At 51.4% G+C, this 475,912-nt stretch overlaps 168 protein-coding genes and 1 non-coding gene across 169 annotated transcripts; 90 read left to right on the top strand and 79 right to left on the bottom strand.

The window, feature by feature from the left end:
* Positions 1–2,391: 2,391 nt before the first annotated feature.
* Positions 2,392–3,309, top strand: J4E79_002775 (uncharacterized protein; the record flags this gene model as incomplete). The annotated part of the gene is made up of 2 exons (XM_049351672.1): positions 2,392–2,434; positions 2,609–3,309. The coding sequence occupies 2 exons, from the start codon at positions 2,392–2,394 to the stop codon at positions 3,307–3,309; spliced, it is 744 nt and encodes a 247-aa protein (XP_049214310.1).
* A 5,276-nt stretch (positions 3,310–8,585) lies between these two features.
* J4E79_002774 (uncharacterized protein) lies at positions 8,586–9,479 on the top strand (the record flags this gene model as incomplete). The annotated part of the gene is made up of 3 exons (XM_049351671.1): positions 8,586–8,744; positions 8,794–8,898; positions 9,099–9,479. The coding sequence occupies 3 exons, from the start codon at positions 8,586–8,588 to the stop codon at positions 9,477–9,479; spliced, it is 645 nt and encodes a 214-aa protein (XP_049214309.1).
* Positions 9,480–11,344: 1,865 nt separating this feature from the next.
* Positions 11,345–12,245, bottom strand: J4E79_002773 (uncharacterized protein; the record flags this gene model as incomplete). Its single annotated transcript, XM_049351670.1, has 3 exons — positions 11,345–11,432; positions 11,544–11,956; positions 12,066–12,245. The coding sequence occupies 3 exons, from the start codon at positions 12,243–12,245 to the stop codon at positions 11,345–11,347; spliced, it is 681 nt and encodes a 226-aa protein (XP_049214308.1).
* Positions 12,246–13,059: 814 nt separating this feature from the next.
* Positions 13,060–14,708, top strand: J4E79_002772 (uncharacterized protein; the record flags this gene model as incomplete). Its single annotated transcript, XM_049351669.1, has 2 exons — positions 13,060–14,073; positions 14,124–14,708. The coding sequence occupies 2 exons, from the start codon at positions 13,060–13,062 to the stop codon at positions 14,706–14,708; spliced, it is 1,599 nt and encodes a 532-aa protein (XP_049214307.1).
* A 100-nt stretch (positions 14,709–14,808) lies between these two features.
* J4E79_002771 (uncharacterized protein) lies at positions 14,809–15,408 on the bottom strand (the record flags this gene model as incomplete). The annotated part of the gene is made up of 1 exon (XM_049351668.1): positions 14,809–15,408. One exon carries the CDS (start codon positions 15,406–15,408, stop codon positions 14,809–14,811), a length of 600 nt encoding a protein of 199 aa, XP_049214306.1.
* A 2,108-nt stretch (positions 15,409–17,516) lies between these two features.
* On the top strand, positions 17,517–18,723 carry J4E79_002770 (uncharacterized protein; the record flags this gene model as incomplete). Its single annotated transcript, XM_049351667.1, has 4 exons — positions 17,517–17,861; positions 17,916–18,157; positions 18,207–18,255; positions 18,304–18,723. The coding sequence occupies 4 exons, from the start codon at positions 17,517–17,519 to the stop codon at positions 18,721–18,723; spliced, it is 1,056 nt and encodes a 351-aa protein (XP_049214305.1).
* A 1,243-nt stretch (positions 18,724–19,966) lies between these two features.
* On the bottom strand, positions 19,967–20,761 carry J4E79_002769 (uncharacterized protein; the record flags this gene model as incomplete). Its single annotated transcript, XM_049351666.1, has 1 exon — positions 19,967–20,761. The coding sequence occupies one exon, from the start codon at positions 20,759–20,761 to the stop codon at positions 19,967–19,969; it is 795 nt and encodes a 264-aa protein (XP_049214304.1).
* Positions 20,762–24,345: 3,584 nt separating this feature from the next.
* J4E79_002768 (uncharacterized protein) lies at positions 24,346–25,814 on the top strand (the record flags this gene model as incomplete). The annotated part of the gene is made up of 3 exons (XM_049351665.1): positions 24,346–24,531; positions 24,590–25,016; positions 25,081–25,814. The coding sequence occupies 3 exons, from the start codon at positions 24,346–24,348 to the stop codon at positions 25,812–25,814; spliced, it is 1,347 nt and encodes a 448-aa protein (XP_049214303.1).
* A 345-nt stretch (positions 25,815–26,159) lies between these two features.
* J4E79_002767 (uncharacterized protein) lies at positions 26,160–26,651 on the bottom strand (the record flags this gene model as incomplete). The annotated part of the gene is made up of 1 exon (XM_049351664.1): positions 26,160–26,651. One exon carries the CDS (start codon positions 26,649–26,651, stop codon positions 26,160–26,162), a length of 492 nt encoding a protein of 163 aa, XP_049214302.1.
* A 1,536-nt stretch (positions 26,652–28,187) lies between these two features.
* Positions 28,188–31,766, top strand: J4E79_002766 (uncharacterized protein; the record flags this gene model as incomplete). Its single annotated transcript, XM_049351663.1, has 4 exons — positions 28,188–29,237; positions 29,294–29,460; positions 29,597–30,960; positions 31,381–31,766. 4 exons carry the CDS (start codon positions 28,188–28,190, stop codon positions 31,764–31,766), a joined length of 2,967 nt encoding a protein of 988 aa, XP_049214301.1.
* An 827-nt stretch (positions 31,767–32,593) lies between these two features.
* On the top strand, positions 32,594–34,063 carry J4E79_002765 (uncharacterized protein; the record flags this gene model as incomplete). Its single annotated transcript, XM_049351662.1, has 2 exons — positions 32,594–33,199; positions 33,329–34,063. The coding sequence occupies 2 exons, from the start codon at positions 32,594–32,596 to the stop codon at positions 34,061–34,063; spliced, it is 1,341 nt and encodes a 446-aa protein (XP_049214300.1).
* A 138-nt stretch (positions 34,064–34,201) lies between these two features.
* J4E79_002764 (uncharacterized protein) lies at positions 34,202–35,112 on the bottom strand (the record flags this gene model as incomplete). The annotated part of the gene is made up of 3 exons (XM_049351661.1): positions 34,202–34,725; positions 34,796–35,030; positions 35,083–35,112. 3 exons carry the CDS (start codon positions 35,110–35,112, stop codon positions 34,202–34,204), a joined length of 789 nt encoding a protein of 262 aa, XP_049214299.1.
* A 2,210-nt stretch (positions 35,113–37,322) lies between these two features.
* J4E79_002763 (uncharacterized protein) lies at positions 37,323–39,467 on the bottom strand (the record flags this gene model as incomplete). Its single annotated transcript, XM_049351660.1, has 2 exons — positions 37,323–38,883; positions 38,932–39,467. 2 exons carry the CDS (start codon positions 39,465–39,467, stop codon positions 37,323–37,325), a joined length of 2,097 nt encoding a protein of 698 aa, XP_049214298.1.
* A 2,134-nt stretch (positions 39,468–41,601) lies between these two features.
* J4E79_002762 (uncharacterized protein) lies at positions 41,602–43,411 on the bottom strand (the record flags this gene model as incomplete). Its single annotated transcript, XM_049351659.1, has 2 exons — positions 41,602–41,871; positions 41,921–43,411. The coding sequence occupies 2 exons, from the start codon at positions 43,409–43,411 to the stop codon at positions 41,602–41,604; spliced, it is 1,761 nt and encodes a 586-aa protein (XP_049214297.1).
* Positions 43,412–44,109: 698 nt separating this feature from the next.
* J4E79_002761 (uncharacterized protein) lies at positions 44,110–46,201 on the top strand (the record flags this gene model as incomplete). Its single annotated transcript, XM_049351658.1, has 2 exons — positions 44,110–44,774; positions 44,824–46,201. The coding sequence occupies 2 exons, from the start codon at positions 44,110–44,112 to the stop codon at positions 46,199–46,201; spliced, it is 2,043 nt and encodes a 680-aa protein (XP_049214296.1).
* Positions 46,202–46,729: 528 nt separating this feature from the next.
* Positions 46,730–47,318, bottom strand: J4E79_002760 (uncharacterized protein; the record flags this gene model as incomplete). Its single annotated transcript, XM_049351657.1, has 2 exons — positions 46,730–47,160; positions 47,264–47,318. The coding sequence occupies 2 exons, from the start codon at positions 47,316–47,318 to the stop codon at positions 46,730–46,732; spliced, it is 486 nt and encodes a 161-aa protein (XP_049214295.1).
* A 1,196-nt stretch (positions 47,319–48,514) lies between these two features.
* On the top strand, positions 48,515–50,430 carry J4E79_002759 (uncharacterized protein; the record flags this gene model as incomplete). Its single annotated transcript, XM_049351656.1, has 6 exons — positions 48,515–48,538; positions 49,003–49,028; positions 49,117–49,179; positions 49,229–49,351; positions 49,398–50,253; positions 50,308–50,430. The coding sequence occupies 6 exons, from the start codon at positions 48,515–48,517 to the stop codon at positions 50,428–50,430; spliced, it is 1,215 nt and encodes a 404-aa protein (XP_049214294.1).
* Positions 50,431–50,699: 269 nt separating this feature from the next.
* On the top strand, positions 50,700–51,745 carry J4E79_002758 (uncharacterized protein; the record flags this gene model as incomplete). The annotated part of the gene is made up of 3 exons (XM_049351655.1): positions 50,700–50,739; positions 50,818–51,033; positions 51,084–51,745. 3 exons carry the CDS (start codon positions 50,700–50,702, stop codon positions 51,743–51,745), a joined length of 918 nt encoding a protein of 305 aa, XP_049214293.1.
* A 1,624-nt stretch (positions 51,746–53,369) lies between these two features.
* Positions 53,370–56,806, top strand: J4E79_002757 (uncharacterized protein; the record flags this gene model as incomplete). The annotated part of the gene is made up of 2 exons (XM_049351654.1): positions 53,370–56,712; positions 56,781–56,806. The coding sequence occupies 2 exons, from the start codon at positions 53,370–53,372 to the stop codon at positions 56,804–56,806; spliced, it is 3,369 nt and encodes a 1,122-aa protein (XP_049214292.1).
* A 345-nt stretch (positions 56,807–57,151) lies between these two features.
* SDH1_1 (succinate dehydrogenase flavoprotein subunit) lies at positions 57,152–58,919 on the bottom strand (the record flags this gene model as incomplete). The annotated part of the gene is made up of 4 exons (XM_049351653.1): positions 57,152–57,709; positions 57,763–58,245; positions 58,300–58,838; positions 58,886–58,919. The coding sequence occupies 4 exons, from the start codon at positions 58,917–58,919 to the stop codon at positions 57,152–57,154; spliced, it is 1,614 nt and encodes a 537-aa protein (XP_049214291.1).
* Positions 58,920–60,045: 1,126 nt separating this feature from the next.
* J4E79_002755 (uncharacterized protein) lies at positions 60,046–60,964 on the top strand (the record flags this gene model as incomplete). Its single annotated transcript, XM_049351652.1, has 3 exons — positions 60,046–60,475; positions 60,546–60,734; positions 60,960–60,964. 3 exons carry the CDS (start codon positions 60,046–60,048, stop codon positions 60,962–60,964), a joined length of 624 nt encoding a protein of 207 aa, XP_049214290.1.
* Positions 60,965–63,967: 3,003 nt separating this feature from the next.
* J4E79_002754 (uncharacterized protein) lies at positions 63,968–65,030 on the top strand (the record flags this gene model as incomplete). The annotated part of the gene is made up of 4 exons (XM_049351651.1): positions 63,968–64,012; positions 64,065–64,093; positions 64,144–64,672; positions 64,728–65,030. The coding sequence occupies 4 exons, from the start codon at positions 63,968–63,970 to the stop codon at positions 65,028–65,030; spliced, it is 906 nt and encodes a 301-aa protein (XP_049214289.1).
* Positions 65,031–65,373: 343 nt separating this feature from the next.
* J4E79_002753 (uncharacterized protein) lies at positions 65,374–65,843 on the top strand (the record flags this gene model as incomplete). The annotated part of the gene is made up of 2 exons (XM_049351650.1): positions 65,374–65,392; positions 65,539–65,843. The coding sequence occupies 2 exons, from the start codon at positions 65,374–65,376 to the stop codon at positions 65,841–65,843; spliced, it is 324 nt and encodes a 107-aa protein (XP_049214288.1).
* A 232-nt stretch (positions 65,844–66,075) lies between these two features.
* On the bottom strand, positions 66,076–67,844 carry J4E79_002752 (uncharacterized protein; the record flags this gene model as incomplete). The annotated part of the gene is made up of 2 exons (XM_049351649.1): positions 66,076–67,295; positions 67,361–67,844. 2 exons carry the CDS (start codon positions 67,842–67,844, stop codon positions 66,076–66,078), a joined length of 1,704 nt encoding a protein of 567 aa, XP_049214287.1.
* Positions 67,845–68,678: 834 nt separating this feature from the next.
* On the bottom strand, positions 68,679–70,796 carry J4E79_002751 (uncharacterized protein; the record flags this gene model as incomplete). Its single annotated transcript, XM_049351648.1, has 1 exon — positions 68,679–70,796. The coding sequence occupies one exon, from the start codon at positions 70,794–70,796 to the stop codon at positions 68,679–68,681; it is 2,118 nt and encodes a 705-aa protein (XP_049214286.1).
* A 3,595-nt stretch (positions 70,797–74,391) lies between these two features.
* On the top strand, positions 74,392–77,451 carry J4E79_002750 (uncharacterized protein; the record flags this gene model as incomplete). The annotated part of the gene is made up of 2 exons (XM_049351647.1): positions 74,392–75,310; positions 75,524–77,451. 2 exons carry the CDS (start codon positions 74,392–74,394, stop codon positions 77,449–77,451), a joined length of 2,847 nt encoding a protein of 948 aa, XP_049214285.1.
* Positions 77,452–80,784: 3,333 nt separating this feature from the next.
* On the top strand, positions 80,785–81,415 carry J4E79_002749 (uncharacterized protein; the record flags this gene model as incomplete). Its single annotated transcript, XM_049351646.1, has 2 exons — positions 80,785–81,042; positions 81,098–81,415. The coding sequence occupies 2 exons, from the start codon at positions 80,785–80,787 to the stop codon at positions 81,413–81,415; spliced, it is 576 nt and encodes a 191-aa protein (XP_049214284.1).
* Positions 81,416–82,516: 1,101 nt separating this feature from the next.
* J4E79_002748 (uncharacterized protein) lies at positions 82,517–84,305 on the top strand (the record flags this gene model as incomplete). The annotated part of the gene is made up of 4 exons (XM_049351645.1): positions 82,517–82,880; positions 82,934–83,358; positions 83,410–84,194; positions 84,248–84,305. 4 exons carry the CDS (start codon positions 82,517–82,519, stop codon positions 84,303–84,305), a joined length of 1,632 nt encoding a protein of 543 aa, XP_049214283.1.
* Positions 84,306–85,033: 728 nt separating this feature from the next.
* On the bottom strand, positions 85,034–85,742 carry RPS8A (ribosomal protein S8A; the record flags this gene model as incomplete). The annotated part of the gene is made up of 3 exons (XM_049351644.1): positions 85,034–85,568; positions 85,617–85,685; positions 85,738–85,742. 3 exons carry the CDS (start codon positions 85,740–85,742, stop codon positions 85,034–85,036), a joined length of 609 nt encoding a protein of 202 aa, XP_049214282.1.
* A 5,041-nt stretch (positions 85,743–90,783) lies between these two features.
* J4E79_002746 (uncharacterized protein) lies at positions 90,784–91,254 on the top strand (the record flags this gene model as incomplete). The annotated part of the gene is made up of 1 exon (XM_049351643.1): positions 90,784–91,254. One exon carries the CDS (start codon positions 90,784–90,786, stop codon positions 91,252–91,254), a length of 471 nt encoding a protein of 156 aa, XP_049214281.1.
* Positions 91,255–91,967: 713 nt separating this feature from the next.
* On the bottom strand, positions 91,968–92,862 carry J4E79_002745 (uncharacterized protein; the record flags this gene model as incomplete). Its single annotated transcript, XM_049351642.1, has 4 exons — positions 91,968–91,993; positions 92,044–92,436; positions 92,492–92,682; positions 92,858–92,862. The coding sequence occupies 4 exons, from the start codon at positions 92,860–92,862 to the stop codon at positions 91,968–91,970; spliced, it is 615 nt and encodes a 204-aa protein (XP_049214280.1).
* Positions 92,863–99,239: 6,377 nt separating this feature from the next.
* On the top strand, positions 99,240–100,025 carry J4E79_002744 (uncharacterized protein; the record flags this gene model as incomplete). Its single annotated transcript, XM_049351641.1, has 1 exon — positions 99,240–100,025. The coding sequence occupies one exon, from the start codon at positions 99,240–99,242 to the stop codon at positions 100,023–100,025; it is 786 nt and encodes a 261-aa protein (XP_049214279.1).
* A 137-nt stretch (positions 100,026–100,162) lies between these two features.
* Positions 100,163–101,174, bottom strand: J4E79_002743 (uncharacterized protein; the record flags this gene model as incomplete). The annotated part of the gene is made up of 3 exons (XM_049351640.1): positions 100,163–100,339; positions 100,394–100,669; positions 100,719–101,174. 3 exons carry the CDS (start codon positions 101,172–101,174, stop codon positions 100,163–100,165), a joined length of 909 nt encoding a protein of 302 aa, XP_049214278.1.
* A 746-nt stretch (positions 101,175–101,920) lies between these two features.
* Positions 101,921–102,618, bottom strand: J4E79_002742 (uncharacterized protein; the record flags this gene model as incomplete). The annotated part of the gene is made up of 3 exons (XM_049351639.1): positions 101,921–102,359; positions 102,409–102,491; positions 102,550–102,618. 3 exons carry the CDS (start codon positions 102,616–102,618, stop codon positions 101,921–101,923), a joined length of 591 nt encoding a protein of 196 aa, XP_049214277.1.
* Positions 102,619–102,810: 192 nt separating this feature from the next.
* J4E79_002741 (uncharacterized protein) lies at positions 102,811–103,463 on the top strand (the record flags this gene model as incomplete). The annotated part of the gene is made up of 2 exons (XM_049351638.1): positions 102,811–103,155; positions 103,206–103,463. The coding sequence occupies 2 exons, from the start codon at positions 102,811–102,813 to the stop codon at positions 103,461–103,463; spliced, it is 603 nt and encodes a 200-aa protein (XP_049214276.1).
* A 324-nt stretch (positions 103,464–103,787) lies between these two features.
* Positions 103,788–104,090, bottom strand: DPH3 (Diphthamide biosynthesis protein 3; the record flags this gene model as incomplete). Its single annotated transcript, XM_049351637.1, has 2 exons — positions 103,788–103,844; positions 103,896–104,090. The coding sequence occupies 2 exons, from the start codon at positions 104,088–104,090 to the stop codon at positions 103,788–103,790; spliced, it is 252 nt and encodes an 83-aa protein (XP_049214275.1).
* Positions 104,091–104,408: 318 nt separating this feature from the next.
* J4E79_002739 (uncharacterized protein) lies at positions 104,409–104,633 on the top strand (the record flags this gene model as incomplete). The annotated part of the gene is made up of 1 exon (XM_049351636.1): positions 104,409–104,633. The coding sequence occupies one exon, from the start codon at positions 104,409–104,411 to the stop codon at positions 104,631–104,633; it is 225 nt and encodes a 74-aa protein (XP_049214274.1).
* Positions 104,634–104,730: 97 nt separating this feature from the next.
* On the top strand, positions 104,731–106,800 carry J4E79_002738 (uncharacterized protein; the record flags this gene model as incomplete). The annotated part of the gene is made up of 1 exon (XM_049351635.1): positions 104,731–106,800. The coding sequence occupies one exon, from the start codon at positions 104,731–104,733 to the stop codon at positions 106,798–106,800; it is 2,070 nt and encodes a 689-aa protein (XP_049214273.1).
* A 1,284-nt stretch (positions 106,801–108,084) lies between these two features.
* J4E79_002737 (uncharacterized protein) lies at positions 108,085–108,533 on the top strand (the record flags this gene model as incomplete). The annotated part of the gene is made up of 2 exons (XM_049351634.1): positions 108,085–108,194; positions 108,251–108,533. 2 exons carry the CDS (start codon positions 108,085–108,087, stop codon positions 108,531–108,533), a joined length of 393 nt encoding a protein of 130 aa, XP_049214272.1.
* Positions 108,534–112,015: 3,482 nt separating this feature from the next.
* J4E79_002736 (uncharacterized protein) lies at positions 112,016–112,284 on the bottom strand (the record flags this gene model as incomplete). The annotated part of the gene is made up of 2 exons (XM_049351633.1): positions 112,016–112,237; positions 112,258–112,284. 2 exons carry the CDS (start codon positions 112,282–112,284, stop codon positions 112,016–112,018), a joined length of 249 nt encoding a protein of 82 aa, XP_049214271.1.
* Positions 112,285–113,198: 914 nt separating this feature from the next.
* On the bottom strand, positions 113,199–114,514 carry J4E79_002735 (uncharacterized protein; the record flags this gene model as incomplete). Its single annotated transcript, XM_049351632.1, has 2 exons — positions 113,199–113,735; positions 113,789–114,514. 2 exons carry the CDS (start codon positions 114,512–114,514, stop codon positions 113,199–113,201), a joined length of 1,263 nt encoding a protein of 420 aa, XP_049214270.1.
* A 1,246-nt stretch (positions 114,515–115,760) lies between these two features.
* Positions 115,761–118,484, top strand: J4E79_002734 (uncharacterized protein; the record flags this gene model as incomplete). Its single annotated transcript, XM_049351631.1, has 3 exons — positions 115,761–115,864; positions 115,937–118,380; positions 118,429–118,484. The coding sequence occupies 3 exons, from the start codon at positions 115,761–115,763 to the stop codon at positions 118,482–118,484; spliced, it is 2,604 nt and encodes an 867-aa protein (XP_049214269.1).
* A 1,247-nt stretch (positions 118,485–119,731) lies between these two features.
* Positions 119,732–121,266, top strand: RVB1 (RuvB ATP-dependent DNA helicase pontin; the record flags this gene model as incomplete). Its single annotated transcript, XM_049351630.1, has 4 exons — positions 119,732–119,884; positions 119,935–120,154; positions 120,206–120,753; positions 120,799–121,266. The coding sequence occupies 4 exons, from the start codon at positions 119,732–119,734 to the stop codon at positions 121,264–121,266; spliced, it is 1,389 nt and encodes a 462-aa protein (XP_049214268.1).
* Positions 121,267–121,639: 373 nt separating this feature from the next.
* Positions 121,640–122,176, top strand: J4E79_002732 (uncharacterized protein; the record flags this gene model as incomplete). Its single annotated transcript, XM_049351629.1, has 1 exon — positions 121,640–122,176. One exon carries the CDS (start codon positions 121,640–121,642, stop codon positions 122,174–122,176), a length of 537 nt encoding a protein of 178 aa, XP_049214267.1.
* A 2,938-nt stretch (positions 122,177–125,114) lies between these two features.
* On the top strand, positions 125,115–126,729 carry J4E79_002731 (uncharacterized protein; the record flags this gene model as incomplete). Its single annotated transcript, XM_049351628.1, has 2 exons — positions 125,115–125,339; positions 125,389–126,729. The coding sequence occupies 2 exons, from the start codon at positions 125,115–125,117 to the stop codon at positions 126,727–126,729; spliced, it is 1,566 nt and encodes a 521-aa protein (XP_049214266.1).
* An 832-nt stretch (positions 126,730–127,561) lies between these two features.
* On the top strand, positions 127,562–128,800 carry J4E79_002730 (uncharacterized protein; the record flags this gene model as incomplete). Its single annotated transcript, XM_049351627.1, has 1 exon — positions 127,562–128,800. The coding sequence occupies one exon, from the start codon at positions 127,562–127,564 to the stop codon at positions 128,798–128,800; it is 1,239 nt and encodes a 412-aa protein (XP_049214265.1).
* A 356-nt stretch (positions 128,801–129,156) lies between these two features.
* On the bottom strand, positions 129,157–129,672 carry J4E79_002729 (uncharacterized protein; the record flags this gene model as incomplete). Its single annotated transcript, XM_049351626.1, has 1 exon — positions 129,157–129,672. The coding sequence occupies one exon, from the start codon at positions 129,670–129,672 to the stop codon at positions 129,157–129,159; it is 516 nt and encodes a 171-aa protein (XP_049214264.1).
* A 341-nt stretch (positions 129,673–130,013) lies between these two features.
* On the bottom strand, positions 130,014–130,841 carry J4E79_002728 (uncharacterized protein; the record flags this gene model as incomplete). The annotated part of the gene is made up of 2 exons (XM_049351625.1): positions 130,014–130,627; positions 130,679–130,841. 2 exons carry the CDS (start codon positions 130,839–130,841, stop codon positions 130,014–130,016), a joined length of 777 nt encoding a protein of 258 aa, XP_049214263.1.
* Positions 130,842–134,705: 3,864 nt separating this feature from the next.
* On the top strand, positions 134,706–135,125 carry J4E79_002727 (uncharacterized protein; the record flags this gene model as incomplete). Its single annotated transcript, XM_049351624.1, has 2 exons — positions 134,706–134,829; positions 134,863–135,125. The coding sequence occupies 2 exons, from the start codon at positions 134,706–134,708 to the stop codon at positions 135,123–135,125; spliced, it is 387 nt and encodes a 128-aa protein (XP_049214262.1).
* Positions 135,126–136,414: 1,289 nt separating this feature from the next.
* On the top strand, positions 136,415–139,708 carry J4E79_002726 (uncharacterized protein; the record flags this gene model as incomplete). Its single annotated transcript, XM_049351623.1, has 2 exons — positions 136,415–139,196; positions 139,287–139,708. 2 exons carry the CDS (start codon positions 136,415–136,417, stop codon positions 139,706–139,708), a joined length of 3,204 nt encoding a protein of 1,067 aa, XP_049214261.1.
* Positions 139,709–141,927: 2,219 nt separating this feature from the next.
* J4E79_002725 (uncharacterized protein) lies at positions 141,928–143,859 on the bottom strand (the record flags this gene model as incomplete). Its single annotated transcript, XM_049351622.1, has 1 exon — positions 141,928–143,859. The coding sequence occupies one exon, from the start codon at positions 143,857–143,859 to the stop codon at positions 141,928–141,930; it is 1,932 nt and encodes a 643-aa protein (XP_049214260.1).
* A 635-nt stretch (positions 143,860–144,494) lies between these two features.
* LYS2 (putative NRPS-like protein biosynthetic cluster) lies at positions 144,495–148,126 on the top strand (the record flags this gene model as incomplete). Its single annotated transcript, XM_049351621.1, has 3 exons — positions 144,495–144,829; positions 144,876–146,146; positions 146,193–148,126. The coding sequence occupies 3 exons, from the start codon at positions 144,495–144,497 to the stop codon at positions 148,124–148,126; spliced, it is 3,540 nt and encodes a 1,179-aa protein (XP_049214259.1).
* Positions 148,127–149,730: 1,604 nt separating this feature from the next.
* J4E79_002723 (uncharacterized protein) lies at positions 149,731–150,709 on the top strand (the record flags this gene model as incomplete). The annotated part of the gene is made up of 2 exons (XM_049351620.1): positions 149,731–150,234; positions 150,287–150,709. The coding sequence occupies 2 exons, from the start codon at positions 149,731–149,733 to the stop codon at positions 150,707–150,709; spliced, it is 927 nt and encodes a 308-aa protein (XP_049214258.1).
* Positions 150,710–152,915: 2,206 nt separating this feature from the next.
* Positions 152,916–153,953, bottom strand: J4E79_002722 (uncharacterized protein; the record flags this gene model as incomplete). The annotated part of the gene is made up of 2 exons (XM_049351619.1): positions 152,916–153,652; positions 153,701–153,953. The coding sequence occupies 2 exons, from the start codon at positions 153,951–153,953 to the stop codon at positions 152,916–152,918; spliced, it is 990 nt and encodes a 329-aa protein (XP_049214257.1).
* An 898-nt stretch (positions 153,954–154,851) lies between these two features.
* On the top strand, positions 154,852–155,811 carry J4E79_002721 (uncharacterized protein; the record flags this gene model as incomplete). Its single annotated transcript, XM_049351618.1, has 3 exons — positions 154,852–155,024; positions 155,134–155,274; positions 155,328–155,811. 3 exons carry the CDS (start codon positions 154,852–154,854, stop codon positions 155,809–155,811), a joined length of 798 nt encoding a protein of 265 aa, XP_049214256.1.
* Positions 155,812–155,943: 132 nt separating this feature from the next.
* J4E79_002720 (putative NRPS-like protein biosynthetic cluster) lies at positions 155,944–158,137 on the bottom strand (the record flags this gene model as incomplete). Its single annotated transcript, XM_049351617.1, has 4 exons — positions 155,944–157,255; positions 157,306–157,825; positions 157,877–157,993; positions 158,122–158,137. The coding sequence occupies 4 exons, from the start codon at positions 158,135–158,137 to the stop codon at positions 155,944–155,946; spliced, it is 1,965 nt and encodes a 654-aa protein (XP_049214255.1).
* A 553-nt stretch (positions 158,138–158,690) lies between these two features.
* Positions 158,691–159,545, bottom strand: J4E79_002719 (uncharacterized protein; the record flags this gene model as incomplete). Its single annotated transcript, XM_049351616.1, has 3 exons — positions 158,691–158,999; positions 159,051–159,385; positions 159,437–159,545. 3 exons carry the CDS (start codon positions 159,543–159,545, stop codon positions 158,691–158,693), a joined length of 753 nt encoding a protein of 250 aa, XP_049214254.1.
* A 1,441-nt stretch (positions 159,546–160,986) lies between these two features.
* On the bottom strand, positions 160,987–163,011 carry J4E79_002718 (uncharacterized protein; the record flags this gene model as incomplete). The annotated part of the gene is made up of 2 exons (XM_049351615.1): positions 160,987–162,720; positions 162,787–163,011. The coding sequence occupies 2 exons, from the start codon at positions 163,009–163,011 to the stop codon at positions 160,987–160,989; spliced, it is 1,959 nt and encodes a 652-aa protein (XP_049214253.1).
* Positions 163,012–163,359: 348 nt separating this feature from the next.
* Positions 163,360–165,748, top strand: J4E79_002717 (uncharacterized protein; the record flags this gene model as incomplete). The annotated part of the gene is made up of 4 exons (XM_049351614.1): positions 163,360–163,399; positions 163,451–163,503; positions 163,555–163,960; positions 164,013–165,748. 4 exons carry the CDS (start codon positions 163,360–163,362, stop codon positions 165,746–165,748), a joined length of 2,235 nt encoding a protein of 744 aa, XP_049214252.1.
* A 468-nt stretch (positions 165,749–166,216) lies between these two features.
* J4E79_002716 (uncharacterized protein) lies at positions 166,217–168,328 on the bottom strand (the record flags this gene model as incomplete). Its single annotated transcript, XM_049351613.1, has 1 exon — positions 166,217–168,328. One exon carries the CDS (start codon positions 168,326–168,328, stop codon positions 166,217–166,219), a length of 2,112 nt encoding a protein of 703 aa, XP_049214251.1.
* A 1,008-nt stretch (positions 168,329–169,336) lies between these two features.
* Positions 169,337–169,970, top strand: J4E79_002715 (uncharacterized protein; the record flags this gene model as incomplete). The annotated part of the gene is made up of 2 exons (XM_049351612.1): positions 169,337–169,812; positions 169,862–169,970. 2 exons carry the CDS (start codon positions 169,337–169,339, stop codon positions 169,968–169,970), a joined length of 585 nt encoding a protein of 194 aa, XP_049214250.1.
* Positions 169,971–170,825: 855 nt separating this feature from the next.
* J4E79_002714 (uncharacterized protein) lies at positions 170,826–171,537 on the top strand (the record flags this gene model as incomplete). Its single annotated transcript, XM_049351611.1, has 2 exons — positions 170,826–171,230; positions 171,289–171,537. The coding sequence occupies 2 exons, from the start codon at positions 170,826–170,828 to the stop codon at positions 171,535–171,537; spliced, it is 654 nt and encodes a 217-aa protein (XP_049214249.1).
* Positions 171,538–172,072: 535 nt separating this feature from the next.
* Positions 172,073–172,930, top strand: EGD1 (Nascent polypeptide-associated complex subunit beta; the record flags this gene model as incomplete). Its single annotated transcript, XM_049351610.1, has 4 exons — positions 172,073–172,118; positions 172,165–172,195; positions 172,357–172,529; positions 172,665–172,930. 4 exons carry the CDS (start codon positions 172,073–172,075, stop codon positions 172,928–172,930), a joined length of 516 nt encoding a protein of 171 aa, XP_049214248.1.
* Positions 172,931–173,850: 920 nt separating this feature from the next.
* Positions 173,851–175,131, top strand: J4E79_002712 (uncharacterized protein; the record flags this gene model as incomplete). The annotated part of the gene is made up of 1 exon (XM_049351609.1): positions 173,851–175,131. The coding sequence occupies one exon, from the start codon at positions 173,851–173,853 to the stop codon at positions 175,129–175,131; it is 1,281 nt and encodes a 426-aa protein (XP_049214247.1).
* A 368-nt stretch (positions 175,132–175,499) lies between these two features.
* J4E79_002711 (uncharacterized protein) lies at positions 175,500–176,543 on the top strand (the record flags this gene model as incomplete). Its single annotated transcript, XM_049351608.1, has 1 exon — positions 175,500–176,543. One exon carries the CDS (start codon positions 175,500–175,502, stop codon positions 176,541–176,543), a length of 1,044 nt encoding a protein of 347 aa, XP_049214246.1.
* Positions 176,544–178,936: 2,393 nt separating this feature from the next.
* Positions 178,937–180,431, top strand: J4E79_002710 (uncharacterized protein; the record flags this gene model as incomplete). The annotated part of the gene is made up of 2 exons (XM_049351607.1): positions 178,937–179,734; positions 179,784–180,431. 2 exons carry the CDS (start codon positions 178,937–178,939, stop codon positions 180,429–180,431), a joined length of 1,446 nt encoding a protein of 481 aa, XP_049214245.1.
* Positions 180,432–181,214: 783 nt separating this feature from the next.
* Positions 181,215–182,870, top strand: J4E79_002709 (uncharacterized protein; the record flags this gene model as incomplete). The annotated part of the gene is made up of 2 exons (XM_049351606.1): positions 181,215–182,684; positions 182,862–182,870. The coding sequence occupies 2 exons, from the start codon at positions 181,215–181,217 to the stop codon at positions 182,868–182,870; spliced, it is 1,479 nt and encodes a 492-aa protein (XP_049214244.1).
* A 512-nt stretch (positions 182,871–183,382) lies between these two features.
* On the bottom strand, positions 183,383–183,480 carry J4E79_002708. Its single transcript has one exon. It is a non-coding gene; the product is annotated as a tRNA-Val (tRNA).
* Positions 183,481–185,428: 1,948 nt separating this feature from the next.
* Positions 185,429–185,938, bottom strand: J4E79_002707 (uncharacterized protein; the record flags this gene model as incomplete). Its single annotated transcript, XM_049351605.1, has 2 exons — positions 185,429–185,829; positions 185,920–185,938. The coding sequence occupies 2 exons, from the start codon at positions 185,936–185,938 to the stop codon at positions 185,429–185,431; spliced, it is 420 nt and encodes a 139-aa protein (XP_049214243.1).
* Positions 185,939–186,140: 202 nt separating this feature from the next.
* Positions 186,141–186,980, top strand: J4E79_002706 (uncharacterized protein; the record flags this gene model as incomplete). Its single annotated transcript, XM_049351604.1, has 1 exon — positions 186,141–186,980. The coding sequence occupies one exon, from the start codon at positions 186,141–186,143 to the stop codon at positions 186,978–186,980; it is 840 nt and encodes a 279-aa protein (XP_049214242.1).
* A 429-nt stretch (positions 186,981–187,409) lies between these two features.
* Positions 187,410–188,234, bottom strand: VMA4 (V-ATPase V1 sector subunit E; the record flags this gene model as incomplete). Its single annotated transcript, XM_049351603.1, has 3 exons — positions 187,410–187,560; positions 187,609–188,117; positions 188,202–188,234. The coding sequence occupies 3 exons, from the start codon at positions 188,232–188,234 to the stop codon at positions 187,410–187,412; spliced, it is 693 nt and encodes a 230-aa protein (XP_049214241.1).
* Positions 188,235–188,758: 524 nt separating this feature from the next.
* Positions 188,759–190,574, top strand: J4E79_002704 (uncharacterized protein; the record flags this gene model as incomplete). The annotated part of the gene is made up of 3 exons (XM_049351602.1): positions 188,759–188,791; positions 188,851–188,988; positions 189,039–190,574. 3 exons carry the CDS (start codon positions 188,759–188,761, stop codon positions 190,572–190,574), a joined length of 1,707 nt encoding a protein of 568 aa, XP_049214240.1.
* A 659-nt stretch (positions 190,575–191,233) lies between these two features.
* On the top strand, positions 191,234–191,658 carry J4E79_002703 (uncharacterized protein; the record flags this gene model as incomplete). Its single annotated transcript, XM_049351601.1, has 2 exons — positions 191,234–191,328; positions 191,397–191,658. The coding sequence occupies 2 exons, from the start codon at positions 191,234–191,236 to the stop codon at positions 191,656–191,658; spliced, it is 357 nt and encodes a 118-aa protein (XP_049214239.1).
* Positions 191,659–192,123: 465 nt separating this feature from the next.
* Positions 192,124–193,341, top strand: J4E79_002702 (uncharacterized protein; the record flags this gene model as incomplete). Its single annotated transcript, XM_049351600.1, has 2 exons — positions 192,124–192,738; positions 192,787–193,341. 2 exons carry the CDS (start codon positions 192,124–192,126, stop codon positions 193,339–193,341), a joined length of 1,170 nt encoding a protein of 389 aa, XP_049214238.1.
* A 307-nt stretch (positions 193,342–193,648) lies between these two features.
* J4E79_002701 (uncharacterized protein) lies at positions 193,649–195,029 on the top strand (the record flags this gene model as incomplete). Its single annotated transcript, XM_049351599.1, has 2 exons — positions 193,649–193,803; positions 193,868–195,029. The coding sequence occupies 2 exons, from the start codon at positions 193,649–193,651 to the stop codon at positions 195,027–195,029; spliced, it is 1,317 nt and encodes a 438-aa protein (XP_049214237.1).
* A 101-nt stretch (positions 195,030–195,130) lies between these two features.
* J4E79_002700 (uncharacterized protein) lies at positions 195,131–196,830 on the bottom strand (the record flags this gene model as incomplete). The annotated part of the gene is made up of 4 exons (XM_049351598.1): positions 195,131–195,656; positions 195,703–196,113; positions 196,170–196,542; positions 196,740–196,830. The coding sequence occupies 4 exons, from the start codon at positions 196,828–196,830 to the stop codon at positions 195,131–195,133; spliced, it is 1,401 nt and encodes a 466-aa protein (XP_049214236.1).
* A 1,176-nt stretch (positions 196,831–198,006) lies between these two features.
* On the top strand, positions 198,007–198,491 carry J4E79_002699 (uncharacterized protein; the record flags this gene model as incomplete). The annotated part of the gene is made up of 3 exons (XM_049351597.1): positions 198,007–198,202; positions 198,253–198,380; positions 198,486–198,491. The coding sequence occupies 3 exons, from the start codon at positions 198,007–198,009 to the stop codon at positions 198,489–198,491; spliced, it is 330 nt and encodes a 109-aa protein (XP_049214235.1).
* Positions 198,492–200,808: 2,317 nt separating this feature from the next.
* J4E79_002698 (uncharacterized protein) lies at positions 200,809–202,636 on the top strand (the record flags this gene model as incomplete). Its single annotated transcript, XM_049351596.1, has 4 exons — positions 200,809–201,203; positions 201,253–201,848; positions 201,958–202,152; positions 202,206–202,636. 4 exons carry the CDS (start codon positions 200,809–200,811, stop codon positions 202,634–202,636), a joined length of 1,617 nt encoding a protein of 538 aa, XP_049214234.1.
* A 2,354-nt stretch (positions 202,637–204,990) lies between these two features.
* Positions 204,991–206,283, bottom strand: J4E79_002697 (uncharacterized protein; the record flags this gene model as incomplete). The annotated part of the gene is made up of 1 exon (XM_049351595.1): positions 204,991–206,283. The coding sequence occupies one exon, from the start codon at positions 206,281–206,283 to the stop codon at positions 204,991–204,993; it is 1,293 nt and encodes a 430-aa protein (XP_049214233.1).
* A 700-nt stretch (positions 206,284–206,983) lies between these two features.
* On the bottom strand, positions 206,984–207,799 carry J4E79_002696 (uncharacterized protein; the record flags this gene model as incomplete). The annotated part of the gene is made up of 1 exon (XM_049351594.1): positions 206,984–207,799. The coding sequence occupies one exon, from the start codon at positions 207,797–207,799 to the stop codon at positions 206,984–206,986; it is 816 nt and encodes a 271-aa protein (XP_049214232.1).
* Positions 207,800–208,121: 322 nt separating this feature from the next.
* Positions 208,122–208,915, top strand: J4E79_002695 (uncharacterized protein; the record flags this gene model as incomplete). Its single annotated transcript, XM_049351593.1, has 4 exons — positions 208,122–208,159; positions 208,304–208,317; positions 208,416–208,499; positions 208,551–208,915. The coding sequence occupies 4 exons, from the start codon at positions 208,122–208,124 to the stop codon at positions 208,913–208,915; spliced, it is 501 nt and encodes a 166-aa protein (XP_049214231.1).
* Positions 208,916–209,246: 331 nt separating this feature from the next.
* J4E79_002694 (uncharacterized protein) lies at positions 209,247–211,100 on the bottom strand (the record flags this gene model as incomplete). The annotated part of the gene is made up of 1 exon (XM_049351592.1): positions 209,247–211,100. One exon carries the CDS (start codon positions 211,098–211,100, stop codon positions 209,247–209,249), a length of 1,854 nt encoding a protein of 617 aa, XP_049214230.1.
* A 569-nt stretch (positions 211,101–211,669) lies between these two features.
* On the bottom strand, positions 211,670–212,295 carry J4E79_002693 (uncharacterized protein; the record flags this gene model as incomplete). Its single annotated transcript, XM_049351591.1, has 2 exons — positions 211,670–212,014; positions 212,128–212,295. The coding sequence occupies 2 exons, from the start codon at positions 212,293–212,295 to the stop codon at positions 211,670–211,672; spliced, it is 513 nt and encodes a 170-aa protein (XP_049214229.1).
* Positions 212,296–212,818: 523 nt separating this feature from the next.
* On the bottom strand, positions 212,819–214,312 carry J4E79_002692 (uncharacterized protein; the record flags this gene model as incomplete). Its single annotated transcript, XM_049351590.1, has 1 exon — positions 212,819–214,312. One exon carries the CDS (start codon positions 214,310–214,312, stop codon positions 212,819–212,821), a length of 1,494 nt encoding a protein of 497 aa, XP_049214228.1.
* A 2,154-nt stretch (positions 214,313–216,466) lies between these two features.
* On the bottom strand, positions 216,467–222,566 carry J4E79_002691 (uncharacterized protein; the record flags this gene model as incomplete). The annotated part of the gene is made up of 3 exons (XM_049351589.1): positions 216,467–218,486; positions 218,537–222,400; positions 222,541–222,566. The coding sequence occupies 3 exons, from the start codon at positions 222,564–222,566 to the stop codon at positions 216,467–216,469; spliced, it is 5,910 nt and encodes a 1,969-aa protein (XP_049214227.1).
* Positions 222,567–226,284: 3,718 nt separating this feature from the next.
* J4E79_002690 (uncharacterized protein) lies at positions 226,285–227,097 on the bottom strand (the record flags this gene model as incomplete). Its single annotated transcript, XM_049351588.1, has 3 exons — positions 226,285–226,569; positions 226,623–226,757; positions 226,858–227,097. The coding sequence occupies 3 exons, from the start codon at positions 227,095–227,097 to the stop codon at positions 226,285–226,287; spliced, it is 660 nt and encodes a 219-aa protein (XP_049214226.1).
* Positions 227,098–229,004: 1,907 nt separating this feature from the next.
* J4E79_002689 (uncharacterized protein) lies at positions 229,005–229,899 on the top strand (the record flags this gene model as incomplete). Its single annotated transcript, XM_049351587.1, has 3 exons — positions 229,005–229,170; positions 229,306–229,541; positions 229,627–229,899. 3 exons carry the CDS (start codon positions 229,005–229,007, stop codon positions 229,897–229,899), a joined length of 675 nt encoding a protein of 224 aa, XP_049214225.1.
* Positions 229,900–231,772: 1,873 nt separating this feature from the next.
* On the bottom strand, positions 231,773–233,775 carry J4E79_002688 (uncharacterized protein; the record flags this gene model as incomplete). Its single annotated transcript, XM_049351586.1, has 3 exons — positions 231,773–232,347; positions 233,034–233,135; positions 233,187–233,775. The coding sequence occupies 3 exons, from the start codon at positions 233,773–233,775 to the stop codon at positions 231,773–231,775; spliced, it is 1,266 nt and encodes a 421-aa protein (XP_049214224.1).
* Positions 233,776–235,437: 1,662 nt separating this feature from the next.
* Positions 235,438–240,312, top strand: J4E79_002687 (uncharacterized protein; the record flags this gene model as incomplete). The annotated part of the gene is made up of 4 exons (XM_049351585.1): positions 235,438–235,504; positions 235,567–235,943; positions 236,001–239,167; positions 239,217–240,312. The coding sequence occupies 4 exons, from the start codon at positions 235,438–235,440 to the stop codon at positions 240,310–240,312; spliced, it is 4,707 nt and encodes a 1,568-aa protein (XP_049214223.1).
* A 1,088-nt stretch (positions 240,313–241,400) lies between these two features.
* On the top strand, positions 241,401–242,246 carry J4E79_002686 (uncharacterized protein; the record flags this gene model as incomplete). The annotated part of the gene is made up of 2 exons (XM_049351584.1): positions 241,401–241,591; positions 241,628–242,246. 2 exons carry the CDS (start codon positions 241,401–241,403, stop codon positions 242,244–242,246), a joined length of 810 nt encoding a protein of 269 aa, XP_049214222.1.
* Positions 242,247–242,800: 554 nt separating this feature from the next.
* Positions 242,801–243,454, top strand: J4E79_002685 (uncharacterized protein; the record flags this gene model as incomplete). The annotated part of the gene is made up of 1 exon (XM_049351583.1): positions 242,801–243,454. One exon carries the CDS (start codon positions 242,801–242,803, stop codon positions 243,452–243,454), a length of 654 nt encoding a protein of 217 aa, XP_049214221.1.
* Positions 243,455–243,912: 458 nt separating this feature from the next.
* J4E79_002684 (uncharacterized protein) lies at positions 243,913–244,837 on the top strand (the record flags this gene model as incomplete). Its single annotated transcript, XM_049351582.1, has 3 exons — positions 243,913–244,105; positions 244,169–244,319; positions 244,384–244,837. The coding sequence occupies 3 exons, from the start codon at positions 243,913–243,915 to the stop codon at positions 244,835–244,837; spliced, it is 798 nt and encodes a 265-aa protein (XP_049214220.1).
* Positions 244,838–249,419: 4,582 nt separating this feature from the next.
* Positions 249,420–250,691, top strand: J4E79_002683 (uncharacterized protein; the record flags this gene model as incomplete). Its single annotated transcript, XM_049351581.1, has 1 exon — positions 249,420–250,691. The coding sequence occupies one exon, from the start codon at positions 249,420–249,422 to the stop codon at positions 250,689–250,691; it is 1,272 nt and encodes a 423-aa protein (XP_049214219.1).
* Positions 250,692–255,046: 4,355 nt separating this feature from the next.
* J4E79_002682 (uncharacterized protein) lies at positions 255,047–256,405 on the bottom strand (the record flags this gene model as incomplete). Its single annotated transcript, XM_049351580.1, has 3 exons — positions 255,047–255,889; positions 255,942–256,196; positions 256,307–256,405. The coding sequence occupies 3 exons, from the start codon at positions 256,403–256,405 to the stop codon at positions 255,047–255,049; spliced, it is 1,197 nt and encodes a 398-aa protein (XP_049214218.1).
* Positions 256,406–261,195: 4,790 nt separating this feature from the next.
* On the bottom strand, positions 261,196–262,501 carry J4E79_002681 (uncharacterized protein; the record flags this gene model as incomplete). The annotated part of the gene is made up of 3 exons (XM_049351579.1): positions 261,196–261,315; positions 261,564–261,704; positions 262,244–262,501. The coding sequence occupies 3 exons, from the start codon at positions 262,499–262,501 to the stop codon at positions 261,196–261,198; spliced, it is 519 nt and encodes a 172-aa protein (XP_049214217.1).
* Positions 262,502–262,983: 482 nt separating this feature from the next.
* On the bottom strand, positions 262,984–264,271 carry J4E79_002680 (uncharacterized protein; the record flags this gene model as incomplete). The annotated part of the gene is made up of 5 exons (XM_049351578.1): positions 262,984–263,130; positions 263,193–263,222; positions 263,480–263,509; positions 263,560–263,642; positions 263,746–264,271. 5 exons carry the CDS (start codon positions 264,269–264,271, stop codon positions 262,984–262,986), a joined length of 816 nt encoding a protein of 271 aa, XP_049214216.1.
* A 176-nt stretch (positions 264,272–264,447) lies between these two features.
* On the top strand, positions 264,448–265,409 carry J4E79_002679 (uncharacterized protein; the record flags this gene model as incomplete). Its single annotated transcript, XM_049351577.1, has 2 exons — positions 264,448–264,873; positions 264,921–265,409. 2 exons carry the CDS (start codon positions 264,448–264,450, stop codon positions 265,407–265,409), a joined length of 915 nt encoding a protein of 304 aa, XP_049214215.1.
* Positions 265,410–265,994: 585 nt separating this feature from the next.
* J4E79_002678 (uncharacterized protein) lies at positions 265,995–266,976 on the top strand (the record flags this gene model as incomplete). Its single annotated transcript, XM_049351576.1, has 2 exons — positions 265,995–266,029; positions 266,085–266,976. The coding sequence occupies 2 exons, from the start codon at positions 265,995–265,997 to the stop codon at positions 266,974–266,976; spliced, it is 927 nt and encodes a 308-aa protein (XP_049214214.1).
* Positions 266,977–267,144: 168 nt separating this feature from the next.
* On the bottom strand, positions 267,145–270,114 carry J4E79_002677 (uncharacterized protein; the record flags this gene model as incomplete). The annotated part of the gene is made up of 2 exons (XM_049351575.1): positions 267,145–269,493; positions 269,539–270,114. The coding sequence occupies 2 exons, from the start codon at positions 270,112–270,114 to the stop codon at positions 267,145–267,147; spliced, it is 2,925 nt and encodes a 974-aa protein (XP_049214213.1).
* Positions 270,115–270,597: 483 nt separating this feature from the next.
* J4E79_002676 (uncharacterized protein) lies at positions 270,598–272,498 on the bottom strand (the record flags this gene model as incomplete). Its single annotated transcript, XM_049351574.1, has 5 exons — positions 270,598–270,810; positions 270,862–271,840; positions 271,887–272,043; positions 272,102–272,120; positions 272,472–272,498. 5 exons carry the CDS (start codon positions 272,496–272,498, stop codon positions 270,598–270,600), a joined length of 1,395 nt encoding a protein of 464 aa, XP_049214212.1.
* Positions 272,499–272,749: 251 nt separating this feature from the next.
* J4E79_002675 (uncharacterized protein) lies at positions 272,750–274,665 on the top strand (the record flags this gene model as incomplete). Its single annotated transcript, XM_049351573.1, has 3 exons — positions 272,750–273,164; positions 273,226–273,514; positions 273,567–274,665. 3 exons carry the CDS (start codon positions 272,750–272,752, stop codon positions 274,663–274,665), a joined length of 1,803 nt encoding a protein of 600 aa, XP_049214211.1.
* Positions 274,666–274,885: 220 nt separating this feature from the next.
* On the top strand, positions 274,886–278,651 carry J4E79_002674 (uncharacterized protein; the record flags this gene model as incomplete). Its single annotated transcript, XM_049351572.1, has 3 exons — positions 274,886–275,242; positions 275,326–276,139; positions 276,424–278,651. 3 exons carry the CDS (start codon positions 274,886–274,888, stop codon positions 278,649–278,651), a joined length of 3,399 nt encoding a protein of 1,132 aa, XP_049214210.1.
* A 522-nt stretch (positions 278,652–279,173) lies between these two features.
* J4E79_002673 (uncharacterized protein) lies at positions 279,174–281,542 on the top strand (the record flags this gene model as incomplete). Its single annotated transcript, XM_049351571.1, has 4 exons — positions 279,174–279,689; positions 279,780–280,416; positions 280,490–281,387; positions 281,461–281,542. The coding sequence occupies 4 exons, from the start codon at positions 279,174–279,176 to the stop codon at positions 281,540–281,542; spliced, it is 2,133 nt and encodes a 710-aa protein (XP_049214209.1).
* Positions 281,543–282,628: 1,086 nt separating this feature from the next.
* J4E79_002672 (uncharacterized protein) lies at positions 282,629–286,174 on the top strand (the record flags this gene model as incomplete). Its single annotated transcript, XM_049351570.1, has 1 exon — positions 282,629–286,174. The coding sequence occupies one exon, from the start codon at positions 282,629–282,631 to the stop codon at positions 286,172–286,174; it is 3,546 nt and encodes a 1,181-aa protein (XP_049214208.1).
* A 388-nt stretch (positions 286,175–286,562) lies between these two features.
* On the bottom strand, positions 286,563–287,236 carry J4E79_002671 (uncharacterized protein; the record flags this gene model as incomplete). The annotated part of the gene is made up of 2 exons (XM_049351569.1): positions 286,563–287,038; positions 287,101–287,236. The coding sequence occupies 2 exons, from the start codon at positions 287,234–287,236 to the stop codon at positions 286,563–286,565; spliced, it is 612 nt and encodes a 203-aa protein (XP_049214207.1).
* A 293-nt stretch (positions 287,237–287,529) lies between these two features.
* On the bottom strand, positions 287,530–288,055 carry J4E79_002670 (uncharacterized protein; the record flags this gene model as incomplete). The annotated part of the gene is made up of 2 exons (XM_049351568.1): positions 287,530–287,971; positions 288,012–288,055. The coding sequence occupies 2 exons, from the start codon at positions 288,053–288,055 to the stop codon at positions 287,530–287,532; spliced, it is 486 nt and encodes a 161-aa protein (XP_049214206.1).
* Positions 288,056–290,140: 2,085 nt separating this feature from the next.
* Positions 290,141–291,217, bottom strand: J4E79_002669 (uncharacterized protein; the record flags this gene model as incomplete). Its single annotated transcript, XM_049351567.1, has 2 exons — positions 290,141–290,444; positions 290,496–291,217. 2 exons carry the CDS (start codon positions 291,215–291,217, stop codon positions 290,141–290,143), a joined length of 1,026 nt encoding a protein of 341 aa, XP_049214205.1.
* Positions 291,218–292,843: 1,626 nt separating this feature from the next.
* Positions 292,844–294,593, top strand: J4E79_002668 (uncharacterized protein; the record flags this gene model as incomplete). Its single annotated transcript, XM_049351566.1, has 2 exons — positions 292,844–293,091; positions 293,147–294,593. The coding sequence occupies 2 exons, from the start codon at positions 292,844–292,846 to the stop codon at positions 294,591–294,593; spliced, it is 1,695 nt and encodes a 564-aa protein (XP_049214204.1).
* A 1,065-nt stretch (positions 294,594–295,658) lies between these two features.
* J4E79_002667 (uncharacterized protein) lies at positions 295,659–297,104 on the top strand (the record flags this gene model as incomplete). The annotated part of the gene is made up of 2 exons (XM_049351565.1): positions 295,659–295,915; positions 295,994–297,104. 2 exons carry the CDS (start codon positions 295,659–295,661, stop codon positions 297,102–297,104), a joined length of 1,368 nt encoding a protein of 455 aa, XP_049214203.1.
* Positions 297,105–297,492: 388 nt separating this feature from the next.
* Positions 297,493–298,683, bottom strand: J4E79_002666 (uncharacterized protein; the record flags this gene model as incomplete). Its single annotated transcript, XM_049351564.1, has 1 exon — positions 297,493–298,683. The coding sequence occupies one exon, from the start codon at positions 298,681–298,683 to the stop codon at positions 297,493–297,495; it is 1,191 nt and encodes a 396-aa protein (XP_049214202.1).
* A 710-nt stretch (positions 298,684–299,393) lies between these two features.
* Positions 299,394–302,412, bottom strand: J4E79_002665 (uncharacterized protein; the record flags this gene model as incomplete). Its single annotated transcript, XM_049351563.1, has 5 exons — positions 299,394–299,456; positions 299,506–300,447; positions 300,496–301,748; positions 301,916–302,279; positions 302,359–302,412. The coding sequence occupies 5 exons, from the start codon at positions 302,410–302,412 to the stop codon at positions 299,394–299,396; spliced, it is 2,676 nt and encodes an 891-aa protein (XP_049214201.1).
* Positions 302,413–303,389: 977 nt separating this feature from the next.
* J4E79_002664 (uncharacterized protein) lies at positions 303,390–304,466 on the bottom strand (the record flags this gene model as incomplete). Its single annotated transcript, XM_049351562.1, has 1 exon — positions 303,390–304,466. The coding sequence occupies one exon, from the start codon at positions 304,464–304,466 to the stop codon at positions 303,390–303,392; it is 1,077 nt and encodes a 358-aa protein (XP_049214200.1).
* A 2,207-nt stretch (positions 304,467–306,673) lies between these two features.
* J4E79_002663 (uncharacterized protein) lies at positions 306,674–307,202 on the bottom strand (the record flags this gene model as incomplete). Its single annotated transcript, XM_049351561.1, has 3 exons — positions 306,674–306,924; positions 306,986–307,109; positions 307,164–307,202. The coding sequence occupies 3 exons, from the start codon at positions 307,200–307,202 to the stop codon at positions 306,674–306,676; spliced, it is 414 nt and encodes a 137-aa protein (XP_049214199.1).
* Positions 307,203–307,555: 353 nt separating this feature from the next.
* On the top strand, positions 307,556–307,846 carry J4E79_002662 (uncharacterized protein; the record flags this gene model as incomplete). The annotated part of the gene is made up of 1 exon (XM_049351560.1): positions 307,556–307,846. One exon carries the CDS (start codon positions 307,556–307,558, stop codon positions 307,844–307,846), a length of 291 nt encoding a protein of 96 aa, XP_049214198.1.
* Positions 307,847–309,302: 1,456 nt separating this feature from the next.
* Positions 309,303–310,160, top strand: J4E79_002661 (uncharacterized protein; the record flags this gene model as incomplete). The annotated part of the gene is made up of 3 exons (XM_049351559.1): positions 309,303–309,415; positions 309,478–309,988; positions 310,038–310,160. The coding sequence occupies 3 exons, from the start codon at positions 309,303–309,305 to the stop codon at positions 310,158–310,160; spliced, it is 747 nt and encodes a 248-aa protein (XP_049214197.1).
* Positions 310,161–311,912: 1,752 nt separating this feature from the next.
* Positions 311,913–312,821, top strand: J4E79_002660 (uncharacterized protein; the record flags this gene model as incomplete). The annotated part of the gene is made up of 3 exons (XM_049351558.1): positions 311,913–312,257; positions 312,307–312,704; positions 312,755–312,821. The coding sequence occupies 3 exons, from the start codon at positions 311,913–311,915 to the stop codon at positions 312,819–312,821; spliced, it is 810 nt and encodes a 269-aa protein (XP_049214196.1).
* A 386-nt stretch (positions 312,822–313,207) lies between these two features.
* On the top strand, positions 313,208–314,130 carry J4E79_002659 (uncharacterized protein; the record flags this gene model as incomplete). The annotated part of the gene is made up of 2 exons (XM_049351557.1): positions 313,208–313,250; positions 313,556–314,130. 2 exons carry the CDS (start codon positions 313,208–313,210, stop codon positions 314,128–314,130), a joined length of 618 nt encoding a protein of 205 aa, XP_049214195.1.
* Positions 314,131–315,149: 1,019 nt separating this feature from the next.
* On the top strand, positions 315,150–317,189 carry J4E79_002658 (uncharacterized protein; the record flags this gene model as incomplete). The annotated part of the gene is made up of 1 exon (XM_049351556.1): positions 315,150–317,189. One exon carries the CDS (start codon positions 315,150–315,152, stop codon positions 317,187–317,189), a length of 2,040 nt encoding a protein of 679 aa, XP_049214194.1.
* Positions 317,190–317,721: 532 nt separating this feature from the next.
* On the top strand, positions 317,722–318,400 carry J4E79_002657 (uncharacterized protein; the record flags this gene model as incomplete). Its single annotated transcript, XM_049351555.1, has 2 exons — positions 317,722–317,861; positions 317,908–318,400. 2 exons carry the CDS (start codon positions 317,722–317,724, stop codon positions 318,398–318,400), a joined length of 633 nt encoding a protein of 210 aa, XP_049214193.1.
* A 3,187-nt stretch (positions 318,401–321,587) lies between these two features.
* Positions 321,588–322,230, bottom strand: J4E79_002656 (uncharacterized protein; the record flags this gene model as incomplete). Its single annotated transcript, XM_049351554.1, has 2 exons — positions 321,588–321,602; positions 321,727–322,230. 2 exons carry the CDS (start codon positions 322,228–322,230, stop codon positions 321,588–321,590), a joined length of 519 nt encoding a protein of 172 aa, XP_049214192.1.
* A 1,434-nt stretch (positions 322,231–323,664) lies between these two features.
* On the top strand, positions 323,665–325,512 carry J4E79_002655 (uncharacterized protein; the record flags this gene model as incomplete). Its single annotated transcript, XM_049351553.1, has 3 exons — positions 323,665–323,710; positions 323,771–325,137; positions 325,192–325,512. The coding sequence occupies 3 exons, from the start codon at positions 323,665–323,667 to the stop codon at positions 325,510–325,512; spliced, it is 1,734 nt and encodes a 577-aa protein (XP_049214191.1).
* Positions 325,513–326,841: 1,329 nt separating this feature from the next.
* J4E79_002654 (uncharacterized protein) lies at positions 326,842–328,993 on the top strand (the record flags this gene model as incomplete). The annotated part of the gene is made up of 3 exons (XM_049351552.1): positions 326,842–327,267; positions 327,315–327,781; positions 327,835–328,993. 3 exons carry the CDS (start codon positions 326,842–326,844, stop codon positions 328,991–328,993), a joined length of 2,052 nt encoding a protein of 683 aa, XP_049214190.1.
* Positions 328,994–330,113: 1,120 nt separating this feature from the next.
* Positions 330,114–331,583, top strand: J4E79_002653 (uncharacterized protein; the record flags this gene model as incomplete). The annotated part of the gene is made up of 3 exons (XM_049351551.1): positions 330,114–330,519; positions 330,724–331,298; positions 331,404–331,583. 3 exons carry the CDS (start codon positions 330,114–330,116, stop codon positions 331,581–331,583), a joined length of 1,161 nt encoding a protein of 386 aa, XP_049214189.1.
* Positions 331,584–331,939: 356 nt separating this feature from the next.
* Positions 331,940–332,653, top strand: J4E79_002652 (uncharacterized protein; the record flags this gene model as incomplete). The annotated part of the gene is made up of 1 exon (XM_049351550.1): positions 331,940–332,653. One exon carries the CDS (start codon positions 331,940–331,942, stop codon positions 332,651–332,653), a length of 714 nt encoding a protein of 237 aa, XP_049214188.1.
* A 158-nt stretch (positions 332,654–332,811) lies between these two features.
* On the bottom strand, positions 332,812–335,242 carry J4E79_002651 (uncharacterized protein; the record flags this gene model as incomplete). The annotated part of the gene is made up of 7 exons (XM_049351549.1): positions 332,812–333,395; positions 333,460–333,755; positions 333,805–334,390; positions 334,439–334,807; positions 334,855–334,914; positions 334,968–335,006; positions 335,053–335,242. 7 exons carry the CDS (start codon positions 335,240–335,242, stop codon positions 332,812–332,814), a joined length of 2,124 nt encoding a protein of 707 aa, XP_049214187.1.
* A 1,054-nt stretch (positions 335,243–336,296) lies between these two features.
* J4E79_002650 (uncharacterized protein) lies at positions 336,297–339,326 on the top strand (the record flags this gene model as incomplete). The annotated part of the gene is made up of 1 exon (XM_049351548.1): positions 336,297–339,326. The coding sequence occupies one exon, from the start codon at positions 336,297–336,299 to the stop codon at positions 339,324–339,326; it is 3,030 nt and encodes a 1,009-aa protein (XP_049214186.1).
* A 616-nt stretch (positions 339,327–339,942) lies between these two features.
* J4E79_002649 (uncharacterized protein) lies at positions 339,943–340,973 on the bottom strand (the record flags this gene model as incomplete). Its single annotated transcript, XM_049351547.1, has 4 exons — positions 339,943–340,044; positions 340,094–340,443; positions 340,493–340,519; positions 340,877–340,973. 4 exons carry the CDS (start codon positions 340,971–340,973, stop codon positions 339,943–339,945), a joined length of 576 nt encoding a protein of 191 aa, XP_049214185.1.
* A 466-nt stretch (positions 340,974–341,439) lies between these two features.
* PCA2 (putative proteasome subunit alpha type-2) lies at positions 341,440–342,448 on the top strand (the record flags this gene model as incomplete). Its single annotated transcript, XM_049351546.1, has 4 exons — positions 341,440–341,483; positions 341,536–341,555; positions 341,622–341,672; positions 341,724–342,448. 4 exons carry the CDS (start codon positions 341,440–341,442, stop codon positions 342,446–342,448), a joined length of 840 nt encoding a protein of 279 aa, XP_049214184.1.
* A 339-nt stretch (positions 342,449–342,787) lies between these two features.
* Positions 342,788–343,076, top strand: DCL2 (Dicer-like protein 2; the record flags this gene model as incomplete). The annotated part of the gene is made up of 2 exons (XM_049351545.1): positions 342,788–342,945; positions 342,995–343,076. 2 exons carry the CDS (start codon positions 342,788–342,790, stop codon positions 343,074–343,076), a joined length of 240 nt encoding a protein of 79 aa, XP_049214183.1.
* A 429-nt stretch (positions 343,077–343,505) lies between these two features.
* Positions 343,506–347,509, top strand: J4E79_002646 (uncharacterized protein; the record flags this gene model as incomplete). The annotated part of the gene is made up of 3 exons (XM_049351544.1): positions 343,506–343,618; positions 343,716–344,759; positions 344,836–347,509. The coding sequence occupies 3 exons, from the start codon at positions 343,506–343,508 to the stop codon at positions 347,507–347,509; spliced, it is 3,831 nt and encodes a 1,276-aa protein (XP_049214182.1).
* Positions 347,510–354,062: 6,553 nt separating this feature from the next.
* Positions 354,063–357,983, bottom strand: J4E79_002645 (uncharacterized protein; the record flags this gene model as incomplete). Its single annotated transcript, XM_049351543.1, has 5 exons — positions 354,063–354,073; positions 354,127–356,475; positions 356,525–357,185; positions 357,238–357,612; positions 357,660–357,983. The coding sequence occupies 5 exons, from the start codon at positions 357,981–357,983 to the stop codon at positions 354,063–354,065; spliced, it is 3,720 nt and encodes a 1,239-aa protein (XP_049214181.1).
* Positions 357,984–358,563: 580 nt separating this feature from the next.
* Positions 358,564–359,898, top strand: J4E79_002644 (uncharacterized protein; the record flags this gene model as incomplete). The annotated part of the gene is made up of 2 exons (XM_049351542.1): positions 358,564–358,896; positions 358,990–359,898. 2 exons carry the CDS (start codon positions 358,564–358,566, stop codon positions 359,896–359,898), a joined length of 1,242 nt encoding a protein of 413 aa, XP_049214180.1.
* Positions 359,899–360,150: 252 nt separating this feature from the next.
* On the top strand, positions 360,151–360,846 carry J4E79_002643 (uncharacterized protein; the record flags this gene model as incomplete). Its single annotated transcript, XM_049351541.1, has 2 exons — positions 360,151–360,458; positions 360,534–360,846. 2 exons carry the CDS (start codon positions 360,151–360,153, stop codon positions 360,844–360,846), a joined length of 621 nt encoding a protein of 206 aa, XP_049214179.1.
* Positions 360,847–361,255: 409 nt separating this feature from the next.
* Positions 361,256–363,099, top strand: J4E79_002642 (uncharacterized protein; the record flags this gene model as incomplete). The annotated part of the gene is made up of 4 exons (XM_049351540.1): positions 361,256–361,380; positions 361,439–361,557; positions 361,607–362,593; positions 362,771–363,099. The coding sequence occupies 4 exons, from the start codon at positions 361,256–361,258 to the stop codon at positions 363,097–363,099; spliced, it is 1,560 nt and encodes a 519-aa protein (XP_049214178.1).
* A 1,310-nt stretch (positions 363,100–364,409) lies between these two features.
* On the bottom strand, positions 364,410–365,744 carry J4E79_002641 (uncharacterized protein; the record flags this gene model as incomplete). The annotated part of the gene is made up of 2 exons (XM_049351539.1): positions 364,410–365,625; positions 365,671–365,744. 2 exons carry the CDS (start codon positions 365,742–365,744, stop codon positions 364,410–364,412), a joined length of 1,290 nt encoding a protein of 429 aa, XP_049214177.1.
* Positions 365,745–366,028: 284 nt separating this feature from the next.
* Positions 366,029–367,711, top strand: J4E79_002640 (uncharacterized protein; the record flags this gene model as incomplete). The annotated part of the gene is made up of 2 exons (XM_049351538.1): positions 366,029–366,542; positions 366,597–367,711. 2 exons carry the CDS (start codon positions 366,029–366,031, stop codon positions 367,709–367,711), a joined length of 1,629 nt encoding a protein of 542 aa, XP_049214176.1.
* A 726-nt stretch (positions 367,712–368,437) lies between these two features.
* J4E79_002639 (uncharacterized protein) lies at positions 368,438–369,871 on the bottom strand (the record flags this gene model as incomplete). The annotated part of the gene is made up of 1 exon (XM_049351537.1): positions 368,438–369,871. The coding sequence occupies one exon, from the start codon at positions 369,869–369,871 to the stop codon at positions 368,438–368,440; it is 1,434 nt and encodes a 477-aa protein (XP_049214175.1).
* A 572-nt stretch (positions 369,872–370,443) lies between these two features.
* On the bottom strand, positions 370,444–371,928 carry DPH1 (Diphthamide biosynthesis protein 1; the record flags this gene model as incomplete). Its single annotated transcript, XM_049351536.1, has 2 exons — positions 370,444–371,690; positions 371,748–371,928. The coding sequence occupies 2 exons, from the start codon at positions 371,926–371,928 to the stop codon at positions 370,444–370,446; spliced, it is 1,428 nt and encodes a 475-aa protein (XP_049214174.1).
* A 299-nt stretch (positions 371,929–372,227) lies between these two features.
* J4E79_002637 (uncharacterized protein) lies at positions 372,228–373,216 on the bottom strand (the record flags this gene model as incomplete). The annotated part of the gene is made up of 2 exons (XM_049351535.1): positions 372,228–372,463; positions 372,547–373,216. The coding sequence occupies 2 exons, from the start codon at positions 373,214–373,216 to the stop codon at positions 372,228–372,230; spliced, it is 906 nt and encodes a 301-aa protein (XP_049214173.1).
* Positions 373,217–374,175: 959 nt separating this feature from the next.
* Positions 374,176–377,448, bottom strand: J4E79_002636 (uncharacterized protein; the record flags this gene model as incomplete). The annotated part of the gene is made up of 4 exons (XM_049351534.1): positions 374,176–374,718; positions 374,958–375,299; positions 376,635–377,287; positions 377,337–377,448. 4 exons carry the CDS (start codon positions 377,446–377,448, stop codon positions 374,176–374,178), a joined length of 1,650 nt encoding a protein of 549 aa, XP_049214172.1.
* Positions 377,449–377,779: 331 nt separating this feature from the next.
* J4E79_002635 (uncharacterized protein) lies at positions 377,780–378,650 on the bottom strand (the record flags this gene model as incomplete). The annotated part of the gene is made up of 2 exons (XM_049351533.1): positions 377,780–378,474; positions 378,554–378,650. The coding sequence occupies 2 exons, from the start codon at positions 378,648–378,650 to the stop codon at positions 377,780–377,782; spliced, it is 792 nt and encodes a 263-aa protein (XP_049214171.1).
* Positions 378,651–381,347: 2,697 nt separating this feature from the next.
* J4E79_002634 (uncharacterized protein) lies at positions 381,348–381,971 on the top strand (the record flags this gene model as incomplete). Its single annotated transcript, XM_049351532.1, has 1 exon — positions 381,348–381,971. The coding sequence occupies one exon, from the start codon at positions 381,348–381,350 to the stop codon at positions 381,969–381,971; it is 624 nt and encodes a 207-aa protein (XP_049214170.1).
* Positions 381,972–383,585: 1,614 nt separating this feature from the next.
* On the top strand, positions 383,586–384,002 carry J4E79_002633 (uncharacterized protein; the record flags this gene model as incomplete). The annotated part of the gene is made up of 2 exons (XM_049351531.1): positions 383,586–383,620; positions 383,675–384,002. The coding sequence occupies 2 exons, from the start codon at positions 383,586–383,588 to the stop codon at positions 384,000–384,002; spliced, it is 363 nt and encodes a 120-aa protein (XP_049214169.1).
* Positions 384,003–385,541: 1,539 nt separating this feature from the next.
* On the bottom strand, positions 385,542–386,156 carry J4E79_002632 (uncharacterized protein; the record flags this gene model as incomplete). Its single annotated transcript, XM_049351530.1, has 1 exon — positions 385,542–386,156. The coding sequence occupies one exon, from the start codon at positions 386,154–386,156 to the stop codon at positions 385,542–385,544; it is 615 nt and encodes a 204-aa protein (XP_049214168.1).
* Positions 386,157–386,700: 544 nt separating this feature from the next.
* J4E79_002631 (uncharacterized protein) lies at positions 386,701–389,998 on the bottom strand (the record flags this gene model as incomplete). Its single annotated transcript, XM_049351529.1, has 4 exons — positions 386,701–388,173; positions 388,272–388,712; positions 388,775–389,768; positions 389,976–389,998. 4 exons carry the CDS (start codon positions 389,996–389,998, stop codon positions 386,701–386,703), a joined length of 2,931 nt encoding a protein of 976 aa, XP_049214167.1.
* Positions 389,999–404,553: 14,555 nt separating this feature from the next.
* J4E79_002630 (uncharacterized protein) lies at positions 404,554–405,278 on the bottom strand (the record flags this gene model as incomplete). Its single annotated transcript, XM_049351528.1, has 2 exons — positions 404,554–404,569; positions 404,617–405,278. The coding sequence occupies 2 exons, from the start codon at positions 405,276–405,278 to the stop codon at positions 404,554–404,556; spliced, it is 678 nt and encodes a 225-aa protein (XP_049214166.1).
* Positions 405,279–405,406: 128 nt separating this feature from the next.
* Positions 405,407–406,527, bottom strand: J4E79_002629 (uncharacterized protein; the record flags this gene model as incomplete). The annotated part of the gene is made up of 3 exons (XM_049351527.1): positions 405,407–405,472; positions 405,645–406,368; positions 406,415–406,527. The coding sequence occupies 3 exons, from the start codon at positions 406,525–406,527 to the stop codon at positions 405,407–405,409; spliced, it is 903 nt and encodes a 300-aa protein (XP_049214165.1).
* A 978-nt stretch (positions 406,528–407,505) lies between these two features.
* On the bottom strand, positions 407,506–408,323 carry J4E79_002628 (uncharacterized protein; the record flags this gene model as incomplete). Its single annotated transcript, XM_049351526.1, has 3 exons — positions 407,506–407,706; positions 407,764–407,997; positions 408,048–408,323. The coding sequence occupies 3 exons, from the start codon at positions 408,321–408,323 to the stop codon at positions 407,506–407,508; spliced, it is 711 nt and encodes a 236-aa protein (XP_049214164.1).
* A 5,757-nt stretch (positions 408,324–414,080) lies between these two features.
* On the bottom strand, positions 414,081–416,027 carry J4E79_002627 (uncharacterized protein; the record flags this gene model as incomplete). The annotated part of the gene is made up of 4 exons (XM_049351525.1): positions 414,081–414,468; positions 414,517–415,684; positions 415,780–415,818; positions 415,973–416,027. The coding sequence occupies 4 exons, from the start codon at positions 416,025–416,027 to the stop codon at positions 414,081–414,083; spliced, it is 1,650 nt and encodes a 549-aa protein (XP_049214163.1).
* A 2,845-nt stretch (positions 416,028–418,872) lies between these two features.
* J4E79_002626 (uncharacterized protein) lies at positions 418,873–419,283 on the top strand (the record flags this gene model as incomplete). The annotated part of the gene is made up of 1 exon (XM_049351524.1): positions 418,873–419,283. One exon carries the CDS (start codon positions 418,873–418,875, stop codon positions 419,281–419,283), a length of 411 nt encoding a protein of 136 aa, XP_049214162.1.
* Positions 419,284–420,150: 867 nt separating this feature from the next.
* J4E79_002625 (uncharacterized protein) lies at positions 420,151–421,678 on the bottom strand (the record flags this gene model as incomplete). The annotated part of the gene is made up of 2 exons (XM_049351523.1): positions 420,151–421,595; positions 421,657–421,678. The coding sequence occupies 2 exons, from the start codon at positions 421,676–421,678 to the stop codon at positions 420,151–420,153; spliced, it is 1,467 nt and encodes a 488-aa protein (XP_049214161.1).
* A 2,238-nt stretch (positions 421,679–423,916) lies between these two features.
* J4E79_002624 (uncharacterized protein) lies at positions 423,917–425,200 on the bottom strand (the record flags this gene model as incomplete). The annotated part of the gene is made up of 1 exon (XM_049351522.1): positions 423,917–425,200. One exon carries the CDS (start codon positions 425,198–425,200, stop codon positions 423,917–423,919), a length of 1,284 nt encoding a protein of 427 aa, XP_049214160.1.
* A 396-nt stretch (positions 425,201–425,596) lies between these two features.
* On the bottom strand, positions 425,597–427,351 carry J4E79_002623 (uncharacterized protein; the record flags this gene model as incomplete). Its single annotated transcript, XM_049351521.1, has 1 exon — positions 425,597–427,351. The coding sequence occupies one exon, from the start codon at positions 427,349–427,351 to the stop codon at positions 425,597–425,599; it is 1,755 nt and encodes a 584-aa protein (XP_049214159.1).
* A 328-nt stretch (positions 427,352–427,679) lies between these two features.
* J4E79_002622 (uncharacterized protein) lies at positions 427,680–428,694 on the top strand (the record flags this gene model as incomplete). The annotated part of the gene is made up of 4 exons (XM_049351520.1): positions 427,680–427,686; positions 427,897–427,991; positions 428,044–428,256; positions 428,308–428,694. The coding sequence occupies 4 exons, from the start codon at positions 427,680–427,682 to the stop codon at positions 428,692–428,694; spliced, it is 702 nt and encodes a 233-aa protein (XP_049214158.1).
* A 1,154-nt stretch (positions 428,695–429,848) lies between these two features.
* Positions 429,849–430,692, top strand: J4E79_002621 (uncharacterized protein; the record flags this gene model as incomplete). Its single annotated transcript, XM_049351519.1, has 4 exons — positions 429,849–429,861; positions 429,956–430,187; positions 430,267–430,432; positions 430,564–430,692. The coding sequence occupies 4 exons, from the start codon at positions 429,849–429,851 to the stop codon at positions 430,690–430,692; spliced, it is 540 nt and encodes a 179-aa protein (XP_049214157.1).
* Positions 430,693–432,858: 2,166 nt separating this feature from the next.
* On the top strand, positions 432,859–433,536 carry J4E79_002620 (uncharacterized protein; the record flags this gene model as incomplete). The annotated part of the gene is made up of 3 exons (XM_049351518.1): positions 432,859–432,903; positions 433,093–433,266; positions 433,318–433,536. The coding sequence occupies 3 exons, from the start codon at positions 432,859–432,861 to the stop codon at positions 433,534–433,536; spliced, it is 438 nt and encodes a 145-aa protein (XP_049214156.1).
* A 320-nt stretch (positions 433,537–433,856) lies between these two features.
* J4E79_002619 (uncharacterized protein) lies at positions 433,857–435,547 on the top strand (the record flags this gene model as incomplete). Its single annotated transcript, XM_049351517.1, has 2 exons — positions 433,857–434,108; positions 434,291–435,547. 2 exons carry the CDS (start codon positions 433,857–433,859, stop codon positions 435,545–435,547), a joined length of 1,509 nt encoding a protein of 502 aa, XP_049214155.1.
* Positions 435,548–435,611: 64 nt separating this feature from the next.
* Positions 435,612–436,911, bottom strand: J4E79_002618 (uncharacterized protein; the record flags this gene model as incomplete). The annotated part of the gene is made up of 2 exons (XM_049351516.1): positions 435,612–436,577; positions 436,630–436,911. The coding sequence occupies 2 exons, from the start codon at positions 436,909–436,911 to the stop codon at positions 435,612–435,614; spliced, it is 1,248 nt and encodes a 415-aa protein (XP_049214154.1).
* Positions 436,912–438,217: 1,306 nt separating this feature from the next.
* J4E79_002617 (uncharacterized protein) lies at positions 438,218–438,853 on the bottom strand (the record flags this gene model as incomplete). Its single annotated transcript, XM_049351515.1, has 1 exon — positions 438,218–438,853. One exon carries the CDS (start codon positions 438,851–438,853, stop codon positions 438,218–438,220), a length of 636 nt encoding a protein of 211 aa, XP_049214153.1.
* A 2,018-nt stretch (positions 438,854–440,871) lies between these two features.
* Positions 440,872–441,712, bottom strand: J4E79_002616 (uncharacterized protein; the record flags this gene model as incomplete). Its single annotated transcript, XM_049351514.1, has 2 exons — positions 440,872–441,581; positions 441,631–441,712. The coding sequence occupies 2 exons, from the start codon at positions 441,710–441,712 to the stop codon at positions 440,872–440,874; spliced, it is 792 nt and encodes a 263-aa protein (XP_049214152.1).
* A 2,533-nt stretch (positions 441,713–444,245) lies between these two features.
* J4E79_002615 (uncharacterized protein) lies at positions 444,246–445,814 on the bottom strand (the record flags this gene model as incomplete). Its single annotated transcript, XM_049351513.1, has 1 exon — positions 444,246–445,814. One exon carries the CDS (start codon positions 445,812–445,814, stop codon positions 444,246–444,248), a length of 1,569 nt encoding a protein of 522 aa, XP_049214151.1.
* Positions 445,815–446,929: 1,115 nt separating this feature from the next.
* On the top strand, positions 446,930–447,907 carry J4E79_002614 (uncharacterized protein; the record flags this gene model as incomplete). The annotated part of the gene is made up of 1 exon (XM_049351512.1): positions 446,930–447,907. The coding sequence occupies one exon, from the start codon at positions 446,930–446,932 to the stop codon at positions 447,905–447,907; it is 978 nt and encodes a 325-aa protein (XP_049214150.1).
* Positions 447,908–447,954: 47 nt separating this feature from the next.
* Positions 447,955–448,982, bottom strand: J4E79_002613 (uncharacterized protein; the record flags this gene model as incomplete). Its single annotated transcript, XM_049351511.1, has 2 exons — positions 447,955–448,353; positions 448,419–448,982. The coding sequence occupies 2 exons, from the start codon at positions 448,980–448,982 to the stop codon at positions 447,955–447,957; spliced, it is 963 nt and encodes a 320-aa protein (XP_049214149.1).
* Positions 448,983–449,764: 782 nt separating this feature from the next.
* On the top strand, positions 449,765–451,537 carry J4E79_002612 (uncharacterized protein; the record flags this gene model as incomplete). Its single annotated transcript, XM_049351510.1, has 1 exon — positions 449,765–451,537. The coding sequence occupies one exon, from the start codon at positions 449,765–449,767 to the stop codon at positions 451,535–451,537; it is 1,773 nt and encodes a 590-aa protein (XP_049214148.1).
* Positions 451,538–451,636: 99 nt separating this feature from the next.
* On the bottom strand, positions 451,637–452,450 carry J4E79_002611 (uncharacterized protein; the record flags this gene model as incomplete). The annotated part of the gene is made up of 3 exons (XM_049351509.1): positions 451,637–451,786; positions 451,825–452,002; positions 452,149–452,450. The coding sequence occupies 3 exons, from the start codon at positions 452,448–452,450 to the stop codon at positions 451,637–451,639; spliced, it is 630 nt and encodes a 209-aa protein (XP_049214147.1).
* Positions 452,451–453,871: 1,421 nt separating this feature from the next.
* J4E79_002610 (uncharacterized protein) lies at positions 453,872–454,694 on the bottom strand (the record flags this gene model as incomplete). Its single annotated transcript, XM_049351508.1, has 2 exons — positions 453,872–454,480; positions 454,530–454,694. 2 exons carry the CDS (start codon positions 454,692–454,694, stop codon positions 453,872–453,874), a joined length of 774 nt encoding a protein of 257 aa, XP_049214146.1.
* A 1,219-nt stretch (positions 454,695–455,913) lies between these two features.
* Positions 455,914–457,660, bottom strand: J4E79_002609 (uncharacterized protein; the record flags this gene model as incomplete). Its single annotated transcript, XM_049351507.1, has 3 exons — positions 455,914–456,540; positions 456,598–456,917; positions 456,970–457,660. The coding sequence occupies 3 exons, from the start codon at positions 457,658–457,660 to the stop codon at positions 455,914–455,916; spliced, it is 1,638 nt and encodes a 545-aa protein (XP_049214145.1).
* Positions 457,661–458,774: 1,114 nt separating this feature from the next.
* J4E79_002608 (uncharacterized protein) lies at positions 458,775–459,141 on the bottom strand (the record flags this gene model as incomplete). The annotated part of the gene is made up of 2 exons (XM_049351506.1): positions 458,775–458,948; positions 459,031–459,141. 2 exons carry the CDS (start codon positions 459,139–459,141, stop codon positions 458,775–458,777), a joined length of 285 nt encoding a protein of 94 aa, XP_049214144.1.
* Positions 459,142–459,525: 384 nt separating this feature from the next.
* Positions 459,526–461,159, bottom strand: J4E79_002607 (uncharacterized protein; the record flags this gene model as incomplete). The annotated part of the gene is made up of 2 exons (XM_049351505.1): positions 459,526–460,361; positions 460,412–461,159. 2 exons carry the CDS (start codon positions 461,157–461,159, stop codon positions 459,526–459,528), a joined length of 1,584 nt encoding a protein of 527 aa, XP_049214143.1.
* Between the last annotated feature and the right edge of the window lie 14,753 nt (positions 461,160–475,912).

The following is a 475,912-nucleotide window of genomic DNA, read 5'->3' as shown; positions in this document are numbered from 1 at the left end:
TACAAAGCCGGTTGCCGAAAGGCTAGCCACAACTGGACCGCAACATCAAGTTCTGCATCTCGGGATCTGATCGAGGTCGACTAGAGCGAGATCCTGAACAAGATCCTGTGATGCAGGATTGTGGTCTTATCGTACTTCTGTGGGACGGCGCGAATCTGCTAACTGAGTTAAACCGTATCTACCGTACAGAATTAAGCGATATGCACAAGTCGTAAGATTGGGCGTCTACTAATTGGGGGGCGTCTGTTTAGATCGGCGTGGAGTACTAAAAACTACGTGCCATGCCTGTCCGCGGAGCGTGAAACACATTGACATGTCGGAAATTTTTTGGCTGACGTAGCAACACAGCGTACGAGACTATCGCGTTGATGCGATCCTTTGACAAATTTTCCAGATCAAAGCATGAATTCTTTTTTACTCGTTGCGACGTGCCTGCAGCGGGCGCGTACGCACGTAGAGACGGACCCCACGTGCAGGGCTGATCGTGGCGAATTTACTATTGGTTGGCGGTTCTGCGGACGCCACCGAAATGTAGCCTGCCTAACGTCATGCATCAACTTGCCATTTCATAAGGTTTCATACTCAAGATGCAGGTCTTGAGTCAATTGAATAACGTTCTTGTTTCGCCGCGCAGGTGACACGACACCAATTCTGTACAAGATCCATGCTCGACAAGGCTCAGCGATCGAAAGCCCCACGTCGATAAATTCGTCCTAGTGTTAGCATGCGCGGGTGTTTCCTCGTTACGAGTTCCTCAGATATGACAACGGGGCAGAGGGTGTGCTTCTTTAGATTGACTCTCGTTGCGCTAGCTAGGGTAACTAGTCAATTCGAGTAAAGAGCGACATACCTGAACTTGACGATCAACGGTCGGCATATGTAAGTGACAAGTACATACTTTCTCGTTATCCGGTATTACTGTGCCGCAAAGCCGACTCGTCCTTCAACTTCAAGCTGGCGTACGTTCCAGGCTCAAAGTAAGAATAGTAGTGCCATTCGACTCTGTCGAACGAGTCAGCTGCCCCGCAACACCACTGACACGTCTGGTTGTGTTGCAGGGTTGGAGGCTGGCAGCTAGGACCCACGAGAGTATGATTTGCATGCTCCCACAATTGCTGAGCAAGCATTACGTGGTCCAGCTACTACTCTTATCCTATGAGGGATATCGGAATTGTATTTTCCGCCTGGATCGTATACGCAATGCCAAATAGTCCACATGTAAGATTTGGCATTAAGTTCTGCATGTCGATCGACTTTCCCGTAAACACATAGAATCCTAGTCTATGGCAAAAGCGGTACTGTAGAAGTTGGTGGCCGCATGCGAAGTGGTCCGACCACAACGCCCTGGGAAGCCAAAGTCCTGAATGGGTATCCTGGTTGACGCGCAGCCGCGCAGCTTGTCGCTGGGAAATCGGTTGGCGACTGGAATTTGTGGGTGGCAAAGCTTTCATGAAGTTGAAATAGAGGAAATCACCGTTGGATGATGTTCTATAGGACACCAATAACAGGGAAAGAGTGACATCAACCCACAATAATTCTGATGATTGGGATCGGAGGGCCAGGGCTGGGGAGAAGCCAGGCGCTTATTGGCCACGGTGAAGCATCCCGACGGGATTTCCGAGGGACTGAGAAGAACCGCAAACCTTAGCTCAACAGACATCCAGCTGTAAGCGTGTATGCGTACAATTCAGGGTACATGTGAGATCAAGTGGGTAAGGCTGCATGTCCATATCCGGATTGGCAGTAGACGCTCACCTGAAGCCTCAATGCGGTCGAAGGTGATCTCGGGTAGCCGCCGTAGTCTGGGGTTCTCACATTACTCGCTCCCTTGCCGCGTCGTCTTCTTCTGTTTTGGAATTACGTTCGGTCTTTCGAACAACATCCCACGTCGATCCATGGTAAACTGCCCTGGATCATGGCATCGAACATCCCGGAGCATCATTACCAAGGAAACTATGGCTCCCCTTTGTTCGGGCAACAGAAAGTTGCGATTCCACGGCTGCAGAGAGTCGAGCAAAGACAAAGTGGACTGAAGGACAGGCGTCGAGTCCCACGGGCCTGTACTGGTGTAAGTCTGAATCGCGTACGAGATTTTTGTGCCGATGACGGGTGCTCGATTTTACACAACTCCTGGTTTAACCAGGAGTCTCAGCCGATGGGCTTTCCGATAGGCCAGTGTTTTTTGAATTTGGTACGGCTTCTGACAGCGGCATTTTTAGTGTCGCTCCCACAAGATCAAATGCACGGGCGAGAAGCCAAGGTGCAAGCATTGTGCGACCACGAATCGCGAATGCGTCTACATTTTGCCCCGGAAAGATCGATTGAAAATGTCTGTCCAGTCTCCCCTGGAAATTATGTTTGCATTGCTGACATTCCCAGCGTCACTGAACAATGCCACCAATTAACCGACTTCCTAACGCAGTTAAGGGACCGGGTAAGCACCGAGGATGGGGAAAGGATTGCCGACATTCTGGAAGATGTGAGTTGGGTCCTGATAGATCTTATGCACAAGACGCGAAAGGGAAAGACTAGAAAGCTGACATGGGCTAGATGGATGAAGACCTGTCAGAACAGAGGCGTACTCCGACCCCAATCCCCTCGCAACCAGACGTCGACAGTCATGGTTCACAAGGCAGCGGAGAGGCGAGCGGTTTCGAGCACTTCGAGCATCTTGACACTGAGGCATTGGATCTGCTGGACGAAGACTTACACAGTAGCGACGGAGCCCGGTCAACAGGATTCGTTGGCAAGAGCTCAGAAGTACAGTGGCTGCGTACAGTAGCTCTTGCTCAACAAGAAAGACCAGACGGAGAATGGTCCGGATCCAGGTCCCAACGCCGTCCTTCGAACGTTCTCAGCAACGAGCAAGTAAGCTCATTCAGCTTCTGGGCCGACTGCGATGACGTGAGTGTCAACTTTTACGTGGATCCGTATGAGCTGCCGCGACCCGATTTCGCCGAGCATCTGGTGCAATGCTACATGCTCAGAGTGCACGACTCTTTCCCGATTCTACCACGCAACTTCGTCAAACAAACTCGCGTATACTTTGCGGCGCTACGTGAGGGAAAGGCACCGCGTCTAAATCCCAAGTGGCAGGCGATCCTGAATCTTGTTTTCGCTATCGGCGCCAACTATTCGTATCTTTACAACAAGGACTGGCCGGAGGGCGATGCGAACCTGTTCCACGCAAGAGCGAGGGCTTTTGGGTTGAATGAAGCCTCCCTGACCACACATTCCGATGTACCGCAAATCCAAGGCTTGGGGCTTCTTGCGTTTTATTGGCTAAGTGTTGGACAAGTCAGTCGGTAAGTCGCAATCCGGATGGAGAGTTAGTGCCGTCTTGCTAATCAGTCCAGGGCGTGGACGCTTGTCGGTGTGGCTTTGCGATCAGCCTACTCTCTCGGTCTCCATGTACGGAACGAGGACCCCTCTGCAAACGCATCAAAACGTGAGACGTTGGTGCAAACTTGGTGGAGTTTGTACTCACTTGAGAGAATTCTCAGTATCATTACTGGCCGGCCCAGCATCATTGTGGACTCGTGCTGTTCGGTGCCATTGCCTATGACGAATCCAGGAGAGGAACCCCTAGGAGAAGCGGAGACAACACATGGCATGCGTACGGTGATTGCATCACTATCAGACTCGCCCACATTTTCCGCCTCTTCAAATATCGCCGCGAACCCTCCTCACATGGCGATAGGGTCTCGGGCAACAGATGTCAACTCAGGCTCTTACTTCAGAGCTGTCGTTCAGCTGTCCATTATATCCCAAAACATTCTCACGTCTCTTTATTCCGCGGGTACGATGATCCGGTCGCCAAGTGAGATCCAACAGGATACCCATCTTCTGAGCCAGCGTCTCGATCAGTGGAGTTCCTCATTACCACCAGAGTTTAGATCGCATGAAGGATTGCGTGAACCGCATGACGTGTTCGCCCGGGAACGCGTGCTTCTCCGATTCCAGCTTTGCACCGCGCGGATCTTGCTCACACGGCCGTGCTTGACTGCACGGCGACAGCCATGGAAGGATGCGGGCGACGCAAATTTCTCGAGGCGCATGGCGGACAGCTGTATCGAAGCTGCCAGAACAATCGTCGCTTCTCTTCCAGAGGAATACAACCCTCAGATGTATGAGCAGTGTCCCTGGTGGTGTCTCGTGCATCACATGATGCAAGCCATCTCTGTCTGTCTTCTCGGTCTCTCATACCCAGCATCGACGTCTTGTGAGCCTAAAATGATGATCCATTGTACAAGAAAGGCGATCCGCTGGCTGCAGATGATGAAGGGACCCGTGGCAGAGCGCGCGCACCGTGTGGCTATCGGCTGCTTTGAGGATCTGGCGAGACGATACGACGTCGATATATCGGATTTATGGAAGCGGAAGGAGCCTTCGGTGGTGCGATCGTCGACCTCCAACAGTCGTGCAGGCCCGTCGCCGAATTCATCGGCGCAATCCGACACTATGGGTCAAGCATCAGGGTCGATACCTGGACCTTATGTTCAGGCTGGGTACGGTAGTTCAGGTGCTCAGGGTACCTCTTTCCATCCTGAGGCTTCCATGTTCGACGATAGTCACCTCATGATGAGGTGAGATGATGTCTCCTGCGGTCTAGCCATACCTTGAAGCAGCAAGGAGTGCTGGCGGATGCGGAGAAGATGAAGCCGTGTACAGACGAGGATTGATCATGAGATCCGTCGATGAGCTGGTGCATCGTTTGCAGCGATAGCGGATCCGGCGTGATGCGAAGTAAACATGGACGCAGGAGGCAGGCGCAGACAGGACGAGATAGATAATAAGTAAGCACATACAGGTATTGAATCCTACATTGAAATACTCATGTATCTCCCTAAGCGAAGCTTCGATTCGAACATGGGCGGCATTTGGCTCCGAAGCGAAGAGGGAGAAAGGGTCCGCCCTCACCCTGGCGTTGGCGAGTGTTGGTCACCGCGGAGGGTACAACAAAGCCTCGCAACGTACGAGCTTGTCCTACATTGGTTGATACTGCAGCCGGCAGTTACGCGGAGAGCATTTCCGATGCAATCACGAATCCTTTGGTGATACTCTGACTCGGACGCGCATGACCACACAAGGGCGGAACTCCTCTTGGAGCCTCATTCAGTCCTTAATTGCTTGCTAGTGACGTATTTGCTACCAGATACATAGTATCGCCATGGATGCGAGTAATTCGAAAGACAGCTAAAGACGCAGGGGCGGCGCATTCGCCCGTGGAAGCATAGTGGTGATAGGGAGGAAGCGCGTCGCACAAGTCCTGGACAGCTGTTCCAGCTCGAACTCCGTTCTTCGGAGTATCTTCAATTGCAATGCGAAAAGCCAGCATATGATGTGCGCGACGATTATTCTGGTAGAAGAATTAGACAGGTGAATGTTGGTGCCTCAGTCTCGCATTGCCGATCGCGGCACTGTCTTTGCACAGCGCCTCGTACGCACAGAAGCTGTTCCAATTGTGCCGACGCAGTGATTGCTGCCCAAAACAGAGCGCACGTATCGCCGTGTTCGTGACGCTACTCTTGCACTCCTAATGCCCAAGTTTGGCAGGACAAAAAGTCTTGCAAGCGTGGTGGGTATGGTGCGTCGGCCCACCCAGAGGATCGCACGGCATGCGGCATGCGGCAGCTACGGCAGTGAGTAATTGTGGACTTGCAAGCGGAGTGACGCAGATGCAGGTAGGGTCATCAGAGCTCGACCGTGAACCTGTTGCTGTTGGTCTCGTCCGCAAGAGACCATGAGGCAGACACAGCGCAGAGTGAAAATCGTGACCTGCTGCCTAGTCCCGCCTGCTCGTGCCATTGGGTGAGAGACCCTCTGCCGGAGTTCGCCCGCCATCCCACGGACGTGCGCGGTCACATGACCTTAGCGCGCCAAGGTGCTAGCGCACAGCTTGCCAGTATATAAACTCGCGGCCCCTCGTCCTCCTTTCTCTTCTGCATCCAAGTGCTCGGGCTTTACGCTTACCAGTGAGGATTCGTCCGAGGTAGCGTTTTTGCTAGTTGAAAACTACAACTATGACCGCTCCAGTTGGTCTTCGGATCGGCTGGGAATTTTTGACACCCATTGCTAGCTTTGCGCTGCTTTTCGTTGATCTTTGCGGCTTGCCGCTTAATCGAAGAAGAGTTTGTCAGCGCCTTAACTATGACTGTCGCGACTTCCTTTTCTACATGACCACCTGCCTGCTCTGCCACCGCATGTCGCCTTCATCTACCTGTTAGCACTACGACCGAGTCGTGCGCCTTCTCTGCAACCTCACCAGTAGCGCACTCTTACCCATCGCAAATGCAGCGCCATCTTCAACACCACAAGTCCTCGAGTCCAACGCTCTTTCCGCCCCGCCATAGTTCGCCGCTTTCCGCACGTCGCAAGCGCTCGCAGCTCGTCGCCTATGAAGAGGTTGGCCGCTTCCCATTCACGAGCGAGCTTCCTGCTGCCTACTATCACAATTGTGCGACACGCTTCACACCTCACGGAGTGTTTTCTCGTACCCAGACGGTCTATACGATGAAGGCGATGAAGAGCGTAGATCAGCGTTGTCTAGGACGATGCAGTCCACGGGTGCCTACTGTCGGTATGTGATCGGCTTTGCTTTCGCTTCGCGCTTGGTGCCGAAAAGTATAAATCACGCGTCGCGTCCACCGATGCTACCACATGACGATCTCCCAGACGGCTCTCCACCATGTCCCCTGGACCCCCGCGTAAAGCACCGAGCTCCCCTTGGATCTACTTGGTAGATCCATGCCGTGCGCGTTGGATCGCCGACAACATTGTCCCCATTCAAGTCACTATGCTTTCCACCAAGTCGCATGAGGCGCGTCAACGTTGCTTTCGTTCTCAGGCAAAAATTCTTCTTGGCTCCTGCGACAGCTCCCTTTCGGTCATGCATGAAATCTATGCAGACGATTTCGACATGGATGAATTTGTCGCTGATTCCAAAGACAGCGTTTGACAGGACTAAGGGAAAAGGCGACTCCGGCAGATCAAACCAATAACGGTCATCCTCGAAACAACAAGACCAGCGGCGCTTTTCAATGTGACAACTGTCGATAATTGCATGACTGGTCTAAACCCTTGGCAACGCTGTCCTAAGGAAACTTCATTGGCACCATTCCAGCCGTCCGACCGCCTGCAGAGAGATAGCGCACAAACTTTAAGGCCGACCGTGGCTATAGACGAGGCTGGAGCTTCGTAGGTTGCTTCATCACAAGGAGATCTGGCTCTGCATTCGCTTACAAGTCTGGTCACATCAATATTGGCATTCTTCTCGCTCAACGTATTCTGAGTCATAAGCGTCAGAACCGACACGCTATTGTCACAAGATGCAGAGAAGGTTGTAAACGAACAGAGTGCGCAATCCGACCCAACCTGCGTCTGAGGCCGGCATGTACCGAACCCTACACCACGTGTGACTCGGACGTGAAATCGAGCAACCGGGGATCAGCCGCGGTCGCTCCCTAGTCGAAGAGCAGGACGAGATCTCGACTTCGGCCGTTAGCGGCATGGTGCGGGCCTCATCGGTGTGCCAAAATAAGGTTAGCCTCCTATCGATCAACTCTGTTGTCATCAAATCTACCAAGATTGTGTGAGAAAGCCGCCAATTGCCTGGAGAAAACGTTATATGGTGGAGAGCACGCCGCTGGTCTTAGGTCCGTTTCAGACCCGTAAGATAGTCCCCAAGGTTTCGGTGCACGGTCTGCGTTCGGCTAGATCTGCAGCAGGGTCATTAGTCTTGCGCCATACCATCCGAGCTGCTACACTTCGAGCACACAACATGCAGGTACGCGGGCTTGGTGGGCCAACCACAGCCCCTCACGCAATGTTCGCGCGCGACAGACTCATCCACCACACGCCACATGACATTGTCACAGCGGTTCGACAGTGTACAGACAGCCTTTCCAAACAAAACAGAACTGTCAAAGCGGCATCTAGTTATTGACATGCGACATCAACAGTTCCGCTGCGCCATGGCCTCAGCCATGCAACCTTAAAGCTAACCTAACACGGCGACTTGTTAACCGTGGCTGCCACGAGTTGGCCCTAAGGGTATAGTTGCGACATTATACCCCCTTCCTCGACTATTGCTGCCTTTTTGCTACCAAACCTGGAGCCTCGCCAGTCGCCACAAGGCAGCATTAGGTCAGTGCACCAAGCGATCTGCGGACCGTGACTATCGTACGTATGAGACGGTCGTTTTTGCAGGAACGTGCCCATGGTGTGGAGAGTCTTGTCGATATTGGTCCCCTTCGCGCTTCCAAATGCAGCATGAACGTCGCGAACCTGCGTCTCACTCAAGTCCCGGGGGTCATTGTCGTCCGACTTTCCTTACCAATGAGCGCTTTTCCTTCTTGAAATACACCGAGCCATCTTTCTAGCATTGGCTGTTGTTCGACTTCGTGCTGCGGTACCGACCTCGCACCGCATCTCCTATCCCGATCCGCTTTTGAACATCCCAATCACCACCTTCTCCGGATCAGCCATTATGAGTGCTTGAACCATGCGCATTTTCGCAGGTCTACTACTCCGAGTCCCTCAGATTTCCTGTTCTACGTACTCGTCTTTCTAATAACACTGTCAATATGGATACGAGTAGCATCACGCCCGCTGGCACCCGGGTTAATATCATTGTACTTGCTTTCACACTTGTTTCTGGCTTGGTGGTGTTTCTACGACTTTTTACGCGACTGGTAATATCCAGGGGAGCTGGACCTGAAGATGCATGCATCGTTTTTGCTATGGTAAGTGAAGCTGGTTGCGCAGCGTGCATCTTTTGCTGACGACTCATAGGTTCTTTCCATCGCACTTGCTGTGCTGACGGCGGAGCAAGTGATGAATGGCCTTGGAGAGCACGGTGCGCGAATTGAAGACGACAAGCTAGATAGACTGGAAATTGTAAGTGCAGAAAAATCATCATTCTCCGACGGTATACTTGGATATCCCGGCTCATGTGTTATGAGGTGCCTGATGAGGTGCCTGACTGCAGCACGTCTTACGGTCGTCACGACATTGAGTGATGCAGATGCGTCACCTATATGCACCGAGGGGCTTCTACCTTTCATCGCTTATCTGTATTGCGACTAACAATCACACAGTCATTCTGGGCGAGCGTCTGGGTCTACAACCTCACACTCACTGTGACAAAGATATCCATTCTTGTACAGTATCTCCGTATCTTTCCTGTGCGAAACTTCCGCATAGCGTGCTTCGCTGTCTTGGGTGTTGTCGTAGCCTACGGCGGCTGGTCGACTTTCTCGAGCGTCTTTATCTGCAGCCCCGTCGCTTTTGCATGGGACAAATCCATCGGGAACGGACGCTGCATGAACCAACTTGTCATATGGGTTACGAATGCTGGTGTCAACATTGCGCAAGACGTAGTCATCTTCCTCATGCCATTGTCTATCGTCCGGGCCCTTCAAATACCCAAATCACAAAAGGAAGGCTTAGTGGGCATGTTCGTGCTGGGCGCAAGGTAGGGCAACTCAGGCAGTTTCGGGTATCACCAATGCTAACGGATCAACAGCGGTACCATGGTCTCTATCATCCGACTGTATACCTTGGACGACATCGCCAACTCGACCGACGTCTCGTTCGACAACAAAGATCACGCGACACTATCTGCGGTGGAGGTGAATGTTGGAATCATTTGTGCATGTCTACCAGCTATGCGACCGCTCTTCGCTCTGATAGCACCGCATTACTTCTCGACAGCGGCACAATACACGGACCAGCGAGCCTTCGATATCGAGCGCCAAAAGCCTGGAGCTGGCCCACGGGCGAGCGTCCGGCCTGGTACCGCAGCTACGAGGACCAGACCCAACACAGCACGAACGACCATGACTCGTCCGCCCACCGCCACTGCGAGAACGGCACCAGACACGTCTAGGAATACTATCATCCGGCCCAGTACTGCCACCACATTGACGAGACCCAGCACGCGGTCATCGTCGCGGCCAAACACCTCACAGGCCATGAAGCTTGAGACATACACTCCGCCGCGGGCAGATTCGGTCCAAAGCGACATGATGCCCCTTCAGCCACTCCCAGCAACGCTCTCTCGGACCGCAAGCGGCCGTTTCTCCATTACAAACAGCCGCCCGACCACAATCCGCATGCACAGCTACAACAACCATTCTCGCAACGCAAGCAGTAGTTCTGGACGAAGCACACAGAGCACACCACGAGGACGGTCTGCTACCCGTTTCCAAGGAAGCATTGATCCTCTCCGCATGTCGCCTGTCACACCTTTTAGCCCACCCTTCCCCGCCCCTCTACGAACCGTTTCACCGTTGGCACTGGGTCCTAGTGCCCGGCAATCAAGCAGTCAGCGGACGCCATCGCCACTATTACCACGGACGCCTGTGCCGGGACAAGATAAACAGTTACCTCTTACGCCTTTTCCCGTTGGATCCGCAGACTGAACGGGACTCTAGATGATCCTTCCGCCTGTCAGAACAACCTACGATTCATCACACCTAAACAACACGCTCGTTATCCAAACATGACGCCACAGAACATGTCCTTATATTATCTAATGCTACGATGAAGATACGACTCATGTCGCTCTTACGACCCGAAGCAGGCTTACTTCAGCCCCGCCAATGCAGCGGCTCCAACATCGGCAACATCAGAGTCGCTTTTGACTACGACATGTCATCGCCACACTCGTTACACCACCACATCACCGATGACAACCACGATGGCCGCACACGTGCTGAGGCCATGTCATTGGAGAGACACAACGTCCGCCTCGGGCGCGGGTAATAGCCCCGTCAACACCGCGCCGACAAAGGATCCGGGCCCCTTACTTAATGTACCCCTGCTACACACCACGCTGGACGACATCTTGAAACGACACTTTGTCCTGTTTCCACGCGTGCATCCTAAGCATCGCATCTTTTACTACAAGTTCGCTTTAGACTTGTTATCTTGCATTTTCACATCAGCCATTCCTTCTCTAGAGCATTTCTGTCATACATTCTCTCTTTTACGCCCAAAATATGTAATATCTAATCACTGGTGTCTGGATTTACCTACATTCTACTTTGCATACAACCACGATTAGGGTGAGGGAGCACGGAAGCGAAGAAGGTTAGATGATAATGTAATACCCAGGTAGTAGGAATAATATGGATTGTTAGATCCATTAATACATAAACACATCAATGCACAGGCTTCAATAATCAGAATATGCGGATTGTAGATGTAGCAGAACGCTGCTCCCTGAAACGACAGTTGTGGATGCCATTCGATATCTAAACCTCAAACCAACAATACCCATCTGTACAATATACTGTGCTCCAAAACGCCAAACAGAAACGCGTCGCGGACGTGGAAGCAATCATCTGAACTTGCTGTAAATGACCGCAATGATAAGCAGCACCAAGACGGTGATGATAGCAATCGTAATGATGCGGTTCGTAGCCATCCTGCACAAAACCTCGTTAGCACTCCCTCTCGCAAGAATCAAAAGGGCATCCATCTAGACTCCACATCAACCGGAGCTTGCATGGTGGACAGGAAGAAGCGGGAAAACATACCGTCTCGCCATACCCCTCAACGTCTTGATACTCCGATCAGTATAACTCTCACTCTCCAGCAGCCTCTCCCTCGTATTCGTAATCTGCTCCCTCTGCCTATGAAGATCGCTCAGTGTGCCGGCGCCAATCTGCTCCGTCTCGAGCGCGATGCGCTGGCTCTCCCTCAGCCGGCCACTCGACCTGTTGAGGCGATCGGTGCCGGAGAGGAGTTGCTGGCGCTGCTCGAGCTGCGCATCGCCGCCTTCGGGGTTGTCAGTGTAGCGGTCACCGAAAAGCTTGGCCTTGTCTGTCGTGTAGGTTTCTAGCTTGCGCTTGTGCGTGTCGAGGTCGTGTTCGAAGTTGCGGAAGCGCGCGTTGTATTTCGATTTGAGGTTGGCGGGGATGTTGGACTTTTCGAGGCGCATTTGGCCGATCTGGGAGGTGAGCGGGTTAGCAGCGCGGTCTTGTACATTGTGTTGGTGTTGTGGTGGTGGTGGTGGTGCCCGTCGCATGTGCAACAGGTGTGTTTAGGCGGCGACTCACCAGCTCTTCGGCTTCTTCCAGCGCGCGCTCTGCTCTGCTAATCGCGGCTTTCCGGGGCTCTCCACTGGTCTCTTTGATCTGCTCTATTTGCTGGCTCAGGTCGGCCTGCACCAGCTTCAACTCGGCTTCGTAGCCGCTGAAGCGCTCGGTGCCTGCATCGGCGTCGATCAGGTTGGACATGGCGGCGGTCAAGTCTGGATTGCGCAGTGTAGGCTTCGGTGTTTATGGGGGGCTATCGTCCTTGGAGTGTGAATGGCGGCCTGGGTTGGATGTGTTTGTGAATGCAGCGTCGAGCCTGGAGTCCGGAGCTCATGAGGCGCATTACGCACTTGCCAAGGTCATCCCTGCCGTGTCACGTGTGCCACTACGCTTCTGCATCTGGGGAACCTTTAAGCGGCAAGGCCACCTAACATCCTTTACTGCGTTCATATCATCACTCCTGCTTGATACGATGAAGGTACCTCCTGTCGCAGCTTGCTAGCAAAACGCATTACCCAACACGAGCGTCGTCGATGCCCAAGTTGTGATTACGTAGGTGTTGCTGTGGCCCCTTGAGAGCCACCTGCATATCAGCCGTGTCGTATAGTTCCTGACTGTCTCATGTATTCCACATGGTAGCAATGCGAAGATGCAAAGTCAGCTCCACAATAATGCTGATGATGCCATGGGCCCTAGTCTGCCGTGTCCACAAGAGAGCGGGTCTCGAACGCATGGCCAAGTGACTGTATAATGCCGCGGACCTCTTCCTGCGTTCAGAACACGCAGCTGTGAGTTCACGATATCTACAATGCCTACATTTCGAGCGTGCGTACTTTCCCTCGACACTAGTCATGCGCCGACTGAAACGGCATTCGCTTCAAATCGATGACATCATGACTCGCATCTTTGCAGCAGCAGCTTCCCTTTGCTCAATTTCTTTCGTCACCCTGGTGCGTCAACTCCAACCGTGTACCTGGCTGTTAGTATCCTCGCCATAATTACGCGCTAGTTGATCATGTCCGGGAAGATGGAGAAGAAGCGCATAGCCATCGTCGGCAGTGGCATATCTGGCCTGAGCGCCCTCTACGCGCTTCGCAATACCCAGCATGAAGTGCATCTTTTCGAGAAAGAGGAACGTCTTGGTGGTCATACCAACACAGTGCCGTGGACACACAATGGCAAGAGCACGCCTGTTGATACTGGCTTCATCGTCCTCAACACCGCTACATACCGTTCGTTCCCCGTCAAAACCAGATGTCTACGTAGTCCCAAGTCTAACGAACGTCTAGCAAACTTCATCAAATTTCTTTCAGCGTTGCGTGTTAAAACCGTCGCCTCAGAGATGACCTTTGGCATATCTCGCGATGCTGGCGCTTTTGAATGGTCTGGCACGTCAGGCAGCTCACTCTTCGCGCAACCTTCCAATGCTCTCAAGCTCTCCTTCTGGCGCATGATATTCGACATCATCCGCTTCAATCAATTTGCTCTGGATCTTCTAGCTATCCCACCAGGTTCGCCTGCAGCTGTCGCCGCTACAGAAATGAGCATCGGCGAGTATCTCGAGAGAGAAGGGTATTCAGATGCTTTCAGAGATGACTACCTCATCCCAATGACGGCGTGCGTATGGAGTACGGGCGCGGATAAGTGCGCTTTGGAGTTCCCGGCGTTGACTTTGGTACGGTTCATGTGGAACCACCACCTACTTAGTACCATAGCAGAGAGACCACCTTGGTTGACTGTTGAAGGAGGATCTAGCAAATACATAGATGCGGTCCTGGACCTGGCTGGCAATTGCGAAGGCCATCTTGGAACGCCGGTTCTGGCGGCAACAAGGAAAGGTGGTAAAGTCGAATTAAGGCTGGGTGGAAGGGGAGAAGGTCAGACAGAGGCTTTTGACGAGGTAGTACTTGCTTGTCATGGAGACCAGGCGAGGTGGATGTTAGGCGACGAGGCGACAGCGACAGAAAAGGACATCCTGGACGCATTCGAAACTACACCAAACACAGCATACCTGCATTCTGATCTTTCAGTGAGTCTTGAATGCTTTGGATATACTCAACTATTGCTAACAACACCCAGCTCATGCCTCAACGACGCACAGCATGGTCCGCCTGGAACTACCTCACCACCTCCAAGCAGAAAACACCATCATCCGCAAACCTGACTACTTCTTCTGGCGCCCTCCAGACCGTCTGCCTAACCTACGACATGAACACTTTGCAGCACATCCCGCGTGACATCTACAAAAACGTCCTCGTCACTCTCAACCCACCACATCCTCCCTCTCCTGCCCTCACCCAGGCAACATACCAATACCGACATCCGCTTTACAACTCGCGCATGGTATTTGCGCAAGACCGTCTCCACGAGATCCAAGGAAAGCAAGGCATTTGGTACGCAGGCGCATGGACAGGATATGGTTTCCATGAAGATGGATGCCGGAGTGGATTGCAGGTAGGAGAGGCTTTGGGTGGCGATGCCGGATGGGAAGTAATAGATGCCAAATTTATGAGGGGAAGGAAACCAGTTCTGGAGTGGAAGGATCAGGTTGTGAGGATCGTCATCATGTTGGTTCAGCTGTGGGTCAGCATTTTGGAAGGATTGATGGGTGTGAAGAGACAAAAGGGTATGGCATTGAAGGCAAATGGGAAGAAGCAGCTATAGCCCTGGTATCAACCAAAACCCGAATGTAATAATCTCTCCTCTTCTGGTCTACCACTCAACCTCGTCTACCAGTATCCGCCCAACTCCCTTCTCCCACCCACTAGCGACGGCGTGGTATGAACTCCCTCGGCTCAGGCGTCAGCAGACCATCAGGCGCATCTGATAGATCCTCCGATAGCGGGCTGGTGAAGCGAGCCTGGTATTCAGCGGTAGTATCTCGCTTGCACTTCTTCCGGGGACTGAGATCAAATGTGACAGTCTTCTTGCGCTTTTGGTTAGTACCCATGCTCCTCGCCGGCCGCAACGGAGTGGTGAAAGCGACATCCTGCTCGGGAGTGCCTTCGCGCAGCATCGGCTCGGGGGAACTCGGTGGGATCCAGACATAGCCGATTGGGAGGCCACCCCTGAGCTCCGCGTAGTGCACAAGCGGAGGGTTGAACTCGAGTTTGACCTCTTCAGGTGTGGATGTAGGCGCCTCGCTCAGGTCAAAGTAGGCGGGAACGTGGTAGGGATCGTCCTCCGTAGGCTCCAGGGGGGTGTCGTCCTGGGCCGAAGGACAGATCTCGAAGGTCTTGTAGTCGCCAACTGGTAGGTTGACGTAGCCGGCGTACGCCGTGAACTTGGTGACGACCTCCCCGGGGGTGGGATGGTAGTTGATCTTGTCGTTGTCTGGGCGCTTGTAGCTGCCCTGGTTGGTCATGTTGAAGGAATTCGCGAGAGATTCCTGGAAGTAGTTATTAGTATGCTGTACAATATCCGCAGAAATTGTGTGTGAGGATGAGGTCGAGCAAGAGAAACTTCCCACGCGAAAAGTTTTCTCATAGCTTCAGGTCTCATGATTGGTGATGGTGATAGTTGAAGCATGCTGCTTGTGTCTTCGAATTCGTGAAGTGAAGGTGAAAGACATACCTATCAACTCAGACCCATGCTTGCGGCCCTACATTGAACGCTCACTGCCCGCTGAGTTCCTCCTGACATGGCCTGGTCGCCACATAATCTGCTCTTGCCATTCTGTGGAGGCACTGTGACCACTTCGAGTGATGGAAGATGTTCGTGCGCGATTCTTCGCATCGATATGTCTCTTGATATCGTTATCCCATCTGAGATACTGCTGAAAAGCAGTGATGACGTGAGGCGACATGATAGGCATTGGTGCTGTGTTCAGTAGATAATTATACGTAATATGTACGACGAGGGAGAGGAATAGTATACGGCACTCTCAAAGAGGGAACTACAGACTATATGCTACGAAGACGCGGCTCCGGGTTCACGATCCACTCCAGACAGCACACCGCTATGGGGTAGGCAATACTAAGCGGTCTAGCAAAGGGAATTACATCCAAGTCTAGCCTTGTCAACAGCCTCAGCGATCGCGCACGCATGATAAGAGTCATTCCACGGAACCAGCTCTGCGCGTGGAGCTGATGCTGCAGACCCAATGTGAGACATAAGCGTTTGCATCCTACGTGCAGCATCTTGGACAATACAGAACAATGATTGGTGCGTTCCTGCACCTAGATCTCCATTACTGCGGGTTTGCACGTGAAGCGAACGATCGTGATGGGAAATGAGGCTCAAGCGGTGAGTTTGATGGTTGAGCTGACACGTGTCGGCGAAGTGACTATACCGCTTTGGGACGCGCGCGACAGGCATTGTGGCGCGAGGCTTGCTATCGCGCACCTGTCACCTCCATCGCGCAACAAACTTGGTTCAGGGGCGTCGTCCATTGTACATGTCACCCACGCTGTCTGTGGGGGTATCCGCGGCCGTATACCTTCCGCGTAATGCGCGACACGCCCTCTGCACTACGCCCACGGACGCCTCACGCGCCGATCGAGTACCAGCACCTCGCGCCAGGCCCCGATAGCCATTCTTTCAGCTGCCCAACGCGCATGCTTTGCGGGTTTCCAGCTCAAGAGCAGCCTCGATCAGAGCAAAGAATGGCTACACACTACACAGTCGTCATGGCTGATGCCCCGCATACCAATATACCTGATGGCACGCACGGCCTGTGGGGTCAATCCGGCTATGCGGACAACCATCGCGGAGCTTGCTTTCATCCCAAGTCACAGATGGCGTGCAACACCTTTGAATTCTTTCGAGGCATGATGTGAGAAAGGCTTCCGACTTAAGCATAACCCTTGCCGTGCCTTGTCTACTTCAATCTCCGGCGCAATATACTGCGACAAGGGTTGGTACCCTCAGAGCTTCCATCAAGCGACCGCTGGACGATGTGCAAGACAGTGAGGAGTCTTATTCTGCCACAAGGGATTGGTGCTTACCTCGGTGACACCGAAGTCGTTCTGCGCACATCGTCGCTCTGTATGTAGCTCTCTATGTCAGAGCGAGCGGACTTCATCACGTATGGATCAGCACCGAATGCATTTACACTATCAATTGTCGAATAGCAACAACCTGAGCAATCAGTGAACTTTGCGTCTCTTGATAGACATCCAGTTGAAGGGGTCTGGAGATTGACTGCAATGTGTCCGACAGAACCCATATGAACGATGACCCACCCAGCCCGGCACTTGCTCTTTCATCAGACGCGTTCAACAGTCACTGACATGGCTCAGGTGGGGTAATATACTTTCTGGACCAGACACTGACAGCTTCCATCCCTTATGGATCAGGCAGCTACTGCGATTGTAGCGATAAGTTGCGATGCAGGCTGTGAGGTGCGTCGTTCGGCACATGCACTCCTGCCTCGAAGAGGTTCTACCCGTTGATACATAAGTCGGAGCACTCTGATCCAGAACGCACCCATCGCTTCATCATTACGCTGTGTTCATACCAAGATAGCCCAAGATGCTCTGGAACTTCCTGGCCGGCCTGGTGCTCGTTGCCCCGACTCAGGCTCTTATTCGATTCGGATGCTCGCAGCTGGTCGTAGATCGCCTTGACCCTTTGGTTGAACCAGGCAACGCTCCATCATCGCATCTCCACCAGATCATCGGAGGAAACTCGTTTGTTCCTGATATGAGCCCGGATGTTCACGACCCACCTGCGATGTCCACATGCACGACTTGCCAGCCTGCAGATGACTTCTCCAACTACTGGACGGCTTCTCTTTACTTTCGCGCAAGGAATGGTACCTACAAGCGTGTTAGTCAAAAAGGCAATGCAGGATTTGAGGGTCAAAACGGCGGTATGGTGAGTAGATAGACAAGTTGCCTAGGGACATGCACTGACTGTCCACCTGTGAAGACTGTTTACTACATGCAGAATCAGCTTGCCGACTACCAACAGAAAGCGAAGGTCAAGGCGTTCCAACCGGGCTTTCGTATGCTCATCGGCTCACCAATCGCATCTACAAAGGCAGAAGCGGATAGGTATCCTCAACTTACATATACTTGTCTGCAAGACCCGAGCACACGCTTTCCAGAAACCAAAGCGTTCCCTACCAAACCTTGCCCAGCAGGCATCATGGTCAACTTGAGGTTCCCGACGTGAGTAGTGACGCAGATCTCGCAAAGGGAAGGATGCTGACTGAAGCAGGTGTTGGAATGGTGAAGACCTAGATTCGCCGGATCACATGGCTCATATGGTATGATCCCTGGGCCCTTTGGAGACTGTGTCTTCTAACGCATCACAGGCCTACCCCGTCTCGGGTACATTCGAGAGCCAAGGTCCCTGCCCAGCCTCTCATCCCGTTCGCATGCCGCAACTCATGTACGAAGTAATCTACGAAACCGCACCCTTCAATGACGCTTCTCTCTGGCCAACAGACGGTAGCCAGCCTTTCGTCTACTCATTCGACGACCACACCGGGTACGGCAACCACGGCGACTACATCTTCGGCTGGAAAGACGACTCGCTTCAAAAGATCATGGACGAGGAATGCTACGTCGGCTGTTCATCGATGAAAACACAAAGCATGGAGATGATGAACAGTTGCAGCGTGCCGCGAAAGGTCATCGAGGACATCGGTGATCAAAGCTGGATCCCCGCGCTTCCGGGGCATTCGAACGCTACGTGGACGGTTGCTTCCACGGGTAAAGCGTTCCGTGCGTAGATCGCATATTTCTCTTTACCCATGTTCTGCTTTTGGCAACAACGCAGAGATGGGTGGATGGCTGGGAGCTTTGACGCTTGTTCACATGATCACGCGTCAGTGGTGTTCTTTTTTGGGACCTTGTTGCTTCCGCCTCGTAGATCTTGTAGATCTGATGTACGGGGTAGCTTACCGCTATATGCATCTCCGGTGCTTTTCTTCGCGTGTTCGTGCCTGATGCGCCTCTCCCGCAGAGCCCCACTCACACCTGCTTCGATCGGTGAGACCCCACACACCCACTTTCTAACGTGCAGTAGTCACCGATGTTTACCGATTAATTTATCTGATCTAGTAGATCACGTCACGTTTTTGTGACTGCAATATAGACGGTTGCAAGATCTTCAGGAGTTGCAAGTATGGGAGGAAGCCATAGTGCAGTTCATTACCTCGACGTGCTACTCTACCCGCTAGATCGCCCATCCAATTCAAGTCCTTGATATCCATCAAAAGCAGCATAACGCAGTTCTTCCCTACTAGATGGAATTCTTGGAACTCGCTACTTCACATTCAGCCACCACACTACCACATCATGACTTGCAATACACATACACTGTCTTCTAGCAGTTGTGGGGGTAAGGTAAGTCAGTCATAATGTTCACAAAGCGTGTGCTCCCTTTCCAGCGTCAGGTGTCAAGGTCATTAGCCATGGCGGTGGCACTGAAGACGACGACAAGGATAAAGACTTGTATGAAAGGTCTTGTGAGCTGCGGTACGGCTAGAATGGTGAGTACAGAGGGTGAAGGTGGAGATGGTTACTGACTGGCTGTTTGTCGTATCTGCTAGTGCGTCTTAGCGCAAGAGGATGGAAGAAGGGAAGATTTGCAGGAAGATGGTCAGAAAAGGTAATGCATGCATCACGTTGTGATCACAGTATGATCCCCATCGCTTGGACAATCCAATGAAAGGTTTATCAAAGCATTTATTCGCAATGTAGAGGACTGAACAATGCCACCCTTCCATCGACTGTGATTTTAGAAGTCAGCTTCTTGACTGTACAGGTATGTAAACCGCTTGTACCAAGGTCGCGTACCGAATAATTCCAAGTCTAACCATAATAGCTCTTCTCAGTCAATGACCCCTCTGCTTCGAGCTTTCGGCACACACGTACTAACTCAGGAACGCCCTCTCTTGCTGCATTGCGGAGGATATCTGAATGAACTTGTGTTTCTCTGTGTCCCTAATCAACATTTGTTTCACTGTCTCCCTAGACAGCAGCTCTTGTTGCCTCCGACCAGATACCTCCGGAGTCTTGTGCGCCAAAAAGTCCGGGTAAAGTGGGTGGAGGCGGCGAGAAGACCATGGTTTGAGCGTATGGTCTGTGGCCGGGCCCGCGGAAGGGTGGGTCGGCTCGACGGTCGAACAACGGTGTACGAGTCCGCGTCCAGTCTGGCTGAGTTTCTTGATCGTACTGTGGACCTAGCGGAGGAAACTGCGAAGAGGGTTGTGCGAGCTCAGGCAGGGTAATATGCTCTTCTTGCATGGTATCGTGGCTCGGGGTTACTGGATTATCGCGCTGATCCGGCTTGCGGGGAAGCCTCACAGTGGGCATCTTCGATTCAGGTACTGGCGTATTGTCCATGAAGCCACCGTGCGGATTTACCAACGTGAATTTCTCTCTTATAAGACGCGCTTCCACCTCCCAGAAGTTGTCCGACATGTTGACTAGCACCACCCGAAACTCGCTGACTACTAATTCGCGAGTGGCCATGTATCCATTACTCGGACGCTGTTGATATATCATAATCGATCCCGACTGCTCGAGGTCGATCCGGTTGAAGTATCGACCGCTTTGTCCCCTGCGATAGAAGTCGTTCAGTGCGAGCTGGAAAAGTCTGAGGGCCGTGGCCTGAGCGTTGGCGAAGGTATGATAAGTGCCGATATGATGTACGCTAGCGGGAGTATTGGGAGAGATGGGAGTAATAGAGCTCCTGTTGAAACGAACGACTATGAAGCCCAACTTTGGATCTTGCCGGAGCAAGTGGCCATCGTCGGGTCCCATGGCAGCGATCTGTATGAGGAAGTAATGCTGAACCTCGCACCGAGAAATGGCGGGATGGATATGCGCGGAAAGATTGAGATGCAAGTGAAGTGTTGGGCGTCAACATGCTGTCTTGGTAGTTCAGGAAGGTCTTGCGCCAAACATCACGAAAGACCGGATGACTCTGGAAGTCGCAGTCGCCATGGATTCGCGGTTGCTCATGCAACTGCGTGGCACGACGACGACAGAACGTGGAAGTGGTGGGACGGCGTTCAATGACATGGGAAAGATCGAGGACAGTGGTGAAGGGGGAAATTGAGAGAAGCGGAGGTAAGATGAATGGCCAGCAGACCACATGCCCGTTAGTATGAAGATGAGGTGATGCCATGTTGCGTGTTGTCGTATACGTACGACGGCGCAATGTGGCAGGTGTCACCAACTCGTCCTTCCATATAAGCTGACTGGGACGCTCATCGCGACTGCCTCGAGCACTCACCGCCAACACCACCTGCGCCAAGCCAAGGGATGGGATATTCACTTTGACAGCATGACCGCAAGAACTCAAATCGCAGCCGATAGTTATGCCACCACCTAGTCAGACGCGACCCGACTACCCACGTATCCAATGTATTGATCCCGCCCACCAGCAACGCCACCTGGACAGACGGATGACATCCCACACATGTTGGTCAGCTCTACAGCACATGAGTTGCCTCGCTCAACCCACATTCACGGCAGGCTCTGCAGCACCGGCCACGTAGCGACCAGGCCTTGTAGTTGCCTAGGTGCTCGGCTGTGGTCGAAAAAAAAAGTTAAAGATCACAATTGCGCACGGGACGGAGATGAGGGCATGGTATTTTGCAAAGACGGGAGAGCATTATGCGCATTTCTCATGAGCCGCGCAGCGCACCAATGAGGTCACCCAGACTCATAATTTGAAGGCGTCGCGCTACATCCCAGGCCACGCGAGCATGCGAGTTTTCCCCTGAGCCTCCCGCTGTCGTCGCGTCCACATGCCCACCCTTTTCGGTTGTTGGTGACCTGAAACGCTCGGTCCTGCGAAGTAGAACACCCTTCCAGGAAGATGCTGTTGGGTGACGTCTACGGGAAACCGGAGAGCGGGAGATGGACAGTTGCACGTGGTGCTTCCTGGCGAAGAATCGAATAGTTCAGGTACACGGAATCGTGGCTTGGATGCATCTTATCGGTACGACCAGGCGCACTCCAGATCCAGGGCTTCGGAAGCAATCGTAAGAACGTTACACGGGAAGAAGAAAAGAAGAACTCCCAGCAACACATCCCGTTTGCAAATCGACTGCGCAGGGTCCAATGCGACGAGACGGACGCCACAAGTATCCCCCAATGACGCCAATTTCCCAGTCTGAGGGTTGAGTCCAATCGGCGAGGCCAAAGCGCATGCCACTAGAAGAAGTCTCGATGTTAGCATCAAAGTCCCACTGATCGGGTAGCTGCTAGGCTGGGCGGCTTGGTAACATGCGCTGGCCAAACACAGAGGATGATGCGCGCATTCTCATAAGATTTGGTCGCGCACTGCGAAAGTTTGCGGTGGCAACTATCGTATGCTGTGCACAGAGGCGTGATGAGCGATCACGTCTCACAACGCCCGTTGTGGAAACATAGGAGTGCGCGAACCCGCTTTTAGCAATGCCGGGTTGCGACTCAGTCAAACTTGTCAACTTTGTCGACTACCAGAGTTTCGGCGAATCTAGCTTCTAGCGCTACATCTGTACCGTTGTACGGCGCGTAGGAAGCGTTTGAGCTAGTAGCCCAGCTCCAGCGCACATTCGTCCCAAGAACGAGATATTCCGCAGAAGGTTTCGATGTTTGCACGCTTGTTGGTAGGCACATGATCGATCATCCATCAGCGGGGACAAGATTTGACTTTCGGTCGTGCTGAGACTCTGGTGCTGATATGGCAAGTACACCGTGTAAGCACTCACGCAGCATATCGTGTCCGCGACTCATCTTTGGCCTTGACGGATGTCGTCGGAATAGGCCCTTCCTGTTTTCTTCATCCGCGCAAACTCCCCGGTCTATACATAGGGGTTGAGTTCAACTGTGAAGACCCTGCACACGACCTATTCGGCCGAGTAATAGCCATTCGTCTTTATCAGGCTGGCTGACACGGGATGAGTCCGATGAGTCCGGACTTCTAATCCCAGGGACCTGGCAATGGTGGCGCTTTCCCCATCTTGGCTCGCACTCGAAGATGTCGTAGGCGGCACATTTGCTTTTGCCGTTACTGCATGCTAGGTAGGCCGTAGCCTGGGCGCCATCAGCTCTTCTTTTGCCTTACCCACCAGTTCGACGTTATTACACTGACTCGCGAGCCACAAAACTACTCCCAGTGGTGAGGGCATGGAGCAAAGCTTTTGGGGAGGACATGTTTGAGAAGGCCCAGGCTTAAGCGATGGTTGCAAAGTTTGGTACGCATAGTGACGACGGAGGGCGGGCGCGCGCATCCTGACCGCCCATCAGGACGCTGACGGCCGCTGATTGGACTATTGGCGTTCATCTGCTCGCTGGCATTATGCATGCAGCGTCGATCGCGTACAATTATGAAATTTGTGGCTTTCTAAAACAACATTGTGGCTGTCTGAGAGGACGTCACTCTTGCAGCTTCTCGAAGCAGCTTCTTGACCGTCGCTCGCTTCGGTTCTCCGCCCGCACTTGCGAGCGTTAAGCTTGAGATGCCTCGCATCGCTGAAACACCAAGGCAATCTGACAACGCAGGCGTGTCGAGTCCTCATTTCCCAACGGCTGCACCGCAATGTGACATTTGACCGTCGGCGCCACGCTGTCTCGTAGGAAGCCAAAAGGCAGGCGAACAGGGCAGAGATTTGCAATTGTGAAGGGAGCTTAGCCGGGTCCAGACGATCGACACGGGTTCTGCCCAGATTGCCGACTCCTCATGGCGCGTGGGCCTAGCGCACATCTTGATGTCCCGGCATACTAGCGTCTACCGTACGTCGCGATGTCGTCTACTGTACGGCCGCGGTGGGGCGCACCTACTTGTCGGCGACCTCGAGGATCCCATGTGCGACCAGGCGTTGACGTCCCCACGCTACAGCTGGCTTATTTGGGATAATGCCCGCAGGCGGCAGGAAGCTGTGAAGGTGGAGAGCCATGTGCCTGCCACGAATGGGGACCGCTTTCTGTGAAGACTTGGTGGAAATACGGCCATGCCGAGCAGGCGGGTATAAACACGGCTGCTCGACCGTGACTTTGCTTTCCCTACTTTACCTCGCCAGAGGCCACGCGCAAACTTCCTCTACCTCCATCTCAAGCTTCGCTTGCCCTCACTAGTTAGATCCACGCTAACATCCTGCCCTGCGGCAATCGGTGTCAGCGCTCGACTACTGGACGACTACGCAAGTAGCTTTCTTCCAGATCTTCTGCTAGCTCAGTCTCACTACTCCACTCGCCCCATCGGCCAAGTAGCTATATAGCATTCCATCTCCACGCGCGGCACGGTGCGTGTAAACGGTTGCTCCTGCCATCTTCACCAAGCGACCACGTGCTGTCGTCTCCCCGCAACACCACGTTCCTTCCGCGATTAGACTCGACCCCAGATCCTGCCCAATATGGTCTACTCACTATCTTATCGCCGCCCAGAGCGAGCTTCTCGTCCCGGCACTGCCTCTTCCACCAACACCGAAGACAAGCGAAAGTCGATCAATGCATCCATCAAGTCCGGCAGCAGCGGCATGTCCCACGGTATTCCCGAGGCCTTGTCCTTTGACACCATCATCGCTGGCGGCGCTTGCCCTGTACGTTGTCACCGTCATGAGCATCATCTTTCCAAGTACCTTCACTGACACTTCCCAGCCCTGCACAGTCCGCGACTTCATGAACTTCCTCAAGTACATCGAACTGTCGGCCGAGAACTTGCAATTCTTCCTCTGGTACCGCGACTACGTCAAGCGCTTCAATGCGCTGCCGGAAAGCGAGAGGGTTCTGTCTCCCGAGTGGACTGGCGAAAAGACCCCCGAAGCGAGGCCCGGCGCCGTCAGCTACAATGCCGACGCTGCAGCCATGCTCAAGGGCACCGACTTCGCCAACGAGGGGAAGGTCGCTGATTCGGAGAAGGGTAGCAACAACCCCTTCTTCACGCCTCCTCGCACGCCAACCAGCGTCGAACCCAGGCGCGACTACTCTCTTGACTCGTATGATGATAGCATGACTACCGGCAAAGTTGACCACACTCAACGTGCTGCTGGTGCGTTTGATAACGCAGGACTAAAGTGGAAACCACGTGAGTATTACCTTTGCTAATTTTCTTCATTCGCCTCTAGGGTCCAATCGCTCATCCACCACAGTATCCGTCCAGCCTTACCGGGAAGAGATCAACCGCATCATCTCCATCTACATTGCCGACAATGGTTCGCGACAGCTGAACCTTTCGTCGAAAGAGCGCACAGCACTGCTGCACGCTCTGCAAAATACGACCCACCCGTCGGCATTTACCGACATCATCACCACCGTCGAGTGGTCGCTCCGTTGCCAAGCGCACCCCAACTTTGTTCGATGGACCATATGCAATGGCAACCGTCCGCGTGTGATCTTCGCCCGTGGCCTCGGTATCTTCGGCATAGTTGCTGGTTTGATCGTCGCGATCATCCTCACCCTCAGCAGCGCCGGTCGTGCATGGCGCGTCATCTCCCTCATTGGCTTCTTCATTGGCATCTCAACGTTGATTGCAGCCTGGAAGGGTATGTGTGTCGTACTCCACGGCATGCACCACCGACATCTGCGACCATGGGAGCTCTTCGCTTCCGATGACGAGCCGCAAAGCTACGACTTCAAGTCCGACTCGTTCCAGAGCGTCGACTCGCATGCGTCGAGCAACTCTTGGGAAGACGAGCCATGGGTCGCCCGCTACGAGAAGCGCAATGTCGTGAGGAAGGTGTTTGACCGTGAAGTCTGGATTCAAGAGCCTGCTCTCCGCCAGATTCAGGATACCATCTTCATCCAAGCCATCCTCGGCGCTCTTCTCATCTCCGCCGTCGCTGTCGGCATCTTCTGCGCCATCCCCAAGGGCAACTACTTTTAAGTGCGGCGACGAATCATCAAGCCACACTCCTATCTTCTTAACCCGAATTCCCATCCGAGCGATTTCTTCTCAATTCCCCCTTTGGCTCTATGCAAGCTGCTTCTGATACCCATGTACATGTGTTTACGACACACAAGTGCGCGCGACATTTTGGTCCGTCTGTGCGAAAATAGCGATTAATGGGACATGTTGGTTCGGCGCCGGCGTCGGGATTAGCGATATGATCTACTATGTAACCGATATTTCCTTACGATATAAACATTTAACGAAAAGAAGAAGATATCTGGAAGAATGAGACGAAAGAAAAGTTTCCTTCTATATAGTCGATATATGCAAACTATGTCTTTATGGATGCAAGACTTTGATATCTCCCGTTGTCCACAACATGCGTGCTTTCCATGTCGTGATCTTCCACAATCCTCCATCGTCCTTGTCTTTGAGCAGTCGCATGTCGTACAACGAGCTCGCCGTATAACTCGTATCCGCCGCCACGAACGCCTCTTCCTCTCTCACATGATAGGAAATGACATGCGCCGTCATGCGCGCGGATGTCACATTTTCGCTCTCCGCTTCTATCCTCACATTGCTCACGGTATGTGTGGTGACGAGGCTGAAGACGCGGTCGAACAAGGGGTTTATGGCGTCGAAGCCAGTGACTGTTTGTTGGGCGCCCAGCGGGCCGTAGGTGAATGTCATCTCGGGTGCTTTATGACAGGCGGATTCTACGAGGGCGCGGTTGTTGCTGTCTAGGCCGAGGGTCAGGCGGTGGAGGGTGTCGGTTATGGATTGGTGGGTTGTAAGGTTGGGGAGGTTGACGGTGGGAGTGGGGGCGGACATGTTTGGGATTGAGTCAATGGGTTTTGTAGGTTGACTGCTGTTGCTTCTTCTGGTATTTGGGTCGCATGCTGTCTTACCTTCTCTCTACAGCTTATATACGTAGTTGTTGCTACAGGATACCATACCTAGGTAGGACGGGGCGTATCCATGCCGCGGACACAACGTGCCAGGATGGAGTTATCGGGTTTACCACCCTGATTCGCACCAGTTCAAGCAGAAAAGGCGGAATCCATCGGATTTAACAGACATAGCTGTATCTTTTGGCATTGTAGGATTACAGGATTCCGAGTCTCTCCTGCGACTGATATATATATCGGTGGTTCAGTGCTCCGTCTTCGGCGGCTTCCGGGAACGCCTTGCACAGCCACTTTCTGCCTGCAGCTCCATGCATCACGCGCCTGGCTCGATTACAACGACTCTCGAGTTAGTTATCTGTGTGATTACGAGAAATCATGGTACGAGCAGAGCCGCATATCCGGTGAGTGCTTCACTTGGTTGTGAGCTTGTGATTCTGCGTACCGGTCGGTTCAGTCATGTAGGTAGTAGAAACTTTGGAATGAAGGCGCGAGGCAGACTGTGACCGGTTGAGGGCTGAGGACATCGGTCAGTTTTGTGCGCCTTAGAACTTAATCTGCAACTGCGTGATGTGTGGAATCATATTCTCTATTATGATGAAGGGTTGAAAAGTTCGTGAGGCACGTGGTGAGGTGGCTGCAGCCCGAGTGGCTGTGCTAAGTGCGGTTTACCGCTGTTCCGGAGGCTGCCGGTCGTGCGAAGAGGAGAGGCTTTGAAGTAGATATGGGCGAGAGGTAGTTGTATGTATCACGATTATATGGGGACAGGTATATGATGTTCTTGAAGGATCGCGTTCTATATTTGCATGTGGGCAGGTAGCGGTTTCCCAAATCTACAGATCTACAGTCGACATGCAACACAAACCTTGGCCATAGTACGGCATATAACTATTGGATCTATACAAGAAAAGAATCGGCCAGGTACCATGAAGTCATAGCGCAACTATGCAGTAGCATCATGGCAAATGCTGCTATTTTTCGCTCAGACAAGGGTTTAGAAGATGCTAGAGGGAACTATGATGCTTAATACGACACTGCGATAGTACAGGTACAAACACTTGCATGTTCACACGAGCAAATGAGATGAAGACGACTGTGCCGTGACGATACTTCCAAGGAATAACCCAGATATCTCTGCAAGGCGAAGATGTGCGAACAGGCGGTGGGCGTTGAATAGAGGACGGGAAGCGAGCAAATAGGGCTTTACCGGCGGTGGGGAAGGTGCAGGGCGAAGGCGCGAGGAAGGCGCGACCCGCAATTCACAGACGGCTACATGCGTCACCTAGCATCTTTGTACATCCAACATGGCCGTTGTTGCCGCGCTATGTAAACCTGCCCTCTCCGCCATCTTCGTCTTGTTACTCTTGAGGCCGCCCTAGCTAGTTGCTCAAGCTGCATGCTCGCCAAAGCCACTGCCTAGTCTCTCACTGCTCGCCTGACCATCGCTCACGTACGCCCATACATGTCTTACGAATACGACAGTCGGTACCACCACCGCTCGCGCCATGACTCCCACTATACATCAAGAGAGACGGACCCCTATGGCTATGCGAGGAGCGACAAGACTCTAGCGGAGGCGCGCGAGCAGCTGGCAGACATGCGCCAGAGCAATCCATACACATCGTCCTACACGCCGTCCTACAACACCTACACCTATGAGCCCCGCACTTCTCCACCCCTGCCACCTCGACGACCCGCGCCGCATTCGTACAGGTCGCACACGCACGAGCAGACATGGCCGCCGTCACCCAGCGTCGAAGACGAGGGCGAGGCGCTAGCAAAAGAGGCGCCGTCCTCCGTGGGGTCGCCAGGGCAGGCCGAGGGTGAGCCGCCGAGCAACACGCGGGGCACCGTCGACCAAGACTCCCTGCTCGACGAGATTGAGCAGCCGAGCGTCGCACAACACGACCGCCGCTATGTGCTTGTTTCCGAATCCAGCACTGATGACGATGGCAGCACGCTTCGGGACCGGCGCCGGCGCAGCTTTGCTGACCGTGGGGGCATGTCGCACATCAACACCGACGTCCCAGACCCTCCCGTCTTTACTGAGCGCGCGAGGGCGCCCTATGGCTACTCGAAGCCCCAGAAGGAGTCTACCGCGCCCTCGCCTGCAGACTACATGCGCTCGCCAGAACCCATTACGCCTTCGAACAGCAGCCATCCCAGGTCAGATGCAAGCAGGCCGTCAAGACCGATGCCAACTGATAGCCGACACAACTCCTACACGTCGCCATCATCCAAGAAGGAATACGTATTCGACTCCGACTCCGACTCCGAAGCGCACAGCACGACCCACCTGCGAACCGAACGAAAGCCCGCGCGGTACAGCTTCGTGAAGAGCGATTTACAAAGGGAGGATCTGAGGACAAACCTGCGCAATACACAGGAGAGGCCCGAACCGCGCCGACACGACTCCGGGCAGCGTTTCCTGCCGACGATACGTAAGGGTGATTCGTCAGGCTCGTACAAGGAGTACCCCAAGGCTGAGTCGCCGCGGTCGTCTTCGTCTTCGGTGCACAGCACGCGGCGATCGAGGCCTGTGCCCGTAGATACTGTCTATGCTAACAGCTCACGCCCGCTGTCCAGACCAAGCTCGCCATCGTATCGAGCACCCTCGCCTCAGCTGTCTACCCGACTGCGGGACTCCCCTCCAGGCTCTCGACCATCGTCCGGCGGTGGCCCTCGGCCAACCTCTCCGCTCGCTTCTTCGTTTCAACCTTCCTCGCCCGGCCGCGGTCGCGTACCCGTATCCGAGTCAGATTGGCACTCCACCTATCCTCCAGCACCTTCCGACGACAGGTCAAGACAACCCTCTCGATATGGCAGACATGACACCATGCCACTTCCGAGACCTCGCATCGATGTGCACAGTCCGTCTCCTGCAAGGCAATCGACCGGCGACTCTTTACCATATCCCATCGACGACCAACTCATCGACGTCTTCATGCCACCCGAGGAGCATTATCAGTTTGATCATTCGACCGTCGGTTCGCCGAGACAAAGCTACGTGGACATCCCGAGAGCGACGTCGCCGTCAATTCCTAGCTCGCCGTACACGCGAGATCTACCTTCCCGGGCTAGGAGGCAAGACACTGAGACGTTGGAGGAGCCGGCACGCCCAAGGAGGTCCAGGTCGGGTAGTTTCCGCTCTCACGACGCCCGCCGTGATAGATCATCTCGAAGGACTGCTTCAATGGACAGAAAACTTCCAGACTGCCCAAGACCTTACAAATCGGGGCCTTACGATGATTGGTACGCGCTCCAAGACAACAAGAACTTCAACATCTGCCCTAGTTGTTACAACGGTGTCTTCGCCGGTACTCCCTTCGACGTGGACTTCAAACAGATATGGCTGAACGACTATTCGTTGGAGCGGAGCTGTGATTTCAGCAGCCCATGGGCACGTCTTGCATGGCTGTTGACGCTTCAGCGAGGTCGCAAATCGCTCGATCTGATCTCCGCAATTGCAGGTGTCATGGACACAGTAGCCAAACCGTGTCCTGGAGACCGTGAGGCTGGTGCAGAAGACCGCATCAGCTGGTACGGCATCACAAACCCACGCGACGGTTCCCACGTAGCCAACTTCGCTATATGCTCGAGCGATAGGAGGATGCTTGAGGCCTTGCTGCCTTCTCTTCGTGGTTGCTTCGCTAAGATGCCGAAGGACGACAGGCACGTATGCACCTTACGTACGAGCTCAACCCGCTTCCCAAAGTATTTGGATCTGCTCGTCGAGCTAGACGCCGAGGCTGAGTTGTCCGGTCAACTCCCTGATCTGAGCCGCTTCGTCTTATTGCTCCGCGAGAATTCCTACAAAGGCGAGTGCCAAAGGTACAAGATCTTGTTCCGCAAACCATGGCACTTCATCCCTTCGCTACCAGAGTTCACAGTCTGTGAGCAATGCTACGACGAGCTCATCTGGCCCGCCACACAGTCCAGATCCACGTCGTCGTCCATACCGCACATGTTCAACAAGTCGATCCAGCTAGTCCCTGGTGAAGATCCTGATGTTGGGTCCAGCTGCTGTCTGTGGAGTCCAAGGATGCGCGACGTCTGGAAGGAAGCTATCAGGTACGACGACTTTTCTTACCTGAAGGAAACAGCGAAAGAGAGAAAGAGGGCAGAGTCCAAGTATATGAAAAACAGAGTACGCATTATGACGTGGATGGGCGACGCGGAAAAGGGGACTAGGAAGTGGAAGGAAGCTGAGGATGCGATGAGGGAGCTAAAAAAGAGTTGGTATACTTACGAATGATGAGGTTATGATTGGAATGAGATATGTAGAGTCAATGAGAACATGGTTATTACTATTACTGCTACTACCGCTTTGTTGGTACGATAATTACCTTATCTTTGGTACCGAGTGTGGATTTGAAAACTGGCTTTGATTTAACTCCCACGACTTTGCAAAACCACATCCCCATTCCAAACTGCCTTATATGAAAAATGAATTTCCTTGAGATTTATTCCCTCGATATTGAAGCCGCTAGAATGCGTAGCGAGGATTTCTCGGCGATGAATTCCTCTATGATACCACACCTTGGGTCCTCGTCAAACCCCTCCCAAAGCTACAACTCTGACGATCGGGTACAAACCAAGTAAAATTGCACACTCGTCCCAGCGCTTTACCGCAGTACCACTAACCTACAACCCAGAGCGCCCCAAGAAGAAGAAATGCCAACACCCGGCGAACGTCAGACAACCGTCGCCAAACCCCCCCCCCCTTACGCGGGATCAATACCGCATACGCAAGTTGACTAAGGAGAACGCGAGACTCAGATGGGAAGCCAAGGAAAGGGATAACAAAATCTCTTCGCTGGTAGAATGTCAAGATGCTTTGAAGGAAGACTTGGCTGCTGAAAAGAAGAATGCGAAGGCCTACAGAGAGCGGTTGATATTCGAGAAGCGGGACGTGGATGACTTGGAGGCGGAGTTGCGAGATGCGAGGAGGAAACTGAACAGCCTGCGTGTATCACTTCTTGATACTGACGACGAGCGTAATTGGTCCGACTCGGAGGTGGATGAACAGAATGAGGAGTAGGGTGAGCAGAATGAAGACGAGCCCAGAACAAATCATACAGGGAATGGAAAGTGGTCGAGAAGTAGTATGGGTGTCCAAGCTCGGATGTCTGGATGTTCGACGTTGGTATATCTACGATGTGTCTATCCTCCTAACTGTTTCCCTGCGCGGACTTTATCATGTCTCGGGTGCTGTATCTCTTCTTCTGGGACGTACACGACACGGTCTTAGTCAATCATCTGAACTTCGTTACTGTTATCTGCTGGTGCATCTTACCTAGGTACGTCCATCTCTAGTTTCCGTAACGCGCTCTTCCTTAACGCATGTCATCATGTCACCGACATTTGTTTGAGCAACAAACAAAAGACGTAGCTGATCAGGTCGACAGACCTCGGGGGTGTCACTTGTTGTGAGCTTCTGTTTTAAACGAACACAGTCCGTTGGTGTCGCAAACACTCACTGCTTGTTCAATGTGTCTCGCGACATGTATATAGACCAGCGACCTGCACTTCCACATTGACACCTACATATATATCCTCCACCATCTTCCAGTCTCCCCTCGAAACAAGCGCTGAATCGACATCGCTAGCGATGTCGCCGACGCCTGTTTGCAGAGCAGACAGGGGTCGCAGGTACGCAACTCGCCACCCTCTCCTTTCACTACAACAGAATCAGCGGAGGAACTTATCGGCTGACCGCAAATCTAGTTTTTCCGTCGCCTACGGATTGTGCGCTCACGGACCTTTCTGTTGTTTTGACGACTTTTCGCAATATACCCTCTCTCTTGTTGCTTTCTCCATCCCACTGGTTCATATATTAACGCCCGTATATACGACACCACCGACATCATGGACAGCCCGAACGACAACGACGTCAGCATGGGTGATCTTCCCGACACCGGCGTTAGCGCAGACAACGTAGACAACGGCGTCGAGTCTGGGGACATCGTCTTCTTTACCGAATGCGAGAACGTCGCGGAGCACAACGTTGACGTCAACCGCGAGCGCGACGGCGACGTCGCCATGGACGACAACGCTGAGCCTGAGCATCCGGACGTTGTGGAAGTCAAGGCTCTGCATCGCGATGCTGAGCAAAAGCTTGCCATCAAAACGTACAAGGTCAACACAAGCATCGTTCTCCTGCCCTCTCTCTACAGCATCTACTTCCATCCCGACGAGGCAGTCGTTCCTCAAGCTCCTCCGTTCCTCCAACTCACCACCTTCTTCCTCCTGTACAACGACATCGCCAAGGCGAACTTCCTCGCCGACAAGAGCTTGCCTCTGATCGTCAATCAGGCAATCTTCTTCTACGGTCTAGACAAGGGCCATTCGTTCTCGCGGTTCTACGACCAGATCCGGTTCAACATCCTCCTGATGGCATTCGCTTGGGCGTCAGGATTCGATCCGAAGTACTGCAAAGAGGGGTGCGAGGAGTTTGTCAAGGTCTTTCTGCGCGTAAGTCATCTTCCCGATAGCACTACCTGTCCATCTTCAGTGTCTTTTCAAACTTCCCACAGAGGTTTAAAATATACTGAAACCCTCCTGGCTTCCTTATGCCCTATGCACACAGCTAATAAAACATAGGCCTGGATTGAATCACTGGTCTTCAAGTACGACCCTTTGCAGAACAACTTCACCCAACGCGAAGCCTTCGTCGCCCTATGGCAGAACTCGCCCTTTGACTTCCATTTCTTCAGTCCGAGGCGAAGCAAGACGGTAAACAAGCTTGTCAAGATTCTCAAGGCCCAGGCCGCATACCTCCCAAACATGCCGAAACCAGACGACTTCATGCGGGCCGTGCGCCAAGGCCATCTGAACGAAGATATCTTTGAGAGATTCGGTGCGGCGATGACGTTGCAGTGGCTGATTGGTCTGAACGAGAGGTCCGAGAAGCGGCAGCAGAAGGTTGACGACAAGGAAGAGCTCGCCCAGGCGAACTTGGACCTGAAGCGGACTAAAGAACTTGCGGGCAATCTTGCGGCGGCCCAACACTTCGGCTTTTTTTCCAAGGACTATCAGCCGGCTGACGATTTCGACCCCTTTGATGATAAGGACTTGATGCATCCAGGCATGTCCAAGGTTGATCGGTATGAGAAGCTCTTGGCGGCCTTGCTCCTTCCCATCGACAAGGACCTCAAGCATCCAAGTGAGGTGAACGAGAAGGAGCATCGCGTGGTTGATGAGACGAGCTTCTGGGCGACTCGTGAGCAGGTTAAGGCCATTCTTCAGGAGGATGTGGAGAAGCCGGATCAGAGCCGGGCCCTCGCTGAACTGACTGTGTTGATGAACACCACGGTGATGGGGCCGACAGCTGAGTAGGTCGCGAGGAGGTTTGAGGTATACATGTACTTCTGCTAGACGTCTATAGAGAGCAGTTACGTTCTGAGGATATTCAGCCTTCGTCATGTCTGATGGATGTAACTCTTGTTGATGTGATGTGATATGCAAAAGTTATATTTACAACTTGGCGCCAACGACGCTACCACCGTCCAATGCGATAGTCGCGCCGTTAACATAGGACCCCGCGCGGCTCGATAGCCAAATGCAAGTGCCCGCAACATCCTCCGGGCTGCCGATGCGTCCCAATGGTATCCCGCTCTCAATGACATCCTTGAACTTCTCCAATGTAGCCTTCATCATCTTGCTCTGGAAGGGACCGCACGCGATCGTGTTGCTTGTAATTCCGCGCTTGCCCAGGTGGCTCGCTAGCACTCTGCTCATGTGGTGAAGACCGGCTTTAGAAGCGGAATAGGCGAAAGTCTCGAGCGCGGGGACGCGCAGGCCGTCGACGCTGCCGATGTTGATGATGCGTGCTGGTGAGCTCGGGGTAGAAGCGGCTTCGAGGAGGGGTGTGACGGCTTGCGTGAGCTGGAAGACGCGCTTTAGGTTGAGGTTGAGGACACGGTCCCATGCTGCGGCGGGATAGTTATCGTACGACTCGCCCCAGTTGCTTCCACTATTGTTGACGATGACATCGAGCTCTGTACATTGTTAGCGAAGTCTCATTGTCTCGCTACCATGGTGCAGATGACAGCCCACGGGAGGACCTACTGCCTGCTCTCTTTTTCAGCTCGTCGGCTATGTTCTTTGCTGCATCTTCCGTGTATAGATCGGCTGCGATGAAGTCGGCCTTGCCTTTGCCGAGGGCATTCAATTCCTTGCACGCTTCCTCGCAGGCTTTGGCGTCGCGGGATGATATGTACACTGTAGCGCCGTTCTGGACGAAGCCCTCGCTGATCATGCGACCGATACCTTTCGCGCCGCCTGTGACGAGGACGATTTTACCCTTGATGAGAGTCAGTTGGAAGATCGGACGTGCGGGTGGATTATGTGCGTACCTTAACGTCGAAGAGTGAGCTGTTGTCCATTTTGCAAATCGGTATAGGTTGGACGAAGGGTGGAGGCGTCGTAGGGAGAAATATGGAGAGCCATCGCGACACACGGGTAGATGTTCGCCATCGGAGCTTGCCCCGGATGTTGGAAGCTGGGGGTGAGCCGAGGCTCGGTACATTGTTCTTCCGCACCGCTCCGCAAATTCAAGCCTCACATCGACAAAACATCATGGAGTCTGGTCATCCTCAGCTTATTTTCATCTTTTCTTGGTATCTTCATCTAGTCCGCCGATCAACCTCGACGTATTATTAAACATCAGACATGTCTTTAAGGGGTACTCGTGTACGACAGGCACCGCTGTGCTCTAGGTTAATTTGGAATTGATTATGTGTGTAAGCGTCAAAATGCTCTCGTCTAACTCTATTAATCCCTTCCGTTATCTTGACGATGTCCTGGAAGACCTGTTAGCGACAAGGAATGTACTCTTATCAACCTCAGGACAGTCTTTCTCGCGTACCTTCATGGCGGAAGTGCTAAATTGACAGGAAGTGGAGGAATACTACTCGCACTTACACCCACCTAATACCGTGGTATATGGAAATCAAGTCGAACGTAGCGAAAAAGAAAGAGAGGGGCAAAAAGAACACTATCGCGCGAAAAGGCGCAAAAAAGAGCAAAAAAGGGACGGCCATCCAGATCATAACAAAGGCCACCACTGGAATTCGAATCCGCAGAAGATCAACTGTCAGCTAACCGATCCAACACCCAGACTCGAACTCAGGCCATTACATACGGACCTGTGAGACCGTGATGTAAGACGTGCGCTTGGTCCCAATGACCCAATGCCTTATGTTTTGATGGAAGATTTCTAAACTCCATATAATATATAGTACAATAAGACCGCGACCAGCGATATATACTACCAGGATAGACATGGGAATCTCTAAGGTTGTTGGCGGGCAGGTGAGTGAAGGGGCGCGTGTAGGCGGTGGCGGAGCGGGCTCAGTGAAGGGTCGAGTGAGTGAGCACGCAATAGAGAGTCAGTGCGGCCTTTCACCATCTGATGATACCGGAGATAGTGAGATAAACCGCGACGAGAATATCATCAAGACGTCTTTCCTAGGAGCCTACTTGCAAACGTGTAGTACTCGACTCATGACCTCTGGCAGAGACTAGAGACTACAGGACTTGTACGGACGCCGTCGAAACAACCTTCACGAGCCTTACATCACACACACCAGTATTCGCAGGTGGGAAGTCGAGACCTTCGACAGTGATTGAATAGACATTCTCACGATCGAAAAGCTTGCGAAGCCAACGCAGCACATGTCGCCTTCCATCCTTGCGCAAATGTTCAGTACGACTGCCCGGTGTATCCGATTTTGATCAAAGAATTACGAGACGATTATCTGTAGCTGCCCGCGCATTCTTTCCAGCCTAGGAGAGCATGAGGTCATAAGAGTACCGTTCGTGATAAGGATAGACGGTCCGGTCGGCAGCCCAGTAGCAAGTGACATGGGCATCTTCAGGATTGTTGCTGGGGCGAAACAGACGTAGAAGAAATCGGAGCGGTGCAAATGTGTTCCAGTGATGCCTGTGGCACTGGGGATTGTCGAGCGCATAATCTAGTCGCTGATGACTTCTGACGCAACGCCGGAACGAACAATTAGTCGAAAGACTTACCCGACAAGATACCTAATACTAGCATGCTTAACAGGTCGTACAAAAGTACCTAGGTTACGATACCTTCGCAACTGTCACTAGACGCTGCGTTTGGACGTCTTGAGAACACAGTCAAGACTGTGTTCGAGTATAAGAACCTAACAAAGAGAGCAATTCTAGTAATACAAACAACCTTCTGGAGGTAGTATGGCAAAGCTGCTCGATTTCATGTCAGGTTACAACGGGCATAACTAGGCTCACATCGCAACCAGATGTAGGCAGAGCCAACGAATGACGTCATCGAAGCCAGCCCTGGAGTGCAAAGTCGCGCGCAACGCGGATACATGCAGGAATTTAGTACATGTATTGAACATCAGCTCCGCGTCGAATATACGGTAGAGGGTACTGTACATGCAGCGAGACGCAATGTTGATGGGGTACCAGATGGCCGGTTCGCTGCCCAGGTGATGTACATGCCTACCTAGGTAGTCAGTCATATGCCCGTTGCGAAGATGTATTCCTTATTCCTACATAACAGGCAAGTCTCAAGTCAACCCAGCAAGCATGGCGCGGCTGAACTAGTCTACCAGGAAAAAGCATCCACATGCAAATCAAACACAGTCTTGCTGCCTCTCCCCAGACCTGCTACCAAAGCTCGCACCTCATCGCACATATCCGCAGGACCGCATACGACAACACCAACCTTCTTGTAGCCAAAATCAATCTCCTTTTGGAGCAGGTTCCTAATAGCGAAGCGCTGTCCGACGAAAACCTGCTTGTCGGCGACGTTTGCGATGGCCGTGCCCATCTCATCAACTAGAGCTTGATCTGACGCTTTGACGCTCCACGCCAACTTGACGTTTGGATGAATAGAAAGCCAGCCCAGCAGACCAGTGATACCGATACCACCTCCAAGCAACAACAAATGATCAGCCTCCAGAGCCTCGGTGCTGGCTGAATGTGGATACGGTCCGTCTAGGATTGTAAGCAGCCGAGCGTTCTTGTTCAACATCTTCGTTATGCCAGTCCTCTTCTTGATGATAAAAGACACCCCCGTCGTGCTTGCTGGATCTCTGACGTTGCGCGTAACACGAGTCACCTGCGCTTTATCATCAGGAGATTTTCCTTCGGCGTGACTGCCGTCCGATGTGGAATCACTCGAAGACGCCAGTGCTGGGGCATGCCTGTAGCTTCGGAACAAGACAGATGAGTTGATAGAGAAAGGGTGGTTCTCCCACGGTCGCAGCGGGTGCAGCGTTGGAAATCCAACGTAGCCAACATAGCCTGGCTTCGCCGCCCATCGCACACCAGGAAGATCAACTCGGACGTAATTGTCTCCCACTTCGGTGACATCGGCGTACTGCATGCCATTCTTCAGCACGCGTAGCACGCGGACAAGACGATCAAAGAACCATACTGCGATGGCAGCGTAGAGCCAGTTGTCGTAGAAGTTGTAGCCCCACTTTAGGATGACATGGTACCAGCAACCCACGATGACGAAGACAGCAAGTATTATATGAAGGATAAGGAAGACCTCGTAGGCGAGGCGGCGGAAATAGAGAACGCTCAAAACCAGCATAGCGCATGTCAATACAGTGGCGACGATACCCCACAACCAATACGGCTTGACGGACTCGACTGGATAGCTGCCTGATCCTTGGTAACACAGTAACAGTGCGATACTGTGCACGATGGCTTGGACGGCGAAGATGCGAGCGATCCAGCGGTGCAGCAAGAGGTACGTGCCGTAAGACCAATTGGTGATCCAGAGCAAGAAGTTGTTGCGGCTCGAGAAGAGAATGACAAGGGGCAGGAGACCATATCCAATGTGTCCAGTGCGATAGCCAATGTAAGAGAGCATCTCCGATTTCTTCGAGAAGCCCCATGGATGCGGCTGCGAACTACCATAGTTCACCGAGCTCAAAATGACGTTGAGAGCAAAGAAGAAGAATATGTACGCGGCTTGCCCGACAGTCGGTGCGTTACCGATGAGCCAAGGCAGTGGACGTACTTGGTACGAGCCGATTGTAGACGGATACACAAGATAGGGTCTGAGCTTGTCGAGTAAGCCAGTCGCGAACGGCAGCTTGCGAATGAGTGTGCACAGGATTGGAATGCTGAAGCCCAGGACGACAATGACAATACTAATTATATTTTAGAGAAACTCGTTGACTGACGGCGGCTCTACTCACACATATCGAGCTTGCAGCGCTTCAATGTGGTCGAAAAGCCGGTTGAAGTTGAACTGGATATCATAGCTGGCGTCGCTGATCACCATGGGCATGGTCATGACCTCGGTCGAGCTTGCATTGTACACCATAGTAGGCGTCGAGTTCCCGAGCTCTGCGAGCGACTCTGAGTAGGTCCACTTCGGCACAATGTCGGTGATGAGTTTCGTCGCCCAGAATTCTTCTCTTTTCCAGACTGGAGTGTCTGCGCCACATCTTGTGCTCATACAGTAAGCTATGGTCTCCAAGAAGGGTAGACTCTGTGCTTGGCAACTTGGTGTCGGCGCTCCGGCAGCCATGTCCATGTCCATGCCCATGTCGTGGCCATCAGAAGAGTCGGTCGCAGGACATTCGAGGCTGGCAGACGACACAGCATTGTAGCAAGAGAAACCGCAATTAGGGCTGTACCAGGAAAACCCGTACCCGGGAAAGTTGTTGGAAGTCAAATGCGAGCGAGCGACGGGAATCGCCGAAATGAGGAAGAGCCAAAGCAACTCCATGATGGTGTTGTCGACGTGGGCGCAAGATGCTCGGTGAGCCAGAGATATTCGAGGCAAAAGTCAGACCAGCTTATACCCGCAACCTAGTTCCTTTTCAGTCCCGACCTGCGACAGTTGTGACCCGTCTGCAATGCAGGCCTAGAAGCCGCATTACTCGAGCGTTCTAATGATGTGGTTCGCTAATGAGCAGGTTGTGAGAGGCTTTACAGCCATGGTCGAAAAGTGCTCGTTAGCCGCCAATGATGTTCTGATTGGCGGCGTCAAGCGCTCTAGCCTGCATGTGAGCATGTTTGCGTGGATTTTACCGGGAACGTGCAGCTCGAACTATTAGCTTAGATTATGGCATAGACTAAGTCTTAATTGATCTCCTTGGGGATTCGTTCTGTGGCGCATTACTGTAGACTTATTTCTTTGATTCGTGGTAGGTGCCGAGTACGTCGTGTGATGGTAACGCGGCTTGCTACCACATTCTAGGATACCCAAAGTCCAGCAGTCCGCATACTGCGCCGGGAAGATGTGTATGGCAGGGAGTTGGATATTGCTTTGTCAATTTCAGGTAGCTGGTTAGTACCATTCTCACGTTCTAACGCTATATGAGGGATGACACTGCGATGTGCATACAAGCATGAACCTCCACGGCATGCTACTGTGGCTTGACTATGGCAGTCTGGAAGAGACCAGCTCTAGGGATATATTGTTGTCATAAAAGTCGCGCGTTGGGTGTTTCTGGAACTTCCAAGCCAATCGAGCTAAGTTGGTGGACGGGCTGACGGGTTTTAATAAGAATCGATTTTGATAGGAACAGGTGACAGAAGTATGCTCTACATGGATCCGCGCCGACATGATGAGTTCGTGACCCGGGTATATGAAATAAGGAAACGCAAAGTATATCGTACAACGAAAGAGAACGCGCTAGCAACAAATGAAGACGACCCCTTTTTAAAACTAGGAAGCCCGCCTCCAATGGAGACCGAAACACCTGGTGATCTTGCTTCTAAGCTTCTAAGCTTCTCTTAGGAGGACTTCGGAATGACGATGGTGCCCGTTGGTGCCGACTGTATATTCAGCCTTTCGCATGATACGTGAGCCTTCACATAGTGCGTGTACGTCGCATCAGTGCGCGTTGTTGCTCGGTGTAGCACGACTGCACGCGTTGCGGTTGCGGAATCTCGTCGCCGTTCAAGCCGTAAGTCCAGGGTCCGGACGGGTGAACAGGGGCAGTAGAATTTCCGTGGCCGTCGATGAGGGGAATGGCAGAGTCCACTATGTTCGATCAGCATCTGGAGGTCGACTTCATTGTTGTGCGCGGAGGAGTACCTGTCGACACGGGACGAGAGCGGAAGGGAGATGTGCACAGCCCTCTTCGCAATTTCAAGCTAGGCCACGATAGCACTAGAGTGAGTGCGAAACCGAGAACAGCTACGCAAACCCCGATGAGCGTTAGCAGCGCTTCAATCGACAGGGTATGTGATTGGACAGCTGCCCCCGTGGTTGAGTCCCGCTGCGCAGCGTGTGGTATAACGGCTGCGTGGGAGGAGGAAATAATGTGAGCGCTCAAGAGCAGTAAAGTGCACGATGAATTCATCCTGGCATAGGAATCGGAGACGGATACGATTATTGACAAAGGTTGGAAAGTGTGCATCGTTGTTTGTGCCTCGAGTTTCTGTCCATGCCATCTTGTCGCGAATCCCGAGCTTTTGTATATACCCGTGTAACAACCCTGCCATGCTTCCTCGCTCTCACACTAGGCGGTGTTAAAAAAGATGTCGCGCTAACCGTGTCCGGCTTGGCCAACCTGCACTCAAGAGCCTGGCGCGCTGCACGTTAGCAGGAGATGCGTTTATTATATAGCCAGCGTTGCCTTCGGTTACGCACGGTCTTTCGGAGCAAACCTCGGAACGCAGCATGGCTGAAGTACTTCTCAACCCAGTGCCATGCTACAGCCAGTGTGCAAGTCAGTTGTTGCCACAGCATCTCGCAAGGGGTCTGGCCTAGTGATGGAGCGAAAGGAGAGTAGCCAGTCACGGGTACTGCCGCACCGACCTGGGATCAACGATAAGCGATGGAAACCCATCAGAAAATTTGGTTACATGCATGAGGTTGCCGTTGTTCGATCTCATCAAGACGTCCAGATTCAGTTCGTCTCCTCCTCATCAACCCACTCATCTTCCAGCCCAGTGACATCATCGTCATCGCTCGGCTCCTCATCGAACATCAACAGCAAGCGCAACAGCTCGTCTTGTGGTCTTTCGATATGCTGCGATAAATTGGCGAGTATTGGGTCTTCGACTTCGGTAGTCGCCTTATCGTCATTTTCAAGGCTAGGCGCGAGGCTGATGATGCGAATTGCTTTTGTCGGAAATATGCGTCCATTGCCTCCTTCTTCCCGTCGTTGACCGAGTGTCTATTATTGTTAGCAGTTGCATCCTCTTCACTTTGAGCGGCGAACTTACCGCGTATGTTGTCATGATAGCATCATCGAATAGCGCCATGAAGCTGACTGGCACCGCGAGCTGCGGCGCCGAGCTCGTGAGGAAGGAGTATGAAGGGCCCACTTCCTCAGCCTCGTCTCCAACACTGATGCGGTTTTCCCTACTAAGCGCAACTACATACACTCTGTTCTGAATCTCGAACATAATACGATGGTTCCGTGCAGAAAGCCATCCGCCCAAATCGAAAGTGGAACCATCAGACTCGCACTCCAGAATTTGACTAACACTTGCTAAGTTCTTCGACCCGTCCTCTAATGCCTTGCGGAGATCGGAGCAGACAAAGACACGACCCAGACGTGAGAAGCCTACAAAGAGATTGCTGCTGCGGTCCAGCATACCGGCACCCCACTCGTCTTCCTCGTTTGGGTCGCGAGACGCGTTTGGAAGATGGCCTTTGCCGAGACGTATAGGCGTTAGGCGGCTTTTGCGGGGTGCGGACGGAGGGAAGATACGTCGTGATGGGCGGCCATAGCGCAAAGCAGCCAGTGCTGCGTTCGAGGAAGGAGGGTCGGTAGGTGGTAATGGCTCGACATGGTATTTCTCCGTACATTGCGATGGCTGTAAGATTCCCAGAGCCTGTCCAGACTTCTTCTCATACACATGATAGCCACGCGTTCCCATGGAGTATACAACCACGTCCTCGTTCTGATCTAGATGACCAACTGCATCTTGCTCGATCTCCAGATGCGTAATTAGGTTTGGTGGGTTCTGCTTCATGTCGTATACAAAGCCCTGGCCCTCTACTGAGACCACAACCAGTGTCCAGTACGAGAGCTGGAATCCTCTTGTTTGGCAATCGTGATCCAGAACAGCAACGCGTTGGAACTCTCCTCTTGCAGTGCCCTCTTGATCTGTCCGCCAAATTTCAACTGCATCCCCTTCCCGATCAAAGGCAGCCATTCCGTCTTGATACTCCAGATGCGCATAGGGCCTGACGGCGTGATCCTCAGTCGTGTCTAGAGCTGAAGGCAGTTGCCATAAGATGCGACCCGTATCCATGTCTGATACGTACAAGCCGCCTGCATGAGATGTCGAGATGAAGATGCGGCGCTTGAAGTCAGCCTTGAATCTCCATACCGCATGATTGCCAACCTGCAAGATGGATTCGCGAGTGGTCGGTTGCGGTGAGTTCCAGTTTCGCTCAAGCAGCGTTTGTCGTTTACACAGGTCTTTCCATGATGTGATGTCATCAAAGAGCTTGGAGAAGCTGGTGTAGTCGTTGACAAACGAGAAGTCGCGCGCGCCGCCAGCTGGCTGCGAGGTCTTATGCGGTTGCGAAGTTTTAGTCGGCGACGAGTAGATGGCTTCTTGATGCGTTCCGTCGATGAACTGGTGCCAGGCGGGCGACACGGCAGTAAGCGATCCTAGGGCTGACACGGGCGTGAAGTCGAGGATGCGGAGCACGATCTCCGGAGGTAGGACCGTAAGCGGGTCCGGGATGGTGACGTTCATAGTCAATTCCTGTTACGGTGGTTGGGATGTTCGCGCGTTATGCTGGATCTCAGACGCGCTGTCACTCGTGTTCGCACAACAATATTGTTGATGGGTCAAAAGAAACAGCTTTCCGATGAAGTCATTGTGGAGAAGTCACGTTCGGACCCCGAGGAACATCCATCACTCTTGCACGGAAGTAGCACCAACACCACAACGTTCGCGATAGTCGCCATCGACTGCATACTGGGGCGCCAAATCAGCGACTTGTACTGATCGCAGATCTATGATTGACATTGATAATGGCATCGTGGGGCGCTCTTGTGGTCGCATTATCCCCGGAGGCGTACCTACATGGTAGCAATCGGCGCGTCTCAGCCGATACGAAGCCATGCCCACCTCAACACACACCGGAGAGATTGATAACGAATGCCAGCTTGATGACTATGAACACCATCCGATATGCGATAAGCAAAAGGTCGGCATTTTGCATCCGGTTAGGCCTCGATTGTGGAGATGCGGGCTGAGCCCGCATTCGCCAAGTCACTAGTAGCTTCGCCAACAGCGTGGTACTCATACCATGAACCAAAGAGGCATCTCTGTAGGCCTCGTTATCTGGGGTGTCGTACCAGCCTGAACTACGGCTCCGCCGAGATGTATATAAAAGCAACAACGGCGGCCGCAGATTCTGCAGGTGTGCTCTCCACCGACTGCTCATCATGGCGGGCCGTTTCCTCCTCTCCGGACTGCTGACCGCGGCTCTTGCGTCAATCTCCGCTTCGGCCGCTCCTGTTATCAAGAGGAACCCTTACAGCTTCGTTCTAGAGAACCCTTACGGTGATGCTGTCTTTGAGCTTGGGAATGTTTCTTACCTGGCCAATACCAAACACCCAAAGGCGAGTGCTGGCTGCACAACTCCGGCCGGCTCTGCTACATCGATCCCCATCACCGTCATCAAGACAAACGAGACGACAATTACGAAGGATGTCTTGGAAAGTGTGATATCGTCATATCTTGATAGCGACGATGTCTTCAGTCATGATTTTCTGGACGGACTGTACCTCTCCTCGGGCGTCAAGTCGACACTGGATGCATCCGCTTCCGACTATCTTGCGTCTTTCAACACGAGCATGCTTTTCGTGGATGCCTCGGTGACTGCAGACGCCTCAATGAGCAAAATGGTGCTTCAATCGGCTATCGACATTCCGGCTGGTCCATACCTCGCATCAGTCGAAGATGGTTCCGTAAGCTTTGCGACTGTATATCGGCTCTACCCGGATACCTATCGCACATTCCTGTTCGGAGCCTACGATGCGAATGATGGACAGGAAAATCACAATCCGCTCGGCGTTTTCCTGCCCAAGTTCTGGGACCCCATGATTCCGTAAGTAACCAGCCACCAGCGCGAAGTGTCAAGCTCACAAAGATCGCAGTGTTCCTTCACGAATCTACTACTGGGGAGACGACAGACCCCTGGCTGGAGAGCGCGTTGCCATCAAAGATTTGTACGATGTCAAGGGCTTGCAAACTTCCGGTGGCAGTCAGGCATGGGCTCGCATCACGCCCGTTTCGAACGGCACGGCGCCTTCAGTGCAGCAGATCCTCGATCTCGGAGGTGTTATTATTGGAAAGCAGAAGCTCGCTCAATTCGCTTCCGGTGCTAACCCTTGGGAATGGCAAGACGAGCACTACCCGTTCAACCCGAGAGGTGATGGATGGCTCACGTGCTCAGCTTCTTCTTCCGGTGGTGGCTGCTCCGTCGCTGCGTACGATTGGCTTGACTACGCCATTGGAAGCGACACTGGCTCTTCGATGAGGCGACCAGCTGCAGTAGCTGGTGTATATGGACAACGTCCCAGTCAGGGCTTAATATCACTCGAGCGTGTCATCCCGTTGGGTGCTGCAACCGATACCGCAGGGGTCTTCTCTCGCGACCCCTACAAATGGATCAAATTCAGCAAGTCTTGGTACACACCCAGCCTCTACCAGAACTCATCCATCACTGGTCTATCACCGCTTTCCGTCCCAGACACAAACGCGTTCCCCAAGACCATCCTCTACCCCACGGATTACCTCCCGCTGAACAACTCCGCCGCAGAGCCAATCTTACAAGACTTCATTGCGAATGTGTCCAGGATCTTCAACATGACCGTCAAGGAGTTCAACTTCACCGCCACAGTCCAGAACTTCTCTGACCCCATTGCGAGCAACTTCACCAGGATGGGGCAAGCGACTAGCGCAATAAACGGATGGTCTTCATGGCAAGTCGTCGGGAAACCCCTGATAACCGCTTGGGCCGCACTCTTCGACGGCCGCTTCCCGCCAATCGATCCCGCAAGACGCCTCGGCTGGTTCGCATTCGACGAATCGGAAACCAACCAAACCACCTACGACGCAGCACTCGTGACCAAGAACACGGCCGTCGAGTGGTACGAGAAGGAACTCCAATACAGCACTTCCGAATCATGTTCGGAGTCTGTGATGCTCTACGACATCGGCACCGGCGGCCTGCCTTCCTACCGTGAAAGAGAGCTCAACGACTCGCCTGATGCTTCTTACCTAGCTGTCACACCGCCGACGGCGAAGATCACTGGTGCGGGTATCTGTCCGATATTCGGGTGTGCGGATTTTACGATTCCGATTGGTCAGGTGCCGTACCAGAGTGAGGTTACGTTCCATGAGGAGATGGTGCCTGTGACCATCAATATGGTGGTCAAGAGGGGATGCGATTTTGTGCTTTACAACATGATTGAGAAGCTGGCGGATGAGGGTGTACTGAAGACGGTCAAGACGGGGAGAACGGCCTATTGATAGTAGAGCTGACTTCGTGGAGTGAGCATGCGATATGACATGATGAACGTAATGCAATCTGGAATGATATTTTTTTGGACTCAACAATTGTGCTTGACATGAGTGTAAACGTCCGACTGTGGCGAGAGTCACTTGTAGGGTTGCTCAAACCAGAGGTGGCTGGGTAAAGTCATCAAAAGACGCCATATTGCTTTTGAATCGGCGACTGTGGACACACCACCGCACTGATGGAGAGGAGATTGCCTGGTAAGGCTGCATTGCATTGTTGCGAACCAACTGGTTCAGCGCTCTGGTATCTAGAGCCGTAATGCATCATTCTAGCTTTCGAAAAGCGATCACAACGCCAAATGTAGAGTAGACAATACAATGCCCAATGTCTATAGTTCCCCCGACGCTTTTGAGATGCCGTATTGATGCAGTATTAGAAGAAGAATAAGATGCAAAGACCTGCGAGGTCCCAGGTCGTGTCTGGGATTCCTCTGAATGCTCGTGTGCGACTTTGCGCACCTGCAAGCACCCGCAACCCAACTATGATCGGTGCATGGTACACCTGTCCAGCGCGTCGAGCAGCTCGGGTCGTTCCGCCAAGGCCTGTCGCGCTTGGGTATAGCTGAACCAATTCCGATTCCGCTTGTGCTGCTCAGGCCACTGAGCTTCTTGCTTCTCGACAGTCGCTTCGAAGAAATGGTACGAGGCCTTTGGGGCCTGGGAGGTGAGCTGGTCGGGTCTGCGCTTCTCAGGGATGAGGCCGAGGTCGTAGTTGATCTTGCATATTATGCCGGCTTCTTCCCAGGCTTCGCGTTTGGCGGCATCTTGGGCAGTCGCTTCGTCCGTCTCCCAGCCGCCCTTGGGGAGCACCCATCCGTTCCGCTTGGTGGACTGGATGAGGAGCACGTAGTACTTGTCGGCAGAAAGCGGGACAACGCCGGCGACTAGGCGCTCGCCTTGGGATCCATAGCCTGCCGCCAATCAGCCGAAAGTTAAAAGCGGTGAGTAGGGAGAGATTCGCGGCACAGGTTCAGGTTTTTGGGATTCGTTGTGGGGTCTCGTGGGCAGACTTACGTTGGTTCACGCGACCGGTGCGCGACTGCATCGACAGCTGCTGGGTAGCGGCCATGTCGGCGCTGAGGTGTCTGTGAGAGACGCGATAGTATCAAGTGGCACCGCTTGTATGCGACTCGCTCGACGCGACGGTCGCAGGACTCAGCGAGTGGCTTGGTCGGAGGAGCAGAGGCGAGCCAGGCGGTGAATTGAAATGAAGCCGAGCCGACAGCGAGTGTGCGTGTGGCTTCACGGGGCAGTGGTGGGGAGCAAGTGTAAAGGGGGCGGATGTGGTAGGCAAAAGGGCTGAGCAAGGCTCAGTCCCGCGGATGACGGGGCTGAGGATGTTGAAGGAGCCTGCGAGCAGCAAAGAAGTTCGGCATGGTGGATGGATGTTTTAGTAGGTGGTTCGGGTCAGGGACTTTTTACGTGGAAACTAAGGGCTCGCGGAAGCGTCACGCCTGTCGCCAAGCCCCGCCTGCAAGAGGAGCTTTGTCCGGGGTGCCTGCCACCCTCTGCACCGCTGCGCATATGTGCACAAAAACTGCAATCAAGCCCCCGGCGCCCTGCCAGAGAAGGCAGAGATCTCGCCGGCGCGCGCCAGACACTGGCCGTCTGCGCGCCCAGGGCGCTGCAGCGAGAGCCGGCGGGGCACGCGAGACCAGCGCGCCGCCTGCAGCCTCTCTGCCTGCCTGCCTGGCCGCTGGATGACGTACAGGCATTTAAGGGATGAATTGCCCACTAGAAAACGCGCAATTGCCCCCGTGTAGACGCTGGCCAGAGTTCGTGGTGCGCGCCCTGCACGCTGTGATACAACACCTCCGCCGTGCTGTTGAGTGTCCTGACCCCGCGACCGACCGCGCTCCTCCGCCAGAGCATCGTCGCAGCCCCCCTGACCGCCTCGACCGACACCATCAGTCCGACGAGCCCTGATCTCCAGCAAGCGGGCGACGACAAGGAGCTATTATTCATTCCTCTTCCGGCTGTCCTCGCTCGCCGCCGCGACGACGCTCGATTCCGCCTCGGACCACTACCCCCACCAGCTCCCACGCTTATGCTGCCCTCATGCAGTCCAGTGTGACGCCCTTCGGTATCGTCTGCTCCAACCATTTCCCTGGGTTCCGGCTCGTGCCTGTCTGGCTGGCCACCAACCCGTCTTCGCTGCTCCCAGCACTGCGGACAGGCATCTCCGGACCCTGCCATGGACGAGTTGCTAACCGTCGTTTCCAGGCTACAGTAGTGAGTCGTGCGGGTACTGCAAAGACGCATCGAATGGCAGTAGAACCGCCAATTCTCGTACGTGGATTTTCATAGTCATGCCTACTCAGTCATGGATGGATCGCCATGCCTGCAGACCGCTGTCAGAGCGGTCAAGCCTTCTCACACGAACAATGGGCGTCAATGTTGCAGCCGGCGCTTTTCCCGCCTGCATTTGATGTTCTGTTAAGGTTACCTGCGCTCACGTGCTGCCCCCGCGTCGCGTGCAATTCTGCCCGATCCCACCCATGCCTCGAGCGATGCGTCGCCGCCAAGTATCGTCTACGCGTCGGCAGACGTCGCAGAGTGTAGATCCTGCGTCGCGAGATGAATTGCATCACAGCGCATAGTCAATGCTGCCATCGCGATGGCCGCCCTGTCGTTCGGGCGTGAAGCGGGGGAAATCGGAACGAGGCTGAGCGCCGAGAGCACTGGCTGACCTTGCCCGATTAGGAGCAAGCTACTACTTCTCATCGAAAAGCTTGACCGTTGAGGTCTACCAGATCCTCGTGGACCGCGGCTGGAGAAGGTAACGACCCACTCATGCGCGGCGCATGTTTGCAAGCACCTTGCATCGCAGCACTATGCCCATAACAGCAGCTGATACCGGCTTCTAGATCTGGTACCATCTTCTACAAGCCCGACGTGCTGCGACACTGCTGTCCGCACTACACAATTCGGTAAGCAGCTATTGCAGAGACATTCGACTAGAGGCTTACCCGAGGTTAGTCTACCCGTCGCTGCCTTTAAGCCCTCGAAGGATCAGAGGAAGGCAGTCAACCATTGGAATGACTATGTGCTAGGCGAGGCTTATATGAAAGAGGCTTCTAGGCTTTACCCAATATCGAAAGAGTGCGTAGTAACACCGTGCATTTCCTAATAGACTAACAGCTCCCAGGGAGAAAGCTCGTGTCAAGAACACGTTTGACCTCAGCCGTGAGATTCACAAGACTGAACTCCAGAACGTTAAGCGCCCACCTGAACCCGCACATCGCTTCGAGGTGACACTCGAACCGGCAGCCTTCACACCCGAGAAGTATGAGTTGTTCAAGAACTATCAGCAAAACGTACACAAAGAAAAACCTCATGAGATTTCTCAGTCGGGTTTCAAGCGTTTCTTATGTGATTCGCCGTTGAAGCAGACCTCTAGAACTGTCGACGGGAAAGAGCAGCTCCTAGGATCATACCACCAATGCTACCGACTCGACGGACGACTCATTGCGATGGGCATCCTTGATCTGCTACCTCATTGCGTTAGTGGTGTCTATATGCTTTATCATTCCGATTTCGAGCAATGGCAGTTCGGGAAGCTGAGTGCGCTACGAGAAGCGGCATTAGCGCTCGAGGGTGGTTACCAGTACTACTACATGGGATACTACATCCACTCCTGCATCAAGATGAAGTACAAGGGTGACTACAAAACTCAGCATGTTTTAGATCCCGAGACGTACGAGTGGCATCCGCTGGACGCTGAGCTACGCGCTCTATTAGACAAAAAGACCTATGTCTCGATGTCTAGGGAGCGTCGTAGGAAAGAGCAACAGAGTGATGAAGAGACGAGTGCCGCAGCAGAGCAGGATGACTACTCCGACTATCCTCTACCAACAGCTGCCGAAGGTGGCAAGGCCATTTCCGACGGCATGTCGTTGTTCGATTTAAAGGTGCCAGGGCTCATGACAGCTGAAGAAATCGAGCAGCAACTTGACCTAGCTACTATGCCCATTCGGGTTCGTGGGCAAATGGCGGAAGCTCAGGTACGCGAGCAGTCCATACGTTGACAACCGCCAACCGGTACTAACAACTTGTAGGATCTTGTCTCTTGGGAGGGCAGTGATTTGAAGAACCCTCGTTCAATCAAGGGCATCATTGGCGAGATGGTGGCATGCATGGGCCCTGAAGTCGCATGGCAGGTAGTGGTACAGCTTGGATGAAAGAAGGAGGTTAGAAGAACCACGTCGAAATGCTACTCTAATATGCACGAAATCAGACACTATATAGTCTGCCCCTGAAGCACGTCAATACAAGTCAGCTAGATGCGCAAGTTGATGCTCACGTACTCCGTGTCTGGTCGCTTCCCCTAACGACGAAGTAGCTGACCCCTTTGAGCCTAGCGTGTACGTACGCCGAGGCTGCCGGTCGGAATATCGTCCACCTTACCAAAAGTTCACGCACAACACGGCGATTGACGTAGCACGCAGCCATGTCCGCGTCGCCCCTTACACTCGTCGTGCGCCCGCGTGGTATGCTCTCTCTGTTCATTGAGTTGGCTCTAGCCTGGCTGAGCGCGTTCTGATTGCTGTTGGCTAACCCCTCTATAGGCCGCCCTATCAAGAATCTCCCCGAGACTATCACCGTCCCGTCCGATGCCACTGCCTCTCAGATCTTTGAGGAAATCGCAAAGGCCTCCAGGTTCTCAATTCACCGATTGAGGGTTACTAAGGGCAGCGATGGCTCGCCGATCAACAACGTGCGCGATGTCACGGTCCACGACACAGGCCTGAGGAATAAGAGTGCTGTGGATGTCAAGGATCTTGGTAGACTACATATCGTCTGATGGCGAATGCGATGGCTAACAGCGTGCAAGGTCCCCAGATCTCCTGGCGAACCGTCTTCATCGTCGAATACCTCGGACCCCTCCTCATCCACCCGCTCATCTACTTCGGCCGCTCCCTCATCTATGGCACCTCGGCGCCTCCCTCGCAGCTCCAGAAGCTTACTTTCCTCATGTGCGTCGCCCATTTCGCAAAGCGCGAGTTCGAGACTCTCTTCGTCCACCGCTTCTCGTCGGCCACGATGCCCATCATGAACATCTTTAAGAACAGCGGCTACTACTGGATCCTCTCAGGCTTCAACTTGGCATACTGGAGCTATGGCCCTAACAGCCCGGCTGCTAAGCCTTCGAATCCGCTCCTGACATATCTCGGCGTTGCCCTATTCGCAATCGGAGAGGTCTGCAACTACAGCACACATCTGACGCTTAAGAACTTGCGCCGTCCAGGCAGCACTGAGCGCGGTATCCCTAGGGGACTCGGCTTTGATCTAGTCACATGCCCCAACTATATGTTCGAGGCAATGGCTTGGATCGGCGTGGCCCTTGTCAACTGGAGCTTGAGCACCGTCATTTTCATCATCGTGGCTGTCGGCCAGATGGGTGTCTGGGCCTGGAAGAAAGAGAAGAGGTATCGCAAGGAGTTTGGCGACAAATACAAGCGCAAGAGGTACGCCATCTTGCCCGGCATCTGGTAGAATGACGCATCCGGCGATGGGTACCGGTTCACTGAGGAGGCTGCACTTGACAGGTGCGTGGTGCTAGTGGGGAGGCTTTGCGCACATGGGGAATGCGAGAAGAGAACCAATTGAAGACAAAGAACAATATATGAGTAACAACAGAAGCCGCTAAGGCTGCGGCGAGGCGGACTTGTAGAACTACAAGACGTAGGCCGTCACACCCACTCAAAACGGTGACACCTCCGCAGGTACCCGTGGCTAATGTGCCGATGCCTCTGGCCAGCTGAATCACAAAAGACGCTCGTCACTTGTTTGCTGGGGACCTTTGGTGACAGATCTCGATGTAGCTGCGTGATGAGTTTACGTTTGTCCTTAACTCATCTGTGCACCTCAATATATTGACAAGGCTTGTGACATTGAGTGTGTGTGTGCTCGATTTCCATTCTAGGTACAACCATCATCCACATCACGACCCAATGTTTTGCTTTTTTGTCGTGATGGCTTGTTGGATCTGCCCGCCCGGCGGCCACTCCCATATCGCCCCGATGAACGCCGAACAAACCCTGCATAAGTGCGGGAAGAGCATGCCACCCACCTGTCATCTCCCCACCCATGCATTTCCCAAAAGCACGCTCACCGACACTCATAAGCAAGTGAGGCTCGACCGACCTGCAAATCACGCTCAATATCTCGCTGCCTGCAAGAAACTGCCTGCAAAAAGGCAGATCGAGGCTGAGATGATGCGGGCCCTCATTTCTGCCTACCAGCGGTCAGCCAAAGAACCCAGCCGGCAAGCCCGTTCGTGATCAGCCCTAGCCTTAGCCGCAGCACTACCTCGACCTGCCGAACTGGCTAATCAACAACTCTCCATTGGCCATTTACCGTGTTTGGGCACGCCGGGCCGCGGCTTACGATGCCCAGGTGGGAGAGGAGGACCTTTCTTCAGCTGTGACGGGCTGGGCTTGGTGGCGCTTTTTGATTTGACGATTCCCGGTGAGAACTAGAGGGACTGCTAGCTTCAGCCGCAGTTACGCATCTGGTCGTGTGAGGACGCGTGTATAAGAGGACTGAGGCAGGAGCCATTGTGGGACGAACAATAGCCTCACTCCCATTGTCCTCTTGTGCTGAACCATTTCGATCGTTCTGTTAGCGTTTGATCTGGTGTTGCGCACATATACCCCTCGTTGCTTTTTCTTTGGCTGGCTGCGCGCTCTTCGGCTTGAACTACTTGCATCTGCAAGGCTGGTCGTCACGTTCTTGCCTGTCACATCTCGTTCTTGCTACTTCGAGTAACGGGCGAGATTGTTGAACATCGTGACGTCGATTGCAGAGGCGGTAAGAGTACACAAGCGACCTCACAAGATACTCTGTGTTGCGTACCTAACAAAGCAACTACTCGCTGAACGGTGTTCGACTGAATGTAAGCCCGACGGTATCTCTTATTTACTCCTTCTGCTGTCACTCCTATCTCCTTTTGTAGCTCCTGTCTTTCTGGTTGGATGCACCTACCATTTCCAGATCTTCGAGCAAGATGAGGCTTCCAGATTGCCCGCCAAGAAAACTGTCCCTTCTCAACCCAGTCGCAAGATCAGATCTAGCCGAGAGAATGCCACTAACACAACCTTCCAGCTTACCCAAAGATATGGCTGCAATAACAGCAGATGCGAAAGCGGCATGGGACGCCCATGTCGATACCCGCACAGGAGCGGAGCCACCAAAACCAGCCGATCCATCTGAGATCAGCACACTCAGAAACAAAATCGGCAATTCTTTCAAAGCAGCAGCAGCTTTACTAGGCGCAGCAGCAGCCCCGATTCCCGACCAGACAGGCGACGGCTCCAAGATTGCCCCAGAAGAGAAGGCTAGCTTGTACAAGAAGATTGAGGGCAGTCTTCGAGATATGTCTCACCTTGGTGTCGACAACATCCAAAGTCTATTGGAAATCCAGAAAGAGAAAATGCTTGGTGGCTATACTGATGACAAGACTTACCTGATGGAGGGTCTTATCCGGACCGCCGCCAAGCTGCCCGACGGATCCAAAACTAGGGACGCAGTTACAGGCAATTTCCTAGAACAGCTATGGAACGACTTGCAACACCCACCGCAGTCGTACCTCGGAGAGAAGTTCCAGTATCGATCCGCAGATGGCTCCAACAACAGTCTTGTCAACCCCCAAGTGGGCGCAGCAGGGACACCATATGCTAGAACAGTCAAACCATCTCAGATGCAGACCCCCGCGCGCCCAGATCCGGGTGTCGTATTCGACAGCATCATGACCAGGAAGCATGCCGAACTGCATCCTAACAGGATCTCGAGCATGCTGTTCTATCTGGCATCTATCATCATCCACGACTGCTTCCGGACGAGCCACGAGGACTTCGCGGTTTCCATGACATCTTCTTACCTCGATCTATCGCCCTTGTATGGAAGCAACCAGGCCGAGCAAGACATGATGAGGACCGGACGCGATGGAAGGATCAAGCCTGACTGCTTCTCGGAAGCGCGACTGTTGTTCTTCCCCCCTGGTGTGGGCGCCATGTTGATCATGTTCAACCGTTTCCACAACTACACTGTCGAGAACTTGGCCGCGATAAATGAACAAGGGCGCTTCAAGAAGCCTTCAAATGAAGCGCCCCAACCTACTGGCGATGCTGAGGCCGACAAGAAGGCAAAGGATAAGTACGATGCAGCATGGAAAAAGTACGACAATGATCTGTTTCAGACTGGTCGTCTCATCACCTGCGGCCTTTACGTCAACATCATCCTGATCGACTACGTCCGCACCATTCTGGATCTCAACCGCACAGATAGTAACTGGCAGCTGAATCCCCGCGCTGAGGTAGCGAACCTACCCATGGGTGTTGGCAACCAGGTCTCAGCTGAGTTCAACCTCGTTTACCGATGGCACTCTACAGTGTCCGATCGCGACGAGAAATGGACGCAGGAGATGTGGGACGGTATGTTTGGCGAAGGTCGCGATCCCAAGTCTATCAGCAAAGGCGAGTTCCTTGGTACCTTGAACAAAGTCTACAGCAAGACCGACCCGGATCCATCGAAACGCAAGTTCGCTAATCTGGAGCGAAGCGAGTCCGGCACGCTACCTGACCAAGGCCTTGTTGACATCTTGACATCAAGCATTGAAGACTGTGCCAACTCTTTCGGGCCAAACAGAGTTCCCGCTGTTTTCCGTGCTATCGAGGTTCTCGGTATCGAGCAAGCACGTAGCTGGAATTTGGGCTCGCTCAACGAGTTCAGGAAGTACTTCAAGCTCGAGCCGCACAATACTTTCGAAGACATCACATCCGACAAGTACGTGCAAGAACAACTTAAGCACCTCTACGACCATCCCGATAAGGTTGAAATCTACCCTGGCATCGTTGTCGAGGATGCGAAGCAACCCATGGCTCCAGGTTCCGGTCTCTGCCCAGGGTACACTGTCTCTCGTGCTGTTCTCTCAGACGCGGTAGCGTTGGTGCGCGGCGACCGATTCTACACCCACGACTACAACCCGCGCACATTGACTAATTGGGGCTACCAGCTTGCTGATAGCGATCTTGGTGTTGACAATGGATGCGTGTTCTACAAGCTCTTCCTGCGCGCTTTCCCACAGCACTTCAAGTACAACAGCGTGTACGCACATTACCCTCTAACGGTTCCCTCCGCGATGAAGGTGGCTCTCACCGATCTGAAGAAGGACAACTTGTACGACTTCAGCAAACCAGTGGCAACAGCACACCCACACTTCGTCAAGGAGTACAAACTCGCCACCGATATCATGAAAGACCAAGCTACCTTCAAAGTCGTCTGGGGCAGAGCCATGGAATACATCATGGGTCCCGCATCCGCCGACTTCATGCTTGCTGGCGACGGACCCAAGAATGCCGAATCTAGGCAAATGGTCAGCAAAGCCCTTTACGTCTCTTCATGGGACAAGGAAGTACGCGACTACTATACGCTCAAGACCAGGCAGCTGTTGAAAGAGAAGAGCGTAAAGATTGCCGACTTCAACCAAGTTGACATCATACGCTCCATCGGCAATCTTGCCCACGTTCACTTCTGCTCTGAGTTGTTCATGTTGCCGCTCAAGACGGCCGCACAGCCCTACGGTATCTTCACAGAGGCTGAGCTCTATCTCATCATGTCGTCGGTCTTTGCGCTCATCTTCTTCGATGCGGATCCTGCTTCGTCTTTCCCCTTGCACGTCAAAGCAAGGAAGGCAACACAACTGCTTGGAAACATCGTTGAGAAGAACGTGCAGGCCATTGCAAACTCTGGAATCTTGTCCAGTATCATGGCGACAATCTGGCCTCAGGAAACTACCATGAAGTTCTATGGCGTGCATATGATCAAGCGACTGCTAGAGAGCGGCATGTCACCAGAGACCCTGACTTGGGGTCATATCCTCGGTACAGCAGGTGGTATGGTGTCTAACCAAGGCCAACTCTTTGCCCAAACGATCGAATACTACATCCTCGGCAACGGCAAGAAGCACTGGCCCGAGATCCAGAAGCTTGCTGAAGACGACAGCGAAGAAGCCTTCGAAAAGCTGATGCACTACACCATGGAAGGAGGCCGTCTGAACGGCGAAACAGGCGTCATCCGCGCCGTCGCCAAACCCACCTCCATCACTGAGAACGGAAAGACGACAGACCTCAAACCAGGTGATGCTGTCTTTGTGAACTTACGCGTTGCATCTCACGACCCAGACGTCTTCCCCAACCCAGATGAAGTCGACATCACACGCTCCCTGGATTCCTACATCCACCTCGGATACGGTCCACACCAGTGTCTCGGACTACCGATGACGCGCATGGCGCTCACGACTATGCTTAGGGAGGTCGCTCGACTCAAGAATCTTCGCCCAGCGCTTGGTCCACAGGGCAAGATCCACAAGGTGGAGAAGAAGATGGGGCCGGGCGAGGAGAAGTACTCGTACCATGCCTATTTGACGGAGAATCAGGATATGTACTTTCCGTTCCCTTGTGGTAAGTCGTCCGAACCTCTTGATTTGTCAATCAACCCGTTAGAGAACGTTTGCTGACTTGATGTGTAGCTTTGAAGGTGTGCTGGGATGATTAGATGGATGTAATGCTTGGATCTGGAGCTTGATGGATGGATGACAGTGTATGATGAGATGAATGATTATTCGAAGGGTTTCGGTATAGTTTAAAAATCGCCTATGTTATCTTCGACGGCGAACGGCGTAGATAGCTGAAATGATATGTGTTCCCCACCCATCATTGCGTGAACCGATATCTCATCGTATTGCATAACGCATGCAACAAGGGAGACGATGAGTACGAATCGAACCCATCTTGACGTTGTAGTAGTAGTTCAGAATAGATGAATATGCTAATAAGGCGAGTTAGTAGGGGCCAAAGGCGAAGCAGAGGTCTCAAACTGACCTAGAGATCTTCCCTGGCCTCAATACGAGCGCTTCATAGGTGGCACACTCGCCGCTTCCTTCTCATCCAACGTCGCCATCTGTACCGCCCTTGTACCAAACGTGACTTCCTGACCAACATTGCCCTGCCACGTCAGACTATGCTTCATCCAGTATTCGTCATCCCTCTCTTTGAAGTCGTCTCTCGCATGCGCGCCTCTGCTTTCTGTCCTTGTCAATGCCGCCTTGCTCGTCTGCGAAGCATTGGTAAGAAGGTTGCGCAGTTCGAGTGTCTCGATAAGATCGGAGTTCCATATCAGGGACCGGTCTGTGACGCGGAGGTCGGTGGTATATTTGTTCTCGATGTCGCTGAGTTGTGTGTTACCTTTGGATAATGAGTCGTGGGTACGAAATACGGCCGTCGTGGATTGCATGGTAGCTTGCATGTCGTTTCGTAAAGCGGCGGTCGGTGTGGTTCCGTTCGTGTCTAGGAACGTGTTTATCTCGCTGATGGAGTCGAGGCCAACGTTTTCGGGGGCTGGAGTATGAGGCGCAGATGGGGAGTGATTCGCAGAGATGTGCAGTGCTGTTGCGCGGCCCTGGATACGGTCAGCATGTGCAGCAAGGTTGCTGGGAGGATTTGAGTACTCACAAATACTACAATGTCGAGCAAGGAATTTGCTCCCAGCCGATTTGCGCCATGAACGCTGACGCATGCGGCCTCACCTGCAGCATAGAGACCGTCGACAACCGCTTCTTTCCCACTCTTGGCGTCTACATCCAGCACCTGTCCATGATAATTCGTCGGTATACCGCCCATACAGTAATGCACTGTTGGTAACACCGGTATCGGTTCTCTCGTGATATCGATGCCAGCGAATATTCCTGCTGTTTCCGCGATACCAGGCAGGCGTTCCATGATGACGTCCTTCGGTAAATGGGAGAGCTGGAGATGTATGTGATCCCTGTTCGGCCCACAGCCGCGGCCTTCTAGTATCTCGAGATTCATAGAGCGAGAGACGACGTCGCGAGATGCTAGGTCTTTGGCAGTAGGAGCATAGCGTTCCATGAACCGTTCGCCTTCGCTGTTGAGGAGATAGCCGCCTTCGCCGCGAGCGCCTTCTGTGATCAAGACCTAGTGTAGTCGTCAGTCTAGAGGCTTTGTGGTTGGTTGCCTCCGTGAACGTACGCCTGCGCCATAGATGCCAGAAGGATGGAACTGCACAAATTCCATGTCTTGGAGTGGCAGTCCAGCTCTTGAAACCATCGCGCTACCATCGCCCGTGCTTGTATGCGCGCTTGTTGCACTGAAGTATGCTCTTCCGTATCCGCCAGTAGCCAGCACTGTGTTCCGGGCAAAGATTCTGTGAGTTGTGCCATCTTCCATATTCAGCGCTGTTATGCCCACGCACTTGCCCTCGCTCATCATCAAGTCGAGCGCAAACCACTCGATGAAGAACTGCACTCCTTCCTTGAGACTCTGTCCGTATAGCGTATGAAGCATTGCATGCCCGGTACGATCTGCTGCACATGCCGTTCTGTAGGCCTGCCCGCCTTTCCCGTATTTGAGCGATTGGCCGCCCAATGCTCGTTGGTAGATGGTGCCTTCGTTCGTCCGGCTGAATGGCATGCCGTAATTCTCGAGTTCGACGACTGCTGGGACGGCCTCGCGCGTCATGTAGTGTATCGCGTCTTGGTCACCGAGCCAATCTGACCCCTTGATGGTATCTACTCGCATGTTAGCCAGAGCTATCTTGGATAGGGCACTTGCTCACCATACATGTGCCAACGCCAATCGTCTTCAGTCATGTTCCCTAGCGCAGCATTGATTCCACCCTGCGCGGCGACGGTGTGCGAACGGGTGGGAAAGAGCTTCGACACGCATGCGGTCTTTAGTCCAGCTTCTGTGAGTCCTACAGCAGCTCTGAGGCCAGCGCCACCGGCTCCCACAACGATCGCACTGGTCCGAGGTTAGCTATATGCAACCCAATAGACTGAATGTCGATTACTCATAGTGGTGGTCAATGACTGTGAGTCCTTTGACATTTGGCCCATTGACGGAGGCGAACTTCCTGTGGTGTCTTGGGTTAAGTAACTGCCGGTGAGCATTGTACTGGCGGCGCGAGATGGCTCGCGCAAAGGCACGCATCATGAAGAGCGGTAGGTGAAGAAGAGATACATTGAGTCTTAGCTAGATCGAGAGAAGGGCTTGGAGACATCAGAATAGTACACGCGGTAGTTAGTATCAGTGGCGCTAGCATGTAGGCGTTCGGCATGCCCCTCTAAGCTTCCCTCGGCTGTATAACGACCCAGGGTGGGTGGAGGTTGATAACGCGGAGAAGGACCCCTATACTTCAAAGTGCCGAACGCTTCTCGACAGCGGTGCTTCAGGAGTCAGATAGAGGGAGGCCATCATTTGCGACGATGTTGAACAGTCGAGACGCGTCGTCTGATGGAGGGAGAAGTTTGCGGGGTAGACGGGAGTGAATGTTGGAGACGCGATGTGGCGAAGATCTGGGCAGGAACAACATGACTCGTACGTGCGCTACCCCGGAAATGACAGCATCAACCAATCGGCCACAACGCATTACGCAAGGCGAGAGACCGATCAGCCTTCCGTCGGCTATACAACATTGCAATAGTCCAAGACCTCACTTTGTTTTCATTATCGCACCTGGCATTTCATAACAGTGCTCACGCTTTGTGGCAGCCCCTGCTGGCATGAAGCACCCGGTGCATACTCTCCCGTGACGTCATCCGACGAGTGGCAATATGGCGGACTTGGTGTGTCCAACCACTGTGCGTCGAGGAGTAAAGGGCGTAGAAAGGGCTGATGCGGATAACACGGGTGTATAGTCGATGTGAGAAAATTTCTGTACAGCTTATAGACATACCTTTTCAAACGCACAACAGACTTCGCCAAAAGCCTCCTAAAATGGCAACCGAATGGGCAAGGAAATGGCTTTCCGACCCCTCATCCACTCCAGCATCTAACCAACAGATTACCATCATCGACGAGCTTCTCTCCTCCAAAACATCGCCCAAAACCTGTGCCTCCGCAACAGCCTCCCTGGTGGAAGCGCAAGACGACATCAGCTACGCACTAGCCGATCTCGTTGGTATCTACTATTCGGCTGCTGAATCTTGTACTAGTTTGAAGGAACTGGAACTACTCGTAGCATATCTCGTTGAACTAGCAAGACTACCCGATGCTGTGAACCGAGGGCCAGAGGCCAGGAGCTGGGATGTACCTGGCCTAGAGCCACCACCCAAAATTGAGGTTGGAGAGGTCATTGTGATTGAAGGGAAGAGGTTGTGGAGTCAGTTACCGGGGTTTAGTATGCATCTTACGGAGAAGTTCCAGGGTACGTTTGCCAAAACTCTATGCTGCCGTCTGCCACCCTATATATCTCATGGCTGACGTTTTCATGATAGGTCCCGAGCTATGGACTCACAGTATCCGGAGCCCAGCAACCCCTGAAGTCGCAACCACCAAATGGAAAGACTTCAACACTCTTCTTGCACTGACCGCACATGATTCGGATGCTCAAACCACACCAGCTCTCGCATACTACACTAGACTGTCTCGTGTGACTTTGACCATGGCACTGGAACATTCGCCTGGTACGAGGCTGGGCAAGAATACAGCCATGCATGTACCGGCGGCTGCACAGTGGCTTTTGATCGCGGGGAAAGAGATAGAGGAAATGTGCGAGGCGGGTACGGAGTCGATGAATGGGGGTGATATTTGGGTGGAAAGAGGAGGGAGCGATGTTTGCGATGTGGCAAGATTGCAATTCTGGAAGGAGAGATTGAGAGACTCTGGGTTTTGACGTCGATGTTGGTAAGAATAAGCCGACGTTAGATAACGTTACTCAGCTATGCGCCTATACAAAAGAGATAATTGAACAGGCCTGGAGCCTACATCGCCGTTAGATCACCCTACTTGGCATGTTGTCATATCAATGTAGGCTGCAGACCTGTTTAGCATTTTGCTAGGGTAACGTGTATGAGCATGAGGTTGTTCCCCGCTTGACTCATAACTAAATTATATCCACGCCAATCTATCCTGGTTCGCCTACCCTAATGTCTCGGTATATACCAAATCGAGCGCTCAGCTTTCCTAGCAGCTTCGCTTGAGATTTCAACTTCGACCGTTACCGTGCTTTCATCTAACCGGCCAATGTTCCCTGCGTATTGTTCCCTAGGACGCAAAGGTCTTAGCTTAGGTATGGTTGATGCCGACGTCGACGCCGACGCCGACACTGATGGCCTCTCATCCGACGACGAAGCGGAACACGCTTTGTCTAATGTCGGTCGTCTAGGTTTTGATAATTGTTTTTGGGTGACAGGAAGTTCGATTGGAGCGCCGTTATTGCATACAGGTATACATGGAGGGTGCACGATGGTTTTCGTGCGTTTCTTCGGTGAAGTGCTGGAAGTCGTGGTTGTCGAGAAAGATCTTGCACTCGTTCGGTCGCTAGAAGTGGATATTGAACGAGTCGATGATGATGATGACGAACTTTGGTCGGCAGTGTATCCAGACGTTGCGGGCGAAGTGCCAAAGAGGCCTAAGTAAGACATCTTGCGTGCCTATAAGTTCGACTGAGGGAGGTAGTGTGACAGGCGATTGCTATTTGATTGCCTTCAGATGTCGTAGGAATTGCCCAAAGTCTCACGAGAACTAAGGTGCGTCGTAGGTCGCCGCTCGGGGTGAAACAGAGCGTCGTTGAGCCAGGTGCCTGCGCCTTCGTTCGTACAACCGATTTGGCGAGCCGGTCGAGTCTGCGTGGGAGCGGCGGAACATTATGGCGCTTTGGAGTCTGTGATTCAACCACTGTATCGTGAATGGACGTTATCGCTGAAGAGTAAGTGAATAGTGTCAGACAGCGTGAAGAAACGAAAAGCACAGGCGAGCTCTTTTGACACAGTCTCATTTGGTATAGTACTGTATCCACAGTGCTCGATCAAAAGATCCAGAAGCTGGCTAATACCAGTCATACCCATAGTAGTAGCAATCTTCACCTGGGAATAATAACGCCTTTCCAATGCCAAACGCCATCGGCTATGCATCCCTCCAGTCAATGCAATCGCTATGTAGGAACCCATAAAATCATAATACAATCGTGTCGTGTCATTTTGCGCCATTCCCATGCTAAAACGCCCAAAGATCCCAACTTTTGCTTGCGTCGGTCATCGTTGCATGTACATGCCGGTGGTGACCATAACATTGCCGTAGCGCTCGTTAGCGCGCCAGAGGTACTTTAGGAAAACGATAGCTTTCAGGTAGACTTTCATAATGCGCCTCCGTCGGACGCGATCGGCTTCCAGAATTTTGCGCAGTGCTTTAGAGACAGCAAAAGGTGAGGCAACCTTCCGGGATGGTGACTGGATGATGGCGGGCCACGACGTCGCTCGGGTCAGCGTCGGCGGACTCAGGTCGGAAACCTCGGGTAAGAAAGCCGCTGGGGTCTCGGGCGCATCGTTAAGTGAAGCAGGACCAAATTGGGCGTCGAGAGGTTCATACTCGAAGACTTCTGGAATGCTTCCAAGCGTGGGAGAGAAGGCCGCTGAGCGGGGAGTGCCGGGTTGATGTGACATTTGGGTGGTAGTATTTTCTTTTGGTGGTGACTGTCCTCTTCTTGGTGGTGAGGGACGGGCAGGTTGATGTTGCTGCTTGGGTGCGCGTGGTGAGAGTTGGATGGAGGGTTGGCTGGCTGGCCAGAGCGGAACGGAGAAACGCCTAAACATGGAGCCCGTTTGTTTTGCTGACTGATTGAGGAGAGCGTCGCATCGTTGCGGTGAAAACAGCAGCATGTCGGACAGTGAATGTGTTGCACGACGAGGCTGAGGTGAGGACGAGATTGGGAAAACGAAGGAAAGCAAAGCGCTGGCGGCACCGCGGATTAAGGCTGACTTTCACCCATTGTTAGTCGTGTGTATAAACAGTTAATCCCCGCTTTTGCAGGACGGGAAGGGCACTAGGCACTGGGGCCCAATGATGTTAGCATACGGGCGACGGTGATCGTGTGGACAAACGCGTTTGTTTTGCAGACAACACACTGGCAAGCCACTTCCCGTGGTCACACGAGCTGGGAGCACGCTGACCTTTGACGAGAAGACGCGTCGCTGCTGCTTCACACTCCTGGGTGCTTTGCGAGGAGGTGAATATTACCCCGCTCAGGCATTGTGCGATTGTAGATGAGGCATGACGTCGCTATGGAAAAAGTTTGGATCGAGAGATCGAGAACTCACATCAACCGGCGCAGAAGCCGCCAACGGTAACGCTAGCCTCTAGCCCAATCACGCGTGAGGCGCCCCTTCCTGTCCCCAACTCCTTCACACCACCATTGACTGCCTCTACCACATGGCCAGGGTGATACGCCGTCTGTGTGCAGCCGCCTGATGCAGCGCATCGCAGATGCAAGCGTGCGTGTCCTTTGATGCGTCACCGGGTAGTCAGAGCCCTGCCATGTCGCTTTCAGCTGGCTTGTCCTCCGCGGACTGCCCTTGCCGTGGCCTGCGTCTCACCGATGAGGGCATGCTCAGGCTTTGCACGTTTCACGGCGACGCCCAGCAAAGATAGGCATCAACTGAGCAGTAATCACCTTCTGCGCTGAGATAGATGCAGAAGGTCCTCGGCACCCTTGTACGGCGGTAACCTACCGCCTGCTTGGGATGCGGAGAAGCCAAAGCTATACAGCACCAAAGTTCCTCTCATCTCCCGCTGCAGGTCTGCCTGTCTGCCATCGCCTCCGCGACATTGCCTACGACGGATTCTTTCGCTTTTGCTACTACTCTGCTTAGCCGCCTCTAGCATCGACTAGGCTGCCTGACTCCGAGTCACCATCAGCAAAATGACGTACACCAGGAAGCAGGTCGTGACTTGCATCAGCGTGCTAGTAGGGTTTCATACGGTGCGAGCTTTCACGTGCTCGTTCTAACAATATCCAGTATCTCGTCATCGCAACCGCGCTCGCAGGGTAAACTCACATCGTAACCGACGATGCTAGAACCGCGCTAACACGTCTAGGTGGGCTGCCTCCCGCGCGAACGCTCGTTCTGTGCCCATCTCCGACACCTTGACCGGCTTCACTACGGCTCTACCCATCGTCTCAGGCCTCCTGCTCGAGTGCGGCTATGACTTCACGCGTCGGCAAGAGCGTCGCAAGCATCTGGCGCGCGGCGAGATCCAGCGCCCGCCCCTCGTAATCATCGCGAACACGCTCATCTTCATCTACTCGTCGGTCGTCATTACCCTCGTCGGCACTCATGCCGCGCCGCCTTCTGGATTAGACTGCGGATTGCGCGAGCGCTGGCAGACGTTGTTCAAGCACAAGGATGCGAGTGCCATCCGACAGATTCAGGATGCCTTTGAGTGCTGTGGCCTAGCCAACGCGCGCGACATGGCATGGCCTTTCCCAGACAAGACACACAAAGCCGACGCATGCCAGATCACGTATGCTGGCAGAGCTGATGGATGTTTTAGATTCTGGAAGGCTGAGGAGCAGGTAGTTGCCGGCATGCTCATGTCCGTTGTGGGCATGGTTTTCATCTGGCAGGTACGTAGTGGGGGTTACAGCGCTCCGAGACGCCAATGCTAATTTGACTCCCTAGATCCTCATCATCGCTATTCCCACACAGAAGGAGTCCTGGCTGCATCGCATTGCGCCGGACCGTATCTCTCGCATGATTGCCGACGAGCGCAACGGCGACACCGAGCCTCGACGAGCCATCGATTACATACCCGGCTACAACAGCAACCGCTACTCTGACCGCATCGAGGAAGAGACGGAAGAAGACAGCCAAGACTCAGTCCGTGCTATTGAGGAGGGCAATCGCCGCCTCGATGGCGCGTTGCCAGGGCATGTCGAGCGCGACCAGCAGCCTAGTGTCGAGAACGAATGGGCGAGGAGCTAGCGAGTTGGATACATACAAGCTGCGGTAGTTTGCAATCACGCACTACACGTTCGGGAAGCGGCATGGCAGAAAAATGGGGTGCCAATTCTGCGCAAAGTCACAGCTCTGTGCAGCTCGAGACTAGTCATCTCATACCGACTGCGACTAGAAGCTGGAATACAATGGACTAGTTCGGCTGGTCAAGCATCAACTCTATGAGACAACACTGTCCACGACTGCAGTTTCGTCTTAAACATGTCTTTCCCGAGTCAGATAGTATGGGTTGTTCCAAACAATGCAACGTAGTGTCTTATATCGTCAACTATGACTATTTAGCGCATGCTTTCGACCGCTATCACTCACAATGCACTTCAATCTCATTCGTATATACCCAAATCAACATGTTTGCTCACAGTGGACTGCTCGAGGCAGACCGACAGAGCATTCTGGTATACCTATAAAATGCTCGACTCTCGAATCCTATATACCCGCAGACCATCACAAACACCGTTTCACACCCACGCCACAGCGATGTCCTCCACCAAAAACACCACCACTTATCTGTGTTCGAACAGGCCGCGCCTGAATAGTGTAAACACAGCCCACACTTTCGATGACATTCTCCCACCAGAGAGAATGACGACGTGGGAAGACTTGGACGCCAAAAAGAAGGACAAATTGTCCCACAAGGTCAAATCCAAGGTGGGGAGTACCGCAAAGTCCGCTTTGGCCAAGACCAAGGAGAAATTGGCGGAGAGCAAGGCGAAAAAAGAAGCTAAGAAAGCGGAGAAAGAGGAGGGGAAGGAGACAAGGATCGATTCCGTAGTGGATTGATTTAGTTGGTGGAAGAGGAGGAGGGTCGTGCATAAGGATATGTAATGAGGTGAAATGAAGTTTGTTTGACAATTTAAATTCTGAGCTTGGTGATCACTGTATATTTCATCGAGTAAGCGCCCTAGTGCCTTTAATCGTTGCACCCGCGTCGACTCTCTTAAGGCGGAACTATTCGCTCACTTCAGTGCTAATCGTTGATACCCTGTATGATGAATTGACTATTGAATCGTAGCTAGGATGTGGGACGGTGTCCGTGGTCCTCTAAGAATCCTTGTCGTAAACGCTGTGCCTTTGTTTCGCTGCCATCTTCGATCCAGGGTGTGATTCGTATTTGGTCGTCGAAAGGTGATTCGTGATGTACTTCTAACGCGTCACTTACAGCTTCGTCTACGCAAGCAGACGCGAGACTGGTACTTGGCTCATAGAAGATCTCCTCCTCGTTCTCCTGGAACTTGGAGTCTTCCCAATTGGATGCATGCGCTTTTTCCAGACTGTTTCCATGCCCTTCCGTTGCTTCCTCGGTGTCTGTCGCTGTATCGTCTTGGTCGAGTGGTGGAGGGTTCAGAGAGTCCTCCTGGTCGCTCTCGTGATCGTCGAGCTTTGACTCCTCTATAAGAATCGTCTCCTCATCTTTTTCAACTTCTTGATGCTTAGGTTGGACGACTGATGCGAGCAAGACATCGTCGACCGGTGGTGTAGGTACAGGATGCATGGGCGGTGGGCTGATAACATCTGCATCGTCATCGATCACGTTAATGACCTCACTCTCCGGGCTTTGGCTAGTGGTATCTTCAGGTCCAGAAGATCCATCATCGGGTAGATCGGCATTGTACACACGTAGCCATGTCGCATGTACTTCTTCAGTAGTACCGCCATGGTCGTCCGACAGCCGGTGCAAACTTCCACTGACAGAGACCATAGGTGTTTTGTGCTCTTTCACCGCAGCCTCCAGTAACGCAGCTTCTTGGCGCTCAAGCTCAGCTCTCTTTGCAGCAAACTCTGTCTTAATGTCCGCCAATCTTCCGTCCAGTAACTGCTTGTTGCGCACCAGTTCCTCGATAGCATCATGGGTCATCTGCCGTATATTCGAGAGAAATTTGCCGCATTTCTCGTCATGTAAGAGCTGCGCAAGAAGTACAGCATCGGTAAGGTGCTGTAAGAGTTCACTGGAAGCCAGGCGAACTCGGTGAACGGCGTTATGTCGGAGCTGGATAATCGATTCCATGAGACCTGGCAAAGGCTTTACATCGTCTTCCATGTCGTCTAATTTGAGTTCTTCTCGGTAGATCAGTAATGTTCTGGCCCATTGATTGAGTTCGACTGCCTCTGCGCAGTCCCAGCCTTCTCGCTGCAAAAGCCCAACTAGCTTCTCCTGCGCAAAATCGAAGCAGGCCTTTTCGAGTGTGTATTGAATTCTGACGAGGATGCGGTGCTGATCCCAGAGTGGCAAGGCTACGGAATCGAACAAGTGCGTGTGCGAGGTTGCTTGAACTTTCATCAGCGCGGCTTGAGAATACGTTGATTCCACACACCAGTCTCGATCTTCTCTCTCTCTTTCTTAGCTTTGAGTCTGTCACCGATACCCATGAGTTCCTCGGGACTTAATACCCCTGCTTCGCGCTGCATAGCTGCTGCACTACTTGCTGCAGTGCTGGACTCGGTAACTGCTGGCTGCACAGCCGCTGCGCTGTTCGTTCCAGTCTGGAACACGGGGGCATTTACTGGACTGGACTCATTCGAAAGGCCCCCAAAGACATCAGGAAAGCGTGTTTTCGCTTTCTCGGTTGAAGCAAAGATCTGGTTTCCTGACAGAGCGAAGGCTACCGCGGTAATACCTTCCACTCCATATCTTTGAACCAGAGGCGCAACCTTGGCGTCATATCTATACTTCTCAATATTCTTGCGAATCTTTTTCGCAGTGCTAGGCGGTGTCGGACCAATGCTGAAGATGTCCTTGAGCGCCAGGTACACTTGCTTCTCGGTCAACGGAGGGGCGGCCATGGTTCTTTATTTTGACTTTCAGGTATAGAAGGAAGGGAAGCGGTGGTATTGTGTATCGCGTTTTCGGCCTTCGTGGCTAGCTATATGTAAAGGCGCCTCAACCGCTGCGCCTCAATGTTGCCTTGAGGAGCTTGCGCATGAACATTCACTCAGCTGGAAATGCACCCCGCGCCTGGATGTCTTGCCCAGCGAATGATTGATCGGGGTTGACGCCATGCCTGTGGGCTAGACTGCGAGCCTCAGATGTGGCTTGCTTTCCAAGGTTCCGACGTGGCTTCCTGGCGTAAAAAGCCGAACACGAATCACACTGCCGTCCATATTGAGGCTCAGTACATAGCAAAAGTCTGCCTGAATGGGGAGCTCGTGAATGACTATCGTCCTAGGCGTGCGGATAATTCTCTCGCTGGTGTGTCGCGTCATATGAGTCCATCGCGATCGCAATGTGGTGGTGTTGGAGGAGAGAAGCAGGTGCGGTGCGGGCCGGCGGCAGGAGCCCTGCTGACCCTTGAAATTCGCCGTTCCAGCCCCCCAAATTTGGCGCCCTCGTCTGGCGCGACAACAAGACGGTCGGCGCGCCAAAGCATTGCCATGGCTTCACGTCAATCAAGGCAGAAACTGAACACCCTCGAGCCTACATTAAGGTCATGATTAGATCACATCCAGGATTGCATGTCATTTGCGCAATGAGCTTCCGAAGGGTGCGCAACCCCATTCACACATCGGAATCTTGCATTTTGAAAGGTTTTAATGAAATCGCGCTCCCATGTCGCGATCATATCGTCTTATGAGCAAAGCTCAGCGCCTACATACCTATCTACACAACATCAACTACGCCTACTCCGCAACGAACGTGGAGCTATCCCAGCCATACACCTTCTTCAAGCGCCGGGAGTAGATGAAAAGACGTCGCCCCTCGATACTCGCCTGATGCGGCCGATGAAGCGTTATGTCCCTGCGCACCGACACCTTCTCGGGAGGAACGAATGTGTAAATTGAGCCGACTTTGGGATCAATTGTAAAGCCGAAGTCTGTCATGGCAGCTACGAATGCGTCCCAACGTACTGGGCTATGAGCTGCTGACGATCTTGAGAACAGCGACGAGAAGACGGCGGCAGTGGAGGATTTGACGTAAAATGTCTCCTTTGACGAAGCGGGCTGGTCATTCGTGGTGGTTTGTGGCGTTATGTCGTAGATGGGGGTTTGCGCCGGTCGTGTCTTCTCCTTCTGTTTGCGCTGCTCGATGTTCGATGCTGGGGTTTCGGGAGCTGATGGGGCCTTGTATTCGGATTGGCCTTGACTAGCTTTTGCCTTCTGCTGCTCGTACTGTTGCTGAATGCTGGATGCGCAGTTCTCGACTAGGTCCTGGTAGAGAAAGCCGAGCTTCGTACCCGTCTTTGCGACAATGTACTGATCGAGTGTTGCGAGAGCGCCTTCAGCCATCCCTGGTTCCAGCAAGTTGTCAATTGGAATCGCGTACTCACCGAGATCTATGCCGTCTTTCAGTGACCTCAGCTCCTTGTCCAAAGCTGTGTAACCCGGTACGAATGGCTGGCTCTTCTTGTGGTTCGGTACGGGTAATTGGGCGACTGACGAGAGAGACTGAATGAAGGTGACAATGATGGCAAGGTCTCCGAGGCAGTCGTACTCTCGCTCCGAAAGATTGTCTCGCTCTAGCGGATGGGCTCGATGGAGATCTTCTAGCTTCTGAAGCCACTGCGCAGCCCCGGACCAATTTGTATCCTCCTGGCAGAGTCGAAGAATGTAGTGTAACTGCGGGTTCTCTACTGTTAAAGACTCGGGGCTTCGCTTCAGTAAGATGCGCGTAACGTCGTCCTTCTGTACGGTCGACATGCGCTTGAACCACTTGCTGCCTCCCATGCCGACGGCCACACCACGTTTGAATCCATTCTGAGCGCGCAGATACTCCAGGTGACAAGTGTTCGAAAGCTCCTTGAGGATAGTCGCTCGGAACTGTTTGTCTGATGATTCCTTCAGCAAATCCATGAGACGGCCAATGTAGTTCCATGTGGCAGCAATCTTTACCACGCTCTGGACGACATCGAATACAGTACCGCTGATGTATTTATCTGTATGTACAGGCAACATCCGGCCCTTCTCATCGGCGACAAGTTCCGGCCTACTGAAGAAGCAAAAGTTGACTTCATCGGCTAGGACCGTGGGCTCAGTGGAGATGAGACTAATGAGATCTTCACGCGACGACACCTGATCGTGAGCCATGTCGAGGAGGTCTGGAAGTTCGACCTTCTTCGGAGTCGAGTGTACGGATAACTTTGCTAGAGCTGCAGTCGCCTCGTCGGCTGGCTTCTTCGGGCGCTTTTCCTGGGTTCGCGTGGTAGACGCGGTATCGAGAATGTCTTCAATGCTAATATTGAGTAGCTGCAGCAGGTTCGTCTGTCGCATGAGGATCAACTCGCCAGTAGCTTGTGGTACTATAACCTGAGCTTGCATGGCCGGCTTCATATTCGCTAGAACTTCCTCTCGCTTTTCCGCGAGGATCTTGACTGATTCGCCATAGCCGTCCTCTGTCAAGAAGAGCGTATAACAGTCCTTGAATTGAGCGGCATCTTTGAGTTGTAGATTCTTTCTCTGCATCATGTCGACTATGTGTGCGTGATCGCCTGGACGTCCGTTGAACCCAGTCGCGTATTGGTCTTTGAGTGGTAGGGTTGCCCGGTGCCTTAGCATGTCGAGGAAGAAGTCTGATGAAGGGGCAGTGATGTCGCGTATATTCCATTCGGGAATAAACTTGTAGACATTCTCTAGACTCGTATCTTCAGCATGCTTCAGGACAACGCCATCACGAGAGCCAGCCTGCAAGATCTTCTTCCGTTGTTGTTGACTGAGCGAACGCCACATTTCTTCGATGCGCGGGCCATGCTGTCGGTACTTGTTGGCAAGATCGCGATGGAGTTCCCTGAGTGTTTCGTTCATCTTGTCTGCGTCGGTGGGAGTTGACGGTGGGAAGTGTGATTTGCGGAGGTTTTATTTGTCGTGTGTTGATCCAGGCACAGCGCTAGGCATCTCCCTGTCCAGTCAGCGCGCTGCACTATACCCACACAGGAATAGACCAATTGCTCCAAGTGATGAAAAGCAATCGCGATCACAGTGGTGAGTAGGTCAGAATATCCTAAGTGAGACAAGTCGTTGCAATGATCTGGAATTCTGATTTATTTTGTGACCCACGAGAAGGTGTCAGCTTCTTCATTCAAGGAGTCTGGAGGCCGTCCTGTAACAGCACCTAGGTAGACAATGGCGCGAGACCTCATAGTTCACAAAATCACATATCCAATACTGCACAAATCCATGGATTTTCTTTGGTTCCCACTTACTTTATGATCATGTATAGGTACATTATCCAGGAGCACTCGCGTAGCTGTGTGTACCTGCTTTGGTCTTCACTTTGAACATGTCGCGCCCGTTTTATGCACGGTTACGCAAAGGTGCATCACCTAAATGATGGGAACTGCCTATGCGCATCACAGGGTCCATGGGCTTCACCTACAAAGTTTCACCTCGCGTCTCATTGCATCTTGCTCTTGACTTAGACTTTCAGCTTCTCACAGGTGGATTCACATTGCGTTCTGACACTTCTGTTCAAGCTTGCACAGATGTTTCTTCGGCTTCTTGCATTTTTCGCTCTTCTCATTTTGACAAACGCTGCTCCGACGTCCTGGGATATGGGAATACTGCCACGCAACTTAGATACCAAATCCCAAACTGCGAACCAAACGCTGTCCACAGAGGCAATAATTGGTATGTTTGGCGTGTTCGTGGCCGTCTTGGGGATCGCATCTTCCCTAGTGTGGTCGAAACGGGGAAAGTCGCGCGGTCGATCATGCCAGGCACCTGCACACTCCGCTCTACCTTGTACGCGACTCCAAAGTCATCCTATCTAAGCACTGGAAGCTGACCACTCGAATTGCGCTCAGATTCAATACCCTCCGACTGCTCCAGACAGGGAACCACTCTGACGTCGTCGCAACTAGCCGATGCTTGGATGCGCACAGCTGGCCGCAGCGAACGAATATCGCAGCACATACAGTACTTCGACATTCAGTACGAACGCCTGACAGTGCGTAGTTTGCTACGATGACGAGTCGTTGGGTGAAATCCGGCGTTAGACGAGCAATGCATCTATAGTCCACACCGTGTCTCCACTGGACAACTTCTGAGCTTGTGGGGTCAAGTAATAAGACGCGAAGGATGCGGTACCGTCATTTATGCAGTACTGGTCCAGTTCTGGGTCTTGTGCAGCGGCAGTCACAACCTTTGGTGAGAGAAAGCGGAACAAATTACCGTCGCGGGGCCACTTGCCATCGCTGGAACTTCTCGGCGCACGGTCTTGTTGCCGGATCTTCGCCTTAACGCTGGCGTATTTTACGATCCCAAAACCTCCTCCGAGCCCCGCATAGTCTTGTTGGCACCTGTTTGAAGCACGCCGCCCGCATGTTCCCCACACTGGCGTGCACTGCATTGCGAAAACCTCCTCCGAACTTCATACGAACGCTGTCTAGCCAATCAGAGGCCGAGCCGAAGATGGACAAAACATCTACGAAAACCTCCTCCGAACGGCACGAGAATTAGTGATCTGCCCACAATTCATATAAAATGTCTTCCTCACAGCGCTCACTCCGCTCTCACTCCATTCGACTATCTCTCTCTTTCTTGCTATCTCAAAGTATCAAGATCTTTGCTCACTTCCTAATCGCTTCAAGATGGCTCCTCACAGACTGCAAGTCGCTGTTGCCGGTCTCGGCCGCATGGGCGCCCGACACGCTTTGAACATCTTGAACAAGACCCCCCGCGCTGAGCTTGTCGCCGCATTCTCTCCAGATCAACAAGAGCTCAAATGGGGCAAAGAGCACCTCGAGCCATACGGCGTGACACTCTACGACGACTACAAGAAGATGCTCGCGCACAAGGGTCTTGAAGCTGTAGTGATCGGCACTGCAACCTCGGTACATGCCGAGGAGACTCTCCAAGCTATCGAGAAGGACCTACACGTCCTTTGCGAGAAGCCTCTCTCCACTAGCGTCCAGATTTGCCAGGATGTCGTCGATGCAGCTGCGAAGAAGCCGCATCTCAAGGTCATGTGCGGGTTCTCCAGACGCTTCGACGACAGCTACCAAGATGTTGCGAAGAAGATTGAGGAAGGCGCAATCGGCAGACCAACTGTTGTCCGGTCACAAACCTGCGACAGGCAACACCCTGATCCAGGTACGAAATGAAATAACTCATATCTTGATGAGCTGCTTACTGACTGTCTCGCCTAGACTTCTTCGTTCAGTACGCTGCATGGTCTGGCGGTGTATTCGTCGACATGTCCGTGCACGACATCGATCTAACTCTATGGTACTTCGGCTCCAATGTGGTACCAAAGTCCATCTCCGCGAACGGTGTTGTCGCCATCCTGCCAGGTCTCAAGCAACACAAGGACTATGACAACGCCGTTGGTATCGTTGAGTTCTGGGACGGCAGAATCGCACACTACTACGCCTCTCGCATGATGACGCACGGTCAAGAGGATGTTACCGAGATTATCGGTACCGAGGGAAAGCTGACCGTCAACCTCAACCCCCAGAAGAACCTCGTCAACTACTACTCAAAGGCCGGCATCACCCGAGAGGTACCCAGCGACTACTGGGGTCGATTCGAGCCTGGCTTCGTCAAGGAGGCGAATGAGTTCACTGCGGCGTGCTTGGACAACACCCCTGTACCATTGGAGTTCCAAAACGCTGTCAAGGCTGTGCAGATCGGAGCTTGGTTGCAGGAGGCACTTGTCAGCGGGAAGCAGATTCGATTCGACGAAAGTGGCAAGCGTATCGATCGCGCAAACTTGTAGACTGGACATTTGCGTCGATCAGATGGAGCAGCTACAGTGAAACACTTACGTTTCCGTTCACCAATACCACCGCACTTCTACACCGTCCATTAGCTCTACTCCGTCTTTTGTTAATGTAAGCTTGCACACATACGCGTGTCGCTTTCTTCTCTCGAAGCCTTATCATTACCTACCTGGTGATCGCATATGCCGCAAAGCGTCAGCTTATCATGTTCTCGAAACCTGCGACGTGCGAAATCCGCTACCTGCCTAGATCGCTTCACCACATTCAAAGAAAGCTACAAACACCCTGCAGTCTACATCAGTATTAAAATAGACTTTGGTAAAACTTAACGCAATGTAGACTTCTTGGATACGTATTTCTTGTACCTGCTGTTGGTGGCTATGGCTGTGTACCTAGGTATTCTTCCCCTGGTTTGATGTGGCTTGTGGATTTACCCCTCAGTCAGCTCCCTACCACAGCCAGTGACAGCCGTCCTGCAATTTAACGCCGTGCCAGCACTCAGCCCCATACTGTAGGCTGTGCCTCTTATCGGTCTCATCGCCCCAGCTGGCGAGGCGCACTTATTTCAATCTTTCGAGATCACTTCCGCTTGATTTTCCACCTGAGCTTCTTCCAGAGCCCTCCACTACAACTTGGGGCCCGGACATGTGCTCGTGATGTCGGGCCTCCCCTCCAAACTAATGTCCGTCTTCTCTGCTACCAACGAGAACTATGCTGCGCTAGCGAATATCAAGTTCGATTTCTCCCTCGTCAAAATGGAAGCGCCAATCGAGTTTAGTGGTATTGCTTCCGGGCTCTCTACCAGAAGACGAGTTGAGGCTGAAGAAGGCCCTTCCCACAAGACAGCACGTCGGCTGGGGGCTTTGTTCGAAGATGTTGTGCCATCCACGCCAAAGCTAATATCTGCATACGGGCGGCGAATGTCGGAGATCATAAATGCCTCTGGAGTCAACGACATCGGCGCTGGTCAGCATGGACCGTTCGAGCCATATGTTGGAGCAGATGTTACGACTCTCTGGGCTGCGGCAACATCTGGGATACCGGCTCTGGGCGTGTATCTCCTCAGTTGCCTATTGGCTCGCGCTTGGGACGCGAAAGTAGCTACAGCAATATGGGTGGAGATAGTTGCAGCAAGAAAGATCGAGATCGAAGAAGGACTCAAAAGCAACGGCAACGTGTCTGCCACCTCGCTCCTTGGTGCATGCCAAGACATCACCAGAAAAGACCTTGCTTTGTGGGACAGTAGTGCAAGAGCCTGGCTTCGCAGAGCGGACAAATCGAAACAATTTGCGCAACGTCAACTGTCGCTCATTGTTAAAAACATCAATACTCCAATCCCCGGGGGTCCTTCAACCTACGACCAAGTCATGAACGTGTGGAAGCGATCAATGCTGGCTGTCGAGCAATTTCTGACCGGCAAACCACAGGACATCATCGACGGATCGGTATTCGTAGCGTTTTCTGCGTGGCACCTCTACCCAGACCTGATCGTGTTCACACCTGAACCCAAGAAAGTTGAGTTTAAAGATAAACTCGTCCCTTCCTTTGGAGTAGGCACTGTTGGTGTAGAGCATAACCGGAGATCTTCGGAAGGAGAAGGTGTGCAATGGTCACTAGCACTATCACACCTACAGTATTATGGCGCTCCAGTCGTAGTCAGCAGCAACCAAGAAAGTTCGAGAGTGACCTTTCGTCAACTACAGATCGTCGCGTTGGGTGGCCTGCTTGGTAGATGGAGGGTCAGTTCACGGGACTATAAAAGAGTAGCGGAATGGTTTGTTCTCCTGTGGTCTCGACTGGGAATGTCTGAAGAAGACGTGAAAGAAGGCAAATCCTCCGAATTCGGATGGCTCCTACCTTTTGTAGTAGCGGCAAACCAGCTTCTAACTACGAACGATCAAGATCGCAAACGTAACGAGACATTGTTGAAACACGGGACCAGGAGAGCAAAGTGCTTCTTGTCTAATCAAGAGCTTACCCCTTCGCCATTCTTTGGTCTACTCAATACCCTCGTAGTGTGTGGACTTCAAGAAAAGCTCGACATCGACTCTGGCATTGCTTACCTTCGTGCCGTAGCGGAGAAGCTGAAACTAGACGGAAGCGATGCAATCATCTGTTACGCTCACAGCGCTTCAAATGTACACACTGCTGCAGCAATCGACTACTACGAACTTGCCACAGTACAGAAAGCCAACTCGGACAGTCATACGACGTGGATTTGCCCGAATGGCGCCAACTCGAAGTTTCTAGAAGACAGGATACATTCCATCGCCGGTCGAGGTGAGCTGTGCATCCGCTGTGCAAGCCGGCCAGACTTCGATGGGAATACCACTCACTTCAGATGGGCGGATCCGCCACTACCCTACCAACCAAACTATTCGACCATCGCGCGTCACCATGAAGATGAGAGTCGCCAATCCAAGAAAGTTAAAGTAGAGATCGGCTTCGACGCTATTCTTGGTGATTCACGTCTGGGCCTGTTTCTCCAGAGCGAGGCGCGTAGTGTAACGCGTAGAGGACGCGATCCATTACGGTCCTATCAAGAAGAGGCGAGACTCGAGACCATGAAAACAGACACTCTCTCAATCTCGGTAGAAAAGTTCAAAGAAGCGAAAATGCAATCAACCCGATTGAGAGATTACATGTGTTCTTTGGTACACCTCAATGAAGAAGAATCGATGTACAACTCTCTCCGAGCCCCCGGGGTGTCATTGTTCTCAGGCTTCCACAAGTTTGATCTTGGCTTCAGCAAATCGCTGTATGCTCTGGAGTTAGCTTCATACGTGTACACCGACCTCGTCCATGCTACAATCTCGTTGAAACTGATAACTCTGCATCTATCGGATGCTGCGTGGTTCAAATGTTTGTTCGACAGATGGAAGATTCGGGGCAACAACTCAGATCTCCGGTTTGATGGAATGCCACTTCTCACTTCGTTACGAGCTCCGCTGCCCGATCGAAACGAGTCGTTTGGATGTATAGCTCTGCTTGACTCGGGAGTGGTCGATCTCGTTCCCGAGGACTTCAGCCATGCATTTGCTCTATGCTCAGAAGACACAATCTACGTACCAGCAGTTGTATTATCCGATCCATTCGTCTCAGTAGCAGACCACGAAATGAGAAGTATTACGGGCAACATTGGCCGCCAAGGCATTTCGATACTGGTCTCACCTGTCGAACCCCGAATTCGCGAACTCAGCAACAACTATGAGCTGGTATCGCACGAGCCATACGATTTCAAACGTGAAGACAACTTTGGTGCAACCTCATTACACCTGTCTTTCACCGACTGGACAGTGCCCCTCGCAACCGAAGATACGCGCATGATAGACCATGATGCCCACGCAGTAGAAGCCGTCATATCTATCCACGACCGCGGTGTTTGGGTCGGCGACATCAACATTCTGGACGTCGATTTTCGAGATATGCTCCGGTTTAAACCAATGACGTCTTGCAAAGGAAACCATGGCCAAGATTGCGACGTTGACTACACATCCATCGACAGCTGGGAAGAGTTGCTGGATGAGCCTAATGGCGTTGGCGTTTTTAGAGCGCATGGAAATTGGGCCGCACGGCTAGCTGCAGTGAGTATCCTGTCACGAGGTCAGACTGGAGGTTATAACTTTGGCGTTCTTGGACCTGAGCCTTTGTGTTTGAGATGTCTGGAGGAAGAACTGGAGAAGCCTGCATGGAATATGCTGGACTACGAGTCGAAGCTGCCTTCATTCTGTATAGACTGATATCCTTTTAGTCAACGCGCAAGATAACAAAGACGTAACAAGAACGAGACAACATAGGATAGATATCTTTTGAGCCTGCGGGCGCACACTGCTTCGCATATATAACACATGGATAAAAGGAGTATGCAATCCGAGGAACACCAAGAGTTGATGGCGAGTGTGGTATACTTGGCGAGAACGGAAGATATGACAGGCGGGTAACAGAATTAATGCGAAGAGTGTTCTAGAAGCTGCGAAGCTCCTCGGACTTGACCGGACAAGCATTGTTATTTCGCCGCTATAAAGGTTTTCCAAAATTGTCGGTGTCTCCCTCTGAGTACGAGTCATTTGGAGAATGGCCTTGCGGACACGCAAATTGGGGACCTAGTATGTGCTTTTGTTGATGGGCATGTTCTGTTCGTTTTGCGGCGTGAGAAAGGCCAATTTGGGGTGGGATGGTTTCGGAAATGGCGGAAAGAGAATTATCATCTTGTTGGTGGAAGTTACGTTCATGGAATGATGGATGGCGAATGTTGAGAGGGACAATTGCGCGTCGAAGATACCAGGTATTGTGTTGACATAATCTTTGATGTTTGCGACATTGCACACTCCTGCATTCAGACATGTTTCCGGTGAGCCCGGATAGGCACTTTTCACCGGTCGGTCGTACCATGCAAGTCAGACTTCTCTCTGATACGCCTGAGAAATGCGCATTCAGCCTGCTTCTTTGCACAGCCCTGCCCCTCGGGCTGTGTTCTAGGTTCAAGGTTTCGCCGATGCCCTCCAAGACGACGGGCAGATCAGACCTGCTCGCACCTCCTTGTTGTTACTATCGTACCCCGTGACCTCCAGCATCATGCAGGGTTCTAAGATCTCTGTACTGCTATTCGTCCAATTTTCCTCAGTCGATGCATTAGCGATTGCCTCGCTTGCTCGAAGCTACCCAGGCGCAGCCGTGCCCATTACCGGTGGCCAGCCTTGGTCAAAACAAGACGTGCTCACCCTTGTCGGTGTGTGTGTTGCAGTTGTCACTGTCATTATTGGATTGGTTGGCGTACTCATCGCGTCACCTAAAACCCGGGTGTGGCTGTGCAGACCCATCTATTGGCTCACAAAACGCGGGCTGCTTGGTAAGCACACTCTCCTCCCGATGAAGGCAGTATAGAGGCTCACTATCGTCAGATAAAGAGCATTCCAAAGCCGCACAGCTAAAACACCGACCTTCGACCATAAAGGACTGGAAGAGGAAGGACCACAGAAAGGTACATCAGCAGCTGCAAGATCACTACACCGAGCTGCTGAAGACGAGGAGGGGCCGTTTCTAAGTTACCAGGTTGCAGGGAAAAGAAAGAGTCGAAGAGGAGGAACGCAACACTGTACAATTCGTTCTGGATTTAGAGGCTATCGAGAAGCTGTGGTTAAGACGGGCGCACGAGATAGGCGAGCTTGTATATAATAGAAGGGTGTTTTGCTATTCTTCATTGAGACTCATGATATCACATAACAGAAGAACGAATGAAGACGTACTAGATGCCTTAGATCAAATGCCCTGACATCACAAGCCATGTTCTCTTAGTGTTCAAGGACTGTCTCTGGGCTCTCGGTGTCTTACAATGCGTTCGCAAGCATCCTGAAATGACGGAGTATAGATGAAAGCAACCTGTATCGATTAAGAAGACCACTAACCGTGAAGACACCCCATTTAATGGAGGATTAACTATCCCCTAGAGTCCACGTTGGTATCATAATTGAATTCAGCACAGTCTTAACACAATTCAGACTGCTAGGTGTTCAGATTTCCCCTCGAATAGAGTGAAGACGCCATTCGTCGGTTCTTCAGCCGCTTTGGCTGGACCTTTCGACAATCTATAATCACACTGTCGATGAACTCTGCTAGACAGACTCGGGGAACGTCTGCTGATTTCATCTCCAGTAACACGGAGCACTCGTGGGTATACAGCCTTGCCTAGCCACAAGTTCGATCTGATGGCTACATGACCGGGGGGCGTTCAGGTAGAGATCTGATTGGGTATGATCTGAGAAGCGAGACCCACTTGTCCTGAGTGGGAAAACTGGACACGTGAAGGGGTCGCACCTGTGCTCTTTTCACCAGATAATATATTAAATCGCGCGACGATGGGTTTGACTAGACACTGCAGAAATGTCCTCTCTCCTTGCTGCAGTATTCATTCTTCTTCCAATTCTTATCGACGCCTTCTCAATCCCACCTACTCGTGACGTGGACCTTACCCATCATCAGGGTCCCACTACTTTCGACCAAGCGCAAACTGGATGGTCGCGTCAAGACATCTTCACCCTCGTTAGCGTCTGCGTAGCGGTAGCCGGCATTCTGATTGGCCTGCTCCTTGCCTCATCAAAGTTACGCGAGTGGCTATGCCATCCTTTCAAATGTAAGCGGAATCCAAACCTCCTTCCATCTCAAGATCTCAACAAAGCTAATACTTTGTCATCAGACTGTGCGATCGTGGTTCGACAAAGGCGAATACGCCAGCAGATTGATGCAGAAAGGCGGCTGCAAGAGGAGTACAACGAGTACCTTGAGTTCAAAAGCTTTCGTGCAATGAGGGGTTCCTCGCAGTAGTAGCAAGGCACAATCGAGTGGTCTGGTCAAGGAAGATGTAGGAGAGAGGCCGCAGGTGCGTCATAGGAGTTTAACTTACTCGTTTCGCAACGCATGTACGGATGTCTTTAGCGTTCCATTAGTCTGAGCCTTCTTGTCAGCTCTTGGTATACTCTTGATTCTCTTGCGAATTGAACACCTCGTTCCCCAGTGTCTGCACTGTACACACTATTCCGCGTTGATGTTGACTGTGTTGCCGGCTCCCATTGGTTGCAAGGCAAATGCGCAATATGTAAGCTGTCGACAAAATGGCGGGACAGTATTGTATAACTACTGCCGTTGCCTACTCGTGACTCTGCAATACACCGTGACCTAAGACTTGCAGCCGTAGTACCGAGATGCGCGAATTCACAATCGTTCATCCAAAAGAAAGGCTGAGCTTGTCGCACCAACATGTATGCGATGAAGTTTTTCCAGAAGTATCGTACGAGAATCCGCGACGTAGCATCGTAAAGTGGGAAGTGTGCAAGTGCGCTGACGTCGATCCTGCTATAATTAGGCCCGGGGTGCCTGACTGTGGGGTGACTAATGCAACGTGCCGTGTGAAGCTCTTCATCAAGGCAGAATCGTGGGTACTGTTCGGGAAGGCGGACGTACGATGATAACGATGTTCGTATTGGACGCCTGGAGTCATATATAAGAGTGGAGGGGGTGCCGGTGAAAGAAGATCCCATCTCTTAGGTACCAACAAGTACTTCGAACCAATCTTCATCATGCACTTCACACAAACCGCTTTCGCTGCCGTTCTGGCAATCACGTCTTCAGCCGTCGCATCACCCCTGGCGGCCCGTCAGAGTGCGCTTCAGGACTGGCAAGTCACCAGGGTGAATGTCTACACTCCATCGGGGCGCCCTGGTAGCTACCCGTGGGCTTCCATCACAGCCGACGTGACAGACCCCAACGTGATCGATCTTGGTCCCGCAGTATTCGATAATACCACCGTTACCGCGCCAGCTGGAAGTCAAGGACTCGTACGTCTAAACTTTCCTGTCTCTTACTCCAGTACATTTGCTGACGTGTCCCTAGAATTGCAAAGCGCAATGGTATACCAATGGCGAGAACCCCTTAAACCGGACTTGGCCGTGCGATGGCACATCCGATGGCTATTGGGTCATGAACGTCCTGGAGGGAAGCGATGGTTTCGGAACTCGCGACTTCACCCTGAAGTTTACCCACGTAGCCGACGTCAAGTACCAGGGTGCGCAATACAAGGCGACGTATGAAGCGGAAGGTTACTTTACGGGCGGCCAGAACCTCGCTGGTTCATGTGGTGGAAGTGGAGTCTGCAGCTTTGGCTTGAAGAGCGAGGCGAAACCTTTTGCGATTACCCCAAAGAAGCTATAGAGGTTGGGAGATGAGAGCTTGGAAGGGATGATAGAGGTGACAGGATTCCCGTAGCTAGTATACCTGTGCAATGGATTAGTCAAGGTATGCTAAAGAGCCGTCCGCGAGATGAAATGCCAATCCAAACCTCAACACGCTTCCAACAAACCTCAACTACGTCATTTTTACGCCCTTGCTGCCAGAATAAGAAAGATGATTGTTTTCAATTGTTGCGCATCCGACAGTTCAAGGTGTTCGGGTGCTATGCATGCCATGGCTTCGCCCCAAGTCATGCGTGTGAGTAACTTCTTCACTCGTAGATGCAGGATAGCGTGGTAAGATACCGTCGCATGTTTTCAGGCGACACAGTTACAGTTTGTGTTTTGTATGGCCTTGCGATGCATCATGGTGATCTTATTCCCGCAGGGCCGTGCTGCTCGCCGTGGAAGGATGACGATCGGTTGACGTCTTCGCTCGGTGATCGACATCTCCCATTGCTGCTGGACATGACTGAGAATCATAAGAACATTGCGCAGCTCCAGGATTTGGTGTAAGTGCCGTGGTCAGAATGCGCACTCTTAGTTGTACGCGCCATCGGAAGTGGCCGGCGAAGCTATCAGGGACGCGCTTGCTATCACGCATCAGCATCGCGACTTCCGTCAGTTGCCGGCGCACTCCGTCAGCAGCCCCAGATATCCACGAATCCCTCTGGAAATCATTACTACGGCGATACTGCGCAGAGATAATTCGCGTCTACTCGTCTTCTAGCCCACTGTTGCTCAGGGTTTGCTGTGCTGATCGGGCGAGTTAGTGCTAACGGGCTGGGTTATCCCCGCATCTCAGCTCCGGACTTGGCACCGTCACAAGCTTGGAGCTCCCCTCCCCCGAACGTGGGCCTGGCGTTTACCATTCACGGCCAGCCGACTAGCCTGCATCAGTCTGCCGACCCAGAAGATCCTCGGCCCAGACGTCAAGATGGGTGACGTCTGTATCATGAATATATTATCTGCCGACCGCCCAGCCCTCTCCGCACGCTGCATATCCCATTGCATTCCTCCCTTCGTACCTTGAGTACTTCGAACACATCCATCAATTGTACCAGACACATATATACATTCCACAATGGCAGCTAGCGCCGATAGCATCCTGCGAGAGGTCAATATCCTCGGCGACCTCAACGACCAGAACCGTCACATCCTCAGCAAGGACGCCTGTGTCTTCCTTGCGCTCCTCCACCGCACATTCAATGAGCGCCGGAAGGCGCTGCTCCAGCGACGAGTAATCCGACAAGCTGAGCTCGACAAGGGAAACCTTCTCGACTTCCTCCCAGAGACCAAGCACATCCGTGAGAACGATGCTTGGAAGGGCGCACCACCCGCGCCAGGTCTCGTTGACAGGCGCGTCGAGATCACGGGCCCGACAGATCGCAAGATGGTAGTCAACGCCCTGAACTCGAACGTCTGGACATACATGGCCGACTTTGAGGGTATGCAATTGATTCCTAGACGCATAGAAAACGCGATAACTAACATCTACAAGATTCATCTGCACCAACATGGGACAACATGATCAACGGTCAACTCAACCTCTACGACGCCATCCGCAAGCAAGTCGACTTCAAGCAAGGCGAGAAGGAGTACAAGCTCCGCACCGACCGAACACTTCCCACACTCATTGCTCGCGCGCGAGGATGGCATCTTGAGGAGAAGCACTTCACCGTTGATGGAGAGCCCATCTCTGGTGGGCTGTTCGACTTTGGACTGTACTTCTTCCACAACGCACACGAGCTCGTCAAGCGCGGAGCGGGACCATACTTCTACCTGCCCAAGATGGAGTCGCATCTTGAGGCTAGGCTGTGGAACGATGCATTCAACCTGGCGCAGGACTACATTGGCATGAGGCGCGGCACCATTCGCGGTACCGTCTTGATCGAGACCATCACCGCCGCTTTCGAGATGGATGAGGTACGTTGGGCACACCACCAACACATCTAGATTATACTGACTGCTACATAGATCATCTACGAGCTCCGCGACCACTCCTCAGGTCTCAACTGCGGTCGCTGGGATTACATCTTCAGCACCATCAAGCGCTTCCGCCAGAACCCCAACTTCGTCCTCCCCGACCGCGACTCCGTCACCATGACCTCGCCCTTCATGGACGCCTACGTCAAGCTGCTCATCAAGACTTGCCACAGGCGTGGCGTTCACGCCATGGGCGGCATGGCTGCTCAGATCCCCATCAAGACGGACCCGAAAGCGAACGATGCTGCCATGGCCAAGGTGCGCGCCGACAAGCTCCGCGAGGCACGCGCTGGCCACGACGGTACATGGGTAGCTCACCCAGCCCTTGCGGCTATCGCGAGCGAAGTCTTCAACGAGCACATGCCTACGCCCAACCAGATGCACGTCCGCCGCGAAGACGTCCACATCACCGCAAACGACCTCCTCAACATGAATGTGCCCGGCAAGGTCACCGAGGACGGCATTCGCAAGAACCTTGACATCGGTCTCAGCTACATGGAGGCCTGGGTCCGTGGTGTCGGCTGTGTACCCATCAACTACCTCATGGAGGACGCTGCTACAGCCGAGGTCTCAAGAAGTCAACTGTGGCAATGGACCAGGCACAACGTCGAGACTGCCGAGGGCAAGAAGGTGACCAAGGACTACGCGCTCAAGCTTCTGCACGAGCAGGCTAAGGCACTCAGCGACAAGGCACCAAAGGGCAACAAGTTCCATCTTGCGGCCAAGTACTTTGAGGGACAGGTCACTGGAGAGGACTACGCCGAGTTCTTGACATCGTAAGTTCAACACCCTTCTCCTTGCTTGAAACCACATGCTAACGATATCCCAGACTGCTCTACAACGAGATCACAAACGTAGGTGCGCCCAAAGGAGCCGCCAAGTTGTAGTCTACACTTTGCGTAACCTTCAGCTTTCTTTATGCCTCTGATATACCTTGTAACCTTATACCAATGTCCAGACCATGAGAGTCTGTAGCCAAAACGAATAAAGTTAATAAGCCTCACTACCACTACCCTGCTTGCACCCCATATCATTCAGGCATGTGAACGTAAGCTAACGCGGCTACCACAGGTCGGTTCCCCGGTTGCGGCCTCGAAACTGTAGGCGGACGTGTGCCGAGGTATGATCCAGGCGCTCGGATGTACAGTGTATGGACGGTAAAGATGCGCTTGGGAAGAATTGTGATTAGTCTAGAGCGGAAGAGGGGGTGACATGTGAAAGGCCATTGCTCGAATAGTATATGATGAACACACGCACAGTCGGCCCCAGCCACATCATCGAATGTTTTACTTGTGATATACACGGTACCACTGCGATAGCAATGTGCCTTGGATGTGTTAACGACGTCTGATTATCCCGTAGCGGGGAAGAGTCTTGGTCATGTTGGGTCGACGATGAGGCGCAATGGAAACAAGAAGGTCTGCGGACAAGAACTTGAAAGAAAAGAACGTTCACATGAACATTTGAAACCCATGATTCGTAGTCTCGTGGTATCTAGAGAAGTGGCGTTATCATGCCGAGTGCATTCAGTGTCCCGCGACTATGCAGACCAGATACATGACTAAACACCCATTTTGACCTGACCAATGCACCGAAGAAGCCCCAAATATCACCCTTACTTCCTGAGCAGACGCTGGTAGAAAGCAAGCTCCTCGCCCTCGAGGACGTAGCCGTCGCAGCGACCGCTCTGGCCGGGACGGGAAGAGACAGCGGCGTACAGACGACCGGCCTCGAACTGCTTCTCAACAGCGTTCTCGATCTTTCCTCCGTTCTTCAAGCGGTCGGCCTGCTTCTTGGAGACCGAGTTGGACTTCTTCTTGTCCTCCTCCTTCTCACCGGCCTTGGCCTGCCTCCTGCGGCCGAGCGAAGAGCCGTAGTGGGCCTCGTACCATTGTCGGAAGGGAGCGGCATCGATCTGGACGATAGCGGAGCGGGTCAGGGTGTTGGTACGGACGAGCTCGTTGTTGGAGGGGTGGTAGACGACACCGATGACACGGGTCTTCTTGGCGATGCCCTCGGAGCCCCAGGAGAAGTTGCCGGCTTCGAGACGAAGAGCACGGAACTTGCGGTTGCCGCCACGAGTGCGGACAAGATGAACACGCTTTGTGCCAATACGGGTATTGGCAGGCTGGCGGCCCTTCTCGAAAGCCCTGAAGCCATGTTAGACATGACTAGAGAAGCGATCGGGTTATGCATACCTCTTCTTGCGGTAGTATGCGCGCTTCGCACCGGACGCGGAACGCTTGTGGCGAGAGTCTCGTGAGATACTGGCGAATGTTAGTGGCTGCAGCGGAGTGGGGGTGAGGGAAGGATAGATACCCCATGATTGCGGTTGTTCAGAAGACGCTGTGTCCACAATCAAATTAGCCTTTGCTCTCAGTTGCAAGTCGACGAAGCCGCAGCATTGTTCCAGCTGCCCGAAACGTCCTCGCCTTGTACTGCCTGCTGTGGGAGTGTAGATATCGAGCGACTCGCGTGCGCGACCATACAATCCATTGGCGGAGGCTGACGGCGGCGGAACATTCGCGGGGCAGCGTCGATGTCGCAATGCTGAACGGCTCCGAATAATCGAATAGAGGACGTTCTGTATAGCGTACCTGATGTCGGGTCTCCTGGTGCAATCTGTGTTGTCGTTGGGGTTAGTTGGCGCTTGTCAGAAGTCGAAGAGGAAATTCACGAAACTCATTTTCGCAGCTGCGTTGGTGCCAAGATACGCTAGCAGTAAGCGAGTCCTCCGCCGCCCCATCGCTCCTACCATCACCAGAGCATCTCAACGAACGTTAACATTACACATCACTTATGCGTGATAGTTACAAGTACAGTCTGCTTTGTTGGGAGCTCGATCACCGCCGACGCGCGTAACCCCCGACCGAAAGACAAGACGACCAGGAACGGAACACCACGCAAAGCCATCAATCACCACACCTGTGGACAGCATGAGAACGTCAGCCACAGATGGTCATCAGAAGGTTTGTCGTCTGGCTGAGTTTTGAAAAGCCGCTTATCTGTTGCGAAATCGATGTTCCTCCTTCTTCGAGCGCTGCAACACGCTCCTCCGCCATCTCTGCAGCTGCCAGCTATACATGGTTCGCCAAGATTGTATCTTCCTCAACGTCCATAGATGCTGCTGATCCTGTCATTGTATTGGATCGGCAGTACGGAAACCAACACCCCCAGGACAAGCCAGTCTTTTTGCGAGAACGCGCGTTGACACCAACAGTATGCTATGATGACGATCTCGCGGCCACAAGTGCTTGTGGCAACAACATCTATCGTTTGATCTTCTTCAGCCGGCTTTTTGCGTTGGTCTCTGAGTTCTATTAGATGTTTAACGTGGAAAGCAGCTCAACGATCTTTCCTCGGCCAACAAATAAAGATCCGGCCCTTGTGTAGCTCGGAGTGAGCGAAGCACGCACCGGCTACACGCATGAACCTCCCGCTATCACCCGTGAAAGCAGCTGCATGATCAGGTTATCAACACTACAAAGATTCTTCCGTGCCCAGAAAGATGCGATCAGCAGGACAGTGAACGCGTGTCGAATGACCCTGGTGCGATATCGAGGGACGTTTCTAGCGAGCACCTAGAAACACCATACATGTCCTCACCACGTGCGTTCAACCTTGCATCGAAGGTTCATCGCCTGAATGGGCCCGGCTGAATGTCACATACGCCACCCGCGACGAGCGCTTCGGACGGGTCCTCCGCAACCTGCATGTTGGGTCGACAAGTCACCTTTACATCTGGGAAGTCATCGATAACGCTTGAGCGTTCAACAGCTGATTTTTCTTGCGTCGTCGAAAATGCATGTATACCAAGTTTGTATTGAGATCCCAGGCTTGTACTACGGCTGTGTGACAGAACTTCGACGATCAAGCTCAGTCAATGTCACGTAAAGTTGCGATGAGCTGACGAAAACGCTGGAAATGACCAACACATCATGCGCATTATTGTGCTGCTCGGGCACATGGCATTTCTCCTCCAACCCTGTCCTAGAACTCCTTCGACCTGGTTAAAGACTTCTATCAGAAACCTGCGCGATCGCGATTCGTCCGTTCACAATAACCTCGTCAGTTTTGCAGGCAGCACGGGTATGGTACAGGGGTTGCGGCTCGCTAAGGTACCTGGAAGGAACCAGTCTCTGGTAAACATCCAGCCGACGTATAAGGTTGCGTTCCCGCTCCGGGTAAAGCCATCTCCGCATTCGGGCGTTTCCAATCGGCACAATCGTAACCCCAGAATCCAAGAAAGTCTAATCAATAGCAATCTAAGTAGATGTTGTGTACCACAGTCCTAGCCTTTATCTCAGTCACCGGCCATCTCCTCGGTATATGTAGGATGCGGAGATTTTGATTCATTACCTTTGATTGCTTGCTGAGATCCTGCATTAGGTGTATTGAGAAGGGTTGTCACCAGGGTGTAACGTAAGACTGTATCCTCTGTTCTTCGCAGTAACCACTTCCACATCATGGCTCTTTGAGAATACTCTGTATTTGAAGCCATCTTCATCATGTACTCCGGTGCCGACCTTCGGTTGTGTCATGTCTTGTGCCTATGTGCGACTTGGCTAGGCGTTACATCCGCGCTAGCACAGGCGGGTATGCATCAGGTGTTGGCCATCATAGGACACTAGAATCATTCGCGCTGACTTTCATACAGAGCTAGCCGACTATGGGTCAAATTCTGCCTCGGGAGTCCAGTACTCTGTGACAGCGGAACCAAGTGAGTGGCGCTGACTAGCCCAAAGTTCGATGGCTGATCTGACATGTCGTGTCTAATAGACTCCAATATTGGTGCACCCACATATCTTGCGCCTCCAGTAGACCCAACACCTCCCTCCAACGCGATACCTTCGCAGCGATCTGAACTCATTCACAGTGCTTCGCTCTCGGAGCCAAACTTCATACCCTCAACGCTAGCCCCGCCTGGAGCCATACCGACTGCACCATTGCCGATTTCGAACCCATTGCTCATTCCCACCGACGGACCGCCGACGGATGTGACGACTGTGTTGACCACGTCTCAAGGAAATGCCACAGGGACGCCGCCAATGCTGTCAACAGTTGAAGGGTTGAAACCAATTCCGCCTGCCGCGACACAAATCGGAGATCCGGATGGGCATCACGAAATCAGCGAGCCAAACTTCAGTTCTACGCGGCCGTGTCGAGGATGCTCGCCAGTGTTTGAGATACCTGCTACAGGGTGGCTGGATAACCCAGTCGGAGAGCAACATGGCTCCACTATACAAGAAGAACAGACACAAGCGGCAACAGCAGACCCTCCGCAGGTAACGATATCAGCTGGGATATCTGACATTGTTATTGGCCAAGCTCCAAGCCATGGTGACTTCGTGATAGGAAGTTCTTTTACTCTTACACCTGGTCAGATCGTTACCGTTGGGGACACACCTATTGTGGTAGAGACCTCAGAAGGCAAGACCAAGATTGTCGTGGGGACTACTGTCATCTCACTGCAACCTTTTCAACCTGCTATCACAGACGCGCCCATGTCGCAACCACCGGTCCTACTTCCACCAATACTCACCATCGGTACCGAAGTCATTGCGCCCAACGCGCAGACAGAATACGTCATTGCAGACCAAACTCTTTCTCCTGGCGGTGAGCCCCTGACTATATCCGGGACAACACTCATTCTTGCACCTTCCGGGACGGCACTCATCATCAACGGCGAAACATCCAGTATCACTCCAATGTTTGGTGACGTGTATACGTCCACAGTCGCGGCTGCCTTGACCTTCAAAGATCATGTGTATACGCCGAATCGCGCTGGCTACATTGTGATAAGTCCTGGCACGACTTTGGTGCCTGGAGGCGTCCCCGTTACAGTTGACGGCACAACGTTGAGCCTCGAGCATAGCGGAACTGCTGTAGTCGTCCAGGGCACTACAATGAGTCTTCAACCGGTCACGACAGTCGTCACATTGACCAAGGGGCCAGATGCGCTCGGGACAGGGTCGGATGGAGATGGCGGGAATGTCCACGGGCAGTCGACTGGCAACGGCTATGCCTACCCCACAGGAGAACCGATCATCGCGGGAGCGACACGAACTAGTAGTGCGATACCAGAAAATTGGCTGGGAAGCTTCCTGTTGCTGATATGGTGGGGTACGGGGTATCTTGCAGTCCGACTATGAAAGGGTTGGTGTATTCGCATAGATTGAACCTGTAGATCTTCGCGCGATAGATCTCTCAATGCATCCAGCGGCGTTTGAATTGGGATGTTGACCTAAACCACAATTGCGCGCGGATAGATCTTGGCCATTCTTGTGAACAAATGTGTCTATTCTTCAGGCTGGCGATTGCGATGGCTCCATGCTGATGACGAAAGAGCTGAGTGGTAGACGCTGGCGGGCGGCGCTGTAGGGTTGGCACACCGCGAAACTCGGAGTCACGATAGTCGTCAGATGACCCCTTCGTGGCATCGAGAAAGATCTGGCAGCACGATCGTGAGCTTGCGAAAAAAATCACTCACTTGCTGTCACACCACACCCCCTATCCACACCGTCGTCACGCGCCCCAGCGCTCACCGAACAAAAAATTCTCGTCGCCAAACCTCCAAAGGCATTTCTCTAACAGTTAACGGACATGCGCTCAAGGTAAAACACGGTCTTTACGTACAAACATCCACTCCCAGTGCAACAGCAGCGTCTAGACTAAAAGGACCGAAGCAAACTTGGCATCCGACGGGCAACTTGGGGGCGGGAAAGGGCCTGCGTGGATCAGGTACACGCCGTGGTGCGACGAAGCGTGGCAGCCAATAACAGAGATTTTCCCCGCCATACCTCCAAAGGCAGTCTTCTAGCAGCTAACGGACACGACCGAAAACTCGTCACCGCGCCTTTACACACACATGCGCCTTGCCAAAATTAGCCGCCGACGGGAAACGCTCCGGCGCGCCATCGGAAAAGACGCACCAGGGTAGGGCGTGGGCACCTCATTGTCATGATGATGATGGCACGGACCCTCTCACGCCCTGTGAAGGTGTTCGTTGACAAGAATTCAGTGGGTTTGTCAGCCCGCAGCCAATCAGACGGCCGCATGGCCTCAAATCTCACGATCGTTTCGTCGACAGGTGCAGGGCGTGCGCAGAGTGTGCTGAGTAAAATTTTGGCAAAGGTTTGGTCCCAGGGCGTGACCGGTGATGCTTGGCGGGTGTCATAGAGAAGTTTCTGGGGATGGGCTGGGGGAGTATAAAGGGATGGGTGGGTACGTGAGGATGGAGGCATCAACACAGCAAAGCATACCACAGCCTTCAAGCAAAGCAACCACTACTATCAGTTCTTCGATCGACCCTCGAGCATTTACCTCACATCGATCATCACCACAACACAAACAACCACCATCAAAATGACCAACTTCCTCTCCTCCGTTGCGGCACACGCAAAGGCTCACCACGAGAGCGTCAACGCTGCCTACAACACCTACTACACCGGCTCCTCCGCAACTACCCCATCAGCCTCCACACAAACCTCCCGCAACTCCTCCATGGCGGGCCCTTCCTCCACTCAGCGCAACCCCACCAACGCCGCCAAGGCATGGAAGGCCATCAAGCAGCACCACCGCGAAATGAACTCTGCATTCGCCGTCTACTACAGCCCCGGCAATTCTCCCTCCGCATCCCGCAGCTCATCCCTCGCTTCCAGCCCCAGGCAGAGCGGCGAGGCACCCCGCAAGGGCGCTGCTACTGGAGAGCAGGAGATGGCTGCTGAGCTTGGCCCAAGGAACTACCAGAAGGCGTGGAGGGCTCTCAAGAACAAGGTTGTTGAGCACCACAAGAGCGTTAGCAACGCTTACGAGCAGACCTACGGCATCCACTAGACGCCTCGCTTGCTAAACACGGGGAAGATATGGGGATGTAATACTTGGGAAACGGAAAAGGGACAACAAAAGTGACTTTTTGGGATGCGCATATACCACTGGGATTTGGCTCGGTAGCTAGGCGTTTTGGCATCTGGATTGAGATCTTGAGGGATCTGGTTAATATAAGAGAACAATAATATCATGATTGCGCGAACACATTTACATGCCCACGAACCATTGCAACTTGTGTTGTGATGCACAATTGACAAATATATTGATCCTGAGCTGTACTCGAAGGCAGATTATCCTTCCATATAGCAGCTTCAACGGCTGAATACACTTTACACATTTAACCTGCCCCTTCACCCACAGTCACTTTCCACTTCTCCAACAGCTCAACATCCATCCCAGATGCTTCAAGGTACTCCCGTGTGTGCCGCTGCCTTTCCTTCACCCACGTACCGTTCTTGTCTATCCCCTTCCCACGCTTGCGTTTCCAGTCAGCACCAACCCATTTTTGTTCATCATTGTCCTTCATCCAGTGTTTGACATGGTTTTTATTGACCCCAATGACCAATACGCCGCGGGGCGAAAAGGATATGCGATTTAGGCTCCAGAGAAATCCTGGCTCAGGATGCGCTCGGAGCGAATCTTGAGCTCCAAAGACGGCATCATGGATACTCCGGCCTGCACAGGAGGGCGGCTGAGGCGATCGGCCTTGACGCCCGGAGTCAAGCGTCCAGACATCGCATGAAAGCTTCGGGGCACGATGTATTAGCCTCATGAGTGGCAAAACATCGAACGTACGTGTTTGCTTCTTGTCAAAAAACACCGTAATCTTGGCGGGGTGATGGACGGGTTCGATCGTGCTGCTTCCATCTGAGCGGTCGAGGAATGTTTCAAGATACCGTCTGAGAAATTGGACCGAAACGTAAGCATGAGTGAGGGTGTTTCGCAGCGAAGGATATTCCGAGCGTAGGAGGTGGCAGACTTGGCCAAGAGCATTCCAGTCCTCCTTCATGCAGCGGAACTGCGCGCGTGCGGCTTCATTTGGAAGAGGCGGATAGAGGTTGAGGGGTGCCATTTCAGGTGCGTCATCCGTATTTTCTCCGGACAGTGGAGCGAGCTCATCGTGCTTGTACGATCCCCACTCTGCCTTCCATTCTTCAACAGCACATCGGTAGATATTTTTTCGTAGTTCTGTGCACTGATTAGATCCATGTAGGCTGTGATGCTTTTGAACCATATGACCTACCTGCTGGTAGAGACAACAGTCTGTTGCCCTTGTTCGCTTTAGCTGCTTCAGCTTGACTGCTCGCATTAGGCGCTTGCGAACCCGCCCCTACTTGGGAAACATCGACCGTCTTGGGAGACTTCTTGCGGTTCGCTGCACGACATCGCTTGATGTGGGGATTGACGAGCGGTTTGGTCGCCTTACGCTTGCCCCTGGACACTATCAATTACTATTACAGTAGTCTCACCTTATACAAGAAAAAAGCCAAACAGGTCTAGAGCCTACATTAACGTTGAGTTACCTACTTTGCATGCTTCTATGTCAATGTAGGCTGCAGACCTGTTTAGTTTTTCTTGGTTAACGTGGTCTTGAGTGCGTTGTACTTACGGCATAGTGAAGCAAATCAGAGCGCTTTCCTCTGAAGGTCGATAGTGGAATTGAGTACCGCGGGTGGTATTGGCTATATTCGACGTGCGGAAACGAGAGGGGTCTGAAGCTCTGATGATCGCGCTAATTATAGTAGAGAGCTAGAGGAATTATAATGAATGTAACCACCTTTCGAGAAAGCGGGCAAGGGTTTTGCTGGAGCATATCCCTAGGTAGTGAATTATTTGCCCGGATGTGGAATCTCACGCCTGTAGCTGCATGAGATTCATTGCGTGATTCTCCGGTCATCCTATGGAGACAACAGGGCTTGGATCGGAGTGGCTGTGATGAGAGTGAATGTGCGCAAGTGAAGATATCCACGGGCGTTGCCACTAGCTTCATGGTCGGCGTTATCCCAATACAGCGAAACGCATTTCCCATCTTGTCTTAATACTGTCCAATCCAGCGGCCTTGAGGAATTGCAGAACTTCTTGCCTTCTTACCCTTTCTTTGTTCATGCGCGCGAGAGCTCGTTGCGGGTTAGCGGGGAAGCTTACCAAGTTTCCGTCCATCCAGTCTCGTCGTGACATAGGATCAAACATCGCCTTGAAAGCTGCACAATACCATATATCATGGTAATTATCAAGATTGCCCTCATAAACCCTTCGTCTCCCGTACGTACGGAACATGAACTTCGAAATAGTCAGGGCACCTCCCCGCGGTGGAAAGATGTACTGGCGCAGAGACTGTGCAATCGTTTTGTATTGGTCCCCATTGCCAGCAACCCATATGTTGCATTCCAGATACGGCGCGCGGTTGAAGAATCGCAAAAGTGGCATTACGTCATACATCTGGTGGGAATGGCGTGGTAGTGCAAGCGTGATGGGTTGACCATGATAGTTCCTAGCGACTGCTGGGTCTTCGCTTGGGTAGAAAATTTGAACAAAATTCCAAAACTCATCAAGAGTGACGAAAGGTTGGAGGCGAGCGCGCTGGAAAGAGCGATACTCTGTAAGTGTTGCGATATCAAGTCAGTGTGTATTTGTAAATCATAGTGAGCGCCAGACTTACCACGCATAAACTGACGTGATACTTGCCCAATGGCCAGTAGATCTGTCTTCATGGCACAGTACCCATCGTGTATCGCAGCTTGAGTGGCTGCGTTGACACGCCGCAATGGATCAGTGTCTGCCCATGGAATGACATTGAAGCCGTTCGGTGCGCTCATAACCAACGGATATCGACATCTACGTATTCGAGCAGTGGGAGGGCCGTGAGGATCTACTCCCCTACGCGTGATCATGTATGGTCGATGAGTTGCTATAAAGTGATCGAAGACGAGTTGATATATCCTGTTCCTAATCTCTGCATGATTTTAGCACTCGTGCGCGTTGCAGAAGACGTCTCACTAACCTCCCGGAAATCTGAGAAGCGGATTGGTGGCGTTCACTACGGTAGCTGCTGCGGCAGCCGCTGCTCTTCTGGCGCGTACTCGGCGAGTAGCCGCAGTCTCGGCTTCGCGACGGCGCTTAGGACTGCAAGCATTAGTGATGTTATGACGCTATTATGTGAACATACGGCATATAAGATAGTCTTTAAGTGCTTGAATACGGGTTGTATAGATATGTAACGACCGTTCAGACTGAAAACTTGCATCGCACCGCCGCTACTTCAGAAGAGCTTGATGTAATTCGAGTAACAGACAAAGGATGCGAGTGTAAAACTGATGGCCAGTAGTGGCTTTGTGGAGACGGGGCTATCAAAGGCTCATTGTCTGAGAACAAGACATTGCCTACACTGAATGCGTAGGGAACTTGAATATTTTCAATCGATCCACGCACAGTCGCCTAAGTTGACGTGATCGTCAACAAAAACCCGACCATAGCTCTTGATCTTCGGTGCAGCCATTTGTATGTCTTTGCGTTTCCTCTCATCAACTTGCATGGCATACAAATAGTCGTGAAGGCCAGAATCCTCGGCTATGCGGGCGCTTGGCAATGTGGATTGATCCAGACCGAGTATAGTGATATATGCCGTCGGAGAGTCTGTGATAGCGACTACATCGCCACCATCAAAAGGCGCTGCCGTGAGCTGGCCTTCGCCAGTTCCCTGCCAGCTCGCACGGGCCGCGACATCTACCACCTCGCCCGTTGTGACATTGAGGGTAAAGGCTGTAATGACTGCTTGAAGCGAAGACTGCGAAAGTGCCCACAATGTGTTTCGAGACGCAGAAATAGCCAAAGATGATGACTGAAACTGTGACGCATCCAACGAAGTAGGAAGCAATCTATATCGCAGGACCGGAGTAGAAATGCTCAGGAGAGTGTCACCTGCCAAAGAAACGACAATCAGTTCGTTTGACTCCTTAGTGACGATGTACATTAAGGTTTCAGTGGGATGGGCGACAATTTGTGAAGCGCTTGTGACATTACCAAGGACATCAATACCCACCACGTCCTGCAAATTCGGGTCTTCGGACATACGGAAGTTCGTGATTGACGTCAAGAGACTTCCGGAAGAGTGTGAGTCCAATGCGTGCAAGTTACGCCCGTTGGGAGCCCATGCAATAGAGTGTACGTCTCCGGCGATCTCTTGGGAGTTAATAGTATCATAACCGTCTGGCGACACTCCAAAGACGATACTGCAAGTTCCTGTGCTAGCACTGCCCCATATAGCAGTGTTGTGCATGGAAGATCCTAGCTTTAGAGACAGGAAGTTCGTAGTGTTGCCTACATTGGTCAGAAAGCTTCATGCAGATGCCATGATGAGAACCAACATGATGAGGGTATCTCCATGGTGCCTTCACTGATGAGCTCGTATGTAGGCGCAATCGAGTGGCGGGTCAGGGTTCCATCCTGCGGACGACTGCTGAAGAGGTGCTGCTTCGAGCGCTACCGAATAGGTCAACGGGAATGACCCTTATTGAAGATTGATGCACGTACGTCGAGCGCCAGAGACGGCGATGCTCCACCCGCGTCTCTGGCCTGAATCGTATACACTTTCCTGGATTCATCGTCCGTCTCCAGCGAGTACAAGGCCTGCCCATTTGTAGTGCCGACTGCGAGATGGTGCAGTAGCGCGTTCATAGACGGTACAAACAGTACGATTGCAAGGAGAGTCAACATGGCGCCGTATGATGAGTTGAGAGCCAGACCAATGTGAGTGTAAGGATATGGTTCTATCGTCTCGCAGTTTATCAGCATGTGAGCCAGCCCCTGCATGACACATTTCCGTGAAAGCGCATTGTGGGGTGCAGCTGGTGAGAGGGCTTCCAATATCGAGGGCGAATCTCTGGTGATTAACCATGCCGGTAGTTGCCTCGATCCAATATTGCCCAAAATCAGTGGCGCCTGCTGATCACGCGCGAAGGCATCTGATAGTTATTGATGCTTGACACATGATCATGGGTATGGTGACATGGCTGACTCTCTGCGAACTGCTCCTGTCGACCAGACGCGTCTCGCGGACGCCCGGAAGTGGGGATGGATATTGAGAAAGAGCCACTGTCTGATAAGTCGGAGATCTTCATTACCGGTATTGCGCCCTGATCGCAGAGGATTCGTGCGCGAAGACGATGAAATACGTGGTCAGGAGGATGGTATATTGATGCTGAGATGAGGGTCATAGAAGGAGGCTGGGACGCGTGCATCGGGGCTGTCCTGTTAGGCGCTAGTGAGAGCTTACGTCATAGCCGCGAAAAGCACCCTGGGCGTCCCCTTTCCGTCCCTCTCGCAACAAGCTTTCGAAGTTAGAACCAGCCACTGCGCGTTGAGTATCAAACAACATTTGGGGGATTGACAGCGTTCTTTATATTTGATTGAGCAATTGTGTAAGATGTACCTTATATGCACCTGCTAATGGTAAAGGACAATACAGCGCGCGCGTCCACTTGCATGTGCACCTGCAGTGTATGCTAAACTGCATGGTCAAGGAAAGCCTGAACATCTTCTGTATCATGCGAAGGCCCAGACTCAAGATCGTCGCGATAGAAACTCGGAAGAAGCTCATCTACCTCCTCCAATGCCAACCGCCGAGAGAATAGCTTCCGCCAAGGCCAACCTAGGAACCCACACAAAACACGTCCGCATTTCGCCAGTTTCCTTTTAACAGACTCGTACTTTTCGTCGAGGTACATTTGACAGCAACCGATCACCCTGGCCGGCAACTCATCCTCGTCCCACAGCAAGTCCCAACGGCAATTCAGCAGTACAGCTCGAAATGAAAGACGCGTCTTGAGTTTTACCCCGTGATCGTGACGAAACGACTCAAGTCCAGGAGTACGCGCGGATACTGGCGTATACCTCCATCCTGCCGGGCCCGCAGAGAGCGGCGAACAGTTCGTGTAGCTTACATGCAGTGGAACTGGAATATGCGGACGTTGGAGGCCCTGTCTACCACGAGGATTAGTCTTGGGGTGATAAGAGAAGTAGTCCTCTTGCGCTGTGGGTTGGAGTGTCGGGTATGTTTCGGTCCGTGTAGTTACGCGTGTGTTTGTTCGACCGTTCATCGTCCTTTGTCCCTGTTCTTGGAACATGTATTCACGCCGTCTGAGAATGGTGAATAGGCGGGTGAACGCTAGGATATAGTACTGATACCACATTGTGCGGGTAGAACATGCGCGCTTTGTCTGGCACATGATGTCTGATTCTGAGGTCTCACATGCGCCTTTCACGCACACTGCCGAAGTGGCTGGGTGTTTGACAGCCTGTACATCGTTGAGGATACTTCGGTATCGTTCAGAGTGTCGCGTTGATGCCGGATCGTCGACTCTTCTTAGTGCACGCCGCCTATCCTGCCAACATAAACCCATTCACCATCTCCTTGTGCACGCCATGGGCTTGCAAAAATCTGACTCTTTTCCTCAGCGTCGTTTTCGGTGACGTCCAGGTACCACTGTTTCCACGTTGAATCCCATGTCCAGTCTTCCCACGCACCTAGCATTTCTACCGCGACATCCGGCGTCAGATTTACACCAGCCATGCTCACATGCTCCCAAACATTCCTGATCTCATTCAACTTCCAGCGCGAAAGATACAGGTATGTTTGCTGAGAGGGTATGTAGGTGTAGAACTCATGCCAGGCAGGATCCCAAGTCCAAGAATACGCTGACAGGGTCTGCTGTGGGGTAGTCTGTTCACCGGGGCTTGTAGAGGTGATCAATTGGTCGAGCAGCGTGATCGCGTTTGAGAGGTCGATAATGTCGAGAATAGTTGGTAGTGATATGTTGAGTAATTGATCTGATGGATGCCAATCTCCTCGCGATCGTAATCGTTGTTCCAACACCCGTAGTTGCATTTCCAGAGCTTCCAGGTGAGTCTTGATCTCTTTGTCAGGCGAGGTTATGATAAGCATATTTCCCGTGCCGTTCTCATCATCGGCGGAAGAGAAGGGTCTTAAAACAAACCCCTCACGCCCTGCTCTGGTGTCTGCGATAAATTTCCTTGTCGTTTGCTGGAGTGTGACAACGGCCTCTGTGAGATCTAGCGCTCGATCTCCATTGATTGCTGAGGATGCCATGCTCAATCTAGTTGTGCTTTGATCGAAATCTTTTAGTGCAGTAGAAACCGCTCGATAAGTAATGATGCTTGAACAAGCATTGCGCACCTTGTCACAGGTGATGTTGTCAAGCAACAGATCGCCGATACAGCCGAAATTTAGCCCTCATCGCCACCGTGGAATATTTCATTCCCATAACAAGATGCGAGAACCTTCAAGGACGCGGGCAGTCATCTTTGCGTGTGTTTCGTGCTGAGAAATTCGAAGTCACAGTATGAAGCGCAGGAAATAACCTGGAAGCTGAGATTTGGCGCCGCTTTGGTTGCTGACCTCGGGAGGTTGGGAAAGGGCGATGACGTCATTGCTCTCAAGCTCCATGACTTCCTTGTGCTTCGCTAGCCTCATACGCGTTGCGTACAAACTCGAATAACTACCAAATCATGAGGAACGACACAGATTATCATCTCTACAGATACCGAAACATCGAAAGCCGGGGATACCACAATGGGGCTGATTCATTCACAGATGCTGGTCGTCGACAGAGACGTAACTCGTAAGACTTCGATAGAAGCAAACTGGGAACTCGACGATGTTCGTGACCCATTGACTTGGATGCAGCTTTCGATTATCGAACAAAAAATCCAACCCAGAGAATACTCCCGTGAGTGTGTACAGTATCATTCCATCTTCCACCACCCTCCCCGAACATTCACCCAAACCCCACATAGTACTTTCTCAACGAGACTCGAGTCATGCCACACCAGCAATATACACACATAACACGTCCCATTTCCGTCCATAGCCATGTCTCTCAATTTGAACCACACATCCCAGACAAAACTAACAAAAGAACCAAACCCTTACTTCACCACAACCAACTTCCCAACTAGAAAAGGATTACCTAGAAATGGCGTCCACACTATCCTACACGTTCAGCCCACCGGCATACTACCCCTCATCCACATCCTCCCCAACATACCACCCCGCCCTACACTACCGCCCCTCCATCCCCCCAGACTACCTCCCAAATGACGAATACCGCTACCTAGTCAAGCAACAACATCGCTCTCGCCTAGAAGCGCATTTCGCACAACCCTCTCTCTCCTCGACCCGAAACATGATACCAAAGACGCCGTACCAAAAGCAAGGTAACTTGAGCCGTGAGCGCCGGGCAGAGATATCTGCCGCGAAGTTTGCTACGCGTGCGGCGCTGGGAGTGGGATTTGATTTCACTGATGAGGGATTTGATAGGATGCGGGCACTTGATAACCCACAGCGGTCTTGGATTAGGCCGGACGAAGATGAGGATTCAGATGAAGAGCCCATTCCCGCGAGATATATCGCCGAGTTCAACGAGGAGATGCGGAAGTTCGAAAGGATGTATGATGAAGATCAGCATCCTTCTGATATCCACGCATCGCGACATAAGCATCCAGGCACGTATACTAATACCAAGCCCCTGCCGCCTTATAAGCCTTCGCTACCGCCTCTTGAGCGACGTGACAGCGGTTTCGAGGAAAAGACTCGATGTGAGCCGACACCACAACTTCAAAGTAAGTTCAGCTGGGACAATCTCAACGATACCGATGACAAGTCACCGAAGCGACTTAGTTTCTGGTTCCGCCATCGCAGGAGCAGGAGCTTAGAAGCTACCAAAGTCCCTGAAAAGAAGAAGAAACGTAGAACATGGTAGGTCAGCAATAAAAACGTAAAAGTAAACACGGTGAAAATGCAGTGTGATGTGTGTAGTCACGAATATGTACATTGAATTGTTGGTGACTGCCATGAGGCTTGACTGTAGAGTATGCTAGCTCTTCATCTTCGATGCGTCTAAGCAAAGCCGAAGAACTTCATATCGTCCGCACCCCGAATGGGGACGGTGTGACCGACACCAGCAGCGTAGATACCCTCGACATTAGGACCGTAGACGGTCCTGGTGTATCCGCTCTGGGGGTCGTTGGCCTTGGTGCTCTGGGGCTTGTCGTAGTTGTAGCCGAAAACGCCAGCCTAACCAATATCGTTAGCACGTGATTATTCGAGGACTCAGATTGTGAGACTTACCCATTCCTTCATGGTCTCCTGGTAGTTCTGGGGGCGCAGAGTGGTGTCGGCGCTGCCGTGGTAGACCTGCATCTTGGGGCGGGCACCGGTGTAACTGGGGTACATGTTCTTGACTACGGCGGCCCAGGCTTGAGGAGTGGCGATGGAGTTACCCTGGGCGCAGGTGCTGTTCCAGGCGTCGACTCCGTTGGCGGCGGAGGCGAAGCAACCGGCGGCGACACCGGAGTAGGGGATGGCGGCCTTGAAGATGTCGGGGTAGGTAGCGGCCATGACGTTCTGAAGGGCGTTAGCAAATATAACATGATCAGGACTCCATCAGACGTACGGTCATCATGGCGCCACTGCTCGAACCGGTAACGAAGACCTTGGACGAGTCGGCCTTGTACTCCTTGACTGTCCACTTGACCATGTTGGCAATGGTGTTGCTGTCTCCTCCTCCTTCGTGGCTCAGAGTGGCCTTGCTGCTGACATCCCAGCACTTGCCCTCGTGAGGGGACTCTGGGTAGATGACAATGAAGCCATACTGCTCAGACAACTTGGCGTAAGGGCTGCCGGTGTAGTATGCCTGCGCGGTACCAGTGCAGTAGTGAATAGCGACAATAACTCCTGGCGACGCCGCAAGCTTCTTGGGCACGTAGATGTAGAAGCCAGCCTTGGTGGGTGCAGCACCAAAAGAGGTGACCTGGGAGAGAGCGCCAGGTGTCACGGCACGCTTGGCGATGTCAGTGGTTGCAGCCGCAGCTACGGACAGGAAGCTGGTGACAGCAGTGAGGAAGCGCATGGTGTTGACTTGGAATGAATGAACGCGGTGGAGAATCCAAGAGTCTTGGGATACAGACCTTCTTATAAAGCTTGTCTTCAGCCGGAGCGTGCGTGCGGTTCAAGGGATGCGGTATGCATTGAAACGATCTCCCCGAAACTCTCCAGCAATCAGCAGTAGCGGAAATGAGGTCACGCAGTTCTCGACTAAAGTGTTTCTCCCCACATCTTCGGCGCCACAACGTAGATGAAGGGCTGACAGTTGTCATTCGCCCTCTAGTGGGACTTGGAACGAACTAGTGAGCGGTAAATTAAAAGCTTGTTTCCATTAATCCTAGCTCGGCATTGGTTCCAGGCGCGACGTTTCGAACATATACCGACCCTTGACCTTTACCATGTGTTTACCCGGTCCGGGGAAATTCACAACAGTAACCCCACAGGACAGGTAAGCAGGCGCGCTATATGTATAGAGGTCGCATGCGACATGGAAGAATTGTTTGCGAGTCCGCCGAGCCTGTGCGGACAGGATGAGGGGGTTTGAGTAGTGCCGAGGAGTCTGACACGATACTGACTGTGGGTGCCATGCTGATGCGCCGGGTCCAGATCTAGACGTTGAGGAGGCCGGTGCGCCTGGTGAGCTCTGGTTTCGCCGCTGGGTCGTTGCTCTTGAACAATCGAGGCTGTGTAAGCGGTTGGGCTGTTCGGCGCGCCCAACGCTTCGAGCGCGACGCTCCTGGCTTCACAGATCTTGACCTTGAACTCTCTTCTTCATCTTCCAGCCCACATGCCATCTCCTCTTCCTAGACCGCCGAAGGTCAGTCCGCCCATAACGCCGCCACCGCCGCCAATGTTCTTGCCTTCATTGACAGGTCTCTTGGCGACTCTTCCTTGTGCCTTGACGCCTTGAATGACTTTGTCTAACTGCGTCTCTACCACGACTCCGCCCACTATCATCTCACCCAGCGTCGCGTGTAATGTCTCGAAGTTGAAGATCAGATCCAGCTCGCATACGTTTTCGAAAAGACCATCGAGGGCTTGGACGAAGACCTGGATGAGATCAAGAAGCGCGAGAGGCGATTCGGTGGATGTAGATATGACAATGAAGTAGAGAGTCGCGTAGTGGCGGTAGGTGACGAGGGAAGGTGTGTCGTTGTGGGGAGTCGTGGGTGTGCTGGATTTGGAGCTGCTGGCGAGGAGCGGCGGGAGTCTAGGTACATGTTAGCGAGAATACTGTGTAAGGCGATGGAATAACGTACGGTAAGAAGTTACATGCTGAGTTTGGACGGTTGGCGACGAGGGTGAAGATTTCGGAGATGAGGCGCTGCTGGACGCTGGTTTCCTGGGTGGTGGTGAGTACGGGAGCCCTGGAGCGCAATGTCAGGTCACGTGTAATGTACCAGCTGTGTGTAGAACTTGGTCAGTCGCGGCTGGCCGGCATTATTGAAGACGAGGACTGCGTTGATCATGATGTGGATAGGTGGTGGTGAGGCGCACACTGGCGTTGGACATGTCCCACCGAAGGATGCGGGGAGGCGCGCGAGGGTCCATGCTCCTCCAGCTTGCGTCCAGCCCAGGAACAGAACACTCTCTCCCGCTACTCCGCAACTTCCACCACCGACAATCCTCTCAGTTACCCCGACCCATCCAATTCAGTCACAATGAAGCCAGCTACTCGATTCGTCAGCACCGCCGTTCGTCGCGCCGCCCGATCTTCCCTCCGCGTCCAGTCGCCCGCCAATTGCATCATCGCCAGCCGAGCTCCTGCCATCAGCCATGCTACCCCCGTTCGCAGCTTCCACGTATCAATGGGCATGAGGGTGGGTATTATGCCTGGTGAGGAGGACCCGAAGCCCAAGGAGAGTGAAGCCCACGACGAACCTGGCAAACCCACGGAGCTCTCAATAGAAGAATTCCACGAGCGCGCAGACTACTACCTGGGCGAGCTGGTACAGAGGTTAGAGGAGGCTCAGGAGAATGACCCTGCCATCGAAGTAGACTACTCCGTAAGTCACGATCACGCAACAAATCAGATTGGATACTAATTCGGTTGCAGGCTGGCGTGCTCGAAGTCACTTTCCAAGAGAACACTTTCGTACTGAACAAACAACCCCCGAACAAGCAGATCTGGCTCAGTTCCCCAATCTCCGGGCCGAAGCGATTCGACTGGGTCGTCGCACAAGAAGGCATGGACTTCAAGGAGGGTGGTGGCATCGGCGACTGGGTGTACATGAGGGACGGCAGCTCGCTCACTGAGATTCTCAGGAAAGAGCTGGGCGTTGACGTCAGTGTGGATGACCAGGTCCCGCGTTAATGGAGCGTGCTATAGTCAGTAGCACATGCTCTAGTACGTCGTCCCGTCGCAGAGCACGTTTGGGCAGATAGTCTCTTCCGGCCAGGAGAGTATACACGATGATACGGTAGCAAATAGCGAAAAGCGACAACAATTTATGATTGCGCATTCTCAGCTCCGCTTCTCCAGGCATCCCATGTGGTATCTCCCTGGTCTTTGCCAGACTGCGACCACATTATGTAACCAACTTCCCCCAAACGCCGATATATGCATTCCAACGCCGTAGGTATTGCGAGGCGTAAACTGTGACCCCATAAGGTAGTATGAAAGTAGTGGTCCAGGAATCTAGGCGGTAATGGCAACGCTCTTGGGTGCATCGTCGTTCTCTGGTGGGAGATCGGACTGCAACATGTCAGTGCTCAAGTCGCGCCATATATTGAGTAGAAGGCATACCGGGTCGAAGATGATTCGTATCATCAGGCTACAACTGGGACAGCGCGCAATGTCCTCTCCGTCGCGCATATCGTAGATGGAGATCTCAAAACGGTCGCCGCATGGGCACGGGTGGTGGTAGATCTGCAGCGTCTCGTCATAGAAGCAGTCTTCGATTTCGATCTCGTCGTAGAGGTTCAGCTCTTCGTCGGCCATGTTGGGTAGGTGTGCGTGGAAAGAGCGATTGAGTTTGTCGCCGACTGCGAGGAAGTGGCGGGGAACTTTTGGCCGGCACGCTAGCCCTGGACCTGCATCCGCCCGTCCATTCACATCACCAGAAGCTCCGAACACGTACCGTAACATCGAGGCCGCCCGCCTACCCCGTCCGCAACTTCCATCTGCACCCTACCATGGGCGCGCACCTGATACACGAAAAAAACTGAACAGGTTTGCAGACTACATCAAGACAGAGACCTTCAAAGTGGGCGACCTAACGTCAACGTAGGCTCTAGGGTGTTCAGCACGTCTAGAACCATGGGCGACGTCGAGTCCGCCACGGTGAAGCTCGCGGAGCTGCTGCGACACCCAGAGGACCTCGACAAGATACCTGCGCTGAAAGCCGAATTTATGCGCAAGAAGGCGGCTGTAGACGGACAACTACGCCATGGGTTGAAAGAGCAGCTTGAGCTGACCCAGTCGGGTATGAGCAGCATCACCGAGGGCCAGCGCACCGTCAACCTGATCAAGGAGGGCAAGTAGCCGCCACGAATAGCTCTCAAGATATCTTGCTAACTTATTACTAGTATGTAGCTCCCTTGCTATGCTTTGCCGAGTGCTAACAGCTTCATAGGAGATGATGAAGATAGACAAGCTATGCGCCGAGGCCCAGAATATGATTCAGGACTTCCCGCACATCAACCTGGTTGCGCAAACACATAAGAACTTCGAATCGGTGGAGAAGATGCGCAATGACATCGAGGCCTTTGAGGAGCGCCTGGAGAACCTCGAGATCCTGCTGGCACAGGACGACGAAGACCCCGCGAACCAACCGAACCTGCTACAAGTACACTACGGTCTGACGCAACTACGAGACATCCGCGACGAAGCCATGGGTCAGATCAAGAACAGCGACACTTCCACCGAACTCATCGACAACCTCACACTAGAGAGTGGTATCACGGTGCAGGACCTCTTCGCGCGCTTGGACGATGTCGTAGAGTGGTTCGACAGGCATATTGGCGAGGCGTGCATAAACCTCATACAGTTGGTGCAGACCGACAACGTTGGCATGGTGGTCCGCTTGGCCGTTGTGATTGAGGAAGAAGAGAAGACGGACAAGAAGATCAAAGCGCTGCAAGATGCGCAGAGAGAGTTCGGAGATCTCGCCTCTCGCTTCAAGTCCATCACACAAGGGCCCAAGGAGCTTCGCGGCTACAAGGAGAAGTTCATTACTTCCATCGAATATGTTTGCAAGGCAGAGATGGACGGAGTGAGAGAACAGTTCCAGGAAGACCCCGAGAAGGTCGAAAAGTACTTCAAGTGGTATTTCAACAACCTGAACACAGTCAAGCTGGGTATGGTCGAGCTCATGCCGAAGAAGTGGAAGATCTTTGACACATACACCAACATCTACCACAAGCAGATGCACGACTTCCTCATGGAGTTTGCCGATGACGAAGCTCTTGGGCCGCAATACTTGCTGGCTGTCATCAACTGGGTGGACAAGTACTACGTCAAGATGCAGAAGCTTGGGTACTCAGAAGAGCAACTACAGCCACATGTCATCGACAACCGCAGTCCCGAGCTGATACGTACCTACCGCTCCGTTATCATCCAGGCTGTGGATCAATACATGGAACGCATCAATACACAGGACAGGCAGAGATTCGTGCAGCAAGACAAAACTGCATATGAGACCAACTTTGACGGTATCCTCCAAACGAAGGCTCTTGGAGACGTCTGGACGCTTTTCAGCCAGAATATTGGTGTCGCTGCCAGTAGTCAGCGTCCCGACGTTGCTGACGGTGTGGTCGACTCCATGTTCCGTGCCCTATTGTCTCGCCAGCGTATATGGACGCAACTGATCGACGAAGAAAAGGCCAAATACCTCGGACCTACTCCCGCGCAAGATGAAGATGATATATATGTCTTGCAGGAGTGGCTCATCGCTCTTGCAAACGACCAGATCATCTGCATTGACGATGACATTGACGGCAGTGGTCAAGCCTCCTTCCTAAGCGTCTTTGAGCGTGAAGTCACGCCTATCGTCTCCCAGGATTACATGATCGACAAGCTGGCCAAGAATGTGGACGAGGCCAAGAACGGCTATATTGACATTTCATCGCACTGCATACAAGTCTTTAGCGAGCTCATCTTCATGGTCGATCTTAAACCTGTGCTTTCCAAATTCTTCACCGTCGAGTGGTACTCGAGGCAGGATATGGCATCGATCATCACAACGTTTAAAGACTACGTGGATGAGTTTCTCCCTAGGATCCACCGCTCGCTACAGGATCTTATCATCGATTCTCTCGCTGACGAGCTGCTGGTTCAATATCTCGGGGCTGTGCGCAACAAGGGTGCCAAGTTCAAGAGGACGGATCAGTTTGCAGACAAGATGAAAGACGACCTTTACACGGCGTTCGACTGGTTTATGTCGTTTGGTGAGCAAGGTCGCGATATCAAGGACCGATGGCGCGCTGTGCAACAGTTCCTTAAGCTGCTGGAATGCGACAAGTCGCAGGTGCAGTTTGCGTATGTGGAGTTCAAGAATGCTTATCGGGATGTTAGTATTACATGGGTGGAAGCTGTTTTGAGAACAAGGGATGACTTTGACCGGGGCATGTTGAACGCGGTTAAAGCAAAGGCCGCAGAACCTATAGCAGAGGATGCGCCTCCTGATCCAATCATGGGCAGGGTGAAGTAAGGCTCGATTTGGCATATATCAATTTCGGAGAAGAAGGCACCTCATACAACAGAAGAAGCTGAACAGGTCTAGAGCCTACATCAACGCTGAGTCACCTATCTTGTAGGTTTTCATGTTAATGTAGGCTGCTGGCCTGTTTGGTTTTTTTCTTGGTTGGCCTGAAGGCATGTCTGGCGTTGGAGGTGTTTACATATGGGGTCAGTGTTGCAGCCGCCGGCAACGCGGCATCACTAACGACTCTAGAGCAACACGAGATACCCCGGATTTCTGCTCGTCACTAGATTAGCGAATACGAACTTCCTCACATCATGTTCACTGAGCGAAAAGTGTACAATCGCATCGTATTGCTGACTTGCTTGCGGTATGACGTCTGCAGACCCCTATCCGCAGTTTGCGCGCTCTCATCAAACACAAAAGCAGCGATGGGCGAGGATGAGCAGCAAGATCGACAGGTACATTTCCTCGTCGTCGGGAGCATTCATGATCGAGGTGATAGCCTAGCCTCATCACGGCTAGCGTCAGGGGTCCGCCCACCGGCGTCTCAGAACGGTGGAAGGCGCCGCGTGCTAATATTGAGCCGTTCCTATCAAAATGACCTTAATATGCAGGCCGCATTTTTGGTTGGAAGTTGTGATTAGGGATGTTTCGAAACAACTCATCCTCGAGATGTCGCGTGCTGCAATGGAAATAGAACTCAACGCCTTTGTAACAGTAAAAGCAGTCTGAACAATCGTAACGAGGCGCGCGAAACACAAAAAGCGCAGCATGACGCGCAACACTCCCCCACATTCATCGCGGCAATGGCAAGGCTTTTGCAAACCTCATGCCGCGCACCTACCAACCGTCGATCAACAAACACAATTTCCGCTATCGCCCACCCCAACCTGTGAGCAATCCAGCATGCTCGCCACACCTGACATGCAAGGATGACCCAACCAATCTAGACCACCGCCCGCGAGGAAATGAACCAACTCAGTCGATCGATGGGCAAGGCTGGCGCGTCCTCCACCCACCCCATCACCTGTCATATGACTACTAATAAGAGGGCTGTATAAGACCCATTGGACCGCCTCATATCCCTCCTACTACTCTTCTTCTCTCATCATCCTACGATCCAAACATAATCTATAGTACCTAGTGTTCTATTAGCCACTCATTTTTTTCTTGCAAGCCAAGTCAAACTCACACAGTCTTTACTACCACCAATCACTCAACGACTCGACTTTACGTCTCCTAACGCCTTATACCCAATTTACCTTCTCCCAACTTCTATCAACATTCAAGATGCGTTTCACCATCATCGCCGCTTCGCTCGTCGCAGCTGTTGCTGCTCAGTACGGTGCTCCCGCTGCTGAGGAGTCCTGCTCTGCTGCCGTCACTGTCACTGTCACCGAGTACGTTTTTCCTCTCCCCATTTATTATCAGCTTTCGTACTAACAATCATGTCTAGGACTATGCAGCACACCCCCGTCGCTCCCTCCATGAGCTCCGCCTACTACCCCACCACCGCCCCCATGGCCCCCTCCTCCGCCCCCGTCATGGGCGGCACCGGCGTCCCCATGGTCCCCGACGCGTCCTCCGTCGGCACCGGATACGCCATGCCCACCGGCACTGCCGCTCCCACTGGCAGCATGACCGGTCCTCCTCCCTCTGAGTTCACCGGTGCCGCTTCTGGCCTCAAGGTCGGTGGTGCGCTTGCCGGTGTCGGTGCCGTTGCTGCTTTCTTCGTGTAGATTGAGTAATAGGCGCGGTGGTTTGAGATGGATGGAGAAGGGGGTGGAAGAGAGATTGCGGTTGTTGCGATACCCAAAGGGTTGCGTTCTTTGTTTAGTACTTTCTTGAATTGATGTTTGAGCCCGGTTGTGGCTTTTTATGAACATGTCTCTGCCGTTGGTGATGTTCTTGTGGTTCGTGAAAGATATCTGTAGTGACGGAGTGAAGTGTTTTCGCTAACAGTAAGGGGATCGCAATGGAGGGAACGCTTTCATGGACTTTACGTCTGGCAGATCTATTGACTGACTAGAAATCACTACTTTACCCCCTTCTCCGGAAGAGTCTTCTCAGAAGATTTCTGACAGGGTTACCGCAACCAGCGCTGTCATTGCTACTCCTCTTCGCTACTCCTCCGCCCTTCAATGGAACCACCCACTGCACATCTTTCTTTACCCTTGGCTGTGGACGATGCGAGGGCAGCGGATAGTAAGGGTAATCGCCCTCCCTAATGACCGGCAACGAACCCTGAACCTCTGGTCCTAATTCAGCCTCTTCCGTTTCCCGGGTCACTTCTGTCGCTGACCGTCCTGTCTGTTGCGTTTTTTCCACGTGCTGAATCTTCTCATCTTGTTCACGGACAACATCTTGAGCGGCATCAGTGAGCGCGATACCCCACGGTCTCGTATTCAAACTTTCTTCTTCCTTCTCTCCATATTCTTCGTCATCACCATAAAGGTCTAAGTCATCAGGCAGAATATCGCTCATCCGCGTAGTTTGTGAGCCCCAACCTCCTTCTCCAGCTGCCCATACGCCAGATATGTTCACACCACCAGATGAACTATCGGACAAATCAAGAGAGCTGATACTACCATTGTAGCAAGTGCGAGGTATCGGATACGCAGGCAGGTCTTCCGTTGACCTTGAAGTACGGAGAACGTGGTTAGCGTGGAAAAGAGTGAGTGCAGGAGATGGTGGAGATGGTGGCAGAACAGGCGAATCAGTACGGAAAGATGTTGGACTGAGGGTTATCGTCGGGCTGAGGAGGAATGCTTGGGTGCCGGGGAATACAGGGAGGGTATTACCACTCGTGTGGAAGGTTGTTGTTGTAGGGGTTGGACTAAGCAGGAATGTTTGCTTAACAACTGCATTCGTGGTAATCATCATATTGGGTTTGCTTCGTGGCATGATCCGCGGTTTTCGCGCTGGTTTGAGGAAAGGGATGCGGCGGGTGATATATGTGGTCGTGGATCTTCTCGTGGTAGGTTTCCGATAGAGAGATGCGAAGCGATAGGCGAAGAGTGCTGCGTAACAGGACAGCGAGACTTGCATTCTTCCTGAAGGCTTTCATAGTAGGCTTATCACATAAGTAAAGGGTTGAGCGTTGGAGATGCACTGGTTAGTGAACAAGGACATTGTGACTGTGTGGGAGTGGACGGAACAAAGACATCACGGCGGTGATGAAGTTTAGGATGGAGACAAAGAAGTGATGATGGTACGCTGGGCGAACAGTGGTGATTATATACTGTGGAACAGTGTAGATAAACACTTCGACTGAATAGCCATGCTATGGAGCTTTCAGGAAGACCACATACGCTTCAGACGTACATAGATAGCTAACGCAACATTGAGATACCCCCCACTCACCATCATCTCCCCTTTCTGCAGCAAGCAAGCTTACACTCCGGGTCGCAGCACCCAGGAATCGCTCCAGGACCCATTTGCCTCAACGCTGCATCGGTAGCAGCTTCATCAAGAACAAATGTTGCTCGTGCAATAGCAGCCTGTGCTCTATCAAACACCATCCGTTCTTTAGCCCATTTTTTCGCAGCAGCCGCTTTCTCGGCTTCCTCCTTCTTCTTAGCAGCCTCTTCAGCACTAAGAGGCGGCTCGTTACGACACTGTATCTTCTCTGCAAACCAGGACTTGGCTTTGCGCAGTCCATGCCGGCCCGATGCTGTGATTTCAGGTAGGATTCTGGTCTCATTCCATGTCGACAAGTGATGTGAGCTCTTTCTGAGATCTCTAGAGCTTTTCTTGAGAAGTAGACGGCTGTTTCCTGTTTTGAGCGCTTGTGCGGTAGCTTCAATATGATGGTCGCTTAGAGCGAATCGTGGTGTGTTGATTTCCCGCGGAGTAGTATGTTCTGGTCCCCACCTGTCAGGCACTTCCGTGGTATCGCTACCTGCTTTGCTTTCGGTGTCGCAATCGCTTATAGCAATTCGTTGTCTGTCATACTGTCCAAGATCGACGTAGACAGCTCCTCGCCTGTTCCGCTTTTCTGTTGTGTTGCTATCTGTGTCCGTGTTGCAATCACTCAAAACGGAGCGTGGTCTATCGCTTTGTCCAAGAGCAATTTGACCAGGTGCTGGTCTATCGGGCGACTCTGTGGTATGGATTTTTGTATCTGTGTCGCAGTCGCTTAGAACAGAGCGTGTGCTGATAGTTTGGTTGACTACGGTGTACTTGCGCTCTCGTCTCTTGGGCGCTTCGCCGATGTCAGAGTCGGTGACAGAGTCAGTTCGAGTGGAACCTTGCCTATACTCGTGTTGGTAAACCTGGCTGCGACGCATTTGTATTGATTGAACGTGTGAGCTATAGGAACTTCGATTGCTGCGATTGATTTCAGGAGCGTCATCTATCAGGGCTTCGTGTGAGAGGGTATGGGCCTCTTGTTGTACGAGAGCTGTTGGAGGGACAGACGTTGGAGCTGGCGGTAGTGTTTCCGCATTTGCGAATCTCATCGGAACTTCTGCACGGATTTCCTCCCACTGTTCTTTTGTCGAGAATGGTGGGCAGGCGACGATGTGCCTAGAAAACCTGTCTGTTGGTGCTGGCTTGGTATACCTTGGAGACGGGAAAGGCGCTGGGTGAAGATGTTCCCTATCGTACAGTTGCTCAATGCCGACTATTCCGTGACGACGAGACGACCGACCGACTGCCGCGGAAGGGATCGTTGCAGGAGATGACGATCGTGCATTTGAAATGCCAGACCCAGGAGATATAGCAGAATTCACCGTCGGCTCAGCGGCGTTCTCACTTTGGTCTGCTCGGAAAGTAGCCCGAAGATCTCCGTCACGCGATTTGTGTGGAACGTCGCAAGCTTCCATTCTCTCAATTTCATACTTGCGTTGTCTGGCACTCATCGAGCCCCAAGGATGAGATGGCATGTTAGTCGCAGGCGATATGTCTTAATCCGGTTGAGAGCAGTTCACCGGAAACTTACTCTCAAAGTGCCGAGAAAAGGCGCGGCCGATGTGTTTGGGCAACAACACTGTAAAGGTACATGTTTGACGGAGGAAGAATGGTGAAATATCGAATGCATGCTAGATGGTGGTCGAAGGAGGATTGATGAGCAATCAAGGTCGCCGCGATGAACATGGGGAAATGGAACCGTATCAAAGAATATGAGATGTATCGCCGAATGTGTAGAGAGAATAAAGCGCAAGGAAAATCCAGTAGATCGAGACCTCTCTAGGCGTCAGCGAATTGTATGAGGATGTCCTCATTTAGAGCCTCCTGCTTCTTCCTCCTTTCCTGCCTGCGACCAGATATCTTCATCTGACATGTCAGTCATGTTGTCCTCATCCGTCCCCTCCGATGAGCTGCTCGAGGAAGTAGCTGGAATAAGCCACTCTCGCAGATCAGGATCCTTCCTCAACTTTGTGTGTGTCAGGCCGCTGAGTACTAGACGGTCATTCCGACGGTAGTCATTCAAATCGTAGAGCTTTAATTCGTCTATCTTACAGTAATGCCCTGAGTCCTCGCCTCCATCGCGCTTATAATGGGCATTGAGATTGTGACAAGAGGTCACATGGCGGACGTCGCATGCTTCTTTCTTGTAAATTTCGTATTGGCGCTGGGCTTTAGCAATGCGATCCATGGTCCGCTTTTCTTCTCTCTGTTGATATTTCGGTATAGTGAAGTCAGTTCCGTTACGTCGTACCTATGCACTCGTTGTTATGTTGTTCGTGTTGATAAGATATACTGGGGAGAGCTCTAATATGTGTTACTAACACGTCCGTGGACTGTCGAAGTACCAAACTGGAAGAGACGCCCTGAAACTGTGCGGCGTAGGATTGGAAAAGGGCTGTCGCGATTTATAGAATTGCCGTTACGATCTAATATAGTAGCATGAACTTTGTCCGACCGGAGTTTGGACTGTGGATGGGTAGAATGGAAATGAGTATAGGGTTCCTCGGTTGGCCTGCGTGTGAGGTGTTGATGTCGTCCTGGCTCAGACGATTGGTCGTTGGATCTGAAGACTTTGGCGTGTGTACGCGTGTTCTTGGTATATCGGATCGGCATTTGGACTGTGAAAAAACAAGAGTGCTGTCATGCAATCGGCGATGAAAACGTTGTGTGTTGAGATGGCAATACATTGTGCAGACTAGATGAGATTAGACTATGGATATTCCCAACTGACCACAGGGGAAAGACATGTCTCAGACCGACAAACAGCCTGATTAGCTGTAATAATCTTCCATTGGTCATGTGTGGGATACTCCCGGGATGCGGTACGTAGAAGAAATCTAAACCTCGTGTAGATTGCCGTAAGTAAGGTATTAACGCCACCAGAGATGAACGCCTATGCGTGAATCCCAATTTTGGATGATCGGACGCGCCAAGTAGTGTGGTTCGCGGGCCGTCGTAGACTGTACAAGAATTACGAACTTCCTCTTCAACACTCAGCGCCGGCTTTTGAGTCCAGCCCGAGCAGCTGTTGATCGTCGCTCCGGTTTCGATTCGTCTCCGCTCTCCGATTCACCGTCGTCCAAGTCATCGCTCATAGGCTCTGACATGTCTCCGCCCTCGTCATCATCCGTCTCTTCTGCCTCATCGTCGATGAGGTCCTCGTCAGAACCTTCACTACCCTCGTCGGAGACGTCATCCATCTCCATGTTCAGGCCCATATCGTCCGACGAGCTTTCATCGTCCTCCTCCATCTCGGGGCGCGATCGCTTCGGGGTTGCAGTGGCTCCCTCAATCGACTCGTCATCAGAGACGTAATCGTCCTGTCCCTCGACGTATACCAGTGCTTCGTCCGCATCGTCGTTGGCGGCTTGGTTCCGTTTCCTGAGGTCAAGCTGAGCTTGTAGCATATCCAGACGACCCTTCAATGACATGAGCGGCATCAGCCCGCTCGAGCGTTCCTTCAAAACTTTGTTCAGTGCGGTGAGTTGCTTGACGATTTGGGGCTGGGAAGCGAGGTATCCTCCGTGGGCCTATCAGGTAAGTGTTAGTCGATGCTTTTTCCATTCGGAGGCGGGCTGCTTACGGCAAGACTCCATTGTACCCAGGCCATCAACATGCCTGCTCGACCGGGACTTCGGTGTAGCCTCTCAGCCAATCTCTGCAGTAGTGTTCCAACCAACGGCGATGGCAACCGTTCGACGGTAGCGTAGACCGACTCTACATCGACCACCTGAAGACATGAATCGAGGAGCTCCTTGTCGTTGGTGCGCAGGGCTTGAGTGAGAACGGTGCCGAGAGAGTTTGCATTCGGTGGTGCAAGTGTGCGGTTCTTTGTCGCAGTTACTGCGCGCTCCGGGTTGGGGTCGAAGGCGTCTTCGACGCTTATAATTCGCGACTCTTGGACAGGCTCAGGGCCTTCTGCGCGTAATCGGTCCCCGAATGTGAGCTCCTCCGGTTCCGCGCCATTCTCGTCATCCGCAGCAGCGTCGTTCTCAGCATTGGTCTGTGTGGGATCTTCTTGCGCGCTGTCCGAGTCGTCATCGCTCTCTTCCTCGGCGCTGCTGATCTCTATGACGTCCGCGTCCACCATGTGCGCATCGGCAGGTCCTTCCACAACAGCAGTGGCGTCGTCGACTCGGTCTGCCTGCGCATTCTTGACACCGTTTATCTTCGCTGTGGGCTTGGCTGCATTTCCATTTACTAAAGCTTTGAGACCATTTTGGCGGACTGTCGCAGGCGATTGCGCCAACTTGGGTTTTTTCGCAGGCCGGCGGTCGCGATTCTTCGGGGTTGCTACGGCGGCGGGCATTTTCGTGAACACCGGTTGTGTCGATATATCGCAGGCGGCGCGTGTCGAAGGCTTCACCGGAAGTTTGTACAAGGCTGTAATGTTGCAGCCTGAAGCAATGCGCAAGATGCGAGTGGTCGCAAAAAATTTGGGAAGAGCGAATTACCCACCTCTGCACGCACGGGCCTTGCGGACAGGGATCATGGCGTAGAGCTGTCAAGCTCGCGGCGACGCGTTCACGGCGCCCGTTGCAACAGCAGATTCATCGGCAAGGAAGCGTGATAGTCCAAGTGCATCTCAAGAATGCAACAGAACAGGTAAACAATGTCCAGACGCGGCGTTGCGGACGCGCATAGTCAAGAAGTCGGCAAGGACACGTTCCCTTCGAGGCTAGTGCACTTCAGGGGCTGCTCTGAGGCTTGGCTCGGAGATGGAAGGGCCGGGCTACTTAACCCCAATGCCTCTCCTCTCGCGTCTGTCTTCGACGTTCTTGAGTCCATTTTCCTGATCTGCCTCCAATCAATACGCGCCTGCTCCCGATCACCCAACCTTACTCGCACTCCCCCGCCACACCTCATCACCCGCCCAAGGCCCAGTATATCGCGTTTAGCATTTTTTTTCTCTGAATGTAAGCTGCCTTGGTATCCCAGTATATCGCGTCCCAAGTCTAGGCGGCTGCACCCACTTCACCCGACATAATTAATACGCGCATCCATCCCCGTCTGTCTGCATCCGCATCCGCTGCACACTAGCCCTCACCGCCCGCCGTCTGCGCTCCCAAGCCGCCGTCACCATCCGTGCACCACATCACCAACGTTTGTGTTGTTGTCGCACATCTTGAGAGGGCGCACAGCTGCACCACGCCGTTATTGCCTCTTCCTCTACGCGCTTGGCCCACCACAACAAACGCGTCGGCGCTATAAAGTCTGACTCATCACCGACTGCCGTCGCCGCCCTGCTACCTCGCCGCCGCCACCGTCTGGTACGTAGTCACGTGCGTTTCAGCCTCTGCAACATATAGTCCGCAGCTGCCCCTCCTCATCCCTCGCGTCACTGCACCGACGCTAGCCTCACTTTGCGACCCCACCTTTACCGCAAACGCGCCCATCCCTCCCTCACTGCCGTGTCCGTCATTAACACGCGTATACTTGCGCAGTCGCGTGTGCCTAAAGCGGAAGTCGCTAACGATCCAAGATTAGCAACAACATCAAACACACCATATACTCTGTCAGCCGCGCGCAAACCCGTCTTTGACTTTCATGGCCCCATGGCAGTAATGACATCACCTACTGTCGACAAATCCTCCCTGGACCTTAAGGCGAGCGCTTTTGCGCCGGCAGACGCAATGGCAGTGGATACCGAGGCAAACGGGTAAGTCGCTCTTCCCTTCACCTTCATTCGCCCCTCCTCTCTCACCTCGCGCAACCTACTAATACCTAGTAGTGTTCACGATGTACTCTTCGACGAACCCGACTCCAAGACCACCACCATCGACGATACAACCGCGCAATCAAAACCCACTACCAACGGAAATCACGTAGACATGGACGAGTCAGCGCCTGCAGTTGAGCCCACTACCAACGTTTCCGCCGGAATCGATGGTGTCGCACAATATCTACCTGAGAACCAGGACAATAATTCGCTGTTCGGCGACTCGGATGTTGGTGCCACGGTAGCGAACGCTGTCGAGGCGCCGACTTCAGACGTACGCGATGAGCCAGCGACTGCAGAGGAGCTCTCTTCAGCCACCCAGGCAACAGGCGCTAGCACTCAGGAAGTGCCCGAAACCCAGTTAGCCGACAAAGACGAAGGCCCGACCGAAGATAGTATGGACACCACCGCTGATGCGCCTGAAGAGTCGAAACCCTCAGAGTCCTCCGGAGCGCCTACCAAGCCAATGCACGACCTCACGATCAAGACCGATGGCGATGCGGCCACTGCACCCCAATCCGTTGCCGCTCAATCACCGGCGATCGTAGACCGGGAAATGGAGGATGCCCCGTCCTCTGGCAAGGTGCGCCCCCGCGAGGATGACGATGACGACATTCCCGACGCGAAGCGCACCAAGACTGAAGAGGAGGCCCAAGCCGACTTCAAGCTGCCGGAGTTGCCGAATCAGGCAGAACAGGCCAGCGTAAATGGAGGTACCCCGGGCCCGACATCCGACTCTGCGCAAGAAGCATCTGGCGTCCACAAGGCTGTTGATTGGGAAGAGTGGCCCACCACTCCGATGACGGATGCACAGAACAGGTTTCTTCTTGAGCGGATAAGGAACACAAAGAAGATCAAGGTTTCATTAGCGTTCAAGGATCCTGTTGACCCTGTAGCCCTCAATATCCCGACTTATCCCGACATTGTCAAGAACCCAATGGACTTGACGACTATGGAGCACAAGCTGAAGGACAAAAAGTACACTTACGTAAGGGATTTCATGGCAGATCTCGATCAGATGATCACGAACAGCGAGCTTTTCAACAACAAGGAGCATCCTGTAACGCAAGCAGGTTACAACCTTCGCGCCTACTTCTTGAAAGGCATGGGTAAGATGCCCCGAGGCGCTGCTGCGGAAGAGCCTCCAAAGCCAGCAAAGGCCAAGAAGCCATCAGTGAGCACTTCGCAAAAGGCTCGACGTGAGTCTCGCGTTGCGCCGCCCAACGTCAAGTCTCCTGCTGTCGCTACTCCGGCTGCGACTTCGCCTCAGGCTGCCTGGCCTCTTCAGCAGGACGGTACTCCACTGATTCGACGTGATTCGTCCACCACTGACGGTAGGCCAAAGCGAGAGATTCACAGGCCGTCGAAGGATTTGCCGTACACCAACGCAAAGCCGAGGCGGAAGAAGTTCCAACAAGAACTCAAGTTCTGCGAGTCTGTCCTTACCGAGCTCATGAAGCCAAAGTACAGTGCGGTCACTTACCCATTCATCGCTCCCGTAGATCCCGTGGCACTCAACATCCCGTCCTATCTCAAGATCATCAAGAAGCCGATGGACTTTGGAACGATCGAGAAGAACCTGAAGAACGGTGTCTACCAGAGTGCCAAGGACTTCTACGCGGACGCGCAATTGGTTTTCCACAACTGCTACAAGTTTAATCCTGAAGGTGATGCTGTCAACCAGATGGGACACAAGATGGAAGATCTCTTCGAGAGCTTGTGGAAGGAGAAGGCGGACTGGCTTGCTCAGCATGCGCCTGCTCCTGAACACTCGCCAAGCGACCTCTATTCCGACGAGGAAGATGAGGAAGACGAAGAGGAGGAAGAGATAGACCCTGCTCAGGCGCAGTTCCTTGCAATCCAACAGCAGATTGCTCAACTAAACGCCACAGCGCAACAACTTCTGCAACAACAGACGGGTGGCAAGCGTACTTCCCCCAAGTTGCCTGGCAAGAAGAAGAAGGCTGTGGCGCCACCAGCAAAGAGGAAGAGTCTTCCCCTTGCGGTACCGCCTCCTGCCAAGCCCATCAAGACTGCTCCGGTCAAGAAAGCAAAGGCTCCTGCGCCTCTGAGTTTCGCCCAGAAGCAGGAGATTTCAGAGGGTATCAGTACGCTCGGCGATCTCGATATGCGTAAGGCGGTCCAGATAATCAGGAACGGCTGCCCGCACCTTGCTACCGTGAACGATGACGAGATGGAGCTCGATATGGACGAGATCAACGATGATACTCTCCGCGAGTTGTTGAGGTTTATCAAGTCTCTGCGTAGCTCTAAGGGAGGTGCCGTGGTCGATGATGACTTTGAACCGCCGAGGCAGGTCTCGAAGCAGGCGGCGGCCCGACCGAAGAAGAACAAGCCCATGGGCAAGAGCGAGCAAGAAGACAACATGCGCAAGATCCAAGAGAAGCTGCAGTCGTTCCAAGGCGGTGCGTCGGGATCCAGCCAGTCTCCACCTGGTGAGTCGTCAGTACGTGCACGTTTCAATCACCCACTAACCTCTGCAGTGCATGATGCATCCAGCGATGATGACGATAGCGGCTCCGAGAGCGAGGAGGAGTGATCTTCCGTCAATAAGTCCTGCTGTTCTCGTGTGACGCCCTGATTCGATGATTGGTCCAATCTCTTCTTCTTCTTGACATGGTGGAACGTGGGCGTCTGATGGCAGGGAGAACTGAGGCAATGTCAGTGCTTGCTCAAGTCGGAGGGCGTCAACTCACCACCAAACCCATACACAACAACCCACATCGATTGTATAGTATTCTCTTGCACACCGACCACACCCTAGAGGTGCCATGATCATGGTACCAATGCCGACAACGGATTACGAGTGACGAGGTTTGTCTTTTTAGGTCCCTTTGGTCAAAGGCATGGGCTGTAAGCCCCAAGTGGCACTTGGCGTGGAGGTTCGACTGAAAATGGAGGACATGCGAGTATCCTTTTGCTGTATGAGTATGCTGCTCGGGTAGGCAGCCCAGAACAAAATCCAGATAATATTGCCAAATGTGCGTTGTGCCTCGGCGTGTGATGTTCCACGGTGCTTGTGGTCTTGGCTCGGCAGGCCTCGAGAGTGGATGCCAGTGGATGCGGCGCAGTTGTGGAGCTGGCCGAAAGGGATAACCGCTATCGTATGTCGCTTCGCGTGTATGGTTCTTTCGCATATCCATGTGTGTTTCCAAGGTAGCCCGTGTTCCGTCAGGGTGAAGGAGCGGCCACTGGATGTTCGGGGGAGGAAGTTCCGAGGGGTGACCATGGTGATGGCGGTACTCAGGGCGCGCACATGGCTGGGTATGCTTCTGAGGACGATAGACTGTAGCACTGTCAGGCTCGGACGCTGTAAGAGGGAGATCAGATACTGTACGCTGTGTTGGGCGCCTCGCTCAGGCAGTGACCCTGACTGCGACGTCGTGTGACGGGAATAGACAGCGACGCCATAGAGGAAGGCGCGATGGGCGAAAATGCTAGTGAACGGTAGTGTGCAGTGCAGAGGCTGGAGCGATAGCAAGAATGTAGGCAGTACGGCGGGCGACCCTGAGACAGGCCCGGGAGTGTGAATGCCCTGCTGCTGTGAGTGGAGGCGGAGGGTGGGGATTCCAGCGGGTGACTGACATAGAGCGCCGGTGCTGCGGTCGACGCGCTAAGCTGTGCCTTTCGCGAACTGCCATCCCTCCCAAAACTTCGAGCTCAAGACACCCCAAACAACGCGCGCCCAGCTGTACATACCATCACCACCCTTCCCACGCGACTGCCGTCGACACTCTGATTGCGAATCTTTGCCGTTCCGTAGAATTGAGCGCTTGCGACACGAAAATGACGACTGTGCCAGTCAGCGAAGTCAAGAGCACGCACGATCGCTCATCCAGAACCGCGGCGCATTCCCATATCAAAGGACTAGGTCTATCAAGCGATGGACGCGCTACTCCCTCAGCTGGCGGCTTCGTCGGCCAAGCTGCAGCACGAGAGGTACACGAACCCTGCGCACTCTCGTTCAGCCTGGGTACTAACAAGCGCAGGCATGTGGTCTAGTCGTCGACCTCGTCAAAGCGAAGAAGATGTCAGGCAGAGCCGTGCTGCTCGCAGGTGGCCCCGGAACCGGCAAAACCGCATTGGCGTTGGCTGTGAGCCAGGAGCTGGGTACCAAGGTCCCATTCTGTCCGATTGTTGGCAGCGAGATCTACTCTGCGGAGGTCAAGAAGACCGAAGCGCTCATGGAGAACTTCAGGAGAGCGATAGGTGCGCATTCACTTGATCCATGGACACGGACTGTACTGATACATTGAACAGGTCTTCGCGTGAAGGAAACCAAGGAGGTCTACGAAGGTGAAGTGACAGAGCTTACGCCTGAAGAAGCCGAAAACCCGCTCGGAGGCTATGGCCGCACCATTTCGCACCTCCTCATCAACCTCAAGTCTGCCAAGGGCACAAAGAAGCTGCGACTCGACCCATCCATATACGAGGCCATACAAAAGGAGCGCGTCCGTCTGGGCGATGTCATCTACATCGAAGCCAACACGGGAGCCGTAAAGCGCGTCGGACGATCGGACGCTTACGCGACTGAGTTCGACCTTGAGGCTGAGGAATACGTCCCGATACCCAAGGGCGATGTGCACAAGAAGAAGGAGATTGTTCAGGATGTTACCCTGCACGACCTAGATGTCGCCAACGCGCGGCCGCAAGGTGGACAGGACATCATGAGCATGATGGGACAGTTGATGAAGCCTAAGAAGACTGAGATTACCGAGAAGTTACGGTTGGAGATCAACAAGGTCGTCAATAGGTATATCGACCAGGGCATCGCAGACCTAGTACCCGGTGTGCTCTTCATCGACGAGGTAAGACATCACTCCTTGATTTATGGGCCCGACTAACACGCGCAGGTTCACATGCTCGATCTCGAGGCATTCACATTCCTGAACCGCGCTTTGGAATCCCCTCTGTCACCTCTTGTCATCCTCGCATCGAACCGCGGCAACACACATATCCGTGGCGGAGAGAACCTTCCTCCTTCAGCGCACGGTATCCCGACCGATCTCCTCGCGCGCCTGCTCATCATCCCTACACACCCATACGGACCCGCAGAGATCAAGTCGATTATTTCCACGCGCGTCACAACCGAGAGGCTCAACATCTCTGCGCCTGCGAAGGAGAAGGTCAGCGCTCTTGGTGAGAAGATCAGTCTGCGATATGCGCTGCAACTTCTCGCACCCGCAAGTGTACTCGCAGAGGTCAATGGACGGGAGAACAAGCAAATCGAGGTGGACGATGTGGAGGAATGTCAAAGCCTGTTCTTGGACGCAGGAAGGAGTGCGCGAGCACTGGGCGAGACGAATGGATACATTTCGTAGAGGTTGTGCTGCAGTTTGTACGATAGCCTGGCGTTTGGATGCAGGAATGGTGGGCGTTTTCACCCAGAAGGGACCATAGCTTTCTGAAAAGTTACACGCAACATGTACTGGGGTCATTCCATATCACGATAATAATTCGGAACTGTACATTCAGATATGTAGAATGCTGTGATGCCTGTCCACGATCTACGAAAATGCGACCTCCGTTGCCACTGCAAGGCTCCGATTGGCTCCGTACGAACCGCGGCCCAGATCGACGGTCAAGAAAGTCGTCTTCGCCTTCGACTCACAAAGAACTTTCACTTCACACGCAACATACCTCGTGCAAGCCACGCAGCTTACAACAGACCTCATACCTGTGCAACTCTCCATCATGACCGCCACAATGCGCACCATCACGCGCCTCCCGCGCCAGCTCTCCCGCCGCACCTTCAGCATCTCCACCCGACACGCGCAAGCACCCTTCGGCTCGGGCCCAGCACCACCACGCCTCCCCAAAGAAGACCAAGAAATCTTCGAAAAGCTCCAAAAGCAAAGCACCGGCGCCTTCAGCACCCCAAAGGACATCGAAACACCCACCTCGACCCCCAACATCCGCATGCGCGTCAACCAATCACCCGACTCGTCCCCTACACCCGCGTCTCCAGCCTCGGCGTCTCGACCCCAGATAAACCAGTCGCCTGATAGTGCTAGTAGCGAAGGGCCGGAGATTAGATTTGAGAATGGCAAGCAGATTAAGAAGGGAGAGGAGTTCCATCCTAATATGAGGAGAGGGGCGCCGCCGGAGTTTGAGGGCGATGTCAATCCTAAGACGGGGGAGGTGGGCGGACCGAAGAATGAGCCGCTTAGGTGGGGGAGTACCGGGAAGACGGGGGATTGGAGTTATAATGGGAGGGTTACTGATTTTTGAGGGGGCGTGAGAGAAGCGGTACAGATGTTGTGGATATGTATATACTAGGGAAGTTGAAGGCGACGTTTGGTTGTGTTCATATCGCTGTAGGGAGATGAAAGACATTCAAAGACCAAGTGTACGATGCGTTTAAGTTGCCTTCCAGATCTAAGGGCTTTCGAAATGCACACAGGTGAGAAACCATACCTGCGCCTCCCAGAAGGATCAGAAAGGGTGGTAGTCAAAGAAAGGGTATCTGCCATGAATGACTAGAAGGGTGCCAATGGTTCTATCATCCTTTTGAAAGAGGCACTTGGGTATCTTGAGGGACCTGAAGAAGCGCGTGAGGGTTCGATTACGTGTTGTCGTAGGATACGTGCATTGAACAGTAGCAATGTCATCACGACCGCGACACCTTTTCAAAAGTATCCAGAATTAACTATACTGCATATAGTCTACGCTTTGTACACAAAAAAAGCGTTATCGAGAGAACAGCATAGATTACAGCTGCCTCGTCCGACATCCTGAAGTAAGCTCTGACCTCGGTGTCTAACTGCGGAACATGTGCAAAACGTCCTTTGTGTACTGTAGAATGTTGAAATATACATGGTGAAGTTTAAGAGTGGTGGAATTTCTAGAACTCTGGTTCAGTGGCTTGCATGGCGTTCGGATAGCTTGGAGTTCCGCGGCAGTACACTCACCCGGATCACCGAATCTAACAACGCTCTAGTGCTTCGATCCCGGTGTCTAGTATTATTTTAGAGGTATTAGGCATTAGAATACACTAATTAATTTATCTAGTCTCTACAGCATAATCTACTAAATTCTCCTCTATATATTTTAACTATAAATTCTTCTATTTATTTTACTACTTCTTTAGCTTATAAGTTAAGTAGTTAGTAATCTTAGTAGCTTAGATTATTATTAATATTTAGTAACTATAGTTATTAACTAATAATAATAGTTATAGCTTTAGTATTAAGAGCTTTAATAGTATATTAGAAGAGCGTTTTAAGTACTATTATTTCTTTCTCTATAAATAAAGTAATATTACTTAAGAAATATAAGATAGTATCTCTTATAGCGTATGTAGGCACTAGCTTAATAGTAATTACTTTAATACTTAATTAGTATTAGCTATACTACGCTCTTAACTAAAAGATTATACTTAATATAGATTAGTAACGTAGGCTAAGATTATTCTTAACTATAACTATATTACTAAACTTATTATAGCTAGAATAAGCTAAAGAGGTAAGAAGTATTTAATTTATAGTAAATATAATAATAATAATAAAGATTTTATAGTAATAAAAAGAAGTTAAGCGCAGCGCGCGCAAAATTTCTACTTCTAGAAATAAGTAACTATAGTATTATAAGACTCGCACTTATAGTTTAGCTGTCTTCGCTCTTTTATAAAATACACATTAAACATTACTACTTGAAACCCTAACAGACACCTGGTGGTGCTTCGATGCGGGGTTCATCCGTGCTTGGTAGACTTTCGGTTTCCGAAATTGAAGAGTTGCTGCTTGGTTCTCTGTGGCTGAACCGTGGAAGGAATTTATTGATGCACGACCGTTGGAATGAACCCTAATGACGCACTTGGTCCCTGAGGAGCACCATGTGTTTGGGACGAGCAGGTTTCCAGCCGGGCGAGTGCTTGAACAACACAGAGTACACTTGAGATGACAGCTGACGATGCAGCGGGGCGTACCTAGGCATTCACAAAAGTTGCAATAGGATCAGCCAAGCACGTCTCGACGTGGCTTTTGAACGCCATTCGGGCATCGCGATGAAGCCAAGTATTCCCACATGAGCTTGCGCAGCATCATTGCTTGCTATGATGAGGCCAAGCTATGAGCGAAAACCTTGGATCGCAGAACATGAATGTTTCCACCAAATTGCGTGAGGGCGGGTGTGTTGTGCAAGGCCATGGTGGTTTCATTCCTGTGCCCAGGTTTCAGCCGTGCTGGACGGGCGTGGCAGGGCCGATCCTGCCCTTTGGGGGGAAAGCCGGCAAGGATGTCGCTTATCATCCTTGGAGTGATCAAGCTTTCGCATCATGGATTTAGCTGCAGGTCCCACATGGCTTTCTGATCATCAACGCTGGCCGCCCGCCAGCCGCTCTTCTATCGTAGATCTGATCTCATTGTTGTCGTCAATCCTCATCTGCCGTCCCGTCCAACGCTAACCATCATGCTGCATCCCCCCAACTGCCCCTATCGCTGTCCTCAATCCGGATTGAGTTCCGCGGGCCTCAGTGTCCAACGAAACACAGCCCTGGAGTCGTGCAGCAATGGTCTCGGTGTAATTACACCGTCAGCGCGCGCTACGACCTGTCGGTAAATCACCCTGGTCAGCACTATCCACTTCCATAGGACTAGGGCTACCCAGTCACAGTGTCTGTCGCATCCTCATGCATGCGAATGGTCTGGATTTCGAATTACCCTGGCTTGATGCTGTGGCTGGCGGCGGTACGTGTTGAGCAATGCAGCGATAGGTACCTAGGTAAGACCAACAACAAAGTCGCCCGGGCTCTTTTATACCCGCGGAGTCCGCCCTTCTGTGACGTGGACCTGAGTTGTCCTACCACCGACTCAGCCCTCGAGCTTACGTTTGCTAGCAGCACGATGCTAATGTCACTGATTGTTCCCACGGTATGTACTCACACAGTGCCAACAGACGCCACCCGTGAATGCTAACGCCTCGGAAATAGTGTACCTTCGCACGTCAGTTCCCGCTATGAAACTATGATGCGATTGTCAAGTTTCCTTTGTTTTTCTATCTCGTTCCCCTAGAACAACGATCTACCATAGCCCTGCCGCACTATAGCATAGCTCGTATCGGAACGACCCTTCGGCGACAACCAGGGGGCAGCGCGGCCGAACACGATACAGATTGTCAAGATACTTTGCGGCTGCCTTTCTTTCCTCGCTTTCTCACACAGCTGTCGACAATGTTTCGTTTGCTGCTTTGTGCAGCGCTTTTCTTTCAGCAGGCCCTCGCATTGAAGGAGACCATCGACCTTGGATACGCGCAATACCGTGGGAAAGATATCGGCAATGGTGTCATACGATGGGCTGGTATGCGGTATGCGCGCAGGCCAATCCGTTCAGATGGACTTCGATTCGCTGCACCTCAAGATCCCGAAGATGAGCGCAATGTTGTTGACGCTACAAAGGTACACAGCGTTTTCACGGTTTGTGGACACCACGCTAACAGCAGTTTAGTTTGGACCCCTATGTATCGGCACCAAGAGCAGCCTGACAGCCGAGTTTGGAGGGAAACACTCGGAAGACTGCCTGTTCGTCAACGTCTTTGCACCAGAAAGAGCTACCAACAAAAGCATGTTGCCGGTTTACGTCTTCATTCAAGGCGGCGGCTTCAACATGAACGGCAATGCAAATTACAACGGTGCAGACTTGATCGATGCCGGCGACGACGGCATGGTTGTGGTCAACTTCAACTATCGAGTAGGGCCTTATGGATTTCTCGCTAGCAAGGAGATCGTTGCAAACCAGAGCCTGAGCCTGAACAACGGGCTGAAAGATCAGAGGAAGGCACTCGAATGGGTTCAGAAGCACATTCAGCAGTTCGGAGGCGATCCGGGGCACGTTACCATTGGAGGCGCAAGTGCTGGTGGGGGTTCAGTGGTCTTCCAACTTACCGCATACGGTGGTCGAGACGATGGCCTCTTCCACGCCGCTGCTGCCGAATCTCCAGCCTTTCCGTCAATGCGAGATGTCGAGAACAGCCAATGGCAGTATGATGAGCTACTACACCAAACCGGATGCGCGGATCTCAATTGCATGGCCAGCTTGGATGCAGTCATCTTCCAGGATGCTGTGCGTACTCTCCTGAAGCCTTTCCCAGGCGGCAAGAACCCACCGCTTTACTTCTGGAACCCGACATTGGACTACGATTTCATCAAAGACTTCACCTTTAACGAATTGAAGGCTGGCCACTTCGTCAACGTGCCTACTATTTTCGGTACCGCCACAAACGACGGGATCAACTTCGTGGCAAAAAGTATCATGTCTCAACCTCGAGCTCAAGACTTCCTAGTTGATCAATACCCCGGTATAAAATGGGACACGATTCGTCAGCTTTGGGATGGCAACATTGGAACCACTGGCGACGCCCGCTGGAGATCATTGACCGCTGATGTCTACGGTTATATCCGCTACAACTGTCCCAGTCTAAACATTACCGATACGTACGCCCTCAATAATACGAACCCGACTTGGCAGTATCGATGGAATGTTGGAACCGCATCGCACGTTGGCGAGCTCCTACCAATCTGGAATAATGCCACTTCAGCGGCTGGTGTCTTTGTCCAGGCGTACTGGGCATCATTCATACGAAGCTATGACCCAAACACACACGCTGCAGAGTATCTAGTCTCCAAAGGTTCAGAGCTCCAAAGCCCAGACTGGCACTCATTCGGCGCAAGTGAAGGGCAGCGATTAAGCTTCAACGACAAAAATGAAGTGGCCATGGAAGCTATTCCCGAGACTGAGTGGCAAAAGTGTGATGCCATCGACGACATGGGTCTGCACCTGAAGCAGTAAGTCCACACCCTCTCTAACCAAGCGGCCTGTCATATGCCGGCAGATTGCGTACCGATGATATTCTTGCCTTATTCAGAAGTTACGCCAAGTCAGGAACGTGAGCTAACGATGACCGTAGACCCGTATTCGACCCCACCTCTCTCGGAACTCGGCACACACCTCTTCCATCCGCATACATGGGCGCCGCTACCATGCTCTTCAGTTTTTTCTACTGGGCTTACATATGAACAATGCGATGGATAATAGGACGCAAAACATCAAACATTCGTACGCCAAACGGCGACGCACAACTGAGACATCTGACACACGATGTCATTCGGAAGCCATGTCGATACTCCCACGGCTGATGCATCGCACGAAGAGAAGGCAAGTGTCGGAAGTGAGCTGTATGGCAGCTATTTACACATCCGCGAGGAGGCAGTGAACACCCGAGGAAGAGAAGAGAAAGATGCATGAAGAAAAAGCGAAGGCAGAAGGCCCAGCATGAGATTAGAGGAGCTAGGGAGATGGCAGTGAATGGTGGGCCGGTGCCTCGCACAAGGCTCTCTGGGCGTCTTGCTCTGTTCACTCATCAAGGTATCATTCATTGTGAATGACGGAGGCTCCTCTACCCTAGAAGCGCATCGTACAGACGATGGGTTTTCACACTGATTTTTGCCCGCGCGCATATAAGAAGGTATCTTTTGCTCCAAGAAAGGCGTCTTCATTATTGCGAGGTCAATCTTGCACGCATCTCCAACCCATCACACGTACCTATTTTGGAGGAGCTTTTGCGAAATACAAATATATTCTTTTCACCTCACAAGTCTCGAAAAGAGTGTCGACCGTGCTCATGGGCTACCCACGGCCTACGGCGTCTGCGAAAGGGAAGATGAAGGCATGTGATGATGAAATTGTCGATGAAAACTGGTCGCGCGTAGTGGATGACTCTGATGCGGCTTCAGATTTCTCTTTTGATGCGATCCCGCGGGAGCCTTTGACCCACACAATCTCAGGGTGCACAGAGGACTCTACCTCGTACAATGTCGCTGCAAATTTGAGTGAGCCCTTTGAGCAGCCAGTGGCAGTACCTGTTTTCACTTCTTCCTTGCAAGAGCACTTTGGTCCACTCGACACCGACTTCTTGACGCCTCTCGTGACTAGCAACGCGACTAATCGCTCTACAAGCACCAGCCCGCAACCTCGATACCGCCTCACAGACTCAAGCGCGCACCGTTACTCAAGCGACTCTATGTCGGTCTACTCATGGGAGGACCCCGCGCCGAAACCACGCTACTACGCTCAGGCGCTGTCTGTAGAGGACCTGGAAGCGCTCGCACGAGGCGAGAAGAACCACAACCTCCAAGAGTGGTCGGACGAGCGCCTTTTCACTCACCATGGAGATCGCAGGGGCCTGATACCCCAGGCCATGCCCTTGGAAGAGAAGATGTTCGCGCTCTCAGAGATTGAGCACGCGATGCAGCAAAGCCAGCCCGCTGTAGCCAAGACGAAGGAGAAGGTGCGTAATAAGTTGCACATACCTCGGATTAGGAAGACAACTGACAATACGAAGGATGAGGAACATAGTCGCACACAGTTTTGGCAGTCTTCTCAGTCGACATACGACCTTCGCTCTTCTATGCTGCCACCTCCGCTGCCCCGGTCAACACCAACTGCACAACCCTTTGAGTACGAAGAGCCGCGCAACCGTCGCTACTCACACGCTCGTGCAGCTAGCAGCGGAGACTACTTCTACCAGCCGTCCAGCCCTCGCACAAGCGCATACAACACCCGTCGTATATCGCCTCTAGCAAGCCCATCAGGCCCTTCATCTTCTAGCTCTTCGAACCATGTACGCAGCCCTCTAAACCAAGAAGTACGGTTCCGCGCTAACCCAGCGACGACGTTCGACTCTTTCCTCGTGCCACACAAGTCTGGTACGGGTGAGGTCCTTGCGGAGTCTAAAAACGCGGCGAAGGATAAGACGCCGACGGTGAGCCTGAGCCCAAGTCCGAAGGCGTTGGCGAAGGTTAGGCGGTTGACGAAGATGCCGTCGATGCCGCTGCTGCGGAAGCGTAGTAGTGGTTCGTGAGGTGGGTAGTTGGGTCTGGCTTGGAAAGACGGCGAGATGAGTGCTTTTGCTCACGTTTTTGAATGTGCTTAGTTGGTCACGGATGTACAGATGGGGTCCTTGTTGATTGAAGGCTCATAGACAACGCTTGTATTAGTGTTGTATGCATAATTCTGCCGTTCGCTTCTGAACTGAAAATGAGTGACGGAAGGAACGTTCCCTTGACACGTGGTGAGCCTAGCACTAATCAAGGATAGCGCCTTCCCGGAAGGAGCTGTTACTAGAAAGCACAGTCGCTCCTTCCTCCTGTCTCAACATCCAGGTGTCTCACATCAAGACACCTTACGCTACCCGGTCTCATCTCAAGTGAACGCCGCTTATGTCTTCATCTCGCCTTTCAACACCCTCTCATACTCCTCCTCTTCAACAGCCTTCACGTACATCGTGACATCTTTACCAGTGTTCCACTCGGCATCGACCAGGACCTGTGTCAAGCTATGGCTCCAGGAGCCTGTCTTCCGGTACTGACTGTGAGGTTTAGCCCATTTCCACAGTAACATGCGGCCCTCTGGGGCCAGCTCCCCACTTTCATCACCGAGAACTGTGAAGCTCAGGATATGGGCCAAGACGCTGTGGCCACCTTCATCGCCACCGTCATCTTCATCGCCAGCTTTTGCGTCTCGCAATCGGGCAACGAGCTTCGATACCATCGCTGTGTCTTGCGATGAAGCCTCAAGATCGATCTGGTTGCGCAGGAAGTTTGAGAGATTTAATTCGCTGACTGGGACGCGTACTTCTCCGAAGTCTTCATGGGACTGGATGAGTCGGATTTGAGCAGGCGTGAGCTGTGTATGCAACTGTGTGCAGGGGCTTGAAGGTGCACCGTAGCTCATGATGGTCGATGATCTTGGTGTAACGGCCACTAAGAAGGTGTAAGGGCATGTCAGTGTTGTTGCATCTGGATGCAGTTTGTGGCCCTTCGAAAAGTCAGCATCGCCACCGATACGCGCTCACTGGATTATCTCCTACCGAAGTCAGTGATATCTGGTGCGCCATTGTGAGTGTTGTGTTAGTTTTCACATGACTCTATCAGGATGATCTAGGTGAGTTCGGTTATATCGGCTATCCTTGAAGGAAGGATGGTTGCCTAGAGGATCTGATTTGATCGATTGGAGTGCCAAGTGTACGTACCCAAGCTGTCATCGCATATGCAGCACATCACCCTCGACGATTATCAGTCGAAAAGCTTATCCTCCCCGTAAAACTGATCAATGATACCGTTGCTCTCCGCCTGAATCCAAACACCCATAAGATCCACAGGCGAGAACTTAAGCCATCCATTCCACACTGTTTGAGGACATCCACTACCTGGACGACCTGCCGCAGCAATCACTTCAGGCCCCTCCATCGTCGTCTTCATTCCAGATAGCAACTTTACAAATGCTTCTTTAGCATTGTATGCTAGTTTAAGAGGACTTACGCCTTCCGGCGGCGTATCTCCTACGGGCTCGGGGCCGTTCTTCAAACTCTCAAGCGCCTCATCATCGATGACTATACACCAGGCCCACTTTGGACCGAGTTTCTCCTCATCGGGAATGTCGTCCTGTATTGCAGGAGGCCCAGGTTCACCCATTGTCTCCGGGAAGACCTTTTGAGCATAATGCTGGCGGAAATGCCTGCAGACGACGTCAAGCGACGCGCCAGGCATATAAGCAGCAGGCTCAAGACGTAAGAGGTCTATCATGTTTTGGTTGTATGGCGCGGGGTTGCTGTAACGCAGGTTATCTGTTGCGTGGGCGTAGACCTTGCAGATCACTGCTTGGAAGTGCGCATCATCATCGGTCGCATCTGTTGTTCATCAATATTTGCACTCGATAGGCTGCATTCTTTTCCACTGACCTGCTCTGTCTTCCCTATCTGTATCTTCGTTTGAGACTTCCTGGCCTTGTGGGCGCGTATAGGTGCCGTAAACGAAGAAGCCCCAGGTCGGATCTGCCCATCTTTCAAACTTCTGCAAGAATTCTTTACAGTCTTCCAACTGGCTCTCTTCTTGTGTTGCCATGCTTGCTTGTCTTGTGTTGCGCGAGCGATCGTTGGCAAAGGATAAGCATGAGACGCGCGCAGGCCATGTAGGATCGCAGGACTGCGGGAACCCGTGGACGCCTGAAAGGCTCGGGGTCAGGTCCTGTCGGCTCTGAGAACGCTGACGTAGGAATGAGCCCTTGCAGAGTATATTCAAGTTTGCGAAAGAACTAACCTCTACTTGTTTCACCGTGCATCACAGTCAAGAGATGGATTGGTCTGCGAGTTGGAGGCCGGGGATGGGCGCAGGGCGAGGCCACGCCACCTGCGCCCCGCGCGTTCGAAAAAGTGATCATATATTGCTCACCACTTCTTACACCAAAGTGAATGTCACTTTTCCCTCAGCTTCCCAATATGATGGCAAAGGCTGAGTCTTGTCGTCAATAGTGAGCCGGCCCATACCGACTCGTTTGTAGACGTCGGGCTGAGATGTGGACACCAAGGCTAACCACATATACGCAGCGCTATGTTTATCCTCACACACGACACAAAGGCAACATGTGACCTCCAGTATGGGCTCTTTGAACGGATCTGAGTCGGGGAAGAAAAGTCCCATGTCCTCCCGGGTATGACGCGTGGTCACACGCCGTCCCCACGCTTGTGGAAACCAAGGTGACCAACTGCCTAGCTCTACATCTGCTTTGATGAGATAACCTCGAAATCGAAGCGGTCTCGTGTCTACTTGTTGGAAACTCATGGTTTGATCTGAAGGCGATTCGTCTCGACCATAAGCCGTCTCTTCGAGATCGTTATCAGCGTGGCCCAATTGATCGATCGTTATATCGTAGGACTCAGCCCAATGTCGCAACTGCTTTTGTTCGAACTCAATGGATTTACCCCACTGCGATAACCAGGTCCAAGAGGGAGCGTCTGGTCTATCGATAGCTTGCTGATGAGACGAATGTGATGTATGCGCACTGTCGCCTTTATGAACGGCCCAAAGTAGTCCCAAAGGCAGGTCCTCTTTCCAGAGCCCGTTGATATACGATAGTTGGTTATTCTTTGCAAATACATTCGCAATGCCGGCAATGGCTGGTAGAACATCATTGGCGTACGTGAGCGAGCGCTTGCAGTAGTTCTCAACAAGTTCGCACCAGCACGTGAACATATCCTTTCGTCTTTGACCGTCCGAATCCTGTGCAGTTCTACAGTCGTACATCCAAGAACGCAATTCATGATTTTTGGGGCGCATAGTAGCGTTGCGCTTATGATCATGAGGTAGACTCTCATAAAGAGTAGAATGTCGGCATTCCCACTTTAGTTGGCGAGACCCAAATTTCAAAAGTCGTGGTGACAGGAGCTCTTCCTGTAGGACCCATCCTCTTTTCTGAAGAGGCGACTGCTTTGATTCAGTATGTAAGAGGTTGAACGGGTTATAACAAGCATATCTCGACACTTCCAACACACGGCTATTGAAGGTCGCCCTAAAATCCAATTTGCAGGGTTTGGACGTGCGAGGATCTCGTGGAATGGACAATCCAGCTCCAGAATCATCTCCTGCTTCCGCAAACAGTGTGATTGTTGACGCTTGGTAAATGCTGCCCATCTGGCTGATCTCATTTTGCAGGTCCTCGGGTGAGTCGTGTATGATGCAAAGTGCATCAATCCACAGATACTCGAACCCCAAACGATTTGTAACCAACAGGGCATGCTGGAAGGTCTTTGGTAGGGCTTCAAGCGGTATCTTCTGCTGATGATTGGCGATGTTCTCAGTCAAAGTGCAGTATCTCTTCGTATCGCCCCATTTATAGCTTAGTGTAAGATACGGAAGGCTTCTTTCCTGGCCGTCTTCTAAGACAAAATCTCGGGACCCTTTGATACGAATGACGCGGGTAGGTAGGGTATATTCTGTGTCGATACCACAGCCGAGGTGTTCGCTCAGGCATAAATGAGACCACGTTGACGCAAGTTCCATGTTTGCTTCTGATAGTGTCGAAGAGTCTGTCCAGTACGAATACATCGGATCTTCAGCATTACTATCGCCGGCCGCAGAGTTTGGTGAAGCTAACGCCGCCAATGGCTTTTGAAATGCGACTACAGATAGCAGTCTGTCAATGAGACTTCAGAACGGGTGGATAGAGATTCTTACCTGGTAGATGACTCTCGCATTGAAAAAACCAGTTGCGTTCGCAACTGTACACTGTGAGATTGTCGAAGCATGGAGTTCCCACCCCTTGATCGTCGTAGTTGAGAGCAAGATTAAAGACAATCTGTTCCCCGGCAACGCGCGTATCATTCCAGAGTTCCGTATCCATCAAAAAACGATGCGCAATAGTCTTGCAGAAAGGGCAGCCTGAGTCCGCGGTCTGTATAAGAGAGTCAAGGCCCAGAGAATGCAGATAGTATAGTGACGCGTATGGTGATTGGATGACCGCTCCCTGCAACTCGAGTGAGCAGTCTTCATAAGATTTGAAGTGCATGTTGCGGCACTTATGACAGAGCGTCGTTGCAGCAGCGCCGACAGTGGCGCTTTGAGGCTGGACATCTTGACTCCTGCTTGCCCGGTATTGCTGTAGCTTAGTCCCAGGTGTCGTGCGAGTCGAGTTATCTGATAGTACTAGACTAATGCGACGCACGTTATCAGCGTCAGAAACCAAGCTTAGTTCTTCCATGTTTGAGGACAGGAATTCGATGTTTGTGTCGTTTACAGGCTGCAATCTGAATTACCTGGAGTGTAGGGTCGGCGGGGTAATACTGTACGAGAGGCCTGACGGCCCTCGGCCGAACACGCAACATTGACGCCTCACCGTCAACGCCTTAACAGCGACGCCTTAGCATTGAAGACTTCGCCATCGAAGGTAGTGAGCGCACAGGCTCCGACCTCACTGCTTCATCCGAAAGATCAAGTGTTAATGTGAAAGATGAACATCGCACTCCATTTCGATAACAAGCGAGATACGCGTGCACCACGCCAACTTCATGATTATACCCCGGAATCGGCCGTGCTTGGCAGTCATGTGACGTATGCCCTCCGCATTTTCCTCCAAGCTGTGGTGGCCTAAAGGCGCTCGCCAAGCTCAAATGCTGGGTGAGGAGCTCCGAATCTCAGCAGAAGTCTCTGGTCGTCTCGTCTTTTGGACTGGTGGGGCCACTCTACGATCATGGATCACGTTGTTGCCATGGTGCCCAGGTGGCGTTGCACGGCAAGTGAACAGGCCGTCCGCAACTGTCACTCACGATAATTTCGAGACCTTCGCAATCAGCTCTCACTCAACATGCGCCACCATGTGAGTAACGATTTGCGACAACGATGACTGAAGCGTGGAAGAAGAAAGAATTCCAGCAACTTCCAAGATTGCGCTCTTCCACGAAATACGCCAGCGGCAGGCAGGCCCCTCTGCGGAGTTCGTGGAATATCCTGAGCCTGCACCCTCCTAGCTGGCATTGTTACAGATCTACCAGGACGTATTACACGAAAACGATCCTGCAGGAATAGCAGCAAAGCGACTCGGTGACTGGGTGCATTTAGTATCAGACCGTGATACCTGCTACGACATCGCTAACCCCTATGGCGACATCCTTATGCTCATATTCTCAGCCGCACGAGAGCTTTCATCTCGCAAACACCTCCAGATACTGTCAGATCTCACAGTCGAATTAGCGAATCTACTCGGCGTTTATAACAACACGGACAAACCAATGGTGTTTGGAGAGGGTTCTATCGCGGTTCAACCAGGGGAGAGGAATGAAGCTGCACAGTCAATCGGGAGGAGAACTATGGACTGGGCTACCAAATTTTACTCCTTGGATTGGGGACGACTTGCGTAGCAGGCTCCTCCAGTTCCGCCAGGTCTCTGGCAATGAACACGATGGTGACCAGCTACCATCTTGCAAATCCGAAGACATGTACACCAACGTCGACACATTCGCAGCTCTAATAGCACGAAAAGATACGCCACAAGCATCTCCGCTGCGCAGTTGTGTCGATTTTGCCTTTGCGACCTTCGATTCACTGGAGCATGGTCCTGGTACAAACTACGATGGAGATGCACATGCTGCAGTTCACGCAGCGGCGGCTTGGTTGATGATTGCGGGCAAACAAGTGGTGGCTGCAGGGTCTCCTTTCAGCAAGTACAGTTACATCTCTGGCAGTCTATGGGAGGCTGAAGGCGGTACCAATGCAGTGGATGTCAAACGACTGCGATTCTGGAAGGGCCGGTTCCAAAACTTCAGGGAATCTGGAAGACTTTCGGACCAAAAGGCCGTGGATGCTACGGTCGAGGCTACGATAGCTCTAGATGAACTAATCGCCGCGCATATTTGAGGAAGATTCGAGGCAGGCTGTGCACGGGAGATGCTCTCATCGATTCGTTAGACAGCAGTTGTTCCCATGCGTATCATCGATAATCTCGGTTCCCGGCTAAACTCGATCTGCCCTGGCAGCTTTCTCACAAGAGTAGCGAATCTTCTGTCTGCATTGCCTCTGGCTTTAATGAAGAAGGACTGTAGGAAACAAGACCTTGATCGCCAAAGTCGCGTGCTGCGAGATACGAGGTTATCCGTTAAGCGGGCGATGAAGTAATACGCATCGCTAACCACGTTTCGTGGTCTCGATTGGCGTAATCCTACGCTGTACAGGATAGGAAATGATGGTCCAGATGTCATCAGGCTGAAAATTGTCGACGCAAGCTCCGAGGACAACAGTTGCCGACCGGCTAGAGGCAACTCCGTGATTGGTCTAACCTGCGCACCTCCCGCGAGCGATCCCACCCGTGTGTAGATAAGATGTCGCTTGAGGTGAAAGCTTCCTGCTCGTCTATACGAAAGCTGAGTAAGGTCGCCTATGGAGAAGCAACCCGAAGTCTATGTGGTCTACTAGCAAATTGTATCAAGCATACTCCATCGACTACGCATCCAGTCCCAAAAGACTCCAAAAGCCTCTGCGATATTCTCAGCGCGGTCAAACATCATCAGTCGACAGGGCAATGCCTCGATTTGCAATATCAGGCTCAGCCAAGGTGGGGAGCATCATGACAAGCATAAACCCGTAAGACCATGGCACGGCGGCTAGAGCTGAGAGCTGAAGTGCAGTCCGGTCAGCCTCATCGGGCTGATGGCTGGCTGAATGATATGTTGGCGCCCAGGGCGTTCGCATCAAGATCAGATTGGTCTGCTTGCAATGGGAACTCCCACCTCGAACTCCGCAGATGAGAACCTCACCTCGCCGATCTTAGGAGATCCAATCAGATGCGGTTATGATGTGAGTAGCTGTATGAGTGATATGTTCTTGGAGTTGATGTGCGCCGGAAATGGAAGGAGCGTGGCACAACATTTATTGCCTGCGAGAGGAAAGCGGTCAGCAATTGCTGTGGCCTGGCTCTTCCCAGGACTGTTGCGGCGGTCGTAGAGAGAAACAGGCTTTTTCAAGCTGAGAGGTTCGCGTTGATACGAGCGATGAATGCCTAAGTAACTTCGCATAGCGAGCCCTGTCTTCTCACCTCGATCTGACCCACGCCCATCGATCCAGTTTAATCACGAACCGTAGTGGTATTCAGTGTTCTCTATGATCACCATCGGGAAACGTTATCAACTCAGCATACAAATCGTTCCATTATGTCTGCATGGGCCAAGTTCAGCAGCACATCCAATTCCCTCGTACTTGGAGATGAAACCTATGTTCTCCAAAGGACAGACAGAAGCGCAAGCTCGCTCTTTCGCTTCGACGACCCGCGCTTTGAGCCATTGAAGCAATACGTCTACAATCCTCTACCGCCAAAGATGATTCGTCTCATGCGCCTCAACTCGGGTGATCGCGAGGACTCCATTCAATGTGAGCTTTTCGAAGCGGCTTACGACAATTCCTTCCATATCCCCACACGTGTGAGTCGCGAGTGGGATGACTCCGAATCTCGTGAGCCTGAGCAGCGAAACGAGACAGATGCCGAACGAGAACTGGAAGAAGTGAAACAGCGGTTGAGTCCGTTAGTGAAGGAAATGAAGGAAATGAAGGAAATAGAAATGAAGGCATTAGATGTTACATGGTGGAATACGGCGCGCGTATGGCAACTGGCAAATCCTGTATGGCAAACGGTGGGTGGTACATGGAATACGAGAGTGATAGACAGACCGAGAGCGATGGAGGAAACGCGAGCAAAGATGAGACTGAGAGTGATCGAGGAAGAAGTGGGATCTCTCAAGATCACATTCGAAGGGCTGAAGGGCAGAATTCTGCGAGAGGAGTTGGAATCAGTTGAGAGGATTGAAATTGAGTACGAAGCATTGTCATGGTGTTGGGGTCGGGCTATCTCTGATTACGTGGTATTGGTGACGAAGGGTGACGAGTCCTATAAGATGCCAGTGAGGAGAGACCTGGCCCTGGCACTGAAATACCTTCGCCACCAAGGGAGGCCAAGGATTCTCTGGATTGACGCGATTTGTATCGACCAGGAGAACGACGTCGAACGAAACCAACAGGTTCAGATGATGTCCAGGATCTACACTCGAGCTGCTAATGTCTGTATCTGGCTTGGGCAGCAAGACAACGAGAGTGAGGTTGCATTCAAGTTCATCAAGGAAGAAATCACGCACCTGAAAGACTTTGATTCAATCAGCTCAGATAAGGATTACGGCATCAAGTGGCAGGCACTAATGGTCCTTATGCAGCGAGAATGGTTCTCCCGCCGCTGGGTTGTTCAAGAGCTGTCTCTAGCAAACAAAGCTGAGATATGGTGCGGGCCTGACTCAATGCCATGGAAAGAATTTGCTGTTGCCGTGGAGCTTTTTGTGGAGGTTGAGAGCGCTACACATCGGCTATCGGAAGTAATTCAGAAGGACGTACAATTTCGGCACGTACCGGGCTGGTTTGAGTATGTTTCACAACTTGGAGCCAGCCTTCTGGTACAAGCGACGGGCAAGGTTTTTCGTAGTTATGGAACACCCATGGACAGAAACGAAGTGGACGACAAGGACCCTGACACCAAAATGACCGACGAAGAAAAAGCTACCGAGGAGGCAAAAGCCAAGGAGAAGGCCGCCAAGCAGAAGCATGACGAGCGGGCTGAGTCGCTCGATAGCATACAGACAATTGATCCATTGGATCGCAGAAGCCTTCTCAGCTTGGAGTATCTAGTAACGACGATGTTCATATTCAAAGCAAGCGAATGCAGAGATTCTGTGTACTCTATGCTAGCTATCGCTAGAGACGCAGCACCATTCGCTTCGGATACAATAACATACGCCATAGACGAAGTCCCCGGCGCGACGAATGCGGCGTCAGTCATCAAGCCTGTCAGGTCGACCAATGATGCAGATTTGCCGTTTCTGCTATCGCTCTTCCAGGGGTTCCTTGCAGAGAAACCGTTTCTAGTCGACTACACTAGACCATATTCAGACGTCTGTCGAGACTTCATGGAGTTCTGTATTTGGCGAAAGAACGCACATGATCCAGTCCAGGCTCTAGACATACTATGTCGTCCATGGGCGTTGGAGCCCCAGCTCGGCAGTTCGGCTAGAGTGAAGAAAAAGAAAAGAAAGGCACCTGCAGACCGGGCTGAAAAACCAACAAGGCTTACATGTGAGCGAAGCCCCCAATGGAAACAGAAATACAGTGATTACGAGGAATACCGAAAATGGCTCATTGAGAAGAGCATAAAGTGGAGTTCGGGAAGAGCAAGAAAGCTTTGCGAAGATTCACGGAAGCGGAAAGCGCAAGAGAAGAAACAGAACCAAGATGATAAAAACCAGATGGAGCCAATCAAAGACATTGCTCTTCCGTCATGGGTACCTCGTGCTAAGAATGCACCGTTCGAGATTTATCGCCACCCTGGCATGCAGATCAAGAAGACAGGACGAGCAAATGTAGACCCTGTGACCGGGTGGGCACAAGATGCGCACAGAGACTTCAAGAAGACAGGACGAGCAAATGCAGACCCTTTGGTTGGGTGGCCGCAAGATGGGCACAGAAACTACAGCGCCGCACAAACCGAGACTGTGAAGCTTGACTACCTCAGGTTTAAGAAGAGACCTCGCATGGGACATTACAGTCTCTATGTTACGGGGTTCAAAGTGGATGAGATTGACGAGGTCAGAGATGCGTCTCAAGGAGGGAGCATTCCAAATTCATGGCTGGAATTGAGTGGTTGGGAACCGCCATACACCCAAGACCCACCCCCTGAGTTTTGGAGAACAATAGTCGCCGACAGAGGAATCGATAACCGTAACCCACCATACTACTATGCGAGAGCGTGCAGAGAATCCGTGGATAAGGGTGGGCGGGAAAGTGGTCGTGTGAACACCACGGCTTTGATCAACAACGAACGAAATTCCATCATTGCGGAGTTTTGTCGGCGGGTTCATGCCGTCATCTGGGGCCGGTCTCTCTTCAAAACCAAAGAAGGTAGGCTAGGACTTGGTAAAGACGTCCGAAAAGGGGATCTGGTATGCGTTCTACATGGATGTACTGTTCCGGTTATTTTGCGCGCCCAAGAAAAGAAGGACGGAGACAGAGACAAAGAAAGATTCGAAGATCAATATCAGGCATTCAAGTCGTGCGTTCAGAGACTGGAGAAAACCCTCGTGTGCAGGAAGAGATATCAGAAACAAAAAGAGAAGTACATGAAACAAGGAGAAGACACCACAGCAGTCTCTAGTTGGGAGCAAGACGTGAAAGACGCCCGAGAGATAGTCAACAAGGAACTTGCCAAAGATAAGGAACGAAGGGACAAGGAGCGAGAAGAAGTTAAAGAGCAGCGTGGTAGGAAGGAAACCCCGAAGCAGAGATTCAAACAAGACGAAGAGACATTCTATGTCTTCAAAGGGGAGAGTTATGTACACGGATGTATGGATGGGGAAGCAGTGCGACGGCGATTTTACGGGACGGAGGAAGAGTGGATTTACGAACTACGCTGAGGACGGCGAGGAGGTGCGGCCCAACATGTACTCCCCTGTAGCTGCGCTATCGACCTTTCTCTTTCACTTCAACAAACCTATCCATATCACCTAAACTTCCATTTCTGCTCTTGCTCTTGCTCTCAAAATCATCTGAAATCACGCGATACAACTTCTTTGGATCGTCTCCCTCATCGTGTACAACCCGTTCTTTCCATTCCTTCCACACCTCGGTCCTGGGCAAAATCCCCGACGCATCAACCCACTGCTTCTCGCTCTCGGCATCCTTGAATTCTCTGATCAGGTTCGCATAAACATGTGTTCTGGTCTCCACTCTCGAGTCCTCTTCTTTCTTTAGCCTTGCCATTACCCACCGACTGTTCAGCCGCTGTCCAACGAGCACATGGAGTTGCGCAACCGCGTTTAGGATAATGAAAGCAACCTGATCTAGTGTACTTCCATTTGGCACCGCTGAGAAGATGAACAACAACACCATCAGGCTAGCCATGCGAGTGAAGCCTTGCCACACAGACGATGGTACGCCGCACGGAGCCTCGCGGTACATCAACCCGCAACTCGTCCAATCTTTCACGTCTTTACGGCTTCCTTTGAGCACAAAGGCGGAGTTGTTGCGACCCATAATAAACACAGCGTCAGGCGCGTCGGATTCGTGTACATTCCGGCGTTCGGCGGGTGCGGGCACCACGTTGAAGTACTCGATGAGGCGCAGGATGATCGACCACCCTGTGAACGCGGCGCATGTAGCGTACGACACCCATGTGGTCCCAGGAACTTCATGGATAGCGACCAGTAAGCCTGCGATGAGCAGCCATGTCGTAGCCGTCCAGCACGCGATGAGGATTTCTGAAGAGCGGCTTGCGCAGTCTTGTTCTCTGCGCGTCGCAGGTATGCTGAGAACGGTGTATCTTTTATCTTCCAATAGTTTGTTATGTTTCAGCGCATTTGCCAATCGAATGTTGCGCAGAGGTGCGCTTTTCACGCCATACGGCGAGAAATAAGTTTCTGTGCTAGGTTCGAGTAATAGATCGTAGGAGCGGACGTAATTTTGCAGTCCGACAACTGGCGCGGCAGTTAAACACTGCAGGAGAGAGCGCCGACTCAGGCGATAGTTGCGCTCTTCATCTTCGCTTATCAGCACGATGAGAGAACTAACGTCGAAGGTCCAAGGCTGCTGAGAGGGAGATGCAGCCATCAATGTTTGATGCTGGTAGGGTAGATTAAAGTACATGGGAGTGAAGATATCGAGTGATATGAAGGAGTTGTGTGAACTGCAATATATACTCGAGGAGCTGTGGCGGAGGCTGGGTGACCGGCCGGTGAGTCCAACACGCCTCCGAGGCTGAATTCTATGCGGGTTGCCAAATAATAATAAAATTTCTCCTGACATTAAGCACAAAGATCCTGAGGCGAGCTCAAGAGGCAGGGATCTGACAAGGCAACTTGGATGTGATGAAATACTCTCACTTACCTAGGTGGTATACCGAAACAATAGCAATGACGGACTGAAGCGTAAAGGGTTTCCGCAAGTGCTCTACCGCGAGAACTCTGACTGCGCCGCATGCATAGACTGCATCAAAGAGATTTCTTGCTCATAAGCCAGTGGCTGGAAGTGATGTAATGTTCTTAGGAACTGAGCGAATAGCCTGCGCTGCTCTGAAGCGAAGTTACCAGGGTGGTAGGCAGTGTACCACCCTCTAGGCCTAACACCGTGTATTGATCATACACCGGTTTTCTGCTGCTCATTATCCCAATCCACCACTATTCAGCTGATGTCCCCGGGGACCTCCGTCTCTCTTCCAGATGCTTCGCCTGCACGCCACTGTCTACCTTGGTAGAGGCTAGGCACTGCAGGATGGGTTAGCTGCTACACGAGGCTGAGAAAGTCCCAACACAGGAATTTCTCGGGGGATGCTGCTGATGTCACGACAGTTCGTGTTGTCATCCGCTCGCAAGACCGCCTTAGCACCGTTTGGCTTTATCCATTACGAATGTACCCCATTGTTGTATGTTTCTGACCTTCTTTTTGCCTATGCAAGCGGATGCCCATCTCTTTTTGCAACATCCTACAGCCTCTTCCTATGTTCGCCGCTGTACGGACATGGTCCAGCCAGTCTCACGTTCTAACCAGACACTAGTTCTAAGCTGTACACGCTAGTATTGAACATACCCCAAGAACGCCAATAGATACTCCTATAGAACAACCCAAATCGCTAACTGAATCAACTCCGATCGGTCCATCTTCCACCGCCCTCTCCAGGTCTAACGCCAGCCTTCTTTTCACTACCCGAGAACTTGGCCTCTTCCTCTTCCCACTTCTTCCGCTCCTGCCGCCTTCTCGCTGAGTAGGCGCGCGAGAACCTCCAGGCCTCGGTATCCGCCAAGTTCCATTGCTCCACGGCTTCGACAACTAGCTTCATGTTCCTGTCCTTGCTCTTGATGGCCTCGCGTGCCTTCTTCAAGCGCTCTTCTTCTTTCTCGAACCATTTCTCGTCCGGGATATCTATACCCTCGATGGGCTTGGGGGGTTCGGGACGGGGGAAGACGATGAGTTCGGACTCCTTGCTGGGCGAACTGGGCTCGGCATTCGCAGACGCATTCTGGGGTAGACCGAAGCCGAAGATCCAGTCCAGATCGTCTTGGGTGATGCGCTCGGCTGTGAGCCATAGGGTATGAGCGGGAGCCGCTGCTACAAGCTCCTTGAATTTGAGTACGCGGTACTCCTCAGTGTGGTCGTCCGGAATAGATTTGTCCGTCAGCTTCTTGATCCACAGGTCCCGTGCCGCGCTGTTGCGTAAGAAGTTCTTGTCTATCATGTCGCGTGTGTAGTGTAACGAGGTAAGCGTATATGGATGGGGAACGGTTCCAATCGTGAAGAACTTGGTCGTGTTCACAAATTCTGGGAACAGCTGAAGCTTCATTCCTTTGTTGGCATCGCATGGTTTGCACTTTGGTCGGTTCGGCGGGCATGACTTGGGCATTGGGGTGATCGGACATTGAGTAAGGTTACGCGCAATGTCCGTTGTTTCGCGTAAAAGGACAGTCGTGTGCTCCGGCGCAGGCTTGACGATTACCACACCTTCCGGATGCTGTTCTTGCCAGGTCAGATGGAGATGCGAGTTGACGAGGTTGGCGAGTAAGTCGAGGGCCTCGGCTTGTGTCGTGTTGGTAAACTTATCAGCGACCGTCTTGTACTTGCTGGAAATAGTAGGCATGTTGTAGGATGCGATGCCGTTGGCCTTGCTGTCTACGTCCATGTCCTTCGTGTCCAGGAGATTGACAATCGCTCCACCCTCTTTTTTGGCGAGCTTCAACAGCTTATCCTTGCTCGCGGTGACATTCTTGAGCAGCTCGTTGCCCATGACCTTCTTGATCGCGTCATCGACCATCATTCGATCTCCAAAGAAGATGGCGTTATCCAAGGTCTGGACCCTCGACAGCTTGGCGTATTCGTTTCGTCGCAGAAAGCTGAGCATCGGGTTCTCGTACTCGGCCATGGGCAGTGCGAGCCAATTGACAAGAACGCCGCCACCCATGTGCCCCCAGGCCAGCCAGCGCATGACCTCAAACTCGATCTTGGGATCTAGCTTCATGCGCTGGAACAGCTGGTATTGTGGGTGGTGCATAGCCTCAGCCCGCGACAGTACGACAGGCTTGAAGCCCTGCGCCCACCATGCCCGTCGCCATGCCAGTATCAGCCGTTGTTCTGCCGCAGACACTTCCTTGTTCTGCTTCTTCGGTACGTCGTAGTATGTGTAAATCGGCGGTCGTTCGCGTAGCGGTGGTAGGAGAGCGGTGTTCTCGTCGAGAGTTACGCGGGAGGAGAAAGGGTTGCGCCATTTGAAATCGCTGAGCCACTCTATAGCGCCGTAAGCACTGGCCGTGGTACTGTTTGCCTGAACCGGTGGCTTGTGTGCTGAGGGACCGAAGGGTTTGGGCACAGCTGGCAGCTCGCCCAAGTCAGGCAGGTGAGCTTGCGGGTGCTTGACCGCATCGGCGACTTCGTCATAGGTCGGAATGCTGTCGCGTGTTGGGGTTCCGTAAAAGGTAAAGTTTACTATGACGAAGAGCAGAAGGATGATGATGACCTGGAACCTCCTCGGGGGCATCTGCAGCGCAATGGGCCGGCCCATGAAGGTATGCTGAGTCGGCATGGCACAATCGGGTGTAGTGAGGTGAATACAAGGCAGACTATGGCAATTCTGGCGACATGGGCGCTTTCAGGCTACTGGAGCCGGTATCCGTGGTGGGCCTGATGTTGCTGATTGAAGGCAATGCGGCGCGAACTCAGCTCCGCTAGGCGATGCGAACAAGCTTTGAAGCAAACGTAACGAGCGACAAAAAGGCACAAAAAGACGCAGAGGTTGCAGATAGTTGCACCAGTTGACACGCCGGGTGACGCGTCGTGCTAAGGGAACGTTTCCAGTTTGGCGAGGGCGAGGTGCAAGGCTAGCGCAGGGCTGATGATGCGCCCCAGACCCAGACATCCCACGCGTTTCGAGCCTTCGGTGGTGGGGGTCGCCCTGGCCGATGTCGCCTGAGTCGAGCATTTTGACGGGATGCGTCATACCTCTTCTCTTACTGTGGTGTCCATGACTCCAAAATCTCCTTCCGTTCTTCAATTTCAAAGGCTGTGAAAACAATCATCACTCCAAGCCTTGATCTCATACCTTCTTGCATTCAGTCACATCCCAATTGACATCCGCGAACCATCTACGCGCATGCGCACACTTACAACGCGACCCCACCATATATTTCCTTGAACATGCAGGAACAGGTACGCGCGACAATGGCTTCACTTACTAAAGGAAGCATCCCGGATCCGACTGCGGACCTCCACTGGTCTGATTTCAAGGGACCCATCCACGAGATCTTCGCAGGCAATGCTCGCAAGCATCCCGAGCGGCCATGCGTGGTAGAGACGGCTACCAGCAAGACACCCGAGCGCAACTTCACATACAAGCACATATTCGAGGCTACCTCGGTACTAGCCCATTATCTGGTGCAAAATGGCGTGCAGAGAGGGGAGGTAGTCATGATCTTCGCCCATCGTGGCGTGGACCTAGTGGTCGCCATTATGGCTGTTCTGGCGGCAGGAGCGACCTTCTCAGTACTAGACCCGCTGTGAGTCTAGCTTATCAAACAGCTAGTGACCTACTGACATCATTAGATACCCCCCAGACCGCCAATGCATCTATCTCGAAGTCTCCCAACCACGCGCACTCGTAGTCATCGACAAGGCCATCCGTGAAGCCGGCCCCATCTCAGAGCAAGTGAGGGACTACGTCAAGGACAATCTACAACTGCGGACAGAAGTTCCCGCGCTCGAGCTCAAGGACGATGGAACCCTCGTGGGAGGCTCCAAGGACGGAAAGGACGTGTTGGAGGAACAACAGAAGCTCAAGGCCGAGCTGCCAGGAGTGCTGGTCGGCCCAGACTCAACACCCACACTTTCCTTCACATCAGGATCAGAGGGAAAGCCCAAGGGTGTCAAGGGCCGGCACTTTTCGCTAACACACTACTTTCCATGGATGGCAGAGACATTCGGACTGTCTGAAAATGACAAGTTCACCATGCTCTCTGGCATCGCCCACGACCCTATCCAACGAGACATCTTCACACCACTTTTCCTCGGTGCACAACTACTAGTACCCAGCAAAGAGGACATACAGCATGAGAAGCTCGCCGAGTGGATGCGCAAATATGGCGCGACAGTTACACATCTGACACCCGCCATGGGTCAGATTCTTGTCGGAGGCGCTTCAGCCGTCTTTCCAAGCCTGCATCACTCCTTCTTCGTAGGCGACCTACTAATCAAGCGCGACTGCAGGAGGCTGCAGAACTTGGCACCCAACGTACGCATTGTCAACATGTACGGAACCACAGAGACACAAAGAGCTGTCAGTTACTACGAGCTACCGAGCTGCTCCGAAGCGCCCGAATTCCTTGATACCATCGGTGAAGTCATCCCGGCTGGTCGTGGCATGAACAACGTTCAGCTTTTGGTAGTCAACCGCCAAGATAGGACAAAGGTTTGCAAGCCTGGTGAGAGTGGTGAGATATACGTGCGAGCCGGTGGTTTGGCCGAGGAATACCTAGGTCTGCCTGACTTGACTGCCACCAAATTCGTTGACAACTGGTTTGTGGACCAACAGAAGTGGGTAGATGAAGACAATAAAAAGGTGGAAAGCCAAGGTGCCGCCGAGCCATGGCGAGAGTTCTACAAAGGTCCACGCGACAGACTCTACCGCTCTGGAGATCTGGGCCATTACTCTGAGGATGGTAACGTACACTGCACAGGACGAGTCGACTCGCAAGTCAAGATTCGCGGCTTCCGTATCGAGCTTGGTGAGATCGACTCACATCTCTCTGCCCATCCTTTGGTGCGTGAGAACGTCACGCTGTTGAAGCGTGATGCCTATGAGGAGCCAACACTAGTCAGTAAGTTGGAACTTCATCCCAACTCAAATGTTTGCTAACGTCGTAGGCTACATCGTTCCTGAGATGAAGCGTTGGTACGACTGGCTCGAGGAGCGCGGTGCGAAAGACAGTGATTCCGCCGATGACACCAGCATGGTCACTTTATTGAAGCGCTTCAAGTACCTACGAGACGATGTGCGAGAGCATCTGAAGAAGAAGCTCCCCGCATATGCCGTTCCGTCAATCATCGTCCCGCTCATTCGATTTCCGCTGAACCCGAACGGTAAGATTGACCGACCGGCACTGCCCTTCCCCGAGCCGGCGCATCTGGCAGCCGCTGGTGCAAGACGACCCTCACAGCTGGGTGCAGCCTTGACGCCAACTGAGAAGACCATGGCCGGTATCTGGGCTGAGCTTCTAGGTGACCGCGGTGTGACAGCCGACGGCATCAGCGGAAGCGACTCCTTCTTCGACCTTGGAGGCCATAGTATCATTGCTCAGCAACTGCTCTTCAAGATCCGGCAAGAATGGAGAGACATCGATGTACCAATGACCACAATCTTCCAGTACCCTACGTTGCGCGGCTTCTCGGCAAACATTGACCAGGCTATGGACCCTATTGGTTTGCGTCTGGACACTGCAGAAGCCATTGATGAGGATCCAGAAGATGAGGCCTACTCTGCCGATGCCAGAGAACTCGCCAACCAACTGACCGAGTTCAAGACTAGAGAGCCGTTGAATCCCAAGGAAGAAGTACATACTTTCCTCACTGGCGCGACAGGCTTCTTGGGTGCTTACATTCTACGAGACGTCCTGTCGAGGCCCGGAAAGGTTACAGTACTCGTCCGTGCAAAAGACATTGATGCTGCACTCGGCCGTGTCAGGCAAACCTGCTCTGCATATGGCATCTGGGAGGATAGCTGGGAATCACGCCTGGAGCCTCTCGTGGGCGATCTAGAAAAGGAGAACTTTGGCCTTGAACCGAATACTTGGAACAAGCTTTTAGACTCTGTCGATGTTGTCATCCACAATGGCGCATTGGTACACTGGGTATTGCCGTACTCACGTCTTCGCGGACCCAACGTCATCTCCACCATGACCGCTCTCTCAATGTGTGCTGCGGGCAAGCCCAAGAACTTCGGTCTTGTCAGCTCAACATCAGTACTTGACACAGACTACTTTGTCAAGCTGTCCGAGAAGAGCCTGGCCAATGGTGGGACAGGTGTGCCTGAAGAAGACGACCTGGAAGGTGCTCGTAAAGGCTTGGGCACCGGTTATGGTCAATCTAAATGGACAGCCGAGTATCTCACACGACAGGCTGGCCAGAAAGGTCTGAGTGGCTGCGTCATTCGTCCCGGCTATGTCTTGGGAGACCCAGAGTACGGCACCACCAACACCGACGACTTCCTGGTGCGTATACTCAAGGGTTGCATCCAACTCAAATCACGACCCGACATCACAAACACCATCAACATGGTTCCTGTGACTCATGTTGCTCGCGTTGTCGTGGCATCCTCATTCAACCCGCCCATCGCGCCCCTGGGAGTCGCGCAAATCACATCACACCCCCGCATCACCTTCAACGAGTTCTTGGGAGCCCTCGAGAACTTTGGATACAATGTTCCTCTAGTTACCTACCCAGAGTGGAAGCAAAATATGGAAGCTTATGTCTCTGACCGCTCTGGTACGAAAGAGGAGAATGCTCTCCTACCGCTGTACCATTTCGTTACTGGAGACCTGCCTGCTGATACCAAGGCACCTGAACTCGACGATAAGAATGCGGCGGAAGCCTTGAAGAAAGATCAAGTATGGACAGGTGAGGATTGGAGCAAGGGTGGTGCGGTGACGGAGGACACTGTAGGTGTGTACGTCAGTTATCTGATCGAGCTGGGCTTCATGCCGAAGCCAGAGAAGAAGGGCATCAAAGAGCTGGTCATGAGTCGACTGACGGATGCTATGCGTGAAGGTATGAAGCTGGTTGGTGGTCGAAGGGGTGTCTAGATCACCCTCGCCAGACCCTGTAGTGCACATAGAGGTCATTTTTAGCAAGGGATCTGATCCTCCATTTAGCAGGAGATCGAGAAAAAGCACATTTTTTAAATTAACCAATGCCGCACTCGATGATCAGCATGTACACATGTCGGAAGTGCCGGATGCTCGTGGTTCATCGCGACGTCCTCATCAAGACTAACACACAGTTTGTTGACGCTGAAGTATGCAGGTGCTTAGGCGCTCCTTCCATCGCGACTTCCATTTACGTCGAGTGACATCACAGCCCCATCAACGTTACAACACCCCGCCCAGCGCCATAGAGCATCCTTCCTCGCAGCGCCAGCTGCTAACCGACGTTTGCCTTGCAGCTTACATTTCTTTCCACTATTATACCCGGTTCGCTAAGGTTGCCCGCGGGGCGGAACACAACTCCGCCATGCTGTGTATTACCACCGGCTGTGGCTGCAGCAGAACGCTTATCGCCAGATCACTAATGAATCCGATGCCAAGGAGCACGCGGTGAATGCAACAACACTGAGGTGGACGTCACTGGCAGCGCTTCGTGCTGTATGGCATGAGGCATTACCAAAGGAATGGTAGGTTTGAGCCGGTCACTGCTGTCCGTTCGATCAGGGTACGAACAGCATGCCGAGAAAGCGACGGGCTTATTCAGGTCAAAACAAAGCACCTGATAGAGACCAAGCCAGCATAGCCAGCGGACGCCAGGACAACTGGCGCCTTCAACAGAGTATCTGAGCTTCTCATGTGCCAATGCCAAGATCGAGATCAGCAAGGCCAACTTCGTTTCAGCCACGCTTGGAGCCCGGATTCAGACTTCGCAAAGCAACTTGCAGCTATTTCCGCCAACAAGCGCTATCAAATGCGCTCCGCCGTTCCGACTTGGATTGGCGATGCGACACAAGGAGTGCTCGCGACGTTGCACCGCGGGGCCGTAACCAGCCGCGCCTCTGTGGTCCCCTCCGTTATCTAGGCGGATTGGAGAACCGCATTGGATTCTTGTGGGGTGTCATGCCTATGGTACAACAGTCCACGATCCGTGGGTTCAATATTTCCTAGGCACAGCTTCACGCATCCAGCGAACAGCCTAGGCGGACCATGGTAGCGCTTGTTTCCGGCTTGGCGCGTTCTCAGAGGGCATTGCACACGACGACGAGGTGCACCAGCGTGCGACGGTCCGTTTGCTCAGCGTTGCTCAGCATCGTCGGCGCGAGCCAAGACAAAGGGCGAAGATGATAAAGATGAGAGCTGGGGGCTCCAACGACATGAGGCCAGGTCGCTGCCGCGAATTCCGTCTTTGGTCTGAGCGGCGTCTGGAAGAGAGTTGCGCTGGGACCGCCCACGCGAGCCGTGATTGGCCGTCCCCGTCTTGAGATGCTCTGCCCAGCCCCAATGCCGAGCCTTGGGGATGAAAGCCAAGCCCAAGACCTTCTCCCAAGGTCTTGAGAGCGTAATTGTATGTAACAAGAGTCTTGCCTCTCCTGAGGGAAGTCTCCGCCTCTTCTATAACATGCCCGGCACCTCATCGACTTCGCATGTCTCAAAGGGTCGTCTGATGCCCGTCAACCAGTGACGTCGACTACCAATTGCCGGCAATGGAATCCCAGCGTCCGCCGGTGTCATGTTCGGCCACTCCCCCCCAGCAGAGCCAACCGCTGCACCAGCTATCAACCAACACATCGCCCGACGAGTACAACTACGCATACAACGAGAAGGAGCCATACCAGCGACAACAGACCATCCGCATAGACCGTCACAGCAAGTCGAGTTTTGGCCGTGGCCATGATTCCGTCATCTCGCACCCGTTCTCGCCAAAGGCATCCTCTGCGCCAAGCCCCTGCAGCAGCATCTCCTCGATCGGCCAACAACGCAACTCAACAGCAGAGATCCGATACTCCAGCAGATCAGAGATAGAACGAGGAAGCATACAATATCCACAACAAGCGCATCTTGATCCCGAGAAGCATGGCTACGGTTCGTCGCAAGGCCGCCGATCTCCAAACCGTGTGTCTGCGGCTGGACCAGACGGCGATGCGATCGTCTACGACAAAGGTGCCTACCATGAGAAAGGCCCAGAGGAGAAGGCATGGCAATTACTGGTATGTGTTCTACTTTCTCGAAGCCCTGTGGAGCGTGGCTAACAATATGCAGTTTTGGCTTTGCGGCCCCTGTGCTTTCCTCTCAGGCGCCATCGCTCTCTGGACGATCTTCGCCCTCCTGATCTCGCTCGCACTAGCACCATTGCGATTCTGCACCAAACGCCCGTCATTTTCGGAACAAATCACAGCCTTCCTCGCACCAGCGCTGAACCTGCAGCTACACCTCGTCTATTCCCACGACTCAACGACTGGTTACAGTGCGCCTATGCTCGTCGTCATTCACCTGTTTTCACCAATTGTCGCATTCGGTGTCGCAATCGCCGCATGGACCGCTGCAGGATTCTGGTTTTTCTCGTTGATATTAGGAGACCCTGGAGGTCACGACGGACACAACGATGGCAAAGAGAGCATCGTGGGCGTACGGAACTGGTGGGAACGATGGCTCTCAAGGGGACTGCGAGAGACGCATGTTTGAAGAGAAGGTTATTGCTACGACGACGAGTTTTTGTTTTTACCGTTCGCTCAGTGATGGGACGAGCGATGTTTAAGCGGCATATACCATGGCGTACTTTTGTTTTAGGGGCATCGGACATGAAGGAATGCTGATCTGGGATGACAGCACGGCGTTATTGGGCCTCTCTGTGTAAGAGTAGGAGAGCAAACGGAGCTCGACATGATATACCCCATTTTCCTCGAATACCACAACATCTCTACAACACCCATAACGTCTCTCGCACATGTTACTCGCAATTGACAGTGTACCTCGTACGAAACACTTTACACCGTTGCATTTCCAAGCAGGTTACCCGCGCTTCCAAGCCACTACCCACGCCTTACCAAGGAGTCCAGGCGCAAACTCACCCGTACTCAGCCCCTCGGCCCCTCCAATGCTTCGAGCAACGCCACACGCGTCCAAGACGCATGGCACCCAGAGAGCGGAAATCCAGTTGCCCCGACCGCCCGATCCAATCTAATTGCAAGCCACACATGGGGATTGAGCATGTTAACAGCCCAATGCTTACCGCCGCTCCGCCCATTCCGCTGCATGTGTTTCGACACGTTATCTGCTCACCGCAACGTAGACTTCTTCTTGCGGCAGACTTGCCGTCCAAGACTTGTGCCAATACCGCCCAGGTTCCGCCGCGGATACGCTGGATACGCTGTTTGCGCTATGGGGCTCCGCTCGGGCTTGGGGTTGGGGAAGAAGGAAGGGGTGGGAAAAGCAAGGGCGGTGGTGGAATGTTGGAGGGTGTAAACAGAGCACGTGTTTGGGGAGTGACATTGACGGTCTTGTGAGGGGTGATGAGCTATGAATTTCTTAATATAAGCCTACTCTTTGTCTACATCATCTTTCCCATCAGCGAGTAAACCCGCGCGTTCCTCGTGTTTAGTAACTCATACCCCCAACCAACCCTACACACAAACCAGGTATCCCCATCACAACCGCCCAGGCCAACACCAATACGCAATGCACCAAGAACCCCAAGCAGTCGTTCGTGATAATCCTCTCGTGATGAGCGGAATAATCTCGTACCCACGCGCATCCATACGTAAGAAAGCCAAGACGTATTACGGTGGGGTTTCGCCGAGTGAGTGACCCACGGACAGATGTGGTTTCATGTGGTTGCGCGTCGCTGGCGCGTTCGCTTTACGACGCTGAGTAGATGTGTATGTGCAGTAAGGCAAAGGCAAAGGAAAGAAGTGGCCGGATACAAGACGGGTAGGTCGGCTTGATAGTAGTCTTAGGTAGCTAGGATAGAGTTCTGTGGGTGTGGCGCGTATGTCCTGCCCATCCCCCGATTCCCAATTCTTGGGAACGGACAGCCTGGGTGATGAGTGTCGCAGTTAGTAGATCGTCAGCTCACTCGGGTAGAGTTGCGATCATTGTACAGGTCCCCATACTGCAGTCTGGCGATATCAGACCGATTGCTTGGAAGTTAGGTGATGAGCAAGATGCTCGAGGGAAAGTTCCGCGCGGAAAAAGGGCCGAGGAGATGAAGCTATCTTTCTCGGTCCTTTTCCCTTTCCTTCTGCGAGCTGCGTTTGCGTTCGTTGCCAATGTGAAACCGGGATGCCCATCTGACGTGTGTCTGGGCATGCGGGTAGCACGGCTTGCGCTGTTTATGCGACGGTTGTGATCGTCGCTGTGTTATGTGAGGGTGCGGCGCGCGGTGTGAAGAAGCGCTGGATACATAGGAATGGTACGCTGATCGTGTGTATATGCTTAAGAAAGTATTTGTATTCATTGAGCTGAGCTTGCGTTGGGGTTTTGATGCGCAACTGTAGATTCGTGTTCGTATTTATCGTGCTCGTGACGTACTCTGCTACGATCTAGAATTCCTTGACAAAGACATTAGGGCATTAGACATAAGAGTAAACGTATGTGTACAGAAAAAAGTATGCATGGTACAAGAAGAGGAAGAGGCGGAGAATGCGGCGTTCCGTCCGCGTTCATACCAAAGCTTTGGCTTTGGAGCGGAACTTGTGTGCGGGTCGTGAGACGGTATGTGTAAGGTCTCTGTTGTCGCATTGCGACTCGATTGGATGTTGGCGATACGAAATGACGCATTCGTATACAACTGATCGTGTAATGCTGACGAATGTTGCTTTGCTTCGTCGTTTTGCTCTTGCCAGTGGTGGCGTGATATGTGGTCGTGCTATCGTCTCCGGTTGGGAAAACTTCAATCGTTCCCGCTTGAATGTACTTGTCGTATGGTAATCTGGCTCTTCATCTTCTTATGGCCTCTACCTCGCATAGTCTCTCTCGCCATGCAATTCTTGAGGCACTGCTCAACAATCGAGGGGTCGCTATCAAGGAACTGCTCGTTCAAGAACCAGCTCGAGCTCCTCTGTACGGACAGCCGCAAGCAACTCCTCTCACTCCCGATTTGCTTCTGGAAGTAATGATCGAGGAAGGCGTAGGAATCATCAAAAGTCTTGTAGCAGCTGTTGCATGCAAAGGTCGCTTTGTCGTTTGTCGCCATTGTGTCGAGCGCAATGTGCGAGGTGAAGAGTATACATCTGGATGCGGGTAGTCCAGAGTGTGCGGCCACGGAGATGCATGCATCACAGTGCGGGCATATTTCGCGGTCGTCGTGTTTGTCGTGTGGGAAAGCTTTCTTGGCGCGTAGTGTGCTCGATTTGGACTCTTTGAGATCTTTCCGCAGGTTGTCTGCGAATGGACAGAACTCTACTTTGAAACGTGGAGGAGGCAGAACGGGCGATAGGATTGGCGATTCGAGACGTGCGTATTGTTCGCGCAGGGCAGTGAGGCAGGCGCGACGGACGCTTTTGGCGGTCGTAATTATGTCGTCAATGGGTATCGTTGGTGTCGAAGAGAAAACGCTGTCGTAAAGTGGTTGTCTGATTTCGTATTGGATCCGTAGGAGTTGCGCTGAGAGGATGGTGTTGCATTTTGCTACTCATGGTCAGTCTTTATAATCTCGGTATTGAACCGCAGACTTACTGTCGCCTTCCTCGAATCGTGCCCCAAATCTTGCTTTTCCTTGCTCCATGATCCTTTGAATCTGTCCCCCTAGGCGCAGAGCTTTGCCAACAGCATCGTCACGGTTCTTCGTGCCGAGACACAACCATTTGGAACGCGTGCGACGATGCCGCGCCTGCCACTGCTCGTACGCTTCATGCGCATCTTGGAATTCGCGATCGATGTCCCATAGCGTAAGAGACCCATGTGTCGATTTCTCCCACGAGACAGCCATGTTAGACATTACACCAGAAAAATACGCGTATAGAATCGCAAAAACAAACAAACAAGAGGAAGCGGGGAAAGCAGGCGAGCGATGAAGGTGAGTTTCAGAAGGGAACAACTATCCTTAAAGCAGGAAGAGGTCTACCGTATGGGGAAATATCTCCAAACCGCACGATCTCGATTAAGACGCAGAAACCTGAAAACGCAAGGGCATTGAGAAAACAGGGTCCACAAGCTTGCGGGTGGTGCGCTGGCTTTACATAGAGCTGCGAAGTCCTGCGTCATGTCACCTGCAGGTACCAGGGCCACCGCATAGGGAGGCTCGCAGGCGTGGAAATTAACTGCATATCCATTGCCGTGGCTGTGTGGCGGGTCTGGGCGATATTGAAGGATTGAAGAAGCGAAAGATTGCTCCGGCACCTCATTCTCCTTTCCCAATGGTACGCAAGCTGCTATGCGCCGCCGACCAGGAACGACAGGTCCATGTGGGAACATGCTGGTCCGTGAAATTCAGAGAAGGGAACTATAGCTGGTAATCATATCGCGGGTGCCGAGGATCGTGATGAAGATGCAGGGGCAGCAGCAATGATCCCTCGCGCCATGGTCCGAGCACTCCCGTATCCTCCGATTAAGGACGCCTTATTCGAGTCGTGGCACGCTACGGTAATGACAATCACCGCCGCATTGAATTGGCCTTTGATATGGTCGTGAGTGTTGTTCATGCGAGCGGCGTGTCGTCGCCTGTCAGCCTATCGCCGGTGTTATTGAGTGAAGCTTCGCTACCAGGGTTGCGCCGGATTGAACCCCACGTCTCTCGTCGTGTCGTGCCCCACCATGGAGATCCTCGAGCTTCATTCCTGCTTGCTGGCTTCCTCTGTTGATTGATAGTCATACTACATCTTACAACAATGTCTACCGGCCACTCACACGAAGGCGCGTCGCATTCGCATTCGCACGAGGCTGCGGATCACGGCCACACGCATGAGATCCTCGATGGGCCGGGGAGCTACCTGGGCCGCGAGCTGCCCATCATCGAGGGAAGAGACTGGGAAGACCGGTCCTTCACTATCGGAATTGGAGGGTACGATGGACCCCGTGTGACACGTAAATGTCAATATACTGCTCGGCCGACATGATGCAGGGTTGGCATGGCAAGATGTACTATATTCTCATGATACTGACCAGCCTAGACCAGTAGGCTCGGGCAAGACAGCCCTCATGCTAGCCCTCTGCAAACATCTCCGAACGCGCTTCTCTATAGCCGCGGTAACAAACGACATCTTCACGCGAGAAGACTGCGAGTTCCTCACCAAGAACAACGCCTTGCCCGCGTAAGAGCAGCCACAATACGCACATTGCCGGGGCATGTTTGACACGAGTATAGTGAGCGCATCGTCGCTGTCGAAACGGGAGGCTGTCCCCATGCCGCTGTCCGCGAAGACATCTCCGTCAACCTCATGACGCTCACCAACTTGCACCAAAAGTTCAACACGGACCTCCTGCTCATCGAGTCCGGCGGCGACAATCTCGCTGCCAACTACTCGCGCGAACTCGCTGACTTCATCATCTACGTTATCGATGTCTCGGGTGGTGATAAGATCCCCAGGAAGGGTGGTCCGGGTATCACGCAATCAGACCTGCTGGTCGTCAACAAGATCGATCTTGCCGAGGCGGTCGGTGCGGATCTGGGTGTTATGGAGCGGGATAGCAGGAGGATGCGTGAGGGTGGACCGACTATCTTTGCGGTCGTCAAGAGGGACCAAGGTGTGGATGCTATTGTGGACTTGATTCTGTCTGCGTGGAAGGCCTCTGGTGCTGTGCAGGCCAGGAAGGAGAAGTTCGAGCCTACGTTGATGGAAGAGAAGTGAAACGACAATGAAGACGCGACAGTGTCACAAACAAACCCAGTCATGGCTCACGCGTGTTCGCAGACATGATGTTTATTACAGAACGAAGACGCTACGATTTACAGACTAAAAGCAATTATATACTGGGGAACCTTACAGCTTGGCACCACCCTCTACATCTACACTTCCCTTCAGCAAATCCCAATCCGCCATGGTGAATACAACATATCCATCATCACCGCCACTCTTGCCTTTTCCAGACCCAAGAGCAGTCGGGTGCCAGTACATGGTATCGTATTCCGCCTCTTCCTTTCCTTGCTCCCTCGCCTCTTTATCCGCCCTCTCCATAAGCTTCCTCAGATCGATACCATCATTCCTCAGCGGAACTTTGTTCTGCTTGTTGTTGTGCATCGTAGTTTGCTGTTTCTGTATCCTCAAGAAAACAGGCACTGCGTATTTCGGCAGCTTCTCCTTCGCGTGCGCAAGTAGCGCGTTGAAGTTGAATGAGTCGAGATGTGCGGGGTCGATGTAGATGGCTGCACATCCTGCGCGGCCGTCGTAGCCAGGCACTTCGACACCATAGACGTTTGCTTCTTGAATTCCGGGGAAAGAACCAAGTGCTTCGCTGACTTCGGCTGTGCTCACGTTCTCCGACTTCCAGCGGAAGGTGTCGCCGAGGCGGTCCATGAAGAACCAGCGGCCGTCCGCGTCGCGACGGAGAGCGTCGCCTGTACGGTAATACAGGTCGCCCTTCCTGAAAACATTGCGTTCGAAGCGTTTCTCGGTAGCATCGGGGTTGTTCCAGTAGCCGACAAAGGCTTGCTCGCTCGGCATCTGTACGAGGATCTCACTGCCCTCCTCGTAGGACTTGCGTTTGCAGAAGCCAGTCTTGGGATCGCGCAAGAGGTCTCCGCTTACGAAATCGATCTCGACTGGGACGTATGTGTTGTGGGAGCGCCAGCGCTCGATGAGACCCTGGTGTCCAACTGAAGTTGCTGTGAAAGGCCCACGCGAGCCATTGAAAAGCGCCATGACGCCTTCTGTGCTGTTGAAGAACTCGCCGACGATCTCGATGCCGAAGCGATCGACAAAGCGCTGCCATACGTCGGGACGAAGACCATTGCCGAACATGGCTCTAACGTTGTGTTTCCGGTCGAGGTCGCTAGGAGGGGCGTTGAGAAGGTAACGAGCTGTCTCTCCTACGTAGACCATGGCGGTGGATCTCGAATCGCGTACGTCGGTCCAGAATTTCGATGTAGAGAACTTGGTGCCGATACAGCATGTAAGGCCGGTGACCATGCAGACGAGTGCCGTCGTGCCTCCAGTGCCGTGGTATAGCGGCATGCAAACATACCACCTGTCGCCGTTGGGTCCTGTCTTCAGTCCCATAGCACCCACACGTTGTGTCAAGCCGACTGCTCTTTGCGTCTCGAAGGGGCAAGCTTTCGGGTGTCCGGTTGTGCCACTGTTCTAGTTAGCATCATCCTCTTCGCAAAAGCCATCGCGGTAACTCACCTTGTGTAGAACAGGAAGAGCGGGAACTTCCCCTTCATACCCACCCTAAGCTCATCCTCAGGCCTAGTAGGTTCCAACCTCGATATCTCTCCCTTCAACCCGGTGTCCAAGACCAGTACAGTCATGCCCAATTCGCTCTCCAATCTCTCCCTAACCGCCTCGATGCGGTCTCTGCACTCCTGGTCTTCATCCACAAGCAGCACCTTGGCGCCGCTGATTTTCAAGCAATGCACCAGCGCATCGCCTGCAAGGTTGTAGTTGATCCACGCCGGCGCGCTTCCTATGCTCCAGCTACCTAGATGTGCAAAGAGGAACTCCGGCCGGTTCATCATGTACATGGCAAAGAGCTGCCCGGGAACGACGCCATTCTGGCGGAGGTATTGGCCGTATCGGCAGGCGTTCGCGTAGGTTTCGGCCCAGGTGTAGCAGCCGGTTCGGGACCAGATGCATTCTTCGGTCGAGGGCAGGCGGTGGACTTGGGCTTCGAATTGGTACCACAGAGATTGGCCTCTGCCTTGTGCTGTTGTCTTGTTAGGGAGTGGTGGGTAGGGCATACGCAGCTTCGGCTTACCATTCTTCTCGAGATCGCGCGCGGCAGCTTTCAGGACGCGTTGGCCCTTGAGGTCTTTGGTGATGTGGTATTTGGCGTCGATGTAGGCTGCAGCGGCAGTAACGCCTGCGATTGCGCCTGCTACAGCTTGAGGTGCTTCATAGCTTTGTTAGCTAACATGTACGATAAGCGTCGTGTAGAGATGGTCGGGAGCTGGATGGGACGACAAGCGCGCCACGGCCGCTACACGAGATAGGAACACGCACCGATCGGAAGAGCCATGATAAGATCTTTCTTGTGTAACTACGAACGAAGAATGTACGTGAAAGATGGGCAGAGAAATAATGAAGGTAAATGTCGCGACAAAAATGCGCCGAAGTCTGCCCAATGCTTCTAGATAACCTGCGACATGGCCATCCGCAACGTGATCAATTGCCGACATGCCCTCGGTCTCCCAACCGCCGTTCTACGCCAATGCACGCGGCTGGCGGCCCCAGAGTACCTAACCCCACGTGTTGAGCCCCACACCTACCCGTAACTCTACTCTTCCAACTTTGTTGCAATGACTTCGGACCTTTTCCACATTGGCCATGGATTAGATAGTTGGTGATGGTCGATCCGCCTGGGCATAGGATAGCTGGCTCAGCCATGCCTATATTTAGGAAACTCAAGGCTGCTAACACACACTCACAGTCACAGTCTTGGAAGAAAAGCTCTTCTGTCCTACGTTATATTGTTTCGTATCGACATTACCGGTATTCATACTAGAGCTTCGCCTCAGAACCCCTAGCGGAATGAGCATTCTACCTACATCACCTCAGCTCTTCCATTAAACTCACATGTGCTTGTGGAAGAAATCCAACACCATCTTGTATCCGCGCTCGTACTCCTTCCTAACCTTCTCCTGGGAAAGGTCACTGCGCGCCGCCATCCAGCCGTGGATCTGGTCTGGGAACCACTCAACCACGTGAGGAACCTTGATGCCCTCCTGCCACTTCTTGACGTCATCCTTTGATTCGTCGCCTGACGGAAGCATGATGTATGGGATCTTGATGCCGGGCGCGTCATCGCCGGCAACCATGGCGGGGTGGCATGCTGCCGCGACCTTGAACTTTGTGCCTTCCATGGAAGACAAGTTGACAATCTGTACAGTGTTAGGAAAACGTTGGAGGTAACATGGCTAGCTCTTCCATACCTTTCCGCCCCAGCAGAAGCCGATGATAGCCCACTTCTCAATCCCGTACTTCTGGGTAAGTTCATCGACAATCTTCGGGATGCGCGGCAAAGTCTTTGGTGGCGCAGCCTGCGACTGGAAGAACTCGCCCATCTTCTGCTCCTTCTCCTTGGTGTCCGGGGGCATCCAGGAGATGTCGGCTGGCTTGCCGTCGAAGAAGTCGGGCATGAAGACCTGGTACTTCTGGCTGTCGGTGTAAGCCAAGATATCAGCACCTTGGAGTGTTTGGTTGAAGAATCCGAAGATGTCGTAGACGACTAGGATTCCTTGCTTTGCGTCCTTGGGGCCGGTTTGATCTGTTGGAAGTCAATTGCGGTCCCTGGTGATGTCTTGGTGCTGGAACGTACAAGTCTTCAGTCCGTCTGCCTCAATGTAATCGCCCTTTGGTTGGTATCCCTCGCTGACTACAGCGGGTGTGTTGCAGCATGCCTGCGACTGTGTGGATTCCGTCGACATCGTTGCGGTCTGTTGTTTGGATATGGCGAATAGCCCTTGTTTACGTAGAAGTGCTGTCTGACGAAGTGTAAAGGATCGTGGTGCCGCGATTGAAACTCTCCGTAACCTTTGAGGTGAAAGTCGAGCAATTGGAGATTGAAGGAGTGAAGTTGTTCGAGCAATGACGCGCATTATGAGCTGCTAAGGTATTTGTCAAGCTGTCAACGACGGTTGGGTGGGGAACTGAGCACCGCGGCTACCCCACCATGATGTCACCAATAGCAATGATGAAGTAAACACAGTACCTAGGTGTAACAGGGACTAGGATAGTAGCCTTCTTCCAGAACCGTCTACTATCACATCGAAACTAGACGCTCTCAGTATGGACTGCTCAAGTGCCTTTCTACTAACAGAAGGTAGCGCCACACCGGAGCCACGAACAACGTGGCTTCGCGCGATCGCACACTCCATGTACCGCCCAGCGACCGCAGTTTTCCTCGAGTGCAGGTAGGTGCGAGACAATGCATACCACAAAACACTTTGAAATCGCGGGACTCGACCAAAATCATCAAGCATCGCGTCCACTCGTAGCACCACAAACATCACCAAATCTCCCATCTTCATATCGACGCGCAAAGTCCAATTGCGTAGCCCAATGCTCCTCCATATACTCCGCATCCCTTTTAAGCATCAGAAAAACCCTCAATTTAGTATTGAAATTCCACGCGCGCTTAAAGAGAAAAGTCTTTTCTTCAGGAAGGTCCTTCTGAAACAAAGTCAAAGCCCTCTTAATCTTGCCCATATGCTCATTCAAATACGGATGTGCCTGCGTGACAAAATGCCCCAGCGTGATGGGTCTCCCATCTGCGTTTTCGATGACGAGATTGGGCGGAGGCTTACACGCGCAGTCTGGCTCAGGGCTGTCGTCGCCATGATGCCAGCCCTCGTGTGATGTCCAAATATCCTCGCTGAGCACCTCGAGACGATGTCGACTGGGTACGGAGAGAGGTGTGTTCGCGCAAGGATGATCGAATAGTGGGACGAGTGTTTCTTCGTTTTTGGGTCCTATCGTGAATTCGATGTCTTGTAGAGGGGCTAGCAGGTTCCAGCGTAGTCGGTATAAGAGGTCCTCGCGGATTTGGGTCCCCATGTCTATTTTTCCTCTGGTTTCTTGGATGGGGAGTCGGGGTGGTTGAAGTAGAAGAGCGGAAAGTCAAGGAAATTTACTGGTCAGTATGTTGGAATTGAGACCGGGCAAGTTGCATGTAGAAAAACATCGTATGTATGGAGCGTATCTGACAATGTAGGCTGCTTCCAAGATTCGCTAAGCAATTACCCGGACCACGCCACGTGCTAGATTCCACGGCGAGGTGTCCGGATTTTCCTCAGCACATGCACAACCTCCTATCAGAATACCCCGGATGTAGTTGTCAGATCTTCAGAGCTTCAGTAGATTCGCTATCTAAGCATCCAAGTTCAGCTTCTCTAGCAATGTGTCTATCTTTCCCAGCAAGATCTGATAATTCATCGCGTCCTGAGCAAATTCGTCACCAACCTCCTCGCCATCCAAATTCCTGATGACACCAGCAGCAATCTGCTGTTCGACCGCCGCGATATTTTCGTCCTGCTGTACACTGTCGGGTACGCCGTCTTCTAGTGCGAGATCGCCCATTGCATCAACAAGATCTCCCTCGTTACTAGCTTGCATGGCTGCGTTCTCATCCATCATCTCATCTAGCCCGCTGTCTTCAAAGCGAAGCCTGAATCGTTCCGACAGGTAGTAGCGAATATCATCGACAAGTTCGACAGTGTCAGTCTCCTGACGTGCCTTGACGCGATTCGCAGATTCTTGGACCAGCTCAGCAAATTCGGGTTGGTCGATGTATTGTTCCAATCGGTAGGCGATGTACCGCGCAGCAAATTCTTCTAGGCGTTGTACCCTTGTATCCCACCCGGCTCGGATGACTTCGTAAATATCCACGGCTTCATCGGCATCTGTAGCTCCCCGTGGGTTGTCTGACTCCACCGCTGAGGTTGCGCCATTGCCTAGCGCAGAGATGATGATGGCGGCGCGCTGCTTGAGCTTCTCGATAAAGAGCTGGTCTGCAGCAAAGAGCACGTCGATGGCAATGTCCAAACCAAAATCGGCGCGCTCGGTGTACATGAAGGTAAGGATGGTTTCCAGAACTGCTGGCGAGCAGTCAATAGTTACAATCTGCAGATGCGGCGTATCTTGTGCCTCTTTGAACTGCGAGCTGAACATGGTCAGGAAGTACTCGGAGCGCAATAGCATGGCTCGATGCGCAGGGAATATAGTCGATTTACGGGATGCTCTTTGGCGAGAGGGCGACCTCGAGCGTGAGCGACCCGATCCGACTGGTATGCCTAGAAGAGGCCCCGGTGCGTTTCGCACAGGTGGCGTAGATGACTCCGATGGCCCTGGTGACTGATCTGTCCCATCGGAGTCTTGGTCCTCATCATCATCATCATCGGCGCGCAGTAATATATCGGCAAAGATGGAGTTTTCCCGGTCCCATTGTATGCTGTCCACTTTTGCAGTGTCTACGACTCTTTTATGCCGGAGGACGTTGTTCTTGAACCAGCCCTCTAGCTGATCTCTGCCGCGTTCCAATTCCTCTGCTCTTCGCTGGCGCAATAATCTTCGATCCGAGACTTCTGTTATATCTTCAAACAGGCGTTCTATCTCCAGCTGCTTGCCAATCTTATCTATGCCTTTTAGCACAACCAGCTCCTGCTCGTCACTCAGCCCATGTAACGCTCTCCGTATTGAGACTTCCTGGAAGTACAAATACTGCAACGCCACACCTAGCGACTCGGCGGGTATAGTATTGGGTAGTTTCCATGACGCTGTATTCGGCGCTGTCTCGAGCTTCTTCGCAAAGTAGGGCGATCGTGCGGCGAGGAGGAATTTGTGGAGGTGGAACTCTTGGTCGAAGGCTATGATGGTAATGTCTGTCGTCTTGGGCGAAGGTCGCGTGAGGAGCGAAGTAATATGCGCTGCCAGCGGTTGTAAGGGATTCGAGGATTTCGCATAGTCGTAGGATAGCAGTAGGTTACGTATACGGTCGTTGAGCGCATTGTATAGACATCTCTCGCCCTGGAACGTGTCGCGTTCGCAGAGTGCACCGTTTTCGAGCAGCAGGCGTATGACTTCGTAGTGACCGCATAGACTGGCCTTCAGCGGTCAGCGCTCTGGATTGAATAGCGAATTGTTTAGATTTGAAATCGGAGATTGTCTTACTAAGATAAGTGGGGTGTAATCAAACCTGTCTCTTGCGTTGATGTTTACCCCGGTCGATATCATTTCCTGGCAAACCTTCAAGTCGCCCCGCCGGCATGCTTCACAGAAGACCCTGAAATCCTCGCTCGTGTCCAGCGGATTCTCTTCCTTGAGCTGGCCCGAGGAGATCGCCTGGGCTTCGGTCGCGAGGGCCGCCTCGATCTCGTACTTCTTCTTGACGTCCATGGCTGTGGCAAGAAGGAGAGGTCCTCAGTAACGGCGACATGGTGGAGGTGAAAGTGACTATTGCTCTGCGATGACGAGTGGCGGCGGAGATCGGCGTGACTATCGATAAGGGCAGTGACAGGGGTGCGTGCGCCTGGCAACTGCAACACGTGAGGCGCGTGCAGCGTTGCTGGGTTGACGGCCGTTAGCGTAAACAGGGCCAAACACCAAGGAAACTTGGCTTCCATCCCACCCACTGTACATTACATACATCCCTCGCTACCTCCGAGCTCTACTAACCCAGCAGCTTGCTACCCTATCCTACCCTTAATCGTTGCATGTCTTTTGAGCAATAGCAATACCTTCACCATGCCCGAGGAAGAAAAGTACGATGTGCTCGAGAAGATTGGTACGGTCCGCCCCCGATAGGCGCAAGAGGACGCATACTGACGTTGTATAGGCCATGGGTCCTTTGGTATCATCCGCAAAGTCAAGCGGAAGTCAGATGGCTATGTAAGCAGCGACGACGAAGCCTGCGCGCGCGACGTGCTAACCGCCGCCTAGATCCTGTGCCGCAAGGAAATCAGCTATCTCAAGATGTCGCAGAAGGAACGCGAGCAGCTCCAGGCCGAGCTGTCCATCCTCAAGGAGCTCCGCCACCCCAACATCGTCGCCTACTTCGAGCGCGACCACATCAAGGCATCGCAGGACCTTCACCTCTACATGGAGTACTGCGGCAACGGCGACCTCGGGCGTGTCATCCGCGACCTCAAGAACAAGAACCAGGTGTGCGAGGAGGAGTTCGTCTGGAGCATCTTCAGCCAAATCGTCAGCGCCCTGTACCGCTGCCACTACGGCGAAGACCCACCTGCGGCAGGCCGCAACGTCATGGGACTCGTTGGCAACGCGAAGCCTGCCCGTGACCCGCGCAAGCCCATGATTCTCCACAGAGACCTCAAGCCCGAGAACAGTCAGTATCTGGTCATCTCCACGTCGCGTGACTCTGCGCTAACAACTCACAGTCTTCCTTGGCGATGACAACAGCGTCAAGCTGGGCGACTTCGGTCTGTCCAAGATCCTCCAATCCCACGACTTTGCCTCCACCTATGTCGGCACGCCGTTTTACATGTCGCCTGAGATCTGCAAGGCCGAGCAGTATGGTCCCCACTCCGATATCTGGGCGCTCGGGTGCATCATATACGAGATGTGCACAAAGTCACCACCCTTCAATGCCAAAACACACTTCGAGCTCATCTCGAAGATCAAGCTGGGCCGATACCCCGACATACCGGCCTGCTACTCGGCGGAACTACGAAAGGTCATTGCGAGCTGCCTGAACACAACGCCCGACAACCGACCAGACACAGCCGCGCTTCTCAACCTGCCAATTGTCAAGCTTATGCGCAAAGAGCAGGAAGTCGTCAAGCTGGGACAAGACCTCCGTGAGCAGCGTATGCTGACAGCGAAGCGGGAGAAGGAGGCAAGCGAAGCCATTTCACGGATACGCAAAGAGTTGGACGACCAATTACGACGAGAGTGGGAAGTCAAAGCACAGTTGGAGATTGAGCGACAAGTGAAGCTGCAAACGGAACAACGAGTACAAAAAGAGCTGGCTCAGCTCCAGGCGACCTTCGAGGGAGAAGTGAACAGGCGGGTAGAGCGCGCCCTGAAGATGTACCCCAACCGTCTGAGCACATCGCCAAAGCTGGCCCCTCGCTCGAATACGCCGACTATGGCGGCAACAGAACCAACGTCTGCTTTGTTCTCAGCAGAGTCCGATGGTGCCGTTAAGAGCGGCTCGCAAAACACCCTCAACACAGACTCCGACTTCGCCAGCGGAACAGACCTATCGTCACTCTCCCTGGACGACCACACCGAAGATGTTACCATCGCAGCTAAGCCAAAGGCAAAGCGACCGTCCCGCGGTCCACTCGTCCGCGCCCGCACAATGTTCTCTCAACCCTCCACCACACAAGTACCCGACTCTCCCATGGATGTGCAGATGGCTGAGCCGTCGCCGGCACCTATCTCACTCAAGGGACTCTCGCTTTCCCCTCGTCGCAACCAGCAACCTAAGCAAAACATCTTCGCTGCTGCTAAGGAAGGCGCGAAGAAGTGGGAAGCTGACGTTCCCCCGTCGCCAACTGAGGCAGAGTGGAACGCCGACTTCGACGACGATGATGATCTTCCTGTTCTGCCATCGCCAACCCGCGCACGAAGCGCCTCTGGGGGTCGTCCTATGAGTGCGGACCCCTTCAAAGTGCTCGCAAATGCCCAAGCGCCGCTGTTAAAGGCCAACGGTCGATTGGGAAGCACACCAAATCTCCTGGGTCCCAGAACTACAAAGCCCCGTCCTGTTTCCGCCGTACCCATCGTCGCTGCGTCGCCTTCTCGAACGAAGTCTAAGTCCACCGACACCGCATCAACATCGCCGCGCAAGACAGGCGCTACTACAAAGTCCATTCCATTCGCCGGACTCCCATCAAAGAAGGGCAATGAGGCATTCCGCGTCCAAGCGATGCGCAACAACGGCGGTGTTCAGGGCCGCACACTAGTCGAACTTCAACAAGCGCGCGGTATCCCTGTGCACACTATGAGTGAAGACGAGGGAGGCGCGAAGAAGGGCTTCGGATACAACGGCCGAAGGAGTCCCGTCAAGCGAACTGGCGGTATCAGCCCACCCGCAGTATGGGACCCCGAGACCGAGCCGGAGATGCCATCTCCTTTCATCCAGCGCAGCAAGCGCATGGTCCGGTAGGACGGACGATGCGTGACAGCCCCGGAACGATTACGACATATACAACAACGACACGACGAAGGGTAATTGATGGGGTGTTTGGACACATAACATTCCACGGCGTTGGCGTGACGAAAGGAGGGCGGGCAAATACCATTTCCTTTGTTCCATCAAACGGAGTGGTGTCTGGCGTTGAGGATTGTGGATTGAAAGCGAGCGTATGCGTCGCGTCCCATCTACCATCTCTTCCCTTTGTCATCATCATTGCATCTGCGCTTTGTTTTACGCACATTTTCCACGAACGCATACTAGCATCTTTTTGGCGATATTGTGGGTTGGGTTTGGATAGGCGTTTGAGGCGTTGCACCGTGATGAGACGGGTTGCATCTGTACTGTTATTTATTGCGACGAATGTTACTACTACCATACTTCACATTATGCACTTTTGGATGACGTGTTGTGATTAAGAATGTATTCGAAGTGAAGATATCACCATCCAAAGCTTTCGGTGTGCAGATATATACCCTGCGCTCCCGTCCCTTTGTGTACTGCGCGCTCATCGCTCAGCGAGACAACATCGTGCTTCACATCTGCCACTAGCCCCTGCGGTCCACATACCACCACCGCACTCTCTCCTAGTGCTTGTTCCAACGACCTGCGTATGATATCCCGCGTCTTGGGCCGACCGGAGTATATCGCTATCGACGGATGCACGACGACTCTTTGGCCCTTCTCGAAAGAGGATGGTGTGGAAGGTGCGAAGGATGCAGGTCGAGACGAGGTAGCTGTAGGTTTCGAACAGCTGCACACTGCTTTACTAGCTGAGGATGATTCGTCAACCGCAGTGCGGCAACAGCATGTGCCGTTCGGACCACATGCTTCTTGGATATCGAGACTTGATGAATCGATAGATGTTACTTCTTGGTATCCCTGCCTATGCGATTTCTTCTCGCTCTTCTTTTCTGATGCCTGTGAGGGCGATCTGTATTGCACAGTGCCGTGCTGGGGCTCGCTCTGTGATTTTGTGTTCATGTTGGGTGCCGTCACGCCGGAAAGCACGGAGTTGTGCTCTTCTGTGAAAGACTCGTCGCAGGTGATGTAGACGCTCATTTCGAGTTTGATGTCCCGGAGTGTTTCCTGTAGCGTTCGGAACTCGGTGTATACGGAGGAAAGCTGCTCGGAAAACCAGCTTAGCTGCCCTCTGCTCTTGACGACCCATACGAAGCGGATGTGTCGCGTCACCGCACCTGTTGGTATTTTGAAGATTGAACTGCTACCTGTATTGCCACAAGCATTCTCCTTCCAACCTTGGAGGAGATCGCGAAGGAGCGGGAGAGTGAAAGTGCCACCGGTACTTCCTGCGAGGAGAACGACGCTGTCGAATTGGCGCAGTGGTCTTAAGGTGCCGTATGGGCCTTCTATGGCCACAGTCCTGGCTTTGACAGGGACTCCAGATAGACTGCCGGATTTCTCGGCGTGTCTGAAGAGACGCTTGGTACCTCCCTTCTCGGCCTTGACGTAGAACTCCATCTTCCCATCTGCTGGTATCGAAGCCACGGTGAATGGATGGCTTTGTAACGGCACGACGGAGTGACATGATAGAAACACATGTTGACCAGGAGTCCAGCTGATGGGTGGGTTAGGTATAGTGATTCGGGTGGTGTTGTGAGGGAGAGGTGTGAACTCGGCTTTGCACGCCCATAGGCCATTCAGTTGGCCCCTCTTCTTTAACGCAGGATGAAATACAGAGCTATTGATGTATAGCAGTCGCAATGCTCGGAAGAGGCGGTCGAACAGGAAAATGGCAACAGGAGCCCAGACATAGCCGTTCATCTCGAGAGGGGTATGAATGTAGACGAACGCAAGGAAAACTGCAAACGAAACGATGTGTTGAATAACAAAGATCTCGTAATTCCAGCCTCGGATCGGTGTCATGGAACTGAACACAATCCATGCCAGGGTACACCATGCAGCAAGGCCTTTCCAAACGATTGCGTTATTCTTGAGTTGGTAGCCGATATAGTCGTACGGAGCCCATGCACTGAGGAAATACCCCAAGTGCATGGTGGCCGTAAGCAGCATGCATCGAGCGCACCATCGATGTAGCCAATTTAAACGCTCGTAGCTCACACCGCTGAGACATCCGATGATGTTATTCTTGCCCGCTAGCAGGACGATAATCGGTAGTTGGGCTATCGTGACCACACCGCAACGAAAGCCAATATTCTCCATGCTGAACATGTCCGTCACATCGAAGCCGTATAAACATAGAACGACCAGAACGACCACGTTCCCGACAACCAGCGACGATCGGCCGACTGTTGGTAGTCTGAGTATGCGACCTTTCAGTGGTATGCGTAATGAGAAATTGGACGCTTCGCGCGTCAGGGCGTAGAGTGTCGCATTCCCGAGGGCGAGCCATGAGATAGGCTTTGCAGGCGTCCGCGATCCCCCTCTTGCTGCGAGCATTCTTTGGCGATATAGCACATAGTTGTACACGTTGAACAGTGTTGCGACACCGACTGCGGCCCCAATCACTGCGTAGTAGAAGTCCGGCCATTCTGTGAGCGGGGGCAAGGCGCCCATGGAGCCCATCGACATGTGATTGTGGCTCATGATGCTACGCGCTGCTGCAGTGTTGCCGCCTCTTGTTTGGTTTTTGTTTCCAGGCTTGCACTGAATGCAAGGTTGGGCGGTTGCCAGTGATGGATGGCGTGTGCCTGTACCGATGTTTATCGCATGCTGACTTCGTCGCGAGCAGTCTGAGATGTAACCAGGGTAGTTGTTTCGTCGCTACGTCGAGAGATCGGTATGGAGACGCACTCTAGGACGTTGGGAAATAGACAGTGTGTGACAATGTCATAGGAGGTTGACAAGATGTGATAGTCGTCCAGCGAAAGACGCACACACGCACCGTCTTCAGCCATGGTGCCGGTAATAGTCCATGTGGCCGTAGTGCCGACTGTAATCAATTGCCTCTCAGATGCAGGGCGGCAGGGTCGATGCACTGCGGGGGTGCATCGAGGCCCAGCGGGCACTCTGTTGGCCGTGGCTTGAAATAAGCTTCATGCGCTAACCATAACCGGCTAATTATGCTCAAAGTCGCTCCTTGGGAGTCCGGCTGCTTGAACGTCGCTCACACGCCCGAGCCACCGACAGCGTGCCATGACCCATACAACGCGCATGGAAGGGATCTTTCCGTAGCTGCGAGATTTGCCTGTCTTACATGTAGGCGGGAAGGCGTTGCCGAGAAATGTGCTCACATGCCCCGACGCTCCACGCCTCAGCCCAGACTTGACCATTTCTTGATTGTCTCAGAATCTTACGCATTCACCACAGTCGTATACACTGCAACACGAAACCAGCGCCTCCAGGTCGTGCGTTCATGCTGAGGCGCCTTCATCTTTACGGAACTGGAACCAGCGAACGCGCAAGCCCACAGCGTACCGAGAACTCTTAAGCGATCGCCTGCCCCAGGACTAAGATAGCAGTCTGGAACTCGGTACCTATTCTTCGATCCCTTATCACCCCGCGCGACCTAAACAGAACCCATCCTGAGCCTCATCAACGGAACCTTCTTATCGCTACACGCACGTCAAATCCATCACCATGGTTGCTCACGAGGGTCACGATATGGCCATGGATTCAATGGATATGGGCGGCATGTCCATGGGTACTTCCTCACATGGCGGTATGGCAATGGCGTTCGTCACGTCAACGACCACTCCTCTATTCTCCGAGGCTTGGACCCCGACGACCGCTGGTCAATACGCAGGGACATGCATCTTCCTTATTCTCCTGTCCATAATCCTTCGCGCCCTCTTCACCGCAAAGACATACCTCGAGATCAAGGCAGTCAAGAGCGCGCTGAAGCGACGCTATATCGTCGTTGCCGGCGAGAAAGCGGTTGTCGATAGCGCTTCAGACGACGCCAACTCGATGACCGGTGTCCTCACAACAAACGGTGTCCAGGAAGATGTGCGCATCATTTCGGCGCCGGTCTCTCACATTCAGCCATGGAGGTTCAGCATCGACCTGCCCCGGGCACTGTTGATGACAGTTGTGGCCGGCGTCGGATATCTCCTGTAAGCACTACACATCTCAGTCATTGCGTCAAAGCTAACTGTTGGGCAGCATGTTGGCAGTCATGACTTATAATGTTGGATACTTTCTGTCTGTGCTAGCAGGTGCATTCGTCGGTGAGCTGGCGTTTGGCAGGTTCAATCAGGTTGCGGCGCACTAAGTCTTCGACTTGCATTCTGTTATTCATATCCAAACAAAGCTTTTCTAGAGCGTAATATTTATCGCGATACCCCAGAGACATGTTTTAAGAAGGTTTCTCAGCACTCCGTGTTCGTCCAGTCGCTAGCACCTCATACAAGGGGAAACTGGACACCCTAGAGCTTACGTTACTAATTAGCCACCTAATTTCAATGTTTTAATCTTGATATAAGCTCTAAGGTGTTCGGCTTTTCCCTTGTACAAGGTGCTAGAAGCTTCCTCGCAGAAGCCCGTGGGGTGCACAAAGCTTATTTCCAGCAACGCAAATGCGATTCATGAACGTGGTATTCCCATCATTTTGATCTCCATTCCCGGCTATACAGTAGAACCATATTCTAGGCCTCGGCGCGTCACCGGAAATGCCATCGGTGAAATGCAACTTTGTTGGACGCTAGTCGGTTCCGCGGTGAGGAACCACCGCTTTGGTAATAAACTTGCTCAATTGTCGGCACTCTGCGCGCCACACGATATCATACCCTAACGGCTTGCACATTAGCGACATTCGCCGCTGATGCAGGATACTGCTCACTTACTGCTATCTGCTTAGATCGTCGACCTATGCGAAACGCGGGATCAATGCAGGTCGCCTCGAGTGCTCACGGGCGAGCCACGCGATTTACTGGAACGGAATGCACGGCATGGGATGGGGTGCGTCCCAGAGTAAGCTGCAATAAATACGGCAGGCAATCCCGGCGTTTACTTGATGTTTGTTGTTGCCCTCTTAACCTTCTCGCATTCCTCTGCATCAAGTTGAAAGCGCTGTTCCTTCTCTTTCCTACACGGCATCAAGACCTACGTTTACCTCTCAATCGTCAATATGCTTACCAACGGCGCTCTTGCGCTCGCCTTCCTTCCTCTTACACTCGCCCATTTCCAGCTCAATTTCCCTGAAGCGCGTGGATTCACCGATGACACTGAGGGCAACTTCCCTTGTGGAGGCTACAACGATGTCCAGCAAGAGCGCACCGATTTTCCAATCACCGGAGGGCCGATACAACTGCACATGGAGCATCCACAGACCAACGTTGCTGTATACATGGCCATTGGCGATAACCCGGGAGATGGATTCAGCATCGTCGCGCAGCAACAGACCCAAGTATCAGGTCTAGGAGACTTCTGCTTCGGTCACGTCTCCCTACCGGAAGGATTGAATGTGACGGATGGTACCAAGGCTTCGATACAAGTTGTTACCAACAACCATGAGGCGGGTGGATTGTACCAGGTAAGCCTTTGACATGGAATGATCCATCATCGCAAGAAAGTCGCTAATGGTCACATAGTGTGCGGACGTGACCCTGGTCAACAACGCCCAGATCAACTTCGCCGACAACTGCAAGAACCAGACAGGCATGAAGGTTACTCAGGAAGACATTCCAGGAAACCCCAATGGAACGGAGACGGAGACAAGCCCAAGCTCGGCCGCCAGCGGAAGTGCTGCATCAGCGACGCCGACAGGTGCAGCAGTGCAAGCGAAGGCTTTCTCGTGGGCATTGGGTGCTGTTGGTGTGGCTGGAATCGCACTCCTCTAAGTAGATCTGGGCGTTTTGAAGTAGAGCATTAATACCACTATTCGCGATCAAATTTAGCGCAATGGTCCAGTCTGCTGGGATGGAGCATTTTTCCTTTGGTGTAAAGTTGATGGGCCGCCATTCCGCATGTTGACCTTGGACGTCTGTGCATCTGCGTCTGCATGAGAATTCAATTGAAACAATAGCCAACGCGTCATATTGAGTATCTCGAGGTGCATGAGATGGTTGTACAATAGGCTGGGTGCAGGTGTTGGCGCGTACGACCCCTCTGACGTTGCGGGGATCTGAAGCTTCCACAAGCGAGGACATGCACACAATCGGCGCTTCCGTCGAGTTTCGCCGATGCCCGCAACAACTTCACCAGCAACACCACCCTCCAAGTCTCGGCCACGATCCCGAATTTAGGTGCGTACCGGCCCCGCGCTCGCTCTGAGCCCAAGCCCTCACTCCAATCTGCGAAGAACCCGGACCCGACCGCTGACACTCCACGCCTACAGCTCTCCCCACGTAGTCATCCTTCCTCAACACCGCAAATATGGATCAAGCAAAGTTGGCGCGCATGCAAGCGTCGGTGCGCATTGGTACGTACTCCAATTCTGAGCTGCAATTGCTCTATAGAGCAGTCAGCTATGCCATTCGAGGAAGTAGTTGCTAACTTGTGTGTGTACAGGGTAAGCAAGCCTCTCCTGCTGTATTTTGACAGCCCCGCACCGCAAAATATCACGAACCCGCGAAATCCCACCACGACCGCCCATTGGTAGCGAGCGACACTCAGGAATGAGATGGACACGAGGGATTCGAGGCTAACTCGATATATAGCGGCAAGGGTACTCCCCGCAGGAAGGTCAAGAAGGTCCACAGGGCCGCTGGCACCGACGACAAGAAGCTCCAGACCGCGCTGAAGAAGCTCAACGTCCAGCCCATCCAGGCCATTGAGGAGGTCAACATGTTCAAGAGCGACGGAAACGTCATCCACTTCTCAGCACCAAAGGGTACGTCATCCCAAGCGTTGTGACATGTGGATAAGGAAGAGTGCCTTGGTACATCGCAGACATGGCACTACATGATCCACACTCATGTCACCCTACTTTTCCGTCGCAGTACATACTAACTCACGCATCGTATAGTCCACGCATCAGTACCTGCCAACACCTTCGCCATCTACGGACACGGTGAGGACAAGGAGCTGACAGAGCTCGTCCCCGGCATCCTCAACCAGCTCGGCCCCGACTCGCTCGCATCGCTACGCAAACTCGCCGAATCCTACCAGAGCATGCAGAAGGAGAAGGGCGAGGATGGTGACAAGAAGGAGGACGACGACGAGGAGGACGATGATGACATCCCCGACCTCGTCGCTGGCGACAACTTCGAGTCCAAGACTGAGGTCGAGTAAGAAGTTACGCCAAAAGTAGCTTAAGAAAGGGTCGAAAGAGTCAGAGAGGAGATTACGTGCAATGACGGCCTACCGCATGTATATTGATATGGAGGACTTCATGAATGCAACGACCGTGACGGTCAGCAATCGCGGTGGGTCTTGCAGGCAAAATACCGGACTGGCGTTATGTCTCAGGAAAGATATGAATGAAAATCTTCTAGCACGCTCTCCACGATCACTGCGCATAGATGACAAACCAGAGCATACCTATATTTCACGTTGCGAAGCCTTGAAGTCCGCATCCGCGTCTGTTGGTTAGACGCTGCGGATGAAATTTCCCAAGATGCTGCGGAGAAACCGAAATACCAAAGATCTCACGAGTACGTCATACCAGATGGCCCAGCTGCAGAACTCGCACTTCGCGATGCTCTTGTCAGGAGGACGGAACGTCCCCGCGTTGTTCATCGTTTCCAAGCATGTAAGCACCGCTCTGCACAGCTATGTATTGTCAGCGACGGATCAGCAGCAAGGGATTCCGGGATTAAGCGTGAAGTGGCTAGCACCCGCTCCTTATCTTCCTTTTCCCAAGCCTCCAATATCTAGCAATGCGTGTGAACAGCCTGTCCACGAACGCGATTCATAAGCGTGAGCATAAGCAACGCCCGAAGCCGGCTAAAATCCTGATAACGGAATCGTGAAAACCATATATCAAGCTAACAACGCGCTTAGCCCATTGAAACGTCGCACCCTCGATTCAGCATCGACTTAACGATTCGGCGGCTCCCCACCTGCGGTGTCCCTGAGGCTTGAAGCGCGCCTAAAGTTTAATAGCGACGCGTCTCCTGAACTTTTTCTTTTGCGACGTGTTTGCATCTATCTCTTCGTCTTCTTTTCATTCTGATACCCAATCTAAGCGCATCTTCTAATTATCGTTCACCATGAGTACCGAAACTATCCTGATCCTCGGAGGATCCTTTGCAGGCATCAGCGCTGCCCACTACGCCCTCAAGCATGTTATCCCACAGTTACCCAAGAAGGATGGAGTTACGTACAATGTCACGCTCGTCAACCCCTCCAAAGACCTCTGGTGGCGCATCGCAGCACCTCGGGAAAGTGTCTCCAAACAGATGATGCCTTCGGAGAAGACCTTCTACCCCATCGAGCCTGCGTTCACTTATGCCTTCCCCAAGTTCAAGTTCATCCAAGGAACTGCGACAAATGTCGACCCCACCGGCCAAACAGTCTGCGTTGAAACCGCATCTGGCGAGCAGCAAAACGTCGAATACGCTGCGCTTGTCATCGCGACTGGTTTCACCACACCAAGCCCGCTCTTCACACAGGCAACCGACCGCGAAGCACTCGAGAAGGTTCATACCGCCTTTCAGGAGGGCCTGAAGAGCGCAAAGACAGTAGTCATCGGTGGAGGTGGCCCAGTAGGTGTCGAGACCGCTGGAGAGGTTGCAGAGATTCTGAACGGCAGACCGGGTTTCATGGCATCCGCGCCTAAGAACCCCAAGGCAAAAGTCACGCTCATCTGCGGAGACAAGAAACTCTTGCCTCTTCTGCGTCCAGCCATTGGTCAGACCGCCGAGCAATTCCTAAAGCGTCTCGGATGCGATGTTACCTACAACACGAGGGTTGTTGGATCCAGCAAAGCGGGCGAAGAAGAAAGCGCAAAGACGAGGGTGGAACTCAGCAATGGCGAAACAGTCGAAGCGGATATCTACATCGATGCGACAGGCTCTCGGCCGAACACTGGCTTCCTTCCGAAGGAGTGGCTCGATACCCGCAACCGCGTCGCATGCAACGACAAGACCCTCCGCGTCGAACACGAATCCGCCGGTCCCCGCGTCTACGTCGTCGGCGATGCAGGCTCTTATACTCGTGGAGGCGTCATGGACATGTACGACGCTGTACCTGCGGCTATGACAAACCTCAAGAACGACCTGCTTGCCCACCTGACTGGGGAGCCACACAAGGGCGATCGCCACTACACGGCGAACCTGAAGGAGCAGCAGATCTGCCCCATCGGCACCCAGAAGGGGGTTGGTGCATTCAATGGCTTCAGGGTGCCTAGTCAGATGGTATGGATGATCAAGGGAAGGGACTACATGATCAGCCAGCTTGCTGAGGGCACATTGAGGGGTGATCAGTTCAAGAAGGAGGGCAAGTGGACGCCTGTTCAACAGGCTGGAAAGGCTGGACTCAGTTCAGGGTAGGCGAAGCTCGACGAAGCTACGATTGCGAGCAGACTTTGCAATTTGACTGAGAGCATCGGATATACCTGTAATGTTTTGTTTGTCGCGTCGCGTTCATAGCGCATCGGGATACCCTTGAGGCATAGCGTGTAGGTTACGTAGTTTTAATGTTATATGAAGTCGACCTGCTTGCTCTTTTTACAGCCAACAAACTTGACTTGATACGTGACGATGGGGTTGTGATCTCCATGCCCCACCCATTTAAGCTTAACTCTAGCGCGTCATAGCTCTAAGCTCCAAAATTTCCCAGCGCCAACATAGATGCTAACAATTCGCGCCTCGAACACCGCATCCGATTCAAGCGCGTATCAATTTCCAGTACATTCGCCATGGCAGCCGCAACCCAGCCCTCCCCAGCGCTCACGTTCCCTCGCCCCATCTTCGCCGCCGTCTCCCCGCACCCGTTCCTGCAGGCGCATCTGTCCGCAGAGAAGAAGAAGCCCATACGCGCAAATGGCCGTACCGCAACCGAGTTCCGCACACCAGGTATCAACACTGGAAGTCTCACCCATTGCAATGGCAGTGCAGTCGTGCGACTGGGCAACACAAGCGTCGTCTGCGGCGTGCGCGCAGAGATCTTGAAAGAGGAAGACATCCCGGGTACCTTCGAGTATCCCGGACAGACCGCCGGGCAGGATGCGGAAGACGAGGAAGACAACGGCGAAGAAGTGGAAGAGTTGAGGTTACTGGTCCCGAACGTGGAACTGTCTACAGGCAGCACGCCCTCGCACATCCCCGGCAACGCGCCTTCCACATATGCGCAAACGCTCATAACCCGCATACGCTCTCTCCTCAACTCGACACGACTTCTCCGCGCTTCAGATCTCCGCATACTATACAAGCCATCCACAAACCCCGAAGACCCAGACTCAGAAGCGGAGACCCAACTGAAAGGGTACTGGGTTCTCTACCTCGACGTCTTCTTCATCAGCATCGATGGCAACGCATTCGACGCGGCGTGGATATCCATACTCGCTGCGCTCCGCGACACACTCCTACCACACGCATACTACGACGACGAGTACGAGGGAATCCTATGCTCAGACGAACCCAAGGAGGCGCATCGCCTTCGCTTACGCGGTCTGCCGATACCTAGCACGTTTGCAGTGTTCGAAGGCAGGAGAGAGGATGAGGATGAAGAAGTAGACTTTGTGCTCAGCGATCCTGATGCGTTTGAGGAGGGCGTGTGTAGAGAGACTGTTAGTGTGATGGTGGACTGTGCAGGCGGAAAGAAGGGCACGAAGGACTTGGTCATCAGGAGGGTAGAGAAGAGCGGCGGAGGTGTTGTCGGAAGGGAAGTGATGGCAGGATTGATCAAGAGAAGTATTGATCGGTGGGGCGCTGTTGAGAATGTGCTGAGTGGGAAGGTTTGAGTGAGCTAGCACGCTTGCGATTCTCACCATGAGTTGCGGCGAACTCAGCAATCTTCATCCGCCATCGATGCAGTATTGGAACGGCACGCATGGAGTTCATCTCGGTACCTGACTGAAGGAATAACAAAGTGAACGACGGCATGTCCAAGGGACATTGTTGCAGATCGGACAACTCTTCAACCTGCTTAGTCAAGGCAGAAGCGATCGTCATCATGTCGTCCAATGCGAACGACGGCCTTGTTTTCGAACATTTAGGAAGCAGTCACTTCGCGAATGTAGAGCAAAGCTTACGCAGACGGTATCGAACAAGCACGTTGCTAGTATGGGTACGCCAGCCTGCTCAGGTAGTTACGAGGCGCGTACGTCACGCAAAGACCTCATCATCGCTCCAGAATCTTGATTTCTGCCTTCTTTGAACCACCTAGCTTTTCATTCTGCATACACGAGTCTCGCAACCGCTCGACACTTCTAGACGCGACTCATCGCTTCTCACCTAACTCAACGCACAAGATTGCGTAACCTGTCAGAACCAACGAACAAAAACGTCTCCCTGGGGGATCAAACGCTCCGTTGTTCCGCTAGAACCTTGTTTCGTTTGTCCGCGGCACGCTGCCGCTCTGGTGTACCGGTCGCTACGTCCCGTGGAGGCTCAATAACCGTAGTACGTCTACACGCCTATATACTAACACAAGCGCGCGACGTACGCAGCGCCTAGAAGGAGCCTCTAGAGCATGTTGAAGCATACGTAGTCCGCAGACCTTTGCTACGCGCCCGCTGTAGCCAGGCTTTATCCATGGAGTTGTACAGGGAATATTTGCGCGCATACAGCCACTCCTTCTACTCGGAGTAGATGCAGACACTACGATATCTCCACTTATGCGAATCGAGACGACGGTGATCTTTCTCAACTCCACATCTGAGCAGTAACCTGTAGTATGCCATTCAAGTGTGGTCTAGACCACACGTCCCCTCGCACAAGTCCTGTGCGTCTCATGAATTGTGGGGATGGTAATTTCGTTATCGATACGAGCCGCTGTGCCACGAGCTGTCGTTGAGACGTCAGGTACCAAATTAAGCAGTGCAGCTACACTCCGGCTACTGTGAACTTGTTGAATGGCGGCCGCTCTTCTACCGGTCGGAGACCTCTGCCAGGTACGCTGCAGGAACGCGTATGCTGTAGAATTAGCCTTGGGAGAGGACTTTTGCGTGCTAAACTTGACTTGCAGGTCATCATAAAATTGTGATTCGACGCCACGCACATGTCGTGCTCGGGGACAGAGCGTCAGCTCGGACTGTGGCATGCTGCAGCGTGATGACCCGTGGACGAGTTTAGAAAGATCACGTGGGATTCTTTATCGATTCTGTTTCTGGATACAGGACATGACAGCTCGTCAAGATTACCGTTGCCCTGGATCGTGTCCTCATCGACAGCAAGCGGTCCTTGCGAAGATCTCGTTTCCCAGGTACCGGGGCGATCCTCTGAGTGCTTCCCGTCGCGGCCCAGCGGCACACTCTTTGAGCTCCACATAGTGTGGGTTTGGTGGAAGAAAAGAGCATGTCTGCCGGATTGTCCTCCTTATCGGAGCCCTTGCATCGAGGCCTGAAAAGAAACATGTGCAGCAAATGGAAGCGCGCGCGGACATTAATCTTAGGCAGGGGGAGTCAGCACCGTTTGAAGATCAGCCACCTGGGCCTCGCGTGCGACGATCGTGACGCTAAGCGCCCCGAACGCCGCCAGGAACGGAATCTGTCTTTCTGTCCTATCGATACGTCAGCCGTCTTCCAGACTCTGGCAAAAAACAACGGGAGTCGCGCGAACTGCATGTTGGTATGTTTCAGATAGCGACGGCGTACTGCAAGCATCGCTGCAGGCTAGAGGGAGTTGGGCATCGTCACCACGTATTCTTGCGACTCGCGGCATAGCATTCTCTCATCCTACCCCTGACACCCGCGCCGCCGCCTTCGAACTGCGCGCGGCTCCCCTGGCTCAGATCTCCACCCGGAAACAACTACGCACCTACGCGAATCTAGTCACATCAGTCAAACTTTTGGATGCCTCAGCTAATCTCGTACTAGAACGGGGCGCCTCAAGCGTGGGCTGGCCGCCCCCATGGCTGCATGTAATTCCCGATGCATGTGGGCGTCCCTGGATATATTATCTAGTAGCTTGCCCACCAGTTTCCTGTTCTTATCGCTGTCTTCACATCGCTCTCTCTTTGGCTTCCGGTGGAATACCATTCTTTCATTCTTTTGACTCTTTACACACTCCTTTTGAAATCAAGAGCCTACAGAGTCTGTGACTCGGTCCTTTCATTTTCACACAGCTCACTCTTTTCGCTGTCTTACGACTCATACAAGATTTCCACATACCCCAAAACCACAACCAAGCCAATATGCGTTTCGATATCGTCTCCCTCACGGCTGGCTTTGCCGCCACTGCCTCCGCTCAATGCGTTGGCAACTACTTCAGCTTCTACAACCGCGCCGGCAATGCCATGAGCTACCAGCGCCTCGACCCCGGTCTGTTCCCCGGAACCGAGAGCCCCCATCTCCACTCTTTCGACGGAGGAAACGGACTCTCCAAGTCCATGGGCTTTGCAGACACCCAGGCCTCTGACTGCACCACTGCCCGTATCAAGACCGACAAGTCCTTGTACTGGCGCCCCACCCTGTTCTTCACCAACGGAACCAAGCTCTACCGCGTACCTGAGCTAGCCACCAAGATCTACTACAAGTACGGCGATGGCAACAACTGGGCAAACGTCACTGCTTACCCAGAAGACTTCAACATGATCGCTGGTAGCCCGCTCAAGCGCTCCGACGGCGACAACCCCGCCGGTGTTCGCTGGGGCTGCCACGAGCCCGACGGTGGCTCCACAGCCATCTTCGCCAACGGATTCCCCAAGGGTTTCAGCACCTGCAAGTACGGCTTCGCTTCCGAAGTTACCTTTCCTTCGTGCTGGAACGGCGAGAAGATGGATCCCAAGAACCCCAATGCGCACATGGCCTACCCCAACGGCAACGCTGGTGTCGGTATCGAGAACTGCCCCATGACCCACAGGGCTGCGCGCTTCCCTACCCTCTTCATCGAGTACTGGTGGGACGTCACCAAGTTCACCTTTGGCCCTGATGAGGCTCCTTGGGTCCTGTCTAACGGTGACCCAACTGGTTACGGGTTCCACGGTGACTTTGTAAGTCCTTCTTTACTCCTCTTGACATTTATTTCTAACAAAGCAATAGATGAACGGATGGGAAGCCGGTGTCCTCGAAAAGGCCGTTAGCGAGAACGACGGTTGCAAGTGCGGTTGCGGCTGTGGACAAGAAGAGATGGAGCAGTGCTTTGGCTCCGCGAACGTCAACAAGGATAGCGATGAGTCCTGGAAGAGCTGCTCCGCTATGGAGGCATACGGTGGTGATGACGGAAGCGTTCTTGACGCTCTCCCAGGATGCAACCCCATCCAGTCAGGCCCTGCTTCTGCTACCTCAGCAACTGGCGCCGGTTGCACCGCTGCCGCTGTTCCTGCTGGTAACAGCACCACCGCTTACTCCGCTATCATGACCCCCACTGGCATTGCTGCCATCTCTTCTGGATACGCCGCTGCCTCTTCTGCTGCCTACTCTGCGGCCGTACCCAACGCTTCTTCTGCCGCTACCGCTCTCCCCCTGAGCTCATACTCAGCATACAGCGCTGTGCTTCCAGACAAGCAGATGAACACAGCAACTGGCGGTTATAACGCCCCACAGGCTACCCCCATGGTGCCATCTGAGGTTGCAGATGCTACTACCTGCGCCAGCGCACCTATCGTCACCGAGACGATTAAGCAGACGGTTACTGTTACCGTCGATGGAAACAGTGCTATGAGCACCGGCTCTTACGGCGCGTACTAAGCCATGTTTTGGCGAATTGCAATTTCTGCGCGTTGTGAAAATACTCGAACGAAAATTCAGATCGTATAGCTTTACGTTCCTTGTACATATTTCTGCCGCTTTTTAGGCAAACAAAGAGACATAGAGGATGGATAGATTTCCTCAACCAATCGTTTATCAAAGATACTTTTTATTTGCCATTAACCCTTTTGACACACGTGTGATGGATGAGTGATTAGAGCGGGCAAAGTAGCAGGCGGAATGTGGGACAGAATCGGCGCTCGTCGTGACCGACCGCCGTCTTGAAATTACCGTTATCCACTTACCGACCCCACCAATGTACACACCCACACGCCCAAAGTCCGTCGCGACAAGACTCGAAGCTCGAGCGCGAAGCCTGGAAGACTGCCGTTTTGACGTTCCATATTGAACCGAGAGTGACGTAGGTAGTGTGAGATACCACATTCTTACCACGTCAAGTTAGTAAAGTTGGTAACAACCCTGGAAGGGTAAAGACCTCGGGAGGGGAATGTGGAGCCGAAACGTCAAAGACAGCGGGGATACTTGCTGTCAAGTTCATTTGTTCCAGCGTTCTTTGCTGTCCATCAATCTTACCGGGACTAAATGGCAAGTCCTCAGCAGTATCCAGTTGCCATCATAGGGGGAGGCCCTGTAGGCCTTTCTTCCTCAATCCTGTTATCCCTTCGCAACATCCCACACGTGCTTTTCGAGCGTCACCTTGGCACTTCAATCCACCCCAAAGCATGCGGCCTAAACCAACGAACCGGCGAGATATTTCGTCAGATGGGAGTGGAGCAAGAAGTTGTCGCCAATGCAGCGCCTCCGAACACATGTTCCAAGACCGCGTGGTACACTTCTCTGGGTCCTACTGGTACCAAGATAGTCTCGCGCGACGCATGGGGTGGTGGGAGATATGCCGACGAGTATAGGACAGCAAGTCCTAGTCGCTATCTCACGTTGCCACAAATACGGCTTGAGCCCATTCTTTCACGAAAGGCCAAGCAGTTGAATCCGAGCGGTGTGCAGTATGGCGCCGAAGTTATCGACATCGTGGAGAAGGAAGACTACGTGGAGTTACGGATTGAATACCATGACAAATCTAGACCTAGCGAGACTATACGGGCTTCGTATGTCATTGCAGCTGATGGCGGGCGTATGGTAACAAACAAACTTGGTATTGAACTGCATGGGGAGAAGAACATAGTCGACATGGTGACTGCACACATTCGAGCACCAATATCCCTCAAACATCCCGAACCAGAAGCGTTCATTACTTGGTTCATCAACCCGGAGATGGGCGGAAGTATTGGAACTGGCTATATGTACCACCTTGGCCCATACCCCAACAATCCCGACACAGAAGAGTGGATTTTTGCCTGCGGCATCCTGCCCGACGACCCCGTCCGATTCGACAACGGCGCAATGATGAGTAGATTAAAGAAGAGCATCAACATTCCAGACTTGGAAGTTGAAGTCATGAGTTTGAGCCACTGGTCTGTCAACGCCATTTCAGCTGAGCAGTATCGCAGTAAAAACGGCCGCACTTTCCTCGTGGGTGATGCGGCGCATCGCCTACCTCCATGGGGTGCTCTCGGACTTAACACGGGTATTCAAGATGCCAACAACTTGGTTTGGAAGCTAGCTTTATTGCTCCAGGGCAAACTTGGGAATGGCGACTTTCTGGACACCTACGATGAAGAACGCCGCCCGATTGGAGAAAGAGTTGCGCAATCGAGCCTGGTTAATATGCGGAGTCACAGCATGATCATGGACAAGGCATTGGGTATCAGCAAACACTCTTCGGTCGAAGAGAACAAGAGAGCCATTCAAGTCCTGCTTGACAAAAGCCATCCGGGCTATGCTCAAGTGCATGCGGATGTGCAGAGGGCGCAAAACATTCTCGATGCCGAATTCAAGGCACCAGGGGCAGAGATAGGCTGGTTTTATCCAACTGCTGATATCGACAATGAGGGGCGGGATAATTTTCACGGTGGCCAAGTGGACGAGACTGGGAAGCTGAAGGTCGCCGAATACCACCCTTCGACCATTCCTGGGCATCACTTTCCCCACATGTGGCTGAGGAAGGGAGATGATGTCGTTTCGTCCCTCGATCTTTTGTGCTTGGACCGTTTCGTTCTCTTTACGGCCGACCCTACTACTTGGAACCAGGTCAGAGACGAGCTAATCCACGTTGTTGGTATTGATGGTAGGGAACTAGAAGATATTGATGGGAAATGGGATCAGCTCTCAGAGGTAGGACGTAATGGAGCGGTTCTAGTAAGACCAGATGGTATTGTAGCCTGGAGGAGCAAATCGGGTGGGCAGGACGATGTAAATAGACTGCATGCAGTTGTTGCACAGATACTGCGAAGGTAGTCTAATGTAGACAGAATGCTTGCCTATCATCAACCTCCTGACTTGACCTCGTAGACCAAGTAGAGCTTGCTGTGCGAGTTGGCCTGCGATTTCGGATCCAACAGAACAACGCCGCAGCGTCAAATCTCCCCAATTTTGTAGCTAGCAAATGCGTGATCCTATGCAGTTGTTGCAAAGCCGCGCTGCCCAGCTAGAATTTGAATACTCGTATACCAAAGTACAATCTCAATGACCAGCCCGAACTAGGGCCAGACCGCGTCTAAGTCAAAGGCGCACTCCCATCTGAATGTTGCGTACAAGTAACAGGCTCGCCTCCGATGCGATACTGAGGTAGACGGGCCAACGAGCCCCCACCATCCAACGAGGGTACCTAAGAGTGTTGTATCAAGTAGACTGTAAGGCCGCCGGTTAGACGAGAAAAAAAGGGGCGTAGAAAAATCGGCATCACCATCTTCCTCGATTTTCAAGGTCAACCGGCCCAAAATGATGATTTGGGGGCTGTCCGAGCAAAAAGATACCCCAACAGCCGGGGAAAAAGACAAAAAGGTTCGATGCGCCCTTGCGAGCGCCGATGATGACTCATCGGAGGTTTGAACTCCGGACCTTCAGTGTCCTAACTGGCGTTTGACGGCCGTTGTTAGACTGACGTGATAACCAACTACACCAACGAGCCTTGCTTGATGGAACGAGGTCAAAAAGTGCGTAATATATCGCGAAAACGGCGTCGTCGTTGCTGTCGAGGGGCTCGAAAGAAGGCCTCGAAGGTGGGGTTGGAATGCGGGAAAATGTCGGGCACCAACTCATTTTGGTAACCAATCCACGCATCACACAAGCTTTCTGCTGTTAGCGTAACAGCCTTGGTCTCTCGTTCAGCAATCGTCCGCGTTGTATCCGTAGTGACTGGTTCCAGATTTGAAGTCTCCTGAACGTGCACGTCGAATGCCATTATGCTCCTGGGATATATGTTTGTTTTTTCGACTTGAGAGTAGGTGCAGCGAGCATGCTTGAACGATGACGAATTTATATGTTGGTACTAGGCGATGAGGAAGCATCTTTCGCATTGACTATACTTCGACATGGCTGGGTTGTAAGTCGCGTCGCGGTAAGTATCGTCATGGGTGTGCATGGTGCTTAGCGGCGAGGTCCTGGAGTATCTGAGTCAGTTGAAGGTAGGAAGAAAACAGCCTTGAGGATTAGGACCGCGACTGAACATAATTGCTTCATCTACCATCTTGAATGAGCAAGGGATTGAGTAGTTGTATGCCTTGTCCAGGCGATCGCTTGTGGTTGAGTGCGAGTTCTACGCGTATGCTCTCGAGGTAGTCGCGCAAGAACGTGCATGCCGCATTCGTTGGTGGTATAGCGCAGGTACGCAGAGATGATTCCATGCCACGACTGGGTCGCGTTGCGCAAACGTGTAAATAGTGGTGGTGGTAAAGACAAAGGCTGGTCATGGTGGAGTGGATGTGAGGTTGCGTAAGATTTTTCAGTAGACGTAGACAGCAGACGCGACTATGGTGACGGTGAACGGTGATTTCCTCATTGAGCGTTTGCTCGCAGCCGACGCGAGATGGAAGGAGTCACCCAACCAACACGCGCACCTCACAGTCATTGGTCGGCACTCGTCCTCCGACACCAACTGATCCAAAAATAAAAAGAATCTCTATCGAACGTCACGTTGTCTCTGTATGCAAATCTTTCCCTGCAAAGATCGCATCAAACGTATACGCGGCATCGCTTCGCCGGCACAGCGTTCTCCAGTTCGGCAGCGAAGCGAACCCTCCTGCAACACACCAGCCACACTCAGCCGTTGACCCACTCGGATCGCTCCACCAAAAACATCCGTGCCAGGATAAACGGCAGCTCGACATGCGATTCGATCAAAAGTGTCATCCGAAGTGTGGCTAGTGAGGGGCGAATCTGCGGGTGCGCGACCTCATAACCGGCTGTCAGGACCCTGATCTGCATGAGATTCTACCAAGTGCAGTAACGAGACCGGTGGGCTGTGTGGACGATCTCTTGATCAATCGCCACACTGCGACGACTTTGCTTGCTCCAACGAATTATGGACGTCGACGGCATGCGACAATGTACATGGGTGTGAACAGTCAAAAAGTATGGCCACCGCTGCCGCTGCCGCTGGGCACTGGCTTCCTGACTGTTCGTACTATTGTTGCCAGACATGAAGCGCTGACGCATCTTTGCGAACATTGACTCTCAGCTACTTGCGATTTATTATTACTGCTTTCTTTACCACACTCGCTCGTTCACGCATACATGCATTCGCTAAGAGGATGGAATTGGCTGGTCTTGGGGAATGTGGTGGGTTTGGTGTACGGCGCTGCGGTGCCTGTCATCACACCTGCACCAAGACCAGATGTTCGATCGCTACAACATAGACAAGATCCTGATGCGTAAGGTTCCTTGACGTACATCAATCTTGACTGCGCTGACATTGACAATAGTATCGAGATCTTGCAAGTGCTCATTACTGCACTACCACTTTCGCTAAGACAGATCGCCGCGACAAACATACCCGCTGTCTCGAGCATACTATGGGAAGAATTCCTAGACGACAACCGACCGCAATGGTTCGAAGAGCTGCCATACGATATACAATCCTACTTCATACAAGAGTTCGGACCAGCGACGGCAGCACCACCTGCAAGCGAAGCATTGCCAACTGACGTCACCGCATCACCAACGGCATTTCCCTCAGAGACTGCTTCAAATGTGGACTCATCGATATTTGAGTCACTGTCGACTAGCGCAGTGCCATCTTCTGCGATATCAGGATCTGAAAGTTTGAGCACGATTTCTATGCCTACGGCATCTTCGAGCAGTTCCTCGAGCGAAACCACCAGCGTGGTATCTTCCTCTGGATCTTCTTCAGAATCTTCGACCACACTATCGACCTCATCGCTATCATCATCGTCATCTTCTGAATCCACCGTCTCAACATCTGCATCCTCTCCCGCAAGTCCATCTGCGACTTTGAACCCAACCGCAGATCCGGTCGCACCTGCCTCCAGCGATGCTGGTCTGACAAGACGAGAAAAGATCGGGCTTGGTGTGGGCGTGCCACTAGCAGTACTCGCAATTGCCGCATTACTACTCGCATGCTGCTTCATCTTGCGCCGAAAGAGAAGGAGGTCCATCGAAGGCAGTCAGCCCCCATCATCACCTGGATTCATTCCCCATTTCTCGTTTCAGGACCGAGGACTGGGCGGTGAGAATTTCGAACACAGGCGGCCTTTGAATCCCGCATCACACCAGACGAGCCGTTTCGTTGAGGACATGAATTGGGAGGATGATGGCTATGATCCGGCCCCTATGTCTACAGCCTACCATGGCCATCAGATCCCACCGGCTGCAGCACCCACACCGTCTCAGGCAAACAACATTGCGACTGCAGGCATTCCCCATCCCAATGACGGTAATTCAATGCCATCAGAGTCAACACCAATGGCGATGCAAGATAATCACACACCTATCCTGGCGCCCGCACTCTACCACAGCCACTCGTCGAATCGTGCGCGCGGCCGACGAACAAGCTATAAGAGCCTGCACTCAGTGGCCGAAGTGACCGAACCCGACGAAGAATCGAATGGAGACTCTCCAGTATTAGGTCGCAATAACTCACCACCCAAGACAGGTCCTCGGAGGCCCGGCATGTCCGCTCTGGACACGCTCCCAGTTCCCGCTGTGGCGAGCATAAAACGGAAACCCGTACCCACGAGTCCCATCAGCAGCCCGGCAGCCGAAGCATCGCGAGGTCTTCTCCGCCCTTCCCTAGCATATAACAGTGCCGATCATAGTGGAAGCAGTTCCTCTGGTCTCGCCGTCTCCAGCTTATCCACCAACTCCGGCCATGGATACCAATCCGACGATTCCGGACCTATCTCTCCCATTACCCACCAGCAGCCCTCCTCGAATCCTTTTGCGGGCGGATATGCATACCTTGAAGACTACGGCCCTGAGTACTCAAACAACGGGTACACCGACCAGGACGATGAGCTTTATGGTGGACATAGAAGCTTCGATCGGTACCCAGACCCCAGTTCGTCTCTCAAAAAGAGCAGCAAGACTGAGTGGCCGTTGAGGAACGTCATGGGTGGTGGGCAGAAGAGGACAAGAAGTCCCATGTGGGATCGTGTTTACGAACGCGTATGAGTGCATTCGATGCACAGTAACGATTTCCTTTGTTGTATATACGAGCATTTGCATGCTATGAGTTAGCACTGGCGTTTGATTATTATGGGGTAGTGAGTGTTGATGATATCCACTCCTTGATGCGAAGATACACAGCGTCTTTGTACGCACGTTTTGTTATTTATACCCTCCTTCGCAGTACATACGAGGTTCTGTAGTTAGCGGTCGAGAACAGTTGCTCAATGATATCACAGTCAAACATTACTTCCGATAATGTGCATGGAATAAAACTCGCTAAATGTTCCGAGAGGTCTACAAGATCTCGTGCATGTACAGTCTACTCATCGAGGCTCGGTCCGACACTGCTGACGCGGACCTTCGTCTGTGCTGACCCGTGACTGCGGTCAGGCACACCAGCCAACTCTCGTACTCCACGTCCAGACTAACCTCTTAGTCGTGGAACTTCCTGTTCTCGTTCTCACCGAAGAGCGTGACCCTGATAGATGGCAGGGCCTGGGACTCGAGTAGCTTCAATCGTTCTTGGAAGGTGTTGTTGATGTCGATTCGGCCGTTTGTACCAACGATCATGGCACCACCAGCACTGTCTGGAGTTAGTCTTGCCCTATCGGATAGCAGTAGAAAGACCTACGATCCCTCTGGCAGCGGGTCGCTCTCATCAATGGTGATGGAGACGTCCTTGCCAATGTTCTTCTTGTACTCGGTCTGCGCCTCCTCGATAGCCTTCTTGGTAAGGTCGTAGTCCGCCTTCCGGACCTTGACCTGCAACTTATCCTCGTTGAGCGCATAGGCGCCCTCGACGATCAGGTCCTTCATGACGCTCTGGTACTTCTTCTTGTCCTTTGAAACATCGCCCAGCTTCTTCTCGGCGTTCTCAAACAGGCGGTTGAGCAGCTCCTGGCGGGCGGAGAGGATGCGTAATCGGCTCTTGTTGGAGACGGTGGAGCGGGTGATTTGCTGCGACATGCTGGCCTGCTTGAACTTCTTCTCGTAGGATGAGTCGATCGAGGCCTGTTCCTGGCGCACGAGCTTGGACTTCTCGATGGCAAACTCCTCGTCGGCCTTGAGGCGGATTTCGTTGGCCTTCTCCATGGCTTCCTGGCGGATAAAGGCCGTCATCTTCTTGAGCTCGCCGGCGACCTGCCATGGTGGTGCGTGTTAGCTATCGTGTTGACGTAGTGGGCGGGGAGCTTGCCGCGGGCTGGAGCGGGTGGGGAGTTGTACCTGGTCGTCGGAGAGGGCGTGGACTTGCGACATGATGGCGGTATTGTGTGGGGTCCTCTGGGCTACGGGGGAGGGTTATGGGTGCTGGCGTCGAGGTATAGCAGTGACGGAGCTTGGAGGTTGAAGTTCAAGCTTGGGCCCCCAGACACCCAGACGCTGCCCGCGGTTACCCAGGCACGTCTGCAGAGAATCCATGGCACGACGTCGCAGGTACGCGATGGTAATATTAAGCGTGTCACACTATGAGTATAATAGATATATCTCGTGTTCAACCTCGTCGCGTCGCCTCGTTGCTGCTCCTGAGCTCTCCAGGGCTCTCCTCCTGAATCCAACTACATCATCAGTCGGCTGATCCCTGCAACCTGCACGGCGTCGGCTAGTCTTCCCCAACCGTCTCGTGCACTTCACCGACTCAGCGTGACGTTTCGCGACTTCCACGTCTGCGCTGTCTACTACCAAGACCACACATCCCCGCCTTCATATCCCCATACGCACAGCATGCGCCCGACGACTAGGTAGCGACACGCGCAGTGCAGCGACGACAGCCGACACGAACCATGGTGGAACTCTCGCCGGGCGCGAGCGTTGCTGTGAGTACCCAAGGCGCCATACCACCACGGGAATAGAGCGCTAACGGACGGACATGCAGCTTGGAGTAATGGTCGGCCTTGCCTCTACCAGCATACAGAGCGTTGGCCTGACGCTGCAGCGGAAGTCCCATCTCTTGGAGGAAGAGAAGGACGACGACGATGAGAGGCGACCCCCATACAAGCGGCGGAGATGGCAGGCACGAAGACCCCTCGCGCATTCGGAGACGATTCACTAACATACATATAGCTGGGCATGCTCATGTTCGTCGTGGCAAACATCGTCGGCAGTACCATCCAAATCACCACCCTCCCCCTTCCCGTCCTCTCTACCCTCCAGGCATCCGGCCTCGTCTTCAACTCGATATGCGCCTCCATCATCCTCAGCGAACCCTTTACGCGATACTCCTTCGTCGGCACAATGCTCGTTGCGATAGGCGCATTGCTCATCGCCTTGTTCGGTGCCATTGCGGAACCGTCGCATAACCTGGATCAACTGTTGGCGCTATTGGGACGAAACACCTTCATTGTATGGATGGTCATGACGGGCATAGTGGTTGTCATGCTGGTTATTGCCACTTGGTTATTACACCGCATGCATCCGCGGACCACTCCTCGACAACGCCTCGTACGCGGTATCCTCTTCGGTTGCGTCAGTGGCATCCTCTCCGCGCATTCGCTCCTAATCGCAAAGAGCGCCGTCGAACTCCTCGTCCGTACGCTCATCGACCGCCATAATCAGTTTGACCGCTGGCAGTCGTGGATGATCCTAGTCGGACTGGTCGTCTTCGCCCTGACCCAACTCTACTACATGCATCGCGGACTGAAGTTGGTTAGCACGAGCGTGCTCTACCCCTTGGTCTTCTGCGTGTACAACATCATCGCGATTATAGACGGCCTCATCTACTTCGACCAAAACGATCGCCTGTCGAGTCTACACGCTGGGTTGATCGCGCTTGGAACTGTTATTCTGCTCGCGGGAGTTGTCTGCTTGAGCTGGCGACTTGAAGACAACGAAGAAGAGCCCATGTCACCGGTAGCAAGCAAGCACACAGGCAGGGTTCCGATGCCTCACAACGTGCTGGAACCCGGTATCGGCCTTGCGCATGGCCATAGCCACGACGAACCCGACTCACCTCTGGACATCGACGAAGAAGCCCCTGGCGTTCATGGCTTTACCTCGGAGCAAGCCAAACGGAAAGCGGTCGACGAAAGGACACCTCTGCTGGCCCGCGCTCCCACAGGTCCCGCGGTGACACTCGCCATTCCGAAGAAGCGAGCATCGGTGGACGCCGGTGACTTGAAAAGTCCTATACAATCTCGTAGATTGCCGAGGAGACGGCGGATGACTATCTCGGAGGAGACAAATGAGATATGGGATGAGCTCAACGACCGAGAGACTCTGCCTTCTCCTGCTCGGCGATCTGTGGACTTAGAACGACGTCCAAGATCTGGGACTTTGCCTCCACGACGGAATGCTGCGCAGTCGGCGTGGCTCAATCAGATGCGTCGACGGTCCTGGTTCGAAGGATTCGGTAGCCGAGGCAGGAGCGTGTCGCAAGGAAAGAAGCCCGTGGACAGCTCTACATCACTTCTTGATCATCCTGATCCAGAAGATGGCGATATCTCTGATACAGACATGGACGAAACGTCTCGGAGACGACAGACCTGGGGGTACGGCCAAGGGAGCAAAAGCCAAGATAACTTGGGCGACTGGTTCAAGATGAAGTGGTGGCGCAAGAAGTGGAAAGAGGACGAAGACCATGAAGAAGAACGACCTGCATGATATCACTACCGCATCCATTAATTTGAATATACCCAGAATGTATTATCAGAATTCAAGACGCAGTTCCAAGGATTACTACGCCGCGCGACCGTCTATGTCAGCATTTCCGACTTGCGAAAGTCTCCTCGAGTCATAGTCGGAGCCCACGTTACTACACTAACCCACATATGCACGACATCCAGATGGAGTAATCCTTTCCTGACGATAAGCTCATAGCCAATCGCAGATTACACCTCATTGCCCCACCTTATGCCACCCCACTATCCACATCTACCTCCAACGTTTCGGGGCCGTCTCGCTCAACACCTGCAGCGCACACTAATAGATGGCAGTGGATAAGATCGGAAAGCTTAGCAAAGCTCCCGCCAAATCGGCCATGTAATTGACGCACGCCAAGCGCCATATGCAGTATCAAAGTCCCAGACATGCACTGCTCTACGCCTACATGGCGGCTGACTGGATGACGGTGGCAGGGGAACTCCCGTCAACTGTGTATCTTGAGAAGCTGATGATGCCGATGCCGTAATTGCTGAAGATTGGGCGATGGTAGATAAGGTTGTAGTACATAAGGCCGGTCGTGCTCTTGCGCCTTCTACTTTCAGCAGCCTCTATAACACCCCCAGTTAACCCCGACAACCAACACCATACCAACCACCACAATGCCAGCAATGCAATACTTCGAAAAAGCGCAAACAACCTTCAAACCTCCTCTAATCGCCAACGAGAACGCCTACCTCGGTGACGTTGTATCGTCGTACGTCTAGCCTCCTCTTGTCGCGTCCCATCAACCCACTACCCCGAACTAACACTCGTCCCTGTCAGCGAGTCCACAGACCCAGATAAGCCTATCAGCGGCGGTTTCTATCGTCTAGAGAAGGGAACACCACTCGTGTACACGTATACGTACGATGAGATCAAGATCATCGTAGACGGCCACTTCTACATCAGCGATGAGACGGGCAAGGAAGTGAAGGCCGAGAAGGGGGATGTCTTTTTCTTTCCCAAGGGGAGCAAGATCACGTTTAAGACGGATGATTTTGGATTGGGGTTTTTCGTTGGGCAGAGGAAGAAGGATGGTGCGTAGATGCAAGTAAGAGAAGTTTCGGAATGACGATTGTGTGTCATAAACACTGATTGATGCAGCTTCTTGCCTTGCTTACCAAATCTCTGATCATTGCATTTTCTCGCGTTCGAGGATATCCTTGTGTAGCCGGTGGTATGTGTTGCGAAATCGCGCTGCTCGCCTTGCTTACCAATGTCGGCGTATTGCACCCAATCAACAAGTTCACGTCGCAGCGTACCAGCCATGAGCCTCAACTTCTGAGACGCATTTATAAAACCCCGAGTTGGAAGTTGTCGCAGAATAGGCCAGAAATGGACGCCTTAGGTGAATGCTCGCTAAGCATCATCGGTGTCGCTGCATGCTGACTGCATCTCGGTATTGGTGGAAGTATCAGGATATGGTATAAGTATGCCACTACAACTCACGATGAACATAAGAGCCTCATCATCTTCACGAAGTTACCACCGATACAAAAGTACTTCTACAATGTCTACCCCAACCACCTACGCAGCATGGACCGTTCCGGCAACAGCCACCAAGCTGTCTGACCTAACGAAGCAGGAAAAGGCCATCCCAACCCCAGGGCCCAAACAAGTCCTCCTCAGGATGACCGCAGCCTCCCTGAACTACCGCGACGTCCTCATCTCCACCCGCTCCCCCCAATACCCAGGAGACCATAAACCCGACCTCGTGCCCGGCTCCGACGGAGCCGGAATCATCCACTCGACCGGCGCAGACTCTGCCTGGGCCAGCAAGAAAGGACTCGCAGTCATGTTCAACCAAAACGGATGGCTATCAGGAGACTTCCGCAACCTGGACTTTGCCACGATCCTAGGCGGCACGAGCCAAGATGGCACGTTGCAGGAGTATCTTGTGCTGCCCGATGAGTGGATTGTGGAGCAGCCAAAGAACTTGACGGCAGTTGAGGCGGCGTCTCTGACGACGGCGGGGGCGACGGCTTGGTCTGCGATTCGTGGGCAGCTTGATGGAAGGCTGGATGGGAGTGTTGGAGATTGGATCGGGGGCTGGACTGATAGGAGATTGGAAGGGAAGTGGGTGCTTACCTTGGGGACGGGTGGCGTCAGCTGTTTTGCGATCCAGGTAAGTCGTCATGTGTGTTGCAAGTGGATGTATACTGACAGGACGTAGATTGCTTCGGCTCTCGGCGCAACCGTCATCGCTACTTCCTCTTCGGACAGCAAGCTCGAAATCGCGAAAAGTCTCGGCGCAACGCACCTCATCAACTATGTCACCACACCGGATTGGGACGAAGAAGTCTCTCGAATCACTGGCGGCAAGGGCGTCGATCACGTTATCGAGACAGGTGGTGCAGGCACGTTGATGAAGTCTATCAACAGCACCCGCGTTGGCGGTTTGATCAGCATGCCCGGCGTCTTGACACCGAATGCGCCTATCGACGCGGCTTTTGTTCCAAGCATCTTGTTCACTGCGAAGACTGGTAAGCCTCTGACCATCTCTCCTGGATCAAATGCCAAGTATGTTGACAACGAAAACACAGTAAAAGGATGTTGCGCTTTCCCGCGTGACGCAGTTGTCGAACTAGCGCAGTTTGTTGAAGCACACGGCATCAAGCCAGTGGTGGCGCACGAATATGCTTTCGACCAGACTGTTGAGGCATTTGAGATGATGGCGAAGCAGAGTGCTGTGGGCAAGATCGCTGTCAAGATTGGTCGAGAGATGTGAGGAGTCTGACGATTCTAATGTTGTCACTACCGTCGTTACAATCCTTGCGAAATTCATCAACAGTATGCCTGTAATTCAGCTTGTTCGCCGCGATCCCTTTTCATGGTACTCCTTTTATTGCGCAAGCTGTGAGTGGCTTGTTTCGCTGTGTGTCATCGCACTACCCGTCAACGCCAACCAAAGTTCAGGATGCTAGGGCGCCTTCCTACGAGGCACCTTGTGAGTATATAATAGCCACATCTGTGTTTTCAAGCCGTAGCTTTACACAGTGCTGTCACTTTAATCTTATATACCCCACCCTTGTCAAATGGATTCACTCAAGCACATCAGCCGAATCTTCCTGGATCTTAGCGGGGAGCGAAGAAAGGCGAGCATGAATTCATCCTTTAATACGGGTGATTTGGAAGACTACGCAAAGTTCAGAAGGCTATTCAACCAAACACGCTGGTTAGGAGAAGGGGGGTAAGTCTTGACTGTACGAAGTGCATGTGAGACATATACTGACTTCGTACCTCTACCTCTTCAGGGATGGCACAGTCTACGCATACCAACACAAATATTCGAAAGCGTTCATTGCAGTAAAAACTCCTATTGCGTACAACACCCCTTACCATGCGTCTCAAGCAGCTAAACGCATCAAAGACGAAATCGCAAATCTTACCATCCTCGGTCAGCATGAGCACATCGCCGGAATGTTAGCATGGTCGCATAACCATCATCCCGCGGCCCCAGCAATCTTCCTTCCATTCTGCGAGCTAGGAGATCTTCTTGCATACATGGCCAACTATAAAGAGCAGCAACTCCGGCATTCAAAACTTATTATACGAACACCCGAAGCCACAATCTGGAAGTGTCTTCGCGACATGGCCCTTGCTCTCGATTACTTGCACAACATGAACGACGAGTTTGGCTACATACACAACGACGTCAAACCAGACAACATCTTGGTCGAATTTCCCAAAGGCTGGAATCCAAAAGATGGGATCCCTGATGAGCCGGTATTCAGATTGACCGACTTCGCTCGCATGACACGATACCCTCTACCCGAAGGTGAGAAGCCCAAAAAAGATTTCCTTGGCACACCCGAATGGGCACCACCATTAGCCGAACAAGAGAAGCAGCGGCCGTCCGTTGATATCTGGGCTCTGGGTGCGACCTTACAAACGCTCGCTTTGAGAATATATCCTGTCCAATCGCGGGAGGCTTTCGTCGAGAGTCGGATTAAGGCAAACAAACCCGCGCCTATCCTGATTGACGACGGCGCTTGGAAACAACTAAAATGGCGTATTCTCATACCCACCGTTTACCGCCCCCTCGACGCTACACAGGAGGAACTGATAAATCACCACGACGTCCGCATGTCCATCTGCGCCAACGGCGCGGACGCGTACAGCGCTTGGAAGCATTGGCCATATACTAGAACACTCAACACCTGGTATAAAAGTATGTGGGAACGAGACGTGGAGAAAAGAACTACGGCAAAGCAGCTTGTCGAGTGGTGCGTTCCGTTGATTGCGAGGTATATTCGTATCGCGCGGAATACGGAAAAGGCGGAAGAGTGCTTTGAGAGGGCGGCGAAGTTGAGGGACGAGGTTGAGGGGAAACAGCAGAATAGAGAGCTAAGAGCCAGGGCTATTGAGCTTTTGGATGCACCTAGCTATGAAGGTAATGGGTATGGTGATCTTTGAGGCAGAATAGATAAAACAGAAGATCCTTCAAGTCGTGGTTTGCTAACAGTATGCGGAAACGCTTTCTCCTCTTCCTCACATTTCTCGCTGCCATCAGCGGCTTACAATTCCTGCTTGGTGAAAGTCGAGTTCTTGACCTTTGAAATCTTAAATCCACCAGGCGCCTGAGTCTGGAACATACCCTTGGGGTCGTACTTCTTAGCCGCAGCGCGGATCTTATCGACGTTTGCGGAGCCGTAGCTACCAAGTGGGTCCTGGTAAGCGTCGGCGTAGTTCAGGTACTGCCAGTCTACCAGAGCGTCTTTGCTGGCAGCAAATCTTTGCATCTCTTCGGTGACGGCCCTGAGCGCCTCTCTCGCGATGACTTCGGTCTCTTCTCCTTTGACAGCAATGTCGAAAAGAAGCATGACTGCGTTGTCCTTTACGAGATCAAGACCCATGACGTTACCACCGCGTTCCTTGCTGTGCTCGGCAAAGGTGGTCGGGATGGCTTGGAACATGCACTGGGTGATGAAGTCACCGTCGGTACTGATCGCCTTCCATGCTTCGACGAACTTGGTGTGGGCGTCGACAATGTACTTGAATACGGTGGCATCGTTCTTGAAAGTCATGGTGAACCAGATGTCACTAGATCTGTCAGTTTGATCATTTTTTTGCGTTCAGGATGACATACCGGTATCCTGTAGGTTGCTCAAGCTCGTCAGTAAGGTTCTTGTGGCTTGCCTTCCTTGTAGTATCGGATAGAGCAGGGATAGCCATGAACTTGTCGAAACCTGCGGGAGCTACGTTTCCGGCAACATCCTCGTATGCGGCAATGATGACGATATCCTTCATGGCAGGTAGGTAGCTCCAGAAGACGATGCTGGAGCCGTCAGGGTAATTCTCGACATTGTCGACCCACGCTGTGTAAGCTTCGACGTGTTGTTGTGTGTGGTTCTTGTCGTGAACCCTGACACCACCCCAAAGGTCTCCGGCAGCGAATGTTTGCACGTCATAGCGGGTGACGATACCGAAGTTGAAAGAGCCACCCTTGAGGGCTGTGAAGAGGTCGCTGTTGGACGTAGCGTTCGCGTTGACAACCTCGCTGCTTGGTATTAGCGACAACCCATGTATTGTGCGATGATGCAACGGAGTACTGACCCATCCGCAAGGACAACCTCGAAGTTCTGTACCTGATCACAAGCAAAACCCCTTCGCGCAGTGTAGAAAGAGTTTCCTCCTCCGGTCAAGAAACCGGCAACACCAACACTGCTTGCTCGTCCACCCGCGACAGTAACCCCATAAGGTTCAAGTGCGCCGTAAACACCACCCCATCGGGTGCCAGGCTGGAATCGTGCGAGGTTTGCTGCCTCATCATAGATAGTTGTGTTCATAAGACCGAGGTCGAGTGTCACGCCATCATTAATGTTGTTGGACCCGGCCCAGGTCGAATGACCACCACTCCGCACCGCAAACTTGCAGTTGCTTTGCGCACCCAGGGTCTTGACAGCAGTCGAAACCTCTTCGGTAGATACTGGTTGGACAATGCAGTTAGGCTGCAACTGAGCACTCACCGACCAGTAAGATGCTGTTCGGTTTTTGTACTGTTCATCATTCTCGTAAAAGATGTTTTTCAGTCCGGCAACCTCCAGCGATGAACACTAAATCCGGTCAGCAATGGTCAAAGTTTGACTAGGGAGTACCCGTCACGCACGCAACTGTCATTCTTACTGCCAAGAACCTCGTTCTTGTGGGCACCGAACTGGGCAGCTTCGGCGTGCAATCCCAGAGATGCAACAATAGCCGGTGCAAGGAGCTTCATGCTGTCTCAACTTTAAAACTTAGCACACTCGAAAAAGATGTTGTTGGACCGATATGCCGGGTCGGTTGGGGTTTTATTGCCGCCATCGCTGCAGGCAGAGTTACCATGCCAGCAGCGGCTAACAGCACCCGAAAGAGATATCGCTCCAACTTGGCATTTAAACCTGAAATGTCCTCCTCCTGCCTAGGTAGGCGGCTCTTATGCGGATCTTAACATGTATAGCAGAAGGGTACATATCCAGCTGCCGTTCTAACACGTGGTGTGCGCATTAGCCTTAAGGAGGGGTGTGCTCCTCTGGTCCCTGAGAAAAGAGGCGAGGGCTCCAGATATTTTCATCGATATGATAGGCAAATATTATCCTTGAACACGGGACGGTAAAATGGAACCTATCACACTCTGCACCAATACCGCGGGCGGTCCGAACACAAGACCCACAAGCTACGGGAATAGCTAGTATCGGCCTTATCCGTCGGGGCTTCGACGTTTTCGATCTGTAGGATCAGATCTCAACCTTTTCGCACGCGTCAGCATCGACTCTTCGCTCGCATTGCGGCCAATTATCATGCTTCAGAAATGCGGATCTGAGAGGTGTTCACCATGACTCTCATAGCATATCGGTTATCGTATGATCCGATCTGTTCAGTGGAGACTGGGGCATGAACCAGATGAGCACTGAATCGTCTTGTGGACTGGAGTATGGAGGCCTGATATACAGTTTGAAGTGGTCTGAAATCAGTAAACCAGCAGCCAAATGTGCATTGGCCATGGTCGTCCCGATCACATGAAGGTGTCATATCTATCTGAGCAAGACCCCGGACCCCTTCTCGGTAGTTATTGTGCCTCCATGTCCATATCGAGGTCAACGGTCTGGCGAAGGGGTCAAGTTTACCGAGACGGGCCTTCACGTCCAGGCGAGTACTTCGATGCGATCGACATGAATGTCGTTCACATCCACTCCCCATGTGTTCCGCCCCTGGACTGGAAATTTAGCGCAAACTTGGCCGTCTAGCCTCCACAACCTTATGTGTGAAGCACCTCCGCCTGCTAGTTGGAGAAGAAGGTTTCAAGAGTCCTAGGCGTACATGCTCTCCCTCGTTGGGGTATTCTTTAGTTGCCGCTCCCGAGACCGTTGTTCATTAATCAACTATCCGTTCTTTGTCCAACGGTTGCCACGTCATGGCGACAGTTAACGGCGTCACAACCATCATCCCTCCACCCGATGGCTACGAGGTCGACTTCGCGAACCCACAGCGGAGGCTGGTGACGGAGACGTATGTGGTCTTCATCGTCGAGAACATCTTGGCACTTGCGTTTCTTGGGCAGCGGCTCTACACCAAGATTCGGCTTATGAAGCAGTTCCAGATTGACGATGGTATGATATCCAATAACAGTGGCAGAGGAACTCTTCTGACAGAGGTCCAGCATTACTCCTCCTTGGTTGGGCTTGTTCAGTGGGCACTCAAGGTCTCTTGATAACTGGATTCTCGACCGGTAGTATCGGTGTACACGCCTGGGAAATCTCGATCGAGAAATACGGCTTTTATTCGCGAGTAAGCTGACAACTCTTTCCCTCACCTACTTTTGTTGCGTATGTGCTGATTCGACGACTTGACAGCTCATTCTAGCAGCACCAGTCGTGTATGCTCCTTGCACAGCCCTGACGAAGGTCGCACTCTGCATCTTTTACAGTCGTCTCTCCCCGTCCGTCGCCTTCCAATGGGCTGTTTGGATCACCCTTTTCGTCTGCGCTGGTTCGTATACAGCGATATTCTTCAGTTTGATATTCGCTTGCAAGCCAATTGCAGCCAGCTGGGATCCTCTACTGCTCGCTACGGCAACATGCGTCAACAGAGGGGCAATCTATATTGCTACGGCTGTGATCGGTATCGTGACGGATGTGATGCTGATGGCCATCCCCATTCCGACCGTCTGGGGATTGCAAATGGCGATGAAACAGAAGATTGGACTGACAATCATGTTCTGTGTTGGATCAATGTGAGTGTCCACCGAGAAGGAAAGTCGCGCTACGAACCAATGCTGACTCCATATAGCACAATGGTCACTTCAATAATTCGCCTTATTGTGTTGATCCCAGCTTTGACAGACATGGACCAAACCTGGATCATAGCCGTGGGGTGCTTGTGGATGTAAGGCCTCCGTTGATCTGATGTGGTTTCAGGAAACTAACCACAATACAGCGTCGTCGAATCGAACTTGTTCGTCATATGCTGCTGCTTGCCGACCCTGCGACGTTTCTTAAAACACGCGGCCCCGCGATTAGTCGGCGAGAGTCGCGGATCTGAAAACAAAGATTCCTCAGGTCGCAATCGCGGGTTGCGCACCTGGGGAAGTGATGGAAACGCCAAGCGCAAGTACGATACGTTGATGCGCACTGTAGACGGCGCGCAAGGAGACGGCGACGATGAGATTCCTCTTGCTAGCGTGGCTCCTAAAGCCTCGGGTGGGCGAGAGGCCAAGGCGCCGACCGGGCACGTCTCTTATAAAGGAGACAACGATAGCGAGGAAGCTATCCTGTACGAGCGGACCGTCCAGGTCACATATGAAGGGGGTAACGGAGGCGACCCTGCGAATCCGTACACACGTCAGGTCTGGCCAGACGGGCACCTGGCACCCCGGGCCCTGTGAGCTTCGCCCCACGCTTGACACTAGAAGTGCGTTTCTCGATATGACTGCTTTCTTACGACATTGCGACGCTCTTATGGATATCCGATGTACTTAATCAATGGCTGGGTTTACGATGGATGTCGGATGCAAGGCTGGTACCAACTAGGCGTTGGAGGGTCGCCTGATTTTCAGGACAACAGATTACATAATCACTATGTCATAGCAAGTCGCGGTTATTGTGGAGCGCCAGCACGCGCCAGCCTCCGCACCATCACAACTTCTATCAGACATGTCTTCTTCCACAACCAAAGCCATCGTTCACAAACCCCCCATCCGAACGTTAGTCGATAGGCCATCTGTGATTCTCTATGGAGCTATTCAGTCCGATCCCAACAAGGACTGGCAGGCACACCTCACAGCCTTGCTCTCCGATCTACCCATTGCTATCCTGAACCCACGCCGAGATGACTGGGACAGCAGCTGGATCGAAGACATATCTTTCCCGCCTTTCAAAGAGCAGGTTGAATGGGAAATGGACTACGCGCGCACAGCCGATGTTATCGTTTTCTATTTCGCAGGCGAGGCTAAGGCATTACAGCCCATCACGCTGCTGGAACTAGGACTGTATGCCGGAACAGGCAAGGCGATTGTTTGCTGTCCAGAGGGTTTCTGGAAGAGAGGCAACGTACAGTTGGTATGTGAAAAGTACAACATTGACTTGGTGGAGTCGGTTGAAGAGTTGGGTGACAAGGTACGGACAAGACTGTCGGCCAAGCTTCCTGAGGGGTCAACCACTGCGCATCCAAAGAACGCCGTGTGACATTGCCTCGTTTTCCTTTTGCGCTTTCAACCACTCGCAATCAATGCCCTGAGAAATGCGCCTCAAAAGATTATTGTGTTCAGGTCATTCGATTTCTAATTGTTCAGCTGCCAAGAAAAGCCACATATTGCCCCTCGCATTTGGTCTTCTGCATCATCCGCTTAGCCTTGTGTAGCCCGACAGCATGGCTAGCCATTCAGAGTTGTTCATTCACGCGAAGATGTAAGATTGTACGAACGAATCGTAGCCTAGCATTGCAAGCCGTCGCATCGTGGGGGTACAGGCCCAACGCAGTGTTCAGCGACCGGTCTCGAGCTGAACAGCGGCTTTGCGGATCTAGCTGCGAATTGACTCACACCAAGAAAAACCATTTCGGGACGAAAGCTGAGTTACGCGATATGTCACGTGCGTCTAAGGTCTTTACGCGCTGGCTGTTGAGCTCTGCATTCGTCTTTCCACGTGTTTCTTCCTTCCTTCAGATGTATGCGCTTTGCATCTAGGATTTACGAATGCTACCGAGCTACATAGCGACAATGTCTGGAGATCTCCGACTTCTCAGTCTCGATGGAGGAGGCGTACGTGGTCTGGCATCACTGTATATGCTAAGGAAGATACTATCCTTGGTTGGCAGCCCAAAGCCATGTGTCTATTTTGACATGATCTGCGGAACAAGCACAGGAGGTTTGATTGCTATCATGCTCGGTCGATTGGAGATGTCTGTCGATCAGTGCATTGAGGCGTACACCGGACTGATGGACGTTGTCTTCGATCCGAAAGACAGAAAACTGCCTTTCAAAATTCGAAATGGTAAAGTGCAGCCTCGGTACAAAACGAAGCACATGGAGAAAGCGATCAAGCAGGTGATGTCCAACGCTGGGTGGACATCGGATGATAGGTTCAGAGGGTCGAAAACTTCAGCTTGTAAAACGTAATGTCCCAAAGTTCTTCGTCTCGGGACCATACGCTGACTTAGCAAGTGTTGTGATTGCCATGACAGAAGAAAGCCGTGTCCCGATACGCTTCACTGATTATGAGAAAGCAGGCGAGCATTACAACTTCTACAACGAAGTCAAAATCTGGGAGGTAGCTCGTGCTACATCCGCTGCAACATCATTCTTTGCGCCAATGGAGATAACACATTCCGGTGAACCTAGACGATTCCTTGACGCAGGTATCGGCTCCAACAATCCCATCGACGAACTGTACCTCGAAGCGATGTCGCTGTTCGATAAATCCGAAGAAGAGTTCGACAAGCAGATCAGAGTGCTAGTATCGATTGGTACCGGCAAACCAGCATTACACGGATTCGGCGAGAAAGTCACCGAGGTTGCAAAGAGCATTGCTTCGATCGCAACAGAGACTCAGAACACAGCGAACAAATTCCATCTCACGCATAAGAAATTGGCAAGCAGGGGCGGATACTTTCGGTTCAATCCTCCCGACCTCTCTGAAGTGGCGATCGACGAAGCGAGCAAAAAGGGCATTATCGCATCGCGGACTGATACGTACGGCAACGACGCGCAGACTTTGGAGATGGTGGAGCGCTGGGTGAACGTGGCAGGAACCGAGAAAAGTGCGTTGACTCTCGCTAGTGCTGAAGAGATGGACTTTACTTAGATGGTCTCTCATGTTGGCTATTTCTCGCAGCATGTAGATCAATGCTGACTACTATCCTGAAATAGAACCAATAATCTCACCGACTCTATCTGCAAATCACATCAAGCCCGCTGTGACGAAACTTTTCTATTCACTGCACAAAGGACCCAAGTACATCAAAGAGTATGCGCCATCATACTGGCAACATCTAACGCTGGACTCATACTACGTGTACGAAACGATATACGACAGATGCAACCCTCAAGACAGAAAAGTCACTTGTACGTATCACAAGTCCAAAGTCAAGCCCTTAGAAACACTAACAACTTTCCAGTCAGCGCTTTCTTTGAGCAGTTCGGCCCCGATGCAAAGCCATCATCTAACCACGTCTTCGAAACCTGGGCGCGCCTTCTCCGAGACAAGCGCGATGTGCGCAACAGTATACATCGGAAGCCGTTCGTGATGGCGATTTTGTACATGCTCCACGTCGAATCTAGTCTTGATCTCACCAAGATGACAAACATAGACCCTAATCGACGCGAGATGCTGAAACGGTTCTCGAAGTGGGTGCCATGCAAGTGTGATGCTAGGTGTGGCCGCGAATGGAACTTCGTGAATGAGGTCGGGCTATCGCGCGGCGGAAATGGTGGTGATGAATGTGATCTCCTGCAGTTGTTCGACGATAGCAAGTGGAAGTTAGTGTTCAAGAGCGATAAAGTGCGGAAACTAGATGCGACCAGGAAGGCATGGGAAGCTTCGATGTGAGATGAGGGCAGATGTCGCTTGCTGCTTGTGTTCGTTGGAACTAGTTGACAGTTTTCTCAAAGTAGAATTTAGATACTAGGTTAATATACAAAGCAACTCGCGACAAGTCCATTGATGATGTCTCGCTAACTACGTCCTTCATGCTCAGTCTGAGGAGCATCGAAGTCGCCAATAGAGTATTCGTGTAGCCACTACAAGCTAATGGTCATAGAATCTGTTGCCAAAGTTGCTGCCCGATTCATGCACTGTCGACATCGGCCGTGGCATCTCACTCGCAGTGGGCCCAGAGTAGTCACTATCACTAGGAGCCTCAGACGGCGGCACATTCGGATGTGCTCCGGGAGGCGTCAGGCCGCTCCATTCAGCCATGATCTCATCCCGAGATCCGCCATATGATGGTATAATTTCGGTACGAGGTCCTTGAGTAACAGTCGGCTCGTATGGTAACTGAGAGGGCTGGTTATGTTGAACAACGTCGGTGTTTCTCTGGTGGCGCGGCCGGTACCAGCAGAAATATCCAAGTAGCAGAGCGATGACAAGTACAGCAATACCAGCCACCGTTATGAGAGCAATTGCAGTGGTACTGATCGGGTTACTGCTGCTGCCACCACTACCTCCACTACCACCGGCCGCTGGGGTTTTGCTGCCGGCGGTGGGCTGGAGTCCACTAGTGATCGATCGCAGTAAATCATCAATACCCGTGGTGCCAGATCCCGCGGTCAGAACTTCTCCTTCAACTGTTGATGTCCCAAGCACGAGAATGTCGTCTGAAGCTGTTCCGCATGCCCACGAGTAGAATGTATTCGTGTCGTCAAGGGCAGAACTGCGAGCGTAGCGGAAGCACTGTTGTGCTTGCTGCGAACTGTAGACTGAGATGAGCATTCATTTTATTACGAAAACTCTGGAGAGCATACCATTGAAGAATTGAGCCATATATGGACGAGCAGGTGTCGGCTGGGAGGGAGTAGCCGAAACAATCAGTCTGACCGTACGGTCGGCATGTAGCCCAACTATCGAGACACTCGACGTTGTTGCAGCATGCGAAGCCGGGCTCAAGTTGTTGTGTAGTGATGCAGTTATAGTTTTCCGCACATGTGATGGGTAATTCTGTTGCAGGTTAGATGTTGGCCGCATCCCCAGGGTAAAGATCAATGCACCTGAGTTGCCACGAATGAAGCCGCATGTCGCAACGGATCTTTTGAATATATCGCCATGTAAAACAGGAGCCGGCGTGATAAGACTATGTGGTATCGCTACCTGTACTCCTGTCGCCCGTACCTGTGGATTGGGGATGTCTTTTCCAGCGACCAGCGCGGCGATACTCAAAACATAGAAGCGGAGACTTGGTCGCATCGTCATCTACGGTGAAGCGGTATAGGACAAGTTCGTGTGGTGTTGTGAGTGCCAGCGAGGAATGCGGTTTGTGCACATGCGCTGTACCTGCTTCTACCCTCGGCTACCCTTGTTCCACGAGCTGAGAGAGCAAAGTATCAGCCTTCCTGCGCAAGTATGCATGTGTAACATATCGGTCTGGCCGAGCGCCACCAATAACGATATCTCGTATCTTTGGGTATCATGGATGCCGACGGCTTGTAGGACCTTGGGTTAAGCGTGGGGTGATTCATGCGAGCCTGTTGAAGCACCTGCAGGCAGCAATGTCAGCCGCAGTCCGAACGGACCTATCGCAACAGTTTTCTTCCGGAGGACTGTGTATGAATTAGTGATAATCAAGTGGTGTTGTACGCTGATCTGTAATGCCCAAGTTGTTCGCGAGAAGGACAACCTGTTCGTGCGATCCGGTCCTAAATGCCAAGTTCCCCAAGGCTGAATCCAAGATCCGGTTGCAGCGTGGTATAACTAATGAAGCGCGAAGGCCATTTGAAAGGCACATGCTGGGTGTGTTGAGCTTGGCGGGCTGAACGTCTGCCTCAGGGATGAGCATGGCTGAATTGCAGCTGCAACGCGCCGTGAAACGCACTTCCCTGGCGCGGTGCATTCGGAAAGCAGCTTTTGCGATTCGAGTATCGCACAAGCCCCTAGAATGGTATCGTTATTGGCTCTCAGCTCTCAAAAAGAGCATATGTCGAGAAAGCTGGGCATGTGGAGGAGGCAACGGGGCGGACATTCGGGCGTTGCCCATCTGGCAGTGGCGCTAAGTCACATGCGGCGCTACTGCACTCCAGCTTCCTCTAGTTCGCCCGCTCGGTCGCTGTCAATGTCAACTTTCACATCGTTTCGCCAAGCGTGAGAATTGGTGGCATGAAACTGTTTGATTACCAGTGCCACAATGAATGAGCTCTTGAATTACCAAAGACTACATGGGTCATGCTAAGCTGTCGCCCAGCGTGCTCTCCCTATAGAGTATATGGCTCTTGCTTCCATGAAACCCTTCTCTCATCCCTCATTCTATCGAACCTCACCACGCTCTGTAGCAAAACTTGGGCACCAAGTGCACAGTCCTCTTCCTTGCAGAACTCCCTTGGGTTGTGGCTCACACCTTCTCTGCACGGCACGAAGATCATGCTGGTCGGGCAGCGCTTACTCGCATAGACGCTATCATGCCCAGCACCAGAAGTCATCTCCATAGACTGGTTAGGGCCGAGAATGCTGCGCGCGGATTGGCTGACAGACGTGATGCAGTCTGCGTGGAACTTAGTTGCTGGGCTGTCGAAATCCTCGACTATCTCAACACTGAGTGGAAGACCGCTTGTGCAACCGTGGTTTGAGCCTTCAACATCTTCGCCTGCGGCGATCTTAGGGAAGTCGCGGAGGACTAGCTCCTTCATCTTCGCGACTGTCTCGTCTTTCGGTGCCCTGATGTCGAGGCTGAAAGTTACCTCGCCTGGCACCGTGTTCGTTGAGCCAGGCTTTAGGTTGAGTATACCCGTGGATGCTAGTGCGGCGTTGGCGGTTGCAAGACGATGAGAATGAAGGATCATTTTGCTCGCTGTCAGCAGCGCGTCAGCCCGCGACTTGAGATCGGTAGTTCCGGTATGAGTGTCTCGTCCCTTGACTTTGATCGTCATCCATTTGTAAGCTTGCACCCCAGTGACAACTCCGATCTTCTTGTTTGCCATCTCCAGAAGTGGGCCCTGTTCGATATGAAGTTCGAAGTGCGCCGCCATTGGCATGGCCTCGTAGCTTGCTGGTGTACTCCCCAGGTAGCCAATGCGCTCGAGCTCAGACTTCATGGTTGCAGTTCCAGGATGAACTTCGCGAAGGTTATGCGCCGTTTCAAGAGGAATAGAGCCCGCCCAAACTCCGCTGGAAACCATTGACATAGGGAAGCGCGCACCCTCCTCGTTAGTCCAGTTAACCACGCCGACAGGGTACTCAGTCTCCGTCCAGTTGTCGGCGAGCACTCTGAGCATCTCCACGCCAGCAGTAACACCCAGAATGCCATCATATCGTCCACCAGTAGGCTGCGTATCCAAGTGACTTCCTGCAAATGTAGGTGGTTTGTCGTTCCGTAGTCCCGGTCGCACAGCGAATTGATTTCCCATGGCGTCAACGGTAACCTCACAGCCGAGTGCCTTTGTTGTTTCTGCAAACCAGTCACGTGCAGTCTTGTCTGCATCAGACAGCGACAATCGCTTCATACCCGTCTCCGTTGGCTTTCTACTATCGTCAGCCACATGGACATCCATTACTCGGACCACTTACTCCCCCCATGGCTCGCCTATACCCCATTGGCAAGTGTCGTGGATATCCTTCATTAACCTCTCCTGGTTGACTTTCAGATCTCTCATCGAATCATCATTCATCTCCTTCGTTCTGATCTGCCATTGTGGCGAATTAGAGAAGCATCTGACATGCTTGCATGCTATGCCTGCTCTTGGAGCAGGTACAGCTCTCGGTGCGGGGTAGCGTCTGCTTGCAATGCGGAGTGCAGTCGGGAATCTGTTAGCCAGCAGAGCCATTATATGAGGAAAAGTGAGGAGGGAAAGAGATGAAAGTCATGGCGGCACGGGTCATGGAAGTCGGCATCTCAAAGGATAACATGACATGACAGGCGCCCAGTCGTAAGGAAGGGGCGGGTCGGATGTCCGATAACAGTAGTGCGGGACTATCCCGCTTTCTGATATGCAGGTTATCCGTCGGCTAATGGAAGCATGCGAACACGCGATGATAAGGCGGATGGTATGGACCTTGGTTGATGAATGGCACTTTGTTGCTTTGGCAATTTGTTCCAGAAAATTGCTGAAGTGATGGGGCGAAATGTGTGCGCCCCATGTGCTAATAATGTGTGTATTGGTGTGGGGTATCTATAGTGTAGCTTGTCCTTAACGCCTTTGTATGCTGCTCAAATCAAATTGCCTACGCGAATTTCTGGCTGTGCGACGGATCTTAGACAGCCTTGCCTTTCCCCTTTCCTTCAATCACTGGCTTGACGTCCTCCTCGGAGACCTCGTCCTCTTCCTCGCTATCGCTCATGAACTCATCGTCTTCGTCGTCCCAGCCAAACATGGCCCGTTGTTGCACAGGTTTTGACGAAGAAGCGGTCGGTTGAGCCTCGTCCTCTTCATCCTCTGAGCTGTCTCGTTGTGCCATCAGCATCTTCTCGATAGCCTCTCTCGTCTTGTTCTCTGCTTCCTCTTTGTCCTCAACCCACTTCCCATCAAGACGTGCTGTGCCTCTGCTGTTTTGTAGCTCTTCTTGCTTGCGCTCGGTGCTGGCCACGATGTCCTCCCACTTCTTCCGTCGCTCCTCCTTTTCGCGCTGCTCCATCTCGGGCTTGATCGCGAGGTACTCGGCAAGAACCTTGGCTTCAGTGACTGTGCGCAGGCGTCGCCCGTCAAGATTTCGAGATGATCCATTCACGTCGCCCTGCTTCTTCTTGCGCGAGGACATGCGACCACCCTGGGCGCGCAGGATAGATCCGAAACCACCCTTTCCACCACATAGCGGTACGGTCAGGCGTAGGGATAGAAAAGTGTCTGCAGGCGAGGACAGGAGCGACGACACGGGCGCAGCGTCATGACGTACGGAGCGGCGCGAGTTGGTCGTCAGGATGTAGGGTGAGTTCTGGATCCATGGTGCGCGCTCGTAGAGTGTATCGTAGATGGAGGTAAGAGGCGCATCCTTTTGCGTCGCAAAGGCGATGTTCTGCCCGCGAATGCTGTTGACGATGACAGTGATGGGGGACTGGGTGGCGGCGTCCATGGTTGCGACTCGGTGTTGTGTACGTCGCGCGTGCGTGGTGAATATCGCGATCGCTTGCAAATGCTATTTGGGGGTTTTAACTCCGGTTAGGGTGAGAGTTGCTTGTTGGTGAGTGAGAGTGGTTTGGTGAGGAGGCAGGCGACTGAGTCTTGAAGATTGGGGACCGGGCCTTGGCGGAACCGCAACAGCTGGTCATAGCGCTCGCTTAGACTAGCTTCGCACCCATCACTCGAAATCGCCTGCTCTCTACCAGCGAACTTCTGCCCTTATCGACCTTCAACCACAACTCCTGACATCCCGAGACTTCTCGCAAACCGTGAAGATGCTCATCCCCAAGGCCGACCGCAAGAAGATCCACGAGTTAGTCTACCTCTACAACCAACAATGCCACGGCGCATTCGAGCTCTGAGTTTCGCACGAAATGATACGACTTGATATGGGCTGAGCTACACTTGAATCCCTTCCACACAATTGAACACATTTGCTAACCATTCTTCTCTCCAGGTACCTCTTCAGAGGTTAGTATCCCCGCGCACTCGAGCCATGGCTATGGCACAATTATACATTTTCGCGGCTTTGCTGCATATAAGGATAGGCTGACACACGGTCACCACAGAGGGAGTTCTGGTTGCTAAGAAGGACTTCAACCTTCCCAAGCACGGCGAGATCGACACCAAGAACCTTTACGTCGTCAAGGCTTGTCAGTACCCCCTACTGCACTGCGACATCGTCGGCCCCTAACAGTCAACAGGCCAGTCTTTGACCTCGCGCGGTTACCTCAAGACCCGCTTCTCGTGGCAATGGTACTACTACACCCTCACCCCCGAGGGTCTCGACTACCTCCGTGAATGGCTGCACCTCCCCGCCGAGATCGTTCCCCAGACCCACATCAAGCAGCAGCGCTCTGCTCCTCCCCGGGGTATGCTCGGCGGCGGTGACGACCGTGAGCGCCGTGGTGGCGGCCGTGGTGGACGTGGCGGTGACCGTGGCGGTGACCGTGACGGCTACCGCCGTCGTGACGCTGGTGAGAAGGCTGAGGGTGCTGCCCCTGGCGAGTTCAAGCCCGAGTTCCGTGGTGGCTTCGGCCGGGGACGCGGTGCTGCTCCTGCTTCGTAAGCAGTTGAGGGCTTTCTGGAGTAAGGCTAGATACGGTTTCATCTTCATGTCGGGCTTTACTGCATTACAAAATGGGTTCGGATACGGCGAAATGACCGGATGATACTACGAATGGATCGCTTGTCTAAGTTGCGATGATGCAGTCTTGGACGACCATGTCCTCAATGATACCCCATAACCTTCAGTGAACTATTCTGTTTGACTATCTCCTTGTGTATGTGATGGCATGACTATGTCAGCTGCACATCGTCGATGCTATACTAGAAAGCCATTACATATCGTATTATGCTTGTACTCCTTCATTATGTCGTTTGACGGAGGAATAGCCATCTCAATGTCCGCCCTTTCCAGTCTTCATCAACCCATCACCGCTCTGCATCCAATTAACACAAGTTTGCCCGATCGGCTGCCCACCTGATTCCTTCTCCACCAATACCCTCAAAAACTCGAGTCTCTCCTCTACACTCGCCTGGCCATCCTCGCGTCCCTCTTGCTTCAGCAGGGCCCTCCCCAGCACAGCGATATTCCTCGTACTAGGAATCCTCAGATGCTCCTTCTCAACCACAAACCCCGTTTCCTCTGTTAGATGGCACACCCAACTACACAGACTAGCATACGCAGAGGGTTGCTTGGGCTTCTTCGAATCCGCCGTCATGGGATCAGGCATAACGTGTTTTGCATGCGCCGGCGCGCGAAATCTCGTTCCGCCAAAGTCATGTGAACAACATGGTATGGCGATGAAAGGAGATGAATTGAGGTACGCCAGCAACGGTGTCCATGGGGTGAGTTCGTCGGCGTGGTTGCTGATGATGAAGGTACCGGGTGGGAAGACGCCGTTGTGATGGGGTGTTGAGGGGGTATCTGTGTCTGAGGGAGGTGGTTGGAGGATCTCAGGTACGAGGAGCATCTCTTGTAATTTCTCGGTGTGGTGTTGTGGAAAGGCTTCCCATGTTTTTCTCCTTCGGGCGTCGAAACCCCAGCCATGCCAGCCTTCGGCGTTGAGGATGTGGACGAGTAGCCCGTTTCCGCAGCCAATGTCTACGAAGCCTGGGAAGCTGGCTTGTGCTACTGTGGTCTTTTGCTTTGCTGCATCTTCCTTCTCTTCCAAGTCGTTGACATGCTTGACCGCGTCGTTCATGGGGCCGTACATCTCCGTCCATAGTTCCATGAGGAAGGCAGCAATACCCAAGTCTTCGAAAACATGTTTCTCGGCAGGCGTCTGCTCCACCCATCCTTCGATCAGATCTTTTGCATACTTGCCCTTCAAGAATGCATACGTGTCCTGGAACCTCTTTTGACTGATGACTTGATCGTGATGAACGCGCTTCTTGTACCCAGCTTGCCGACCGCGCGAGTGTTTGTGTATGACTTCCAGAAGCTTGAGACCAGTGCGGGAGAGGCGGTTATCGAGAGGTTGGCTAGGGAAGAGGGAGTAATGAATAGACAGGTGCCCGGGTGCGGAGACCAGAGATGTATGAGATGATTTAGAGGTGGATGGAAAGTATGTATATAGCATGGCCAACGAGCGGACTTTGGGGTGATAGTAGGGAATGGCTTCTGGCGTTGCAGCATGAGGTATGTATACAACCATATACCGCTCTGCTTTAACAGTCTCCTTTTTCTCATCTGCACTCGTGATAGTGACATCCTCGTGCGATACAAACAGATGACAAGTCTGCATCAGCGAGTCATCCAACTTCGGATTCCGAGGTATGAGTTTCCGCACAACCGTGTACTCTAGCTCGTACCCTTCTATACCTCCATCGATCAGTTGCGGTCGGCATTCTGGTCGTAGATGCTTGACAATACTCGCCAGTTCCTCTGAGGTACTGGCCTTGGGGTTGTATGTTGCGTCTGTGAAACTTTGGTAGGAAAGCTCTGCGCGCGCAAGATGGGTTGAGGTTCGATTGGGGTTCTCGAGCAGGTCGCGACTGGTTTCGAGAAAGTACTCAGGCGCAAGATTTGCCGGCGCAGATTGCATTATGGTCCATATCTCGGGTGGGAGGCCGGTGGAAACCTTGGGTGCACTGGACATGTCGTAGGGTGAGAACTTGTCGCCTGCATATTCTTGGTTTTCGGGCTTCGGTAATGATTCTGCTTTTCTCACTTCTGCGTGATCTGTGTTCTTCTCGCTATCTCGTGGCGTTCTGTTTTCGCGATTCTCGTGTTGCTCATCGTGTGCCATCTTGTCCGTGAACTATCTCTTGATCTTGAATGACTCGTCCACAATGATAAATTTCAATCCCCGCCTAATTCAAACGATCATCAGATTGCTGCGGTCCCAGCGATAGTCAGGAGCATCCGCCATCGGCGATAAGCTGCTTCTTCGATAGAAATAGTTGTCTTGGATTCTCAAGTCGCACGGTGGTGATGATGGTGTTGGTGGTAAAGTGCAAGCGAGCAAATCGAGGTTTAGTTGGTCCACCATGACCCTTCAGTAAATCCAGCAAACATCCCTAGGATCAACAAAAAATACAGTACCACATGCGCTCTGCATCATTTTGCGGTAAGATTCTTGATCGTGATGCGTACATTTCGTAATATCTAGAGCATCAGGTCCGGTGCGCAAATCCGGGGGACTTCTCCTGATCACAATAGACGCATCTGAAGAGAACGACGTTTACGCGCAGCTCCATACCAGAAATCTATACTCTAGCTGTACTCTGTCGCTAGTCTATATCCCATAGATCTAACATGTCTTCAATCCCCCCAAATAACGCCCTCACTATGCATTTCATCCCCCTCTGACCAAATCTACCGCCCATAATAATGCGCCATCTCCAGCCCCGCCCTCTTAAACCCGCACTTAACATAGAATCCCTCATTCGCCTCTGAGCAATCCAGAATGGTCTTGTAGCAGCCCACCTTCTCCGCGACAAAGTCCAGCGCCTGGATGATCCTCAGACCCAGCTTCTTTCCCTGCTGGTCCTTGGCCACAGCAATATCCTCAATGTGTCCTACGAGGCCGAGCTGGTGGATGAATTTGCGTTCGACGATGAGGGCGCCGGTGCCGACGATGGCGTTGGACGAGTCGGTGATGCAGAGGAGGAAGTATTCGTCGTTGCGGGCGGACATCCAGTCGTAGCGTTTGTTCCATTGCTGTGGGAAGGTTGATGTGTTAGCGGTGCGCTCGTGCTACGTGTGTTTGCTTCAGAGTGGGTGTGGCAGAGCTATGTCTTGCTTGTTGTAGGGGGTTGGGAGAGGTTTCGTACCTCTTCCGTTATGTCTCCCACTGTGGTGAGCACCCTAAGTACATCTAGGAAGCCATTGTGGTAGTCTTTCCTCTCGAGCGGTCGGCAGCTGTAGCCTTCTGGGAGTGCCTTGAGGACTTCGGGCGAGATGAGCTCGGAGCTGAAGAGTGGGCCTTCGGTCGTTGACATCGTGTGTATGGATTGTTTCGAGCGAGTGAGATATAGGTACAGGTGGCTAATTGAGTTGTGACAAGGTTTGCGACGCAATCGACCAGTCTTTCTACAGCTGGTGCCAACGCGCGGGACTGGGGGTCGCGGGGGTATTTGGTATCTTATCGATAAGCAGGCGGTGAGAAGAAGGTCGCGGCTCTCAAGACAACCGATAGCGTGATGTGAGCTTGATAGCGATACTTGAGACGTTGAATATACGGAAATAGTGCAGCGGTTTGATTTTCGAGATATCTAGGTATTCAGCAAGGTGGCTACACGATTCGTTGCGATAGCTGGGCAATGTGCCAAGCATCCAGGAACCAGATCTATATTTGGAACATTCAGGGAAGTCTCGTCATGATCTTCAGGAGCTTCCTCGTGTCGGCTCGTCACGATCGTATTGCGACACCAAAGCATTGACAGAGTCCAGTCACAAATTAAAGATATATTTAATTGCAATATAGAGAATTGAGTACCCACACTCGTCCGCCTGTTACTATCTTTATCGCGAGAACTTGACCTGCCTGACTGCTCTTAGCACGTCCTCCGGCTTCAGATCTCCATCTTTAAGGTCGAGCCCCACAATCTTCGCCAGCGCCTCTGTGAGCTCCATGTTCTGTCGCTGCAGCAACATGGCCCTCTCCTGCATCCGTGCCATCTTGCTGATCGAACTCTCTTCTTCGGCAACCTCGTCATGGCCACTGTCAATCGCGACTGAATCTGACAGAGGTTCTGGTGTGTGAGCTGGCGTCGGCAACGCTCCAACAACTGGCTCGGGATGCTGCTCTTTCTGTTCGTACGTCGGCAATGGCTTGCGCTTGATGCGCTGCAAGTCTCGCAGCTTCCGAGCTCTCGTCTGATCTTCTCGATTTGACCGTGCGGGCGATACCGCTAGTGGGTGGTCATCAGCAGGCACCAGCTTTGGTGACTTGGGTAGCCTCTTCGGGCTCCGCGGCGACACAGGAGCTGGTTCGGAGAACGAACGACGCCCATGGCTGGCCATTATACGCTCCACTTTCGGGCTGGCGAGGGGATTCAGCATCTCCTCGTCGAATGTGATGGCGATGTGTCGGGAGCGTCGTTGTTTTGGAGGTTGAGATGTGGGAACAGCAACCAGCTGAGTGTTGCGAGGGCTTTCGGTCGGTATGACGATCCTAAGATGTCGCGCGCCTCCAGACGTGGTCATCTCGCGGGCGCACGTCGGAATAGGCGCCTGTCTGCGTGTTCGCTGAGGAGAGCCTTCCACTGATCCAACGCGAGCAGCCAGAGTCTTGCGCTGTTTGACTTTGAACAGCTTCATTTGCTTGCGCGGTTGTGCTGTAGACTGAGGGTCTGTAGATGGTCCAGTATGTTTCAAGTAGTAGCTGAGATCATTCAGACCAAGATCAGCACTCGCTGTCAGTGCATCGTGGCTGAGAATTGGTGGCGCCAATCGTCCTACCTGCGAGGAACCTACGCGGCCAGCCTGTCCTACGTCAAGGCGTTTTGAGATTCGCTTCTTCCGAACGTGGAGATCGCCCTCCAGTTGCTTGTCGTCGTCATACAACGATTGTTGCTCCTCATCTACGAAGATAAACTCGTCATGCGTGGAGACGGCAGGCTCGATCTGGGTTGGGAAGCTTGGGTTCGTGAGCCGCTTTGGACTTCGATCCGGTACTGCTGGTGGCGGCTCATGCAGATCTGGTTCACCAATGGCATAGATATCGATAGGCTCTCTGGTCGACTTCGGAAGAGTAGGCTCAGGTGAAACTGGGAGGGGAACATCTCGTGGGTCTGGTGAGTAGGCGTGACAAATCGCCTTCGATACAGATACTGGACCGCCCGTCTGGCTATCGAAGTATCTCTGGATCACCCCAAAAGTACCCATTTCGCCAACTTGCTCGGTTTCGATTTCAGGTAGCAGCTCGCTCATGGTATCATAGCTAGCCTTGCGTCGGTGCTTGGCTACCAGTGGCTCCAGTGGCGCATGTCGTGCGGCATTCGTTAGATTCGGCATCGTTACTTTGAATGGCGTCTGGCGGCGCTGGCGCTTTTTATCTTGTGGGCGACTGATTGGGATGCTTGCGTTTCCAATACTGGCATTGCGGCCTACACGCTCGGAAGACAAAGCGGAGCAAGGCTCATAAGTAAGCACTCTGGCCAAAGGAACGGAAGACGAGCGTCGATTTGGCCTGGCTGACGGTTGATAGACCTCAAGTGACGACGGCGACGATATTTCCTTGGAGTCAAGCTCGATTGCCTCCCGAGACTCAATCGTGGTGGACCTTCCAGTAGTATGTGACGCTGTTGACGAGCTACAAGCACGTGGACTTGCAGCGATACGATTGTTGCTGGGTGAACGGAACCCTTGAGACGTTCTGGGACGCGAGTAGTTCTCTTTGAAACTTCTGGAAGGTTGGTACACGTCGAGTGGCTTTGAAGACCGCATTTCGAAATGTCGTGGGGTATGGTTGAGGAAAGAGCCTTTGCGTCTTCGTTGGCACCCAGACTCGTCTATAAAGTGCACCGGTGATGACAAGCCATAGCCAGTCGGTGGAGTCCCTGCAGTGGTCGGCGGGGTGTTTTCGTCCTGCGTCGAGGCCGTTGAATTGCGCTTGAGCGACTCGGACGACACGCTTGTGTTCATCTTACACGTCTCTCCCAACGCCCCAGTATATTCAAGAACACTCCATCTGGTATTCCCGAACATTGGAAACGAGTTCAAGAGATTTTCTGTCGAAGACGACATCATGACTGCAATCTGGCTGCTAGGTACCCTTAAAGCCGACTTGGGAACCACAGTCCTCATTCAAACCCGATGCCTAAACGTGAGCTGTAAGTACTGCTTAGCAGGGAAAGCTGGCTCAGATTGTGGTACAGCCAGGAGATGGGTAACTCAGCAGACGCAGTAGTGTTGTATCTCACGAAGACCGCTGCTTGTTGGCTGTAACCCAAAGCAGGGGTAGGTGGAGGGTTGGCTTCGGTGATTGGCAGAGGCGACGTGGAATTGGCCTTAGTGTCTAGGAAGTATGGCGACCGGCAGCTTTCTTCGCGCCTAAGCTTGCTGCAGATAAGACAGTTTCTCAAATTCGACAGGAGGAAAGTGATGTGGTGTAATCAGGGGCGGATCTGAGTGTAGGGATCACTTCTCGAGCTCGTGATGCCGTGAGGTGAGCAACGTGACACTACAGCGTATTGACAGCGAAGCCGGTAGCCGACAATGAGGTCGCATAGATCGGGAGATGTCTTTGCCCTGGCAAGGTCAAGATGATAGGAGTAGCATTTGAAAGTAGTGGAATCTCCGCGACGCAAAGGATGTTTGCAACCGAGGAGCACAAACTTTAATTGTTTGCCCACAAAACATTTCAGAAATCGCCGCGGAACTCAAGCTGCAAGCCAGCCACGATCTGAAGAATGTGTCGCTCGCCGATGACGATAACTGGGCGCATCGCTCTGTAGTACGAGTGCACGATGGTGATTGGTGGCGATGTAGTACAGGTAGAGATTGAGGGCAGTGCGGCTTGCTTGATCCGGCGACGAGGGGAGCGCCTTGCTGATATCGCGCTTTGATGCATTGAGGCATATGCCGATGCAGAATGATCCGCGACAAGGGACTGTCGATTTTTGCTTGAATGATGTGGAGTGCAGAATCCAATAATTGAGAATGGGCGGTGTGCGTCACGGTGGTACATGAACGCCTGACTAGCCAGAGGAAGTCGTGGCCCTCACGCACTTGCGATGCTGCGACCACGCATAGTCGTGATCAATGCACTGCGCTCAGATGTCTAGAAGACGCCGAACTGCACGCTCTAGGCTATAACACGCTTTGGATATTCCCCGACGTCGGGAAAGACGTACGGTAGTTCACACTCAACGCGATTCAGTTCACGGCACGCGCGTCGATCATTACCTGCCAGATCTCAGCCACAGAGCGCCCCTTTAGGCCTCGTGGCCGATCTTCATCTAATACGATATCAGGGCATATGGCCCCAGGAAGTAATAATGTCGGATAGCTACATACACAGGAACGCGACAGAACGCCAGACAATGCTGATCAAAGTGTCCGCCACGCCAAATGATGCCACATACTACTAGAAGTAGCTGTTGCCAAATCATATACATAAGGAAATCATGCTGCTCCAGCAGCTCCGATTGGCCAGATAATGTACAATCAGCCATTCTTTGGCTTCTTATTCTTGATAAAAGGGTTTGGTGGTTCGCGAGGTCGTCTGCGGATCTTGGGCTTTGCCATCGACATGCCGCCAATGACATCCCCCGGCGGAGGAGCGACCGCGCCATGCGTTCCGTTACTCGTCTCTCCACTGGGCGTTGAGCTCTTGCGTTGGGCATCGGCCATGCCAGCCGGCGTTGATCGCCCACTGCCACCATTCATAGTATTGGAGGCAGAGTCAGACGGAGCGTCTTCCATCTCGGCGTCGCTACTCTCGTGCTTGGTTACGCCTGCGTCGTTGCTGTCTTGAAACTTGCGCTTCTCGTGATGTACCAGTGTTCGTTCGTTCTTTATCTCCGACTTGATCTCTTGTTTGATAGCCTTAGGCGCTGATTCTGAAGAGGTACTCGACTGATTGCTGGCTGCCCTGCTCATGGGCTCTGGGTTTACTTCCAATTTGACCTCTGGTGTGGGACGATTAGGTTGCACGTAACCCTCCTTTGGTGCCGGGAACTTGCTAGAATGCTGGTTCAGCATCTTTGGCACATCTTGAGCGGAAAACCGCTTCCTCTCTTTGGCGTCTAGTATAAGCTTCTCCCAGAATGGTCCACGCATGAGCGAACTGGAGTTACCCAACACCCACAGAGACGATTTGGCACGCGTGAGACCGACGTTCATACGACGGATGTCCTGGAGGAAACCAACACCACCTGACGGAGAGGCTCGTACACAGGAGAAGATAATGATCTCGCTTTCACGGCCTTGGAAAGCATCGGTAGTGTTGAAGTCGATATCTTCGATGATGTTCTGACCGTATGCGTTCATGAAACGCTGTTTGAGTTCGCGCAGCTGGCTCTTGTACGGTGTGATAATGCCAATCTTTCCCTTGAAGTCATAATCAGGATAGTCGGAAGTGACTCGTTTGTACAATTGCATCGCGACATTGATTTCGGCAATGTTGATAAGCGAATGGCCCTTCGGAGCAGCTTGGTGCTGACCCTGGACATCGAAGAAGCGGTAAGGTCCGAGCAGCATACTCTGATGCCAGGGTTGCTTGCGCAGGGCGGCCATATCGCCACCGTCCAAGAGTCGGCCGTCGTAGAACGTTCGACTGGGGAACAAGCTGATCTCCGGGTGCATACGATACTGGGTGTCTAGTAGATGCACGTCGTCTGGGTGGTTCTTTTGCATGCGAACGAACAAACTCTGTTCGTATTGAAACTTGGCCGCCTTCTTCGAGAAGACTGTTGGAGGCAATTGCTTCGGATCTCCGACCAAGATACACTTGGCGCAACCATACTTGAGGGGGATAAGAGCGCTCATCTCAACACACTGCGCAGCCTCATCCACAATAACAGTTTCGAACTCAATGCTCAGACCCTGGAACATTTCGTGTCCAGAGCCGCTGAGTGTTGCGCAAATGACGTGTGCGTCGTTCAAGACTGCTTCCTGTGCTCGTCGTCGGTTCAGGTCTGCGTTACGGCCGGCGAGCTTTTCGTCATCTTTGACATTGTCAATCTTTGTACCCAGGGCCGTCTTCCGCCTGCGCAACGCGTTGATATCGTCGTCTAGCTTGCTCGCAGCTTCGCCTTTGACCTCCCCAGTATCTCGTTGCTGGTAGGCCTGCTTCAATTGATCGGAGATTTGCTTGTGTTCCTGGAAGAGCTTTTGCGTCGCTTCTCGGTCGTTGCCGTTCGATGGATCTACACCTAGTCGCTTGTTGACAAGCTCTTCTAGCGTCACATCCTGTACACTGGCTTTGATAGCGTCGCCACGACCTAGGCGCACGATATTGAGTTTGCGCGACTCGCCGCTGAGGGTCTTGATGCCGTTCTTGAAACGCATGACCAACTCATCGACGGCCGCGTTACTCGGCGCGCAGACAAGCAATTTCTTCGAAGCAGCATCTGAACGTTGCTGGCCTGGAATAGCGATGGCGGTGCCGCGGTTGCGAAGACTGTCGCTGAGAATCGCTCCAACGATGGCTGTAATTGTTTTGGTCTTTCCAGAACCGGGTGGTCTGCAGTCTTGTTAGTATAGTAATCGCCGACACGCGGATGTTGGATTTACCCTTGAATCAACGTGAACGCATCATTATCGATGGCAGACTTAATGGCCTTCGCCTGCGCCGGGTTCACGTCGTAGTTGGAAATGAGCGGCTGGATCTGGCTATCCTTGTAGGTCAAAAGCGGAGAGGGCTTCGCGCGGATGATCTCGTCACACAGATCATAGTACTGAAGACCTTTCAGCGCACCGTATTCGCGCTCTAGAGAAGTAATCGATTCGAGTTTGAAGCCGAGGATAGTGTTGTTCGGCTGCAGTGAGGTTGACAGAGGATTGCCTGGTACGACCCGGTACGAAACTTCGATGTGCTGTTGCTTCCTCTTCACGCGGAATACCCTGGCAAGACATGTGGGCTCATTCGCAGAGGGCGACTTGGTCCGCGAGAAGAGTATGATGTCTCCTTCAGAAATGAAGACTTCCTTGTTCTCAACGTGGGTCATAGTGCTACCAACTTCCTGGAACATGTCGACAGCAGCTCGCGACGTAATTCTGATTTCGAATGGCTTGGACTGGTTCTCTTCACGAGCCTTGACGAAACCTTGCCATGCCTCCAGAGTCAAAAGAGGCTCGAACGTGTTCTGGTAATCATTAGGTGTACGGAAAGTACTGAGAACCTTAGAGTACTGGTCTTCCCTAGACTTGGGCGGGAAGTCGCCTTCGTGGAAGTAGTTCCAGCCGAGGATAGTACGGTGCAGACTGCTGAGATCAGGCGCCAGACGAGCACGCATGTCTTTGGCAGAACGCTGAGCTCTCTTCTTCTTCGTCGGCATCTGAATCTTGACTTCGTTGACAATATTCGTCTTCGGTCCAGTTTTGACCTTAGTCTTCTTGATGCCAAACAAATCCTCATCGATGTCACCGTCTGAGTCGGATGATTCATCAGAAGAATGCATCAAGCCCTCTCCCTTCGCAGCTTGATCTTTGCCTAGGACACCTAAACCTTCGAGGCCAGAGCCGGCTTCGGCGGTGAGACCTGAAGCGCCCCGGGCTGCCTTTGCCTTAGCGATCGCAGCAGCTTTCTCTTGTTCGCGCTTTAGTTTTTCGGCCTGCCGCTTGCGCTTGAACTCTTCCTGGGTATTCTTCTTATTGTCGTTGAGAGCTTTCTGTTGCGCAGCCTTCGCTTCGGCGGCTCTCATCTGCTCACGTCGCTCCTGGAACTTACTAGACCCGGAAGTCATGCTGGCCAACAACTTAGCTTTAGCATCTGCCGTAGACTGTGCCGTTCCAGGAGCCATCCATTTGCTGATAGAGGCTTGCTTGGGTTGCGCGGGCTCTTCCTCCTTTACGAGCGGGCGGCCCAGATGCTCTTCCAGCGCTTGCTGCAGCTCGGCCTGTTGCGTCTGACTCAGCTTCGCGCGGACGTCTCCTGAGAGAACTCGTTCCATGTACGAGAGCGCATCGGGGTCGATCTCGATAGACACACGATGTAGACGAACAAGAAGCTTGCTAATCAAAGTGACGGATTTACTAGACAGAAACTCGTCACGAAGTCGAAGCCATTTTGCCAGACCTTCCATCGCGTTTGCAGGCCGAGCAAGCAGCTCTTTGAGTAACGCTGTTTTTGATGTTGCCTCTTCTTCATCGCCGGTAGGTGGTTTCAGCGCAGTTGCAAAGATGCTGCATTGGTCGAACAGAGCATCGGCAAATTGCATAGTGTCTCGGCAAAAGTCCATCATCATGTGTTTGTCGTAGAAACCCAAGTTACTCCAGGCTTCAGTGGTGGCGAAGATCATCGTTAGTGAATCCCATAGGCTCTCCCATAGGTTCATTGTTGCTGCAGCGTCGTTGGAGTCGTATTCTCGGCCTCGCAAAATACCGTCTTGAGAGTTGCAAAGGATGTCAATAATGTCGGTACATGTCCGTATCATACTTGGTGCGGGAGCGAAGGCCTTCTTCAGCCGAACTTGTCGGACTGAGTCCGAGATGCCTCGAACAACGTGCCTATAATGGGCTCTCAAGATATGTTGCAGAGCTCCTCGGCGCTCTTCTTCCCCACTAATGACCTTCAGAAGCTCAATAGCGGAGTTGCGAGTGTCTTCCGTGGACGAAAACATTAGTGAGACGATGGCGCTTGCTGCAGGCTGTTGTCCGAACAAAGCTTGCAGTAATTTGGGGTCGAATTCTGACATTTTCTCCACAACATCGGTGACGGACTGAGAAAGTAGTCTGAAACGGTCGTTGAAGTGTCGTACCGTTTGGGGTACCTTGTCGACACCCGACTTCATCTGCAGTGTTTCGATGCCAATCAAGCCTCTCCCAGCTATCAGCAAATGCGTAGCAAGTTCTAAGCTATCGGGCCCTATTGCTCGTAGAACCGTTTTCCATAGTGGGCTTGATGGGGGCGTTTCGGTGGGCGATGGCCGCTGCGCAGAAATAAGCTGCCGCTCGATAATGAGAGACTGCGCTTCCAGCTTGAATGCATGCTCGATCACTGAGAGGGTTAGTTGCATATCCTCTTGGTTTTCCTTGTTTTGCTTGAAGGTTTTGAGGCTCGTGACGAGAGACTGTATGAAGGTCGATAGCAAATCCAGCATGCCGTTAACTGTTGGTTGGCCAACAAACTTGTCGATGGTCTTGCCTTCGCCCATCTTCCTGAAGGCGTAATCCAGTACTTTGAGGCCTTCCTTGTAGCAGTATGCTCTAGCCGCAGGGGGGTAGCGGTCGGACTGGCAGCGGCCAAGTAGCGCTTGTGCAAAAGGTCGTACAGACGGTCCAAGGTTGGATAGCTTGATAGAGTCGAGGAAGACGGGTATCCAGGCGAACGCAGCGTGAAGGTTGTTCATGTTCTGCTCATTTGCTTCCGCTGTTGCAAGGAGGAGCTGATTGAAGACAGGGCTATTAAACACCTGCTCTACCACTGTGGCAATGGAAGGGGTGACAGCATTCATGCCGTCCCAGTAGTCGATCGGTGACTTCTCCAGCAGCTGCTTCATGGTCGCAATCAGATCGAGGAAGCCCTCAGACTTCAGTGAGAGGTGATCAAGCATCAGTCGATAGAAGTCTCCATCGAGGCCCCGTAGAGAGTCCGTGATCAAGTCCCGGTCCATCTTTGCTACTATGAGCCGCATGCCGCCCCAGAAGAGCGGTACGATGGACAAGTCCAAGTTGCTCATCTGAACCTTCATCATGACACTCGTGACGTAATCCCGTACAGCCCAATCCCACTCCGACTTGAGCATGTTCCTCTTGAAAGTTGACCATGACTCCGTCGCCCACTTGTGCCGTCTGTCGACTCTGCTGAACAGGAATCTCGTCATAGCAGGCAGGTATGTCTGTACCTTTAATCGCTTTTTCGTCTGTACCATGTCGAATGGTGCGTCGAAGTGTCCCTGGAGGAGTTCCTCGTTTCGTATTAAGGCGTCGCAGCTGAGTGCTTCAAAGAAGCCGTATGTGCATTCGTTCGGTAACAGTCGGACTGAGCGCGTCTTCGGTTCGGCTTTGCTGAGTATGTCGTTGGCATCGTCCAAGCCCTTCTGTATGCGACCCAGGCATTGGTTGTCTACCACTTGTAAGAAATCACCAATGTTGTCCTCGTCGTAGGAGTCGATCAGCCGTGTTCGCCATTCCGCTCTGCTCTGGTGGAAGACCCTCACACAGACATCGCAGCTCTGCATGAGGCTGTTCAGCCGGCTGACTAGCCACTCCTTGTGCGGTGCTGCCTCCTCTCCGTCGAATGCCAGTATCTCGGTTGCCTTGAGCGCGGTCCATTTCCTGTCTTCGGCGGCTTCGAGCTTAAGCTTGCGGTTGGCGAGTTCGGTGGGATCGGTTTCGGGCGGGTATGCCGCAACGTCTTCGTCGTAGTAAACTGATCCGTCATCGCCGATTCGAGGGCAGAATAGATGTTGTTCTTCGGGTAGCTGTTGGAGCTCGCTGTGAGACACAGGGTTAGCCATGTCTGGCATGTGGATGCACCCGCTGGTAACGACAGGAGGGTGCGTGTGGCAATATTCCAGGCGGACCTGAAGCAATCGAGGTGATAGGGATGAGGCTTGGTAAGCATCAGTACTTACTCTATCTTCTCGAGGATTTCCGCCATGATGCCTCACCCAGGCCCTTTCTGCTTAGGACGGCGCCCCGCTTACAATCCCTCCGAGATGACGAAGCGCAGTTCAGCATTCACTGTCCTCAGAGCCTCGATGCGAGCACAACGGGCTACACTTGTGACTATCTAGGGGATGCTATCTATCCTGCAGGGTCCGTCGCGCCCGTTCAATGCCCGGCGCAGGTGGTTGTAGAAGGAGCGAAGGCGCGCAGGCAGTTGGGTGGTCTTATATCTGTCAAAGGAGCGTCAGTCGGAGAGCGTTTGCCGGGCTCCAAGGGGTGAGGGCGAGGTGAGGTTGCGGTGCGTTGGGCAGAAGAAAGGTACATCACAGACGTCAGTGCATCAGAGATTCCCCATGCAAACGCGACGCGGTCCACTAGCGCGGTCCACTTTCGCGTCCACGGGTCCGAATTGCCAAGCCTATTAACCTTCCTCTTTCATCCCCACAGCAACTTCAGGACGTCACGAAACTCGCATTTCTGGAGCTACGTCTATATCTACCGAACTTATGGTTGAGATGGTACCGTGGTTGCTGTTGAAAAACCGAAAAAATCGACCGAACCAGAGGACACTTGATCTATATGTAAAGTTGAGCCTGCAGGTCATTTCATACTGCGCCAGCCTTGGGCTTCTTAGCCTAGACATCCACGAGGCCGGCGCAGCCAGCACGATTCGAAACGCGGGTCAAAGACGATATTGTGGCCAATAGTCCTCGCGTCAAACGCCGGGACGGCAATAATTAAGTCATCACGCGTATAGCATTTCTGTGACGCGTGGGATGTCTTCAGGCGTTTGAAGCATCTAGCCTATACAGCTTCCACTTAGGCAATTGTCAATCCCCGGAGCCGAACTCACACCTCCATACTTCCTTTCGTAAGCTCCTACGATGGCAACAGTGGCATATAATCCCCACGCGCTGAAACTTCAGGTTATCGATAAAGCTATTAACTCGGTGGTAGCAAACATCACAGATCATGTTCGCCATTTCAATAGGTCTTGTATAAGGTATCAAGGATATGATCACTGTAAATTTTGTGCTGAGGAAGCTTATAACATTTCTCAAGATCACAACCGGGTCGAGCCAGCAAGAGCAACAAGACATACCACTGCAGCCAGGGACACGAAGGCATGGAAAGGAATGGTGGTTGAGAGACAAGTGCACGGTACACGTTATTGTCATTTTAAGCTCTATTTGAGTCCTTGCTTGAGTTTCAAGGCTTGGTCAAGACAGGGAGATCTACAAATTGAACGCTGTCAACGATGCCGAATACAAATACCCAGCATAGCCACGACGGAGCTGTTCTCGACATGCGCATCGAGTAAAATTTAGGATCTCTTGTAGTGGAGTATACCAGGCTTGGTTTGGACGTTCTTCATGGATCCAGTGAGCCTGTTAGCAGATGTGGGTACTCGGATCCCTATGATCAGACGCTGCACATCAGGAATGGCGGTGTTTCCACTAATATGAGGTCAATGAACTCTGGTGTCTTGATCGATGTTTGACATATACAAGCCAGAAAGCACGAGCTGTTTCGTGGAGATGGAACGACAGAGAACGGTCGAAGTTGGGTCGCGTTCTCTACCGGTTTCTCGACCATCAGTCGTAGAGAATTAAGATGAATCGCCGTTGTGTTATATGGAAACTGGCAAGAAGCCACCAGGAGCATATGACCAGATGTATAGTTAAGCTCGACTCAACTTATATACTTTAATTTCATGAAGTGTACTCTGAACGCGTCGTCAACGGCAAGTGCCAGAAATACAAGCTGTTGGCATTTTCAATCAAGACCCAAATTCCTACCGTCGAGGTAGAAAGAAATACACGTTGAACATACAAAAAACATCGCCGATCAATACCTATAACGTACCCTCCCTAAGAGCCGGCATTAGCTCTTCTAAACGCGGGGACCGCTCAAAGAAGTAAAGAGGCCATCTACGGGAAGACATCCGCACCCGGGAGGCGAAATGACGCGTCTAGTAGCACACAAGCAACCAACAGCCAGAATCAACGTTGAAAGAGTGTCCATCTGCGGCAGATACGCAAAGACAAGAAAATGATATGAAGTGGCCCCAGGAGGCCTACACAGGCGCTACACAATTGACATGGAGGCTAAGTGCTAGTTAGTTCCACCATGTCGACCCGACGTACAGAGGACAGCGTACAAAGCGTGAAGACTTCAGTCGCACTGCATCAATGCTGTGTCCATGACCCGGCGTAGGTATCCTTCGGCGGATTTCCGCGGTGCGGTCCGTAGTTGCAACCTTGCAGTGATTTTCAAGAGCCGCTGGCCGACTAAATTGGGATCAGCCCTATGACGACAGCTGTCAGTCTTTGAGGCCACCTGTATCTTGCGACAAACTTTCATCTCTCTCCTACGTAAAACACACATTCTCTTCTTGATGATGTCAATGTGAGAGCGATATCGGAATCGCACGACGTGTTATCAGTTACGCTCAGCGGCATCTCGAGAACATCTTCACACTCGCACAGCCTCATCCGCTCCACTGTGGCGCTCTTTGCATCTCATCAACAACCTCTTTCTAGGTACCCCAGCCCTCGAGATACTTCCGAAGGAGTAGGTGGCGTGCGCCTTTCGCATCCATCGGCTGGTTGTGTGCTACATGACTGCCACTTGGTACGACGTATTAGCCAGATGCCGCAGTCACGTAGTCATGCATTTGGAGGGTATTGCCGTGATGGTGACCGAGTGTCGTTTTGGCCAGTGGGTAAAGCAAACCTCGAGGTAGACGGTACCAGTGTTGCATTGGCTCTGCAAAGCCTCCCGGTACATCGAGTCCGAAGGACGTACGTGGTTCCACGTACATGGTGTGATCTAGGACGGCGCGCTAGGCGAGCATGGTCGTGCGATTGCGGATGTCACATTTCCTCGAGGGTGTTCTCGAGTCTCTAGTTCAGTCCAGCCGGTACGCGACAAGAGCCTTGCTCCCAGCTCCCAGCCGTTATCGAGCCGTCATCGGTGTCGCGCACGAGCCTGGGGTCAACGTTGCACATTGCTTTTCACTGCGAAACAAACGTTGCAGTCCAGTGGAGAGAGGTAATAGGGCATCTGAGAGGAGTTAAGTGATGCGTGTGGACGTTAGTTCTTGCACCGGTGAGCTAGACACGGCAGAGAAATCAAAACAGCGGGTAACGTGAGTTTTTGTAGAAATCACTTCAAGGAGTGGTTCCGCGGACACTTCAGGGTTTTGAGTTGTGGTGGCAAGCTTATTCTCCCAGAAAGGCAAGTTCGAGCGACGGAATAGGAAGCAATGCCCAGACCAGACTAAGCCCTCACGGATAGCGGCCCACGAGGCTAGCTTGGAGTGAATTAAGGTGCTGGATTGGACCGAGACTATGAGTAGAGTTATAGATCTGGTCTACACCGCGCCTGGTAAATGTGACAGGAGATGCTAGATATGTTGATCGAGAACAAACGACTGAGAATAAAGAAACCACAGACTGCGCCAATATCCACGTAAGACGTACAGTCGTCCGGAAGTGCAAGTGCATCCCCGCCAACATTGCGTGCCCACATCATATCTTCTCACTCGCTACACCGTCGCATGCGAACTCGCATGCATGCACCTGCGTCTTGGTCGTTGAGCGACACCGTGATTACTTTTGCCATTATGTGGGTATCCCTATCCAGTTACTATGCGCCTTCCGAGTAGTGACCTGCTACCAAAGTGGTAGAGTATGTGTGTATTACGTTTAACCCAGCTTCTGGTCCTGGGGGTAGTGGCCGCCAGGATGGCGGGGCATGCCTTGCTGCGCCATGGGGTACTGGTTTGATTGCTGTTGTTGTTGGAGATAGCTCTGGTAGTGCAGGGCAGCCTCGGGCGTCATGTAGGCTTGGGGCATGGGCTGGTTGTTGGGTGGCATTCCGCGTGGCTGACCAGGCGGCACTTGGGCGTGGTTGTCCTCTGGCGACTCGACAGTGTCATTGTCGACGCCATTCGCGTCGCCGCTTGACGGCTCAGGGGCGTTGAGACAGGCCTGGGCACGGTTAGTAAGGCAATGCGACAGGCGCGTGGGTGGTTGCAGCGTACCTGGATGAGGTTCTTGCCCTCGGGCTTGGTGACTAGCGGTTGCAGCTTGGGTGTGGTGAAGGTGTAGACGAGGCCAGTCTCGGAGACGACGAGCAGCAGCACTTGCGTGCCCGTCAGGACGGACAGTTCGTAGGCCTGGGGTGGAGGTTAGCGGAGCGCTCGGTGCAGGCAACGGTTTCAAGCGACGCGGGAGCAGATGCACCACACGATGCGCGCGACGGGGGCACCAACGTACCTTCTTCATGATGCCGGCCTTGCGCTTGGAGAAGGTGATGTGTCGACGCGACTTGTCCTGGATGAACTTGATCTCAATCTTTCTTCGCTCGCGGCCGGGCTTGTCATCGTCGTCGTCGTCGTCGTCGGCAGCGGCGCGCGCACGCTTGACGCCGCGGTTCTCCATGCCCATGGTGCCATTGCCGTCGTCGTGGACGGACGGCGACGCGTTCTGGTCGTGCTCGGTGATTTCGCTGGCCATGGTGGTGAGTCGCGACAAAGATTGGTTACCCGCAGTGTTTGGGGGACGAAGGCCCTAAGCTGAGTTGGGCCGAGTGTGGGGAGTTGGCAGGCGTTCTTGCGTGGTTTGGGCAGACGCGCAAAATGTTACAGAAGGAACTGCAGACAGCTTGAGTTGGGTTAGACTCTTAGGACGCCCTCAATAGGAAAAGGAAGCGCGGCCTGTTAAAAGATCGGGGCTGGTCCCTTTGATGGCGCAGCAGGAATGCAAGGAAAAGGTGCGCGGGGGAGGAAACGCTTGGTCGCACTGTGCTCGGTGGAAGGCACTAAATTGCTCGGGGGCCCGTGCTGCGCCAGTGGCTGGGGGGTGCTGGTCGAAGGGCTTGGTGCCGGGGAGCGTGACCTGGCGCGGCAGGCCTCGCAGGAGACGGAAAAGATACTGGCAACGTACCTGTTAGACGGCCTGGGGGATCAGGTGCGGCGAGTGCTTTGTTTTGGCGCGCCGTTGGGAGCGTGCAAAAAGAGGCAGCGGTGGTCTCGTGAACCCTGAGCTTGTGGAGCTTGGCGGGCACGCAGGGACAGACGGAGTGGTGCAGGTGTGTTATAGCCCGAGAGCTGTCTGAGGAAGGAAAGGGACGAACGGTATTGGGAATGAAACGGCGGGAGTGGTCAAGTATTTCTCTCGACGGCTGCTTTGGCTGCTTTGGTGCGGGCAGGCCCTCAACTATCCACACAACTGGGGGCGGATGCGCTTGAGCGCAACCCTGGTCACAGCTCTGAGTCGGAGATCGACAATTATTGCCCTGGCCGCCAGCCTCGCTCGCCGCCGTCGCGACACGCATGAACTGGCAGATTGCAGCGCAGCGCGCCCGTCGTGCTGATACTAACTTTGACCCCTTCCCACTAGAATTTGGCCTGTCAGGTCGCTTTTGGAGATGAACAGCAGCGGCCTTTCCACATGAAAAGTCCGCCGTCCCTCTCAGGCCGAGGGCTGCGCTAGAGGCAGCTGAGCAGGCCCCGCTGTTTCGTCTCGTATTGATTGGTGGGATGCCGCCGCTAGTCCCGCTCAAGTCAGATTGACGGTCAACTGGTGAATGTCGGTTCCCACTCCTGTCCGTCTTACAGTTCACACTACCCAGGCGACAGCAGACAGTACACGCGCAGCAGACAGGCATTCCGACGAGATGCCAAACTCTGCCGCCCGCTGCTCTTGTCCATCCGCCAAACATGCACTTCATGCCACTCCAGAGCATCCCACGACGGTGGTGCTGCGTGGGTCGTGCTGGAAGCCGCGGCTGCACCAAGCCAGCACCAGGCAAGCACCTCCCTTACGCACCTTCCCCGTTTGATCTCGCTTCGCTTGCAGCGACGGTCTAGCCTGCTCCCTCGTCCCGCACGCCTGCGCTGTTGGTGGCGGCCTGCGTGAGGCAGCAGCAGCTGGGTACTCACCACCACCGCGCCTCGTGACAGCCAAATGCCGCACTGCATCTCAAGTAATTCCTGATGAATGTTCCAAACTTCTCGTCGCATCCTCACGCCGCGATCCACTCGTCTGTGGCTCACCGACGTCGCAGCGCCAAAACATCGAACCATTATGCCCGTTCGCGCCCGTGATTGGCCGCCCACCATGCTCCAACACTACTGAAACCACCCACGCATCGCCGTGGTCCAACTGCGACGCGCCTGCGCAGTGCTTCTTAATGCTCAAGGCCCCCGTGTCCCCAATGCCATGCATTTTCCGCGCGAGCGCTGCTCTTGCTACTACGTTCTCTTCTCTTCGCTACTTTCTATCTAATAATTCGCGTTGATCGCTTTGATCGACGTAGTTCACGAGAGTACGCCGGACGGCTCCGCTGCGCTCGACTTCCATTCTTTGTCCAATTGTTCTTTTCTCTCCAGTCTCTTCCGTCAAATCGCTCTACCGTCAAGATGCCGACCAAACTGATGATGGCCTTTGTGGGCATGGATTTCCTCTTCGCCGGATGTGGAGGACTGTTGCTGGGCTTCTCCCTCATATCTGAGCAATCGATGCGCGCCACTCCGACCGTAGACAACGTCACACAGAACCTGCTGCTCGGCCAGTGTCCATTGACAGGTACGACTTTCACGAAGGGGCGATGAGGGTGGTGTTGAAGGAATCGATATTCTGGCACCACTGTGGCGGCGCACCGTCCCACGCATCGCCTATGAACATACAGTCTCAAGAAACATCAACTAACACCTTATCCAGCTGGCGTCGTCAATGCCATCTTCGTTTTCGTCACATTCCTGCTGTCTCTCCCTGCACTCTTCCTTCCAACAAACCGAGGCTGGCTTCGTACTCAGGGCTGGCTAGTCGTCATCTGTGCAACATTCACACTCGGACTCGGTATCGCCATCTGGGTGGAAACTCTGCAAACCCGCACCAATCTCAGTGTACTTTGGGGCCGTGAGTCGCCGCTTATTCAGAGTCTCCTGCAGCAAAAGGTGAGTCCTCCATGACTGGCGTCAGCACTAGAAGCGCATTTTCCGCACGTCCACGCCGGTGTGCACACAAGCTGACGAGGAACAGTTCGACTGCTGCGGCTACGTGAACTCGACTACCCCTCCATTTGTCCAGGATAGCACATGCCAAAACACCCTGGTCGCCGCTCAGAAGGGAGGTTGCATCGGCAAGTTCTCCTCATTCGCCAACACGTACCTGGACCGCGTTTTCACTGCAGCCTTCGGCATCGTCGGTGTAGATATGATCCTCGTACTCTGCGTTGCCATGGTCCTCAAGTACCGCATGGAGCAGGAGCGCTACAGGCACATTGACGAGAAGAACGGACTTGGTGGACTATAGTCGATTGGATGTTTTCAAAATTAAAAAAAGAAGAGGGTTTTGGAAGAGCCGGCAGCGAAGCCAACGAACGTACATGTCCAATCGAACGACTCTTTCTTTCCCTCCATAGTCTACAGCTGGTGATGTGGAAGTAATGACGGAGACTCAGCAGCGCTGATACTCCCTACGACTGGCTTTGTTGGTTTCATTCAGCTTTGCATCGTTTCTGCACTTAGCGTTCTTTGTGTATATAGATCTGGATACCACGCGTTAATTTAGATTCGCGACCCGCATGGAAATAGTATATGAGTCTCATCGACATCACAAGTTGACATAGTCATGACAATCCTTGGAGTCTCCCATCTCCAGCCCACCAACTTACTACCTAAAACACGACCCCCAAACACACCAAATACCAAAACAGATCAAGCCTCCCCAAGCCCTCACTACACCTGTCACTGTCACATTCTTCGCCCACGCGCCGCGGGCAAAGGCCGCTAATCCGCATTCTCATCGAGTGCAGCAGTGCATTTGCTTTTACAAGGACCATCCCGCAAAGCCGCCAAACCGTTCATCGGCAAACGGCATCTAGTTCAAACGCGGAAACTGCTATCCGAAATAACAAGAACTGTTACCGAGACCAAGGATACCTGCATGCATGTGGTGGCAGAACGGGGCTAGGTGATGTTTTACCACCGGGATTATTTCAGGTGGAGTTTGTATGGGGATGGCCCTGCGATGGAATGGGTCACGGGTTGTGGGCTTCGGCATGTAGGCTCGATATGCGCGACATTTTCGGTCGCTTTGTTAGGGCTAGGAAAGGCGCGTGGATCGGACAGGAACTGTCTACGTGTGCTCAAGGCAGAGGTAATCTGGTTCTCTCGTACTATCCCAAACACTCGCGCTCTTTTGAGATGCGCGGAATCTAGAGGTCCCCGTTCCCTTTCTTCGCTTCGCACCCTGGCCGAGGCCGTTCCCAGCTTTCCACGGTACGCAACCTGCTAGCTTGCACATGTTCCGTCAGTGGACCATCACACCGCCTCAGATAGCGAGTCAGCATTCTGCATGCGCCACAGCTCTCTCATCGTGCATGTTGAAGGGCTTGTTTCCCATGTCGCCAGGTGCATCTGCCATTCGTGAAGCGTACCCGTGCCGCCCGCCTGCCTTGCAATCCATCTGTACGAGTATCTCTGCACACGTGTTCTTAATGAGCAAGACCTGCGGGTCTCTCAGCCAAGAACCCGCCTCACGCACGCACGTACAGTAGTTAGATGAGTAAGCCGCGTCCTCGCCCCGCCATGCAATGTGACAGGAGGAGATGAATCTCTTCTTGTGGGCCGCGACCGAGCATCCTCACGGATACAGCTGCGCGCATGATTTTTCTCTCCTGTCTAGACCCTTTGGCTAAGACGCTAGTTTTCGAAGGATTGCAGTAGGTGAAATTGCATGGTTTTCTCGCATTGGGTAGTCTGCGAAGACGACGGACGCGCTGCAATGGGACACGCCGGTTTGGCTTCTCCTGTAGATCGCCCCTGAAGTCCCAAGATTGTCGCGCGGAGAAGGGCGCCAAGTGCTGTGCCGATGGTGATGCGAACTTCGCTTTCACAGGTGCGTTACAGAACTATAGGATCGCGCGCTGTATCGTATGACAATTTTCAATACGATCTCGAATTATCGTTACATATCTGTATTGATAGATCATCTCATATTGATTCTCACTAATTTCCAATGAAGGTTCGTCAAGATGCGCAGGGTGGTGTTGTCTCTGCGATTGAGATAATTTCCACGAGAGGTAAACTGGCACATTGTTGTTTATTGAGACTGACACTCTGTCAATGCGAGTGTCGTTGCATCATCTGAATTTGTCTGCGGAGCAACATCTTTACAGGGCCGTTCAGGCTTTCAAGTCATCGGCTAGTGATACCGCTACATCGTCCTGTTCGTCGAAGATAGACTTCTTCGGCGCGTCTTTGCTCGTGCTTTTAAAGAACCTTCTGAGATTTGGCTTTGTGTGTTCATCTTCATCACCAAAGACGTTGTAGACCTTCTTTCCGCCTATCCGCACAGCGTGCTCTAGTCGTGCGCGTAGTCTCTCTATAGAATCTTTGGCGTCCATGATGGTAAGATCCACCGCAGCGCCAGCCTCGACGATGGAGTTGCTGAGTAGCTGGAACTGCCGAGCAAGCGCATCCACCTCGTTGTTGAAATCTTTGACTTCTGATGACGCTGGCACTGGAGCCCTGACTGGAGACGAGCCGGTTTCTGACGTTGTTGGACTTGATAGGGGCTGATACGGGACGTTCAATAAGCCAGGCCCAATGGCAATGTCAAGCAATGTCAAACGTGCGGTGAGGTGCTCGTAGTCGGTGTCCTTGTCTATTCGGAAATTCGAAGACTTGTCCAGGTATTGGTGAATCATGTCAGGCAGCTTGGGGTCTGAGAGTTCTACATCGACTGGTACTGGGTAGACTAATAACGCGAGAGCCAAGTGGCGTTGAAGGTATGCCGTTAATGGTGAAGTCGCTGGGAACGAACAGACTAGGTTCCTTTGAAGCAGAGGATGCGTTACTTTGACAAGTAGTTGGGAGATGATATCGCTAAGCTGTGAAGAGATTAGAGCCTGGGTATCGTGTTGCAGTGGAGGACTCCCTACGGTGGAGGTCATTTTGTGATTATCAAGGTTGCATATGAGAGCTTCCATAGCGTCCTGGATGATGTGTAATATATGAGCATCTGCAACAACTCGGTCATCCAGACACACGTGGCAAAGAATAGAGAGCGCACGCCTTCGAGCTTTCGAACGTAGCCTACCAAAGTCAGCAAAGTACCATACATGTATATAGTCCACCTACACTGGCGCTGCATGTTGGAGTAGTCTGGCGGCAGAGACCAGTGACGGAGGAAGCAAGACTTTAGTTTCGGTTCGTGGTACTGAAATTGGGACTAGTTCACTCTGCGCCTTGAGTTGAGTTGTATTGGCACCCATTGCCCCGAATAAAGAATCTAGCCTGTCGTTATCAAGCAGCGTACGGAGGTGCTTGTTGTGAGGTTCTGATTCCAAGATCTCAATGTATCTGCAGCTAAGTGCCTCATTCCGACTTTGGGAAACTACAGTTCTTAGCAGGGACATTTTATCAAGTTCGTGCGATACGCACTACATTCAATCATCCAGGAAGCCAGTTCTTCGGGTAGTTGTTGCATTCGAAAGATTTGTTGTGCAAAGCCAGTCATGAAAGCCTGGTCCCTGGCGTGGGAGTCTTGACCATGTTAGCAATAGATCCAGCTTGTCGTCATCGTAACCATCCCACCTTTAAAAATCGAGACCCATCCATGCTTAGGCAGGCTGCTGAGGGGGAACTTGGGCTGCGCTTGTATTGAGTCCGAGTCATCTTGGAAGAAATGGTAGACGCTCTCCATCTGTGTAGCATTTGTTCTCTGCATGGCCTGAAGGAGGCGATGCGCTTTCTCTGGGTCGTCGTCGTCGTCCACAGCTTGGCCAAGTAGTTCCTCGTTGAGTGCCAGGGTAGTATCTGCGTGTTCTTCAAGGGACTGGTCCAGAAGCGCACTGTGCTCCTTGATCTGCCGCTCTGTCTCGAGATTTTTGTGGGCCGCCTTTACAAGTACATCAAACTTGCTCTTGTTATCCTTGGCCTTCTTGGCCGGCTTTTGTAGACCGTTCTCTTGGTCTTCGGACATGCGCTTAGAACGTTTGGTGGTGGTCGTGACGATGGTCTTGACTTTGGGGGTGGGTAGACCAAAGTCAAGGTCGGGTAGAGAATCATCGTCCGAGTCGAGAACCACCTGCTGGCCATTGGATGTGGTGCGCTTGCTTGCGCCCGAGTTTGCGGATGTTTGGGAGGGGTTGAAAGGCGGCGCATCGGCACTCGCAGCTCTCATCGTGGACGGCGCGCTGGACGCGGGTGTGTTTGACGAGGAAAGCGGGGTATGGGCGGCATGTGAGTTTGCGTCCTGTGCCACTCCAGAAGAACTTGGCGGGTTTGACTGACGGGCAGGCGCATTGTTTGCATCTGCAGTGGGAGTGCGGTTAGCCTGGGGCAGCAATACTGGTGGGAGGCGTGTACTTCTCTGAGGCAACGTGGTTTGCGGGCTAGCAGCAGGCGGAGGGGTTCTGGAAACGGGCGAGAAGAAGTCTCGGATGCTTTTCTTTTGGGGTTTCATGGCGGAGAATAACAGAGGGGTGGTGTAGACGGGTGGGGTGCCTGGTGGTGTAACGTCGTGACGCGTGAGGCGCCCAGAGGCCGGGAATAATTCCACAGTTCACAGCACGCTGTCACGTGCCAGGTCGACGAACAGCCCTGAATTGACCCGGGGCTAAGCATCTGGGCGCATTCCACCGTGGACGCCTCGCTGCCTCGCGCAGGGCGTGCAGGCGGGCTAGATTCTTTGCCATTGACGACATGCATCGGAATCCGCATTGGCCGGCATCCGAATGTCGCTGGACGGAGGTCCATTTTCACCTGCGGAAAGTAGCTCGCATCCGAGCGGTGCCGCCCTCACAGAGTGGTGACGTCTGTTTCAACGGTTTCGCATTGCTCTCGCTGCGCTGGGCAGTATCAGATCTGAGGTTCAAAGGCGTACACCGTTAGAGGTGTTATATTAAGCACATGGATGCGGCTCTAGACGCTTCATTAATCCGAGTGCCAGCTGTGAAAAGTGAGTTGTACGAAGCACGGAACTGAGGATCTCCCGGCTACGCCATGCACAGCGGAGTCGAGGGACTGAGGGCTGAGATGATGCTCCACTCGACCTGCTTAGAAGGGCTGCTGGCGGTGGCCCGCGGAAGCTCCGCTGCGATTAGTCCATGAACTGGCACTGGCAAGCCCAAGTGCTGACTGCTGACATGCTGGGGCCATGCGTTGCAGAGGATGTGTTCTCTTCCCTCTGAGGCACTGTTGCCGAGCTTTGAGATGGGGATGTGCACTGTGTCTACTGCCTCTGTGCTGGAGCGGCCAGGCCACGCGTCGCCAACGCGCGCGACAGAAATAAATGCTCCTGTGTTGGTGCGTTTAATGATCAGATCGCAGTGCGGGTCCTCCAAGAGCAACTAGGCTCGCATCTTGTTAAGACCGTAGCGGCCGGCCGAGGGAGTGCGAGGCGTGTGCTTCCCGCGCCGATGCTTCTGTAAGCACATGGCAAGCATCGCATCCATCCATTCATCACTGTCAGGGTCTGTCGAAGTACCTGCCGCTCCGCTGTTTCCCCTCGTGCTTCATCGTGTACTGACGACACTGCACCGCCTAATCAAACTTGGAGTCGCCCATCGCATCGCCTGCCTGTCGCTCCGCCTCTGCGTGCAAGTTCGTCCGGCATCTTTTAATATCCGACTACACGGGCGCCCATCTGTTCTCACCCTCCGCGACAACAACACCACCACGCTCCCACCGCCCCTCAACACCCGCCCGGCACTACATGCACTGCACCCGTCGCCTCGTACCCGCGTCCGACACGATCGAATTGGCCTGCCGCGCCGCGTAGAGCCTTCCCGGCTCAGGCCGTCGCCGCCCTCGCACCGCCGCAGCCTCCCCGACGACAGGCACCATGACGCTGGAACCCTACATGGAGCCCAATGAGACCGAGGTGTCACATCCGCAGAAGCGCATACGTTGTGAGTGACACCACCCGCTGACAGCACAGAGTTGAGAGCACGCGCTGACGGGAGCCACGCAGGGGCAACACACCGCGCAACCGGCATCAAAGCGGCCAACAAGCGACACTCGCTCAAGGAGCGCCTGCACCGGCGCATAGGCTCTGGCGGCGAGAAGCGAGACTCGCTGGGCAAAGAAGGCGGGCCGCCGCTCGACCACGACCAGTCCCCTGAGAGTTCAGATGCAGGCGCCGACCACGAAGACTCCGGCCGGAGAGTCTACTTCAACGTGCCGCTGCCCCAAACAGAGCGCGACGAAGAAGGCCAGCCCCTCGCACACTACGCCCGCAACAAGATAAGAACCGCCAAATACACGCCCCTCAGCTTCATTCCCAAGAACCTGTGGTTCCAGTTCCACAACATCGCCAATGTCTACTTCTTGTTTATCATTATCCTGGGCGTGCGTACCCACCCCCTCCGGCACCTCCGACACTTCCAGACTAACGCAATCGTGTAGATTTTCTCAATCTTCGGCGCCAGTAATCCTGCGCTGAACGCAGTACCCCTCATCGTCATTCTCGTCGTGACGTCCATCAAGGATGGAGTAGAAGATTGGCGGAGAACCGTCCTCGACAACGAGCTGAACAACGCGCCCGTCCACCGACTCGTCGACTTTAACAACGTAAACACGGCCGAGGACTCGATTTCGCTATGGCGGAGGATCAAGAAGGCTACCACCAAGGGCATAATCTCAACATGGCGGTTGATGAAGAACGCGAAGAACAAGAAGGGTGCAAAGGGCAAAGGCGGCGACGACAACGCTGTCGACGGCACGCGCCCCTCGCACGAGACCCGCAGAGCATCCATCGCATCGCACAGGGAATCCTACTTTGGCGGCGAGAACGACATCCAGATGACACCCGTGCCTTCACCGCTCCCAGGCCAGTCCCCAGCGCAATCCCCTCCATTGACTTCCGGGCCAGGAGAAGGAGACAAGATCCGCGGTGCAGACGCCAATCCCGGTGTGCAAAAGAAGTTCTGGGGAAGCGTCCTGAACCCGAACAAGACGGTCCCGGAAAAGGCACGTTTCAAGAAGGACGCCTGGAAGAACGTTCAGGTCGGCGACTTTGTGCGCCTGTACAACGACGAGGAGATCCCCGCCGACGTCATTGTTCTCTCCACCTCTTCCGACGACGGCGCGTGCTATGTCGAGACGAAGAACTTGGACGGTGAGACGAACCTCAAGGTGCGCAACGCACTGCACTGCACCCGAGAAGTGCGACACGCTCGACACTGCGAACGCGCCGACTTCGTCATCGAGAGCGAAGGCGCCCACTCGAACCTCTACTCGTACAGCGCAGCCATCAGATGGCAGCAGCACAATGCAAAGGACCCTGAAGCACCGCCGTACGAGATGGTCGAGCCTATCTCTATCAACAACCTCATCCTCCGTGGCTGCCAACTTCGAAACACTGAGTGGGTGCTGGGCGTTGTCGTATTTACCGGAGAAGAGACAAAGATCATGATCAACTCTGGTATCACGCCTAGCAAGCGAGCCAGGATATCAAAAGAACTTAATTGGAACGTTGTATACAACTTTTTCATCCTGGCCGCCATGTGTCTGGTTTCTGGAATCGTGCTTGGGGTCACATGGGCCCGGGACGACACCACCCATTCCTTCTTCGAATATGGGTCCTACGGAGGTAACCCTGCCACAGACGGTGTCATTGCGTTCTGGGCTGCCGTTATTCTCTTCCAGAATTTGGTTCCCATTTCTCTTTACATCACCTTGGAAATCATTCGAACGTTGCAGGCCCTCTTCATCTACAGCGACATCCACATGTACTACGCAAAGCTCGATTACCCATGTACGCCCAAGTCTTGGAACATCTCCGACGACGTGGGTCAGGTCGAATACATCTTCTCGGACAAGACGGGAACGCTCACACAAAACGTCATGGAGTTCAAGAAGGCGACCATCAATGGTGTGCCCTACGGAGAAGCGTACACGGAGGCTCAAGCAGGTATGCAACGCAGACAGGGTATCAACGTCGAAGTGGAGGGTGCCAAAGCCCGCGAACAGATAGCACGCGACCGTGTGCGGATGCTCGAGGGGATCCGCAAGATGCACAACAACCCCTACTTGTGGGACGACGACCTGACCTTCATTGCCCCGGACTATGTCGACGACCTGCGTGGAGACTCTGGAATGGAACAGAAGAGAGCCAACGAGGAATTCATGATCGCTTTGGCCCTCTGTCATACTGTTGTTACCGAACGCACTCCAGGCGACCCACCGAAGATCGAGTTCAAAGCACAATCGCCCGACGAAGCTGCACTTGTCGCCACTGCTCGCGACTGTGGCTTCACATTCGTAGGCCGTGAAGACGACCGTCTCGTTGTCAATGTTTTGGGAGAAGAGCGCAAATACCAGGTTCTCAATACTCTGGAATTCAACTCCAGCAGGAAGCGCATGAGCGCGATCATCAGAATGCCCGACAACCGAATCGTCCTCTTCTGCAAGGGAGCCGACAGCATGATCTACTCGAGATTGATCCCCAATGAGCAGCGACAACTCCGTGCCGACACCGGTGAACACCTGGAAATGTTTGCACGAGAAGGACTCCGAACACTGTGCATCGCTCAAAGAGAGGTTTCCGAAGAGGAATATCAAGAGTGGAACAGGGATTATGACATCGCTGCCAACGCTATCCAGGGGCGTGAAGATAAGCTGGAAGAGGTCTCTGATCGCATCGAAAACCACCTGTGGCTGATCGGAGGAACTGCCATCGAAGATCGACTTCAAGACGGTGTGCCAGAGTCGATTTCTCTCCTCAGTCAAGCTGGTATCAAACTGTGGGTCCTAACGGGTGACAAAGTTGAGACAGCCATCAACATTGGGTTCTCTTGCAACCTACTCGATAACGACATGGACCTCATCATTCTCAAGGTTACCGATGACAACATCGGTTCCGTGGAAGCCCAGCTTGACGAGAAGTTGAAGATCTTCGGCTTGGAAGGCTCTGAAGAAGAGCTAGCCGCCGCTCAAAACGATCACGAACCTCCACCACCTACGCATGCCATCATCATTGACGGAGATACTCTCAAGCTGGCTCTGGATGATTCGGTAAAGAGAAAGTTCCTTCTTCTGTGTAGGCGATGCCGGTCCGTTCTCTGCTGCAGAGTCAGTCCCAGTCAGAAGGCAGCTGTCGTCAATATGGTGAAGACCGGCCTGGACTGTCTCACTCTTGCTATCGGAGACGGTGCCAACGATGTCGCTATGATTCAAGAAGCCCATGTCGGTGTCGGTATCGCTGGTGTTGAGGGACGCGCAGCCGTCATGTCCTCTGATTACGCCATTGGTCAATTCCGCTTCCTCACTCGTCTAGTGCTTGTTCATGGTCGATGGTCCTACCGCAGACTTGCAGAGACGATTGCCAACTTCTTCTACAAGAACATCATCTGGACGTTCTCTCTCTTCTGGTACCAGATTTACACCAACTTCGACAGCCAGTATATCTTCGACTACACGTACATTATCTTCTTCAACTTGGCGTTTACGTCACTCCCTGTTATCGTCATGGGTGTTCTGGATCAGGATGTCGATGATAGAGTATCTCTGGCCGTTCCACAGCTGTACCGTCGTGGTATCGAGCGGAAGGAATGGAGCCAGCCGAAGTTCTGGTAAGTACAGTATTCTCAGAGCGTATGAAAGATTGCTAACATTCTCCAGGGCTTACATGGTCGACGGTATCTACCAATCCGCGGTCGCTTTCTTCTTCTTGTATGAGATCTTTGCACCCGCTACTTTCGCGACTTCCAACGGACTGGACCTGGCTGAATTCCGACGCATGGGTATCTATGCTGCGACTACCGCCGTTTGCGCTGCCAACATTTACGTGTTGTACAACACCTACCGTTGGGATTGGCTCATGGTCCTCATCGTCGTCATCAGTACTCTCTTCATCTGGTTCTGGACCGGAGTGTACACCTCCTTCACATCGAGTGCTCAGTTCTACAAAGCTGGTGCCGAAGCATATGGTACTCTTAATTTCTGGGCTTACGTCCTCTGCGCTACGATAGCCTGTTTACTTCCGCGCTTCATTTTCAAGGTTGTGCAGAAAATGTACTTCCCCCTCGACGCGGACATCATCCGAGAGCAAGTCAAGCAAGGTAAATTCGACTACCTTAGAGACACTGACGCCTACCTTCCTCCACCGCCCGAGAAGGTGGCTGGTGAGTCAGACTCTAACAAGTCGGAACCCGACGCTACAAAGTACAAAGCCGCTAACGCCGATGCTACCGATGAAGACGTGCGTCCCATCTATCCACCATCAGTCGCCCCGACGGCTACGACGCATAACCCAAGAAGTCAAAATGGCAGTAATAGCACCGACTACACCTTCCGCCGCTCTACGGAAGGTCTTCCACCCGCACCCACAACGGAAGCTCCTCCTCCTCTCGCCCACCGTATGTCGACCGATTATCGTGTGCGACCGAGCTTCGATCGTGCACGCATGTCTATGGACCGTGTACGCCCTAGTTTCGAGCAAAGCAACGACTTTACATCGGCAGCTATGTTGACGCGACTTGAGTCTTCGCATAGCCGTAACAGCTTCCAAGGCCACCGGAACAGCTACCAACATGGCACTCCCAATACACAGCCAGCGGTCATGAGCCGGTTACGCAACGCGATACGGAGAGCAACAATAACACGGGACGAGGCCCCGGAACATCTTCGTCAGGATCAAGAAGATGTACCGGACGTGCCCGCAGTGCCCAAGAGCCCACCACGGAGTCCACGAAGTCCAAGGAGCCCGCCCAGGTAGTACCTGCAGCGTCGGTAGGACGGGTGGACTTGTTTGCATACCACGCCTTACTGTTTTCCTACTTTGACGAGCCGTTACGACTCTTTTTTTGTAAATAACCGATCATATTTCTCTTTCCTGTCACGTTTCGCATTATGCTAGCGATCTGACAATGTTCCTTATCCACACATTACTACTACCACTACTACGCTTTATTCCCTGTCTGCGGTTTTTTCTCACTTGATTAGAGACTAAATGGGCGTTTTCGGTTTTGCATTTTCCTCGCATGTATAGCTGTGATTCCCTCGTTGAGCTTTCCTTGTTTTACATCTTTCTCTATCTACACTGATATCGGAGCCATGGAGGGGAGAGACTCGATATGCTCATTGTGAGATGGATGGGGAGATAAGTGTTGATGAGCATGGCTGTAGATATTTTAATGATGTGTGGCTGGCCTGGCAGTTTCTTAGGCTAGCCTCAACGTTCTACAAGATCGCATTTTGCGTGGATGGTTCGTGCGATGTGTGTTGGAGTCAATAGGCTTCATGACTCTCAAGCTTTCCATGCTTTCTTCTGTCTGAGTCTGTACAGTCATCACATGCCTCGGACTCATACAACACCGCGTGGCTTCCTCTTTCGGCTCCAGCTTGCGTTTGCAGCCAATCCGCTGCTAGCGCGCTCTTCAGGGTCCATCTGGTAGGTACACTCACACCCTACGTTAACTCACAACCACAACATTGCCGGACAGAAAAAGGCGTCAGTCACAAAGAAGATACCTGGAATCAACTCGGTACGTTACTAATGTTTCCTTGTCATTTATGCGACTAGAGAGGTTGTTGTCACGTTGTTGCTTGGTGCCTGGCGAGCGAGGGTAGTGCAACCACAAGAGCAGGTGGGTCACAACCTTGGAAGTCACGATTCACTGCGGATGCCTTGTCTGCGAACACGTCGAGCGCTTGCACTTGGAATAAGAGTCGTAAGTTGCCGCAACTACCATACTGAACGCTCCTACACTCACCCGACAGATACCACTTCTTATTACTTTCACAACACGCGCCTTTCGCTACATCTTCAACGCAACGATATTTACTACGTGCACAGACTTAGACATGGCTTTCGTACATCCCGATCGCGCGAAGAACGTAGGAGACGCAAGGGCGCAGGCTGGACGCGCGACCTCAGTCAGAGGACGTGCTGGAGACTTGGCACCTGCGCAAGGAAGGAACAGGAGGAGGAAGTGGGAAGACACTCAAGATGAGCAGTATTCAATGGCTGGGGGTGAGGTCCAGGCACCGGACGAGTATGACAAGACTTCAGGAAATCAACCCGGTAACAGAAGGCCCGAGCATGCACAAGGGCCAGGAAAGAAGGCGAAATTCGAGCATACCCGCCCGCCGCGTCCGAGCGTGTTCGACGCCGACCGCAACAAACGACCGAAAGTGGAAGCGCCAGTACCTCCCAAAAAGAATGACCATCGAAAGAAAGATTCAGGGCGGCGCAAGGATCAACTAGATAAGGCACTTCAACTCGCCCCGAAATATCCAGACCTCCAAGATATCGACGCATGGCGGAAACTAGCTCAGACGAACGAGCGGAGTTGGCAAGCAGAGGACGCTTTTGTATATCGGCATCTGCGTTTCGACCAGTGTCCTAAAGGGCTGGCGTTCAAAGAGTGGAGGATCAGAGTGCATCGAGAGATGGAGGGGTTGGGCTTGGAACATCCATTTCTAGGGCCGCATACCAAGCATGCACCTGAGGATGAGATCAATAAGGAGAGTGTGGCGGGGGTAACAGAAGCGACGGTCGTGACAGCGCAGAAAGAAGAAGAGAGCAAAAGGCGCGTGGAAATGGAGAGGATGGTTGCGGATGACGGGTTTGACATTGACATCTACGGTGACGAAGAGACGAGGAGGAAGTATGAGCCGTGGATCAGGAGCCGGATGGATCGAGTGTAGATGTTTGGGGAGTTTGTCTCGCTTACTTGGGCTTTTGCATTGCGGCTTTGACGTAAGTCTATGGTTCTTTGGCGATTAGCTTGGTTGTACCTCTCACTATTGCGATGCGCTCGGACTACCAGCACTTGACGAAGGTTTGGATGAAGGTTTTTGAGAGTAATAGTACCATACCGGTGATCGGTGTGGCTATTTTTGTTCTGGTCTGGGCATCCCAGAGCTTCCGAATCAACATCGATTTGGCAGCATGAACGTTCACTTACAAGTCTTCGTGATCATAATCTTTAGTCTTTTGGCAGAATAAACCGTCCCAAGCGCGCACGTGTGCGTCACGTCGCGACCTTGGAAACGCCAAGACTAGGCAGTGCTTGAACAGAAAGTTGGAGACTCACATTCACTTGGACTACTACGCTCGCCTTGCGCAGAAATTTCGACACTTTAAATCTCTAGGCAGATCACGCAAACTCCCCCGCTACCTCTCGATCAAGCTCACTGCTACAACAACTCACATCTCTTGTTCCGTGCTGCCAGTTTACACAGCGATGTCTCTCACAAACATGGCCACGACCGCAGACCCCGAAAAGGCGGAGCAAGAAGCTGAAGGCCCGGTTCAACCACGTCGCGAGAGCGCGGAAGAGTACAAGCCGCCTGCTCTCCCTCTCCAACAAGGACTTCCCATGACGGGTGGCGATGCAGACGACCCAAAGCCAGCTGATGCAGTATCCAGCCTCATATCCCACGAGTCAGAGATCGTTTACAAATCCAAACAATCCATCGCTCGGAAAGATAGGGACGAGGAGCTTCGACTTGCTCAAGTGGACATCAAGACTAGGCTCGATGAAGTGAGCAGCGGTCTGCGCGAGCTGAAAGCGAAGCTCAAAGCCAAGGAAGACCTTGCAAGAGCACGCCGCAATCTTTCAAAACGCGCCGCCGCCGCTGAAGAGAAAGACTTGAACGCCAAGATCGAGAAAGTAAAAGAGCAGTTGAGCGCCAAGGAGGAACAAGCCGCGTTGCGCCGTACCAAGAAGAACGACATGCGCGAGAAATGGGCCCAGAAGCAGAAGACGGACTTCGAACAGCGAGAGGCGAGACGTAGCGAGCAAAAAGGACAGGAATCAGAGATGGACGACAGTGCGGAGCCGGCAAGCGCAGGAGCTGTGAAGGAGCCTAACGACTGGGACAAGTTCGATATCGATATCTATGACGAGTAGGGCGTAGACGAAGAGCATGACCTAGCTCTACTCGTCTTTATTGCTGTGTCAAGATGAGTTGGTTGATGAGACTTTGGAACTGCAGCACACATTGTATTTTATTGCGAACTGACGATGCGTTGTTCTGGCTGCGCTACTTGCGACACAAAGCTCGGGTGCTACTCATGTCGAGTCAGGATATTGTACGATCTTTTGCCGTGTATGAGAGCAAGACATAGACGCTATGCTCTCTATGTCTCCACTCGTGAAGAGTGAATGCCCTGAGTGTAGCCAGGCTGGAGCTGTGTTCGGGAAGACCGCGCTAGTATGTTGACGCTAACCAATGTTATGCTAGCCGATCCACGGGCATGTATGTCATCATCGATCGCGTCCCGACCACTTTTCGCGTAGCTTGTGAAGCATCACCAAAATGTCGTGACCATGGCATCTCTTACTGTCTTTCATTCACATCCGTCGCGATGCCGCCGTGGTCATTGATCTCACCTGCCTCGCGGGGCATAGGCTTCGCGCTCGCAAGACGGGTGCTGCAAACCACAAACGCGCCCGTTGTCGCAACGGCGCGGAAGGACCTTGACAAGACCAAGGAAGAGTTGCTCGATGGCTTGGACGTCGACGAGTCGCGATTGTCGGTGCTGAAGTTGGATGTTCTGGGTATGTAACCAGCATTGATGGTGTTGTGTGTACAACGATGATCAAGTGTTGACCACGTTTTAGACGAGACGAGTATCGCGGATGCCGCAGCGACCTGCAAGAAGCAGTTCGGTGGTAGTCCCAGTCAGCTTCAGCTCGCGCTGATGGTTCCTGGGATTCTGTTTCCGGAGAAGTCACCAGCCCAGATCAACGCCGACGATGCTTTGCTGACTTTGTGAGTAATGCCGCTATCCCAGGTTTACATGATACATGTGCTGATCTGATGCACCAAAACCCAGCCGCACCAACACGTTAGGCCCAATGCTGATGCTCAAGCACTTCTCTCCCTTCCTTCCAAGGAAAAGCGCAGTCGTCGATAAGGACCAAGAGGACATGACAGGTTTACCAGATGTAGCTACGATAGCTATAATGTCAGCTCGAGTCGGCAGTATCAGCGACAACCGCCTCGGAGGATGGTACAGCTATCGCGCTTCAAAAGCTGGTGTCAATCAGGTAGTCAAGACCTTCGACAATCATCTGAGGACTGCTTCTGGCGACAACGCGATGGCGGTTGCCTTGCATCCTGGAACTGTCAAAACAGGATTGAGCAAGGACTTCTGGAGCAACGTCAAGAAGGAAAAGCTATTCGAGCGCGACTGGGTCGCAGAAAGGCTGATTGATGTGATCAGGGAAGTGGCGCCTGAAGGACGAGGGAGGTGTTGGGACTGGGATGGGAAAGAAGTTCCGCCTTGAGGCACATACAGAACGCAGGCGCAATCCCATTCCGCCTACTATAGGCATCAACAAAGCCACCATCTTTTCTCCCACGCAACTCCATCATCCCGACCCGATCACCGCTTATTCTACCAGTATTACATTGCTTGGCTTTCGTTATCCAACCAGCATACCCCGACCCATCGTTATCATGGCAGCTCTTCCCTTTCCCTACTCGCGAGGCGTATTCAATAGCTCGGACGATGCTTCCGTACCTTCGCACATACATACACATGCCGCAAAGCTACCTCAAGCACTCGCTATTCGGCCCACAGACTCGCAGCAAATCTCGACAACGATCGACTTGACGTATACAAGTCAGCAGCGTACTTCGGACAAGCATGCAAACCATACGTCTGGACCATACAAGATCACGACTGGTACTCTTCGAGGAGGCGCTGGACTGCCAGGAGAACACGATGAGTTCGATCACGACATGCCAGCAGGCGATGACTTCTATGACTCTACTGAGGTCTCTGCCGAAGACCAAGCTTTACCTGGGGGGTCCCCCGGCTCTGTGTCGTCTGGGTATTCTTCTTCTTCCGACTTATCAGCCGCTGCATCTGAGCACTTCCATGAGCAGAACGAACTGCAACGAGCTTCGGATGATGCAGCCTCGACGGCTGGACCATCAGCGCACCCATTCAGCGCAGCCTTCTTGAATAGGCCTTGGCACAACGGTGACTATTTTTCCCCCAGTCCACGTCTCGGTAGTCCATTTCAATTCGAAAATGCGCCGCTCACTGGGTCCCGTAATGCGTCCAGATCACACAGTATGGACATCTTGCCCTACACAGGACCACCCAACGACAGCACAAGCTCAATCCAACATACTCCGTATGAAGGCCCAAGCGAACGTCGGCCTTTAATCGGAAGCCATGTTCCAAGCGGAATACCGCCTCCCGGATACACGTACGATGGCGGGGAAGAGGATCTGCCTGTGGCACCTCAGCCCCCCGTGGCACCTCAGCCTCAGGCGGAACCTGAAACCCCCGCAAGGCGACGCCGACGAAACAGAGCGGTTCAGGTTGTCGGATTTGATCGCTGGCGCGCAGGCTTCCGTGCAGGCTTCCGTGCAGGATTGGCGGAGTTTGGCCGGAGTCTGCTCGTTTTGAATAGAGAAAGTGGGAAGGATATACGCAAAAAAGACAAATGATGGACTGGCGTTAAGGGCACTTGTATCGGGAGGTTCTTCTTTAGTGTTATCGGGTATGCATGCAGATAGCTGGTCAGATTGATCAACCAATTCACTTCAACGTGTATAGCTATCTTCATGAGGGTGTTAGATGTGCACGTGTCTACCAGCCTGCTCGTCGTCTTTGTAAGTTTAACTAGTGGCGCGAGTTCACCTTATACAAGGGAAAAATTAAACACCCTAGAGCCTACGTTGACGTTAGGCTACTAACTTTGCATATCTTTACCTTAATGTAGGCTCTAGGGTGTTCAGCTTTTCCTTGCATGAGGCGATCTCGGAGTTGAGCTTCCCCAGAGCGGGGCACCCCGCTCCTGCCTGAACAGAACCTTGGAACGTGCAGTGTACACCATCTAACGGCCCCGCGTACTTGGAACTCAATGTTCCGAACAGCGAGCCTCATCTTGCCAACTTCTTTCCTGGATACTCGATCTCATTCGCATTGTTAAGTGCGATAATGGTGTGTAGCTTCAAGCATGTGATATTTGACGACAGCCAGCTTGCATCCAGCCACGTACCTGCGTTCCACGGAACGCAATGCTGGATTTCTGGAAAGCTTCACAGCATCCGATCACCAGGCACGGAAAAACTTTACGTCAGCGGGCGCATTCGCGAAGATCGACATACATTTCTCCGCAATCTCTATGAAGCCTCGGATCTGGGAAGCTCATTAAGCCCGGTGGCTCTGCAGCTCATCGTATATTCGCGTCACCCTGCATAACGGTTAAAATACGTTGTGTGTTCGATGACAACAGCAATAGCACTGCGGAAGCAGTCTGGCTAAATGGGCACAATTTGGTACGCGAGACGGCCGTCGATCGCGCTTCTCCACAGCAGGCAAGTACCAGCCTCTTGGTCGTAAGGTCGACGGTACGCATAAAGCGTCCCACCTTGCCGCGTAGAGAGTGGACTCTGTCGAGACCCTCTGGAATTCTTCACGATGCGGTTTCTACGAAGCATCGTGACAACTGTCCTCGCATGCGCAGCTCCAGCGCTCGCGCAGAACTCAACGTTCCTCAACCCAGTACTTCCAGGTTGGCACAGCGATCCATCATGCGTCAACGTGAACGGGACGTTCTTCTGCGTAACTTCCACCTTCATATCCTTCCCCGGGCTGCCCATCTACGCATCGAAAGACCTAGTCGACTGGAAACACATCAGCCACGTATGGAACCGTGAATCACAGCTTTTGGGCTATAGTTATTCCAGCGATGGTCAACAAAGAGGCATGTACGCAGCGACTTTGCGATTCCACGAGGGTGTCTTCTACGTCATCTGCGAATATCTCGGATCAGACATGGAGGCAGGTGTCTTGTTCAGGACCACAGATCCTTTCGACGACGCGTCATGGAGCGATCCAGTGACGTTCGAGGCTCCCAAGATCGATCCCGATATTTTCTGGGATGATGACGGCAAAGTGTATGTCGCAACCCAGGGAATCATCGTGCAGGAGATGGACATCGATACTGGCGAAATGGGACCTGTAATTTCGCTCTGGAATGGCACCGGCGGTGTTTGGCCCGAAGGTCCACACTTCTACAAGAAAGACGGATGGTATTATCTGCTGATTGCCGAGGGCGGAACAGCCGAAGACCACTCAGTCACCATGGCTCGCGCCAGAAACATCACGGGCCCTTACTCTCCCAGCCCATACAACCCACATCTGACGAACCGCGGTACATCAGAGTACTTCCAGACCGTTGGTCACGCAGACCTCTTCCAAGATAACAACGGCGCATGGTGGTCTTGCGCGCTCGCGACGCGCGTGGGTCCAAATGGTACATCCTTCCCCATGGGGCGCGAAATGGTACTCACGCCAGTTACGTGGGAGGAAGGCGAGTGGCCCGTATTCCAACCTGTAAGAGGCAAGATGACTGGCTGGCAACTACCTGCGCGCTCAAGAGATGTTCCGGGTGATGGACCCTTCAACTCGGACCCAGATGTTTACGACTTCCCTCAAAACTCGACAATTCCACGCAACCTCGTCTACTGGCGTGTTCCTCGCGAAGGCGCGTTCAAGACTTCGCAAAAGGGTCTGCAAGTCGCTCTTGGTCGCAACAATCTCGCCGGCTCGCCAGGCGGGTCTGACCCAGCTTCAAGGGCTGTGAACTTCATCGGGCGCCGTCAGACGGATAGCACGTTCAAGTTTAGCGTAGATCTATCCTTCGACCCGAAAGCTGATGGTGAAGAAGCTGGTGTGACCGCTTTCCTGTGGCAGACGGCAAACATCCAGCTCGGACTCATGCGCAGTAATGGGTCGACGTATCTGCGTTACAACTCTACGGAACATGAGGAGAAGAAGACGCCTGTGCCCGCATCTTGGTCTGGAAAGCCTATGCGCTTCGAGATCACGATGCCGGATCCAAGGACTTATGTCTTTTCGGCTATGCTAGCGCACGGCAAGTCAAGACCGATCTCGTTTGGTAGAGCTTCAACAGAGCAGCTGAGTCCATCTGGCTCGTTCGTAGGAACGCTGATTGGTGTGTATGCTACTTGCAATGGAGCTGGATCAGGGCTAGATTGCCCAGCTACCACGCCCAATGCATACTTCAGAAGGTGGAGGTACAAGGGTATTAGACAGTACATTTCTGAGACTGAGAGTGTGCGAAGCGAAGACTTCAATAAAGGTAGATAAAACCTTAGTCGAGGTACCAACGAAAGGTGGTGGAAGAGTGTATGAGATTACTTCAAGCGGGAGCTATCGTGAGACGTCTCACACTGTAGACCTAGATAACTCTTTCAAGCAAATGTAAACCAGACCTGGTTATATCGTACTATGCACGGACGTGAGTGCTGAAAAGGTCAGAGGAGTGAGCATTCATTTTTGAATACTCTATTCCCACCATTGTATCAGCTGACAGCAAGGCTGAAGCCATTTCAATGGCCGCATATCCATCATGTTGTCCGCCTTATTCATGCCGTAACATCTCTTGTTTTGCTTACACGCCTTGGGCGAGTGGATAGATGAAGTATCGACCCATACTTCGGTTCCTTCCATTCCATCCGTGGTACTGCGATGACGCAGAGCGAGACGAGCCACTCATGACTCCCGAAATACATAACCACCACATACGCAAAGGTAATCCTTATCGAATAAGAGAGATCGCAATCCTCTGACTCTACGGTCACGCGCTAGTCTCTGCCTTCACTTGCGCTCTCACTCCGACTTCACTCGCGCTCTCGCCCCACCTTTACTTCGCTCTTACCCTGCCTTCACTTTCCACAGCCATATAAATTCTGTCTGCGCTTCTCTTTCTTTCTTTCTTTCCTTCCTTCGTCTTTCTTTCTTTACCAAAGACAGTTGGTTTTCCAAAAACCTACTCTCGCCACTCATCTTTTCGGTGACACGAAACCACACCTCCGCCCATCATGGGTCTGCCGAACGATATCATCTCAGAATGGGTGCTTTCCAACGTTAAGAAGTTTGACGACAAGCTTATTGGAGAACCGGTGAACGGTACAAGAAAAATCTCCGGTCAAATATTATCACCTCCGGATACTGTGATGGCATCAAGCACGACATCCTCCTCTGCCGAAGTGGAACATGCGCATCCTGACCTTGAGGTTCCACTCAACCTCTATTCTATCCAAGCGTTCGAATTTATAGGATTCACGGCAAGCGCTTCAAAGTGGCTCCTCGATATCTGGGCCCTTGACGACGAAGGCGACCTCGAAGACGCCATGATCGCTCGCATTGTGAACTTCGGCGGTCATGATTCTGATGACGAGCGGACCAGTATGAGTAAGATCGGAATTTCCGCGGAATTGCAAGAGAAGGTCATGGACCCTGAGTATGAAGACGTGAGAAGCACCCAGTGGTTGAGTTACTGGATACTGGAGACTATCTTCGAAAATCTTTGGACACTCAAGAATCTAAGTGAACGACTCAACCGAAACCTGGCTGTTCTTCAGTCCGGTAAGACCCCGTTCGCTTCGCTACGTGGCGGCGCCCCTGAGGACAGGTCAAAGTACCACTTGACCCAAGTTGGTCACACAACTCTCTACCGGTCAACGTCAGCAGCACAACTCGAGAGAGTTTTTGGGGAACACTCGCTCAACCTCGACCTGAATTTCCAATTCGGAAGAGGAATCCATACAGGTGACTTCCACAATGAAAGAAGGGGTTACTGCTGGAGCACTCAACACTGGGTCTCTGAACACTTTGCAGCATATACATGCAGCCGCATCAAATCACCAACATATGTCTGCGTCATCCGGGCTTTGGTACCTACCCATCTCTTACAAGGACAAGGTGTCTGGGCTCTGCCTTTCGGAGACGACTGGAAAAAATTGGTCTGGCATTCCACAAGGGAGTTAATTTACCCTGCGGATATCCAAAAGAAGCTTGACAAGTCCACACTTATCATTGGACCGGTCTCGATCAATTTCTCGGAGTTGAAGTCCTGGAAACAGGCGACGGAGGACAGAAACTGCTATACAGTAAAAGGAGAAGTCGCTAAGCAGTACGTCTGGGTTGGAATGGCATCGATGGCGGCGATGAATGAGCCATTGAAAGAGAAATGGGATCTCTTTAGAGGCAGATGGAAGCTCTGCACCAAAGATCCGTATGCTGACTGCAGCCCTCGCCATATCCCTGAGCCTCAGAAGTGGGCGAAAATGCAACTGGAGGATATGCATTGATGTTTTGGGATTCAGCGGGCCCATTTCGCATTGAGCAAGGTTGAGGAGGAAGACAGCGCATGAACATGCAATAGCCTCAAAGATGGCGAAGGATCGCCATGATGGCCGTTATGAGGATCACGCCCACCTAGGGAAAATTTGAACAGCCTGGAGCCTACGTTGACGTTGGGTCACCTACTTTGCAAGTTTTTGTTTCAATGTAGTCTGCAGACCTGTTCAGTTCTTTTTCCTTGGACGAGGTGGGATATGCATCCTGAACAATCCTTCTGAGCTCAGATATACCAAGCCATCTCAAAGACGTTATCGGAAGCTCGTTGAGCTACGTGCGCTTTCCGGGGCTTGAAAGCGCCGTTCGAGATAGTATCTAAGTAGAAGCCTTTACGGCTCATACCTACAGGTCGGAAAGATATGACCAACTGATACGTATCCGCGGATACGTTCGTGTTTCTAGTAAACGTGTAGCTTAGCAATGGGATCATCCGTACATAGCATAGCGCCTGTCTATCTCTATGCGACTTGAAGACGAGCAATTAGCAGCCTCAATCTATCATGCCTGCAAGTGGCGCAGTCTCATTAGACGCGAAGGAACTGCTGTGCCGCTTCCATCGAGTCATAATCATACTGCGCATGTCAAGCAGTGACACGGTGAAGAAACCGCGACAGCCCACCCAACATAGCACAAAACATGTCTCGTCCCACCTCCAACATACTTCGCACAGCCCCCCTCCAACCTCGCTCATCCCCTCGCACCCCGCGTCACCAGAAAGGAAAATCGGCCAAACCGCCCGCCTGCCCTCGTCCCAATCTCCACTTTAACCTGACATGTTGCGGTCCGCCGCATGAACCCAGATCCCTACCGCACGCACATGGCTCCCCAGCGAGCGAGGCCGCCAGCCAACCTAACCCCTTTTCCGCTGCAAGAAACACGGTACGCTAGATCCTTGGGGCCGATGCTACAGGGCGCTAAGAGTAGAGCAATGGTGTGGGCAGTGGGCACGGAGAGGGTCAAGCACAGGGGAGGTCAGGGCTCCTTCCCGCTGCTCACCGCTGGTTTGTTGGTGGAGGGAGGGAGGGAGGGGGATGGTGCATGCAGTGAGTTTTTCCTCTAAGCGCTGAGAGCTTGTGGGATGTAGCATGTGGAATTAGAATAGTGTTGTTACATGGACGAAGGAATGGCGTGGTGTGGTAAGCATGCTGATAGCTTAGGAAAGCACGCCAACAGGGATAGCAACACGATCGGCCCATGCGGCGTAGTTCGTTGGCACTGGCAAAAGCTCAAGATCAAGGCAAGGCGAGGCTGCTTGCTTCCCGTCAGGCGATGATGTGTGATGGATGTGTGATGGGAACGCAGATTTCGACACGCGAGCACACACACACGGCTCGGGCGGCGGAACTGATGGGGTCGCAGGCGTACGTGGCACATTTGACATGTCGGTTACAGCATGCCATGCGTGGTTGCAAGGGATGGCACGGAGGAAATGGGTCCAGGGTGGGAATCCTTTCTGCCGGGCGGACAGCGGCAAGCAACAGCACAGCACCTGGCTAAGCCAGCCAGAGGAAAAAACTGACTTGTGGAGGCGCGTCGTGTGCTTGCTCCCGAATGCAAAGCACGCGCAAAAAATTGCATCCGTGTGTTGTTGCCAAGGGTGCGCGACGGGCTGTGCGATGCGCAAGCAGGATCAGGATCAAAACTGCCTTGAACGCGCTTGAGAGTTTGACTTTCGCTATCGTACACCAGCGGAACCTTTTTTTCCATTGGTCAGCACTACATTTTCTCACTACAGCTTACACCAAGGGCTTCGGACTTGCTCCGTCCGAGATGCGATTGCGAAGCCCAGAGGAAGGAAGACAAAGAGCGGTACACTAACATGACTTGTACAAGGAAGGGAAAAGGTCAGGGCTCGCCCGTTGCTCGACTCAGTCTAGCCGGCTATTTGCGACATCGACATCCCGGCTCGAAACTTCTGCTCGCACCGTCCCGTGACGGGCAACGACTATTTAGCTTGACCAGGTCCGAATTCGGAGTTAGAGGGGGTTACCGAGCACGTTCGTTTCGTACAACAGCGATTGACCCTATAGACGTGTGAGGGATTACTATATTACGATCGGCTGAAAGCGAGTCGCATACTAGAAACCACCCCTGGTCCTGGCTGGCTTATGAGAGCAAGATAATTCTTGCTCGACTGAAACGCTGACAGGCTAATGTTGATTCGTGACATGCGGTTACCCACGATATACTTTTCCAGATTCGATTACATCGCCGCAACCCTGAACCATGGAAAAACGACCTGTCTGTCTGCCTGAAGGAAAAATTGAGTGGTGCGATATATGTCAGCTGAATAGTGTCCGTGTTGGCGGCCCAGGCAAAGAAAGTATGCGCGTCGAGGCAGGCAGACGGCGGTGCGCTAGATCACTTTAGAACCAAACTCGACGTTTTTGCTTTTTTGCCCTGCATGCTTTGGCAGTTCTCATGACGGAGTTGTCTCCCCTTGTGGCAGCGAATCAAACAGGTCCTGCCTGCTCGCACCGTTCCGTTAGTCAAGGGCGAGTTTGAACGGTACGCTATAGCGGCCAAACCATGCAACGGCCAGCGTGTCAATAGCCAGTGGATATGAGACATGCGTATGGCCAAGCCCTTCGTTCATTAGGTCAACATCGGCGGAGTGCGATCCAGAACCTGACCTCTGGTACGATGCTGCACCGCGCGGCAGCTTGAGGAGACAGAAGAGTAATAGAGCCTTTGGGCTCATCAGCTGGCCAAGTAGTATCGTGGTACGCTAGAAATCTAGAGCCTCAACTGATGTCTGGTGGCATTTGGTGCAAGTGCATAGTACCATCGAGCCATCATCGGACGATGGTAGTCCACCCTGCGTCTGAGCCGCGAGACACAATCATGATAGTGGTAATGGTGAAATCATGTTGACTACATCGTGCATGCCAGGACGCGCCGTACCGCGAGATGACAGACGGCGACGTTCTAGTCGACGGGCTGAGATGATTCCATTTGGCTTTCTACCGTGGAACCCATCACGTCCCGTGCCGATGTAGTTCGAGACTGACAGATCGAAACTTGCGTGGTAGCAGCGCTCCGGCTCGCCGAGACCCCGAGGCCGTACCGTGGTAGAAGTGCTGTGCGGTGCCTTTCCGTGTGGGCGTAATTGAATTATGCACGTACACCTGTCAGGCAAGTGTCAGTGAAGACTTGGTATGGTAACGGTACAATCGATACCAAAACAAAGTCCGCCCCATGGGATCAAGATCGGGGCGTGGAGGTGGCTGAATCTGGTTGACCTTTGTTTTTGGATGGAACGTGTTGCCCTGGAAAGGAAGGTGCAACACGTGCGTACCCGCTCTCGTGTACCTACCATCGGCTGCCCTGCGTGGCTTCTCGTGCGTAACGTGCCATGTGATTTGCATGTCAAAATTTATCACTGGCACGTGTCTTGGCAATACCGTCGTACAAGGGGCAGGCTGGTTGGCACTGCAGGCAGGAGCGATGGGTGAGCATGACAGATCGACCTGGGCATCAGAAGTGGTTCGACGGGTAGGATCAGCTCGGAAATGCGGCATTGAACATGAGCACATCAGCACTGACGTGCTCCAAATGCAGTGCGCCGTTCATCAAGGCATGCAGAGGGTCGAGCAAGTATTGCACCAGCGAACGTCTCCAATTTAGATAGCTAGTAAAGAAAAAAGGAGACTACGTACAAGACGATGCGCGAAACGTTCGCTTTCTCAAAGTGCTTTGCGATTTAAATCAGATTGCCACCCACCAGTAATAGTTCCCATATAGACTTTCAGATGCGGTAGAGACAGGCCGAGAAGGGGAATACCGCGAAAAACCAGCGTAAAAACGTACGATAGGAAAGAGGCACCAAAAAGCACAAGCGACCACTACCCCAGCCAATATGCAGCGAAGCACATGAATGCCGGACCCAACCCACGCTACGATGATGCAAATATCAACGAAGCCTCCATGTGATGATGCAACCCCAGTTCTAATGTTTGCGGGAAAAGACAGAATAACCACCCAGTGTAGTAGTTTAGGTCACTCGAGATGGAAGACCGGGAGAGACAGTAGGATGATCCGTGAGTATTAAAGTAGAAAACGTTGAAAGATCTTTGTCGCTCTTGAAGATTCAGATAGCCGCCCAGAAATCACGCTGTTGCCAGCCAGAACTCCTTGCGATAGCAAACGTCGATTGGACGCGAAGATAGATTGTACATTGGAAAGCAGAAACGACGGCTGACAGATTCGATGGGAAATTTTGCTCTTTGCTCTTCGCTTAATCCGAAATGTGTAGCGCTCTCGAAAGACCAGCTCCAGAGCGTCTCCACTTGCGCGAGGCAGATTTTTACATGGGGCGGCGGTTGAGCATGTTGAGCATGGACGAATCGGTCGAGCTGCGGGCGGGGCCATTATCGCTTACGAGATCATTGATGCGCATGCTGGGCCTAGCCGAGGCTTGCGATGTAGGTGGCGGTGGGGTTCTGCCATCGGTGCGCGCGGGTGGTGGCTGCAAGACGCCGTTGGGCTGCGGTGGAGCTGCGTAATAGGGCGTCGGCGGGGCACCAGGGGTCGTGGGTGCTTGGGAGTGTGGCGAGGACGAGGTGCGACTCGGCTCGTAGCGATAAGCGCTCTGTGGGGAGCCTTGACGCGGAGGCTGAGCAGCGTAGTATGGTTGGGCGGGAGGAGGTGCGGATGAGTAGGGAGCGGGGGTCGATGCTGTTGAAGCGCCCGATGTTAGAGACGGTGGCTCTGGATAGGCATAATCTTGCCCAGTGCCTCGATGAGGGGCCTGTGACGCTGAGCCAGGATGCGGCGGAGGCAGGGTAGGAGTGTGAGGCTCTGGGTGGAGTCTCTTCCTGCCTGCCAGCGCGTCACGGCTCGCCTCATCTGGAGAAGCACTAGGCGGACCATAGTCAGAATGAGCTGGGTACGGACCTGCAGTGGGGCTGGGCAGATAGTGCGGCTGGCGCGACGGCTGGCCATAGGGCTCGGCGTGGCTGGCAGGAGGGAGAGGCTGCCCGTAGGCGCCGTACATGGGCGGTGGCTGCCCGACACCGCGCCAGACAGTGTGCGCGGGAACAAAGGCCTGCGTCTGGGCAGACACGGGGGTGAAGATGCAGTCTTGGTTGAATCTCATGCAATTGGAGCAGCGGCCGTCCTCGGTTGCCTCAAAGCCGGAGCAGCGGATCTAGGTAAGGTAAGCAGGCAGTCTCGAGTCAATGGCGTGGGCCGTGGTGTACCTTGCGACGTCTGCAGTAGCGACAGGCAATTGCAGTGCGCTGGCGGGGAGCTGGCGGCTGGTGGTGCTGCTGGACGTACTGCGGCGGTGGAGGCGGGCCCTGGTGCTGCTGGCGGTATGGATCGGGGGGAGGAGGAGCGCGCGTCCACTCATTGGGGCCTGGCAGGCGGTAGGGCTGCTGGTGCTGGTACTGCGGATGTTGAGCCATGTCGGGACGGGGCTCTTGGGGCGGCGGAGGAGGGAGCGTGGTGCTCATCTAGTCGACGTCAAGTGTCAGCGCGCTGTCACCCAGCTTACGAGAGAGACTACCAGAGGCAGGCAGCCAGATGACGTGCAGGCACGCGTGACTGCCCTTCAGACACTTACATGCGGAGGCTGGGCATAGGCGCCGTTGGGAGGCTGCTGGGCCGTGGGCGGTTGCCAGTGGGCGGGAAGCTGGCCTTGGCCACCCTGGTGAGGGAACATGGTGTCGCGCGGCGGTGGTCGTGTGCGGTGCTGGCACGGCGGGGGCTCTCCCAGTGCGACGCAGCGGTTGGGTTGGCAGCAGCGCAGATAGTAAAGAGAAGGTCGGTGGTGGTGCGGGAGATCCTCTGGGGCGGGTGAGGTGTCACAAAATACTGGCAGGCGGGCCGCAACGTCGGCTGCAGGTGAGAGCGACGGGCAGTGCTGCGTGGGCGAGCCAAGCCAGTCGGGGCGGAGGGTGGAGGGGAGGGTGTAGGGCGGCGCTTCGAGACGGGCGTGCAGGCGGCGTGTAGGCGGGTGTGGTCTGCACGAGGAGCGTTGGAGAGAAGGGCAGAGTTGGGCGAGGGAGGCTGTGGAGTGAAAGGCTTCTCGAAGCGCGTGGAGGAGACGACGGGACCCAAGAGCGTGGAAGCGAAAAAGGAGATTCAGGTTGGAGCGGCCGCTATTACTACCCACCGCGTGCCCGAACTCAACCTTCTCGCCGCTTCTACTGGCATGGCGTTTTTATCCCTGCCCGCCCCATGCAGCGACGACGGCGACGGTCCGCCAAACGCGCTAAATGCCATGCGGCATCCTCACTTGCAGCGCGACGTGCAGCTGGGCAGCCCACCCATCCGCGCACACGAGCTACCGGCGAGCAGCACGCTGAGTGCGAGCCGCCCCTACCACGTCGTCGCCGCCGCCAACTGTCTGGCCTGTGTATTGCGACCGCGCCCATGACACGCCCATGACGCCGCCCATGGCCGTCAAAGCTGCCCCAACCTTGTCGGCCACCCATGTGCATGATGCTGCTGCGGGCCGGCAGCTTGCTTGAGATGTGTGACTCGCCAAGCCCTCGGGGACTCCCGTCGCGCTGTGATCTACGAGCCTTTAATTACATACACACGCCGCCGCAACAAATACTAGAAAGCCCACGGCCTCCCAGGCTGCGCTGCACGCCGCGCCCTGCCTGCACCGCGCTTGCTCCAGAGCCCGCCCGTCGCTGCTGCACTGCGCGTGCGTCTACCGTGGCACAGTCGCTAAACACTCATGGAACCACCTCGGGCTCTTGAATCGTCTACGGCCCGTCTCTGCGTCCCTCGTGTCGCTTCCTCCGCCAAGCCCATAGCTCGCGCATTCGACAGCTCACGAACCACGGTACGCGCCTGCGTCCGGTCAGCTTTGGTCCTACCCTCCGCGACTGGCCCCGGCCGCCTGCTGCAATATGCTTTTTGTACACATGCATCGTGACGCTGCCTCGTCCTCCCCAGAACTGCTTCTCCGACGTGTCCACTGCAAGTGGCCGCCTGCAGCACCACCCGCGCACCTCCCTGCCCTAACCTCGAGTTCCCGCCTGCCGTCTGCTTCATTTGCGCACCTGTCTGATAGGGCTGATCCATTCGGGGCGTCGGTCATTTTCCTCGACAAGGACGGCAGCATCCCTGTCCGACTGTTGGTGTGTAACACTTCGGCAACTACGTCTGCTTGGACAACTGTGACGTGAGTGCCCTCTGTTCGCTAGTCATGGCCCTGCCGGTGCGTCTCGGCGACTTCAGGCACTCTCCTTCGCGGGGCAGTGTCTACGGGAGAGCCGATGTCTTGCGCCGGGAGAACCGTTCGTTGAGCGCAGCAGCACCTCTTTTTCGCCTTCACGCGCAAGCTGCTTGGTCATAGAGCCGATTCTGGCCAGTCTTGCCTGCAAAGAAACCGTCCGACATCGTCTCTCTCAGCTGCTATTGCTTCGTGTAAGACGGCCGGCATGCGACGCAGCCCACTTTCGTCCTCGAATCACGCCTCTCAATCTGACATCCACAATTTGGCAAACCGTTCATCCCTTGCGCCGGCGAAGGCTTGCGAACTGGTGCCCATGGCAAAACACTTCCTCGCGCTGCTGATTCGACGCCTCCACGATAGTCGAGACAAACCGATACAAAGAATTCGACGGCACTTGTGCCTATTCTTTGGTAGTGGCGGTGCCGCAAGTCCCGCTGGTGACGAATCTCGGACTTGTGCGGATGTAGGCACGGTGGCATGGAGAATCGCGAAACGCCCAGGGCGCTTTCAGCCTCGGCTCCTCGCCGGCCTATTTTCACCTGACTGCATATACGTGACGACGCCCACACCTGGAACAAAGAATAGTCAGCAGTAGTTCATTGCTATCCATGCTTGCCTAAGCACCTCGTCCTGTGTCTCTTGCCTCGAGATTAGGGCGGACGGCCCGCACTCTCTCAAGCTTAGTTTTCCACCGTCCAGGTCTCGGTCAAATTTAATCGACCAATCAGCACGTCCCTTGCCTAGCATTCAACTTACTTGGGCACTTGGGCAAATCTCAGCATTCCAGCTGGCATGTGCCTTGCAGCTGCTGCTCGACGGGTAAATCCTATCGAGCACGACAAAAAACCTTGCTGCAGTCACAAGACGTGTCTACCGGTCAAAGCCGTCGTCCCGGTCACAGTGCCGTTTTCACTCATTGGCACCGTATTCAGCGGGATGACCGCTTGCAGCCAATCGCTTTTAATAATTGTTGTAATTTGATTGACTGCCACACCGTATTTCGCCCTTTCGAGTCAGTCACGGGCGCGTGATAGATGAGGCCCAATGCAGTCATTTGTCTGCGACTATATTCGTCTGAAACCATCAGTCCAAGGAGCGTCATCCTTGACTTGGCCGACAATCAAGGACAGCAGCCTTGTGTTGCACATTGAAAAAGTGCCGTTAAATGCCGCTGATGACGGTTACACCAAGTGAGCGGATTGTGGGGTAGATCAACCAGGATCTGCTCTGGACGTGATCTTCAGCCGCCTCGGTCGATTCACCCAAGCAAATAGCCGCGCAACGTCCATCACCACTGCAGTGCAGACGGTAAGCGATGCTCAGTCATGGTGGTGGCCATGGAGATTGCGACGCCGCGCGTGGACGGTGGGAGCTGGCTCAATTGGAACCAGGTGTATTCGCGGCTCGGGACGAGATGTGGAATTCCCGCGTGTGTCCCGTTGATAATTAGATTAACGAAGTTTGTGTCACCGAAGCCTTCCCGCAATATGCATAGCATAGCTGGAGATTGCGGAGTCTACCCATTCGTGTCACCGTAAGCAGCGCAAAAGGGCCATGTCGCTTGTGCCGCATTTTGTGTACCGCCAATCTGCAGGTAAAACCAGATTCAGATATATCAGGCGGGAAGATATCGTCAAGCCTCCGAGACGATGCCTCGCCCGTGGCACCGTTCTAGTGTCTGACAGGCATAAAGAACGCGGGCAATGCTTCCACAGCGCGTCCGTGGCCAGTGCAAAACAAACAACCTCACCGATCTGTCAAGGTGTGCTGGTGCGATAGAGGCGTGGTCAGTCTGGTGATGGCGTTGCATCGGTGTACACGCATTCCTTTGCATCCTGACAATACTTTTGATGCGCCGCAGTACCGCATGTTGCTGATGCTCCAACAAACGAGTTTCCGTCCTTGCAGTAGTGGTGTGAGGGACGACATCCTGTCGGATAAGCGGTATCCCATCTCCGTTCTCTACCCCAGCGCTCGTCCGCCTCATCTTCGGGCAGACGACGGTGTAGGCTCGCCTTACCGAACCCGGCGGAAGGCCGAGAAGGGCAAGGCGACACGTTTTGGCTTTGCGAGATCCAGCTGTGTCACAAACGCCGGTAAATATCATCTAGAGACGCGGAAGGGGTGGATAAGCGGACGCAAGCCATTGCGGGTCGATGGATCAGCCCGAAGCGTGCTAATTCGCGGAAGAAAGAAATATCTGCAGCTCATCGGTGTGATGGACGGTGGGATTCAATAGACACAACGAGTTGCCTTATAACCACACCGCCTTTTGAAGGCATTCTGAAGCTCCTCAAAGCCTCGTTTTTCAACTGGAATGCACTGTGCGATGCAAAATCGCGCCGTAGAAGGACCACAGCTCGCATTGGAATTCTGAAGGTTTGGCGTTGGAGATGCTGGTGTCATGCTTACACCACGTCAAGCGCAGCCCAACAGCGTAAGCCGCTCAACTTTCCGCTTCTTATGAGTGCATGACGCTGAGCGATGCAGCAACTAACCGCCAGCTACTCACGGCGCCGGTAAAGATTCGCTGAAGCCTTCGTCATGAGATGCAGCTGGCCTCGATCAGACGCGTTAGGGCGTAAACCCATGCATCCCAGACGGACAACGAGTGCGCCCCGAGCCGTAGCCGTGTATAGACTAACGCAACGTGTGCAGCATGTCACTGTGCCAAAATGGATAGTGGGGAGGCCAGCTGATCGGGGCCTGGCGATTATATGAAGCGATAGCTGCACACCCTGGCAAATCCTCTGCTGCAATATCATGGCGAGAATCTGGCATCGATGCGGTCAGCCATCTATACTGCGTCGTGATCGAACAGAGGGAGAGTGAGCACTGTGCACTGCCTCCCCTCGTTCGTTTAGCCAGGGAAAAGCCGCTAAGAAAGACGGCAGGCCCGCGTCTGAGCGTAGCTTTAAGAGGGGGCCAGGGTACGAGGAAGCTAGATCCGAAATGAACAAGGCCCATCATAAGACCGAGGATACTGCATTTGGCATAAGTGCTCCCGTGACCTACTAGCGCTGCATGTTGATCCCAGTTATCCGCTCGTGCTGGAGCTAATGCTGCACGATGACTTAGTCTGTTGCATGGCATCGGTTGTGTCAACCAGTCAGCGCCACCGTGGCAGGGTTACACCAGCGTCTATTGGCGGTCTTTGCGCTTGCGTGGCCCACTCCTCCACGCTCCCACCAATGTGTGCATCTAAATGACTTCGGCTCGAAGCACCGTGCCTCGAACATGCGTTGTTGAAATTGCTCTCATCAAGCCTCGTCATCCTCTGCGGCGTTGCTGTCATCGTCGGGCTCGGCATCGCTTCCTTCGTCCTCGCTCGAGTCTGACGTGTCGTCGTCGGGCATCGCGATGCTGTTCAGATAGGTGATCTGCCACGGTTGTTAGCGGCCTTGTGTGCAACGCCTCCCGGGAGATTGCTGTGGTCGTCCTTCACACCTGAAGGATTTTACGATGGGCGGGTGACTGCATTGCCAACGCACTACTGGCCGGCACTATAGTCACCCCATCGCTTGCACCGTACAGGCACTTCCCTAACAACTTGCCGCCGCTCTTATCTTTTCTTGTCCAATGGGAACGTGAGGCCGTCAATGTCAAGAGTAGGGAAGGATAGACTTACAAAGGGTACCAGACTGGCAATGAGTTCACCCACTCGCTCCAAGCCCCCAGAACCAACAATCTCATCGTCTGCGAGCTTCCGCCCCATGGTGTAGTTGCGGAGCCGCATAAGTTCGATATCTTTGTGATCATGGTCATATCCCTGGAGAGGTGTCAGCAAACATGAACAGCTGCAGTGAATTTGAAGTTTGAAGTTTGTTCATCATAATCCCCGCGACTAGGCTTTGACAGACTGCTGCGAGCAGAGAACCCCGCCTACTCAAAGGGTGCTAGCTATGACAACTCCAACTCAGCTCAACTTGTTGAGTGCGGGGCGACTTGAAACTCTATTTGCCGGACGGCACACAGTTGTAACGCACAACCTTCCAGTATGAGACTGAAGTTAATTGCACGTCATCGTGATCGTGTGCCGTTCGCGAGATGGTGTAGCGGAAGAGTTTCATGGAGATACATCCTTGTAGGCGGGGAGCTTCCGTGCTAGTTTTGGTGTTGAACCGTGTCAGGCGGCGGACAGTACCCGATCGCGGCAAAGCCGTTACCAGACCTTGCAAAAATCGACTCTGCTTGTGAGAAAACGTCGTGATCATGGTGTTTCACAAGCATATTTCATGCTTTATGACACGAGAGCTGTCTGCTGATACCCTGCTGTCTCCAGGGATGGACTGAACAGATGCTGCATACCTTTGGGTTGCGTTTCAGAGCATTCGACTGATTCATCGACAAGCTCGTGAAAGCCTTCACAGCCTTCTTCTCGTCATCTTTGACTCCACCCAGGAAAGCCTCTCGAATACCAGAGTCCGTTAGTACGGCCTTGATCTTGTGCGGTTTGCGATCAATGTCGCGTCGTAGTTTGGCTAGAGTCGACGCGTCAGGCTGCCAGAAGCCACCACCTTTCAAAGTCAGCGCATTCTCGTGTAAGAAAGGATACCGATGAGCCATTGACGCGCCGCTGACTATGGTACCGCTTGCATAGGCAGAATGGATATACACTGACGTGCATCAGATGAGTGTACCATCCCGACGACGCCTCGCTGAACGCTGCCAAACCCTTAAACGGTTCGATACGTTACCTCCCCGGATACCGCGCGGTACAACCGAGAAGACAAGATGTTACCCTACGCTGTCCGACGAGGCATAGGCACATGGGTCCAACTGTGTGGCATGGTGACCGTCAATATTCCCCGCATGGCCATAACGTGCAGCGCTACTCGGATCTGTCAATCTCACCGCATGGCGATGCATTGTCGTCTCCGAGCCGGCAGTCGTATAATGCGACACATGGTCAGGAGCGCAAGGTCGACCACACGACAAGAGTCGCTGTAGAGCCGAGGCTCGCAGCAGCTGTCGTGGTGACGAGCATTGGGTACACTTGCATACTCCATGCACATGGAGTCGAAAGAAGCAATGCGGTGGCCACGAGGTCACTTCGCACTGCGCTTGAGTTCCACGACAGCTCGCGGCTCGGGTGTCTCCGCGAAGACGAAGAGAGGAGAATCGAACATACCTACGAAGCTACCACCATTGGGTTGCACCTGGATGTAGTAGTGTGCGTAAGGTCCCTTGCGTCCCTGCACGTCGTATACAATGTCAGTGTGGGGCTCACATAAGCTTGTACCCATGTGTGACTTACAGTTCTTGACCAGGCCGCAGAAAAGTAAGTCTAGATCAGGTCAGCCTGCTTTGCATGTAGCCATGAAAGGGCATCATGCTGAAGCTATTCGTCGGGTCGCAGAGTATATGCCATAGTGCCATGATGATTTGGCAGCATGCTGTGTCTCTCGACTTCGTGACACGGCTTCAAGGGCATGATCCCACCCTAGCGTGGAAGCTCGATGTATCGACTCACCTTGTAGGGGGTTGGGTCTTTCGAGAACCGAATGTCTTTCTACTGTGAGCATAATCCAGCTGAGACCATACTTCGGGCTCACCTCTGTAAATCCGGTAGATCTACACGTTTTAGTAAATCGTACTGCGACAATCCAATCGGAAACACTTACTACATCTTTTACAGGCAACTCTGGGATGGTCTCATCTGCCTCGATGATCTTCTCGGATACCTTCTCCGCAAAAGTGGTGAAATCTTGGAATGAAACTCTAAAGTCAGGGTCATGGACTACGATATAGACGTCAGCTAGCGATCCGATCGTGCCGTTTGACACGAAACGTAATAAGCCATCACTCACGCTTCAACCATTGGCGGTCGTTGTTAGCCGTCAAGTCCTTAAGGAACAGCATAGTATTTGGGTGGATTGTGTGATCCAAGTACGGCGTGTCGCCTGCATCTCGAGCCTTTGGTTTCTTGATGATCAGCTGCGTTCCTGGTGCGAGCTTCGCACCGGGTTTCCATAGCTCTTTCTCGCCAGCGACCTTCTTGTGTATGGCAAGGCTCTTGGTTTCGCGCCCTCTAGGAGTTGCTCGCTTGCCCTCAGGTTCGTCGTCACTGGCGGTTTCATCGTGCTCGGATTCCGACGATGGATCCTTGTCGCTATGTTCCTCGTAGTCAGATGCTACAACGTCATCCTCGTCACCGTCGGATGCGACGTCTGTCTTTGGTTTGTTCCCGTCGCTATCCGTGTCGCTCTCAGGCTCGACGTAAGACTTCCTTGCGGTAGCCCGTGCTCTCTTAGACTGCCGTGCTGGAACCTCCGGCGCAGGACGTTTAGAGGTGCTCCTGGGTGCACTCTCGCTTTTAGCGGCTTTACGTGGCATGGTTTCGAGTGATGCGATTTGAGAACGTGATAGGCGTGATACTCAGTTGTCATTGCAGGTGCCTTCGTGGCTGCTTGAAAGATGACGCGCGCACAGACCATCGATGACGCACTCGAACGCGAAAATACAGCGCGCTGTCACGTTTCCACCCCAGCCAGAAAGCACGCCCGATTGACATGCCGACACGCTTCGAAGCTCGCAAGCAAAAGATCTTGGAGCAACTCGACGCTCCAGATGGCGAGTATCATGATCTGTCGCCCAAGGGATCCGTCGATGCGCCCATCCGAGATTTAATCGGCGAGATCAACAGTCTCCCAGGACTAGTCACCACTAGCAGCTGTTCGGGGCGCATCAGCGTGTTTTTGGAAGGACGCAAATCATACAATGAAGTACCAGATGAATTGCCTGAACGTGAGACTTCACGCGCTGGACCAGGAGGAAAAGGTGGTGGGGGTGCTTGGCTGTTCATCTCACACACGCCACTTGGGCGAGACGAAGCAACAGGTGACCTCATATCAAAGTTTGGCTTAGACAAGGCCGAAGCAACGGAGGAAACACCTAGCGTGTCCAGCAGGTACATTCATCTTAAATTTGAACCCATGGTATCTTCAGTCATCATAGCACGTTGACATGGTCTGACGTGGCACAGATACTCCACGTCCTGAGTGCATCCATGGATCATGCCCAAGGTGTCCTCACTGCTGCCTTAGCTGCCGGGTTCCGTGAGAGTGGCGCCGTGAGTCTAGGGTCAGCGAAGACAGCAGAGTCGAACCCCATCGTGGCTGTCCGGTCAGCTGGTTATTCATTCGACTCCATCATTGGGTATCAATATGGCGATGGCCGCAATGTTGCCTTGGTAGACGAGCGGTATCTGCGAACACTAGTAAATATCGCAAACGAGCGATTCAACATCAACTTCGACCGCATAAGCCGGTTTCGCAAGGCCCTCTTGGAGACGTGCGAACCGACTGCGACAAGTGGATCCAAGCCAGATTGGGAAGATGCGGACGCGAGGAAACGACGGAAAAGAGAAGAAGGCCTTGCGCGGCAACAAGCTCTGCAAACCCAAATCTCTCGAGAAGACAATAATTCATCAACACCGGAGAACATAGACAGCATGGAAAGGATATTCTCTTGATGATACATGGCACAACACAGACACATGCGCATCGACGAGAATGCCTGTGTTAAACACAACGAGAGTTCTACTCTGTCGTAGACGGATATGAGTCATATTCTGTCTATCGCGACGGCGAATTACGAGTTCACGATAAGTGGTTGCTTTTCTATACTTTGCGGAGCCACACGACAATGTCTCCGACGACTAGTCTTCATAGCTCAGATGTAGAATGAGTAACGTCCGGCCGGTTGTGCATCCAACGATTCACCGAGTTAGCATGTGTGTAAACTAAACTCTGGAGTCGTACTTTTTCCTTTGCATGCTGTGATATCCGGTAACATAGTGCCATGTACTGCGTGTTTCCCAATCCATTTTGGTGATGCTCCACCAATAGAGGGTTAGCGTACTTATGTCTCCGACGTAGATCGGCGACTTTGCCTCCATCTTCACAGCTATCTTCAACATACAAAAGGAACATTGGATCTTCTCCAGAATTTCCAATTACTATCTCTTACACCTTCCGAACATCCTACATACCCATTAAGACTACAACACCACTCTCAAAAGACCAAAACTACCCCTCACCCCAACCCACCATCCAAGATGAGCTACGCGGAAGCCAACCGCCGGTACTTCGAGTATGCGACACCTCCTAAAATCCAGAAACGTAAAGCCATACTAAACGTATCACAGTGCCATATCCGACTCCTACGACAGTAAGCCTTGGTTCAAAGTCGTCAACGACCGAGTAGCCACCACCCTCCGCTCCGACCTATCATGGGTAGGCATACCCTTCACAGACTCCACCACTCAACCAGTCCGCCTTCTAGACTACGCATGCGGAACCGGCCTCATGACCCGCGTCTTCGGACCCTACGTCACCTCCACCCAAGGCATCGACATATCACCCAACATGGTCTCCACCTACAACACGCGCGCCCGCGACGCCGGAATTTCCGAAGATGTAGTCAATGCCGTTGTCGGCGACCTTTTCGACAAGTCTGATCCTGACCCCGAGTCGCTTTCCGGGGATAGGTTTTGGAACTTCGACATCGCGACTGTGGGGTTTGGATTCCATCATTTCGAGGATGTGGTGTTTGCGGCAAGGCAGTTGAAGGAGAGGTTGAGGCCGGGTGGTGTGTTGGTTATCAATGATTTTTTGGAGGGAGGTGATATTTTGGCGGGGGAGAATGGGAGTATGATTGAGGGAAGCGAGGGGAATCATGCTGTTCATGGTCATGGACATCATCATGGTCATGGGGAGGAGAAGGGTTCTGGATCTCATGGACATGGGCATCACCACGGGCATCATCACCACCATGATGCTGAGAAGAAGCATGATGTTGGCGAGAGTAACCCTGAGTTCCGCCAGAAGATGAATGCCTCGATAGTGGTTCCGCACTTTACTATCGATGGCGTAAAGCAGTTCTTCACGGAAGCTGGGTTCGTGGATGTGGATGTCATTACGATGAAAGAGAAGAATTACATGGAGTTCGGTGGCAAAAAGCTGTGGCGCACGATTCTGTTTGCCAGAGGACGCAGGCCGATGGAAGGACAAGATGGCTCGGGAAAGAGTGAACTATGAGCTTATCCAAGAAGGCGAAGCCCAGTAGTCACGGGCCAGCGATGCAGTGTAGTTTACATCGTGAGCAAGATCAGCAATAGATAGATTGTATATATGGGATATCAGCAACCAACAAAATATAACACCTAACACCAGACCAGTTGCCCTTCTATCCAAGAAAATACAAGCTCACCACTTCCCCTGCAGCGGCAGATCTCGGCTTGAGAAACCCACACTAACACCAAACTCGCCGTTAGGCAGCACCCAATTCTGCCTCTTGACATCCCAATAACTCAAATCCCTTCTCGTCACATCAAACTGCACCAGCTTGCCTGCGTTCTTCTCAAGGTGAATCTTCTCAAAGCCGCGCAGCACGCGAACGGGGAAGTCGACGGGCTCACCCGTCTCGTGGTCCTTGTAGTTTTGCGGGAAAGAAATGTAGAGCTGCACTACTGATGCGCCGTCGACGGGTCCGGCGTTTTCTAGTGACGCTGATACAGTCAGGAGTGTGGTGTAGAGATCCGGGTTGCCACCTGGGCCACCACCTGCTTGGCTAAGAGGTGATGGTGGTGCGGGGGTCATGGGGTCAGATTTCTTGATACCCTTTACGGAATCTAGCCACGGGTAGATGAATCGCTCGACTTGGTTGAAGCCCTCAGGGAACAGTACAGATTTGGGATCTGGTAGGTCGGTAGAATAGCTTGGTGGAGTCAGGCCGTCAGGTCGAGGCTTGGGAAGAGGTGTTTTAGCGGCCTTTTCTTCGATGAGGAGAGAGGAAAGCTTGAAGTTGGTGTACGAAAGACCGTAGCCAAACTCGAATCGTGGGGCGATGTCCTTCTTGTCGAAGTAGCGGTAGTCAATGTAAAGACCTTCGGAGAAGTCCTGTTGAGGCGCCAGACCGTCCTTTGGGGTGGGAAGATACTTGATCTTGCTGCCTGGGCCGTAGTCGTCCTCCTTCTTGGCGATTGTGTAAGGTAGACGTCCAGATGGGTTGACGTCACCGAAGAGTACGTCTACGATGGCGTTACCAGATTCGGTACCGGGAAGATTGGCGATAATGACGGCTCTGACATTCATGATGTCGATGAAATTCTCCAGGATTACAGGTCCAACAGTGTGGATGACAACCACAACATCGCCCATGCCTTCTCCGCAATCTTTAGCAACATCCTGAATTAGTTTGTCGCCGCCCTTTTGCAGGTTAAGGTCATTCCTGTCACCACGAATGCCTTCATAGTGCTGGTAGCCCTCTCCGGCGTCGGCGTTGGCGAAGACAATGCAGAGGTCCTGATCGACGAGAATCTCCTTCTGACTAGGCAGCTTGTTTTCTAGCCAATCGGTGACGTAAACAGTCTCGTTGTCGAACGCGTCTCGAATAGCGGACATGGGCTCCACTAGATACGAGAAGTTGACCGCGCCAGAACCCCATCCCGAGGCCAATGTACCTTCGTTGCAGCTCTGATCAGGGCAGTGGTTGATTCCCTCATGAGGGAGACGTGCATCTTCACCAAAGACACCAACGCGGAACTTTGTCTTGGCTTTGCCGCCAGTCTTCCAGCCCTTTCGGTCCAGAGGCAGCATCTTGCCCTCGTTCTTCACCAGGACGGTACCTTCGGCTGCGACGCGACGTACTAGGTGTCCATGGGCTTCTTTCCCTTCTCCTTGTGCGTTGACGTACTGATTTACGATGCCTGTTTCGTGGTCCGATGGGCTGCCCTCGTGAAGCTTGCCGACCCGGTCGTTGGTCCACGAAGAGAAGTTTGGTCCGTCATTTTCCCACTTGTCCTGGCCAACCTGATACCAAGATGCCACAATACGAGTAACCATGTCGTCGACACGATCGATGGGCACGCTTCCATTGAGAACCGCACGGGTAAGCTCAGGGCCCCATAAGCTGTTGCCCTTGGCCCATCTCAAGCCATCTCCAGGCATGGTCATGTCCAAGCCCGCAAGAGCACTAGCCACGCCTGAACGCTGTGCTAACCAGTCGCTCTGAATAAAGCCCTGGAAACCAAGCTCATCCTTCAGGACACCGTTGAGCAGCTTGGAGTTTTGGCAGGCATAGCTTGAATTAACCTGGTTGTACGAACACATGACGCTGGTCACTCCAGCTTTGACAGAGTCGGCGAAGGGCCATGCGTAGATCTCGTGTAGTGTGCGGTCGTCGATGTTGCTCGATATCGCGTTCGGAAGGCCCCACTCCCATGCTTGTCTGAAGTGCTCTTGTTCGTTGGCGACATAATGCTTCGCGGTAGCCATGACGCCCTCCTCCTGGATGCCCTTGATGGTTTGGGCAGCTGCAATGCCCTGGAGAACGGGATCTGAACCGAAACCCTCCCAGACGCGACCACCAGCTGGCATTCTCCCGAGAGGACCCATGGCAGGACCCAGCAGGACGTTGACGCCCTTGAGGCGTGCTTCTTGGCCGTGGGCCTTTCCGCGTAGGTACATGAGTTCCTTGGACCAGGTCGCGCCGGTGGTGATACCGGCAGGGAATGCGGTGATGTTGTCGGCGAATCGAATACCCAGTGGGCCGTCCTGAGCACATTAGTTTAGTCCTGGCAACATGTGGAGTGTACGTACCTGTAGACACAAGCTGGGGAACTTCAGCCTGTCTACGCGCCCAGTCTGACCGACGCAGAGATCCATGCTCCAGCCCGTGCCTGTTGTGATGTTGACCTTCTCAGGCAGCGTCATCTGCTTGACCAGGTCCGCAGCCCTCTTGTAGCTGTCCTCCCATGCCTTGTCGGTGCCACCCTTTGGTGAGGGGTACCACGGCGGACTCAGCCCATCCTCAGGCACCGAGACCTTGTATGCCCATATGCCACCCGAGGCGAGTATCAAGACGGTGGCGGCGACGAAAACTAGCAGCCAGCAGCAGCACCGTCCTGGCGCGCACCGCGACTTCCTTTGCTGTATGGGGAATGGCGCTGCGTCCTCGGTGTCTCTGTAGGACGCCTTCCGGACCTTGAGATCGCCGGCGCTCTTCTTGCGCCTGATCTTGCTGTCGAATGCGAGTGGGTCGTGTTCTTCGAGATCTTCTAGCGTCCCGTTGGATTCGGAGGAGAAGCGCGTCGGGGTCTCGACATCGTCGTCGACGGGGTTGTCGAGCTTGGCGTACTTGCCACGGCGCATTTCGTGAACTTCGTAGGGCGGCATCTTGGTCGGCGCCGGGGCCTGCTTTAAAGGAAGAGGTGGGCGGTGTTGTGTCGTTCGCGGCTCAAACGGCTAGGCTATCGATGACGGCGCGAGCGTGAAGCTCTATGATGTTGAGGCTAGCATTGAATGTGATAAATCGGCAATCACGAGGGAGTGACGGATCGAGTAAAGAGGACGTAAAGAATGTCTACGTAGGACAGAAGACACGGCGGATACAGCGAGAGTCGTGGTTCAAGGCGAATGTTTCACCCGGCTGGCTTGCGCGCGATGGCGTCTCGTCCCTGACTAGGTGCCGATCTCGTGGGTCGACTCCCGCCCGCGCTTGCGTCCAGGCGGGCCTTCTGATTGCGCATCATCCACCCTTCACCAAACCACTCGGATATTGTTTGCATAGATGTTTGTATTCATGGCTACATTTCTCAACGGTTTGGTTCGTCACCTCTAACTTCACATCCTCTCCAACAAGCCTATGACCGTTCACGCTTATGCGCCGACCTGGTCCAGTATGCCCTGCAGGTTGATCGACTTGGGCCGCTCGATGGGAAGACCCAGTGCCCTGTCCCAAATCAGCTGTGCGAGCGGGCCCAAACCACGGCTGACACCGAAAGTCGCTGTGTAGTAGAGCGTCTCCTTGAAACCGAAGTGGTGGAAGAGAACACCGGACGAAGAGTCGACGTTCGGGAAGGGGTTCTTGGTCTACAAAACAAGTCAGCAATGATCTGAGTTGATCGGGATATTCCATCTCACCTTTCCGTGCTCCTTGAGGACATCCGGCGCAACCTCCGAGTTCTTCTTGACCAGCTGGTAAACAGGGTCTGCCGCAATCTCGGGTCGTGCGTTGGCAAAGTCCATGAGAGCTTCGAATCGCGGGTCGGGCTTCCTGAGCACGGCGTGTCCGTAACCAGGAATAACACGTCCAGACTTGAGAACGCTCCAGAGGAACTCGTTCACATCCTTCTCGGTGAACTTCTCACCAACGACCTTCTGCATGTCGAGGATGAAACGCAGCACCTCCTGCGCAGCCAGACCGTGCAGAGGTCCTGCGAGTCCTTGAAGACCAGCACTGTAACTCAGGAAAGGATCGCTGAGCGCAGATCCGACCAAGTGTGTTGCGTGCGCCGAGACGTTACCGCCCTCGTGGTCACCGTGCAGAGCAAGGTACAACCGAAGGAGGTCTTGGAAGCCCTCGTTCTCCTTGCCTGGCTTGCCCAACATGGCAGCGAAGTTGTACGACCAATCTTGGTTCAGGTCGATCTCGTTCGGGAGAGCGCCTCCACCACGGTATGCGTTCTGGTAGATCTTCGCGGCGATGGTAGGCAGTTTGGCGAGCAGGCTGATGCAGTCGTCGAAGGTAGGCTCCCAGTAGTCGGCTTTGTTGATACCCTTCTCGTAGGCTTTCGCGAACTTGGACTCATAGTTCAATGCTGAGACAGCGCATGCGAACTGTGTCATCGGGTGGAGATCTTTGGGGAAGTCGTCCAGCATCTTCTGGACGAACTTGGGAATCTGGCCCTTCTCGGCGAGCTCCCGCGAGAATGCGCGAGTTTGTGATACTGATGGCACTTCGCCTGTGAGGAGCAACCAGAACATGGCCTCAGGAAGCATCTCAGTGCCGGAAGTGCCCTTGGGCAGCTCCTTCTGGCAGTCTTTGATGGTCTTGCCGTGGAATCGAATGCCCTCGTTCGCATCGAGAACTGAGCCTTCCCAAACCATGGCCTTAAGACCCCTTCATACTGTCAGAGCACGCTTCTAGTTATATCCTAGGCTCATACCTCATGCCACCGAGCGCATTCTCAACCTTGACATCGCCGAGCTTCTTGTCGGCGTGTGACTTGACCTTCTTCAGGAGCTCACGCTTCGCAGGCAGAACCTTTTTGAATGTCTCCTTGAGATCCGGCTCTGAGGAGGAAGAGTAGCTACATGCTTGCACTGCAGCGATCAACGCGTTAGAACAATGACGATTGAAGTGGGTGACCCAATGGCATACCAGAAACAAAAGGACGCGCCTGTAAAGCGTTTGTCAGCTCTCAATGTCTTGTCCATGCCGTCGCATAACTTTTGAAGCTCACCTTGGCGGCCCGTAGAGCTCGGGAAGCTGATCGTGCACTCAATGCCATAGCTAGCTTTACGTGGGGTAGATGCGGGGGATGGGAGTATCACTCTTCAACACACGGAATGCAGAACACAAGAACACGATGATAGCGTTACAAACTTCACGAGCAACTAGCAGAGAAATGTTGACGGCAACTCTCGGTAATGCAGCTACGATGCGCCAGGCACGCGTGGTCCGTTGATGCGAGTGCTGCGTCGAATGATGGACCGAGGGGCAGCTGGACGGCTAGACGTGGGCTACATACCTCGGTAGTGACGTCGGCCACGCGCATCCCTGGAGAAACGTTACCGCAAACACGACGCCGGACGCACATTTTCATGCGACCCATCGCTATCTGCCTGTGCGAAGAAGAATTAGGTCAGAATTGAAAAAGGCGTCTGTGGCGAACGTCGTCACCTGATCCCCTGCGATTTACGGATACTTTTCCGTGCCTGATTACCAACTGACTCTCCGCCGCCAGCCTACTAAGGTATACAGAGAGATTCTGCTGGCTGGAGTCTCATCCACACATACACCTCCACAATGCTACGCACAGCATCGCGCTCCATCGCGCGCCAGGGCCGACCATCGAGGATAGCGAGCCGAACACCACAACTCCTACGCCCACTCTCTGCCACGGCAATTCGCATGTCGAGCTCGACGCTCAAGAATGTAGACCCTCCCGTATCGTCAGCGCTCCCTGGCGATTCCTTCCAGCTTCTCCCCGAAGCTTCGAAAGCGGGCCAGGCGGAGGATGCGCTCTTCGAGGAGCAGGTACAAGCCGTCAAGGACTGGTGGTCGTCACCGCGGTATAAGGGCATCAAGCGCCCCTACTCTGCGGAGGATGTCGTGAGCAAGCGGGGGGCGCTCCAGCAGTCATACCCCAGCTCGCTAATGGCACGGAAGCTGTTCAACCTTCTCGAAGAGAGGGCAGCCAAGGGCGAGCCCGTACACACCAGTGCGTTTATCCTAGCCTGCATAGATAGTACAATGGCTGATCATGTGTTTTCAAACCCCAGTGGGCGCAATTGACCCCATCCAAATGTCCCAACAAGCTGCGAACCAAGAAGTCCTCTACGTTTCCGGATGGGCGTGCTCCTCCGTCTTGACCTCCACGAACGAAGTCTCCGCCGATTTTGGCGACTACCCGTATAATACCGTACCGAACCAAGTCCAGCGGCTGTTCAAGGCTCAACAACTACACGACCGCAAGAATTGGGATGCAAGGAGGAAGATGAGTGCAGAGGAGAGGGCAAAGACACCTTACCTGGACTACATGAGGCCAATCATTGCTGATGGTGACACTGGGTACGTTTAGACGACCCGCGAGGTACGTTACCATGAAGCTAACATGTAACAGCCACGGAGGTCTCTCTGCCGTAATCAAGCTGGCGAAGCTGTTCGCCGAGAACGGAGCCGCAGGTGTGCATTTCGAAGATCAACTCCACGGCGGAAAGAAGTGCGGGCATCTTGCAGGCAAGGTCCTCGTACCAGTCGGCGACCACATCAACCGCCTGGTAGCCGCACGATTCCAATGGGACATGATGGGCTGCGAGAACCTCGTTATTGCGCGCACTGATTCAGAGAGCGGCAAGCTCATCTCCAGTGCGGTCGATGTGCGAGATCACGAGTTCATCAAGGGCGTCACGGAAGACTCCGAGCCCCTGGCCGAAACACTGCAGAACATGGAGGCAGCTGGCGCACCAGGCAAGGAAATCGACCAATACGAGGCAGCGTGGGTGAAGAAACACAAGCTCGTAACCTTCGACGAAGCCGTGGTCCAGCACCTCGAGAAAGAGAGTGCATCTCAATCAACCATTGATTCATACCTCAACGAGACGAAGCAGAACCCGGACTACTCTCTTCTCAAGCGCCGGAAAGTTGCCGAGAAGTACACCAAAACACCCGTGTACTTCAATTGGGATATCCCCCGTACACGTGAGGGCTTCTACCACTACAAGGCCGGCGTCGCTGCCGCGACCAAGCGCGGTAAAGAATACGCTCCGTACGCAGATCTTCTCTGGGTCGAGACGGGCGATCCGAATGTCCAAGAGGCAGCCAGGTTCGCCGGCGAGATTCGCGCGGTTCACCCCGACAAGAAGTTCGTGTACAACCTCTCTCCCAGCTTCAACTGGATGGGCCAAGGCTTCTCCGAAGAAGCGCTCAAGTCATTTGTCTGGGATCTGGCGAAACACGGATTCGTCTTCCAGCTCATCTCGCTTGCCGGAGTACACTCCACTGCCACGATTACCTGCGAATTAAGCAGGGCGTTCAAGGATGAGGGTATGCTTGCGTACGTCAAGCTAGTACAAGCAAGGGAGAAGGAGCTGGGTTGCGATGTGCTCACACACCAGAAATGGTCTGGCGCAGGGTACATTGATGGCATTTTGGGAGCGATCCAGAGTGGCAGCTCGGGCAGCAAGAGTATGGGCGAGGGAAACACTGAGACGGGTTTCTAGAAATGTAAATATAAGATAGCAGATCAAGAGGTGATTCGAGTGTTCAAAAGATGCCGATGCTCAATGCGTGACTAAAGAGGAAAGGCGGAATCTGGGGCTCTTGCCTCGGTCCAGCCATCTTTCCCGGGCGACCCATCATCACGCTCGATACCGCCCCTGCCTTCATCTCGCGTCCACAACATCTCATACCATTTCAAAGCGATTCCGCAATTTATACAACATGGCCAATAAGCCCGCCATACCCGAATGGCAACGTGCCTCCGCCGATAGCGCTGCAGCGTCATCCGAGCCCGAAGAAGCACGCGCGCAACACGCTGTCGAAGCCCCGACACCAACCGAAGACGACGTTGAGAAAGATGATAAGGAAGAGCAACCATCAGAAAGCTCGGAACTACTAGACCAAGCATCGCGCTTTCTCGAGGATGACACAATCCGCGATGCGCCGCGAGAGAAGAAGGTCGCGTTCCTGCAGTCAAAGGGTGTGCGCCCTGAGGACATCGAGACTCTGCTAGGTCAAGAGCCACAAGAGAGCACAAATACAGAGCTCGAAGCAGTTGGAGAACGGGCGTGGTCAGAAGTGAGTGCAGAAACCCTACTCGTGAAGCGCTTGAAGCCCAGGCCATCGACAGTATCACAGAAGAAAGACACTGACGCGTACAGACACCGCTAAAGCCGACCTCAGCACCCGAAGTCACGTCTCAGCCTCGCGAAGTCATCATTCAGCCCCGCGAAATACCCCCGATCGTCACCTACCCAGAGTTCCTCGCGAACACCGAAAAGCCACCACCACTCATAACCACTCAGCGCCTCGTAACAACCGCATACGTAACGGGAGGTTTGATGGCGAGCATATACGGGCTTTCAAGGTGGATCATTGCGCCCATGACACACACCCTCGCCGAATCAAGACAAGATTTCGCATCGCATACGCACGAACAGTTGAAGGAGCTGAACTCAAGACTGGAGAAGGCTGTATCCGTGGATCCTGCTAGCAAAGTAAAGGCAGTTACCGATGCTGCAGATGATGTCTCAGAGGCAGACTCGGATCCTACCGAGCTTTACCATCGCGACTACGGCACCCAAACCACACCAAACCTCTCCCGCCGACCGTCTACCTCTACAGACCCACACCCCACCGTGACAGCGCACGAAAACCGCCTCAAGATCATAAAATCACATCTTGAAGAGCTCGACACGAACCGTACCAACGACGGCAAATCAAGGGATGGATTGCGGACGAAGGTGTCAGATTTGACTTCATATCTGACCGAGATGGACTACCAAAACCAATACTACCCTGGCATGGGCCGCTATGGAGCGACCTATAACTGGTCTGGTCAGAATGGCACTGCACAGAATGATCAGATTGAGGTGCTGAAGAACGACATCAGGGCTGTCAAGGGCGTGTTTTTGAGTGCGAGGAACTTTCCAGTGGGAGGAAGGAATGCGCCGCCGATACCTACCGGTAGAGTAGGTTCGTAAGATGGTAATTGCATTGGAAACTCGTGGATAATGAACGTTATATGTGAGTGTGTATCAGATTTGCGGTGTTGCTGCGTATGAGCGTTTATGCTCTTCTCTATCAGGTGATGTTTACATAGGTCATCTAGAGCAGCCTGTAATGCAAGGGAACTCTAGTTCGGACAGCGGAAGTCCGGCTGATCCTCGACGTTAGTATGACACTGGACCGTTCGCAGCTCCTGCCCCACTATACGTCATACTCAAGCAGCGACACCTTACCCTGCTGAGTTCATGTAGGTGTACCACTGCACAACCCCAACACCAACTTCAAAGCCTGGTTTCTCACAAACATGTCGGGTTGGGCGTCTAAGTTGACCTCCTTGGGTCATTCCAAGTCCGAGGACAAGGACGAAACATCGCTCACCACGCTTCTCGACGCAGATCAATGCGCGGATCTGACCTTCTTGATCGCAACTATCACAGCATCTATGCGACAGTCGCTGGTCGATACCTATACCGCGGAGGAATTTCCAATCGACTCAAAGACCGCCAAATCAGAGGAAGAAATACTGCAAGACGCGCCCTCCAACCTCGACGATGTCGATGTTGCCAAAGAAGACAAGATCAAGAAAGAGAGGCAGGCACGTGAAGAAGATGCGAGGAAAGAGCTCGTACAGCCTGAAGTGCAAGAGCTGAAGCAGGAGATGTTGAAGTATTTTGATGGTTGGCGAGGTAGCGTCATCAGCAGAATCGGCGAGGTAGTCAACTCGAAAGAAAAGGCCAAAGAGCAGACACGACAAGTCGAAGGCAAGGAAGTCAAACAAATCACGAAGAAATCCGAGACAAGTTTAAAGAGTATTAAGAAGCTCGATGAGAAGGATGAAGATGAGGACAAAATGTTCAACGAACTCTACCCTCCTGTTCCCAATGCTCTCACTCAATTGGAAGAGAGTAAACGAGCACTCATACTACATTCGCTGGTGCTCATACTTCTGAGCCTGGAGCACTACTCGGCACATTCTCGCGTCCTAAACCTCTACCTCACAAGTTCTCTCGGGCTGAGTAGAGCCGTCCTGAAGAAAGATGAAGAGACGGTTGCCCAGGGACTCCTAGAGGCAGCGTCTCAGCAGCTGAATGCTGATGCTGAGACCAAGGAAGCGGCCGAGAAATCGCAGAATGCTCGTAGATGGAAGGTCGGCCTTGCTGGCGTCGCTGGTGCCGCGTTGATTGGTGTCACTGGCGGGCTTGCTGCGCCGCTCCTTGCGGCGGGCGTTGGAAGTGTCATGGGTGGAATCGGCCTGGGTGCTACTGCAGCTGCAGGGTATCTAGGTACCCTTGCTGGTTCTTCCGTTCTTGTGGGCGGGTTGTTCGGTGCATACGGTGCGAAGATGACTGGACGAGCCATGGACGACTACGCCCGACAAGTCGAAGACTTCGCGTTCATCCCAATCCACCGTACTCAGGACCCGAGGAAACAAGACAATGAGTCTCGTCGCCTACGTGTCGCGATCGCCGTCTCTGGTTGGCTCCGCGACCCTGAAGAGGTGTCAAAGCCATGGAGATACATCAGTACAGGGACAGAAGGCTTCGCACTTCGTTGGGAGCTTGAAGCCCTTCTCAAACTCGGACACAGTCTCGAGACATTCGTGACTAGTGCTGCTTGGGGCTACGCAAAGAAGAAGATCATCGAGCAGACTGTCTTCGCTGCGATGACGGCTGCAATGTGGCCACTGGGCTTGCTGAAAATTGCGACTTTGCTGGACAACCCGTTTTCGAAAGCCAAATATCGCGCCGAGAAGGCTGGTGAGGTTCTCGCAGATGCACTGATCAATAAAGTCCAAGGCGAACGACCGGTCACTCTTGTTGGCTACTCTCTCGGCGCACGCCTGATCTTTTCCTGCCTTGAGAAGCTGGCTGAGCGCAAAGCTTTTGGTCTTGTCGAGAACGTCGTCCTCGTCGGCGCTCCATGCCCTTCCGACGTTGCCGATTGGCGGCGTATTCGTTCTGTAGTGAGTGGTCGTTGTGTCAACGTCTTCTCCAAGTCCGACTACATCCTTGGCTTCCTCTACCGCACATCCTCTATGCAACTTGGCGTCGCGGGTCTGCAGCCCGTCGTCGGCGTACATGGCGTTCAGAACGTTGACGTCAGCGACATTGTGGACGGTCACCTCCAATACCGCTTCATCACAGGTTCGATACTTCGCAAGATCGGCTTCGAAGACGTCGACATCGAAGAAGTCGAGCGTGCAGAGGCTGATCTAGCAAAGGAGAAGAAGAAGGAAGAGGAGGAGAGGGCGAAGAATGAAGGTAGCAAGGGGGAAGGTAACGAGGAGAAGGAGAAAGAGGAGCTGGAGCAGGCTGTGGAGAAGAAGCAAGAGCAAAGCTGGATGCAAGTCACGCAGCAGAAGATGAAGGGTCTCGACATCGGTGGATTCGTCAAGGGTCTACCGGGAAAGGTGGCTCCAGAGTATGGAGCGGAGAAGACGGCGAAGAAGCATACGGGTGATTTCAAGGATACGAAGTAGTGCTCTAAGAGTGATGCAAGGTTTGCAAAGGGCTTTCGAATCAAGGGTTTTGTACATCAGCTAGGGAAATGGCGGATCATCAGGTCTCATTCAATGAAGGCTCTATGTTTGAAGAACAAATCACTAAAGTCGATGTTTTGTTTCGTGGCATACAAAATGAGCTGCAAAATCCAGTCCATCATTGTAATGCATGTGCTCCATTCGTTCATGTGAAAGCTTTCCCCAGCTTAAGTCCCGATGCGGTTAGTCGGTTTGTGGGGAAGCCGAGGCATTCGTTCACATGTCGCAGGTGAGGCTTGCACGGCGACACCTTCTGCGACGTGCTGATCTACCAAACATCACAGCCGGCACGCACGATACCGCACTCTGGAAGCCTGTCGCAACGGCACATGTGATCAGCTAAACTACGAGACTACGCGTTCCACACCACTGCGTATGTACTAAGCACCACAACCCACTGCGCCACGCTCTCCGCACAGCGTCGACCTCTCGCATAAGACCAATGCCTCGTCTACGATAGCCATGGCTGTCTTTTCGAAACCGCTCTCTTCCCATCGCCTCACCAGCGCGTCTGCCAAAGCCATAGTCAACGACCTCACACGCCTGTACCTGGAGCACCGAACACGCATATCACGCGCCGTCTACCTCACTCTCTTCGTCGCCCTCATAAACCGCATACGGAATGCGATCGCCGAGCAAAAGGCCGCGTCCATACGGCGTGCCTCCAAAACAGCGGACAAGACAACAGCAGGCGAGGGTGAAGCAACGGGGAGAAAGAAGGTAGAGCTGAATAGGGAATTCTTCAAGAACCTGCTGAGGCTTTTGAAGATATGTATACCTGGGTGGAAAAGCAAAGAGTTCAGGCTCTTGATCGGACACAGTGTGTTTCTGGTATTGAGGACGATGATCAGTTTGTACGTCGCGGAGTTGGACGGAAGACTGGTTAGCGCGCTTGTGCGAGGGAAAGGAAGGGAGTTTCTCCTGGGACTGGTCTGGTGGATGGTCGTGGCCGTGCCAGCGACTTTCACGAACAGTATGGTATGTTGAACTTCCTATCCCACTACCAGAGAGCGAGACGGCAAGGCCGCAGTTGCCCATGAGGAACCGAAGACGTGCTAACAGACCCAGCTCTCGTACCACCAGTGCAAACTCTCCCTCCAATATCGCACGCGCCTCACGAATCACATCCACTCCAAATACCTCTCACAGATGACCTTCTACACGCTTTCCGCCCTTGACGATCGCATCGCAAACGCCGACCAACTCATAACCGTCGACGTCTCCAAGTTCTCCAATTCGCTCGCCGAACTCTATTCGAATCTTGCGAAACCGGTTCTGGACATTATAATCTACAACTACTCGCTCTCGCGCAGCGTCGGTGGCGAAGGGCTGTTCTTCATGAGCCTGCTGGTTCAGATCTCGGCCAACGTCATGAGGGCGCTTACCCCACCCTTTGGCAAATACGTAGCAGATGAAGCGAGGTTAGAGGGCGAATTCAGGTTTCAGCACTCGCGGTTGATCGATTGGAGCGAGGAGGTGGCACTGTATGCGGGACATGAGGCAGAGAAGGATACCTTGGATAAGGGATACTTCACGCTGATCAAGCATGTCAATCGCATATTGAGGAGGAGATTCTACCACGGAGTCATGGAGGACTTTGTGATAAAGTACTTTTGGGGTGCGCTGGGATTGCTGCTATGCAGTGTGCCAGTGTTCTTCAAGGTTCCAGGCACAGGCGGCATGACTATGGGAGACCGGACGGAAAGTGAGTACTCAAAATCCGCAGTGCTTGTTTTATTTGCGAGGAGGACGATTACTGACAAGTGTTTCCACAACAGGCTTCGTCACCAACCGGCGAATGCTCCTCATGTCTAGCGACGCTTTCGGTCGCGTCATGTTCTCGTACAAGGAGATTACCGAGCTCGCCGGCTACACTTCACGCGTGTCAACCCTCCTCGACGTAATCGACGACATACAAGCTGGCCATTTCGAGAAGAAGCTCGTTTCATCCGCCGACACCGAGGAGAACGCATCCGTTCTACGCGGTCGCGGCACCGTAACCGAAGGCACGGATATAGAGTTCATCGACGTGCCTATAGTATCTCCAAACGGCGATGTACTCGTGCGCAAGCTCTCCTTCAGCGTGAAGCCAGGAGACCATCTCCTCATCGTGGGACCTAACGGCTGCGGCAAGAGCAGTCTGTTCCGCATCCTAGGCGGCCTCTGGCCCGTATACGGCGGCAAAGTACGAAAGCCACCGTTCGAAGACATCTTCTACATCCCGCAACGTCCATACCTCTCACGCGGAACGCTACGCCAACAGATTATATACCCAGACTCGCTACACGACATGCACTCCAAATCCATTACCGACAACGATATCCTTTCGATCCTCGAGACCCTGAACCTAGAATCTCTCATCGACCGCCCCGGCGGCTTCGACGCCGAAGCACAATGGGAAGACGTGCTTTCCGGTGGTCTCCAGCAACGCGTCGCCATGGCGCGGCTTTTCTACCATAAGCCTCGGTACGCCATCTTGGACGAATGCACAAGTTCTGTTACACTGGAGGTAGAAAGAGTGATGTATGAAGAAGCGAAGAGACTGGGTATCACCCTCATGACAGTCAGTCACCGGAGAAGTCTTTGGAGGTACCATACTAGGATTTTGCAGTTCGACGGCCAAGGTGGATTCTACTTTGGAGGGTTGGATGCGGAGAGGAGGGCGGTACTTGAAGAGTAAGTTCCTTTCCATTTGCGTTGTTTGTGAGCTTTTTGGAGTATGCGAGAATGCGCGCTAACACTTTGGTAGTGAGAAGGAAGACATCGACCTGCAGCTCAGAGCTGTTCCGGACATCGAGCAAAGGATCAGGGAGTTGGAAGCTTCGCGGTAACGGATGTGGATGAACGTGGTCCGATAAGTTCAATGGGCGCTGGTATGTGGTAGCCGCAGATCTATGCGTAGTTATATCATATCTAGCATGGAATGTATGAGATCGCGCACTGCAACAAGAGGGCATAGCTTCGTAAGCTCACCGCGTGATATACCACGAGATAATGCATACACACATCTAATGCTGATCAGATACGCATGCATCTATATGCGAATAGTGCATAAATGGCGGTGACATGAACGATACTAAGGGCTTTGCATCTGCGATGTTGATGCAGAAGGCGGCAGCAGTAGCTTGAGAGTGATGCAGCGCGCGCATGTAGAAGGCATCTTGCACATTTGGGCGCACGACGCGCATGAACACTCAGAAATACAATAAGCAGGTGGCAGTATAGCCATAGAGGAACATCAAATGTGTAAGGAACAGCTCCCATAGACAACATCATCATATACTACACATCGCAAGAGGCGTGGCACGGAATGTACGCGGGAGCAAAACTCAGACGCGTCGAGGGGCGTGGTTGCGGATGTCCGGCAGGAAACTGCCTCAAGGCTTACCCCATCTGTGTATTGGGTGGCTGGGAAAGGGCGAAAGTGGCCTCATGGGCGTCATGTTAAAACGAAAGTCGCGGTTGAGCGCGCTCAAACGCGCTCAGATGGGCTAGCGTCGGGTGCTCCCGTGGGTCAGGGTCCATTAGCGCGAACACCAGCTCATCCGAGACGCGTCCGAGGTTTAGCGCCTTGATCCGAGCCATCGCCGCGCCAAGCCAGCCCTCACGTAAAAGCCGGCCACCTCGCTCCTCCCTTCTCACCTGTACACCACACTTTCTGCAGCTGCCCCATGCCACTTTCCACAACCACAACACTCTCAAGCCGCTGCTACTGCTTTGTTGCGTATCTGCTTCTTCTTCTGCTCTGCACTCTTCACACTTCAGCTGAGTCAATTGTTCGCAATTGCTCTCCCCCTCACGCGCAGCTGCTTCTCGACGCGTCGCGTCAGGTAACCACACTGCACTCAGTCACCACGCTGTCTGCCACTGCTTCTCTCCACACTCTCAGCATTGCTCCTGGGTAGTCTCCAGTAGCCATGACTACCCTCAATCTCAAGCTCGGCCAGACGGTCGAGACTTCTGGCGGTGTAGACGGCATCGTCCGCTACCTAGGCCCCATTCACGTCTCAGAGGGGCGATTTGTGGGAATAGAACTCCCAACTGCTGATGGCAAGAACGATGGCTCCGTACGCGGAGAGCGTTACTTCACTTGCGCACCTCTCCACGGGCTGTTCATCCGCGACACTAGCATTGTCAGCATCCTCTCTGAGGCAGCCCCCGCACCGGCTCCTCCTACTCCACGAGCGGTCTCCAAAACAAAGGCACCACCCACCACACCCAGAGCCCGCCCATCAAGCGTGGTTGCCCCTAAGCCTACAACCACTACAAGGACAACCACATTGAGCAAGCGGCAGTCAGTGGCAGCTCCCTCAACATCACAACCGCCTTCGCGTGGCCCAGTCCGAAAGGCCAGCGTGGCGAGCACGTCAAGCAACTCTGCCGCTGAATCATCTCGCGCCCCATTCTCTCGACCCGAATCCTCCCGCCCAGAACCTTCTCGTCCCGAACCCTCTCGTCCTACACCATCAACCTCAAGACCGAGTCTTGCATCTTCAGTCACAAGCAATGCTGGCAAAGCAAGTCGGGATAACAACGTCGACAATCTGCACACCAAGATTAGGCATCTCGAGAAGCAACACGCGGAAGACCAAGAGCGCCTGAGAGAGTATGCTCAGGTTCGCGACGAGAAAGAGCGCTACAGCGGCATCATCCAGCGGCTCCAGAACAAGTGTCAAGCTCAATATACCGAGATTCAAGAATTGAAGGACCGTGTCAACACACTTCAATTGGAACAACAGGCTCTCAACAGATCACACCAGGACCACGAGGTGGACTTAGAGGATGCCTTGGTGGACAAGGAGATGGCCGAGGAGAGAGCGGATCAAGCCGAGGCAGAGATCGAGTCGTTGCGCAAGCGCCTGGAAGAGCAGACGCTGGAGCTGGACATTCTTCGCGATGAGGCCGACCTCTTCACAACAGAAATGTCAGAGGATCAGAAGCAAGAGGCTGGATACTACCGTCTCCAACACGAGAATGATCGCATGCGACAGGCGTTGATCACCCTGAAGGAGATGACAGAGGAGCGGGAACAAGACTTCAAGGCACACATTCTCGGGCTCGAGGGCGACGTCGCACAGCTTGAGTACTACCGACAAGACAACGCCAATCTACAAGAACGTCTCTCTGTATCCGAAAACCTTGTGGACCACCTTAAGCAACAGTTGGACGCCGCCAATGAATGGGAGGAGATGGTCGAAGAGTTGACCCAACAAAACCAGAATCTCCAGGATAGAATCGCGGAGCAGGATCTGGTCGTACAAGATCTTGAGAACCTACGGGAACTCAACGACGAGCTAGAAGCTCAACACCTTGAGCAAGAAGAGGACATGCTTGCAGAGCTTGACGCTAAGAACAACGAGCTCGCTGAGCAAGTACGCCAGATTACCGAACAGACCCACATCATCGCCGACCAAGAGTCTCTGATCTCCAAATTCCGAGACCTCGTCATGGACCTACAAACCAAAATGGCCGACGCTGAGTCTTCCAAGACTATGACGGAAGCCCAAGTCAAGGATACCACCGGTCGCTTCAACGAAGTGATGGACCTTAACCGCCAACTTCGTGCAGCCACTGTGTTGTCGACCACACGAGAGATTGAGTCTTCGCTGGTATCGCTCAAGGCAGATCAGCTTGCTGAAAAGCTCGAGATTTGGAACGAGACAGAGTCCAAGGAGTTCACTCGAAGCGAGTCTCTCCAAGCCTACCTCGCAACAGAAAGGATCGCTGGGAAATCCAAGCTGCTTGTCAATGTGTTGAGGAGCACCTGTCGTCACATGAGCAATGGCGGTCGATTGGACGATGCCGTCTCCAGACTCGTCTGTGAAGAGTCCATCGTTCACCTGGAGGTCCTCAAAGACGGAAGCAACCGTCTCTGGTCTGCCATTCGTGGCTTATCACTTCCCGAATTCGCCAATTTTGGCCCGACGTACCAAGAATTGATCTCGGTAGAGCAGGTTCTTGATCAAGGCCTCAACGCTCTCAAAGCAGACACACTCAACTTTGAAGAATTTGCTGGGTCCTTGGAGCGATCGACCAAGACACATGAAGCAATTCTGTCAAGCCACCAAGAGGTCCTTGCTGCACGACCAGAGGGAGAATTCCTCTCCATAGCGACTTCGCTCCACGCGAGGATAAACTACATCCTCTATATTTACGATCTGGCACACTTCGTCCTAGAGAAAGTGCCCGAGAGCATACGCGAAGAGTGCGCAAAGATGCTCATTCATTTCAACGAGCCAGTCGATACTTTGCAGGCTACATCCACGGCTGCGGCCAGGTTGCAACGGACTCTGAAGGCTCTGGTTCAGGATCATATGTATCCGGAACGACCATCTGATTTCGAGGACGCTTTCAGATATGACGAAAAGCTGGCATCAGCTGCTGGAACCCTCGCCGCTTTCGTTCGCAGCCTGATCGAGGAGGTTGCGAAGTGCACCAGCCTATCCGACACCGAGCCAGTCCCCGCTCTTGAGCTCCGCGCGATCAAAGATAACATCGATAATCTCGATGTCGATCAGAATTATGCTTTCATGTTTGCCCACCTGAACACCATCACTTATCATCTGAATTCCTGGGCCGACCAAGCCGGCATACTATCAAAAGCCATCGAGATCGAGCACGGACCTACGCCCTGGGCTCAGAAGGCGAAGGAGGTTGAGGCGGGACGGAAGAAGGACGACGAGGCTGTGCGCCAGTTACAAACTCTTACCGTCGAGCATCGTGCCACAGTTCTGAAGATTCACGAGCGAGAGCAAGTCATTGCCACCAAAGAACTGGAGATTGAGCACTTGATGGCCAAGATCAAGGACGCTACCAGCAAGACCGAAGGTCTCGAGGCTCTCCAAGAAGAGCTCACGACACGTCATGATAAGATCATGGATCTTCAGGCTCTGAATCGATCCCAGATGATGGAGATTGAGGTTTTGAGAGAGCGCCTGGCCAATGCCGACGAGCATGCGCAAAACGACGCAGGACACGCCATGGAGACCATTGCCGCTCCAGTCGAGCAACCTCGGGAAGAGGATGACCCGCTCGCTCATCCCAGCAAGCTCAGGACTATGCTCGAAGCCCTCGACAATGAGAACCATTGGCTGCGCAAGCGCGAAAACAGCTGGGCATTCAAATGGAACGTGCGCCAGACGTTGATCAGTCTGGACACCTACAAGCATGTCGACAGAAATTGGAGGAAATTCTATGAGAGGCTTTACCTCGATGACGATGATGAATTCCTCGTTTTTGAGCCATCAAGCCCAGTGCTCGAGGAGAACCCAACATATCAAATCTCGAACGCACATGGTACTGGCCGACCTAAGATGTCGGCTATCGAACTCAGTGGCATCAGCCTAGGCTGGGAGGAGCGCGCACACAGTCATAAGGTGGCTTTGGAGCAAGCCGAGGAGGACTTCGTCCACCTGTCCATGCTGTCCGATGATTACGACGACTTGTCCTTCATTGCGGTATAATTCTAAAACACTCTATCGACCAGAAGGAGAGGAAGCAAAAGACACGACTTCGCATTTACGATTCCACACGACACGGTGTTGCGCATTTGGTTTTTCAGCGACAACTCGAGAGCATGGGAAGATGCATCTTGGGTACTGGGCGTTTATTTTGGCTCTCATCACGTTTTGAGCATTGGAGTTCTTGGGTTGGCTTGGTTTTGATTTGGTGTTTATCGCGACGATACCCATGGGTCTGCATTCGCTGCATCGTTTTTTGTTGTACTTTGTTTTGTATACGTTTCCTTTCTTGTAGCTAGCTTTTTACTCTTGTCTTAGTCCTCCCGGTTTGAGACCTTGACTCACCCCTTCGGGGGTTTGAGTCGGCACTCGCCGGGAGGACGGGCAGGCATTATGACATTATCGTCTTCATCCAGTTCTTCCATTGTGAATCCCTTTGCAAGTTTGCCAGTTGGTGCTTGACTTGGTCGTTCTCACGCTCCAGTTCCTGGATTCTAGCATCTTGCCAACTATGTCGCATCTCCGCCTTTTCTTTTGTCTTCTCCACCTCAGCTTCCAATGCTGACCTCCGCTGTCTTTCGCGAACCCGTGATAATTCGTTCGGCCTTGGTTGGTTCATCACACACCACAACTTGACGCGCGTGAGCTCTTCGCTGTGACGCACTTCGATCTGCGCAAGTTGACGATCGTAGTTCTCGTGAACAGTCGCAAGCTCTTTCGCGTGAGTTGTTTCCAGGTCTTCAATATGCTTCTCATGCTCCAAACGCTCTTTATCGAGCGCGCTGCTCAGACTGAGAACGTCTTGCTCCTGCGCCCTGAGGTCTTTGATCAACGCGGTAAGTGAAGACCTCGCGGCGGCAGCGTGCGCTGTAGAATGCAGCTTGTAGCATATCAGCATGCTTCTTCTATGTTTTATGGCATTCACTTACGGTGCTTGTCGATGTAGGTTGGCGGATATTGCGACGGGGGAAAAGCTCTCGAAACGATGGATTGCGACCGCGATTGTTTTGTCTTGTCGTTACCATTGCACATGCGAGAGCGAGCGCTCCAAGGTTTATTCGACATTCTTCGGGAGATTGCGATATTGTCGGGAGACGAGGTACAAGAGATCATGTTTAGGCTGCAGCTCTAGTGGAAGGTAGAAGTTAGGTTGAGATGCTGCAAACAGAGTGGACGGGGTCTGCAATGGCGGTATGATCGCGGAGGCAAAAGTGAAGGTGAGATTGGAGCTTCAAACTACCTAGGTACGCCGACCAACTCGTATGCATGTGATCTCCGCTTTTGAACATAACCTTGTACTCAGCATCTGAGTTTGTAAGTCGCACCTCGCTTTTGTCCATCCACGAGTGGATATCCATCTACGGATGTTCGCCCACAAGCCTTGCAATCTCGGCGCACTGTTCTGTGATGCTACGCAACTTCTCGTTCGCACCTTTGTCCGCAATGTGCTTGGCTTTCTCTTGAGCCAACTCATTCTCGAGCTCGGCAACCCTACTGTTGAGCGTGATAACTTCCCTGCCTTTAATGTCATTCTGTCTTGTGAGGTTTTCGGCACACACGACTGCTAGTTTCCGATTGTTACTCTCTTGGTGAAGATCGCATAAGAGTTCTGTGTTCTGAGTCCTCACTTCGTCGACTTCGCGCTTCAGCTCCACGATAGCTGCGTCCTTCTGTGCGAATACTATGGTGTGTTCGGCTGTCAGATCTTGTATTTGATCACGCATCTTTGAAAGATGCCCGTTGTAGACTGCAGCAGTGGTGCGAATATCCAAGAAGGTTTTGTTCTGTGTGATATCAGCCCTGTTGATCGGGGCTGGTTGCGTGGAATATAGGTACATACAAGCTCGTGAGCGATGGCTGTCGGACGAGTAGACTGTACCCCATGACGAACAGCAAGAGAAGAACCCATAGTAGGTAGCATTTGGTGCTGTTCTGGCGTGCGCAATGGAGCCATTTTGTTGAAGGTGAGCGTGTTGTATCTGGAGAGGTTTGGTTTGAGAGCAGCACTAAGCCACCAGGAATGAAGCCCTGGATCATGATATACATGGTCAAGGTGAGAGACAGAAGCTGCAAAAGCTGCACAAGGCCGTCCGATAAAGCTGAGGTGAGTGCAGCCCTATCCCGCCCACTGAAACCAGGTGGTTTATCATATGTATCTAGGAATAATATGATGATGATAATCTACTCTGATCAGCAGTTCTCTTGCCACGACGATTGAAGCGACTTGGTACTACATGATGAAGTACACAAGCTGGGTCGAGGCAACGGCGATGACATTGTGAGAACATCAGTATTGCGAAAGGCCGTTGCCTCTGAGACCACTCTCTTGTCCGGCTTTGCGAAGGACCTACGTGCATCGTTTCCTCCAGGAGTCCCAAACGGGTCCAAACTCGAATTTTCATCACTTCTTTTCGGAAAGTTGCCCGTTACCGTCCATTATTGTGCTCGCTCTTTCCACGTCATTGCGAATTCCTGTGAACTGCACCATAAGACATGTGCCGGCACTACTGACATTGGATTGCTAGCACGATCTTCACGATTTGCAAATTGTAGTGCGGGCTCAGTTTTGAGGATTTTACTAAAGTGTCGCGTTCGTATACAGCGAGATCTGCGTCGAGGAGCAGTCGTTAAAGTCAATTTCTTAATCCCGAGGTCATGTGAGAGCGGGAACCGCACTAAGTAGGAGCCGATAAGATTTCCCTCTTAGGCTCGCTGTAATACCGACATGCGATACATGCTTTCGGCAGTTTCCTGTAAGTTCTTTAGCTGCGTTATGAAGTTTGGTTGACACGTGAAACGTGTTACTTCGAACACTTACCTAGGTAGTGTAGGCGAGTTGGACCTACGCGTGAGGCTATCACACTTGATCGCCCGACACATCGTGACAAGTCGCAATTGCTAGATGTGCGGGTTGAGGACATGCATGCGTGCGCGCAAACTTTCGGCGTTATTCAAAGACACAATGCATTGCACAATCACTGCTGCGACGTTGATGACGACATTCTCACCCGGCACTAGGTACGCCAGAGACTGGGTTTTGCATCTTCGTGTTTCCAGCTTTCGCAGCGCAAAGTCTTCATTCGATCCGAGATTGTGAGCGCAACGTCGGCAAGCGCCTTGCTCGTTGGATGCGACATCACCAAGGCCACTTCAGCCACTGCAACGTAATTCCAGGGCACGTGCCATCAGCCACAAAACTTGGTAAGTCGGCCGATACGGTGGTGTACGTTGAAAATGAACCAGGCTAAATTCGAGTAATCCTCCCCTCGACTAGTATTTCTTCCAGAAGACAAGTGCCATCGCTAGCAGTAAGTAGTCGTTGCTAACAGCCTCCATCTGCGCACAGCCGACAATCGGCTACCTAGGTACCCAGAGATCGGGCCCACATCGGACCCGTAGCTCTGCCGTACCACAAACTATCGCAGACTTACGACTCGTCGGTCTTATTCCACCGCGAAAGCTCGTCGCAGCTCGGCCGGGTTTGCCATCATTGCGGATACGGGATGATTCGTGTTGTGGGGGCGGCAGCACTTGAAGGGGTGCCTGAGAGACGCTATCTACGGAACCTCTCGCCGTGATGAAAATTGTCGCAATACTTAGATGGTGTAATGAATAAGGCCATCGACCGTTCGACGTTTAGACCTTGTCGCAATCGCGGACAGAGATCGCCGACACGTGGAACTAGTGTGATCTTCCACGAGGATGTCGGTGATACTCCGGTGATCTGCGTTACCCTCTGATGGGTCAACCGAAATCGCGAGAGGTGGGTGCTTCAGCACCTGTCGATCACGGCAGTTACCACGCGTGTGGAAAGTTACGTTTGGCAAGTGGCTGTTTGAAGGTAAAGTTCGTCTCAAATAGGTTTCAGCACCGGCAGACGCAGTCGTCAAAGTACCTAGGTAACATGTGTTCATGCGGGGAACGTGAGGTGGTGCAAAATACTCATCATCATTACTATGTCGAGCAAAACTACCTTGGCCTCTGCTTTCCCTCATAGCTAACCAAGCTAGCCTCATCCGTGTCTCCTTGACTATGGCTGTGCTTTACGTGATATGATGTCTTGACTCTGATGCCATCTTCCACTTTCGTATCGAACGACTCTGAACGAGGGCTCGATATAGCCGTGTTCAAGTTGTACGACTTGTGTTTTTGACTGACGTTCCTGAGTTCGTTGTTGCTGCCGTAGTTGTAGTATTGACGGCTGCGTGCCGATGAGCCGCCCAGAATGGGGAAGAGTCTGACCAGGAGAAGACGGAGGGTTGGGAGGCAGGCGCTGGTAGGAACGTTAATAGATGCGATATACGAGTACGAGTATAGAACTTACCACATGATGCCGACGCAGATTTCAATCGTGCTCCACATCGAGACGTCGTAGAACTCCCAGCTTACGTTCGATGAAGCGGCAAAGTGAACCAAGGCTTGTAAACGCAGGATGCTGACGACGGTGACGAAGGTACCAACGCAGAACATAAGCGCTACACCGACCTTCTTCTTCCAGTGTAGCTTCAAGCCCCAAAGCTGCCAAAGAGGTACACCCAGGATCCAGAAGTCCAAGGCGATGGATATGGCCGCGTTCGATGCAGTGATGGCGTTGATTTCGAGACAAGTACCTTCGTGCATGCCATCCCACTTTGTCCAGAAGTACTGGATGGGCTGGCATTGAAATATCGCGACGATGATGAAGGCGACACCCCAGAGTATGGTGAAGACGATTGTACCCCATAGTAGTCGTTGAACGCCTTTGCTGGGGAACACGCGGATGTAGAAGAACAGTAGCGTGAGTTTCAACAGCATAAGCTGCGTGAAGTAGAGCCAGGCCATAATATAGAAATATTGCAGCATCTGAGTGATCTCCGTCGGTGTCAGGGTCCAGAGATCTTGGCCAAGTCCATTCTTCACAGTGCCAAAAACAGTGATGACGGCACTGGGTATAGCGGCTATGAGTGTCGCCAGCACGCACCAGTCGTCGTAGCCAAAGTCCATCCTCGACACGGTGCCCTTGAAGGTGAAACGCATCGCAACGAAGGCTGCAGCTATGCATACCATGACGTTTGACAGCAGCACATAGCTTTGTCCGCGATCCCGTACCGGGGCTCCGCAGGTGGTCAGGCTGATGTTGCGCGTAACTTCATGTTCGTCAGCCTCTTGTTCTCTTCCGTCGGGATAGGTGCAAGTACCAAGAGCTTCAGGGATGGTGCAGCTGGCGCTCACACACAGCGTTACGTTATTTTGGAAGACATCGTTCGTGCAAATACATGCTTGATCTGTTGGAGAACAGGTGTTCGTACCGAAAGCGTTCAAGAGGCACAGTTGCTGCAAGGGTGAGCGAAATGTTAAGAAGTTGGGCTGCAAGGTACTTACAGCACATGCGGGAAGCTTTGACAGGGCAGGCTGCTGTGCTGCATGTACCATGGAGATGGTAACGAGCCACAACAGCATGCATGTGCGAATGAAAGAGGCCATATCGATGCTCTCACGCCACGTTTGCGCAAGACAATCCGAATGTTGAAGACAGATGGGCAGACCCCCGAGTTTGTAACGGGTGCGTAGGATATCGCGGAGGTCTCATGTAAAGCGACAGCGGGACAGGTTCCACCATTTATCTTCCGCCTCTAAACGGAAGGTGATCCTCGAATATGATGAACGCAGGGATCCCTCGTGCGGTTTATAGTGCGTCTCTTGTAAGGTCCAGGACTGAAACCCGCGAGTCGTAGCTACCATGGTGGCTGCCGTCATTGGTATGAAGTGCCGACTGCAGAAGCCTACCCGACCATGGCATTCCAATAGCGCAAACTTTGTTAAGAAGTGCTGGCGCATATACGGTCGGAACCTAGCATCCTTCAGAGATGGCGGCATGTCATCCAGAAAGGGGTCTTGCCTTGTTCAGGCCGGTGCAGCGCAATGTGGGGTGCGGTCCGGTGTGTCATGGGCTTACGAACGCCACAAACGCCAACCGAAAACCACGGTAAAACCTGAACAACAACGTCCACCATCCATGACCAACGGAGGATAATTTTAGACTTTCGAATATGTGACAGAAAGGGCGATGATGAGCATGGCGCAATGGCAGAGGTCTGGAGGCGGGCGAGCACGTGGAGCGATAACAGCTGCTCAGTGCGCACCTAGACATCTCGTTCGCTGCACGGCTGCCGAAATGAGGTTCCCTCCGAACGTTCCAAGACGACGAATGCCCGCCAAGATCTGCACGCCCGCCGGTTCCTGGCGCCACACTGTGTCGCCTGAGGACGAATCCCACGGTTTCATGAAGCTCAATCCTAGCGAGCAATCCGTCGTTGAGGGTCCACCCCCAAGCGTTAGGCCACCCGGCGAATCCCCCATTCATCGGTTGGCCCACTCTGCCCTGCAGTAAGTCATTCTCGCGTGCGGCCATCGATTCCCGCACGAGGTTTTCGCCGGCTTCCAGCCCAGTGCATGGCTATTCCTTGCATTGATATCGGCATGTGGCACAATGTCTCAAGTGGACACTGTCGGCGTTGTAACCTACAGAGGAAGCAGACATATTCTAAGTCTTCTTCTTTGAGATGGTCTCCGAGATGAGAAGAATAGCATGTGGCAATGCGAAAACGATAGTAAGGGGAACAATGGCTATATATGAGGGTCGGGACAAGGCTCTTGGTATTCATCACTGCCATCAAGCACTTTCAAGACAAGATGAGGCTCATCGACAACGCTGCGCTCTTTGGAGCCCTACTCCTTGCTCGCTTTGGAAGCGCCCAGGATTGTTACCGTCTGCCAAGCGATGCCGACTGGCCATCCGATAACGCGTGGTCGACACTGAACTCGACCGTGAACGGGAAGCTCGTAGCCACTGTCCCAATTGGCTCCCCGTGTCACGATCCGACATACGATGCCGACGCTTGCGACGCATTGAAGTCATCATGGCTCAACCCGCTGATACAGTAAGTGCAAGAGCTCCGTTTACATGTTGGGGTAGAACTCTAATACTCTTGGCAGCACCCCGTCTTCCCACTCGATAATGCAGTCGTACTTTGCCAATCAGAGCTGCGATCCATTCTCCGATAGGAGCATCCCGTGCACTCTGGGCAACTACGTTTCGTACTCTGTCAAAGCTACCGAGGCTGAGGATGTCGTCTCTGCTCTTGAGTTCGCCAAAGCTCGGAAAATTCGTGTGGTAGTGCGGAACACTGGGCATGATTTCCTTGGAAGATCTACCGGAGCCGGCGCTCTAGCCATCTGGACCCAAAGTCTCAAGAACATCGCCTTCGGCGACTGGTCCGATGAGCACTACACTGGCCCGTCGGTCACCGTTGGCGCTGGAGTGATGGGCAACGAGTTGCTCGAGGCAGTGCACAAGCAAGGCATGAGTGTGGTGTCTGGTGAATGCGCTACTGTTGGTCTAGCAGGAGGGTTTACCCAAGGTGGTGGACACTCGGTGCTCAGCACTGAGTTCGGGCTTGCTGCTGATCAGACCTTGTCCTTCGAGGTCGTGACTGCTGAGGGCAAGATGCTCACTGCTTCAGCAACCGAGAACGCCGACCTTTACTGGGCTCTCAGCGGAGGTGGTGGTGGCACATATGCTATCGTCCTCTCATTGACTGTGCGAGCATACCCGGCCAAGCAGGTTGGTGGTGCTGCTATGCAGCTTCTCGCCTCGTCCACCACCCCCGAGAAGTACGCCGCAGCAACTGCCAAGCTGATTGAGCTCTTGCCGGCGATGATCGACGCTGGTGCTATGGTTGTCTTCTTGGTCAGCACTCAGTACATTGTGATCAAGCCCGTCACCGTCTGGGACTCAACAGCTGCCTACGTCAAGGACGTTGTGCTTGCGCCTTATGCCAAAGCTCTTACAGATCTCGGTATCACGCCCCCAATCGTCTACAGCGAGCTGTCTTACCGCGACCACTTCGATCGCTACATGGGCCCTCTTCCACGCGGCGCATACGAAGTCAACCGATACCAGTTTGGTGGCCGTCTGATTCCCCGAACTGTGGTCGAGAACAAGACCGCCGACCTTGTCAAGGTCTACCAAGAGCTTGCCGCAGAAGGCGTCTTGCTTGCTGGTAGCTCAGCAAACTACAAGAAGCCCGCTGGAGTCGCCGACAATGGCGTACTACCCGCATGGAGAGACGCCATGATTCAGCTGCAGCTTATCACAAACTGGGATTCTACCGCTCCTTGGGCCACCATGGAGGCAGCTCAGCAGAAGATGACCAACGAGCTCATGCCTAAGATTGAAGCCATCACACCTGGCAGTGGCTCATATCTGAATGAAGCAGATTTCCAGCAGCCGAACTGGAAGGAGACTTTCTTTGGCAAGAACTACGACAAGCTGAAGGACATCAAGAAGAAGTACGATCCCAAGGATGTTCTCTACATCCTCAAGGGTGTTGGTAGTGAGGCCTGGAAGGTCAGCAAAGACGGACGTATGTGCCGTGCGTAGGAGAGTCGTGTAGTTTAATATTCTTGTACATACCACTTATTGTCCTGGGCTTCACCCAAATCAAGAGCTTATGAACTTTTCCCAAATCCCTCCACTCATCGATCCGTTCAGCGATGTTACCAAAGACCAGAGCGATTGATCCGGAGAGGGGCTTTTAGGCTGATTTAGATGCGGCAACTCAACAAATGTTGCGATTGAGCAACACAGGATGTGGCGTAGATGTGTCGTTGTGCATTGGAAGGAGGCAGGTAAGGGCATCGCTGTCTCTGGATCCGATGTTGTGCGTCCGTGCACGATGAGGCCGCCCGCGGCTAAAGCTCCACGTGACGTCGCGTCACGATGTCTGGAACCTTCATTCACCACATATTCCTGATGCCACACCGGACTCTTCATCATTCGACTCAGCCTGGATATTAAGCCACCGCAATTTGTGGGTCTATGCCAGGCTGCACACATGGCTTTGCGAGTCGAACCCTGCGCCCGCCTGATGGCTGCCTGCAGCTTTTCCGCTATGGGCATATCGAGCGTTAGTATCGGGATGCACCTCCCTCCTATGTCTTCTCAGTGAGCTGCTGTGTTTATCATGTGTTTAAGCTAGCTTTCATCAACTTACATTCTACTTCCCTTTTGCGCAAGTTTTGTCGAGTCATCTTTCTCTCGTATATCATACAGCAATAAAGGAACCGGGTTTTTTTCGCCATTTTGTGGATGCCGTCTGTCTTCAACTCAACGGTCATTAACTGCGATCGGACTGATCGGTCGTTGTGTTGTCAGGACATGTGAAGAGGTACAAGGCTTCCTTCACACCGCATTCAGGGCTAGCTAGCCGGGTCCAAGTCTGTCGGCATTCACTTCAACTTTGGCGTAAATTTTGCCCTTGTGAATAAGTCACCCGCCTCACACACCACTTGCTGCCTTGTTTCTACATAATCTCCACACGCCTGAACTATTTCGCGCTCGGTACCGAACTCACTCTACCACTCTACCACGGCGCTCGAACGATCACCTTCGCAGCCCTCTTCAACTGATAGGAATCTACACCATACTCTAACCACATCAGCCATTATGTCTAAGAGCTGTGTAATCTGCGGCACAGAGGAGAGCGAAAGCGAACTACTTATCGAAGCTCCATGCCGCCGCCATTTGGTCTGCGCCGACGATCTCGCTAGCTTTTTCGAGAATGCGACAAACAACGAGAGTCTATACCCGCCGCAGTGCTGCGATGTCATGTTTGTGTTAGACGAATATGAGGACTATCTGCCGTGGGAGGTTTCTTGGGCGTACCAGGTGAAACAGCAGGGCGAGTACACAATCCTGGCAAAGTAAGTCCTAGAAGAGAGAAAAAGCTGATCAGGTCGACGTGCGAGCAACAGATTTCAATGGAGCTAACATTTGAACAGGTTCCGAACATACTGCGCAAATCCAGCTTGCGCAAAATTTCTACCCCCCGGAAACCACGTCGAAGACCCCGAATCGAAAATCACATATGCCATCTGCGAGGCCGAAGAGTGCGGAAAGTTGACCTGTGTCAAGTGCAGGACGTTGCTCGACCAGGGAACCCAAAACCACAAGTGCGACCAGAACGAAGACGACAAGAAGTTCAAGCAGACTGCAAACGAGAAGGGCTACCAAGAGTGCTTTGTCTGCGGCGCAACCGTGGAGTTGGCCGAGGCATGCAATCACATTACCTGCGAGTGCGGCAACTCATTCTGTTACATCTGCGGCGAGAATTGGCCTGGAATGCACGGCTGCCCGCAATACGGACCCGCGGAGTACGACGAGGAAGGATATAACCAGGACGGCTTCCACCGTGATAGTGGCCTCAGTCGTGAAGGTCTTACTCGTCGTCAAGAAATCTTGCGTGCTCGTGCACTAGACGAGGCGCAGCGTCAGGCTGATGATGACGATGAAGATGACGAGGAGGAGGCTGATGCGCAGAATGATCCTGAGTGGGAAGTCCTGCAGCATCTGACTCCTGACCAACGCGCTATTGTCAATATGCTTCCTCACGGGCCTCGCGAAGACGCTTTGGATCAGCATCGCATCGAGTTGTTCGAGAACCAGGGCATTTTGTTCGATCAGTTCAATCCTCATCCTCCGCCTCCGACTCCACACCCGCAAGATGATGGTGAGGATGGTGAGGATGGCGACGAGGAGGGGGAAAATAACGGTGAAGACGATGCAGAGCGCGGCGACGACGAGGACATAAACGCAGCACATGGACCCGCTGTCGATGACTTCCTGCCAGGTGAAGCGGGAGTCCATGACCCAAGGTACATTCTCGATGCAAACGGAGAATTGCAGATTACCCGTGCTATACCAAACGTCCAGAACCCCCCAGAAGTGGCAGGAGCTTTTCCCGCGGACCAAAATGAATTCTATGACTTCGCCGGCTCCAACATCCAAGTCGTCCCGGCCAACGAAGAAGCTGCCCAACAAGATGTCCCAGCCATAGTCAGCCAGCCTCCCACTTCCGACGAAGCCGTCAACGACGACGCACCCGGAGCTTAGTAGGGCTACATGATGTACATCGTTGCCTGCGAATTCGCCCCAGGAACAACAACCCACGTTATACTACATATAACCTGAACAGGTCAGCAGACTACACTGAGTTATAGTTGGGCAAAGTAGAAGACCTAAGGTCAACCTAGGTTCCAGGTTGTTCAACGTTTTCCTTGCATGAAGTAAGGGCATTGCTGTTTCTGGGTTTGATATTGTGCGTCGGTGCACGACCAGGCCGACTGTGGGACAGTGTTGGATCGCAGGGATGAAGACAATAAGGTAGTTGCTAGACATACACTTCATTGCGTCATTCATCATTGCAGTACTTTTGGTTCGTGTTCTCGTAGGGCTTGACGTGCTGTGTAATAAACGTGTCCACTCTCATCCTACCCGCCATCTACTTAACGAAAGTGTTGACAGGCAACCTGTAAACATCAATCGTCCAGTACGGCCTTCTAGTTCCCTCCCACTGATCACTCCCATGCAGTCCCTTGGGCACATCGATATCCTCCCACTGCGTATCAAAGCCCGCCTCATACAGATCCATCTCAGCAACCTTGGTATAAACATCATAGCAGATCTGGCGATCAGCCCCCAGACCGTTATACCACCCGAACTTTCCATCCTTGGCCAAAAGCGCAACCACATACTCCGCGAAGAACTCCTTGAGCGCCTTGTAATCCTCGGCAAATGTATCGTAGTAGATCGCATCTAGCACAACGCCCTGCTCCACCAACTTGGGCAGGATATCTTGCCACCTCCCTTCGTGGATCTTGACATTGGGCTTGTCGTACCAGCCTTGCTCACGCAGCCGCTGGTGCACTTGCGGGTGCGCTTCGATGATGTGGTGCTCCGCGGGGTCATGCGTGAGGATGGCTGTGTCTACGATACCCATCCCGTGACCTACGTTCATAGTGCGAAGACCAGATTTGGGAATTAGAGTCTCGGCGTGGCGTTGCATGATTTGCGTTTCCCAGTCCATCATGACGGCGTTGTCGGATTCGTCAAGCAGGATACCCGGCTTGTAGCGGAGTTGGGATTTCAGGTATGCTTTGTTGTCTAGGGAGACGTCGTCGAGGACCTTCTCCTCGACAACTTGTTCCACGGCTTTGGCGTCTTCGGCAGAGACCTTTTGCTTCTTGGCGGCGGGTTGCTCGGTGGTGTCTTCTTCGAATGCTTCCTCCACGTCGTTGTCGCCCATGCCGAGGGCTTCCAGGCGGGCGAAGAGGATCTCAGCGCGAACACCGGCTTCGACCATCATTTCGTAAATCTTCTTTTGGCCTAAGCGGAGGGCAATGCATCCTGGTGTCTCGTCTTCTTTGTTGAGGTCGTTCCAGATGGCGCCGTTTTGAAGGAGAGTCTCTACAGTTTGGATAGCGGCATCGCCTGCCTCCTTTCCGTCTTCAGCTTTGCCGCATGCTGCGATTGCTGCGTGCAGTGGTGATGTTGATACTGTTGCTGTGGGGTCTTGCACGTTTGCCGAGCCATCTTTGAGCAGGACGGTCAACGCCGGCACATCGTGACGCTCTGCCGCCGAGATGATGCGCTTGGCGAGGAGGATATCTTCTTCTGTCGCTTGTTCGGCCATTTTCAATTGCGATTGTATCGTCGTCGATCTGAGTTGCAGAATGACTGTGGGGTTGGGTAACTTTTTCCTGCAGGGTTCACGATAAGATAAGCGAAGACTAGTGCTTCACTGTGGCTTCCCGATGCGGCATGGACTGATACTGTGCTGTGCTTGGAAGGCCACAGCTTGCGTAGCAAATGACAACGATGGTAGGTTAAAAGCTGCACGAACGATATATGTAGTAAAATGACGTTCGTTGGCAGCAAGCATGTACACATCTGCTGAATCATTTCGTGCTTCTATTGATGATCTAACCAACTAGGCTTCCGTCATAAGATACTACAAGCCAACGAGACACAGCGAGAAACACCTTCCATGAGTCTATAGAGATAGACGTATGCTTATTCAATCGCCACTTTCCTAAACACCTTGCTTCCATGCCATGCGAGCTGTCCAATTCTGATCGTATCCAAGTGAAGGCATCTCCATCCGTCCCATCAAGCTACAGGTATAGATAGTGATGCGAAACTGATGATGCCAAAGCATAACGCGCAACAAGGCCCCGCAAGAAGTGGTATCGTGCGGGGCGGACATGTATATAGACATTAGAAACGAATTAAGGGGCGATCGACGCGACAGAATAGATCTGATCCCCAACGGGTGGCGGCGCTTGCGTGCTGTATGCAAGTCAATCCGATGCCTTTGATGCAAGAATGAGCCCACTATCGGGCTTACTTCATCATCTGCGAAATGTTGTTCCACTTTTGCTTGAGCGCTTCGTGCTCTTCGTTGATCTAGAAGACTGGTTAGCAGTGCCCAACATCGAACTGGGTTGCAACTTACTGTAGCCCATTGCATCTTGACATCGACCAACTCCTTCTCCATCTCGGCCATCGAGTCTTCTAAGTTGCGGTTCTCGTTGTGGACGACAATGTTCTTTTGCATGACAGTCTCCATTTCACTCTTCAGCCGTGCTTCAACCTCGGCAGGTTGGGTGTCGACGATCTTCTGTAGTTCCAAGACCTTGGTCTTCAAAGTTTCGTTTTCTTCAGCGAAGTTTTCATTCTCGACCTTGGTCTTGATGAGCTCAGAAGCGACCTGGACATGTTCCATGTCGGACTGTTCAGCACGATGCTCTAGAGACCGGACCTTCTGTTCCAGATGCGTGACCTTGTCTTTCAGTCCATGAAGTTCAGTCTCGCGCTCCTTCTCTACGCGTTGCTGTTCTTTCCACTCAGCAGTGTATTGCTTGAGCATCTCTGGCGTGATCTTGACAGAAACCGCATCCTTGACGAGAGTATCGGCGCGGTAGATTTCCTTGTCAATACCGGCCGTCGAACCGAAGAAGCCATTCTCGAGAATGGAGTTGGCTGACGGAGCCTTGTCAATGTAGACATCGAATAGCCGCTCTTTGAGGAATTGGGTCAGGGTAGACATGTCCTTCATACCCAGCAGCGTTTCGGCGTTCTTTTGCATCAGTACAATGCCGAACTTCAAGATCGCAGACTCAAGACCCTCGCTGAGTATTAGGTCGTAGATGCGCAAGACGAGCTGTAGCGGGAATCGGTATGCAAACAACGTAAGGAACCATTGCGTTGCGTAAAGCTGAGGCTTGACCTCTCTTCGGCGAAGGTGGCAGTAGAGAGCGGGCTCCAAATCTTCCAAAAGGCGTTCGAACTGGTAAAGATGCAGATGGAGTCCAGCCATATCAGCCACAAAGAGGTCGCGCAGACGATATTTGTTCATGAGCGTAACGAAAAGACTGAATGCTTCTTCCTCAGGCATCTACCGAAGTTAGTGGGAGCGACGATCATCACAAGGGTGATAACTTACGTTGAAGAGCAGAGGCATAGCGATAAAGTTCATGCCTTGAGCGTAACCAACAGCGTCATCGTACAGAGCATAGGCTTTGCAGATGCCAAAGAGACCGTCTTGTAGCCCAGCTGCCATGAGGTACTTGGAGTAGCTCGTTCGGGCTCCGAGATCGCGCTTGATGACCTTCTCTAATTTCGAGATGGTGACTGCGTTCTGCTTCTTTTCCGCCGCAAGCCTCGCTTGTACCTTGATGGGATCCTCGTCCGAGGTAAGTGATGGCGAGCCTAATGGTGCAGTTGTGCTAGCAGCTGTTGTGGCCGGGCTCGAGTAGTCGGAATGTACAGAAGACGAGGAAGAAGCAACAGAGTCCTTTCCGTTCGCACTAGCTTGACCGGTGCTGACAGTGCTGTTCCTGACGCTCATATATTCTTTGTCTGTTCCACGAGCAACTAGCTCTCTGTACATGCTCTCCAGCTCTTCGCTTTTACTTTGCGCCAGCACTTGCCAAATAACACCACGGATGACTTGAGGAATACCGCTGGCGATGGCGCGGTTCAGTTCTTCGGAGCTGGTACGCGCGATTGCGGCTGGGCCCTCATTGACCACTGACTGCCATAGATCCCAGTCGACAGGCTCAGCCGCATCTCCTGCCGGACCAGCGGCGAAACCAGAAGCGGTACCGGGGGCCAACTTGGGATTTATTGTAGGCTGCTTTGCGAGCGCTGGAGGACTTCCTGGCTCTTCCTCAGCTAGAGGGGTGGGGCTGGCAATGCCGAGACCGAGGCCTGGTGATGCTAATGCTGCTGCTGGACTGCCTTCTCCGGTTGTGTCATCCAGTGTTATGCCCGCTTCTTCCCTCATCCGCAGAATCTTGAAGCGATCTCGCAGGCTGCCCTGGCTTGATCTGTTCTTGGAGCCCATGTCTCCTTCGTCTTCGATCCTGCTCAAAGTGAGCTCAGGATTGCTGCCGATGGTTGCAATAGATGCCCCAGTATGACGTCGCTCGGCAGTTGTTGTAGTTGTGGGTGGAGACTCTGGCTTCTTGCTGGAACTATTCCTCGAAAGCCACGCAAAAGGGCCTGTGAGCTTCCTGGTCGTCGGTGCTGGCGCGGGTTTCTCTTTCTCTTGTACAGCGGGCGGTGCGGGTGGAGGGGGGAATTTTACGGGTGCCATCGTGCCGGAAAGGCCTTGTAGGCCACTTGCGGAGCTTGTGGAGTCTCGAGAGTCTCGCGGTGGGAGTTTGGGGAGTATGCCGGCAGCCTTGGAGCCTTCTGTAGGGAGTCAGCTCAGGTTCTGCGCTCAGCATGCATTCGCGCATGACGCATTTGTGGCTATGGAGTGAATGAATGCGGGGCGCCCTCGCTTTTGAAGCATGATTCGCCGAGCATGCACACATCACATAGCCCTAGATTATGCCAAACAGAGTGGGTGTACTCACCACTATCCAACGACACGTCGTCCATGTCTGAGGTGACTGAGACCCTGTGTCCAGTCAAGAGTGGTGACTTGGCTGCCGGTGCAGTCTCGGTAGGCTTTTTGACGATTTCGGGTTCGCTCTCTGACTCGTCGCTGTCATCTTCGTCCTCATCCTCGTCGTCGTCATCATCGTCGTCATCCTCCTCGCTGTCGTCGCTCTCCTCTTTGGGCAGTTTTGGCACTGCAGGGTTGGGCGAGACTGGTTTGCCGGCTTGTACGGTGGAGTTGGAAGACTCTCGCTGTAGGAGGGAGCGTGACCGTGACTGCGATCGTTCGGAGTGTGAGTCGGGGCGAGGGGTAATCTCAGAAGCGTCTTCGAAGTCGTCCTACACCGCCGCACGCGTGTTAGCAAACTCGCACACTGAGGCTCTCCGCTGCCGCCAGATTCAAACAGGCATTGCTTACGCCGTCTTTGTCGGAACTGTGTGAGCTCGTGGGTCTTTCGGTCTTGTCCGCCATATTTGCAAGGGTTGGCGGTGTAGGCTACTGCGGGTCGGTCGAGGGTATCTTGAAAGGCAGCTGCCGTCGACGTGCGGAACGTGTAGCGTGGGCGTGTGTAGAGAATAGAGATTAAGACGTAGTATGGCTCGGGCGTCGGGGCACAAGTCGGGAGGCGCGGCGGTGTTGTGGTGGTGATGGGGAATTAGGAGCGGGACAGCGACGTGGGTTGGTGAATTAGAGAGAGTGGAGCACGACCCTGGCACCCTGGCCGCGGCCTTGAACTTCGGGGAAGCCACTGAGGAGCCACAGCGACACCTCCACCCCCGTCCGTCACCAACAACGGCCGGCCATGGAAGACGAAGTCCGTGACAGTTCAGACTCTGACACGCTGCATGACGTCGCCCCCTTCATGCCTGGCTGCTGTGCATATGCAGCCGCACCGCCAGGCCAGCTGTTCACACGGCGCGCCGTGGTGGTACAAACAGCTCACCATGGCCTGCCATACATAAGGTTAATCTGAAACATGCACTAACGCCGCCGCTTGTTCGTCCTCCGCCCGCCCTGCGAATCGAGCCTTCTCCCACACGCGACAGGCATTCGGCACTATTTTTGGTTTTCGACCTGATCGTCCGCGACTGCAAAAGAATCAACCCATGGCAAGACGTCACTCAGGGGCCGGACGTCCGACGTTCTCGAACAAGAAAGAAGTTTCCTTTGTTCCTTCCCGTCCGGCCACCTGTTGATGACGCTCCTTCCTCTTGTGCAACGGCCGCGTCTCAGCCCGCCATCTCTGCTTCACGTCAGCAAATCCGTGCCACGGGGGGTCTACGTCACGCATGCTTCAGAAAAGGGTTTGAACAATAAGTAATGTGAAGTAGAATTGCAAAGTCAAGGTATATACATGAACATCAAGAAGGTGTCTCCAATCAAAGTTTCCAGTTCATCTCTTTCTCCCCGATTAATCTCATAGCCATTTTTATCTCAGAAGCTCTCCCTTAGGCGAGGCACTGGGAGTAGAAGTCGTTCTGCTTGACGCACTTGGCAGTGCCCTCGCAGGCAGTCGGGCCAGTCCATCCCTGGCCACCGCACTGGTACCAAAGCTTAGCAGCACCAGCAGTTCCGGAGGGAACAGCGCCGGTGGGGGCAGCGATACCGGCAGAAGGCTTGACGAGAGTAGCGAAGGTGGTGGGGGCCTCGGGGGCAGCGCTGGGGATGGTAGCGTTCATCGAGGGGCGGGCAGGAGCGAGGGTAGGGAGAGCGGCGGCGCTGGTCTCGGCAACGACGACAGAAGAGGCGGCGACAGAAGAGGCGGCGGCGGCGGGAGAAGAGACAGGGACGGTCGAGTTAGCAGCAGGAGCAGATGGCTTAGCACCACCGGCACCGCCGCAGGAAGCAACGGCGCCACCAGGAGCCTTGTAGGTGGTCGCGTCGAAGCCGTTGTAGATGTCGGGGATGTAGATGTTCTTATCCTCAGCCTTGTAGGCGCCGGGGAGCTCAATGGTAGGTGTGCATGAGCCCTCGCTGCCGGTACCAGTGATCTTGAGCTGCATGCAGCCAATGTAGAACTGAGCACCGCCGACGGTCTGGGCGCTGTGGAGAGCCAGCATCTCCGAACGGAGGAGGTACTCACCGCTAGCAAGACCGGTAGGAAGAGCAAACTCGTGGGTCATGTTGTTCTCCCCCATGATCTCGTTGGCCCACTTGCCGCCGACTTGGTCGAGCTCGTCAATCTTGAACCATCCGGCACCGATACCGGTAGCCTGGGCAGCATCGTCGACGGGTCCGTAGAGCATGTGGGTGATAGGACCTGGGTGGCCGGACTGGTCCCATTGGACCTTGATTGTGTCACCCTCAGCGGCAGCAACGGTCTCGACACCGGAGGGGACCTTGGAGCCGCCAACGTTGCAAACAATGTCGTCGCTGGTTACGTCGGTGACGGGGCTGTTGGAAGGTGGCATCCGGATGCCGACCTGGTAACCGGGGGTGACATCGTTGACCCAGAGCTGGTGAAGGTTCTGGTGAGCCGAGACGGCGGAGAGGAGAGCGCTGGTGAAAACGGCCTTGGTGAACATCTTGAAGTTTCAAAGTTGTGTCGTCGGTATGATATGTACAGTGACTGGATATGCAAAGATATGCTAGTGATGCCTGATCACGAAATGAATGTAGTGTAAAGAATGAAGTTGGCAAAAACCGGAACGAGTGTTGTGCAAGAAAGGACTGGCCTGATGGAATGATGAGCTGGAGAAGTCAGGACGACGGCAGCTTTTGTACTCACCCCACGCAGATCTATTCCCTGTCTTAGGCGCCTGGCATGAGATTAATAGTCCCGGAGATCAGGACAAACCGCCTGGAATCCTCCATGACACCCGTTCACGCTATCCCAGCCACTGGCAACGGGAACGACATCGCCTTGACAGATGCCAAGAAGCGACACGCCAGCAGTACATCTAGATGAAGTGCTAGTCTGCCCTTTTTGGGCGTTGTCCGCGATGCTTGTTTATGCGACAGGCACCATCCGAGATTGGGTGGGCATGGTGGTGGAGAAGCTGGGAAGCGAGCGTTTCCAGTCTCGCTACTTTGGGTTAGCGAATCCGTTTCAACTGTGCAGCCGCATGTTTCAAAACACTGCGAGAGCGGTTCGCTGGGAACACGATCCTGCAGCGAGTCGCGATGAACATGAAAACTTCGGTGTTCTTGTTGCCGAAGCCCGTAGACGCAGCTGACGGGTTGTGTGATATCCGGAGAAATTTCACGAGACTGCGTTGATGCAGTAGTCGGTGGTTTGAAAAAAATGAAGTAACATGTGCTTGAGAATGCGTATGAATCATGTGAACGACTTTCATTGCAAAAGCAATCTACAGTTCACTACCTTTGATGAGGCTGCACTTCATGACGCGCTGCTCTGGCGCCTGGAGTGGGGCAGCACCTCAGTCGGAGAAAATGTCTTCCTCATGGGGCTCGTCTTTTGAAGATGAAACCTGTAGGCGCTGGTACGGTGCGTCCTTCAAGCACCGTAGAAAGACCGTCCATTTCCTTGCCCGTGTCAGGTATTGGTTCGGATATTGGTGCCGTTGGGCTTGGAGTATTTGCAGTGGAAGTAACAGTGTCCGCGGGCAATGCGAGAGTTCTAGTAGGAACAGAGACGCTCCCTTGAAGCACTTCTCCATTGACGTAGATATGAATCTCCTGCACTGTAGAAACTGGCAATGTCGGATGGATGATGGAGAGGAACCGTGCGCCAGCTAAGATCGAAATGAACCACAGCGTTATGAGGAAGAAAATGGCGAAAAGTACCCACGGCACAAGGATGCATTTTCGCGGCATTCGACTCCGTGCAGGCAGTGAGGTTAGGAAACCCGGTCCTAAAGACTGCGCAAAGTGGGGGTGGTTTGTGTCCTGGTAGTCGGGCTTGACCTGAGCTTCCTCCATCTCCTTTGAAGCTGCTTTGCTGTAACGCGGGATCGAAGAAGGCGACTCATGCGTGGCTTGATGGTAGGGGTTGTTTGAGGCGCCACCTTTTGGTGCTGAACCAAAATTGGCGTTTTGGGGCGTATGAGGAGCGGTGTACGAAAGGAACGTAGAGCTGTATGTTGGAGCTGGCGAAGGCAAGCTCCCCAATTCGGTGGAAGCCAGGTCTAATGACGTTGGTCGGTTTTGGGCGTCCATGGTGGAGGCGGATATTTGGAAGATCTGTAAGTGCGACAAGAAAGAGGACCGGCCTTTTAGTGATTATAACAAGGAAACAACGCGGAGCTTGACTGCTGCAGCAATTCAAGTGCGGACAATGCAGATAAAGGCACTGCATCTGATGAACAGCGTGGCATCCACAAACAATGATCTATTGCAATTAGCCTACGGAAAGAGTCGTTAGCAAATGTTTCATCGTTTTCGTGCGCATGTGTATCGTTTCCACGACTAAATAATACATCTCGGTGAATGCAGTGGTGGTGAGAAGAAGCCTGGGGACGACGGGTTTGGAAGGCGCGGCGTGCTGACGAACGATTGGCGTACCAGCGCTTTCCCTCGGATGCAGGGGCTAGCCTTGAGGTGTCATACTGGCCGCACCGAGTAGTTTCAACCACCGACAAAGTAAGTAGTTGAGCATGACTATTGTAGTTTTGGTTGTTGGCTCGTAAAATGTCCGATCATAATTGTTTGCACGAGATGTACGTGCAGAGCATGCCTCCACTAGGCGTGCTCGAGGGTATCATACCACAACTCCAAAACTCCGAGCGCAATGACCATTCAGGCATGTCCATACATACTTCCCCGAGTATATTCAGGCTTTCGCCTTGCCCTTGCCAGTACCAGCAGGCCTACCTCGCTTCTTCCCTGCTGCGGCTGGCTGTGCGCGAGCAACTGGCTGTCCGTCTGCCCGTCTGCCCTCGGCTGCTCTGATATCCTCGAGCTCCTTCTCCAGCAAGCCTTGCAGTTGTTCATTTCGCCTCCCAAGTAGCAATACGTCGTCTGTATTGATTGTATTGCGTCCGGCGTGTTTGGAGAAGACTTCGAGGTCGCGGGCTGTGTTTGCTGTGACGGCGTCAGCACCCTGTAGTCTGGGTAGTATCCAAGGACTCGAGGTGGTTCGTACCGATTTGAGTATATACAAGCTCAGTAAGCGCGCCGATGAACTGAGGTGTTGCATTCAGATCGTTCTCCAACGTCTTCTCGTCAACGAACTGGCCGATTGAGTACCAGAGGGCTGACTTGAGCCGCTGTGCATATTGTCAGCCCGATCTCATCATCAATTCAGACAACAAGTTCTCTACCTCTTCGCGCTCTGCTTTGGCATCATCGTTTGACGCCATATCGCCGCGTGGTTGAACTTCAATCGCGTGTAATTGCCGGCCAGACGAGTGACGCGACGCGCCTAACGCGGGCCAATAGCGGGGCCTCGGTGATGACCGGGGAGAAAGTCACCGCCCAGGGTTCTGCCACCTGGGGGTCCACGCTTGAGTGATTTATTGTTATTGCGCGCAATTACTTCCTCGCCAACATCGCCTTTCACGCACAATTCCACACGCATCAGTCTATCGCAAAAGTCACCGAACACTTCTCTCGCGTCACCCTCCAACGAAGCCGTAATCGCACCCCGACGTCGCTCTTCTACACTACTGCGCAACAAAACTACAATCGCGAATACACACATCACATACCCAAGATGGACTACGTACTTGACAACGTGGTCGAGTGGAAGGACCGTCTGGTCAACAACTCGATCAAGTCTTTCGAAGAGATGACCGCCCAGCGCTGGGTTCGCATCATCGCTATCGTGGGCGCATACCTCCTCATCCGACCATACCTGCTCAACGCGGCCGCAAAGAAACAGAAGCAACAATTGGAGAAGGAGGCTGAAGACCTTGGCTTGGGGAAGACAGATGCGTTAGACGCCAACGACTTCAGAGGCAAGGGCGTCAGGGTGAAGAAGGGCGAAGCGAAGAAGAAGGAGTAGGTGCACGCATAGGAAGATGGACGGGCATGGCAATGGGGGTGGTAATACTGTGAAATCAGGGACGAGGATGATCTTGATGGGAACAAGGAGCATAGACGGCTTGAGGGACATGGATATGGGCTGCATACCAACGGCGTTTTGGCATTCGGACTTGGCTAACATGCGGACCTGGACTGTCTTTCTGGCACACTCCTAACACGACGACTGCGATGCATGCGATTACGCGCCTACAGAGAACGACACAACAATACATTCGAGCAGAAATCGACGAGCTAAGCTCTGGGAAGTCCACTTCTGCTTCAATATCGTAATTCTAATAAGATCAACTCTACCCCTTTCTCAATTCTTCAGCGCTTTCGATTCCCTTACTCCGCAGATCGAGCATCGGTGTGTTTATCCTGAATGCTGGCTAATGGACCTCGGTCTCGTTCGCATTTGCACTTGCCTCCATGACAGAAACCCGTTCGTTCAGTGCATGTTCACGCCACATCATCTTCACACATTCACCGTGTTTGCTAGCCCAGCACTCCATTCCATATCCCAAACCACTCCCAGCAGCGGCGTCCGCTCGCTGCCACTTCAGCCCATGATCATCACATTCACAACCCTTCCGCTTCACATGCTTTCCCTTCATAACCCAACTTACTCACTTCCGACTATGTACCCGCACGCGCAACCTGAGCACTACCAATGCCTGACAACGACGCGTACCGCAAGCAAGTTCAAGGAAAAGTCCAGGACCTGGTCTCCGAACGTCACGAGAAAAGTGGTGCAAAATTGGTCATCGAAGCTGTGGTTGAGGGTGTGAAGTTGTATCGCAGCTACAAAGAGGAGAAGGCAACAGAAGAGAAGGGGAAGGGGAAAGAAGATAAGGGGAAGGGGAAAGAAGAAGGGAAGCACAGGAGACATAAGAAGGGAAACGGTATGGACGAGAGTGGGAAGGATGGGCATAGGAGGCACCGTAGGCATAGGCGCGGTGATGAACATGGTCATGGATCTAGTGTCAGGCATCGACACCGTCGTCACCGTTCTAGATCGATGGATGAAGAGCGTGGAAGACGCCGTCATGAACGATCCAGATCCCGCGATAGACGCTCGAGATCTCGCCGGCGCAGTGACGTCCGCGACCCAGTCATCGAGCCTGCTCAGAACGACGATTCAGAATATCATATGACGGGTGGTGCTGGGCCAGCAGGTACTTTGCATGATGAACATCGGAAGCCAGACACTCCATTGCGTGGAGAAGGGGATCGACCAGGAAGTGGTGGCAGTGGCTATCAAACTTCATGGGAAGATTTGGCTCCTGAGCCTCGTCCCCGATCGCGATCCCATGGACGGGGGAAAAATCATCCATCTGGAAGAAGAGACCCAACTCCAGATCGTTCAGGGAGGAAATCGTCAAAGGATCGCTCGAGGGAGCGATCTCGTGGACGCAAGGAAACACACCGAGCCAAACATGACAGACATCGTACTCCCCATCGATCTCATCGTCGAAAGTCTGAGAGGCACCCAAGCTCCCATAGGCGTGACCGTTCACGTACCAAGCAAGCGGATGCTAGCCCAGGCCGCGTAGGCGCATCCCGATCTCCAACAAGGCAGCAGAAAGGGCCAGACGGTACACCCTTTGGCAGCTTACCCGAGTACAAGAGCAAAGGGGGCATAGCCATGGGCCTCGGGGATCACATCATGGCCACCTATAGGCACATCAAAGCCGAGCATGAAGCCGGCCACCGTACCAAAGGTGCGTTGGAGAACGTCCTTGATGGGATGTGGAAGAAGAAGACGGATACGAAGAGTTACAGTGACAGACTCCGAGAAGGGGAAAGGAAAGAGAGGGAGAAGATGAAGACGGATGCGAAGGATTGTAGTGACAGATCAAGGGAAGGCGAAAGGAGAGAGAGGGGGAAGATACGAAAGAGCGAGCCAGAGAGAGTAAGGTGGGCCGAACGGTACCCTGAAAAGACACGGGGCGATGAATGGAAACCAACTGCTGCGGAAACAGAAGCTAGGGAGCCTCATCGTCGTGAACAAGACGAGCGCCGACGTGAGTACGAGAAGCGACTTGAACACGAGCATCGTGAGAAACGACGACAAGAGGAAGACAGGAAGGAAAACCGAAGCTCGCCGATTCCTGAGATCCGTGTTCAGCCTCCTACATCTAGTGGGACTCCCACTTTTCAATCAACGCCAGTTGCGCGGGCTTCTCAGCCTCCTACTGCTCCGGAATATCCTCCTCCACCGGCTCCAAGACAGCCGAGCAGACCTATCCGAGCCAATACTCCTCCCAATCGTACACCCCCAATTGCTCCAGTAGCGCACGACTGGTATGCACCTCCCAGCCGGCCCCCACCTGTCCCTGAGAAGGAACCTCATGGGCGTGAGGCTTCACCACCGCGAGAGCCCAGTGTTCGGGCTGCTGATGATGCGTCTGAAAATGGTGCAGCAGCAGACTACTACGATCAAGCTCCAGGTTCGCCGATGCCAGGGAGTTATGGGGATTATGAGGACCAGGATTATCTGGAGCGGGAAGGAGATGAAGGATCTCTCGCTCATGATGAGATACCATACCCGGAGACACCCCCTTCTCCTGCCATGGCTGCTCAATATCCGGAGAGCGTTCCTTCTCCTACCATACCCTCATATCCAGATACGCCTCCTTCTTCTGCCAGACCTCCATACCCAGATACACCCCCTTCTCCTGATGTATCAGAAGGTCCTTCAGGATCATCCTCACCAATCATGTCGCACGCACCACGCGCTCAATCGCTATCAAATCGTTTTACACCCGAATTCTTACAAAGCATCCAGATGCCAGCTCCCCAGCAAGCGGCATCCCCCCCAATTCCACCACCGCCTCCACCACCGCCTCCTCCACCTCCACCAGCAGCAAGACCACCTCCTCCACCTGGACCCCCTCCACCACGCTCAGCAGGACCACCCAATATGGCCGCCATATTTGGCGATATCCTTGGCCCACGCAAACTACGTAGTGTGGCAGCTGAAGAGAAAAATGACAGTAGTAGCCCGAAAGCGGGCAAGGTATTGTACGAAGAAACAGCACACAGTCGCGAGGTAGAAGAGCACGAGCGAGCTCAGGTCAGGGACGCTGGTAACCGTCTGCCAGTATCAGGAGCTAGTGAATGGAGTACCGCTTACTCCGCAAAAGAAGAAGCCGATGATCGACCAGAACCTAACAGAGCGTTCAGAGAGGAACTAGCGAGGAGATTGGGCCAAGGTATTGACACTTCTATCACGGGGACCTCAAGGGGTTCTGGCGATAGCTTACTAACAGCAGGCTCTAGGACGTCGATGAGTGCCAATGTGTCGCGAAAGCTACATGATGAGAGTATGTTGAACTATCCCTAGAGCTGGATAGGACTGTACTGAGGTGTTGATAGAAGCTCCTTTCCAACGGCTTTCGAGATCAGAGAGTGGGGAGGATCTCATCTTTACTTTGGCGGCACACATTGCGCAGCCAGGCTGGAGTTTTGACGGGCTTACTAGGAAATGATGATGACGGGATGGAACGAGATGAGGTGAGATGGAATGCTGGGAATGGATAGCCGGGTAGGCAAACCAGTGTGAGAGATAATTGATGTATGTTTGTCCAAATAGATCCTCGCGTCATAGGTCATTCGGTCCACTTTGTCGTGAATGTGTGCATTGTAACGCGTCCTGTTGGTGAAGAGTGAACGCGTACGCACCAGGTCCGTGATGGTGAAGGCTGTTGACGAACGGTTGGCCCAGGCTTCCCAATTTCGCGGCAGAGCTCTGGACTGCCAAGCTCGAGCAGAAGAGCCGGGTTATTAGTCCTCATCCCTATTCCTCATATTATTAGCTATCTCGGCCTGGGAACTTCCTTGCGATCTTCGCGCGACAATTGCATCTACATTTCTATCGCTCCTTCACGATTGTTAGTGGTTGCCTCTGACGTTGAGCTGCATCCCCCACATTACTTCAACGTCGCTCCAATTGGACCCTGTGGCATCATCAGGCAGAAGAGCGCAAGCATACCGCCCGCAGCTTTCGCAGTTCAACACCACACCTCCCCCCACACAGAATCAACATGCGCTTCTCATCAGGCCTCGTTCTCGCTCTCCCGGCGCTCGCTGTCGCCGAGGAGCAGGTGCCTCTCCTTGACAAGGTGAAGGGCTTCTTCAACAAGGCGACGGCTGCCGTGTCCGCATCCATCCCCTCCATGCCGTCGGCGCCAGTCGACACCGCAACGAGCAAGGTGGCCTCCAACGCAGCTGCCGCCATCCAGTACCCAATTACCCTGGAGAACTGGAAAGAGACGCTTACTGTTGATGCTACCGCCAGCCCTCCTACCACACAGGACTGGCTCATCTTCACCACCGGCGGCAACACCACCTGCTTTGGCCTGTGTGGCAACGCAACCAAGGCATGGAACGTACGTATAGCATGCGAACATGCAGACGACCGACACTAACATCAACCAGGCTTCTCTCCCCATCATGGCCGCGAAGCCTGATGCGCCCAAGTTTGCGTACCTTGACTGCGAAACCGAGCCTCTCCTCTGCAACGCATGGTCTGTCGGCGCACCGGCGCTCTACTACTTCCAGATCCCTAAGCCCATGGCTGACCAGTCCGCGCCCGTCCCCGTCGTTCGCTACAAGCCCTTGAACCGCACCAGCACCACCACCGAGACCTTCAAGAAGCTCATCGTTGACAACGAGATTGAGCAGGTCACCCCATACGAGGGTCCCTTCCACCCCTTCAACGGTGCTCTCCAGCTGTACAACCTTGCCATTCCTTACGCATACGTCACCTGGGGATTCTCCAAGATGCCCTCGTGGATGCCCATGATCATCATCTCCTTCCTCAGCAGGTCGTTCATGTAAGCTGAATCACTCTGAGATGAAATGCGCATGCTAATCCCAATTACAGGAGCAAGCGCATGGCGGGACCAACTCCCGCAGAGACGCGTGCCGCCGCCGCACAACCTGCTCGGTAAACGCCTACACTCCTGCTTCCTGTAGACTAGAGTCGCACAACAGGAACGTGATAAGCATTGTGCGCGATCTCAGATAATACCCAACAGAGCGATGCGAAAACAGTCTTGGGATTGGACATGTTCTGGTCTGGCTCGTGGAAGTACTCGGCAAATGGGGATGGAGATCTGGATATGTGTAGTGGAAGAATAATGTAGCTCAGATACCTGGAAAGGCGTTCAATCATTGTACCGCTCAGTTGTACTACCATCTAACCAGAATGTCCTTTTTTGAGTGAACAGTTGACGCATCTCATCTGCAGGGCTGCCAAGACACGATCGCGCTACGGGCAATGCCCGAGAATCTCTCGAACTCCGCAACCCCAGTTCAATATCACATCACAGCAACCATGGTGCACATACTGAAGCGCATGCGCAAGCTACGCGAGGCAAGTAGCTAATCTCTGAGTGCATGTTTACTCCTTTGGCAAGACTAACAAGCACCACAGCACGTACGTAAGATCCACCTCCGCAGACACCTCCGAAAACGTCGAAGCCCACAATCGAACCCGACCAACTCGAGATAGCTGAAATGTAACAATGCTGACATCGGTACCTGCGACAGTTGTTATGGATAAGATGTGGACCAGGCGCGCTCATACTGCCCAAAGAGGTGTCGAAGATTAGTATGGAATTCAACACAAAACTCTACGGAGGACATAGAGGGGCAAGGTATGTTGGTATTGCTCTGTTATAAGTACCCGAGGAGGGCAAAAAATATGAGGCCAATTCAGACGCCATGTTTGAGCGCTGGCAATTATACGGAATGACAAGATCGAGCGCTTACGCTACGAACAGGAAATTCTGGCGCAATATGCTGCCCCGGATGAAATACCGTAATCCAGCCATCCCAATGGAAGTCGCGCGACACAACGACCCCGAAGGTCCCTCGCTCCTACACATCTTCACAGCAACCAAAACACAGCCATCGGCTGGCTCTACCAACTCTCCTACAACACAACAATCAGACGCTTCACCACCGTCGGCCACACCAAACCCGCGCAATACGCTCGTACCCGATACCTCGAAACCTACGTTTTCGATTGACATGAGAGACCAGTCGGAGAGCGAGATCTTGGAGGCACTGGTGGAGAAGATAGGCGCAGTGGAGATCAAGCCGACGGAGGAGGAGTTGGCCGAGATGAAGGAGATTGAGGAGTTCAAGGAGAGGTCAGAGGCGGATAGAGTGCTGGTTAGGGAGAAGTTGCTGAAGGAGCGGAGAGAGGCTGAGCTGCTCAAGTTGGCGAGGGGTGAGGCACCGGCTGCGAACTAAGTGTGTGGTCTGGGAGAAGTCACCGAGGATTGACATGAGAAACACGAGGAGGCGAGGCTATGTGGTCTTCTACCAGCAATTGGACTGCAATCTAGCGGCTTCAGGCTGAGACATTGTAACATATGTATATTGTATGGCATACCCACGACGTCAATACGAGACCATGTGCCCAATGATTATGACATGTTGGTGCTCGTCGATGCATAGGGCAGCGGCTTCTGCGCAGAGGACGGCCTTCGTTCTCGAATATGCGTCTAGGCATGTTTCGCACATCAAGCGCATTCACATGACTTCGCGCATGATGCATTTCCTCCAAAACGCGTAAACGCGTCCGTCGCGCCTTTTGAGCGAGACTCATGCAAAGCTCCCAGACTTCACGATCAACCAGCGCAAAGCTGCGCAATCGCATAAGCATCACTCATGAAGATGGCATGTAGCCGACTGGGTTAGTCCCAAGCATCAGTGGCCAACGGCCTAGCAAAAGGGAAACGGAATCAGTCTGCCTGACAGACAACCATACACCGAGCTCGAACCGCGTGAACGGTGAGCTCAGGCTGCCGGAAGCTGCCAAAGTTGCTCTGCGCTGCCTGTCGTCCGAAGCGTTCTATTGAGGAAGAAGGCTCCATGATGGACGAACTGTCAACATCTCGACCGTCACACGGGTCCCCGAAAGGACGTGGACAGGAGACGTTGACACAGGGCGTTGTGGTGAGAACTCGATGGGTGAGGGCGCGCAACTTTTTTTATGTCGCTCGGCTGAACGCCGGCGCGCTAGTGGGTAGTGGCTTGGCGGCAAATGTGTGGGCGGAGGTGCGATGTTGCCCGCAGGTCACGGGCAGGCACCCATCACCGAACTTCACCTTTGGGGAATACTGAGTGTGCTTTCACTCTTTGCGACGACCACTTCTGCACACTGCTCGAAAGTGCACTGAAGATTCTGAACCTCCGGCGCCGTCACAACTTTCCTTCCAGGACCATAAACCTCTGCGTTGCGACAGGACATCACGACCGCATCAGCCATGGCGGACCTATCCATCGACGAGGCGAACAAGATTCGTCTGTCTATGGGCCTCTCTGCTCTCCCCGGTGGAAGCACGCCTGCAGCACCCGCAGCCCCCGGTCTGGACTTCAAGGCGGCGCAAAATGGCGACGACTCAGACGAAGAGCCTGCGAGCACCATCGACACGCGCCAGGCCGCCGCTTCGGACAACTGGAAGAAATTGGAAGAAGCGCGACTGGCCAAGATAAGACGTGAAGAACGCGCCGCGGCGATCAAGAAGGAGCGCGAAAAGGCGGCGCGCTTTGCAAAGCTCGAGGGCAAGGGGCTGGCGGACGAAGCAGACGTCGACGATGACCTGGCCTGGCTGAAGAGCAGCAAGAAACGCCAGAAGAAGATCGCCAAGGAGGAGCAGATGCGCAAGGAGCTCGAAGAGCGCGAGCGCCAGGCACTCGAGGCCATGCAATATACCGACAAGGACCTTGCTGGTGTCAAAGTCGGACACGAGGTTGACCAGTTCGACGATGAAGATCAGATCCTTGTTCTCAAAGACACTGCAGTCGACGGGGAAGACGATGACGAGCTAGAGGCGGTTGAACTCAGAGAAAAGGAGCGACTACAAGAGCGACTCGATTCGAAGAAGCGGAAGCGCGCATACGACCCCAACGATATGGACGAGGGAGGCCAGAAGTCGATACTTGCACAATACGACGAGGAGATTGAGGGCAAGAAGCGCAATGCGTTCACATTGGACGGCAAGGGTCGGACTGTTGAGGACGTACAGGCTGAAGTCGCGGGTGCTTCAAGACCAAAGAAGGTTGCGATCAGTCTGGACATACTCAAAGAAGATGCGCCCACCAACGATTACATGGACGTGTCGGAAGTCAAGATGAAGAAGCCTAAGAAGAAGAAGAGCAAGAAATCCAAGCGAGAACGCGTCGAAGATGATGAGGAAATGCTTGCCATGCCTGCGGAAGACACTGTAGCTGGCGACGATATGGACGTTGACGGTGGTGAATCCTCCGCACCACAACAGAAGAAGAAAAAGGTGTTCGACGAGTCGTTCGTGGATGACGACGACCTCCAAGCGAATCTCGCGGCGCAGCGTCAAAAGGCCCTCAAGAAGCGCAAGAAGATGCGACCGGAAGATCTTGCACGGCAATTACGTGAAGACGCATCAACACCCCAGCCAGACGTTATGGAATCCACAGAAGATGGTGATGGCGGCCTTGTTATCGACGAAACAACCGAGTTTGTACAAAATCTAGGTGCTGCAGGCGATGCCGACGAGGAAGAAGCCCGCCGGAAGCGTAGAAAGTCCAGCCACATCTCGGAAGGCACGAAGTCCATGGGCGATATCCCCGTCGCTGATGAAGATGGTGATGTCGAAATGGGCCAATCCTACGCTGAAGCAGCCGAAGCAGAAGAGGCCCGCAACCGCAGCATCTCGCGCGCTCGCTCCACAGATATTACCGAGACGGGTCTCGAGGCAGAAAAGACTGTCGACCAAGGTCTAGGTGCCACTCTTGCGCTACTTAAACAACGAGGCCTAGTCACAGAGTCCGACGCCTCCGACAAGAACGCCATGTACCGCGACCGCCAAAAGTTCATTGCCGACAAGAACAAGGCCGAAGCTGACGCCGAGCGCCAACGCAAGATCGCCCGTGAACGCGAACGAGGTTCCGCCCGCTGGAACAACATGACGCCGCGCGAGCGCGAAGAATGGGCCCGCAAAAACAACACCAGCGCCGAGATGGTCGAGAGTCGCCGTCTCGCTGAGCTCTTCAACAGGGAGTATACGCCCAACATTGAGCTCAAGTATGTGGACGAACACGGCCGCCACATGAACCAGAAAGAAGCCTTCAAGCAGCTCAGTCACCAGTTCCACGGCAAGGGTAGTGGAAACACGAAGACGAAGAAGCAACTTGACAAGGTGGCTGCTGAGAAGAAGAAGATGGCTGAGAGTTCGCTTGAGGCGAGTAGGAGTGGGGGTGGTGGGTTGGGGAATGCGTTTGATGATCAGGCGAAGAAGAAGGGTACTGCTGGTGTTCGCCTGCAGTAAAGCTCGGATGATCGAATACTCGACGACGTCCAAGTCGCTAACAGCAAAGGCGGTATCCGTGACTGATGAAAGATGATCGAATGGCATTGCCGTGGGCTTGAAAGGTCAGTAAGTTCCTGAAGCTGTACATTAGAAACTTTATTATTAATGCGAATCGCGAAAATAGAACGTCCCCCATCGACAGTGATGATGGTATGCACTCCTGTATGTGCACCCTACTGACTTTAGGATACTCATCTGTGCATTATTGTCCCTTTGACTCACATGACTGGCATCTCACCCAGTCATGCTCATCGTATCATGATAGCGTAAGTGCGTGTTTCACGACGATGTATAGTCATGTCTATGCTGATGCCCCATCTTTATGTTATGGACCACCAACACCAACACGAATAATGCATTGTCAGACTCCATTGTGACTCTGAATGACCCTCTGTTCGGTATGATATCTGCGTCAGAACATGTATATAGCTGCACATCTGTGCCACAGAATCAAAGGCGTGTTATATCGAAAATCTACAACGTTCTCATCATGGTCCAATACCTACCAAATCAGATTGATGATGCCAATCTAGCATACCACTACACTGCTGAGCAGACAGCTTACGGAATCTATTATCGTCGAAAGGGAGATGACGATCAATTCCCAGCAGGGTTCTACGAATCCGAAAGGTCTGTGTCCATGTGCCATTGTATCCATGTCTAATTATCATATCAGAACTGGCAGTCACCCGGTTTCCAGTCAACCAGCTTCCAATGTCTCAAACTCATTGCCGACCATCACTCTGAGCATTTGTGTCTTTAAGGGTTTCCCGCTAGACTACCAAAAATACCGACACGCTGGTCTTTGTCTCCGGCCTGACGACGGAGGAACAGCCATGATGATTCACACTACCGGGCCGAACAAGGCATATGAGCTCCAAACGAGGGATAACTTTATCCCGAGCAGGAGCCTCAGCTTCGCCAAAGAAGTCAGTGTTGGAACGATACGGACACCAATGACCAAGGCTCTATTAGCAGCTCTCATCTACCAAACGCCGATCGACAATCTCAACGCCGAATTCAACTGTCTTCTCTGGGTGGGAGACGCTCTCGAGAGACTGGCCGCAGCTGGGTATATAACCAAGGAGGAGTGTACCGGTGGTATTGATAAGATGGTGGAAGCGACCATGGAAGCAGAGGAGGAGCCAGAACCCGGTGACCCTGCTTAAGGCTTTTGCCATCGCATGATAGCTTGGTGGTATGCAAGCTCATTGTCATAACATTCGGGGAATATTTCCTTTGCACGATCTTTCCAATCTTTGTACTTGCACGGTCGCTCGAAGAATTTGATATAGTCCCAATGCTCAGGATACCACCCTGCGTTCTCCCAATCTATCAGCCCTGTGATGTGACCATCTTTGACCATGATGTTGTGTTGCGCAAGGTCGCCATGCGAGAATACAATACGATGGTTGCTACGCAGTTGCTGATGCAGCGCAGTACGGATTGGGGCTGGTGTAGAACCCACGAGATCGAAATATAGTGAGGCATTGAATGCAGTCTCGTCTGGATACGGCCCTCCATTGTAGTGACCATATTGGCGATCGTCACGGGCTTCCCCACCAGAGCAAGATCCAATGAATTCGGTCTTAGATGGTATTGATCTCATGGCTGTGAGGATTTCTCGTAGCTGTTGGCATATATGGTCCTTCTCTTCCACCGTCATTCGAGGCCAAACTTCATCAAGTCCATCACCCTCGATAAACTCCATTTGAATGAAGGTTTCTCCACATTTCTCGCCTGCGCCGTATACGTGTGGAACAGGAAGGCCATACTGCGCGGCGAGTTCGAGTGCCGATTGCTCATCGATATTGATACGCCTGCCTCGCTTGATGACTGTACCGTCGGGCTGTCGCGTAACGAGACACCCAGGCATATTGTGAATAATCTCAATGTCTGCTTTCTTAGTATCGTACCTAGGTATCAAACGTGACTTGCTTGAAACTCACTTTCTCCGTTCACACTCGTCATACTTAATGGAACTGATGCCATTCTTCCTGTTCTCACGCTGACAAAGACACCTAGGTACTCGAGGGCGCACTGTACGTAGGTACCTAGGAATGCAATATCTTATCGTGATGATGGCTTCGATCAAGCCCTTGAGGGATTGAGGGGTTGAGTCAACGAATTTGGGCACGTGGCAGTAATGTACCTAGGTATTAGCTCTGATTTTATCGCGTCTAACTTGTTGTTGGAACACAGCCCGAAGCAGTGTGCAAGAGATGGTCATCGCACAGTATCCGGGCATGCTGGGCCTTCGGGGTCGGCGCTGCAGCGTCGCCGATTGTTCCCGGGCGCTCTGAAGTTGCCCACCTGCATCATTGAACTCGTGCGCGACTTCTGCGCAACCTTCCCTAGGATCGCAAACATATATCCCATTAGGAAGCGGAACAACCCGTGGTGCTTACCAGCGCTGTAGCGCTACCTGAATGGATATGCAAATTTGCGCAAAACGTTCCAGAGGTTGTGCCAACGCCTGCGCACCCCGCACTCCCTCGCCATCGAGTCCGTTGTCGCGATTTCACCACTCTCATCAAGCAGCTCAACAGCCACATGATACGGTATTAGCAGAAGTTAACGTCGTATTTAGCCCATGATGAGAAGGCTACCTGCACGGAAAAGCTATGGATCCGATCTTCCTTCACCAGACGGAATCACCAGTCAGCTCTACAAAATCGCCTTCTCCCCAGATCCACGTACCCTTCAGTGCTGGTTCCCAACTCACCAAGTCATCGAAAACTGCTTTCGTGGATTTAGTATAATCTGGACAAATCAGAGGCTCCCGGCGAAAAGACTCTCTGGTATCCGAAGCCAGAAGGAGCAAAGCGAAGAGCTTGTCTCGAGGGTCTGAGGCTTTAAACTTATTCGTAGAGACTAGGAGATCCCTGATTCCCGGGTCCGAGTTTCCCTCGTCTCTGAAAACAAGATGTTGCCATGAGTATCGGATTACGTCACAGGAAGAAGATGTAGCAGGTTCGGAGTTGCGCGGCAGGCTGTCTAGATGATGGACCAAAGGTAGTATGATATCGAGCATCTCTTCCCAGCTCACCACATTATCGCCGATTCTGAGGTCAACTTTACGACCGCCTCGCTCACTTTTGGGGGCCAGAAGGACCTCTTGCACAACCCAAATTCGGCTCCACCATGGCCGATCAAACAGTCTCTCGAAGCTGGTCCACAGTGCCTTCTTGTACCAGCCAGGCGAGCTCATATCCACACATTCTTCATGAAGATCGAGTGCAAGTTGGCGGAGTACTTCGTCTTCAGCAAGACCAGTCCAGAAAGGATGTGTATTCTCACACATTGCGACGTAAAGGTCCATGATCATGATCTCACCATGAGCTTTCGTCATAGGGAGTAGGTGTGCCGTCCATGCTCTCATGAGAAATCGGCTGTACTTGTCTTCCAAACCCAACCATACCAACACTGCCTCGGCCGATGAAAAGATATTGCCCATGGACTGGACTTGATGCATCTTTTCGGGCAAGTCTTTCTGGTTGATGCACAGAGCATCTATCCACAGGCACTGTTTGCTCTCGTTCCGCAGAAATGTGAGTGCCGTGTGAAGGTTCCGGGTAATTCGGAACGGCACACTGATTGGTTGCTGACATGCGCCTGATGAAGTCATCGACTGGCCATGCAGTTGGATCTCAACGGTGTCTTTCGTATTTCCCCAACAATAGGACAGCGCTACATATGGTCTGCGACTTTCAGATTCCCCGCTTATGTTTGTATACACCAACTCGCATTCGATAGGGTCGTTCCCATGTCCCGGTCTCAGAATAACGCATCGTATCTCTTTCGACTCAGGGTTCAATGGTAGGAAGGCGGCATCGTCGTTCTTGACGCCGCGGAAAGGTAGATATAGTCGATATGGAGTTTGCAATGACGAAGTCATTGAAGGTTAAGTATTGCATTTCTCTGGTTAATTTCACGAAATAGTCGGAAAAATGGGGAGTAACACTTGATAAAATATTCGGATTTAGTGAGGCTGCTCAGATACATACAGATGTAGTGTGGTGGCTGTGCCAACTCATTACATCACCTACGCACACCGCCTGATCCTTCTTTATGAGAGTGCTCCATTCAGAAAGCACGAACACTCAAGTAGCTCCAGGGACGTCCCAGACCTTACCGAAAGGGTCATGATGTGCATCCGTCTCACGGTTGTATTCCAAGGCCAAACTCAAGAAATGTGCAACCTCTTCCCCATACACGCGACTGACGAACGCGTATGTCCCATCGATGCCTGCCGAGACTCCACTGGTCGAGATAATATTGCCGTCTTCTACCCAACGCGCAGTCGGCACCCAGTCTACATTGGGACCAGTCGATGTAGCCCATGTCCAGGCAGCCTTATTCGTGGTTGCCCTGCGACCGTCGAGGATACCTGCACGGGACAGGAGTGTGGCGCCGGTACAGACGGATATGATATATTTGAGCGGTGGGGTTGTCAGCTAATGATTGGAAGGGATGGTCAGGGGAATATGCATACATTTGGGTAGGTAGCCTTGACGAAGTTGATCTCTTCCGTCATATCTCTGCGAGTCCCTCCACCGCCAGGGACGATGAGGACGTCGATTGCGCCCTTGTCATCTGCAGAGGGTATGTCGTCATCACCGTGGTCCTTCTGCTTGTTCTTCGTCCAATCAGTCTTATTCTTATCCACATAATGGTCGCAACTCACCAGATACTCCGAAAATGTCATGGCCGGCATGATCTCTTGACCAAAACCTCCATCGGTCATAGCCGACGTCACCGGATCCATGGTTTTGCTGAAGACTGTAAACTGCGGCACGATGGATGTGTTTCGGTAGTACATGAAGAGGGAGTTCAGGAGGTCCATGGGTCCGAAGATGTCGAGAGCTTGGAAGTGTGGGAATGTGAGTAGACCGAAGTGAGTTGGCAGAGTTGTGGTGTTAGCAATTTCGGGCTGGGCCGGTCTTGCGAGAGTTGAGCCGATGGCTAACAAAGTCGGGAGCAGGGTGGAGTATCGCATTTTTGGAGGTTCGTAGTTGGTAAGATAGAGTGGGCGAGAAGTAGCAAGTCTGAAGTAAGAGGAGATGTGAAGGGGCAACCAAGTGGGGACCCAAGTAGAAGAGGGGCCTTCAAACAAAGACCGCGGTGTACCTGCGGCTCTGAACTGGGTTTTCTGATTATTTGACGCTTTTATGAGGAATTCACTAGACTTTTTATACTCTAAATTTCGTTGAACATCTTAAGCTCGAAATCTCCACATGGATGCCCGGAGCCAGCACTTTGGCGGCAGTGTAATCTAAGTCGCATGGTTGTATTGGTTCTAAAGCGTTCACAAGCCTCGCCGAGCAATGATTGAGGTACAGGAAGATCAGGCGGATGCGAAGATCACACACCTCCGATGTCGAGAACGAACAACTTCGTAAGGCATCCAATGTTTGAGAAGATATGAGCGAGTTGCGAAGATTTCGACACTACTAGTTTAAGCGACTGGTGATCATCTTGACAATACGCATCCACCGATGACTTGTATTGCCAGTCAGCTTTCAGTGTTCCCGAGGTGTCCAATAGCTTTGGCGAGCCGTCAGGGCGTAATAGATTGAGGATGAGCGGTCAGCCCTTTCGATAATTAATCAGGAATGTGGGGTATCCTGGAAGTCTGGTATTGCAGCATGCCAAGAAAGCCACTTCCAGGTCTTTGGATATGTCATGTGCCTGTCCGCGACGCGGTTGCCAGATGATCGAGTATGTGCCACGATGCATGCATGTAGCTAGAGTCCTTTGGGTCAACAATGTCGAGGTGCATCTAGCGCGGTCCCAGGTAATCGCGCTCCAGCATGAGTCTATGTTTCTTTTCGCGGACCGGCTTCAACGAATGCATCCGGGTCCTGTGTCTGGATTCGCCAGCCTCCTCTGCCGACCGGCATGCGCACTGTGCCTGTCGCACTTCCCAAGCTTCACCTGGCGCGTTCGCATCATGCGAACATGGCTTGATGTGCACCGAGATGAAAACACGTCCTGGGATCTGTGTTTGTAAAGTCGTTGGGTAGGCCAGCGGGTTGTCGCAGACAGTACAACGTATGTCAATCGGACCTGCCTAACCAAAAGACGAGGTCGAAATGAAGAGAAGATGTGAAGAAAACATTGATTAGTCAGAGACGTGATCGAGAGACAGCATCGAGGCTGTAGATCTCGCGCCAAGCCAGCGGGTTCCTGCGATAATGACGTAGCTTGAGCCGCGCGTGATCCCAGCTTGAAATCTGCACAGCAAACAGCATCTTTCAGCCTCCTGCATTCGAGAACCCTATCATCAAATCGCGCCTCTATAGAGTTATCTGACATTCTTGTGTAGCCCTGCGCGTTAGTGTCGACATAACCAGCAACAGCCCTGCGCCCCAATGCATGCGAAAGCTTGTTATAGCAATTCGGCCTCACAGAGGTAGTACATTCCGCGACGATGCCATCAACCCGGCCAGGCCTTGATGCGCGCAGGTCAACGCTTCGTAGGTAACATCCTATACGGAATAGATAGGAGACATACTGACTGGTACATCCTCATGTAGATTACACGACCTTCCCAACTATCCCCCCTAAATCCCGCGGCCGACCACCATCTGACGCCCCGTCCGGTCAAGATGGCAACCGATCCGAAGACGGCAGCCATACCCACCATGAAAAGCCCCTACCGACGAAGCAGCTCATCGTGCTAGCTGTCATAGCTCTCGCTGAGCAAACCGCGCTCAACTCAATAGGCCCTTATCTGCCTGAGATGACGAAATCGTTTTCCGCTGTCAAGGATGGACAGACAGGTCTATACGTCGGACTCATCGCGTCGTCTTTCGCGTTGGCACAATTCACAACAAATTTCTTTTGGGGCTGGCTGTCGGATAAGATCGGACGAAAGCCGGTAATAATCACGGGCACATTTTTGACCATGTGCTGTTTTCTGGCTTTTGGCTTCTGCAGGGAGCTATGGCAAGCTATACTCGTGCAGGCCCTGATGGGCTTGGTCAACGGAAACTCTGGCGTTGTGTCGACGTGTTTGGGCGAGATTACGGATCGAAGCAACCAATCGCGCGCATTTACCTATCTGCCCGTCGTCTACGGTATTGGTGGCATAACGGGACCGATCGTAGGAGGACTCTTGGTGCTTTATCAGAACCCGTTCAACAAGAGCCAGTCGAATCCCTACCCGTACCTCCTCCCGAACCTCTTTTCGGCCCTCGTCCTTGCGATAGACCTGATAGTGTGTATGCTCTTCTTGGAGGAGAGTTTGGAAGAAGCCAAGAATCTGCCACCTCTCGGAAAGAGACTGGGCAACTTGTTCTCATGGATGTGGCAGTTCTCGAGCTCCACGCGACCTACCTACGTACGACGCCTCCTAGGCAATCACAAAACCCACAACTCACACGGTGGTGTGGACGATGTAGACGAGGACGACGCATCCGACGCCTCTGAGGAATCTGCGCCTACACTATTCCCACACAGTAGCGGCGACGAACTTACACGGAAGGAGATCTTGAACCGGGACACAGTCCTGCTTCTCATAACGTACTTCATATTCCAGCTCGCTAACATCTCCTACAACTCTCTGTATCCGATCTTCGCGGAAGAGCAACCACCTACCGGACGCGGGCTGAAGCCTGAGGCTGTCGGACTATCTCTGTCATTCGCAGGCGCTATAACGATACTGTTCCAGGTGGGCATATTTGGTAGGCTTCGAGACAAGATGGGCAACAAGATGGGGTACAGAGTCAGCTTAGGGCTGTTCATTGCAGCCTTCGGTCTCATGCCGTTTGTGGGCTACAAAGAGAGCAACGGATACAAGGGCATTGGTACGGGTGCTGGTTGGTTGTGGTTTGAGCTCGGCGTTGTGCTGGTTATCAAAACGATTGCAGGTGTCGGCGGCCTGACAGCTGCACTCCTTATGGTAAGTTACTCTAATTCCAACATGACGCGCTCTACGGATGCTGATATTATGCAGATCACCAACTCCGCACCCAATCACAACGTGCTCGGTACGCTGAATGGCCTCGCTCAGACGCTCTCTGCTGCTGGTCGCGCTGCCGGACCCTTCGTGTCAGGTTCGCTTTTCACAGCAGCTACCAAGTTGAAGCCCAAAGGTGAAGCCCTGCCTTTTGGCATTTTCGCTGGTATCGCACTCCTCGGTTTCCTTTTAAGCTTCGGTATTCGTGGCGATGGACTGGAAGCCGAAGGGTGGAGCGAAGATGATAGCGAAGACGAAGATGAAGAGGAGGAGATTGGCGAGGGCGCGAATGAACGGACTGGTCTGATACGGAAGTGAAGACTTCATCGTACTTGGTGCATTTTACAGCATACTTGCATGGCTTAGGCCCCCCGAACCTTGACTATCAGCGCGGCGTTCAAATGGAGGATCTAGAAATCGTTTGCTGGTTGTGGTTTCAGCCAATACAATATCAATATTCTTTGAACATCCGTTGTGATTGTTGCGGTGACTACAGGCAAACAACGTTTTACAAGTCGGAGGACGCATGACGATCTGTGAGGTTTTTTTCATGGGTGAGGCAAGCTCGGTATGTTCACTGAATGGGGGTCAGAACACTGTATTTGCGGTTCCTTCCGTCTGCAAATAGCGGGCCTCATGTAAGCACATCAGGCGAGCTGTTAGAGATGGGGCGTGAGGTGCATGAGCATGCACCTCTGGATCACCGGGTACCACGTTCGGCCCAGTGTTTTGACATTTTGAGAATGAGTGGGACATGTAAGACCGGGAGCGAGGAGGAAGTGATATCTGCGCAACGCCGGCTTGGTGAGGTTTGATACCTAGGTAGTTGCCGAAAAGAGGTTGTGGATGCAGAAGGGCTGTAGAGGCGACGCAGAACGCCGAGCTGACCGGCTGCGGACGGGTGATCGTGAGCTGCGTAAGAGTGTTACTGCAGCACCTCTACCAATGCACGACAAAAAGATGCGTTTCAACTGCTGCAGCGATGACTTCGTCTTACGAAGACCTCAGGAGGCTAGCTGGCGAGGCACCTCCGCCACAGACTCGACGCTGGACGCCTGCACCGCTAGCGGCCCGTCTACGGATCTCAGGGCTGAGCTGACTCTCCTATCTTCCACACCGTCTAATTCGACACACCAGTGCGCCAAGCCTCACGTGGAGGCAATGATTGGACCGACGTACGCTACAACCAGTACTCCAGCATCTGTGCTCCTCCGATTCACGATAGCGCTGTCAGCATTGTTGCGCTGGCTTGCTGCTGAGCCCGACCCGCGCAGGCTTGGTGGTGAAAGCTTCCTCCGGCTTAGCACGACCTAACCCACCATGCGTGCTCCGCCAGCGCCCACCGTGTAACGCGCCGCTATGCGGTGCTATTGGTACCGTTGCTAGCGGACTCAAGGCGGAACCGTACTCGCCGGCCTGGGCCTCCAGCCCTAAGATAGAACATGCGCCATAGCTTGCGGGGCTATCTCGTGTCGCGTGTAGTATGCGAATTGGGATTTGCATAAGACTCACTGCGGCGCCGAAGGCAGCTCGTATTTGTCTTGGTAGTCTTGTCTGTCTGTCTTTGGTTTAACCTCGTTGCTCCTTTCCTGACCGTTGGAGTTGAGTTGTGGTTGTTTCTCGTCGACTTTGTGGGAAATCGGCATCATGGGCTGGACTTTTCACGGCCACAAACGCGATGTTGATGCGGAAAAGCATCTTAGACGGCTGCACAAGACAACACCGTTTATCGAATCCCCGCTAGTTGGTGCCGATCACGAACACCTCGTCTTCTCTCAACGGCACGAAGCGAATAGCGTGGAACTTTTCTTCGATTTGTTCTTTGTTGCCAATCTTGCGACTTTTACGGCCTACCACTCTATTACCGACATCGACTATCTGCTGGCATACATCGGTTTCTTTGGCATATTATGGTCGTGTTGGTTCCAGATCACACTTCACGATGTACGGTTTGCGCGGGATTCGCTCTATGAGCGCGTGTGCAAAACGATTCAATTCATCGTCTTTGTCGGTCTGGCGCTGGTCGGAAGCCAGTTCAACCCAGCAAGCGCGAAAGGTCAAGGGAACAACACTGTAAGTTTATTACCCACATTGAGGAAAAGGTATACTAAGCCATGTAGAACTTCCGTATCCTATGCTACACCCTAGTCATAAGCCGTGGTCTTCTCGCCATCCAGTATCTTGTGGTACTCTTCTTCACTTGGAGAGCGAAGTATACCAAGATCTACCTCCCGATCATTCTTATGTTCGCAGTCTATGCGATCGGCATGGGTGCATTCGCCGGCATGACACCCGCCTTCAAGGTTGAGGGTGACCATCGTAGACGCCTAGTTTACCTTGTATGGTACGTCGTCATGGTGCTTGAAGCCATCGCAGTCGTTGCTATATCGTGCTTCTGGCGCATGATGAGTTTCAAAAAGACCCACTTGATGGAGCGCATGAGCTTGTTGACAATCATTGTCATTGGCGAGGGCGCAATTGGTGTTACAAAGACAGTTAGCAGGATGATGGGGAAGCACGGATTGGAAGTCGAGGGATGCTTCTTAATCATGTGCATCATCGTGGTTCTTGTGTTGATTTGGGCTCTGTAAGTATATGCAGGTATGGAAGACATGACGCATGTAAGCTAACAGTACTCAGGTACTTCGACAACTTTCCCCATGGTCACTACGGAACCATTCGTCAGCAAATCTGGTCACTGCTACATTTTCCCTTTCAACTTGCTATTGTCGGTGTCGTGGAAGGCTCGCAGCAAGTTGCTCTGGCCCGCTACGTTGCCAAAAATACTAGGAAAGTTACTACTTCCATCCTCCAATACTGCCAAACGGATCATCTTGACGGTCAAAAACTGCAAGACAAGCTGCAGTACCTTTTAGAGTATTTCGAGCTCGACAGCAAGTATGAGACTAAGAGCTTCTACAACCAAGCTCAGACGGCTATCTGGAGTGTCGGTAACGCTACAAACATCTGCTCTCAGCAAAACACCACAGAGTACAACATGGGCGAGGAAGATGACGACTGGCCCGGAGCACTCAAGAACGTATCCCACCTTCTCAACAACGGCCTATACACTGGTCTCGGCATGAAGATACCAGTCGACAAACTGAAGGACTACAGTCCCCTCGAGGTCGGTCTCAAAGGATTCGAGCTCGTCTATCTCTACTTCTGGTCGTCGTTCTGCCTCCTTCTCGTCTGTCTGATCATATTTCTTTTGTTGATTCGTCGCCACAAGGCCGACCTCTTCGACTTTACGTCCATCATATCCCGCAGTCTTACCCTCGGCGTTGGGGGCGCAATGTTGGCTCTGATGGCCGACACCGAGCGATTACATGCCGTCATCGAGTCACCTGCGCTCCTACCAATTTGCGTCGTATTCCTCTTCCTCATCCTAGTCAGCGACAAGCTAAGCTCAATCTACTGCAACTGGAAACTCCAAAAGAGCGGGAAGCCATATGCGTTGGAGTACGAAGAGCCCGGACACCACGGACACGGACATAGTCCTCATGGATCCGTGCACGAGACGGGTGCGGCACACGGGCATGTGCCGCATGGCGCGGGGTTGGAAGAGATGCGCAATACGGCACGGTGGAGCACACGACCCGAAGACATGGTGCCGCTCACTGCACAAAGCACGGAATATGTCTCGCGGCCCCAAAGCTACGCTATGGAGCCGCTTGCTAGTCCGCCGATAACGAGCCCCCCGATGTCAAGCCACGATCCGCTGGCCCCCCAGGGATATATGGGTCACGCGCCAGCCGGATATGCAGCCGTGAGTACGGGACAAAACTACGGTGCGTAGGTTGTTATCGAGAACGGTGTGGTTCTAGATCTTCTTGTAATTTTCTGGTCATTTAGCAAGCGCGGCGTTGTCGTTTTGGAGAAGCGTCATTTGCACATCCGATATCCGGGGGACGGATGCGTCACAAAGATGGACATGGTGATATGGCGTTACCTGTTACAGCGTAATAATGAACTTTGCTACGGCGGGTTCAATAGTATTGAATGAAAAGCCTTTCAACCCTTACATAGCCCTAGTCACGGTGATCCCGAACGACGCTAAATCGACGGAACGAGATGTGTGGCGTAACGTCGACGCCTCACAAAGACGACTGACGTCGCTGCATCTTCAAATGTTTGCAAAATCCGCTCTTCATACTGACTGTTATGTCACGCCGGTGCGCGGTGCGTCGTTGTCGTTGAGGTGGCACAATCGTGTTGTATCGGCCCCAAACATAGTGACCGCGTGGCCAACAAACTGCAACACCAACATCCAACTGTATGTGTCATTCCTCACTCTTGTTATTTCCCGAGTAGTACCGCGGCAAAACCCCCACTATCTACCAGGAGTCATGGCTGATAAGAACCCACTAGTAGTAGCAGTGCAGACTGAGCTTGTAACGACTCACATAGCTGCACCCCTAGCATACCCATACGCTTTCCGCCGTGCCTATATCTGCGTTCATCCTGACGAGTTCGTTCAAGTCTCAAAGCCAGCTGACCAGAAGGGAGTCTTACATACAGTCATAGATCCAGACCAAGTCGAGGGAAAGAGTAAAGACTGGCCCATATACACGCTGGTACGGTGCCGACCGTGCGCAATCAGGCTACGTGAAGAGCATTGCAAGATGCAAGAGAGCGGTAAAGGAGAAAGAGTGGGATCCGTAGCGGTCTACCAAGGAGAGACGATGCGTCCCGATCGAGGATTGCTCAGTGAGGCTAGATCGGGGTTCGAAGCTGCATTGAAAGAATTGGAACGCATCAGTTGTTGTGGAGGGGAAGAGGAGGAACAATGGCCATTGATGAATGAGATCGTCGGTAACGACGATGACTCTATCAGAGTGGTGAGGTTTCTTGATGGTCGTCGCAAGGTCGACTCGCCGGCATCTTCGCCTTCGCCGTTTGTCCATACTTTCGGCGACATGTGGCCGCTTCGGGGAGGCGGCGATGGTGAAGATATTGGCTGCTGGGCGAATTGCGAATCCTGTGGCGGAGGTCGTCGACGGAAGGATAGCGCTTCTGACGTCCACCAGAACACCACGCCGAAGTTTAAGAGCGACAAGTGCACCGGCACGGAAATAGGAAAGCAACATGAATACCTTGAAGAACTTCAGCTTGATGCCCCACGCACACCAATGGTGGTCACCCTCGGCCCGACAAGCGACTTGGACTGGCTCAGGTTCTCCTACCTGCTCCGCAATAAGAACCTGAGCTTCGACGACATTGCAGAACTTGTATCGAGATATGTGCCCGATGATGGAAATCTCCCGGAAAATGATCTCGTGGAAGAAGAGGTTACAGCTGTCGGGGAATCGGACGCGCGCAACAGTACATGGCGGATTTCTGTACGTCGATCGGGAATTGTTGAATGGGACGTGTCAACTCTTGGGAAAGAAGGGCATGCGTCAACAGTGAGTGGCGTTGGGAACGACAGAGTTCAGTCCAGTGAGCCAAGCTGCAGAGCGGAAGTTCTGAAGTCCAATGGCATAGACGTCTGCCACCACGGTCCACCTCAACCCCCAAATCCTCTAGAGACTATGAGGATCGATGGAACGAGGGAGCAGGCACTCAGACAGGATGATGTCGAAGATCTAGATCAGTCTGATGAGCGACGTTCCAGCGAAGACCATGAGATATCCAGATCATGTTTCTCATCCGATTCATCAGCTGACTCAGTCGACTTTTCGAAAGCGGAAATCGGCATGCAGGTGACCAGGATGAGACCTACCATGTTATCCTGGCTGAGGCCAAAGAGAAAATACGACAGCCTCCAAGAAAACACACGACCAAACTCACCAGGTCCTAAGGAATCCTCTGTAGGCCTCTGGAAGCGAATCAGCAGAACAACATCCCACTCCACAATGAACACCACTCTGGTTGGGAAGTTTGACCAGAAGTTGCAAGCCAAACTCTCCAATGCCAAGTTGCGAGCTTCTGGCGCGAGCCAGATACCAGCCAACGACTGCCATCCTGCGTTCAGGGAACAAGCCGACGCGTCAAACGCCCAACCAGATCTGTCCACCTCAGCTCACATCCTCAACGCCATGCGAAATCTCAACAGCCATCGCGCAAGCCAAAGCGTGCCTAGCGACACGAAGTCCCAAAGAGTGAGTCACAACTCTAGCTTCAGCAGACCCAGGCCTTGCAGCACTCACTCCACCAACATCATGCCATATGGTTTCCACCGGCCGTACAGGCCTAGCCCATTGAAGCACGTAACGCGTGTCACATCGCTGGACGTGAACAAAGGACTTCCGCCCCTGCCCCCGGAAGCGCGACGGCTCGCGCACCAAGCTTCACACGCGAGGTTGAAGGACCTGCAGGCTGTGAAGAAGGTGGATATTCGGAAGGCGATCAATGAGTATGTAGGTGAGATGGCGAAGGCGTATTGAATGATACAATCGTTACTTTCCCTCTGTTGATGTTGCTTGGTTCGCGTGCTTGCCTCGTGGACTGCTTGCGTATGCTCGGCGATATCGGAGATCGAAGCTCGGGGTTGTGCTTATCAGATCGCCCCATGGCAAGCTTCCGCGAGCTGGCTGAATGCTCTTCCACCACCCGGCCTCGATGCCATCCAATGACTGCTCAATGCTCTTTAGGCAGATGCATCATGAGATACGAGTGACACCTGGCATGCCCGACTGAACCGACATGATCTCTCTATAAAGACGCGTCAATCCGCGCCTCCAGAGCGCGTAACTAACCATCAACTAACTTCCATACCTGAAGCTCTAACAGCATCCTCACTATGCCGCAGCCAGGCCAGTCCCACGAGAAAGACCCCCGATGGACAGCGGTTGACACCTACTCGTTCGGCCACCTCCACCCCTCCACGCGCATATCCCCCTCCCAATCCGCCCTCCAACACGCCCTCGACGCCTCCCAGAAAGCCGGTCTTCCAGACATCGCCGTCTCGCCCTCCCAAGGCAAATACCTCCAACTCACCGCACGCCTCGCACGTTCCAAAAACATCCTCGAAGTAGGCACATTGGGCGGTTACAGCACCATCTGGCTCGCAACATCCAGTCCCAACGTAAAAGTAATAAGCGTCGAAGTCGATACGCACCACGCCAATGTCGCACGGTCGAATATCCAGACCGCGGGCTTGGAAGACAATGTGGACGTCATGGAAGGGCCTGGTATGGACGTCCTTCCTGCTCTGGCACAGCAGGTTAGAGACGGCAAGAGGCCGAAATTCGACTTCGTCTTCATCGACGCGGATAAGGAGAATAATTGGAACTATGTGGATACAGCGCTCGGTATGTGTGAGGCGGGTGCGTGCGTTATCGTGGATAATGTGGTGCGGAAGGGGCAGTTAGCGGAAGAGACGGATGATCCGAGGATTGCGGGGGCGAAGAGGGTGGTGGAGAATGTGGGGAAGGATGAGAGGCTGGATGGGGTGGTGTTGCAGACGGTGGGGGAGAAGTCCTATGATGGGTTCTTGCTTGCTGTTGTGAAGTAGAGGGAGAGGTGAGGTCTGGAGTCTGCAGCATACATTATCATTATTCTTTCTACTACTGACGACTTATCTCTTCCTTGTCAAGGCCTTTACTAGGGTATCTCCTCCACCCTCCACTACCACCGAACTCGTCATCGCAGTATTGCATTCAGATCCACTCTCTAGGTCTTCAGGATACTAGCAGCCACCAAAATCGCATCACTAGTCTTCTGCACCCACTCCTGCGCCAACTCCGCATCCTGATCAAACGTGATGCTTTCCGTGATACCCGGGAACGTTACAGGCGCGTATCCTGTGTCGCGCCCAGGAGCGAAGATAGTATGCTGATAGAACTCTCTGGTGGGCAGTCCACCCTGCGAAGTGAAGCCCCGGGAGAAGTCCCTCGCCTTGTGGTTCTGCACAGTGATGAGCTCCGTGTCATTCGCAGCAACAGCTTGATCTCTCAGATCGACAAACTCCTGGGCGGAGGTTTCGAATTGAGTGATAGCGGCAGTGAGGTTTGTAAGGTCAACGGTGAAGTTGCTGCTGCTGATATCCGTCTCGAGAGCTTCAAGGTAAGTGTTCAGCTCTGAGACGTAGTCTGCTGGCTCGAGGGGCAGGACGGGATCGGATACCATGTGGTACAAGAGGAGAGTGAGGAACTGGCCCATCGCCTTGTGGGTGACGAAGCCAGGGTCTCCAAACGTGGCCATCCAGTGGTAGGAGTCGTAGTTGCTGTGATAAGGGTAAACGGGATCGTTTGGACCTAGAGATGGGTATATGAAGTCAGTATCTGTCTCACATACAGTTCGTACAGAAATGTCACTGACCTCCGCCAGCACCCATATCGATGGATGCGATACCACGGTGGAGGAAAGCGGTGTAGTCACTACCACTGCCGAGTACACCGACTTCACCACTTTCGTGCGACCAGACATCGTACATGGTGAGACTAGTGTCGTTGCGGTAGGGGTACACGACCTTCTTCATCAGGCTGGTGGCGATGGCGTGTAGGTCTGGGGTTGCGGAAACGTCTGGGATTGGTCCACTGACAGCGACGTCGATGTTGAGGTAGGACACGGCGGCGTTCTTCAGCCAAGGAATGTACTCCTCCATCCACTCAGTACTATGATTTATCAGTACCTTGACTCGTTGATGTAAAATTCCAGTCTTACCTTCCAACAAGACCATACTCTTCGGCATCCCAGCTGCAGAGAACGATTGTTCGCATTGGCTTCCAACCTGTCTCGGCAAGAGCACCGAATGCCTTGGCAAGTTCGATGAGTACAGCGGATCCGGAGTTGGGGTCGGCAGCACCGCCAACAATCCAAGCGTCACGATGGTTGCCCACAATGACGACCTCGTCTTGGTTCGTACCGTTGATGATACCAACTGCGTTCCAGATGGTGCCATAGGTGTCGTTCATTACATTGCTCATTGAAAGTGATGCGCCGGATCCCTCGCCAGTGAAGTAGTCTACGCCGGGTATAGCACCAACCCAACGCGTCCTGTTGACCTCAGTGCCGTTGGTTCCAAAGCCGTTGAGGGCTTGGAGAAGCGGCTGGGCCTCAATCCAGGAAATAGGCAATGACGGAATTTGCGGGGTGATGTCGGTGCGATCTGCGCGTGGGGAGTCTGGCTTGGAGACGTAACCTGGAGTAGTTGGGTCGCCGGGATAAGTAGACAAGAACTGGACAGATCCGCGTTGAACGGTTGAAGGGTTCCTCGCGCCACCGTAGGGGTATGGAGCCACTCCCTTCGCTGAAAATTGTTAATGGGTAGTTCTGGGAAGAGGTCAAATAAGCTCACCTTCAGTCATGTTGCCGTCATCACCAGGATCGGTGAAGATCACAGCACCGATCATACCGTGATCCTGTGCATTCTTGACTTTCAGCCCACGGAATGGTCCACCGTACTTTGCTAGAGCGATCTTGCCCTCAAGTTCGACACCAAGAGCTTCGAGGCGGTCAAAGTCGACCTGCTGGCCTCTTCCGACGTAAACGTATTCTGCAGATGCGTTGCCTGTGAAGCTGTAGCCATGGAAGACGGGGACACTGTTGGGATAGCTCGTGGTCTCGTCCTCTTCCAGTACATCTTCCATGAGGGTCGGTGTGTAAGTACTACCGTTGGAATAGGTAAGTTGTAGCGAGTTTGATACAGGATAGTTGAGGAAGACATCTGCGTCTCGTTAGTGCCTGCCGCAACAACTGTCAACAGTTTCGTACAGTATTCGTCGAGCCTTGACGTGAAGCCATATTCAGACCATTTGTCAGCCGTCCACTGTGCTGTGTCAAGGGTCAGTTACATATCGGATCGGTCCGGGAAAGGCTCCAAATACCCATTGACTCGTTCTGACCGGCCAAATGCTGGCCATGGGCTGCATTTTGTTAGCATACACTTTGTATCGAGCCCGAGAGCCGTACTGTAGTAGTATGACCATTCCGATATCGAGACGGAATCAAACGAGTTCAGCAAGATCTCTTCATTGGGCGTCAAGGCTGGAGGGAAGACGGATTGCCTCTTGACATGCTTATGCGGGTGATGGAAGAATGCACGTTCACGCTGACAGGCTTGAGCGCCAATGGCAGCGAGCGCTAGAAGTGCTGTTCTCATATTGACTGACAGATGCACACTTCACAGAGGCAGAAGGGTACCGAACAACGATAGGTTGCATGGTACTTTAAGTACTTGCAGGCAGTTCCGTCGGCGTTCGGTACGATAACGTCAAGGCTTCCATTCCGAGGATAGCTGCTTCTACTGAGAGCAGGTGAACCTGGCGAGTTCCCTGCTCTCTCGTGCCATCGTATCCCGACATGCGGGTAGCTGTAGCTGGACGCAGGCACTGCGTAACCGCGAGGTATACAGGCAAGTGGCTAACGCACTCCGGAAGGTCGAAGAGATATGAACGCGGGGCGGAGCATTAAGGTGCTTGGCAGAGAGCAATGACGATATAGGTGGTGGGGTAGCTTCTGAAATGAGGAAGAGATGCCGCTTCGATGCACGTATCTTCTGCGGTCAAAATCTGACAGTCAGATAGCAGATCGGAAAAGCGCGCATACCGACGCCGCCGTTCCGTGCACGTCGCCAGAGGCTGACCCGAAAGCCGTCCGAAGAAAAGTAACGGTGGTGGAAAGTATAATATGGTTCTGCGTAGACGGCACAGAGCAGAGGATGGCCGGTTGAAGTTGAATGCGGGGGAGTGCGGAGACGCGTGATGGGCGCGTCCTTATTCCGCGATGCACTTGGCAGCGTAGAAGAGACAGAACTAGAGCTCAGGAACGATGAGCGGAGCATCTCACTTAAGTATTTTCTGCGGCCCATCAAGGTACCATCTCAATGCGATAACGCGCAATGTTCGTGAGAGTGCAGGAGTCGAGTCCGAAAGTGATCTACGGCTAGCACGCTTTTGGGCTTAGTCATATCGAAAGGCGGGTGAACCAATGCAAGAGTGCACGGCGCAAGATGTTCGGCGAAGACTGCGTCAGTCAATAAACATTGGGCTGCCGGCAGCGCAAACACGGCGGCAACAGGAAGGAGACAAAGGACACGATTTACTGACCGTTGCATTGATAGCGACAAAGCCAGCCGCACCTTCTCTGTCTGAGACTCGTCTCCTTTGTACCTTCCTTGTCACCAGTCGCTCTTTCAACTTTTGCCAACCGCCAACATGGACGTCTTTCGGTCGCCTATGCGAATGATCCCGCCCCTCACACCCCGTCGCGTCCCATCACCAGCCATGTCACCCGCCGGCAGACGAGGCAGAACGTATGGCAGCTCGGAAGAGACCCGCCTCCGCGACCTGTCGCCCGAGACGACCCTCCGCGCCTTCACACAAAAGCCGATGCCGTTCGACACAACACGCGACGAATACAAAATGTTTTCCTGCATCGAGACTCTCACCGCCGCCGAGAGGGACTTGGGGTCGCGCGTCGCAAAGGCTGCGCAGCGGCTGAAGATATGGTGCGCCGAGATCGAGCAATGGGGGTGGTCGGGCAGCTTCGAGCAGCCCAGCGCCCAGATCCGCGAGCAGAGGAGGAAAAGCATCGAGCTGCGCATCAGGGAGCACGTCGCCGATTCCGACATGGGCAATGTCATGCCGCCATTAGAATACTGGGGTTCGATGCTGTCGGTCGAGGTGGAGCAACACGAGGTGCGCCTCGACGACATCGCCGACGAGATGCTGAAGCTCGATGTCGAAGAGCTGAAGGAGCATGTGCTGGATATGCACCCGGCAGGCAGGTCGAGGCCGTCCTCTGCGGGCTACGAGGCCAATCGCCAGCACTACAAGGTCATGGACGACTTCTCCTTTCTCATCACCCAGACCCTCCTATCCGCCCTACCGCACCACGCCCAGCTCAAAGCCCGCCTAAGCACGTGGACCGCCCGCGTCTCCATCCTCCGCGAAGCCCCGCGTTACACCAGCGAACTCGATACGGCGCAAGAAGCTATGCGGCTAGGCTGGGATGCCATCGAGGCGCCAGCAGACACGTCCGACGCTGCATTTGAGCAGTGGAAAAAGGCAGTAGATACCATATCGCTTGTGCTTCATCAGAAGGTCAGCGACTTGGGGAGGCAACTAGACAAGATGCTCGATACACTCGAAGGACAAGAGGACAGCCTACCCGAGCACTGGATAGACATATTTGAATCTACAGAGCATGACTATGGGCAATGGAAACACGAATCAAGAAGGAGGATAATCGATCTCGAGGTTCGGAGACGGGCGGAAGGTTTTAACACTACCGAGAAGGGCGCCCCTGAACCTGGGCTACAACCAGAGGTCGATGCGGGTACGACTGCGCATATAAGCGGCGAGCGGGTATTGACAACAGCATCCTCATCAGTCAATGCTGGTAACGATGTGTCCATTGTCGCACCCACTGCGGCTGTGCAATCCGCTACTACGTCCAGATTGGATGCTCTCAATGCTCGAATCGACTCTGTTGCATCTACACTCCAATCGCCGCCACCGAAGCTTGCTTCGCAGAGCAGCCGCCACAACGCCATGCAGGATGACTACTTCAGTGCGCCTCAGCGTGGGATCTTCTCTGGAGACTATGCCATGAACGCATCGAGCAGCAGCAACTCAACACTTCATACCTCCATCGGCTCCAGCAACGCACGACAAGTCTCGGGTGAGACCGATGTTACCGAACACGAGCTGGCACAAGGTTTCGCGTCACCATCGAAGTCCCCTACTGCGACCACACATCTAGAGAAGATGAGCTTCGAACCAGGACCGGCATCTGATGACGAAGACTCGGAGTTCGAAGAAGGCGACACTGTTGTGCAGTACGATCTTGATGAAGGCCCCGAAGAAGTCGCCATCCATACAGAGACTGACGGCCATTCATCCCAAGCATCTTTACAAGGCAGGCCCAGACCTCTGGCGCTTTTCGGCAATCCCACGATTACAAAGAACGATGGACAGGACAGCCCCGTTATGGAGCCTCCTCAAACGCCGCGATCATGGAGAGGCAGTCTTAGTTCGCTGTCCACAGATATGTCGCCTGATTCAAGCCCACCTAGTACCATCGAGGAGTCTCCTTCAGTCCGAAACGCCACTAACCGTTCTATGAGAGCGCCACGTCCTGAACTGAATGCAGCCATGGCGAAGCGTCGGCCAGTCAAGACCACTACCACTGCTGATGACACATCAAGCGCTCCATGGCCACCGACGCACTTTGCTCAGAAAGCTAACAACAGCGCTGAAGAACTTGAGCGAAAGATCTCCGACATCCTCACGACGATCCCCGCCCACATTAGGCTCAGGTCAGGCCCAGGACCCGATGCGCCCGAAGTCAAGTCGGCGCGTGGCCTTCTCGCGAAAAGTAGTCGTGGATATCTACGCGCAGCTCGCTCAGTCAGCGGCCTCAAGTCGCCTGAGCTCACACTGTCCCCTGCAAAGACTGAATTCGAGTTGAACAACGCTGCTTCAGGACGGAGGTCGGCTGCAGCTGCGAGAGGCGACAACGACATCAAACTGTATCATCTCACACAACCTGGCAAAGAACAGCCGATCAAGCTGTTCATTCGCCGCGTTGGCGAGAATGGCGAGCGTGTCATGGTGCGTGTCGGCGGTGGTTGGTCTGACCTAGGCGAGTACCTGCGCCAGTACGCCGAGCACCACGGCCGCAGGACAGCAAGCGAAGGCAAATTTGAGGTACTGGGTCTGGAGGTGAAGAACCCCGATAGTTCGCCAACAAGACCTGACAGCAGGGCGAGTAAGATGGAAAGACGCATCAGCGTTGGCTTTCCCCTGGCCAGCCCATCCACCACACCCGTCAAGTCATCTGGTCTAGCCTTTACAAGCGACGAAGCGCCACCGCCTATGCCCAGCTTTATTCCTGGAACCCCAGGTGCCACTACTGAGGACCCGACGATACCCTCGACAACTTCGTCTCGCAGTTCCTGGCAGGGTAGGGAAGTTGGAATGGCGGGCCCATCAGCCAAGAAATTGGATCTCAGCGGCGAGAAGCTGGAGTGGATTGAGGGCATGATGAAGCAGGCTCGCACCGTGAGTAACAACGTCATTACCTCAAGCCATCCAAATTTCGAGCGCACCGACAGTAGGAGTGACAGTCGCCCTGGCAGCGCTGTAGGGGGAAAGAAGACAGAATTTGGTGATTTAGGCAAGGTTGGTGCGACCAAGCGTGTCTTTATGAAGGGTGGTAAGCCCGGTTTGGGCGATCACTAGGTGAAAGAAAAAGAGAGAGAGAAGAGGTGGCTTTTAATATTCTACATTGATACCCTGGGCCTATATATTGTATTGTACTTTTTCTCGTTTGTTCACGGTTGGATCGGATTGGTACAGTTTGGTTCGGTTTGGTTTGGGCGTATGGTATCGCAGAGCAATGCCATTATAGACGGGCAGGCTTCGCAGCATATCTTAGCTGAGGTACATACCCCATGGCGTTATTTGGGATTCATAGATGGCAGCGTCACTAGCAAGTGATGACGGAGGCGCGCGATTTCATTTGTGATTCCCAAGAATTAATTCATTACAAGTTTTCATAAGCTGTGCCAAAGGCCTGTTTTCGTTCAAGCCACAGAGAGGATGCTCCAGGAGCAGGCAAGGTAGACGAAATGAGTGCCAATGGCAGGTAGCTCCACGTTCCACAAAGCCGACGAGCACAAAACGCGCAATGTCGATATGGAGGTCGTGGGCTGGTTCGATCTTCGCACGTAGACTAATCGACACAGTATTGAGGAATAACTTGTGGCAATTTAAGAAAGTGCGGAATTTGGAAAGTGTAGAACCAAGCATTGAGTGGAGGAAAACCGAAAAGCGACTGCATGCATTTCAGTCATGGCTATTCGTCATCGTCATCATTGTCACCTTGGACATCCATGACACGCTCGCCAGCTTTCTCAAGCGTTCGGCGACTCCATACACGGACTCCTTTATAAACAGCCTACTCATTGTCAGCTTTTGTTGGTAGAGTCATGTAGCTTTGCACCTACCGCTAGGAATGTGCCAACGCCGATGAGGATGATGACCCAGCTGACCTGCTCATATCTGTCTCGACCGGTCGTTCGACCTCGACCGCCTCCAATCCTGAAGTAAGATAGTGGGCTGGCGATGAGGACTTTCAAGAAACCAAGCACACCCATGCTAGCGAAGCCTTTCGCAAAGTGCTCGTACCAAGTGGCCGACTCATCCTCGTAGTAATAAGCGTAGTCAGATTCCGACGAGGAAAAGGGGGAGAAAAGGCTCCATGGGTCCAGATACAGGTTGATGATAGGATCTGCAACGAAGCCGAGGATGAACACGATGGATATCAATATAATGGCAGTCAAACCAACCTGAGCAGCTATAGTCCATGTTAGCACTGCTCTGTTAAAGTCAAATGGAATACATACCAGCGCTGCCTATGAAACGCCCAACTCCTAAACGCGCAAGTCGGTACTTGAAGCCACAAGTGGGACACTGCCAATAGTTCCTACGCCCATAGCCAGGGTCTGCATGCCTCCAAGCTTGCAAACAAGCCTCATGAACATACTTGGATGATCCCTTACACATGCATGGGCGGATCAAACGGCCACTTTCATCTTCGTACACAACGTTGGACGACTGTAGGAAACCAGGAAGGCTTTGTGAGGGAACATTGAATGTCGGCTGAACTGTCTCGAGGCAGATTCTGCATTGTCTGGGCGGCCAGTGGGTACGTCTTGAGCTGTGCGACTGCGATGAAGAGTTGTCGCTAGTATTGGACGTGGCTGAAGGTGGCGGTTGCGATGTGGAACCTGTGGAGGAGGATGTCGCGTGGGCGGGTTCTGTCTTGGGCGCGTCATCAGGCCAGTACCAGCCTGGCATGGCCTGATATCCGGATGAAGAAGACATGGCGGCGTGTGAAACTGTAAAGGTACAAGGCGGAGGTTAATGCAGCTCTTACCAGTGATATAGCATGTGGGTAGGCATGAGATGACGAAGTGATCAATCAGGAAGCCGCGGGGAAGACATTCGCCAACTTAAGTGTCTCGGTAGTGCGGATCATGTTCCGGCACCGCCTCCTTGGGCGGTATGACACTAGGGACACGGTGGCAGGATGTTGTAAACGTGGTGGTGATTTAGAGGAGCAGTTCTGGAAGCTCAAAGAATTCGGGGTTGCAGCTTCCTCAGACAAACCGGAGCTGCGGTTACGCCGAGCGCCGGTCTTGGCGCTTCCGGCGACGAAGCTCTGGGTAGCCTGGAGCTCTAGCAGATCGCCTCCAGTACCCGCGTCGTCTACCAACCCCACTGAACGTCTCTCCGCCGCCGACTACGCCCCTTCCTATATACCGCCTCTAGATTCTGTCAAGCAACTGTCATGGCGGACCGATACTCCTTCTCCCTCACCACTTTCTCCCCCAGGTAAACACTGCGCTATCGATTACGCACGACATGTTTGCTAACATTCATGTAGCGGAAAGCTGGTACAAATCGGTACGCGGCCCAGGGATATGACGACTCCCGCCTTCTTGTAGCAGACCGCATCTAATACCTGAACAGAGTATGCCTTGAACGCCGTCAACCAAGGTGTTACCTCACTAGGAATCAAGGGTGCGTTATATCGTTCTTTAGCCCCCCAACAGCGCTGACTAGAGCTCGCAGCCACCAACGGCATTGTCCTCGCTACCGAGAAGAAATCGTCATCGCCGCTCATCGACTCGCAATCGTCATCAAAGATCAGTCTCATAACACCCAACATCGGTATGGTCTACTCGGGCATGGGTCCTGACTACCGCGTTCTCGTCGACAAGGCTCGCAAGGTCTCACATACTGGCTACAAGCGCGTCTACAACGAATACCCACCTACAAGGATATTAGTACAGGATGTGGCGCGAGTGATGCAGGAGGCTACACAGTCTGGTGGTGTCAGGCCGTACGGTGTCAGTCTGCTGATTGCTGGATGGGACGATGGTATCGAGCCTGAGGCCGAAGGCAAGAGCGAAGAGCAGACAAGCGAAGAGAAGAAGAAGGTCAGCGGAAAGACTGGTGGAATCCTCAAGGGCGGACCCAGTCTCTACCAGGTCGACCCCAGCGGCAGTTATTTCCCTTGGAAGGCAACGGCCATAGGAAAGAGCGCAACAAGCGCCAAGACCTTCTTGGAGAAGCGGTACACCGACGGTCTCGAGCTCGAGGACGCTATCCACATTGCCCTGCTTACTCTCAAGGAGACCATAGAAGGAGAGATGAATGGCGAGACTGTTGAGATTGGCATTGTCGGACCACCAGAGGAGAGGCTCCTTGGCACTGAGGGTGTCGAAGGTGCCGTCGGACCGCGGTTCAGGAAGCTGAGCCCGTCCGAGGTTGAGGACTACCTCACCAACTTGTAGAGGTAGAAGGTTATGACACAGCACCATCCTGCTCCGAGTTGGTACAGATGGAGTTGGTGCTAAGGGCATGAAGCGACTTATGTAGCATTTACGAAAATGATGTCTTGAAATGCCTAACGCTTGATCCCATTGGTTCGTAGAAGTGATGCGACAAACCCAATTGGGTTGTTTGTGCAACAACGAGAGCAGATAGAAGTACGCGAGGGGTTCTGCATTTCGATTGTCCGCGGTCAGAACACGGCCAAGCTAGCACCCTGTCGCCTTTGAGCACTGAGACCCAACACCAAGTTGGTGACTTTCAACGCTTTTTTACTTGTGTCGCATTATCTCGATTTACAAATGGATTCGCCAATGCAAGATGATAACGATGCTGAAGCCCGTCCTGCTGTGCCCAGTGAGGCGTTCCAACTGCGAGGCTATCAGGCTGAGATGGTGGAAGAGAGCATGAACGGCAACGTCATTGTGGTCATGGACACGGGCTCAGGAAAGACGCACATGTAGGTAGAAGAGTTTCGCCATACGAGGATCTTACTGACAAGTCTGCAGAGCCATCGAACGGACACGAGCGGAGTTGGAGACGTGCGAGCCCGACAAGGTACGGATACCTGCCGCTAAGTCCCCACACTAAACTTCATCTCACCGAATTCGGGACACTTTTTAGATCGTCTGGTTTCTAGCACCCACGGTTACACTATGCGAGCAGCAACATGAGGTCTTCCAGTCTCATTTACCTGGACTCGGATACCAATTGCTTTGCGGGAGAGATGACGTTGATCTCTGGACCACTCAGGCGCAGTGGGACAGCGTTTTGGATCACATCCGCATCGTAATTTCAACACACCAGTAAGTCCACAGCCTGGGCGCAAGAATAACCACGCGCGCCTGCTGAATACATTTTCAGGGTATTGCTTGACGCACTCACACACGGATTTGTTAAGCGGGGCAAGCTGGCTTTGTTGATTTTTGACGAAGGCCAGTCTGTTGCGTTGACGAGAGAAGGCCCCGCTAACATTCTGTAGCGCATCACTGTACTTTGAAGCACCCAGCAAATCTGATCATGTCCAATTTTTATATGCCTCAATTGGATAATGGTGGCAAGTCGCTGCCTAAAGTTCTTGGACTGAGTGCGAGCCCTGTTATGAAAGCAGCAGCCAGCGAGCAGGGTCTCCAGTAAGTTTGGCTTGTTTCGACGCGAATACTATTCTGATATTTGCAGGGAGATAGAGCGGAATCTGCACGCCACCGTTAGAACACCAAAGCTTCATAGGTCCGAACTCATACGGCATGTTCATAGACCGGAGTTGCTTCAGGTCAACTACGCCTCAAACGTCCCAGGGCAACAGCATTCTCAACTACTTCTCGCGTTGCAACATGCATTACGCACATATGATCTAGCAAAGGATCCGTACGTCGTCGCATTATTGGACCAACAAAAGCATGGCTTCGATGTCTCTCGCCAGCTGAACAAACTGTGGAACAGCAATAAGACTTATTGCCTCGACCAGTTGAAACAGCTGGTTTCGAAAGCTGAAGCCATGGCAGACGAGCTCGGAATCTCAGCAATGGAGTACTACGTACATCAATGCATTGGCAAATTCGAAAAGACAACTCGCGGGTCGGATCAGCAGCTACTGGATTTAACCACTAATGAGCGACAACATCTCCTGAGCATATTCGAAGGCCTTCCCCTTCAGAATCCTGCACCTTTACCTGCTACCATCATCGAAAAGATGTCCAACAAAGTTGAAAAGCTTATCGATACTCTGGTCGCTGAAGCCAATGGTACCCCAGGTTTTACCGGTCTTGTATTCATTGAGCAGCGAGTCTGGGTAGCATCAATTGCTGAAATTTTAGCATGTCATCCACGAACCAAAGATCTGTTGCGAGTAGGGACATTCGTCGGTACATCGCAGACAAGCAAGCGCAAAACAAACGTCTGCGCTCTGGCAGAACCAGCAAACCAACAAACCACGCTCGACGACTTCCGTGCCGGGGCAATTAACCTCGTTCTGGCTACAACTGTTCTTGAAGAAGGTGTCGACGTATCTAGTTGCCATCTCGTGGTATGCTTCGAAAGACCCAAGAATCTGAAAAGCTTTGTTCAGCGACGCGGAAGAGCGAGGCGACAGGAGTCACGTTACTTCATCCTCGTCCCAGATACTGGCGAAGCACGATCTTTAACATCGTGGCAAGGGCTTGAGGCTGAGATGAGAAGAGCGTATGAAGACGATAAGCGCAAGGTTCAGGTGGCTCAGGAGGCAGAAAAGAAGGACGAAGTGGGCGAGCGCTACTTCAGTGTCCCAAGTACCGGGTGAGTGAGAAGCCTTTACTAGCAGTGTTTGCTTTCGTACTTTGCCCAATTGGCCTTCACTTACTGGAGACACTAGTGCATTGTTGACTCTGGAAAACGCGGCTCAACATCTCTACCACTTCTGCGCGCGTTTAGGGGGCAACGCCTACGTCGACACGCGACCTGAAATCGACTTTACCAACACCCTGGGGCGGATCACTGCTACCATTACGCTACCAATTTCTGTCGATCCTACTGTAAGGAAAGCTAAGAGTCTGCAGTCGTGGAGCACCGAGCGAATGGCTCAGAAAGACGCCGCCTTTGAGGCATACAAAGCTCTTTACTTGCACGGATTGGTTAACGAGAATCTCCTCCCCGTCCAAGAAGACGGAGACGACAATGCGGCCCAATACCAGATTCCCGACGATCGCCCATCCCTTGTACCTGTTTCTCAAACTCTCGATCCGTGGGCCGTGGTTGCGCAATCTCATGAATGCGAACCTGACTTATGGTACCGCACTTTGCTTGAGGTGAAGGCGCCAGGGGAGGAACCGATGCGCATGATACTACTCACACCAGCTCCTATGCATGAGATTCCTAATATCTTACTACATTGGAACGAATCGAAGCAGTACACTGTTACAACCTCCGCTCTTTACGGTACATCTTTGGTCGACATCGACATTGATCTGTTACGCTCCATCACGTGGAAGATTTTGCGCTCGGTTTTCGGAGCACACATCATCAAAGGGGTCGACGACTTTCTCTATCTACTTGCTCCATGCGACTCATCGGGATATATGATGACAGAGAACGAGCTATACGAATGGAATGCGACAACGGAAGGCCAGCGCCCAGCATCCAAAATCCTGGCTCAAGGAAACCTGGACATATCGAACTGGGGTCTGACTTCCTTGCAAGGAGACCTCCGGAAGTTCATGCCCATATCTATCGAGCTTCCAGAGTCCCCAGACCTGACAGGCGTTGACGAAACCCTGATACAAGTTGTGCGTTTGCCTAAACGTCGAGACTTTTTACACGCGGTATTTGAGAACGCAAACAAGAGTGAAGCGTATACTAAAGTAGAGAGTCTACTAGCTTCATCATGTCTTGTTGAAAATCTTCCGACTAGATATGCCATTCTGGCCTTGTTGTTACCATCGATCCTGCACAAGCTTGAGGTATACATGATCGCGGATACACTTCGGACGACAATACTCCAGCCAGCTGGATTCGAGGCATCGGATCTTCCAGTCATCATCACAGCACTTACTTCCTCCGCTGTTGACAAGCGTGACAACTACCAGAGGATGGAATTCCTTGGCGACTGTATCTTGAAGTTCGTCGCTTCGCTTCATCTGATGGCTGCAAATCTCATCATGCCCGAAGGTATTCTCACTGGGAAGAAAGGCAAGCTTGTCAGTAACGGCTACCTGGCACGAGCTACACTTGCTGCGGGCTTAGACAAGTTCATCTTCTACAAGAACTTCACCGGCGCAAAGTGGAAGCCGCGATATATTAGCGATACACTCGCTGACAGTGCGCCGGCGGCTAAGCAAGAGAAGTCATCGAAACTCATCGCCGACGTCATAGAGTCGCTCATTGGCGCCTCTTATCTGGTCGGCGGCTTCCCCAAAGCGTTCGCATGTGTGCAAGCTCTCCTGCCACTCGAGAAGTGGACGCCTATCCCGGAAGCGAACGAGATACTCTACAATGCAGCTCCGTCTCAAGACACAGTAACGAACTTGGCTTTGGTCGAGAAGCTACTTGGCCGCACGTTCAACAAGAAGGACCTTCTACTAGAATCGCTTACCCACTCTACATTCCGTGGCCCGAACGTACACTGCTCATACGAGCGCTTTGAGTTTCTCGGAGATGCAGTGCTCGACTACATCATCTCGAAGAGGCTCTACGCCCATGAGTCGAGGCTACCGCACTGGAAGATGCATGGCGTCCGAACAGCAATGGTAAACGCCGCGTTCTTGACTTACTGTATGTTCGAGACTACGGTAGCGGAAGAGTTGACCAACAAGTCAACCTTTCAGCCAGAAGTGCATCATAGAGCTCTATGGCAGTTCATTCGATCGTCGAGCCCAGAGCTCATTGCTGGACGGACTGCAGCCCTGCAGCAACATAACGAGGCACGTCATGCGATCGCTACAGCTCTAGCGCACGACAACCGCTTCCCGTGGCATGCGCTCTCGCTCACTGACCCACCCAAGTTTCTCTCTGATATAGTTGAGAGCGTGATCGGCGCCCTCTACATCGATTCTCATGGCTCCATCCTTGTGTGCGAGGAGTTCGTTCGTCGTCTGGGTATCCTGCCATGTCTCGAGCGTATTCTGAGGGATGGTGTGGACTGCTGGCATCCGAAAGAGCGGATCAATACCCTTGCGGCGGATAAGGGTATCAAGTACGTCCGGGTCACGAGCGACCAAGGCAAGTCTGGTAAAGGAGCGAGTAGCCCGGAGAAGGGGTATAGGGTACAGGTGAGAATTGGCGGGAAGGATGTGGGAGGTGTGGTCGAGGGAGTCAAGAGGTTGCAGACTGAGACTATCGCTGCCTGGAAGGTTATCGCGCTGCTTGAAGGCGCAGCTGATGATTCTGTACCAACGAAGGCAGCAGAGGGTGAAGAAGAGGAAGATGAAGAAGACGAGGAAGATGGGGGTGTTGCTGTTGTACCAACGACGGCAGCCGAGGAGGACGAATCAGACGAGGAAGATGAGTTCTTCGATGCTGAAGAAGGCGGTGGAGTCATGTTGGAGATTTGATGCGTAGAGGGGGGAGTCATGCTGGAGGGTGCTGAACAGACGGTGGCCTATCACGTATGATAACGCACTGGTCTTTGCTAGCCGGTTGATCACACTCTCATCTCTACCGCCCCTTGTGTAGATTGTGGCTCACTGGATATTTCCACGCCTATCATATTCCATAGAAGCTCATTGTTGCCTACGACTGTCAACATGTCAGTACCGGTTTTGGCCCCCATGCAGTGAGGCAGTGCCTCTGGACTATACTTTGGTTCCCCGCATCCTTTCACCCTTCCTCGAACCTAATTGAGGTCTCGTAACAACCATTTGCGGTGTTTCAAGCGCTTATAGAGTATCCTAGATACCCCTCTAGCATACGGAGGCGTTGCCGAGACGTAGTCTGCCCAATGGTAGTTATCGCTTATAGACGATAACGCATTGTTTCCTTTTGCACAATGACGATGACCTTTGCACGGTGATTGTGATTGGTACTGCGCCGTACATCAAAGGAAGCGTTCACGAGTTAAATCTCCGAGGAAGTCTTTGCCAAGACGTGTAGGGTGTGGTCTGGAGTCGGCAACGCCGAGCATCCTGACCAGAGGAAAGGTGCAGCCTCGAGAAGACGGCTCGTGCCTATCGCCAGCGGCAAAGTAGCTTTTGCCACTGTTCACTCCCATGTCCCCCTCTTATAGCTTCCTAGCTGTGTTGCCAATCGCTGGGGTATTCGGCCCATTTCGTCTTCCAATTGTCACTGTCAACCACTCATCCCTACCACCCAAGGTATGCTTCCTCTTCTACAATGACAAATACGTCGCTTATCGATAGCATTTATCCCGATTAGCCAAGTTCGTGGCTGAGGGTCGCGGTTGTCGCATCGAGCGAGCCGTGCGGCACGGTTGTGGAGGAGGAAGTTTGAAGCGCGTTTATGCGTTGGATGCAGCTTGAGGAAACAGAACGAAACGAAGCCAAAAGCTTTGAATCCTCTGCCTGAATTCCCTCCGAAGATAGATATCCGCTGGATGATATATTCCTTCGTCAGTTCGACCGTGGCGTCAGTCATCGGATCGGTATGGCGGCTTGGAGCGCTGAAGTCACCCGGTGCGAGTAGTGTTCTCACTGGCTCGAGATTGCGCCATTAGAGTGCTCGAGGGTATGATTCTGCCTTGCGAAGACCAAACAGGTAGTTTGATCCCTTCTTCGATTTGTATGTTCGGAGTCTGGCGTCGACAGCTTAGGAACTTGCTCCGAGAAGCCTGTGCTCTAGCATAGTCCCCAAACCCAGACGTAAGTCTTGCATCCTACAATACAAGCACTGAGCTATACAGACTCTAGCTTCAACTACCATGGAAAGCGCGAGAATATGTTACCCTAGGCTTTGTAAAAGATACGTGGTTGTAGTATCTGTTGCTTCCGACACGGGAGCCAGCGCTCACACGACCCTAAAGTCTCGGCAACTCAGTCTTCTCGGAAGCTGCCTAAGGCAGTACCAGTGAGCCCTTGATATCTTTGTGCCCTTGCAATGCCCTCAGATGCCTGGCTGGTCTCTCGGTGTAGGTACTTGTTGAGGGTAGTCGTATGATACCATAAAACCGACCGGCCTCAGGTCCGACAGCGCGGCAGGTCCCCTCAGCTCTACCCGGGAAGCTGGTATGTATGTCTCATTCAACAGCCATCGGGCCGTATGGCATGTTGTGTATGGGTAATAGACCCTATGCAGAGTCATTGGATGGATGCGGATAAAATGACGTGCCGGTCAAGGAGAGTTCGGGCTGATGCCTGGTATCTGTTGAGCATCTTGTGATGTAGCGGTATTGATCAGCGGTCTATACAAGAATCCATAGCTCGGAGGGAGCCAATTCACTCACCCTTAGCGCCATGTTGGATTGCAAGCACTTGACAGGTAGCACTGTTGCTTCCAGGGGAGGCTATATGTGTGGGTCCGATGTAAGACATGTCGATGATACTCGGAGCGGAATACGTAAGCTTTTTTGGCTGGTAGGGCTGTTGGAGTGGACCCAAAATCCGATGCCTCAGGCTGTCCGGTGTTGTTGCAATATGTAATCGGTGTGTGCGGCGCTTGCCAAAAGGGCCGGCTCGGCACAGCCGAATTGAAGGGCAGAGCGGAATAGGCATCGCACGATAGGTGTTGCGGGAGAAATTATGTTGTCAGAGCGGCTCCGGGAGTTGCAGACTAGTGTGGCGGAGGCACAGTTGAGGTGGTTTCCTTCCGACGCTCCGTTGTGGTGAGGCGCTCGTGGTGCCGTGTGGCGTATTCGCTGTTCTGACAAGACTGCCTGACGGCCACTTCCCGGGCCCGAACATCAATGCAATGTGACTGCTCTCGGTAGGGGCGAAAATTACCTAGCTACCGTTGCTCTGTCTAGTGATCTTTGATTGAGGCGCGGAAACCGCATAGCAAGACTCGATGGAGAAAAATATCTTGTGTAACTATAAAGCGCGCAGTATCTTCGATACGAAATATATAACTACGGAACAGCCATCATTTCTTCAGACCTTCATCTTGCAAGATATCGAGATTCGACACCTACTTCCAATCGTCTCTTTATCCTCTCTCCAGCTTCATCATGTCGTCCTGTTCAAACCAAATGCCACAGTCGTCTACTGGTGGCAGACCTACCGGCGCGACAGGTGGTGGCTACAACAAATATCCATGCCCAAACTGGCAGCAGGCAGGTCACCCATCAAATTACAACTTCGTCGACCAAAAGGATCAGCTGTGCGCTCATTGCATGGTCAGTATATCAGTTCCACGGTTTCGCACTGCGCTAACCATTCTATCAGTGCGCACCCCGCCGGCGCTGAAAGGAAGCATCTTGCAACATCAGTGCAGATGGGCTTGGAGAGTCGCAGTCGTGCTTGCTTTGAACACGCTGCGATGGCGTTTTCAGTTCTTGTGGGGTACTATTTGGGTTCTATTTGGGTGTTTGTTAAGTCAAGTGACGATGTTTAGATCAAGCTGCACTGCTTGAGTTGACACGAATTTAATGGAATGGAAGCTGATTGCGCATGTTTCTCCTCCCCACCTTGCAAATCAGTGTCAGTGTCCAGCACCGATCGCTTTTCTTGCACTTGTCATGCTGCAGCTGATCCACTCCGAGCGTTGACTTGTCTACATGGCACCCCATGATCAGGATTCGCATACCTGCGGAAGGAGCTGCTTGTGGTAAGAGCATCTGACGTCAAAGCGGCATCCGCACCCCAACTAGGGATACTGCGAGTGCCTTCGTCCTTCGTTTCAACTATCTACGCCTCGCACTGCAACGGACCGAGCCTGAGCTTCCATGGCTGGAAGGCTATGCGGGCGTCTACTCTTGGAGACGGCAGATGGCGCGAGAATTCTCAGCAGCGGCGGCGACAGGTGGACCCCCAACCAACACCCACGTTAATCAGCGCCTTAGCCGGTTCCTCATCAGCCGTGATTGATCGACGATGGATGCACAATGATCAGGCGGGGCAATAACCGAGGGAATCCGCTTTCTCTGTTGAGAGTGCACGATTGCAACGGAAGGGGCGTCCAATCGGTCTAGCTAAACCCTCGAATCGAGAGAAATGATGAGCCGAAGAAGCCGGACAATCACCAGTACCACCAAGATTGCTCATGTTTGGCATCCCGTATTATGATGCTATACCAGCTGATATGCATAAGAGAGTACTCAGCGTCGCGATCACTGTCACGGATCGGGTTTCCATCTTCAGCGGACTCTCGATCCATCACTTCGATCTGTTCACCCTTTTGAGTCCGTAGACCCCAAGCTGCCACCGATTGACAACCGCTTCGTACCATGAGAAGTGCCAATTCCACGCCAGCACGTTCACTCTACTGCAGGGAAAGCGGGACTTTACGCGCTAAGCGCACATGATTCGTTGTCTTTCATGTTGGACAGCCTCTGCTTCGACGAATCATGCGCACACTCAAAAGAATCCGGAAGGGCTTGCCACATTCCGTAGCGCAAGGCCATGACAAAGACGCCAAAGATGTGAGCTAGCCCTGTTTCACCCAGACATGTTAGGTCCCTTTAGGCAAATGATGCTTGATATGATCTGGTTGGATACCATCCAGAATGACATGCAGAAGCCCGTTATCGAGCAATAGACCGAGGGCCGGTAGCTGGGAGACGGCAAAAGGAAAACTCTAGATCGACGCTGATCTCGACCAGGCGATTAAGCGCGCAAAAACGTGGCATGCCGATTCATTGGAATTGGAAATGCACAGTGGGTCTCTAAGCCTGCGAAGTACTCCAGGGAACCCAGCTCCCCGCATCCTTACATGTCTGTCCCGCCGAGTCATGAGCGCGGTGAATTCCCCAACGGCTACCGGGTTTCGCCAGGACTCAGGGCCGATTCAGTATAGTGTGGTCTCTGTCAGAAGATTGAGCAGTGACGTCGTTTTGGCAGTTCCCACGGTACTAACTCCCACGCTATCTCCATGATGATAGTTTAGGGTTTGCACCAAATCTCCGCACTACGCAGATAGTAGTTGGAGCAGTAGCACGGGGCAAAGCGCCCGCCGATCACCACAGTTCATCCATCGTGACATGGCAGTGCTTACAGTGTATGCTTGTTGGAAGCGACACATCTCGTATCGTATACAACGGCCAGCCACGGAGATACGCACACGGAAAATAACACTTGAGTTGGACCCGAGGTTTGGCTATCCGGACTTTTGCAGGATCCTTGATCCCAGGCATCGACCTCTTCTGCGACCACGCTGAGCCTTACGCACACACCATGAGCGATCCGTCCTCGAGCCACATCATCGGAAAGCAGCGAATGGGAAAATATATTCACGTCACACACGGCTCAACTTGTCATGCGACTGCGCCGTCGGCAATTCTAACCCAGAAAAACAAAGCAACAGTATATGGTATCCTCAGGTAAATTATCGGGGCCATGTTTTGGAGATAGACAGGTCATCCCGTACGAAGCTACGGGCCTGGTGTAAACTGCGGCCGGCGCTACAAGACACAGATTCACTGGACGCAACAATCCAACATCGCAAGCTCTTGAATACTCCACCTAAGCTAATGAAGCAACCTCTTCCGACGTATGAGGTATGTGCTGAAAACATGTGACCGCAGGTCTATGCATGCAGGCGCAGGAAAAAACAACTACTCCATCCCAAATAACTGGGTATGCATATGCAGGTTAGGTTAGCCGAGTAAACGCATATTTGTCGCAACCAACACGATCTTCAATTTCGTTTCATCGCTCATACTCCTCAACAACGAAGATGCAACACCGCTTCCATGATGATATCCGGTGTAGCATGACTAACAACGACCCAACCTTCGGCCTGAGGATTTTGAGCCTGAATGACCTAGGCATGTCATGGACCGCACGGTGGTAACGACAGAAATACCAAGCGTTTAAGCCGCGGTCTTGACCATGCAGCCTTACGATGACCGATGACCTGCACTGTTCATGACAGCCATGTGCGCAGGCCGTCCCAACAAAGGAAGCCGCGAAACCACCGGCACTACCCACCCACAGCTCACGATATCGATATGAAGTCCACTCGTATGTCTTACTTCCAAACACCCAAGGCACGTAAATCGGGCAGGTGTGCAAGGCGTAAAAAAACGTCCCGTCCGTCATCCTTCCTCTAAGCGCCGGCTTGTGCGGCGCGGTCGTGACAAAAGCGAGCCAAAACCTGGTCCTGGACCCAGCTGATCAACGCTAGGCCTTCCCAAAACCCACGTCTTGGTCTAGTCCAGTAAGCATCGCCTGGATATGATGGTGGCTTGCACGCTCTGGAGGAGTGCTGCGGCGCAGCAAGCGCCGGCGCGTAAATGGGGTTGAAGCGAAATGGGCCGATCCTGCCTTGAACAAACGGACGACGACCGCGTCCCTGGAATGAGGGCCAAAATCAATGGGTCGATTGCTAACCAACGAGTCGGTATACGAGAATAGTATAGTGCTGTGGTTCTTTTCAGGCCAGCAATGTGCTGGCTGGGCAAGGCAGACGTGTAGCTACGCAGCATCGCAATTCGCGCAGGTACGTCGAATACAGCTTCATCACTGTTTCATGACTACATCATCATCTGTGCTTTTGGACTCCCGCCCGCTTATGTTGGGGTCGTGCTTACGATGCTGATATGATCTTCAGATATTGGTGCACTAGCCGTGACATCCAACGTGCCGCAGCCGAGCTCTCGCATCGTGAGTAAGAGCGTTACCATGTTCTCATACTCACCCTGTTGATCAAAGTACGTTGCGCAATGAAATCGCCCCAAGAAGTAGAGTGTGTTCGTAGCTATCTCCCTGTTACCGATGGGCGTTTCGTCCCATGCGCACCTCTGGATCTCGTGAGAGTGAAGCCATGGCCGATGAGTAAAGTTGGTATTGAGATTTGATTAGTTATTATGATTCCTAACTTTGCTTTGACTACCTCATAACATCATGCACCTCTGAATGGAGAGCCGTGAGAATTCTCGGCCCTATCAAGATTGACCACCTTCACGTTTTGCAGCCTCACCAACGCCATGTCGCGATGTCGAATATGAGAAGAGCTCGTGTAATCGTCAGAATGATATCGTACTCTTTAGTATGATAATTATCCGGTTTCTGTGAAAGTGTTAGTCTGCATCTATTGCTTATGGGTATCGTGAAGAACTCACCAGTCTCAACACCGGGTTGCCTTCCGTCCAATCCTCCAGTGACCTTCTTCTTCAGCTTAGACAGCCCAATCTTAGCCTCATCTTTTGCGAATTTCGCATTCCGTGCAGGCTTCCATTGCATCAGCCCACGGTGCTTCCTCTCTTCAGTTCTCTTGTTCTGCTTGTTGACACTTCCATTTCCGCTCGATGATGTTTCATCTGTCTCGGCTGTGGTACTTGTACGAGCTGTTGACATGGACTGGCGAGCTTGATGATCCTGGGTTGGCGATAGATCGGTCTTTTGTGACTTCAGTTGACCATTGCCTTTGCTTTGATCACCTCCGCCCTGGCCACCACTCATAGCCTTCGCGTTGCCTACCGTATCAGCATCTTCGACACCGATATCGGATGAAGAATAGTTTGCGCCATAGTCGTCATCAGAGTCGTCGTTATCCTCATTGTCGGATGGATGGTGACGGTCGTGTAGTGGCTCTTCAACGCCAGGTTCACGTCTCTTTTGGCGTCTGGTATTCATGTAGGCTTTAGGGTTGTCTCCAAAAGCACCTGACCAGTCCTGGCCATCCTTCGCGAGCCACTGGCGCTTCTCTTCCTCACTCGCATTCTTCAGGATGTCACGTCCTGTAGTCAATGACTGGTCATGCAGCTCCTGCACGCGATCTGGTATCTCCTTTTCGACCTTGTGGTTTCGAACACCCTCCGTAACACAAGCCTCCCATGTCTCGAAGGTCTCGCGTGTGTCATTGTCGGTGATGAAAGCAGCGTGCGCCTCATCCGTACCGGCCTTGAAGCGAGCACGAAATTGCAGGCGGCCCACCTCTTGGAGGTCATCGAGACCAGGTTCCTTGTGGCAGTTTGATTCGGTGATGTAGTTCTGTGTGAGTCGAGCAGGAGCAGCGGTCTTCCAGATTGGAATGTTAATGTCTGCATCTTCGTTGTCGATGAAGTGCTGGAGCCAGATCACGGCATAAGCGTCGGCCTTGCGATGATTGCTGATGTGGAATTCGAACACGATCGGTGACCTGTAGCGGTGCTTAACTGGTAATCGGACGTTGTTCTTTCCATTGCCTTCTTCCAAATCCCAGTAATAGCCATCGCCTTCTTGGAGCTTGGTGGCAGCGCTGCGGCCTAGCTTGCCGGTGCTACCTCCAGTCCGCAACTTGATCTTGGGGTGATGGTTGTAGCCTAGAGCCAGAATGCGCTGCGACCGGAATTCGAAGGTGCCGACGTCCCAGCCAAGCATCTGCGGTGGTAGACGAGTTTCGATGCTGCGGAATAACAGAGAGATGCGTATGCGACCGAAACCGATACCACCGTCGAGCGGATACCATCGCGTAACCTGGGATGATGTTTCGAGGATGTCAGATAGCTTCAGTGGAACCACGCCTAGAATGGGGTCGTGCTCCCTGTTCCTTTGGTCGCGCACCGTTACCGTGATGATGGCCGATCGCCAGTCACGAACGAATCGTTCGGTACCTGCGTTGAAGATGGGCTGAGATGAGACAGCCTTCGAACGAGTTCGGTAGACTAGCTCGTCGTTGAACAAGATCGTACAGTAGCTGTTCGGAAGATTGCCACCAGTCTCTTCTTTGCCTTCGCCGTAAGGCTTCGCAGGCTCGTACTCGCGACCTCTAGGGTCGGCGCTACCCTTGACGTTCTCGAGCTCTAGGTTCACGATCTGGTGGCAGACCACACTGCAGATACCGCTAGGCCAGAGAGGATCCGGTGGAGTGTGCATGACAGCATCATCCTCTTCGGAGTTGATGACACCCTTCTCGTCTTGTAGCTCAGGCTTGTCCTTCAACTCGTCTGGGAGAGACTTGTTCTTGCCGTCCGTTCGCATCTCTTTCCTGAATTTCGGCTTGGTGAAGTAGCCGACTTCCCAGTGAAGTTCTCCAGGCATCTCGCTATCGGCATCCATACCAGCCAGCTTTGAAGTCTGCGGGTACATCTTGCCGGGGTGTTGAATCATCTTCTGCATGGAAATCTCGACCTTTCCGACAATGTCATCGGCGGTGTGTCGGTCGGAGTCCCAGAGTTCTACGCTCAGATTCTCATTGGCTTTGATCAATTCCGGTCCAACAAGAACAGCTGCTGTCTCTTCCCAGATCGGATTCAGATCATCGGTAATGACCCGAGTGCAGTACATGGGTTTTCCGTATTTTGAGAAAGCGATAGTGATGTAAGGGTCGCTTCCACCATGTTTCGATCCGCGTTTGTCTTGCTTGCTCAGGCCAACAGCGCGGTGAATACGGATCCAGAGAACACCGAGGGCTTCCGTGTCCTTCTGAACGGAGTCGCCCTGGAGAATAGCTCGCATGTCGATAGACATGGACTTGGGCGCAACATACACTAGACTGATTAGCATGTTTTCCTTCTCCGTCCAGAAGGGCTCACTTACTGCTTGCCGCTGCCTTGATGGCGTAGTTGACGAAGTTACTGATCAATGGAAGGTTGAGGATGTTTACACCCTTCTCCACCATGGGTGTACATCCGGCACTGACCTGCGGTGCGCCCATCAACGTGAAGGTCAATGTCTTCAGGAAAGGAGGCTCCGGTGTCATGTTGAGACGCAGGCGAACTGTACCGACAAGTCCCTGCAATTCGACGAATATGGGCAGCGGAACACCGAAGAGACCCTTAATTCCCAAGTAGAATACCAGCTGCATGTGCATGTTTCGTGCCCTCTCCGAAACTCGCTTTCCGCTGGGGCTCGCATGATATGCGAAAGAGACCTCCAGATTGTAGTAATCGCCACCTTCTTCGTCTGCTGCTGCTTCTTGTGGGTCTTTCGTCTTTTTGTTCTCTTCGTGGATGGACCTCTTCATGTCGCCCATGTGTGAGTCTGGAAGTGCTCGCAAGCTAAGGATGCGCAACGGGTTGCTTCCTTGGTTGATTTCGGCCACGCGGACATTTTCGATGACACCGGGTACAGAGGCCTGCATGACATCTTCAAGCATGTCCGCAACCCCGGAGAACATGTCGGGATTGATGAGGCCCCAAACAATAGCGAGAAGCGTGTTCATCCATTCGACGGACTCGGGTAGCAAATTTAGAGAGGCCTACAAGATGGTTAGCTATCGCTCATGTGGGTGGACTTTCGCAAATACACACCATCTGGCCACGAACTTGCTCGCTGTCCCACTCTACCTCTCGTCCGCTGCGCACGACTTCCTTCATCCAGAGAAATACGCCAGAAGCCAGGCACATGCCGAGTGGTATGAGACCCTTCAGTGCGCCACCGAACATCTTGCCTACGACAACTGTTCCAATCAAGATACCCGCGCACAGGTAGTTGGCTCGTGTTTCGAGTGCGGCAAACATGGGCTCGTAGCTGACTGAGGGTGTCGGGTGGAAGAGAACGTTCGTCTTTTCGCCGTGGATAGGTACGTCAGTCGTCGTACCTTCGGCGACTGGATCTGGAGGAGCTGTGACATCCTGGTTGTGCTTGTAGTCTTCGAGAGATTGGGAGGCGTCGGTCTTTATGGGCTGCAGAGTGTTAGAGATCGTGTATTGAGCCGACACAGGATACATACCGTCTGCTTGTCAAGGTTCGCGTTTGGTATAACTAGATGCGGGTTTTCGACCTCATCCATCATATCCTCATTGACATCGGCAATGGTGACTTCCCTACCAGTCGTAGGGTCGGTAACCACCTGCTCTGTACCCTTTATTTGTCTTTCCTGCTGCTTATGGGGTTGCGATTGCTGCTGGTTTTGCTGCTTGGATGCTTCGTCTATTCTCTTGTCCCGAGCCGCCTTGTCCTTGTCCAGATTTTCGACGAACTGCCTAACGGTAGGGATTGGGTTATGGCCCGAGTAATGCCCTCCCGGAGCGTGTTGCTGCTGTTGTGACGCCATGCTGTGCTATTTCTCCTCCAGAGTGACCGCCCAAGTCAAAGTCAAGGGTGTGGAGGGGCGAAAGGGCTTCCAGCAGTTGCGGCTGTTGCGGGAGGATCGAGGATCGTATGGGCCGATGGAGATATATTGGGAGAGTTTGGGCCTAGCGAAGATCTCCCCGCTTAAGAAGCGAAAGCAAGGAACAAGCAAGCTGCAAGACCATAAAAGAGTTCCCGCGCGCGGGGCTGCCAATTGCAGTCAATGACGTAGGGCAAGTGCGCCCAATGCTGCAACAGGAGCAGCCGCGTTACCTTTTTGCGCACGACGCGTACCCAACCTTTGCTTGTGCCACGGCACGAAGCTGTCAAAATCTCCACTGTGGCTGGAATTCTGGTAATCACCCTGGCTGTCGCGTTCATGGATCGCGAGATCCGCCTATAATGACGTCAATGCACATGCTGTGGCTGCATTGGCCAATCAGGGCATGGTGGGGCTGATCGTCCCCTCCACCTTGGAACGACTCATGATCTCCTTGCTCACGCCTTGCTAACGGAAGTTACCCGCGACCTATTTCGAGCGCGCTATTGGCCAGGTTTACATGATGTCAGGCTGGTTCACTCTCTTCACCAATTGTCGCTACATCCTCAATGGCGAGCTTGTCGAGGACCATCTCGTTATCTCAGATGAGTCTGGACTTATCTTAAAAAGAGAAGGCTACATTGGGGGCGAGGCCATCGACTTGGAAGACAGTATCATAGCTCCAGGCTTTCTGGAACTACACACCAATGGGGCAAACGGCTTCCACTTCACACATTGTGAGAACGAAAAGACATATGCGACCAAGATCGATGATATCGCAAGGTACTACGCAACTCAAGGTGTCACCGGATTCTGGGCAACCCTACCAACTGTAAAGAGTAATGAATTCCAAAAGGTGAGACAAATGTAGCGTACTGTGACACCTTTGTCGTGCAATTGAACGATCGATAAGTGCATACATTGTGCCAGTCTACTGACACAGCTCCAGATTCTTCCCTCTTTGAAGCCACGGCAGATTTCCTCTTCAGCATCCCTGCTCGGAGCTCATACCGAAGGACCATATCTACATCCAGATAAGAAGGGCGCGCACAACAGCTCCCTCTTTCATCCATGCTCAACCTCCCCTTCGACTGTGTACGGATCCACTAACCTGCAATCTACTGTCAAACTTGTGACCGTCGCACCAGAACTTCAAGATTCAGCTGCACTTATCAAATCGCTTACGTCGCAGGGCATCAAAGTAGCAATGGGCCATTCTACTGCCACGTATGAACAAGGATTGGCGGGGCTGAAGGCTGGAGCAAGTGGATTAACACATACCTTGAATGCCATGCCAGCTTGGGCATCACGAGCGCCTGGATTAGCTGGCCTGGTCTCGCTACCGGAAACAGGAAAGGTCGCACCGCCGTGGTATACCATCATTGCGGACGGAGAGCATCTGCATCCCAATACCGTGTCTTTGCTTCATCGCTCAAGCCCAAAGCGGTCGATTCTGATAACAGACAGCATTGAACTTGCTTCACTCAAGAACGGAACATATCCTGGCCACTCGCAGATTCCTTTTGAACAGGTGAAGAATGGTACACGGGCGACAATTGCCGGAACCGACACGTTGATCGGTGGCTGTATACCCCTCCAGCAGAGTGTGAGAAACTTGATGGATTGGTCTGGATGTGGAATCGCAGAGGCTGTGGGCACGGTTACAGAAAACGTGGCTGCCTTTATGGGCGTTGACGGAGAAGGTGGAAGAGGTGTGCTAAAGGAGGGTAGAAGAGCAGACTTGACGGTATTGAATGAGCAAGGCGAAGTGCTACAAACGTGGGTCGCGGGACACAAAGTATGGGACAAGGAAGAAGACATCAGGGCACACGAGGACGATGGTGAAGCAAGAGGCTGACACGCAGATACACGAGAGCACTGTAGCTAAAGAGCATGTTGACAATGCGACACTAAACAATTACAACGTCGCTGGACTGTCAGCACCTCCTACATATAAACGCTGTGTAAGTCGAGGGCTAGCACGAGCGGGCAGCACTTGCGTGAAGTCAAAGAACGTGTGAAGTATATTAACTATATAGTCAACTCTCGATGCACAAACGACCTCGTCTCTCTAACTGTCGATGCGCATATCGTACACACCACCCAAACCATGAGCACCGATAACAACCCCCAGTCTATATTGCACATCTCTGCACCCGAACCACATGAACCATCCCCGCCCCTTCTCATCTTCGTCCTCGGCCCTCCCTGCGCCGGCAAGTCGACGATATGCACCATTCTAGCCAAACACTTCAACCTAGACCACTTCTCCCTCGGCAATGAGCTCCGTAACCTGGTCTCCTCAAACTCGACTGGCCATCCCGCTCGCATAAAATGCAAGCTGTCGGTAGAGGAGCTGGGAGATCTCGCCAAGAACGTCAAAGCAGGAACACTGGCGCCGTCCAACAGAACACCCAAGTACGTTCGGGAGCGGATTTTCCCTGATGGCGTTGTTCCGCCAAACGTACGGATCCTGATAGATGGCTTTCCTAGGGGAGTGGATCGGTGGGAGACCTTCAAGGAGAGTGTCAAAGATATATGGCAGCCCAATGGCAATACTTGGGTATTAGCATTGTGTACTGATCGAGAAGTGGCAAGAGAGAGGTTTGTGAGTCGCGGAAGGGCAGGCGATGTCTTCGATAAGCGATATGACAGTCATAAGGATTCTATCAGCGAGATCATCGCTGCGATGAAGCAGGATGAGATGAATGTGATTGAGTGTGAGACTGGGCTGGGCTTCGACCCGCAAGATATAGTCGGAATCGTTGAGAGCATCTCACGATTGGTGGAGGGCAATCAGGCGTGAGCAAAGGTTCTCCATGTCATGGGTAGCTGATCAGATCAGATCGTGCCAGCCATCTCTTTAAGAAGAATTGCATTGTCGCATGGACCGACCTTCCCCCCTTATGCGTAGCCATTACTGGGAAAATGCCCAAAGCGCATTCATTTCATACGCATTCAAACGAGCTATCGCGTGTCTTAAGGTGATGTATCGCCACATTCGAGCCGCTAATTCAGGTGAAATCCAAAGCAGTAGATACCGGACGAGATATTCTTCTCACGCGCACAAGTCCCGATCAGTGAAGACCAGGCTGCTTTTCGGACAGGCCATACGTAATGCCGGGATGCCCTGAGCGTGCGCGATGATGAAGAAAGCTCCTCGGCAGCCAGCGACAGATTTTGTCACCAGGCCCCGCTTAGTCACCCACGCTAAAATGGCGCTACCATCTTCCTCCGACATTTCAATCTTTTCCTACAGCTCCAACATGGAAACCCTCGACAACACTGAGTGGGATGTTCTCATCGTAGGCACTGGCCTGCAGCAGTCTCTTCTCGCTTTGTATGTATCTTGCTCGTCGGCGAGGCTGGACGCGATCTGACTGACGCAGCGCGTGAAGAGCTTTGTCGCGCTCCGACAAGAAGATCCTCCATGTCGACGAGAATGACTACTACGGCGGTGCCGAGGCTGCCTTTAGCTTGCAAGAAGCTGAAGAGTGGGCGCAGCGAATGAGTGGTGGTAAGTAGGGATGACGTTGAATGGGTAGACTGTCGCTAATGCATCGCAGAAACCTCGAATGCTGCCTTCTCCCACGTCGCAGTCACCAAGCCTGAGGCTACTGGTTCAGGCCCCGCGCTATCCTTCTCGAGGGCATACAGCCTGTCTCTAAGCCCCCAGGTCATCTACGCGCGCTCCTCGCTGCTTGGCTACCTCGTCTCGTCGAGGGTCTACCGTCAACTCGAGTTTCTTGCTGTCGGTACCTGGTGGGTATACTCTGCCGATGCACCGGGCGAAAGCTCGTCATCGCATGGAAGACTACTGAAGGTGCCCAACGGCCGCGAGGATGTCTTCCAGGATCACGACCTCGACTTCAAAGCCAAGCGCGCCTTGATGAAGTTCTTGCGCTTCATCAGCGAGTACGAGGAACAGACTGAAGTTTGGGAGGAGCACCGTCAGCAGCCCTTCTCGAGCTTCTTGTCGGAGCAGTTCAAGGTTCCAGCCAGTCTGCAAGGACCTCTGATGGCTTTGACGCTCTCGCCCACCAGGGCAGACCGTACGACAACCGAATACGCTCTACCAAGAATCGCGACACATCTACGTTCGATCGGAGTATTCGGTGCTGGTTTTGGCGCCGTCATACCGAAGTGGGGTGGCCTGTCAGAGATTAGCCAAGTCTCGTGTCGAGCCTGTGCTGTGGGTGGTGGTGTCTATGTCCTTGGAAAAGGCGTAACTCCACCCACTGACAGCGCCCCGGAGACAACCGAGAATGGTACAAAGCTTCGCCTGAAAGATGGCGAAGTTGTCACCGCGAAGTGGATCGTAGGAGGAAATTCCTCATCTGCTTCTGAGGATACATACTGCAAGTCGATGACCATTGTGTCATCCTCTTTGTCGCATCTATTCCCTCCCATCGCCGAGGAAGCACCAGCACCAGCCGCTGCTGTCGTTGTCTTCCCGCCCGGATCTTTGACGCTGGAGTCGCAAGCTGAAGAGCTTCCGCCAGTTCACGTCTTTGTGCATTCGAGCGACACTGGCGAATGCCCCTCTGGTCAATGTAAGTTTTTTCTATTACTTCACCCCTACGCTGTTATGATGAACAAACCTTACGAATACTTATCTACATTGTCTGAATACCATTGAAGACATTAACTCTGACAACCTGATACAACGGCACATCCTCTACATTGTCAATGCATGGTCTTCTAGCTTCATGTTACTGACTATACCCCAGGTGTACTATATGCTTCGACATCGGTGAGCGGCCGAGATGGGTTTGCTCTGCTTCAGAAAGCTGTAGACTCGTTGTTGTCTGCGGAAGACGTCTCGCCATCTCCTACCATATTATGGTCTGTCGAATACCAGCAGCAATCGTCATCCGGATCGGAGACGTTACCGACCGATACCGACCATGTCATTCGCTTTCCACCTCCCTCCATGGACCTCGCCTTCGATGACGCAGTGCTTGATAATGTCAAAGAGGTGTGGCAGAAGATTGTAGGCGACGATGCTGGCGAGTTCCTGGTCTTCCAAGACCGAGAAGTATATGACGATGACGAGTAATGATCTGATATATAATGAATCAATGAGTACATGATACCACTACATCTTCTGCACATCCTTCGAGACTATCGATGCAGTGCAAGTGCAATCAAGAATAAGCGATCGACCAATGGGAGTATCGAATGAAAGAACCCATGTACGATGTTGCACCCGTGCCATCTCACCACACCCTATAGCAGCCCTGACCATTAATGTTTCTTTCTATCATGCAACCCTGGGCGTTCCGTCCGCCTTTCCATTACATCTCCCGTCAGAATACACCGCACACACCCGTTGTCTCTAGATAACCATCTTCCAATCCCGCCATTGACATCCAGCAACTTCCCGGTAAGGTCGTTCCCCTCTGGTCATTCACCTCCCCTACATACGCGGGACAGAGTGAAGTCTCCTCAATGCATTCCCCCGACCTCTCCTTCTCGCTCCGAGTCCCTCTCCGCTGCGGGTAGACGTGTGTTGACAGGAGCAAAAGCCGCCTCGCCCGTCTCCTCCTGCTGCCGCCTACGTCCCGCAACCTGGCTTAGTGTTGTCCATGAAGTCGTAGTGGAAAGAAGCGACCGCGGCGGGGTCATCGTACTCCGTAATGTCGTGAGTGAAATAACTGTCACCACCACTCCTACGCCCGGTGTGGTTGTAATAATGAATGTACTACCTGACTCGGTGGTGGACGTGGACGTAGACGTGGACTTGGGTGGTGTAAGTGTAGGATGAGGTTGACCGGGCGACAAGATGTCTAGGACATCGTAGATGCTTTGTAAAGCTGGTGAGATAGACCGCGGAGATATGGGCGATGGCTTTGTTGTGAGTGTTGTGGCCGAGCTTCCGCTTTGCGCTAGAGCGACAGCGAGGATGGGTAGCCAGAGGGCGAACAGCAGGCTTGTGATGTGCATGTTGGTAGTGGTGCGCTGTCTGAGTTGCGTGAACGCGACGTGGTTGAAGTAGGTAAGTGACTAAGTAGGCCGGTGGTGGGGGTCGTGACAGAATGAGCGGTTGAGTGGATTCGGGGAAGTGAAGGGGAAGTAATCAGAGAGTGACTGGCAAACGAGCGAGTGGGTCGTGAGTCAGTTTGGTATCAGAGCTAATTCCTTCATATTTACGCCACACAAGTCGCCTTTGTAATAAGTACTTTGAGCAACGTAATCGTGGGGCGGAGACTGAAAAGCGCGTGCGGCGTGGTGTTGACGGGCGACAGACACGATCAGACAAAGACCTGGACGGTTCTGCAAAAGGTCTTGAGGGACACATTACGAGAGAAATATCACGAGAATCCGAAAAACCCTGTTTTGTCATTTCTGATCAGCGATGTGGTGGTTTCATTCCTGAATATACTTCTTAAGACTCCTCAGCCTCTCCATGGCCTGCTCCAGCACGTCATCGTTCTTGCACACGGCGAACCGTAGCCAATCTTCCACGATGTGCGCGTTTCCTGGCGTGAAGAATTCAGTTGGAGGGATAGCCGCTACACCAACTTCTTTGATCAAGAACCAACTGAGCTGGAAGTCTCTTGGTCTCTCCGCAACGTGAGGAGGAAACTCATAGTCGCTTGGCAACTTGACCTTGGACATGTTTACCAAAACAAAGTATCCGCCTTCGGGATCCGAGTAGGGTAGCCCAAGCTCATTGAAGACAGCAGTGAACTTGTCGATCTTGGCCTTCATCTCTTTTTTCGATTCGTCCCAGAAGTTGTGGGCATCAGCTTGCTCAAACCCAATTGCGGTGGCTTCTTGGAGCGGCGAGACACTGCTGTAGCAGATTCGTGTGTGGGCTGCACTGACGTACTTGATCAGATGCTCGGGTCCAATCAGCCAGCCTACTCTCCAACCGGTGGCGTAGAAGTTCTTTCCTCCTGAACCAACTGTCAATGTGAGCTTGGCGATCTCTGGTGACAGAGTGGCGACACGAGTAAAAGGGACGTAGTATAGACGGTCGTAGACCTCGTCTGAGAGGATGATGATGTTGTGCTTGACGCAGAGGTCGCCAATGGCTTGCAGCTCATCCTTGGAAAAGACCTTGCCAATTGGGTTGTGCGGAGAGTTGATGACAATCATGCGGGTCTTGGGTGTAATGGCAGCCTCCAGCTCCTTCATGTCTAGACTCCATTCGGCTGCGGACGTTGTCTTGGTCGCGCCGTCTTTGGGAGGGTGAAGAGGCACGTAGACGACCTTCCCGCCTGGCATCTCGATGTTGCTAATGTACTGGTCGAAGAAGGGCTCGAAGACGATGACCTCGTCGCCCTCCTCCAAGAAGCCCATGAAAGCGCTGAGCATACCCTCATTTGCGCCTGTGGTGATTGTGACTTCCTTGTCGGGATCTATCGTGCGACCGAAGAAGGGCGAGTAGGCATCGGCAATGGCCTTCTTTAACCGCGGGCGGCCTTTGGTGGGCGAGTACTGGTTGCAGTCTACTTGGTCGAGCGCAGCCTTGGCGGCATCGAGGACGAACTTGGGAGGGTTGTAGCCAAAGAAGCCCTGGCCCATGTTGACGATGGGCTGCACGGGCGAGGCCGCGGCGGCTTCATTGACGATGGACCTGCCATTATTAGTATTTGTAGGACTTTGAGGCTTGCTGACCTACCAGACATCCTGCTTCTGGCCCGCGACTCTCTTCGCGGGCTTGAAGGGGTCTTCCCTTCGTGTTGTCGCTGACATGGCTCGGAGAGGGGGACAGCTGGTGGGGCACCTTGAAGCTGCGGATTGTCTCTTTGGGGAGGTTCGGATGGATCTGAGAGCCGGAGTCACGATGCTTCGCATGGCAATGGCATTGGAAGATGAGTAAACCCAGAAGAGTCACCAACTGCAGCGTCTAGCATTGCGTGCTCCAGTCCGTCGTCTGCCGTCATCAAGCGGGGACAAATCCGAAATAGCGCCGGCCTCGCTCGTCGCGTTACCCCAGAATAATTCGCGTCGCGTGCGCCGAGCCACTCATCTTCGACATGGTCGACTGCCCCATCTGCACTAAAGCCGTCAAAGACGCCCGAATCAACGAACACATCGACAGCGGCTGCGAGGAGTTCCTGCTCGAGCCAGAACCTCAAGGCACGCCTAACCTGGGCAAGGCGTATAGCTTCTTTACGCCGGGCGCACGCAAACCTCCGGGCGCGACACAGAAGAATGGACACCCAACCTCGTCACCACCCGCACAGCCAGCACCGCCGACCGCGACGCAACGGATAGAGATATCAAAGACACCTCCGCCAGGTACAAAACGACCTCTCGAAGAAGCGCCGGATACACAAGCCAATGGGGAGCAGCAATCACCATCTGCCCCGAAACGGGCGCGGAAACTCAAGGCTGTCGAAGATGCCATGCCACTGGCGGAGCGCATGAGGCCAATGTCATTGGATGATGTCTATGGTCAAGAGCTGGTGGGACCCGGCGGCGTGCTTCGAGGCATGGTTGACGAAGGCAGACTACCGTCAATGGTACTCTGGGGGAGACCAGGAACAGGTAGCACTTTCTACATATCCTTCGCGCTCCAATTGAGGCTAACCCATTCTCTAGGCAAAACCACCATCGCCAGACTCATCGCCAACACATCCGGTTCACGCTTCGTCGAGATCAACAGCACAAGCACAAAGTTGGAGGAAGTGCGCAAGATCTTCGCAGAGGCCTTTAGAGACCTGCAGCTGACAGGTCGAAAGACCATCGTTTTCTGCGACGAGCTACATCGCTTCTCAAAGACGCAACAAGACGCCTTCCTTGGGCCTGTAGAGTCAGGCACCATAACCCTCATAGCCGCAACAACCGAGAACCCATCATTTAAGGTCATCTCAGCTTTGCTGTCAAGATGTCGAACCTTTACGCTTGACGACCTCAAAGAAGACCACTTGGTACGAATACTCGAGCGCGCCATGGCCGTAGACAACGTCACATCCCCCATCCTAGACAAGCCGATGCTGGAATACTTCGCCCGCTTCTCTGACGGCGACGCCAGAACAGCCCTGAATCTTCTCGAACTCGCCATGAGCCTTGCGAAGCAGCCTGACATGACCAAAGAGAAGATTCAACAGAGTCTTACCAAAACCCTCGTATACGACCGCGCCGGCGACCAACACTACGATACCATATCCGCACTGCACAAGTCAATACGAGGCTCCGACCCCGACGCGGCATTATACTACTTAGCACGCATGCTCGAGTCTGGCGAGGACCCACGATACATAGCCCGGCGGCTCATCGTCGTCGCATCCGAAGACGTTGGACTGGCAGACAACTCGATGCTCTCCCTCGCGACAGCCACATACTCCGCCTGTGAGAAGATTGGCATGCCAGAATGCCGCATCAACCTCGCCCACGCCGTTATCGCCCTCTCACTCTCACCGAAATCTACGCGTGCATACCGGGGAATGAACAACGCTTACGATGCGTTGAAGGAGCCAGGCGTTGCAGCACTACCCATACCGCATCACATACGCAACGCGCCAACCAAGTTGATGAAGGACATGGGCTATGGAGAGGGATACAAGTACAACCCGCACTATCTAGACGGCAAAGTGAAACAGGAGTACCTACCCGAAGCACTCCGTGGTCGTTCGTTTCTGGAAGACACCGATCTGGGAAGCAAGGTTGACCCAGACCTCGTCGACGACGATGAGTTGATGCCAGAAATTGACTGAGCGCAGCTTTGGATAGATTTGGGGATAAGAGCTGAGAGCATTGCTTTGGCGTTTTGCATAGCGAATCAGATACCCATTACGCGCTTCATTTCGTACGAATCATACGCTGATAGTGCCGATGCTACTTGATATACTACCAAATCCCGTCTTGCTGAACCGAGAAGCTGACCTAACTACGTTGCGTGTGGTTAGGAAGCGGAAGGCGTTTGCTGACAGGCACAGTCATGCGTCACTGCCGCCTTGTGATACGCACCCACCTCATGGCCCCAAACACAGTTTCCTTGGTTGGTAACTGCATCCTGTGCATCACACGCTTCCGCTTCTCACATACCCGAGCACTAAACCTGAACACGACGTGCGGAAATCTGCCATCTTCTCCACCTGACCGGACCTTTGCGCAGTGCGTCAACTGGAAATGGACAACATCACCATTGGGTTTATCATCTTCTTCCTTATCAGCTCATGGTTTGGACATGCCTTATTACATCGTGTTATCAAGACACCGGCGCAGTATCAGAGACCGAAAGTAGATATGAAAGAGACATAGCTTGGAATGTGGAAAAACAGGAGAACGTCATTGGAGTTCGAACGTGGACGGTAAGACCGTCTGTTTACATACTGAATTACTATCATATCACACATACTGACAAGCCCCAGGAAGACTATGCCAATCAGCGCACAATTCCACAGTCACTACAGCCAACCTTCCCATCAATCCACCTACTCCTACTTCCTTTTCCTCGCCTTCGCCTTCGCCTTTGTCTTTACGCCACCACCGCTACCTCTCTTCTTCACAGGCGTCTTACCACGTGCCGTCTCAACACCCGTATCCCTGTTGTTCTCCATCTCTTTCGTACACGTGGCACAATACCATTCTTTGTTCTTCGGAATCGCCTTGGAGATGCCGATGCAACGACCATGATACCACCCAATTGGGCAAGCGTCGTTATCGCAGCCGATCATCAAGCTACCGTCGTCAAGGCCGCCACAAGTGCAGTGAGGGGTTGTATCGACTGGATCTTGGGCTGGAACTTTGCCTTTGCCTTTGGATCTAGCTGGCGTTCTGGGCTTTGCGGGGGGCTTGGGTTGAGCTGGAGCTCTCGGTTTAGGCTGAGGCTTGGGCTTGGGCTCGATCTTAAGTTGTTCTTCCTTCATATCCTTAGCGGCCTGAGTCTCGACCTTGATCCGAGCAGATTGGCGGCGTGTGCCGGGAACAGCTTCTGGTTCGGGGGTCTTGGGAGCAGGACTGTTTGATGCGACTCTTGGTGTAGCTTGGCGTACGATTGCAGTAACGGCTGGAGCAGCAATCGGCTGAGGAGATGGCGGTGCAGACGTTTCCAATGTCTCGGGCGCGGGCGGAAGTTCATCTGCACCGCTCAGCTCAAAATACAAGTCTTCTTGCCTCACAAACCTACCCTGTGCGTCTCTCCTACCCTCTTCAATCTTGTACTTCCGGAGAATCTGTCCTTCTTCCCCTACCATTTCAATACATCTTTCAGACACTTTGACTCCACTGGAGCTGCCAATGTACGCCGCCGCCGACTTTTTCATGGCGTGTTTAGCTTCACCCAAACTACCAAAAGTGATGACCAAGGACCGCTCTGCTCCTTCTTCCTCTTCGTAGTTGTCATTGAGATACTCAACACACAGACCGTACTGTACTGGCAAAGCGTCCAGCTCGCTCGCGCGGCTCCACTGCTTCACGCCGTCCGCGTCTTCGATGGCGGGGAAGACAATATCCATTTCGTAGCGTAGAACGACATGGTTCTTGCTATTCAGGATCTCGTAGAGACGATTAGTGCTTAGCTCCTTTGTTGCTCCCCACTTTACATTTGCCTCGATCTCTTGTGTAGCGTGGTCACGCATGGCTTTCTGGGTGGTCTCGAAGACGGGAGATGCAATGAGGAGCTGGTGACTGGCAGTCTCCGGGTCCTCGAGGAGGTTGTGGAAATAAATAGCGTAATGTTTTGTAGAAACTAGGGTGTCCTTGGTGAGCGGTGCTTGGGTATCTCGTCGCGCTCTCTTTGGAAACTCCCGAGTAGGAGAGGAGTTGACTGATGGCTTCCGCTTCAGAGGGCTCGGTGTAGCCGGAGGTAGAGTCATGCTGGACGGGATGGTGTCGGTCTGGAGGATGGGTGGGGGAGATATTGCTGACGACATGGTCGCGCTGGTCAAGCAGCAGCGAGTTGCGGATCAATTAGTCGCAGTATAGTGGAAGATCCCAGGTCAACGGTCAATGTGTCGTAGAGAGCAATCGACCAAGATGGGAGCCTAACGGTGATATCGCGAGTGTCTGTGCTTTTGTTTTTGCTAGTGCGAAGTGTTCCTTTGATAGTGTCGCGGTGAAAGAGGAGAGCAAGCGGCAGGCGGCCATAGCTTATCCCAACTACCCGTCCGCGACGTAGAGACACGGAGACGCGGAGGAGTCGAAGTAGCAAGTGGCGCCACGCAATAATTCAAATTTAGTGTATAGCATTTTCGTCTCTGGCTGCAAGTTGCCTTGGGTATCACTAAAATAGTTTTCCAAATTTGATGAGTATCCCACCTACCGATCTGATCACACATCAGAATGGAACTGATATTGGTACATAATCCATTGGTCGGGGCGTCGGGGTTGGCCAATGGATTGTGTACCAATATCAGTTCCAGTCTTATGTGTGATCAGATCGGTAGGCGGATTTAGTGTAAACTAGCAGAGAAAGACGCCAAACCAATGCACGCTTTGTAGTTCCTCATGCCCCAACTGCTACTTCCGCAGCTTTCACATGATCTACCGTAGTCCGTCCCAAGCCCTCTTTTGCGTAAAAGTCCATAGGATAGAGGTTCTTTCTGTCCTTGGCCTCGACTCTCCTCACTGTGTCGTCTTCCTCCAACCATGGTGCGTCTCTTACTCCAAGCGTGACAAGCGCCTCATAAGGACTTAGCAACGGCCTGGGAAACGCGTAGCCCCAGTCAATGCTCAATCTAGGACACGCAATCTGTACCCAAGCCTCTACATCGGACATCATTGCCAGTTTACCAGGGAAGATCTCGGACATGAGCAGATTTACGCATTTGATGCCTTGGCGTGCCAGCTCGTTTTCGATGAGCGTCAGTGTATGTGGGTTTCCTTGTCGTCCTAGCGAACCGAGGATAACGCCCCATGTACGAGCTTTCCGAGCTGTGAGAATGGCAGTGCGTCGTAAATCGTACAGTGAATCATGTTCATAAGTCTCGTGTGTAAGCCGCCGCGAGTAGGGGTCATAGCGGTATGCGGGTATGTGTGGATTGGCGATCATAGCGCTCTCGAGGTGGAAGCGTCCGTCGCCGAGATATAGTATCATGTCCGGTACTTCCTCCTCTTTGCCTCGCGCGTTGAGCTGGCCTGGCTTGATGGCCATGGACGGTGACGTGCATCCTAGAATCTCGCCCTTGGACAAAGGCGCAATCTGTGGCACAAACGGGTTGTATCCTTCCTTCCGTAGTATCGGCACGATGCCGTGTATTGTAGCGTTGAACTGAATGGTACCAACTAACGCGATGCTCTTTCCCACGGGAAAATTCTCGGTGATGGTGTTGATCAGATGTTGGGTATCGATGCTGATGGAGACGAAGATGTACAGTGTTGCGATCTTCGTTACTGCTACCGGTATCAGACAGCTGTGCGCGTAGTGTATGAGCAGATCGCATCCCAGCGCTCTAGCAGTATAGTCGTCTATACAGCACGCGCCGTACGTGACATCACCCATTATCAGCGTCGAAGTACCGGGGCAGAATCGCGTCAGGATATCGGATATAGTCGTCGCGAACAGCAGGAGGCCCTCTGGGAACTGCAGGGCTATTGACTTGGCGCCTGACGTCCGTATGCGATGTATACATTTGTGGATCTCGAAGCTGTAGTTTGGAGGCAGGAGGGCGATGGCGTCGTTGATCTCCTGGTCGTGGAGGATGTCGTCGGGGATCGCGTTCAAGACACGAGCGGTACGTCGAGGCTGGGCAACTTGGATGATTGTTAGCTAGGGGTATTACTAATCTTCTGTGTACGGGCTCCTCACACCTTGTATCGCGCTGGAATCCTCAATGTTGGCATTGGGATCCGCCTGCTGCTCGCCCGCCTTTTCCGCCGTCTTTCTGCCCACAAAACGTCGCTTCGGTTGTTTCCGCACGGGCACAGCCTCTTCTGGCATGCCCTGCTCGGCATCGGGCCCCAAGTTGGTCGCAGCTCTGTCGTCTTCCATTTTGCGCGTCTATGTCGTGGTTGAGCGCGTCGCGGGGTCTGGTGGAATCATGTGGCGGGGCTCAAGACTTTTATGGTAGGGCTGAACTTCACTCAGGGTCCGCAGCGCTTCTACTTCCACTCCCACCCGCTCCCAGCCATTGATGCGAAAATGCATGCTCATGAACAAGAAAGCTACACACATTACCAGCCAATCTGTATCGAACTTCTAACCACAGCGATGACAGTCATACATTACTGCTACCCATAGATCTAGCTGCCCTATATCCTCCACCACAACGCCACGCAAATACTGACACTTCAAAGCTTCGCGAAGATCTTGTGCATACGCGCTACGTTATGGCCTCCGTCGCGTCTGACGACTTCACCGCCCCCGGGGTCAACCCAGACGTCTGGCTTGGATACATGCGCGATGATACAAGGAGGCTCGCGCATCGTCACGCACTTGAAGACTTGGATCTTCTTGATGTACATGTTGCCCAGCTGCGCTTTGTGCTGAACCAGCATATATGCGAAGCCTTGCATGTTCGGCGTGCCTGGGTACATGTTAGTCAACGCTTCCTAGCTGTTGGTAAATCGAAGAGCCTCCTGCATCACTACTGGAACGCGCAAAACTTACCCATGATTGCGTTCATTTCGTCTGTCCCCCGTTCGAACGTCTGCCCTGGAAAATCGTCTAGATTTTTACCTCGAGTGCGCAATGCTCTCGCCACCACTGCCTGAGTCTCTCGGTTGACAACCAACACAGACACGAAGTAACGCATATTTCTGACATCGCCATTGTTCTGGTTCATCAAATGTTGCCACTCCAGCCACGCCACGTCTGAGAATTGATTAAGGCGTGGCAGCCCGTCACCGGTAATTGGTGGGTCCTTTCCCTTGCCTATTTCCTTGGGGCTTGTACGGCTCATTGCTATGATGACGCCTTCGTTGATGTTGATTGAGAAGGTAAAATCAGCACCTGTGGCCCGGTACTGCTTGCCGTCAACATAATACACTTGCTCATCGATATCCTCATCGAATCCAGGCAAGTTGTGCTGATAGGAGACGACGTGGTTCTCGCCACCTTCGAATCTGTCTGCGTTGGGGTTAAGTCCGAGACTTGCGAGTGCTTCACCGATACCCCATGTCAAATAGAAGTTGAAAAAAGTATCCGCATCGTCGCTCGGATCAAATTGAAAATTTTGCCAGTACCATCTTCCGAGTTGATTACGATTCTGGTACGGTGATGCTGCCGTGGTACGTCCTGGGTTGTACTGGGGTCCGACTTCGCTGTCGTCGTGGCTCATCGCCCACGAGAGCGTGCATCCCTTTCTCCTGCACCTACCCCAGACCTCATCAGTCGCAAGTTCGATTTGTGGCGGCGGAGGGCGCTGCGGAAGGCCCGGAGGTGGCCGAGAGGGCGGAGGTGGAGGAGGGCCAGCGGCCGCGACATTCTTATATAGCGCCTCGAGGATCGTGACATTAGTGGATAGACGAACATCGTTCGAGCAGCTAGATGTTAAAGTCAGCTGCAAGACTTTTAATCAAGCAAGACGCTGGTACAAGGACTATCAAACCCGCCGAGACGGAAAGCGGGTTACTTGGGAGATGCCTACTCTTGACAGATCTCGCCTGCAACGGCAGCGAACAAGCCAGCAAGCCTGACGAACTGGCGGATCCGCATACTTTTCAAGTTTGTTGCCGATGAGTGTAAGGTAAGAGAGAGAAACACCCGGGTGGTGCTGGAAACAGAGGCGTACTACGCAAGCGGGATTGAGCTTTTTTTGTGCGAAGCTCCCGCCTTCACCTTCACTGCGCATGGAGTGAAATGAAAAAAATGCGACAGAGATCCGGGCATTTCCCAGAGCTTGCAACACTGGAAAGTGCGCCCTTGTCGTGTAACGTCTCCCAATGATACCGGTTCGCGGGTTGTTCTTTCCTCTTTCGCCAGCTGAGCAGTTCGTCATACAGATCCACATACACACGCGCCTACCTTCCCTTGGGGCGGCGAGAAGGGCTTTCGATCATCGCTTCGCAATTCCATGAAAAACAGCGACATATAAAAAGGCTTCTCCCAACCGAAACGCGAAAAGTCTGACATATGTCGTTTTATCATTCATGAGACTGACATTCCATATCTGACTATTAACATCATCCACATTCATCATCCAGCCCTCATGGCAAATGATGCGCAGGAATACATATAGGGTATCATGTAACACAAAGAGCCACCCATTCGAAGTAAAGAAACAAGCTTGCAGCCAGATCAAATGTTCAATTTACCTCCCAGCCAGAAGCCACCAACCCACAACGCTCCCCAAACCGGCTGAAAGAAAGCTCGAAGCACCGCCGGACCAGGACAAATTCCCGTCAAGCCCCAGCCAATACCAAAAGCTGCAGCTCCGACAACGAATCTTATATCCACATCTTGTAGTGTTTTCGTAGGCAGCGAAAACTTGTCGGCGAACGATGGCGGGCTGGTGAAGCCTTTCATCTGGTTCTCGATCAGGTTGGGCAGGACGCCGAAGAGTATGACCAGAGCGAGTGACGGGTCCCAATGTTGCAAGTTCGGGAAAGAGAAGAAAGCGGCTACCTTTTCGGGGTGCGACATCTGCGAAATGTGAAGACCGAGAGCGAAGAGAAGACCTGAGAAGGACTGCGTCGTAAGGCGTGCAGCAGTATGTGTGTCTGAGGGCTGATGTTTGGCATCCTTGGTTGCGGGCGCGACTGTGACCTGGGCTACGAGTTTGGGTATGGTTCGCGCGGCGAAGATGCTGAATGTGGCGAGTACGAGAAGAGATGCGGTTGTCTCGGTTGACGGATACACAGGCGTGTAGCATGGTGCACTGCCAGGGCACATCGGACTCGATAGGCTCGGATTGACGAGGTGATGTGTTATGATCGCCGCGGGAAAGAAGGTAGCAACTGCGATTGCTGAGCGTCCACTCAGTCTGGGGAGTCCACACAGCATGTGTCCGGATGTACACCCATTCGACATCTGGCAGTTCGCGTTAGTGGTGAGAGAGTCTAGTACCAAAGGTCTCTTACCTTTGTTCCCCATCCTATCAGAGCACCAATCGCTAGCGTAAACAGAGCACTCTGTGGACTTGTCTGTACAGCAGGATACTCCGTGATCAACTGCGGTGCTAATGCCTTCAACGGAACATAGCTGGCAGCCATGCCCGTGAAGAACGCGAGCAGTTCCTTCGTAGGCGCAGAGAAGAGTCGACGCAGATAGCCGCTGAGTCCCAGAATATCGCCATTCTGATAGAGGAGGTTGCTAGTCGCTTGGTGTAGCAGAAAGGCGCCGATGGAAGTCTCGACGGGTGTAAACATCCTCTTGATACCGGTATTCTCGTTTCGTCGGGTCCCGTCCCTTAAAGCATCCCACTGTAACCAAGGACTCGTCCCGTAAGGTGCATCAGCAGAACGAAAGTAGCAAAATCAAAGAAAACCCCTGCCAACGAAGGACAAACAAGCCGTTTGTAGACCACCACCTCATTATGAAGGACTAGGTCACTAGACCAGATCTTCCCTCGCTAACGGGCCCATGTGCCAATCGCCGTGTAGACATTTTCCCTAGTCGCCGACCTCACGCTGCAAACGTGGACTTAGCCGAGAATGCAATCATCCCGACGATGGATATATCGTGGAGGCGGACTGGTGGCGCCCCGGCAGCAGATACGCATAAGCCCCTAAATTGACTAGCGTGGGTACTAAGCGTGGCTCGCGCGTGGTAGGCGCGTGGGTCGTCGGCGACGAGAATGCGCCCCAGGGATAGCACATGGGAACTTTACCCGGTTTATGGCTTGCGCGACTGCATGGCGAGGCTTGCGTACCCGCGAACATGATGATGTAGAGTCGACGAGGCGTTTCACGATGTGGGATATCGTATGATTTCTGCGCTGAGGGCAGCGAGTGCGAGTGTCATCGTGCTCGGGGTCTTGGAGGGTAGTCGGCGACCGAAACCTCGCACCGTCGGAATTACCACGGCGTTCCTTCATGATGGGATGAATTACTAACGTGGCCCGCTAGGTCAAGCTGGTGTGTGGGTGTCTAGATGGTTTCTAGAAGGACTCCGTGCGACGGACGGATGCGAGTGCCGGGTGGCGGCCACTGGCGCGAACTTCATCGATGGTCCATCACAGCGGCGACTGACTTCGATTTTTTGTCACTTCTTCTCACGAACGATCGCATACATTTGTTGAACAGCTTCACAATGCTGCATATTTCTTGCATACGCGGCCCGCTTATCTCAGATTATTCTCCGTGTCAGATCTGCATGCCGCAGCTACCTCGCCGACCAGAATGCCTGCAATGGGAGCGATACAATGCTTCTCGAAGATGAGCAAACATGCCAAGTACTCAACGGACACCGACACACCGCACCGCTGCGCCGAAGTGTGCATCTGCTCTGATTGACTGCATGGTTGGTCTGCAAGCCAGTCGTCGGACACGCAGCTCAAGATCCTCCTCATTTCAACTCTTGAAACTACTCCTACAACCACGGCTTCGCCAAGTAAACCCTCAATCCATGTCATCCTACTAGGCCCCCCAGTCCGACCGTTGGCAGCCACTCATGTAGCCTCTCCTGGACACATCAATCGCCTGAAGGGTGCATATCCATCTTGATGAAGCAGGAGATCAAACTACATATATCCTGAGTCCTGGCCACCTACTTAAAGCCTCCAACCCCATCTCACGCAGCCACGCAGCCAGCAATACACCTTTCTGAACTCCCATCCTTCCCTTCCTCCGCTTCATCTCAAACTCCTTGGTAACCGTAATCCCGACTTTAGCTTTCTCACCATATACCTCAGGCCACACATGTATAAACGCGACATGCTCCTCAACACCGACCCACCACTTATTATTCTCCCTCACGCTGAATACATCGCCAAAAGCAGTCCGCGCGTGTTTGGGGAGTTCGAAGTGCAGCTTCAAGGACGGGAAGTTCTTATATGCCTTCAGAAAAGGGAGAATGTCGATGTTGGGTGTTGACCACGAGGACTCTCGGACCGTGATGCGTACGCTGCCTAAAGGAAGGATGGGAGGCTGTTCGGGATCACGGGAGGCGGTGCTGGTTACAAGGGCGTCGAGCGAGATGGACATTGAGTGGTTTTGGCGATAAGTGGCTTCGTATTCCTCTCGTATTTGATGGCAGGTCTGTGTGATGCCCATGTCGTAGCGTTGTATAGTGTTCCATTCTGGAGGTTCGTATAGAACGTCATCTTTGTTCTCGTAATACAGCATGATCTGGTGTGCGGGCGTGTGCAGGTAGTTTGGGGTCGAGGAGAATGATGTGGTCTCTGAGTTGACGGGAGCGTCGTGGTTTATACGTTCATTGGCGAGGTATGAATATATTTTGTTCCGAAGTTCTACGCTTGTTAGTGATACACTTGATGATGACGGTTAGTGTGTACTTACCACCGGATAGGGATAGAAACCCGAGCCTGGGGCTTTCTACAGTGAGATTTTGGAGAGCTGCGTTGAGTTCCTGAATTGAAGCGAGAGTATCGGACTTTTGTGGATGAGACATGTTATATGGTAAGCAGTTTGCTTGCCTTGATAGGTAGAAGTTTTCAGGGTGGTTTGTAATTAACAAGACATCCGAGTTGAGCTGAAGGTTAGCGATAAATGAATAGCTTTCCACATGCATCAGTCGACACAGTGGTAGTGGGCATTGCTTTCACTACACCTACTTTAGTTACACTAAACACAAGGCCTGCGCGGCACGTGCCGTCCATTTCACCTTTCAGTGTTGGAAAGCTACACGAACCTCTCGATGAATGGGCCTGTTCCCGTGGAAGCAGATCTTGGTCTTATACAGATCTGTCACCCCCTTGGATGTAAATACATACGACATGCCCTCATTCACTGTCGAGCTTCGCTGACGTCGCAGTATCTTCCGGAACTATATCGCCAAAGTGATAGAGGAGCGAACTGTACTTGCCACTGTTCCTGTTGAGACCAACACGTTTACTCCATGCCATTGCTGCGATGAGATGCTTAGTCTTCTCATAGAAGTTGAGACCCATCCAGCTTTCCGCCCACTCTTTCTTGACCACGATTGTGGTCTTCAGACCTTCATTCGGACAACTGCTGATGGTGATCTGAGAAAGGCAGTTTTTTGCGTAGACATTCCAGCGGGGGTTGCGATGGGTGTTGAGCAGCGAGTTGAACAAGCTGTTCTGGCGGAAGTCATTAGTGTCCTCGTTGAGAAAGCGTGCAATCAAGCGTGGCGCCCGAGCGATGATTTTGACCAATGGGAGTATGTTGACGGAATGACGTGTTACTAAAACCCTTGGCCTCAGCAAGATAACACTACCGACCGCGTCGTCGTAGGTGCCACGTTGTGGGTCGATAAACGTAGAGATGAACTGATCAACCTGGTAATATGGTATTGCGATAGTGGTCGTTGTGAGATAGATAGGCAAGAATTCATCGCGAATCTGTCTACAGGTTCGTGTGAGACCTAGGAGCGTACGATCTTGAACGATATAGTCGATGTTGTTCTTAGTAAGGCTGGGGTCGTGCGAGAGCTTGACCAAGATGCTCTGCTCAGCTGCATACTCGTATATGTAGTTCCGGAGTTCTTCGGATCTGATTAGCAACTGAAATCTGGTTCCGAAATCTTAACTCACCCCCAGATAAGTCCAGAAAGCCGATAGCTCGACCTTGACTAGGCGGAGCGGACGTGGGCGCACCAGCTGCGCCAGAGTCACTCTCGGTTTTTTGCATGGTATAAGTGGCTTGTCGTGTAATTTTTTCCAAGGCAATGGGCTCCTCAAAGCGACTGCGAAGTAGACCGAAGAGATCAGAGAACCGAAGTGAGTGAGAATAGCAAGAGTGGTCTTGGCAAATCACCTGACGCGGAAAGTGGGTCCACAACAACTGAGGAAAGTGCATTTGCGTTTGCGCGAGTGAGAATTGATGCGGAAGCTAAGATGTTTAATTCGGAAGATTCCCACGGCAGCAACATTGGGGTCTCTAGCACATTGCACTCGTGGTTTGGATGGAACCAAGTAAAGCATACCAGAATCAAGGAAAGCGACCCAACCAAACGGTAGACATTCGATTAATGTGAAGGATCTACGAGACCGGCTCGATTCGATCTTGTATCGTAAATCGTTTGAGACGTTTAGCATCCGCGTTAATACAGCCGTATCGTCGTCCAGTTCGTCCTCGACGTACCATTCGTTCAAGATGCTCAATATACCTCACCAAAGCCCTTTCTCTCGGCGTCTTGCATCTTGTCAATCTCCGTCTCGCCAATCTTCTTCTCTTCCTCCCCGGCTTCCCTATCCTCCTCACTGTTCTCGACAATCATGTTGCCTTTCAACGCTTCCGTGAGGATTGGTTCTCCTTCCTTCTCCTTCGCGAACGCAGCGTCATCGCTGGTGGCATCGCCGTCGCCCAGTCTATCGGTCCTGACGCCGTTACCCATGCCAGATTCCTCTTTCCAGCTCTGCTCTGTCTGTTTGCGCTGCAGTTTGCGTTCTTTGGACTGTCTGCGCTGCGTAGAGCTCGCTCGGAGGAACTTGCGGTGTTGTATTTGTTGCATGCCCGGGAAGTAGTCGGAGTCATCAGAGAAACCCTCGCCTGGTGTCTTGTGGGGTTGTAGGTGGCGGAGGACAGCTGCGGTTCTCGGTTGCGCATGGCTACCTGAGCGTGACATGGACGATGTTGCTTCCCCTTCATCACTGCTTGTAGCGTCGTTGGACGCGTCGTTTGGAGATGCTGGCGTTGGAGGCATTTCCGGCATGGTGGCACCCTTGGTACTCTGCTTCCGCGATAGCTTCGCCGGCGAGGGCTCGTTGATAATGGGAGCGTGTTCGGTCTGCTGCGCTGCAACTGGGTGGTCCTCCTGTTCGCTTTCTACAGGCTCCATATGTGAGACTGCCGGCGGGGGCAGCTGTTGTGATTGTCCCATGTACTCCATAGTGTTCTTGCGCATCGGTCGACGGGGGTAGTTGATCTTGTCATGGTCACATCCGTTGACGCATCCTCCCCATCGGCGCGTGGGTATGGTGGGGGATGCGGTGATGCCTCCTTGGCCCAGTCCAGTCAAAGGTGTGGCCCTGCTCGGCGTAGATGAGGTGGCGCTTTTTGTCTCTTCCTTCTCCTTCGCAGCACGGCGCTTGAGTTCCGACCATGTTCGTAGCTCATTCTGGAGAATGTATCGGCCGTTGTTCTCGCTTCGCTTCATAATTATGAATTCGCAGTGGTTCACGTTACGGAGATCCTCGAAGTACTCGACTGACCAGTGGTACCTGGAGCATGTTAGTTCTGGACTATTGACCCAATCATTGTGCGCCTCACCATTTCATAAGAAAGACACGCGACATCAGCCCGTGTGTGACCAAAACGCATACACTGGGAAAGTTGTCGTCCTGGAACGATCTCCACAAGCTCTCATTGAAGCCACTGACTCGATCGTACGCGTCAGCCGCACTCTCGCCATCAGGTATACGGTAGAAGAAGTGCCCATAGTCGGCCCTCTCCTGCCACATGCGCTCCATCTCCGCTGAACATGGCTGGAAGTTGCCAAAGTCCTGCTCGCGTATCCGGGGCTCTTCGAAGACGGTTATCTTGTTGCGGGGAAAGGGCGATGGTGTTGGGTCGTCGGAGGTCAGGGTACGGAGTATGCCTTCGGTCGTCTCGCGCGTGCGACGGTAGGGGGAAGTGAAGAACTGGAGGGTGTCGTCTGGCTTGAGCAGAGACCGTAGCTGTCGTCCTGCCTCTTCTGCCTACAATCATATGAGTTAGTCATGTCTCATCTCAAGTCGGATGGGACTGGGGGCGCACCTGAGTCCAGCCATGCTGCGTCAGTTTCACTCTATGGTCGGGAATGAACTGGTGGATGTCGCGATTCTTGTTTCCCTCTGACTGGGCATGGCGGATCAATATGATCATCTGCGAGGGAGTTAGCCATTGGCCTTGGTGGTATTAATAAAGTGGACCTACGCGGGGTTTCCCCATGGTGAAGAGAGTGGGATGTGTGTATGGTGTGGGTTTGGAAGATGATGTACGTGTAGTTGATATTATGCTGTACAGCAAGGTGTCTTCGAGGCAGGAAGGGAATATGTACAGCTGTGCAGAGAAAGTGCGATCCAGGGCGTTTCATGTGCAGCTGCAAGCCCAACGATAGCGGCGACTTCGCTGGCGCGAGTGGCTTGTTCGGCCGCCCGTAGCGCCCCCGAGGTGTTCGCCGCAAATGCTAGCGCGTCATCCCTCGCGACTGTTTCTTGGCCGTCATTCTTCACCACTTTTTCTGCATTGCGCGACAGCACACGTACACGCTGCTACTGCCCACGTTATCTTTTTGAAGTCGCATTACTTCGGGCAACCACACACGACGTCATAAACAAATCATCACCCCCCTGCCAGCTTATCTACTGGCCAGCGCTTCGCATCTACCTCTGTGGACTCACCACAATGTCTGAACCCATCCCCGAATCAATACCCACCTCCGCCGATCCGCGCTCGCAGCGCCCAACGAAGAAGCGCGCGCTTACTCCCCGCTCAGCGCAAGCCTCAGAAGTCGAGGCTCTCTTTGCGAAGCCTGATCGCGATATCTATATCCCAGGCTCCAGCGCGCTAGCCAAATCCTCTCTACCCCCAGAAATCGTCGCCAATGTACAAGGATCTAGTGCGGGTGCGGGAAGTGGCGAGTTCCACGTCTACAAGGCCAGTCGGAGGCGCGAGTATGAGAGGCTGAGGATGATGGACGAGGAGGTGAAGAAGGAGGAAGACGAAAAGGAGTTCGCCAAGCGAAAAGAGGAGCTGGAAAAGAAAGACAATGAGAAGACGGAGAAGAATCGACTGAAGAGGGAGAAGGCGCGACAGCGGAAAGAGAAAGCCAAGAAGGGTGGAAAGGGCGGAACAGGCAGCGAGAGGGATGGGACACCAGTGGCAGAGGACGGTAAGACGAAGAAGAAGTTAGCGCCGAATGCGAATGTGCCAAAGACTGGCACCGACGAGGACGCCGATGGCAACAACGAAGGCGGAGAGGTCAAGAATGCGGAAGAGATTGGACTAGTCATTGAAGACGACGACTGAGCGGTACACACACAGTTCGGACGAATGGTTGCATGGGTGGAACAATAATCATTCTAATTCAGCAAAGCTGCATCAAGAGCTGATGGAGATACTCTTCACATTTGGGTCAAAAGGTGCGATGACATGGATTTCTCACAAATCTGGTGCTAACGCTCAATACAAAAGTCTTGTTTCCGTGGTCGCGAGACGTTACACAACCCTCTATCCTATGCGACCCTCCACGGCAGCCGCGCCTTCTTCATATATCGCCCGCCGACTGTCGTCAGAAGCATTTGCATCAAACATCTGCAAGCAGGGCTATGTTGCTTGTCAAGGATTAGCGGCACAACAGGAGAATTATGCAGGTGCGGCCCGGCAAAGCTCACGGCTTTTCCCATGCCAACCAACCACCATCGCAGTACCTTGACGGCTTCATCTGTCTGGTTCACTGGCTCATTACGACCGCATTTCATCTACTCTCGACAACATCCATATACTTCTTCTTCATTTACCAATCAAGTTTTTGGCAACGAACGATCGGGACTGCCTACCGGAGTCGAACTCCGATGAGATGCGAGAATGCGGGGAGTTCAGCGCTGCCCCTCATATCAATTTACCTCATGTTCGATCTTGATTAGTCTTTTCAAGTCTCGCCAGATTTTCCTTTGCTGCCCAAAAAATGACGTTGTCGTCAATTCACATACCAGGTGTCTGAATACGCCGACTTGCCGATGTCCTCTTAGTTTAAGCCTCGAGACCCACAAAAGCTGCTCCTGCTAAGTTCTGCATGAGCTCACGACTGACCGTCGTGGCGGAGACCCGAGCCGCACTGTACGCCATCGTTGAAGCCTCATAGGAACGACTCGACGTTGCTTTGTTGTCCACAGCCAGAGAACTATCCCGAGATCGGCTAAACATCCTGGCCGCCTCTATTTAGGAGAGACGCGTCCTCGATCTTAGTACCCAAAGTAAACAATCTCGATTCCATCCCCGCCTGGTTGCATGCAGTATCTATCGGCATTTGCATACCATGGCTTTCCAAACAGCTCTACTTGCAGGCCTCTTGCAAGTCCGATCCAACGAGACATCAGTGGCCTGAAGCCACACGCTCAACATAACCGCTACCATTGGATCGTATAGATGAGCTGTTTCAAAACATACCCTCACAGCGGTTGTACAACCCGTCCCTACCCTGAATCCAAAGCTTAATTAGACAACGGACCCGGCCACAAGCAACCGATAAATTGGCCGCTGTGCTACTCTCCATAAACACCCTGGCGCATTGCTGTCTACACAACGTGTACGCAACGTCATATCCTCTCAACACACTCGATCGGCCCCAAACCTCCGCGAGTGAAAGAATTCTCCGAACTCTGGGCTTTGATAGCCGGGCAAATATGGCGTTGCCGCGTCGTTATACGGGATATTGGGGTTCATCAACGTGGGCTTGAGAGCGGAGGAACAGGGAAGGAAGGTAATCTACGCTGACGCATGGTAGCCAGGTACGCGTATGCTCTGGAAGACGTGGAGACTGGGGTGAGCAGGAGTATAAGAGAACCTCGTGTCAGAAGTTTAAATCGACATCAACGAACAGCTTCCACTTTACTCATTCACTGAACTATACATCCGCACACTATGAAGTTCACCACCGTCCTCCTCATGGCCGCTGGGTACATCTCCCTTACCGAGCCACTTCCTCAACACCCGAACTAACACCCCCCCAGCGCCCTCGCCGCCCCCGTCGTAGAACGCCAAGCCACTCCCTCAATGCCCGTCGGTATCCCGCCCTTCCCCACTGGCCCCCGCCCCACCGGTCCTATGCCAACACCTCCCGGAGGTTTCCCCGCGTTCCCTACTGGCGCTCCTCCCTTCCCAACCGGCGGCTTTCCTGGCTTCCCCAGCTTCTCAGGCGGTGCGCCTCCGTTCCCTACTGGTGGCTTCCCCAGCTTCCCAGGTGGCGTTCCTCCCATGCCGACTGGAGGGTTCCCTGGTCGGCCTAGTAGAGGACCAATGCCGAGGCCTACGAGGAGTGTGCCGGGCTTTTGTGAGTAGATTGTGTTTTTGGAGAGTGTTGAGTTTGTTGCTGATCTTTTGTAGCGCCTATGCCTATGCCTACGCCTGTTGGGCCTCCGGCGTAGATGGTCCGAAGGGGTTGGGTGGGTGATTGGGGTATCAGTTGAAGTTTGGCGGAAGAATGCGGTGAACTTTGTTGTATATAGTTCGAATGGAATATGATTGCGAATGATCTTATAGCAATGCGCAGTCTCTTGTCAGCGTGAGCGCGTGGTGACTACTCCAATTCAATATCTTTAACTGTCCATTCGCCAATTTGATCTCCAGGCTGAATCTTGCTTGAAAAGTGAGCCATGTGTTCGTGTTCGACGAGAGCAGGAATGTATGCTGTGCAGATATGCCAGTATCTCCCGCTAGCTTGTCTTCGAACAATGACCGAATGAGAAGATCCAAGCACTCGCCAAATATCGTCTTCTTCTCTGACGTTGCATTCCGGTATCAGACCGATGTGTTGACTGTCTGTTATGATGCAAGATCTGCGATGCAGGGTTTGCAAAATAACTCGAATTGCGGCCCAAGCAGGCTCGTTACTGTTTCTGAGGGGGGCCAGCAGATCTAGAATGTCATCTGCTCCATAGTTTAGGACGCGACTCGCCTGCTCTGGATTCCTTCCAAGTTCCCAAAGATACGATAGTCCAGCCTGAATAAATTCATGATCATGACTTCGACCGAAGATCCCAGCCTGAATAGCCCGGGAGAAGTCCCGCGGCAGACCAATATCAGTATCCTCAAGGTATGGCAGTACGTACTCACCGAGCGACGACTTCCAGAAATCGGCCACAGTCATGTCAGACACGTGCGTATTTACATCAAAGACGATGCATTGCCGCACTGAACCCACTTTCATACCTCGGATGCATAGCCTCAGATTGCGCATATCGACAGATTCCAAAGAACACTCGGTGTGTTCAAAGTACTCTGGCCCACGAGCCGTATTCAAAGATAGCCCTGCTCCTTGAGGATTATATCCCATCCAACTCTCTGGGATCCACGTTGGGTTGGAAGTCTCATTATGTCGAAAGCTCGTAGCCAGAAAGCCGAGGCTCTGGTGCTTGCTAATGTGATATGCGGCTGCATCTGCCATCACCTGTCTTACTGTCTTCTTGTAGTCGACTATAATGCGCCCTTCCTCGTAGTCTCTAGCTAAGTGCATGAGGGCGTATAGGCGATCTTGCCCTTTAGACACTTCCATATGAGAACTCCTGAAAAGGATATCGATGAGGAGATGTCGGTGTCTCCGGTCACCATGAACAGCAAACATGTTGATGCTAAGAGGCCTCTCTAATGGCCCTCTCAACTCCACTAGAGTATCAAAGCTCCATCTGCCCATATGGTTTTGGAAATTGTTTTGGAAAAAGTTTTCTATGGCTTGCTGAAAGCTTGCAACAGCTATACCGTCGAAAGTAACGTTCATGCAGTGTAGCATTAGTTTTCGTGCATTAAGAACCTCCTGCTGTCTATCAGCATGAACGCGACCGCATCAGCTAATACTCTATAGTCAAGCGACCATTAATCCACTTACATCCAAATACGATTCCAGTACCCATTGTTAAACATCGGAACCAGAGGATCCCAGAAGCTGGGCTCATCGCCTAGGCCGCAATGTTCTGCATCTGGGCTGGGCTTGAAGCTTTTGAGAGCTGCCACGGCCTCACTGTCTTCGTCTATCGACGGTTCATTGACCCAAATCCGCACACACGAAGCGTTGTGATAGATGGTCCGCATCATGGCGACCTGTTCGGCTCGTTCTTCGAGGTTATTCTGATCGATACATATCGCATCGATCCATATTCTCAGTGGCTCTGGTCTTGCAAAGTCGCGCAGATATTCCAATGCTCTGGTCAGATTCCAGGCTACCGGTATAGCGGCGCCATCCACAACGACCTGATCGGCCTGCGTCGCATCACCCCACATGTACGACAGCGCATCGTACACGAAGTCACTGTCAACGTTCGCGATGATGAATCTGCCTAGGAATGGGTCTGAACGTTGACCAGGCTGGAGCTCGAGGATGCGGATGCAGCGGGGTTCGAGAGGCTCGTAGGGAAAGCGGGGCAGTGGGTCTGCGCTTGCGTCTCCGGAGCGAAGCTGGCAGTAGCGTCGGCCCTCCTCTTCGGAGTTATCGTGAATCATTTCGCAGGGTTGGTGCGATGAAACATGAGAGTATTGCTCGATATCAGAGTATAAGATAAGTTGAATGAGTGTTGAAGCTGCAAGGAAAGATATAGCTGACCTGTCAGCATGTGGGCAGGTGTGCGGGGTCAAGCGAAGCCACGCCTGGCACGCCAACCTAGGAGAAAACTAAACACCCTAGAGCCTACGTTAATGTTAGGTTACCTACTTTGCAGATTTTTGTGCTAATGTAGTCTGCAGGCCTGTTTAGTTTCTTCCTTGTATAAGGTGCCTAGTGAGACAAGGCTAGGAGACAAGAAAAAGGATTTCTAGCGGGTGCGGCAAATCTTGTATCTACTACATACAACTTAACAAATAGATCGACCACCGGTAAAGTTGAAGCGCGGCTCTTGATATAGCTTTTGCCAAGTCGACTTTGCCGCACGTAGTCAATGATTTGGAAGGGCACGGATGACGACTTTCACGGATACTAGTCTCGCATCATTGTGAATACGCTGATACAGGTGCGAATCGTAAGACTATCTAATTGTAATACCACTGCGCTCTAAGAATCGTGGATGCCGTTCTCGCTGCCGTCCTCGCTGCCGTCCTCGCTGCCGTTCTCGCTGCTCGGACGACTACCAAGACTCTGCCAAACACCTGGCCGATGGAACATAGACCTGACCGACATCTCGACCTGGAACTTCCCGTCAACTGTAGGCCTAATCTTCGCATCTTCATGCCCCTCTATCACCTCACCCTCCCCAGTGTCAGAAGTATCCTCATCGCCTTCCTCATCGTCGCCGTCGATAAACGTAATACCGTTTTCTTCAAACAGTTTCTTGAGCACGGTTTTCCGTACATCATCCTCTTCCAAACTCTTGTCGTCTTGTCCGTGGTACTTCCGCCCTAGGTGTTTTTGCACTAGCTCTGTACCTCTGAGCGATGCCACTGAGCCGTAATGGTCAAGGAAGAAATTACGGCGGCGACAGCGTCCGCAGTGGTCATTGCTGTGATACTTGTCCCTTATGCACTCATCGCGCAGGCCTCCTAACAGTAGATCTCGGTTGCGTTCGCGGTATATCTCGTTCATGCGATTGTGAGCAGGGATTTGGGCGAGCACGCCGCTATCTTTCTTGTCGTCGAAATCCCAGTTCTCGTAGAATTTATAGAGCTGGGGAACGTTATAACCAACCAGCTGCCAAGCTACCGTGTGGTATGTGCGAGCCATTTGCTGAGCCAGACATTTGTCGCCAAGCCAGGCTTTACACATGTTGTATTGCGGGGTGAACTCGTGTGACGAACGCTTGTGGATGACTCTCTGGATGCAAGTCCATACCTTTCGAAGCTGCGGTGCGAGATCTGGATCGTCGAGATCGATCTTTTTCTGCTTGGCTGCATCTTCGGAAGCTATCTTGAGAATGTATAAGCCTAGCCCGGGTGTGGGCTTTGGCATGAGCTTCGCCAGGACAGGGTCTCCGGCTAGTTCCGATAATATCTCTTTCCATATGTCTCCACAGATTCGGTACATCGAAATCCAGTCGAAGTAGACGTTCTGCATCTCGCCCTCTATAAATAGAGACAGATCGCGAAGCAGCACAGGAGAGCCATCTGCCGGACCATCCTCGAACAGTCGCACCACCCGACGAGTGTCAATCTCACTTTCAACCCAATCCGGTGATGCGCCCAACTGGCGTGCTAGTTGCCCTTGTTTGGTTTTGTCGCACAGCAAGACATTGAGGTTACTGGCAAGCTCGTTCACGGACTCGTTGGTGTGGTCGCTCCATCCTGTCATCCTACTCTGCAGAATCGGACTCAATAAGCTCGTTTCTTGAAACATTCGACTTGATTTGTGGAAACGGTATTTCCCACTGCTGTCTATGCGGGGCATCTTGCTGCCAAAGGCAAGATTAATCTTACGGTATGACTCGTCAAGGGTTTTGGGTATGCCGCCGTAGAAGATGTGATTTGGATCCTGAGAGTAGAGGAGGTATTCCATGTCAGGCCAAGTAGGGTCGTTTGGATAAAGTAGTTTACCCTAGTGGTTGATATTAGTACCGATTGACGATTACTCAAGGCCACTGTGTGGAGTTTTGGAAACTCTAGAACAATTAGGCAGGACTGAGCTTTACGTACCGCAGTATAGAGGTGGCCCAAGACGCACGCAAGGCCACTCTGCCCCTCGAGATGCCAGCCGCAAATATGTAGTTGGAAGTAGACATCGTACTTGATCAAACCGCAACGTATTGGGTTATATTTGAGTGCAGGGATGTCAGAATGTTCCATAAGCTGGTGATAGATGTCCATGGTGTCCCTGCACCGAGAGCGTTCATCTCCAGATGGAGTATGAGGACCAAATAGCTCCGGGAACGGGGCTTCCCATCCATCAAACGCCGGCCATTCATTCAGCTCGTCGTTTAGTGTTACCCGAGCATGAGTGAACGAATTGTTGAAGCCTTTGCCTTCACCCATACGATTATCCTTGATGTCCTGGATGTCGAGAAGCGTCTGGATGCCAAATGTGACCCAAATGGGGATGGCTTTATCTGTGAACATGATCTTCATGCCGCGGGTTACCTAGATGGTGGTGTACAAAGTCAGCGTGTTTCTCTTGCATTTCATACACCAAGATCTCTTACCTCATCTTGAGCCCAAAATCGTTGGTGTGCTGAGGTGTACACCCGGAACGCTTTGGCAAGCTCGAACGTCCTCCTAATCTGTGGCACTGAATCCGCACCAATCGCCTGAAGCTCGTCCTCGTTGGCGTCAAGATAGGGGAATTTCTTGATGCGGTTCACACAGAATCGCAGACCTGTGTAGGCAGGCCAAAAGCACCAATTGGCGTGAATCTTATCGTACTCGTCCTCATTGAACTGAATACTAACATCTGAGGGGACCACTACCTTGTGGATCTTGACATCATCCGGCAATGGGTGGTAGTGATGATATAAGAGCGCAGGAAGGGACCACACAGGAAACTTTGATACTGGGTATCTGGATGGGCGCTTGAGATTAAGGTCGAATTCGCTCTCAGCACGCCTGACAAGATCTATCGCAGTGTTTGTGAGCAGAGCCGACGCCATAAGGTCCCTGTTGAAGTCCTGTGTCTTGAACCAGGAATCTTGTACCACGTCCTGAATCTCGTGGATTCCTGCGAGAAACGAATGTATTGCGAAGAAAAACTCCTCTTCGGCCTCTTCTTCGCTCTGCTCGATATCCGCTGTGACAACCGGCGGCAAAGTGGCTTGCTGTTCAACATTCTCTTTTGGCGACGTGTCCGCTACTTCCTCCACCGTCAGCTTTTTGAACCGATTGTCGACACCATTGGACTTCTCCGGTTTAATGGCTCTGGCGACAGGAACCAAAGGGCGCAGAATTTCCTGGACTCTGGACAGTATGTTTATGAAGTGATTATGCCCTTCATCTTCAAGTTTAGCAGATTTGTACCAAGCTTGTGCCTCTTTCCTAGCTTTTATAGCTCTGCCGAACACTGTCAGGAGCGGAGATGGCACTTTGACTTTCTTGGCTTGTTTGGCAATAGCCTCGGCAATAGGTATGAAGTCGACGGTCCGGATGTGATATGCAGAGGGCTGGTTTTTGGCAGCCTCTTTGGCAGCCTCCTTGGCCTTCTTCCTATCTTTGCCTTTTAGGCGTTGTGACTCTACCGGCACCGATGCTGGTCCACTATTGAGGCTAAACCCGATTTTTTTTGAGGCTTCGACTAGCCAGCCGGCAATGTATTCTGTCGTCGTATAAGTCACACTAACCTATTAAATTGAAGCCATTAAGAAAAACGCACCTGTATTCTTCTTGTATTAGCGATAAGTTGTCAAAAGAAACCTAGAATCTAGAGTCGTCGACATCTTAAAAAGATGTGTAAGAAAGAACAGCGCGGGTAGGAAAAGAGTTGTAGAGATAGTGTAGCTTAGCTGTTCTGCAGCGCAACCTTAGGTAACCTTAGTAAGCGCTGCAAAGGCGCACTTTAGCTATTCTTACTTAGTATTTAGAATAGCTTAGCACTCTAGAATTTTTAGCTTATTTATTCTTAATACTATATTAAATTAGACTAAAATAGATCTAGATCTAAGATATGTAGAACTAAAATCTTTATTCTTAATCTTAGTATGTACTTAGTATAGTCTAATAAACTTAGATTTTATTACTAATACTATAGTAGTATAAAAGCTTTTTTTATTAGCTTAGCTATAAGTAACTTATATAAAGATAAAACCTAAACTATACCTAGAGACTACTTTAGTAATATAGACTTACTACTTTAAGTTAAATATATAATAATTACTTTATAATAAATTATAGCGTAGCTTTAGTAGAACCTTAGACTATATATAGTTAAGTCTCTTAGCTAATACGTAGTATACTTAATTACTATCTAGTCTAGTTATAAAGTATATTTAGTCTAATTTTATAGACTCTAGTTAGTTACTATTAACTTCTTACTAATTAATACTACTACTAGTAGTACTATTAACTATAATAAGCCTTTAAACTTATACTTAGATAAGTTACTAACTAAGTAATCTTTTCTCTTAGGTATATATATAACTTAGGTATACTATAGCGTAGCTTATACTAGGCTCTTACTAATTTAATTTATCTTAGATAGATTATAGTTACTCTATTTAGCGTAGTTATATACTATTAGACTTATTTTATAATATATTTATAGTATCTTCTATATATATAGTATTTAGAAGAAACTTAGAAAAATTTCTAATAAAGTGTATATAAGTAGATAGTGTTTAGAGTAGTTAAGAGTCTAGTGTATACTTAGTCTAGTTATAGTCTACATCTTACGCTAATAATAAGTAAAGTAATATTTAGTTTACTTATATAGTAGCTAAGCTACTAGTATAAATCTCTCTTATACTACTATAAAATGTATATTACTAGCTAAACCTAAAGAAGCTTTCTAAAGATATACGTGTATATTATCTAGATTATACTAAGTTTGTTTCTAACTTATAATAGCCTAAGTTCTTAGATATTAATATTAATAGTAATTCTAGTAATTATTACCTAGATAATACTAAGATTAAATCTAATGTACTAGTTAATTTAAACAGCAAAGTAGAAGTTAAGACTAATAATAACTTTGTTATCTAGAATTAAGATAGTACTTAGACTACTTCTCTAGAGGTATTAGTACTCTTTTATATAACTATAGTGCTAATATACTCTTATACTTTACTTACTAGCACTATATATATAGTAGAGTTACTATATATAAAAACTTAATATTAGGCTCTCTTAGTAGTTAAGGTATAAAAGAATACTTAGTCTATTTTAGCATTTTACTAACGCTTATAAAGTAATCTAGTATAGCTATAGCTAAGTCTAGAAAAAAGATATAAATAAGTTAAAGAATTCTAAGACTAATTATAGTATAAGAGTCTAAATTCTAGGTAATATTAAATACTATTACTATAAATATAAGTGCTAAAGTGTTAAATACTACAGCGCGCTTAGTTCTTAGATATAAAAGTTATCTTACTTTTATTATAGTAAGAGTATAGTTAATACTATATATAAGATCTATTTCTATAAGAATAGAAACTCTATATAGTAAGAGATCTATAGATATATAGTAATCTAGATTCTACTAGATTTAGTCTAATAGTTATAGCTACTTTATAGCTATAATTAGAACTTTTTATCTTAGAACTTTATATAAAGAGTATAATACTAAGACTTATTAGTCTACTATCTAGTAGAATATAAATATTATTATAAGTTAAGAGCTATCTTATATCTTCTCTATACTATACTAATATAGAAACTTATCTAAGTATAGACTAACTTTATAAGATAATATCTAAAACTCTATAGTACTATATTATATGTGCCTATTAATATAACTCTAGTATTTAGTAAAGTAAGTATTTTAAAAGAAAGATCTCTTCTAAATATAACTTAGAGATACTCTTTTTAATATAATAATTCTAAGAAGATTATATATCTCTAGTAATAACTAAGTATTATATTATAGAGTAGAATAGAGTAAGAAAACCTACCTACTATATATATGTGCGAGAGCTATCTTAGTTAATACTTATATTAACTAGAGATTACCTACCTTACTAGTAAAGAACTAATTATTAACTTTCTAACGCAATTTCTAGAACTAGGTTTATATCTAAACGTTTTCTATATCTTTATTCTAGTTAAAATTAAGACTAATTCTATAATTATTATAGTATTCTATAATAACTATAACTATCTACTACCTTTACTATCTAAGCTTCTACTACTTATAAAGAAAGAGTTGTGTTAAATTATTTACACTATATAAGAAGGTAATTAAAATATAAGTACGTATACACTATTAATTAAGTACTAACTAAGACTAATTCTAACTAGTAACTTTGTTATAAAACTATCTTTTTTATAAACTACTTTAAGATAGAGGCCTAGTATTAGTAGCTAAGCTATACGCCTTTCTAAATAATCTTAATATACTCTAAGTACTCTATTATAAGAAGAATTTAACTATAATATATTATAATAATAGAATTAAGAGTATTAAGATACGTTACTAAGTAGAGTATAGAAAGCTAGATAGAGTAAGTGTAGAATAGAAGTAATTCTAGTATACTCTAGACTAATATTACCTAGTATATTAAACACTTCTACTATAATAGAAATAACCTAGTTATTATTACATTCTTTTAGTCTTAACTTACTCTACTCTAAGATAGTTCTTAGCGCTAGTTCTTTATTAATATAAGTTTTAAGCGTATAGCTATAAAATCTATATAGAAGATTACCTTTACTACTTACTTAGAGGGCCTAAGTAAACGTATATTATATAGTTCTTACTTAGACTAATCTAATATAGTACTATAGTCTATATAATTACGTAGGTATACGTTAATAGAGACACTAGAAAGATATACTAGAAGGTATTTACTAGAGTATTCTAAGAATAGCGTATAGTAGAATACTCTATAAACTAGTATTACTAAAATAGAACTAGAATTTAAATTATTATTATAGATATATATACTAAGTAGCTTAGTAGTATGTTACTACACTAGTAGAATATACTAAAATTACTTATATATTTATAGAATTTAGTAATTACCTTATATATACTACTTATAATAGTAGAGATTAGTAATAGTATATTATATATATTATTATATTTTGCGTAGTCTACTTTATAAGAGAGATTATAGAATTAACTTAGAGTATAAACTAGAATATAGAAAGCTTAAACAAAGCTATTAAAAATTTTGTTAACTATAAGATATTAGAGAAATATAACTAATTTATTAAGAGTCTAATTAGTATATCTAGAATATACTAAGTTTATACTAGACTAATATTTTAGCTGCGTTCTCTAATAGTAAAATTAGCGCCTAGGTAAAAAATAAAGAAAATAGAGGTATATATACTATAGGCCTATATCTTATAAAGTCTCTTATTAAGCCTAAAGTATAGTAGAATACTTAATGTTAAGATAGTAATAATTTAGAGTAGAATTATTATAGAATAAACTCTATAGATAGAGCTATATCTCTAGTAAAGGCTATTAGTAAGTAAGTTACCTTAGAGTATACTTAATAGACACTATACTAATACTACGTAGTATAGAAGTTATTAACTATAGTAATAGTAAGGTATATAAAGCCTATATAGTCTATAGTTTTAGATAAATATATAAGAATACTAGTTTAAGAGTACGTCTAAAAACTACTCTAGATAAAGCTAGACGTAAAAAGTGTAATAAATAAAATATTTAAGACTACTAAGCTAAGAATAGTCTAGAAGTAGTCTAGAGTAATATACGCTTATTATTATAAAGCTAATAGTATATCTCTTCTACTAGTGTTCTATGCAGCCTATCTAGAAGCTTATCTTAAGAGTTATCTTAGTTATCTATAAATCTATTAGCTAGTTTCTAAGGCTTAGTTTAGAAATTAAGTAGTTAAGTATAAGAATATACCTAGACTACTTTATAGTTAGTGTTAACTAACTAGTCTATAGTAGTTTAGAAGTTTAACTAATAATTAAGATAGATATATATACTTATACGTATAAAGCGTATATATAGACTAGTCTTACTCTACTCTTACTACGCTAATAAATATAGTTAATCTTAACTAGTAAGTTTCTTCTTTATAGAAAGCTTACTACTTATAGAAAGCTTACTACTTATTAGAAGCTCTCTACCTATATAAAGCTCTTCTATTATAAATATATAACGTAGTTTAGTATCTACGTTACACTAATAGATATCTAAGAATATTCTAAGTTACTACTTAACTATAAGTAGGTAGATAGCTATACCTTTATCTCTCTAAGAGCACGCTTTTTAGGCGTAGATAGTAGCTTAAGAGTTAGTAAATACTAAAAGAATACTTACTATATTCTAAGAATATTAGGCTAGTAGAATTAAAAACTAGTTCTTTATAGTTAATCTATAGGCTTAAGCTTTACTAAGATCTACCTAAGTTAACACTATAGAGTAGTAGTAATATAATACTAGTACTATATTTAATTAAATAATGTTTATTTATCTAAATAAAGTAATAATATAGGTAAGAGATAAAAAGATAACATAATATAGCTAGAGTTAACTAAGTATACTCTATAAACTCTATATTAATCTTAGAATATAGTAGTTATAGAAATAGTTATAGTTAAGAATAAGAAGTACTATATAGATTATACTAGGTTAGCTCTACGCTGCGCGCTATGCTTAGCTAAGGTTAAGAATAAAGTTAAGAATAAAGTTAAGTATAAGATTAAGTATAAGATTAAGTATAAGGTTAAGTATAAGGTTAAGTATAAAACGTATTAGTAGATTATACTAAGTTAGATCTACGCGCTATATAGTGTACTTAGCTAAGATTAAGAATAAAGTTAAGTATAAGGTTAAGAATAAAACGCGTAAATAGACTATACTAAGTTAGCTCTACGCGCTGCGTAGTGCGCTTAGCTAAGATTAAGAATAAGATTAAGAATATAGTTAAGAATAAGGTTAAATACTTAAATATACTCTAGCTAAATAGCTAGACGTAACTTAGTTAGATCTTAGTAAAGCTAATTAATAGTAATACTAGTATCTTAGCGCGTTTATATACTTTACTTAGTATCTATTTCTATTTTTTCTATTTACTTCTTATTCTTAACCTTATACTTAACCTTATACTTAATCTTATTCTTAACCTTAGCTAAGATCTATCTTAGTTTACTCTACCTCTATTATACTCTCTCTATTATTTACTATAGTCTACTATATAAGAGCTTCTAAACTTATAGATTATATACGTAAACTCTTCTATATATAGTTTTAGTATAATTAATCTATATAGCCTGCGTATAAGAAGTATATAATATACTTTAACTAACTAGAGCTCTTTCTATTTCTATACTAAGTAAGTAATATAATATTAATATTAGACTAAGTATAATCTAAAACTACTATTACTATAAAGAATCTAGATTCTCTCTTATACTAGTATATAAAGAGCTAATTACACTATAACTTTAATATTAGTACTAACTCTTCTACTTACAAGATATACTTATAGAATATAAGTAGTCTAAGTATATTTCTATTAATATATAAACTTAGCTTTAGTAGAGTATATTTACTATAGAAGTAGCCTATTTACGCTATCTTATAAGAATTTATATACGTATTAGTTATAGAGTCTACTAAGACTATACTTATTTTATATAAAGTATAAGGCTTAGAGAATAGATAATAGAACTAGCTAGTTCTAAGTAAATAGCGTAGTTAGCGCGTAAGTATAGAGCGCTCTAAGAGTAATTATAGTCTAATCTAGTTAGATTACTAGTTTTATATTCTAGAAAATAGAGTCTATTAGAGGCGTAATCTTCTAACTATACTACTCTCTTCTTTAGTCTTTCTACGCAATAAATCTAATATTAAGATTAAATCTAGTCTAGTTATTAACTCTAATATAGTTATAGAGCTATATAATAGTATAGATATAAGTATATATATATACGCTAAAACTATACTTAGTTTAGTTCTTACTAATACCTCTTGTCTTTTAGAACTCTAGCTATAAGAACACTAAGTCTTAGGCTAATACTAGCACTCTTCTTAGTAATACTATAAATAAACCTACTAAAGTAAGTAGTAAGACTATACTTAAATATAATCTAACTAACTAGATATATACTAAAGAAAGTAGTCTAGAAGACGCTCTAGGTAATATAAATAAAAAAGTTTAAGAAAGTGTAGAAAAGAGAATATACGTAGCTAATAAGAGAAATTTAATAAAGTCTATACTTACGCTAGGCCTAGGTAGTTATATATAGAATAACATAGTAGTAGCTAGTTCTAAGGTTATAACTTCTCTAACTAATAACGTACCTAGATAAAACTTAGTTATATTATATATTAGAGATAATATTATAAGTAATATAGTTATATCTAGTAGTAAGAGTATAAGCTAGTGTAAGAGTACACTTAGTGTATACTTAAATACTACACTAGATAGTTAATACTAAAACCTACTAGTTAATATAGATAAGAGTAGACTTATACTAGACCTAGCTAATCTATTTATAGCGTTACTTAAAGAGCCTAATTATAATAATAATACTAAAGATACCTTTTCTTTAAATAGTTCTAGAGTAAGTCTACACTTAATTCTATCTACTATAGTATTTAGACCTAACTTAGTAGATACCTAACTATAAAAAGGCTAAGAGTTCTCTAGATATTAAGTTCTTATGCTAGGTATATTAAACGTCTCTCTATAGTTTATTCTTAGTTTAATTTTATTAGACTTAAGCTAAAGCTCTATAGAGTGTCTATTATTTAGTTACTTATCTAACTATTAAGTAGCTAAGTATTTTAAACTACCTCTATAGTCTAAACTTTAGAACTAAATCTAGTCTAGTCTAAGTTTTATATTCTAATAACTATAGCTAATATACTATAAATCTAAATTTTAGTCTACTCTCTTATTATCTATCTCTTTATTCTATTTTAATCTCTTACTACGCGTATTTCTATATAGAGTTAGTGTATATTAAAAAGTTTAATCTAAGACTATACTTACGTAGCTATTATAACCTAAATATATTCTTAAATAGTAGTTATATCTAGTAAAGTTAAGACCTAGTAGTCTAAACTAAGTTAGGCTATATCTAGGTAGGCTAATACATACATTAGTTAAGACCTAACTAAGATAGTTTCTATACTTACTACATTTATTTCTTCTACTACTAGTAGCCTTATATATTATATATCTAATATTTATAATTCTAAGTATTTTATAAGTTATAATAACTATATAGGTCTAAAGTTATAATTAGCTAGACTATACTAAGATAGATCTAAATATACTTACCTTATTTACTTTAAGCTCTAGTAATAGAAGGTTTAGACTACCTAGCTAACTAAGACTAGTCTAGAATATAACTAGTAGTATAGTAATTATAGTAGAAGTAGGTATAGAATATAGTATAAAGACTAGGCTAGCTATAGATAGAATAGAGATAGAAGCTAGATTATTCTTAGACTTAGAGTAGTAGAAGAGTAAAGAGAGTATAATCTAAGATTAATTCTCTTCTCTCTCTTTTATCTTAATATACTTATATAGCTTAGTATAATACTCTAATAAAGGTTAGCTATAACTAATCTAAGTATAAACTAACTTACGCCTAAGCTTATATATTATAACTAGACTAGTCTTACTTTAAGCCTATTAACCTAGAATATAGCTAGCTATAAAGTACTAAATATATTAGTTAGATAGAATAAACTAAGTTAGTTCTAAGAGAACTTATGTGCTTAAAGTGTACCTCTTTAAAGTACTTTAATATTATAGAATAGTTTATAAACTAAGTCTACTACTAGTTAGTTAGAATTATACTTAGTTACTATATAATCTATAGTCTTATATTTATAGTATACTAGCGTAAGTGCTATAGTTCTAATATTTATATTTATAGTATAGTTAAGAAGCCTCTTAGAAATAAATACTATCTTCTAGCTATTAATCTCTATCTATTAATATTAGTAAGAGTATACTAAGACTAATCTATATATATATATAGTTAGTAGAAATAGTAAGCTAATAGGCGCCTTATTATTAGTAAAGATAAGAATATTTTTATATCTCTTAAATAAGGGCTGTCTTATATAAGTATAACTAGATATAAACTAAAACTAATCTAAGTTTATATATAGTCTTCTAGTTTATAAACTCTTCTCTTTAGAGTAATAGTAAAGTTAGTAACTTCTACTTAGTCTAGGCTAAACTTCTACCTCTTTAGAGTTCTTAGAGACCTTATATAAAATTAATCTAAAATAATACTAGCCTCTACTTTATCTCTAGTACCTAGTTTAATACTTAAGACTATACTAAGATTAGTTTTACTAGAGCTAGGCGTAGTTACTATTACGTTAAATATAGTATAAGTATTATTAATATTAAGAGTAGAACTAACTTAGTCTAGTTAGTAGTAGTAGTAAGTAGTATATTAATATATTTACTAGTAGTGTATATAGTAGATAGTAAGAAAGACAAAGGTATAACTTAAAAGGTAATATAAGATATTACTATCTATTTGCTCTAACTAGCGTAGACGCTAGTAGTACTCTCTTACTCTTCTACTACCTAGTATCTATCTAGTATCTACTTAGAATAATCTCTATGCGTATTTATATATAAATTAAAACTCTTTATATACTTATTAGTACTAGCTTTATCTATTTAGAGTAAACTTAGAATACTTTTACTTTTTTCTACCTTCTAATAATTTACTAATAATTAATTTAAACTTAGGCTACTTACTTTTCTTATCTATGTACTTACTCTTTCTAAGAGCCTTTTTCTTCTTTCTATAGATAGGTTAGTACTTAGTATAGACTTAGACTAATCTCTATACACACTTCTACTTTACTAGCTATTATAATCTAGTAGTATACTACTAATTCTAGATTAAATATAGTAATAAAATAATAGTTAAAATCTACTTTAATATCTAGGTATACTAAAGACGTTAGTTTAGAGTACACTAAGTCTACACTATTATATATCTCTAGATATAGTAATATACGTCTTGCACTAATTCTAATATACGTTTATATATAGTCTTAACGCTCTAGCTTTAAGTATACTCTCTTTATTAACTATAAGGTTTAGCGCTTTTTCTTTATTCTTACTAGTTTTCTATTATTAATTAGTAAGATCTTACTAAGTCTACTCTATAGTATATACTAAACCTAGTTAGTATATATACTAGACGCGCTTAGAAGAGTTATATCTCTAGTCTCTATTAATTAAGATATAACTAAGTCTAAACTAGTAGTATATACTTTCTTATTAACTAAGTTATAAGATAGAGTATCTTTTACGCTTTTAGAGATTTTATTCTTATAGATTCTTAAGATATTAACGTTAATAAATTAATAATAGACTTACTTATTAGTAGAAATACTCTAAAATAGATCTATATTAATTACTATATACTAGTAAGTAAGTCTATAATATACTTTAGTATATTACTAGACGCTTATCTTACTTTAGTATAGTCTAAGTTAATATACTTTACTATATTAGCTAAGTAGAACTAAACTAAGATAGGTCTAGATATATCTATTAGCTGTGCGTTTTTCTTATATAGAAAATAGTAGTTAGATAGAATATAAAGATTAACTAGTTATATTAGTAAGGTCTAAAATTATTCTAAGGTAATACTACTTATAATATACTATAACTAAATAATATTAAGAGTTTACTCTAGTAACGCTAAAGTTAATATTAAATATATAATACTTTGCTTTTAGTAGGTACTAGAAAACCTTTCTCTTATAGTTTTATAAATAATATTAGTTAGGTTTATACTTAGAATACTCTAGTTATATACTATATATATAAAAGTTATACTATATAGCCTAGATATATAGCTTTTATAGGTAATATAGCTCTTCTATATAGAGTTAGCCTTATTAGAATTATATCTAAGTATAGTCTAAGCTTACATTTTTAGTCTAATCTATAAGATTACTTATATTAAAAAGTATTAGTTCTAGCTCTATATTCTCTAGCGCAGGTGTAGAGTCTACGTTTACCTCTACTTCTAGTAAATTACTAAATAGATTAGTTTAAGACTTAATCTCTATACCTTCTAGATAGACATAAAAGCCTTTAATAATACTAATACTACGTATTTTAACTACCTTATACTAAAACTAAGTTAGATTATACGCTAGCTATAAACTTATCTAAAATTAGTCTATCTAACTAGTAGAATATTCTATAGAGTCTATTATTATCTCTTAAAAAGACTTTTTATATATAGAGAAGTTAGAACCTATTATTAATAAGTCTATAGTAGTAGTAGTAGCTAGCTATAAAGGCGCTACTTAGTAATTAGACTAAGATAATTCTTAGAAAGAGATTCTAGTAAACGCTACTTAAATCTTATTAAATATTAGAGTGTTAGTATCTAGATTAAACTAAGTATAGTCTAGACTCTTTATATTTAGTATATTCTATATATTCTAGTCTAAGATAGAAAGATTTATTTAAGCTAGAGTAGATAATATAAAACTAATGTTAAGACTGCACTAAGTCTTCTCTAGAGTAGTTTTACCTAGAGTAGTATTTAACACTTCTATTAGATCTAACTATAGTAAAATATATATACTAGAATTAGAAAAGATTAGTAGATTAGTCTTAGTCTTATTCTTAATATAAAAACCTAGGTTTAGAAACTTATATTTAAGTAGAGTAAATAATTACGCTACTAGTAAAGCTAAGTTAGTAGCTATAGTTAGTTTAGACTTAGTTTAGTCTATAGAAGATTACACGTCTAAAGTAGCTAGTAGATTCTCTACTAATATAAGCTTTGCTAACGTAGTACTATAACTAGATTTCTTTTAAGAATAATTTAGTCTCTTAGGCTTCTATTTAATAGCTAGTAATATAAAGCCTAGAAATAATATTATTAGTAATAGTATGCTATAGCTTAGCTAACTAGAGTTTCTATTAGACGCTATAATTAGATACTACTAAAACTAATCTATTTCTAGAATTTAGCTATTCTAGTTAATATAGTAGAGTAGATTAGTAAAGAGAATAGGTAGCTAGGTTAATAGATACTAATAGAAATTACTAAGTACGCTACTAGACACACAGACTATATATTATAGTACTTATTACTAGACTATACTAAGTCTACTCTTAGCTATATAAGACGCTTTATAATAGGTCTATAGAGGCTATAAGACTATACGCCTAAATAGATTAGCTACCTAACTTAATACTTATTTAATTTCTCTTAGACTAGATCTAGTAGACACTAATTAGAAGCTACTCTTACTCTAGCTATCTTTACTCTTACTACGTACTTTCTTTTCTTTTTACTTTATAGACTTAGCCTACTTATATATTATTAGTTAAAATTTAACTAAGATAGTTCTTATATATATATAGTATAGATAATATATAATAAGTAAGAGTAAGGCTTTTATTAGTAAACTTTACTAAAGTCTTACACTCTAGACTAGGCGTAGAGACTAGCTCTAGATAAACTAGTATTATTAGTTAGGTATAAACTAAGATAGGTCTTAACTTACCTTACTTCTCTCTATAGTAGATCTTATATTTATAGCTATTTTTTAAAATTCTAGTAGTAATATAGATAGCCTTATACTTAATAGCCTATTTAATATAAGTAAAAGTATACTAAGATAACTCTAATAGTTACTTACTCTATTTCTATATACTAGTAACTTAATAGTACTTTTTATAACTCTATTAAATCTTATAGTTCTTCTTATGTTACGTAACTAATAACTATTAGCTAAGATAAATTTAAGAATATACTAATACTTACTTCTTACTCTTAATATTACTTCTTTTAGAACTTTATATCTCTAAATAGTAGAATATACGCGTTATCTAGAGTAATACTAATTTAGTAATAGTCTAGAGGTAGAACCTTATTAAGTATTAATCTAGATACTACTACTTAGTTAGCTCTAAGCTAATAATTATAGCAAAGCTACTTTATATTATAATACGCTTTTAGTTTCTTAGTATACTTAAAAACTAGACTAAAGTAGACTATACGTGTTAGTATAGTTTTATCTAAGTTTAGTCTATACTTATTATACTATTAACCTAAGTAGTCTAATATCTACTAAGTTAACTATCTATTTATATAAGAAGAGTATAGCTAGCTATAGTATACTATACCTTATTAGTAATATAAAGATATAACTAAGATTATTCTATCTATAGCTTCTATATAGATATTAACTATATATTTTTTTATAACTATAAATATAGTAAACTTATTCTTTATAAAGTTAGTAAAGTGTCTTATTTTAAGATTATACTAAGTACTAACTTAGTAGAGGTATCTCTTAGTAGAAATATTTTTACTAATATTTATATTATATATATAGTATAGAGTCTAATATATAATAGTTTAAGTCTTACTCTCTTTATTCTAACTAGAGTTAACTAAGACTATTCTATATTAAAGTCTTATACTTTTATAATAGGCGTAAATAGTATTCTAGCTAGATATAAAGAAAAACTACTATACTTATAATACTATTACTAAAGTAGATATTAGCTTAAGAATAGTCTAAGACTAGTCTAACTAAAGACTAGTCTTACTTAACTACTAATATTCTTTATTTAGAGTGCCTTTACTAGTATAATAAAGTTCTTAATATTACTATTACTATTTATATTACTTTCTACTACCTCTAAATTAATATTAGCTTTACTTTCTTTATATTAATACTTACTAAGAGCTATCTTAGATTATACTATACTAAGTATATTCTTTTTACTATTACTTTAGTCTACTATAAGTTTATACTTAGTTAGAACTTAGCTTATTATTACTTATAGCGCGTTTAGTAGATAGACATTTATAGTAATAATTATAGTTAAATCTTAGTTTAGCTAAAGTTAAGAATAAAATTAAGAATAAAGTTAAGAATAAAACGTAGAGTAGCTATTAAGGCGCTAGCGCTAGGCTATAACTATCTAAGAATAGCTAAGCTTGCAATTAATCTAACTATCTAAGCAAGTATTAACTAAGATTAACTCTAAGAACAGCTAAGCTACTCTCTAAGTTGTAGAACATTAATTGTTGAAGCTGCTGTTTCAGATAAGGGGGCAGCGGGACTTTGGATAGACCTAGCGTTAAGTGGAGCTTCTGGCATGCTACATAATTCGCTCGCTTAGTGGACACTCCCTAGGTAAGGAGCTTTCCTGTTATGGATCCGGCATTTAGAAGAGATCTGCGCATCGTGGTAGCCAGTTGTTCGAATTGGTAATGCTTTTGATTAGTGGGGATACAAATGCATGAGCGTGGTATGGGTGCAGGAGGTTTTGAGTCGTTTCGGCGAAAAGTCATGGCAGTACCACAGGATGGGCAAGGGCATTAGAATCGAGCAGCGAATTGAAGTCTTCGGGTTTAATCAGGCACTAGATGCGACAGGTGCTAATTGAATAAGTACTTAGAGCCATGTCTCATAAGAAGAATGTTGGTGATGCAGGAAGAGCTGGCGCCGTTAGCATCCATGAATGTCTGTGGGGGTGCGGGGTTAGGTAGGCGACCTCGGGAAGCTCGGGAATGCAAGGCAACCTTAGAATACGCCGGCCTCAACATACTTCAACACTATCTAGATAGCCGATTTCTCAGCCTGAGACACCTTCCTCCAAGACATTACTACACATTCTTCCAAATCGTGTCGTGTAGCATCGTGATCGAAAGTCTCCATTCAGATCTGCGCAATGGCTTCGGCGAAGATCTCCACGCATTGGTTTGCCGCAGCTAGCTAGATTGGGCAGTAGGCACAGTTTACTTCTCTGTCTTTCGCGCTCGAGCCCGAGGGGTCTTTTCGCGAGGGAACTTTGGTTGTGTACATTGGGGGAGTAGGCACAGTTTACTCGAGGAACCTCTTACCCGTCTTTACTGAGATGCCCTAACATGCAGTTAAATGAATGGTTTGTACAGCACATGAGCTGCTCTTCTAGTTCGCGAACAGCTTATATCAACCCAAGGGCTCTTTCTTTGATGTATTCGGAAAGCGATTTGGGTGTCTTAACCTGATGTTTAATAGCTGTACACTATGAGAAGTAGAAAAGCTTCAATAGCTAAGTTCACTCATTTGTGGAGGCGCAACGTGGCTCACGCTGACGCACCTTCAAACCAGCGTTGTTGCATACACACGCATGGTCAAATATGCTTGGGACAGGGAAGTAAGTGACACAAGACACAAAAGATGAGCAGACACCCAAAGTATCATTCAGACCGTCATACTTCACTATCACAACGCTATGCCAGAAATACCAAAGTCCGGGAACGCCTTCCCATTTTGCCTCACCTACTTGGGCCACGCCCTCTCCCTCTGCCCCGCCCTCCTCTAGCAGCTTTATAAGGCCTCGGGACTGGTGATCCATCACTCCTTCTCTTCTCACCGATACGTGACGAGTACCTTTCCTCTCTCTTCATGTTTTCGCAAGCTTCTTCCTGTTCACGGGTCCCCGTAGAATGGTTGTGGACCTCACACCACTGCTGCCGTACTGCCCCATCGCCTCCCGTAGTAAATGGATCGCGAACGTAGCAAATCCCGAAGAGAAGTTTGGCGACTGCGCGGACCCTTGACTTGACACTTGGGTGCGTGTTCATGAACATGTCCCAACTGCCATAGTGCTGCGTTCCCCAGAGGAAACTGTATAGTATCACTATCCAGCGACAAAGTGGGGCATGCGTTGGGAGGTACTCAAAAGCGCGGACGACGTTTTCTATGCTAGGCAGCTCTCCGGTCTCGTGGTAGTTCGTGTTCTGGAAGCGAAGCAAAACAGTATAAGCCGAGTGGTACTCCTTACGCAGATACGTGACTATGTAAAGAGTGAAGAGGTTCTGGTAGTATTGGTCGAGAGTCAAGCGGTGTTTGCCAAACGGCTCGACCCTGCCGTGTTTATCCAAGAGGCTGTACATCGCAAAGATGACGGATTTGACCTTGGGGTTACTGTAATCTTGAAAGAGATTGATCTGCTCAGCGAAATCCATCATATCCAGGCCAGGATCCCCGCTTATTGGAGTATGACCGTTATTCTCTTCATCGTTGAACCGCCTTCCATTGGCAGCCGTCATTCTCGATACTAGCGATCCTGGTGTGGCGTTCATCAATGGTGGCGTATCTACCGTTTCACCTCGGTGATGGATGTTCCGTGTATCGAGCCTGAGTGCCGCTGGTCCTGTTGGTGTGCTCGGAGGGGGTTTTACGGCGGCGGGAAGGTCGCAATGTTGATGCCTGAGCCGGCAGTTTTGGCAAGTGTGACCAAAATCTATGTGGGCTAGGTTCCCAAGCTGCGGCAAGTAGACTCTGCACTGATGGCCATATTCCGCACACTGACTGCATCCTCCACCGTCAGCCGCCTTGCCATGGTAATGTTGAATCGCTCGCGCATGAGCGATTTCAAACTTCCGCGCATAAGTCAGACGATCCCAATCGCCTACTGGATAGTGATAACCGAATTCATCATCGGAGGGCGGGTCCAAGACGTATGCGGCAAAGTCTTCGATGTGCTTGACCGGGTCTGGTCTAGATGGCGTTGCGGCGTCGCTATCCGTCATCCGCCTTGCGCGCTTTCTGGATATATTTGGGCCGGACTTCAATTCCATCAGCGCCCACGGGTATGTCTTTCGGAGACTGCTTTCCAGCTCAGGATTCTCGCTAATTTCAGTCTCTTCAACCTCGATGATCATTTGCTTGACTCCTCTGGGCTTCTCTGTCGCATGAGCCTCACGAGCTCTGTCCTCTTCGGCTTTGGTTTTGGGTGTTACTATAGTGACGCCGGGGTAGTCGTCTTGTAACCGTTGGCGCAACTCTGTTGTCAGATCTTCTTCGCTTACAGTGAAGCTGACGTCTTTGACACACGGCGGGATGCTGGACTTCCTGAATGTCTCCCATGACGGAGTCTGGAGTCCATTATCCGGCTCAGGGAGGTCGGCAGCAGTATCCTGCGTCTGTGAGCCCAGAACAGAGTCATGGTCATCGATGTGAACACCTTCGTCAACTTCGGCCAAGTCTTTCTTGCGCTGATCAGGCTCCTTTGCCAACTCCTTCAAAAACGCGGCCGAAGCGGCAACAAAGTCCAACACCATATTCTCCGGGCTGACGTCACAGCTTCCCAGCGAATCTCCATTCTCGTCTCTAAGCTGAAGTTCCAGCTTTTGATATCTGAACATGTTAGTTCTGGGGTAGGAAATGTGATGGGTATACCCACAATCTTGGCTGCTCGCTAGGCGCATTGCTATGCTCGACAGCGCGAATGGCGCGTAGGATTTCGCACTCTTTCGCCGTCAAAGCGAACTGATAGGTTGGCTCATTCACGGCCATGCTGAATGACAGCGGGCCCTAAGGTGGGGTTGATGTTGATCCCTGGATGTTGCTTGTCTTAGACTTTGTTGCGCCTAGACGTTGCTTGTTTTAGATTCAGACGAGTACTTGATGGACCGCGAAAAATCGTTCTCGCACAACCGAGACCCAACGTGGGGTACGGAGGACCACAATCTGGTCTGCACGAGAAACTGGAATTGCCAGTGTAAAACAATGTCTTGTACAGGCCGTCAAACCGTCGGATGTTCCTCGGGCGGTAGAGACGAGTGTGTATCGGCAAGTCGCGTCTCTAGGTGCCCGTGGTTGCTTCTGCTGGCTTCCCGCGCCAATCAGGAAGTTTCCTGGACAATCGGTCGTTGACGGAAGAATAATGCTGCATCAGACAGGCGCAAGCTGATGGAGATCCAGCGATAGCATCAGCAGATGCAATGAAGGGGCAAAAGGTTGGATGAGCTGATGGTCAAAGGGTTGGAACGCGTCTTCGAGAGGAGTTCGCGAACCTTCCGAGGTTTAGCGCATTCTAATCTTGGTTAAACCGATTATGCGCCGGCCCCACCACCGTCCCGCAGTGGCCCCCTTGTGTCGCCAACAGACTCGACACCAACATCTCATCGGCCATGTATGCTGTCATTGTATGAGCGCGCAAAGATACATTTGAGCTGTCTGGCATCAGGCTTCGATGCATAGTTACAGTGGCTATGCCGCGCCGAGCATCCACGTCGACATTCGCGCGGGAACGGGGTAACAGCACAGCATCCAGCCGCCTCGCAAATTAAGGTAAGCGCGTCCCGATGAAGCATTTTGCGATGAAAACATTGACAAAGAAGTGATGATATGTACAAATGTATCCAAAAGAAAATTATTTACACGAAAGTATGAGCCGCACAGCGCCTTTCCATCTGTTCACCAATCCAGCTTCAATTCCTTGGACTAAGCTGGACGCTGGACGCTGGACGCTGCCCGAAATGGCAAATCAGCTTAGCCAGAGCAGGTGCCAGCCTTCTTGGGCTCACAGCCACCAGCACAACCAGTGTACATCTGGCACTTGGTCTTCGCATCAGCGCAGACGTTCTTGAGGGTAGCAGTGTCCCCGTAGTTGCTGTTAATACCAGCCAGCTCACCACCGTTGACCGCGGTCACGCCCTCGATGTAGACGTTGCGCTTGCATTGCTTAGAGCACTAGGATCGTGTAAGCAGATGTTCAGGAACCTGATCTTGATGATTGAAATCACTTACGTTTCCGCAAGAGCGGTAGAGCTTGCCGTAATCGTTGACATAGAAGTTGACGATGTTCACAGTTCCACATCCGTTGTGCTGAACGACTTTGTCGGATGCGTGGTAGGCGCCGCCACCGATGATCCAGGACTCCTTTCCAGCCTTGTCTTCTTTGATGGAGATGGCATCCTCGCAAACATCTTCGAACCAAACGAACTCAAGAGTGCAGTGGCCTTGGCAATGCACACCTTCCGCCTAAACATGTCTTAGTAGGTATCTACTTCAGGACTTGACCTGACACTTACCTGGTTCTTGCCGATGATCACGTTGCGCAGCGTAGCGCCTTCTTTGAGCAGGAAGACAGCGTCGGCAGCACCGCCCTCGGACTGACCAGAGCAAGCACCGCTACCACGGTCGAATCGGTACCACTGGCCATCGTAGGTTTGACCAGCAGCGACCTCAATGACCTTGCTATTGGTCTTGGTACCAACGGCTTTAGGGACACCTCCAGCGTATCCATTGCATCCAAGGACAACAGGGAGGAGGGCCGTGGCCGCAGCGAGGATGCCTGCAAACTTCATGGTAAAGGATGGTGTTCGGGTTGAGAAAAAAGTGATCGAAAGCGGAAGCTGGAATAGACGAAATGATAGAAGGAATGCTACTGGAGCCTTGGATATCGGGATGCTTCTGGCTGAAGGATAGAACCTTAACCGGTGGGATGTTCGCCGTTACTTATAGGGAGTTGAACCCCTTCTCTCCGCTCTATCCATAGCACGCTCAGGCAGCTTTGCCACGCCTTCTGCACTGCTAACCTCGCACCCTCAACTCAAGTCGTCTTACCACATTAGGACTTTCCTCCTCAATCTTTCCACGCTCATTCGCGGACTTCTGTATTGATCCTGCCGAACGTCTTTCCGCCCGAGTCGCGCCATTGCCAAGACTTGTTACGGAAGCTTGGTGTTGAAGGATGCGCTTTGGAAGCGCACATCGGACAGTACCACGTGGTTTTGGTATGGTGATTGCACAAGTGAAACGCCCAGCAAACTCCGCCGTGCGTTGGCACTTGCATTATTAGGGCGACAGTGACATGCCATAGCGCAATGCTTAGCGCTGCAACCCTCCTCTCATTTCCTCTTCCATCATTACTTCCGCCAACTAGCATTTCGCCGGTTCTGTTCTGTATGTCCGGTCTTGGTTTATTGAGGTACTATCCATAGCGGAAATACCACACGACTTGGTGTTTCCAGAGGGTTACGTTCCCCGCAGTATGACGGAGAATAGCGGAAAGTTGTGCGCTCTGAAGCTGTCCTGGTCACCGATATCAGCAAACCATCACCAGTAGCATGCCAGCCTTCCGACTATGCTACTTAATCTACGGGCAACTGATCACAGTCAAATGCTGGCTTTGACTTTTCTTCTCTAGAGACACCGCACGGATACAGCCTAGAGAACTGGGCTAGCGATGAGAATCCCGCTTGCGGCGGGCCCTGGCAAACTAGGAAACACCGTCAGGAATGGTGTCTTGGTATGCATAAGACAACTCGAACTGTCGTTCATAGGGACACTGCGAAGGAACCGGCTCTCAACGATTCAAGAATTCACGCTGTTCATTGACGACGTCGCTTAGAATCGGCCTGATGAGCAATACTTTCTCCGCAGCTCATGTTGCACGACTGCGACTATATGAGAAAGACCATGACGCAGTAATAGGCTGCGGAGATTATTTAGCAAAGGCGCAGGATTCTGATGGGTACCGAAGGATGATGTCCTCCACCTTGTGGATACTGATCAGTAAACAGGTGAGAATTCCAAGACCAGGAGTTTCATGCGTTAATCAGAAGGACTCTAGGGCGTCGAAAAGACCGATCGATTGCAGAGTGGAAGATACATTCTCCGTTAACTCGTGCAGTGCACCACGCGATACAAGCCAAGCTCTTTACTTGCAAGGCGCGGGATAGCTACCCTGACTGGTGGACCTCGGGAGTGTTCAAAAAACGTTAATATGGGGTACATACTGGAGTACATGGTGGCGTGCATGCAGAGCGCATCGGCAGTGCGACGGCTTTGAAAACCCCGGATTTCGGAGAAAGCACTGCATCCTTTAGGAGAGGGGATGGTTGGGGTGTATAATTGCTCAGGTGTGGGACAATATGACAGACGCGCGAGCGATTCCACCAATCAGCGTCATGCACCTCCGCCCTACACAACTCTGCCGTTTACGACCGTCTCTCGCTGGCAGGCACCTTCAACTTGATGCTGAGTTTGCACTTTATATTGTCATCTGAAGCGCACTTACTCAATTTGTGGGTGCCCAACTTGTTGTGGAAAGTGGCGCAGCTTAGGCAGTGGCACGGGTGCGTGCTTTAGCGGGGTCAACGCACCCAAGAACCTCCAGCAACTCTTCTTCATCCTTCCTTCTAAGACATCCGAAGCTGAACATGTTCCATTTCCTGTCAAAATCACGAGAAAAAGGGTCTTCATCGGAACAAAGCCACAACTAGAGAGGACACCGAGTGGAGGGAGAGCCTCCAACCTCACCTCTACAGTCACATGCCGCGCGACGGTTCATTTTCCGAACGTACTCCAATGTCTTGTGTCAAAGGAATCTACTAGAGACCCAAACGCGGCGTTGGCATTCGGAAAGGAGGAGATTAAAGGCATCGTTATCCGGTTACCCGTTGTGCCCAGACAGAAGGATCGACGCACAAGTGCGAAGATTTTATACCCATCCCTCAGGCATCAGCAGCACATGACTACGATGGTGTACTTTAGTTGTTGAGTCGAGATTTTTTTGAATTCCCATGGTTGAGATACTGAAGCCAAGGCTTACTCGGACACGTGATGTGCCCAGAAACGCACACATCCGCCAATTCTAGACCAAATTCTAACCCCAAGCTCGGCGCAGGGGTCAGAGTGCAGCCTTACTTTGTGGGCCCGCAGTAATCCTAACTTTGGTATAGCAGTTTTGGTTCAGGGCCGCATTGAGCCAGGAAACCGTAAGCATCCACCCTCACCCATCCATTATTGGCGACCAGCCTCATTTTCGTGATGTTTGCAGCCGAGTTGTCGCTATACGCAGCGCGTGGATTAGATACTACCACCAGGGGTTTGAGCCGCGTAAAAAAGTGCCTTTGCCCTTGTGTCATCTTGCGCAGCCTCGACTTCACATTATACCTTCGCATTCTGTTGAGATAAGGACAAATCGAGGGACAGCAATTCCATGGTTCGTGAATAACACGCTTTCTACGCACCGCATACCCACAAAACCCAATTTTGGAAGTTGTACAGACACGGAATGCACTCGAACTCTCATCCACGGTACTCATGATGCGGAGTCTTACGGTCATGCAGGATCACCCAGTCAAACAATCGTCTTCTGTGCGCACGTCGATTGTAAACAACACTCCTCTTCTCACACCTATTGAGACACTGGCCAGGGATTAACATCACAAATATGCCATTCAACTTCACATCATCCCTTTCAAAGTTCGTGCCTGTCTTCTTTGAGAGTCCAGTAGGTCACTGACTGTACACAGTAACCCGGATCATTCAGTATACAGCCTACGAGAGCTGAGGACGTCGCATATAGCAGCCCTTCCAACTGCATCCCAGGATGAAACATGCTGCATCTGCCTACATCTATACGGTTCTTCTCACGAAGCCGTCACTGTGCTCATAACAGGCTGCTACCATCGCTTTGGCCGCAAATGTCTCGCAGACTACCTCGACAGCGAAAGCCCACGTAACAACAGTTGTCCCCAATGTCGACGAGAATGGTACAAACGACCACCTGCCTGGACGGCGCCACGAGACGTCAATGTCACGGAGAGTTTGCTAGGTTTGACCTTGCCACAAGAGCCGGCGCTACTCGAATCACGAGCGAGAGCTCATCGAACGCGAAACATCTTGGAGCAGGAACGGGCTTCGAACAACGGAGTCATCAGTAGTCATTTGGATGAGATCTTTCGAAGACTGGACATGATTCAGGATATCAGTAGCGAGCAGCACACTTCCACGGCAGATACGCGCGTGCGTCTTCAAGCGATTGTGCGCCGCGCCTCGAGAATTCACCGAGAACTTCAGTCTGCATATGAGAACAGTAGAGGGCCGCAGACTTCATTTAACGAACGTGAAGCATTGTTAAGATCCCGGGAAAGAGAATTAGAGCAACGTGAGAGTGAGATCAGGCGGCAAGACAGAGTCACTAGGGAACTTGAGTTCCTCAGACGGATGGACTTGGGAAGAAGAGTTGGACCCGGGCTTTGCGATGCCCAGAACTCTATGACGAGTAGCGCAGATACTGGGGTGACATCTTCACCTACGGTTCCCACGTCAGATGAGAGCCCAGGAACCGCCAACGCGTCTGCAAACACTAGGGAGGATGCTCCCCAGCCACCTGCGTCACCACAATCCGAAGACCCGATAAGCGCTCGTCAATACAACGTGTACTTACAGCACATCAGTCCGTCACACGACGACCCGCCCATTGTTCGCGAAAATCGAGAATCTTCAAACCCCGGTATGCCTGTCACACGTACAGAAAGAGACGAGCCTGTCGCATCCAGAGACGACGTGTGGACACGATCATACGAGTTGATAAACCGGCCCAACCCCCGATTTCATGGCATTGATCATACCGAAGCTTTTGGACGAATGGCCAGCGCCTTGGAAAACTATTGTGAAAGGTTAAATCCTGGGTCAACACAACCAGCTACCGCCCCCACATCAGCGCCTCCCCCGGTATCTCTTCGACGGCCGCAACTTCGCACGAGCCCTAATAGCGTTTCGAATAGGCATGAAGTGCCGGTAGATGCCGGGCCTTTTGTATCTCTCGATCCACGGAGAAATGCAGGCTACTGGCCGACGAGACTGAACTGAAGGGCGGCTTCACAAGTTGCGCAGAAGACTGCATAGCGCAACTACGCTGAGTGAGAACGAAGATTAAAGCTTTGGCAGTATTTGTCGTGATGGGACTATATTCAGTGACATCGCAAGACAAATGGGAGAACGGAGCGTTGTCGGAGAAATACTCTACTTGCTGCCTACGTAGATTCTTGATCTGCAGAGGGAGTGTCTCATATTCTACGTACATGTATACAATAGGTTCTGTACTAATCACTCCCCAAATTATAATACAATGTAAGCGGTAACGCGTCATGATTTCCAACTGACTGCAGTGACGCGAAGGAAGGTCGCACACTTCATGCGAATTTGCGCGAACTTCAAAAAGACATTATTGCGTCAGTTTTGATTGCGAGCAAGTGATTATTGCTCGGCAGTTAGCGTTGGTGAGGCAGGAGGAAGCGGTTCAGGCGCGGGAGGAAGCGGCTCAGACCCAAGAGGACAGAGCTTTCGAGAAGATGATGTTGTTGATGAGGCAGAGAGAGGAGGTGGAGGAGATGGGCATGAGACACAGGAAGGAGTATGAGCGAATTGTACACCGAGACTGAGGAGAGGAGGACGTCATGACAAATGTCAGGCTGTAGATGATCTCGCGGTATGGGAAACCAGGCTTGGTCCCAATGAAGCAGCGAATGGAAAATTTGAAATTGAACTCTTGATTTGCTTGTGGTATACATACAGATCCCACTTCGTCGAGCCATACTTGTACACCAACACGCATGCCGACAGGTATTCCCATTTCCTTTCTCTACGCCATAATCCCTGTTGTTATCGTAGACTCGAGAAACAAACGTTGGGACAAAGCTCTTGCGTTCAGAATACACCACCGGAAAGGAAAGGAAGGCTCGAAGCCAAGCATCCCGAACGCCGAGCGCAGCTCTAGACTGGCGCGCTACAGTAATAACAAAGAACGGAGAAAACGACCCGGTATATAGTCGCCGTTGAAACGCCAGTGAAATGTTGCCCTCGCACACACCGTATATACACACCAACGGCGAATAGGTTACTGAAGGAAATGGATGAAGAAAGTCGTCATCGCCCGACGAGGAATAATCGTGTTCGCGTGCATGAGGTGCGTAGCCAGCCCCATGATTCCCTGCCGTTCCAGCCACCCAGCCCGAGAGGGAAAAGTCGAAATTTAGTTTTGGTAACCCGAGTTGCAATCCCCTGGGTGTGAGGATGCAATAATGACGTAACGCCAAGCGCCGTCCATGCGTTGTGACAGAGACGACGATGCGTCAAGGAGTAGGAGAGGAAGGAGAAGGTTGGGTAGATTACAAGGTCGTACGGGTAGAGCATCGTGATCGTCGGAGCTGCGCATGCCCCACGCTTTGCGTCATTGCCATGATGCAGAGTCATGACAATGGCGGTGTACACGTGTAACATGGTCAGGGAGCTTGTTTACTCCCAGTTACCTGACAACGTGAGTGACTGTCTCAGTACTTTGAAGGATACCGCCCGTTCTCTTGATCGTCGGGGCTGGAGTTCCTTTGGGGTTGGTATACGAACCGGTTCATCATCTGGCCTTGCTGCATCGGCATCATGTGTACGCCGTTGGGTTGCATCTGGGCGATGCCATATGGGTTTTGATGGCTAATATCGCTGCCGAGGAAGTTGTTCATAGCGGCGCCATGGAGGCCCTGAGCCTGCGACACTGGGCAGTCCTTGTGAGCTAGAAGAAGAGTCTTGAGGTTGACAATCTCTTCGCGAAGCTGAGTGACGGTAGCAGAGAGCGCGTCGTTCTCTGTACTAAAAAGTTCGACTTTAGCTTGGAGATTGGCCAACCATTGCTTCTTGCGCTGTCGGCACTTGAGGGCAGCGACCCTGATACACGTTAGTAGCTTGAAGTTGGGATGGAGAGAAAAGACATACCTATTGCGCTCGAGGAAGTTCTTGCGCTTCTCCTCGTCGGTCATCTTGCGGCCCTTGCTGTCGTACTCCTCCTCCTTGATGTTGTTCTCGTCATCAGAGTCGCCGTCGTCCATGTCGTCGCCCATGGGCTGGTTGGCGTTGCTCTTCTTTCTTGAGTTCTTGGGGCCGTCTTCAGCTTTGCGCTTGTTTCCGGCAGCTTGTTTGCCATTAGCGGCGCCCTTCTTCGCACGTGACCGTGTACCAGTCTTGTTTTGCTCACTCTGGCCGCTCTCTGAGAAGTCACCGGTCTCTGCAGATTGAACGCTGTTGATGGAACCCTTGGTGTCACGGCGGCCATGGTTGGCGTTGACGGGTTGGACGGGCATGTGCCCGGCATTCATCGATTGCTGTTGGGGAGCCATCGAGTAGGGTGGCTGGTTGTTGCGTGCAGCGCCGTTTTGGCTGGCAAAGGACAGCAGGTCGTTAGCGGCACTGCTGACGTCATGGTTTGGATATGGCTCGTTCTGGGCGCGCTGTTGTGGCTGCTGCGCCTGCTGGTAGTTGTTGTTAGGGCGGTCCATTCCTGCGGTCGCGGCTTCGGGCTGCGACGTGGGCGCGTTGGAGGTGGCTTTGTTGTTGTTAGCTTGGTGTTGAGCAGCGGCGCGCAGAGCAGACTGCTGGAAGTCGGCAGTACCAGGTGTCACGCCAGCACTTTGGAGATTGAAGATGGCTTGGGTGTTCGGGCTAGGAGCTGGGAACATGGAACCACCGCCGCCAGGAGTAAGGCCGGTGCGGAGAGAGGATTCGTTCGGGGTTGGGAAGCCTCGGAATGACTCGCTAAAATAATCTGTCTGTCCAGTCGGCCCGCTCAGCATAGCAGGGCTCAAGGGTCCTGCGCGTAAGCCCTGCCACCCCGGTGTGATGCCCGGTAGGGGTGATGGTGACGTAATGTTCGCAACGGGTGGAAGAATAGGTCGGCCTCCAGGTGTCTGCAGGTTGCCAGACTCGCCGCCAAAGGACTGCTCGAAGACGTTTGGCTCGAGAGAGAAGGGGTTGTGGACGGTGTTGAAGTAGTCGGGAGTATCGCCAGTGGTCGAGGGCGCAGGCTTTGGTGGAGGTGCCAACGGCTGGGCATTGGTGGTCGCGGGTTTGGCAGCGTCTGCGTTGGTGGCCGCTTCCGTGGTCGCAGCTGGCGGTGGGTTAGCATCGTGTGCTGGTGGACGACGAGATGGATGCAAAGCGACAGTTGACAGCCGACGGTGATGTTGGGACGGGACTACTTACGCTGTACCTTGGGCGACGACTCGGCCTTTACTGGCTCAGCTGATCACAATGTTAGTAATGCTTGCATGTGCGATGATGTGACGGCGAGGATGACGACGATGCATACGCGCGCGACGCAGGCAGGGAAAGGGGAGGTGTGGGAAGCAGCAGCGGTGAGGGCGTCACGGGGCAGCAGCGACGGGGGCATACACACCTTCAGTCTTGGTGACGGTAGGAAGAGATGTTTTGCTGTCCTTGGGAGAGGACATCTTGGAGGACGGGGAGGAGGTTCGAGCGGTTTGGGTTGCGGCTGCCATACTTTGGGGTGGTGACGTAGGGGTGGTGTCCTGGTCGATCGCTTGTGGTACCGGGCCTTGACCTCTCTTCGCTCGCTCGCTCACACGCACGCGATTCGGCTTCTCTCGACGGTTTTGGGCGCACACGGGCGACTCGAGCACAATAGCACCTGTGCTGTTCGGCGGAGCTGTCAGCGCACGGAATTACAGGTGCAGGCACGATGCGACGGGCTGGGTGCAGGCAGACGACGGGCGCAAAGGGCTGTCGCAGACGCTGGGAACGTGGCAAAGTCGGCAGCGCAGATAACAACAGCGGCGGCAGCGGCAGGGCAGGGCAGGGCGACACGACTACGTACCTCAGCAAAAGGAATCGAGCGCGGCAGATGCGGGGTCGAGCCGTCTCAATCCGCTGAATATCGATATTGTTGACCGCCGGCTCTGTCGTCGCAAAGCTGGTGTCTGCTTGTCAAAACCAATAGTGACGTCAAGCCCCTGTGGTGACGCTCGCAGCCGTCGCAGTCTCTAGACCTACACGCGCGCTGACTCTGCACGACTCTAGGCAATCCGGGGCTGTGGAAGCGCGTGATGGATGTTCCTGATCTCAATGAGGCTCAAACCGGCGTTGACGGGGATTGTGCTCGTGGTGACGATGACAGTGAGGCGTTCGGCGATGAGGTCAGAGGACAGGACGAGCGAGCAATTTCTGGGAGTGACGCAGCTGTGCCAAGCGCATAACGTGATTTCTTGGGTTCGTAATCAAACCCGGCCGCTAGTCCGCTCTGAGGGCCAATCACTGCAGCCGAGGCCCCACCGCCTTCGCTGGTCCGCCGATCCGCAGCCCCTTTTGGCTCGCCTGCCACGAGACGCTTTCCGGCACTGGTCCCGTCGAAGCACCCCAGCCTTCCATTCACTGCAAGGACTATTCCCGCCCACCGCATTTTCCTCTCCACCAGCACGCTGCGATAAGACACACGTAGGAAGTTGATAATGCATCGTTCACAATGACAGCATCGACGCCTGCTACCACTCCCATCCCTGCCTCTCCACCCGCAGGGAAGGAACCTCGAAGCTACTGGAGCCGACACTCTGCAACGGCCAGCGGATCTGATTCTGCCAGGTGCCGGTCCCGTTCCAGACCTCGATTCACGCATGTTTCGCCGATCTACATCGTCTACTCGCATCGGCAAAGTACCAGCCCTCGCGCGGACTTCGCAACCGCTGTCCCAATCACACCATGCCAAAGTTTCATCGCCTTCTTTTTCCCGATGCTCATCGAGATCGTGATGTCGATGTTGTTTAATGCAACAAGCGTGGAATGCAGGAGTCGGATGTTTGGCATTCTGTAATCAACAAGTGGGTGGCAGGGCGATGCCAGCCTCCACACCCTAAAGACGTATCACGAACGTTAGGGACGACGGCTTTCCGCTTCCCCGTACCTTCCTGCTTCTTGCTGCTTGGCCGCATGGGTCTGGCTCATGCGACGACCAACTATCCGCACGTAGCGCATGAGCGTGCAGCAGGTGTAGAGCAAAGCTTAATTGTGACGTAGTTATTGACCTTTGATCTCCACTGGCGCACAACACTGCTGTAGAGCCATCTAGTCTCGCCAGACTTGCAGACTGAGGGTTACACATCTGCTTCTTCCCCATCAGACAGGTGTTTTGCCTAGCTTTCATTTGAAACTCACACTATTGGTGATGCTTTTGATCGCTACTACGACACCAATCGGATCCAACTCCATCTACACCGGAGCATGCTTTTACTTCCAACAACACATGAAATTTGATAGCTCATGATATTGTCAAATAGATTTGAATACCCTGATAGCTCGGGGTAAAGCTGAAACGGCATGGAGGAATGAGCAACATTGATCGAAGGCAAATCAACTTCGAAATTCATGACAGGTCGATGTGGAAGGGGTCTTCTTTTCTGTTGACTGGAGACAAGTAAAGAGAAAGGTATTTCTGGAAACACATGAAGCAAAAGCCAAACATAACTTGCTTCAGCTAAACATCGACGCACGAGATGTACAGCTTTGCAAGGTATGATTTAGCATACAATACACAATCTTTTCCTCTTTCCATAAACAGATGATGTCGAAGAATCGCCACACAACAACTAAGATGCTCGGGGTGCATCTTTCCGAACATCCCCCTTTCTAATCCATCTTAATGTTACTTCACCTAGGCATCTCTATGCAGGTGCTGTATCGGCTCTATAAACTGTAAGCCTCCGCTAGAACTTACACAATGATGTAGCAACAAAATAGAGAAGAAATCCGTAACACCATTTACCTCAACTCACACATTAGGGAGAGAGTGAGACGGCTATATAGTAACAAATACCCGACTACCTAGGTATGTGCACAGAGATAGAAGAAGAAGTACGTAATTCAACTGACCAAGGGGTAGAGCAGGTCTTTTGTTTGGTCAATGCGAATTGCATATGAGCCACCAAAGTAGACTTTACACATCAGCAAGATAATAATGAAATCTTCGCGTCGGGACGTCGTCGAGTTTAGGTACGCGGCGTCCGGCGCGTAGTACAGCATCGGGGAGCTCCGAAGTGGGCTGGAGGGGTAGCTACCGCGTACAACAGCAGGAAGGTACCGCAGATCTGTCTTCGCGCGATTATCATATCTACACTCACAAACACTCTTTCTGTTTAACCTTCCCAGGTCTAGACATCATTGACCACACGGCCTTACCTCACAAACACTACGCGCACACCCGCACACCTTTACAACCGCATGTCCACCACGCACCGCATCACCGCCCTCACAAACCACCTCTCCCCACCCACAACCTCCACCGCAAAGATGTCGACCCCCGAAAAGAAACCCCCAATAACCTGCCACGTCCTCGACACAACCCTCGGGCGCCCCGGCCCCAACATCCCCGTAACCCTCACCCTGCACCCCACAACCACCACGAGCACCGCCTCGACCCCCAAATTCAGCGGCCTCACAAACGGCGACGGCCGCGTAACCACCTGGACACCCAGCACGCCCTTCTCCTCCGCGAGTCTGGAAGAAGTGTTTGCGCAAGAGGGTGATCAAAAGTACAGTTTGACATTTGATACTGAGCGCTTCTTTGGGGAGAGGGGGGTTAAGACTTTCTTCCCGGAGGTGGAGGTGAAGTTTCTTGTGAGGCAGGAGGCCAAGGGCGAGCATTATCATGTGCCGGTGTTGTTGGGGCCGTTTGGGTATACGACGTATCGGGGGAGTTGAGGGCATTGAATGTATGGATAGGTGGGGAGGGGTCGGAATGGAATGAAATAGACGGAGAGGAGGAATAGGTTGGAAGCCAAGTTAATTACATCTTGACTGTTTGTCAATCTCGAGTCCAGGACATTGGTGTCACTATTCTGTCTTCGAGGTACAGCGGGAACCTGCATTCAGTGTGCTTCCATCTCCCCACGGTTGGGCAGCACAAAGTGCGACAGTGTACATGAGAAGAGATTCGCGTAGAACACGCGCACCAATACTCTGGGTCGATTCGTCTCACAGTGCGGCTACGACACGGCTGTCTGTGCACTCGATTGATGCCAGTGCTATATCTAGAACACGTTGAAACCCGCAAGGAGTCCAAGCTCCATTGCGTCTCTCTACACTCACGTCACTCAAGCACCACGTACAAGTTCAATGATGATGGTGATGTGGTATCAATTCTTCATTCGTACCTATCACCCCTCTCATCCCAGCCCATCCATATCACCCAGCTTCGGGCGCTCACTGGATCGCTCGCTCGCTCAGCGCTCGAATACATACATACAGGAATATAAAAACCGTGCGGTGGTCATCGCACCACGTCCGTCAGAGCTAGACGTTGAGTTGAGAAGATCAGAATCAGATCATGACAGAATAAAAGATGCTTGGATATCAATGAACGAAAAAACACGGAAAGTGTGACTAATGCATCCGAGATGCCAGATCTCGGCCGTCGTAATGCCTAGATCCAGAGAAGAGAAGTGGAAAGGAAATGGTGTGAGTGCCGCAGTGGCTGGATATCTTCGCAGATGTAACATAGATGGTGCCCAGTTCGCTGAAGCTGGGTAAAGTAGACGCCTTTGAAATCAGCGATGTAGAATTCATCATTTACAACCCGCTCTTGTGGTTGTCGGAGAACGGGCTCTGGTCCCTTCTGTTGGAGACGGTGCTGCCGCGTTTTGACGCTGATGACTCCTCTACGATGGGCGTCATCGGTGTGCGAAGGCCGAGCGAGGTATCGTATGAAGTGATGCGGGAAGACATGATGGGTCGCGGTGGTTCGAGTGACGAGCTATCTGCGAAAGGACTTCGGTCCATGGTAGGCGTGCCGTCCCGGGAATCAGGGTATGGTGAGCCGCGGTCGCTGCCCGAGTTGCTACGAAGTAGTGTTTGTCGTGCGCGTACGTGGTCATCGTCGGATTCGTCCCCAGAGTCGGATGCTAAGCTTCCTCTTCGTGCACGCGAGTGGGCAGCACCGTCATCCGATGAGGCGGTAGAGTAGCCGGTGAGTGGGCGCGCAGAGGGTACGAGGACTTCGGGTGTGTTGACGAGTGTTCGGTCTGCGCTTGTTGTCGAGTTGGATGAGCTCTTGGGTGGTGTGATGTCGGAGCTCCTCTTCTTAGTGATGTTGAGGGCACGGACAGGGCCAAGTTGTGCGGTGCTTCGGACGGAGTTTGCGGGGCTGATGCCAGGCATGTGAATGCGGATGGGCTTCACGGTGTGCTTGGGGTCGATTGAAGGTACAGGTGGTGTCTCCATGCTGGGTGTCTCTGCCGGGCTGTTGGTCGCAGTCGACTTGACGCTGACGACAGCTGCCTTGCCGCGTACGATGGTCTGAGCTGGGAGAGGAGATACAATGGCGTTTTGCCGGTACATGGTCGATGCAACGCTGCCTCTTTGGGCGAGACTGGGAGCGATGCTTGTGCGGCCGGCGGTGCTGGCAGACATCATGGAGTCGCGGAAGTCGGGAACGAAGAAGTGCTGGTCGGCGGTCGAGTACGGGGTGCTCATGCCAGACGAAGGCGACATGGCAGGAATCGGAGGCACGGGAGGGACGAGCAGGTCGGGCGATCCGGGGCCTGAGCGGTTCGTGACGCCGGGGATGTAGGCGATCTGGATGATGTTGGAGGCGCGGGTGAGGACGGACGAGGCCATCGAGGCAACGGTGTGTGTGGACGCGCGCGCGCTCCGCCGTGACTGGAAGTCGTTCTCGGCCTTCTCTTGCGCCGTCATGTCGACATCCTGCCATTCGCTGCGCTGGGACATGGGCCGCCTCTTTCCCTTCAGGCAGTACTTCCATACGATGAATGTGAGAATGGCGATGAAGGCGATTCCGCCGATGACTCCTCCGGCAATAGCACCGACGTTTGGCTTGCTAGCAGGAGCATCGCCTGCCGTGGGGTCGGGCTGGCAGCCGACGGAGGCGCACTGGTCGCATGTTCGTGAGTTCTGGACGCAGACCTCGTTGGCTCTGCACTTGATGCCCTCGCAGGACAGTGCAGCCGTCTCACATGCGACGCATCGCTTTTCTATCCGGAAGACATTCTCAGCGTCTGGCATCGTGTTAGCGGGCTGTCATATGCAGTCACGTCGCTGCAGGGTCGCAGATCGTACCTCTGAGCGCACGGATGGACATGGCAACGGTGGATGGGGTGGTTAGGGGATCAGCAACCCCAGGTGAAGAAGCAACGAGGGCCAGCTGTCAGCTATGGGCGCACCCGGTGGTGTGCGACGCGGATCGTGAAGGTGTTGTACGGCGGAAATAGCACGGTGCGACGGTTTTGAGCGGTTCGAGTGCCTGGCGACGGGGACAAAGAAAGCAGGCGAGAATAGGCGGCGCTACGGAGAATGGGAAGGTGCGAAGGGTGGCGGGCGAAGTCTTGTACGGCGGCGCGAAGGGTGGTAACGAGTGACTGGGGACAAAGGCGACGCAACAAAGAAGCAACAGCGGTGATGCGGCGCAAAGGTGGTGAGGAACCTGAGGACGAGGGCGCAGTAGCGTGGTCAGACGGGCGTGGCTCTTGGGTGTTGGGGCGCCGGCTGGGGTGGGCCGCGCGTGTTTCGTCAAGGCGAGCTGGGGCCTGAGGGTGAGGTGTGCCGACGGGCGACAATGTCGATGGGCACGCGAAAATGTCCGAAACGCTCTTTCTTTTTGTCGCTGCCTCAGAGCTGCGATCGTCGTGCACTCGACCTGGCCGTTGCGGAGGGGGAGACTGTTACAGACACTGTTGCTGCTCTCTTTGAAGCACCTGACTGGGGACCGACGCCACGGCCGCTCTGGGCCAAGCGGCCCTCGTGTGCATAACCTTAATCTATTTATTGCAGCCTCAACCGGGCGACCGAACGCCTCCAGCTGCCTAACCACCAGCGCCCATATCACGGCCTCGCCCGGCCTCATCTATTCACATTCCGCGCATCGCTTTCTTTCATCTGCTCTCGCACGCTGTTGCACAGATTTGCACTCATCTGCTGCCGGCGCTGACCGGGACTTGCTGACCTCAGGTACGGGATCCAGCCGCTAGCAGAGCCTCCCGCGACCTCATTGGCCCTTCGCTCTTGGGTAAATAGTCAATTGCGCGTCTAGATTCATCTCTCCGCAGCGGCCAATATATCGAGCATCCACCTTATCTCCCACCACGTGCAGCCTCCTTCACCCATCCGTACTACTGGATACTACTCCCAACTGCTTACCCATTCACGGCGACACCTCCAACTCCGCGCAAGCCACTTCAAGCCTCAGGCTACATGTATCCGATTCCTCGCACAGAATCATGTCAGCCAAGCTCCACGCACCTGCAACACTCCTCTGGTCCAGCACCTGCCAGGTCCAACAGCCGCAGGTATCGCACCAGCACGACTGCTGCCCGCCTGATGTGCCAGGCACACTGGCTGCCCTCCTAACATGCATGCGAAACACGACGAACCACGGCCGACCATATTTACCCTTTTCTGTGGGGTTAACCCGCATCCGCCCTTTCATTTCCCCAACCCAGCCACTCACAACAGGGCCTGTGAAACTTTTGTACCACCATCCGCTGTTATCGCGATGGGTGTATTATGGGGTCTCCCTTGCGCTACCCATCGCTGATTATCTCCCGCTGCTGATCCAAAAGTCGAGACCGTGGCTTGGTGACACTGCGCGCTCACTGGCAGGTTTGCCGTTGCTGACATCCGAGATTTGCCAGACTCTGATATAGGTGTCGAGTAATAACATTCGCAAGAAGCAATCACTACATCAATTTCTCAACCCCTAATCAGAGCTCGATACCGACCACACATCCTCGGCCGTCTTCTCGTTGATAATCTCGCAGTATAGTGGAGGTCCTTTTTGTCTTACTTCACTCTCCAACAACCGCATAACCTCGGCTGAAGCTCCGCCCTCGGGTGACATCTTACAGTGTAGCAGAAGTTACTTTTCGGACTACTTCATGCTTCACAGGGTCCTGAGCTCAACGGAATTCCGATCTGACCCACCCGTGATGACGGACGAGGCGGTCCGCCACCGGTACACTTGAAACGGCTATCTACCCGTGGTCAAAGACTATCACGTCCATTCGCTGTCCGAGGGGTATGACCCCTCCGGCGGTCACTATTGCCACTGTTCTTCTGTTGCCCTGTGAGCATCGAGTACGATGCCATTCACCATCCAGCAGCAAGCCTTGCGTTTCAGTGTCAATGATAGACCCCGTGGATTAACGATCGTAGCCGGAAATAAGCTGCACGAATGAGTTAAAGTGTTGGCTGAGCACGCGGATGTTATTTGTACATGGCAAAGCACGCACGCTATTTAAGGACCACATACACCCCGAAAGATGTTTTGCAGCGCGGACGGAGGTTATATAGTGCATGGTGTACTTTCCTCTATAGCCGCATCTCACACGCTCAACCCAACAAACGGATATGCAAGAGCGCCTAGACTCCACGACGAGTCTGCTGCTTTCGTCTTGTACTGATCTAGAGCATCAGACAAATGTCCTCGCCAATCGTTCCCAGCAAAGCTCTGCACCTGCAGCTCATTCATCCAAACCCTGCGCCTAGAATCGGAAATCAAATAGCCCAGATGCAAATGATCCACCCGCGGCAGCACGTCCTCCTCTTTAGCAACGCGGCTCAAAATGTGCCACCACGTGTTATAGGGATCTGAATTCATGATGAACCTCAGACTCAACGATCTCAGCGTATTCTCTGCCGGCTGCAGGAGCGTAAGGAGGTCGTCGCCGTTCATGATCCGCATAACGGAAAGTTTACACTCTTCCAACTTTTCGAACCGACAATGCCGTGCCATTTCCCCAAACACATCCATTTCCAAGATGCTGTAACAGCTCAGTTCCAAGTTCCTCACATTCCGTGCTTTAGCCAGGAAGCGTACCACGAACGGCGCGCGTGTAGTGTCTATCTCGAAGCCCGAGACTGAAGAGCGTAGATCCCGGAGGTGCAGTTGCAGTGTATCCAGCTTCTCGAACGCGTGATCGAAGTAGCGGAGCGAAGGACCCAGCGTTTCCAGCTTGCCGATACTGACTGCGCCGAAGGCTTTGTCGCTGTCTACCTGAATGCGTCGAACCAGCACTTTGGATTCCGCAATCGCAGCCATGGTGGAGACAAATGGCCGCGACATCTCTTGCTGGCTGCTCTTGCAATACCGAGTACAGAACTTTGCGTATTTCTCGTGCATGCCTTCGTACGCAAATGTGATGGAGTCCAGACGTTCCAGTCTTTCGAAAATAGTCACCAGGCTTTTGCGATCGAATCTTGTTTCGCTGAAGAACTTGGCTATTTCTTCTGACACCGTGTAATCGGCGATATATTGTGCTTCGAGATCGCGGGTAGCTGATGCGGTACCATATGGCGTAGCAATGCCCTGTGTTTCTGCGATACGTATTTGTGCTTGCCAAAGATGGATTGAGTGGCGAGGTGTGGCGTCGACAATGAGGTGTTGGATGGCGTTGCCGAAATGTTGGTGCGATGTTATTTCCAGTAATATGGAAAAGGCGGATTGGGTCCATTGGAGGGTGTGTTTGCGGAAGAAACGGTCTTTGAATACATGGGAGATTTGTTTGCTCAGAGATGGGCTGGTGAGGCGGAGTGAACGACTGTTTGGGAGGTCCAGGTAGGTGGTTATGTGCTCGATTAATTCCGTGGGCAGGCGTGACAATGCCATTGCTCTCAGTGCTATTTCCGACGATGATCTATGGGACGGATGTTGATAAGATGAATGAGGCAATCACCAAACGTCTGTGGAGGCAAAGAGGCGGGGAACCTGCTGCATGTTGACGATGCACTAACCGATTCCGGTATCGTACATGCATTATTCGGGAAGGCACGATGGACTGCGCATGCTTAATCTCATTCGTCTTGTATTTTGTTCTGCCGAGTACCACTAGTATCGACTTTCCACAAAAATGCTTCCTTGCGACCGTTTTGATATGTACAGTTGTGGCAGTAAAGGTAGCTCTTTCAGACCTGCAGGTAACCACTGCAAAGACGAAAAGAAGAGGATTGGTAATGCCTTGTGAACTCCATCCATTGCTCCTATTTCCAACTCCTAATCACCATTCTAATCGCTATCGCTATCACTATCACTATCGCTGCCGCTGTCACTGTCGCTGCTTCCCGATTCGCTGCTAGAGCTGCTGGCGCTCTTGGCAGAAGTCGCGTTGTCTGATCCGGAATCCGAGTCGCTGCCGTCATCAGAGTCGGAGTCTGAACTGTCCGAGTCGCTGCTGTCCGAACTGCTCTCATCGCTCGACACTTCTGTCCTGCGCTTCCGCTTTCGTGCAACGGGCTTCGCTGGCTCCACATGCTCCATCAAAGGGTTGATGTTAGATCTTGGAGTCACTGCTGGCAGTACGGGCTCAGCGCGACCCAAAGCATTCAGGAGCGCCTCAGCTCGTCGCCTTTGCAGACGTCGAATGAACCCGGCACTGTACTCGTGTTCTCCGAGGTCTGTGATGTCGCCTTCTGTCTTTCTCCTCTTCCGCTCCTTGAGGATGCGCTCCTGTTCTGCGTCCTCCCGCGCGACCTTCTTGGCTTCCGCGTCATTCATTTGGGCGTCTTGCTCGTCGATGTCTTTCACTGTTGCCCTGCAACGTTCGCGCAAGCGTTCGATCACGCCAGCTCCTTGGAGACCAGCAATGTATTCAACTAGGGCCTCGGAATGCTCGTTAGGGATGCGAAAGATGTTTAGGGCGTTATCAACAACGTCGTTTTGTTTCGCTTTGTTGAACTTCCAGTTGTCGCGATCGTAGTGGTACTGCCTGAGATAGGCAATGTATACCGAAGGATCCTTCTTCTTTCCCTTTGGCGCAGTGGCGGGCGCAGGTGTGGATTTTGCCTCCGCAGGCTTCGACGTAGGCTTCGGTGCTGCTTGTGGTGTCGGCTTCGGCTGCGGTTTCGACTTCTCTTCCGGTTCAGCGTCTGGGGTCTTCGGACTGGTGGCTTCTTTGGGTTCTGCTTCTGTCGCTGGTTTCTTGTCTAGTTGTCCGTTCCTCCTCGCCGCCTTCTGCTCCTCGGCAATGATTGAATGGAGTACAAAGTTGGAGACTTCGGGTGGCTGGGAGACGGGTCCAGTTCCCTTCTGTTCGGCAACCCAGGCTTTGAAATAATCCTGGCCGGTATTCCCGTCGGACCGTTTGGTATCGGGGGTGAATGCGACTGATTTCCTCACGTCTGTCAGTGGGGGTGAATCAGAGGGCTCCTTGCGGCTGGATTTCTTGGGGAGCTTTTGTGGTGTTGTGGCTGCGGCTGGGTTGGCGTGGTCCAACTCAGTGGAGGCAAGTAAAGTTGGACGTGCTGTCGCGTACGCTGGCTCGTGAGGGGGGTGAGTGGAGCTTGGCTTGGGACGCGTCTTGGGCTGAGAATCACCCTCTTTTTCTTCTCTCCGGCGTTTGGCTGGCTTCTCTTTCTTCTTTCGATAATTCGGATCTCCTCCTTTGAACGGCTTGTTTGTTGCTGGAGCCTGTGCCGTGGGAGCCTCTGGCTCGACATCAAAAGTCACGACTGGAAATTCGGAACTAGTAGCTCTCTTGACGTCGCTTTCCGTGGTCTCAACCCGACTCTTCTTGGCATCCTGTTGATGATCCTCAGCTGCCTCATGTTGGTGTTTCCGTTTGCCAAGCTTTGAGGATTCGCCATTTACGGCATGCTTCTGGGATGGCAAAGATTGCGCACGATAGTCTGTAGTTGTTTGGTGGATCGATGGTGTTTTACGTTCAGGTACGGCGTCTCCGGACTCGGCCTCTTCTTCGTGCCTCAGTTTGAGCCCTAGCCGTCTCCAAGCCGGGATGTAGCCCGGTTCAAACACATTAGCCATGATCAGATGCGGAATATGGATATCTGTATCAAAGAGTTAAATCGCATCGCGCATGACCGAATCAGCTGGAGTAGAGCGTCCTGTCAGGAGAGAAAGGTCGAATGAGAGGTCGCAGGCAGAGAATTTCGGGGCTGATCTAGGAAGGCACAGACCAAGTGACGGCGATCCCAAAGCTCCAGGCCACAAGCAACGCGTGTAGTGACAGCCAACGCCGACAACCTCGCCTTCAATCCCCAGACCGCGTCCACCGAGCTTACGCAAATCTCCGGAACCCGTTGCTGCAGCTGAAGCCGCCAATTACAAATACACAGATCCACCACCGCCCATCATGTCTGGTGCGTCGAAGCTATAACCTGGTGTTTGCCGCATACATGCTAACAGGGACCTCGTCATACAGGAAGCGCAGGCTACGACAGACACATTACCATATTCTCGGACCAAGGTCGTCTATACCAAGTTGGTAGGCATCCCGAGCTATCTACGCCGCCCGAGCAACGATAGACCCCGCGACTTCCTGGAGGAGCCACGACTAACACAACATGCAGAGTATGCATTCAAGGCGATTACGGCAGCAAACATCACATCATTGGGCGTGCGGGGAAAGGACTGCGCAGTAGTCATCTCGCAGAAGAAGGTGCCGGTACGTATGGCAAGCACGACGGGCTGCACGAGGTACTGACGTATGTACACAGGACAAGCTCATCGACCCCTCCTCCGTATCCCACATCTTCCGCCTGTCGCCCTCGGTCGGCTGTGTCATGACCGGATCCATCGCCGATGCGAGAGCCTCCGTGAGCAGAGCGCGGGGTGAGGCTGCCGAGTTCCGCTACAAGTACGGCTACGAGATGCCCTGCGACGTACTGGCAAAGAGGATAGCCAACATCAGCCAGGTCTACACACAGCGCGTAAGTGGCGATGCGTGAAGAGAGTGCGACTGGATGCTAAGCAACGTGCAGGCTTATATGCGACCGCTCGGTGTGGCCACCACCCTCGTCTCCCTCGACTCTGAATTCGGCCCCCAACTCTACAAGTGCGATCCAGCTGGCTACTACGTAGGCTACAAGGCAACAGCCTCTGGGCCCAAGACGCAGGAGGCGCTCAACTTCCTCGAGAAGAAGCTGAAGAACAAGGAGCATGCTGAGGGCAACTGGGAGGAGGTTGTCGAGCTGGCCATCACCGCCTTGAGCACCGTCCTGTCGGTCGACTTCAAGAAGAACGAATTGGAGATTGGCATCGTAGGAGGCCCCAAGACCAATGGCCAGGAGGGCACAGACTCCGCCTTCAGGGCGCTCACCGAAGAGGAAATTGATGAACGACTACAGTCAATCGCAGACAAGGACTAAGGAAGGAGGACTGGCCGTGGAGCTGGAACGGCATGTGGGTCGCTGAGGTATGACTGAGACGAACCATGACGATAACAACAGATAGCATGATACGACCTCTCAGACGTCAAAAGTGCTCCAGCAGCACCATGAATGAAGACGTTAGACTATACTCTCCTGCATAAGCGCAACTGTGACGAAGCGGCCGGTCCTGGGACAAGAAACATGTGGTGAGTTCAGCCATGACTCCACTTGGTCTCGCCCATGACACCAGATTCCCATACTGCCTCAGCTGCAACGGTCTGCAATAACTCGCGAACTGCTCCATCGACGTCATGCTACTGGCTCCTAGTCGTCGGAGTGCCCAGCACAGCCGTCGCGTGGCTGACCGTGGCTTACCGTGGCTTTCGCGAGCGTTGTTCGACTTTGCGCGCACGTCAACCCTACGCGGGCACGCACTTCCAGGTTCATACTCAGCGGACTACCACGCGAAGACCGCACCACTAATTATAAGCATCGTCCAATCAGAGCGGATGCTGCGGCTGAGATACACAGCTTGGCCTTGATGCCTTACCCGATGCAGCCTACCAGGGCTGGCTCGCTAAACTACTTCGCTCGATGTGGCGCTTTTAGGGCTGCTGAAAAGGTCCAGCACAACGCTGCTCATTCCAGCTGGAGAGCAAACGTAGCGGAGCATCGAAAAATAGGCATGGTTAGATGCAGACGCACGGTTCCTGCATGTTTGGCTATCCCGTTGTAGTGGAGACTGGTACTGACGGTGATGCTACTATGCCGATTCTCACACCTCCTCACAAGCCTCGAGCTGCCGAATGCAAGGTCCTGAGTGGTCTACCAGGCCAGGGCCCTAGTACAGCTGGGAGCTACTCACGTTCCCAGAGTGGGACGTCCTTATGGTAGCGGCGGGAGCAGCCCTGCACGCATGGCTATTCCTACCCTACGCTATCGAGAGCCTTGCTCATGAACACTACCACCACCATCATCATCGTGGATACATGTCTTCTACATGCTATTTAATACTCGCCACGCCGCCTCAATTCACTGCCCATCCACACCAGCAAGCCTAGTTCTCTTCTGCTATCTACGACTTACTTCTTATTAGCCACTTCATCAATCTGTCGCCAGTCGATCTTCATTTAAAAAAATCAGAAGCCACCATGTCTGACGGTCGTAAGGCTCTCCCTGCTCCAGCAAAATAATTCTATCCTCCCAACTTCCCCACTTCATTCGACCATTCAAAACACAAAGGCTGACTTACATATAGTCAATGATGCCCGTGCCATGCGCATTGCAGAGATCATGACCGACTTCCGCAACCTACAACACTACCTCGTCCAGTTACGCGCCACTCCCACAGCAGAAGAGTATTACCTTGAGGGTTACTCTCTGCTACGACAATGCACCAGCGAGGCACAGGCCATCCTACAGACACCCTTTTCTGGCAGTGCCAGTACGGGTTCAGGGGATCCGGAGGCAGAGAAGCAACAACTGAGAAAGTAGGCAACTTCCTCCTGCCTGTTCCCCTCATGAAGGACTGCAGCAGCCAGCACGAAAGAGGAGTCTGACGAGTTCTAGCATCATCACAGACGCCGCTGTGCGACGCTTCCAATGCCAACGCGCTTACCTACGAGCCCACGCTGGCCTGCGGTGGATGAACGCCCGCAACAGCGTCTTGCGTGGCCAGAGGCCCAACGCGAGCCATCTGGGTGCACTCCAGCAGGCTGACGCTACAATGAGAAACGTACGTTGAATGTGCCATTGCCCTATTCCACTCCGAGATTGGAGGAGAGGGATTCAGAAGCGACGAGAAGCACCAGGCTGGGAAGATTGCATGCTAGCTCACTAAGTTCTAAACTGACTATCGGACTACAGGAACTCCTCGCAATCAGCGATGCCTATGTCGAGAACACGCTGCGCGCCGCAGACGCCTCGCAGGGCAAGTGGCTGAATGAAGATCCTTCGCTGGCACAGATCCAACAGATACTTATGACTCGACGATGAGCATTTACGATCCAACAACACCGCCCGGAGCTCTCCATCAGATTGAGAATATTACCGCCATCCTACGAATACGCCCACTCCCACATCATACCGCAGCGGATTCGTCCCTCCGTTCTTCATCGTTTCCCCGCACACGTCTGCTCCGGCGAGTCTCTATTGGCAAGACATGCCTACACATCGCGATTCATTGTTCAGGCTTTTTGAATACTACTCTTCTAGTGCTGGTCACACGGTTTGGGAAGCACATACACTTTGTTTCTTTGGGGTAGCCCTGGATGATAGCCTACTTTAGCGTTAGCGTTGGCGTCGGCGTCTTGAATCATTTCGGTGCATGGGACATGTTCCGCTCTTTTGGAAGGCATAAGCGACCGGTCGGCAGATAGGCATGAGAAGTGATGGCAAAGCATGGCAAAAGCACAGCGAAGTTCGGGTAAAGTTGACCCAGGAACAGTTGTTCGGGCGTTTCCTCTATTCTTCTTCTCGCTTTTTTGTCAATTGCGGCTTTTAGGCTGTATCCCCATGTCCTAGTTCCTTCTTGAGTTGTTACCTTTCTTTCGTCTTCTTTTCTTCTTTTCATGTCAATAATTCTAGTCACTATTGGTATTTCAAGCACGTCAACACCATCTCATGAACACGAAGACGCACACAAGCCTGTTACTAACCAACCACTCATCAAGAAACGAATGTGGGACCTGGAGCGATATGGGCATCTCGAACTAACTGCCTTTAGCGTCGTGCACTAGCTTTCAGCTTGACAGGCACATGGCCAGATCGAACTCGCACCGTCGAATCCCACACTGCGGAGCCGACCGATTATGCAAGTGGATGCAATGCACCAGGGCTTTTACCAAACGGTTGTTCGTAAGGCAGATACCTTAGCGTGGAATCAACCCTATGGACGTCATACACTAGGCAGGGCTGAGTGAGGAGTAATGGAGGCTCTAGCAGTAGCATGGACATGTGCCAATGTGCTTCCTCGCGAATCACAATGCAACGCAGCCTCTCCAAGACCCAACCCCATGGCGCAAAATTAGCAACTTGAAACTTTCCATCGATCGCACAACACGGCCACCATCACACAATATCACGCGCAATCATGCATCGCCCAGCATCAAATCCCACATTCCCCGTTCCATGCATTCGGCATCGCCTTAACAGACCAGGATTACATCCCAGGACAGCTCGCTTACGCCATCTTCCCGCGCACTTGGCCTGATTGCGGCCTAGGGGATCGTCGGAGTTCCCGAAGTTGGCGGGCTTAGCGTGCGAAGCCACGCTTCGGTACCAGTACCGGACGAATATCATGTGCGATGAGTGTCGTGGGATCGATGCACGATGGCTAGTTGCAGATGGCTACAGGGCGGGGTGCAGTGCAGAAGGTCTTGACGGGAGGTAGGGCGAGGTTCTGGCGCGGTCGCAGAAGGTGGCGTGGAATGCTGAGTGCGATGGGTCGCGATTGGGTAGGCTTGGGGGGTTTGCATTTGATGATGACGCGTCATTTTTATCTTACGGCTTCGTCGTATGAGATGCTCTCAGCAGTTGAATCAATAGTCGTGGGCTTTTGCCTCTATTTCCATGAGTTGCGCAGGCGACAAACGTATAGCCTGAGGCATACACGAAGAAGAGAATGCGTTGTCGATTCACAATAGGGCCCTGATCCTGCTTCAGGCTGGGTTTTGAAGTCATGCTTTGTTTAGTGAAATAATCGTGACAGCTTCGAGGTAGCCCATGGTCAGCACGAAAGTCTGAGACAATAACAGCATAGCCACAAAAGGTGTAGACGCTGCTATGGCATCGCGTAGTGCACCTTTAACTAGAATCTTCGTCGTCTTATTCACAGATGTACCGAAAGCATCGCGTAATCAAAGCTAATTAAACGTAATATACTCGCTTCCTTCTTGCTAAGACTGTTGATGCTCTTAGACAGCATGCTAGTTCTATGTGCCTCCTTACTTTGTCTTCACGAACGCCCAATCTTCGTTCTGATCAATATGTCAGCTTCTCAAGAGTGTTTTGTATGCAAGCGCTATTCTGCATTCCTTACTCTGTTATTCGAATCAGAGCGACAACCGTAATACAATCTGGCAATAGAAAACGACTACGCAAAACAAGCGACGACGCTTATTGAACGTGCGCTCCGTCTCCTACACCAACTCCTGAATCACCATGCCGCTCTGTTCTCGTCCAGCGACTCCCTCAAAGAAATGCTGGGTATCGCTACAACGACCCTCGATCAGCTCCAGGGGATAGCCGGGTCCAACTCAACACTAAAGGAAACACGAAGGCATCCCACGAACGCGACATCCTCTCTTCCTCCGCAGCCATCCAAGGAAACACCTAAAACCATCAAGCAGGATAACTCGAACCCGACATTCAATTCTGAGTTGTCGGACTTTTAAGGGAGACGTACTCCGACTCAAGAAGAAGTACCAGAAGTTGCGCGCAAACATCGAGACGCACAAGGACAACATCAAGGCCATTAAAGACGGCATGCCCAACAAGAAGACCCCCAACAAGATGCTTCAAAAGGTGAAGGAACTCGCTAACTGCGTCGAGCGCCAGAATGCTCGCAAGGTAAACACACATTAAAAGTTGATTACAACCAGTCTCGCTAACGATCGGCAGTTAACCTCGCAAGCGATGCTCGAGGTCCTAGAGAACGACGTCGAAGCCTGCGATGTTGACTTCCAAGCCACTGCTGGTCCCCTGTGGACCGAGCTTGGAGAGCTGTGCAAAGCCGCGGAGAAGAACGACAAGGCTGCAACCGAGATCGGTTTCAGACAGCTCTTCCCGAGATTCCCGAGCTGGCAGTTAACCTACCGACTACGTCGACAACTGCCCTAACCTTTGGCGCATCAAGTCAAGCGCATCCGTATCGACTACAGGGAATTATGGGCAGCATTTATTCAGCACTCTTACTAATGCTGGGAGTATTCGTGCATCTGTTAATCCTTTGAGGTTATCCAGCTTGATCGCCGGAAGCAGTCAATTCAAGCTTCCCCAACCGCCTGCGACATCATAAACAACCCTGAAGGATACATGGAGCCTAGCCAAGGTAACAAACAGTCTTCGTCAAAGGCTGGAGAAGATACAGATTGGGATCGCATGCGGGTGTCGCCACATAATCTACCCGGGGAGTATTCAGTGTTAGTTAACCCATCGCCATGCTTCCGCCAGACTTCAAGCGGAGGAACCCGCTCAGGGTGCGACCTTTCCAAGACTTCGATGACGCCGCCCCACCACCATCCAATGCCCGAAACAGGGTCTTGAACATGGTCCATGAGACTGGAGGGTTTAACCCAACTTGGAGGCGAAAGAAGGTTGAGGAATACATCGCCCCTAAAGGAGATGACGAACAGAAGCCTTCGAAGAGGAAGCGCAGGAACAAGAACAAGAAGACGAAGGAGGCAAAGGACGTGAGTCCCGCACTTCTGAAAAGTCAGTATGACTTGCTGTGGAGTTTGATACAGGAAGGGCTTCGGGTTGGATCAGATGATCACACAACGGAGTCGGGGATGGATTTTGCAACACCATCGGAGCTTACCAATGCGAAAGAGCCCATCGTTCTCGACCCACATCAACGCCATGCTATCCATAGGGCCTCGAGAGATTGCAGGCAGGCCATCATGAAACCATTGTGGCATACGGCATGGATATTGGCAAGACGCTGGTAGCCGTAGGATTGTACGCCGTCTTGAAGCAAGACTTCGCCATGCATGGGCTTGATTGGTCCTTGATTGACAAGACAACTTTGGACGAAGGGCATGATTCGCATGAGTTTGACCGCAAAGTGAGCATACAAGGAGGGTTTCTGATCGTTGTCCAAGTCGATCTCATTCCCTTATGGGAGAAGGAGCTCCAGGTGCACTTGGAAAACCCTCCAAGTGTCATTGTATACCATGGACACCAGTCGTGGTACCACTCCACAGCGCATACTGCAGACGAGCTTGCCGCAGTTGATGTGGTAATAACATCCTATGAGACGTTACGGTCAGATTACGAAGATGCCATGGCCGCTGCAGCGTCGCACGAAGACTTCTTCAAGACACCGGTTCTCGCACGTTCCCCCACCATGGTCATATACTGGAGGGGCCAAATCTTGGACGAGGCACATAAGATCGCAAACGACAAGACTGGTGTCAACAAGGCTGTAAATCGCGTTCGACCGTTGATGCGTCTGCCACTTACGGGTACGCCATTCCTCAACGATTACACAGATATCCAGTCCCAGCTGTCGCTGATCAAGCTCGCGCCCTGCGACGATCCGAACTTTTTCGCTTCTCTTTTCCTGTTACATTCTGCGGCCAACCCATTCGTATACCGCACGTTGTCGGGCAAACTCAACAGCGTGCTCTCTCTGGTACTCAAGTTATACTCTCTCCAGCTAGATCACGGAAACATTTTTTATGGCGAGACGGTTGCTTCCGAGATCGATGCGGAATATGTTCGACATGACCACGAATTGGAAAGCTGGGAGAGAGACGCGCAAGAGAACGTTAAACAACCGTGGCTTCCAAGGTTGGGACCTGGGAGCCGGGCGAGGGTGAGCGGCAATAGCGGCGAAGATATTCTCAAGCTCATCATCTTCGCCAGAGTAGCGGCTGTGCACCCCGAATATGCTGACACGGGTCACGGAGAGAACGGAATTGTCAAGGTCGATTATCAGGAACTCGATGATGGTGCAGTAGAAGGCCTCCCCCTGGGCGAGATTTCGAAGTTGCAGGTGCTCAAGCGTGGCGTGGGTCAATGCGGCAATGACGTCATGGCTAGCGGACCTTGCGACGCGTTCGTTTTGATCACGCACTCTCTCCAACTCTACCTAAGTATCTTACAGTCCAGGTTTCGTTCAAACTAGCCGTTTTTAAACATCCTGAATTAAACCCCCATGCTCTATTGACATGTGTAGTTGATCGCTGTGCTCAGCTTGACTTGCCAACAGCTCTTATCCTACCGCCCCAAAACCACAGCACAGCACTTGCTGGTAATCCCAAACCAATCGAGGCGAAACCCAATGCGCTGTTACCCCAACCATATCCCAGACTGTTGTACATGTCGGGCGCAAAAACCGGAAAGACAAATGCGAGGCCATACGAAACAGAACGAATTGCTGCACCAGAGGAAGCTGCGAACTGGCCAAACTCCTCAATCTGGTATGCGATGCTTGCTTGGTTCACGATGAAGCTACCCAGCGTGAAGATAACAACACCGAAATCGACCATCACCCAGTGGAGTGTGCGCTCGGCCGACCACCCATACCAGAAGAGACCGGCTGGCATGATGATCATTCCTGGAACCATGTAGGGGATGCGGAACTCAGGCACGCCTTTTCCATCAGTCCGTTTAGCTTGTCTTCGATACGACCAGTCCATGATGCGGCCGCCCAGTTGACCACATAGGGTCGAGCCTATTGCAACCGAGAGATAATGTAAGCTGCCGACAAGCTCAGATTGACCGTATTTGTCGATCCACAGCGACGCGTAAGTAGCGAGCATGAGTGTATAGACGGCAAAAGACAACGTCGCGGTCAGTGAGATAAGCCAGGTGATAGGCCTTGTCATAAAGATGCGGATTGGACGCAGGAGGTTCTGCGCAATGCGAGCACGCTCAGCTTTGGTGGTTGGGACGTTACCACCCTCGGCTAAGGCTTTGCGACGGAGCAAGACTGGTGTGTATGATTCGCGAATCAAGAAGAATCCAACGATTAGGACTACTGCGTTGAAAGCACTCATGATCCAAAAGACCCACGACCAATGGAGGGAATGGGTAACAAGACCACCGATGATTGGTCCGAGAGCAGGACCAAGGAAGGGCAGTAGCGTCACCATGGCCAGGGATTTGCCGCGTTCGTTCTCGCCATACATATCTGCCATGACTGGTCCATTGAGCTGCGGATAATTAGTCATTGTCATGTCGGCGTTAATAAGTCTTATCACTTACCGTTACGCCCACACTCGCACCAGCTCCGGTCATAAACCTCCCAACGATCATCAAGCCAGTGTTCCTTCCCACAGGACAAAGTGTGTTCCAGGCCACGTACCAAGCGTTACATATCAGCCAGATTGGCTTCCTTCCCCATATCTCACTGGCGCTTGCGATTAAGAACGGCGCGATGCCCATGCCAAGGAAGTATACCGACATGGTTATCTGTGCAGTAGAAGCGCTGATGGTGAGATCGGAAGCGATGGCAGGAAGCGACGGTGCAATCATGCTTGCAGACATTATGGGTATCAGCTGGCCGAAAGAGAATATAATTCCCATGGTGATCTTGCGTGAAGCTTGCCAGTTGTAAGGATCGGAGGTGTCCGTGGGTGACGCCCATGTTGACTAATTTGTTAGCAAGAATTGATCAAAGTAAGACATTAACATACTCCGTATTCATTCTTCAACCGCACCAGGCGGTCGTTAATATCGTCAGTGGTCCAAGACGTTATCTCCGGGTCTTCCCCGTCACGGGCTCGATGCTCAGTTTTGAGTATGCCCGGTGCCGGACCACCAACAATCCCATCGACAGCTTTCTCAGGGTCTTTGGAATGACACATATGTATGAATATCGTCAGCGAGAATTGCATATATCCAATAAACCGTGACGCGCTTTGCGTACAGTATATACGATGTTCGCTCGGAGTTCGGATCTGGGCTCTTATCAGATCGGAATGAGCCCAGGCCCCCCATCCCGATTGTTGCCTAGCAGGATCTGATAAAGTGTCAGTCCTCCATGCCGCCGCTGATGCTCTGACCTTCCTATTCCAGTTAGAACGAGGCTGGCAGTGATATGTGTTTACTAGTGGCCCTTGTATTAGCCACTTAGGTGGTTGATAGACTCAGATTCGGATACATCTATGGACGATGTCTCCGGCCTCTACCTTGTCCATCCCTCAAGAACGAATCATCCCTCAAGAAATTGGCCGCGTTCTACATATCCTTCAGGGTCGATTATGATGCCGAATGTGGACATGGGAGGCTTTAATTGTCTGCTTTCGGCTTACTAGGTTGTGATACGGTGGTCTGCTGGGCAGTATTCTATACAAAAGAGAAAGAAATAGTTGGGAGCGTCTGAACGACTTCGTTCACTCTGGAGCCTACATTGTTGTTAAAAGAGACAAATGGAAAGTTTAGTAGCAATGTAGACTCCTAGGTCAATTCGAGGCCTGCTTACAGCCGAATGTGCTTTCTACATCCTCACAAAGCAGATGTGTGTTGAAAACTCCCACGAGATGAAGTGACGGCAGCTTTACAGGGCAATCGCGGCGAGCAGCCAAACTGTGAGCTACGGCATGAGGCTACGAGATCATTTGGGATACGAGAATCTCCAAAGTTCAGTTACAGAAGGCGCAGTACAGTTGCTAGTGTTGTGACAACGGTAAGAGTTCTATCGCAGTCGCCTGTACAACAGACATTTGATCAAAGACTCATAACACCAGGACTCATCGACTCGTCGAAGGTATCCTTTCCGTAAAGCAAGAACTCCATGTCGGTGACATTATGTATGTCGCTCTGATTCCTCCTCCAGCATCTTTAACAAACATCATATCCTCTGTATCTCCTGTTGCCAGCTGTGATGAGTCTGACCCTCCGGGAACATACTACTGACCACCTTCCCCGTCTTCATATCGTAATGTGATCCTGGTGGCAACTGGTTATGCATGCCACCTGGGCTTGTACTGCCGCCTCCACTTCCTTCGTTCTCTCTCGGATCGAGGAACTGTCCATGTCCACTTACACCAGACCCTGGCCGTTGTGGCTGGGAAATGGATCGCTCGCGCCATCGCTGACTTTGCTCGTCTTCCCGGGTGAAACGCTCGTATGGACTGGGCATGCGAACGTCAGGCTGGAACGTAGCGGCGCGCGGCGGGGCGAAAGACGGTGGTTCCCATTGACTTCTTCCCGTAGCTTTCTCTATGTAGTACCATCGTTGGCTCCTTGTGTCGTACTCCTGTATCCAACCCTGTGGCACTGATGGTGCACCGCCTTGCGGAGCAGGGCTGCCGGGGTAGCCACCTTGAGACTGCGGCCGGCCTTGCTGTTGCCCGTGGAGGACCGGCATTGGGTGATATCCATTTGCACGCGGCGGCGATCTGGTTCCGCGTCTCTGTTGCTCGAACTTGTGGATCTGTTTGGTGATGTAGTTGTCTGCGCGCTGTATGTAGGTTTCGAATGACATGGTGGCGTTCGTCTCGTAGATCAGGATAGCGCTAGGCCCGTACCGCGACAACGTTAGACTAAACGAGTAGTAGACGATGGTAATTGTGGTGCGTTTCACACAGCCACAACGGGGGCTTCACGCTATATATGCTCTGCCCAATCCCTTCCCCACGGCGTGCGTAAGCCACTCCTAGCCACATGTCATCAGCAGCTCTCCATCACAATGCAGGACTAGCCGCACCAGCACGCTGCAGAAGTCTCATCAAAATGGCGCCGCAATTTTGAAGCTTAGCATGGCTTCTATGGCGCAGGCCGCCGTGTGATTGGCCAAAGCAGGGGCGGTGCGGAAAGCGCGGAAGTGTGGCTCGCGTGAGGTGGCTTTCGCGCGTCGCTAATTTGCCGATTTCCGTGGCGCATGCGACAGCGAGGGATGTGACACCGAGTTTGCGTAGCACCGAAAGCTATCCGAACCCACAATTTGGCGCATACGAGATCGTGCGCGCAGTCCCTCCGAACCATGAAGAAGAAGCGATGAGTGTTGGTGTCTCGTCGCAGAAATCGTGCTTAAAGTCCATGTCACCATCCTCCCCGTGTCCCTAGATCACTCACCAAAAGGAATGGAAAAAGAAGCCTACCATTTGATGATAGTGCTCAATCATCCCTGGTACCAGTGCTGTAGGGTGAGCCTTTCGTTCAGAACCATATCCACGATCTGGTATCCGGACACAAGCTTCAGGTGAAGGCCAAACTCTCAGATGATGCGAGAAAGCCCCTGTTGACAGCCAATTCCCAGACCGGTTGGTCGTCCCAAATCCAGTAGTGCAGTTCGGCGGCACTGCGAATCGTGCGCACCTTCGTGGGGGCGACGATCACCTGCAAGGTGGAGCGTTATGTCTCGTGCGAATATGAGTCTGATAAAGGCAGAAGGATCGATAGAACGCCAGTGTGATCACTGCAGTACAAGAATCTGGTTATTCTCGTTGGAAAAGATGAGATATTCGAACGGTGTGCTCAGGTAATGTCTCGAAATAGTCAAGCTTGTCATCGTGCTCCTCGAAGATGATCTCTGGTCAATTCGCACAACGGACGACACTCCTGACGTAGCCGAGTATGGATCTGGGCCAGACTGCAGTAGTCCTAGGCAAAATGCATCCCCTCTTCGTATCGACAGAGTCAGAGCAACATTCTCGAACATTGTACGCGCGTCCGGCGTCAGCGTCCGCAATGACGCACCCATCTTCATGGCTGCATAGCTCTGATGAAAGACTTATTGGGTCTGTCAAGAGTACAAACACTGGAGGAATGATCAACTCCACGAAAGGAGAGGCTGCCAACTGGTGACGGCTCGGTGGAACCTGCGGAGAGTAGCCCGCTCGCGCGCTCGGATCGACGGCTGATATCTGCGGTATGCTTGCGCTAGGCTCGTAGCGACCAGAGGACGTCAGTATCACGTTCTCACCTTGTTCTGTAGCTTTCAGTACATACCTTATTGTGTCCATGTGGAATGATTGCTTTTGTAAGGTCTTTCGGGGGTTGCGTTTCGAGCTGCCCCTTGTTGCTTTGCTGGAAGCCGCCAGCATGCTTGTCGCGTGGAATTCACCCGTTCTAGATCTGGAGACATCTCCATGTTGATTCAGATAAGCATGATAAGTATTGTATTGACTCCCAGCGTTCGTTTGTGGAAAGCATGGTATTGTGCCTGGATAAGAGGGAACACTCCTAGAGGAGTCAGTCGCCGCCGGAGCCCACCGGGCTCTCAGCTAAGTGCGGCATACAGAAGCAGACCCGGAAAGTCAATATGAGCGCTGGCCTGTGTCGACGCGTCTGCTTGTTGTCTGGGTTCATGGCAGCTCATCGCGCATCGTGAGCGGCACCTAGATTACGTCACGGTCACGTGCTTCTGTCACCCGATCTCGGAACGCTGCACGTCCACGGGTACCTGCAGTCAACCCAAGAATCAGTATTCAACTCCATATTAAGACAACCATAACTTCTGACACCGAGACGAATCTCTGTCACAAACCCATATCGCCATATTTACTTCGAACCCTTGATGAAGTCGCCGCGCAGCCACTTCGGCGCACCTTTCCTCACGAAGATCATGTCGTTCTCCGTGTCCAGTCCGAGTGCGCTGAACCACTCCAATGCATCCTCTGGTACATGCGGTAGCCTTGTCACTGATATTTTACACTGCTTGACCCAAGGCTCTCTGCTTTTGGGACTCAGTACTAGCCTCAAACCGAATACGCTCGGTTCTTTCAGCTCCACGCTCTTGAAGACGCCCTCCACTGCGGCTTTCCACTCCGCCTCATAACCAACAAATAGTTCGTTGAAGATCGCGCCTCCCTTGCCCACAAACTCGTACTCGAGACCAGGCGTTTGGAAAAGGCTTAGAAGCAGGGGACGGATTTCGATGGGTGTATCGTATTTGCCACGGCGTTCGACATCAGTACGTATGGTGAGCCAGGCGCTGATGGTGTTGCGATCGATGACAAAATTGCCAGACGACGGGTAAATGGTATCCAGGTAGTCTTGCGCATCGCGAATGTGCACCGATACGGCACGGTCCCTCAAGTACAGTTCGCGGAACTCGCGACGCGTTTGTCGTGACGCCTGAGTCAAGCTGTAGTAACCGCGCGCTGCCCAGAACGCTTCACTTGTTGTTGTGACACTGCGCCGGCTGACGTGCTGCTCAACAAGGCGCTGCTTGTCATTCGCGGCAAGCGCGTATATCCTGTTGCGCACCTCTACGCGTCTGTGAGCTGAGAACAAGTTGTGCCGAGGTTGCTATGGTACCTTGCGGAAGATCGCTAAAGCCCCGGCCCGCAGACCTGCCAGCATTCACAGTGGATGGGTTCGAAGACATTGTGACGCTCATCGCAATGTTGCTACAAGCTTTTGCGCAAAACAAAAGCTTTCTTGGGAGTTCTAGGGGGCTAGAAGAGGTTGTGGAGAGATGCACATTAAGGAAGGTGAAGGGTTGGGTGTCAGCGTGCTAGCCGCTTTAGGCAGGACGTAATCGTCGGCCGCTAGAGGATACGTAATTTGATTGTCGACCGAGCGACAAACGACGCATTCTCTCACACGTCGCCTTTATTCACTTCTTATTGACTAGCAGTTCATCCTCATAACGTAAACGTTGGGTCGAAACAGCTTGCCTTGACCCAACGGTCTACGCGCCCGGGGTGCCTTACCATATTCGCCTCCTCATCGTATTAGACTAGCTATCAACATCAACGACTGATCTGATGCCGACACACACACTACGGAGAGGATGCAACAGTACTTGTGAAGAAAGTATTGTCCACAGCATTGCTAGACTGCAAGATCTTGCGCGACCAATCTGATGATGCATCCCACCGTGACCGTTCACACCAGGACGCGGACTGTGGGAAACCATGAAGTCAAAGTGCCAACATCAGAAAACCATCTTGGTACGCAGTCTCGATGAAAGCAGCTGGTTCTTTACAAGATATCGACACCGTGCTAGATCCTAGCTTCGAAATAATACTGTCTATCGGGGAAGCAAGGGTCGCTATCGAAAGCGGAGCGCACAAGCCGATATCATTAACGAGGCCTCTAATTGTATTCAAAGTTAGGTCAGGAAGAGATCAAAAGTCTGGGGTACGTAGAGATACAACTGCAGCGCTCGCAGGGCTACTGGAAGCTGCATCTCTGGTCGTCTCACTACTCTGTATAGGACACTGCATAACCACAAGCCATATATAGGATGCAGCATGAAGTAAAGCAGTGACTTCAGCTGTCACAGCTAGTGAAGCTGCCTTTTAAGAGGGCTTGTCTTGTCTGAGGAATCGTGGCTCCGCATAGGCAACTTTCGCCCTTATCACCAGGAAGCTCTGATTCTTTCACTACAATCCTAAACCGTTGACCAGGCTCCGATTGGCTTATAGTCACCTTCACCTGTACATATCACTCAACAAAATTGCTCCTTCCACTCTCTTTACTCCATTCCCGAGACCTAACTCAACCAATCCCAATTTCTGATCGAGTTCAGACCAACAGCAAATCCCTCCGCCCAACATGAAACTATTCCGTACATTGGCCCTATTCGTGGTCGCTGGTCTCGCACTTCTCACTGCCGCTGTTCCCACTGTCTTCGACAGCATGACCGACGTCTCGCCAGTTGAATACACGGGTATGGCGCGGCTCTCCATGGTCTCCTGGCATCTACTTACTGACATCGATAGATGTGACTACCGCCACATGTTGCGATTGGAGCCCACTCAAAGTCCACCACGGCTTTGCCACTGTGGAAGTCTGGGTTGGCCGTCCAGCCATCAACTCAGGTTTTTTCATAGGCGAACAATGGAAAGATGGAATTGACCATGTAACGAAAGCTCTTTGTGCAGAGCGCGATGGAGAGTGCGTCGAGGGCGGCGCCTTCAACACACCCCGCTATTGCATAAATGTCGAAGAAGTCACTAAGTTGAAACCATTTCCTGTTGAATGGAAGTGGAGTAAGTAATGTCATCCGCATTGGGTACGCATGCACTCATCTCAGTTCTAGCCAGGTTGTGCTTTACAGCGAGAGGGAAGTGGGAAAACCCACATATCCATCAGCTTCTCGTCGATTCAGTTGCTATGGTCATGGGTAAGTGCTTGTTTATCGAGCATTATGCAAAATCACTAACTTTCTCTTTTTTGCAGTGGGGTTCACAGATGACGCTTACAGCAATCCCAACTGCTACGAATTTCCCGGCAGGATGATGTGCAATATCCCAAATGCAGTCCATGTCCGCCTCCCCCCTATTGGCGGCCAGAAGAACTCAAGGGTCAACTGGATGGACATCGAGATGACAGACGGTGGTGCTGTTCAGCATGAATTCCATTGTTGCGATACGCGCAATAAGGTCGATGCGCGGCTCGACACGCTACAAGACCGGATGAAAGAAGTCTTTCCTGTGGAATATGAGAAATTCAGGTTGGTAAATTGCATGGTTAACAGCTGGATGACCTGCGAACAATGTTACGAGAAGTTCAACGTCGAGAACTGCAAGAAGTGTGGCAAAAAGTGCATAAAGCTATAAGCGCTTTGGGTACACGTCGAGATTTCGCACGCGACCTTTAGGAATGAGACACACCAAGGGAATATCTCAGTGGCTAAGCTTCTGATTTGGGAAGCTTCATGGGTGGATAGCAGAGAGCGTTCGGCTCTTTTGTATCTTGTCATTACCGTAGAATCTCAACACTAAACTCATCCACTAGCAGCGGTTACGCGTTCTTGACGCCATGCTGTAGAGGGCTCAGTTGTCGCAACTGGTGTTTTTGAAAGTCTGGCTTTTGGGTGCTATCTTGTATGTACTGTCGTGCATTCCTCTTTGCAAGCCATTTTGTATAGCAGAAGCATGTAATCTCTTGTGACCTCCGCAGCGCGCCCTTATCCACCGCCACTAGGCTGGTCGGGAAGGAACCCCCAACAACGCCATTACATTTCCCCCTGCGTTATGCTCCTTGATCATCCTTGACATGACTTGCATCAGGTACGGGCGTCCTTCACCTGGCAAGCTAGCCTTGAACTGTTCAATCCACCGACCTGAGCGCTCCTTGTTCTGTGCAGCTTCTTCTGACGGGTTATCCGGGGTACATAACACGACCCGCAGACACTGCCAGACCTGTAGCAGGTGGCGATTGATGTTCGCACGGAGCTGGACGGACAGTTGCGGCGGTGTAGGGTTCGGAGTGGAATCCTGAGGATACGACGTCGGATAGCCTTGAGGTGCGGGTGGCTGAGGTGGCGACATCTGCTGTTGAGGAGTGTGAGGAATAGTGTAGTATGGGTCCGGGGACGACGGGGAGGATTGCACGGGTGTGATGCCCGGCTGAAGCGGGGGTTGAGCATATACCTGGTGAGCTTGAGGCTGGAACTGAGGCTGTTGAGTCTGATGTACTTGTCCCATCCGCGCTTGGGAGCCCTCCTGATTTTGAGTCTGCCGCGCCCTCTGCTGCTGCAACTCCATCGCAGCCTGCATGCTGGCCATTGACTGGTTGACAATCATGGTGGCATTTTGGATGTTCGCGAAAGCTCTCGCTCGTAGATCATTATCTCGAGAGTCGCGCACAACAGCCCCATTTTCGTGGAGGAGTTTGGCGATCTCCAAACGCTTGTCGGGGTGGAGGATGTTGTATCGCGGATCGTGCAGTATATCGACTGGTCGGAGAAGAGGAATCTGCTTACTCGGGTTTGTGAAGTTGTTCAAAGCTGGGCTGGGAGTAGAGCTCTCAGGCAGACCGGTGGCACTGTATGACTGTTGTTGGGGCAGCATAACTGGCGGGGGTAGCATCGGCGCTGGTGAGGTGAAAGGCGAGAGCATGGCTGGCTGATGACGTGAGTTCACCTGCGCCAGGTTCTCATCGATATCAGTAGTAGATGATGAGCGCAAGAAGGACGGCTTTTGTTGCTGAACAGCAGGCTGTTGATAGACCGGAGCATTCCTCATCTGCGTCTGTTGCCTAGTCATTCGCACTGGCTGCTGCTGCTGCTGCTGTGATGGGCTAAAGCGAACTGCTGATCCAGGCTGGGGTCGACGCTGCGACGCGTTCGACATGCTACGTTGCGCAATTGCCTTCTCGTGAACAGTGCGGACGCCCTGCGGTGGTAACAACGGATAGAGGGGACTGCCCGTCTGCGGGCGTACATCCAATCCGGGAGTAGTACTGCCGCTGCGTGTGCCACTCATATCGGTGTTAACGAAGCCATAGTTCGCATTTTGCACCTCTCTCATAGCTGCAGGCTCAAGCCCCTCGAATCGTTCGGCGGTCCTGTAAGACCAAGATCGTGAAGGCATGCTGTTAGTGTACCGGACTGGCGGAGGTGGACTCATGTAGTATATCGCAGGGTGTAAACCAGGTTCCTGGGTCACGACCAGACGCTCGTCGGGTCCGTAGATGAAGTCGGTGTAGGCAGGGAAGATGTCGCAGTCGCGCTGCAGGTCTTCCCAGTCCTGGTCGTGGAAAGGCATTTCTGTGATTGTCGGGTACCAATCGATACCAAGAACAAAGTGAGATGATGACGCGTCCCAGTGGTATTTCAGCGGTGGTGTTGATAAGTCCTGTGCGCTCGGTAGCGCCTAAAGGAAGGCGCGCGGCCGCCAAGGAAGGTGCGGTGGAGGAGCGGGATGGTGAAGCTGACTTCCGTACTGGGTTCGTTTGCAATATATTCTGCAGAGTAGTGTAAGAGCCGGCTATGTTCACAGGACATTGCTGGTAGCTGAGCAATTCTCTTTGTATGACGTTGGGCTTCACGGTCCGGACAATCTCGCTTCGTCCGCAAATGTCTCTGAATGCGCTCGATGTTGATGGTCTCCATCTAGACATGCAGAACTACAAGCATGAGGCGAGCGTAGGGAGCGAATGCGGGAGTGCACTGTAGGCTCATCTGGAGGACTCGAGCATTTTGGCTGACCGAAAGACGGAAGCAAAAGTGAGAGTTATTTCGAATGTCTCCAGCCTACCAGGCCTTATTGTAGTACGCTTGAAACCGTGTTGCCATTCTAGAGTTGGATGGCCAAACGAGTTCAATTCGATATCGCTCACAAGCGTTCTGACGAGTTCGAAAATGTTCGGCGCGTGGGATCATGGTAGTGCAACCTACTACACAGATACTGCGGGTGCCTACGATTCCAGCTGAGCAAATGAGGGGAGAATGGAAAGCAAGAAGGAAAGATGTCATATCTCGGTGCCAGCGATATATGAGATGAATACCTGCCTAGACCCATCTCTTGAAGTGTGAATTGACGACAGAATAGAGACAAGGAATAAGTCAGCGAGATACGTGGGTTCCCGCGATCTCTCTTATCTTCGAATAAGCGCAGACACGATCTAGAGTCAAGCCCTAAGCGTCGAGATGATGATGATCTTGGTAATACGCGGAGTATGTGGATGAAGACAGATGATGAAGCATGCCAGACAAGGTAGGTGTCGGCGAAACCATTCACCGAGACGCCAAAGAATGTCGCGCTCCCCACCACCCCACCATCGTTTGGTCGATCTCACAGCAAAGTACCCACGGTCTCTACCTTGCCTCGTGTCCTCCACTCCCTACCTACTTTGTTCTGCGACACCCTACACCGTCACAATGAGCGACGTGACGCCTACACCCGAACCAGAAACTCTCGACGCGCTACAATCTCGGCATCGCAAAGAGCAACGCGACCTCGTATCCCGTATAACACAAAAGAAGAAACAAGCGAGCAAAAAGACACGGAAGGGTGTCAACGATGAGTGCGAACGACTTGAACGCGAATTGAAAGAGCGGCAGGCGCACGAACTCGCTGTGCAGAATGGAGTGGCTGTGGATGCGGAGGAGCAAGCAGAGGATACACAGAGCTCTGGGGATGAAGCGCAGGATATTCAAGAAGACATGTCCAATCTCAGGGTTGATGGTGCTGGTTCGGATAGCAAAGACAGCAGCACCAATGGCGACTCCACCGAGCCCAAGAAAAAGAAGCCGAACCGTGCCAAAGCCCGCCTCGCCCGTCGCGCCGCCGAACAAGCCTCCATCATCGCAGAAGCAGAGCGCGAAGCAGCCAACGCGCCGAACCCACGCGAACTAGAACGAGAACGCATGGCGACACAATTACAAAAACACGGGCTGGCGCTGCACGAGATACGCGCGGATGGTCATTGTCTATACGCTGCAGTCGCGGACCAACTGCAGACACGGGAGTTGGGCTTGAAGCCGAGGATAGGTGTCACCATCAATGGGCAGGGAGACCAAGGACCGGACGCTAAGCCCGAGGCATATAAGACGGTCCGGCACGCAGCAGCAGACTGGATCCAAGGCCACGCCGACGACTTTTCGGGCTTCATGGAAGACCCGTTGCCGGAGCATGTGCGCAAGATTAGAGAGACAGGCGAATGGGGTGGCCATCTGGAACTGCTTGCATTGGCTCGGACATATGGTCTAAGGATATGCGTGCTGCACAGCGATGGGCAGGTGGACAAGATAGAGGCCGAGGACGAGGCCAAAGAGAAGGAAGAAATCTGGCTGGGATACTACAAGCACAGTCACGGTCTAGGCGAGCATTACAACTCGCTACGCAAGGTTGGATGAGGCTGAGAGCGGTAATGCAGATACTGGCATTCACACAACGGCTACGCTCAATGCCATCTCTGCTCCTCCGGACAATCTACCTTGTGTCGCCACATACTCACGCAGTCTCGCACGAGACCTTTGATCACGCCAGCATCGTGGGTCCTCCTGGGCGTATAGTGCGCGATCTTGACCAGCGCGTTGTCCGTCTCCTCTCTATCCGTCTTTATCACCACGCCCTGATCGTCATACGAGATATCCTCACCTGGCTGCTTGAGCAGCTCAGTGTGTACAAGCGGCGGAAGCGACCACGGAGGGCCGCCGGAGGATGCGGGCTTATGTGTTGGAAACTCGAGACAGATGAGGACACCACCCGTAGACGGAGAGTTCGCGGTCGGGCGGCGGAGAAGCGTGGTCATTCGAGATGCCCACTTTGGCCTTAGCGACAGAGGGAGCGCGCAGAGGAACTACTCATCGCATCAGTACAGAACACCAGGCAATGTTCACGAGGCACGTCTGGGACTCTGCTCACCGTAATGTCGTAGATAATGTCAAATCCTTCATCACCCTCCCATCCCTCTACATCTGCCAACCAGCCATCCTCAAAGAAATCCCCACATACAACATTCATCGTCCCTTTACCGATCTTCTCATCCGCCACCTTGTATTCTCCTTCCAACGGGCCCTTGCCAGCGTCCTTTAGATAACCCCTCGCAGCCTCAGCAGCATGCGAGGACACCTCCAGCCCATAGGCGTCATATCCATGCGCCGCGAAGAGCGCTACATCGTATCCCTTTCCACATCCCGGCACAAGCACCCTCCTCCTCTTCTTATCGTCTCGTAAAGGTCCAGCGAGTGACGCATAACCCGCCGATTCGCTGTTTGGTGGTGGTGCGCCGAGAGAAGGATTTGGGTCTGGGGACGACAATGGGCGACCACGCTCTTGCAGCAGGTCAATCAATGCGGGGTTCGCATGACCGCGATCCCAAGGTAGGAATGTAGAATCTCTCCATAGGTCGTCCCAGCGGTTGTTGTGTTCTTTGTCGGGAGTCGAGGAGAAGTGTGTTCGGAGCCGGTCTTGGTTCTGGGTTGCCATGACGTGGGCAATCAGATTGTGGTATATGGCGAGGTCGATTGGGTTCGTATTGAAGGCCAATGGCTTGATAGTGTCGTGGGATAGCTCTCGACGATGACGGAATGAGGAAGCCGAGGCCACGATGGGCCCTTCCAAGCCATTTTGAGCTAACCCATCTTTACCCCGCCAAAACTTGCTCGTGCGACAACGCCAGATGTGACGATAACGGCCTTGCAGATGCGATCGGATCTTGCGCTGTCAACCTCAAGGGTGTTTGCACTTCGCTGGCAGATGCACACACATAAGCATCCAACGGGCTGACTTCGCTGCGGCCCCACGACAGATACGACAGATCTACACCTGGCACATCCCGTGCCGTGAAGCTCCAATTACCCGGATCGCAAGCATGCTTCCTACTGGGCCCACCCTTGCTTCGGATATAATTAATGCGATTTGTTTCCGCATGGCAAACCGCCTGTCTCGGCAGTCACTTCTGCTTAGTTATCCCTCAACAACTGCGTTTCGCTGGGTTTCGTCTGGAGTCATGGCCTGGTTTGACTTTTCTTCGCCCACATTCCCCGTGTTGAGGACACGCTGCGGTGTACATAGCGTACAGGTACGCGTTGATAGTATGCTGAAGAGCTAGAGATAGCGGCTGTCGACAACCGAGGTATTACGACGCATACGGAAAAGAGCAGGTGCACGCGGAAATCAATGCAAGCTGTCGATTGACATAACCTTGTGAAGATCGGGTCGTTGCGTTACTTGGCTTTCTTTCTTTCTTGTCGTTTTTGCAACGGGCAATGATGGCAGACGACGAGAAGGCAAGATCGCCTTCCGGGATGTTGAAACAGGAGAATGTGCCGGACCGAGGCATCGAAGAAGAGACGAAATTAGAACAGGAAGAAATATCGGAAAAAGATATGTTAGAAACAAGCAACCAAGGGAACGACGACACAATGTCAATTTCGTCATCACGAGCGTCAACGGCTTCAACGCACTCCACCAATGCCGACCAGCCGAGAACATCGAATACGAAACAACGTCCAGTCACTCTGGCAAGAACCACCTCGGTTCTACCCGATGCCGTTATTGTTCCACGATCACAGCGCCGTGGACTCCTTGCACGCTTCGCGCTCATCCCAGAGGTTGAGAACCCAGAACACTATGCGCGGCAAACGAAATGGCTTCTCACATTCATTGTCGCCTTCTGTGCCATGGCAGCACCTATGGGTAGCGCGATCGTTATGCCAGTGTTGCAAGAGATCAGCGTAGCTTTCAATGCAACGGAGACAGTAACCAACATGAGCGTTGCTGTGTACATGCTTAGCATGTCAATTTTCCCGCTGTGGTGGAGCTCCTTCTCTGAACGATTGGGTAGACGTACGATATACATCACCTCGTTCATACTCTTCGTATTGTTCGCTATTCTCTCTGCGATCAGCACAAGCATCGCTATGCTGATCGTCTTCCGCGTCCTGTCTGGTGGTGCAGCGGCATCGGTACAGGCTGTAGGCGCAGGGACTATCGCCGATGTCTGGGAAACGAAAGAGCGCGGACGAGCGATGGGCATCTTCTACCTTGGACCGCTCTGCGGACCTCTCTTCGCGCCCATCATCGGTGGTGCTTTAGGGTCAGGGCTAGGGTGGCGATCAACACAGTGGTTTTTGGTCATATATGGTGGGCTGACCCTGATCTTCATCATATTCGCTCTTCCGGAGACCCTGCATCGAAAAGAGAAACCCTCCGCGGACCCAACAGCCCTACCCAACAACGATGCCGGGAAAGAGCAAAGTACAACCCTCGGAAGAAGCACCACACGTGCCTCCACTGTCCAGAAGACTAAGAGTATATTACTACATCTACGCCACATCTTCATCGATCCACTGCGCATCATAGCATGGCTCCGCTTCCCGCCCGTCTTCCTAACCGTCTATTACGCCAGCATAACGTTCGGCTGCCTCTACATCCTCAACATCAGCATCCAATCCACCTTCGCCGCACAACCCTACTCCTTCTCCACCCTCATAATCGGCCTACTTTACATCCCCAACTCCGTCGGCTACCTCCTCGCCTCACTGTTCGGCGGCAAATGGATCGACAGCATCATGCACCGCGAAGCCAGAAAAGCAGGCCGCTACGACGACAGAGGCAAACTGATCTTCCGTCCTGAAGATCGGATGAAGGAGAATGCGTGGATTGCTGCTATTCTCTGGCCTTCCGCTCTTATCGTCTATGGCTGGACGGCGGAGAAAGGGATTCACTGGATCGTGCCGATGATTAGTAACTTCTTCTTTGGCATTGGCAGTATGCTTATCTTCGCGTTGGTTAATACCATGCTCACGGAGTTCATGCCTAGACGCGCTGCGTCTGGAATTGCACTGAACAACTTTGTGCGAAATATCTTCTCTTTCACCGGCGCGGTAGTTGCGGAGCCGATATTGAGTGCAATAGGGAACGGGTGGTTGATGACGATTCTGGGCATCTGGAGTGTGGTTACGGGGTGTATGGCGCTCTATGCGATGGGCAGATGGGGCGAGAAGTGGAGGGAAGCCATGGTTAAGGTTTTGGGGTGATGAACCAGGATCTGTGAATGATTGTTTCGTAGTTTGATGAGAAGTATCGTTCAGCATACTAGATGGTAGGCGATGTGATCGCGATAAAGATATCGAATCTCACACCACAAACGACGCCTCAACAAGAACTTCGTCTTCCTCGTCCAGCTCGCGCTTGATCTTCTCAGACTCGTCCAATATTGTCCGTTCGATCGCCGCGTATGCGGAGCCATAGACAAGCCGCCGGTCGCCATTGTCGCTCACCGTACGCTGTAAGATGTGTGTCTCATTCGCCAGTCGCGACACACTGCCCATTGCTCGGCGCCGTTGCGGAAATTGGTTTCACCCAAGTCACCAGAGCTCGCCGAACCAGCTTTTGCGATGTTGAAGCCCCGGCCGGTGTAATAGGATCCTCCACCCATTCGGCAGAAGAGTTCCTCGCTCAGCCGATACTCCATTTCGTCCGCCACATGGCAGATTGTGTAGCTTTTGGTTTCGTAGCTGCGTGTTATCGATCCTTCAGACTTCAGATACTTGCCGACGTTGGTGACAGCGCCATGATGCAATTGGTAGACTTTTGCGAAGCATGCTGGTTCATGCGGCGGTGAGGGTGGCTGGTGACCCCAAAATACTTGAAGGGATTGTTCACGACCGACTGGCTACTGCCACTGTCAGGGTTGTGTTGGAGCAGATTTCGATCTACCGCCTCGCAAAACGTTTCAATGCGCTCGGCACGAATCTGGCGCCCAAGGTAGCGGTGACGACCTTGCTTGATCTCAGCAGCGCTGGTGTGTCTACGAGTCTGGCTGTCGATGGTGGCGTTCTGTTGGGCTGATCGGGGGTCTCCGGAGATGTGCAGGCGTGGGTGGTCGATGATCAGCTCAATGTCCTGCTGGCTGGGAGGGTTGCCCTGCTTGTCGACATATGCGCGCATGTAAAGCGTGGGCACAAACTTATCAGAGAGCTCGCTGTCTCGCTGGGCCCACGGAGGCTGGTCTGCAAACGGTATGCTCTTGTCATCATGCAAATTGACCTATGGCAACAGCGGAAGTGACAAACCTCCAACCGTATTTGCTTTGCTAGTAGAATTCGCTCGTGCGCCCCAGAGCCGTGGCTTCCCCAAACGGTCTCAATGCCGAAGGAGCTTTGCGTTCGAGGATTGATCAATCTCCTCAGCCTGGAATCCCCCGTTCCAACCCTGGGTAACAACTCCGCTACCATTACGATTTGTGGGGCCGATTACGGGGGCGCACCATGAGCGATCATAAGAGACAACGAAGCAACAAGTCGGGTCTCTTCCGACCACGCTCAACCCGCCGCGCAAAATCACTAGAATCTTCTAGCTTGTACTGGTCACGGCACGACGCAACTACTTCACAAGCCCATCGGAACCAGCTGCGGCGTCTCGCGCAATCTCCAGACAACCCCCTCCTCCATCTAATCACCATGACGCCGTTTCCTCTTCTAGATACGAGATCATCCTATCGCGTAAGCTCTCCCGGCACGCCACGACTGTCAGTACACACAACTCGGCATCAAGGCTTCCGCGAGTGGCTAGCCGGCGGCCTTATGCTTGAAGTTCACCAGATACTGCGGAAAGCCTCGGTTCGCTACTACGATGTCGAAGTAGTCATCCGAAACCCGTTCAAGACACTACACCCGGTCCGGACAGCGAGTACAACAAGATTGTAATTATTTTAGCGGATATCTCGGTAGCAGATGCCCACGCCAACTGGGCCATCGCCGCACGAACGATTCTAGAGCGGTTGATAGCCCTGGGGCGCGACGACATAAACGTCGAGATCTTGGACGTCGAAGCCGCCTGGGAGTTCAATAACGCCGTCGTCTTCGACAACGAAACAGCACAAGCGTGGCATGACGTCCACAAACACGGCACCATTCGATGAGGTCAGTCTAGGTAGATATACGGTAGAAGATAGCTCATGATGATAGAGCTGATGTCATCTATAGGCTCATTCTCCATCATCAAGTCGAACTTGCGCATGATTTTCACATCAGCTCGACGACGGACAGTCGAGCCATGAGAACTGTAGGTCATTAGACAACTTCACTGGTTGTCTATGCGACTAGATATACAGGGCACCTTCAGTGTGCTTTCAAGTTCGGGTATATGTCGAAGCTACATAAAACAAAAAAAAACATGTTTTAGGCCTGAAGCATACGTTGTCTCAAACATCACTCACTTGTTGACATCTGATGCTTTGTATGCGGCAACCTCGTATCAACCCACTAAATCCGTCATCTTCGATTGACTCAACGATCTCTCAATTCATTGTACGTTAACACACGAAAGGCAGCGCAAGGCATTCCCTCCGCGATTCGCTCCGTCCCTGACTAGATCGTCTCAGTTAAAGGGAGAACACCACGAAGCTCCTTAAGGCAGTCTTCCATTTCTGACTTCCATCTGCTTTGTGTAAACATGAGCAGCATGAGGACATTTTTGCGAAAGGTTGATATCTCGCGATTATCGGCAGTGGTTGCGAAAGTAGCGACCCGGTGATCCAACATCATCTGCATCTTCTGCTCGGGACTTTGGTTGTCGAATTCCTGCAGGAGTTCTTGATCAAGGTCCTTTCCTTGCTCTTTGTATGCGTCGATGAAGGAACTGATTGTTCTCTCCGCTGGCTCCAGATAAAGCTCAGCCGCCTGGATTAGCATGCTGCCGTACCAATCATCTGCTGCTACCAGCATCTCGTAACGTTGCGTGATTTCCAACTCTTCATTCTTCAAAATGGAGTCGGTGTACTTGGGTAGTCCTTTCAATTCGGTAATAGCCTCTTGGAGGAGGACAGAGGCGGCCCGCGCCTTCCTGGCTGGTGGAACGGTTATATGAACTAGCGCAGTGGTACCCTCTGGGGCGGCGGAAGACTGGTTATTTAGTTTCATCGTCCACTCCTCAAAGGAACCCAGGGGCCCAATATCGTCGAGACTGGTCACGTTGGCCTTTGTTGTAAGTTAGATCGTGGTAATGCATTCGGGAAGCATACCTTACGTAGATGTTCTCTGATTTGATGTCTAAGAGACCCTGGGCAACCATTCTGTCCAACTCCTCCTTCTGGTTGGCCAACTTTCCCACAAACTGAGTCACTTCATCCGCACGTTCCTTCTGGCTTGCTGACCTTCGTTGGAACTTCCCTTTGATATCGTTTCCAGTCATGCTAGTGGCGTCGTAGTATTGGCTCGGTTGCACGTTGGTTCAGAGCGGACTTCGGGAGTGTGAATCAGGTCAGGCTCTGTGCAGGAGAAAATCGCAAGCTTTATTCCAATCGCGTGCTTGATGTCCATTGTTTGTGGGTTGGGCACTGGGACCGTCGCGTTCAAGCGCTCCTCGATTGTCTGGTTGTTCATGCTAGATCAGTGATCACCGGCTGAGTTAGAGTAAAGCACACCTGTGCGGTGGCAGTCTGCATGGTACTGATAGCTGCGCCAACACTTGCTCTGGGTTTGATGGGACTGTGACTGTTTACGTCCATACATAGCTACAGCTTACATCGTAACTGCTGATGGAGACGATGCGACTGGGGTACCCATACTCTGACAAAGTTTGCGATGGTTCTACAGATGTACCAAATAGCGTGCAAGGCGATATAACATCAGTCAAAGGTGTCGACGACGCGACGATCAGGGCGCACTCTGGTCTAACTTCGTCTGGAGACATCAGGCTCAGAGCCAGAGTCATCCTTGACAACGTAACGAGCAGGGCGCACTCTGGTGGTCAAATCCGGATGCGGGAACGACTGCGGCACATGGTAAGGTGTCGAGAAGATTGGAGGGTATGGCGTCATGTAGGCGGGGGCGTTGTAGCCATAGACACCTCCTTGAGGCACTGGGGAGCCATATGCCATATCCATTGGTGTCTGCTGATACCCGTACTGCATAAACGGGGGACACCGAGGACTCTGAATTGTCATTGGAGGATAGTAACCGATTTCTGTCTGCGCAATGACAGTCCCGTCGGGCAACCTCACTACTTGTTGCATCCGCGTAGATGCTTCGATACCTTGAGTGTCGGGACGGGTGTTGTAGCGGGGCACAAACTTCTAGTTCTTCATCTGAGCTTTCTGCCAGGCGCGCAGGCAGGCGCGTAGGAGAGATAGCGTTGGACATGGGGGTTGTGGCTGGTCAATATTAGATAGTGACACAGGTGACCGAAGTAAGGGTTATGCTACTTACCAGACATGTGACCCTATCTATGAGAGAAGCGCGTGAATACATACCTAAATTAGAGACAAGGCTGATACAATAGCGCGATGCGATGATTGAAACCAGAATACACCAGCTCGACGACATTACGCATTTGCTGCTTCTGCGCTACTTCCCTACGTATGTTGATTCCACGCGCAAGTCATAGAGAGAGAAGAAGAAGAGTAAGCTGTCTAGGCCGCGATCATCTCAACCGCGTCGAGACTGATACTGGGACTCAAATAACCCGTAGACGTCTTTCCAGAAATGACAGAGATCTTCAGTATCTGGTACTCCCTCGCGCTCTTCACCCACGCACTTGCCGGCACACTGTACTCATAAACGTAGTTGTTGCCGCGGTACGTTCCAACAGTCAGACTTCTGGTATCGCCCTGGCCCTTATCGGACTGTAAGGTAGCGGTCCAGCTGTTCACGGCAATAGCCGGTCTTCCACCAGACATGCCCTCTGTGACACCGATTCTGATCTTTGCGCCATTGGTTAGTTGCGCATCGCTGAGGCGGAAGTAGACGAGGTGGTCGTTATTGATGTCTTTCCACATGTAGCCGGGGAAGTTGGCAGCGGAGCTGGTACCCACAATATAGTTGCTAGCATCCCATTTGGCGAGGCGCGAATCAGATGGGTGCATGTAGGTAGGCTTCATGGGGCTGTCGCCGAAGTTCAGGAAACCCTTAGGCGTGCCGTCCCATTCGCCAATTCGCCACATGACAGCCGTGTCCGACGGGTCGTTGCAAGTGATCGTGTTCAGCGCTGCGGTGCCTCCAGCAGTGACGGTAACAGTGCTAGTGTGAACCTCGAGTTCCTGCAAGATCGGGTGAGTTCACGTCAGAACAAAGTGCTGATGTATGGCTTCACTTACACCCTTGTATACAGTCAAAGTGTACGAGCCTGGTAGAATCTTGCTGATTCTCCAAGAGCTGGATGATGCAATTGTCCAGTATTGCGCCTGGGCACTCTTCAGACCGACAACATACTGGTAACCGTTCTTTACGTTGGCCAAACCAACACCAGCGACGGCACCACGTTGACTAGCCGGAACCCAGCCATCGATTCCAAGGGAGTCCATCCAGTCCCAGTTAGCGTTGCGAGCGAAGAGTGCGGTGCTCGGTGCAGCACCGCTATCCGTGAAGTGGAGGACGGAGGGACCTTGCAGGCCAAAGCGCATCACATCAGTATGACCTGTAGCACATTAGCAGATGATTTAGTCTAGGCCGAGAGTGACTTCACGTACCCATGTTGTAGTGGTAGATATCATAGAGATCCGGGCCACCACTACCTCCGCGGCGCACCAAACTTCGGAAGAAAGGCCCGCCCGACGCCTTCTCGTGATTCGACCTAATCATATACATGCCGACGTTTCGATTGGTGTATCCAACCCAGTCGTAATCCATAGTGCGTCCATACAGCTTGCCCGAGTAATGTTTGGACCATGTCTGACCGTTGAGCCCATTGATGTCACCAGACTCGATGGCAGTCGCGCCATCTGGAACCCAGTCCGTGTCTTCGTTGATGTTGTTGGTAAAGATGTTTGGCGGGATGCGAAGGATGTATCGCGACACAGTGATGCTGCTGTCTTTCTTGTTCATGAAGATATAGACGTTGGGGTTGCCATAGCGGAAGACAAGAGTGTGAACGAGCGTTCCTACTTTCATCGTCACCTTGATGACGTTGGTGTATTGCTGGATGGTGACGGTGCCGGGTGCGAGGCCAGATTCCACCTGCGAATTCTTCCCATTCTGGCCGTTGTACTCAACGCCACGGTACTTGATCGAAGTCATGTCGGCGTTTGACTTGCTGACCTTGACGACTAGGTTCGCGTTCGTATCGATAACATAGTTTTTGCCGTCATCGGTGTAGCCCCAAGCTGCAAAAACAGCCGTAGGGGCCAGAAGCAGAGCAGTGACGGTCGCTAAGAACCGCATCTTGAAGGCTGACTGATGGAAGACAGCGAGCTGGAAACCTCATGTGGATCCATTGTACAAGACGGCTTTATAGCAATGTATTTGCTTTCCCACGTGTGTGCGCAGATGGTTACTACACACCATCACAATACCATCTTTCCCGGTGGTAGTATTGTAGACTCCTCGTTAGTTTCCCAGATTGAGCGTGCTCCGCCATCAGGATAGAGCACCTACGCCTTGCGGAGTAGTGCTTTGTGCTGATTGTACAGGAACCGAGCATGGGTATATATCTGGCCAGCGTTTGTAGTACTACTCCGAGCCTAGCCCGTCCGTCTAGTACCCGCGTGCGCACCATATCATTGGTGGGGCTGGCTTTCGGTGTTTCGAAGCAAATCCGGGGAAATTCTTGAAATTAAGAAGGAAGCTTGGTAGGCATTAGCACCGCCGAGCGCACAAGTGAGACAGGCCATCATGAGCCATCGTAGAGGTGCGGATAAACTTTGTGCAGAGGTGAAGCGGGGACCATGATGTGGATTGAAAATGGATGGGCTTGCAGGAGTAATGGATTGAGGGCGAAAGGGAAGGGCTATTTCGCGGGCCGAGGTTACGCCGATTGGTGAAGTTTGCAGAGCCAGACCCCGTGCCTTTGTGACTCCTCCCCTCATGATAGGCACATGCCGTCGTGATGCACAAGTTCAACGTTTCCTTCTCGACACAACTTGTACAAGTCCACGCCGAACATGACGCTACATGTTCTTGAACGATAAGATAAGAAGGTTTCGACAGATGCTTTGGGCCACACATGTCTGAAACTTTCAGGCGTCCAGGCACATGCCCGCTGTGTGCTGGCGATCCTGTCGTAATCTACGAATGCCATGCTTTTTCTTCGGCGCGAAGTCAAATATGGTTTGCATCCGAACAAGTTTGGCTTTTTGTGTCAATTGTGTCAATACGTACGAGGAAGCTTGGTTTTGAGCGCCACAAGGTTTACTTTGTCGCCGTCAAACATGCCATCTCATCGCAGCTCGGAACGCATTCCCAGCCTGACACTCAGGCAAGCACGCCGTTGACGTCCAACAAACTCCAAGTTGTCAGCGTTGATCCTACAGGAGTCCACAGAATAAGGCGTCGTGACTCACTTCTCATGCATACGCGTCAGTAGCAAGTCCTTCCGGCCGTCAGGCTGATTCTTGACCCTGTCAATCTCCTGCTGTGACAGCGGCTCTGGTAGAGTCCCTGCATTCTGCTCAAGCCACATCTCTTTGGGCGTCTTGCTACCGTCGGCGAATACTAAGTTCATCATTTGCGCCTTGAAGTCTTATGTAAAGCAGTTCAGAAAAGCTTCGATGAAGTCAAGTGTACTGAAATGACACAGTAGATAGGATGCTTACTGGGTCCTTCTGCTGAGAGCACTTTGCGATCTGCAGTCGGCGAGCGTAGAACGCCGTCGTTACGTAGAAATGTGATGCAAAGTATATCATTCTTGAAGCTGCGCGTAACATCTTGTTGGAGTGGATCACTGGTGTCGTATGATGACACGCATTTTGGGGCCGATGGTTGTTCTTCAGTGTTTGAGTCGGTCATGATGTTCAAGGTGAAGATGAAGGAAAGAACTTTTGATCGATTTCGGGGTATAGAAAACATAAAAGGGTATGATGCCATGACGCCGCCCGTAGCTACTGGAGATGAGCGTGGTTGGTCACTGGGCGGCCATGCGCTTACAAACAGATTGTCCTCCCTAGAAAACATTACAAGTAAATGAGCGCTGCGCCCTGTTACAATCATAAATAGCCATGTCCAAGATGGCATACAGCTCGAACGTGAAGTGCAGGACGTAAGCACTAAGCGCAGGATGCGCATTCGCCCCAAACATTATCAATTCGTCGTTATGACATCCGAGGCGCCCTGTCGATGGACATGCGAGCAGCTGCGATATCCATAGACATGCGGGGAGCGCGGCTGTCAATGGAGTGCCTTGACAGCTGGTAGCTCATGCGCCAGTCAAGCGGCAGGCGACCTTCGTTTGTGGTACGTCGAGAAGCGTGGCCGATAACGACGTGCATCTCGAACTTGTCCAATCCAGTCTTTTGCAAGTACGCTTCGTATCCCTCAGACTTGGAGGCCCGCTTCATCCACTCCTCACTCACGGCCGATGGGTAGACTACGCGCAGCAGGGGCTCGGCACCACGGAATCGGTAGTATTGTCGGATGTCGTCGTGGGGAAACAGGTGCAAGTCGATCCTCTTCATCGGCCCGTTGACTGCGGTAAGCCAGCTTTGGTTGCTGTTGGCAGGGTTTGGTAGCAGCTTGTTGAGCTCGCCAACGATCTCAGAGATGCTGCGGAAGACAACTCCCTCAGTGGAGGTGAAGCGACAGTCGGTGCGACGAGTTCGGACAAGGCACCGGATGAGCGGCAACAGGTCAATGGGCTCCATGTCGAAGCACGCAGCATCGATGTCCAAAGAGACATGGCCCTTGAGCGAGTCAATCTTGACCAGGTTCGACTTCTGGCTCCACAGGTCGATGATGTAGTGTGCCTTCTCCGCGTATATCGGTAGGAACTCCTCGCGAAGCTGGTGGCATACCTGCGTAAGGTTGTAATATTGTCTCCGCTTGGTCGGGGTGGCTTCGCCTTCGCGTTGGACCAGTGCTGGATCATCGTGACGGCACATCCTGATGGGCACCTCCTCGCTCATACGCTCATAGATGCGGTTTCTGATCTCTGTGTTGCATTAGCGCTTATACATGTATATAGACTAGGCGGTAACATACCTGGCGGCATGTCAAGGAAGCAAAGTGGTGCGGTCTTCTTGGGTGTCGCGACGTCTTCAACAACATCGTCAACCTCGGAACTGGTGGATGCGACTTCATCGATAGCCAGTTCTGGTGTTGCGTCGTGTACAGACGGGGTACTCGGTTCGGGTTGCTGCTCGGGGGTGATCGCACGGGTTTCTGGTTCAGGTGTCGCACATCGCACAGGTGCAGCGGCGACAGTGTCGCGGACTTCAGGCTCTACTTGTGTATAGGCGACGGGAGTCGAGTTCCATGGCTCCTGTTCAGGGGTGGCGCAGCGAACCGGCGGGGTGACAGCGCGAACATGTTCTTCGTCGTGCTTTTGTTCGAGTTCATGCCTGGGCTCCTGCTCCTCGGCTACTGACGACGTATCTTGCTTTGTGGCGGAGGTAGCTGTGACTAGGACCCTCTGTTCGACCATCCATCCTGCACTCGGTTTCGACTTCTCCGAAATTACAGCCAGCTCGACATCATCGTTCCTGCTGCCGCGACTCTCAGCACCAGACCGTACACTTGCGCTCACTGGATTCGCGACGCGCTCGAAACGGTCTTCATTGGGCGCGGGGATGTCGTTCGGCTTCTCAATCGTGGGGTGAAGGGTGGTTGCAGTAGTTCCATGCGCGTCGCTGGGCTCGGGCGTCGCGTCGTTTGTTTCAAGCGGCTCTGTTGACGTCTCACGCGTCCGTCTCGCCCGACCACAACTGAAAAGGTCGCCCAAAAACGACATGGCTGCTCTTCCACACCACCACGGCGAGTGCGTGGGTATTAGGAATAAGTACTGTGGGCAAGTCGCACAAAAGTAAAGAGACCGGCACAACCGTCTATTGGGGCACCTGCTAGCTCATATGTTTCTTCAGTCAGGATTGCGGCATCGAGTGAGAACAAAGGCTAAACCCTTTCAATGGTCGATGAAACGCATTGGGCGAATGAAGTCGTCGGTAAGATTGCTATCACACTGAGATGACCGGGGTGGGGCACGTGCTTTACCCCTGATCAGCGCCTTCGATCCCCACTTTCGATGAGGCTTATCTTATCTGCACTGGAGCGGCAGATTCACAATTCCAGCGCCTGGCATCATGCCCGCATCTTGTCCAGCCTGCCGGTAGTCGCCGGGACGGTGCGCGCAGGTGATGTGTCTGGCGCAACTTACATGTCGATTAAGGTTGCCATGAAAGTTTGTCTGTGACCCGTTCACACGCGGTCAATGGGCTCATCTCGGACTAGCGAAAATCGCCGAAGAAAAAGCTTCGGTCACTTGAGCGTCCATGGCGGAATTATTTGATTCTCTATACCTTTATTGTCTAACGCAAAGCTCTTCGGGTACGTGCATGCTTGACCAGACATCGCAGCCTAACGATTTGCGGAAATGTCCAACGCGCGACGTCATTGCCAACCACGATCCACCACCACGGGAACTGTCAGGCCGGAGCACCTCATCAAATATTCTCGGGCCATCTTCGATATGCGACATACATACGGGAAAATGAATATACGATACCAGACGATCAACAAATACTGGCAGGCCACGATCCACCGGGACTAAAGACGATCTGCAACGATTGGACCCATCTGCAGGGCAGCAGCTCCCTTCTCAACGTCTCCCAGCATTTTGGCGTTCTCACGCATCTTGCAGTACGTCCAAGCCGCCACCTGGAGCGCCAGTAACCCGGTCAAGATCTCCGAGTTGTTGATGTACGTAGTGTATGGCGCGCCTTCATTGTGTGGGTGATAGTATCGGAGGCACAAGACGCGTACCGCGTTCTCGAAGAGGTGGTAGTAGGCTAGTCGAATGATCGCGTCCTGGGTTGATACCAATTCTGTCGTATTCCAGATCATCGTCCAGTCGAATCGAGGCTTGACGATACCGTTGCGGTCGGTTGCTGCGGGATCACCAGACACGCCTTCCCAAACATTGTCGAGGAATGTTCCCAAAGACGTACATTCCCAAGCACGAAGATCAATGAATTCTGTAAGGACGAGGATGTTCAAAGGTGATATGGCAAGCCAGGGAATAATCCAGTCTAGAGATTGCAGCTTCAAATGCAGCATACATGAGAATATGGCTAAAAATCGCACGATGAGGCTGGTAGCTAAGAGGCAGTGAAGAAGCTGGTGCTTCGTTTTCTCCAATGAGCGCGAATAGCAGGTGGAGAGTGCGATGAGGCTGAAGGAGATGAAGAGCCAGGTAAGTTGGCTGGGTGCTTCGAACATGTCTTTCATGATATTTGCTGCGTCTTCTGAATGATGAAGATCGCCGTACAAGTACTCATGATCTGATCTTCTCGAGTCTGGTATGGATTGCCTACCAAGAAGAATGTCGCATGTGGCAAGTGAGACCAGCCATGGCAGTATTACTAAACAACCAGTAGTGCCAGTCAGCATGATGTGTGTTTGGTGGTGCGATCGACGTCGGAATTTGTTGAATGTGAAGAGTTGTGGCCTAAAAGTTAGAGGGTGCATGTCGACTTTATATGAGATGATGTCTTCGCAAGTCCGCCACCACGAGACATTATCGCGTCCGTCCATGGTTCGGCGGTATCATGACTAAGACAGTAGACCAATCATATTATGGGTCTACGTAATTATAGTGACGAAGCGTTTCCTTCGACCAATGCGCGAATGTGTGATAAACTTACCAACATGGACTAGCGCATTATGGCGGACGCTCCCGAGGTTCTTCTCTCACCAGGTTCTTCAGTCATACGTATCAACTCCCACCGGTCACCACACTACACAACCACAACCAAACTTCAGCCTCACTCCGCAACCATCCCGCGGTCACCATGCAACCAGAAACTACGCACTCACTGCGCCGACTTGGTACCAAACAAGATGCGACAAAGATTGGCTTTATGGATCTACCCGGAGGTAAAGCAGCAACTTTCTAGGTCGATAAATAGCAGTGCGCTGACCTTCGCTCTAGAACTGCGCAACACCATATACTCATACTGCAAGAAATCTGGAGACGAGAGCTTTACTCGCCAATCACCTTTGGTGCATGAGATCGGATATCGAACCTACTTCCATCTCTGCCAGGTCAACTACCAGGTTCGGCAGGAAGCACTTCCGTTGCAATTCCAGCACTTCACACATCGAGTCCCTCTCAGAGACCTCGCCGCCTACATGGAGACATTTGTATTACCGCATAAAGGACACTCCCTGGTCGGTAGTACCTCCTTCACCTTCCGACTCGATCAATTTGTCCCTCGCGTCAACATAGCTCCGCTTATTCGAGTATGCAAAAGGTACCCGGAATTCGCCGTCAGGCTTAGCGCCATTAGCTCTGTCCCCTCTGTCCACTCGCATCGCTTTCCATGGACGCTTAGCAGGCGAGCATTGGATCTCGAAACGCAGTTCCAAAAATTAATCAACAACTCTCGAGTTCGATCTGGCGACTTGAATAGTTCCACTACCTCTCAGCGCCGATGGAGCAAGTTTATCGGGAGATCTGTCGAGGAATTATGGATTCACTCTCACAACAAGCAGCTTGATGTGGATATAACAGTCAAGTCCGAGGTATCTGAACCGTGGATGGACGATATTGCTCAGACCAACCGTCGGACCGGCATCCCTGCTCAGCTTCATCACTACAAGAAGGAATACAAGGCATGGGTATACAAAAATCGGTTTCCAGGGTTCTTGATACAGAATGTAGCCTCTGTGATAAGGTCGGATAGCACCCGAGTTTAACTGCTCAGCAACGACATACACATAAAGTAGGCCTTCGTTTCGCTACTGAGATAGGCGTAGAATTTCAATACTTCAGCACACTTATACGAAGCTACATCGTTACTCATTTAGTTCTAAACTAGTGTCGCCTATTTCTATCTAACCCTACTGCTACAGACTCGTAGTATGTCTCTAAAAGCTAACTCTGTTAATCTCTCTAATCTTCTTATTACTTAACCTCTACCCTAGCGCCGCACAATTGCTAACAGCCTACTCTTTCTTTCTTACACTATATACTAGCGTAATACTCTTACACATATTGTAGTTTAGCGCAACAGCACTCTAAGGTACACTGCGCTTATCTGTAATCTTCTTTAGCACTACGTTAACAGGCTTAATGTTCTTTATATTGTAGCTAGAGAAGTAGTATAACTTTAGTAGTAGGTTGTTAGATGTGTATTTACCTATAAGCTAACCTTAGGTAAGCGAGAAGTAGAACTATAAGATAATACTGCGTTCTTTGCAGGTCTAGAGAAGACTACTACTACTACTACTACTATAAGAGATGTAATTAGGTAGATATATAATAGAATATAAGCTATTAAGTAGAATATAGAAGTATAGAGACCTTTATATTCTAGAGCTAGTGCTAGTTTAACTTAATTAGGCTAGGCTAGTTATATAATAACGTAATTAGGTAAGTATAGATAGATCTATAATATTACTTTCTTTCTTTAAAGTAATTATACTAGTAATTAAAAGGCTTCTCTAAAAGTGCGCGCCTTAATAGTAATAAACTATTTAAAATATAATACGCGCTTTAATAGTAACACTCTATTTTTATATTCTATTCTTCTATATTTTATAGTATATTATATTCTCTATAAGATACTATTTAGTTATATTATAATACGTAGGCGCAGCGTCTAGATTAGAGCTAACACTAGAATTAGAGTTAGAGTTAGAGTTAGAGTTAGAGTTAGAGTTAGAGTTAGAGTTAGAGTTAAGGTTAGAGTTAGAGTTAGAGTTAAAGTAATAGTAATAGTAATAGTAATAGTAATATTCTAGTAGTAACGTCTAACTAGGTTAAACTATAAGTGTAGTAATAGAGCTATATATAGTTAATACTAAAAAGATATCTTATCTTACTTAGCTACTTTAGGTCTACTAAATAACTATAAGACTTACTTTCTAAACTAGCGCTATAATAGACTTTCTTTAGTAGATTAGCTTACTAAGTAGTAGAGTCTTCTACTATACTTTTATTATTAGAGCCTTTAGCGTAGCTATTAAAAGTATACGCTAAGATAGTATTAAGATATAGTACTAGATTATATAAAAGTTAAGTTAGATAATAAGTAAGATTCTACGTATAGGTCTATCTAGAGCTAGAAGTAGAATTAAACTTTAATATTTCTTACTTAAATTAGAGCTAGGCCTAATTAGGTAGAGATTATAGGTTTAATTCTTTACACTATCTCTCTCTTTAAAAAAAGTAAGTTCTAATACTTAACTACCTTTTTTACTCTATATAATATAATATTAGTATAAATATAATATAAATATAATACCTATATTACAAAAGCTACGTAGGCTAAATATATTAATAGCGCTACTATCTACTAAGTTCTCTATATATATTTTTATTATTTGTCTATATACGTGTTATTAGCAATTAAGATAGATAGCGTAGTATTAGAGATATAGAGATTAAATAGTAATAATAGATTTTATAAAGATAGGCGTTAACGTAATATAGTAGTATATTCTATATTTAATAGTTAGTAAGTAGAAGATTACACGCTATAACGTTATATTACTCTATAGCTAAACTCTCTATAGTAGTAAGAGTATAGCCTTCTAAAGGTAAGACTAGTTCTTGTTCTAGATATAGTTTACTTCTAGTTAGTAATATACATATACTATATAACTATTCTAGGTATTAGTAATCTTCTCTTAAGATAGCGTCTAGAAGACTATTATAGTGCGTAGTAGAATATAACTATAAAAGCACCTTTCTTTGCTATAAGTTTAATAAGTATAGTAAAGGTATTACGTAAGTACTTATAATAAGCTATTAGTAAAGTAGTAGTTAATAGAATTCTACTTAAGTATTAGTATTACTAGCTTCTATTAGCTTACTAAAGTCTTAAACTTTAGATAAATCTTAGGCTTATTAGAGTAGTAGAGATAGAAATTCTTAATTATCTCTACGCTACCTATAAGATTTATATATAGTTTCTAGAATAGGTTATTAGATCTCTTAGAGTAGCTAGACTAGCGTACTCTATACTAAAGAAGTCTCTTCTTCTTACTATTCTTAAGTCTATTATTAACGTAATAGTTTTTAATAAACTCTACTATATAGTTCTTATTATTCTTAATATCTAGATATATTATAGCTAGTTCTTCTAGATTAACGCGCTATCTAAAAAGAGAGTTAGAGAAGATAGAGTAAAGTAGCTATAAGTAGAAAACGTTATAGACTTATTCTATCTCTAGTAGTAGTTAAAGTTTATAAGCTAGGTTATCTATTAAATAGATTATCTTAAATAGGCTATAGTTCTTATAATCTAATAACTAATTTAGCTAAGTAGTATAAATATTATAAGTATCTAGTATAACTAGATTATCTACTTTAAATAATAGCGCTAGAAGATAATTATTATTTATATACTTAGTCTACTTAGCTTATACCTATTATATAGATACGCGTAGTTCTATACGTAACTAGTTAAGGTATTAGACTAAATAGTCTACTCTTACCTTATCTATTCTTACTAGTGCAGCGTCTTAGAAGTTAACTAGAAAAGAAAGTTCTAGGCTTAATTATAGTAGGTATTCTTTAGTTACGTAGAAGAAAGAGACGCCTATTAATAAGCTAACTATTATATTAGCCTTAAATTCTACTATTAGTAGATATAGCGCCTAATTATTTTATTTATAATTAATATAAGTATAAAGATATTACTTTAAGTAAGTATTTATATTCTTAGTCTATCTATCTATCTATAGATAGAAAGCTAATAAGTACTTTAGGTAGGTTTCTAAATAATAGTAGAGGCGTTTCTAGAAATATAATATAAATTAACTACTATAATTAGATATAATCTTCTTAGAGTAACCTTCTTTCTACTATACGTATTTAATAAAAGTCTAAACTAAAGTATTAATAGTAAGTAATACTATTAGAATAAACTTCTTCTTCTTAGTAAGATAGTTAACTATTATAAGTATATTAGTAAAGACCTAACTATTATATTAGTAAGTAGAAAGATAAATAATAAAGTTTATAAATATATACGCCTAATACTTATTAGAGATAAGTAAAGAGTATAAAAGCCTATATTTACTATCTTAGTAGCTTTTTATACGTTTATAAATAAGATAGTTACATAAGTATTAGACTATATTAGTTATTATCTTAGGCTAGTAATACTATTATATAAGGCAAAAGTATAACTTATACTTACTACTATATTCTCTATAGAACGCGTAATAAGACTATTTAATAATATGTATATAGATATTACTAGTTCTTAAAATATAAATACGTTTATTAACGTATAAGAGACTATTAATAACTTTATAGTCTTCTAGCTCTAGGCGTATATAATAACTACTATAAATAAGATTATATAGTATCTATTAGAGACTATTAACTTTAGCTTTAAGCAACTTCTTTAGAACACTGTCTTCTTTCTTAGCGTAAGCTTATTTTATAGCTAGCTATAAGTCTTTTTACTTAGTTAAAGTGTAAAGAGCTATATTATTAGTAGATTTATTATTAGCTATATTAGCAGCTAGAAAAGCTATTATAATAGAAGTCTTAGCGTAAGAGTTACTAATATAGTCTTCTTTACTAAGCTAATATATAAGCTAAGTAATATAGATAGACTTATCTAGTACGTAGCTAAAGAAATAGTAAGCTAAGTGTATTATGTAAAGACTTCTACTATCTTTCTTAAAGCTAAGAAAGGTAACTTAGAGTTTAGAGTTAACCTAGTCTAGCTTAATAATAACTTATACTTAATACTTATACTATTTATTATTATAATTCTTAAGTAGATTACTAAAACGCCTTATAAGCGTATTAGGCTTTATACTCTATCTTCTAGAATAGTACTTAATTTAGAAATTAAACTTAGCTAGAAATTCTATCTATTACGCTTAATAGTAGTTAAGGCGCTTACTTTCTATAAAAGTCTATAATACTTAATAATCTAATAAAACTTTAATAAAATCTTTAGTACTAGTAAGTTTAAATTACTATTCTTTAAAAGCTTAAATAATAGCTAAGAGTTTCTTATTATATATTTTATAATTACATTCTATAGGCGTTATCTTCTATAATAGAAAAGTAATAAGTTATAAAGTACTATTAGAGCTTATTTATAATAGAATAGCTATAGTAATAAAGTTAGAGGTATTAGTCTTTAGCTAGAACTCTAGTTTAGAGTTAAAGTAAGTAAGTATACCTACTTTAGAGAAGGCGTCTTTAATTACGTAGAAAGCTTTATATATAGTTAAGCTTTCTATAAAAGAAAAAAAACTTTTTAAAATCTATATTCTTTATAGTAAGAGCTGTAAGAGCTTTAGCTAAGTATAAGAACTTCTTAATAAAGTAATAATAGAAGTTAGTAAATTCTAAAAAGAATTAAATATTCTTTACTATTTATAGTATAAACTAGCTAAAAATAGTAGATACTTTCTTTAGGTTTATTTTAATGCTATTAGTAGTAAGAATAAGGCTAAAATACTTAACCTTCTTAACCTTAAAGAGACACTTCTTAGCGTCTAAGTATATACCTACTACTTATAGCTTCTTAAGTACTTTAATAATATATTCTTTATAGAGATCTTTATTTTTACTATAAATTAAAATGTTATTAAAGTATACGCTGTAGAAATTATCTAGGTATTCTCTTAAGGTTTTATTAATAAATATTTAAAATATACTAAGAGCGTTATATAGACTAAAGAGTATAACTAGATATTTATATAGACTATAGTAAGTTTAGAAAGCTATTTTTTCTTTATTACTATTCTTAATATAGACTAAGTTAAATATAGTAATAATATTAATAATACTTATAATACGTACTTTATATATTCTTACTAAAGTCTTCTTAATAAAAAGAAGTATATTATAATTCTTCTTTATAATACTATTAAGTTTGTAGTAATTAACGTAAATCTATAATCTACTCTCTAGCTTTTTAATAATAAGTATAAGTAAGGTATATAGTAAGACGCTTAGCTATATAAAGTCTTTACCTATTATCTTATTAATATATACTTTTATAGCCTTTATTTCTTATTACGTAAGCCTATATATATATAGATATAGAGGCTTATTACCTTTAATATTAATAACGTAGTTAATACTAGGTTACTATAGTAAAAGGTTATTAGTAAGTCTAACGCTAAAAATGTTCTTTATCTTAGTGTAGAGCTAGTTAGAAACTAGCTTTTTAAGCTTATTATTAGTAAGATTAGGCTTATTATATTTCTCTATATACTTATTAAAGTTTTTCTAGAATATAGTAGAGTAGTAAGTAATATTATTATAAAAGAATTTAAAAGTATTCTTATTAGAAGGTTCTTTAAGGCGTTTCTAATAATAAAGCTTAACCTAGATAATCTTATTAGAGTATCTTCTAGCGTTTAAGTAAGCTATCTTAGTACTAATAATTATAATAGAACTCTTAGTGTTAGAAGTTCTTATTTTACTATTAGGTAGTTACTTATTATAAACTATCTTAGTAATACTATATTTAAGATAGTTTAAGTAATAGTAAGTAGCGTTAAATGTTATAGACTACTTAGTACTAAACCTAAGAGTAATATTATAGGTATCTATCTAGTTTATACCTAGAATAATATTGTATTTTCTAATATTAGTAATATAGTATATTATAGAGCTTTTATAAGACCTATATTTAATAGGTAGTTTAATAGCTTCTAATAGTAATTTAATAACTAAGCTATTTATAAGTAATAGTTAAATAGAAGAAGTCTATATAGTAGTAATATAATAGTCTTTAATCTATCTTTAGCTAATAAAGTAAGCGCTTACGCTAGTATTAATAAGACTAATAGTAGATTTCTACTCTTAGCTAGTTATTAGTTAATACTTAAAGTCTAGCTACTTAGCTAGGTAGAGATATTTATAGAGTTCTAATATACTAGAGATAATAGTAGTAGAGATATATACCTACTATTAGAAGAAGGTACTAGCTTCTAATATTATTATAGTAGTAACTTATAAGTAGTTATAGTACTCTATAGTACGTTATATCTTATTTAGAGATTTACTCTATTTTAGCTTTTATTTATAATTTTGTCTAGAAGCGTCTAAAAACGCTACTATTTAGAGTTACTATAGTTAATAATATAGCCTTCTTTATTAATATAATTATTATCTTTAATATAAGCATTATAGTTATTTATATTATTACCTTATTAGAGAGCTTTATTATTAGTAAAGTTAGTATTAATTATATTTAGTATTAAGCTCTTAATCTAATTAAATAGTATAGCGTAAGACTTAGTGTAGTTATTACTCTAATAAGTTTTATTACTATACTTAAAGTATACTTTATTCTTATAGAGAACGTTATGTTATATATTAGTTTATCTAAAGCTTACTAAGCGTTTAGCTATTTAGTTAGATCTACACTTACGCTCTAAAGAGTAGTTATCTAGAGATTAATAATAGAATTTACTAGAGTTCTTCTTAGAAGAGCGCTTTATAGATATAGAGATAGCTAGAGTAGCTTAGCGTTAGATCTTCTTACTATTAAGGTCTTAGTTCTATACTTAATTTAAGAAAGTAACTAGCGTCTTACTATAAATAGAGCTAGTAGTAGTAGTAGTTACTAAATCTAGTTGCATAAACTATTACGCGTAGAAGATTATCTTATAGTCTAACTTCTTAAGAATAGCGTGTACCTTTATAAAGTATTACTTCTAAGTAGTAAAAGCTTCTCTACTTTTCTATACTAATAAACTATTTTATAAAAAATCTTTAGCTTCTATTTTCTTCTTATAAGACTTAGTAGTAAAATAGTAGTTTAATACTTTAAGTAGGTTAAAGTAGTTCTTAGTACCTTTAATATTATAATATATTAGATTTTATATATTTCTTAAAATATAAGACTCTAGGTATACTATAGTAGTGTAATTATTTATATAAGTCTTATATTTATTAATAGTAGAATAATACTACTTCTTATAGTTCTTTTTATTATTATTTTTGCTAATAAAGATAGTAATATTAGAGAGATAGAAAGTAATACCTTTATTAGAACCTTCTACTAAAGAGACTATCTATATATATATACTAGGCGCTAGTATTTTACTATAAGCACTACGCTTATTATTACGTTAGAGCTACTATATTAGAAAATTATATTAGCACTTATTATTATAATATAGAGTAGAAAATTAGTCTTAATATAAAGTTAGTAAGTAGTCTTAGTAGTTATTATTAGCGTTCTTACGTTAAATATATTTAGTAGTAGAAGCTTAGCGCTCTTAGAGAGAATAGTCTACTAGCTTAGTATAGTGCTCTTTATAACTAGCTTAATTAGTACGTTTATAGTAGAAAATAGTATATAGATAGTAGCTTAGTTTATACACTTAGAGTTTAGTAATAATAGTATTATACTTCTACTATAAGCGTTTCTAGTCTTTATAAAAGTTATTACATTTCTTCTTAAGTAGGCTATAGTTAGCGTTCTTATTCTAATAGTTAATGTAATACTATATAGACTTCTTCTTTTTCTCTATAATAAGATCTTATTAGATAGTAGTAAGCTATTACTAATTCTTAAGTTATTAGTAATAGCTATTAGCTTTACTTTTCTTATAAGTAAAGTTATTCTTAAGCTTAGTAACTTTATTATATAAGTTATTAATCTTATTTTTATTATCTAAATTACGTTCTTTAAGAGAGAGTATAGTCTAGTTATATTTATAGATAACGTAGGCGTCTTTCTTACCTTTAAGATAGAGCTTATTACGTTTTTTAGTAAGCGTAGTAAGATTAATACTACTATTATCTACTAATTATTATTTTATAAGTTTAAGCTTCTTTTTAAAGTTCTAAACGTAGTTAAGCTTCTTATTATATTATATATAAGAAACTATATTAGGTAGAAGCTAGACTTACTTTAGAAGCGCGTTATATTCTTTAGTAAGAAGTCTAATAGTAGTTATAAGATAAATAGTAGTAGCGTAAAACTACTATAAGTATTAAGTAACTATACTACTAAAATAGAAGTTATTAGAAATAGTAATACTAAAGATAAGGTTATTATTAATAGCTTTAGAGCCTTTCTTAAAGTCTTAGCCTATTATAATAGTAAAACTATTACTATTATAAAGAATACTAAGTTCTAGCTATTATTTTAATTCTAAAAATACGTAAATACTATCTATTTTTTTATTAAAACTAATAACTTTAATATAGTTTTTTTTAATATCTAGATTAATATAGTTATAGTTATAAGTTATAAGCTCTTCTAGTGTAGAGCTAGTTACCTTTTCTATATAGAAAAGTAAAGAATATAGATCTAGAAAGCTACTATAGTAGTAGTTAGATTACTAAATCTTACGTAGCGTAAGCGTTTTCTAAACTATAGTGTTTTAGGTGTTCTAGGTATTTTAGAATATAGTAGTGTTCTTATTTACTAGCTATAAAAGAGATTCTAAAGATCTAGAGAATAGTTATCTAGATATATTTAGTAGTAATAATAGAAAGAAAGCTATAGGTATAAATAATGTAGGTTACTTATAGACTATAGTCTGCTTAACTATATTTACTTAATTATTTATAGTTATTATACGTTTTAGTACTTAATATATAATATATAGATTTGCTATAACTACTTACTCTAGTTAAGATAAGCTAATCTTTTATCTATTATATTATAACTTTAGTAATAGAGCGTAACGTTAGTCTTAATAGCTACTCTACTAAGTGCTTTAATAAAGAGCTTCTAGTAGTACTTATTAGTTACTCTACTTCTATTCTTGTATTCTAGATTATAGGTAGTATTACTAATTATTACTTAAGTAGGCTTACTTCTAATTATAGAATAGTGTTAGTAATACTATAGACTTACTTATTTAATAAGCTTTATAAGTTAGAGTAAAGTTATAACTACTTATAGTTTTATAGAGTTACTTATAGTAATAGAAAGAAAATAGGTATCTATATTCTAGGTATAGAGCAACGTAGAATAGTGTAAGAGTTAAGTTAAGTAATAAGTAAGATTCTACGTATAGGTCTATCTAGAGCTAGAGGTAGAATTAAACTTTAATATTTCTTACTTAAATTAGAGCTAGGCCTAATTAGATAGAGGTTATAGATTTAATTCTTTATAGATTATAGTAGAAAGAGTATAGTAGTAGCTTATAAGAATAGTAATTATAGAAGTTTTTTATAGCTTTCTTAGTACTCTATAAGTTAGTATAGTCTTACTAAGGTAAGTTAGCGTTCTAGTTAGAAGAGTTAGTATACTTAACCTTATACTACTATATACTTTTAAGGCTAGTAATAGAGTTCTTATAATATTATTTAATATAATAGTTAATAATCTTCTTAATATAATAGTTATAGATACTATCTAGCTTCTTATATATAATTTTACTTTTAATATTATAATTAGACTAATTAGTGTTAAGATATAGAAGCTATAGATAAAAAATAGAGTAAATATTCTTATAGTAATTAGATAAGTTAAGAATAATAGTATACTAATTAAAGACTACGCTAACTTTATAGAGGCTAAAGTTCTTTACACTTAAGCCTCTATTTAGACGTATAGTAGAAATATTATAAGTATTAAGGTATATCTAGTTACTAATATAGTATTTAGAAGTAGCTTACCTATTATAGTTAGTGTAGTATTCTATTTTATTTTACGTTTATTATAAGTTCTTCTATATAAAGTAGATAATATTAGCTATATAGTTTACTATTTTATAAGCTTTCTCTCTAAGTAACTACTTAGACTAGAAGAAAGCTATAAAGATTAGATAGTTAGACTTAATATTTATATATAAAAGATAGCTCTTTATAGTAAAAGTAAAGAAGATACTTATTAAAGTATTTTCTCTATTATTAATAGTAAGCTACGCAATAGATAGCTAGTCTATCTAGTTATTTTATATATAATTAGTATATATATAAAGGTAATATTTTAAACTAGTGTTAGTAACCTTAGTTTAGCTATCTATCTTAGAATAATAGGCTATAGATAGCTTAGGTATAATACTTATATAGTAATAGAGCTTCTTCTAGAAATAGAAGATAAACTAAGAGCTATAATCTAATACTACTATAAATAGAAACCTTTTCTCTCTTTATACATACTTAGTAAACGCGTAGATAATAGTCTATATATTAAGGCTATTAAGAGTAATAAAGCGCTATTACTTACTAAGTCTATTAATAACTACTATAACGTGCTTATAAGTCTTACTAAAGTATAAGTATAGTAGTAGTAAAGTAATAAAGTTAATAGAGATGTCTATCTAGAAGCTATAAGAGATAGGTAAAGAATAAAGAAGTCTTTACTTCTAGTTCTTATAAAGCTTTAAATAGTAATAGATAATATATCTATAGATATACTAGGTAATAGTATCTATTATTAAAAGCTAGTAGTAATACTAACTAACTAGGTAATATATTAGACGTTTACTACTATAGCTAGTAGAGAGAGTATTATAGAAGCGTTAGATAATCTCTTTACGTAAGTTATTATTAAAGAGAATAATAAGTTACTTTCTAAAGTATATAAGTCTATTATAGACTTTATAGTTCTTTAGCTCTATTTTAAGTTATATCTCTATAATAAAACTATATAGTAACTACTAGGCGCTTTTAGCCTTAGCCTTTAAGATCTCTTTTATAGTATTATTAGTGTTATAGATAGTATAAATAGCTATTATAAGTATATTGTCTATAGTGCTCTCTATTAGTACTTATACTAGTAGAGATATAATATAAAGTAAAGAGTTCTTTATAGACTTTTCTTCTACTATAGGCTCTAAAGTAGTAGCTAGCTAAGGCTTCTTATTTACTAAGTTACTATTACTAACTACCTCTTTACTTATTAGATATACTATAGTAGCTAGCGTAGGTATAGACTCTAAATAATTCTTAAAAAGTATATAAGCTAGATATACTATATAAAGAGCGCTCTTACTATATTATACTTTTATAATATTTTATTATATAATTAGGTTAACGTAGTCTAGTCTAAGAACTATCTAGTTCTAGTATAGTATACGTAGATTGTTTAGATTTATAGAGGTATTACTAGAGCGTTAGGTAAGAGTGTTAGGCTTAGTACTAAGCTATTCTAGTCTATAAGTAATCTTAAAATTAAACTTACTAAGAAATTCTATCTAGTAGGCTTAATAGTAATTTAACTTTTTATTTACTATAAATATTTATAATATAGTATAGTTAGAGATTATCTTAATAGAATTAGTAGTGCTAGTAAGCTCTAGACGCTACTTCTTAAATACTTTAATAATTACTATTAACTTCTTATTATAGATAGTATAGTTATATTTAGTAGATAATATCTTTATTAAGATAAAGGTAATAGGCTTTAAGACGCTATTACACTAAACTTATAATAATACTATAGCTATAACTATATTTAAAGTATTAGTCTTTATTTAAGTCTTAAGCTTAGAATTAAAGTACGCTAAGACTAGCGTAATAGTAAAAACGTACTTAAGCTTTTTAAAAGCCTTATATATAGAGAACCTACGTATAATAGAAAAGTT

The sequence above is a fragment of the Alternaria viburni genome, assembly GCF_023758015.1.
Source record: "Alternaria viburni strain BMP 2772 chromosome Unknown scaffold_4, whole genome shotgun sequence".
Taxonomy (NCBI): domain Eukaryota; kingdom Fungi; phylum Ascomycota; class Dothideomycetes; order Pleosporales; family Pleosporaceae; genus Alternaria; species Alternaria viburni.
This window is presented reverse-complemented; position numbering and strand designations above follow the sequence as displayed.